Source organism: Vidua chalybeata, chromosome 5 (genome assembly GCF_026979565.1).
Source record: "Vidua chalybeata isolate OUT-0048 chromosome 5, bVidCha1 merged haplotype, whole genome shotgun sequence".
In the NCBI taxonomy this organism is placed as follows: Eukaryota; Metazoa; Chordata; class Aves; order Passeriformes; family Viduidae; genus Vidua; species Vidua chalybeata.
In genome coordinates, this window is record NC_071534.1 from 28,010,335 (window position 1) to 28,579,671 (window position 569,337).

General features: G+C 42.6%; 14 protein-coding genes and 5 long non-coding RNA genes across 45 annotated transcripts; 12 read left to right on the plus strand and 7 right to left on the minus strand.

Annotated features, from left to right (window-relative positions):
• The first annotated feature begins 8,512 nt into the window (after nt 1-8,512).
• On the plus strand, nt 8,513-13,084 carry MRPS33 (mitochondrial ribosomal protein S33). Of its 2 annotated transcripts, none has more exons than XM_053943764.1 (3): nt 8,513-8,590; nt 10,851-11,106; nt 12,745-13,084. In XM_053943764.1, exons 2-3 carry the CDS (start codon nt 10,892-10,894, stop codon nt 12,848-12,850), a joined length of 321 nt encoding a protein of 106 aa, XP_053799739.1. In that variant the 5' UTR covers nt 8,513-8,590; nt 10,851-10,891; the 3' UTR covers nt 12,851-13,084. The 2 variants fall into 2 exon arrangements, with proteins under 2 accessions (XP_053799739.1, XP_053799738.1); XM_053943763.1 differs by lacking the exon at nt 8,513-8,590 and adding an exon at nt 8,890-9,255.
• A 13,081-nt stretch (nt 13,085-26,165) lies between these two features.
• On the plus strand, nt 26,166-108,504 carry BRAF (B-Raf proto-oncogene, serine/threonine kinase). 5 transcript variants are annotated; one of them, XM_053943321.1, is made up of 20 exons: nt 26,166-26,399; nt 42,220-42,321; nt 53,432-53,695; nt 66,661-66,764; nt 67,471-67,573; nt 68,871-69,019; nt 70,077-70,196; nt 73,530-73,583; nt 78,287-78,446; nt 80,022-80,058; nt 84,259-84,395; nt 85,079-85,196; nt 85,894-85,978; nt 87,408-87,584; nt 88,724-88,770; nt 89,358-89,476; nt 90,224-90,355; nt 92,991-93,125; nt 93,973-94,126; nt 102,842-108,504. In XM_053943321.1, the coding sequence occupies exons 1-20, from the start codon at nt 26,268-26,270 to the stop codon at nt 102,895-102,897; spliced, it is 2,385 nt and encodes a 794-aa protein (XP_053799296.1). In that variant the 5' UTR covers nt 26,166-26,267; the 3' UTR covers nt 102,898-108,504. The 5 variants fall into 5 exon arrangements, with proteins under 5 accessions (XP_053799296.1, XP_053799298.1, XP_053799299.1 ...); XM_053943323.1 differs by lacking the exon at nt 102,842-108,504 and adding an exon at nt 99,682-102,524; XM_053943324.1 differs by lacking the exon at nt 73,530-73,583.
• Nucleotides 108,505-109,059: 555 nt separating this feature from the next.
• NDUFB2 (NADH:ubiquinone oxidoreductase subunit B2) lies at nt 109,060-110,183 on the minus strand. 2 transcript variants are annotated; one of them, XM_053943332.1, is made up of 4 exons: nt 110,092-110,183; nt 109,860-110,004; nt 109,699-109,783; nt 109,060-109,137 (listed from the first exon to the last, which is right to left on the minus strand). In XM_053943332.1, the coding sequence occupies exons 1-3, from the start codon at nt 110,163-110,165 to the stop codon at nt 109,709-109,711; spliced, it is 294 nt and encodes a 97-aa protein (XP_053799307.1). In that variant the 5' UTR covers nt 110,166-110,183; the 3' UTR covers nt 109,060-109,137; nt 109,699-109,708. The 2 variants fall into 2 exon arrangements, with proteins under 2 accessions (XP_053799307.1, XP_053799308.1); XM_053943333.1 differs by having other exon boundaries at nt 109,060-109,257.
• Nucleotides 110,184-110,365: 182 nt separating this feature from the next.
• Nucleotides 110,366-122,731, plus strand: LOC128788359 (trichohyalin-like). 4 transcript variants are annotated; one of them, XM_053943327.1, is made up of 11 exons: nt 110,366-110,453; nt 110,887-111,215; nt 112,201-112,292; nt 112,470-112,647; nt 113,779-114,007; nt 114,571-115,127; nt 116,028-116,169; nt 117,310-117,554; nt 119,113-119,267; nt 119,708-119,957; nt 120,757-122,731. In XM_053943327.1, exons 2-11 carry the CDS (start codon nt 111,144-111,146, stop codon nt 120,979-120,981), a joined length of 2,145 nt encoding a protein of 714 aa, XP_053799302.1. In that variant the 5' UTR covers nt 110,366-110,453; nt 110,887-111,143; the 3' UTR covers nt 120,982-122,731. The 4 variants fall into 4 exon arrangements, with proteins under 4 accessions (XP_053799302.1, XP_053799304.1, XP_053799305.1 ...); XM_053943329.1 differs by having other exon boundaries at nt 120,570-120,847; XM_053943330.1 differs by lacking the exon at nt 120,757-122,731 and adding an exon at nt 120,510-120,596.
• A 78-nt stretch (nt 122,732-122,809) lies between these two features.
• ADCK2 (aarF domain containing kinase 2) lies at nt 122,810-131,848 on the minus strand. Of its 3 annotated transcripts, none has more exons than XR_008431047.1 (9): nt 130,919-131,848; nt 130,100-130,246; nt 128,432-128,560; nt 127,664-127,759; nt 125,620-125,871; nt 124,650-124,778; nt 124,483-124,536; nt 123,655-123,872; nt 122,810-122,903 (listed from the first exon to the last, which is right to left on the minus strand). XR_008431047.1 is itself a non-coding variant. In XM_053943331.1 (8 exons), exons 1-8 carry the CDS (start codon nt 131,846-131,848, stop codon nt 123,729-123,731), a joined length of 1,881 nt encoding a protein of 626 aa, XP_053799306.1. In that variant the 3' UTR covers nt 123,073-123,728. The 3 variants fall into 3 exon arrangements, 1 of the variants encoding a protein (XP_053799306.1); XR_008431046.1 differs by having other exon boundaries at nt 122,810-122,906; XM_053943331.1 differs by lacking the exon at nt 122,810-122,903 and having other exon boundaries at nt 123,073-123,872.
• A 932-nt stretch (nt 131,849-132,780) lies between these two features.
• Nucleotides 132,781-190,067, plus strand: DENND2A (DENN domain containing 2A). The gene is made up of 20 exons (XM_053943181.1): nt 132,781-132,889; nt 155,499-155,594; nt 157,213-158,421; nt 159,423-159,550; nt 162,785-162,906; nt 165,235-165,432; nt 167,340-167,433; nt 168,695-168,745; nt 171,647-171,834; nt 172,519-172,628; nt 172,839-172,908; nt 173,532-173,609; nt 174,111-174,251; nt 176,576-176,724; nt 183,781-183,958; nt 184,717-184,758; nt 186,077-186,194; nt 187,397-187,636; nt 188,456-188,542; nt 189,349-190,067. Exons 2-20 carry the CDS (start codon nt 155,527-155,529, stop codon nt 189,378-189,380), a joined length of 3,303 nt encoding a protein of 1,100 aa, XP_053799156.1. The 5' UTR covers nt 132,781-132,889; nt 155,499-155,526; the 3' UTR covers nt 189,381-190,067.
• A 1,286-nt stretch (nt 190,068-191,353) lies between these two features.
• Nucleotides 191,354-194,906, minus strand: LOC128788449 (uncharacterized). The gene is made up of 3 exons (XM_053943493.1): nt 193,864-194,906; nt 192,803-192,929; nt 191,354-192,006 (listed from the first exon to the last, which is right to left on the minus strand). The coding sequence occupies exons 1-3, from the start codon at nt 194,467-194,469 to the stop codon at nt 191,975-191,977; spliced, it is 765 nt and encodes a 254-aa protein (XP_053799468.1). The 5' UTR covers nt 194,470-194,906; the 3' UTR covers nt 191,354-191,974.
• A 59-nt stretch (nt 194,907-194,965) lies between these two features.
• LOC128788448 (uncharacterized) lies at nt 194,966-223,276 on the minus strand. 3 transcript variants are annotated; one of them, XM_053943490.1, is made up of 19 exons: nt 222,116-223,276; nt 217,784-217,887; nt 217,272-217,386; nt 215,816-215,990; nt 215,051-215,162; nt 213,953-214,059; nt 213,039-213,165; nt 212,372-212,492; nt 212,027-212,112; nt 210,785-210,909; nt 209,557-209,616; nt 205,619-205,685; nt 204,390-204,484; nt 202,706-202,834; nt 201,142-201,256; nt 200,226-200,363; nt 199,406-199,572; nt 198,895-198,983; nt 194,966-195,942 (listed from the first exon to the last, which is right to left on the minus strand). In XM_053943490.1, exons 2-19 carry the CDS (start codon nt 217,866-217,868, stop codon nt 195,747-195,749), a joined length of 2,109 nt encoding a protein of 702 aa, XP_053799465.1. In that variant the 5' UTR covers nt 217,869-217,887; nt 222,116-223,276; the 3' UTR covers nt 194,966-195,746. The 3 variants fall into 3 exon arrangements, with proteins under 3 accessions (XP_053799465.1, XP_053799466.1, XP_053799467.1); XM_053943491.1 differs by lacking the exon at nt 222,116-223,276 and adding an exon at nt 219,498-219,593; XM_053943492.1 differs by lacking the exons at nt 202,706-202,834; nt 222,116-223,276 and having other exon boundaries at nt 217,784-217,889.
• Nucleotides 213,076-217,593, plus strand: LOC128788450 (uncharacterized). Its single transcript, XR_008431090.1, has 4 exons — nt 213,076-213,179; nt 213,632-213,821; nt 217,179-217,406; nt 217,500-217,593. It is a non-coding gene; the product is annotated as an uncharacterized LOC128788450 (long non-coding RNA).
• A 262-nt stretch (nt 223,277-223,538) lies between the features above and the next one.
• Nucleotides 223,539-244,522, plus strand: MKRN1 (makorin ring finger protein 1). 6 transcript variants are annotated; one of them, XM_053942430.1, is made up of 9 exons: nt 223,539-223,829; nt 230,831-230,959; nt 235,401-235,627; nt 238,274-238,414; nt 240,169-240,395; nt 240,877-241,091; nt 241,801-241,911; nt 242,357-242,495; nt 242,913-244,522. In XM_053942430.1, exons 1-9 carry the CDS (start codon nt 223,660-223,662, stop codon nt 243,123-243,125), a joined length of 1,572 nt encoding a protein of 523 aa, XP_053798405.1. In that variant the 5' UTR covers nt 223,539-223,659; the 3' UTR covers nt 243,126-244,522. The 6 variants fall into 6 exon arrangements, with proteins under 6 accessions (XP_053798405.1, XP_053798406.1, XP_053798407.1 ...); XM_053942431.1 differs by having other exon boundaries at nt 242,357-242,471; XM_053942435.1 differs by lacking the exon at nt 223,539-223,829 and adding an exon at nt 224,246-224,409.
• A 4,303-nt stretch (nt 244,523-248,825) lies between these two features.
• RAB19 (RAB19, member RAS oncogene family) lies at nt 248,826-254,056 on the minus strand. Its single transcript, XM_053942576.1, has 3 exons — nt 253,707-254,056; nt 252,659-252,842; nt 248,826-250,609 (listed from the first exon to the last, which is right to left on the minus strand). The coding sequence occupies exons 1-3, from the start codon at nt 253,899-253,901 to the stop codon at nt 250,344-250,346; spliced, it is 645 nt and encodes a 214-aa protein (XP_053798551.1). The 5' UTR covers nt 253,902-254,056; the 3' UTR covers nt 248,826-250,343.
• A 64-nt stretch (nt 254,057-254,120) lies between these two features.
• SLC37A3 (solute carrier family 37 member 3) lies at nt 254,121-276,354 on the plus strand. 2 transcript variants are annotated; one of them, XM_053942573.1, is made up of 15 exons: nt 254,121-254,646; nt 257,513-257,687; nt 257,782-257,896; nt 259,932-260,024; nt 260,464-260,547; nt 261,692-261,837; nt 262,461-262,557; nt 263,603-263,687; nt 264,752-264,936; nt 267,347-267,488; nt 268,688-268,789; nt 270,263-270,310; nt 271,138-271,289; nt 273,003-273,068; nt 273,890-276,354. In XM_053942573.1, exons 2-15 carry the CDS (start codon nt 257,587-257,589, stop codon nt 273,980-273,982), a joined length of 1,509 nt encoding a protein of 502 aa, XP_053798548.1. In that variant the 5' UTR covers nt 254,121-254,646; nt 257,513-257,586; the 3' UTR covers nt 273,983-276,354. The 2 variants fall into 2 exon arrangements, with proteins under 2 accessions (XP_053798548.1, XP_053798550.1); XM_053942575.1 differs by having other exon boundaries at nt 257,520-257,687.
• A 15,729-nt stretch (nt 276,355-292,083) lies between these two features.
• LOC128788601 (uncharacterized) lies at nt 292,084-297,040 on the plus strand. Its single transcript, XR_008431139.1, has 3 exons — nt 292,084-292,439; nt 292,974-293,046; nt 296,442-297,040. It is a non-coding gene; the product is annotated as an uncharacterized LOC128788601 (long non-coding RNA).
• A 5,225-nt stretch (nt 297,041-302,265) lies between these two features.
• On the minus strand, nt 302,266-302,697 carry LOC128788229 (uncharacterized). The gene is made up of 2 exons (XR_008430993.1): nt 302,453-302,697; nt 302,266-302,372 (listed from the first exon to the last, which is right to left on the minus strand). It is a non-coding gene; the product is annotated as an uncharacterized LOC128788229 (long non-coding RNA).
• A 540-nt stretch (nt 302,698-303,237) lies between these two features.
• KDM7A (lysine demethylase 7A) lies at nt 303,238-365,031 on the plus strand. Of its 3 annotated transcripts, none has more exons than XM_053943145.1 (20): nt 303,238-303,394; nt 328,836-328,921; nt 334,964-335,081; nt 335,909-336,069; nt 337,721-337,862; nt 338,125-338,311; nt 339,175-339,337; nt 342,029-342,116; nt 342,856-342,962; nt 345,539-345,630; nt 348,749-348,838; nt 349,708-349,917; nt 350,512-350,636; nt 351,152-351,309; nt 354,484-354,581; nt 357,099-357,247; nt 357,386-357,594; nt 357,933-358,018; nt 359,129-359,405; nt 360,013-365,031. In XM_053943145.1, the coding sequence occupies exons 1-20, from the start codon at nt 303,279-303,281 to the stop codon at nt 360,105-360,107; spliced, it is 2,757 nt and encodes a 918-aa protein (XP_053799120.1). In that variant the 5' UTR covers nt 303,238-303,278; the 3' UTR covers nt 360,108-365,031. The 3 variants fall into 3 exon arrangements, with proteins under 3 accessions (XP_053799120.1, XP_053799121.1, XP_053799122.1); XM_053943146.1 differs by having other exon boundaries at nt 357,102-357,247; XM_053943147.1 differs by lacking the exons at nt 334,964-335,081; nt 335,909-336,069.
• Nucleotides 365,032-383,228: 18,197 nt separating this feature from the next.
• Nucleotides 383,229-407,989, plus strand: LOC128788226 (cystine/glutamate transporter-like). 5 transcript variants are annotated; one of them, XM_053943148.1, is made up of 16 exons: nt 383,229-383,258; nt 384,651-384,817; nt 385,518-387,831; nt 390,042-390,168; nt 390,926-391,041; nt 391,702-391,827; nt 394,158-394,257; nt 394,348-394,392; nt 394,590-394,713; nt 395,025-395,128; nt 396,992-397,088; nt 397,864-398,013; nt 400,303-400,477; nt 402,947-403,058; nt 406,406-406,446; nt 407,288-407,376. In XM_053943148.1, exons 3-15 carry the CDS (start codon nt 387,639-387,641, stop codon nt 406,416-406,418), a joined length of 1,482 nt encoding a protein of 493 aa, XP_053799123.1. In that variant the 5' UTR covers nt 383,229-383,258; nt 384,651-384,817; nt 385,518-387,638; the 3' UTR covers nt 406,419-406,446; nt 407,288-407,376. The 5 variants fall into 5 exon arrangements, with proteins under 5 accessions (XP_053799123.1, XP_053799124.1, XP_053799125.1 ...); XM_053943149.1 differs by lacking the exon at nt 383,229-383,258 and having other exon boundaries at nt 384,590-384,817; nt 385,518-386,711; nt 387,567-387,831; XM_053943150.1 differs by lacking the exons at nt 383,229-383,258; nt 402,947-403,058 and adding an exon at nt 407,903-407,989 and having other exon boundaries at nt 384,590-384,817; nt 407,288-407,424.
• Nucleotides 407,990-452,421: 44,432 nt separating this feature from the next.
• AKR1D1 (aldo-keto reductase family 1 member D1) lies at nt 452,422-487,521 on the minus strand. The gene is made up of 9 exons (XM_053943153.1): nt 487,233-487,521; nt 470,881-471,048; nt 466,477-466,593; nt 462,008-462,085; nt 459,638-459,760; nt 457,306-457,415; nt 456,670-456,835; nt 455,819-455,901; nt 452,422-452,583 (listed from the first exon to the last, which is right to left on the minus strand). The coding sequence occupies exons 1-9, from the start codon at nt 487,323-487,325 to the stop codon at nt 452,541-452,543; spliced, it is 981 nt and encodes a 326-aa protein (XP_053799128.1). The 5' UTR covers nt 487,326-487,521; the 3' UTR covers nt 452,422-452,540.
• Nucleotides 487,522-487,659: 138 nt separating this feature from the next.
• LOC128788861 (uncharacterized) lies at nt 487,660-543,145 on the plus strand. Of its 2 annotated transcripts, none has more exons than XR_008431225.1 (5): nt 487,660-487,935; nt 488,961-489,099; nt 497,913-498,123; nt 504,864-505,011; nt 543,075-543,145. It is a non-coding gene; the product is annotated as an uncharacterized LOC128788861 (long non-coding RNA). The 2 variants fall into 2 exon arrangements; XR_008431224.1 differs by lacking the exon at nt 543,075-543,145 and adding an exon at nt 505,367-505,516.
• A 2,146-nt stretch (nt 543,146-545,291) lies between these two features.
• LOC128788862 (uncharacterized) lies at nt 545,292-548,370 on the plus strand. The gene is made up of 3 exons (XR_008431226.1): nt 545,292-546,837; nt 547,769-547,938; nt 548,048-548,370. It is a non-coding gene; the product is annotated as an uncharacterized LOC128788862 (long non-coding RNA).
• The last annotated feature ends 20,967 nt before the right edge of the window (nt 548,371-569,337 follow it).

Here is a 569,337-nt window from a genome sequence, read left to right on the forward strand (position 1 = left end):
TTTTACCTCATGACCACAAGACACAAGTGAATGACAGTCCATGGGCAATATTTATTTTGGTGTATTCTTAGAGTCTTCATTTACTGACCTGAGGTTGTGATGGACAGGGGAAGCACACAGGAGCTGAGGTCAGGAGCTGAATAGAGTGTATCATCAAAAGAATAGATTTGGTTTTGGAGAAAGCAAAATGAATTGCTGGGCCAAAGGCAGGAGGACAGGTAGGTGAGAAGTCCTATATCATATTTTTCAATAAAGCAGAGGGAATGGCTGACACTAAAGGGCCTCACACAGAGACCAGTAAAAGATTGTGCACAGATAAAAAGAACCCCAGTATAATGTTGCTTTTCCAAAGACAAAATAAAACAAAAGGCTGTTGGGTTTTCACTAAAATTGCTTCTCCCATTAAAACTTTTCATTATTTATCTGTCAACTGTCAAAACCACATCACTCTTGACAACCTAAGGCTGCACTGTGGACATGGCTATGTATGATAATCACTGCTCCTTGTGAGAACATCTCCAGGAATGCTTTCAAGCTCAGACAAAACAAGGATGAACTATTTTAAACAAAACTTTTCCCCACACTGCCCAGTGTGGACATCATGCTTGGAAAATGTCAGCCCAAGCAGTTAAAGTTTAGCAGAGCTATAACGTGCTGAAAACAAGGCCAGGTAGGCAAACTCAGCCTACCTGAGATAAAACATTATCCCTGAACCCCTGCACCACCTCCACACAGCCCAAGTGTCCGTGGGCGCTGTCCTAAACTGCAGCAGGACTACGGAGATACTGCTTCACCTCTGAAGGCATTGCCAACAGCTTTAGTGGTTTCAGCCAGGTGGTAGGATCTAAATGTAGATCATGCCATGTTTAACATGTTGAGTTCTAAAGTAAAACACTCAGAAAAGCCATTCAGGTATCTTGAGTCCTGGGTAGACACTCAAGTGCTTCCAATAACAGAGGAGAAACAAGAAGGTTTAAAGAACAAGAAAAGGCCTAAGCTGCACAGGTTTAAGCCTCTATTGAAAGAGAAATTTCTGCTGGGAGACAACTCAGCTAAAGCAAAAGGGCAATATTTAGCCCTCAAGGCTCTTTCAAATTCATCTCCCTACAACAGAAAACAGATCTTAGCCCCAGCTCTGACAAGCAGAGATTCAGCTCCAATTTGCCGCTCTCTGAGATCACAGCAGTCACTCTGTGTCCTGCTTACTGTCTTGCCAGCTTGGAAGTCAACATCTTCATAGTCTACAGCTTCTTCTCCTCTGAGCTGGACAGGCTTCCATATGAACAGACCTGTTTCCCTAAAAGCCTCACTATGAGGACTGCTGCTTCATTCAAGCCCATCTCTGCTTCCCCCTGTTTGCCTTTTGGATACATCAAGCCCAGCCTCCTACCCAAAATCCTGCTACAGGAAAAACCCATTGCCTGCTGCAGAGAGGAAGGTGACATTGCTCTGAATGCAGGAGTTGGACAGCAAAGTCACTTGCTGCCTAAAGCCAGCTACAAAAGGAAGATGACTCTCAACATCATCACCATTGGGCTCAGCTGAAAACAGGAGATATCACTTCATTAAAATTCATAGATCTTGTGACTCTTATAGAAATAGCAAGAAGAATCCAGGATGGCAGAGATGAGATATTAGGGCCAAAGAGTACTGACTGAGAGCAAAAGCTCAGACCTCTGTCTGCCAAAAATAAGGATATTTGGTAAGAAGTGGCTTTTATTCTTAAAGTTACATCTAACACATTGATCTTCAATATATTAAAGCCTGATTAATTATGTTTTTTCTGCACTGCATCAATATGTATTCATATAGGCAGCCTAATGTAAAGGTGCATCTGCAGTACTGTTAGGTTGCTTGACATGGTAAGTCACACTGTACAACCTTCCCTAAACTTCTGTCAGATTTCAGAATGCATTGTTCATTCCCAGAGAGATTTTTGGACATGGTTTCTACCAGCAGTGTTTTCTGACCTAATGCAGTGAAAGCCAGTGCCACAGCCTTTGTAGATGGATAACATGGTATTTCATAGTGAGTGTATCACATCTGTGATTGGCTCTCAACTATTAATTAAATTCATTGCTTCTTTTAGTCACAAAAGAAGAACAATGTTTAATTAAAAATCAGAATCCATAGATCATAAGAAGACATCACAGAAGCAACTGGAGAGAAAACCAGTAAGCAAAACAAAAACCAGCACCTGCTTGGAAAAGTTGTATTCTCTAAAAGCACTCCTTCATTTTGGAACAAGACTCAGAAGCAAGACTTCAGTCTTCATCTATTCTATTTGACTGTGAAGTCCCAGCAGAGTAGATTCATTTAAATAATTTTTTAAAAGGTGTATAAAAATATATTGTGTGCTGCTGTAAAAGCAGCTGACATCTAGGATGATAAACTCTCTATTTAGACACAAGCATACTGCCATCTTCAATAGTTTTGCTTTTACTTCTCTTCATTTATTATCACCTAGTATATTTGCATCAAAATAAAGTAGTCGGTTCTTCAGAGTTCATCTATTTGTGCAGTTTGTTTCCCTACCTCATGCTTCAGAACTGTGATATCACAATTACACCTTGTATTCTGAAGTTGTTCCAGGAAGAACTGCTGGGCCATGAAAGACAGGCATTTATACCCCTTTGCTGCAATGGCCTCCAGTAAGTACCCACCAAACAAGAAACCATGGGGAATACCAAGCTTCAGTCACCATACTCTGATTGTTCATGATAAAGAAACTGGCCTGCAAGAAGTTAGTTGTTTCCAGAGAAATAATGTTTCCAGGACTAAGAAACAAAATTTCCTAATGACAAAAGGAAAAAAAAAAAAAAAGGAAAAAAAAAAAAAAAAAAAAAAAAAAAACAAACACTGAAATTTACAACTCACAGAAATAAAATCCGAAGAAGGAATTTTTCTCAGGAAAAAGGGAACTAATGTCCAGAAAGCATGTGTAGGAGCATGGCTTACTCAGCCTGGGTACTGGCAAGGTCAGAGAGAAAGAACTGAACTAAAAAAGGCCTCTACAGAATGCTTCTTACAGGCTGAAGCAACTGAGGCTGAGAAGTGCATGTAGGATTGATTATGATTCTCTAGACAGGAAAATTCTAAACCAGCTCTGGTTACATAACTAACAGCAGCCTCATGTCACCTACCAGGACTGCAGCAAAGAACTCCAAACTAAAACCAAAACTATTATCTGTTTCCATAATTCTGCCTTCAAAAGGCTCTCTGGGGGAGAAAGGTTGATCAATGATGTTTAGGTCTACAAAGAGCACTACTGAAATGACTGGATACCTGGGAGTCCAGCCAGATCTTGGAAAAATCTGCTGGCTTAGAAATCAAGGCAGCCAGAGTGGCTATCCAGAGTGCTCCCAAAGACCTAACAATGTATCCTGTGATCAGCACTGATCAAGATATCCTAAGACAAGAAGGGACCTAAAGCAGGAAAATATTAAGATAAATCTGTATTGAAATGTACCATAGAGGTCAATAGAGGTCAACAAAATCAAAGTCTGCTGAAACTCAGGGCAACCACCAGCTCACAAACCCAAGAGGTCTAGATCCAAGACAGTATCTCGAAAAGAGTTCAGCTTGAAGAGACAGAAATGTGAACTCAAACAGACCCAACTAATCTCCTTGGATTTTATGTTTAAGAGATTGATTTATTCCTGAAAATTCTATTGCTGGAACATTTTTATTCACTCTGTTTTCACACTTGGTCAAACAGAATAAAAGACTAACAGTTTTGTGACCCCATTTGAAAGCCTTGGTGGATGTCCTTTCAGATGAGTGTTGCAAGGAATGATGGAAGAGAAACTACAAGAGCTTTTATCAGCAGTGATCCAGATGTCTCCATTATTTCTTCTCTTTTGCTGATTCTGTCATTTTAATATTTGTCTTTTTTTTTCCTCCCCTCTGCAATCCTCTGTTCCAGCCAAAAAAGATGTTTCTTCATTACTGCTGCCTTTAAAACTTTTATGTGCATGTTATTAGTAAAGTAACAACAACACTTCTGTAGTATGTTTTCCACAAGGGGAAGCTGAAACATTTTCTAAGAACCAATTAATCTTCACAACCCATTTCTGAAGCAGACATTATTTTTCCCAGTTTACAGAGGGATGAAATGGCAGATAGGTTAATTAACTTGCTCAAGGTCATCCAGTGAGTTAGCAATCAAGCTGCAAAAAAACCCCAAGATTCAACAATTCCCATTCCCAAACCCTTCACCTAACCACTAAGAAATATCCCTTCTCTTCAGGCTTAAGCACTTCATTGAAATCTATCACTGACCATTTATTATGATATATTGTTGAACTCCAAATTAGTCAGTCTAAATGACAAACACGGAAGTGTGTAGAGCTCCACAGCATCCTTTGCGTGTTCAGCCTTGTGCAGCGCCACTATGCTGGAAAGCTCATCTCCCATTAAAAATGGATGTGTTACAGCTCCCCTGCAGAACTGCCAATATCATTCCAGGCATCGCTCCGAGGGCGCTGCACAAGAGACACATGGCATTGGCTCACTTTCCCCAGGAGGAGGGAAGGCTGCCTCGACAGCCTGGTTGTTGGGGAAAGCAATAAACTCAAAATGCCAAGTGGCTTTGAAAAATAATTTCTGTTTTCCTCTTGTGCTGCATCTCCCTCCCAAGTGTTCCCAGTGTTAGATAGCCTGAGTGGCAGTACTTAATAGTGACATCTTTGTGGATTCCACTCCGGCATTAGTTTGATGAGTTACTTTAAAGTCAAAATATCCTTCAAATGCCCACCCAAATTCTGTCAGTCTCTTAACACTATACATTCTCTCCAGAGGGATTTGCAATTTAGATGTCTCTGTGTCTCAGCACGAATTGCTGTGCAACAAAATACAGTTGAAGTTTGCCAATTAATCATGAACACATAATGAATAACAAATGATTTTTAAACATGCATGTAGCCAACGCAGTTCTACCAAATGCTCAGAGGGTCTTTCTACTTATTCAGATGATTTTGTTCCCTTATGTCAGTATTTATAACAAGAAAATGTTAGAGATCATGTTACAGCACAATAGTTTTAAGCATAAGACTTAGGAGTGAAGTTGATCACTTTGTCATACAGGTACTGCTCAAATGCCTCATTTCCAAGATCAAAGGATACAAGTTCAGACTCTGTTTTCCTCTAAATGTCAATAAACAAGCACCAATGAGCAAACTGTCACCATGATCTTTTTTTCTTCTGGATATACCTTTGCCTTCTCAGGACAAACAATGGATCAAGTGTTGCATTTCGTCAAAATTTTGCCTTAAAGCTGTCATTCAGTTATAAATAAAATACATATACAGCCAGTCTCTGCTGCATCCTTCCATTCCCTTAGCATGCAAAGTCTCATTTGGACTCTGAAGACCTCGGGGTGGGGATGTTGAGTTTACACTCCCTGACAGAATATAGGGAGACACAGTGTCCCAGATGAGGTGAGCAGGACTTTTTAGGTCCATGGATTGCAAACCAGATCATTCTCTGTCTGTGCAAATTTGCAGATGTGTTGAGTTGTTTTGTTGACTGATGTGACCCTGATTTTCCATCCTGAGTGTCCGTACACTGCCTTACTGGCACGCTAACCCTGGCTGGGTGCTCTGCAAGCAATTCTCCTCATAACCACAGCAACAACAGTGCTACAGTGACATAAATAGGCCCTTGTAAGTGCACATTTTTACTTTGATTTAATAATAATAATGGTAATGGCTGACAGGAGAAACAGCTGAGGAAAAAGGCAGAAAAATTTAACTAATGCAGACCTTTTCATATTTGTGCTTCCACCACACCAAAAAGGCCATGCTGGAGCCTGCAAGTATAGGTAGCAACAACACTTTGAGGGGAAGAGGAAGATATTTTCCAGTGGTCTATATGCCAGTTTCAGAATGTGGGTAACATGGAAGTAAAATATCTTCATTGATGAGGAGGAATGAGATTGAACTGATGTAACTACTGAATCAGGCAGGATGATTTACCAAAATTGATGAAAATACTTTGTCCCAATCCTTTAACATAAATAAAGAAATTTGAAGATTGAGAAGGTAAGAGTGCATATGAAACCACCATCATTATTTTATAGATGCAGAGACAGTAATTTGTTCCAACTAACCCTTTTGAGGAGGGTTGGAATGAAGTGGGACTGGCTGCAGAGAATCAGGCTGTTTATTCCTCCAATGTACCAGAAATGTGCTCAGTTTGAAGCTGTGTTAGGTAAAAGCCTCATTACATTTTCCAAAAACTTCTTTTCTGTGAGAGATGTTAATCCAGTCTGCATGGAAGAAGTATTTTTGAACTCATAATGTTTAAACAACTTAATCACAGAACAAAAAGGGGGTGTTTGTTTAGGAGCCAGCAATCATAATTTGATTATAGCAAGGACAGTTGTTATAAGAAGGACAAAGGACAGTCCCAGTCAGGGAAATTGTCTCTCTTTCTTCCCCCCACCCCCCACTCCCTCTCTCACACACAGACTTCAGAGAGACCTTCTCCATCAAGATGTGAGAAATGACGAGAAAATTGCGATTCAAAAATAGAGATAGATATGTAAATGAGAATACTTATGATCTTACTCCATAAAGTCATGATTGCTTAATTAACAAAATGGCCAATTTTGGCTGAAGGACAACTTTGTCTCAGCAGCAGAGTGAAGGAAGCATACAGAAGTTAAAAGCATGGTATAGAACAACATAGAAAGGCAAAAACAGGAAAAAATGTTCTGTTAATACCAAAAATGAAGACTATAGGAAAAAGCACAAATGGTGTGACTACAGACAGTAAAATGAGGGGTGCAATAATGCTGATGTGTATGTCTAGAGATGGTAAAATAGCACAGAAGTGGCAGAAATGCTAAAAACATCTATTTCCTCCTTAGAAATATTAAGGAAGAAACACTTTTCTTATCTTGCAGAAAAAAAAAAAAAAAAGAAAAAAGAAGCACTTTTCCATCCATTAGTCAGTAATGAAAATGGTAGGCAAGACCTACTAGAGCAAACATTTTAAAATTAGGGTATCTACAGAACTTTTATATGACAGTGTTTGAATAACTGGCTAAAGAAAGTCCATTAATGTTAATTCTTAATAATCACAGACTCATACAAAGGCTTGGGTCAGAGAGGAACTTAAATATCATCTAGTTCCAACTGCTCCCTGCCATGGACTGGGACACCTTCCACTAGATCAGGAATAGAAAGGGAATTAGAGGATCATGCCAATATTCAAAAGGATAAGAAAGGAGAGTGGGTTGCACAGGCCATGAGGCTGCTCTGCCTGTGACAAGCATGGAAAAGGTGACAGAAAATTAATTAAGGAAGGATGACAGAATAACAATTTGTTCAATGCTTGGCAGAATCTGCTCTTCTAGAAAACAGAGCGAGCCAGACAAACCCAATTTGCTCCTTCGATGGCATTACACATTTGGCATATAAATGCAATCACATAATTGTCATTTACTCAGATGTTTGCACAGAGTCTGATTTAGCACCTCCTGGCACTGATTAAAAATTAGCATAAATCAAGCACTGGGAAAGCTCATCTCTAGTGGGATTGTCAGAGGCCAGAGGGGTGCCAGGGGAAGCGTAGCAGGGTCAGGTGCCCATCCTCACACCTCAGGGGCTCCCCTGGGAAGACACCCCACTCCAGGTTTGGGGCACGAAGGAGAGTGATCAGCTCACCACCTTCACCAGTAGCAAGAGACCAAGAGAACACTTGTGCTGAAAGACTGAGATTGCGCAGGTAAATTTGCCAAGGGAGATATATTTATGCAGCTGAATAACCTTCTTCAAAAACAAGCAGCAGGACGGAAGAAAAAGTTATGAGAGTAGGGACTGGCAAGGAGCACAGGAGATGTACACCCTGAATTTGGAGTAGAGAAACAATATCTCAAAGTGGTTTGGAAGCACAGTGAATGACAAACATTTGTGGTTACCAAACTCTCCCTTTCATCTCTTTTCAGTAAAACTAGATTTTGACATTTGTCCAAGTTTGCAGCCTGGTCAAGGCCATGAGTGACAACCCGGCTTTCAGCTCTTTATGTAAACTCACGCCTTCTCCCAAGAGTAAAACCAGCTTGGTTTTATTAACCTGCACGCACGTTCTTACGAAGCGAGGCTGCTGACTGGACGTGTCAGTGTGGACATCTCACACCACCCTTCCTTTCCTGGCAAAACCAAAGAATAAGGCTCTATGTGGACTTGTCATCAGCTTTTAATAAGATAACCGTTTTTTCTCATTTCATTATTAGATTTAAGCATATAACTTCACACCTGCTTACAGTAGTGAGGGAAACAAATTAAAGAAAGGGAGTCACAACGAAAACGTTTTGTTCTTGACGGAGGGGGGATGTGACCCTCTCGCGGTGTGATCCTTGTGGGTCACTTCCAGCTCAGGATATTCTGTGATTCCGTGGCTCCACGACCGGGGACAGCACCCGGCGATCCGCCACGGAGCGCAGCGAAGGAGTACGAACATCAAAGGGAGAAAGAGGAGGAGGAAGATCCCTCCCTTGCCCGCCCGTCCCGCCCCTCGTGTCACCCATGCGCGCCACCTCCCTTCCGGCAGCGCCGCCGCTCCTCCGGCCGCGGCTCAGCGCGGGGTGAGCGGGGCCGAGCGGGGGTGCTGGGCTCCGGGGTGCCAGGCTCGGGAGTGCCAGGCGGGGCCGTGTCCCCGGGAGCCGCAGCCCTCGGGCGCGTCCCGGCGCTCCCGGCCCGCAGGGAAGCGGGGCCGGCCCGGCCTGAGGCGGAGCCGCTCCCGCCGTGGGTTGGGCTCTGCGGCGGCCTGGTCTTATCCCGTGCTCCTGGGAAATCCAGAAGTAACGCGGGGGAAAGAGCGTTCTCTGCGTGTTCTGACTGAGAAGGGAGCGGTCCGAAACAAGCGGGTGGATCGGGAATAAAAAATAAGCCAGCCCAGGGCGGGAGCGCTTGGAGTTGGGTGGGAGCAGGGAGCCGGGAGCAGGTGAACGCTGAACGCTGGTTCTGGTTTAGGTGTGCTAACTCCTGGTAGGCCATGCTGAAGATGTCATTGCTGGAGGTGACAATACGAAAGTAGTCTTTCGTCTCACAGATGTAACATCTCACAGAATCACCCTAGAACAGGCTTTGGATAGCTCTGGGAGTCTGCAGCCTTTGCTTTGCTTCTCTCTCAAGCGTTCTTAGTCGGGCAGGGATTAATGGAAGTCCCCAGCCTCAGCTTGGGCTGTTAGAATTCCTTCAGCGAGTCAGAAGTGGAAATCAGGTTCCTCAGACCACAGGTTTACTAAAGGTATTTTCATTTTAAGGTTGCAGTAAGTAGAGATTAAGCAAGTTGTGTGTTTAAGTCTGGTGATAAAGAGACACTTTTGGAGTCCTGTGATGAAGAGTTTGGGGGACAGCTTGTTGCTTTGTCTCAAATGTAGGAATTAGAACTGGCTGTTCTGAAAGAGATGATTTAGTGAAACTTAGTGATTATTTCCCCCTGTAATAGATGCTCACATTGAAGTGCTGCCCTGCAATCATTTAAGAGCTTCTGTCTTCTCACACTAGGCCTACTGCCTTAGCTTGAGGTCTCTGATGCTTTGCCTTCCTTATTGTTACTTTCACCATTATTCTCTCTTCTCAAATTACTTATATTATTTCATGCTTGATTTTTTTTTTCTGCTTCCTTTAGAGTGCTTTGCTAACAGGAGTAAGTCAAAGCATGTCCTCCAATGAGCAGATATATGTGCGTGAGGTTTTGAATACTTCAAATTTGTGTTATTAAACAGGCTCTGTGTGATCGTACTGGAGTGGACTTAGCACTGTCCTGATGATTACTCTTATCCATGATCTTTAATTTGTTATGCTCATATTCTGGAATCAGCTGTGCAATATTTTTTAAAACTTATGAATTTAAAACTTTAACCTCAGTGTCATGCTCTTGAAGGAACCTGCTTAATTTGTCTGAAGACTTATCACTCATTCAAAAAGGCAAAGTACAGACAAGATACTGCTTCAAATATAGGATTATGGGATTCCTATTCTTGTTTACTACAACCCATTCTGCAAAGAGAGAGTAAAGAAGACTTAAAATGGGGAGGGCTAGAAAAGCTGAGAGAACACTCTTCTCATGCTACTTCAGCAGGGTGGATGTTGTCTGGTTTTGTCTTTGGGGCTTTTTGTTGCAGAGGTTTTTAGGTGAGAGATGACTAAAAGAGAATGGGAAGCTGCTGATTGATTTTCTTGGGAAAAAGAATCTGGCATAGGAAAACTACTATTTTCCTCTCAAAAAGAATTGGTATCATGAGAGACTGAAAAGACAACGGAGAAAAAGCTGATGGAGATGATCAAGGGGAGGGATTTGAGATGGGAAACATCTGTGTGATTCATATAGAGAAACATGATTTGTTTGTAGCTCATTGTTATAACAATGTTTTAAATAGGATGAGAAACTTTCCTGAGGAAAAACTTCCAGGTCATTTTCTTTGTATGTTCAAGTGGTGCCTTACCTTGTGCTTGTGTAGCAGTCGGTGGTACCACACGGGTGCAATTTTTGGCAGAACTCACACTGTAATTGTTCCTGTGGCTGGAGTTTAAGGGTTGTCTTGAGCAAGCTGAGTGGGTTCTGCTAATAAACCATGCTAGCCATGGTAAGTCATGGTGCAGTGGACTTCTATAGTTGGTATTGCTGTCTGTAGGCTGGGAATTGTCCCTGAATTCATGTAGGTGTTCTTTATATGCAGGATTACATGCTCAAGTATTAGATTGATTTTATGCAAGGAATGTGTGATGTCAAATGAGTGATCAGTGTATGATACATTCCTTTGTTTGCCCTAATTCTAGGATAGCTTGTTCTACTCTGAGTTGGGTGAAGAGATGTGGCTCTTCTGTTTGCTTTTGCAGGAAGGTCCATCTGTCTGTGTGTACCCACTGCTCCTGGGGAGATGTCCAATGTTTCCAGCTACGCCCTCCGCATGGCCCGGCTGAGTGCCCAGATATTCGGCGACGTGGTCAGGCCCACAGACTCCAAATCCATGAAGGTGGTGAAGCTGTTCAGCGAGCAGCCCCTGGCCAAGCGGGAGGAGGTGTACAACTGGTACCCCCCTCACAACACCTACTACGCCCTCATGAAGAAACTCCGCTACTTCGGGCTCTACAGGTGCTTCCTGTGCTTGGAGGGTGGGAGCAGGACTGGAGAGGGAGGGTGGGAGCAGGACTGGAGTCTTGTTGCAGTTATTTTCCTCAAGGGAAATGTTTAGTTCTGAATATGATGCATATGGAAATAGGCACTTGATTGTTGGCACAGAGGGCAAGGAGAGCAAAAAGTGACTGCTGTCTAATTTTTATCATAATTGGAACCTTTTGTAAGAAAGACTTGAGGTTTAGTTGTGAGCAGGCAGTTACCTAAGAAATAGTTCCTGCTTTTGCTTTGTGGGGAAGAGAAGAAAGCTTTCTGATAGACAAGAGATGGGTCTGTAGTTCTAAATATGGCAAATGAATGTGCTACAAAGAGGTGATGTTAACACCAGACTTACCATATATTTCTGTCATTCAACAGCCAATAAGTGAAATTTAGAAGAGACAAAGTCTCTGTTAGGCCAGAGGGCTTTTTTATTCTTCAAAATAAATTAAATTAAATTAAAATGTGATTTAAATAATCTTGTTAATTCCAGCTTCATCTAAACCAGTTGTCTAATTTCTAAATTAACTCCCACAGTCTGTATGAGGGAGAATTGTACTGCTGAAGAAAATCAGCAGGAGTCAAATGCAGTTCTTTCACTTCAATTAAGTAGCACTAAAAAAATCTTTAAAAGTGAGGCTGCAAACCCTGTATAGTCAAAACAGATTACTTGTCACTGGTATGACAATAGTAACCATCAAGGATTGCATCCAGGATGCTCTTGATTTAGGTAGGTGTGCCAACACTTTCTAGACTGGCTGTTTACACAGAAAGCCTCAATGTGATGCTAATGTTCTTTACTCTTCTCCTTCCCTTATTAAGTTCCTTCTCTAGCTGTATACAGAGTTGGTAGAAGAAAAAAAATGTGTAATGAAGAATTATAGACTAATGGGGCCAGTAATAAATCACAAGCTTTTTGTTTCTATTTAGAGAAGTTGTGTTTAAAAAAAACAATGAAGCAATCTTAGGCCATATAGGATGCAGTCATAACTACTGAAACTGACTTTGCACTAAAAAATACAGGGACAGATTAATAGAACTTATTAGAAAGTGATTGAGGATTAATTATCCCTGCCAGCCCCTTCATCCTCCTTCCTATTTTACTCTCTTATTAAGATTCTCCCAGTACTGATGCCGTCTTCATAACTCATTCCTGAAGTCACCTGAGAGCAGTGCCGTGTGCTGTAATTACTGCTCAGTATGGCCCTGTTTCCCTAGGAGCTAATGACCTGAACACAGGAGCACAATGTGCTCTGGCTGCGCTGCTGAGCTGGATAACAAGAGGGAAAATCTTATTCTTGTGTCCTGCTGATTTTTGCATTTTACTGCTCATTTAAACAAAGGGGATCAAAAAATGAAACTGAAATAATACATATATGCACACACCCTTTGTTGCTGAAAAGGACAGCCCTGTTAATTCTGAAAGTATCAGGGGAAATTATTCAGTGATACTACCAGCAATAACATGGAATACATTGCAATCAAGCTTCAGTATGGCTTCATGGATGAAAAATATTTGTTTTTTGTTTTTTTATCATTAGCATATAGTTCAAAGAACCATTGGTATCTCTGCATCGCAAGAAAAAGAATAAACTTTATTCCTTCTTCCCCACCTAGGGATGAGCATCAGGACTTCAAGGAGGAGATGAGGCGACTGAAAAAGCTCCGTGGAAAGGAAAAACCAAAGAAGGGGGAAGGAAAGAGAGCTCTCAAGAAGAAATAGTGCTGCTTGAACAGTGTAACTGACTGCTCTGGAAATGCTGGGGAATGGCTGGAGAAGGCTTGGCATGTGAGCTGTGTGTGGGGCACAAGACACACTCTGTGAAATTGTGGACTCCCCCTTAGGAATGCACTTGGGTCTTTGAAGTTTTACTGGTTTTGAATTTCTATACTTCAAATATACTGTATATTGCAGCACAGTAATAAAAAAAAGAAGTGCTCAGTGTTTTTCTTGAAACCACCTGTAGCTGTTTCAGTTTTTCTTGATCTGGAAATTGTTTGCTTTTCATTGTCTGTTTCACTTTCTTGATATCAACACTTTTGTATGTGGCCACAAAAAACCAAGGATTCCTGCTTCTGCAGCTACTTGTCAATCTTACCTGTTATAATTAGTTTCATTTCAGGTAGCTCTAGTGCTATTTTTTTCGTGTTTTTTTAAGTTTTTAAGTTTTTAAAGTTGCTGTTACACTCTGTTGTTCTGTGCTCTTCACTGGACAATACTTCCCAGACCACTGCCTGCCCACAGCACTCACTGTACCCTAAACTTTTAGATACTACAACAGAAGAGGCTGAAATATTAAGTAACTAAATCCATATAATAATGGAATTTTTATATGCAATAATTAAATTTTAATTTTTTTGCAGTAAACTTATTCTGATTGCCTGGAAGACATGTATGAAACACTGCCTAAGATGATGAACATTTTTATTCATTCAGTAGGGGTTTTATCACTAGACTCCTTTGGTTGTTAATATTAATCATTGGTGGATCTACATAAATTTGTAACAGCTCAACAACTCTACCTCACCAAGATTATTAATTGAAGAAGTGCTGATTGTGTTAAAATGTGTTTCTGGTGAGGTGCATAGTTCTTGTTCAGTGTCCTTACTTCATGTTACCTGCTTTTCTAAGCTCTAAGAGAAGCTGATTTTAGGAAATCTGCAGTGTTGTGGGAGAAGCACCTGAGTTCTTACCATAGTCAAACAAATGCTGTAGAAGTTAATATTTTATATGCACTGCTCTGTGTGGCAGTGGTAATCTTCTCTCTTATTGTAATTTAAAATCCTTTTAATAACTTAGAACATTTGCTCAACTGTAATGCGCTTAATACATTTTTGTGTTCCATGTGTTGTCTGTGGGTTGTGACCTGTCTGGTACTGAAGTACCTGGAGCCTGTGATGGGCCCTGCAAGAAGTTTGTGGTTCCTGGGACATGTGCATACAGCTGAGGGGAAGGGTCTGGTTCCCTTGAATTCACCTTTAGGAAGAAGGGCAGCATGGATTCACATACTGGGCAGGAAAGAGAATTATGCAAGTAGGAAGGTTGCTGCTGCCTGACACACTCTGGCTAGGAGTGTGAGGGGTGAAGTTGTTACATTGCTTGTTTTGGTGAAGAGAAAGACCCATTCTGAATCTCTTCAGCAGAGCTACTGCAGCAGCTCTGCACAGCTCTTGATGCCTTCTAAAATTAAATCTAAGATAAATAAACATATTTTCCCTGCTATTTAAGATGAAAAATCAGGACCATCTCTTCTGGTGCTGCGAAACACTTAAAGCTTTCACAGTAGTTCTGTAAAGGAAGTATGAATGGCCTTACACTTTGTGTTTGGGTGCACACTTGGTAATGAGTAACTTATAGCAATATACAAAATACTTGTACAACATGATGAAACTGATGGAAGTGCCTGTGAAGTAGGAGATGTGAAACAAATGGACTGAATCATTGATTTTCACTTTTTTGTGCAGCATTTACAAAAGCAAATGGATGGAGGGGAAAAAAAACAACCTCTTTCTGAAAAAGTATAAGTACAAGAGAAGTTGCCCTGCCTAGTTTTTCATTATTTTTCTTCTGTAATACTCATTTGCTAGAACTTGGTCTTTTCAAAAATGGTTGTTTCCCTTCCCCTAAGTCTTCACCCTAAAATAATGATGACTCAGCCAGTATTGGAGCATATCCTAGTGTTAGTATAACCCATTGCTTGCTGGGAGCATTAGCATAACTATTTTGTTCCAGAAAATACAGCCTTCTCCTTTCCATAGCTGGGATAGAAATAGGCATTTTCCTACCTCCCTTCTAACCTGTGGTCTGTCATTTAGGAATAGACATGGCCTGAAGAAGACTGCATTTCGTGAATCACAGGGACTAGACAGATTGGGAGTCAATCCTGAAGCATCACATGAAGTATAATGCAGTAGAATTATTTAGGAGAGGAAGGAGAGTTCCAGCCATGTTCTGAAGGGTAGGGATAGGAACATTATGCTTTATACAGCTATTGATATAATGGTGTTTTATTTACATCCATTTTATGTACAAATTACCAAGTTTAACTAGATCTTTATTTTCAGTTTTCCCCTTAAAATAATTTTTTCCACCATTGAAACTGCTGTCTCGTTACAAAATTCATTCTTTTCCTGAGGATATGAACTGACTGCCCTCAGAAGATGTATGTTTTAACTCTTGACCGAAATAAACCTGGTTAGCTGACCTCCAAGGGGCTAACTGAGAGTAAAAACTAACCTCTTCCCAATCCTGAGCAGCTTTATTAAGTGCCACTGTTCCTTTATTTTACAGTGCTCTAGCTATGCCTGTCTTTAATTAGACTCTGGTATGATGTATTCATAGCTGCTGAGCACTGCTGTGATAATCACAAGCTATTTTGTAAACAGGCTGACCCAGTTGCTGTATATATCCTATAGGGAGTGCAGCTAGTGCCAGAACCTCTTACTATTGCAAGCCCTGCAGACAGGCAGAAGCTCACTTGCATGTGACTGAACTTCGTAATGGTGGAAAGGTTTGTAATGGTGGAAAGGAAAAAAAACCCTCAGTCTTGCTTTCTGGCAGAGTTACCAGTGTGTTAAGATATCTGTGCTCTGCTCAGAAAAGTAATAACTTGAATGAAGTTCCTCCTAATGTGGAAATAATCTGTTCTACTTATTAAAACAGCATGCTGAGTTTACACAGTTCAGAGTAAAATGCATCTGAATTTCTCTAAGGTTTTAGATAAATGCTTTGTCTTGCTTGCCTTTGCTTCCCCAAGAGTAAAATTAGAATAATGATCACTTAGTGAACAGCGTCATGAGGTTAAGCTGCTTCCAGGATGGGAGTTTACCCCCAAAGAACCCAGTAATGGGCAGCTTAATCTGGCTTCTGTGATAGGACTTGAAGCTCTGTTGTTTCAGAGAGATGGTTGTATGCAACAGCTGAGGACATTTTTAACACATAAGATAAGCTGTGGTATGTTACTTTGTTTTTTGTTCTGGTTTAGATGTTTAAAATGTCAAATGCTGAAAAAAATCTTGATTTTGTCAGAAAATAAGAATAAAAAAAATCACAGTTATGTCTTAAACTATAAATATTTTTGAAAAATTGAGGCATCTGTGTACATCTTCCTCTACCACTTTGAGTTTGAAGCCTATTTTAGGATAATTTAGAAAAACAATCAACAAAGACTGAAAAGATTCACAAATATAATGTTTTATGATTTCATGTTTTTGAAAAGATTCACAAAATTGAAAGGCTGCTTTGATGAGGGAATGACTGTGTTTTGTGTTCTTTCTTTCTTTTAAAGCAGAAAGGATAATATGCAAGGAAAACAAATGCTATGGGGATCTCGGATCAATTTCCTTAAACTCAGTTCTCCTCTGTAACTGATTGTGGAACTTCTTGTACAGTCCCTTGGCAGTAGATTCTGAAAAGAAAATCCTTCAAGAAAACAATCCTTCTCTGTTCATCATCTTGATACTGAGATGTGTAAGAGCAGAAACTTTTCCTGGTTTAACCTCCTGTAGAGGTAGCATAATTTCTCTCAACTGTCCAAACAACAATGGAAAACTCAAAGGTTCTAATAAAAATTTAAGAGGAAACAAGATTGAATGAGGCAAGTGAATGAAGCAGAAATGAAAACAATACCCTCATCATAAATCCTAGAGGTAAAACTTGAATTATGTATGTAGGCCAGCTATTTAGAATGGATTTTTCTGTGCCTGCACAGCTGGGCTCGCATGAAAAAAGGTGGTTTTGTGTTTTCACTTATTTCTTCTTTCTTTTCCTTGTCCTCTTCCTCAAGTGTAATAATACTAATACTAATACTACTACTAATAATAATGTCTTGACTACAAAGAGGAAGGAACAGACAGGAAAACATCTGAAAGAATTTCTTATGAAGGCTCAGTCACAGCAAAACACAGCAATAATGTGTTCAAATGGTGAGGAGCGTAACTCTAGACAGATATTAGAGGGACATCACCACCACACTGGCTGGAAAGTTATTTAGGGTTGTCTAAGGGGATAAATATGAAGTTAACAGCATGATGATCATGACATCAAAGTGTCTTTATACATACTGTGCTGAATTGTTCTGGGTGGAATACTGGGCGAAATTCCACAAAGTGAAATATTTAGAAAAACTGAGAAGATTCCCAAGAAGTGGGTTTGGTTTATGTTCTCTGAGTCAGGCAGAGCTGGGCCGAGCCAAGTGTTATAAAATATAGTACTGGGACCACTTCTCTTCTGGAACAGGAGGAGGCAGACTGGATGACCTAATACATTTTCTCATATCATAGCTAGGTCTTTGAAAACAAATCTTGCCCACAAGCTAAAAAAGGATTTTTATATCCATTAGGTTTTCTGTCTCTGCTTGAAAGTACTTCACTTCATCCCAGGGCTCCTACAGCTGTTTGTAAATATTTCATAGAGTTCAGAGGGCATCTCTCACTTCAGTTGTTGTTTCTGTGTGTCTGATGTTTGCCTCATGGGCTGCTTCAGTAAATAGGCTTTTAATGGTTTTAAGAGCAAAAAGCACCTGAGGTCCAGAAATTCTAAAAGCCATCCTACTACCACAAACAGTGGTGTGTTGCTGCAAATATGTAACTGTGAATGCATCACATTCCTCTGTTTCCACTTCAGTCTTGCCTGGATAAAAGCGAGTTGGGTTGCTTGCCTCCCACCTTTCAAAAACAGATCTCTAAAACGTGATTCCAAGTTAAAACATCTCCAGACGTGACCTCACTTTAGAAGCTGCATAAATACTGAGTATCTCCAAGTAGTATCAATGGGATTTACCTCTGTGTAACAGGTAAATCCAATGCCAGCCTCTGGCTGATAGTGGTCTCTTCAAGACAGAAACCTCATGTCTCCGGAGACACTGTCATGTCTGTGCATGCCAAAGGCACTTCCCCAGTGATATTCCCCAGCTGGAATAGATGATCCTTGTGGGTTCCTTCCAGCTCAGCATACTGTGATTCAGTGTGGATCAGAGCTGTGTAAGGCTCTCTGGGTGCCATGCATTGGTTTCTGCAGAGAAGAGAGCTTCAGTGGCTCTAGGAGAGCCTCATCTGTGAGAGACTGTGCTGGCATCTGGGCGATGGTGACTTATTTACAACCAGCCACCGCTACGGACAAGGTGAGACATTTCTAATTTCTATACTTGCATGCAAAGGAGCCTGTGTGCAACAGGCAGCATCCAGTGCTGCTCAGAGTGTTTCTGGAGGAGCAACTGTCGCTGTTGAGTAAGAAACAACACAGACTCACAGAAGGCTGGTTTGCACAGTATCTCTCTTTACTTCGAAATTCTCTCTTATACACTGTTCTGATATAAACAGACCAGATTGGTCAATTAATCAATACATTTCACCTGATTGACTAATTAACAAAATGCCTTTCGTATAAACAATCTTTGAGAAAAACAGGAAAACAGAGAGTAGGAAAACACTTGCAGGTTGTTTATAATAATAAGCAAACATTCTTTATCTTCAATTCCCTAAAGTCTCACAAGTCAATTTTGGGAAAACTTACCTAGTTTTCTCGCTCTCTGACTAGGCTGTCACATCCACAAGCAACGAGCAACGAGGGCATTGCATTCAGTATTGAACTGGCTGGTTAAGTTCTTTTTTTTTTTTTTTTTTTTAATTATGTGTAGGTAAGTGTTGTTCTTGAGCTCTACACCTCACAAATGCTTTCTGAGTCAACAGCATAAACTGAAAAGTGAAAATTACGCTACAGAATGTCAGACTTGTTACTGGCAACTAGAAAATAACCTTGTAGCCTCCTTATTTTTCTTCTTGTGCACTTATTTCTGCTTGTATGCTGCGATGTTTGCCAAAATACTGCTCTGTTACCTGACACCAATAAAGCCAATGGTGTGATCTGTCTCTGTATTTTCAAACTCAAGATGTTTGATAGCATTTTGAAGTTAATTAATAAATATTATTGCCCTCTGAGGACAGATAGTAAGGACAGATAGTAGGCATGAAAACCACTTAAAAATCAGATGAAATGAAGATCTAAGCTGGAGTCATTGTCATGGTTTCACCCTAGCTGGCAGCTGAGCCTCACACAGCCACTCACTCATACCCCCACCACAGGATCAGGGAGAGAACTGGAAGGATAAAAGGCAGAAAACTTGTGGGCTGGGATAAAGACAGTTTAATAGAGAAAGCAAAAAGCTGTACACACAAGAAAAGAAAAACAAGGAATTAATTCACTGCTTCCCATGTGCAGGCAGGAGTTCAGCCATCTCCAGGAGAGCAGGTCTCCATCACATGTAACAGGGACTTTGGAAGAGAAATGCCATCACTTCAAACGTGATCTTTTCTCCTTCTCCTTCCTCCTTCCCCCCTCTTCCTTTTTCCCCCCATCTTTATATACTGAGCATGACATCATATGGTCTGGAACATCTCTTTGTTCAGTTGGGATCACCTGTCCTGGCTATGTCTCCTCCCAGCCTTCCAGTCACCCCCAGCTTCCTCACCAGCCTCACAAAAAGCAGAAAAGGCCTTGGCTCTGTGTAAGCCCTGTTCAGCAATAACAAAAACATCCCTATATTATCAACCCTGTGTTCAGCACAAATCCAAAACACAATCCCATACCAGCCACTGTGAAGAAAATTCATCGCCCTGTAGCCAAATCCAGCATAGTCATGTAGAACAGCCCAGAGAGGGTAAGAGAATTTGTGTTCATTTACCAAAACAAATGTGTCTTCCAGAGAAAGAGGTCTCCTTATATCAAAAAGGAATAACCACATCCAAGAGCTTTCAGCATAACTGCAAGCTTCAAGCAATCCACAGCATCAAAAACACTGAGAGGCTATTGGCCACTGCACCAAAAATTTTGCCTTTGGCCAAGGGCATACTCACAGGAATGAGGATAGAGCAACATGGATAGAGATTGTCCTAATTCCCACTTGCTTGGTGAGCAGCTTTCTTTTACAGGAGAGACTAAATGTCTGTCTAAAGGCTTGTGCTGTCTTGGTGGTAGTGAGGATTAAAAGACAAGAACAGATTGTGAACAGTGACACTGACTCTGTCAGCAAAAAACACTGATGTTTTAACATGTAAGACATGCATATGTGTATTATAATAAAAGCGTTCATTTACAGAGGTTATCCAACCTATCTGACCTATCCCTGAAGAACAATAACTCTTAAAACTCCAACAATGTGGAATATTGCCTTGAGGAACACGATATGTCACCATGTTCTCATTTTCCTACATCAAAGCTGCAGTTTCTGTATTTGATTCCTGGTATTGATTTAGATTTTTTAAACTCTTAAAATATCCTTTCTTCAGGCCAATACCAACCCTAATGGACTTTTTCTGCTCAGAGAAGAGGCTAGAAACTGAAAGGTGCAAGTTAGTATCTAAACTTTTATTAGATCAGAGATGTAGATACTCACAAACATGTCTGTGAGGTGCTAGAGAATAAAAAAACAGCAGGTATTCAGGCCAGGGGAAACTCAGCTACCCTGGATATTATGAAGGAAAATCCTAATACTGGAACATAATTGAGCAGTCATTTTCTGAACAGTAAAATGATTTGATTGAGGTGGTATCCTTTCCTGCCCTTTCTTGGAACAGACTCAATCCCATTAGTGGGGGTTTTTGTGCCTAAAAAGGATGGTTTTGAGTTGTAAAATGTGATTATTCACACTGGAATAATAATGTGAGGCATATAACACTGTTTAGTCCTTAAAGCTGATCAGCTTATCACTGTCCAACACAAAGGACTCTGAAATCAGATATCTGAACAAGCTGAACGTGTTAAAGCAGTGACCAGAGATTCTATGGGAACAGGAGGGTCTGGATTAATCTTTGCAAACATGAGATGTGGTCCTGGTTTTAGTTAAGTACATCAGGAGGAAAACCGGTGTTCCTTGCTCCTTTGTCTCTGTTTTAATCTGCTTCTCGTTTCCTAGGAGAGATGCATCTTCTTCTCCAGTGTCTGCTTGGACTGCATTCTCCCTCCATCTGATCTTATACCCCATCCTTCCCCTTCCTTTTCCACTGGCTGCCACTTCTGTTCCCTTAATAGTGGTTTCAGGGCTCGTGCTGTCACTTGAGAGTCCCTCAAATGCCACATAGGTGGGTATTTACACTGCTTTTGAATACAGGTTTTTTTCAGCTTCCCCCACAGGGACATGAGTGAAGGCAGGAAGCAGCAGGGAGAGCAGCAGAGCACTGCAAGGCAGCACTCACATGATGGACCCCAAAGTCAGCACTCACATGTGCAAGGAAACAAGTCAGCACTGGGTTCTGGTGACACCAAAAAGTGTGCAGGGTATGGAAGGGGCCTATAGGCAAAGTCACTCCCATGTCCCAGTCCCATCACCTTTCCTGCCTCCCATAAGTCTCCAAAGGAAAATGTTTTGCTTTTTACTTGCTGAAGGTTTGGGCTGGGGTTTAGGGCGAGAAGAGCAGCAGTTTTATAAATAATGATTGAAATAAATTATGCTTGAATCAAATGAAAGCTATGTAAATATTCCAAAGATTATTACAAGAAAATCTAGATGAGGCTATTATTTTTATATAAAATAAAGCTTAGGTTTTATTTTATATAAAATAAAGTTAGGTCAACATTGCTTTTAATAGTAGAATGAAAACTGAGTTAAGAACTGGCGGATTCACATTTTTTTCCTTTTTTTCCCTACTCCTGTTTTACTGGCAGTCTCCACCCATCCTCATTGCTTCTACTCATGTATTTAGCTCAGAGGCAAAGAGCTATGAAGTCTCCATCTGCTGAGAAATCCACAAATAAGAGTGACCAGCAGCAAAGTTCCAATCACTGTCTGAATATTATCTAATTTCACACTGAAGGTAGGAATGTTTCAGGTTTAGCAGTGTCACAGAATGATAAATACCCTGAACTAGTTCTCAGGAAGTTCCAAAGGAAACAATACATATGCTCTGTACTAGAATAGTTTAAAGTAAAGGACAAGGGGAAAAAAAAAGTAAAAATCAGCCTTGTTTTTTCTATTGCCTCACAGAGGATCAATCAGACAGCAATTCCTAGAAAAATGAAAAAATATATAGTTTATCTTAGAGTGGGAGAGATAATAAACTGCTATAGGTGCTAAAGAGCTGCAAAAGAAAAACATTGTCTGGGTTATATCCATAAAAATATCTCCTACAATCTTTTTCTGGAGAGCAAAGTAATTTTCTTAGGTGTGTATTATTCTGACTAGTAATCAGAAAATGACTGAATTCTGGACAACAGCCTAATTTTTGTTCTGCTTCACCTTTTCTGTCCAAGGTAACAGGGAACACAACTGGTGTCATTAGAACCTGTGTTTTTACAAATCATCCAGACCTGTATTTCTGCTGTTATGACTGAGAATTTAAACAAGCACTTTCAAATGTGCATGGGCCAAGCACAAATGCTACAATTTATAGGACAAATACTGTCTTTTCAGTGCATGAAAAGGCTAAGCAGTTTTTGAAATTTGGATAAATTTTAAGGGCATTTCAGACATCCTGAGTTGAATGTGTATCAAATTTTCACACCACTTAAAAAAAATAATATCAATTATCACACCAATATGCAAATCTTGTAATTGTTTTGATTAAGAAAGTGGAAGGCTGGAGGTTTTTTTGAGATAATGTCTTCTGTTGAAAGTATATAATATAGGAGACCAAGATTAAGTTTCATCTAATATCACTTTTGGATATTCACATTTTGGAGCATCTCAGAAAGATCTCATAAAGTTTTGGTGATCTGTTCTGGTTTTTTGGGTTGGTTGTTTGGGATTTTTGGGTTTTTTGTTGTTTGTTCTTTGGTGGGTTTTTTTGGTTGGTTGGTTGGTTTGGTTTTTGTTTGGTTTTTTTGTTTGGTTTTTTCTGGGTTTTTGTTTTTGGTTTTTTTTGGTGGGTTTTTTTTGGGTTGTTTTTTTTTTTTGTTTGTTTGTTTTTTTTTTTTGAGAAGAGATGGAGTGTCCAAATGCTCACAGTGAGACAGCTACTCTCAGGTAATCATATATATTTTCTTACTGACTGCTTAAAACATTGTTCTCTGAAAGTGCAGGTGTTGATTAGATCAGATAAATGTTCTGGCGGGGGGCAACCTAGGTGGAGAGTCTTGGTCTTTTAGCAGATGGATTTGTTTTCTCATCGAAATTCAAATTAATTCAAAAAATTCTGAGGAGGATCAAGCCCCGGTGCATAACCAGGAGTTTGGTGGGAGGTGGCAAGTTTTACATTTACAAGTTTGCTTTACCTGCTGCAATACCAGATAAACTGGCCGTGCTGCATTGCAGGAGTCAACCAGCCAGTGGCCCACAGATTTGATAGCAGAAATCTGCCTTTCACATCTAGGTTGTAATTTGATTTTGACCTATGTTGATAATGAAAGCTAGTCTCTGTAAAAGGTGTAGATGATATCTATTATCAGTAGATAGGACTTCATATCACCAAGAAATAGTTACAGTTATTAACTATTTATCTTTCATCATGATGGATCAAGCAGAGAGACCAAGTAGCCATCATGTGAAGGAGTAGAAAATACCATTTGTCACTAGGTGTGGATTCCCACAATCAAAAGGAAAGCATAGTATGAGTAGTAGATTTTTGTCTCCTTCCTACACAACAATCTTTTAAAGTAGTTCTTAGGTGTTTGTTGTTTTTTTTTTTAATCTCGTGTTTTCCTGGAGGTAACTCTGCTGTTTCCACCATTGGACATGACTTCTCAGTATTAGAACTGCAGCTCTTTGGTGGAACATCAAATGTGATACGAAAGTCTAGCTGAATTCAAAGTGAATGCCAATCCTCTGGAAATAATCAGAACCTCAGAAGAAAGAGACCCAACACCCCTAAAAAGAATGGGAAAGGTATTACAAGTTACAGATTCATAGTAGTCTACTAATTCCACTGCTAAGGTTATGCCCTGGACATAAATTGCTTGGGGAATAAAAAAAGGCTGTGAGTACATTCTGTGCATTGAGATTAATTATCCCTTGGTATAAATTTCATGGAAATGAATGGACTTACTGTGTTAGTTTGTGGCAAGCACATTTCTCTCTCTCTCAGGATTTTTCATTGAGGTGCACAGAGAGAAATGAAAGAGAAAACAATTTCTATTTGCTCCTTGTTTTTTCTCTTGTGGAATGTGTTTGGAGAATTGTTTACCTGGAGCGAATGCTTGGTTGGATCATGGTGGATTGTTTGGGCCTGATGGCCAATCAGATCCATCTGTGTCTGGACTCCCGCGAGAGGGTCACAATTTGTGAAGTAGTTAGATATGATAGTTAGAGAAAATAGGATGTAGTTTTTAGTATCCTCTTTTATATGGTATATTAATATATTATAGTATAATTATAATAAAGAAATCATTCAGCCTTCTGAACTAAGTTAGACATCATCATTCTTCCCATTGGGTTCGCCAACATCTACAACATTAGTTAACCTCTATTACTCTGTTGGCTTTTCCACAACAGGCTATGTGCTGGGAGAGCCATCCCCTATTACCTCTGCTACCTTTTCCTTCAGGGATCAGAGAGATTTGTCCCAGTGTTCAGTCCTCAGCATGGCTGTTATTTTCCAGAGTTTGTAAGCAATTTTTCACTACCATTACACATTCCCACCTCATAGCAGGAATTGCTGATAATTACCCTCTTCATTAATGTGGCTGTTAGAGAGAAACTTCTAAACTTGGCCAACTGCTTAGTCTGTACATTTGATTCTTACGTACCTGTGTAGCCTTTCTGTTGACTGCACTGCAGGGCTCCAGTCACAGGAAACCCCAGGCTCCTTTCTTAGCAAGCATAGCCTGTAAAAAAATCAATTAAAATCCATTGAAATATTAAACTGAAGTTACATTTATTTACCAGTTGCAACGCTGCCAGTATTGCACTGCATTTGAAATGCTTTTCCACAGCAATGGCCTGCAGTGTGAAAGGTAAAATACAAACCTCACTTCTCCCACCAGCACTAGTACGTTCAGAAGCTGTGCAGTCCCATGTTCACAACTGAAGTGAAACACAGATAAGGATCTTGCACTTGCAGGTTTCAACCTAGTGTATTTTAGCTGACTACCATTAAATAGATCAGGCTGTGTTAGAACAGCCTTTCTCTGAAGTCCTGCTGCTGTTCTGGTCCATCAGCTTTTCTATGCAATGCACTCAAATACCGTTGCCATTTTTTTATTTATAATAAAGACCTTTTCAGCAAGAAAGCAGCTTAAACCACCTGATGTAGCAGGTGGTTTATGCATGTAAGCAGCATTTCAATGGGTGTGCCATACAGGGATTAGACACAGGGCAAGGTTGTACTTCAGATGGGAACACACGGCCAATTTGGGGAAAGATGGCACTGGGCAAAAGGCGGGGAGCAGCTGTGGGGGACAGCAGTGGTGTTTCCGAGGGTTAGAAGGGGTCCCGATGTCTGCTGAGCCAGACCCGACCCTTCCCTAGCTTGGAGCACCCTGTGTGAACACAGCACCAGCTCGGGCAGCCAAGACCTGAAGTGCTGTCAGTGGGAAAACCGCGCAGGTTGTATCGGTGCTAGCGATCGATTATTTCAGTTTTCACCAGTTACAGCCAGCAGGTGAGCACGGCAGTGCTGGAAGCGTGCCTGTCGTGTTTGCGAGCATTCTCCCCAAAGCCGCAGCGCTGCTGCGTGCCGAGGGATGCCCGGCATCCCGTTCCTTCTTCGTCTGGATTCCGCCGCACCCCGGGTTTCCCCGCTGCCGGGAAGGACTCGCAGAGCCCCCGGCAGCGGTGTTCAACCCGATCGCGCAGCCGGCTGTGCGCGGGGCTCCTCCTGCCCCGGCGCTCCCGGCTCCCGCTTCCCGCTCCAGGCCCGGCGGGGCCGGCGCCGCCATTGCGCTCCCGCGCCGCCAGGGGGCGCTGTGGCGGCGGCGGGCGGGACCGCGGGGAGGGGGCGGGGCCCGAGCCCACGTCTGAGTTCCCAGGACGACGGGAGTGTCGCGCCGTGACGTCACGGTGCTTCCCGGTGACGTCAGGCGGGCCCATGCGCCGTCGCGGCGATTCTGTGTGACGTCACGAGGTCGGCCGTGACGCGCCGGCGGCGCTGGGAGCGGGCCGGGACCGCGCTCGCCGCCCGCCCCTCGCACTACGGGTCCCGGCTGGGGCCGCCCCGGTGGCGGGGACGCGGCCGCCCCCGGCCCCGCCCTCGCCCCGGCGCTCCGGCCCAAGATGGCGGCGCTGAGCAGCGGCGGCAGCGCCGAGGGGGCCTCGCTCTTCAACGGGGACATGGAGCCCGAGCCACCCGCGCTCGGTGCCGGCTACGCGGGGGGCGGCAGCGGGGACGCAGTCATCCCGGAGGAGGTGAGGCCATGCGGCGGCCGCTCGCCCCCGGGGCTGGGGCCCGGCCGTGCCGGGGGCGGCCCGTGCCGGCGGGGGCAGGGAGCGGGGGCCGCGGTGCGGAGGGCGCGAGTCTCGGCCGGGTTGCGGAGAAGCCCGGCTCGGAGCCTCCGCGGCCGCGGGTGCCGTGTCCCGCGAAGGGGTTATGTGGGGCTTTGCCATCGGCTGCCCCCGATGGTTTTGAAACACTCGAAATGCGTTTTAAACCCAAGGCTGGACTCGGTTCGCTTTGCGGACGTGCCTTTTGTGGACGTTTTTTTGCACAAAGCGTCTTGGGAAATGTTAACGGACAGGGCACCGTGGAGGCCCTGTCAGCGAGGATGTCAGGCCTCTGGTTGGTGTCTTTCTTACATACTTCCTGTGTTTTTGGGGCTTATTACTTAACTTCCCAATCCCATGGGGAGCGAGCAGTACTACCTGTTTTGCTAGGGCTGAAGTGTGAGTTGCGAACGCTTCTGCAGTGTTTTCGGAAGGGGGAATAAACTGTGTGGTAACAACACAAGGTGCTTCGCAGATTCAAGCACTGTAGGCATCCAAGGCAGACCAACCTGCCAGATGCCATGCCTCGAGTCTGTTCTGGAGGTAAATACAGATGCCAGAAGCTCTGCTGTTTGGTTCTCAGCGTTACCGGCTGGAGAGTGTTTCAGCTCAGCTTTCCCTGTAGTGTCTGTGCAGTTGGTATGAAACCTCTCGTCTCTGAGCAGCCTTGTGGCCCTGCGAGGAGCCCAGCCCACCTGAGAACCTCTCCTTTCCAGCCTCCAGCAGGGAAAATGAGCTGGCTTGGACCAGCTGCTCTCAGAGGGGTCCAGTTTGATTCCTGAATCCCCAAAGACTGGGGAGGATTTATTTATCCATTTTATTTATTGGTAGCATAGTGGATTATAGTGGAATTCGTGGGTTGAGAAGTTTGGGAAGTGCTAGAGCTCATGCTGGGTAAATGGCCAGAAAGGAGAAGTAAGGAAAGAGTCGATCCCTATGGATGTTTGCGATATGTGAGGTTGATTCCCTCATCCTAAGGAGTTCCTGACTGACTTGCTTGTTGAAGGTAGGCAAAATTCAGCAGTGCACATCTATTTTACACCTACCCAGCACAGTGATTAAACAGCTTGAGTAATGCCAGTCCGGTCTGAACTTTCCTGAGTAAGGAGGAACTCTCAGCTGGTTGAGAAACCCAAACACCTGAAGAATGGACTTTGACAAACACATGCTTTTAGCAGCAAAGTGAGGCTAAAAAGTTTCTGAATTTCCCAGTTATTTCTGTCATTAAAAAAAAAAACCAAAAAAAACAAAACTGTGGGATTAATCCAATAACTGGTTTATATTGTGGTTCTTTAAACAATAACATCAATACAGCTGAGCTGCTTAAACTGAAGTGTAGGAGAGAATAGAGGGAAAAGCAGTGGCAGGAGGCAAGATTTTTTTTTTTAAAAGGAATTTTCATACTGAAGGGGGTGTTTGTGAAACTGCTCTAAGTCACTTGAACTTCAAAAATGTTTGAGACTCTGTCAGTCATTAAATTTGACTCCAAATGGTTAATTACATAGTGTGGCTGCTCCTGCTTCCATCCTGGATGAGACAGAGATAAGTGGTCCAGCATGTGGAACACCTGCTGAGCAGAAGGGTTGATGGGTTGTCAGTACAGGTGTAAGTATTTAGGAAGTGTGTGGGGGATAGTCTTGGATTATTTAAAAGCAAACTTCTTCTACATTAGAAATACTGAAGCACATAGGTCTCAAGGCAGAGCTGGTTGTAGAGTTTTTATTTTCTGATGTGGTTTTGTTGTGTAGTTAACTAGTTCTTCCTCGAGCTGTAGGTAATTAGTTTTGTTTACTGTATAAGTACGCCTGTTACTTCACCTAAAGCTCTACCTTAATGAAGTTCAAGCCCAAAAAATTACTGACACGGTTAAAATGGAAACTATCCTTAATACTAAAACAAGCCAACCTGAAGTGTAATGGAAGTTCAAAGTGACATAAGTCAGAGAAATACTGAAGTGCTGGTAACTGACTCATGGCTGTAATGTAAGTACATGTTCTAGTGTTTTGTTTCATTGTTTCAAGACGAGGTGAACCAAGGCTTTAAAAGTACCCTTTCTGTGGAAGCCTGTCAAGGAGCATGACCTTACTTATTTAAGGCATACCTGGAAAGGTTTCAGTTCCTTTAGTCTTTAGGGAAATGCAGTCCTGATTTCCAGAAGGCAGACCTTCAGTCCTGCACTCAATTTCTGCTTTTGAAAGGGGAGCAGACAAGAATTTCTGGCAGATGTTGAAGTCATCTTGCACACCTTACTTGTATGTTAGAACCCTCTGGTAAACAAGATGTTCTGTATTGAGATTGTAGTCAAGTGCCCTGTGTTGGTTACAGCTACATCACTGTCCCTTATGAATTCTCAAGGGCTGGGGCTTTGAAAAACAAATTTAAGCCATATTGTTCAACTCATTACCAGTTCTTAATCAAATAGTGAATTTATGCCTTTAAAAGTTGCTTTGGTAGCCTAAGTGCTGTTATTAAAAATCTTCGAATAACGAGTATAATAACTCTTCTAATAAATAGTATAATAAATGCTTAATTTTTCCCCCTATATTAAAATTCAGAGTTGGTAAGGGTAGTTGTTCATGCAGTCATAGAAAAGATACAGGAAATGACTACTTCATGGAGACAGAAGGATTTGGGAAGAGTAGGGGCAAGTGCATTTAGAAGGAATTTGTTCCTCTTTCACTCACTGTTCGGTTGCTGATGCTGGAAGGCCTCGGATGCAAGCTGGCGACCACAGGCACAGAGATTGGCTTCTTCCCCAGCAAGAATTCTCAGGACAAGAGATTGTTTGGATGGAAGGTTTTCAGAGTATTAGAGGGTTGTTGATATAGTAAGGAGCGTGTGACAGCTGTGAGGAAAGGTTCTGCTCTTGTTGCTAGAGATTATTTACACCAATATTAAATAATTCAAACGGGATTTTCTGTACTCGGAGCTTTGTACCCCTAACTGCTCTTTGTAAGGCAAAAATTACTTTGAAGGCTGTGAAGTGAGGACCTGAGCTGCTGGATGGTTGTTTTCTAGGCAGCAATGCTGGAGTTTATCCTGCATGAATATTAGTTATAAATTTAGGAACCTTAATCCTATGAAACAGATTTAAGAGTAAAATGGAGAATGGATGAAAAGATATATAAAATGAAGATGGAATGAAAAGGCACCTCTAATCTTACAATATGAAGTAAGTGATGGGTTCTCCTAATGTAATGTAGGTACATGAAGTAAAAGTGGGGTTGATTTTGTTGCAGTAACATTTAGGGAACCTATGGTGCTGGGTATTAGAGTATCTATTTCTCTGAAGAGTTTACTGTTAAATATGCTACTTATTTGGAAATTTGAAACCATATGAGTGGTTTTTTACTTCATTGCTTTTGTAGTTTTGGGAATACATTTTATGTTCAATCTCAATTACGTTTCCATGCATTAGTATTCAGTGACTGAACTAACTTCATAGTCTGTGAATGACATCCTGTTTAATTGTGAGGACAAGTTAAAGTGGAGCTGGATGTGTAGCATCTTGTAGCTAATATTCTGCAGTAGTATATCTCAAAAGATAAGTGAAATAGTTGTTTCTGTTACATAGCATGAGAAAGGCCATGGTTAATACTGTCTGACTTTGGGTCACAGCTTTGAGAAATGCATGGTCTGGCTGAGGGGAGTCTAGAGCAGAATACTAGCAGTGGTATAGAGTCTGGAAGGTCAGAGCTTTGAAGAAAGACTCAGTGAAATCTGAAGTTGTTGAAAAAATAAATGGAAATTGTCAAATCTGATGCAAAGAAGAATGCAAATAACTAGTTTGCCAGGCTTGTGAGTTCAGAAGTAGTGAGTTCAAGTGGTAGCAGAGAAGATGGTTCCATGTCACTATGAGATGTTGTTCTTTATGGCTAGGAATAGTGAACCATGAAAATAGACTTTCTGAACTTATTTATAAGCTGTTCATTAATAGACTGTCACCTCAATAGGCAAACATATCTCAGGAGTGATGGGGGAAAGCTGATCCAGGTGTAAAAAAAGACAATTACTTTGGTAACCTCTCATCTTTTTTTTCCTTAGGGTTTTTATGATTTATTTATGGCAAGGTGGATCAAACATTAGAACACAACCTTTAAATACTTAGGTTTAGTGGGGATAGTAGAGATTTCTGCTTAAGGTATTTTTCCCAAAAGGGAATAGGATTAACAGCTCTGTCCTGTGGTAGCTTGTTTGATTACACAAAACTTGCTTAATAGTGTGGTGGCTCCTTCTGGAAAGCTGTGATGTCTTGGGAAGCTTGTTTCTTATCTCTGTGGATATCCACAAACTGGTTGGGAACAAAATGTTTCGTACTGATTTTTTTTTTCCTGACTTACAGTCTTGCTTCTTAATTCCCATTTATATTTTGTTGTAGTTGTTAAACTCAAAGACCTCTTATTTTTAAAGCTGTTCTAATAATACCCTTCTTGACACTTGCTTAGCCAGTAATGGCAGCTCTTTTGTTGCATGAAGTTAAAAATATTGTAGACCAAATGCATTTTGGGTTTTGGCTCTGTTTTTTATTTGGTTGGGTTTTTTTTAATGCAGATATTTTTTGATGGTAGCTATCTTTTAACATAAAGTGATAACCCCAAGTTTCTTTAAGGCTTCAGTGTTCCACTTCGTAACAAATCTGTAGTTCACTTTAATTAACTGTTATATCTGTCCAAAAATTTGAATGCATGAAATACTTTGGAGGCAATTTGATTTAGAAAGAAATGTAATTTTATTTGTACTTACAAGGGAAACAAAAGGAAGGTTTTGATTGATCATGGAATTGCTAGTTCTCTTCCAGTCTAGCCTTCCAATGAAGGTGTTTCAAGTTTAATGAGGGGGTTTTGGCCTAGTGCAAGTTTTATTTTCAGTTTGAACCACTGGCTTCTGAAGGGTGGTGAAATGTACCATGTATGAGAAATGCCCTGTCATAATTGTAGTCCCTGAGGTGTCTGCTGCTCCCTGTCCCTGCAGTTTGAGCTAAATCAGTCAAATGGTGCTCTGATGCCCAGAGCTGCAGGTTTTGCCCTTTGCTGTGCCCACGTCACACCCCTCAGTCAGATTTACTCCCTTGTGCCCACTTGGTGCCATGCAGGTCCTGTCCTGAATTGATTCCACTCACTGGTACTGAAGAAAATCAGCATTGCTTTTGCTGCAGTAGTTTCCTGCAAACTTAGTGAATGGAATCTCCTCAACATGAGGAGCACCCAGTGAGTTCCAAAACACCTGTGAAGTCAGACACTAAAGGAATGGGGTTAGGGGGAGTAGTGGTAGTATGGTGTGTGTGTGTGTCCCCTTTTCTGTTTGGTTATTATAAATAATCTTTGTCCCATAAAACTCCATTGGAGCCTGAATTTTTTATATCTGAATGAGAAGTTGTGCTCAGATGAGACTTCTGTAGCTGGACTTGTCAGGTTTAGGTCCTGACACTTCAGATTTTGCAGTCTTGAGCTTCCCCTGCCAGGTTGTAACAATCTTCCTCGGTCTCTCTGGAGCCCTTCTGAGCATGCCTTTTACAGAAGTAGGATTGCATGCCATAGCTCTGCCAGTGTGCCAGGGATGTGAAGGTGTCTGTGAGCTTCTTGTGTAGCAAGTGTACATTTCCAACAGCCTTGACCACGTGAGAGTTCTGGGTACAGTATTTCGTTCTGTGATGTGTGAGATGGTTTTCATAATTTTCAACCGTTCACACATCTGTGTGTGAACAGAGCTATTTTCTCACAGCTAGTGCAGGATATAGAAGTCAGCATGCAATATATGTGTTCTCTTGCTACAGCTTTTTAATTCCAGTTGCTCTTGAGCTTTTGGGGCATACAGTGGAGTCCTCCTAATCCTCCCTCCTGTGCACAGCTTCTTTCCAAAACGTTGAAATATGTAGTCATTCAACTGTTTCTCCCTTCTGTGGCCAGTTCTAAAGAGGGCTGGTTGATGCAGAATTACATGCCCTTTCTTCTTTTTTTCTCCTGCTTAAGCTCCTTGCTGCAAGTGTTTGGTTTGTTGTGCCTTTCTAGCATTTGGAGGAGCAGCAACAGTGTCTTTCTTTATTCTGTTTCTGATTACATTTTAGGAATGTGGACCCTAGCAAAAAAGAGTTAAACAGGCAGAAGTCTAATTTGTAACTCTTCTCTTTGACTGAAGGTGCTGCTAGTTCAGGCAGGAGTTTTGAGGGAGCAGTGCTGCCAGTTATCATCCCACCATGAAACTCCTCAACCAACATGAGAATTTAAAATCAGAAAACAGAACTTCTCTTCAAAATGGAGCTTGCTGTGCAGTGGCATATATAGTGCTCAGTATCAAATGAATTTTCCACACTATCAGTATTAAATTCAGGAGATCATATGAGTGTGGAGCACTGAAGGGCACTTTTATTTTTCTAAGGTTGTGATCAAGTGAAATATTTTTGTGGGTTCTCCCAACGTACCTGCACAAAGCTTAGCATGAAGGGGCAATTGAATTTCTACATGAAACATACCAACTTTGTGTAAAATCTTTCTTCTGGGAGACAAACAGAAAAAGCCGTTAATGAAGGATTGAACTTAGTTTAAAAATGTGTTACATAACTAAGTGGCTAGGAATATTTTTTTTTTACCCCGGAAAGGGGGATACCAGCTCTAATGTCTTGCTTTGTTGCATAGTGAGGCCTCTTAAACAGTATCATTATTAGTAAAGCTGCTGTTAAATGCACTGGTAAGTAATAAATAATCTCCAAATGGAGTTACATTGTCTTCAGGCAACATTTTCTGACACTTGGAGCACAGACATAGTAATTTATTTTTTTTTCCTTTCCTTTATCTCAGTTAAAGGGTTTGTTTTGAAGGTAGACACTTTTGGAGTCAGAATAGTGTGTCTAGTTTTTCTCTCTCCTAGTACAAGTTATTCACTAATGTTTGAAAAGCACTATAGAAATAAAATACATCATTATGACTAAGAAGTTGGTAGTATCTCGATGTTTGGAACTGGATGGTTGTATATTGGTGCCTCAGTCTTTGATCTGGTTTTGAAAATTTATTCATTAAACTTAATAGGTCAAATATTCTCTGTAATAGATTTCAGTAATGTAGATTTAAATGTGAGCCTTTAGTATCATCTGAGGTAGCTTTCAGAAAATATGTCATTAAGTGTTCTATAATTCTGCTAGAATACAGTTTGTACTGTCTCTTGTGACATTTTTAAGCCTGTATAAATCATTGAAAATTGATATAACTTTTTCCAGATTCTAGGTTAAGTAGTTAGTGTGATTTTTTTTTTTTTTAATAACTTTCCTAATTCTACAATGGGTGGCAAGGAGCCAATTTTGCCTTTTAAATTATTTCATTTTTCAAGGTGGTACTGGGGTTGCTAAGGCAGGGTGGTCTGCTGAGTAGAACATAGAATACTGTTTAGGAGAACGTGCTTTCTGGGGCAGTTCCTATTTGACTATTTCCTTTGACTAGGAGCACATTACTTGTGTTTTAAAAGTAAAAAGAAAAAAACCCGAGTACACTGCTCTGTTTCAGCTTTTGAGATCTGCTTGTGATAAAGATTTATTGGATCACAAATATTTCTAAACAAACAGAGTATATTTGTACTTGTCCAACAATTCCAGTTGTCTTTTACACTTTCTAGTCAGTTGGTAGGAAACTATGCACAGCAGTCACTATGTAGAAAGAGTTTAGTGGTGGAATATTGCAAAGTTTCTAACAAATTATTTTATGGATTGATAATGTGAACTTTTAAATAGGTGCTGATTATCTTTTCTGCCTAGTGTAATTAATTGTGTACTCTGCCAGGGAGAGAGAAGAATTAAGTTCTGTAGTTCAACTGAAACTGAGTTTATTTGTTTTGTCATTTTAATTAATGTGACCAAAGCTGTGTAAGAGCTTTGCTGGACAAGCATTTGCTTCTTATAGGCAATTATTGTAATTAGCTGGCTGGCTGCTTACTTTCCATCACAAATGTGACTTTTCAGCTTTAGGTGTGCAGAGAAATAGTCTAGTGTCTTCATGATAATCTTTCTTAAATGTCACTGATGCATGGATTTAGTGTTATTGAGATTCTGTGGTAGTTACCTGGCTAAAGCAAAATTGCACTTTTAGGTGGGTTAGAAAATTTAGATAGTTTATTTCCTCTTTTATTTTTTTTAAACCTGTTACTGTCTAGGGAGAAGTTGTTGAATTAATGAATGTAAATACAGTGAATTGTTCCCGAACTTGGTCTGTGCGTGATCCTCGTGACTACTGAATTAGTATCAAAGTGAATAAGAGGGACTAGCAGCACAAAAGCCATGAAAAATATGGAATTAAAGATTTAGCTGTGCAACTGGTGGTTAATGATTTAAATGAGGGATACAGGCAGCTCTTATTTTTCTACACACTGCTGTTCTACTGTGGTAGAGAACATTTGTTAACTTTGTTTTTTATAGTGCTTGGAGGCAAATCATACTTAGCAGCAAGCAGTAAAGATGGCAGGTGATGGAAAAAGTGGGAGAATGAAAGAGAATTGAAACCTAAACAGGAAGGCTGCTGCTTCATGGTAGCCTGAATCCATCTAAGTGTGAGTTATAGAGAGGAAAGGTGACTTTTTCACCAGCTGAGATGATCACTGGGTCCTTTGCCAAGCTGTTTTAAGCACAGTAGACTGGCAGAAAGCTAACCTTGACAAAGAGAACAATTTTTCACTTGTTTAGTGTACTGAAAGGGTTCAGCCAAAGGTTTAAGTTATGGAGAAAGAGTAAGGAAGAGAGCAGGAGTAAATAGCCAAGGGCAATGTGATAATTGCACCTACCATGTTGACTGGTGTGAGCTGCAAAGCAGTCAGTGCCTAAGGCTCCTTGTGGCTTCATTCTTACAGAGAAACTGCTTGATTATGTTACGAGGATAGACTTCACTGAGCTTTATCCTTTACAATTTTTGAATTTATTTTAAAAAATATTTTAAACACTTGTAAGGAGCATTTGAAGTCTGAATTCCTTTGTTAAAGAGGAGGCAACTTAAGGGGCAAAGGCCTGTCAGACTGAAAGGCTTTTTATTTGGCTTTAAGAGTAGAGCTGAATGATGAGCAATTGAGTTTGTGTTTAGAATTAATGAAAGCAAAAGACATAGATTATTCTTAGTTGCAGCTGATGCTTTGCAAAGAAATGAGAGATAGTTTCTGCTGTGAACTCTTCAAAGATGGCACTTTGATACTTGAGTGTTAACTTAGTCAGATGTTGCCTAATTTTTTGGAGAAGGGTGGAAGTTGTTGGGTGTTGGGTTTTGGGTTTTGCTGAGATGGTTTTGTTCAACAGGAGCAGTGTCAGATGCAGATAAAACCTACACTGCTAGTTACAAGTTAGTCTTTCCTTCATAAAAATTGCTACCTGTTAAATGGAAGATAAATTTTCATCTTGAAGCCTTTTTAATATTTAATTAACTACTGTGCTTACAGCAGATGCTCACTGATCACATTACTGTATTAATTGACCTAGTTATGATCCTAGTTGTTAGACAGGGTCGTACTGAAAATGTTGTACCTCTTCTTGAGGGTTTTCCTTCCTAAATGTAGTCTTGTACATCTTCCCTAAGGCCATTTGTCATGAGTCTAGAAAGATACATTCATAGGCTTTTGTGGAAAAAGAGATAATGGGTCCTTTTTCTCTTGGCTACAGGTACTTCTGTAGGTATTGTTGTCTTGTAACTTATTTACTAGTCTGTGGTTGTAAATTTTACTGACTCATTTTGAACTGCCTACATACAGACTTTGACAGTGCTCCATTGTTGGCTATCTCAGACATTTTAAAGGACCTATAAATAAAAATTATAAAGATGATTCACTGAGACTAGAAAAAGTTGGGAAATATGAACTAGGAAAGAGGCAAGCTTGATGTTGACCTTTATGTCACTTGCGTAAACTCTTATGTGAAAGCCATTGCAGGCCAGTTTTCAATTCAGTGAAGTTTTTCAGCTGTTGGTATTTGTCACACTTGTTTAATAAAAACTTTAACTGCACTGTTGAAAATGTGGTAGGCATGAAGAGCCAGGAGAGTAGGAAAAGTGAAAAAATTAACACAGTGAATGCACAACTTGGGAGAAGCTTCCACAGAGAAATGGAGAGGGGCTATAGCCTGGAGTATAGGAAGAAGGCAGGGACTCTCCATCCCACTGTCTGTGCTTGTTCCAGCACGTGCCTGCAGGAAATGAGAAGCAAGCTTAGTAAGAGTTAAGAAGAGGACTGGGACTGAGATGAGTGAGGGGAGAAAGTACCTGAAGGAGGTACCAAAGTGCAAGAAAGAGGCAACAGTGATTGTCAGCATAGAAACTCAAACCCACATATTCTGCATCTTGCCATGCAAATGGTTTGGTGGGCTGCCCTAGTATTAATCCCATTCCTGTCTTCTTGCCTATCTTTTACCCAAGCATCTCACTTTCAAAGTAGTTGATATGTTATCCAGCTAAAGACAATCTCATACATTACAGCTTTCTATAGTGTTTTCTGACAAAGTGGACCCTTGCTCAGGGGACCAAATTATTGAATTGATGGTGTAAGAAAGAAGCCTGAAAGGACTGATTGGAATAGTATTGGGTAGGTGTTGATGATTTTTGTCCTCTTTATAAAGCAGTTTCCAAATGAAATGCTTAATTTTTAATTGGCTTATTCTTTAATTACATTGTTAGCTCTATCAGAGTGTTCTCTGTCATCACCAAGTGTGATAATCCAAATGCAGGCTATACTGTTCCTGGACAAATAATGCAGTTTTTTTCTTACAGAATAGATTTGAACTTTCAGTGTCTTTTACCAAGTATGAATCATACAGCTTAGAGTTGGGATGCTCTGCAAGATTTGAGTAGTGATGCCAGGTGCAGAAAGTACGAAGATAAGTTTGCTTTGTGATGTCTCAGGCACTGCACATTTTGACAAGCAGCAAAGGATGCGAAAATAACTTTGTGGCTTAAACTTGTGTGTACCTGAAATTATCGTCCAAAGGCTTCTTGAGCTCTCTCAGGCTTGGTGCTGTAATTACTTAACTGGGGGCCACTGGAACAGGCTCCTGGTGTGACTCCTAGGGATGGTCCTATGCAGGGCTGGGAGTTGGACTTGATGATCCTTGTGGGTACCTTCCAGCTCGACAAATTCTGTGGTCTGTGCAGCCATAGTCTTCCCTGAATAGAATGGATTTAGGCTTCTACTGTATCTGACTTGCCTCTGGCTTGAAATAGGTCATTGTCTTTATCGCATTGTAAGGGAGTGCTTATTTGCAAAATTAATGCACAATTATCCACAATAGGCAGATTCAAGTTGATATATTCCAGTATATCTGGAATATTTCCAGTTGTCTGGCTGCCTGTGTCGATGTTAGCCTGCGTCAGCTTCCATGTGTCAGCAGCACTAAAAGGAGAATCAAATCTAATCTCTTGTGATAGAGAATAACCTTAACCTAATGCTACAAGATAGGCCAGAAACATTTATTTGATGCTTTTTTTGGAAAAATGATATGGTTATCCAAGCTGTAAAGGATTCATTACTTTTTCATGGAACTACAGTTTAAACAGTGTCTCAAATCCCCATTCAGTTTCCTATGAAAAGGGACCAGACTTGCATGTGGACAGTACTGGATGCACTGCAGGTTTACGTCAAAATGCATTTAGATTTCCAGCAACTGTCTCTGAGGCTGGCATCAATTTTTGTGTTTCTGTAAGATACTTGATAATTGTGGTTTTATGTTCTCCTACAGGTGTGGGTTTCATAAATATAGTGGAGTGCTCATAAGAATAGAAAAAAATACGTCTGTTCTTTCTTAATAACTTCGAGGCAGTTTTCTTTTACTTCTAAAAAAGTGTGAATAAAGAGTGGATAAAGGGATTACTTTAAAAGCTGTGGTTTATTTTGTAGTGTAGGAACACGCTCTTCGGTCCAGAACTGATTGATAAAAGGATTCCATATGTCATGTTTTTGGTGTCTTTGTTGTTAGGCAGTTCTTTGCTGTTGTCCTGGAATGTATGTGCTTATGGGCAGTGAGACCCTTGCTAGGCCGTTCTTGCACATTGGGGTTTTATTTGGACAGTTTAAAGAAACCTATGTATCTGTGAGTGCTGCTGAACTCCAGCAATGTAGTCCTTAAGAACTTCCTGTTCCAGGGTGTTTTGCACAGCAAAGATGGGGCTCTATCTTGGCTCAAGGTCTGCAAGGCTGGGTTGTGCTCATGGCACAAACTAAGCTGAGTTGTCTGAACAAGCAAGTGTACAAGGAGGAAAGATGGGCTGAAGTTGCTGGCTCTGCTGGCTGTGAAAATGCAGCAGGGATGGTGGAGTTTTTGTGAGGCAAAAGCTGTGGGTCACATGAGGTCACTTGTTTTGGGTTCCAGTGAGGAAAAGACTTGAGTTCCTCCAATTGAATTGAAGTAGCAATCCTGCATGGGATGCAGTAGGATGCAGTATACCTGCATGAGGGTTCATTCTCAAGCCAGATACTTAAGGATTGCTCTGGACCACAAAAAAACTGTCTTAGGATATTCACAGATGCAGGAAGCCAGAAGGTGAATTTGTTCTAAGTAAATAGCAGTACAAATTGCCACTTAAAAAGAAATTGTGAAGCTTGGAAATTTGTTATGGCATGTGTTCTTGTGCTAGAATATGTGTTCTTGGGCTAGAATATGCTAGTCAATACTAAATTTGTGAAAGTTCTCATCTTGTCAGAAGATGAATATGACACACAAAATGAATATGATGAATATGGCACACAAAATAGCTTTTTCTTTTCTATGAGAAACAAGTAATTTTTTGCTGCTATGGCTGAATTTGATAAATTTCCTTCTGCCTTCAGTGTACTTTTAACTGTATGAGGAGCCTTTCTAAGATTATAGAATCCATATTAAGTTTGCCTGTAGGTTTCACTTGTGGAAAGGCTCTTGGTTTACTGCACAGATATATACTAGGTAATTCAGGGCAGTGTTTTCAGTTCCTCTGAGAAATTTTGTCTTCCATTAGACTGTAATTTTAGCTTCTTCAGGTGAAGATATTTTTATTGTAGGCTGGCAGCAAGTTTAAATTTTTTTTTCATCAATCTTTGAATCACAGAATGATTTGGGTTGGAAGGGACCTTAAAGATGATCTTGCTTCAAGTGCCCTGTCATGGACAGGGAACCTTCCATTAGACCAAGTTGCTCAAAGCCCTGTCCAACCTGGCCCTGAACATTGTCAGGTATGAGACACCCACAATTTTGCTAGGCAGCCTAAATTAGTCAGATTCTACTTGTCATGATACTAACTTTGGAGGAAGATCTCTGCCCTTGTTGGAGGCTATTTGATTCTCTTGGCAACGTTTCCAAAATAACATGCTTCCATTGTGCATATTGTTGGTGGTGTTACATTTGTTATTTGGTATCTTTACTATAAGAGAAAAGAAAGCAAGGTTCTGGTTATGCACACAAAATAGAAAATAATATGAGCAGGGGATTTACTCATCACTGATATTGAAAAAAATGTATTTGGAAACTCATGTAGCAGGGGCTCCTTCTTCTTGGTGCTGGTGAAGTGTCACCTGAAGTGCTGTGTACAATTCAGGGCTCCCCAGTACAAGATAAACGTGGGTGTACTGTAGGGAACAGCTGTGCTGGCTAGACTGTCCAATGAAGGGCCATAAGGATGATGGTCAAGTGGAAAATGGAGCTAGGCTGTCTTCAGCTGTGCCCAGTGACAGGACCAGATGCAGTGGACACTAAATGAAACAAAGGAGGTTCCTTCTAAACATCAGGAAACATTTTTACTGTGAGGGTGACTGAGTGCTGGCACAGCCTTAGGGGGGCTGTGGACTCTCCATCCTTGGAGATACTCAGAAACCATCTGGACATGGTCCTGGGCATCCTGTTTGAGGAGGAGCTTGGAGCAGATGACCTAAAGAGTTCCCTTCCAACCTCAAATCCTCCTGCAATTCTGTCTTGCTTTGTCAGTGAAGAATCTTCCCTCTTCACCTTCCTCATTGCCAGGCAGTTAAGTGTAGTAAATTGTTCATTTTGATGAGGAAAACCTTTGCTGAGTAAAATTGCCAGAATAACCAAATAATTGCCATTTTCTTAAGTACTAATAAACCTATTTCTGGAGGTAATCCTGAGATAATTCCTAAGTTTGCCAGGAGTTCTCAGTACATGCTGCTCAGGTTAACAGCATTTTACCAATTACATGGTAAGCAAACATCCTAAGCCTTATATTGAATAGGTTAATTGATATGTTGCTGATTCATGCTTGTTCTTTTCACCAAGCATACAACTAGTACTTGCCATCTTGGGAAAAACTAACCAAATACAGAAAACCCTCTCTTTGCTGCTGGTTGGCAGTCCTGGGTTCACTGATAAATGATTACAAGTTGAGAAGCAAGCTGACTCCCACCATTGCCTCAAGGGAATTTACATACAGAATACTTGAGTAGCACATTCTTTGGTATCCCCCCACTCTCACTCTTTGTAGTTTGGTGTGCTTGTTTCTGAGGAAACTATTTTTGCTCAACTGCAGCTTCTTGATTAAGTCTTTGTTCTGGTATCTGTTCAAAAAATTGGGCTAGAAGTGAATCAATCATTAGTTTACTTCAGGAAATTGCTGCCAAATAACTGATATCTAGAAATAGAATGGTAAATAAGGTGATGTGCAAAGTGCAAGTTCAGTATTTTAGAGTTTGTTTGTTTGTGAGCTTCTCAATTTACATATTAAAACTTGTTTTGATCCATCTTGGATTGCATCTTATTATTGGTGCCTAGTTTAGAATATGAAATTATTTGTATGGTTTTTTTGCAGAGGTAGGTTGTCATATTTTGTACATTGAGACCTGATCTTGAGACTATATATTACATATTATAATCTATGAAGTGGAAAAGAGATAGTTAAAAGATTCCTGTTACGTTTTCCAGTCTGTCTTTGGAAGAAACACCCTGGGGATGCTTTTTAGAGCATCCTGTCTCTAAAAACTTGATTGAATAATTTTTTTCGGATAGGTAGTCGGAATAACAGTATGTATGAAGGAGCAATTCTCCTCTCTTTCTCACTCATCCTCTCCTCTGAACTTCTGATTTTGCTTGGACTTGCTTCTTACATCAGTGTAGCATTATTGCTTTAAAGGTTTGGTTTTGTGCTTTGCTGCCTTTTTTAGGTATAAATTCAGATTCATGATACTGTTCACCTACAGTAGTGTCCAAGTCCTAAAGTGAACTCTTTCCAGTTGTGAAGATTGAGTAGCAACATGAGTGGTTTCACAGTACAATGCTGTAGGTCATCTCTGTGCACAGGAGGTAAATGTCTTTTTCAGGTCATGCTCAAGGTCTGTAGCTTGCAGGGTAGACTGAGTATGGAAGTTGAGGCATAGAAGTTGCTCTTTAAAATCAAGACATCCTGTTGCCATGTAAATAGAACTCTAGGTATGGGTTTGTGAGTATTGTTAACACACGTTGCTAAGGTTTTAATAGAGAAACTGCTTCACTAATTTTTGTAATACTCTAGAAATGGGTTTGCAAAGTCTTGCAAGGAAAACACTTAATATGATTGATGAACAAGAAAAGCAAACCATTCTTAGAAGTTGTTTATTCAATGGGTTTTGAATTTTAAGACCAAATGTAAGTTCTCTCTGTTTAATTCAGAAGCAAACTATTACTGACACTAGATGAACAGGATAGCCTTTTGCACTCGTTTATTGAAAATTAAAATTTTTATTATGGACTTCTCTTACTAAATATTAAGAGAGTCTTGTTTTGTTCTAGGACAGATTCTGTAGGCTTCCTTTGATTAAAAATTTTAATTTTCTGTTCTAGGTGTGGAACATCAAACAGATGATTAAATTAACACAAGAACATATAGAAGCACTGCTAGACAAATTTGGAGGAGAGCATAACCCACCTTCAATATATTTAGAGGTAAGTTTACATTCAAACAAATGAGATGAGATTAATGTTGTGTTATCTTAATCTTATGTAAAGTATCTAAGGTTAAAACTGAGAATACCTGTATTAAAAGGGTATGTTCTTCTTGTGCATTACAAACTGAGCTCTCTTCTAAGAGATAGAAAGGAACTATATGGGATCCCTGAGATTCAGTAGGGAAGATCAGTGGCATGGTGTAATAATATGTTGGTGCAATAGAAATGTCAAACCTCTTTGTAGGGGCCAGGGGAGAGAAGATTGTGTTTATAATGGAGAAAGTCATGCTGTGTTAAAAGCCAATATATACACATGAAAACATTTTGTAAGACTAACTTTGCATTTAAAGCAGTTGAATTCCCTTTTTTGTCTTTGAAAAATTGTCATGTATAATCAAAAAATTGCGTTAGTAGAAGGGGATTTCTTACAGAAATAGATAAAATTGTGGGGTGGAGTAAAATTTTTAAGCTATTTTGAATTTGTAAGCTAACTACAAATTCATAGTCTGTATTTTTTCATCACTCCAGATTCATAGAGTTGCATTGACATAGGACCATTAAGAGCTTAAAGAGCTGCATGCAAAAGTTACTTCTGTGAGGAATTGAAGGGGCATCATGTGCTTCAAACCTGCCCTTTTTGTGTTTCCCTCAAGTATTGAAATAACTGGAGGTCAACCAGATTTCTTTTCTAGTCCTTTTATTTGCAATTGCTGCCTAAAGGTACTGGGTAATTAAAAATAAAGATATCATTATTTGAGGTACTTCTAGCTTTTATCTTAATATGTCAGAGCAGGGCACTAGATTGATTAGACAAATGTTGACATTACGTCCTGAACAGTTAAGGTCAGATGAGGCCCTTGGTAGTTGCTTTACTTATTGCTAATGTGAAATGGGAGTATTAAATCAGTGCTATCACTGTTTTATCCACTCTGCTACATTTAACTCACCTCTGTTTTCACAAGGACCAGTTCATTCCATATGTTTGGGTTTATTATTGCCACATGCAAGTGGGTTTCGTTAGATTGTGTATCAAACTGCAATAATAATGAACTTAGTCTATGCATATACATCTATAAGTCTGGATTGAAGATAGGGAAGTTGTTAGTTCAGCTGTTTGTCACTTGCTTTTATTGAAACTAAAACCAAGATGCATTACTGGAAGCTCTGTGCTTTTTCTGTAGGTCACTGATAGGGAAAAGAGCATTTGCAGTCATAAATAGGTACTGGGAAATGATTATGACAGCATGAAGAGTAAGTCTGAAATAGTTGGTGACCACACACCATGAATCTGAAAGCAGATTTGCAAGTTCAGTGGATCCATGTGCCACTGAGATGAAGCTCCAGCTCTGGCTCATCAGTGGGGCAGGGCAGCCCCGTGAGGCAGAGCAGGCTGTTCCTCTGCTGCAGTGAGTTCCACTGGATCATGAGCATGTCTTGGGACAGTGCTGGTCCTGGCTGGGGAGCCACAAGCCATTGGGTGGAAGGTGAAAGGGGCTGACATTGTGCTTTTGCAGTTGTTATCCCATAAGACAGTCCTGTGGAAAGAGCCCACCATGGTTGAAATTAAAAACTTATTCTTCCCAGCTCTTTGCTATGCAGTTCCTCTGCTTCCTTTGTTTGGGTACTTGCAGTACTGGCAGTGACTAAGCCATGACCAGTCACTATCCTGCAAGGAAACTACCCTGGTTTTTTTGGATTACTTTACCATCCAGGTAGTAGTTTAAACCTGATCATGATGAAGTTGGTGACCTATAAAGCTGTGGTTAAAATTAGGAAGGGAAAGAGTTTGCAGCTGTGAGCCAAGAACTAGAAGATGGGGTGAGAGAGGAAAGGAACTTTTTATTTGGATGGTCACTAGCATAGATTAGATCATCCTCAGATGCATTTATCAAGGTGAACAGGATTAAATGCTGCAAACCGTAATTTGTTTAGTGTGTAGACTTTCTGTGGTAGAACTAAAGTGTGAAAGGAAAAAAAAAAAAGAAGAAATCTATTGCTGAATGCCAGATACAGTTAGAGGCAAGATTACTCTTTGCCTTTGACTGTTAATTTCAGTCCTGCAGCAGTTGTCTAGTGTGTCCTTTCTCTGCCTTTCCCATATTTTGGCTTGGTCAAGATAGGGCTTGCTTTCTGTTCTCAGCATTTACTTGGCAGCAATTTTTCTGAATCTAACCTGTCACTGCTGGAGCTCATGTTTTGACTTCCTGTATTCCATCACTTGTCAGAGAAAGGACCAGAAAAATTCTGGTTGCAGTACAGAAGAACAAAGCTATATGTAAAAAGTTTTGAATGTAGTGTGATAAAGTGTGAAAGAACATGTTTGCCTCTAAGAAATACAGAATTAAGAAAACATAGTAGTTTTAAAACAAATAAAAAATGTCTGTCTGATGTGTTAGAAATAGCAAACTTGCCATGTACAGAATTAGTGTGTGATATGGGGTCTGGGGCTCAAGTTCTGTACCTGGGTGTCATCACTGACTTCTCTAGAGGGCTGCTCTTTCCCCTTAAGCCTTTATGTGTAGTCTGTGTCTAGGTCTTGATGTGGTCTGTGTAGTCTCACCAAAACGCTTGGGTGGGAAGGTAATGGAACTCAGATTCCATCCATCATCTTCTGATCTTTCTATTTTTATGGCCTTACCAAAGACTCATTTCTGGCTGTAATACAGTCTTGCTTTTATCCAGAATCTGTATGAATAATTTTGCTAGTGTGTTACTTGAACTGCATCACCCTTCCCTTTGTTGCCTTAGATTCATAGAATGGGTTAGGTTGGAAAGGATCTTTAAATGTTGTCCAGTTTAACTCCCCCTGCAATCAGGGGTCATCCAGTTTAACGCCCCCTTCAACCTAACCTTGAATGTTTCCAGGGATGGGGCATCCACCACCTCTCTGGGCAACCTGTGCCGGTGTTTTACCACCCTCATCATAGAAGTTTTCTTTCTTGTGTCTAGTCTGGACCTATGCTCTTTTAGTTTAAAACCATCAGCCCTTGTCCTGTAACAGCAGGCCCTACTATAAAGTCTGTCCCCATCTTTCTGATAGATCACTTTAAATATCCAAAGGCCCTTTAACTATTATAGGCTGAACAACTCTAGCTCTCTCACCCTGTCTTCATAGGAGAGGTGCTCCAGCCCTCTCATCATCTTTGTCACCTTCCTTTGTACCCTCTCCAACAGGTCATTGTCCTCTTATGCTGGGAGCCCAGAGCTGGATGCAGCTCTCCAGTGTTCACCTCCCTTGACCTGCAGGCCACAGTGCTTTTGATGCAGCCCAAGATATGCTTGGCTTTCTGGGCTGTGAGTGCCAGCTCATGTCCAACTTTCCATTTGCTAGTACCTGTTCTGTAGGGTTGCTCTCAATCCCTTCATCCCTCAGCCTGTATTGATTAAAATCCTTCTCCTGCTCTGACCTCTTTGCATCTTCCATAAAATGTGAGTGACTCTTGAGGACTCCTTAAGAGAGTAGATTGTGTCTCTTGATCATCTCTTGATGTTGCTATCAGCAAGCATGTTCTCTTCTTTTAGCAAAAATCTAAATTAGCAAAAGCTAAATGCTAGGTATGCATCTGCAAATGAACACTTTTGCTTACACCCATACTGCCTTTCACTAGATGTAAACATCTAGTTTTGTTGTATTGCTTCCTGCAAAACCATGGCTATTTTTATTCTTCTGACAAGTTTGACAGCTATCCATCCATCTTCCAGTGTGTAGATTTTCAGTATCATAGATTGTTTGGTTCTTTTGTACTCCTGCCTGGCTTTACATTTTTAATTTACTGCACTTCTCACTGTCTGCTCGTGTTCACAGAACTTGAAGCACCCTGTACACTGGCTCCTGGCCTATGTTGGAGCTGCTTCTGAAGACCTGTCAAGTGAAGTTGTGGTTGAACCCGGTGACAATATTGCGTTTCAGTTAAAAGTGGAAGGAAGGGTTGGGGAGAGCAGAAGCTCATGAGAAAAGCACAGAATTCAACAAGAAAATAATTCTGAAAATTGAGCATTCAAAGGTTATAATAATTTTTTTGTGCATCGAATATAAAACATACATCTCATTTAAAAATAAAAAGGAATTTATGCCTTAGTTACCATTGCTCAAGAAATACAAGCTGTGTTTCTGTGTTCATCTGAAAGTGAAGACAAAATTTTTACCCCCCTCAGATTTAATTTTTTCCCAATTTCAGGAGAGGGTGTCAATGCATTTTACATCAAAAGAACTTCAAACTGACAGCTGTTGTTCCAGCCATCATTTCAGGTTTCATCAACTGACTACGAAAGAGGAATGCTTTTATTGAAATATTGAAAGTGATTGACTTGTGCTGTTTTGAATTCAGCATATATTTAATTATTCCTGCAAGAGGGGATACTCAGATTTAGAGGTGTCTCCTGGCCTTGATCCATCACTCATCGGTGATGGTCTTTTGAAGGGGAGCGTGCAGCAGGGGGAGTAGAGCAGAGCATGCAAGCCTGGGTGGAAAATGTAGTAGTGTGAAGCGTGAGGGCAGCAAGTTGCTTCCCCTGGTCCTCCCTGGGCAGGAAAATTAGGGCTCAGGAGGGAGACCAGAGCTGCAGAGAGACTTGTGAGTATGTGTCTAAGGTACATGGGGAGGAAACAAAATGTACAGAAGAAAGAAAAGAACATTTGTCATTAACCGCACCATTTTCTTCTAATCATTATAATTAGTAATAGCTTTGGGAATCTTGTCAATGTTCTCTAATGTGATGGTAAGAAAAGCTTTTCTGTTTGTTCTGTCTGGAAGAAAGAATAAATCTAGTAAGCAATGACTGTATTAAAATCCAAAAATGGCTTGTAGCCAAATTTCCTTCTTATATAATCTTGGCTTTTAACTTTTCCCATTTGCTGTTTGTGAGCTCAGCTCAAACAGACCCGTGGAAATCACTGTCAAACCACAGAATGCTTTGGGTTGGAAGCGACCCTAAAGATCATCACATCCCAACCCCCGTTGCCATGTGCTGGGAACTTTTCAGTAGACCAACCTGCTGAAAGCCCCATCCAGCCTGACCTAGAACAGGGATTGGGTATCAGTTTCTCTGGGCAACCTGTTCCATGCAATGGAACAATTCCTCACAATTTCTTCCTAATAGCTAATCTAAACATGCTCTCTTTCAATTTAAAGCCATTCCCCCTTGTTCTGTTACTACATGCCCATGTAAAAAGCCCCCCTCCAGCTTTCCTGTAGGGCCCCTTTATGTGCTGTAAGGTCTCCCTGGAGCCATTTCCATGCTGAAGAACCCCAACTCTCTCACCCTGTCTTCACAGGAAAGGTGCTTCCAATATTTGAAATAACTGCTTGACTCAGTAGATATAGAAATACTAATTTTATTTTTATTTTCTCCTGGAAAATAGACTGCAGGAGCTTCTCTTCTCTCACCCTTTTTGGAAGCACTCTGTATCTCAGTAGCTGAAAACATCAATGATTTTTGTCTTCCCACATAATTTCTTACTGTGTTATATCAGTCCTTGAAGTGCTGTTTCCCAAAATACATAGTTTGTGACTCACCATGGAAAAACCCTTTTCCTAAGGGTTTGTCTAAGCATTGTAAATATTGGAAATATTTAGTGCAAAGAAGGCTGCTATTATGATACTGGGAAAACCTGGGATTCACTTAGCAAAAATGGCTAAAATATGCAGTTGTGTATTCTTTAGGGCATGCATCAAAATTTATATTTCTTTTGTCTCTACCAACAAAATACTGCTGAAAAGGTTAAGCTGAGTTAGGGAAAGGAGAGAAAAGGTCTGTATATTTGTAACAAATACTGTGTACAAAATGGAATGGGTTGTACAGACCCAGGCTGGCCAAAAGCACTCAGCTCAAACTTAGAAGGGGGAGATCATATTTAAATTACTTAATCAGATTTTGTTAGGCTTTATAGACTCTTTATGACTGTTCAGGGAGGTCTTATCTATTTAAACTTCCCAACTCTTGTGTGTCCTTTTTGCCCCATAGTCATGTGTACAGTATTACCTGCCAGCACTTACATGTAAGAACTGAAACAGTATTGGCCCATTTGTGTGTAAATTGTTGTCTGGGATGGGGTTGAATTCTGGGCCTGTTGGTTACTTCAGTTAACAGTCCAAAATTAAGCTGCCAGGTCTTTTGGGGTTTGTTTGGTTTGGTTTTTTGAATTTGGACTCCACACAAAATGAAACAGTATGCAAATTTATAGAATTATAGTGGTATCAAAATAAGTTTTAGAACTTGGTCAGCTTTCTAATATGGTCTTGAAGGAATCATTCTCTTTCTTACTCCTACTCTTGGAAGCAATTTAAAATGAGAATTGTGGGGGTAGAGGTATGTTTGCCCCTAGCTACTGTGATTTTTATTTTTTTCTTAGCTTTCTCTTTGCCTGAATGTGTTTTATTCAGAGGCATTGCTGTTCCCAGTTTTGAGAGTTTGGCTGTTGAACATCAGGAGAGTATTTAATTTCTTATTCCTGTATATCTGAAGAATCCATGCAGGAGGTCAAATTAGTTAATTAAAAAAGATTACCTTTTTGCTGATCTGAAGTATGCTTATTGAACAGCATGCAGATACAGTCTAAAATAGATCTTGGTGATGAATCTCAGCTTGTTCCAGACTGTGGGATTCCAGGAAAATGCTAACGCTGCATATAGACGCTGGGAAACCTGGTGGCCCTCTGGGGAATTTCAGATTAGTTTTTACCAGCCTCCTAACAGATGCTGCTCAAATATGTTGGACCAAATCTGGAGTATCTAAAGTTAGACTAAGTACAGATTTAGGAGTCATACTAAATGAAGAAATAGTGACGTGTGTTACTGTCTATCTTCAGCTCCCATTTAACTTAGTGGGATTTGCGTTTGATCAACAGCCTAAAAGGTCAGACATCTTTTAAATAGAAACACAGTTTCAAACACCAGGAACCTGTAGTCTAGGCTTTTGAGTCTTGCAATATGTGGATATTACCTAAAGTTGATTGAGGAAGAGAGAGAGCATGGCAAAAACGGTTTTCTGCTTGAGTTTGGACTGGTGTTCTTACCAGATGTAGTAGAGGGTAGAGAGAAGGAGAAATCATATTTTGCTACTTGGATTTCTCACAGATTAATGAAAAAAATTAACTTGTTGCTTTTTATTTCCTTAGATGATTTCACTAGAATGTAGAATGTAGTCATGGCCCAAGAAAAAAAATTTCAAATATAATATAAATTATATGTAAGAAAAGAAATGCATATTTTTGCGAAAATCCTTTGTCCTCATCAACTGAACTGTTTTGGCACATCTGCATAACATCTCTCAAATTCTGTTGACTTCTGAGGTCAGTTTTGATTTTGTCAGTAGATTGCAACATTTAAGAAGTAACTTTAAGGCTGCTGCTCCTGAGTATATACAACAGTTAAAACTGCAGAATATATACAGCAGGATAAGAGAGCAGTTGTATTTTGGCATGTGTGCACATTGAATATAAACATACCATCTTGTAATGCTTTAGTTGGACATTGCAGCTTATCAGGCCTTGATGCGTTTTACTTAGCTGAAGTCTCAGGGCTGTTCTCACATGTATGGGACTATTATATGATGTGCAAATATACTGATATGCAATATAATTAAAATTCACTTTTTGTTCTATTTTTAATAGCCACAGGATTATGTGTAGATAGACAACTTGTGCTGATTTTAATCTAATGGTCAACTTTTCAAATTGAAAACAACTTTGTGAAATGAGACTTGGTAAATTCACACCTAGCTGGGAGCAATCTGAGCTGTAGTGACCCACTCTCACAATACCAGCAGCAAACTGCACACGGGGCTGCAGCAGCAAATGAAGAGGCACCCATGCACTCATTACTTGTGTGGCTGCTTTGGGGTGGTGTTCAGCAAGGGGAAGAGAACCTTCAGGAGGAATCTGCAGGCTCTTTCAACCTAAAGAGAGAGTCAGAGTCACTCTTCCCAGACCTGCAAACGGGGGAGAGACATTATCACAGATAGTGAGCATCCAGTTAATTTCATAAGAGACCATTCCTCATCGTGAGTGTGGGATTTGCACTATAGAACTGGCTGCCCAGAGGTTGTGGGCTCTTCTTTCAAGACTTGCAAAGCTTGCTTTGGCAAGGCCCTGAGCAACCTCATTGAACTTAAAAAGTATTTCTGTGCTAAATGTGTGTTAGGACTAGATGTCTTCTGCAAATATCTTCTGACCCTTTTTTTCCTCTCTTCTCATTCTGTATCAAGGAAGATTTAAGTTTTATGTAGAAAATTACTCACTTCTTAATGGGGACATGTAAACTGATTGGATTGCATCTAGATTTCCTAAACTCTTCCATCTGAAATGCCTTTAGAATCCTTGATTTAATGATTTGTTTGAATATTCATTTTAATATTTTTCATGGTATTGATTCTGTACAGACTTAGTTTTAATCGTTTTAGTTTGTTTTTGAAAAACATAGTCAGAAATCAACCTCATAGTTGACCCGGTGAGCCTTGATGGACTTGAAGGTTTGTGTAGCTCTTGATGCTTGTCTGCTAAGGTGGCTGTGCTACTGCAGGTCAGTTTAGTAGACAGGCCAAATCTGCAACATGATCTTCCTTTTAGCCAGAAATACTTGCCATAGGTCAGCTTTGCTGATGTAACTATCTTTGAATTTAACTCTATAGAATAATTCTGTCTTGACTTGGTGCTGTTGTCTTTGTAAGGTCTATTGGTGCTAATCATCAGACAAAACTGTTTCCCCAAAGTACTTAACCTTTGTGAAATGAAATTTTATTGGAGATAGGCTGTCTCTGCTGCTCCTTTTGTATAAGAAGAATTTATTTTTAAAAGAGAAAAATGTATTTAAAGTCTAGCAATGCATTTCTAGTTCCTTTATGTTTTACTTTGGGAACTTCTGCTATAACACCGAATAACTGTATGGTACTTGAGAGCTTTTGTTCTCAGAAAAAATACAGAGCTTTTTGCAGAAATCAGTGGTATAGAACCCAAAGCCAGCTGCAGCTCCCAGCTTTCCATACTCATTGTTTCTTCTCTTAAGAGAAATCATTTGACTTTGCGTTTGCGTTAGTGACAGATTGAGCTGCCAATGTAAGCATTGTAGGATTGAGTATTTTGAAAGTTGTGTGTAGTTTTGTGAAGGAACTAAACCCACAAGTGTCCGGAAGCAATGTAATGTTGCATGTGTTTGAATAATATTTTGCAATGTTCATGAGAAAGGGAAGTAAGTATTTAGAACAGTATTGGTGAAATGGTAACAGTTTATATTTCCTAATTTTTGTTTACTGAAAATAATTCTTGACACATGGAGCTTTTACTCAAGTTTCCATGCAATGTTCATCCTGGAAGTAGGAGAGACACATGTGTTACCGTACAGCCAAAAAATGCCATTATTTAATAGTTGGGTAATCTTTCAGTTTCCTTTTGACAGAACAGTTGGGTAAGAGTGAAAATGTTTGTTTTAAGTCTCAGAGTTTGGGGTTTATTTGCTAGATATCTTCAGTTTTTAAAAGAAATATTAAATAATTCTCAGTTTCTTGCAACTAATGTATGTTTATCAGAAGTGGAAGCCATAAAATTTAGAATTTGTATCTGTGGTGTTCACCCCCATTCTTTAAAATGCTTTTTCTTTCTTAGTCGTCACTGTCCAATTATCATTTTCTTTGTTAATAGGGTGGGGATGATGACACATGTTGAACATAGGTCCATCCTGGGAGGATGCTAAGCTTTCTTAAAAAGGGGGGGATGAACCACTGTTTACACAGCAAGAGCAGTTTGGATTAGATGAGCCTGCACATTTAACCTGGAGAAATAAATTCCTAATAAAATGTAGTACTTGTGACCGCACTAGTAAAAGTTGGTTGTTTTTTCTTTTTATTCTTTTCCACATGTAGATGCTGCAGACTATTTGGTCAGTTCAGTTCTCCTGTAACTTTAATTAGCAACAGTTATGAACAAAAAAGTAGGAAAGCAAGTAAAATAAGTAATTTTTTAAAAACAGAACCAGAAAGTATTTTTCTTTTGTATAAATATACTTGAAAATATCACTGAAGACTTTATGCATATTGGTATGGATCTTGCTCTTGCTGTAGAGAAAAGCAGAAAATTCCATTCCCTACTGCTTACATGTTAGGTTTGGAAACTGCTTACATGTTTGTTTCTTCTTTTCTGTAAAGGTCTAAACAAGATCTGAACACATCAGTTAACACTGACGTGCTTATGTAGTGTGAAACACACATTGCTTAACTGATTGAGGTTTTTAAAAATATTCTGCTAATTTATATACTGAAGAAATGGTTCTAATATTTGATATAGATCAAAATTTTCTTGTTACAGAGTTGTGCATTACAAACTTTAAAGAAAAATATATACTGATTATGTATTTGTTTTCTAGATCTTGGCAATAATGTTTAACTTGACTACATTTAATAAAGACTAAATGGGCAAATTTAGTATTGATGTTTTTGTTTGTTTAAGAAACTTGGTCTGTTTGATTTAAGAAACTGATCTGTGTAATTGGGTTTTGCATAAACATGCTGAACAGATGTTAAAACTTTCAAAGGATCACTTTTGTATGGTTATGGATGGCTTTGAAATGGGCAAACTGTTGTATTCTATGTGTTGTATTCTAACTGAAAAACATTTTTTGTACTATTGGATATGAAAGGATAGTGCCAGAGGTGAAGGATAGTGAACAGCGAGGAGTCAGATACAAATGATAAAAAGCAGGTTTGAACTTTCTCTTAATTATTGCATTAGAAGTATTTAACTGTCATTCCAACAGAATGATAAATTTATCTGGAGCACAGTAATTCAGCATTGCAGCTGACAATATTGGTTAAAGATTTGTCATTTTTTTAAGTGGTTGTGAATTAGAATCTTCAGTGCAAGTGCTTTGAAACTGTAACTTATGATTTCTTCAATCCTTTTCTTCATTTAATTTATTAAAACATTACTTGTTGGTTCAGAAGGTTTAACATTATGTTCTTCATCGTATCCTGAAAAATTTGACCAGACCTTTTTGTTCATATTCTAGGGAAATTTGTATTAGTTTAGGAAGTGTTTCGTTTCACATTTGTTCCGAATTTAGATTTCTGGTTTTGTCTGAGGCTACTACATGATTAAAACAGCTGCTGTTCCTTCACAGGCCTATGAAGAGTACACCAGCAAGCTTGATGCTCTACAGCAGAGAGAACAGCAGTTACTGGAATCCATGGGGAATGGAACTGATTTCTCTGTCTCCAGTTCAGCTTCAACAGACACAGTTGCTTCATCTTCTTCCTCAAGCCTCTCTGTAGCACCTTCATCCCTTTCAGTTTATCAAAACCCTGCTGATATGTCACGGAATAACCCTAAGTCTCCACAGAAGCCTATTGTTAGAGTCTTCCTGCCCAACAAGCAAAGGACTGTGGTGAGTCAGTTTCTATTCACATTCTTGTAACCTCAATATTTCCTGTATCTCTCTCCTGCTGTATGCAAAAGTTAATTTAAGAGCTGAAATATAGCTGGGTGGAGGTCAGAAGTGTCATGATCACAGTGCTCTGCTGCACTCAGTTGTTTTGATCTTTTGAATGTTTTTGACAGGATTAACTCAAAAAGTCCATTATAGCAATAATATAGAATACAGAACTTTCAGGAGTTTTGTAACTACGAAGATAGCTCAAGAAATATTTTCTCAAATCAGTTTTATTGGATAAACAGTAATTTACCGTTTTACAATAGATAGAAAGGGATTATAAGCTTTATTTTTTTTCTTATACAAAACTCTTGATTAGTTTAACAGGGCAAGATGGAGGAAGTATTTTCTATGTTTTCAGAGTTACTAGAAGCATTGAATGCTTTAGAGCAAGAACCAACCTCTTGCAGCTTTGAAGGGCTATGCAGAATTGCTTGGGGTTTTTTTCTTTTATTTTTTCCTCCCCACTCACCATGGTGAGCATTTGTGTGGAGACCATGATGATGCTTTCAGGTCTTGTGTAGAGAACTGGTTAGGAGAGGGACATAGTTGCAATTAGAGGGGTCAAGAAGTGTTGCCCACAAACAGCTTGAAACCTGGTGTTTATCAGTTTTGACAATGTTACAGTGATTCCTGATATCATGGAAGAGTAGTTCACTTTTTGCTGCTAGAGAAAGGATTTTTTTTTTGTCCATTAAGAGCTGCCAAGTGAAGAGCATTGATATGTCCTTTAGAACAATACACTGCAAACTGTGATACATGAAATTATTGACAAGCCATAGTCTAGGGTCTCTTTTGCAAGGTGGTACATAATCAAAATTTAGCAGGGGAGCAGTGTTTCCAGAGATGGTGGGAAATGAATGGACAAGAATTGTCCACGTCAAACCAGGACATACTGCAGCAGTCAGTCAGGTGTCAGCTATCTCTGGATTGTTACTGTCTGTTGAATTTGAGTTGCTGGTAAAAAGAAGAAAACATCAACTGAGTAGTTCTGGGTGTTGGACCATGTCCTCACCCCTTCCCTACCACTGTCCTTTCATCCTTCCCTCACCTCACTGAGCAAAAGACTTAGAGTGGGAACAACATTGGAGGGCAGTTGTTCTCACCTGCATTTTTTTTTTTTTACTATTGCTTGATTGTTCAAGATATTGATGAAGATGCAAAGTAATATTTGGGTTTTGACTTAAGAGAGTGGGAGTTTAATGTAGCCTGTGACCACTGTGCACAATGTACAGTGTAAAGCCAGGTGATTCTGTTGTCTGCCTGTTGAGGAAAGGCTAAGCATACAGTACTACCCACAGAGTGAAATCTGGAGAGAAGGTCCTGGATTTTGGAGGCTGCTGTTCTGTCCCACCCTGTCTGGCTATTTGCAGTCCCTGTCATGGGGGCTCATAAGTTGGTTTTGTTTCTTTCCTGTAAAGGATCACAGCATATCACTTCCTGCACTTTCTGTGCATTACCTATTTTGTCTCTTCTATGTGTTCTCCTGTCCTCTAACCCACATAGTGTAATTCACTCTTATTCTTTCCCCCTCATCTGCAATACTCTTGTTCTGCTTCTTTGTCTCTCCCTTTTTACCTCCTCCTAAATCCTGTTTTATTTTTCGCAGCACTAGATGCTCTTTCTGGACTATGGAAGGCAAACTGGTTTAACTTGGGTGTAGTCAGGGAGAGGCTCTTGGTTCTGTACCTAGCTTTCACTATTTGGACACTATTTGCCTTACAGGTCCAGATCTGCAGCTAGTTTCCAGCTTGTTTAGGTTCTTTTTATTTCAGTTTTACACACAGCTTGGATCAAGTTGTGTTACTAAGTTGAACTTCTTTTTCTTATTTTCTTTTTGTATACTAATAAAGTATCTCTGGTTTAGTGCTGAGAAATTGTGCTTATAGGAGCTCTTGAGTGTGGAGGTTATTGGCCTTGGAGCTGAAGTTCATGTCTCTGAAACTTGAACCACTGATCATTTTTATTGAGAAAGTCAGGAATTTCTTGTATGGCAACTCTTAATGTAATTACTTTGTTTTCAGTATTTATTGATCCTACATGTAGTCTGTTGGAAATTAAGGAAATGCCAGGAGCAACCACAATTCAGAAGGAACTGCAGCAGCTTACTGAATCCTGGGGTGCATCAATCACAGCATCACTAAATAGCTGGGAGAGGTGATTCTCCTCCTCTACTTAAGTGTGGCCTCACCTTGAGCACTGTGTGTAGTTTTGGGTGCCATGATGTAAGATTGTGTGATCCACAGTGCAGTTTTAATGGCCAGCAGTCAGATGATGGGTTACTAACCTGAAAAAGCATCCAGCATTTTTCAGTGAACACTGAGACTGCTTCCTTCATTCTCTCAGTGGATTGAGAAGTGTTGAAGTCAGCATTTTGATTCAGCTGGCTGCAGGACAGGGTTCAAAAGTAACTTTTTTTTGAAAGCAAAACCAAATAGTTGGCTTGGTTAGCTGGAGGGGAATCAATGAATAAGTAGTGTCAGAAATAAAAGATTGTTTTCCTTGTCCTGGGCCTAGAAAGGGATGAAGAGAAGTTTCTTTCTCTGAACAACCTCCTAGAAGAAACAACAGATTGTTTTCTTCTCTGTGCTGGGGTAATTTTTATCCCCTATAATGCAGAGAGAGAAACATGTATACTTGTTTCCTTAGTGGCTTTGTTCAACTGGCAAGTCACACACCCTTTGGAGAAGCATTCCACACAAATGTCACTCACATAAATCTGTGCAGGTGGGTTTGTTCATTTTGTTCTAGGCCAGAGAGAAGGATGCTGAAATCATAAGGATACAAGATGGTGCAAGTCTACCTGTGATGAAAAATTGTTTTGTAGAACGAGCTGATGAGACTTATTCAAGCAGTGGCAGAATTTAGGAAAATACTAGTTTCAAGCTTGTTTGGGTTAGGAATCTAAACGTCTGTGGTATGCATAGTAACAAATCTGCTAATTAAGGGAGAGCTTTTGGAGGTGGAAGGAAAGTATAAAAACTCTGATCTCCTGGTGGTTGCCAGAAGTCTGAGAGATTATATTACATGCTAAGACTTGGTTTTGGTGGAAGGGAAGTAGTCTTGAATGGAAGTAGATGATATCTACTGGTACGATTTCTGAGAGAATGCATGGAGCCAACAGGGAACACAGTCTTGGGCATTCTTAATCGTGGTGTGGATTAGGATTTTTTTCCAAATTGAATGATTGAATGTCCATGCAGAGAAAGGAGACAGAAGACAGTGCTCATGCAAAGGAACAGGAGTAGACATATTCCTGGTTGTTGAGAAGGGACAGTAATTCAAGGAGAATGGTGATTATCAACTGATGCAGAGGTACAGGACAAATTGGATAACTTCAGATTTATGTAAGAGAAAGAAGACATTGAAAAAGTTTAAAATGAACTGAAGAAGTTTGGACAATGAGCATAAAAAGCTTTCTGTGAGTGTAAAGAATACAGGAATATGGTATTTGCATGTAGGGCAAGATTTAAGCATTTTGTGGGATTGTTTAGAGTTGTGTGATTTTTATTTTTTTCCCCCCTGATTTTTTTCTTTGAGGGTTGGGGGAATGATTTTTGAGGACATGGGTAAACTATCTTTTGCACATCAACTTTTAACTGGTAGGTTTGGGATAAGGAAAAAACCTCTATTTCCAGTTGCAAGAACAGTTCCAATTTTTGCTCTGTGAAAGCCGACAAAATAGTTAAAATGATTTAGAGATTTCTCCAGTTAGATTGCTTGCTCACTGAAGACTTTAAGGCACTAGTAAGAATTTTTAGACAGTTCTCCCATGGCCCATCAGGTGAGGCTGGTTTCCTCTCTTGGAGGAAAGCTTCCTGAAACATGTCATGGAGTAAACATTTTGTGGGCATATCTGGAGTATCTCTCTGTCACAGTGAATGAGCACAAGAATAGATCAGGCATGTATGATATTTTCCATGAGTTGTCTTCCAAATTTGAGTTACTTGTCACTCAGGAATTGTATGAGTTTAAGTGTTTTCTGTTTGGAAGCCCTCTGTTCAGCCTCCATTAAATGCATGCTATGGATACTAGAAATCTTGTGGTTAGAATTCCTTGGGCATGGTTATGTGGAGCATGAGTAATCATGTTCTGTGTTGGTCTTTAAATCTGCCACATGCTACTTTATTCTGAGTGAAATAAGGGCTTCTGAGAAAAGCCATTTAACAAGAGGCCTGGTATAAAAGCAAGTAGTTAAAATTGGTTATGACTCTGAAGAGGATCAATATTAGGATGTTTTTGATGTTGTAGTGAAGTCCTAGTAAAAGGAAAGAATGAGGGAATTCTAGGAAAGAAGAGAATGCAGTAAGAGGGCTTCTAATTCAAGTACTTTATGAACAAGATCATACAACTTGAGGAATAGCAGCCCTGAATGATTTTGATTACCCAGGAAATCCCTTCTGGACAAGTACATAGAGTGGGGGGAAAAAACAGTCTGAAAGCAAATGAGTTCTCCTGAATGATAATATGGAGCATGGAAAGTTACAGAAAACAGGGTTTAAGTGTAAGAAGTGATGGTCATTTGAAAGGCATCAGGTGGTGATAGGTCTTGTGCTCCATCTCTGTGGTCTGTTGCTGCCTTCTGCACATTACCAGCTTCCAGAGAAAATGTTTTCTTCATGTCTTCTGGCCTTCTTGGTGGAGTGAGGGTGTTAAGGAGTCTCCACTGCTCTCCACAGCTACATTTATAAAGGATCCTTACTCACCTCCAGTGCCCTCTTTCTGTCAGCATGAGCAAGGTGTGGATTTAGTCAATTTGAATTCTATTTCTGTCTGTAGTGGTCTGAGTGGGGACAGTGAAGCAGGGGGAACAAAAAAAAATAGATGTTTTACATGTTTTGGGAAAGCTTGGTGGCCTCCAAATATTTCAGTTGTCTGCAGATTCTTGATAGGATCAAATCATTGTGTGTTATCAACCACCACAAGGTCAAAAAATTTCCATGGTAGCTTCTAAACCAAAAGTAATACTTCAGGTAACCAAAATAGTTACCCTTTTTTTATGTTCAGCTACAGAATATTGTGGAGATCTTGATTGTTCTTTATTTTCCTTTATTTTGATGTTTAAGAGCAATTGGAGGTGCTTTGAGTAAAAACTCAGCATGAATCTGGGCCAATAAAGCTTTTCCACTTGGTTTTGTGTTGGTATGCTTCATATGCATCTCATAGTTACAGCTATATTCATGGAAACTTCATGGAAGTTTTCCAAATGTGAATGTGAGACTGAGTTTTTAAAAGTGACAATTTGTATGTGAAAGAGTTAAAGGAACTAAACAGGACTGAGAATGGTGCATGGGGACAGTTCTTAAGTATCTCACTCTTGTCACACCTTGGTTTATTAGTACATCTGCCTTTTAATTAGGCAGGCAATCATGTGATCTTCTCTGCAGTCATGAAGACTAGAAGAATAAGCTATTTTTATTCTATGTAAATTCTTAGCATATTGTAAGCATAAATTAATTCATCATGCATGCACAAGTGGGATCCTTCAAATATTCTGGTTTTAAATCTGGTACTTGATTAATTTCTTTTGAGTTGAGATTTGCATCTTGCTTTCTGTAGTTTGTGCTGTGTGTTTGTGCCTCAAGCTTTCTGAGTAGTAAGCACTGGATTTCTGTAGGCATTTGAGCTGCCCTACCAGTTTCACCTGTCAAGTATAAGGAAAATTCAGAGAAAGGATGTTCAGGCAGCTGAATAAACCAGTTTCTTGCTTTTAATTACACACCTGGTTTGACATTATTAGGTTTTACTAATCAAAAATACAATTAAAAACCTCCCATGGTATATCAAACATGCAGCAGAAATTGAGTTTATTTTTAGCCTATGCCAATGGTTGGTTGCTGAATGTATCTGAATACTTCGGAATTTTATGCATCTCATTTAACAGTCTGGTGATATGAAGTAAATGGTAGTTTACTTTCAAGTAAACTTGATACTTCTGTATCACAAGGAAAATTGATTCTGTCTCTCATTAAATTGTCTTTTCTCTTTCCTCAAGAGTTTTTCTTTTGTCCTTCCAGTTCTCTTCTCCTCTCCCACTGACAGGGGAGTGAGCAACCAGCTGGGTGGTGCTTAGCTGCCTACCAGGGATAGCTCAACACAAACTACCCTCAAATGCTGCATAAATTCAAAGGCCTATGTGTTGAAAAGAGAATAATTTAATCTACTACAGTTTTATTGACACACTGTCTTAGATTGCAAAGTGAAACAATATTGAAAACTTGCCATTAGAAAACTGATTACTTGTCATCTGGAATGCCATGTGCAACATCGGTTGTTGATTTTTACTCAAGTAGGGAGTGTTTAATGATTCCTTATGAGATGGAAAGTCTGGCTGTAGAAAGTAAGGAATGCTAGAAAAAAAATACAGTTTGGAGCATGCTTCCTTTACCTTGTAGTGTGCTAGGCAGGCACTCAGTGAAATGGAATGCAAGTCACAAATCTGAAAATGATCATAATAAATGTTTTAATTCCATGTCTAGTAACTCATACTTAAATTCATTCTTCTTGTGTTGTTTAAGCAAACTAGCCAATGGGAGTTTTAATATTTGTAGAGAATGTGTATACTACCTGAAGATGTAAATATCCATTTGGTTTTAGGATCAGTTACGACAGCTTAAAGAAGGATGTGAATTTTAGCCCTTCTGCTGTAGTTTCTTGCCCCTATGCTGCTTTTATAGCACTTGGAAGTGTGATCAGCTGAGACAAGACTACAAAAGTGAACTCTATTACAAAGATTTATTTAAACTGTTTTGTACCTTAAATTTCTAATGCATGTGGGTTTTGGTTTGGAGAGCAGCCAGCTGACTTTTTTGTCTCTTGAACAGAAACCACAAGGTCCTGGGGTTTCATGCCCATATAGTTGCTACAGATATTTTTCTAGATGGGCATTTCTCGCAAGTCTGAAGTCTAAAGCAATATTTTCCAAACTTTATTTTACTAGTAGGTCATTGTTAGCCTTCACAGTTTCTGCCACTGATCTTCACCCTAACAAAAATTTAAAGATGATCTGCTCTCTACTGTCCCCTTTAAAATGACCAGTGCTCTTCTGAACACAGTTTGGAACTGTATCTCAAAAGCATGAAAAATTATATGTGGAGGCTGTTCATTAGGCACAACAGGTTTCATCCAGTGTGGTTGAGGGATGTTGTATTGTTGAGAAAATATTTCTGCACTGACATAAATCAATCTGTTGTGTTTTACATTTAATTGCATCGGAGATGCCAATGGGTGCTGGTAATCCATGTCTTTGCAAGTTAAATGGAATGCATTTGATTGAAAGGTAACAGCTTTGTAAAATGGGTAGATTCTGTTCAATTTCCCTTGGAAACAAGATTTAATGCAATGAAACTGCCTCTCATTTGTCTCACTAATATGCTTCATTAAGAACGTATTTTCTCGCTGCTTTCTCCTGGAAGCTGGACAGTGCTTCATGTCCTGATATCCAGAACAGCTGTTTCTGAAAGCTGTGTTCTTTTCTAGAGGATGTGATGTTCAGAGCCATCTTATGTCCTTTTTGTCACAAATGAGGGTAATTTTGCCTGTTAGTGCTGTAAGAAATAGCTGCCTGATTTGGTGAAATATTTGTCCTCCATAAGTAAGATAAGAAATTAAATGTGGATCTCATGTTTGGATTTTACCAGAAAACCTTCCATGCTAGAAGGCCAAACTAATTATTTGGCAAAAGTATAGTTTGGCCTAATTTTCTCCCAACACGTTAAATTCTGTGAACATGAAATTTTTTAGTCCTGGGTATCAGGTATGGGGAGGAAAAAAGTGTGATCTTTCAGGGTGTATGTGTTATGGTAAGCAAATAAATACTTTGAAGTGATATTTCAAATCCCTTCTACTTGGCATATTTCCACTATTGTACCCAGTACTCTGCTTGATTGTTTGGAATTGCTCTGAAGCTCTAAGCTATGTTACGCATACCTTACATACTGTACATATGTTACACTTGGCCAAAGTGAGCTGAATTACAGTGTTAGGCTGAGGGAAAAATAAAGCCAGCTAACTAGTTTTGAGAAGTATAATACTGGATATTCAGGGCTGACCAGCCTTTCCATTTCCAGAGAATACCTTTGCATTGCTCTTTTGGAATGCTTCTCAGTCTCTTTGTTGCTCTAAAACATTGGAAACTACAGTGGTTTAAGGAAGCATTTTTAGCTTACTGAGACTATGCCAGTTTCTAGTCTGATGTTAGAAAAGTGATGTAAGAGTTATTTAGGGACGTAGCCCTGCATTTCTTACTGAATCAGGAATGACCTGGTTTACAGAAATAAATGATTTATTATGCATTGCTTAAATACTTGTAGCTGCAGTGCTAAATATATATCAATAATATTGTTACAAATACTTACTGTCCCTAGAAATAGTTCAGGTGAGTAGAAGAAATGACGACATTAAGGGCTGTAGTTCTGTTTAATCTGTTAAGGTAGTAAGACTGCTTTGAGAATTTCTGCAATCTGGAATAATTTTCATTTTTTTTTCCGTGAGGCTTAACATTTGCAAACTTAAGCATGTGTTTTGGTGTCACCCTGAATTGCTACTTACCCAATTTAGGATGCTCAAGTAAATTATCTTCTCTGGTATATTATTAATCTACACACTGAACACACCTTGCAGTCTGTGTTGGCAGCTTCTGTACTGTTTCTTAGTGTTATATAGCCCACATTTTCATACTCTTAACTTTTGAAAGTGGCTTGCTGAATCAACTTTCTAATTGCTATAAAGACCTAAGCCTTTTCTGATCTACAGATGTTATGTATATAAGTGACCTAAAAAGAAAGCCCTTAACAACGACAATTTAGAAGTACATCCCCTAGCTCAGTAACACGAGTTTCTAGGTGGAAACCATTGTGAAACATTTGAATTCTCTCAGTTATAAAACAGAGGGATTAAGAGATAATGGATCAGTGCAAACAAAACAGATTTTAAATAATATCAAACATTCTATGTTTCAATAAAATGCCAACTTTGTTCAGTTTATTGGGTTGCAGGCATAAGAGTGCTGTGTATTTTGGAGTAGATGAGAGATTTTCTCCTGGGGAACTGATTTTGTTAAAAAATGCTGATGTGATTCAGTTAAAATGCTCTGTGGGAATCCTGGCAAAACTCTTGATGGAATTGATAAACCCTCCTTGGTGCCTTCATGCCGTGCTGGAGCTGCCGGCTGCTGGCAGGCACTCGGGGGCTGCACCATGTGGGGCTCCTGCCCCCTGCTCCGCTCCCAGCCTGGGGACCACACACCCTCCCTCTGCCTGGGGGTGAGAGAGAAGCTGTTCCAAAACTCCTGCTTTGGAGTCAGCAGGAGTCTGTTAGTCAGGAAAAAAGAACTGGTGTTGGGTTTTGTTTTTCTAAAGACTGAGTTGGTCTCCAAATCACTTTGTTGTAACCAGCTTTCTCTTTAACTTTGCCATAATTCAGGGGTGAAAAGAAGATGGGGGCAAAAAAAGGTTTCAGAGGGAATGCTTTGCAGGGTGAGATTTCTGCTTTACAGCAGGCACTAGTTGGGACTGAAGGAGGGTGCTGAAGGGCTACATGCACAGATGGTGATAGACCATGCTGTACCAGTCTGGGAAAATGATTAATTAATACTACAGGGACTTATTCTAGCACTAAGTTCTTTTAATTTGGCCTTATGTTTCTCTGCTTGAGAGTTCAGTAAGAGAATGTTCTAAGTGTGATGCTGATTCAGGATCATGATGGTTTTTGAAAGTAATAAAAACAGTTCTTTGGGTTTTAGCTGGATCTTGATGCAAATGGCAGTGAAGAGAACAAATGTTCTACCCATGTTTCTAATTGTAAGTTGCATAAATATGACTTGGATTTTAATACAGGGGACTTGGGATAATAATACTGAGGAATAGCAAATGATTAATGAGAAGGATGTTTAATACCCATTTTTCATAGTCCCATTGCACTTTTGTTGCTGTAGGTAACCCTCATTCTGATACTTTCCAAATTTTGAGAGTTTGTATTTCCAGCTTTATTGATCTCTTAAAAGAAACCCTGTAACTTCATAAGTCTTGTTTTTGACAAAATTTAAGGAAAAAAAATTACACCAGTGTAATTAATTAATAGCATTGGAACTTTGAGGTTCCTGATGCATTTCTTTGCTTCATGAGTTACTGGAGGATGTTGTCATCATTTATAGAGGATCGGTGCTGGAGGAAGAAAATGTTTTCCAGTGACCACAAGACTGCATATCTCTTCTTTAATGTTAGTCATCTTCCTACTGCTTGACTTTTCTTTCTTGTCCTGATCTATTCCCTCAACACAGGTCAAGATTTTACTAACGTGGTTTCTTTTAATACTTAACTCTGTTGGAGTTTTCTGCCTAAGCTAGAACCTCCTACTCTGTGCTGGGTTCTATTGCTGCTCTTAGGCACTTTCTTCTCCCAATGGTCCTTGTCCAAAACAAGCCACCTTTTCTCCCAATCACAATTTGAAAGCTTCCTGTTCAGGAACTACTTTCAGTACTTTCCCAGGTGTTGGCAAACAGTTCTCTCTGCAAGGTGGTTCATCATGTCTTTTTTTCCTGCCCTTAGCCTCAGCTTTTCAGTCTGTCCTCCCTCTGTCTTGCTTGTTTTACTCCCACCAACCTGCTGATCACAATTCCTTCTCCCAGTATACACATGCTTTCCCTGAATGTTCAGTTCTTGAAGTTTGTCCTGACCCTCTCATCCCATTTCTCCTTCATGCCTAACCTCTTTCCTGGCTCTTTTCTTTCCCCTTTTTGTCCCCATTATCTCTCTGCCACATTTGCAGTATTTCAGTTTCTTCTGCCACTGTGGATATCAGTGGTGAAGTGACTGAGGTTGCTGGAAAGGCAGACTGGAATTGTCTGTGGGGACACAACCTCAATCCAGCAGGAGCTATACTTAGAGGAGAAATAGCCTTGAGCTGAAGAACACTTGCTTCCTCCATCGGAATGGCTCGTGATTGGATCTAATGTGTGTGGGAGGTTGGAGCACACCTGAAATCCTCAGAGACTTTAGTCAGAGTCTTAAAAATATTTACTCTCTATTTGTAAATATATGTGTTGGAGGCAAAGAGAAGGACACTGAGGAGGCAGACAGGTTCTCTTAGGGATCTTTGGCAGAATGATGATGGCACTAAATTATAAGGACAATTAAAGAGTTATTTTCTTGACAAGATACTATGATTAGCATAGCACAGAATTTATTGTTAGAATGGCACATGAGCTCTACAAGCAGAATCAATGTTGTGCAATATATAAGTAACATAATACAAAATTTATAATACAACTCCACTTAAAATTTCTAATCACTTTTGCCGGTCAAGACAAATCTTTAATACATGTTTTGCTGTATCAATGCAACAATCATAATTTAGACTCAACATTTGTATGAAAGAATGAGTCACACCCTCTATCCTTAGAGAAAGGAGTCCCTTTCTAAGGAGTTACTTAGAGTAATAAAAAGACGCATTAAAAAAGAATACAATGTGTAAACCAAAGTCACCTAAGGCTGAATATCAAGACTGTAAAGTAGTGTTCTGTAAGATTTTTTTTCAAGGAATTCAGAAAAATAATCTTTTTTAAAATGTTTTGTTGACCAGATGAAATGCACAAATATCCTGTAAAGAGGCCCTCTCATGTGGGAGGAAGATGGTGAAGCAAAATATTCCTTTAATTTGTGTCTTCTGAAAGTGCATGTGTTTGAGTTCTAGAAATGCAGTATGTAGTGTAACTTCAAGTGGTGTTCACAAAGCTACTTGAAACAGGCTGCTGCTTTGCACTGTCATGCTTAAGTAGGACATATAGCCCCTAAATACCCATGGAAATTTAAACACAGAACAAAAACTAGGCTGTCATCCAAAGCCAGTTGAAGCTGATTAAAAGACTGCTTTTGGCTACTGAGTGCTCTGGCTTAAGCCACTTGCAAGCTTTATTTGAGTTTCAGGTGTTCAGACAGACTTGTCAGGTTTGTTAAGTTTGTAGGTTTTTCTTCTGATTTGTGTTCGAGGTACTGTCCATGATTATAGGAGATAGCCCAGTGTGTACAGTGCCTGAAGCCCTACATACTTTCACTACTGAGTTCTAAAAACAGTTAGTACATAATATTCAATACTTTAACTACACTTAATCACCAGATCATGTATTCTTCTTTCTTATGGCTTGACATATATACTGTTATATCACAGGTATACCTAGAGATGATCTACTTACTTGTATAAAATATGCCTACAATTAGAATAGAAGTGAGGAAAATACATAGTATGCAGTTCCTGATTTGGCTAGTTTTAATCTGGACCTCCATTCTTCCCATCCTGTTAGTTATCTAAACTTTTCAAGCCAGGAAACAGAAGACAGCAGTATATATGCATATAAGACTATCTGTAGAGTTACAAATGTAGGTTAAAGTGAGAGGTGATGGTCTGCCCAACTCAGATGACTGTTTTGTTTCACTTGTTTGCATGCTTATCTTCTGTTTTAGAAATAGAAAATAAAATATTTACATTTTGTAGTAATGTTTTTTTGAGTGCAGTCCAAGTTAGTTCCTTCACTTAATTTCACTTGGCGTGTTTCCCCACTTATGTTCAGGCCAGCCTGTAAAATTAAAGCTGTATGTAGTTATTAGCTATCTGTGTGCTGTGTTTCCAATTTCTTCCAGTTGAGAAAGAACTTTTTCACTTTTGGAGATGAGTGAAGGTTCTGTTCCAAATGTTAATAGATGTGTAGAGCTTGTTGACTTTTCTAGCTGAGCCTTTTACCTCATAGACTATTCAGCAATAAAATTTTTCTTGGTACAAAAGGGGTTTTGGAAAACTCTGACCTGCAATTCTGTAAAGCGTCCTGAAGAGTGGGTTTTAGCACTTGAGGGTTAAAATGTTTGCATCAGTTTTAGGGGATAAATTGGAAATTGTTTTAACTAATTTCTTTTGTATTTGACTTCTAGGTTCCAGCAAGATGTGGAGTGACAGTCCGAGACAGCCTAAAAAAAGCACTGATGATGAGAGGTCTTGTTCCGGAATGCTGTGCTGTTTACAGAATACAAGATAGGTGTGGTTTGTGTGGGATGCTTTTTTGCTCTTAGAATCAATTATTGGAGCTACCCAGGATGGTCAGTTCTATCCAGAAGTTGTTTATGAAGTTCAGAATTTTATGATACTTTGCACTAAACAATTTGCACATGGCAGACAGGTTGAAAAGAATGTCTAACTCCTAGGAAAAGGCTCAGGCATAATATTGACTAATATGAGATTACGGCAAAACACTCATTAATCAAACTCATGCTAACAAAACAAGTAATAAATAGGTTCTGTTAACTTCTTGGTTGTATTTCATTTGGCTATAATGCATTCTTAACTAAAGACAGAGTTCCCTTGGGAGGAAAAAAAGAGTTTTCAGCCCTAAAAATTTGTATATTATCTTCATGTACACAATTCGCCATTTCTGTGGAACTCTTACACTACAGTTACCTTCACAAGCACTTTATTTGATCAAAAAGCCATCTGCCATGTAGGGAACAAGGAACTGGCCACTACTGGAGCTGGTTGAAAAAGTGCATTTCCTTCCTGCAGTTTGGCCAGGGAAGGTGTGCTTTGTTTGCAATGTACTGAGCCTAAGGTCTTGTTGTAAAGTTTCCTGCAATTAGGCTAGGTAGCAACCCCCCACAGTGTAACTTTTTAGCTGATCTTACAACTTTGGCAAGAGACATACAAGGGCTTGTGTGCTGATGCTAATGAGAGGCTTATTTGTGCTTTAGAGAGAAGAAGCCAATTGGCTGGGACACAGACATTTCCTGGCTCACGGGAGAGGAGTTACATGTGGAAGTTTTGGAGAATGTGCCACTCACGACACACAATTTCGTATGTACTGGGTTTTGAGAGATGCTGAGTGGGTTTACATCAATATATTCATACTTTCAAATTCAAATTACCAACTTGGAATATTTTGCATCTGTGGGATGTGGTGGGAGTTGCAAAAGAAGTTTTTAATCACAGTAGCTTAAGTGAATTAGAATTGTATTTGAAATAAGTGATGCTAGAGTACTTGATCACCCTTAAAACTTTCATGTTTTGTTGGAATACACCCTCTAAAATCTATAAATGTAAGGGGTTTATATCAGTACTGCATTGCAGAGCTGTAATAATCTACTATTTTTGTATTGCTGTATCTATAAAATGTATTCTGGGCCTCCCTGCTGGCTCTGCAGCAGCAATTAACTAATGAACTAACTATTCCCAGAGCAGTGCTGACATCATCAGTGATGCAGTGCACAAATATGTTTTGACCTGATAAGGCACCAAGTAAGTGGAAACTGCTAAACAGCTGCTAAGAATCTGTCTAAATGTTTCCAGCCACATACAAAATCCTGGAAATAATGTTTGTCACATTGGGAAGAAAGACCTTCTATTTCAGCTTAAAATGTAGCAAATTCTATCTGCAAGCTGTTTCAACCTATTTAACTCAAGCAGGGTGATTGGGTTATGGCTAGTTAGGTGAACTCTAGTAGGCTTAAAATTTTTTTTATGTCACTGAAATTCTGATTATTACATGTAATAATAGAACTAAGAATGTGTTTTTATGATAGGTATTGCTAAATTTGAAAATTAATTAACTCATTTCCCCTTTATAATCTGGGGAAAATGCATGATCACCCTTCTGTGATTCTGAATGTTTCTGAGTTTCAGTTGTCAAAATTGCAACTATATGTGGAAACATACATTGAAGCCATATATATATATGCCTGTGTATTTCCAGTCCTGTGAGTATTAGATAGAAATGTTCTTTGGCTTCTGGAAAAGTTAGAATATGAAATAATATTTCAGCAGCTTTTGGTTTTATAGGCTGTATCCAAATAAATTCTCAATGTTTGTGTCTAGCATGATAATAGTGAAGTTTTGCTTCAGGTTCTTTGCTCTTATTCTTACTGCTAGTGAAGTGAAGCATTAATTCCAAGAAACAGTTGAAAAAATGTTATAATGTGTGAAAAATCTTTCAAAAAGGAGATGATCTTTTGTGTAAATCTGTTTGATACATAAAATTGTAGCTCCAACATCACAAAAGAGACTTTTAAGTACACTTGAGGAAGGTAAAAGCAAATAGCCTATCTTTGGCTTACAGAAGGACTGTAGGTAATTGTGACTATTTTTGACAATGTAGGTACGAAAAACGTTCTTCACGTTAGCGTTCTGTGATTTCTGTCGGAAGCTGCTTTTCCAGGGATTCCGCTGCCAGACCTGTGGCTACAAATTTCACCAGCGCTGTAGTACAGAAGTGCCACTGATGTGTGTTAATTATGACCAACTTGAGTAAGTAATCAAAATTAATTTTTGAAGTTGAGCCTTTTAACAAGTGTACAGCTGTCAGTGATTTCTTGTATTAAATCTGTAATTCAGGAAGTCAGAGGAGGTGCCTGAAAAAAAAAAATAGGGGTTCAGCTGTTCTTGTGAGACTGCTTAATTCATACTCTTTCTGTGCTAGCTCAGACAACCAGTTCATATTTCTTTGCTGGTCTATGAAGTGCTTTTTTTGAACCATGAATAGGGTTGCTGAACATTTGACTGTATCAGACAGATTACTCATTGTTCACAGTTGTTATTATTAATCAAAACTGGTTCTTTATTGTGTGGTGGCTAGGGCCATGTTTAAAATTTAGCTGTGGGTTTATTCCCTTCAACCTGAAAAAATGTTAAGAGACACTAGTTGATTATAGTGAAATTGCAGTTGGTTTTACAATAATTGAAAATAAATCCCGTAGCAAGATTAATGCTTAGGTAAGAAAAATAAAGGAGAATGACCCAAACAGTCCAGGGTTCTTGGACTGAGTTACTGAACTATTTGTGTCAGTCTTTGATGTAGATTTAGGATCTGATGTAAACTGGGTCTGTTCTATTTGATTAGTTTCAGCAGAGGCCATTAAGTCTTTTAAATAGATTCTTGTATAAGGAATAATTTAAAATGCTATTTTTCTCACCAAGAATTAATTTAATTTCAGTTTATTTTAGTATTTGTAACTGTTTCCATTGGCATCTCTGGAGTTTGTGCTCAGGGTGTAAGTTTATGTGCTGATAGATATAAGCTGTGCATTCTGGAAGAACCAGATGTTTACAATTCCATCTAAAAGATTAAAAAATGAATTTCCACAAAGTTTATATTTAAGCCATGAACTTTTGATCCTCTGTGAAGTAAATAATACTTTTAACATATCATGCAATTTTAATGTGTGTGATCTTTATTTTTAAATTTAGAATTTAATCAATGAGGTTTTGGGGTTTGGGATCTTTTTTGTAGTTTTTGAGTATTATATTGTGAAACTTCTGGGTTTTGCACAAGTTAGGTTGTTTTTGTTTTGTTCTTGCCTCACAGTTTGCTGTTTGTCTCCAAGTTCTTTGAACATCACCCCATACCACCAGAGGAGGCCTCCTTAGGAGAAACCACCCCAGCATCTGGATCATACCCCTCAATGCCCCCCTCAGATTCTGTTGGGTATGAACTTATTCCTGCTGTTTAATAACATAACTTTTCAGTACTGTGCTAAGAAACACTCAAAGTACTGCTTTGCAGCTCTGCATTGTTGTAATCTGGCTTCTCAGACAAATATATCCACCTATGCTTAACTTAAAAGAAGTGAATGTTTTCATTCACACAAATTCTATAAATTAGTAATTAGCCTAGGTTAAATGTGTGTGTAACTGTCTGTAGAATTGGGGTATTACCTGTTAAACTGATTTCTTCTATATAATAGCTTAGAACTGGTCTAAACTGGAAAGATGTTATACTTAAAATTAATATAAACCAAAATTATATCCTCACAAATTCTTTTAGTTGGTCATTAAATTATAATTTATATGCTTTGAAGTGACATATGTCAGAGAATAAACCAAGTTACTACAAGGCTGATGAGAACAGGTGCCAGTTCCAGGTTCATAATACTGTTTTAGTAGTTTTTCCACATACACTGCTTTAGTATCCTCCAGACCAACTGTCTTCTTCCTGTTCGCGTTGGGGTATACCAACAGCATCTGTTGCTGCAGCTCCAGGTTTTGTAAAAGTAGACCTCTAAAACTCAAGCATTTCCAACAAAGATTCTGGACCCTTTCTGCATGAAGAGATAAGAGACCATATTTAAATTATGTTCCCAGTAGCAAAGAGATTAATGACACCATCCACCATTAGGTAGTTGAACAAATGTCCAGGGAGGAGTAATTCAGGGATGTATATCACACTCAAGAAATCTGGTACATATTTATTAAGAACACCAAATACAGAAGCCTTCAGAAAACCATTCCCAGGACATGTGTGCTGTGTGGAGTTGAGCCGAATGTGGCAGAGAGGCTCTCTTGTATTAGTGAAAATTGTGCCTAAACTAAAGCAGAAACACAGTGGAAGCTACGCAGGCACCTCTGGACTCTTAACTAGAAGTTAAATTCTCTGGACAGCCAAGACTTTGATGGAAAACCAAAGAAAATGCCTCCCAGGAAAACAGATTGACAGTCCTGCAGAGGGAACCTCACTTGGTAAGTACAGAAATTTTGTTCTTTCTTGTACTATTTTGTGCAGATTCAAGTGAATTCAAAAGTACTTATTCAAGGTAGTGAATGTTGCCTTTAGGTCCCGTAGATATTAGTAGAGCAGATTGTGGGCAAGGCTGCTTGTCACAAGTATTTGTCATGCTATAGCCAAAATTGTAACTGGGCTAGAACATTAATTCATGAAGAAACTTGTTCGTACCAATTGTGTTAAACACTAGTGTACGTCAAAGACACTATATAGCCCTAATCTTAATATTCTAAATTGTCCTGCTTTTCAATTGCCTTTGCCTCACTTTGGTCCATTCTTACCAGCTACTTCAAGCAGTCTTCATTTTGTGAAGTGAAAACAGAAAGAAAAAACTTGAGACCAAAGCTGGCTAATGCCTTGAGATCTTAAACGTTACATACATAAAAACGTTAACATTTAAATACACCTGCTAGTTGTTGTTTAGGAGCTTTTCTCAAGGGTTGCATCTATAAATGTTTGCAATTGCAGAGGATGCAAAAGGTTTCTAGCTTTCTCCATTCTGTTTTTTTACTTGGTTGTACACTTTATTGATAAACAAAAAAAAAAAGGCATACATCATGCCTGCAAAATTCTGTTCATTTTGAAAATGGTTTATGGTTGTCAGCTGGTGTTCATATGTAATATGCATATTAGTCATACAGTGTTCCCCTAACATCTGTGTATGTAGTATTTCCTTTCCAGAAGTAGCTCAGATTTTACTGGATGAGCATTATAGCACTGTCCATACCTTTTTCCAACTATCTTTCATGCTTTTCTTTAATCATACTTCTCTGCTTTTTAAGAACATAATTGTGGAAATAGTAATCTAGCTGAATTTTAAAAGCTAGCCTTTTCTATAAAAACATGTAGTCACCTGTGGTTTTATTAAAGAGGACTGTTACAATATGGGACAGCAGCTCAACTGGAATTTAAAAAAAGGCTGACATTTGAGCTTATCTTGCCTGGGAGGAGAATATGAGATTGAAATTTGAGAGGTGAAAAGTGGGATGGAAAGTATGAGGAACTAGCGCTTTAATAACGCTTCCTAGATTAATAATTGTTCCTTTGATTTCTCTGTTCTAGCATCTTGCATGGAGCAGCTCACAGAGGAAGGGATATATTACTGATTGTTTGGTAAACCTGAGGAAAGAGAAGGCGAACATCCTTCTTCATGTCTAGTCTTGTGAAGGGATCCCAGTGGCAGACAAAGTGGCCCAAAAGAAGGAAGTTTGTGTTGCAAGACAAGTTCGAGAGCGAAAGTGTGCAATGGGAGCAAACGGAAAAGTTTGGAAGAGAAAGGGACATAAAGGAAAAGACCATTGGACATGATGCAAAAGCTGCTAATCATGCTGGAGAACTGTTTCACTTTGCTTGTGTGCAACATCCTAAAGCAATCCAGGCCTGTAGCCTTTCATTCTTCCAACTATGAGCCATAGGCAGTCCCTCCAGGTTTTCCACCCCAAGATGTGGGAGCCCATATGATTCCATTTCACATTTCTGAACCCTTTATAAAATGTGTCCAGCCTCCACATTAGGTTTTGTGTCCCATTTTAGTTCTTCCCATTTGCACTATCTTGTTGTGCCAAAACAACCATTTTAGTTACAATTTGCAGTTAACTGGAAAGAAAGGCGTAGGTCTCCCTGCTAAGAGCCATTTGTAATAAAATTGAAGTAAGGAAACTGTATATCAGACATTGTATTTGTTTCATTCATTGCATTGTCATGGAGTTTGTTCTCCATCTTGGCTGGTAAAATACAAGCACAGAATTTCTGTGAACCCAGTTCCCTGAGTTCAGATACATGAAAAAGAGAAATAAGTTGGCAACATCTTGGCTCTTTGAAAAACAACATTTCCCAATATGCTTCGTCTTCTAAGTTGGAGGAAGAAAAGGGGAATGTCTGGTGCACTGTTCTTGGAAGCTTGCCAGTCCTTGCCTTTGAGCAGGCTCCAGCTTGTGATTAAACACCTCTGCTTTCCTTTCTATCTTCCAAATGTTCACTGATCATTCTGCTTCAGCCCAAGATACTTGAATGTCTAGAAAAGCTTCTGAAAAGCCAAGGAAGCAAAGATATGGTCTTAAAATATTACATTTTATGCTGCAATGCTATTTAGATCCTGCGGTGTGTAAGTGAGCAAAAGCTTTGTGCTTTAATGCAAAAAAACAGTGAACTTTTCCCCTAAAAGTTCTGGCACTAGGCCTTTTCCAGGTTTCTCCATGAAAATGTTCCTAATGTTCCTACAATATACAAGTTGAATTGATATGCATTCTTGCTTTGCAGAAAAGGTTTGGTATCTTTAAATCAGAATTGGAAAACTCTCAGTCCGTACAACAGGTGAGAGAAACCTCTTGCTCTCCAAAACTTTATTTGCAAAAACCTGCTAGTGAACTGGACCTGGTTTGGAGGACTAACAGTGACAGTGTGGTTCTCTTGATAACCTCTGGTATATGAAGCTGTCAGGAATTTTAGGCTCATCAGCTTTGATCTGGGCCCAAAGGCCATTATAAATGAGTGCACACCATTGTGGTACTCCTGGCAGTTGTTTTTCACCTGCAAGCCAACTTGGATGAAAACAAGTTGTCGTGGTATAAAAAACTGCACTAGTTCATGTAGGGTAATGACTTATAGATCTGTCCCATGATGCTTCTAGACTGACTTCAGAGGGTGCTGCAAGAAAGATATTTAGCTTGTAGTAACAAACTGGTATTGCTGTCCTTTTCTACAAATTGGCATTTGATTTGGGATTATTGAGTATTTCCAGGCTGCAGGGATGAGGAAAGAAATAAAAAAGTTAGGTTTTCTGGCAATGTCTATGGAGTACCACAGTAATTAAATCAGAACCTGTTTGGCCTCCACAATTTAAATTTACCTGCTTGCTACTATAGCTGAAATACCATTGTGTCCCAGATCCTTAGCAGTCCTTAGAAACTGCTTGGAACTGGAAGTGTAATGTGTTCTTTATTAAGAGCAGTAACAAAAACCAAATCCTGGTGTTAACACTCTGGTGTAAACAAAAACAATCCAAAAAAAGCCTTGATATGCAGTTTAGCTTGCAGTAGGTTTGGTTTGGATATGAGTGTGCAGCCCTACAGGTAAATAGTGTGTGCAGCACTGAGCCCAGTGGCTAAACTGAGATGGACTTGTTCAGGGTGTGAGGAGGAGAAAGAAAATCTCAGTCCAGGAGAGATGCTGTCATTTTAAAAAGGAACAGGTGCACACCTTATAATTGAAGCTAGGTGAATGTGAATTTTCAGTTCAAGCATTTGCTCAAGTACAGCAAGACAAAAATACAGTCAACAAAAACTTGAAGTTCAAATGTGCCTATCATAAGAAAAATTTCAAGAAAAATCTTTCCTGCATAGACCAGCTCTTAAACACTTATGAAACATCACATTGGTGAGTGCAGGACATTAAGGAAAATCTGTATTAAAATTTTGGTTTGCATTTGTAAAGTGAACTTATTTATATAATTGCAAGTTCTAAAAGCCAGTAGATGTACTGTATATGATTTTATAAAACTGTTTGTTTATATATAGCATAACATGTGCAGACACGTTTCTGAGTTACTTTACTCTTTCTTGTGGACCCAGTTTTGTGGGATAGTAAATCTGTGGACACATGGGCACTTGCTGTGCTTGGTAAAGGGTATAAGTTATTCTTATCAGTTATTCTTGTTTCCTTATAAAACATCTTTCTATTTTACCTGATAAAAAGGGAGGGAACAATGTACTAATCCCAAACGTATGGTCCAAGGTGAAAGCATGTTCTGACAACATCAGCTTGTTGCCTCAGAAGCCGAGAATAATTTGTTAAAAGAGTGCCCACATCTCAGAGGCTGGGAGAAGGTTATTTATCTGCTTCCTTGTAGAAGGTCTCCTTTAGCAAGGTGGCTGTAAACTGTTCACAAAGGCCACAGGATCAACAGAAACTCAGATCCTGATATTCAAACTGCATGTTCCATTAAGCCTCAGCCTGTTATTTTTTTGGGGGTGGGGATTGGTTTTTTATTTACGTTTTTTTAGGTGTTTTTGGGGTTTTGGAGGACTTTTTGTTTGTTTTTTGTTTGTTTGTTTTGCAGTGTGTTTTGTCAGCACTATGCTTCCATAGCCTAAGAACTAGTTTTGGAACTGGCCTGGAATAGACCATGTCACCTTTTTCCAAATGATGATATCTGGCCCTTTTAGCTCAGTGTCACTTCTACTCCTCTTGAATAATTTCAGTATAGGAATATTTTAGGAACAGCCTTTTGGTAGCTCAGAGGATCACTGTGTTCTTTTGTTGACATGATTTTGAAAGAACAAGATCTTGACGCAGACCAAGATCCAGCTTTTGCCACACACAGACAGAAGGTGGTGGTAATGTTTTTCTGAGCTTGTGATCTCAGTAGGCTGTCTTAGCTAGCAAACCCTTTGTCTCTTTTACTTCACTAGTTATCTTTTTCAAGAAAAAATTCCATTTAGCAGAAATAACCTACATTTTTCCAAGTGTCTCAAGGACACACATTAATAAAATCAAGATGGAGCATGTGGCTAACTGCATATGAGGTTCCCATATCTAGATTCTTCGTTGTATAAAGCCCGGAGATCCTCCATGTAATAGCTTAAAGATGGAAAAAAAAAAAGAAAAAAAATATAATTATCAGCCTGCAATTATTTTCTAAAGGTCTGGACTTCCCCCAGTAAGAATTTAATGAGAAGAAAAAGCTGTTCAAGTTGTTTTCAAACATGGTATGGTGTAGCATGCTATCTTTGTTAGCAACATGATGGACATGATGACCTGTGACAAGAAATACAGAAGTAGCAGATGACCATTTATGACTCAAAGGAGGATGTAATTGAAACCATATTGCCTCAATCTGGTTTTCTCTCCCTTGGCTTACTCATGATCACAGAATATCTGATTGCTTCTGTTTTTGTCATGTGGCAGAGCTCAGATGGTGTGTCACAGTCAGACCTGGTGCAATGTTCTGATGTGATATATTTCCCTTAATTTCCTTATTACCTGAGAACGCTCAGGAAGTTTAAGCAGGAGTTAGCTATCCCAGCAATGACTGCGATAGCTGGCCTGGTTTAGACACTTGTTAGACTTTCCTTCTGATACTTTTTTTTTGTGCAGCATTTGACACGCTTGCCTTGACATGAGAATGGAATGCCTTTAAATGTCAGTCAAATCCTGCATTGGGATCTATGCAGTGTCCCATCTCCTGCTGTGTGTTCTAGTCACATGATTTACTTACAAACACATTCAGGAGTTCAAAACTTCCTCATCTACAATATTTTACCTGAAGGTACTTGTATAGCAGTGAATGAAAACTTCAGCTTATGTGTATGTACAACAACTGCTTTTAAAAAAATAATTCTGAAATTATAAACAACTTCTGAAATGCTGGTCTTTTCAAGGCCCTTTCTCAGAGATTTGACTATTGGTAGTTTTAGTTCATTGCTTGCCAGTATCTTCCCAATATCTTCCCAATATCTATACTGGCATGTGACAGTAGGTAACTGCTGTTTTTTTCAAGTTAAGCAGGGTTAAACCACCTCTTCTCTCCTGACCCACTTCCCAAACATAGTCAGGTATTTCATTGGAAGACTTACTGGACTTGAATTAATTCACAAGCACTGTTTTGCCATTTTCAATTGTGAGACTGTTGGCCAGGAAGGAAAAGATGACAGGTACTTAGGATACAGATAGCACTGATTTCTGGGATCAATGCCAAAGTGGATAAACTTTTCAATGAAAGGTAGGATAATAGGCTATAAAACAGACCTGTTTCTGAAAAAATGCCAAGATGTCCTGTTGAAAATGTTAGTTCCCCAAAGGTTTTTGAAGAGGCCAAGGAGTATTGTTTACAGGAGGTGGCATCAGGACATATTGCTGCTATATGCTGCTGTCTATTTTGTTTCTGAAGCTTCTCCCTGTGGACATTGCCTTTGTGGGCTTGATAATTAATCCATGAGTCATGGAATGGCTGGAGGACTCTACTTCTCTTTTAGAACTTAGAAAAAGAAAACAACTCTTAAAAACCTTGTTGTCAGATGTATATTTTACCATAAAGTTTTCTTTGACAAAGGTGGCAGGTGTTTCCATTAGCCTTTTGCCTTACATCCATTAGATTGAATCATTAGGCTTAACAGTGACTGACCTTGACTAGGGTAAGAGATAATTGCCAGTTCATAGCACTTCAGCAAAATTAATGGATAACCGAAGAAGTGACTTTCTGCCTTTTTACAAACAAAAAACCCAAGTGTTTTGTCTTTTGAATATTCAGTTCATTATACCATAATTAAAGGCTTTATCTACACTTATGACTGGCAGTGTTTGCATTTCTTCAGGAAGCTTGTTTGTGTATTCTGAACACTTACCTTTTCAGTCAAACCTATTGCATTGTAGCACTGTAAATAACATTTGAAATGCTGTGCTATTCAAAGTTGTTTCTTAAAGGGCGATATGTTTCTTTTTAGTATCAATGATACATTGGCCATGTTATTTTTAGTATCAATAATACATAATTATTAATCAATTGGCTTGAATGACCAGATGTAATTTTCACTCTTTCTTTGCTGAAAAATAATCCCATCCATACATTTTGTTTTATGACATTTTCTGACTGTAACATTAATATGAGATGTTAAGCATTTTTAGTTCTCAATTGGTTACCATTAAAATGAGTGTATTGCATTTACTCAGAGGCGAGGAAACTGCAGAGTATCTTGCTATCTGCAATGCATGTTGGTCAGCATGAATTTTTCAGATCAGGATTTATTATTAGTAGTTTGGCATAGTATGGTAGAGTTTTCTTTGTTTTAACTCAGAACACTTCACAGTCATGTGATCAGGTAGTTGATGCAACAGAGAGTTGTTGCAATTGATCATAGGGGAGTAGAGACCATTCATTATGAATTGTTTTTATTCAGGGCTTTAGATCAGTCTTTTTGTTATGTATTATTATAGTTGAAAAGGACATACCACACCCACTATGCAGTGTTTGAAGCCATTTGTAGACCTAAATCCTCTTTTTCCTTGACTTTGTTTCTCAGACCACCAATTCTCCCTAGTCCTTCTCCTTCAAAATCCATTCCAATCCCACAGCCCCTCCGACCAGCAGATGAAGACCATCGGAATCAATTTGGGCAACGCGACCGATCCTCTTCAGCTCCCAACGTCCACATCAATACAATCGAGCCAGTTAATATTGATGTAAGTATTGCTAACCATTAGATCAGGAATAGATGTGATGTGTTCCTTGGGAATATCAGTGTGTTGAATTCATTGTGTACACAATGTACACTGTGTTTCTAAGATAATCCTCAGTGGTCTGCCAGAATCTTCAAAGATTATTCATTTTTCATTTTTAATAGATTCTTTATTGCTGTTAAGGGCTGTAAGAACACAAATAATCCATTCTCTGAAAGCAGAACTGCCAAGCAGTTCTGTCCTTTTCATTTTCAAAGAAACACTCTGCCCCAAACAACTGCTTTTTTTTTTCTGCCATTAGTCTCAAGGCTAATGCTGTTAGCTGTAGCCAGTAACCACTCTTGCAAACCATTCTGTGTTAAACACATTGTTATGCAAGATAGACTTTTTAGTATTTGTATTCCATGTAATAATTTTGGCATTGAAGAAAACTAAAAAATTAAGCTAAGTTCACATATTCTGATAGTTCTTTAAGAGTTTAAGAGCCCAGTTTATGTTGTTCTGAGCATTCCTTTGGAGTGTTCAGAAACTGCAACATTCAGGTTTTTTCCACAATTTTGAAATCTCTGGATGGTGAAATGTAACTAATAATAACGGTTGTGAAATGTAACTAATAATAACGGACAGTTAGGACCTTTCAAGATGTTGCCTTTTGCTAACTTTGCTAACATACACAGTTCGTATTTTATCCTTAAATCTGCTCTCTAGGAATTAGTCATTTGTTGGGTGAGCAGTCTTGAAATCCACCTGGACACTGAGGCACAAAATCAGTTTTGCATGTGAGCTGACGGAAAGGTGAAATGTTAATTTTAAGAGTGTGGCTATGTAGGCATTTGCATGTGGTATATGGCAGTCGTGCAGCTAAGGCATAGCCAGAGCTTTTGCCAAAGCACAGGTGTGTAAGGGAACAAATATAATTATGGAACAAGGGAATAAATAGTGTAATCCAAAAAAGGCTTTATTATAAAAATGGACATATAGAAGCAAACTGCTAGAATTTTCTCCTTCTGTTTACAGAATCCTTAGCGTAGTTTGCTTTTAGTCTGGGCATGTTGCAAAAGATAGTTTCAGCTCACAGAGGATTGCAGGTGAAGAAAGCCTTTTGCAGTTAGTCATTTCTGAGAAGAACAGTGTGCCTGGCTATGCAAAACGTGTGTTTTTACAAGAAAAATCAAAGCAGGATTCATTTGACTGATGTACCTCAGTACAGAAAATTGATGTCTGAGGTTCTGATATGACAATTCAAACCATTTCTGCTACTGTTACAGGAACATTTTACTGAATATTTCTTCCTATGTTTTGACCAGCTATGTTTTTAAGTCAATATTTTCTTGTCAGCATCTCTTTTGGGGGGTGTACATTTCACTTTACTGCAGAGACATGCTGTTTTAAAGCAACTTAATTTTGAGAAGTATAGTAGTTCTTTGAGTCATTGCTATTAGTAAGTCAGGGTAGAAAACCACTTTTATTTCATGGGCAACATATGACACTATGAATTCACAAACTTATCGGTCTCAATTGATGCTAGAATGTAAATGTTAATACCTAAATTAAACACAGCTTTTTAATTTTTTATAGGACTTGATTAGAGATCAGAGTTTACGAGGAGAGGGAGGTAAGTAGCATGTAAACTAACTACTGTGTTACTTTTAATTACATAACTGTTTTGTCCCTTCCAATTACCCTACTTTCTCCTACAAAACACAGCCACAATGCAAAATATGACTAGAACAAAAAAGTGAATTTACATTTGCTTGTCCATGAACTTAGTATTTGTTTCACAAAGATTTGAGTCATTTGCTGGTCATTCTGGGAGTGGGGGAGACAGAAGGAGAAAAAGTTTTGAAGTAGTATCTAGTTTTAGTTTTAAAATTACTTTTTTACTCTTTCTCTCACCCCCCCCACACACACACTTATTCACTCACATGGTTGCACACAGACACACTTCAACTTCCAAAGGTCTTTATGCCTGTTGTTACCTTTTCACACATGGAAACAACAGGGGTTTTCAATGAAAACCATTGTGGTAGATGGGCCTTCCATAGGAACTGCTGCATCCTAAAGCAGCTTGAAATACTCCGGTTCTTCTCCCCCTCTACCCCTGCTGAAGTTGCTGCTTTGCTGTACTGCATGCCTGTGCTACTCTTGGAAGCAGATTATTAGGATCTTACACCAAAGCCAGGTCTTTTTATGTTTCCTTCAGTAACTCACTGCCCTAATTCACAATTAAGTCAGAACTAGTATCAGAAGGTTTATTTTTCTTCACGTGTTGTGCACGGGCCTCTTAAGTAATTTCTCCCACTGGTTGTCAAGGTCCTGAAGAGGGCTTCTGATGTGCTGTGTTTATTCCTATGAATATAAGAATAAAACAGAAATATTGAAAATAGAGAAATACTAAGTAGGGCAGGCATATGACAGTTTTTCCAACTCCAAATCAGTAACACAGTTATCTCCTACTGATTATAACTTGCTTCAGCCATAAGTATGGGTCTTAATTACCATAGTGCACCCTTTCCTGATCTCAAAGGTTTTGTACTCTGGACTTCTACTCACTTTGTTTCTCCCATGCAAATCTGGTATTTGGTAGGATGTGTTGTGTTTGATGGAGCTGTCTTTAATAATGCCAGCAATAGGCACTTCAAAGAAAAAAATTTCCTTTAACCCTGCAAGCTACTAATTGGAAATTGCCATTTAAGCTATTTTTGTATGTGTTGATAGGTGTGGCTCTCCAGAGTTTTGCCCATTTTGTCCAACATTTAAATGTTGTGCGATCTTGTTGGTTTTAACTTTTGATCATAAACTGTCTGCTTGGCATCTGAAAACAATTGGCTATTTCCAGTCCTGAAACGGTGTTCTTGGGAATTGACTTTTTTTCCTTCAAAGTACAGAAGAAATCTATGATTAGGAGTCAAAGCATCCTAGTTATTTCCCATGACTTCTTTCATTTCTTCTATGTGTCTGTCTTTCTGTCTCTGCCTGCCCGTCTCTTTCTCTCTAACAGCCCCTTTGAACCAGCTGATGCGCTGTCTTCGGAAATACCAATCCCGGACTCCCAGTCCCCTCCTTCATTCTGTCCCCAGTGAAATAGTGTTTGATTTTGAGCCTGGCCCAGTGTTCAGAGGTAGTTGGGCTCTTCTTTCTTGTTTTCACCCAAACAAAATAAGTAAAACTACAGATGCTGTTTGTGCCTCACCCTCACACCGTGTGTATGTAAGTGTGTGAGTTTATCAAAACACCTCTGTTTTTTGCTTGGCCTGGCTGGAATGCTTTGAATGTGCTTTTCACACATACTCACTTTCACCTTTACACACTTGAAAATTATTATAAATGAAGTCTGACTTAAATCTTCAAAAGCAAGGAATTTCATAGTTGAGGTTTTTCCTTAACATGGACCTTAACATAATCTTTCTAAACAAAGGGCTTTGAATTGCATTGCAGTGATTTTAAATATAAAATTATGTCCTTAACTTAGAATTTCCTTGACTGTTCAGTTTAAGTCAGTTCAGTGCTATAACAGTCTTCTATATTTAATATTTGATGTTTTGAAAAGTGATGTAGGAAATCAAATGCGAATTACAGACATTTCCATTGATACCTTGTTAGGTCTTAAGCTTGTCAAGTAATGTGCCATGTCAGCTTTCAACAAATACTTCATTCTGACAGTGTGCTAGTGACACCACATCGGGGCTCTAGATGGTTTTAGTAGTTTTTATTTAGTTAGTAAATTTGACTGAAACAGTATTTCTGTCTTGTACTATGTAAAATAAGACACTTAGATTTTCATGTCATTGGCCATGGGGGTAATTCAGGCCTTGAGCTGTCAATGGATCTGTTGTATTGCACAAAATCCCAAAAAAAACTCTGTGGGATTTCTTATGTCGGAGAAACCAACTATTGAGTAATAGCATGAAATGTTCGTACTTGTGTCTCTACATAATACGTGTAGAAATGGTTAGTTCAGTGCATGTAGTGTGGTTTTCAAATGCTACCATCTTGGCTGTTTCAAAGACTCTTGTTTCAGAATATATCAAGAGCAGTTCACCTTTTGAACTTGTCAAGGTCTTCTAGAAGTTTTTGTAAGAAGACAGGTGTTCCCAACAAGCAAACTGGCTGCAGAATGAAATATGTTATGTACTGCTTCAGAGTCCAAGCTATTGACTTAAATCCAGCATTATCTGAAGTATTCTACTCTAATAACTTGAAAACAGGCCATCTGGTATTATTATGAACAGATTAACTACAGTATTCTGCCATGTGCTAGAACATGAAACTACAATGAAATGCCATGTGCATTTTTGGTGAAGGGTGAACATTGTGCTAGTGTTCCCATATTGCAGTATTAAAATTTAAATAGGACATTTTAGTTATCTCAAAGAAAATGCATCCCAGATCTTTGCTATTGCAGAGGAAATCTGTAGCCCAGTGAACCTTTGGAAAATTGCTCATGTTCTGGGAACATCATACATTTAATTCCATGTATGTTTGACTTCAGATGAATCATATAGTAAATAAATGACAGTGTAGTGGCCCTAACATGAACACAAGTCCATCCTTCAGGTCACTGGCTTCCAGCTGCTTATAAATGTAGTTAGGATGCCCAATATACGTCATTATTGTTGTTTTATTATGTGGGACAGTTTACAGATGCTGTGTCCCATTTTGTTTCTGTTGGTATGTAATTTTGTGCATCCACTTCCAAGTGTATAGATTTTAGCATAGTGAGTCCAGTGATGGATATATATAGTCTGATAAATTATCATGCACTGAGTGACTGAACTTAAGCAGCAGTTTAAAAAGTCACTAAGTCCATTTTTGAAGTCTAGTTGCCATTAGGAGATACTTTTTGCTAAAGAGAGGAGCTTCTAAGAGAATATGAGGAGTATTGTCTTCTACCACTTCCCAGAGTACTGATGTGAGAGAAGGCAGTGGAATGTTAGAGGTCTTGTTCAATGACATACATTGTTTAGCAAAGCAGCATGAATTTAATTAACAGTTGACCCTATTTTATGTCCTTTGCATTGGAAGGATCAGCATAACCTTGTTAGGAATAACTGTGATGTATTTTGAAAAGCAGTGTCTAGGTGAAGTGCTCTATTTGAAAAGGGCCACTGGGTCTCTGAAACAGCTCTCTTAGTAACATTTTCCTGCATAGATTTGTTTAGATAACCTACAGCCTACAGTCATACTGTTCTTTTTGTGTTTCCTAGAATATGCTTCAAATAGCCAACTTAAGTACTTGTTCTTTTTTAATACTTTCTGAAGTCTAATATTTGTTTTTAAATAATAGTTCTCTGCTAACAGATAGCTTTAAAACAGCCAAATGATTTTCAGGTGGCACTTGGAGACTCAACCAGAAAACATTTCAATTATTTGCATTTAGTCTATTTTGATTCCAAAGTACAATAGTTCAGCTATTTGTTTGATTCCTAAAATCTTAGCTACAAGAAATATCACAGGTAGATGCTGTGAACTAAAATGCTATTGTTCTTCTCAAAGAAATTGATGGAATTTTAAAAATACATTTTAAAGTATTTTTTTCTTACTTAAAAAGACATTGTCCCTTTGTTAATTCATGAACAAGAGACTGGAGACTATCTATACAGGGATGTTTGCTATAGATTTGTCTCTTCCTGAAATCTGAGATATGAGCACTAATCTAATATTAGGACAATATTCCTGTATATGTTGTTCTCTCTTAACACTCACATTGATGTTTAGAGATACTGCATCTTAAACACAATTCTTGCACCTAATATCAATACATTCTTGTAAGGTGGATTCTTACAGATAAAACTATGCTATTTCTGAAATTCAGGCTCAGCTGCAGGCTTGTCTGCAACACCTCCTGCTTCTTTGCCTGGGTCACTAACCAATGTGAAAGCATTACAGAAATCACCAGGACCCCAACGGGAAAGGAAATCGTCCTCATCCTCAGAAGACAGAAATCGAATGGTAAGGGAAAGATCAGCTGTTTTCTTTTGTAGAAATATTACACAACCATATTCCTCTTTCATCCAAGTTTTATAAATTATTTTGAAGATGAATATGGCAGTGATCAAGGAAACCGGTAAATAATAGAGTGGGATAACCCACTTTAAACCCATAAATAATTGTGGGACTGATACATAAAGAATTTAAATAATTGACTAAACTTACTTTTACTGGTGTGCCTCATTTGTAATGCCACTTTCCCTTCATGTAAGAGCTTAACTTTTCCCACCATGATTCATAAACTTTGAAAGTAACAAATGTATGTAACAAATTTTTATGTAACAATACATGAAAACATAAACACATCCACTTTTAAAAAAATTCACTATTTAGTATTACGATTAACAATTTTAAATCAAATACTACTTTCTTTTTGGTAAGCATTTCTTAATACTTTCTGGTTTTAACACTGCCAGAAAGCTGTTGCAAATATTTCATGCCACGTAATAATTTGGCATACCTGTGTCCTGAGGTTTTGTGTAGGGCTAACTTGAGAAGTCACAAGACAACATCTGAAAAATAACATATTTTTAGGACATTAATAATGGGAAATGCTGGTGAGTAATTTTTAACAAAGGAGCTGTTTTCAGAGACATTAATGCACTTGTTTTCTTCCTTTTTATTGTTTTTGCACATATATAAAGAAAACTCTTGGTCGACGGGATTCAAGTGATGATTGGGAGATACCAGATGGACAGATCACAGTTGGACAAAGGATAGGATCTGGATCATTTGGAACAGTCTACAAAGGAAAGTGGCATGGTATGTGGCCATGACAGCAAACAGCTGTTCTTGAGGAGGTCACAGTGCCTGCCAGGGCACATCCAGCTGGACAGCAGCTTCCCAGAAACATGCCTGGGATTCTGGTGGGCACCAGGCTGAATAGCAGCCAGCAGTGTGCCCATGCCACAAAGAGGGAGGATGGGCTCCAGGGCTGCACTAGGCATTGCCAGCAGGTTAAGGGAGGCAATCCTTCTCCTTAGCACGCCACACCTGGAATGCTGGGCCCAGTTCTGGGCTCCTCAGAACAGAGATGTGACATAATGGGGAGAGCGCTGTGAAGGGCAGTAAATATGATTTTTAAATTAATAAGTAGTGTGCTAAATAGCTAGTGTAAGAACTTCATATTGCTTAGAAACTCAAATCTTACATGTTCTTCTGAACTGAGAAATTATTAGGGTAAAGGTGAAACATTAGAAAGGCAGAAGTATGCATCTTGATGAATGAGGATTTCAAATGTGTATTTTTAATAGCTTTGGCCTGGCTATGATTTCTCAGAGTAAAGTAAGAATAGTATTTCTACATTTTACTGAATATTGACTTACTTTAAAATTGTAGTGATTTATTTAATTTAAGCTAAAAAAACAATGTATCCCAAAATTTCTGATGCTCTGAATAGCATTTTCTCAAGAGAGGAATATGTATCAATGGCACTTACTAAAACTTGCTGTTTTAAAAGGTGATGTGGCAGTGAAAATGTTGAATGTTACAGCACCCACACCTCAACAGTTACAGGCTTTCAAAAATGAAGTAGGAGTGCTCAGGTAAGATGATTTTTTTGGCATGAAAAAAATGTGTGTAGATTTGTGCTTCATTAATCACTGAATTTTTAGATATCCATTGGAACACATTGATCTCACTCCTACGTGATGTTACTTCAGGCAGAAAAAATAGCCTTTTAAAAATATTTCTTTGTACCCATTGTATGTGTTTGTCTGCACACCTATGTTGTTAATACATATATGTCCAAACACTCAGAACTAGTTTTTGCTAATGTACTACCCCCAGGGCACCGTCAATCCTAAGAGTGAGCTGTAGGCCTTTCTTTCCTCTCATTCACATTTTGAAATTGAAGGAGAACATGACTAGTGGTTGGTTTTTCAGCTACAGTCCTGCCCATATTATCTGTTGTTTAATAGCTTCTGTTCAGTAACATCGATTTCTCTGAGGTTTTTTTTTTTAAATGTAGTTCTTATAAAGTCACTTCATTATTTCCTTTTCTCATGTCTAGTGCTTCTACAATCTCCAAGGAGGTATTTGGTTTGGGTTCAGCTCTTAAAAGAAGATCCATCAGTCTGATATTATAGAATATATATTGTGAAGAAACATTACATCAAAGTACAGTCTGGAGCAGTGTTGAGGATAATTGTGTTTTAAAAAACAAAATAGCAAGAAGGTTTTTGTCCCTGGAAACCTGATGGCTTGAGCTGGGCACCTATGCTGCAGTAATATCCCAAATAATCTACATGGTGAAAGGGAATGGTCAGCCTTTTACCCTAGGAAAATGTTACTTCCAAAAACTCTAAGCTCATAGTTGTGGAAGTAGAGGCTTTCTGGGGTGTGCTACTTTGGGTGTCTCTTCATTTTCTTTACAGAATTGTGAGAGAACTGAATGAAATCAAATATCTTACTCCAGCTTTCTGCTGGTTGTCCCTTAGATGGAGCCCAGCCTGTTTGTTTGTTTCAGAACATACACAGTCACTTGTTCTATCCTTTGACCCAGCCAAGGCATATTTAGCTATAGTTGTACTTTCTTCATTATGATTCATCATTACTTAGCTTTGTGGTAGGATTTGCAAGAAACTGCTTACTTTTTGTTTCTTCAGCAGTTACTCTCAGCATCACTTGACAAATTCTTGAACCTGAAAAAGGCACAGTCACATAGCATAGAACTGTCCTAGTCCACACTGCTGCAAGGACAAAGGCTCACATGCTGGGATCCCATGTTAATTTTTTAATTTAAGAAAACATAAGAACGCTGACATTTTTCAGTTACCCCAGAGTAGTTATGCCATGTTAGTATGATAAGAAAGGCTAACTTCAGGAATAGTTCATTAAATTAGTCTAGCAAGAGGTTGAAATTGACCCAACACGTTCTGTTTGGAAATATATATGTAGACTGTGATAGATCTGCCTGGGTTTTCCTGATTTCCTGATCCAATTTCCTCCTGATTCTTATTCTTTTGTAAACAGGAAAACACGACATGTGAATATCCTGCTTTTCATGGGTTATTCAACAAAACCCCAGTTAGCTATTGTTACACAGTGGTGTGAAGGGTCCAGTTTGTATCACCATCTACACATCATTGAGACCAAATTTGAAATGATCAAGCTAATTGATATTGCACGACAGACTGCACAAGGCATGGAGTAAGTATTGAATTACTTGTCTGCAAATGAGCACTGGGGCAATGTTTACTTATCCCCTTCACACTCTGGCTGACATTGGAAAATAAGGCCAGCTCTCTGCTCACTTTGCTGAGCCCAAGGTCCTGTCTCAATCATCAAAGCATTTGGTGAAAGTATCAGAGCTCTCTGAATAACAGGTTTTAACATCTGAAGAGAACGTCCCTATTTTGTTCTAAGGATTGTAGATAATCCTTATTCCCATTGAGGGCCATTGAGTTAGAATTTACCAAACTAGCCAAATACTGTGTGTCAAAATCAGAACACTGCTGTAAGACCAGAGAAATCACACTTCAGGTGAAAAACCACTGTGATGATTGCAGTTCATTGTGCCATTTTTCTACTCAGTATTTCATTACATTTTCAGTCAAGAGGATGGAGGTGTTTGCAGCAACCAGCCTTAGCCTTCTGTTAGCCTGTGCATCTCCCCAGGCTCCATCTGTAGGTAGGGGAGATGCAGAAGCTGTTTTGTGAACACGATTCAAAGCAGAGACACAAACTGGGGCTTTTCCAGCAGTTTTGTGCCAATCTCATTGACTAAACAAAGAGCCATGGGAGACTAATTCAGGCTGTATCTGCTGTGGGGCAAGTGCTTTCCTCTGTGTTCCCTGCCATCTGTTTATCCAGGCTGCAATCAGGGGATGTTTTTTCCACTCAAAAAACAGTCAGTGTACCCGAGTACACATTGAGACTGGGAAGCACATTTAGCTCTTGCAATTTAGAAACACCTTATGTAAAGCTGTGACTAGCTCACAGAGTCTTGACAATCCCCATTAAGGCTGGGAAGCAGAAGTTTCAGCACAGAATTGCATGAAAAGAATCAGTGAAGTTCTTTTTACTGTGAATATTGGGTTAGAATTGAAAAGCAGAAGTTGGAGCATAATTATTATTGTAGCATCAGATTTGAGCTGGAAGTCTAAGCTTTATTTTATTTTTTCCTGTGAATGTTGCAGAAACTGTCATGGGTAACTGAAGTTTTACTGCCTGCATAAATGTGCAGTTTGAATGTCAACACAATTTATGTTTCAGTAGTACAGTGAATTTTGAATCATTGATTGGTGAAGTATTATCTAACCCACCTAATCTGTGATATTCCTTTTCAGTTATTTGCATGCCAAGTCAATCATCCACAGAGACCTCAAGAGTAATAGTATCCTTTCCCAGAGATATAATTTTGGAAAGTGAAAGCATTCCTGGTTTTTGTTTTTTGTTTTTTTTTTCTGCCAGAAATTAGCTTACTGGTGTGAAAAGCTGTTCATGTGTGAATATTTGCCAAATAGAGGTTTCACTAAGAAGGTGATTTAAAAGTGAAAAAAGTGAATTATTTTTCACTAATAACAAAAATAGGAGATGCTTACCGTGTCTTTTGATTTGATTGCAATAACATAGGGAGTTTTAGTTGGTATCACAAATATTTTTTTGCATCCTTTGGTTTCTTCATGTAATAAAAGATTATGTGAGTTGGCTCATGGAACATTTTCAGCTTTTCTCATACTTGGCACTTTGAAAGCCACCTGGCCATGGTCTGTTCAGCACTGGCCCGGTCGTTACTTACATAACCCTTACATACCATAATTCACCATGCTGGCTGCTTAAAACCTGCATGATGTGGAAACCTTCAGTGATGCCAAATGGTTAAAACTGTCACGTTCATGTTGCAAATTTGTAGCTGTTCATTGTTCTTTTAGGACAGGGCCAGCACTGCTTGTCTGTTTTCCCTTAACATTCCTCCCTTAGATATTTTTCTTCATGAAGACCTTACAGTAAAAATAGGTGATTTTGGTCTAGCTACAGTGAAATCACGATGGAGTGGATCCCAACAGTTTGAACAGTTGTCTGGTTCCATTCTATGGATGGTAAGCAAGGGGGAAGTGGTGAGCTTGTTTCAACAAATTTATTTACCTCTGGCCAAACTTCCTGCTCCTATCCCTCTGGCACACTGACATATAAAAGCTGGCTAAAGCTGGAAAAGACAAACAGTAATACGAAGTAGTAAATAAGTGTTTTTCAATTCTTCTTTAAGCATGTGTTTTCCAGTAGTCAGCAGAAAAACTTTAGTATCTCCATCTTTTATTCTGAGGTTTATACTGAAATGAAAATAGTGGCTAAGGAAAATGAGTATCATTAATCTAGAGTTGAGGAGAAGGTGAGAAAAGCCTTGCAAAACATCCTGCAAAAGAGTAGAGGAACTAGCTCAGCAAAAAGTAAGATGCTCTTAAATTTTAAGGATTCAAGAAGAGTTGCTTCATACTGCAATCTCCTATGCAGCTCCACTTCCTCTTTTTCTCCCTGGAAAAACTTAAAGCTCTGTTAGCTGGCATTATTTTCAGTGTCCTTAGAATTCTAGTTTCCAAATACATTCTCAGCCTGGCCAAGGTAATTTTGCTCTGTCATAGAGGAATAAAAGGGATAACCAAGCTTAAAAGAAGCAATGAATTTTGAGATTTACGTCAGCATCCACTTTATATTAGGACCCAGTAACACCTGAAGGCAAGAGTGGGCCTTGCACCTGTACCCTGGACAAGTCCATGTTTTGTTCCTGGTAGGTGAGGTGCAGCACAATGGAGAGAAATAAAAACTAACTATTGCCTTTTCTGATACAGGCACCAGAAGTTATTAGGATGCAGGATAAAAACCCATATAGTTTTCAGTCGGATGTGTATGCATTTGGGATTGTTCTCTATGAATTGATGACTGGACAGTTGCCATACTCCAACATCAACAACAGGGACCAGGTAAGGGGAGGCACTGACTTCAGTCGAGTGTGGTCTGAAACAGAGATTGATTTAGCTTTGGGTGGTAAACTTTCTGATGTTTTGTGTGTTTGATGTTTCTGATTCTCATGCTGTGAGATGATATTTTTGCATTTTCTAGATCTGCCTCAGCCACATAGCAACAATTTACTTAACTCTCTTGAGGTATTTTTTGTGTTCTTTTTATTTTAAGTATAGATTTTCAGCTTCTGGACTGGTTGCCAGGATACTTATTAGGGAGAGAGCAGATTACTTAATAGTAATCTAGTTTAGAATAGTTCTGCAGAGGCAAAATGATCCGCCATATGTGTGTTCAGTTATTCTTCTCATTCCCCCCACCTCTCCACTTGCATTGAATAATAAATAGTGCAGCTACAGGACTGCTACAGAAGAGCAGTCGTCTCACCAAGTGTTTTATATTCATTTGAACTTTGAGAGAGCATGCACCATCTAACTGAATTGCAGGATATCAGCATTTCTCAAATCCTGCTTGTTGGACAATATAACTTCCCAGAGTCTGAGGATCCTGTAAGAAGATTACTTAATTGTGAACAAATATTCCTTAAGTCCTAATGATCCCATGCGCCATAATACATCTCCACGGGATAGGCACGTTTGGGAAGGCGTACCTGATTCATTATTTCTGTCTAACCTGAAAATAGCATCTGTGCATCAAGATCTTTGGTGTAAACTATTCTGTGTCTGAGCAGTGATATATTTGCTTCTTCTGTGTCCTCATCCCTTGTTTTTTCACTGTCAGTACTTGAGAATTGAAACCATAGCAACGTTCAGCTGTGAATGCCATTTTATAAAGCTGCTTCCCTATCTGCCAGAACACTTCATCCCAATTCATCAAATTTGCAGTGACTCCTTTTTAGATTGTTTTTTCTTTTTTATAATTTTGGTTTTGCCTTTTGGAAGAAGTCTGGATTTCTGGCCAGATGGATCCAGCCTTCTAAAAACAGTATTTGGCCTTGTTTAGCTTTTACCTTTTGAGATCTGAAAGATAAACGCAGTGATGTGGGTCCTTACAATGAAGTGCTGAAACAAATTTTAAAATGCAAGTGAACCCAACATATGGGATCTAATGTCTTGAGTTCTGTCACTCCTTGTCTATTACATGAAAAGTTGTAAATATTCCTCACTCTCTGGTGCATCTACATCAGCTACTATGACACAACCAAGATTTTTAGTGAGCAAAGTGTCATTCTTGTTATACCTCAGAGTGTTTCTCTCACTTCAACAGATTTTTCTAGACTGTTCTTGTAGTGATACTCTCTTTTCTCTAGTCTAAAATAAAAGATTAGCCCCTATATTATTTGTAAAGGAACTATTTGAAACATAAAGAGTAATGAATTTTGAATAATTTGAACTTGTGCCATTATTTAGAAAATGCCAACTGCTAGATAATGGTAAGTCTGATTGCAGCAGAGGTAAGGGATGCGGTACACAAATCTCTACTATAAAATCCTGCTCAGCACATGGGGATTTCTGAAGGAACCATATGGGAGTTTTCTGTTCCTCCTTGATGCCAACACAGACGTGACTGAAGCAGAGTTAAAAAAGGACTACGATTGTGTTAGTATAAATAACATATATAGAATGCTTGAGATGTGAGGGTTTTCTGTTGCGGTTTTTTTTTCCCAATGTCAAGATATTAAATAGTTAGACTTCATTGGAGAGAAGGCGTGATAAACCTGCTGGGTTGTCCGAGTTCTCAGAAAAGGCAGTGATTACTGCTGCAGCACGAATGGATCTTTGATTAGCTGGTTTGGAAGTGCTTTTTAGTGTTAGTGATACTGCAATACTCAAACCACATTGTAAATGACCTTGGCTTGACATGATGATGTTTGATGGTTTTTTGTATATACAAGAGATGATTAACCATGTTTATATTTTGTTTTCCTGCTTCCTATCAGTTTACTTGGTTTTATGCTAAAGTTTTATCCTTAGGGGAAATGTAGGCCTCCCATGTTGAAAGAGTTACTGTAAAAATACCGAGCCTGTCTGTCTCCTCTTCTACAGAGAAGAAGGAGTTTCTCTTTTTCTTTTGAGATTTTTTTCTTTTTTTTGTGAGAGCGGAGATGGTGGTCAGATGTCAAGAATAAGCTTATGTGTTGGAAAAGTATGTGACGGAATCAATTCTCAGATGGTAAAGGGTTTTAATATCCAAAGTCCATGTGTTTCTTAAAATACCTTTCAATGTGAAGTTGTTGATGATTTGTAATATAAAACAGAATATTTCTTTTTACAGAATATTTATTTTTAGACATTCTGTTCCTGCCACAGAGTTGCTTGTTCTTGTTTTTGTCAGTTTTTGACACTGAAGAACCGTTCCTTAGATGGTTATTACTATAAATGGTAACCATTTACTAGTGTTCAAGTTCCACAGAAATCTCTCTGAGGAGGAGGAAATATCTAATTTTTTCTCTGTACTGAATAGGTTAGCAAGCAGTACTCTAAGAAATCTGTCAATTTCAATACCAGATAATGTTTCCTGGGAGCAGAAAGCTTGTTGCTGCAACCAAAATAGTCTAGCAAAATGTTCACCTTATGTTACTGTTTATTTTATCAATTCAGCTTCTTCCTCTTTCATCTTTTTTCCCCTTAAATAAAGATAATTTTCATGGTGGGACGAGGATACCTATCTCCAGACCTCAGCAAAGCACGGAGCAACTGTCCCAAAGCTATGAAGAGACTAATGGCAGAATGCTTAAAAAAGAAAAGAGATGAGAGACCCCTTTTTCCACAGGTGAAAAATGCTCTTCTTTAGATCTCAACAGACTTTACAATTCAAGTTGTGAACTCATTGGCCACTTCCAAATTGTTTTGATTAGTACTGTGGCAGGGTTTCATAAGAGACCTGGTTCAGTACCTGGTTAGTTCTGTTTAATTAGAAATGGCTCATTTTAATTTCAAAATGCAGGTATTAAAATGACCTATGTATTTGGAAAAGTATTTACATGTTGGAGAAAGTTTCAGCTGGGAGATAATGTAAGTAATAGTCACAGTCAGACACACAAATTAGTATATGTGCTCAGAAATGTTTACACTGCCCTCCTTGCTCTTTCCCAAGCTTCATGAAGGGAAACAGATAGTTTTGCCACAGAGTTTGATTTTTATCGTGCCTGCTGAGGAAGGTTTGGGTTCAAAAAGCTTGAGGGGGAGAAGGGCAGAAATCTGATTTTTTTCCTGTTTTGAATGTAACCAAATCGTTTTCAATAGATAAGGAGCTCCCCCTGCTGACTTTTTGGTAAATGTTATTAAGCAAAATGCTGGCAGAGCTGGGTTTGTTTGCAGCAATGGCAGGTACAGGTATTAGGGCATAGACAAGGAGTCCAATAAAAAAGCAAGTGTTTTCACTGTGCTCAGAGGGAATCAGTGTGCCTTTGAAAAGGGGGAAATTCCCCAGCTATCCTTTTCAGCTTCATTAGGATATAAACATTAAGAGTGCAGTGCAGTAAGCTGTATTTTAAAAATCCTTTTTTTAATAGATGTTTAAATATTCTTCTGTAGTTAATCAATATTGTGCCTTTGGTTTTAAGAGAGAGTCACAGCTTTGGAACAACAGGCTTGATCACGTATTTTCTATGTTTCAGATTCTTGCCTCCATTGAGCTTCTGGCCCGGTCATTGCCAAAAATTCACCGCAGTGCATCTGAGCCCTCGTTGAACCGGGCTGGCTTCCAGACAGAGGATTTTAGTCTATATGCTTGTGCTTCTCCAAAAACACCCATCCAAGCAGGGGGATATGGTGGGTTTCCAGTGCACTGAGCCAAAATGTGAAAGAATGTACCTTTGTGTCTGTGTGCTGGTGTGTCCTGTGAGTGCAAGATGTTTGTTCTCAGTTCCTACCAGTTCCGATCGTAAGGTTTACTGAGGGAACAAAGACTCGCTTCCTAACACTGGGCATTGAGTGTTCCCAGCACAGAGTCTGTGTTGGTAACTAGTGCCCTGGGAAACAGCTAGCACAAGAAGAGCTCTAATGTCATGTAAGAGACATGGGAAAAGTCACTTCAAAACAAGCAAAAATTTTCTTAAGGTCATTGGGTGTCATTTTTGATTGGAATTAGTTACTCAGGAGTGTATTTGATTTGAATCTACTCAAGTTGTGGTGGTCTGTTGTTTTGGGGGTTTTGGGTTTTTTTACTTCATTTGAGGTCATTATATTGGAGCAAAAAGCTTTAGATTCTTTATTTAGTTAGGCTATTCATGTGGGAAACACTTGGAAAGATAAACTTAGCTTCAAGGCTGAGCACAGTCAAAAGTCTTTTGTGGTCAGCAGAAGTGAGCAGATACAACACAGAATCCAAAGAGAGCCCTGAATGACATGTGACTCTTATCTTGAAAGTGGAAGTTTAAATTAGTACTGTTTAGGGAACATTTCTCCTACAGAAGAGTGATGAATATGTTTTTTTATGTTACATTTTTCTCTAAATATTCTGACCTTATATAGATTACACCATCTGCAAATGTTCTGTTACAATGCAACACAGAAGAAATTCTGAATCCACTTTTGCCAAATTGCAAGGCTATTGCTGGTAACAGTGCCTGTATCCTTCAATCAGTAGGGATTTCAAAATTTATAAAAACATTTTAAATCTCAAGCATGACCAAGTGCTTTAAGAGGAAAAGTGCTGCTAACACCCATAATAGAAAAAGAAGATTTGAAAAAGCTGTTTTGTTCATGGAAATCAGTGTTATACTAAAAATTTGTTAAGATGAAAGGTGTTGATTATTTTAATATTGTTAAGAGTACAGTGAACATGCTTCTCTTCAGTGACAAATTGATTTTTTCACTTCCATGGAAAATCTGCTAGTTTGACTAGGCAGAAGTGAATCAGTTGGACTAAGTGTTTAACTGAGAAAGTCAGACACCTTACCAAAATCCTGCCAGCTCACTTTGAGAGCGTTGCTCTGAAACAAGTGCATCAGAGTAGTGGTTCAGGTTATATAAATCTTTAATATCAGATATGAAAATAAGATATATAAACAGTGTTCTTGCATGTTTTGAGATGAGTTATGTGGTTTTACTTGGTTTAAACTGCTGAACTGTTAATTTTCACAGATTACTCTGCATTGGAAACAAGCTATTTCTGCTCTTGTTAGGACTTCAAGGGCCAGGAGTGTTCCTAATGGCTTCTGATTTACATACTCAAGGAGAAGGTCACCTGTTGCTAACAATACATTTTTGAAATAGATCAGGAATTCTGAAATGTTTTGGTTTACTGCTGTCTGGCAACTGAGTCTTTTAAAATGGGAAGCAGATTTAGAGAGCTTGAAGAGATACAGACAATTTTTACATTTTCTGGATGGATTATAATGGTCTTTTTGGCTTCTGCTGTTGGAATAGTTTGGGAACTAACTTTTCTCCTTTTCTTAGTCAAGAAAATTTAGCTGTTGAAATCTCTCTCTATGGAAATACTTACAGAGGACAGAAGTTATTATTGTTTTAGAAAAACTGTTTCCCATCTTCTTGGTAGCTTCACCTCATTTTGGCAGGCTTATCTTAAAATGAAAACAGGATTGAAGTATTGTTTTCCTCTCTCATTCTTTATTTTATGTATCTGTTCTAGCAGTGATGAGGAAAGTTTCCAGAGCTGTGGGGTGTTCAGTACAGAGCAAGAGGATGCTACTGGGTCTCCCGCAGAATCTAGAAATGGGGCCTCCCATACAGAAAAATCTTACCCTTAGAAAAGAGAGTTGCAGAGAGTGCAGAAAGCTCACCATTGCCCTGCCCAGGCTTATTGTTGTTCGGGTCTGCCAGATCAGTTCGAACCAGTTACTCCTTGGAGTCGTGTTATCCTTCTTGTTGTTAAGATTGTTCATCTGTGCTATCAGACATACAATAATGGGAGGGAAACTGCTGCCATCCTTAGACACATTTGGCCCCATTTCTTGCTGTATGGTCAGTGCATTCTTCCTGTGTCACCTGTTCTTACTGAGCATTTTGGGTTCCATGGCCATAATGTGATATTAGCTTCTCACTAAATATTTTATGAAGCCTAAAAGGAGGCTGTTTTGTGGATCATTAACTTTATCTGACAGAGAGGTATTTAGAGGTCTCACTTTTGTAAGTTCTAATTGCTGCTTCAATGAGATTTGGGAGTATCTGTGGGATGCAGGTGCCTAACTACACCTGTAGATTTGGGTCAGAGTTCTCAAAGGTTTAACTCAGCTATATTGTTTAGAAACAGATACCTGTTGGTTCAGAAAACATGCCTGTGTGATCCTAGGTTTTTCTGGAGGAGTAATTTATACTAGGTGAGATTCCTTTTTATTTTACTTCCCTACATACAGTACAGAAACAAAATCTGTCTTGGTAGCTTCAACATGTTCCAAAATTTTACTTACCCAGTGGATAGTATCCATACAAAAGATCAGCACAAGATCCAGCAGAAAACTGCCTCCTTTTTTTTCTGTATCTGGGAATATAAACCAGGCAAGGTGTTGGAATCTGGTGTTTCCCCACGATAAATCCGTCACTCTCTAGTTCAGTAGGTAAGGCTGGCACAGCCTGGAAGGGAAACATTATTGTCCTTATGATTCTTCTGAGAAACATGGCATCTACCCCCGGATAAGGAGTACAGTTAAGATCATGTGTGTATACCTTAGTAACCCCATGAATTCAGGTAGCTTACAAATTTATGAGAGTACAGAATGGTAGCTGCATCTTAAATCCTTCCAGGAATTGGGGGTAGCAGGTTCACTCAGAACGTGCCCTTGTAATACATTGTTTGGAGGCAACTTGAAAGATCTTGATCATCTTTTTAGTACAGATTTTTTGAAAGTGTGCATTTAAAATAGTTTCCACTTGGTCTGTATGAGACAAGCATGAAAAGACTGTAGTAGCTGACTTGAAAGGGGTTTGTAAGAAGTGGATATTTTCAAATGCTCTCCATCCTTTGGAAAGAAATTGCTTTGCTACCACTCAAAGCAAATACCTGCAGTTCTGCTTGATAAAAAGCACCTCAGATGTCTGGCTCACAATGAATATAAATATCTGGGGTTTTCTCTTGTAGCAAGTTACTAAGCATGTGGCTTCCTAGCTTAGTGTGGATAGGTATAGACATGTACTTACCTCACCTAGGGAAAGCTGTTACTGGCAACTTGATTTCACACCTGTTCAGCCAACATAATCCCCTTATTAGATGACCATATTATCTATTTTGGTCTCCTATTGATTTGAGATCAGATTAACACTGGAATTTTGAAAGGGGAGATTTAGCATTAGCTTTTCAAAGAAAATATGGTTGCTAAGGTTTTGTTTAAATGGCAGGAAAGTGAAAATTACCTTTTTAAAGCTACCATTCTATCTCAAATGATTCTTTACTTCTGGTCCTGTTTTACCATTGCTTTTTCCCAATTAATGTTTTTTTTTTTTTCCTGAAATCCCTATATGATCATTAAAATCTGAATTATTACCAGAAATAGGCAGAAGGACAAGATGAGTAATGAGGGAGCTATCTCTTTTTTATAAATTTATCTTTAATCACCAGTTTAGAAAGGCAGACTGAAAAATAAATAGAGCATGTTTTGAAAGTGCAGCAAGCATAAATGTCACTTAAAAATTGACCTCACAGGCAATACTTGGTCACTTTATTGTCCTTCTCTTAAAAGAAAACATGTACAAAAGTTGAGGTGTTTATAGAAGATACTGTGAAGAGAGTTGAGAAGTCAGTGAAACGTAGCAGAAAAAAGCAAGAAAATATTATCCAGTATTAGAGTATTTAGAGCAAGAATTTGATCTGGTGCTAGAACTGGTGAAATAGGCAATTAGATCCATCATGAAACTTTTATTCTATTGTTGTTATAACTTAAGTCTGCCACCACAGTCTGTAAAGACACATAGAGCTTGAGGCCTGTCACAGCTCCCTGTGCCACCCTTACTTTGGACTTCAGGTGCACCTCCTTCTCATTTCCTACGAGGCACAGAGCCCTTTCCCTGCTTTCTTCAAATTCCTTAGAACTGGGTCAGCTGTTCCTCACAGGCTTTTTAGATGCCTTTTCTTCCCCCTCCTAGTGCAGACAGCTGACTACTCTTCTTGATTCTATTCTTTACAGAGCAAGGCATTCCACAGAATTAACACTCTAAACCTAGAATTTTGTTTGCAGGTATGTTTCTGTTTTGTTTCCAATATTTAGAATAAGATTCTTGAGAAAAAACAAAGCCAACAATACAGTCACTCTTGAAAAGATGGAAGGACAGCAGATAGGGAGCAGTTGTTTGAATGTAATGGTATTCAAAACCCTTCTGTTGAACAGAACAAAGGCTCTCTTGTGCCTGCTTATCACTCCTTCAGTATTAGGGAAGCTCTGAGAAGGGCTGTCAAGAAAGTGGCATAAACAACCCAAAATTCATATGAAACCCGACATGGGGAAGTTATGTTTCTTTTCTCTTTTTCCTGGGTCCTTTTGATTATGACCCCTCACTAAAAATCCTATAGAATACAATTTCTTTGTGGGTGGCAGGGATTTTTTTTTTTTTTGCTAAAGTATAGGATTAAGAGGATTAATATCTTAGACTCAGCTTCTATTCAGTCTTCTGTCAAACTCCTGAAAGACTTCAGGCAGCAGTTTTACTCTGTGCCATAGTTGCATCCCATCAGAAGTGGGACTACGAGTCTGTCTCACGGCACGGTGACACTAAATAAATTATGTAGGATTTCAGGACATCATCACATGTAAAAGCACTGCATATAATCATTCTTTATTCAGTAATTCTGAAGGAAGTGTGGAGTTGCTTTATTTGTTATGCTCCCTGTAAATGAGACCTAATTTCTAGTCTGGGATTGAATAGACAATCTCTCTATTATATTTCTGTCAGTGGGTTGCTATGCTGGTCTCTAAACCAAATCCTAGCACTCTGTAACACTGGTTTTCTATTCAGGCACTTTACTGTATATAGTCTTTAAAGGGTAATGGATGTCTCATATAGTTATTTGTTATTAAATTAGTTTTACAGCAGAACAGAACTGGTATGCAGTTGGATGCATTTATTGAAACTGGTGCTTCTCAGGAGAACATATGTGCAATAAGGAATTTAAAGTAAAATTAAACACACATTTAATTTTCAAATGCATGATGAATTAAACTTTGTTTGAACTTTCACCTTCTTGGGAAGAATGGGTACAGCTTGCTTTCAAGAAATCCTTTGTTGGTTAAATATGCTGGATCTATATTCAATGTTCTCTCACTGTGTATTCTCTTGTGCTTTAATTTTAACATCTTTTATATTCAGCCTGATGTTCAACTAGTCTCATAACTGAAATCACCTTTTTAAACCAAGCTCTTGTCCTCCCTCTACAGGAGAATTTGCAGCGTTCAAGTAGCCACAGCACCATGGCAGCACCCACTCTGTTATTTAAGTCTTGTGTTCCTACAGTTTCTTAACATCAAAACTCCATTCTGCTCCGCAAAACCTAAAGTAATTTAGAAAAGATATCCATAAGCTTAAAAGTGGAGCAGAATGGAACCACCAGTCCAACACAATGGGAAAAAGTACCTTTTTGGGAACCAGAGTCCTCTGCTGCCAGTGTTTCTCCTTCAACACAAACCACCACGTGCATTCGGAGACCTGCAGTGGCTGCCTGTGCCATTGGCATCATTCCTAGGAGAGAGGAGAGAGCACTCGTGGTCTGACTGTGGTGCTCGGGCGAGAGGGGACGGAGCTGCTGCTGCTGCAACTTAGGAGACTTGCTTTGGAGGGTCTGCCGGCCGCCTTTCTCCCTCTAACAGCACAACCATCAGAGGCTGAACGTCTCATGAGTGCTAATTTCAAAGAATCATTTTCCATTCTGATCCTTTTTTTTTTTTCCTGGTGTACTTACTGATTTATGGACAACGCAGTATCCCCTTTTCGCTGTATTACAGTGTCAAACACCTCAATCTGTCTATATTACTGGGGTTTATTCCTTTAAAATTAAAAGTGTGGGGTAGTGGGTGCTGGCGATGTTATTCTGAAGGCAGAGATGTTCATCTGAAGGAAAAGGGGATGCTGCCACACCTTTTTTTCAGATTTACTTTACCACTTCTTAAAAAGAACAAACAACAACCACCATCCTTAACCTTTTTCCTTTTCTAGTATTTTCTTGGTGTGTGCATATACAACATCTTTTGAAGGATTTGGTCAGTCCTTCTTTTGTTGGTCCAGCAACAAACTGAAGTTTAAAAAAAATGTAGCAAGATTGTCCTCTCTTTTATTTTTTTTATCATATGATACAATGTATTTATTAAAGATGCTACTGCAGCATCTAAAGTCTGTAGAAATCCTGATACAGACTGTGAATGGTGTATGTACCTACTTTAAAAGTTTTATTTTAAACGAGGGTGCAGGTTAATGCCAGGTACCTTACCAATATGTAATGTTTTCATAAATGAGGAAAAAAGTTCTCAGGTTAAATTGAATACAAATACAATCCCCCCCTAGAATTAGACATTCCAAAAATTATGTTTTGGTACTTTCAAGAGCTTTTTTTAAAGGATTTTTATCCTGTTAACTGAACGTCCTCTGATAAGTGTGTGTGTAAATGTGGAGCATCTTGTCCTAATGGCAAGTTGTCAGATCAAAACAAAACGGTACTTGCTGGATCCACGCTGACTACTCCTCCTCTCATTGCTTTTCTCCCTGTCATCTCTTCCCTTCTGCTTGTCTTTCCCCTCTGTACTCTTTGCCAACTAGGACAAAGGTGGCTGTATCTCCATTAGAGTGCTTTGATTTCCTGTCCTCCAGTTCTGCTTTTCAAATGGTTAGTAGCTTTTTGCAAGTTACCCAGTCAGGGAAAGCAACAGCACGTAAAGTTCTGCACATCATTTACCTCTAGTAGAATATCTCGTGATATGATCTGCTTGCAGAGCTCTCTGGTATGTGGTATTACCTGTAAATCATTTGTACAGAGGCAAGGCAGACCACATTGGAAAGAAACTCAAGCTCAGACAGAAGTTTCCAGAATTTGATTCATATCAGCCCTGTACCACTCCAGGTGAGGCAGGAGAACTGACCCCCCTCTAGCAGGAAGGTTCTTGCTGAGAGGAGGTGAGGAGTGTTTAACAAAATCACCACAAATAAATGAAGGAGTTAAATGTGTGTGAATGTGGTGTCCATGCTAAACGTGGATGTACCGAGTGAGGGTGCTGTCCTTCCCTCCCTAGGGAAAGCGGGACTGTTCTGTCTGCAGAAGGTTGCTCCCAGATGAAGGGAGAAAAGCACATCAGAAGTAGGTGTTTTTAATACCCTGGAATTTTGCGGTGTTACTAGTAGTCTGTTACATTTGTCAGTAAATGTTTACTGGGGCTGTAGGGAGCGGACTGATCTGAAGTGGGAATTAAAACTGAAATACTGTGTATTCATATTAGTTCCACAAACATTAGCAAGATAGCAATAGTGAATGACTTAATAGTCACTACAAGAATGAAGTGTTGATTCATGTTGGTACATGAATAGAATTGATTTTGTGTACATGATGCATTTTAAAAACTAAGGGGAAAAAAAAGCACAATTTTTTTTCTTGTCTGCTGTGGGTCTTCAGATGCTGTAAGGTTTTTACCTTAATGAGGTTGACAGGAATTTATAAAGTAGCAATAGCCACTTACCAGTGTGGAGAAGCTGATGCAGAGCAATGGTAGCAGATGGTGCAGTCAAGAGTGCTCCCTGGTGATCATCTGAGGCCAGTACCTGAGAGGTGGAGGGAGCCTGGGGCCATGGTGGCAGCAGGCAGGTGAGAGCATTTACCACATACAGGCTCCCAGGGGGAAAGGAGTCCCTGCTTCTCCTTTACCCCATGCTTGGCTCCCACCCCTTTGTGGGCTGTGGCCCGATTTTGACATGTCAGGGATACTGAGGTCAAGGTTCTTTCAAAAGAAGCTGTTAATGGAGCAAGTGTGGACAGGTGGTTCAACACTCATTTGTTTCACAGAGCTTGTTAAAAGCTCTCGTTTCCTTCCACAAAGTCATGCTGGCAGAAAATTCTCTGTTAGGAACTTCATTCTGTCTTTGCTTAAAATGAACTTAATTTGGTAAAGATTCATTACTCATTAGTCTATGCTTCTTGAGCCCATAGGAAAAGCACAAGGAAAATTGCTATCCTTGTCCATGCAAAGCACTTTATAAGTAATACATGATCTCTGGGTTTTTGTTTTGTTTTTTTTTTTAATTTGGGTTTGTTTGTTTGTAGTTTTTTTTTTTTTGTTGTTTTTTTTTTTTTTTTTTTTTTTGTTTTGTTTTGTTTTGTTTCTGGTTTTGTTTTATTTTTTTTTTCCCTGAGGAATGTGCAAGTTGTTTGGCTGCTGTTTAGAGAAGTCCTTTCAGGATGCATTTCTACTGGTTTTATCGTTTGTTTGTTTCCCTCCAGATAGCTGTAGTAATGTGTGTTTGTCTGTAAGAGTTCCCAGGTAATGCTCATGCAAAGCTTTGAAAGAAATGTAGTTTGTAAATAATTGGGATTATTTTTTGTTTTATTTTGTCCTCCAGGAGTTTTTCTGGATGTCTTGCATGCCATCAGAACCAGTCTTAAATATGCTGTGTAGATATTTAGTGAATGGGGAAACAAGAATAGAAGATGAGTGCTCTCTGTAGCAGTGGGATGAAGGAAGTAAACTGAAATGACCAATACATTCATGCCTGCTACCCTAAATTTTTTAAACTCCTTTGTGGTGTCCCAACCACAGGCACATGCCATAGTATGCAAATGTGAGTACATCCTTCGTGTGCACATGTTGGGACAAACACCTAGAGAGTCATACTGCTTCTTTTAGCTCTGTAGTATCTAGTATTTTGTAATCATTTGCAAAAGTACCAGTATCCAATACCAGCTGTTTATGTCTTTATCAACCAGGCACAGACCTTCCCCTCTGCCTTTCCTTCTCCATACAGGTGACAGAGGCCTGTTACCTGCTACACCTTCCTGCTCAGTATATGATTGTTTCCCCTGGCATATTTGCCAGAACTGCAGCATTGTGGTGGAGCTCAAACCAAATGGCAGGAATATAGAGGCCAGGTTACTTTGAAAGTAATTTCTGTGTCAGTTAAGCCCTACATAGCCCCGGATACAGTTAGCCCAGTCATTTCTTTTTTCCTTTGTGAACTCATGCAGGTCATTAAATGAATCCACTTCTGCTTTTTATGCTTACCCAAAATCATCTTTTCTTGTACTTGAATGCTCCAGCAGCTGATGATGATGCAGAATGTTTGAGAACAAACACTATCATTTTACCATGATGTCTTAGCATCATTTGGATTAGTATGTGCTCACTAGAGGCAGAGCTTGGCCTTTGTGACACAAAATGTGTGAAATTCTGATTGTTGATAAATACCATGTCTTTCCATAAATGCCCAAACTGGGGGAAAGGTACCCTGAAGATCATACATAAATAGTTTTTCTTCTGTGTTTGCCTGGTGGTGTAAATGCATCCAGCATTTTACAGAAGGCTGAGAGAAGCCCGATCCACAGACACCTCACAAACAAGAATGAATTGAAGCTTTGATGTCTGGAGGGGCTAAATTTAGGGAAGAAGCATGTAGACATTTCACACTTTTGCAGTCTCTAGATTTCATTCCCTTCTTGACTGTGAGTGCAGCGTGTGTAGCACAAACTCTTCATAGTACTGTAGACAATGTGTCTTCTCTTGATAAAATGTATCACCAGTAGCACAATGGGACAGGCAAAGCTTCTAGGTACAGTCAAGTTAAAAAAGTTAAAAAGCAGCTGCATGAGTGGACCCTTAGGGCACCACTCTGGAGGTGCTGGGTGTTCTGGTTTTCTGTGATGCATTTTATGTAGAAGTTTATGAAACAAACTTTGTTTACTGCAGCCTTGTTACTGTGCATTTGCACTTGGTGTTTGTTTTGGCATGCATTTGAAAGACCTGTCTTCACTGCTTTATTACTTCGTTCCAGTTTCATACCCACCATATGAAGTTTGGCCAGGGCAAGTACTGGATTCTGTACCTGGGGTGGATAACCCTGGTTGTGTGTATAGACTGGGGGATGAGAGGCTGAAGAGCACAAAGGGACCTGGGGGTCCTCGTCAATGGCAAGTTGAACATGAGCCAGCAGTGCCCTGGCAGCCAGGAGGGACATTCCTGTCCTGGAGGCATCTGGGCTGGGGCGGCCTCACCTCGAGTGCTGGGGGCAGTTTTGGGTGCCACAGTGTAAGATTATTGCTATTAGACTATTACTAATAAACTATTAGAGAGTGTCCAGAGGAGGGCCACGAGGATGATGGAGGGGAAGCTGTATGAGGAGCAACTGAGATCTCTTGGTGAGCTCCTCAGCCTGGAGGAGACTGAGGGGAAACCTCACTGCAGTTACAACTTCCTCTTGAGGAGAAGAGATGGGGCAGGCACTGATCTCTTTTCTGTGGTGACCAATGACAGAACCCAAGGGAATAGCCTGAAGTTGTATCAGGGCATGTTTAGGTTGGATATCAGGAAAAGGTTTTTCATCCAGGGGGTGGTCAGACACTGGAACAGGCTAACCAGGGCAGTGGTCACAGCACCAAGCCTGACAGAGTTCAAGAAGCATTTGGAAAATGCTCTCAGGCACATGGGGTGATTCTTGGGGTGTCCTGTGCAGGGCCAGGAGTTGGGTTTTGATGACTCTTGTGGGTCCCTTCCAACTCGGCATATTCTATGATGCTGTGATTCTTACCTAATAAACTATCAGAAGAGCAGAGCCAGATCGTTAAAATGAAAAAGTTTGCATTTAAGTTTCAAGGATGCTAACACAAGAAGCTGCTAAGTCAGCACCATGATGGCAGTAACTATGAACCTGTGGAAGGAGGAAGCTTTAAAAGCTGCAGTATACAGACTACACCAAGAATGAATTCAGATGCAAACTAACTTCTCTCTTTTGTTTAGAAAAGAGAGCTACCAAGACCCTCTGTTCAATGGTTTACATAGGGATCCCCCAGAACAGTTTTTGTAGTTTGCCAAATGATCATGTGCCTTTGCAACCTTAAAAAGTACAACAGAATGTAAACCAGGTGCTTTGTAACTAGAGCAGTGTCTTTGGTTTACATCTGCTGCAGTAGTTTTGTATATAGCTATCCCTGTAGGTAGGTAGTTTGGAGTTGGTCAGCTCCTGTAAAGGATCAAGGAGAGCAGAGAGCATTCCCCAAAATACCCGTTAGCATTTCAAAGCTAAGGATTTAAGGATACCGAATTTAGTTACAGTAAACCTGCTGCTTGAAATCTGCTCTATCAAGAGGTAATGAGGTTCATTTAACTTAAAAACAAGTAAGGCCTCCTTCCCTTCCAAAGACACAGAGATCTTGTTAAAGAAAGCTCCAAAGAGGCCTGAGGTTACACTCTTATGGAATCTTGGAAGGAGATGGTAGATACAGAATGAGAGCTAGATGAGGAGAAACTGGTGGTTAGCATTCATATAATCAAGGTTCACATAGATCATACAATTAGTTCCTTGTCCCAGACAATGCACTAAGTTTTGTTTCTGGAATGTGAGCAGGTTTCCTCACTGATTCCCCGGGCCTCTTGCAGTTGCTGTTCAGTGATCACATCCCGTTATTGCACATGAAATTGGGTTTTATTTATTGCACTGTGGGAGATGGTAGGTGTCTTGTCAGCTGAGGGACAACCAGGAGGTGTGAATTTGATTTGTTCAAATTTCCAATTGGTTATGTAGACTTCTGGCAGTACCTACATATCAGTGTCATATTTAACCTACTTGTCCATGAAGGACAAAATAATGGGTTTAGATATTAATGCGTTTTCAGATCTTTTCCTTTTGTTCCTTGGGGCAGGACTTTTGGCATAATTGTACCTTACGAAGTTATGTCTAAATGCATGCTTCATATGAGATATCAGACCAATTTTAATTTGGATTTGTTCCTTTCAGAAAACAAAGTGTAAAAATGTTCTACTTATATTCCAGGAACTATCTGGAATCCTTCTACCTTCCCCAAATTCTGCACTAAAAGTACATGTGATGGTTATTTTGTCTCTATTTTTTTTTTTTTTGGAGGGGGGAGGTGTTTTTTAGGTTTTGAGGGTTTTTTGTGGGTTTGGGGTTTTTATTTTGTTTTGGTTTTTTGTTTAGGAGCTTCTAAACTACCTAGAATTTGCTTCATAGCATCCAGCAGCAGTGTGTTCAGCTCACCCAGCCTCCTCAAGGGCCAACAGTGGCCTGTTCGGCCGTTTTGTCTAGTTTGTCATGTTTGCAGCAGCTGTACTTTAGAATAAGCCTTGTGTGACATTTACTTTTGAGCAAGTAAACCACAAAAATAACTTTTTTTGTTGTTTATTTGGGTTTGGAAGATGATCAGGTTTTGTTTTGATAAGTGTCATTCTGTGTTGCATATGTGTATTCACCCTTGTTGAAGAGAAAATCCATCTGTGCGTTTTGGGAGTTCAGTGGAATATTAGGAGAAGAAATGAAGCCCATCATCTGAGCATGGATGTTGGATCTAGGGGGGAAAATGGACCAAACTTGGGTGTTGGGTTATTTGGGGATGATGGGGGGTTGTGAGGGCATAATTTAAATTAACTCTGTCTAAAATAAAGTGTAAGTGCAATAAATGTGCTTTTTTTATTCAAAGCTGTGAACCTTTAGGAAAAAAAGAAAAAAAAAAAAAACACAAAAAAAAAGTAAACCAAAAAAAAAAAAGCACATTGTTCTTTCATGAGCCTTGTGTCCTACCTGCCTCCCCTTCCTCCCCTTCTCCACACTTCTCAACTGACAGAAACCTGACAGTGGCCAACTTGCATGTGTTGGCAACCCAAGTTAACATTGCTGTTCTGATCTCAGTGTTGGGATTGAGGAAAGTCCTGCCCCCTACTTCTTTTCTGCTCTTGAAATTTTCTTGGGCTCCAGTACTGCCCTGTGCCTCTAGAGCAGGGTCTGCCACTCCCTGAGATGCACGAGCCAGCCCATCTGCTCTGTGACCATCCTGACTCTAAGTGCAGAGCTCCTCCTGGCCCTCCATTCTCCAGGTGGAACCCTCCTCCCCCCCCCCCCCCCCCCCCTTGTGGGTATAGTGAAGGCCCTCCTGGGCTGGGCAGTGACATTATTCTTGAGCAATTGCAAAATGAATCAGCCTTCAGCTGCCTGATGAGATCCCTTTTCCCTGCCCTAACACACACATGCAGGCTGGCCACTGTTGCCTTCTGTGACTCTGCTTGTTTTGCAGGAGCAGGTGTCGGTGTGTGTAACCTGTTGTGCATTACTTGCACTGTCTCTCTTTCTTACTTGAGCACAGGCTGCTTTTCCTAGATTAGGAAAGGGGCACAGGTCTCCTGGGCTTCCCAGGAGAGCACCATGCATGGAGCAGTGACGGAAGGGGTAGCACTCACTAGTTGGACCCTCTGGGGGAGTAAGAGAGGACTGGCTTGTTTAAAGTTTATAGATACCCAGATCTATATCCTTTAAACTTTATTATTTTTATATATAGTCAAGACAATGGCATTACCTCATAATACAGAGGCTTGTTTATGAGAGGCAAAGTACATAGTAAGGAGAGGAAAGGGAAATTTATATACAGATTTGATTTGTTTGTTTGTTCCTTAGTGCAATGAAATTTATGTCCCACCACTCTGTGCTAACACATTCCTTTCAGCTGTATTTTTTTTTCTGACCACCAGAGGTTTGCAAGGGGCTTATGACTGCAAAGTAAAAGGTCCAGTCTGGTTACTTAAAAAAAAACCAACCCATTGTGTTAGTAGATTTCCATAGCTGCTTTTTAAAATCTACAATGGAGTAATTGTTTTGAAACTTGTATTTATTTTTTAATTCATAACAAAATGTTTATTTTTGCTTTCCTGTTAGGTAGGTCATGGCAACTCCCCTTTGTTCCTTCTCGAGTTTCCTCTGTAATTGCCAATACAACTTACTTTTCTTGTTTGTTCCTTCTCCCTTTACTTTTGTTGTCCCTTCATTTGTACTTCGGAGTTTTTCTCATGTAAATTTGTACAATGGGAAATATTGTCCAGTTTGGTTAGAGAGCATGGAGACTTAAAACATATTAAAATTTGATAGCTGAATTCAGATTGAAGAAAACTATTTCAGTGTAAAGTTATTTAAAGAACTCTGTATTATATGAAAGGTAAAAAGTTCTATGTACTTGATGTGAATATGAGAATACTGCTATAATAAAGATTGACTGCATGGAAAAGTCTGAAGGAGATTGTTTATTGTGTCATGCATGACTCCTCTCCACAAAGTTGGAGGGGTGCAACTCAGGTGGTTAAGGGGAGTGAAAAAGTTACTTTAGGATATAACTCTGGAAGGGGAAGAGAAGGAAAAAAATAAAATCAAGGGACTCCTGCAGTGTAACCCTCCTCCCTTCATCTTCCTTAAGCTGGATCACTGCCTCCTTGACTGCTGTGCTGAGCCCTAAGGCATTTTTACCTTTACTAGTCTGAACTTTTATATACCCAAGGGGAGTTTTCCTTCATCCTGGGAAAAGCCTGAGTCTGGGTCCTCTTCTAGGTAAATTCTCCTGCTTCTATGGCAATTTCCCCTCACCTCTACATTGGTTATTTGGCAGAGCCTTTATTGCTAAGACTGTTACCTGCCATGCACTCATGGACCTTACTTCTTGGGGCAAGCACATTCTCTATCAAGCAGGCATTACAGAAGCTCATGTGTACTCAAGTACTACAACTCTACAGCTGTCATGGTGATTTTCCAAGAATTCTACTTAAAATAGAAAAAAAAAAACAGTTCAGCTTAGACTTTGTTTACAGTTTTATTCACATAAGGACCCAGGAGCCAAAGATTTGGTTCCAGGGGCCTCAATTAGTTCCAGGAACCTGAAAATAACAGAAGAAAAATCTGAGAACCTTTTCGCTCATCATTTTCCTACTACCCAGAGCAGAAGGACGACCTCCTCAATGCTGCCTTCAGCAGTAGTTGAAGCTTTTGGTTTGGAGCTGTAATGTGTGACACAACAGCTTAAAAAAGGCTGGGTAATTAAAGAACTGGGAACAAGCAAAAGCCTAAAATGTCTAAGGGGATATATAGACAGATCTCTCTAGAAACAGAGTATGTCTTCGAAGATAGATAATGCTGGCTCTACAGAACAGCATGAAGAAAATAATTTAGAACCGGTACCCGGTAAGCTACAGCTCCTAACAAAAGTGGGTTGTTACAGTGCAGCCTTATATTGCCAAAAGAGGGCTGCCTGGTCTCAGGCAGCCGAGACACCGTGTGAAGGCAATGAGCAGTGCGGACACTGCCTCCTGTGCCGCAGGGGTTGGGCACGTTTCCCCGGGGCAGTGCTGGGAGCAGGGTCCCAGCAGCGGTACCAGCCGGGCACGGTGCCCGGGGCTGCACCGCAGCCGCGCTCAGCGAGGAGAGGAGGGGAGCCGTACCGGTGTGCTGCTATTCCTCATTGTCCGGAGGGATGCCGAGCTCCTCGTCCGTCCAAGCCGAAGCGTCGGGATAGGGGAAGTGTCCCTGGGAGAGAGGCCCGTCAGAGCGCGGCCGGGGCCCAGCCCGCGCTCTCCGCCCCCGGCCGCCGCGCCGGCCTCACCAGCACCATGTCCGAGTTGTGCCAGAAGTGCCAGAGGATCCAGAACCACATGAAGCCGCTGAGCATCTCGCTTCGGATCACCTGCGCCCGCGTCAGCTCCGGGAACTGCCGGTACCGCGGCGGGATGTGCACCCCGCCGCCCGCACTGCAACACAGCACGGCCCCGCCTCACTCCGGGCCCCGCCGGCCCCGGCCCGCCCGCCAGCCCCGCTGCCCGGCCCGCCCCGCTCACCGCCGCCGCCCGGGCACGGCGGCCCCGGCCCGCAGCAGCCGCCCCGCCGCTCGGCCCAGCGCCGCCACCACCATGGCCGTGCCCAATGTCACCCGCACCGCCCAGCAACAGCCCCGGCGATTGGCGCGACCGCCGCCTTCCGGGGCGGAGACAGCCCGCGGCACCGGGGTATCCCGGGAAACGGAGAGAGCCCGGGGCTCGGAGAGATCCTGGGAAGGGTGGTGGTGACCCGGGGCACGGGGACAGCTCGGGGCACCGAAGTGTCCCGGGGCGCGAGGACAACACGCACTGCCCCCGCACATCTGCCCCTCACTCCCCACAGCACTTGGGAGCGCCGGGGCGGCACCAAGGGCGTCTTCTCCGTGAGTTCTCCCAAAAGTTGGCGTCTCCCACGGGGGCCGCGGAGCGGGGCGAGCTCCCCAGCCAAGCCGCTCCTTTTCGGAGAGGCGGGGGAGAAGACGGTTCCAGCTGCTGGTGTTTAAGGAAGGGGCGAAAGGAGCAGCGCGTCCCTCTGTCCAAGCCCGGGCAGCCCGGCCCAAGCCGTCCGGTTGCGGAGCAGCGGGGCACGGGCGGTGTCCTGGCGGCGCCTCCCGCCATGGCTGGGCCGGGATGCGGGACTCGCCCTGGGGTGTCGCGGAGGAAGCAGCTGGTGCGGAGCCTCTTCCCGCTCTCTGGGCCGGCAGCCGGAGCGGGAACGCAGGGGCGATGCCTCGGCAAAGGAATACCCAATATAGAATTCCCACCTGAGCATCTGAGAGAGTTGTGTTCTTCTCTCCCGTTTTCCCTGTCCCACAGGTGTTACAGCGGCGCGGCTGACTGCTTATTGCTCGCTCAGCAGTGTTCCTGGAGCTGCAGCCTGGTTTCAGTCCCGATGCTTTGAGGAGGATGGAAAGTCCGTGCTGCCGGTGGGGTGGATCTGTTCACCGGTATATGCCAGAGGAGGGTCAGAGGAATTCTGCCAGCTTCTTGTGGAGAACCAGTTGCATCCAGTAATGCATATGGTGTGCCTTCTGGGACATTGAGTTAATCACGAAAGAAGCAAGCAAAAAATAATGGAGAAAGTACCTAGACTTTCAGGGAGGTCCTTTCAAGGAATCCAACACTCCTCTACTCCTCCTGACAAGGTATGATGCGAATGTAATATTAATTCACGCTTGTAGTTCCTCCTGAATCTATATTGGATAACACTCAACAAAGAACTGGAGAAGATTTCTGTGACCCTCCTGAAGGTATTTTAAATAAGTAATATTTTCTCAATTTGTTAACACCCCAGACACCTGACATCCTCAGCTGAAGCAGCAATGGATAGCCTCGTCATTAAGGAATTTTAATTTCCCTGCTCATCTGAGCCATTTTCAGCAGCAGTTTACAGGGAATAGCAGCAAACTTTTCGAGCAGTTTTTACTTACCATGTGCAATGTGTTGCAACCTTGCAGTGTGCTCCATGCCGAATTTATGTTTTTCCATAAAAGCTGAATGCTTTGGTACAAAGTCCATAGTTTTGTTGTGAGTTCTGTATTCCAACTGCCTTGTATTTTGTCTTTCTGCCTTCTTGCAGTCCCTGGCATTCTGTTCCCTGTGTCCTTGCTCTCAAGCATCCCACGTTTCCCATCTTGCTCAAGCTGGATGTTTCCACTGCTGGCTTTGACCTGCAGAGGCAACTTTGTCCCCCTAGACTGAACCCCCACTTTCTTCACTCTTCCTTGACTTCAGGTCCTTTCATTGACCTTTCAGTTTTGCATGCCAGGGGAGCTTGGAAGCTGTGTAAGCAGCAGTAGTGCACATATGGACACTGGCTGCTGACCCCTGCTATGCTCCTAGCAGCTGAATAGAAACCAGGTGCAACAGGGTGGGGGGGTTAGCATATAGTTCTTAGGGGTTTTTTTTTAATATTCTTTCCTTCCAAACTTTATTTCTCAAAATCAAAACCATTTGTGATGAATTTACAGATAAGCAGCATAGTGCTACAAGATATGCTGGAAGAATTATGAAGAGAAGTAATAAACTGAAAGTAAATTTCAACTTTGTAGACAATATTCCTGTTTAAGGATTTAAGTGTTGAAAAATCATGCTCATTTTCTGCTTCCATCTCCTCCTTCCCCCCTCCAGGTAAGCTCCACGTCCATCTCACATGTCCAGTGCTGCTACACAGCTAATAAAGATTCCTGTAGCTCTCTGCTGCCAAGATGTCCAATAACACAGTAAGCTCATAATCTGTAGGTGGGTCACTGGAAAAGCAGAGAAGAAAAAGCTGGGAAACAAAGACAGTTATTGCAGGGTGGGGTTATTTTTCCATGTTGATTTAGTTTGTTTTTAGTAAGTTGCAGAGTATCTGGTGCTGAGCTTTTCAGTACTTCTTGTATTTTTGTTTTCCACAGCTGTCGTGTTTGTGCCTGGAACCCAGGTCCCTTTTGCATGCCCCTGATGCCCTCAAGCAAAAGGAATTTCATTGGTTCATCCCTGGAGGTTTCCCGTGTCTTGAGGGGGGCTCGTGTGTTGGCAAGGAGAGAAACTGATGGCTATTACTACCTGGGCCACATTGTCCAGGAGGTGAAGGTAACTATTTATTGGCAACTTGGCTGTAAGAGCATGTATGGTTTTTTCTCTGTTCTTCCCATACTCACCAGTCCCAAGCCCTCACTGTGGGATGGCCCTCCAGTATTACAGTGCACTTCCTAGCCACTGTTGCCTCCCCACACCCTGTTTTCATCTGTTACCTGGTGCTGTCTGGCTGTTTGCTGTGAGGGGCCCTGCAAGTAAGAACAGCCTGGACACCAATCTGTTTGTGTAGTTATAATGAGTTTTTATTCAGAGACAGACAAAACAGGTCCCTTATCCCTGTTATCTACTTTTGCCCAGCCTAGCAGCAGAGTTAGTTAGCTAAACAGAGCCAGTAATCCAAAATGTTTGTCTCCAGTGTCCACTTCCTCTTTACCAAACTGGGAGCTTTCCTCATTGTTTTCAATCTGTGTTTTGGGGAATTGCGAGATGATTTGGGATGCCAGACAGAAAATCCCCCCTGCAGGTTTTCTTTTAAAATCTAGTTAATTTTGCAGGTTAATTTAATAAATGTTGGTGCTAGTATAGGTGAGGATATCTGTTAGCTTCAGTGTGGGGTAGAACAGATGGGGACACAAGTGACATCAGCTGGAGTAGAAGCTGACAGTATTATTTCTGTAAGTGCACTCAAGGACCTGCAGAGAAGGCTGAGATTCTGGCAATAGATCTTGCCCTCACTCACTGCTGAAGGTTTCAATTAAAGTATTTAAATTTATGCCAATTGTGACTTTATACTGCTTTGTTACCCTTGTGATTGCTGAAGGACTGTTTGTTATCCTTCTGATTGTGGTGAACTGCATCATACACGGTTTCTTTTGGCTGCTCTTTTTCTGGTGGGAGATTTTCCTGGTAGAGTTCTGCTTTAGCCTGCTAATTGTGTTATTACTAAAAACTACCTCCAAAGTGAAAGGACAAAAAAAATCTGTCAACCCCTTAAGCCCCAGCTTTTTATTCACTTTTGAAGTTGTATGGACACAGTACAGTGAAACCCTGGTAGAAGAGGAAAGCTGCATTCCCAGATCACATTCCACTTCCTGGGATTTCTGCCACTTCTCTCTTAGCACTTAAGCTTTGATGTTAACTGGACCTTGCAAATTGCCTTGCAAACCACATGTTTTACTCTTGCAGGGCTCCAGGGAAAGCTTTTTAGTTGAGTTTGACCAAAGTTGTGCTCTGAAGGGCAGGGTCCAGTGTGACTGGCAGGAAACGCCTCTCTATGACATTCTGCACTACAAAGACGCCCGGCGACAGCCTCTTGCTCCAGGGGACAGAGTCTTGGCACCATGGGAGGCTCCAGCCAAACGTTTTGGCCCTGGCACTGTGCTAAGGGTTGTGGAGAACACAGAAGCACCTTTAGGTACTGAGTGTTTTAGTTTTCTTATCAGCACTGGGCTTGCCATAGGTGCTGGTCACTGCAGGGAAGAGAATAGGCTCCAGCACAGAGAATTCACCTCCTGCTCCTTGGGTTCTCCTCATTGTGTTTTTATTGTTGGCACTAAGCCACTTTTTCAGGGTCAGAATTAATGCAGCCCACAGAATTTGCCTTTGCTTTGTTCTGTGGGTGAAAACTTCCTAAAAAGTTAGGGGTTGGGGATAGCATCCTCCCAACACAAGTCAAAAAACATTCCTGATCCTCCTGAAGGTCACCTCATTATCTGTTAGTCTGCTTTCCAGCTATTTCAGGGTAAAAATCCCACCTGCTGTGGCAAGTGAGATTTTTTATATCTCCTGTTTCCTCACAGGAAATTCAGGAGAAAGTCAAATTTTAAACCTGTGAAGAATAAAATCATGGAAGTTGTTACAGAATTGTCTGAAACACAAGTCATTCCTTTTACCTCCTGCTCTCTATGGGATAATTCACACAGATTGACATGCTGCTAATACATTACTTGCCCTTTTTTTTTTTCCCATTATGCACAGCACACAATGAAAGGGGAGTGCTTGTGAATTTCTGGAATGGGCAGACTAAGGAGGTGTCTTCTGCCCAAGCTCTGTGGATTCCCCTGCCCCTAAGCGAACGCATCATCCTGGAGCTGCATATGCCTTTAGCAGCCAGGCAGATGGTGGTAGATTCAAGCTTGGATTACCCATACCTTGTGGCACCAGGTTATAGAGCCTCAGGGCACTACAGAGAGGGTCACCTGGGCCTGGATTGCTGCCCAGAGGCTCTGTATTCCACTCATCCCTATGCAGAGTGCTGCTGGGGGTGTACTTCACTTCTCCAGTGCTGCCTTGGAGCCTGGGAACCCACATGGCCTGCAGAGTGCAAAGTGCAGCAGGAAAACGCCTTCATCCTGGGAGCAAGCCTGACTGAAGAAAAGCTCAGCAAGAAAATAGAACAGCAACTGTCTGAATTGAGGATTGCATCTTCAGAAAGCTTTTCCAGAGAGGAAGAGAAGAGATTGGAGACAGACAGCATTCCAGAAGATGTTAGGTCTTGTTTGGAAGAGGACCGTGAGGTTATAGAAACTGAGAAGGTAAAAAGTGCTTCACCCTGGCTCAGCTGTTAATTTATGGTCTGCTATTTGCACAAATATCTGCTTTGTTACTGCAAGTTAACTACCCTTGGTACCAAGCTAGAGGTTTAAGGCCTGCTCCTTATGCCTTCTTTCTAAAGAATGGGGAGACTTTGCACTGCCTTCCTTTGACTGGGATAAGACCTATAATCTGTCATTATCCCTGGCTGGAGCAGGCTTCTAGAACCTCTTCCATGGATGCAGAACATGGGAAGTGTTGCATAGCCCAGTCCCTCTGCATTCTGCTTCTGTGTGAAGGAGGTAAAGGCAAAAAAAGGAAAAAGTGTCAGAAGACTTGACATTGGCTAAGAATTACAGTAGGGATTGTTCCATACCAAGGCAGTCTCTTACATGATTCTTTTAACATCTCCACCCTGTTAGAGGTGTCCCCTCTTCCAGTCAAAGACCACAAGAGATTTATGTAGTCCTCAGCAGTTGATTTGGTGCTTGTGAGCAGGACAATGGGTGAGGATCAGTAAGGAGGAGGTTAATGTGCACCAGCTACTGCCACACTTATCTCCATTGCTCTGCAAGGGTTGGAATCCAAATTCTGGCACATGCCAGAAGCAGGGCTGTCTTTCAGCCAGAGCTCCTCTGGCCTGATCTCTTTTGTACCAGTTTGGACCCTTTCAGGCAAAAGTACTTCAGGTCATTTGGAGACATAGGGAAACTCAGGAAGTGATCAGAAATTACCTATGAGTTGTTTCTTTAGTAAAGAAGTCCCCCAGAATTTGGGTTTTTTTTTTTCATTCTCTCTTAAACTTCAGTTACACCTTAAGATCTTATGCTGTAAACTCATTAAATAAACCTATTCTTTTCTTATCAGGTCTGGATTATGATTGCATTTCTTGTTATTTCTAGAGCCCTCAGAGGGAGATGGCTCATGCTGTGGTTGATACTGCTGTCAACACAGACAGCTGGTTAATGGAGACAAATCAAAAGGAAGAAGCAGAGAGCAGACAGCAGGATGCTGAAACTGAAGCTAATTTTGAACATGAGCATGGTATTGGAACTGTAACTCTTTTACCCAAACATAAGACTTAGCACATAGTATCAGTGCAGGATGGCATCATGTATAAGATCTGTCACCATAATTCTTGGTGCTTCACAAGAAAATACCATAATGCCATTTTTATATATAGGTATTAATGGTGCTATGGCTTGAGAAGTTATTCATCTTCTCTCAAAGTGAAAGAATTTTCAGATGGAACTTAAGATTTTTTGACTTTTACAGCTCAGCCACTGCAGTAGCAGCTTTTGGGGGTTTTTAACCTATATTGTAGAGCTCAGTATAAATAAAAATTTCCTTACTTTAAAAATTAATATTTAACATTAACTGTGACTGTGTATAGCAACAAGATTTCACCAGGACTTTTCTGCAAAACAATCCTCTTATCTGTGCTGAAAATTATTGCTTTGTAATGTCACTGAGTAGAATTTTGTTCCCTGAACAGCCAAAAGAGGCTGGTTCATGATTTTGATCAATTTGTTGCTGTTCTCAGCTTTGTGACAATTGCAGACATCTAAGAGAGGATTCTGAAAGCCTAAAGCTTTCTCTGTTATTGCTTTGTGACACTGCTGGAAGAGGGAGAATGAAAAGTCAAACAGAAGTGCACATTCCTTCTAGCTGGTGTTCCAGCATCATTCCATGCAACAGCTGCCACTCAGGTCTGCCCTGTCCTTAGCAGAAAGGTGTGAGCAAACTCTGCTCCTGTTCTCAGTTACCCAAAAACTGTGTTAGCAGCGTTGTGCCCATGCTAATGTCTCCTGTCTCTCAGCAGGATGTGGAGCTCAGGCATTGCCTTATCAAAAGATTTATCATTTTTACTCATCTCAGAGCAGTTCATGCAAATCTATGAGATACTATGTAAACAATCCTTTAGCCTGAGTAGTTGTAAGAAGTGCCAGGCAAAATGCAGTTTCCCAGGCAAAACTCTTGCCTAAATGCAATGGCAACCTTGTTTCTGAAAAGCTGGAACATCTTTTGAGGAGACTAAAAACTGTCCCACTTCCTCATAGGAAAATGTTATAAAATCCTCTCTTGAATATATTTCATATGAGCAGACCTTTTGTTCTTTTAATTTGCTTTCTTTTTATAAGCTTCCTATATTCTCATATGTCCTTGCCCTAATTTATTTGAAAGGCCTTTTTGAGTCCAGAGTGGCAGAAGCTTCAGTCCAGCATTCCCAGAGGAGCCCTTCCCTGGGAAGCAGTGCTTTGGTTCCTTTCAGGTGCCAGAGCTTCTTTGCCCAAGTGAATCAATCACTGGAGAAAGACAGCCTGACCATCAGATCAGCCTTTCGTGTGCAGAGACCACACAGTACCACCCACCTGCTGGCTGGGAGAGCCACACATCTCCCAAACCTTCTAAAAGACAAAAGCATCACAGTGAGTATTTAGGTTTAGTTCTTAGGATGATGAGATTTGTTTGTCATGTGAGAATGTTCTCTTCTGGGATCTTTCACAAAGGTTTTTGCTGCAACAGGAATAATGCCTGTGTAGAATAATGGTTATGCATAAATAGAGACTTAAGGGCTCCACTTGGGAGCCCACATTGTGCAGGACAGGGCACTTGTGGTATTTTTGCTCAGCACTTTTGACAGAATGTTTTTGTATGTTAGATCTAATCTCTTCTAAATAAGCTTCTCAGCCAGCTCTACTAGATAGCAAAAAAAAAAAAAAAAATTCCTCTTTTACAGACAGTGAAAGCAAAAAAGAGAAAGTTTAGGCAGTCATCTGAGGGCCACAGCAAAGAGTGCATGTTAGGGCAGGGTTGGAACTAGAAGTCTCCTGATCCTTAGGCTGGTACTTTACCTGCTGGAAAACATCATTTGTTCACCTCCCACCTATAAAACACCTTTGATTCTTCCTTTGGTCTCTCCTTGTGTGTGTGTCATTAAACACACCCACAAGGTACATTTTTTTGCTAAGAATAGCAATACGCTGGAGAACAAAGCTGTTTACAGCCCCTGGGAAGCCATACAGATCAATGTGTTAAGAGAAACCAGTCCAAATGCTGTGTAAGACTGGCAGGAACATTATTTGAAAGTCCTGTAGTGTTTTCCAGCTTGTGGTATTCAAGTTGTCCCCAGGAAAGCACTGGAAGGAGACATTCTGTTTGCAGAGGAGCAGCTGATAGCAGGAACATGCTAACTGCATTTTGGAATAGGAGGAAGGAGGATGCATTTGACAGAGGAAAATATTTTGGGGGAACTCTGTTCCAGCCCCAAACAGCTCTAGCAATGTAAACTGGAATACATGTCTAAAGGTTTGGTGGTGTTTCCTTGCGCTTCCCTCATAAAGGGCACTGTAAGGAGTACAAAAACAAATAAATATTTCACTATGGCTGTGAAAAGACGCCTTGTAGGTGCTCCTTCATCTCTGTACATGGCACAGTGCATTTAGAAACACAAATCGGCAGCACTATAGCATTGAAATGAAGCTCCTGCTGAAGAAAACACAAAGACTGCTTGAGCATGGGTAGAAATCCCAAACAACAAAAGGTGAAGAGTTGCAACACCTGCAGAGAACTTGGGAATGTTCTGGGTTTGGCCAGATGGGGGCAGGTATTTATCTTGCTAATAGAATCTAGTAAGGAATATATGTTTTATGGTCAGAACCTGGATTTTCCATCCAATCCAGAAGTTGACCCAAAAACTGGGGAGTTTTAAGGATTGGCTTCAGAACTGAACAGCCTACTGATCTATGGAGAACTCTTAAGACTGGATTTTCAGGCACCTTTTTGTTGATTAAGCCTAATGTTTTCTACAGGTTTTAGCATCATCCTGAGTGTTTTCATGGATGGGAATCAACACTACAGTATTTGTGAGCCTTCGTAGCTTCTAAGCCCCAGGAGTGACATTAAAGCTGGGCTGTTCTGGTTTTGTGTGTTTACAGTATGCATAAAGAATGGACTAAAGGTGCAGTTTGCTTTTTTTTCTTGTAGAAATCAATCCTTAGTGGTGCATCTCAGAAGTGGAAAGAGCTGGACTTCAGCAGAGCCAAGGTTGAGCACAAAAGGTGGCAAGAGGAACAGCTGAAGAGGGAGCAACAGCAAGAGGCAGAGGGCACCCAGCGCCAGCTACGCAGGGACAGCCAGAGGTGATGCTGGGAACTGACTGCTTTTTGTGCTAAATGTTGGAAGGTTGGTAACATCTGCTCCCTGCTGCTCTCCTTCAGTCCCTGCACATCCCACGTTGTGCTTTTTGCTGGGCTCTGCAGAGGGGTCACAGTGGTTCCCTACTAGGAATAAAATCAGTGCTTAAGGTGTGAGGGAGTGGGTACACAGCATTATCTCCAAGGGCAGATTGCCTTCAGTCCTGTCCTCAGACCAAAACTGCTGACATCAGGCACCAGCCCATTTGGGGCTTTTGCTACCTCTGTTCTGGACACAGGTTTAATCCTCATAACCTAACAAAGAGGTTGTCCTGGAATATTAACTGAACACAGATTGCCAAAATAATCTGCTTTGTGTCTTATGCACTGTATTTTTTATTGCTCTTTCTTTATGAGAAATTTGAGAAATTTTGTTTTGGAAACAGGCAGCGATTGCGTCAGAGAACATTGCAAGGGCTGGAGAAACAGCTGGAGCACAAAGAGAGAGCTTTACAACACATGGCACTGCTCCAGGCTGCTGGGGCTGAGAGGAGTAGGAAGAAATCGTTCTTTCAAGAAGAGGAGGAGAGGAAGGCAAGGCAGAGGCTTCAATTCTTACAGACACAGGGTTTGCAGAGAGAGGAGCTGCAGGCAGAAAGCAACAAAAGGAGCTGTGAACAAGAGAAAGAAAGGCTGGTAAGGGCAATTCCAGAAGTTATTTTCCTCTTCTGCCATGTTTGCAGCAGTGTCAGTATCTGGAGTATTTGTATATTTCACCTGTTTTACATCCAATATGACATCCAATATTTAGAGATAAAAAGGGTAACATTTTTTTGGCATGTGTATAAAGATGAAAGGTGGAAGGTAAAATTCCCTATCTCTGCCACAAAAGAAGTCTTTCTGCATGCAAGGAATTAATTTCCATAGATTATATCAATTTCTTACTTCTACTAGTGAGAATCATAGTACTGTAGGATGATTTGGATTGTGTTCATCTAGTCTCGAGCCCCCTGCCATGAGCAGGGATACCTTCCACTAGACCAAACTGCTCAGAACCCCCTGTCCAACCTGCCAGGGATGGGGCATCCACAGCTTCTCTGGGCAACCTGTGCCAGTACCTCTCCACGCCCACAGGAAAGAATTTATTCCTAGTATCTAATCTAAACCTACTCTTTATCAGTTTAAAGCCATTCGCCCTTGTCCCATCACTTCACACCCCTGTAAAAAGTCCCTCTCCATCTCTTGTAGCCCTTCAGGCATTGGAAGGTGCTCTAAGGTCTCCCCAGAACCTTCTCTTCTCTTCTCCAGACTGAACAACCCCAGCTGTCAGCCTGGCTCCATTGCAGAGGTCCTCCAGCCCTCTGAGCATCTTTGTGATCCTCCTCTTCAAGATCCATGTCCTTTTGCTGGGAGCCCCAGAGCTGGACAGAGATGAAAAGCGAGGATGAAATTTGGCATGAAGGCTGACTGTATAGTTTTAAATATCTCTATGTAGGAGTTGCTGAGGAGCAGAATGCAGTCACGGCAGGAAGTGCTGGAACAAGAATCCCGGGAGCAGGACAAACAGCAAAACCAGCACCAGGCTGCCAAAGTGAGAGTGTTCCAGAGGAGAGAGAGTTCTTATCTGAAGATGGAAAAAGAAGGCCAGAAACTCTGTGCCCTCCAGCAGTACCTCAGGGAACAGAACCTCCTGCTGCTCCGGGCATCCCTGCTCACATAAGGAAGCTGTACGGTGGGTGAGCAGGGCCTGGAGCAGTTCACAGACCTGCTCTGTCCAGTCAGCTGTGAGTCAGTGTGCCAGAGCAGAGTCGTGACAGGTGGCATCAGGATTCCTGGAGAGGTCTCTAATCTCCCTTTCACTGCAGCCAGGGTGCACTTCCACTGCTCTGTCCTTCACCTGCCTCTCTTCCTGGGGTCATGGCTTCCCCCTCCCCTGAGAGGGAGCAGCAGGGCACATCTAGAGGCACTTTTCTGCATCAGAAAGGAGGGGTTTTCTAATGCATTGCTCTATGGTGAGTGGAGGTGCCAAAGGAGAGGAGGAGGAGGTTAAGCTTGTCACATCCTGAAGTGCTCTTCCTCACATCACCTAAGGTACAAAATTCCCTGTGGCTGTGCCACAGGAAATGCACTTACCAGCTCTGGGTAACCAGAAATTTCAGACAAAGGGATTTAGGGAAGGAGAATGGACATGGCATAATTTATTTGCTGAAACAGCCAGAGCTATATGGAAATATCTTTATTTTACACACAGTTATGCTAAAATGAATACAATATATGTGATACCTTGTTTCAAGTAATGCCTAGAACCAAACTAGATACAAAATTTAAATTTGGCCTGACATTCTGTGTGCACTTGGAAACGTGATACACATTTTCTGGCACATTCTAAAAATGTATGCCTCTTACTAGAATACAGCACCAGTAATAATGGCAGTTTCTTTAAAAAAAAAAAAAAAGAAAAAAATAAAAATAAAGAAAACTTGTAAAAGGGAGCTCCTTTGAAATCCTGCCAAATCCGAATGGCCAGATTTCCTAGCAGTAAGTGTCAGACTGCATTCCTCCAGAGATAATGGAGAGACTATGCCTTCAGCTTTTCACTAAAAAGACAAAGTTAAGTCTCTCATCCAGATGTTTACAAACTGCTCTGAGACCTTAATACCTAAAATGGGTATTTTTAAACTTTAGGATCCATACTAAATGTGCATGAGCCATCCTGAGATTTTTGCTTAAAGAAAAAAAAGGGAAAAGGAAAGATGAACTTAAATAGAAGGTGAAGACTTTAACAAACAAAATGTCAGAGTTAAGGTCTGAAAAAAATGTAACTTGCTTCAGATTATGGAAGCTACATGTGAGGCACAGTTTTGCATTTTAGACATGAAATCCCATCATTTCGAACAGTTTCCACTCTGCTGAGTGTCTGGAAAAGTTGGCTGGAATTTGCTCAGCAAGAACATGGATGGTTGTGCCCCAGACCTGGCACACACCTACTGAGGGAACATGGGTGCTGGTGGCACATGGAGATTTTCTTTAGGGTAATGTTTGGGGGGGTTGCTTGCTTCTCTTCTTGTTTGAGTTCTCTTTTACATAAAATCTTGTGCTGGTTAGGACGATACCCTGCCTGCTTATGACTCTAACTAGACTTAAAGAAACAAGCCTAAAACTTACAAGGTGTTAAACTCTACTCCTGCTTTTATCCTTACGCACTTGGAAATGGAATATGCAGTGATTAAAGGAAAGTACATGAAATATATTGAGCTGAACCTAAACTTATTTTTTCAGACTTCATTTATATGCTATTAATCATTACTTTATAATCACCATAAAACAGTAGATTGTCTGCTTATGCACTTTCTCTTCATTGCTTAACCACCTGAGAACAGACCACTGCAGAGACCCTGCTCTACTGATGTTTCACACAGGGTAGGTCTGGGAATATATTCAGTACCACACTATTTCCAATCATTCATGGACTGTATTTCTCACTATTAAAATGAAGCCATAAAATAATTTAAATACTGCTATTAAAACAATTGACTGTAAATGCCATCTGTAATCCAGTTCTTCTGCTGGCTTTATTTGATTTTAAACATTCGCAGTGTGGTTTTGATCCATCAAGAAAATGCTTGGACTCTGGTTTGAAGCCTGCTGGAAAAAAAAAAAAAAAAACCTAAGTATCTGCTTATCAGTTAAGGTTTTGTGTAGAGTGAAACCAGGGGAGCACCAGGGAGGGTAGTAGAAAAAATCACACAGACCACAAAAAAAAAAAACCTCTTAAGTTTCAGAAATAGAAAAATTAAGACCAGGACAAATATTCCCAGAAGTTGTTTTTTATTATGGAAGTAGGTTTTTCTGCCTAGGTAAATATTTCATTATTCTGTTTATAATCCAAACTCCTATCATAATGATCAAGAGTACAGAAGTTTGAAAAAAAAATTTAATGGTTTGTTTTTGTCATTCAAAATAACTAAGAGCAGACCGCTACATGCAGGATGTTAGGACACTTCTACAATAAAAGTAGAAGTTAAAAGTACAAAAGACAAACAGGTTTATTGGCTTTTTTCAGCTTGAATATGTTGCTTAGGTAATGCTAGAACATAATTTCTCATACCACAGTGCAGGTAAGTCAGTAAATTAAATATTTAACCTGATATATTTTAAAACAGACTTGATCAATTAACAATCATTTTGAAGATGTTTTTAAAAACTACCAGAACACATTAGCTCTTAGAACTGTGCAATGAGTGGGAGATGTCCAATTGTGCAAATTCTTCCTGCTTTCTGGAATAGACCTTCTGATTATCCCATGCCTGGTGCTTGGCAGAAGTACTGAAGGCAGCATTAGTGGAGAGCAACCACTGCGTACCACATCCGTGGGGTACCCGTGAGTTCTCACCTTCAGCTTCCTCTGTGTCAGCTGACAGGCAGCACAGGTAACCCCCACAGGGAGAGAGCAGCAGCCACAGGAGTCTATTTGAGGGCAGAAGCTGCAGTTTTGATGAGCAGTGGCTTGGCTGCCTCCAGGATGTCCAGTTCTGGGTCCAGTGAACGTCCCAGTCCTTCCAGAACCATGATGGCAAAGATGATGGAAGCAAAATTGCTCTCGAGCTTCACCTAGAACCACAACAGACTGAATGGACTCGGTGGACATTATTTTCTTCTGTACCTCTTCAACCAAGGTACCAGCTCTGCCTAAGCTGGGAGGGAAGGGAAGAGGCTGGGGAAAGCATTTGCAACTATAATGCAACTATATTTTGAAACTATAATGCAACTCCACCAGTTGGACTGTGCAGCCCTGTGGCTGACAACCCCAGTTCAAGCCACCACAGGTCTTTTGATTTCCAAGGTTGTTTGCAGCTGTGAAAATTTGTCCCCCAAATAATCAGTTATAAGGAGGTATCTATAGTCTAAGGGACTATAAAAAAGGTAGGAAAAACTAGGTGTTACAAAAATACTCCTTTTAGTAGACAATATCAACCATTAAATGAAGTATTGAGACAAAAAAAGAAAAAAAAAAAAAAAAACAGAAATTGGGCTTGGCAAAGTGTGTACAAGACCTGAGAAACAGCATGCCTGCAACACTTGGATGCATTCCTGCAGTTCCTCACCTAGCAGTTTGTTTCAGAAGTCAGTCCCCCTCCTTGTTAGCCCCTCATGTTCCCAGTAGCTCTCCCTCCCCAGATGAACTTCCAGCTATTAAAGGCAGCCAGGGATGGGACCTCACCTTATGGGTCATTAATAGTTTGAAGACACTTGAGAGGAGATTTCCCACCTGAAGCTGGAATACACAAGGAGAATTTAACAGCTGATCAAAAAACCTTTTTGTTTCAGTTTTCAGTGCCAAGTTGCACTGAATTGCAGGTAAGTGGGACTGTGACAGGGTGCACTTGCCTTGCCCAAGGCAATGGTGTTCCCCCGGGCCTTGGTGACAAGCTCTGCCATATCAGCCTTGAAGCGCTCGATGTCCTGGCACTGGTTGGCACGGGCGTGGTGCAGGATCAGCTCTGCCACCCTCTCCCCCTGAGAAACAAGTTGAACAGCACAACCAGAACCTGATCACTGGTGATTTGCAATCAGATGCTTGCAGTTCTTGCTTTTAGAAGCTGAGAAGTGTCCCTGGCAGCACAGGATGGGCCTGGATACAGGGTTTAGCATGGATTATTTGGCATGCTTCAGCAGACCAGGACAAAATGTGTCCCTCTTGAGCTGTGTTAGTGAACCCATCACCCTGCAGCTGAGAGATAGCAACAGGCAAGTAGGAGCACAATGTTTGTTCTGAGAATGAAGAGGAGACACCAGCACTGGGTTCTCTAGTCCGTCTGGCAGTGAGTTTCAAGGGGAGAAGAGGATAATGTAGTTCCCCTGACATAGAGGAGCCTAGCAGAGGTCAGACTGCTCCACACACACACACCTGTTTTCCTTCCTCTCCTCTATAGATACTGATACAACGGCAAAATGGAGGAAGGCATATGGGCCTTCCAACAGCAAGACTGCAGAGAGGAGCATGTGTGGCGGATCAAGATGTTAACCCATTCCCTCCTCTTTGTAGCAAAATCCAACAGATTCTGCAACAGTGGCTCCCAGGCAGTCCTAACTTGCAGCAGAAGTACTCCTAACCAGGAATGGGTAGCCAGTACTTCCCACTTAGCACCTTCTAGTTCCTGGGGCCCTGAAATTGCTCCACTGTGGCAGCCTCCTTGCTGCAGCTGAACAACTTGTCCCTGTGTTTGGGGATAAGATGCTAGCAAGGATCCTTGCCTCTCCTATCATTTTAAGGGGAAATAGAAAACTCTCACTTTGGCCGTCAGATTCTGCACCATCTCCCTTCCCCAGCCAGCCCCATGCCAGAGAGGGGCCTCACCTGTCCCAGGACCACAGCTGTGAACACAGCGCGGAAGTTCTGCATGTCGGCGCTCTGCAGCTCCGCCACGATCCCAGCGTCCAGCAGCACCAGGCGCAACTGCCGCAGGGGTGGCTGCACCCCCAGCACCAGGCTGTCACACAGCTCCGGCACGGCCCCTTGCTCCAGGCGGGCGCTGCCTGGCCGCGCTGTGCCTTGAACCAGGATGTTCCCGGGGTGCAGGTCGGCGTGGACAAAGTTGTCAATGAAGATCTGGAGGACAGGTAAGTGTGAGAGCAACTTGTTCCAAGCAAAGTTGGTGATGCCAAAGCCCCCAGGCAAATGGCAGAGGGTTGTTTGTGGTCTGTTCCCTGTCATTACCAGTGATGGGACATCACCCTTGGCAGCACCACAGCAGGTGGTTTCTGCTGGAGACCAGCTCGGGTACTCAGGAGCTCAGCAGAGCTGTGTGAAGCAATCCAGTGTTTGCTAGAGGTCAGGTAGGGCAGCCAGGAGTCCCAACAGGGAATAGCAGTGCCCTTTGGCAATTAGCCCTAAACTGGGGCATACTGGTGGGCCTTAGCAAAGAGTAACATAGTAAGAATAGGCCATTTGCCATTCAGTGAAGGGTTAAGTTTGTCTAGTGCAGGACACCAACCCACATTACAACTCTATTGAAAAGTAAGGAAAACAAGAGAAGAGGAAATAAATCTGTGTAGCTCTTCTCTGACTCTGCTAGCAGTTAGCACCAGAAAGGACTGGCAAGAGGACAAGAACCAAACAGTATTTCCCCCTCTTCCCGACCCTCCTGGCAGCCTGGGACTGCAGGACTTCCTTCCCCAAGGAGATTATCTTTGTATTTCATGGATTTCTCCTATCAATTTGTTCAACTGCCATGTAAATAATTAGAGCTGAGTGAAAAAATATGGTTTTGGTGTTGCCTGAAAAAAATTACTTCTGCTAATTTTATGTCCTCCTTATTGAGAAACCCTACATAATAGATCCATATTAATTCTCATGCACTCATGACAGCATAATCTCTGTCATAAACTACTCATCTTTCTGCTTTCCAGAGTTAAGAGTCCAAATTATTTCACCATTCTGGTATGGAAGCCATTCCACATGAGTAATCATCCTATCTGCTTTCCTCTGCACCTCTTCTAGTTCTACTACAGCCCTTGAAACAGAGGGTCCTGGATGGCGAGGGACTAGAACTGCAGAGGACTCAAGAAAGAGGTATTTGTTTTACTTACAGACATAAAGTTGTTTCTTTGCCCTTTAATTCTTTCCTACTCCTAAAATTTGAAACCAGTCTTAGCATACAACTATTCTGGTTCCAGCATTGCTTTTCTGAGTGGTAAAAGCTATTTCAGAGCCTGTCATACTACCTGGAGCCAGAACTGGAGGTTCACTATTGTCCTAGCAGAATGCTGCAGTTAGCAGCAGCGTTTCATCTGACACGCACTGCCCACACACCCAGTACTATCAGGAGCTTTTGCAGCTCTTCCCTGCTGGTTCTCACAGCCCCTCAAAAGACACTTGTACCACCCCCCTCAACACTCCTTTCCAGACCATTTGGGATTATTTCAGCCACAGAAGAACTAGATAGTCAGAAACTGAATCTGGCCAGGTTTGTTGTCTTTACCTGAGATTTAGTTCTCCCTAACAAAAAAGCAGTTTTAGAGGAGTTGATAAATGAAGAAGCCAGCTCATTGTTTTCCCTCTGAGTCACATCCACAATCTCTGCAGAGCACATGGCATTTGCTAATAATGTTGCACTTTAAGGTACTTAGCCAATAGGTCAATATTCATTGAATGGATTAGTGGGTATCCTAAGCAAAGGCTGACCAAGGTGCACAGACCAGTCCTCCTGTGTGCAGGCAAATGTCCCCTCTGCAGTGGCAGAGCTCTGTGTCAGGGGTAAGTCCAGCCCACAGGCTTTACCCAGACCAGGTACAGGTAGGAAGCAAATGGGTTCTCTCTTTAGCCACATTGCCTTATAATCCAAACTGAATAGCTTCTGCAGGAAAACAACCTTCTCCTGCAGCCCCAGCCAAGTGCCTACCATCTTTAGCAGCATGTCCATGCCCATCCTGGCCAGTCTCTGCCGGAGCTCCGTGCCAATCGCCACATGCAGGTAGCGCGAAATGGGCTCACTCTCCTGAACAGACACAGAGCTGGAGTCAAACACCCCCTGCATCCCACCTTCAAACACAACTCCACCTGGGTGCCACGAGTGGGGGAAGCTGATAATAATACCCTAGAAAGAATTTGGCAGAAAGAGCATGTACCTAGTGCGATGGAGAACACGAGAGAACCAAGGGTTTGTTTCTTGGAAAGACAGACAGGATTCCAGGGACAGAAACACCCTTGCCAGGGTCACATGCAGGAAAATTAAGCCTGAGAGTATCTTTGGTCTGTGAGTCCAACATCCACAAGGGAAGTGAGGCAAGGATGAGAAAGTGTCAGATTTCTGAGCTCCTTGCTTTGACCCACCACAGAGGAGAGGTGAAGCGCGGTGCTGGTTGCAAAGCACAGGCAAGCACAGGGTGGCTGCACCCACTGCTGGTCTGCTTGCTTTCAGGCCAACTGTTCATTTCTATATGGAGTTGTCTGCTACCTGTCTTCAGGGATGCACTGCTTGCAAACAAAAAGAGCGGAAGAGACACTAAGGAAGGACATCAATCTCCTTAAGCAAATAAGAAAAAAGCATCCTTCTGCCTCTGATCCCTCCCTCTCAAAAAGAAACGAGGAGGTCAAAACCATCTCCTTGCCATGGTCTCCTTGGGGCTTTCTCACTGCTACCATCACACCCACACCCTGCAATTCTTACCTCAAATGTTTCCACTAGAACATCTGCTGTTACCAAGGGCCAAAGGGGAGTGGGAAACTTCACAAAATCGACATCTAGGAAATTCTGTCGGAAGCGCTCCAGATTTCTGGCTTCGTAGCGTAAGTCAATCTCAAGGGAGAAATAGAAAAGCAGGTTGGAAATTAGATTTAACTAGGATTAGATCTTCAGGATCCTGTGTGAGTTGCAATACTCAATACCAACAAAACTAGTCAGAAAGCCAGAATGAAAACAAAGAATGGTGCTTTTTACACACTCATAGCCTCCCTGATGGAAGAGGAACAGACTGGGTGATGGATGGTGCACAGCCAGGTCCCAGCCTTTGAAATATGGGTGCCTTACTAGAGGCATGGTGTCTCAAAATAGACCAGGACCATGTTATATTTAAAAATACAACAAGATTCTAAACTGAATCCTATCCTGAAGGGAAGCTTGCTGTCCAAACAGCAAGGCAGACAGACAGGATAGAAGAACTGCAGCCTCAGCCTCACTTGACAGAGAGGACATAGCAGGAAGAAATTGAATGTAATGTATACAAAATAACCCACTATGCCAAGTCCAGGCCTGGTTCTTTGGTGATCCAGTGTCTTGACACAAGAGCATCTCTCCTACTGTCTGCTACTGCTCAAGGAGGCAGGATAACCTTGCCTCACCTCCCTTGTCTGGCAGTGGGGAATATCCCAGGAATACTTCCTGTTCATTCAAAGGGAAAAAGCTACAATGACCCTATCAGATGTTCTCCTGATCCTCTGTCTTCTGCACATCCACCCAAACTCTGCCAAACTGGTATGAATGACCTCGAGTCACATCTGACCACAGTCAACAGTTCCCAGCACGGATTTACTGTACAGAGGTTTTGCAATTGTAGAAAATAATTAAGGTTTTCAAAAGCTTGTTACAGACTTCAGATTCTTCAATCTAGACACAAAAATGAAATTAGCAGATAATGGCTCATTTTATAGAAACATAAGCCTAATTAAGCCTGCAGTGAGATCTTTGTAAGTTTGACAGTAGCAATGTTTCAGGACTGTGTCTTTAGAAGACATTAGTAAATCAGGGTGTTTTCAGATCTGTTTGCAAAATTTCACTGACACTTTGGGTCTGATGATAATACAAAGTAGAATGTGTTATTAACTTCTATGAAAACATTATTTATTTATGCCTATATATATATATATCTATCTCAGTGCTAACAAACATGACTAGTGAGTACAGACTGCAAACATATACGTAGAATTATAGAAAAAACCCACATGCCTGAGTACTTGCTTGGAGAGATTCTTTCCTAAGAAGAGATGTCTCACCATTGTTCACCTTTCACAATGCTGCAAAAAGGACTGTGACTATGGCTAGCTAGCTGTTCAGGCTGTCCACTAGAAAACACATTCAAAGTCTAAACATTATTTTCAAAGTCCAAAAAATAATTTTAGATCTAATAAAGACTGTTTTTTCATTGCTTTGCTACTTTGTGAGCTTATAAGCTTTCCTGCAGTAATGTTATATGATTTGATTAGACTAAAGAACAGAAGCAAAGAACAAGCCAGCCTTCATCTAACCGTTTAAAATGTAGTGGTGTGAACAGAGTTAGAGCCAGCCAGAGCAAGACAAAGGGCAGCTTTGTATAGCTGGGGATCATGGCCTGGCACATACCTGCTGCATCATAAGCTTCTCAAACTCCTCCACAATCTCTGTCAAACTGAGCCACTTGAACCCAGGGAGAAGTCCAATGATGCGGCTGCCCATCTTCATAAGAAACAGATCCATTTGGACTTGGTGGACCAGCCCAGGGTGCAGGACCTGTACAAGAACGAGCAGTGGCAACATCAACCCCCCAGACACTCCCTTTCAATGAGCTCAAGTGATACATTTCAAATATACAGAACCCAGCTTATTAGGATGGGAGGCAACCAGCCTCCTTGGCTAGTCCTCAGAAGAATTCATTTTGCCATTGATTAGGTCGTAGAGAAACATTTTATCATTGTCAGATTCAGTGTATCTGTGATGGAGACTACAGTCTCACCCAAAGACATTTTGCACCACTTTCAGTCTCGCCCTGTCCCTTATCCGTATTTGAAGCAGCTCAAACGTAAGGATTCTTAAAATAAAATTTGCTGGAACACACTTTTATATTCCAGATTTCTTCATGTGAGCAGAGAAGGAGGTTTGCTGTCTGGAAGGTGCAACCAACCTTAATACTAATTCTTTTAATGTAAATTGGGCCCTTGGAGGCATTCCTAGTACCCACATGCCCACATCAAATCTTGAGCTCTCCTTTTGGCAAGAGCTGGGGATGGTGGCTGGCTGGAACAAAAGCGCTGAGAAAGGACACCAAGAGAGACAGCATCCCTTCTTTTGTTCCACCTGGCCCTGTCCAGCTACTCCTCTCCACGGGAGTTAAAATCTGATGGACCTCGTCCAGCACGCTCCATTTTCATTTTCATACATCTACCATTTTGGCACATGACTTACTTTAATGGCTACAGGCACGAGATGTCTGGCTGATGACGGATTTGTGTTCGGGAGTAGCTTGGCCCTCTGCTCCATAAGGGACATCCTACTGCCGGGACTTCCCTGGGAGCAGTCTGCAGAACTCAGTTCCTCCCTGCTCCTCTCATCCCGTATGTCCTTGCTCTTCCTCCTTCTCAGCCACCCGAGGAGGCCTCTAAAGCCTGACACTTCCCACGCTTCAAAGGCGGACCTGAGCTCCGAGTGTTGCTCCAGCTCCTTGGCCCGGGAGCCGCCGATGGCAGCGAGGTCAGCGTAGGCTTTATACACCTGGGCAACGCAGCCCGAGCCGACCGGTTCCCGGCTCGGGAACTTGAGGATGCCCATCCAGTCCTCACCGAAGGCCTTCCTCAAGAGCTCGTCGGTGTGGCCCCACGGGTGGGGGCTCACCTCGACGTGCAGCTTGGAAAACTCATCACAGAAGGCCTCCGAGAACAGGTCCCTGCGGGTGCTGGCCCACTGGCCCAGCTTGACACAGGTGGGGCCGGCGGCCTCGGCCGCCCTGCGCAGCAGCCGCAGCCAGCGGGCGCCCATGCCGGGCCACAGGCGGCCCAGCGGGTAGAGCAGCAGCAGCGGCCCGAAGCGCAGCAGGAGCCCGCAGGCGCGGACACCCAGGCGCAGGACCAGCCCCAAGCGCCGCAGCAGCCCCCGGGGCGGCCGCTCCGCGCCGCGCTCCGCCACCCACGCCGGGCCGCTCTGCCCCGGCCTCCCCTTCCAGCCGGTCCCGGCGGGCACGGCCGCGGGCACGGCCAAGGCCACGGCGCCCCAGCGGCCGGCGCGCAGCCCGGAGCGCCCCGCGCCCGCCCGCCCGGGCAGCGCCGGCCTGATCCTGGCCGCGGCGGCGCGCGCGAGCGGCGGGAGCGGGAGCAGCCGCGCGGCGCCGCCTGCCACCATCGCGCGCGCTGCCGCTACCACCGCGCGCGCTCCCGCCGCCCGCGCCGGCCCCGCCGGGGGCAGGGGGCAGGAGGGAGGAGCGCCCAGCCAATCAGCGCCCCGGAGCGCGGCGACGCCCCGCCCCTTAAAGGGCCAGCAGCGGGAGCCTGGCGGGAGCCAGAGTGCTGCGAGGGAGGCGCGTGCCCGAGCTGTCCCCGCCGTACCGGGAGCGTCCCCTCGGGATCGGGCTGTACTGGACGGGGACGGGAGGGATGGGGCCGCGTTTGGGACGGCGGCCTTCACCCCTCTTTCAGTTTTGAATCATAGCAACGCTGAATATCCTGAGGTGGAAGGGACCCATCGGGACCGTGGAGTCCAGCTCCCGGCCCTGCACAGCACACTCCAAAGAGTCACTCCATGAGAGCCTTGTCCAAACGCTTCTTGAGCTCTGTGGGGCTTGGTCCTGTGCCCACTGCCCTGGGCAGCCTGCTCCAGTGTCTGACCACCCCCTGCGTGAAGCACCTTTCCCTAACACCCAGTCTCAGACCGGGGGATACAAATCGTGTTGCAGGTTTGAGGCATTCCTGGCCAGGTGCTCTCCCGCCATGAGTCTGTGACCCCATCAGCCTCGGGAAACCGTGCCAGTGACAGGTACTGGGTTGATAGCAAGTCAGGACTTTCTACGTTTCCCCGGAAATCTTTCCGTCTGCAAACCAGAACGGCGGCTTTTCACTCAGTTCCGGTTTGCCCTCCTGGCCTCGGCACCGGCAGCCCCCGTCGCCTCCCTCGGGCATCCCCCTTCCCCCGGGCGGGCAGCACAGGACGCTCCATGCCCGGAGCGAGGGGCGGGCGCGGCTGCGGCGGGGCGGGACGGGACGGGACGGGACGGGGCGGCGCTCCCGCCGGAGGGCGGCCGGGGCCGGGGCCGGGGCCGGGGCCGGTGGCGGCGGGGGGCGGGCGGGAGCCCCCAGCCGCGGGTCCGCAGCCGCCAGCCCGGCGCCGGGCGCCGCCGCCGTCATGCCGGGACACGGCCCCCCCGCTCCGCTGCCGCCGCCGAGGAAGGTAGGGAGGCGCCGAGGGGACGCTAGCGCGGCAGAGCGGGCAGAAGTGTCGCTCCAAAAAATTCCCTCATCCCCTCTTCCCTTCCGCGCCCCAGCTGGCTTTTCTCCATCCCGGCTGCAGCGGGGGAAAGCGGGGGCCGCGAGCCGAATCCCCCCGCGCTCCCGGGCACCGCCGCTTTCCCGCCGGGACGGGGACGCTGCTGCTCCCGCCGGGCGCGGGGGGCCGGGCCCGCTGCCGGAGCGGGGCTCGGCCGAGGGGAGAGGGGCCGAGGGGACCTGGGCAGCTGCTGAAAAGCCGACCCGAGCGGGTCGGGAGCGGAGGAGCAGCGGCAGCCCCGCCACCCAGCACGGGGCCCCTGAGTGAACTCAACTCTGCCTCGGTCTCCAGCACAAAACAGAGGAGGAAACGCTAAGCACATTCTTTGGGGGAAGCCCGGGCCCTGCTGGAGCAGACGGCCAGAGTTCTCATTTCGGCAAAACCCTGAATCCCTGTGTGATATTCGCCCTGCACTTCTCTCTCTCTGCTCTGGTTAGCCTGCTTTCCTCGTACTTTGCCTTCGACTGAAAGGAGCGCGCCTGCAGTTGTGGCTTATCACGGTGGCATTTCTGACTCCCGGTGGGGATCGGTGGGAGTATTCACCTGTCCTGGGGAGAAAAACGCTTTCTTGCCTTCTCGCTCTTGTATCCAGGAGTGATGGGCACTAATGGGTTAGAGATGGAATTGGTAGAGGGGAATGTTTTTTTGGGAAAGGAACAAGGAAGAAGTTAGAGCTGGCTGCTGCTGTGGTCCCAAGATGTCAAATGCAAACTGGGAGGTAAAACCATGCCAGGTGTATTTGGGACACTTTCAGAGGTTTTGGCTTTCTGAGTGTCCAGTAAGCATGTCCCTTGATGCTTGGTGCTGGAAAAGTGATGGTCATGGGGGATTGAGGCTCTGTGACTGCTTGGATCTGCACTGGAGCCTCCTCACAGGTGCAGGGACTAAGTGCTAAACATGGGCTCTTAATTCTGCTCTTTGCAAGAGCACAGCTTGTTTCCAAGACAGGTCAGCAAGTTGTTCCTGAGCCTGAGTTATTCCCAGCCACCTTTGCCCTTGCCATTTAAGTAGTTGTTTAAGTTTGTTAACTTTTGGAGAAGAGCATCTCCAGCCTGGAACTCAGCTGGGAAGATAAAGAGATGACCAGAGGGATTTCCATGGGCTCTTATTTGCTACTGTGGGGGGAGCTGCTGGTGTTGGTGGTGGATTAAAAAGCTGTTTTCTGTGTTGGCTGCCACCTTACTGACTGCTGGTTCTTGGTGTGCGGTAGTGAGGTCCAATAATATGTATTGGACCTGTTTTCTGAACCACCAAAAAGGCAGCTGTTATTGCATCTTGGCGGGGGAAAGGAATGCATTTCCTCCACCCTTCTGTTGTGTTCTGAATTGTTGTCATTGGGGTAGTGTTTGTGGGATTTGAGGGGTTTTGTTTGGTTATTGTTTGGGTTTTTTAAATAATCCAGGCAGTGTTTCAGCTTGTGAAAATGGGTAACTACTATGTTGGGTCAGGCTTGGAAGCAACTGAAAACGCTAAGTATGGAAATGAGAAGAAAGCCACAGGATTTCCCAGGGTAGTAAGGCGTCTTTTTGAGAAACGGAAGAGAAAGCACTGAAAACAAAGGGCGCTGGAGTGGCCGGGGATGCAAAAAGCAGAGTAAAGATTTATGGCTCTGCTGGGACCACTCTGCCTGCGTGGGTGAGAAGGTTGTGTGCTGAAGCCTGGGTTGGCTTTTGGCATGTCCATGTCTTAGCAGTCCACGCAGAAGATACTCCCTGTTCCTCAGCTCAGATCCAAAGCGCAGTATTTTTGTAGAGCACAAGTGTGTGTGGAGTGTCCCAAAGTGCTGCTTTCGGTACTGCCTGCAGCTCGCTGCCTTGGGAAAGCTTTTAGGACGTTTTGTCTGCAAAGACAACTTCCGTGTATTCTTTCTGTTCTCCAGAAACAAGAAGAGCATTTAGATCCTTTGTCAGACACTTACAGTAGGCTTGTCTTTCTCCCATGCCTGGTGTATTTGCATGTTAGAAATGTTAATTTTGACAAGGAGATAATAAATGAAGACCCCATAAGCTGTGTTTTTAAGAGATGATCTTAATCCAGGAGTAGCTTTTCCAACGAGTTATTCTTAATATCAGCCATGACAACTAATGAATACAGACAGGACTTAAAATCTCTTATTTTGCTGGGCACTCTGGGACCACAGAAGCAAGCTCGATCCTTCCCCAAGTTTAAGAAATTTACTGATGAAATCATCACACAACAGAGCCAGTCTCTTAAAGATGGAGAGATGCTGGGCATTTCAGAAGTGTCTGATAAGTGCTGTGTTCTTTTGGATCCCCTGAATGCATCATTCAAAGCAGCTGGTTCTCCCTTCCTTTTGTAACACCTGACATTTATTTCCTGACTGGAACTGTGTGGAAGCTGCTCCTTCCTAAGTGGAGGCCAGACCAAGGGGAGAAAAGGCTGTGTAGTTCACCCTTAAAACCATGAGAGTGGAGAAGAACATGTCTTAAATTCTTGTTGAAGCTGGTTAATTGTGATGATTCAGAGCCGGGGTGCAAGCTCTTTAGGGAAGCATTTTTCAGCGGAAGGATTTAAGTACTAGTGGCTGATATGTCTGTTGGCAGGATCCCAAGAGCTGGCTGGAAGAGGCCTCTACTATGAAAGAAATGCTGAAATAGGACTTTTCACGCACTTGCATAGTAGTTCCTTACAGGCTGAGAAGACTCTCCCAAGGGAAGGAGGGAGTGGGATGGAGCTGGAAAGAAATTTCTTGTTTCATTCAAGTCCTGACAGTAAATGAGTGATCCTGGCTTTGCTTAGATACAGCTCAAATAACATTGTATCTGAGGTATCTGTGAGCACTGTTTTACAGCACAAAGCAGGAAAAGAGACACTGTTTTCTTGACTGTAGCTGTGAAGTGCAGTGGAAAGGCCAATAGTACATTGAACTTGCTTATGGGATTTTTTTTTTCTGGTCTTCACCTTGGAGATGCTTTATCAGCTCCTGGAAATTGAAGCAAAGGCTGAAATGTGAGGATATGCATGGTGTGTGGGGGTGGCTTCAGCCCAGGTGTTAGTGAAGATGACCATATGACTGAGCTCCCAACTTCATGAAGGCTGTGCTTTAGAAATGTTGTTGAAATGGCTGTGCTACATTGAAATGTGGCTTCTGCAGGGCCCTTGGCTGACCTTGAAGTGGGTGCCTAAGACAGTCTAGAGTCCCTGGAGTCTCTGACCTCTGCATCCTGGGATTTCAACCAAGGCCTGTGTCCTTTGGTGGAAGCTTAGCACAGAGCAGGTTGAGGATCAGTTCAAGGTTGATATAAAGCACTAAAAGGCATCAGCACTGTCTTACATAAATAAATACTTAAGGTCCTATAGGCTGGCCCCGTTCAAGACCTCTCCCAGCCTTTATATGGTTCACCACACAATTGGGTCAAGGTGCTCTGTGGACATGGGACTGATGAGGTGAAAGTCATAATTCCCCAGGCCTTTCCTGGTGAAAGCAGTGGATTCTTACCTGCCACTCATGTGAGTCTTCACCAGTTTGTCTTCAGCAAGCTGGGAGCTCAGTGGGATCTCATGGCAGCAAGACACCTTTGGAGCTCTGCCATCATGATGGTCCAGTCCCTGCTGTGCTGAGACAGCTCTGAGCAGCTCTGAACCCTATGATGTGGTTCCAGCCTGTCATCCTTGGAACTGCTCACAGGGACTGTGTTCTTGGGATAATCATAGCATGATGGCTGGGGTGTTCCTGTGCTGAAACCCCCTGAGTTCATACTGCTCTGAGGCAAATACATTGCCTAAGCATTTGCTGGGCAAATGTGGAGTGCTGTGTGTGTGCAAGAAAAACCCCAAAAGGAAGCTCATGGGAAATCTTCCTTGCAAGAAATTTGAAACACTGTGACTTCTTTCTTTAATGCAGATAACGTCTATTGAGGACATGATTTCTGTCTTTTTGAAAATAGTACTGTCCCATGGTAAAGCTGAAGGAAGTCAAGCATAGTTGGAGGAGCAGAGGCTTGAAAGAGTCATGTCCTGATGGAATGAATGCTGTGAGTGTTGGTATCATCTTCATTCTTTGCTTCAGTGCTTTTTCCCCTCCCCAGGTTAGGGAAACCAGCTGCAGCTGGCATACTGTTACTTTTAAGGATTTAGCAAAGCAGATGCAAGAGTTAGTGGTGATTTAAGGTCAGTTTTTACTGACTAAACTTGTTAGGAGCTAGCATACCTCTGAGGCCTTCTTAGGGCAAGATTGTCATCCCAGTGCTGACTGCCAGTCAGGTTTGCTTGGGGTCTTCTGGTTTCCTTGTTTTTAATGGCTGGCACAAACAAGAATTTGCTTGACTGTTACCTGCATGTGCTGTTACACATGACCTTTGCTGAATGTGAGATGTATCTGTGTCTGCCTTCTAACAAGCAATTCCTTGGCTGGGGTAAAGGCTTGGGCTGCTCAGTGGGAGCAGGAGGGCTGGGACGGGAGATGTTTGCACTGCAGCCAAGCTGCCGTGTCCAGCCTGGGCAGGACTTGCTGGTCCTCAGTCCCCCTGCACTGCAGGCAGAGCTCTGGCTCAGCCCTGTGCTCCTGGGCTGGGAACTGGCAGTGTTTACGTGATGAAAAGGAGCAGAAGATGGCTTTTCCTGAGGTCTGCCTTTGCCCATACATGTGCTGGCCCAGGGCCAGGATGGAAACTCTGTCCTCATGAGCAGAGAGAGGGAGATGGGAGGAGCGAGAGATGAAGAGGGGCCCAGAAATAGAGGGAGTTAAAATAAAAACACCAACTCACAGAGAGAAAAGCCTGTAACAGATGGCCCTGGCCATCCCCTGGGCTCTCCATGCAGTTGGCTCCATGTGCAGTGCTGACAAGATCTCCTCTAGAAGCGTGAGTAAGGGGCCTGGACCATTTGGGGATGTGTGGTGGAAGATCAGTGTAAAAGGGAAAAGGAAGGAAGCTAGACAGGTAAGCCAGCTGTGGTTCAGCCCTCTCTGTGGTGCCTGAAGTGGACTCTGGCACTTGCTGCTACTGATGTAGCAGTGCCATTAATGCTGTGCCACTAATAAGGCATGTGCTGCTGTGTGAGCCATTGTAAGAACACTGCTTTGTTTTCAAGTGTGGCATCCTTTAACTGTGGCCAGTCCTGCCTCCTCTGTTAAACAGCATTGCAAAAGCTGGTGGAGGTTTGTTCCACTGCTCTCATTCTCTGTAGAATATGTACAGCAGAGAGCTGTTGATCTGAATGGAGCCTAGTGTAAAGATAGGTTCTGCCAGGAGGTGCTGGCAGCTGTAGTTTCCAATGCCCATCTCCTCATCAGGCATCGTGGTAAGTAATCAGATTGGCTGAAAAGTTCAGTATGTGGGGTGCAGTTCAGTATGTGGGGTGCTGACCTTGCTTGGAAAGGCTTTGCCTTGATAGGATATCTGTGCTTGGCAGAAAAGTTGGTCTTGGAGAAGCACTCACAAAAGCTTTGCTCTGAGCTCATTTGAAAATCTGGCCCAGACACTTAAAATGTCAAGAGCTGATAATGGTTAAGGGGCAGCTTGAGTGGGGAAAGGTGCCACCTCACTTGGAAGTGGTTGAAAGAGTTCTGGATGAGATCCTGCCAGACCTTGAGACTCCTGATCCTAAAGATCCCAGAGAGCAGATGGCTTCTGGCTAAGTTCAAGCACATTAAGTTGTGTTTCCAGAAACTTATTGGGGACTCTGGCAACCCACTGGAGAGACTGTTTCAGGGAGCAAGACTTGCTGTTTCTTTGTAAGCAGAATAACTTTAAATAGCTAGATGTTCTGTGTTTTAATTATATTTCCCTTTGGGAATAAAAGTGGTGAAGTGTTTCTGTGATCCTGCTACATTTAAATACTCTGTGCCCCCAGTCTGGCAAATCGTTTTAGGCAGACATGTAGGTCATGTGCATGCTTCAATCCACCCATCCAAGTGCTCTGGCTCCCAGTGCAGTACATCATTCCTGCTCTGGCAAGTTTGCAACTGGACTTCACACAGTCAGATTGAAGAGAGTGATATGCTTTGAGCATAGACTTAAAATCAAGCATGTGCTTTGGTGTTCTCCTCATCACAAGTGGTCTCTCACTCGCCCATTGTATTCTGTAGAATCATTTTATATTAGCAGCACCCTTGAACATGGATTTTCTCTTCTTAGCCTGCAAGGCCTCTTGCCAAGTGCTTGCTGATAAGCCCTGTCACTGTGAGCAGTTCAGGTGAGATGCTGTCACAGGCTTGGTATTTTCGAAGCATTGTGGATAGGCATGCATGTGTGAATGATTAAATCAACCCATCGGGGTGTCATCTGGAGAGGAACAAATGCTGAGCTTGCTCTGCAGGCAGGGGGAGGATGAGATCCTCCTCTAGTTTTTGCTGAAAGCTTTTCCCCTCTGCAGATGTGCAGCTGCTCTAGTTCTCTGCCAAAAGGCGGCCGTGACTTTCTGAGCTGGGGAACGTGCACACATCTGTTTGCAGAGGAGAGCAGCACAGGGGCTCGGGTCTCCTGTCCCAGGGGATTATGTTCTTGTGATAGATAGTGCTGAGTGTCATGGAGGGAAATGGCAAATTTCACGGGACACTGAGGGGGCACTTCATAAATATGAGTTTGCTTGCCAGTGTCAGCCAAATGCCACCTTTCTAAATTAAAAAGGTAAGAGCTTCCAGAGACTTTTCAGACTATTGGAGATTTCTCTTTAAAAACATTAGGCCTCTGCAGAAGATGTGTGTTTCCTATGTACAAAAATACAATGTGTTTCAGCTGCAAAGGATGCTGTGATCCCAAAGGCTTCACAGAGCTTTTGGGTAAAAGTTGAGTCTTGGGTTATCCAGAGCTCAAGAGTGGCTTACTAGCAAAGGGAAATAAATGCTTCTTACTGAAACTGAGAAGGAAGTCTCTGCACCAGCACATGTAGCACTTCAAAAAATCAACATCTGGCCAAAACTAGACCCTGGAGCATCCTCCATAATATACTGGTCCATGAGAATTTTTTCCTTGAATTCAGAGAGTTTGGGATTAAGTAACTGAGAATCTGGTTTTCCCTGCCTTGACATGCTAGGCTGTATGTACAGCAATCCCTAGTCAAATTCTACATGACAATTTGTTACTTTAAAGAAATGTGTAAGCTATTGAGCTTTTTCCAGATGATGTCAGAACCCCTGATCTATCTGGCTTTTGTTTCTCAGCTTTGTCAAACTCTGAGAGAAGCCTGAGAGGTTTCCTACTGGGAAACCAACACATGGTAACTGTTTTTGCATCAGATTTCTGTCTCTGTCCCTTGAGATTACTGTGAGTGACTCCACATTGAGGTTTTGCCATAGTGTCACCTCTCACTTAACAATCCTCTGCTTGTGGTGATGAAGGATACTGACAGCTATTGCTGCTTAGTCTGTGCTAACCTTTCCCCATCAGTATCCTCTTGTTTGCACAGTAGGAAACTTTCCTTATAGAATGATTTAGCTTACTCAAATTCAGTGGGAAACCAAGTTTTTTCCCCTGTTAAATTCATAGATTCCTCCACTAGTCAAAGACAATTTTGGGTATGTTTCAAGGAAAATTAGGATCACCTCTAAAAGGCACAAATTTCATAAAATGTCAGAATTTGATGAGGTGGTTTTCTGGTTGCTTGGGGTTTTTTAATAACCTATTCTGACATGTAATATATTGCTTCAGTTCCACTTGCTTAATGTTTGTTTGCATGGGGTAAAATAATTTTTCTCATCCAAAGCAATCTGGAAACATTGTCAGAAGCAGAATCTTGGTGTTTTAGAGCAGTGAAGGAATTCAGCTGACCAGCAACCACTGCAGGAATACAAATTCTATCTTTTTCTGTCCTTCAAACAAGTGTTCCCAGATGTCTAACCCAGTCCCTCTTGCCATTCCTATTCAAGGCAGCCTTTCATTAGAATTTTATCATTATTAGTAATTTTATTATTATTACTATTATTTTATTATTAATAGAATAAACTATTAATAACAAAATAATAGTAGACTAGACTGAGTTTGGAAGGGGCCCACAGGCATTATCTTGCCAAGGTGCCTGACCACTTCAGGGCAAAAGTTAAAGTATATTATTAATGGCATTGACCAAATGCCTTTTACACACTCACAGACGTGGAACACTGTCCACCTCTAGGAAATCTGTTCCAATGTTTGGCTGCCCTCTTGGTAAAGAAATGCCTCCAAATGTCCAGTCTGAACCTCCCCTGCTGCAGCTTTGAACCATTCCCATGTGTACTATCACTGGGTAGCAGGGAGAAGGGCTGAGCATCTCCCTCTGCACTTCCCCTGCTCAGGAAGCTGTAGAGAGCCATGAAAGGTGTTTTATTTTTACTTCAGGCTCCTGATCAAGATCTGCTTTTTGAAAAATTAAACCTGACCTTGAGTTTGTTTTCTCTCTGTCTCTTTCTCTCTCTCTGTCTCTCTCCCTTTCTTTCTCTCTCTCTCTATCTCTCTATCTTTCTTTCCCTGGAAACATATAATCACCAACCCGTTCTTTTTTTCCTGACACACTTCAGCACATCAGCTGTTTCACTGTCTCTGTTGCGCGTGTAACTTTTTTTTTAACATGTAAACAACGGGGTATTTTTAATGTAGGAGATTTTGGTATGATTTGCTGTGAAATCCTTGTATGCAGAATTAAGCAGAAGAATGTATAATGCACCTTTTCTTAAACAGCAGTTTCACAGAGTCAGCATGAAACACAGTGAGAGGTGTGTGCATGAGGTTACCCAGAAGAACAAGGTGATGTCACTGTCATTGCTCCATTAACGTCAGCTGAGCAATGACTTCAAAGTGAGGTTAGGAGTTTTTTGATGCTTTGGAAGAAATTTTGTGGTATTGGTTTTTCAGTTTCATGATTGAATAAAAAAAATTATAACTAGCTACTTAGAGAAAGGTGGCAGGGTAGCCCCATCTATTTTCTTCTCTCCTTTTTTCCCTTCAATAAAATAAATAGGAAGGAGAGAAAGCCTAAATAGTATTTCAGCTCCTTGTAAAGGGAGAGTTTAACACACACCCCCTCAATTTAGCTAAATTTTGGTAAGTAATGTCATTTCACAGTAAAGAACCTGACTCTTGTAAGCTTCCTTCAGATTACCTCAGATGTTTTCTTGCAAGTTTCTCTCTGTTGGGTTTGGGGTTTTTTGGGGGCATACTGAATTTAGATCAAACTTGGCAAAAATTATTTAAGTTATTCAGAAACCATAAGTAATTTACTCATCCAGCAACACTTAAATCTGTTTGTGATTCATGCAAATTGAGTTGCTGAGACCATGCAGCTGCATTTCAAGTATGTGAGTGCATCTTGACCAGATAAGTTATTTTCTGGAGCATTTCTGATCAGGTAAGAGAAACAGGCACTTTTACACTGTGATTCAGAGTTTGTGAGATGCTACTTCAGGAGGAGAGAGTACTTTTAGAGCACAAATCACCTCTTGGGAGTATTCTTAGTTTTATATGATAATTATATTTGCAAACACTGTGCATCTCGGATATTCTTTTTTGCTTGGGAAGGCATATAAGCAAAGATAACTTCTTGCTAACCTATTTTCAGGACTGAAATGATTACTCATCATTTTAATATGAATGCAGTGAACCCATTTAGGGAAGATTTTTATTAAGTAGATGCTATGCAGTCTGAACATTTGAGTTATTACATGCTGAAGAGATGGGAAGAAGAATGCCTACTTGAATGCCAAACATTTTTCTTACCAACCAAGAAGTAAATCAAGTATAGCATTACTTAAGCTCTTCTTGTTCCTCTTCTAATAGAAGAAAATGTTTGGGGAATTTCCCCCTAAAAGATCAAGTTTAGGTTTAGTTTTCCAGTTATGTCTGTAGGCATTCTCTTTTCAGTAAAGAAAATACAGTTGTTATCAAATATCCATTGTGTTCAACTGCAGATAACTGAGGCAGCATTGGGGAGCTTCTACCTTTGTATAAAGAACGTGGTTCTCGTGAGGAATATCTAAAAAAATATAATCCAGAAGAGGGAAGATTTTGATTAAATGTTAGGAGGAAATTCCTTATTGTGAGGCTGGTGAGGCACTGCAAGAGGATGCTCCATCCCTGGAAATGTTCAGGGCCAGGCTGGATGGGGCTTTAAGCAGCCTGATCTAGTGAAAGTTGTCCCTGTCCATGGCTGGGGGATTGGAACCAGACGATCCTTAAGGTTCCTTCCAACCCAAAGCCTTCTGTGATCTAACTTGCCTGTTCATAGAATATTTAATCTGTGGAAAATGTGCATTTGCTGCAATCACCATCTTCTACAGAGGGAAAAAAACACTTACAGACAGACCTGTTTCCTGAGCCAGATCTTGAAAGCTGAGTGTGTAATGCTGATGCTTTTGGGACACTGGGAATGGGAATTTCACAAAGGAACTTGCAAATCACCAGGGTGTTATACTAGGTGGGTCACTCTAGTGCTGGCCCTCTACTGTGGGACACCTCTTTTCTTGCCCTGCAGGAAACCTTTCTATTCTTTTAACATCACATGAGAACAAGTAAGAGTTGTCCCACCCAAAGAGGTTTTATGGACTTGAGCAGTGGGGGCTGTGCTTGTGTTTCTGTAGGTACCTCTGTGTTGGGGCTGAGCAGAAACAAGGTGAATGTGGAGGGTGAAATGGAAGCCACACCATAATCACTGCAGTCACCTTCAGTGCAGCTGGGATTTCCCCTTGCAGTGGACTGGAAATGGCATCTTTATGAGCATTTAAGATGAAAAGAGATGATGTTTATTGAATAGTTCAGGGGACAGGGCTTCTGCAAAGGGTTTAACTCCAGAAGATTCCTACTTTGATATTTTGTTCTGGGTTCTGTAAAACTTGCCCTTGTGAAAGGCAGTCAGTGCTTTGCAGTAATGAGTTTTTCCTGTGCACAATAAACAGTATCAGAACCCAGTCCAGCACAACATCCAAGCATCTTGGATGGAGTATGCCCTAGTGGTTACCTGGGAATACAAAACTTGGATGCACATTCTCTGTGTTGGAAGCTTATGTACAAATAGCTCTGCTTCAGTTGTGAGATAAGGGCTGATGGAGACAATTGTACATGGGGGCTCTGCTTTTGCTCCATTATCCAGCAGTATGATGTATGTGAAAGAAAGTAAACAATGGAAATTAAAGTCCTTTATGTATGTATTGGCTTTAGCACATCCCTTGGAAGAGAGTAGTGAACAATATGTGCTTGTTTGATAACTCTCCAGTTTCTAGGTTTTCTGCTGCAAGAAGCCCAAAGGAACAGTTCAGCAAAGGAAAAAAAAACAAATCTCCCAAATAAATACTTTCAGTATTTCTCACTTTTCTTTAGTTGGTTGGTTGGTTAGTTTTTCGTTTAGTGATGAAATAACTTTAAGCTTTTCAAAAAAATTGCACCCTTATCTCTCTGAAAATGGAATGAACATGGGAAGAAAATATTTTCCTTTTCTAATAATGAAAATTTACAGCACTCATCAGTATCTGCCAAGGCAGCATTATTGGTGGATTCATGGCCTCCCTAATAGCTTCCATGGAGCTGTTGAAGTTCGTTAGGCACTGTAGAATGACTAGGGACAAAAGACTGTGGAAATGTGTTAGAGATAGCATAATTATATGTCTTGTTTTGGCAGCTATTTTTTACTGCTTCCTTGCTGATCAGTTGGAGGAAGGCAAAAGAATATTACTTGGGGAGTAAAATGTCTAGTAATAATGTTTTGAAAGATACTTTTTTTTGTTATTTTCCACAGAGAAAATAAGAATGATTACTCACTTTTACAGTAATTCATGATCTGTTATCATAGGATAATTCAGATTTGGAGGGATTACAGGAAGCCTGTACTCCAGCCTCCTCCTCAAATAGGTTTCAGGTCTGAGCTCAGATTGCTCAGGGCTTTGGTTGGGTCTTGAAAACCTCCAGTACTGGAGACAGCAGGGCTATTCCAGAGCTCTGCTTTCCTCATAGTGAAAAAAGCTCTTTTATCCCCATAGCGAAAAAAAAGACTTTTCCTTATATCAAGTCTCTGTGTTCCCTCTCATCTTGTCTCTCATCCCACCAAGAGAAAAACAGCCAAGGAATTTGCTTCAGCTCACACACTGTGCTATACCAGTGGTTTTGTTTTTATGAGAAAAAAAAAAAAGAAGATTAAAAAGTCACAACTTTTGTGAATGTGGAAACCAGTGTCATGTCTCTGAAAGGGACGGAGCACACAGGTGTCAGTTCAGGTCTGGCCTGGACGTGCTTAGGTTTACAGCATTGCTATGTCAGTCTGTCCTCCAAGCTGCCAGATGTGAGGAAGCTCTTTAGACATATGTAGAGTAATTATTTCTTCTGGAAGTTCCCTTTTCAGGGCTGTGATCTGTTATCTGAGACATCTCCCACATTAGCAAGCTCTGCCAGCCCTGTGGAGCTGGATCTGGCGCCTGGTGAGCAGCAGAGTTTGCGTAGGTGCACGAAGGTGCAGGGAAATGTGCTCTTGATTTTCCCAGCCATACCCAGACCTGTCTCCTGATGCAGTCAGCAAAAGAGGAATGTGTGCTTACAATGCTTTGAAAATGTTAGCTGCTTCTACAGTCACAGAATCATTTAGATTGGCAGAGACCTCCAAGATCATGGAGTCCCACCACTAACCTAAAGCTGCCAAGTCAGCCACCACACCATGACCCTAAGCGCCACGTGAATACAATGTGGAGCTAATTCAGTAAAAGCTGGGACTTATTTGAGAGTTAAAATAAGGAGATGGAATTGCAAGTGCAAGTGCAAGCCTAGTAGGAATGTTTGTTTAAAAAAAAAAATGTGATCCTCGATTGTGAAAATGGGTCTTAAACTTCAAAGTCATGCAGTCACTTTTGAAATTTTTCCCCTTCTCTATTTTATTTCTTTCTGTCCCTGGGGCTTTTCTAGCACAAAAAGTGGCAGAAGAATGTGCCACCAAGCCATCATGATATTTTACCAGCATTTTTGCCTGATAGTACCAGGAGATCAGATCTTTTCTCACCTCTCTTACAAAGTTTTATGATCAGAAGCTCTACTGGAGCCCTGGGGCAGAGTGTATGAATGGTTACCTGCAACACCCTCCTCCTTATGCTCTGCCCTTTGCTGGGGTTCTGCTGGAGCTGGGAAGCCTTGGAAGAACAAAGGGTCGTTCCTCGCATTGTTTTGTGCTCAGGTTGCCAAATTCCTGGTTATGGAGAGGGTGTGGGCGGACAGGCAACACAGTGATGTGAGTTGATTTTTCTCTCTGTGTCGCTTTCTTGTCCGGGCTGCCAGTGCTGGGAAACCCTTGTGCTGGTTTCCGTCGCCCTCCGAACCCTCTCCTGTGCCCGGGATCACCCTGCAAGGGAGAAAGTATCAAACTGCACGTGAAAGGGTGGAGGAGGAAGAGTGATTTTTCCCTAGGATTTGGAGGTTTTGGTAGGGCTTTTTTCCTCGCTTTTATTGGCCGTGAGTGCAATGACCGCTTAACCACAGGGACCGGGCCGGTTCCCTCCCCCACGCTTCCTCTCCCTGGCAAAGCAAAGTCGCTCAGATTTCCTCCCAGCATGGGCGGATGGCGGCTCTCAGCTACATTCCTCTCCATACAAAAAGAAAGGAAAAACTGCTCTCTGCATGGGCAGATGGCCGACTGTTTCCTGGCAGCTTTGCTCCACTGTCCCTTTTCCCATTGTCCCGACACAAACACATGCACACATGCACGCACACACCCACCGAGAGTGGCTTTCCTCCTGGAAAAATAAATAAATGCAAGCCTTCCTTGCAGAGGTTTCTTCCTCCTTGGAGCTGTGTGAGCTTCCTCCTCATGATGGCCAAATCCTGGGCAGCTCACGTGCTGCCTGGCCCTGCTCTCCACTCAGGAAGGCTGAGCGAGGGGATGATGTGGTAGGCTGTGGTTGGAAGGTTTCCATAAAGAATAAGGTTTGCCATAAACAGGTTCTGCCTTTGTGATGGCCTAGATATGTGGGAGTGCGAGGGTAGGAGCAAGGAGGAGGTTGAAGGAGACAGGGAACCGAAAAGCAATCTGTGGGTGACTCTTTGCTTGAGCTCAAAAGGTGATGCTTGATGGAGACAGACTGTAGTGGAAGGTCAAGGACTTGGGGTGGGTACAGGAATGGCTCATGGAGCATGCAGATGGTGCCCCAAGGTTGTGGTGATGGACGCTTCAGGAAGCTGTGTGCTAAATCCTCATCAGGAGGGACAAGAGTCAGCATCCTGCAGGGTGAAGGCCACCAAAGGAGAGATTTGCTGAGGCTCCATTTGTCTCCCTGATGATAACTTATTTTGGAAGAAGTTGGGGATCTTCATTTTAATGCTCTCATTTCCTTTCTGAACGTGAGACAATTTGTCTTCCTGCCAGGAAACTCTTTGCAGAGTTGCTCCTCGAAGGGACCTCTTTGGGTCCCATTTATGTTAGAATAGCAGAGATTATCTCACCACATCAAAAATGAATTCCAGTGTGGTTCATGAGCTGAACACTATTTTTTAGTGACAGGTTGTTTCCTATGCTGTCAAATGTTTGTGTTTCTTATAAGCATAATAACCCTGAATTCTTTCCAATTCTTTTACACTGGAAGTGATTTACTGGTGTAGTAGGACTGGTATGTTTGTAACACAGCACTCCAGTTGAAGGAGGGAAAAGCACCTCCATGAGCTAGCTGCACTGGTAGAAATGAGTATTTGCCAATTTCTTTTTGACTTTGTTGGGACCTGAAGCCAGTTCCACTGCATCTGGTGGAATCCTGTCTCTCTGAGTGGCTGATAGACGATTCTGCTGGCAGATGTGTGCTTGTGTGAATCTGGTCCATATTTATTTTGTTTTATTCTGTATTGACCACAGTCGTCTTCTCTGTGCGTAGTTTCAAAGCCAAACAAACCAGGTATGGATCACCATCTCCACTGATGTAGTTTGCAGGCAAGGACACACCACCAGTGTCTTCTTCAGCCTTGACTTCAAGTAACTGAATTTTCATTTATTAGGTTGCAAAGCAAAAGCAAATATTATCACCCCATCAGAGGGGATGAGCAACACCACTGTGTGCACACAAACGCTCACACAGGACCTTAAACACAGGGAGATGATCTAGTAATGCCAGGAGCTGCCCCAGAAGGGGTGTTCTCTACTCTTGCCCTCACTTCCCAGGGTCTTGGTTTCCTCATCTGTAATTACAGGTTTTTTTCAATATTTTTTTCATTTCTTCCTTGTAGAAAACATAGCCTGAAACACATAATTCCATTAAGTATTGCAATCATTTTAGCAGCCAGATTGGAAAATACTGAATCATTCTCTTCCTTTCCATGTGAATTTTTTCTTACTGTTTGTTAAGCTACCTGCAGAAGTTAAGACTCATCATGTCTCTAAGCAGTCATACAAACCATACTTGCCACCAGATAAAAAACAGTATTTACCTTCTATGCATGCAGGACTAAATCTGTGACTGGGGGCAGTGCGTTAGAAAAAGAGTGTTTGTGGGTTTTTCGACAGGGTCGTGAAACATCCCACCACGAACCCTGAAAATGCTGTGTTTTTCAGCTGAGGGTGTGTCTGCCTGAAGGAAACTGAAGAAATGTTGAATACCCTTTGAGTTGTTTTTTTTTTTTTTTTCTGTTTGTTATGTGTTTAGAGGGAGGAACAAAGAGAAAATAAAACAATGGGAAATGTGGAGTAAGCTTAATAATAGTGGGTGCAACGAGTCCCACCTTTAACAGAAGACAATTCATATTGTGAGATACTGTTTTTGATTACTGTCTTCAGGTCAAGATTTTATTTTTGTTTCAGTCTGCACTTTTCCATGCTGAGCATTGCCTCTGGCTCAATTACTTTTGAAAGCCTTCAGCCAAAATGGTTCAGCTGTTTTATCGTGGAGCCTGGGGAGAAAATTGTTGCTGCTTCCCCTGTGTTTGAAAAGAAAATCAGGCTTTTCTTTTGCAAAAACTTACCTTCTGCTTTGAAACAGGAGTGCTGTTTGGATCAGGAATTTGTCCTTTCCCATTCCTGAGTCATCTCTACCCTAACTTTTCCAGGGCTCTGTGGGAAGAAAGTTTCAGCTGGCACATTGTCAGCAGAGGTTTTTAGAGCTACCTTGATACCAGATGTGTTGTCCTTCCAGCTCCTGGTGTCAGGCAGGTGATGCTGATGATATCCCTGTGGAGCTTGACCTACAACCTTCAGCAAATGGTTGGAGGAGGGAAATAATGGACAAGAGGTGAGAGTAGTTTCTCAAGGGTCCATCTGCTTTACTACAGAATACGGATAGGCTTAGGTTGAAGTTGAGACTTGGAGCAACCCCTGATATTGCCCACAGCAGGTCCTGCTGGCTCCTTCTTCTCATTGCTGAGGGTTAACTTTACAAGCAGAGTCTTGTTGCCAGCCCTGGCAAGAGGGCTTGGAATTCAATGATCTTCAAGGCCCCTTCCAGCCCAAATCATTCTATGATTCCTTCCATGTGTTTCAGTGCTCATTAGGTTTTCCCAGACAGGTGACTGATGTTGCTATCTGAGCAGAAAACTTTGTGTTTACCCCGCCTTTTGTTTCTTTGCAGGTTTAGGGAGTTGAACCAGGCAGCTTGTGAGCCCGTCCTAGCTTGAAAGGGCTTTACAAGCATTGGAGCTGATATAAAGCAAGAGCAGGAGGAAAAAAGGGACAAAAAAAGTCAGCACACCCTTAGTCAATGGCAACCATCAGGTGTAATCAGGCATGTCTTTTACCAAGGGCAGGGATGGGACTACCTTGCTGGCAGCCAAGGGAGGAGCAGGGCAGGCCCTTGAACCATGTAATCCTTTCAGTCAGGTTAAAGACATACAAGCAGGCAGAGTTTGTTCTGTGTGCTTAGAGAGGGAGAAGGTCAGGAGACTAAATTATATCATAAAATTAAAGACATATCCTAACACCTAGCCCAGCTTTGCTGGACACAGCCAGTTCCTGCATTCCTCACATTGCAGCCTTGTTCCCCTGACGTGGGGTGTTGCACAAAGGCAGAGGTTGTGGTACATCAATTCTACTCAGGGTTTTTGAAAATACAGTTTATTTTGACACATGGGATTCTCCTGACCCCCCTTGTAAGCCCTGTGGTGTAAGATATGATAGATAAAAGGGAAAAGTTGGGACAGAGTGGGATGAGGGGAGTAGGAGGCTGTGTGGGATCTGGCTCTAAACGATGCTGTAGGAGCATGTCACTTTCCAGTTGTTGGTCCTTTATCAATATGTTTTGCATAAGTTTATCCTGCTTTTTTTCTCTTTAACAAATGACTGGGCCCTGATTATCTAGAATTATCTACAATTAGGATCCCATTACGAGGGTGATGAACTGAGCAATCCTGCTGTTGGTGTCTTCAGTCTTCATGAGATTCACGTAGCCAGGACAGTCAGTGTCTGCAAAGAGGTCACCTTGCCCTAAACTGACTGTGCCCAGCACAGGACGGCAGAGTAGCTGAGCTGGGAAGGCCCCTCTGGAGGTGGCAAGTACAGCCCCCTGCTCAGAGTGTGGTCATGTAGAGCAGCCTGTTCGGGATGTTGTCCAGTTGGGTACTGGGTATCTCCAAGGGCAGAGCCTCCACCATCTCTCTGGTCTTGGTCACCCTCTTGTAAAAAGGCTTTTCCTCATGAGTGAGCTGATTGGTCCTATCTGAGAAGCCCTGCTGTTGTGGTGGCCCATCTGCAGGACTGACCAGGAGAGGAAATAAGTGGACTTTGTGTAAGTTGTCTGAGGATAAGCTGTTTGGGCTGTCAGCTAGGGAAGGCTCATGGCATGTCTTGTGGAGCTCAACTTAGAGAAAACCCATGCCTTGCTGCTGGGTTGGTGTTGGGCACCTCAAGTCATGGACTCCTCTACGGTAAGCATCTTGTTTCACCAAGGGAGCCTCTCTTGGGTCCCGGTATCCTCCTCAGCTCTGGCTGCATCCCTGCTTGGCTCGTGTCCTCCCTGCTGAGCAGGGGCTCGCTCCCTGAGGTTACACTCTGCCAGTGTCCTCAGGAAGGCAGCGTGTTGGTGCCGGGAATGTGGACACTGCCTGGTGCTGGGGCTGTGCATGGGGGCCCGCGCTGTGGCTGTGTGTGTGAGCACAGGCACGCATCCTCATGCCTGCTCCTTCCCCCAAAGGAAAACAGGCTCCAAACAGAGCAAGGGCTGGGGGAGGGAGCCTTGAAGGCTTTAACTGTTCGTTTCCCCTTACTCATGTTTTTCCTGTTAGTGTTTTGTCTTCTTGGCATCCTTCCTGTTCTTTATATGTGTATATATGTTATATATTGTTGCCTTCTTGTTGCTGTCTTTATGCTGCACCCTTTGTTGTGTAAAGCACTGCAGCAGGGATACGTGACTTGTAGGCTTTGGCTGCTCAGAGTTATTCAGGTTTTGAGCACCAAGGAGATACACAGCAAGGCCTTTTTTCTTCTTGGAGGAGAGTTGGACCATCTGCAGGTTGCTTCTGTTGCTGTGAAGCCTTGCTGTTCATACGCACCAGCAGTGTCGCTAGCCTCCACTTGTGGACGTGGATGAAACTTTTGGGAGGTTCAGAGTAAACAGAGCAAAGGAAACCTTGAGATATGGCCTCCGGCGGGCAGCAAGGGTAATACCCATCCCCAAACCACCTTCGAGGTTTGCTTGGTTTGTTCCCCACAAACAAAACTGCAAAGAAGGGAGGCCTGGGAGGTTTGCTGCCATTGCTGCCTGACCTTCTCAGAGACAAGACCCACCCTGTGTGACCTCTGTACTGTCCGTGTGTTTTTTTGATAATATGGACTGCAGGGCCTTTGCGCTCCCCTGGCTTTTGTCATCATCTGGTGGCTGCATCAAGTGCAGTGGGCAAAGCTGGTGTCTTGTTCTCCCTGGAGGTGTTCTCCTGGAAGCCTTCTCTGCCCTTTGAGGGTGGGAGTGTGCCTCTTTTTTATTCACTGGTTGCTCTGGAAACATCTCATAGTATCCCATGCCCTGAACCAGACGTGCATACTCCAAAGCGTTTGGATTGGAAGTGGGGAAGAGGGCACTGGGGAAGGGGGGTGGGAGGAAAACTTAAATTAGAAGAAAGCCAAACAGCTATTGCTGGAGACAGATGATTACAGCTCATGTCAAGGCTGCTTCCTGCATGCCAATGATAGATCAGTAAACAAACGCCTCTCTGCGAACACAAAGCAGGCAGGAACTCTGTTTGGAAGAGAGAGGTCGGGCTAGGTCTCCCTTCACTTGGTAGCAGGAAGCCCCTATCACATGGCCCTGGGAATTGTGAGGCCGGGTGCATGTGGGAGATACAACAAGAGGATTCTGCTGGGAGACTTCACATCCTTCCCAGGGTCCAGCCAACAGGTTTGAGAGCTCCCTCCCCTCCCTCTTTCCTCCTGCCTCCTCCCCTGTCCTTCCTTTCCCAGTTTAATTTTGAAACACTATCAGATGACTGCTTTGTTCTCCCAAACAATGGCAGGGAATAAATTGCAGTGACAAGGTTCTCCAAATGGGGCTCAGTATCTTCTCTCCCCTTTCATGGCCTTGATGTCCTGCTCCAGGATGTACGGGCCAGGTGCAGCAGCCTCAGGCTTGGGTTCTGTGGGGCTGTGCCTCCCATTGCTGGTAGAAAGTTCTTGTGTGGTTTTTAGACAAAGCAGCAATCTGTCAAGAGGTACCAGCTTGATGGGTGTGTGTATGTCCTTCTTGGGTCTCCTGCTAATGGAACTCAGCCCTGCTTGTTTCCTCTAGGCAGTTTGTAGGGCCCTGGTCACATTGCGCATGAGGCAGGAAAGCAAAGCATTTCAAATAACACTTCTCAGCCTCTGGAAGGTCTCCCTTCCCCAGCCTTACACACATTCTTTTGTGCTTTCTCCCCACTGCCCTCCATCTTCCCCTCCTGTGCACAGAACCTCATTACTTCCCTTGTAGCAGACTGGGTTTGGGCCCAGACTGGGTTTGCTGAGCCCCTTCCATGTGCTGCTTTGTCAGAAACTCTCAGTGAGCTGTAGCAGGTCACAGAGATGCTCCAAAGGGCTTAAGCCAGCACATAGGGTAGTGTGTAGTTGATTGTAGGAGAGATGTGGGCAGTCAGGAAGGACAATAGTTCCCTTTGCCCTTCACAATGAACTGTCATGTTAGCTCTGGGTGCCTTGTGGAGCCAAAACTTGGAAAACAAAAGTAGATATTCTCTGTCTGCTGGAGGCAATTTTCTATCATTGGCATCACAGTTCCTCTGGTCAAGTGTTGGCAATGCCTGTGGGTCAGACCTGCAAGTTATTTCTAGTGATCTATTATTGGAAGAGATCATAGGACCTCTGAAGCTCATCTGGGCTTGTGCTTGGCCCCTAGAAATTATTTGATTGTTGGACTTATTGAGAGGTACCTTATTATTTTCTGCTGTTTTATTCCAGAGGTGACTCTTTTCCCCCTCATGTGTCTTCTGACATGTTTGGATAAATATTTACTCTTTTGGGCAGAACCAGCTAACATGCTGCAGTGATCCTCTAGGTGATGCTGAGGGCACCATGTGTGCCCTGCTGCTCAGAGGGAAGGCACAGCTGCCCATGTATCTCCTAGGGATGACTTCACTTCCTAAGCAGTGTGTGTTCTTAGTGGGGGTGTCAGTAGGTACCTGGCTGTTGTCACAGCTTTGGAAGCTCCAGGACCACTCCTTAATCTGCCTAGCATGAGTGTGTTGCTTTGGTTACTCCAGCCACACTTGTGCCTGGAAGGGACAGATGTCTCTCTGCCCTTGGTTCCAAGTCATGCTCATCTGCTGCGCGCAGTGGTGCTCCTTTCCCATGAGACTCTTGCAGCACTCAGCAGCTGCTTTGTGCCTCACTTCTGCAAATCAGGGCTGATGGAGTCTGTCCCATCCACCACAGATGAAGAAACAAGTGCACCTCTTACTCTGTATCATCTCCTTTTGGCTTGCCAGGGAGCTGACTGTGCCGAGCATCAGCACACATCTGCTGGTACCCAAATGTTCATTTTCAAGGCAGGGTTTGCTTGCGGGCTGTTGGAAAAGGCTGAGAGATGGAGGTTCCTGATGGGGTAACTGGGTGATCTCATGAAGACAGAGGAGTGCATCCCCAGTGAGCATTCGATGTTTCAGCAGAGTCATGAGGATTGTGTGTGTGGACAGAAGAAATGTTGTATTTCTCACCACTAAAGGCAGAGACAGGAGCTGCAAGGCACCGAATGAGTGCTGAGTGAAGAGACTGTCCCTGCTCAAGGGACGTTGTAAGCCAAGTGCAAAGCAGACTCTGTTGCAGCTTTGCAAGAATCTGCTTTGGCTGCCTGGGTGAGTCATTCTTTGGCCACAAGTATGGTTAGTTTTTCGTTATTTTCAATCCATAACAGTTAAGGACGGATGAATAGATTTTGGTCCTTGGGCTGGTAAATTTTCTTGACAGTGTTGCAAGGCTGCTCTGTGTCTAGAAGTGAAGTGGGTGCTTGTTCCAGTTACTAATGAGGGAGAGAAGCCAAGGGGGTTTATTGTCTGGGAAAAGAGAGTCTGCTAAATGGTTAGCAGTGAGCTGCCCCGAGTGTGTACACATTGAGTTGACCCAGAGTTCACTCCTCGCCTCAGGAACATTGCCAATATGGAATAAAAGGAGGGAGAGAAAACTGAACAAACAAAACTGATTTCCCCCCCTGCCCCCCTTTTCCTTTCTCTGCCCTAAAGCTTGAACAGTGGAAATGAGAGATCCTTTTGTTCTTTTCTGTTTCTGGTGTGGTGGGCTATATGTTTCTTTAATGACAAGAGACACTTGGTCTTGTCAAATGCTAGGTATGGCAGGGCAGCCTCTGCAGACCAGCTGGTGGGAGATATCTGAGAGACTTTTCCAAGTATTGCCTACAAGATGGTGAGCCTGTCGTCATTGCAATGCTTTAGAGCAGGCAGACCACCCTGATAAGTGAGCAGAGATGGTGCTGCAGAATAACAGAGTAATTCTTCTTGTTTCTATTTAACAAAAAAGAACATTGCAGCATGATAAAATGGAGGTGGAGTCTGTTGCATTGACTGGGTAGCAGTGGCACTCAAAGAGAGGGACAGTCATTCCAAGAGTGCTAGAAATCATGAGGCAAACAGAATGACTCATTTTTGTGAATGATTTATCTTATCCCCACAAGGAGTTGTCCTCTGAAATGAGATCAGTAGCAGGCTAACATGGCCCACCAGAGAGAAGACCAGTGGCTGCAGTGCAGTGTCTCTTCAGGCTAAAATGTTTTCTTATCCCAAGCTTTGAATGTTGTGACAGTGTTGTATGCCCAGCAGCCACTTCAGACTTGTGGCCTTAACACAGATTTTTATAAAATTGTTTTTGGTTTAGTCTTCTGCAAGGGGAAGAAAACTCTTAAATCTGATGAGATTTTGACAGCAATAAAAGCCTTCTTGAAGTGTTCTCCATATTTAATTCAAGGTGCAGCAATTGATGCTGAGTCAAAGACAATTTTTGCCCTCAAAAACTATCAACTCCTCACTGGGCTTCTGAGAGGTGTTGCTGTCACCCCTCTTCCCGGGGAGGAAGCCTGGGCTGTCCTCAGACAGCTGTCATGTCTTGCTTCAGCTCCTCTCCTGGATTTCAAGGAGAAACATGTGTGTGTGTAGAAGGAAAAGAGGATGCTGAGCAGAGAGCAATGCTTCTTCCTTGTGTCTGTCTGCAGGTGACCTGCTGCCCTGCTGTGTGCTGACATGATGACAGGAAGCAAGGCGGCTGATGTGAGCAAGTCTGGGGGTGCTATCTGCAAGTCTGGTGAGAGGTGAGAGCTTTCCATGTTCCAGTGCCAGTGTGCTTTGCTTGTGTTTATTATCCCCAACACAACAAAAACCAAAGGAATGAAACCTCTCTGCTGGGAACTGTCCCTCTCTCCTCCACATTAAAACACACCCCATAGGTCCCATCTTGGAATTCTGTATATTAAATCATCCAGTCAGACTTCTAATATTCCAGACTCACAATGCTGGAAAAGGTCTGTCCCAAGGCAAGACCACTTGTGCTGGTGATATCTCTGTCAATGTTTGCCCTGCCTGCACTTGAAGTATTTAACCCTGAAGACTCCTCAGAGGAGCCCCACTGTCCCTACCTATTGCAGGGTGGCTTCTGCTTTGAGGCCACCATGGCACTGTGATATCCAGCTTGGGAAAGACCGTGGTGTTCATGGTACCAGCTCTTAACCAAAGCACAGTGTCACTTCCACAGCCAGGAGTTAAATATCTGTGAGGCTGAGGAAGAACAGGTGTGGCTCAGGTCCCATTTCCTCTCAGAAATCTGTCCCAGACTTACTTTGCACTACAACTGAGTCTGCAATGGCTGCCAGCACTGCTGAGGTCCAGGACAAAGCTCCAGGCCTGACAGCACACAGGGTATCCCCACAGATGCTCTTGCAAGACTGCAAAGTTCTGGAAGAGGCACAATTGACACGTTTAAATTAATGGTGCAATTTCCCAAGTAGAATCTAAATGTTGGGATTGTGGTTAAATGGGACTGATTATATGGGTTTGCATCCCAGTAATTACCTTTTGTTGTTTGATGCACTTTCCCAAGCCCAGGCAAACCTCAAAGACATGGCCAAGTGCTTCAGTTCAGAAATGTTTTGTGTTGGAATAACTGCCTGTTCAGCAGGATATTGACAAAATATCACAGTATTGATACTGTGTTATCATACACTTGGAAATCTCTAGACTAAGTATATTTGGAATTTTTGTTGCACTTTGGACCCAAACAGTGAAGATGCTTCATTTGAGAATGTTGAATCTGGTTTCTGGGTGCTGTGGGAGCGTGCCTGAGTGCATGGTGGGGCTAAGTGCACATGTAGACTGGGATGGTAGAGCCCATAGAAATGAAATAATAAAAGTGCAGTCTTTGGGCATCAATATGCATTTGGGGACTATTAGGATGGACTGAAAGAGATTCTCTGAGCGGGCACTACAGGACTGCCAGCTGCTTTCTCCTCTGTGTAGCAGCAGTAATTTTGCTGTTGTTTGCAGGTGGTCCATTTTGCATTTGTTTGCTTAATGCCTGATGGTGTCCAAAGCTCTGCTGCACTTCTGCACACACACACACATGCACATTGGTGGAGCTCTTATTGGCATCAGCATGTCTGATGTACAAAAAATAGCTCTCTAACCTGCAGCCTACTTCTTCCACAGAGAAAGGCTTCGTTTCCAACCTCATCTTGGTTTTAATGAGAGAAGGGCAGTATGTTCTGGCTAGAAGGACCTTTCCCTGAGCATCCTCCCCTCTAAGCCCATGTCATGTGCTTGCTTTGAGCATCCTCTGCCATCAGCTTTATGAGTAAAGCTTGAGGAGCTGATGAACTAAACCAGGGATGGGCAATGGCAGTGAATGTTTCTTTCCTTTTTGCCTTTGATATGCAGGATCAAGCTTGCAGATAAAAACAATACAGCAGCTGTGAAGGAATTAAAAAAACCTTTGTGTGGATTTTTGAGTGAGAAATGTTCTGAAGGTTCCTCTGTTGCCCTGGGTTTAACACCTGAAGCTGAACCAGTTTCTTCTGTGGTGAAGAACCCACTTGGAGCCTTGGAGAACTTGATGCTGGATCCAAGGCTCGACTGCTTTCAGCAGAACATGCTTAGTCCTAAAATGATCATCAGTGACCCATCTGTGGATCTGAATGTCAAAGAAAACAATAAAATCATCAGGAGACAGATAGGAGGCACTCAGAATATACGGTCACCTGGAAAAATTGGCTTGAGGAATAAGTCCTTCAGCATCAAGGACAAAATTTCAGAATGGGAAGGGAAAAAGGAAACTCAGTCTGCTCCTCGCAGAGAGGAGGAGCCAGGAGTTAAAGAGGAACACAGGATGCCTTGTGTAACTGAGAAGATGAGTGGGGAAGCACTGGTGACTCGGAAAGCAGAGACCAAGAAACTTCAGAGCTGGGAACTGGAGTGCAAAGGGGCAGGCAAAGAGAATGAGCGGAAAGCAGGAACTCAGAAAGGCACAGGGCAAGCAGCAGAGCGAAAAGGGGAAGCGCAGAAGGATGAGGAAATGGAGTTCAGCCCTGGAAAATGCAAGGAGGTGAAAGGTGGGAAGTGGGAGGTCCAGAAGGAGAACCTTTCAGTGCTTAGTCAGGTCAAGAAGCTAGAGCAGGCTTTGAAAGATGGTTCAGCAGAGCTGCAGCCACAGTTGCCTGGTACTTACTATTCCCCACAGTGCTTGCAGGAGAAGGCAGCACAAGGACACACCATTCCCGAGGGCCATGAGAATGTATGTGGGGCTGAGCTCAACAAAAGGCTTCTTGGCATGGACTCTGACATCAGTGAGCCAATTTTTGGGACTCTAGAAGAGATTAGAACTTCTCATGTGAAATCCAAGCACTGCACGGTGGAGAATGTGTACACAGAGCCGGGAGTGCCAAAGAAGCCTTTCATCAACCCACTGCCCAAGCCTCGGCGGACTTTCAAACATGAGGGGGAAGAGGACTGGGTGCCAGCAGTTAGGAATAAAAGAAACTTACCCCCTCTGCCATCCATTCCTCCCCCTCCTCTGCCCTCCTCTCCTCCTCCATCAGCTGTCAGCAGGAGGCTCTGGAGCGGGAAGCACAAGAGCAACGCTGACCACAGGTACTGGGGCTGTGTTTCATGAAGCTGTTGGTCTTCATGGTGGAGTCCCACCTTCCCATCTTTCTCGAGAGAGAGCCAAATCTTCCCTTTTTGCTCAGAATCTCCAGCATGATCAGCACTCAGTCATGTCTCAGAGAATGTAGGAGTGGGCAGCACACTCCACAGGGTGACTGTGGAGGGATAAGTCATGGCAGATTTAAGGTCACTGTATTACATGGCTTAACCTTCAAGCCCAAAATTGAGGCATTTGAGGTTTTGTTTTGGTTTTCTTAGGAGAAACTCTACTTAATTACAAAATGACCACAGCTGGTCTGGAACAGTGTTTGGAATGATAATCTCTAGTCTCTACTGGAGCATTTTCACTGTCCATGGTAAACCTCAGTGAATCTGATGTGTATGTATTCTTCTGGAGTGTTTGCTTGCCTTTTATCCCCTCCCACATGATTGTCACACATTTTTGGGGTGTGGAACATAAAATACACAGCTTTTCTAATGCCCTTTGGATAAATTGTCACTTAAAAGTTTCTGTCTCTGTTGTAGAAAGGAAATCAAAACTTGCTAGATTTGCTCAGTTTTAGCCTTCCATTCTGCAAGCAAGATTTTTTTTTCTCTGCTGGTCAGAGAGCTGATTTTGGGGCCCTCTTACACTTTCCGTGGGTGAGATCTGTGCTGTAAATGGGAGCTCTCATGTCCTAAGGTTCTGTGCAGTGTTCCAGGATGTGCCATTTCACACTTGCATCTTCACAGTGTGCTATTGCCATAACAACCCAGATTATCTATGGCACCCCCAAATGCCTTTATTTGCATGGCTGATAAAACCAGCCAATCTTAGTATTGCATTTTCGTGCTTTATATGGGATGAGGCAGTGAAACGTTCTCAGTAATTTATTTTGCCAGCTGTGTCACATGTTGGAGAAGTGAATTAGCTGTAATTTGGTTATAAATGCTGGTTAACTGCATCACTCTCCTCTCTGCTCCTCCTCCCCCTCTCCGTGGTGCAGGAAATCGTATGAGTTTGAAGACTTGCTGCAGTCGTCATCCGAGCACGGCCGGGTGGATTGGTACGCGCAGACCAAGCTGGCCCTCACACGCACTTTATCTGAGGAGAACGTCTATGAAGACATCCTGGGTAGGAACCCTGCACAGGGGAGGGAGCTGGCTGCTAGTCCTGAGTAGCAAGGGCTTGTGGTCAACAGGCATTCAGCAGAGGTGCTGAATAAAGTGTGTTTATTATCCAAATGTAAACCAGGACACATTTTGCGCATATTATTGGCAAGTAATAAGAAAAATGGAGGGGGTACTTCAAAGCTCATCAGATTCAAAGATAAACCTGAAGCATACAGGAAGCAGCTTTTATTTTTTGCTGGCATATCTTCTCTGCCTTCCTTTTGTCCTGTGGATTAGTTCTCACAACTCTGATCTGCCCATTGTGGTGATTTTGTCACTGCTGAGATAATGTGAACAGTCTGAAAACAGAGCCTTGAAGTCAGTTCCACAGCTCAGGAACAGGATTGTGTATGGCTTCAGGTACCATTGCAATTAAGAAACTGGGTCCCACACTCTTTGAAATTGAGTTTTATTTAGTTCTCTAACTTCAGTGTCAGATCAATGCCATTTTGAAGACTATTTCCTGTAACCCTCTCCATTTATATAGTGTTTTTTAATATTTTGAGTTAGGTGGCCTTCGATGGAACATAGAAGTGTTCTCCCTTGAAAAAGCCTTAATTAGTTTTAGTAGCTGTAGGCTGGTTCTGCATAAATCTCTTGACAGAGGTCAGCACATTAGGAAGGGAATAGGTGCATCAGTTCTTGCCATGCTGCTGTAATCCTACAGAGGTGCTCTGTGTTGTTCAGCATAGGAGGAGCTGAACTTTCTCAGGAGCAGGCTGAGCATTATTCTTTTGATATTAATAAAATCTGATCATACTTAATGAGAAAGGACTCTTAAAGGAATCATGCTCCTTTGGGGCTGATGGCAGACAAAGCAATTCTAATCCATCCTTTCTGACCTTTTTGAAGCTGTCGGCCTCATTTGTGGAGCTAAGGGCCTTGTGTTTGCTTTTTTTCTTCTCTTCACTTGGGGGGCCAAAGGAACAGGGAGTGTCTAAGCAGCTGCTGTGGGGTTTTTGTGTTGGGGCATGATGGGGGGTCTCAGAAACCACTGAGTAAGGGTCACCTTGTCAGCTGGAATAATATGGATAGCATTACAGAGTGTCTGTGAAGGCAAATCCATCTATTCAAACACAAGCACACCCCCATGTCCCAAGTGTGCAGGGAACTCAAATATCAGCCTGAAGTTCCTCTCCCCTCCAGCTTTTACATGCAAAGATTAGAAGAAAACAAAGTTATAGGTAATTGTCAGCTAATAGAGCATGTTTGTTTTTTGTTTTCTTGCTGCATGTTAAGGCTTTGCCTGGAGTCAGTGATCTTTAATTGGTTCCTGCAGTCCTGGTGGTGTTACCATGGAAGCTTGGGAAAAGGGGTGGACAGGGATAACTCAAAATAAAGACCTACAGTTTTGTTTTTCACAAGACCACAGACAAGTTTAATCCACAAGACAAACGTCATGTGAAAAACCTCACCAGTGGAGGGGGAAGCAAGACTTCAGCCACAGGACACTGCTGCTGGCCCACAGACAATCACATGTGCCCATCAGGACATGCAAGCACACACATACACACACTCTATGTGTGATTTATGGGGTGTTCAGCTGCTGGTGGGATAATGGTTCCAATTCCCAGCAAGTCACACAGATTTCCTTCATGCACCCTCTTTTCCCCTGTTCACCATTGCTTACCTGGCATATTGGAAGCTGGCCAATGGATGACAAGGTTTATTTGTAAAAAGGAGGGAAATGCTGTTCTTTCTTCTAGACTGAAGCTAATTTGATTTGTTTAGCAGTTTGAGGATGGGACAGGTGACAGAATCCAAGCTTGTTGTTTTTTTTTTTCCAGTCTTCCCAGTTGCATGACAGCTGAAGTATCTTTTCAATACTGAAAGAAGCCATTGAAATTAGAAGTGGAGCCAGTTTCGGGGACAGGACAATGTTTGCTGACCAAGTGTTAGTGCAGCCTTGCTTTGCTGGTGTCACACCCACTGGCCCTCTCCATGGTAAATTTGGATTCCCTGCTGGAGCACTGGGTGTCACCAGCTACTGGAGAGTACAGTGGTGGGAAAGGCTTGGGTTTCTGTCGTTGTCTGAAGAGCTCAGCTGCACTCCTGCCCCAGCTGGGCAGGCAGGTGGGAGTGCACCAGTCAGATCCCACAGCCGTTACTGGTCCTGCTGCAGGGGCTTGCAGCACTCCTGGCTCCCAGTCTTTACTCTCAGCCAGCATTATGTGACAGTAAGAGAAAGGCAGTTGCTTTGAATCCCAGCTGTCCAGTGGGATATGGCTTGAAATGAGGGCAGTGAAGAGACAAGGCTCATAAAATATCATTTGCCTGTGCAGATGCTTGGGCTAAGCCTTTGTCAGTGGTTTCTTAGCTGCTTGGGTGGAGATGTCACAACCTGCTTTGTCAGAGCTGTGCTCTTTGTGAACACACTTAGGCTTATATTCCCTAGTACTGCTGAAGAGTGGGATACAAGAAGTTCATTACATATGATTTTGGGTGTTTAAAACTCAAATTAGTTGTGTGCCTCATCTCCAGAATTACTGGGAAGAAAGGAATCTACATCTACTTCAGAGGTGTGCGTTGTGTGCCACATGCCCTTCCCCCATCCTTCTCCAGGGGAGGGGCATCCCAACTTTGAGTGGCTTAATCCTTCCCTCTTTCTAAAGTACAGAGTGTGAGATTGAAGTCTCCATGATTGGTAGACGTGTTTGAAATCCTGGATTGTGTGATAGATATCCATGTCCAGAGTGTGGATTAAACCTTCCTGCAGTCAGCCTGAGAGCTGGGCATCACTTCAGCCCCAAGTAAGTGATGACCAGATGTCATCCCCCTAAATGTGGGGCTTAAAGAGAGAGAGGACCTTCATGCCAGGCTTCAGCTCACAGTTTCATTGAGCAACTCCAAGCAGAGGACTGGAAAGAATGAAATGTAGTTATGAACCAATGTGCATGAGAACATCACAGCTCTTCTGGATGCAGGAAAATTAACTTGAGGGCTCACAGGGCTGTAGTATCTGTGATATGTTTCTATGGCTGCATTTGTCTGTGTCAGACTTTGGACACTGTCCAGCAAGCAGCTGGACTTCCAGGGCTATGGAGAGAGTGAAGCAATTGCAGGAATGCTTGAGAACAGGTCTTTATGTATGATGTGGGAGGTGGGAGAAGACCGGCGGATCCCTAAACGGATTTTTATGGCAAACCTCAGAGATTTTCTGCACTTAGAATGTTTTGCTTTTGGCTTTCTGCTGCAGATCCACCATCAAAGGAAAACCCTTATGAAGACATTGAGACCAACAGCCGCTGTTTGGGGAAGAAATGTGTCCTGACCTTCCCAGCATCCCCCACCTCTTCTGTACCTGGGACTCCCACAAAGGTACTGTGATTCAAGTGGCCACCTCTTCTGCTCCAGAAAGTTTTTGGGTGGAATCCAGGTCCTGTGTGGAAAAAGTGGACACCTTCATCATGTTAGGGATTTTTCCTTTATACAGCCCTTCAGTGAGGTAAAAAAACAAACCAGCATTCCCTTACATAAATGGTTTGCTTTCACTTCTTTTTCACTTCAGGATTGCCTTCCCTGGTGGTATGGGAAGACCTTCCTCCCCTCAAAGAGGGCATGGAAGTATTTGGGTAATCAAGGCCTGCAGTAGCCTTGTCTCAGTGTCTTGGGCAGTGCAGTCTGCCCGTGCTGGTGCCCAGGTGCCTCTGCAGCACATCCCCCACCCCCCAGGAGCCTTTTTTGCTCTCTCCATGAGACAATTTGCTGGTAAGTAAGGCAGTGCCAGTCCCCTGGGTGGAGAGCCAATGCTAGAAGGGTGTCCCCACCACAGCCCAGCTCACAGCTTGGTGTCTTTTTCCTCCTTGTCCATGGAACCAAAAGAAGAGGTAAAACTTTGATTAGAGAGAGCTCAGGGTTTACCAAGGCCCTGCTCTCTCAGCCTCCCAAGCTGCTTCGGTTGATTCATGGTGCCTGTTTAGATAATCCAAGCCTAGGACAGCAGGGACAGCATGACAGCCAAAGTCATCTTGGCAATAGATGGGTCCAGAGTGGATAGCAGGGATCTAAACACAGCTTTAGGGTTTTTTTAAGCCAAAGGGTTTTCTCATGCTTTCCAAGTGACAACTATTATTAGAGCTGTTATCCAACATTTTCAGAAGTTTTATGTGCAGCGTTCCTTGACATACTGCTCTTTTCCAACCAGCTTAATCAGCAACTGAGGTGATTTTGGATAATTCAGCTCTTTAAAGTGAAAATTGTTCTGTGGTTCTCAATCCATTCTCCTTGTTACTAGTTAAGTCTAGAGCAGCAAAGGGCCATGTGTATGAGTGTTGGGATGAGGTTGATCTCCCTCAGAGAGATTTGCAGTCACCCATGCACCCAGAATTCCCACATGAGCTATGGAAAGGGGCTGCAGTGCTGCACAGGGATGCCTTTCACCAGAGATACTGTTCCCAGCAGGAGAGCTGAACAGGAGTCATTATGTTACTCTACTCTGCTTTGGTATCTAAAAGCCCTGATCTGCATCAGTCAGAAAAGAAATGCTGCAGCTCTCTTGGCAGCTAATGGGTTTGCAGCTGCAGCATTCATCCTGTTGGAGAGCCTAGCCAGGCTGCAGTGATGGGGAATGGGTCTGGACAGACTTTCAGGACTACTATAGATGTAGCAGCTCATATCCCTGGTGCAGAATGAGATTCTTCAGTGCAAAGATTCCTTACAGCCTCATCTTTACATGACTTCTCTGTAGGTGGCAAATGTTTTTGTGACCTGGGCATCTTCTGCCGAATCCAGAGACACCTGAGCTTAACTGAGTGGATTAATTGGTGTGACTAATAACTGCTGAGTATGTCTGCAGATGGAGGCAGATGGTGGTGCTGCCTCAGCTACAGTCACGGTGCTGCTGTGAATTGCTCAGAACTAGGCTGGATAACCCTCCCCCACACTTCTTAGTGCCAGATACATCCTCAGGCAGTGCAGATACTGTTCCCACAAAAGGTGCAATTTACCTTGTCATAACTACTGGGAAATTCTGTAGGAGAAGATAAAAACTGTTCTTATTTTTCTGGTGAGAAGTAGTTTGCCGCTCTTTATCTGGAGCTTAGCTTTCTACTTCTCTGATGTTATTTTTGGTCAGAGACTTTAGGAACTTCACTCTGCTACTTAAACATCTTCTGTTGTACTCCCACCAAACTTGCTAGTGAGTTTAGGAGGAAAGCAGTCTCAGTAATTGTCTAACAGCATCTCTTGTACCCTTTGAAATATCTGATTCTGGCTCCTGTCAAAGGCAGCCATACTGACAGTGCTTTTCGCCTGCTCTCACTGCTTCTCTGTCCCTCCTGGCTAGCTCCTCCTTATCCCAAATGTCTGTGGTTCTTTGGTTAGTCTTGTCCTGTTTACAATCCCAGCCTCTGCATTATCCAAATCCTGGGAGATTTTTTTTTTCACACTGGAGCAAGGCCTTCTTGGCCAACCCCTGAGCTTGTGTTCTGTTCTGGAATGAAAATGGGATGGTTAAATTGCTGCCAAGATGTAGCCTGGCAGCTGCATGGGTTTCTTGCATGTGCAGAAATCTGTGGGCACTCTCAGGCTGTTCTGACAACTGAGTGCTGTGGCTGCCCCCCTGGATTTACTGATATGACAGCGTAAGCAATGGAGTAAAGATACACGAGGGTCTGTGGTCATTCATTCCTTCTTCTTCATTTCCAGTTGCTTTCCAAGCCCATTTTTTTCCGGCAAAACTCAGAGCGGCGGAGTTTCAAACTGCCAGACATACGGAAACTGAGCCGGGACGGGACTGGGTCACCATCCAAAATCAGCCCTCCCTCAACCCCCAGCAGTCCAGACGACACCGTCTTCTCCTTGGGAGACTCTCAGAATGGCAAGAGGAGAAGGAAGATTCCCAAGGTAAATCTAGGGCTTTGTCTTTTTTGTTTGGCTTCTTCCAGGCAGGAATGTGAGTATGAGACCAGGTTTTCTTTAGTTTCCAGTGTCTGGCGTCCCTGCAAGGTAGCTGTTGTCCTGGCTGTTGACTTGACTTGTGTTTAACCCCCTTCCTGCCTGAAGGAGAAGGCACACAAACATGTCTGCACCTTTCAAAGAAGTTATTTTTCCATCTGAGATTTCATAATAAGAAAAAAAAAAAAAAAAAAAAGCATTGTAATTTTGGGATAGAAATTGAAGTATGTCAGAGGCAAAAAAAGCTGTGAATATTTTGCAGAAGATGTACCCCATCATACTTTCTTCTGTACTTCCTGGATGGGACAGTCAGAAATTGTCTGTGTGTTGTGTGTTTGTTTTCTCCTGGAAATCTGTTGTTCTTTGCTTGTTCTGATTGATGCACTGGCTGTTTATAATTTAAGGTGTGGCTGTAGGTGAGCAATGAACATAATGACAATTGGGTGACAAAAGGACTTTTTTTTTCTGCAGCCACATTTCCTATTTCTTACTTGGATACAGCATTACCCCATATAAATTTTATTTTCTTTCAGATCTGGCAGGATGTGTGTTTGGTCCAAATGAGTTTTGGCAGCAGTATATCTAATGAATGTTTCAAAAACACAGTTATAAAAACACAGTTGCTTATCCCGGTTTTTGCAGGACAAGCAGAGTCTACCAGGGACAGTCTGTGGTGATTTTTTTCCAAACCCACCATTCGCATTTGGGGAAAAAGGGATGTGTTTGTGTATCTTCTTTGTTTCCTGGTTGCCAGATTTGTGTTCATGTCTGCATATCTGATTTTTGAATGCCCTCTCTGTGTGCCTCAACCTTTCAGGAATGAGCCAAAGACTGCAAATGTTTAGGGTTTCTTTCCCAGTATGTCTTCACATCTGTGCATGGGCTTGAGCTCTGTCAGTGTGTTCACACATACTTTTATATCAATTGAAGAGAGGATTCCAAGTATTTATTTACCCCACAGTGCCACTGAGCAGCCTTGCTGGGCCAGCCCAGAACTGAGGTTTGCTGTGTCAAGGGCAGCATCACCTGAGGCTTGAGTTGGGCATCTGGGTGAAGACTGCACTTCCACATCAGAGCATCCTGCCTCCCACTTAAATATTTGTGTTCAGAGTTGCCTGACCAAGTAGTGGTGGGCCTGTCTTACCTTGAGCTCGCAAGACATGTGGAAATAAATGTGGAATCTGAATTTATTCCAGTTATTTATGGAATAAATCTGAATGCTGTGGCCATATCCTCCCTGGGACCTTGAGAAGGAGGCAGGTCTGCTCCGGCAGGAAGCCTGGCATGGCTCTGCTGCAATTCCCATGCTCTGCAGGAATGGACAGGGAGACCAGAGGCACTGAATGAGCACTAAGCCCAGCACTGCCCAACACTGAAATGTCCTCTCTCTTGGTCAGCTGGGAGCACAGGGGTTACAGGATTTGCAAAGGAAACCACTGGTGTAAAATATTTCAGTATTACTGGCCTCCACCCTTCTCAATTTCTTCAGTCATCCTCCAGCCAGTTTTCTGCTTCCAAACCTGCGGACCAGGACAGGTTGCCAAGGGAGCCTCTGGTGCTCCCTGGAACATAGATCATGGTATGGAGAGATGGACTCTGTGTAGCCAATACAGCTGTGGAAGTGCATTAAGGCGTGGCCTTTGATCAGGGTTTGTTACCCTGGGCTCTGCTGTACCAGAGTGAGCATGGCCATGGGCAGTACAGCATAGATCCTGGGAAATGTGCCTCCTGCACCATCAAGGGAAGAGTTTCAGTATGGCCAAGGTTGGGATAAAGAGCATTTTGCTCTGAATTCTAACTCAGTTTCTTGCCTGGGGAGGAAATTAACCTTGTTTGTTTGTGTGTTTGCTGAGCAGCTCGTGTTGAAAATCAATGCCGTTTATGAGGCACGGAGGGGAAAGAAACGTGTCAAGAGATTGTCACAGTCTACAGAGAGCAATTCAGGGAAAGGTAAGGGAGCTTCAAATCATCATATATCTAAGACTTTCTGAGGACTTGCCCTGGACTTTAGACTGCCTTAGTGGTTTATATGACACTTTCTAGCACTTCTTCCAGTCCAGACTAAGGTTGAGTTGGGGTTTCCACTCTTTTTTATTTTTTTTCGTAAGATAAGGGCTGTTCCTCTGCCCAAATGACTTTGGTTAAAATGGAAGTTTTCTGTTTTTCTTGCTTCATTTTCAGTCCATGGCTTTGCATGATAACCTTATAGGTCACCCCAAACATGTCCCCTCTTTTTGATGTTTATTTCTGGAACTTGCTGGAAGCTATGGAGAGGAATGTTCTGTCCAAAAACTCTGACTTGTTGAGATCAAAATATTTTGTGGGAATGTGTCACTTCAGTGAACTGTCCAATGGAAGACAGGAAATTTTGGAACAGCCCTGGTTCTTTCACCATCCCAATAAACAAATAGCCTCAGTTGGGAATCAGGGTTTCTGCAACTGACTGCAGGACCATCTCCATCATAGCAGGATTGAGACTTTCAGCCTCCCACTGTCAATTAACAACTTGCCCAAAGCATTCAGACACTTAAGAGCAATTACTTTTAAGCATCTCATCTCTGTAAAAATTAAGATTGTGTCTTTCCAACCCAGGATTTTTGTTCCAAAAACACTTTAATTTCCAGCAAAAGGTCACCACCTCTATTTGTTTCCCAAATTATTTGTTACTGTTTATCCTATTTCATAAAGCATAGACAGCCACAGGGTGAATGAGTGGGTTTATATGAACTTTCAGGGGAAGCATCCCAGACTTTTTATGCCCCTCCCTATAGCATCATTCAGAGAAATAGATCATTGGACCATAGAGACCTTGAATCTGATTCAGTCTGACAATTTTGTTTCTTTCTTTCTTTCTTTTCTTGGTTTTATCCCATGTCCCAGAATTAATGAGTATTTTGCCTTGATGTTGTGCTTGTTGTGTAAAATACTGTTCTGGCATTTTATTCTTTAAGCAACTCTTCTGTCTGTGCAAAATTGATTTTGCTGTTGTTGGTTTGTGTGTTTTTTCCCTGAATTAATGGGAAGATACCAGGGTTGGTAAGCTGAATATCTGTGGATATGTGCACCCTTGAAAAGAACAAGGCCTTTGGGACCTAAACTGCTTTCCCCTGAAGTTGCCAGGCACAGCTTTCTCATGCCAGTGATAAGAAATGCACAGCTATAAATAGACTTTCCTTAATTCATCTTCCCCCTTTTTTTTTTTTTTCCCTAGTTACAGATGAAAACAGTGAATCAGACAGTGACACTGAAGAGAAGCTGAAAGGTAAGCCAAATGTGTGGAGAGTAAATGGCTCCTGATAAACTCTGCTCTGAGCTCTTAGGACAAGATCTCTGTGTTCTACCTTTGGAGAAGGACCTTGTTTCTGCATGGAACATAGCAAGAAGATGAAGATCTCAATGCTGCAGGAGAAAATCCATGGGCAGAGGGCTGCAGGAGCCCAAAACAAACATCTCTTCCAGCTCCTATCAAAGCTCCTTGTTGACTGACTTTCCCAGGAGGAGTATTGAACACTGAGGAAATACAGTGAGATTTCTCTAAGTGCAGAGTCAGAAATGTGTGACCAGACTGGCAGAAGCAGTGTTGATGGCACTGGATGTCCAGGCACCTCACCACATGCTTACTATGGGAGAAAAGCCACCAGCCAGACTGGCTAGCTAGGAAAACAGAGTTGCAATATGTGATTTATTGTTGGTTAAACTCTCCTGCACTGGCTGGGTTGGGATAAAACATTGCATTTCTTCCTTCACTCTTGTAGGATTATTCAGTGTACTGGTCTCCAAAATACTCCTCTGAAACCTTGTACTGGTAATTAGCCCCTGCACATTCTGGGGATGTTGCTGTCTCTTGGGAATTTGTGTGGCATATTTAAAATCCTGGCAGAGTTAGAATGGAAGATGGAAACTCCCTCATATTCCAAAGTTTCCTGACTCACATGCACATCAGATCTGGATAGCAGGTCAGTTCAGTTCCAAGCTGAAAAGACAGGCATGAGCAGCAGTTGGGCTATGTGTCAGCCACCGTGCATTGTAAGTGGGAGTGCTCATTCTCACCCTCTTCCAGGTTTTTAGAAGTGAAAGCTCAGGCTGAGTTCCCTCTTGTGTGCACAGCATCCCACTCAAGAACTACTGTATGCTCTTGCTTTCATCTGCATTGAAGCTTTTATCTGTATTGTTATGTTAAGCAAGAGCAAGCTGAAAATTGCTGCCAGTGCCTACCTTTGACAGGTTCTAAGGCTAGCCTGGAGACAGGAGAGAGGGTTTGCACCAGGATGGTGCAGAAATTATATTCACAACCCTACTGAAATGTTGTGAAAATACAGACCATGTTCAGATTTAGCTGAGAAAGGCAGTGTAGATGTGGCCAGGAAGACTTGAACTCTTGTCTGCTGCTGGTTGCCATAGTGAATCACATGCATCATCTTGTGTTTCTCTGTAACTGCAGATCAGAACTCCCTAGAGAAAGGATGATGGAGATCATATGAAGTCATCTCAAATCCAACAGCACTGGGCTCTGGACAATATCCAAATCCAAACCTGGGTCTCAGTGACTATGCAAGTCTGCATAAGTGTGAACAGGAGCTCTGGCACTTGCTTTTTGCTCTAACTGCAACTCTGTTCTGCTTTATGCCTTGTTGAACTGTTGACTTCCCTATTTTTAAATAGGAAAGTGAGATGATTTAGCAGGTCTCTTGTATTTGGGACTTTGTGCATTTTGTGTAACACATCAACCACACCAGCCAGGTACCTCTGCATGCAAGTCACTGTACATCATCTGAGACCTAGTGAATCATAAGGCTGCATGTCAGAGCTGGAAGTGCTGACCCTTGGAAAGGAAAAACCTTGGAAGACAAACTCTGCCATGATGACAGCAGTAAAATTCTGGTATCTTTAGAATATAAACAGTGCAGATCTTGAGCAAGCTTTTCAGAAGCACTCAGCATTGCTGTGACACTGCTCCTTTTGAAGTCCCTGGTGAAACAGAAACCACTTCTGAAAGCCTTACAGCCCTAGAGCAAATAACATAGTAGGTGACAAGAAAAAGGACTCTAAGCCATCTTTCCAAGGCCTTAACTGCCCAGGGTTTGTTACACTTTCTGATTTGAGAGGCACCTCAAGATTGCTTTAAATTACATTGTCTGGAATAGTCCATGAGTGGCACAACTTTACCAGACAAAAGATCAACAAGTATATACCATTTCTCAGGAAGTCCTGTCTCCCAAGCAGATATATTATGTATGGAAATTCCTATATTGTCTCTGGGATGGTTGTTTCCATCAAAAAGTTGCGTTGCCACCCACCTTCCCAAAAGGCAAAGCTGTGAGAATGTGCTGTAGTCTCTACTTGTAGTTAATTCTTTCTTTCTTTTGTAGCAGGGATAAGGGAGACACCATGGAGATTTAATTTGGGATGCAACTGTAAAACAAAGCAGGGGGGTGGTCTCAAGGAATCTCATCTAGTCTCTCCTCAGCAGGCAATTTTTCATTACTTTCCATGCTGGAATGTTTATTGTCCCATGGCTCATGTGTGTGTTGCAGTTACAGCTTGCTTGGCAATATTTCTTGTTTTCCCATTGTCTTGGGTGAACTTATAGAAGCATGGCACTGAGACATTAGTTTTAGGCACAGGAAGAACTGGCATGAGCCAGCATTTTTCACTGGCACCTCTTTTCACGTTTTCTGTTGTTGGCCTACAGCCCAGCCTGTGTGCTGGAGCTGGGAGTCCCCAGCATTATTCAGACAGCAGAACCCTGGCCTGAGCCAGGTGCTGGTCTTGTAAAACTGTGGGGATTGCTGCCCACAGCCTCCTCTGAACAAAGGTAGTCAATCACCTCACTGTGCTGGCTTTGAAAAGTGCATAAATGAGTGCTAGGATGAATGGCTGGACATTATCTGTTACATCATGTCCTACATGGATCTCAGCTTGGGCTGTAAAAGCTATCCATGAAATCCTTCTGCTGCCAAAGTTCTTCAGGGTGATGGCACAAGATTATGGCCCATCTCTGTCAGTATTTATAGCACAGCTTCCAAATGGTTCCCACCTCTTAGTCAGCCACTGAGAAAGCCACTGCAGTGAGGTGATTTCAGGTTTATCCCTGGGTCTCTGCAAGGCACTGTTGATGCTCTGTGCAGAGCCAGACTAAGCCAGGCTCTCTCCGTGTTTCCAGCTCACAGCCAGCGTCTGGTGCACGTGAAGTCGCGGCTGAAGCAAACCCCGCGGTACCAGACCTTGGAGCGGGACCTGATCGAGTACCAGGAGAGGCAGCTCTTCGAGTATTTTGTCGTGGTGTCGCTGCACAAGAAGCAGGCTGGGGCTGCCTACATCCCTGAGGTCACCCAGCAGTTCCCACTGAAGGTCTGCCTGACTGTCTTGGGTTGTGTGGGGCACTTGGATCACTGGAGGAGCTGCAGCTTCTCTGTTGACCGTGAATTGTGTCAGTGACCCTCTGCTGTGTCAGCATTAAGGGAGACTGAAGATAGTGAGAGGGCTTCAGTCACTGCCTGAGAATTGTCATGGTATTGCTCACTCCCGAAAGAGCAGCTGATTTAGATCTTTTGCTGCCCTTGGCTATGACTTTTATGTAGCTATTCCCTTTCTCCCCCTTTCTTCTTTAAAGAGAACTGATGGCTGGGAGAAGATACATATTCTGAAAGGGAAGGAACAGTGATAGCCTAGCTCAAAATGGGGAAGGAGGAATGGGAGAAACACAGAGCCAGTGTGACAGAGTGTAAATGGGATATGACCAGAGCTCCCCTCAGACTTCAGTTCTCTTGCCCCTTGCTGGAAGGTGTGTCAAAGATTAGAGGCACAATATAGCAGAGGCAGGTGCTGCAGAGACAGAGCTTGGTGGAATTGGAGGCACAGAGTTACCTTGAGATATCTAAAGATTAGGTGAGCCAGAATCACAGAAATTTTAATATCTTCCAGGCAGAAGCTTAGCCTCTGTCATCACCTCTTCATTTGTCACAGGAAAAATATTTGAAGTCATTCCATCCCCACATGACTAATTGGAAACATTCCTTCTCTCTATTCTGCTAGCTTGAGCGCTCCTTCAAATTCATGCGTGAGGCAGAAGATCAGTTGAAAGCTATTCCCCAGTTTTGTTTCCCTGATGCAAAGGACTGGGCCCCCATCCATCAATTTGCCAGGTAAGTACTGTACTTTGTATCCTTACTCATGAGAAAAGATTTCTTTATCAAGCTAATTAAATACAAGAGCTGTTACGGTAGAAGATTGGGCAGAACTCTGAGAGGGGTGTATGGGAAATGCAGAAATACTGGGAGTTTATTGTATTTGTATGTCTGGGACTGGTAATGTGGCTGATGGGTATCTTGTCATTCTGGTTTCTCTTTCTGCAGTGAGACATTCTCATTTGTCCTGACGGGGGAAGATGGAAGCAGACGATTTGGGTATTGTAGGAGGCTGCTGGTAATTATCCCTGAGTTTTTTTCTTTTCCTAGTGGTGCAGCCTTCTGTGGGGTTGGTGTTACTGGCACCCATTCTGGAAAGTGGAAAGCTGCTGCTCTTCTCTTTCAGTGTGGAATGAAAAGAGCAGCAACAAAGCAACTTTGCTCTCTTCTGTTTAGTGCCAAAGTCCCTCTCCGTGTCCCATCCTCCACTCCAGACATAACTCTCTTACATTCTCCTTGCACCAGCACTTTACCATGGCCATAGACTGTTGTTTCACTCCTGAAGCTGAAGACAGGGTTTATCCTCTTTAGGTCTGGATACCTATTAAACAGTTGTCTAAACCTGTGCTGGTCCTGTAGGTTCAGAGTTGTCTCTGTAGATCAGTCTGCTCTGCCTTTGTCATTTGATTTAGGAAAGCTGGGACCACACTGTGGATGTGCCCATTTCTCCTCCCTGTTTCTGGTGTACCAGGGTTTGAGCCAGGTTGTCATCATCACCATATTGTCAAATGCCTGCCAGTTTCTGAGCCAGCCAGTGAGATGCACAAACTAAGAGACCAGTCACTCTATCTTTGCAGTAATCATAACTCTGACATTTCCTTGGTTTTTTGTGTGTGTGTGTGTTTGTGTTTGTCTTGAAAGCCTAGTGGAAAAGGGAAGCGTCTCCCAGAAGTTTACTGCATTGTGAGTCGCCTTGGATGCTTCAATCTCTTCTCTAAGGTGAGGGGGGAGAAAGAGGGAATTTGTGCTGTAGGTGAAGAGGGACCTGAGAGTGAAGCCAGGACCTGAATGAATGGGGATCAGGGAAGCCAATAGTTGAAGAAGGGATCTGAAATGGTGCTGATGAGGCAACCACATGCCAATTCCAGAACCTAGGAAAAGCACAGTTAATAGGAAAATTAGAGTGTCAGCTCTTGTCTTCTTCCTTCAGCAGAACTCCCAGAATAAAAGAGAGGTTAAAAGGTGGAGTCCTGACTCTGAGTGTAATGGGGAGTTTGCAAATTTTCAGCTTTACAGTGACCTCTCTGGAGCTGTGTTTCTCCTGATAAAAGAAATCAAGGGTCTTTAGTTGCACCTTTTGCCTTCTTTCTTTTGTTACAAATCTCCATGTCAATACTGGACTAAGAAGAGGACACAGATAGATACTGGTAAACTTCATTCCTGGTGTTATCTCCCTCTTCCTGATTTGCATGGTTTTGTGTCTTCATGCCTTTATTTCAGATCTTGGATGAGGTTGAGAAGAGACGGGGCATTTCCCCAGCCCTGGTGCAGCCTCTCATGAGGAGTGTCATGGAGGCACCTTTCCCAGCTCTGGGCAGGACGATTACAGTCAAGAACTTCTTGCCAGGCTCAGGAACAGAGGTAAAGACACTTCCTAGAGAGAGGGAAGCAGGCCAGCAAATGGTGCAGGACTAGCAACTGAAAGTTAGGACCATGGCATAGCACTGGGGATCTTCAAGAAGAGATGATCTGTCAACTGTGGGGGAAAGCTGGGAAGTAAAACAGGGGACCAGAGGGGATGGTATAGAGACTTCAGTGACTCAGAATCAAAATGGAAATCCTATGGTAAAAATGAATGTAAGCACACAGCCTAATATAGCAAAAGGATACAGGACATTGGCCTTGAGGCCAGGAGGCACAGACACCAGGTCCTGTGCTGCCCAGCATATGACCTTGGATCTGCTCAAGGACAACCACACTTAACTTCCTAATGACAGGTTTGAACAATGTGCTCCAGCACCCTTAATACAGAACCTCTGTTTGTGTGGATCAGGTCAAGAAATCCTTGAAACCACACCAAGCTAATGTTGCAGCCTTTGAGAATGGCATTTTCACAGTGTGGAGGTGAGGATCTGTGTTGCATCTCACATGATGTGGTGCGAGGACAGCAGGAGGGTTTTAAGAGTGCAGAGCTTTGGGGTGTGGCATTGAAGGACTGTGCGGGGATGGAGGGACACAAATTGACCATCATTTTGGCCATACTTGCTGCAGGGCATGGTATGCCTTGAATGTGAGAGAGAGGAAAGCAAGCAAGTTGATAAAGTTGTGTCTGTGGGCTTTCAGCAGAGATGAAAGCATGATGATCATGATGACATTCACATTTTCAACATGATGACATTCTCCTCAACCCACCTGGAAACAGTCCCAACTAATGACATTACTGCAGAGAACATGCAAAGCTGGTTAAAAATGTGTGCTGGAGGAGCAAAGTCCCAGTGGTGTGCTGTGAGAATGTTGTGGCTGGTTTGTGTCTGGGATTCTGTTCATTAAATATCTGATTGATGGTATAAACTCCACATTTACCCAGTACAGCATTGGGATGGGGGCAGGCACTTTGGAGAGTAAGGGATTAAAAGTGCCCCACTCCCCTAAATTCAAGAAACACATTGAAGTGTTGAAGAAATGACTGGATGTGGCACTGTGGTCTAGTTGTCATGGTAGTGATCAGTTGGACTCAATGATCTTAGAGATCTTTTCCAGTCTAAATGATTCTGTGATTCTGTAAATGGAAGATCTGGTGTGAAAATCAATATGGACAAGAGCAAAATGCTGGGAGGAAGAAAGGAGTAGTCTACTTCAACATGAAAGTAATTGAGTGGGCAACGGTACTTCAGAGAAGGATCTGGTGGTACTGTGGGCCAAAAGTGAGCAAAAGTAACAGTGTGATATCATTTAGGCAAAATCCTTCATTGTGAAAGCAAATGAAGGGATAAATAATAAAGGAAAGCAAATTTTCTGCTTTCCAGTGTTGATGGAATTTTATTTAGAGTATAATTTTCCAAAACTTGCACCCACTAGGAGAAGGCCCCAGAAGGGCAGTTCTGCTTACTACGTGGTCTAGAAAATACAGGCAAAGCTTGAGAAAATTGTTTACTTAATATAGAAAACAAAAGACAAAGGAAGACACGTGATAACCTTTCAATACACAAGAAGGTTCCTACAGAGAGGAATGTGACCAGTTGTTCTCAGTGTATACTGAGAGTAAGACAACAAGTAATTGAAGTAATTTGCCACTGACATGTTTCAGCTGCAGGCTTGGTGTTGGTGAGGGTAGTTCAGAACTAGAGTAATTTTCTTGTGGGATTTATGAAATGTGTGGTGTTGGAGTCTTTCAAAAACAATTTAGATAAGCATATGTCTAAGATAAAGAGTATGAAGTGCTAAGGTGCTGTGACAGGCATTATTTAAGCAGATATGAACAAAGAAAAATACCCACAGGCTGCTCTTGTCTGTAACTGATATAAAAAATTTATAGTCAGGAGGTTAGGCATCCAGATTCTTGCAGTAAAAAAGAAATAAATCGTAACTGTAGAAGTCAGAGTGTAGATTTGAAAGGCTCCATGACATTCTGCTGCTTGAATACCAGAAAGCCTGAAAACCACTCCTAGCTGGACACAAACTAGTTTTCCTCCTTATGAAGAGCTCCCTGTCCTCAGTCCAGTGGGACAGTCTTGTGGTTGATCTCATGCTGTGCCTATTGGAGTGGACTCTGGATCGTCTTCATCTGGAAGAAGGATTTATGGGAGGCCTTTGGAAGAACTGTGTTTGAGGACTTACTGCTGTGCGGTGGGTGCTCACCAGCAGTCAGCGAGGGCTGCTAGCTGTGAAAATACATGCTGGGTCCTTGCTTGGCACACTCTGGGTGGGCAGCAAGAGCTCAGCTGTGCTCTTTTTGTCCCCAACAGGTCATCGAGCTGCGGCGGCCCCTCGACTCCAGGCTGGAGCATGTTGATTTCGAGTCCTTGTTCACCTCCCTCAGCGTGCGGCACCTGAGCAGAGTCTTTGCCTCCTTGCTGCTGGAAAGGAGGGTGATCTTTATCGCAGACAAGCTCAGGTACCCTCTTGCAATTCCCTGAAGAAAATGCTGGCAAGGAAGGGAGGCTGGGAAGGCTGCAGTGACATATCTCTCTGCTTTGTTCTTTTCCTTCTTCTCTGCCCTTTTCAGCCTTGCAACAACGTGAATAGGGCTGTTCTTCCCAGGAATTGGGAACTTAGGCCATGAACCATAATTTCATTTTGCAGCTTGCAAAAAGTGCTGCTTCTCGTCCCCAAGGAGAACCAAATTCCACTTCCTCCAGATAATTTCAGAGCAGATCTCTGGTGCTAAGGAAGCAAACCCCCTCCTTTTGCTCCATCATGCTGCACTGTTCCCTGCTGAACTGTGCTTGGGTTTGCAGGGATCAAGCCTTGTGCAGAGATCACTGTCCCTTCTGAGTTTTTCCCTGATGTCACAAAATCTTCTTGATTCTTCTGCTTGTATTTTCATATTGGTTTCTAAAGACTTCTTTTTTTCTTATGGGGATGAAAGTAAAGGACGCGGCGAAATGGGGAAATGAGGAAGGGGAAATGAGGAGGGGAAATGAGACAGAGGACTTCCCCCTTCTATTTTGAATCTGCTCAATTTGCTCTTTTAAAAATGTATTTGTTTGCTCTCCTAAATTATGAAAATGGGTCTGCATTTCTTTAAGATCTTGTGCAGCTGGTGGCTGGCAGCTCTCCAGCCCTTGAAGCACTTGAGGATTCAGGGAGGAAAGTTCGCCAAGGCTGGGGAAAGAAAAGCTGCCTGGATGAGTAATGACGCTGAGGAGCACGCTCAGGTTTCAGGAGTGTACAATGCCCCTAAGCTGTCTGTTTTCACAACTTCCAGGCAGCAGCCTGCAGCTCTGGGACTGAGCACTGGGGCAGCGAATGGAGGCCCCTTCTAGAGGAAAATGAAGGGGGAAAATTCATTCTACATGGATCCTGGGCTCTCTGTGGGCAGAGCTCAGGCAGTCTCATCCCAGGAATAGAAAGGCTGGGGAGAGGAAAGCTGTAGCACTGTCTGCTTGCAGGTTTTGGCATCTGTCTTGGTTCAGAAAGGGAAAATTTGCCTCTTTATCATCACTGATACATTACATGTGTAGAGACTTGGTATTCTGGATACTTAAACCACACATTTCATGCAGAGCATTTAGATTTGTATTGAAAGTGAGAGAATTCATCCAAACACTAGATCTCTATGTAACATGTATTATTTATGACATAATCTATGATCACAGGCTCTCAAATATTTGGCTCTTCTTTTGTAGGATAAATTTTACATTCTGAGAAAATTTTTTAAGGACAGAGTTTGACATTGTAATCTCTACATGAGAGCTGGGTGGTATCAGGAAATGGCAGGGAACTTTTTGGTGGGGCGTTGAGAAATCACTTTAGAATGAACATTTGTTTAACAAATCTTTTCCTATCACATCTTTACATGACAGCACAACACTGTGTATTCTGAGCATGGGGTGTGATATCTCTAATTTGAAAGCACCTTGATGGGTTTTGGTGTTCTTTTCCCACCCCTGCATCTTTTGTCAGGATATCTAGGGTCCTTAGGAATGAATCCAGCTGTACAGGCCTGTAAAGAGAGTGGGAGAGAGCTATAGAATCATAGTTTCTAGAATCTCTAAATATCTCAAACAGCTTTTTTTTTTTTCTGTGAAAAAAGAATTGTCATGTTTAAAAGATCCAGAGTCTGTTAGACCACAGCTCTCAGATTCAAATATTTACCATAGATTTGCCAGCTCTCTATGAGACTTTTAATATTTGATATTTCTGAGAAGACCTTGCTCTTAGCAATTTCAGGAGAGTCTTTTTCTTTTCCTCTTAAAAAATATGAAGTTTCTCTGGCTTATTTTTGTGGAGCAAAAGCTTGGAAATTATCCCAAAGGACTGTAAAGATGTGAAATGCAGAAAACAAAGAAAATGTCCCTCAAAATTAAGTAACTGCTATATTTTAATCCAGTTCAGTGACTTGAACGGACTGGCTTAGTGAGCCTTTCCTAAGGTGAACAGTCTCTTCTACTCATAGGTGTACCTTCCATGTTTTGAAAGGTGATGTTTGTCAATACAGGATCTTCTGTCCAAATTATATTTTTCCTGGGACAGGAACACATTGAATGAGCATAAAGTAGTATTCACTCTAGGAGTGAAAATGCCAATTTGAGAGGAAAGATAAGAAACACTTTTTGGAAATAGCTGAAGAGAAGGAAAAAAAACTATAAAAGCAGCTGTTGGAAACTGCTCAGAGGTTAGGAATGCTAGAAATAATCCAGCTGAGATGGATTAATGGGAAGAGTGCAGGTGACACAGTGAAAGTTGCACAATAAATTACATTTATCATTAATCTTTGCAGTTCTTCATGTGGGTATTATTAATGACTATCTGTCCATGTTTGAAAAGGTGTGTCTGGGAGTGAGTGGCAGAGAAATGGTGTGTACAATTTATTTACATCCTTTAATTGCTATAAAATCAGTCTGTGGGAAAAGAAAGCTGAAAGGTCTCCAGCCAAATACTGCATGAACTGTGAAATGTTTTCAAGCTGAGCCAAAAAAATGCATCTAACAAGTGTACAGCAAGTGAAATACTTTGTCTTTTCCATCTTTGGAATGAGCATTGAGTGTTTAAATACCTGTCAATCCACAACTTGGCAGCGGAAAAGGAAAGAATTTGGTTTATTAGTTTTTGGGTGGGTTTTTTTCTCTCTCACTATGGATACTGGAGTATACATTGCCTTGCAACCCAGGAAAATTACTGTTAAAACTATGTTGGTCTGTGTAGTCTTCCCCCAGCTTTTGTTCATTCCTGCAATGTTAACTTTAGTCCTGGGGCAGTGGAGACAGTGACTGCGACATGAGAGCTGCTTTTGTTTCAAAGGGATGTTGCCTGGCATGCAGCTCCAGGCACTGCCAAACAACCTTTTAGAAGGCATCTTTCAGCTAAAATCACCTGATGTCACAAGGTACCTCAAGCTGGGCAGTTTTTAATGGCCTGAGCAGGAGATCTTGTGATTCAGAAGGCTTTTTAAAAAGAAAAGCTTGCACGGGCTTAAAATCAAAGCGTCCTTTTTCCAGATCTCAAAAGCTTATTGTGGATCTGACCAACTCAAGCAATTGCCTCTGTCTCTGCCAGAAACCACAGCTGTATCAACATCACAAAGTGGTCATTGTTATCAAAGACAGATCTGAAAGAGTTAGAGTAGACACTTTAAATGTGGTCATCCCCAGCAAAAGGTAATTAATCATCAGGAAGAAGCCTTTACCATGTGCTACAAAAACAAATCTGGGGCTGCGAATATCAGCCTCACAGGTTTCTCCCTTTTTGCCCTGTGATTAGGGAGAAGAAGATAACCAAGGATGAAGTTTGGATGTCAGATACTAGTGTTGACTCTTCAGATCATCTTAATAGTCATTTCTTCACCTGCACGAACCTGCCAGGTTGGTGGGAGTCAGTGAGGGTCCCCAGAAAGCTGGTGGAACTTGGCATCCTCCTGGTAGAATTTCCAGCAATGCTGTGTGAAGTCATGGGACAATGCTTGGAAGCTCCTGTGCCTGCTAAATGTTGTAAACCAGACTTGTAATCCATCATAAGTAACTCCAGATATGACACAGTGTCAGAAATCTGAAGGTGTTTGTAAAACAAATCCTACTGTGGCAGAGCTTATAAATAAAACCTAAAATATACATGTTCAAACAGTCTTAAATTGCCAAATGCCAGCATATTTTGAGCAGTTTGGTTAGTGCAGGGACCACAGGACTTCCTGGCATTAAACTACAGCAGGATGTTTGATTCAATGGTGTTTTTCAGAAATCATGCAGTATCCTAAACCCAAAGAGGGAGTCAGCTTTAGAGGCTTTTTATCACATATCACATTGCCTTTGGAGTGGAAAGCAACCAGGCTGAACAGCCAGTGTCCCTCTGTAGAGGCGGTTGCAACTTGTCAAGGTGTCTTTTAGAGCAAGTCAAGCTCATCTTGGGGTAAGTTTTCCCAGGAGAGGAAGAAGGGTTTCTATGTAGTTGCAGCTGTTGTTTTCAGTGTCTGTACTGGCCACCTGTGTTCAAGGTGTTCACCAAGAAGCAGCAGCTTCACAGGGCGCTGTGTGGTGGGTTTGTGCTGTGTGGTGGGAAGGCCTGTTGTTCAAGCAAGTGTCACAGGCTGTTGCAGTATCATTGTTCTGACCAAGGGAATGCTTACCCAGAGAGATCTGTGTGTCAGTCCCTATCCAAATCAGTCCTTTAGGGAGGGGTCTGAGGGTTCTTGTGTACTCAGTACTTTTTAGCCTCTGTACTATTGATATCTCAGCCTCAACTGTGAGCAACACACAGTTCAACTGTGTTCCCTGCAGAAGGCTGAATTAACCCATGAAAATGTGCTCAGCATCTTGAAAGTGTTCTTCAACGACCTGCAGCATTTTAAAGGTTAGTCATGAAACCAAAAGCCTTAGAAGGTGGTGTCTGTGTCCTGTTTGAATGGCTGGACTGAACCTGTGTGGCCTGAGGGTGGCTCCTGACACTTCCCAGAGCACACTGCAGTCACGTGGCTGCTGGCTGAAGAGTCACACAGATGGCATAAAAGAGATTTATCAAGCTGGATTCTTTTGCAAGGCTCACCATCCTGGTGTGAATCAGCAGTCCCTTAGTGCTTGTTGCAGTGCCAAATGCAAGAGAAAGAGAGATCTTAGGCTTGAGTCACTCCAGATGGCCACAGTTCTCCTGGGCTCCTGGCAACCTGCAGCTCCCTGAGCCTACCTGCAGAGCAAGTCTGACATGTGAAAAAGGTACCTCCTCTGTGTCCATCCCTGAACTGCTCTGCCTACAAAGCAGGCTCACAGACTCAACCCTACCAGTAGTGTTCCCTGGAAAAGTCTTCCACAGTGAGAAATGTTTGGGAGCAGAGATCACTGGGTTTCACCCTGGAGGCATTGAGTCATGCACAGATGGAAGGGTGGAAGGGGAAGTTATCTTTACTTCCCACTGCCTGGTGTGTACAATTTCAGACTTAACACAGCTCTGTCTTTGACTTCCACTCGCTGGAGCTCGGCCATCTCTCCTCCCACTCGATCTCTCACGTACCATGTGTACTCTCTGGGACTCAAGAGCTGGGCTGAGGGAAGAACAAGCCACCATAAATATAGTAGGAGACAGCTTGCCATAATATCTCACCATGCCATAAATAACCACGGACTTCAGCTGCTCACTGTTCCTCTGTGGAGCTACCTGGACTCAGAGATGTTTTCCATAGGTTTTCACATGCTGTCTATAAATTCAGGTCCCATGTTTAGATAGAAAATTTTGATACACCTTCAAAATAGAAGATTGGTGACAAATGTAAAGCTTCTAATACTTCCACATTCACCCTCTGCTCAAAGAAGAGGAACAGTGGGTGGTGATAATGCCCCACTGCTGTGCACAAGTGATGAAAGGTGCAGTTCTTTCAGCTTTCACTATGCTGCTGCTGCTATTGCCAGGTCTATCATCAGTCAGAAATTGAGGAGTGGAAAATATGCTCTTCAGTAATGGAGAGGAAGAGAATCCCCTGCTTTTGTATCTGCTAACATGACCTCGAATGTATGAGTAGCACAGCTTTGAAGGAGATGGCTTTTAAAGGATTTCATTAGTTTGGAGTGCACTTCTAAGATTACACATTCACTTTTGTTGCAGTTCCTTTCAAGATTAGCTTGTAAGAAAGATACAACAAAAATCATCTACTTTGATATCATTCACACATTTTTTTGGGTGGGTTTTTTTTTAATGTTTCTGTTTCTTGCTAGCTCCGTGTTTCTCATTATTTTAATTTTGCTTCTCTCAGATTCATTATCTACCTTGCATTTGTGATAGACATGGCAAGGTGTGGGCTAGCCGATGATGGCAGGCACAGCTGGAGAGCAGCACAGAGAGGCAGCCTGGAGGAGTCAATGCAGGGAGGGGGATACACTCACACCTTCCCAAACAATGTGGAACTGAAGGTGTTTTCCTATTTAAAGCTACCAGTCTGTAACAGAGCCTTTGAAGGGTCTTCCCCTGTTTTTACAGAGTATCCCTCTTAAAAAAGACAGTCTTCTGGGAGTGAAGGGAAAGGAAACTGTCCCCATTTTGTGAAGAGACTTTCTCAGAACACACATCTTTCCCAAGTGCCAGTTTCCTACCTGTTGCAGTCTCAAATAACATTTTCAGGTTAAGCAGATTCCACCCTCTCCCCTGGGATCTCCTCGTCTCCAAAAAGTGTGCCTGATTATTTGGTACTGTCACACTGATGTCCCAGCAACTACAATTTTGTTCTGCTAACCTGAGCTTACGTGATGGAAGCCAGCCAGCTGTCCCCCAGCCACACTGCTCTGCTCAGCGTGCCCTAGTGGCACAGCACAGGGATGCACATCCACCAAACTTAACTGGAGTGGGGAGGGGAGGAAAAGCAGGTTTCACTTTTCAGAGCAAGCTCAAGTCCACACCCATCAAACCCTTCCCTCTCAAGTCAGTAATAAACCCAGCTTGCCGAATGTAAATTTTCCCTTGGAGTCTAATGGGAGCCAGCTGGGCATCCTTCTTTATCCATGTGACTCCTCCATGCTGCACCAGCCTCCTTTCTCTCCGTCCTCTCCTTTCCTGGATGCTGGTAAAACCAAATGATGTTATATATACAGGATTTATAGCAGCTAGCCTTCCCCCTCTCTTGACATGTAAAAATGCTTCCAGACCCAGAAGAGATGAATAACTGGTGCCCTGTGGCAAGCTCTGCCGTGGCTAACTGGCTATCCTGCCTGACTCCTGCCAGAGAGTTGTGGGAGAATGAACTCATTTCTCTAAGGAGAGGTAGTGGCATAGAAGATGCAGTGTTTGTCTGATATTTTCATTCAGGACACTGGAGCAGCAGATCTCTGATTCATTGCAACTCATTTCTCATCATAGGAGTGTGGGCTGGGATCATCTTTCAGAAGTCATTGCTTCTGAAGCTGAAAAATGGGGTCAGAAATATGGGAAAGCCCCCAGTAATTAGCGAGATCAATTGGGAACAGTTGATTTCTAGGAAGCACCCCTCATTCCCTGACTGACCAGCCATTGCCCTTGGTTGTGTTTTGTCTTCCAGCACTCTCTCCAAGTGTTGCCACGCCACGGTGGCCCTCCTGTACCCCTTCACCTGGCAGCACACCTACATCCCCGTGCTGCCACCATCCATGATCGACATTGTGTGCTCGCCCACCCCCTTCCTCATCGGCCTGCTCTCTAGCTCCCTGCCCCGCCTGAAGGAGCTGCCTGTGGAGGAGGTGAGTCCTGCACCCACACCGTGCTGTACTCGAGGTTGTTCCCTGTGGGCTGAGCTGTTTTCTGGCAGCTGGCAGCGCCAGCGAGCAGAGCTCTCATCCTCTGGCTACCGTGAGTGTGGGGTAAGGGCAGAGGTGGAAGTTCCCCCAGGCAGACAAAGGTCTGTGCTCTGCCTTGGCCACAGCTTGGGAAGGCAGGGGGCTGGAATCTCCCACTGTGGTGCTGCTGCGGGCAGGAGATGATTTTATTACAGTTTGTACTGGTTTCTGCACGGTGCTGTCTAGGGGCTGCATGCAAATCCTGTCAGTCCTAAGTGTGATTGCTACAGCCTGGCCAGAACAGCTGCCCCTTGGGTTAACACAGGTGCCTCATGATAGCAATAAATAATTAAGAATTGGATTCCTGAGGCACAGGGGTGAGCACAGCAAGGCTGAACGGGATGAGGGAGGGATTTCCCTCCCTGCCTCCCAGGAGAGAGCAGTGCAGCACACAGGGAGAAAGAATGAAGCTCTGACCCTGCTGGGTGATAAGGAGCAATGGGCCAGGCCTGGAGCACAGCCTCCTGCTGTCCAAGCTGAGCTGTGGTTTGCAGTGGCATCCCCTGGGTTGTGCTCTTGGGTCATGCTAGGTGCCTCCTCCAGCTGCAGTGGAGGGTAGGAGGAGCAGAGAAGTGTTTTCTCCAGAGCAGTTACAGATTGAGATAAACTCTGGTGATGGAAATAATTACTTTCCCTTTTGATTCTTGCTCTTTCATTCTTAGGTCCTTGTCGTTGACCTTGTAAATAATCGGTTTCTGAGACAGGTGAGCAGAGCTAATTCACGTCCTTTTCTCCCCTTTCTCCTCCATAACTTAGCTCTATCTGTGTTTGCTGACCTGCCTGGCTGGATGGATCACTTTATCCCCACTCAAAAACCAAGGCAGGGCTTGCAGTCAGCAATGTTACAGGGATTGCTGTGTATATATGTAACATCAGCATCCCAAACCACAGCTGTTGAGGACTGAATCATTGGGAATTACCTATTTCTCTTTTTTTTTAGAGGGAAAAATGGTGGCACTTGGACACTATGGGTCCTTAAATGTCATCCTATAAGGCAGAGGGCAGAGCTGGAAAGCTTTGACTCAGCACTGTCTGCTGGGGAGCAGTGTGGGGTCTTCCAGCCTGTGTCTGTCAGTCCATCTCCCATCACATACTCTGCCCTGAGTGGGAAGGGAGGCTTGATGGTTTTTTTAAATCCTTACTGCCTCAGGAGCTTGTGGTTCCTCACTCCAGTCCTTGCACTGGATGAGTCAGAGGCAGGAAGGTGGTACATGGGAGCCTGTGTGTCACTCTGCAGGCAAGATTGCCTGCTGATTTTCACTTCCCTTTGTTGTGGGAAGGGGAGAAGGAAGGGAAAAGGATAAATGAGCAAGCATACTCCTGGCCCAGGAGGCTCTTTTTTCCTAGAGCTCTTTGGCAGACGCTGAGCAGCGCTGGCAGCATGGGTCTCTGCTGGGGCTCAGCCCCGTGACTAAGATGGGATGAGTGCTCCTCCTGCTGCAGGGAGCAGCTGTGGGCGAAGGCCCAGCCCTCCCACAGTCCTTGCTTGCCAGCTGCCTTAGCTCTGGGGTAATGCTTTACCTTGCACCTCTCTTCTGAAGACTTCAGCTGAATCAGCCAGGGCTGGTAGCAGCTCTGCACAGTCACTAGCAGTTCCTTGGCTCCAATGCTCCCTGGGAATTCCTTATGCCTGTGTAAGAGGTTTGGTGCCTGAGCAGAGGCTCTGCTCACCTGGCCACATGCCAGCATTGTTCACACACCTCCTCTTTGTGGCAGGGCCAGTGCTCGTGGGCAGATGCTGAGGCCACGGGTGAGCCCTGCCCAGTAGCCTCTTGGGTCAGACATGTAAAATTCTTCCGGGATAGGGGAATATTTAGGAAAAGACACGCCCTTTCTCCTTCCTCTTGTGCTTCTTGATAGTACTGCACTGGGTGGTGCTGGGAATGTGCCAAACATATTACAATTACGCCTTCTCCCTCTTCTCACGGTTCATTTCTAGTGCTCCCTCTGCTGTGCTGGGGACAGGGTAGGAGAGGTTTTTGTCACAGCCCCAGTCCCTGAGGAGGTGGCTCTTTCTTACAGATGGAAGATGAGGACTCCATCCTGCCCCGCAAGCTGCAGGCTGCCCTAGAGCACATTTTGGAGCAGAGGAATGAGCTGGCAAGCGACAAGGAGGAGGGCCCTGTCAATGGCAAGCAGGGTAAAGCACAGTGCCTTTCAGCTTAAAACCATGTCCTTTCCTGCCCCTTTCTTGTCTGTCACTTCTTAGAGGAGAACTAGGCTTGTACTGAATTTAACACCACAGGTATTGGAGGTAGATCAGGATTTTGGTTAAGCTACATGAAGTATTCCAGAGCACAGGGGACAGTTCTCTGTGTGAAGAGCAACAGTACTTATCTCTCCCAGCTCTGGCCATGCTTCCCTTGCAATTGCAGCGAGCCCCTGTACTCCTTTTCAGAGGGGTTTCATTCATTCCACTCTGTTGTTGGCCATGAGTGATGCAGGCTCCTCCAGGGGACAGGCACCTGCAGAGCTGCAGACTTGGTGATTGCCACGTGGCTTATGGTGACTGGGCTGGGACAGCTGTCACAGCTTATGGTGACTCTTGGGGGACAGTATGGGCATCTCCTTGGTGCAGAGGAGCCTGGAAAATGTGCTGGTTTTGGCTGGGACAGAGTTAACTCTGGCTGGGACAGAGTTAATTTTCTCCATAGCTGGTATGGGGCTGTGTTTTGGACTTGTGCTGGAAGTGGTGTTGATAATACAGGGATGTTTTAGCTGTTGCTGAGCAGAGCTCATACTAAGCCAACACCTTTCTGCCTCTCATCCCACCCCACCAGTGAGTGGGCTGAGGGTGCACAAGGAGTGGGGAGGGGACAGAGCCAGCTGACCCCAAATAACTAAAGGGATGTTCCTCATGGACTCATGCTCAGCATATAAAGCTGCAGGAAGGAGGAAGAAGTGGGGAGACATTTGGAAATAGGGCATTTTGTCTTCCCAAGGCATGCATGCTGGAGCCCTGCTTTCCTGGGAAGGGCTGAACACCTGCCTGCCCATGGGAGCTGCTGAATAAATAAATTATTTTGCTTTGCTTGCATGCACAGTTTTAGATTAATCCATTAAACTCTCTTTATCTTAGCCCATAAGTTTTCTCACTTTTACTCTTCTGATTCTCTTCCCCAAAAAGTGAGCACCAAAATAAAGCTTGGTGTCTTTCAAAGTAGTAGCAATTTGGTCTACTTCCATGACAAGCACTTCCTAGGATGCTCTCTCTCTTGAACAGCTTTTTCTTCTCAGGCTGGATCTGAAAAAAGCCAGGGACTTTTTACCCAGAGATTTTCCTAGCACATTCTTACAGCAGTCCTGTAAGTCCTGAGCACTGCCTCTTTATTTTTTCCTTAGAAACCAGCCCTTTGAACGAGGTGGTGTCCGAGGCCTTTGTCCGTTTCTTTGTGGAGATTGTGGGCCACTATTCCCTCTTCCTGACCCCCACGGAGCGAGAGGAGCGGACCCTGCAGCGTGAGGCTTTCCGCAAATCCGTCTCTTCCAAGAGCCTCCGCCGCTTCCTGGAGGTCTTCATGGAGACACAAATGTTTGGGGGCTTCATTCAGGAGCGTGAGCTGCGGAAGCAGGGGGTCAGAGGTGAGGGGCTCCAGCTGGGCTCTGCTGTGCTGGAAGCTGCTGTTGCTCCTACGAGAGCAGGGAGATGCTCTCCAGCCACCACCTCCATCCCCAGTTCTGTGGCTGGAGGCTGCAGTGTCTGCACAGGAACACCAGAAGGGAATCTGCTGGTTTCTTGATGGGGTTGGGATTGCAGGCATCTTTCACCCTTGCAGTATCCTCCATGTGTGCCTCTTGAATTCCACTGCTGGAATGATGTTTATTCTCACAGTCCCTCATGTCCTCTTCTTGTGTCTAGAGGAAAAATGGGCTGGATTGGTCATGGTTCTTCTGTCTAGTAGAAAGCTTGGATGCTCATCTCCTTCCCAGAGCTGCTACTGCAGTTTCACTCCTATTATCCTGCAGTCCCAAAGGCTCTACTGGCAGCTGAAATTTTTTATCCCTGCTGCTACTGGTGCTGGCTTAGCAGCTTCCTGATGAGCATTAATAAGCAGGGGATGCTTGAATAGGTGGCTGAGTAAAAGAAGTAAATTCTGCATGATGATTCCTCAGATGATGTCACTCCCTGGGCTTAGCTGCCTTCGTAGCAGAATGAAGGGAGGTACATTCTGTACCCTGAGTGAGGTACAGCAGCTCAGTCACCCTTGCAGGAGGGAGGGAGGGGGCAGAACAAAGCTTCTGTGCCAAATCTGGCCTCAGCTGATGGAGGAGATGGGGTGAGTTGTTCTCTCTCCTGTGCAATAATATGTGGGTAAGCTGAGACAGTACACTTTCAGATGGGCATTCTTACTTGGATTTATAGAGACACAACATAAAAGCTGTTGATTTGTCTTTCTGCAGGTCTGTTTGAGGTACGGGCTCAGGAGTACCTAGAAACACTTCCCAGTGGGGAGCAGAGTGGAGTCAATAGGTTCCTGAAAGGCCTAGGTAAGGAACCAGCAAAACCCTTGGCTTCCCGAGGGCTGGGATTCTTGTTGCCTTCAGGTTGGGTAGCACAGAAGCTGCCCAAGGGTGACAGGGCCAGTGACTATGTGTGGCATCCAGTGCCTGGCCATGTATCCCTGTGCTGGCACGCTGTTGGCTCTGGCTCTGGTCCGTCACTGTCTGGAGGCTGGTGAAGAACCAAAGATTGGGCCATGAGCTGTATCTGTGTCTTCTAAAGGAGACAGGTGGGTCTGAGGAGGCAGTGGAGCAGCCAGTGACTTGGGGATGGTGGATGCCGGTCTGATGGGACGCTTGACGGAGTTATCATTGCCTTCAGGTTTGCCCTTAGGGATCAGCAGTGGGAACTGCCATGGGGTATTCTAAGATTGAATCTATTTTCCACTGTAAGGGGAACTAGCCAAGAGCTCCAGACTGAGATTAGAAGTCCTTGATAAGTCATTGGACACTGTGGCTGAGTTTGATTAGATGTTAAGATCATATCCCTGGTCCTCTTGTGTGTTCTTGGCCATTTAAGAGCAGTAGTGCCTGAGGGGCTGGTGTGCCCTGGACAAATGGGCTCTGGAGGATTTGCCTGGGAGCTTTCGAGGTCCCAGCCTGCAGCACTGCTCCCAGAGAAAGGGCAGAGTTCTGCAGGCCCCTGCTTCCAGCTTTGCAGAGCAGCTGGCTGTGGACAAGGAGCCAGGGGTGACAGCAGGGCCAGTACACTGCACAGGACAGAGGTGGTGGGAAATGACACTTGTTCTGCCTGTTACTGTGGGGAGTCCATTTTCTTTTCTCTGTCTCTTCAGGCAGCAAAATGAAATTCCTCCACAAAAAGTAAGAGCGAAGCACATCCTCATTCCACAGAAGAGAATGGCTTTACCACTTAGCAGCAATAAATCAGACTCATCAACCATTCCCATTGAGCCTGCTCCCAGGAGCCAGCAGCCTGGGGCACGCTGGCCACGGCCGGGATGCGCTGCACACAGCCGTGGTGCTACAGGAAGATGGGATGGCTGCGGGGCTGCCGGGACAGGCTTCTGATTGTCTACAGTAGCAAGCACTGGACCAAACACTCTCTCTGAACTCTGCACTAGCACGTTGCAGGCATCCCAGTGGATTGGATCTCTTAGCTAGTCAATTCTTTATTTGGTTGTATTTTTCTATTTATATTGAGGTTAGAACAGTTATTAACCGATGACTCTTGCCCTGCCTTCTCTCTGCCTGGTGCTGCAGGAGGCCAAAGCGGGACTCCCATGGGACTGAGCAGGCAAACAGGGCGTGGAGGGGAAGAACAGAGATGTATGAAAGTAGGTCTCTGCAAAGCAAGGACGCTGAGGGCTGCAGGGATGATGTGGACTGACCAGGAGGAGCTTCCAAGCAAGGGAAAAGGGTGAGGGGGAACCACTAAACCTACTGAGGACTTGATGGGCCAGCCAGCTCCCTGGGTGGCTGTACCAGGGAGTCTTGGCACGAGGAGAGGCCTTTCCTCATGCAGTGTAATTAAAAGCGAGTTGTGTAAAAGGCACATGGATCAATGGTGTTTTCATGGAAAGGGATGAGCTTTGTCTTCCCACCGTCCCACCTAGCGCCAAGCATGAGCCAGAGAGGACATCAAGCAGCTGGACCCTTGACCTGGCCAGGCCCTCAGCTTCCCTGTGAGTCTCAGAGGCCAGGTGGTCTCCACCCCTCACCTGTCAGCTCCAAGGTGGAGCTCACCTGCAGGATCTTGTCTGGGAGACCTGCTTCCCAAAAGTCAGATGGGCTCTCCTCTGCTGTCGTGAGTGTTGCTGCTGGGAAGCAGAGTAGGGAACAGGCAAGGGCAGAGTGTCTGCTCCTGCCTTCTGTGCTCCTGCCTCGGCAGGAGGTGGGACCTCCTGCTCCCCTCTCCTCTGTCTGTGGTGACCTCCTTCAGTGAGGAGGTGTCAGGGGAGTTGAGTGGAGGTTGAGGCAGGGTGAGGGCTTTTTTCCAGCTGGTGTGAAGGCTGTTACACTTGCACTGCTTGTGAGGGTAAGAGCACCTGGAGCATCCTTGAGTCTGCTCTTTAGAGGACAGTCTCTTTCCCAGCTGCTGTGGGGTTGCAGAGTGAAAGCTACATATGGGTACCTTTGCTGCAGCTGTGCTATGCTGGACGGCACAGGACTCCCAGAGCCTTTGAAAATGATCCCTGTGCTCTTGTGGTCCATGGGCCTTGCCAGGTGAGGGGACCTTTCTGACCAGCAGTGGGGTTCAGAGACCTCACCTGCATTCCACACCAGAGCAAGAGCGGTGGGTCCAGTGCTGCTCTGTGAAGCTTTTGAAGCCATGCAACCAGGTAAGTTGGGCAAATGGCTCTGGGTGGCCCTGCTTGAGCAGGGACATGGCCCAGGTGACCCCCATAGGTCCCTTCCCACCTCAAACTCTCTGAGGTTCTGTGGTGAGCACAGTAAATGCTGGACAGCCATGGTGTCACAGCAGGCAGGAGGCAGGCAGGCAGCACCTGCAGCTCTGTGCCCCCCAACTTCTGTGCAGAGACAGAGGAAGCAGCAATAGAGGAGCTCAGAGAAGCCAGCAGCATTTACTCCCCATCCCCACCCAGGGTCAGGCTGCCTCAGAGGTGACCAGGTGGAGGGTAGGGGGCCTGCCCCTTGGGTATGCTGAACAAAATCGGTGCCACTTCAGAGTCACAGGAGGTGGTGGTGGCTCATTGAAGGGAACTGCGGTGGGGTTCGAGGTGAATCAAATGCTGTGCTTTGATTCTCGTTTTAGAAGGAGTTTTTAATGGAAACATTATGAGGTTTTGCAAAGCTGGGGTCACCCCTACACGTGTAAAGGTAGCCAGGATGCCTGCAAAGCTCTGTGGGATGCTAAATAAAGCTGATCTGTGGCTCGGCTCCAGCCTTCAGAAGCAGGTCTCCTACATGGTCCCACACTGCCAAGCCTGCTTCTGGGGACTCCACGTTCCTCTCCTTAAGTAATGTGGGACTTGGCTTTTCTTGGCAGGAGCTGTGGTAAGGAGCAGGGAGGGATCCCAGGTTGCCCAATGCTTAGCTCAGCTTGAGTTGGTATGTGAGCATACTGAGATACTGGCAGCTTTTACTGCAATAACCTAATGGCTCCAAATAAAAAGGCTTGTGAAATAGCCCTGTTTGCCTCACTGGGGAGCTCCAAAGGGGCTCTGCCAGCACAGGGCTCCATGACCACTCAGTAAATTTATTGGCTGCTCTCAGGAAAGTGGGAATCAAGCCTATATAATGTATAAAATCCAAAGGGGGTGTTAAAAAGCAGCAGCAAGAGAAGTACAATGAAAGAAACATTTACAACTGAGTCATTAAGGATTTAAAAAGAAACTTGGACAGGAAGTGTTGATCTCCAGCTGCAGGACAACCTCTTCAGCTTTGTTTGAGCTGTGCTGTTCCGAGATGAGGGCATCATCTAAGCCCTTGACTCTCCATCTAACGGCTCTGTATGCTTTGGAGGAAGCCACCTGTAAGGAAAAGCCATAAGACTATCTGTGCTGGGTGTGACCATGGGTCTGTGTGTCCTCCTATGGAGGCTGCCAGCAGAAGGTGACCAGAGGAAACTATGAACAGAGCACAAACACTGGGGATGCCCTATATGCTATACACACACACACACACTGTACTGTACACAAACATTAAACTTTCCTATTCTATGTGCCAGGGGTTTCCTGCACCAGCGCTGGGTCTCTGTTTAGTAGCCTTGGATAAGTTTCTGCTTCATGACCATGCGTACGTGGGTGTGGGCAAATGTACTGGGGCAAGAAGCCAATCTGGGGACAGTACAGATTTACCAAAGGGTGCTGGAGCATCAGGACACTGGTTAAACATTAAAAGCTGTGATCTCTGCTCCCTGACAGTTCCTGCCTAATTAAACAGCTCTCACACACTAGTGTGAGCAGGTCTGCAGGGCCCATGATGTACAGGACTGCACTTGCTGACTCCCAAGCTACTGGCTAAATCCCAAGCTCTGTACCCCCTCCTTGGTTTTCCAGCACAGGCTGTTGGTGTCCTGTGACAGCTCAGGACACCTGTGAAATCCCAACCCTCACAGAAAGTTTTGGGAATGTCCCATCCACCATGCAGTTGCTGATTCTGTAGCTACTGCTGGCAGGACAGACAGCCCTGGGCAGTCAAGAGACTACACCCAGCCCTGCATGGGGCAGTCAGATTTGGGCTTGGAGTGTTGCAACCAAGGGGGTGTGTTTGCACTTTGCTGCATGTGGAGATCCCTGCTGCCAGTTGTCAGGAGACAGAACTCACCTCTCTGCCTGGAGACAGATTTCAGGTTGCAGGTGCCAGCAGGCAGCTTGCAGGTGTAGAGCCCCAGGCAGCCACCACAGTCAGAGGGCTTCTGGCAGGGCCGGGACTGGATGCTGTGGCAGGAGTGCTGCAGAGAGAAGGGAAGTGGTGGCTGCGATGCCTGTGGCAGCTGGGACCAGCCCAGTCCCAGCTACATCGTCACTGCAGTAGCAGCACAAGCAGCTCACTGGGGTCTAGAGCAGCAGCTTCGTTGCAAGGAGCTGGAGAAGCTGGGGCCCAAGGAAGTGCTGCCAGGGACAGTTCATTACTGGTTTTGGCTGGAAGCACTCTTAAGCTGGCTCCCACAGCCACAACACACCCCTGCAGTGCTTCTGCTCTTTTGCTGTGGTGGCACCCGCCCCAGCTAAGTGGCATCTGGCACGGCGTCACCCAGCACTTTGTGGTTAAGGCAAGGTCTACTAGCGTGCCACCAAAGTGTGTTTTGGGTTTGATAAAGGAGAAGTTGGTTATTTGTGGGATGCAGTGTTGAGCCCGTGGAGCAGATTTCCCATGGGCAGAGAAAGGTTGTGCCTCCCTCAGGGCAGTGCTGAGAGGAGCTGTGCCCATCAGGGCATGGCATCCCAATGGCAGAGCTTGGAGAGCTTTGTTAGCACTGCACAGAGTGAACACTGCAGGGGCTGGGGCTGAGGCAGGAGTGTCCCGGCAGCTCTGAGGGCAGCACATGGGGACAACTGCAGCCAGACCTGCACTCTCCTCCTGAGCTGCTCACAGCCATCGGCTCTGCTCTAAGCCTTGCCAGGTGCCAGCTGGAGATCTGGGGGTGTCACTGCCCCACTCCCTTCTCAGCACCCAGACCTGTGCTGTGTTGAGAAGCCATGTTGTGACTGGCACCTTTACATGCATCTTAAGAGGAATGGCCTCGAAAACACCTTTTCTACCTGGTGTTTGCAGGATCATGGCATGCTCAGCATATCCTGCTCCTGCTTTCCTGTTTGATCCTGACTGGTACCCCACTCCCCCTGCAACCCCCCAGCACAAACCCTCTCCCTTGCTGTGCTTACCGTGTCGCTGTTGAACTTCCCGTAGTCCTTCAGGTGGTGGCTCAGCCTTGCCATCCTGCTGCGGGAGGGCTGCAGTGGGAGCCTCCAGGGCTTGCCAGGGGCAACCTGCTCCCCACTGCCCAGGAGAGCTTTGGCCATGGCCTTGCTGAGGGACCTGGAGCTCGGGTGTGCCTCTCTCATCACTTTCCATGCGCTGGCCAGAGGGTGGCTCCTCTCTGAGCCCTGCCCAGGCAGCTTGTCCCCTCCATCTCCAGGTGGCCAAGGGGCTTCTTCAGGGAACCCAGCCCCTGCCTGCCTCTCCAGGTTGCTGGCCTGGCTCCCCAGTGTCCCAGATAGTGCTGGGGCTGAGCAGAGCAGCACCAGGAGGAGTGTGGTGACTGCCAGTGCCTGAACATTCATCCTCAGGTCCTGCCTTTGCTCAGGGTCCTTCTGCCTGGACAAGGCTGTTGCAGTCAGTAGCAGAGGTGGAAGCTGCTTTTTTCCCCTGACTCTGGATCCAGCCAAAGTAATTTTTATAGTGCAGGGACATACCTTGGGGGCACAGCCCTCTTCCCCCGCCCCTGCTGTGTCCCACCTCCCAGCTTGCAAGCAAACCCAGCTGCTCATGTGGGCCCCAATCCCTCTCCCTTGTGTTCCCAACCATCCGAGCACCCTTCCGCCACAGCCACCCTATCCCTGGATAGGGATGAGTGCATGGCATCTGAGCACAGAATCTTTCAGCTGAACCACAGCTGCAAACAAGATTTTAGTAAAGGAAAGCTGATGGTAAATGTTGTGTGTCTGATGAAAAGGTGTGGGCTCAGAGGGAAGGAGTTGCTATGAGCCTGGTGGAAGTAGCCTCAGCTGGGAGAAAGGCACCCAGTTAATGCCTCTATCCATTGCAGTGGGAGCTCAGTGGTTAAACAGCAGAGCCCACTCAGGAGAGTGGTGTTAGAGCTGCCCTGATCAAGCTTTGGTTGATCTCAGTGCTGTGCCAGACACCAGGGAGCTGCTCCTCAGCCAAGGGGGTCTGACCACAGTCTCTGGATGAAACGGAGGGCAAGTCTGTACGCCAGGTTTACTATCAGTCAGGTTTAGGAAACAGCCAGCACCAAGACCCAACTCTACTAGAAATCAGTTTTAATGAGTTTCAGTGTTCACTGATCTGTTGGCACCTGCAGTTGCATCCTGTGCTTAGAGAGAGAAGGTGACTTTTCCTCATGGCTTCCATGGGAAATGCCTTGGCTCCCTCTGATCTCTTTCGCTTCAGACTTGACGCTCAGGACTTAAGAAGGAGGAAGGAAGCCCCATGTTCAGAGGAAGGCATGTGGAACAAGGGGCTATCATCTTTTAAAGGCCACCAGCTGGTCCCTGGTCACTCTTCTTTACTTTGTCTTGCCTACTTCTCCAGGGGCATTGGACTTCAGAGCAAGAAGGTGCAGTGTGTGCTGGCCAGCTTGGGAAGATGGATGAGGTTATCCTACAGTGTCATGTTCCTGCCAGGTGCACTCTGTCACAGGCTGTGATCCATGGGACCTCTCAGATAGGAAAGAGTAAGCAGCAAGAGCAGATGTTGCTGCTGGGCCCAGCTGAAGAGACATGGTCCTGAAGTCAATGACAGAGGAGCTACTGTGATAATGGACAACAGTGACACAAGGTGGAGGAAGAGAAAATTCCCTCAATAGAAAATCTAGAAGGCCTGGAGGTCAGAAAACCAGGAGGTCTGAAATACTAGAAATCAGCTTTTCACTCCACAGAAGTTCCCTGGGTAGGGACTTCCTTTCTTGAGGGTTTACTCAGGACCAAAGCAGATAAATGTTCTGAAAACTCAAAACACAGTCCAGTTCTTGAAAATAGGATTGCTGTAAGTGCAATGAGGTGATAGATGAGAAAGCCACAGTGTTCTAGTCCATCTTCCATACCTTTGCCTCTGGCCAGCTCCTGCTCTTGACTTGCTCCTGGCTGACACTGGAAGTGCTGATTTCTGAGGAAATGGGCTCATAGGAGCGGAGAGACAAGCTGGCAGCCAGCAGACCCATCCGGACACACGTGCCTGTGTCATGTTTAGCAAGCATCCCTGCAAGGATTCCTGCCATTAAGCTGTGGAGGGAAAGAAAAGTGGGTTTGAACAAGGGGACAAGAGCTTTGAACACCGGAATGTGGCTGTTCATTTGTAAGAGCTTTCATTTGGACCCAACCAAAACTTACAGCAGCAGAATATGTCACACAGGAAGGCTGAGGTTACAGTGAATGGGTTTTGCTTTTTCTGTATCCATTTTAGAGTACAAAATAGTGTCATTTATTTGCATTTTTTATTCTTCTCATCTGAGAAGTTGAGGTACTTCCCCTTGTACCATGTTTTCTATTCTCCCCAGTTTTCCAGGTGAGGCAGGAGAAAAGAGCCTAAGAAGGGAAGAATCTAATTTTCCCTGGCTCTCTAGTTATTTTGTCACTTATCTGCTCTTTGTTGGTGCCTCATTATGTCCTCATTAGAGTGGTGCCTCCTCTCCCCAAAGGGTTGGATGGGGTGAGAGATAAAGTTTCTGTATCTATGTGAGAGGGACAACAGGCACAGCTGGAAAAAGAAATCCAAAGCTGAAATTACATTGGAAAGTCAGATTTTTAGGAAATATTTGCTATGGTTTTTCATTTGAGATTTCCCAGTAAAAGTGATGTAATTGCAGTGTTTGGGATAGATTGGGAGCAACTACTCCATTCACAGCAACTACTGAAGAAATGTTCAGAAGCTAGGAGAGACAAAGGAGAAGAGAAAAAGAATGGAGAAGACAATCACATTTTAGAGGAAGAAGCAAGGACAGGAAAATGTGGTGGCAGGGAGGATTAATAAGCACATCTATGGGGACGGTAAAAGGAGCCCTTATTTTGCACTCCACCTAATTACATCAACATCTTTTTATCCATAACAAAGGCACAGAAGATTATGACTTCCACGAAGTGTTCAATCTCTCAACAGCTCCAGTAGTTGAGAGTAAATATTTGGGGGAGCATCCCCTAGCAATGCCATGTGTGGGCATGTGGTGTTAGGTTGTCATGGCAGCCGGGGGCAAGGAGCAGACAGACACTGCACACATGCTCAGCTCATGGGTAGATCTCTGGAGCTGCAGAATAGCCATAGGGTGGAGGGGAGGCATGAAGTGCCCTGGGTCACTGTTGCTGGATTGCATTGTCCCCTGACCAGTGCTTCTAAAGTGTGAAGGTTCACGGGGGCTAAGCTGGGAAAGCATTACATTTTAGATATTAGGAAAAAATGCTTTACAATGAGAATGGTGAAATATGAACAGAGAGGTATTGGATGCCCCATCCCTGGTTAGATGGGGCTCTGAGCAACCTGATCAACCTGCAGATGTCCCTGCTTATTGCAGAAGGTTTCAAACTAGATGACCACTAAAGGTGCCTTCCAACCCAAACCATTTTGTGTTTCTACAATAGTCCTTTGAAAGTGCCACCAGGCTGGGCTTGGGACACGTAACCAGTTTATATGCTGTGGAGATGGCTTGTATGTCATTGCAGTGTCCTGGCATTTCCAGTCTGTTTTGGTACTCTTACTCTCTAGAACAGGGATTTCCAGAGTTCAGGGGGCTGTTAGGAAGAAAAACCCTGGATGAAAAAGGGGGCTATGAAAATTCCCCCATGTGGCTTTGGGGACTCTGGGGAGAGGAATTTCCAGACCAATGTTACTTCAGGAATGGAAGTAGTAATGGGCCCCAAGCTTTCAGATAGGTTTGGAAGGAAAAACAAGCTTCCAGGTTCCCTACTGTAACTCAGTGGAGGTGGTTGGCAGTGGTGCATTTTATCTCATCTTCGGTCTTCCCTTGACTTTTAAAATGGGAAAGGAACCCCTAAAAAAAGACATTTCATTTACATTATCCTCTAGGAAAAAAAACCAAACTTCTCCTGCAGTGAGCAATACTTGTGTTTTGAGCAGATGGTGCAGAGGGGAGGCTGCGTCCCTGGAGGGGCTGGCTGGGGACACCTGCCTGAGGTAATGAGCCAATCTGAGGTTTCCTTAGGTCAGGCTGACCCCACAACACTCCTCCAGCTCCCATTCCTCTGCTGTTATTACACCTATTGCTCCAAACAACCATTTTTTCTTCTTTGGAGAAGACCAGTTTGCAGTTGAGTCAGCTCACCTCAGAGGTGATCTGGGATACAAACAGCACGTCCTGTTGTTAAGCGGGCTCACCAGCTTGGCAAGAAGTTATTGATTGATTTTAAGTAAAATATTGAGGACTCTCTATATTTAAAAAAAATCCAAACCACAAAAACCTTTTCATTCTGGACACTGATCAGAGAAAAAATTGTTACTATGTTGAGTTATTGCCAGGTAAGAGTAGAAAGGGAAAAGGAAATATCTGTCACATACAGACTTTTGGTCTAGCCCAAAGCAATGAAAGGACAGAATCAATTATTGCAACATATGAAGCAAGAAGAAAAAAAAACAGCCTGACTGCTACATATAGTTTGTCAAGTTAACAAGGAGCATAATAAAATATTACTCTGACAGACTGAGAATTGATCACTGGGGCTAGGAATAATAGCTGTCATTTCCCACTTCTATGTATGGCGTGTGAACAGCCAGGCCAATTATACAGCAGACTCTTTTGAAGCAAGAGCTTCAAAATTGCCAGAGGCAAATGCAGAACCTGACGAAATGCTTTTACAAGGCCATTTTAGCTTTTGAGTGGCAGTTCCACTTCCATTGGAGAAGTGTGGAAGTAAGGCAGTTAGTTAGTAAGACAGCTTTGATGTAAGGTGGTTTACTTTGCTTTTAGCAGCTCAGCCCAGAGTAATTCAGAATTCCTAGATTGCCAGGAAAGGCTTGGATCTTGAAGAAAAGCAAAACTAATAATGGCAAGCCTGGCTTCGGGGGACATTTTTAGCAAGCTTTGCAAGGAATCACTGCAACCAGCCCTGGTCTCATCCTTAGTGTCTCTCCCTCAAGCAGCAGTTGCTTTTCCAGTGGAATTTCAAACGAATCCGATTATGACCCTTTCACATGCAGCTGGAGAGGACAAAGCAGCGAGGATATACCTGTCACCAGCTCCTGACACGTTGACTATCTCCTCCCTGCTGATGGGGATGGCGGGGTAGTGGGCAGCACAGAGCCTGGCAGCAGCAGCCTGTGGGGGAGGGAAGGGAAGTTAGTGGGAATTGCCCAAGCTGGTAAGGCCTGATGTGCCTGATGCCAGATCTGCAGGGATGGCAAAAAAAGAAAAGGCTGAAAAAAAGGCAATAATCTTTTTTCACGCTTTGATAATTTAAATGAAGCTTCCTGCAAATGAAGCTCGCACTCATGAATATTCACATAAGCACATTTAATTCTAGCTGACTCTAAACACTGCTGCTAGGAGCCAGCAGTACAGGGACAGACAACTTGATTTTCTTTCAGAGCTGTGTATTCCACCGCCCCAAACACATACATTTTCCAGCAGTGATGCCATGTTTCCCAGGACTGCTGCCATGATACCAGAAATAGCAACAGTGCCATATGGTCCAAGAAAGAAGCAATTGACAGCTCATAGTTAGTTTTCCATGCCCTTACCTGATCATGAGCCCCTGGATAAAGGGAGATGCTCCCTCCCAGACTCTTGCCGCACAGGAGGATGCCATGAGCGCCGAGGGTCACCACCACGCAGTGCAGGTGGGCCAGCAAAGGGCAGGCCAGGGCCACTGCAGCCTGGACAACATCCTCCAACCTGGACGGCAGCTCTTCAGAGAGAGGGGAGGGAAGAATGTGCTCTGACTGTAAAGGTCCTCAACCAGCCTGTCTGTGGGCTGACAGCCGATTTATGAACACTTCTACTGCTTCTGAAATGTGGTTGGTAATTTTTTTTTTCTTTATATTATGGGAAACATGGAATTCTCCAGAGTTAGACTTCCACACTGTACTTCTATGCTGAGGAACCCAATTCTCAAGGGACTAAGCGTGTGTCTGTAGAGATCAAAAAGCTGTCTTGAAGCATGTCTTCCTTGTTTCAGTGCTGTTGGATTTCCACCTGCATTTGGTGGGGTGTGTCGTTTCTGCAAAGGGTGGCACTGCTGGAACAGGTGCCCTCTGAGCACCATGCTTCAGGGACACATTGACAAACCAGATATTACTCCTGTTTAGGTGATGAAGTGAGGCAAATGGGACCTCTGGTTTTGGGCAAGGAGCCATCCCAGGCCTACTGTAGTCTCTGATGGGTCATCAGTCCATACAGCCCAGAGAGAGATGGCAGTAAGGTACAAGATACCATGAGCATTTATGAATCCCCACTATGTTATAACCCAATTTGCCTGTATTAGTGGCTGAAGCAAAAAATGCTCTTCTCCAGGATCTAGGTTATCTAAAACTCTGACTGACCCTTCTGAGTATTCAATACCTGCTGGCAGAGGGTTCCCAAGGGTCCGATTTATTGCTCTCAGCTCTTGCAGGTTGGGGGAAATGTATGTGAGTGCTTTCCAGCTGTCTGAGAGGAATGGCTTAGAGGCCTTGTTCTCATCTGTTGGCTCATAGCACACTTCAAAACAACAATGCAATTGGTTAGTTAATTAATTAATTAGTGGTTTATCCCTGTGTCAGAGCAGGATGCAATGTCGAACACTTAGCATAATCTGCACAACTAGAGTTACACCTTTAAATTATGAGGAACTTAAATATTATTTCCCCCAAACTGGGACAAGGTGTCCCAGGGTTTCCTTCTCAGTGTCCAGCAATGAGACAGCTGCTTCTGGCTCTGGATGATATAAGCAGACCCCAATTTTGTTCCTCCAATTAGCTGGTTTTTGAGCCTCTGTCAGGTTTTTAGATCACTGTGTCTTTCTTTGGGATTTGCTTTTAAAAAGGAAGGTGTAACTCTAAAGGTTTAGGAAGCCTTGTGAAAAGTCTCCAGCATACCAGTGGAAGGGGGCATTTATTTTATAGGAATAGAAGAGAATTCCTCTCAAAGGATGCTTTAGTGCTTTTTCTGAGAAGCAAACTATATTGCTGCTCAAATTGGCAGAAGTGCTCAAATTGCCACTCACATTGAGATTAAAAGGCTCAGAGAGCAGCATTCCCTGGCCTTCTGGCAGTGCTCAAGGGCTTTACCAACTATGCCTCAGAAAATGTGGTTCAGCTGCAGAAAGAGGAAAACTGCAGAGAAATCCAAAATGTTTTTCACATCTGAAACAGAGTGGCAGAGTACAGAAAGATGTGCTGAATAACCTGGCATGTCAGTAAGTGGATACCTCCAGCAAGCAGCAGGGATGTGCCTGGACTGTCTTGGCACACGTGCTGTGAGGGCAAGTTCTCCTTACCTGCTAGCTGGTGCTCTCTAGCTAGTTGGCAGACGTACTGAATAGTGGAGAGAGGCACATTTCCATCAATGCAAACAAGTGGGGCCTGACACAGGTTCTCCTTGAACTGGGACACCTAGTTAAAATCCAGGACACACAGGAAAGACAGCCTGAGTCATTGCAGAAGGACAAAATCATTGCTAGTCAGACTTCGTGTAGGATTCTGACTTGTATTCCAGCCTCTAGGTGCAGGGATGAACCTAAAAGAGTGATTCTCTAAGGAAAATGGATTTTTCCACTTGCCTCATCTCCTCCCCTTCTCCTTCCCCTGCTCCTGGCCATTAAGAGCTGGACTCAACAGGGGCAGGGCCCCTCCAGCAGAGGAAGATAATTGCTGGTCCTCACTGGACCACTACAGGGAAATGGAATGCTGCTGTTGAATGCTGCTCTAGGATTCCCTGGGCCATGCCTGGCTTGACTCCACCTTTGCTCGCTGTGCATGCCATTTGGACGTCCTCTCTGCACAGTTTCTCCTAAGACAGGTTGTTCAGCAGTGTTTGACTCCTGAGTCCCACAGGGATGGGCTACAGTGGAGCAGTGGAGTAGAGAGCTGCTGTTGTCTCCTTTGGCTCACTGAGGTTGCACAACTTGCTGGGATGCCAGAACAGTGCTGTGGGCACTTGAGCAGCATCTCCCCGTGTCTCTGCCAGCCCTGGTGGGAAGAGTAGCTGCCAAAATTCACTTTGCAGCAGAAGACTGGTTCAGAATTTCCACTGATCACAGCTGCTTGTTAAAGCTCGGGAGAATTAATCCCTCATGTAATGGTTTTCTGTGCCAAGGCTTTGGGGAGGCAGGGTGGGGATGGAACTGGGAGTAAGACCAGATTTTTCCCTAGGAAGGCTCCACCTCATGGAGATGCCACAGGTGAGTAAATTGCACTTAACTTCCATGTTGCTGTCAGTCATGAAAGCACAAGCTTGTGTTCTGTCAATAAAAGGCTGAGTAGGAAAGGAGGGTGCAGTGATAGGGCTTTCACTGAATCACTCTTTAATCACTGCTGCCATTATGCTTCCCTGATGTTTTTGAATGTTTGGATGTGCTGAGCAACAGTTTCTGTTGATACAACTCAGCGTGTAGAAACAATGGGGATGGAAGGGAGGGGATGGAACAGGAAAATTTGCTTTAACCAGTGTTCTGTCCACTGGTTTTTTTTCTGCTTTTCCTTAAAGGAAGAAATATGGGTTAGGCTTATAATCAGGTTGATTTCTTGCTGGCTTTAAGATGCAAAATTATAAGTTAGCTTGGACAAGTTAAGAGGATTCTGGCCTACATATCATAGATGATGGTAGTAGTGATATTTATAAACCAGAAACAGATAGAAACTCCATCTGGGTCAGCAGTAATAGAGGGCTCTGGTGGCTTGTTATGCTGCTGTGCCAGTGGCCAGTGTCCAGGGTTAACCTCAGCATCTCCCATGCCCTCTGCACACCCATTCCCTCCTGGTACAAACATCACCAGTGGCCTTTTGTCACAGGCCCACACTCTTTCTCACAAGAAAAGCTCATAAATCTGAGTGAGTGCATACATATTGCTCTGTTATCTGGTGGTGGATGTCCATGTCTCCCAAGCCAACGCTGAGCTCCCCAGCACTGGTGACCACAGCACAGTAAGTGGCTGTGCTCTTCCCCTCCAGCTGAAGGACACCACTCATGTCCTGAAACAGAGAGGACAGTTACACACTGAGCACATTCCTCTTCCCTGCCATGCTCAGCTCTTTCTGTGCCCACCTGGTCTCCCTTGGGAGCTCACTGCTCTCCCTTGGGATAAGCAGCCTGTCAGGGGTATCTCAGTCTAGACAATGCTGGCACGAGGCTATTTGTTAATATTTGCAATGCAACAGATGCTGCAGGTTAAAGCAATCCTTTAGTAAATGAGTGTCAGGTCTCTGCCATGCAGTTCCACAGGTTGTGTCTCCTGTAACAGAAGAGTGGTCTGCAGCCCTGCCTGCTCCAGTCACCCGTTCTCACAGCTTGTGTGGGATGGCATCTCCTGGTGGTACTCTGCAGACAACAGTGTCTTGTGCTGGCTGCCTCACTGACTGCCCAGCCTGATTCTGAGCACACCCTGGAGCCATTTCTACAGCAGTGGGGCAGAGAGCTGTGGGGTGTCCTTCCTTTGTGGCTCCTGGGAATGATCTGCTTAGGGAACGCAGGGCATATCTTGGAAAGAACATGTGGATGGAGAAATGTATCTATCTCAGGAGCTGACAGGGAAGCTGGAGTTTTTAGGGAGAGGTTCCTCTCCAGCACTGGTGGGAATGTATTTTGTTACAGGCAAGGATTGCTTGGTGGCTGGCCAGCAAGCCCACTTTCCCCTGGGAGACTGCTCACTTGGATGGCACAAACTGCTGTGTAGAGAAGAGATTATAGACCAGCTATGGTGAAGCCTTTACAACCCAAAATAGAGTTCATATTCTCATTTCTTCATTTGCCAAGTCACTCTGGTAGCCAAAACCAAGGCCCCATGGGCTCTGTTTGGATCCCAGGGTCATGAGGGCACTAATAATAGTCAGTGACCCTGACCAGCCTCACCTGGGGGCTGCACTCACACCCTGCCTTGCCTTCAGTCCTGCCTTTTCTCCATGGAGTTGCCTGATGGCCTAGGTTAGAGCTGCCCTCCTGGCTTTTTTTTTGCTGTCTGCTGGGGTGGTGATATTCTGCCTTGCTGTCCTGGGGAGCTCCTGCTGCTCCAGCTCCCTGACCTGTGGACAAGCTGCTGCTGAAGTCAAGTATTCCCCTATGCACAGGTAAGTAGTGTATGCAGCTCTGGAGAGGATCCTGTCCTCTGAGCTGGGGAGGTGTCCAACCTGCAATTTCAGTTTCACGTTTTCTGTCTTGGGCTTTAACTAAACCAGGTTGGTTTTGGCAATGCTTTGTGTGTCCTCGAGTTCAAGGTTTGCATATTTCTCGTTATGCTTAGCCTTCACTAAAATTGTACACAGCTCCTCCTGATTTACCTCAACCTTATCCAAGCACCACTTTCTGGAGCTGAATTCAGAGCCCATGGTTCAGACTCCAAAACACACCTAGCCTGTGTTTTGGAGGTGATTCCTTGCCTTCTAATTGTCTGTAGCTAAAGAAGCATTGAATTATTCCTACTCTTAGCCTGATGGAAGGTGGCCCTGATGTCTGCAAGGGTTGGGAAGAATTTTCCCTCTGTGTGGTGTCATCTCTTCCAAGTTTCTGAGGTGCTACTTCTGTGACACATACCATGTGGTGGCAGTAGTGCAGGACAGATTCTAAATGCTCATCCTTCCCCACAGCTGATAAAAGGAGAGGAGCTTGTCCAAGACGGCTTAAGCAGTCTAAAAAGCAAATGGAAACAAAAGCTGTTAACAAATCCACCAGAGTACTGTGAACACAGTGACAGCCCGTGCAGCATGGGTGTCTCTAGGAAAGCCCTCTCCTGAAAAACTTAATGCTCATCAGTCCTCGCTTAGAAGGATGTTCAAGATGAAATTGAGCTGTAGCTGCTGCAAATGACTGCTTAGGGCTGAGTGAGGTGTCCTACAGAGAGCTGAACCAGCACCCTGAAATTTAGGATTATCTGGAACATCTGGGAGTGGAGGAAAAGAGGGAGAAGCAAATTTTGCTCTTTTCTGGCATTATCTCCTTTACCATCACAGGCATGTGGGTTTTCCCACGCTGCTTCTGAGCACAGCATTTTCTGGTGTTGGCCCTCCCACACTGCTGCTCCCACCATGATATCTTTCTAGAACCACTGGATCTGAATGTATTAATGGGAAATCCTTCCTCCTCTCCTTTCAAGTTACCACACATTGTACCTCCGTGGGTGGCATGGGTATTTTGGGGGATTCTTTCCACTTAAGCTTCTTCATTAGTGATCTGAAGTGACAGTAGATATGTGTTAGGAGACTGGGAAATGTCTAAAAGGTGGAATAATCCTAAAATAATTTTGTAACTGTTAACTTCAGTACAAGAATATTGGTCTGCTCCTGCTTGTGGTGGAGCCACAGATGTGCTCCTTTCCCATGGACAGGACTGTAGCCTTTCTTCTTCGCCAGCAACTCCTGTACCCCAGTTCCTTTTGTCCATGGTATATGGTTTATCAGTTTGGAACTGTGATTATTCCTTTCAACTTCTTGCTCTAAGCGTACTTCTATTGTGTCTATATCCTGGAATGAATTATATATGAGGCTGCTCAATAGTCATTGGAGATACTGACACTTATTTACTTTGATTCAGGGTTACTGCACCATCTGCTAGTTCATATTTGTGGACCTTGTTTTCCTGATCTCAACTTCCTCCACTCTGATTTCTTGGAAAGGGCTCTGCCTTTTCCAGGCAGTCTGCCCACTAGTATATTGCCTAATGTGTCCCAAATCTTGTCAACATTCACCCTCTCCTGCTGTTGAAGGAATACCAAAGGACAGACCACAGCTGGCATGCACCCACAGGCAAACCCAAGCACCAGGCACCTGCCAAGTTCCTTCCAACACCACCAAAGGTTCGTCTCACTCTTCCAGCATTTGTTTGCCCAACACCCTGGAAGAAAGAACAGATAATTGGCAAAACTGGGAGGGCTGCTTGGCATAGTTGCTACGTCTCCATTGTCATCTGGAGTTGATACTGCTGAAACATAGGTCAGCAATCAGAGGGAGCAGAGAGCATCCAGCTCATGGGCTGAGGGCAATACAAACTTCTAGAGCCATCTACTGACTTCTGTTTGATGACAAAGGCCTGCTTTCAAGGAGGGTTTGGTCTCCCTCAAGGAGGGAGATCCACTTGATCTCCCCATGAATTGCTAGTTTGGTCTTACTTGCTAAGACCTCCTAGAATGGCTAATGAGTGTTTCAGTCAGTGTGAGCAGCCCTCTGAATTCACCTGCCCACAACAACCTGGGACTCCAAAGTTGCTGGAGCTCTGCTTTCCAGGCCACTTAGCTCCCATCCTAAGCAGTTTGTGGGAGTTATTTATTTATTTATTTCCCTCTTTAAATGTAAAATTATATTTGTTATCTTTGCCTGTACTGCGTCTGTACTTTATTGACAGAAGGATCTGTTTCAGAGACTGAAGAGTTTTTCACTGACCCATTGCTTCCCAAACATCTCCCTCATTAAAAATACCCTTCTTTTCCACATGTGTGGCTACCAAATTCTTTTCTCTTGCCTCTGCCTTCCACTCCTCTGTCCATCTGCCTTTCTGTCACGGACAATTTGTCAGAACACAGGCAGTTGCTCACCCATCTCATTCTAATTCTTCTGCCAGAAAAATAGCATCAGTTAGTGCTCAGATCAATTTGGGCTTCATCTGACTATCAAATGGTTTTAGAGCTCTTGTTTCACAAAATCCTGAAAACTATTTTCCATCTCTGAAGACAGCTTGCCACTGGCAGTCCCAATGCCTGTATGCAGAAGCTCCTGGCCCAGTCCCTCTGCCCAGGTACACAAGAACAGCCTTGAACATAAAATTTTCCTTGCTTGTAAACACCTCTATCTACTCTAACCAAGAACATGTCTTGCCATCTCACAGTAAGGAATATTCTCCTCCCAACAATCCCTGTGCTTGGGCATTCTCAACATTCATTCTGAAGGTCCCCAAGGATTCTTCTTCCCGTGCATGAAGCTCACATCTGTTCTTTGCACACAGGGCTTTCTCCTGCATCCAGCCCTGTGAGAGGCTGCTCTCCCATCTAAATATGATCTTTTATTTCTCTCATCTGACCCTCAGGCTCTTTTTCTTAGCTCTGACTCTCCCCAGTTCTGTAGTCTGTAAGATCTGGTGCTAATGTTTGATACCTTTGCTTTTCTGTCTGGCAGCTCCCCAAGCCCTAAACTGTTCAGGCCACCTGAGCAGAACTGCCACTACATAAGCAACCAACCGATGACCTTTTTTCATCTTTGCACTGCTTGTCACTCCTCATCAAATGCAAATGTCACTCCTTGTCAAATGCTCCTCCCTTGCCTTGCTTGTGCTTCCTGGGAATTGCCACTGGTACTGTTGGGAATGAGGATATTTCCATCTGCAACTGTATCTTTTTGAGAGTTGCAGATTTCAAAAGCAAAGTGAGTTTGGCTATTTTAATTCTGAAGCTCACTCTCTGTAATATAGGCAGCCAAGGGGAAAAAAAACCAAACCTCACCACCCCAAAATATAAAGTAAGGGTGCTTTCTTAAGCAAGTCAAACAACATGGCTTTGCACACTGGCCCCTATTTCAGTCTTTAAAGAGGGTTCAAGCTGCCAACAGCAATAAGCACAAACTGTGGTTTATGTAATTCCATTATCTGTGTCTTAAAACTGATGCCTGCAGGAATGGTGAAAATACACATTAGCTCCTTTTGCTGCCTGGCATGCTGAGCCTCTCTTTTAGTTCCCCATATATCCCAGAGGCAGAGCTTCTGGGTGTCTTTTTTATGCCAAGCCTTGCCCTAAGAGCAGATGTAGCAGCCTCCTGCTCAGGGATCCAGCTGTGGATGACCTCTCCTGTCATAGAACCCTACAGGGCCTAAAAAAATGAAGATGCTAAATCTCTCTTTAAAGTAGCAGGTGGGTACAGTGAGAGAGAAACCAGCAGCTGGCTTTTAAAGAAAAATAAATGAGTGGCTCTCTTCACACCTTGCCAACTCGGTTGTAACTCCGAGTGGTATTCAAATATCTCTTCTTGGGTTTGTGTGGGGCTGTCCCAGATTAAACAATTTAGGTGAAAATGGGCTTGCTAAAAGTGATCTGAAATGAGGCTGGGTTGATGCTTTCTGGCAAAGTATCAGATAATTGAGGAAGTCTCTGGAACCTTCTTCCCTGTCTTAAAAGATTTGAATTCTTAATGTGAAAATGAGACTCTGCTCAACTTCTGGGTATCCTGAGAGAATGATAACCATAATAGTTTTTCCAGCAACTTTCTCTGAGCAAAATTGTTCATCCTTCTCAGCAGGTCAGATAGTTACATATTAAGCATTTAGCTTCTGGGCAGCCTTGAAAGCCATGTGGGAATTACAACCAGGTCAGAATACAGCTGCTTTCCTGCTGAGACAGCACAAGGAGGGAGTGGTACCTGGTGCTCTGCAACAAATCCAGCAGGCATAAATGTGGGATTTGCTGGGTGTGAAGCCCTGTGAAAAAAAATCTGTCTTTAAAAAGCCAAAACAGTGATATTGAGAGGGGCTTTTCCTCTGTGCCTAACCACAGTAGCTGTCAGCAGGAGCCTTCTGGCTGGCAGTTCCCAAATCCAAGGCTGGGCACTTAGGTGCCAGCCTCGATGCACCATGAGTTCTAGGGCTCGCTGAAGGCAGAAAGGCAGCTAAAACCTCACTTTTTAATGCAACATTAAAAACCCCCTTTTCCCCTTGTCAGCTGTTCCCAGCAGGATCTACACTGGCCCTTGGCCCCCTCACCATGCTATAGGTAGTCCAGAAATCTGCACTCATGTCTGACATGCCAAGGAGTGCCTATCCTTCCTTGGATACAGCTCAGCTCCTTGTCCTGATGGCTGAGTGTAGGCTGTGTATGGTATTGGTTACATCACAGCTGAAGCAGCTGAACTTTTGCTTTTGCACGCTTTCAAAGCTGATGCCACAGCATTTTTCACCTTTGACCATTATAACATTGTTTGGCCCCTGCATCATTAAATAGCCAAATTCCTTACAGACAGCTTCCCCAGCACATTTTCCCTATCTGACTGAGAGGTCTTCACAGGCTGTCCCACCTGATGGCAGAAGCTTCCTGCTTTGGCTATCATCACAGAGTAATTTGAGACACCAAACAATTTTTGAGCAAGCTTCACCACCTCAATCTGCAGGACTTTGTACAGCTCAAAAAAAATTGTACAGGCCATGCAAATAGCTGTCATTTGCATGGGGGAGTCCCAGCTTTGGTCCACTTTAGCTTCTTGTTTGCTCCTTGTTCAACCCAAATTGAGACAAAGGGAGTCTGGTAACATTTAAAATGTTCTATTTTTAAAGCCATCTTTGGGTGTTTTTTTTTCCTTTTTTCGCTGTTTTGTGTGTGTGTGTGTGTGTGTGTGTGTATGAGACTCAAATCCTTCATGAGTACTCTGCACAAAGACTCTTGCTCCTATTTGTGCTGCTTCCCATAGTTAAGACAGTCTCAGACAGCCAGAGATGGGTTACCTGGTGGTTTCCCCCCTATGGAGAGGTTGTATGAATGATACATTGCTTTGTCCCTCTCTTGAGTGTCAGGGATGGTGATTTTCACCATGGGGACAAAGTAGGTTGGTATATATCACTCCATAATCCATCTAAACAACAGACCAAGTATGCAGCACTCCCAAGTGTGTGCATGCACACATGTGGGTATCATACATGGATAACACCTTCCCCCCAACCACTCTGGCTTGGCACTCCGGTGAAAGCAGCTGGAAATACATTGGTGCTGAGAAAACTGCTAGAGATACAGTACCAGGATCTCAGCGTTCTGTGCCTTGGCTATAAAGTCAACGTTGATACCGCCAATCACCACCTTTAAGAGGGAAGAAAGAGGTAAAAAGTGGTTGTAAGTACTTCAGGAAAAAAGTTTCCAAATCTTCTTTGCTTTACCTAGTCACTTTTCCCACCCTCTTGAAAGCTCTCTCATTTACAGTGTAAGGGCCAGTGCTTATTTTGAATAGTTAGATGCAGGTTTGTACAATCCCAATCAGAAAGAACCAAAATCTCTTCCCTTTGTTGCTTTCTGAATTATGCTTGCTGACAGCCAGCCCCAGTGTGGCAGGTGGGATGTTGCAGTGGACACACAGGGATGCTGATGATTTCTCTGTGTGATAAAACAGGCCTCAGAAACATTCAAGCATTAGTGTGTAAAAAAGCAAAGAAAATGGGAAAAAGTGGGCAGGAAAATGCAGTCATTTCTTGCAAGCTCCCAGGAGAAATTGCCATACCCAGTGACACAGGTCACTTCTTTTATTGTCCTACAAAACCAGAATAAGCAGTTTAGCTGCACAAACAGGAAGTTTCCAGATTATTTGGGGACATACATATGTTTTTTCTCATCAAATGCTGGGTTATTGCCTCTGGAGTACTGCCCCCTTTTATGTTGACAAATCTTATTGCAAATGGGTTTTAGAAAACTTTTCATGTCTCTAAAGACCACCTAAAATAGATTTCCTGCAAATTACACAGCACAGACAAAATCCAAGAGAGTGAGGAGTATTAGGGTTATAGTAGATCTTGTTTGGGATGTGCTGTAACTCTTGTGATTTTGTCAATCATGAGCAGGAGGCCAACAAAAAGAGATATTTATGGCTCAGCAGCTCAAAATATCTTTCCCCATGCTCTTCCAGGTCTATTCCTGTAGTCACAAGTTCCCTGGTACTAAGAGCTATATAGAGAGGAAGCTGTACATAAGGGCTTAATAAAAGGTGAAAAGGTGATTAAAGTTTTAATGGCCTTTATGGTCTAAGACTTAATGAGATTAGGCCATTGTCAGTGTCTATTCCTTGTAAATGTGGATAAGGGGAGGAGGAGAAGGCACTTATCTTTCAAGAATAGCAAGGGAAACTAAAGGGAGAATGTCTGAGAGCAGGAGAATCATTGGTCCCTGGCTGAGTCATCTTTTAGTTTTGGGAACAGATATAAATTTGTCTTGTGCTGTCAGCAGAGAGGCATCACATGGAGGCCAGCAGAGGACTCACTGGTTGAGGTGTGGTCATGTCCCTTCGCCCAGGCTGGCTCCCCTTCCTTCTGGCTTTCTGTAGCTTGCTGAGGGCCACTGCAATGCAGCTGCCCACTCTGGCATTGTTCTGGATCAGTGCAAGGTCTGTTGAGCATTTCTTTGAGGAAAATTAAAAATACCAGCGAGTCTGACCTGTTATGAAGATTATGTAGGAACTGTTTAGAGGAAGAAAGCAGAGAATACATGCTGGGACTTGATAGGTTTGATTCCCCCATACTACCATACCATAATCCTTTGGGAACAAGTATAGTGGGTTACAATGCTGCATGAAAACTCAGATTTTTCTTTTCTTTTTTTTTTTTTTTTTTTTTTTTTTTTAATTCACCTTCCTCCCCCAGCATCTACAGAGAGGAAGCCTGACTTTGATAGGTGGGGAATAGAAGCAAGGATTTCACAGAGAAAAGAGAAGGTGAAGTACTGAAATTACAGCAGAGAGCCAAAAAACAATAGAGGATCTTGGTCAGCTTTTCCAGAAAGAGATACCTACTGAGATTTTGCCAAGTCACTATAAGCAATTATAAGCAATTCTTTTAGCAAATTGCACTGGGAGCAGCGTATCAGAGTCTTTGAGAGCCCTACTTTGTGGCTGCATATAGCTCTTATACCCAAAAATGCCTTTACCATTCTGCCCTGATTGGTCAGGTCTCCTAGAGGGCTGGCTGCAGAGCCTGGATGTGCATCTGGCTCTCCCAGATCCTATACTGGCATCCCAGCCAGTATCTCTGCTTTCTCTTGGCTGTGCAGTTGGATTCCTGCTTACCCAGGGGCATTTGTCCCCCAGGTCTCTCTTTCTCTGTATCCACAGGGAAGGTTGGATAAGGCAGTGTGATGTACAGCATGGTGCTCTGGGAAGCCCAGGGACCTTCCAGTGTGCAACCCCAGCACAGACAACTGCATCCAGAGATTCCATCACAGAGCAGACAAGCTCCAGGGTCAGATGTGAGGGATTTCTTTGGGCTCTGGACCAGCTGCCATCTGTGCTGCCCTCCAGTTTTTAATGTAAAAGGGGATGAAGGCAGTAAGGATGTTCCTGAAAAATCAGGATGCAGGTGCTAAACTCTCATCTGTTTGCAGACACTGAAGTGTTTGCTCCTTGCTAGACCGTCAGTAAAGTCTCGGTGTTTCCTACCACTTGTTATCAGAAGAGATAGGAAATACACTGGAATACTTTCTTTTTCCCCCCCATTTAGTAAGAGGATACTAGAGTCCAACGATTTCCCATCAGTTAATTCTGTGAGCTTCTGTAACAAAAAGGGGGTCACTTCTTTGCCTGTGATTCCTTTGGATCTGCAAATATAAAGAAAATGCCCACAGATGAGCTGAAATGGCAGCAGAGGAGAAGCACTGTTGCCAGCAGATACTTTATCTCCATAACCACATACCATAACAAGTCCTGTAAACAAGCTTTGGGTTAGATAAAGGTACTGTTGAAAATAAGTTATGGGTTCACCCATGCCCAAGGTTAAGCTGTGCTACGGCTCCTGAATTTGTTTACTGCCCCAAGACCATGGGCTAAGCAAAGGCAAAGACTTAGGTTGCTTCTCACCTGGCTTGGCTGAGAGCTTGCTGGATGGCCTCTTCGATGGCCTGGCCCTCGGCAGCTCGCACCCGGGGACAGGGCACTGCTATCAGCACCCCGCTGCTCAGGCCCAGCCCCAGAGCACTGTCTGGGAGAGGATGGGAATATTGTTAGTGGCACTCCTTGGAGAAGTCAGGTGCTGAAGGAAAAGGACAGAGGAGAGTGGGCATGAGGTGTAGGAAGCCTCAGAGCTCAAGTTCCAGGTTTTAGCTGACTCAAGATCAGGATCTTTTCCAGCTACCCAACCAATTCACATCTGCCTATTTCTTTTGAGTCTATCTGCACACTAAAAGGCTTTTTTTTTTGTTTTTAAACTGATTCCCCTTCTAAAGGCCCAGAAGCTGTTTTTGTCCACATATTATTACATGCTGCCTCCACTTCACCAGGTGGAATAAAACATGAGTGAGCATGCCAAGCTGGCTGTAGCTGGCTTGCAGTTTTACTTGCTGTAAAGACTGGACTTCTCTGCTGCTGTATTTTCAAAGCACTTTTGATGCAGGAATGGGGGAGGTGGGATGGCACAGTTTTTCAGGGCAAATCCTTCTGCAGACATAAAGAAAGTGCCTCATCCAGGGTAATTCTTGTGTCCCTCCTTTCCAGGACCTTACATGGGCCTTTGCCATCTGAAACACACCAATGAGTTTAGCTGCCTCCTCTTCATCTCGGACATGGTATGGTGCTTGGAAGCCACTCTGGCGTGAGAAGAAGGCTGGGAACTCTCTTGATTCTCCAAAGGCAGCCACACACACACCCTGAGTCTCCTGCAGCAGTGGAAGTGAGACAAGCAGGTGATCAGTGGAGGGCAACTAAAGAATGTGACCTTTTTCCTCCTATCCAGAAAGAAGCTGCCTTTCTTTGGCACAGATCGTAGTTATTTTTGTACAACCTATTCTATTCTATCCTCTCACCAAGAGCCAGACATGTTAAGTGGCTAGATCAGATCTGGCTCACTGAGGCAGAGGAGGCATGTGCATCCTTTGTATGTGCTTGGGGCTGATCCAAAGCCATGCAGCTATCATTGGCACCATCCTGAGTCCAAGATAACACCCGGGAGCTGAAGACATGTCATGAACTGACAGGATATAAACGAGTTCTGCTTGTGATTGAGAAATATCAATGTTGGCTGTCATCTAAAGTGCTGGCCCTTGTGGTTTCCAACATGCCAAACCTTAAAAGGTGACTGCTGCAAATCGTCTGATTCCCTTTTAAATTCTGATTTTATTTTAGTGTTTGACGGCTCTAGCTTTCCTGATCTATCATTTTCTGGGAGCATCATCCTGGAAAAGCAAATCTAATGCCAAAGAGAAAGGACATGGATAGCACTACCTTTGACCTCAGTTGGAGCAGCTGCTGGAACAGCCCCTTGGACATGTTAGGGAGCAGCCAAGTTGTTGTACAGCCCCAGGACTACAGAACTGTAAGTATGGCTTCACATCCTCTCAGTATCAATTTCTGAAAATCTTTGGCTTAGGACCCACCCCAGTGCCACTGGGCACCCTGTGCACAAAGAACCTTATCTGCTTTGACACCACAGCCCATGCTACCTACCAGATATTCCAGTGTCCTGCCAATATCAAGGATAGACTTGGCTCCTGCAGATACAACAGCCACCGGCGTTCGTCCCAGCTCTGTCAAGTCAGCACTCACATCCAGAGCTGCCAAGGGACAAGCAGCACTGAGTTGGTGACTCTGTTGTAATCCAAGATGATGAGCTCTGACCTCCTAAAAAGCCACATATGCCCAGGGTGCCACTGCCTGACTTTAAAACTGTTTAGATCCACAAGCAAATATTAAAGGTTTAGATCATGCCTTTAGGTGTTGAGATTGAAAGAGGTATTGACAAAAAGAAGTCACATGGCTAAGAGCAGAGGTGCAGCCTTGTACTCTATCTCTTGGCTCTTTGATCACACTGACAAAGAACATGCAAAAATTTGGTAGAAAAGAAAGAAAAAGGTGTTGTACAGCAAGGATGAGGTTCAAGGAGATGCAATATCATTGAAGTAGATTTGGGTTTGCAACTGATAATGCTTGCAAAAAAAAGAAAGTACCACAGGAGCTGACCTCAGGAAACTCCCTGGTCTCTGGAATTTACACCACATCTGAAAGAAATGGCATACAACAGGGCACTGCACTTGGGCTGTGCTGGAAATATATATGGCTGAGAAGAGAGAATGCACTTAAAACCCACAAACCGTACAGCCAAGACTGGGCCATCTTTCAGAGAGGAGTACACACCTCTAACACAGAGCGCACTCTTTTGTGGCAAGGCTCTTCTTCTCCTCAGCTGAGAGAGCTGATAACAACACTGTGCTTGGCAGCCAGTATCAGGTTATGCAGCTGTTACAAAGAGGCAGAGGTGCAGTCAGCTCCTGTTGCACCAAACAATATCAATATAACCCCGTGTAGGCAAAGGTTAAAGAGAAACTTCCACCCCCTTAACAACTGTCCAGGGCTCAAGAGGAATATTTGGAAGCTTCTGGAAAGGGGACGTCAGGGAGAAAGCAACCCTAGTTTGATCAAGAAGAATGTTAATTTTATTATTCTGAACAGACAGTTACTGTAGGACAGGCTGGGAAAAAGGAAAAAGCAGGAATTGAATGAAACTGTAGCAACAGAGTGAAAAGTAGAATGCATTGATGTTCTTACTGTTCTCCCCATCCCGATGGACACCTCCTATGCCACCTGTCACAAACACAGGAATTCCTGCTTTGTGTGCCGCGATCATTGTTCCAGACACAGTAGTGCCACCGGACAAGCCCTGTTGGGGAACCACCAGTCACAGTCAGCACCCAGGGTGACATGGAGAAGCAGCTACAGCTGTGGTCTGCCACACAGCAGTGTGAGCAGCTGAGCAGGGAAATTCTAACACAAATACTCTTTTAGCCAAAAAGGCAGAGGAATTCACTTAAGAGCTAGACTCTATAATCCCTGTGGGTCCCTTCCAACTCAGAATATTCTGTGATTCTGTGAATCATCTGTCATCCCTGTTATATAAACTGTTGTTGCCCTGATAGCAGAGGTCTTTGTTGTCCAGGTGTTCCACAGGCAGCTAGTGGCACCTTCAGCTGTCACTTTAAGCCTGGGATGGCCTAAGTGTCACATAGTTTACATGCAATGAGAGAATGTCCTATCATGCCAATAAGAATATTCTTAGCCAAGCGCCCATGGCTTGCCAGCACAACCAGAATGACTTTTCAGGAGCCCTATTTCATGTATGTCATTCCCTTACTCTGCTGTATTTTGAGTCTAGTTAGGGCCACTTTTGCACTTACCAATAAGATACCACTTCCCATTATATTTTTGAGACGTTTAAAAGCCACCTGGCCTGAAGCTGGAGAGCACTATTCTGTTGCTAGAAAGGCAGCTATACTTTAGTAGGAAAGACCACACTAAAAAGTTTGCACACCATACCTGGCTGAGGACGAAAGGAAAATCTCTGCGAGACACTTTAACTGCATTTCTACTGCTTGCCAAGAACTCGAGTTCCTCATCTGTGAGTCCCACGTGGATTTGGCCCCTTAAAATACCTACAGTGGCTGGCACTGCTCCATTTGTTCTCACAATTTCTTCCACCTCTCTGGCCATGCTGAAGTAAGACAAGCACAACAATAATCACAAAATTATGGATGGAAACAATCAGGAAAGAAATCTGTCATGTTTGATGGGCATAATTCACAGTTCTACAGTTCTTGTGATTTCAGCTACATCCTGTTCTTCTTGTATCTGCCTCATGGCAGAAATCTTTGCCTTTGAACTTGCAGAAGTGAAGAGATCCCATTTTCAAGGATGGCAATGTCCAAGCTCTGTGCTTCATTTTTGAGAAAAATAATTTGGTTTACAAGCAAATCTGGTTATGCAATATACAACTGAAAATAGGGATTTTCTCAAAATAGGACTTTTCTGTATCTTTTACCGGTTATTTCTCTGACATAATAGACCTTCACAGAAACCCCAGGTAGTCCAAGTCCTGCTCAAATCAACAGGATATATATTTCAAAATACAGTCAGTGAGATATAGAGTAACAACTGCTGCCTTAGGGTACTCCAGGGTTGCAGACTAAGCCTAAGTTTAGCAGATTTTGTACTTGATCATTCATACACTATCTTTTTTAGGAGCAGCTTCTTCTCCCTTTCTGAGCTATCTGGACATATGCTTGGCAATCTTTAACTACTGAAACTACCTCTTCCCAAAAATCAAGTTTTTAGAGCTCCATTTCAAGAGACAATGTCAGGTAGAATAATGGCCAGGTAAAAAGCAAGATGGAAAATCAATACCAAAACCTTTCTGTGCTTTCTGGTAGCTAAGATGGAGGGGAGAGTGCAACGATTTCTGGCACTGCAACTCAATGAAACACAAGTCTACTGAAAATTGATAAATAAAGAGTAGAGGTCAGGGGTTCCATGCAGGGTACAGAAGACAGTGAGAAGGGACCAGGAGCTCTCACACTAGCTGCTATGAGTGGGCTAAGGAACAGATTTCATTATTGTATTTCAATCCTTTTTGCATTACAAAAGATACAGGAAAAGAAACTGCAGAGAGTGTTCAATGTCTATACAAACTATGCAGCTGAAAAGGCTGTTAGCTCTCTTTTAGAGCAAGTGGTGACATTATCTGCTGCTCTACTTTAAAGGAAGCCAGAAATGTAAGTTGTTGAACAAGGAGATAACTAAGCTCTCCGCATTTGTCCTTAAAAGTCCAAATACAATTGTTTTACACTTGAACTCACAGTCTGCATGCCTAACAACCTGACATTTCCATTTGCTCTTGGAACAGCTTTGACTTGACCAAGAATACGAATACCAATCCAGTAAGTTATATGCTTCATTCTTACAACTTCACTGAATGAGGAACATCAAAATCCACCACCTCAAATTCAGAGGATGCGCCATGCCATGTGTAATGATGGTGCTTTCCAAGGCTACAACGGGTCTCCCTTCCACCAGAGCTTCCTGTACAGAGGGATGAATCCTGACATAACCACCTGGGGATAAACACAGAAGAGTGAGTTATTTGTGTGGGTGTTTGCAGTAACTACTGAGCTGTTTTATAAAATGCAAATTGTCGTCATCACAACAAATTTATCCCCCTCTTCAGCTGTTCTTTGGAGGGAATTTACAAATAACTTTAAGAAGACTAGAGCTGTGTTTTATGTAAGTGAAATGTGTGCAAAATATCTCTACTGTTAATATGAATTATAATCCTCATCACCATCACTGAAGGATCCTCTGCCACCATTTTTGGAGTTGTATGGTTACTCTTATTCCACTTGAACGTTATTGTGAACAAACTGAGCCCTGCAACCATGCCTAAAGATGGAAATATGTTTTAGAAGAGTGGAAGCACCAAAGGACACCAAAGGAACTCACTGCACTACTCACCATGCAGAAGTCTTCTCATCTGGGTGGCCCCACGTGCCATGGAGGACACATGTCTTCCCAGGCTGAAGGTTATCTCCCTAATCATCTTGTGTGTATGGATGGTCCTGAGATAACAGAGGTCAGGTGAAAAGGAAAGATATAATTTAACAATGATGTGACCCTAAGAAGCTAAACCTTGGAAGGTAGACAGCCCTTGCCTAAGAGATTGCCTGGAATCTCCTGGTGTTTGGAGCATGAGCCAGGGTGGCAAAACAAAATGTTAAGCTGCAAAAATGGAGTTGGAAGGGGTCACTTGACCCATTGTCAATGCTGGTGGAGCAGAGGAAAGGATGAGGAGTTACAAACTAGGGAGAATTCTGAAGCAGAAAACCTTTTAAATTCCAAAGTGACCTGCTCATGATAGATGTCAGGCCCAGCCACTGCCACCTCCAACACGAAAGGTCACAAGGAGGAATCTACAAAGCAGAATAATGCTACAGGGATAGGAACCTGTTTTTTGCCGGTGTCTAGGAGAAAATAAGAAGCTCAAAAAGGAGCTGAGAACTGACAAACTAGACTGGAACTGCAAGGAGGAGAGAGCAGCTTTCCCTAGAGCTGGGAGTGCTTTATGCAGGCTCATGTTACATCATCCTTTTTAGCACTGTGCCTTGGAAGCAGACTGGCAATTCAGCCCCAGCAACAAACTCCAGAACTCCTCTTGTCTCTTAGCAACTCCTTTTCACTCTAATTAAATTCATTCCCAAACAGAGAAAGAGGGGGAGAGAGTTGTAAATGTTAAGAGAGTGGTCTGGTCTGGGCCTCAGGGCAGTTTCACTCAATGCCTGGCTGCTTCACATACTTTCCCTGGGCTTTTGGCCATATCCCTCCAGTCTCCCTGCTCCTCACCCCTTCACTAGGAGGAAAGGATCCCCTTCTTCAGTTCTTTGTGCCTATTGTTAACTCAGATGGCAAATTAATTAAAAAACAGTACTGTGTTCATGTTACAGTTGGCAGAACATGGCTCTGCTCTCAGTACAGTGTGTGGCACTTCAGCTATACAGAAAATTCTTACACCCAGGGAGAGTGTATTTGCCCAAATCTGAAGACTTCAATTATACAGGACAGCTTGGGTTGTGCTATTTAAGAAATGTGGGACTGGATCAATTAGACACAATACACACCTGACTGAAACACTAAGATTTTCCACCTTCCAAATCCTTTTCCTGCTAAGCTCGGCAGCTTGAGCTGTTCATGGGTTCATGCAAATGTTCTGGTATGGCTGTGTGTGTGCCTACAGACCCCTCACTCTCTGGGGCAAAGTCAGCTTTGGAATAAATTCATTAAGCCAACAGGGTTACGCCAGGCATCGGTTGAGCTGCTCGAGTTGTGCTCTGAATTTTAACAACTCCGCAAACTCAGAAGCACTACACCAAGGAGTGCCCAAGCTGTACTGGCCAGTGGATAAAAACCAGCTGGTCACCACCTGAAACCCAACAGGGCTGAGCCTTCCTTCACAGGAAGCTTGGCCAACATCCAGCTTGAACTGGCTCAAAGATTTTTGAAGCTTGGTAAGTTTTGCTGCAAGACCCATACGACCTTTTGCTTTGTAACCAAACTTTGCACATTCCTAGTGTACGTTTCAGGCAGCTGGAGCACGGACCTGCTCTCCTCCCGCCTCCCCTGTGACCCACACTGCGTATCCGACCTCATGGAGCAATGGCCTGGTGTCTCTTACCTTAGGTGTCTGTCTCATGGAGGGAGGTTGGGTGCTACTGGAGCGGTGCCTGGGCAGCCCTGGGAGGAGGCAGAGGAGGGGGTGTGCTGGCCAGAACTCCTAGCCAAGAGAATCTATTTATTATTAACCACAGGCACAGCTGAGCTCCACAACTGCTCCCTGTCCAGGGTGCAGGGGGCCACTGTACAGCAGGGCCAGGAAAGCTTCTGTGATTATTTTTGTTCACACAGAGCCAGATTTTCCCCTTGCTCTTTAAAAGACTTTTCTCATTTTTCAGATTCCTTTCCTATTACATTTTTTTTTAAATCGGTGAATTCCTTGCTTGCTAAAACAATGCCTTTGCAGACTGAGCCCCTTTGTGCTTATTCCTAAAAAGCAGAGGAATCACATTCGTGCCTCCCCCCGCAACTTTGCTAAATGCAGCTGTTAAATCTCTTTCTTCCCAGGGTGAGAGCTCTACCCAGCTCTTGGCCTCTCCAGCAAGGAAAGCTGTAGGTCTAAAGACAGTTGTGGCCTCATTTTTTACAATGCAGATATCTGGCTACACCCGGAACACAAGTCGAGCTCACAGCAAAAACTATTGTAGTCTCCTCCTATAAAGACAATCCATTCTAGCAGTTCAAGGGCAGCTTTGAGCAATGACTGTGAAACTAATATTTGTCCCCTCCTAAAAAAAACCACGATACTTTGATATCTAATGCATAGCTATTGTACATGCTTCAGAAAATACCAGAGCTGAGATTTAGACAGCCATGAAAGAACTGATTTACAGGTTAAAAGACAGACATGCTTCTGTGCAGCTTCCATGCACAACATAAAACTAGCTGAAGTAATTACTAATGCATCGCTAAAGTAATCAGTGTCAGGGAACTGACTTTACTGCAATCCATTAATCAGGAAATTGTAAAACATAGGCTGTTAAAGCAGTATTCGCACTTTACACTTGTCCCTTTCAAAAGAAATTTCTTTCAACTTCCGTTTAACCCAGCAGTAACAAATCGTGTCTTACTTTCTACATCCTTCTAGTCTCTTCAACTAAACACATCCAAGGAAACTTCAAACAAAGCTTGCTGAGCTACAAAGACAATCTGCCTCTGACTTCTACTACCCAGTCTGGAGGGAATTTAATTGCAAGAATGGTAGATTGCATCCTCAGATACCACAAATGGATGATGAAGATTTTATGAACAGTATCTTTTTCCTGGGAGGATGGGTAGCCAGATGTATTAGAAAGAAAATGTGTAGGTAAAATAACATTTTTTAAGAATACACACAAATTATAATGACATAATTTTATTTTCTATTACATCTATTTTCTATTACATCTATTTGGAAAGACTGCAGTATTGTAGGATTCTATCTGGACCATCATGTTTTTGACATACTCTCAGGCAAGATGGCTTAGTAACCAAGGTCACTCGGTTTCCAGTTCTCAACATCATCTCAAGGTGAGCTTATGCAGTGGGCACCCAAGTCCAGCCTGTCATATTAGGTAAGTCAGGGGTAAGGATATTTTGCTTCATTTGTAATTTTTTTCCTTAAATCCAGGAGAAAATCAGCCTGTTGGATTTTTAACTCAGCTTTCGAACATGAACCTGTAGGTCTCTGAGACAAAATGGGGCAGATCAAACAGGTCTCTGAGGGTACTACTGCAGTCTTGTGCATATCCCAGCAGGCTTCTGCAGTGTGATATATGGCTGACAATAGCGATGATGGAGTTTGGAAGCAGCCATAGGGGACTGGCAGGAGAGAAGGCCCTGGAGAAGAGCTGGAGACAGATCTGTGTGTAAGTGCAGGGCACTGTATAACTCACTCCCCTGCCTGCTGCAGCGTTAGCTGCCTTTGCAGTCCCGTCTGCCTGTCCCTGACCCAGAGCTTGCTGCTGCTACTTCCCCCTCTGGGCCTCAGAAGTAGAAGTTAATATTAAACAGGTTCCTGAGTAAAATGGGAGCGGCTGGGAACAAAGAAATTGCCATGGCAAATTCCTACTGCTCCCTGGGAGCTGGGCCCTACAGCCACCCTGGCATTTTTCTTTCTGAGTGATTCCTAGAGTTTATCTCCCCTGAAACCTTTCCTCTCTCAGGGGTGTCACTGCCAGAGGCATTAAGGAAATGGGAAACTCCACATTACTTTTGTCACTTTCTCATGTCCACCATGGGACACTATTTTCCTTTCCCTGTGCACCTGATTTCTAAGAGTCTATTTACAATTGTTAGGCTGGGATTTGCTCATTGGTGTTTCTCTGTTTTTGAAGCTTGTTTTTAAGCTGCTAATACCCAGGAGACCTCCTAGGGACATGCAGAATCATACAGAAGACATTTAACCATTCACTTATTTTACCTTAGTGAGAACTGTGGTGCCTGGAACTGTCTGTCTTGTCAGGGCAACAATCTAACCAATACGAAGGTATGACAAAATCACTCTTTAGTGACTTAACCTCTTTAACTGTCTTGACATCCTTCCACTTTCATCAGCAGATTTTCATGATCATTCTAATGGATCCAAAATAACTTCCCAGATTATCTTAATGGCTTAAAAGTATTTGATTTTTTTTTCCTAATGTGAAGTATTTTTTCCTCCAGCTGTTTCTAACAGAATGCAAGACTGAACATACACACCTGGTGCAGTTTTTGAACTTAGTATTTCAGTGCTGAACATTGCATGAAAAATGCTCTATGATGGAATCAGGTGCAGAAAATAAGTTTCTTCTTTTAGATACTAAAAAGGTATTCCCAATTCTCATGGGACAGTTTTCCATTGAACATCCAGGCTTTCTCTTAACAGGGGTTTGTTGAACTGAATTTGGCATTGATTGATTGGCATTGATCACTGTGCTGATAATATCAGGAGGGAGTCTGCTACATAGAGAGCCTGGATCAAGGTCTTTATTTGGGTGCTCCTTGTCCTGGATGAAGGTTGGCCTTATACAATCATTCAAAGAAGTTGTCCATTCCAAGATTGTTGGAGTTCAAAATTCACTCCAAAAACTAGCCTTTTTTTGTGTTTTATGCATACCTGTACCTTGTTTTGAAGCCTGTTAAAATCGATATGTTTATTTCACCTCCTTTTAATTCAGAGCTCTGTTCGCCCAGGTCTGAATTCTGCATATTCCAGAAAATGCCAACGAGCATTCCCATTGTCTCATTCCTGAGGTAGTTGGAGGGCAGTAAAGTCATGGTTTCAAGGAAACCTGAGAACGGATTTACCTCTTCTCTCCTGTCTAGTGCTCTTCCTAAAGTCCAGCATCTTAGGGCACTGTCCTAGTGCCTATGTTTAGAGCAAAGGCTTAATTTCAGTATTTTCTGGACTGATTGATGGCCTGGATACGTTTGATTTATTAATATATTTTCAAGGAGAGAGGCAAAATATCAGTAACACTGCACTGACAGCCTTCTCCCTTCACCTTGCCCCTGTGCCCCAGCTTGTCACTATCTTTTTGGAATGTGTTTAGTACTTGGCTTAAGGTTCTTGGCAGTAAGAAGCCAAGGGCACCATGTGGATCAGGCAAACACTAGTTTCACAACCAGGATCCATTACAGAATCACAGAATAGGTCGGCTCGGTGGGATCATCATCTGGCCCAACCTCCCTCCGCGAGCAGGGTCGTCCTAGGGCACACGACACAGTGTGCCTGACAATCCTCTGACGCGGATTGCGTCCAGAGGGTTCTGGAGTATCTGCAGTGAGCGACATCCTACAGCAAAAGGACGCGATGTTTTTCATCCCATTTGCGCAGTACCGGGTGACTCAGCGCCAACTTTCGGGCTGGGCCTTTGCGGCGCCACTGTCCCGTTCTGCCCTCCGCCCCCCGCCGGCGCCACGTTGCCGTTCCGTGTCGTTCCCTCCTGGAAAAGGCCCTTTCCCGCCGCCGGCTGATCCCGGCGGGGCGAGCCGAGCCCCGTGCCCGGGCGCGGGGCCGCGCCGGGCGCGCTCCCGGCGGCGCCACGGGGGCGCGCACGGGCCGCGCGCGGCTTGCGGCCGCGCGAGGGCAGCACTGCCGCGGCCCCGCCCCCGGCGCGGTCGCGCGCGCCCGTCCCGCTCGGCCAACGGGAGCCGCCGCTCGGCCGGAGGGGCGGCGCCACGGCCGCGCCCCGCCCCGCGCGGCCGGAAGGATCCGCTCCCGGAAATTCCGGCGCTGCCGCCGCTTTGCGGGATAAACAGTAATGGCGGAGGCGGTGGCGGCGCTGGAGACAACGGCGGGCGCGGCGGCCGCGGCCCTGGGGTCACCCGCGGCGGCCGCGGGAGCAGCGGCCGTAGCCTTCGACTTTGCGGCCGTGCCGCCGCCATCCGCGGGGCCCGGGGGAGGCGGTTGGACCAAGCAGGTCACTTGCAGGTACGCGCCGTCCGCGGCGGGTGGGGAGGGGGAGGGAAGCGGGCGGGCGCGGCCGCCCTTCTCTGTCCTTCTTTTCCTTTCCCGTCCCTTCTTCCCGCACTGCCCCCCCCCCCCACCTCGGCCCCGGGGCCTTTTCCCTCACCGCCGCCGCCCCCCCCGCCCCTCCCCCCATGGTCACGTACGCGCCGCGCGCGCCCGCCCGCGGCGCGCCCCGGCCCCGCCCCGCGCGCGTCCCCGGGGGCGGCGAACGGCCCCGGCCCCGGGCGGGACCGGCCCCGGGCGGGGCTACCGGCGGAGGTGGCGCGGCCGCGGCGCCGCTAGCCAGTCCAGCCGGTGGGGGCGGTGCGGCCCGCGGCCTTTCTCCAGCCGCGGCCTCGTGAGAGGGTGTTCCCTGCGGCCTAGCGCCTGCGGCTGCCGCGCAGGGCCGGGGCGCCGGGAGCGTTCCCGCCGCCTCACCGGGAGCCGAGGGCCGCTCGGTATTGTGCAGGAACAGGCCCGCAGTGCTCGGCGCGAAGGACGCCGTGTTAAAGGAAGTCCTGCAGCCTCGTTCCGCAGAGCGCGACAAAGCAGGAAACGCGACGTAATTTAAATTGTTGTGTGTTTCAATCGAAATTTAAAACTGGGAATTAACTCGTGATTGATACAGCGAAAACTATTTATTAAACCGGAAAATAGGAATAGGTCGTGACATGTTGCAGAATGTGCGAAGTGGCCTTGCCTGTGTCACATAGAGGTTCTGTGTGCTGCGTCATTTCCTATCCGTGTTTTCCTTTAAACTGTATTTCTGATAAATCTTCTTTCTGGGGTTATGCAAGCCGTACTGCGTGTTTTAAAGCTTGCCAGATGGACTATTTTTAAACCTACAATGCTGGTCGGTTGGCAGGGAGAAAGGAATTTAAAACAGTTTTGTGGACGTACACATATATTAGTTATATAAAAACAAGTGATAATCCAAGATTAACATCGACGAGCGTCTCCTGATTTTTTTAGATTTATTTGTTTAATAAATTAAATTACATTTAACGTGTTTGTGGGTAAATAAATTCCAAGTCACTGGGAAGCAAAAAGGAACATCCCTTGGTTAGGAAGGAAGAGGCTCTAGATCTCCTCTGCTTGCTTTTTTCCCTATATGTTTCACTGGCAGATTGCAGGAGCAGCATGAGGAGCCGTTGCTTGGCTTTCGCAGGGAGCTCGCTGGCTGTGTCTGTTTCGCGTGCCCCGCGGTTGTTTAAAGCATCCCTGCTCGCTGTTGCTGCACGTCAATTCTGGCTAATGCCCAGCTGAGTGCTTCCCTTCGGGCAGCCCTGTTCAGCAGCGCTCTTGGGGTGCTGCTGTGGGCCGAGCGTTTTGCCTGCGAATCCCCGGGTTAATGTTTGATGCCGGTGACTGGGAACCGTGCTTAGCTCAGCTTTAAGTGAGACGCAAGGTCAGTGCTCCCTCTATTTAAGTTTACCTCCTAATTTCTGAAGATCGATAGGCTCAATTAGGCTAATTGGATTTGTGAGACAGCAGTGGAATAGGTATAGATGCAGGATCGATTTATTGGAGACAGCGAGTGCCATAGTACAGAAGCAGTCAAGTACATCAGTGTCCTGCAGTGCAGAGTGTTGAGGGAATATATTTGTTTGCAAACGCTCAGGCCGAGTGAGAAGCTAAAGCTACTCTTTTGTAATGGTTAATGTGCTTTAATTTGAGATTAAACAATGGGATCTTGGCCTTGTATCTAATGAACATCTCCATTCTTTGTTCTCTTTGCCTAATCCTGCTAGTTATCCCATTGCTTGCTTTATTAATTTTTATGGGACCATTCAAGTTGGAGGGAGAACAGCTTTACTCAGGCTTTAAAGTGAAATTAGCAATTTTGACTTGCCCTTCTAAGAACTTGTGATAAAAATTTTGGATTTCTATGTTTGGTTTCGATAGGATATATTAACATTTAGGAAGATATGTTTCTTACTATTAAATTTTGGTGTACCTTTATAAATGAACTGGAGGATTTAACAGTGAGATGAAGAAGTTAAATTTCAAAATGCAGGTTTTTAGTGTAGGAGGTAGAGCAGTTTCTGTTTGAGTAACACTGCACAATTTTTTTTGTTCACAGGCTTTTTTTAGTTGAATCATCATAGGGGTGACAGTAAATGCTGCCTGAAAAACTTCTGGGAGACAGTCCCTTCAGTATAAGGAGCTAGCATGTGATGGCTGGTGCAGAAATACTGCTGGTTTATGGAAACTGGAAGCCTTAAAATTGGTACCATAAGTTCTTGCTGCTCCGTTGAATATCTGATGTGATAAATAGGTTGGTTAATGAGTTTTAATATACCAGTGTGATATCCTCAGGATGGATGATTAATATCTCAGAGTGAGAGACACAATGACTAAGAAGGACTTTGTTTTCTCCTACACATACAATTTTGCTGACGTTACCCTTCTGTTTTTCTTGCAGCTAAAGTTTAGAAGTCTCAGGGTGAAATACGGGAAATTATGTTCCCTAAGAGAAGATGAAAAAGGTTGTGGTTTTTTTTTTTACTTCTATGGTTTAGCAGTTTTCAAGGCTTGTCTTTTGTAAAAATTTATAGTATTTTAATCTCTAATAAATAGCAGGGAAACAAAGCTAATTCAGAACTTGTTTATTATTATGATCTTCTTGTTATTGATATGTTTGAATTAAAAAAAAAAAGAATGGTTGTCCTTACCTGGTTCCTCAGTCCTTCCAGTTCAGATGGCTACGTGGTTTTATTGAGCAGTGCTATAGCCAATCTTTTTTTTCCAAAGGCTTGACACTGTTTGTTCCGTGCTTGTGTTTTCCAGATGTCATGTGATATTAAAAGTCATCAAGTTGATGTAAACAAATTGCATTTCACTTGTTTGTTTTAGAACTGAATGTAAATAAAACCCATAGCAACTAAGTGGTGTACTTTGAGAGCTGTCTACGTGTTTGTACCATAGCTGTTCTTCCTGAAAACCTGGGTCTGGTATTATTTTCTTTTCACGTGAAGAGTGTGCATCTGTGATGTAAAGTCAGGCCTCTTTAATTCCATGCAGCACCAGGGATGAGGTGCAGGGCACAAACCTAGTGACAGCCTGCCTGAATTCCCCTTTCATGGCTGCTCTTGTCTGCATCCCCTGGTAACTTCTGAAGGAGGTTATGGAGAAGGGATAATGAGCTAAATGCTGTAAAGATCAACTCTTTTTTTTTTTCCCTTTTACTAACTCCAGCCGAATTTCATTGGCAAGTAATGTGGCTGAGCACCCAAGAGCTGTGCTAGAGCAGCGTGCTTAGCCTATTTCCTGCTGCCTTCTTCCCAGGAATTCTCAGTCTCTGTATGCACCTGAAGAAGCTAATGGCTGCAGGTGGATGTTATCCTGAGCTTCCCCATCTGCCAGTCATGGCAATGTCTTGGGTTTTGAAGGAGGTTTGCTGTTGGCTGTAACATTCTAATTTAGCTGAACCAGTAGTTTGATGAAACAAATTAGCATTACCTGAAAGCAGAAACCTGAAGTAAAGAACAGAATACATCTGAATAAGGAAATACATTGCAAGGTTCCAAAGCTATAGAAGGAAGCTTTGCCTGTTGAGGAATACCCATGAAAATCAGGATATGCTCTTTTGATCAAGGCATTCATAACTAGACATGTGTTGAACCATTTTCAGTGATAAAATGCCAGTGTAGGCAATTATTAATTTTGTATGGTTGTTCCATGTGTTGGTGTCACTCATGTTTTTTACAATCAAGCAGTGAACTGAACTGGGGAAATTATCTGGTCTTGGACCCTGATGACTTCTCTAGGTTGGCTCCCCAAGCAGCTTAACCAAATTACACTTGTATATTATAATTGGAAGGACAGAGAGCACTGCCCCCAATAAGTGCTTTTTTAGATGACAGCATCACAGAGGCTCAGAGAAAATCCAATTATATACTTGTCTTGATCTAGTTTTATCTTTTCAGATGAAATTACATGTCTTCTCTGACTACTTGACCAAATGCAAATTTCAGATATCCTTCTACATGTCAGTATGTAAGATGGATAACTCATATATTTCTCAGTTTTAAGGATGCTTTTTTCCTATAACCAGAATGAAGAGGCTGGTATCTCTGTTGAGTAGGGTTAAATTGAATACTCTCTGTGAGTAAAGATGCTCTCCAAAATAAATTTCATTATCTTACCCAAAAATAATGCACTCTGTTTATTTTTTTGACTTGGCCAAAGTGTTTTAGCCAAACACTGTAATTTGATATATAAAGTGTTACATTCTTTGTGACCTTAAAGTAAAAAATCTTACCTCTTGGTGAGGGGGAGGGTTGTGGAAGAAGTTGGGGTGTAATCCTAAGAGAAATACATGTTTTCCCTTCCCACTCCAGCCTTCTTGTTCAAATAATGCTGAGTTTGCTTCATAGGATTGAAGGCCTTAAAGAGTGATGTGTGAATTAGAGCCTGGAGTGTTTTATGTTTATTTTTTGCCCTTTATAGCCTACCATTTCAATATAATAAATTTGTGACAACTTTCACAATTACACAGAATCTGCATTTGCAGAGGATTTTCTGATGTAAACTGGGAAGGAAGGAAAGGTGTTTGGAGCTTCATTTACCCTATCACACAGTGGGACCAATCTAATTTTGGGGCTTAGGTACTTATCATACATCATGTTGGCCAAATAGTTTCTATCAGATGTTCTCACTTCAGGCAGGAGCCTTTCTGCCAGTCAGTTATTTCAGCTGTAGTGGTGTGGCCGTGCAGAGTGGTTGGGCAGTATATATATAATCCAGATTAAAAATAACCATGGGGACAGCAGAAGGAATGTCAGGTTCCATTGCAGCCATTTCCTGGTCTGTGCCAACCGGTGGCTGTGAAGTTGCTGCCCCAGCACTTGGGGGAAGCGATGCTGTGTGGAAATAAGCAAAGGGGTGGAGATAACACTGGTTAAAGAACAAACGTTAAGCAATCTGAAATCTTTTTTTTACCCTATCGGTGGGACTCCCATTTCTTAAGAGCAATCAAGCTAGAAATTCCAGTTATATTCTAGTTCCATGACTTCATGGCTGGTTAGACTTGGTTTTGATTTTGTTTGGGGGGCTTTTTTGGTTTGTTTGGGGAAGAAGGAGGTTAAGTATGGGTGATTTTTTTTGGTTGGGTGTTGGTTTGGGTTTTTTTCCTTATCACATGGGTCATCGTAGGTGGTTTATGCTGTTGGGTGGGTGGGTGTGACTTCTAGAGGGTTTTGTGTGTTTTTTGTTCATGGTGGAGAGTGCCTGTTGTTTATCAGAGACGAGTCTTGTTCTGTTTTTGCAACACACTGTTCCTGCTGGCATAGCTGTTTGTGCCTCCATCTGACCCTGCAGAGACTCATCTGGGTCTTGTACTGCTTGTTTTCTATGTAGGATCACATTTCTTACCTGGTTAATTTGTCTACGGAGTACAGATAGGAGATTTGGAGTGTGAATTGCAGCCTGATGGCAAGTGTCAGCTTGTGTTCAGTAACGCTAGTTGAGATTTTTTTTATTCTTGGTATGTTGAATACACCAGTGCAATACGTGGTATTGCACGTAGTGGGTTATCAGCTCTCTAAACACTGAACCTCAGATTTTAATATTTCCCTGAAACTGGATTGCAGATGTATCTCTACTTATGTCATTTAGTGCATTGTTCACTGGCTTTATCTGATTTCTTAAAAATAGAGTAGAATAAATAGCTGTGTAGAAGTGCATGCAGTTCAACATCTTATCACATTTCCTGGCCAGGAATATCAACTTGAAGGTACTGTTTTTGTTTCCTGATCTTAGTTGTGGCTGCTGAAAGGTGCTCCCTGTCTCTTGTGCTGACTGTGAGGCTTCACTCAGCTGCTCAGAGGGCCTGGTTCTGCTGGCTCTGCAAAGTGCTGGAAGCGTGGAACAGGAGGAGGGCGGGACTGCCCCATTCAGCAGCAATGTGGGCTTAGATGGGTATAATCTGCTTCTCAGCCTTCTCTCCAGTAGTGTTTTGTATGAGACCTGAATCCTCACAAATTTTCTTGTTTACTACCTCTTCCTATTCCCAATGAGTTCAGAGTTTGCAGCTTGTTATCTGGAGGCAGTGCGGCTTCTTTCTAAAGTGAAGTGTTGGTAAACATTTATGGATTCAGTTTTTACACAGGTTTTTTTCATTTTTCCTTGTTTTTCTTGGCTAATACTTTTATGTGGATTGGGAAAGGTGTACTTGAACTTTTCAGTTGTAGCTTTGAACATACTGAATCTGAACAGTTACAGTGCATTTCTTGAAGCTTGTTCTTCTAGGTTAAAATTTAAAAAAATCTTGAAAACCACTCTTCAGTTCTCTTTGAATAACTGAATTGTAGATGCTAAATTAAACTTGTGCTACTTGACATGCTAAAATTGATCAAACTGTCCTCAAAAGCTTTGAAACTGTCCAGGTTTTCCAAGACAAGCAGCACAGTATTGGAGCAGGGTGCTTTGATTTATTTGGTTCCTATCGCAGGAACTAATATGTGTGTTTTGTCAGATGTAATTATCCACCACAAACGTGTTTTTCATTCTTGGGAAAGAAATCACATTTGACTTATTTATGAATCCAGAATAGATTTAAAACCTTGGGTGATTTAGGATGTGTCTGGATTTGATTCTTGTATCCATTGTTGGGTTTTTGTAAGGTTTTTGCTTGTGTCAGGACACAGGGGCTACAAGTAAAACTTAGTGCCAATCTGCTTGATCCAAGACTCTTTCCTCTTAGTGTCACAGCCCAGGATAACTTTGCTTTTACAGGTTTGTGTTTTTTTCCCCAGGCTTATGTAAGAGCAAGTCCCTAAATGTGCAGCACAGTTCATTGGAGTAGCTGAAGCTTCATCTTTCCTCAAATGTTCTTATTTTTATGGTTATAGTGGGGCAGGGCCCCATGAGTCTTTAGTGCTGTTCTTAATGCAGCATACCTTGATTTATAGAATAACCGGATCATCCAAATACTTTTGCAGCTTCAGTGCTTCTTAACTCACCATTATCTTCTCTTATAGATACTTCATGCATGGAGTCTGCAAGGAAGGAGACAACTGCCGCTACTCCCATGACCTCTCCACCAGTCAGTCTGCCATGGTGTGCAGGTATTACCAGCGAGGATGCTGTGCTTATGGAGATCATTGCAGGTAAAGAAATGCCCCTGGCCATCCTGCAAGAAGCTTGGCACTCTGAATCCCTGAGTAGAGAGCTCAGGGAAAGACAGTAAATCTTAGTGCTTTCCTTTTCCACTGTAACTTCAGATATTTATAAAAATAGCTCTTCACCGACTCTCCTGTCTTGCTAAATACCAGTGTTTGCTATGCAAAAATTGAGCAAAGACAAGATGATAACTGGTCTTCATAAAAGAGATAGTTGTCAGCATGGGGGGTTTTCTTATTTTTTATTAATAACATGAGTAGATTAATTGAAATCTGAGATTACATTCAGACTAGCTGAATGGATGAAACTGAGTTACACTATTTTAAGTGATCATAAAAGCCTGAACAGGTAAGAATTTATTTTCTTTGTGTTGTTTCTTGAGGAATTGGACTCTGACACTGGAACTACCATTTTGGGAAAATAACTGCATTTTGTCATAAAAGTTTTAAGATGTTGCCTGTACAAAATAGCTTAGCTTTATGAAAACATACTATAAATTGATCTGTACCGCTGAAATTACAATAAAAAAGAAATTGTGAAGAAGAAAAACAGATACTTTCCTAGTGGAGCAAAGCTTTACAAGGGCTTAGGGATGTTTCATCATTAATTTTATTAAAACTTACTGGAAATTTTAACATTCTGTCTTATTGCAGCTGTAATTAGTGATTAAACATTTGCATCATTATTTTATATGGTAGCTCACAGTTAACTTTGCTTTCGTGTTTCATAAAGGGTTACTATATGTAAGAAACAAAACCCCTCTGTAGTCTTCTATCTGCCAGTGTTGTTTTTTGATCATGTAGATTAGTGGTCTTCCAACTTTGGATCATGCACCCACCAGTACAATATTTTTGAACTCCCAGCAACATACACATTTATTTATAGTTTATATGTGTATATCTACATCTACTGCTGTACTAATGTTATGTGCATTATAAAAGATAACCCAAAACCAGAATTTTAAAAAGGGTGTATTAAAGGTGAAAGGAAAAATATTCAATAAGTATTTTATAAACAGTCCAAAGCAATTTTTACTGTCACAAAAAGCCTTACTAGTAATAATATGTTTTTTACTGACAGTAATGTTGATTCAATGGGCTTTTTTATTATTTAAAATCTCAGTGTAACATTTTTTGATGCAGTTATTTAAAGGTCTCATTTGAAGTTGAGTTTATTTCAGTCCTTGGTTTTAACGGTGGTCGTAGCTGAAAAAGATCTTTCACAAAAACATGCAGATTCAAAAGGAAGTGAGTGTATTGTTGGCTGCATGTACTAATGTGTGATAAATTTATCTGTTAAGTTTCCACCTTCCCTGATGTCAATCAGCTGTTAGTGCAGATTAACTGGAAGGTGTTGCATTTTTATATTTTTAGCAAATGGGTCCAATATACACTGGAATTCTGATTTTGAAAGATTTTTAAACATGTTAGAGAAAGCACTTTCCAAATTTAAGTGTGCAAGATAATGAAAGTTTTTTTGTGGTTGACAAACTTGGTTAGGTTTTGGCTATAAAATCACATAATGGTGGAAATACTTCATTTTCAAAATGTTGTCTCCATACCACAAATTTCCTTCAAAAAGCAGTTATCTGTTCGTAGAATGACTTTATCTTGGAGAAGCAGTTTGAATGTGGTTGGGTTTGGTTGGTTTGGGTGTGTTGTTTTTTTTTTATAATACATGCTCAGCAGCATACTGCTGACACTGATTTGCCATCGCAGAAAAGGGCAGCAAATTTGCAGCACTGGTCTTTGTGAAATAAACACACATAACTCATACGTGACAATTTTTAAGTGCTTTGCCATGAGATAATCGGCAAACATCTGTGTGGTACAGAAGATTTTCACAGTAGCCCTCCACCTCATAACTGCAGTGAACATTTGACTGTTTAAAGGTCTATGTTGATGACATTTTCTAGTGTCACTTGGCTGCTTCTGGATCCATCTTTGCTACAATATGTTGCCTGTGAATGATGCAGTGATGAATTTCTGGTGGGGTGCTACCCCTGTACCCTCACCCTGCAATCTCTTACTGTAGTCAGAGCAGCTGCTGCTTCAGTGGTTTTACTTGCACAGTTTTTCCATAAAGCATTGTTTTTATTAAAGTAATTGTATACTTTTGAGAAGATATCTCCTCCAGTGAATCTTTTTGTCTTTGTTAAAGAAGTAACTTGTTGAGAATGTTTCTCTACTGGTACATCTTTTCTTTGGTGCCTCACAAAAAGTAGTTCACATTGAAACAGAATCTAGCAAGTATCATAAGCTGAGATGTGAAAAACATCTGTACTTTTCCTTCTGCCATACAGCAAACTTCCCACTTTGCACGATTTGTTCTACTGCTTGTTTCTTCAAACTCTAGAAGTGTTTTCTATGCGTTTCCCAACAGTATTTGCTGACAAAGGAATGTGTTTTACTTTGTCACCATATTGTTTTCCATGAGTTATTTCAGTCATTTTTACCACAGCAGGAAGAAAAAGTGGTCTGGTGGCATGTGGCTTTTTGTCTTTCATTGTTGTGTAACAAGCCTCAAAAGAGGTTTCTAAACCCTTACTGTGAAGTTCTGCAAAGTACTGGATTGAGTAGCACATGGCTTGAAACATCTTGGAAAAAAATGTGGAGGTTTGTCTTTGTGTTCCAGATGTTTTGATTTTCAATGCCTTGCTAATTGAGATGGCTTCATCCTTTCAGTAGCTCGTATCTCAAGGTACAGCATACACCGACGGCACGGCTCTTCATTAATAATAGTGAATGTAAATCCATATTTCAGATTGCCTTCTTGGTAATCTTGATCTCTTCTGTAGTTCCTTTCCCCCCGAGTTCAAGAGCTGATTAGGTTGGCATTGTTTTGCTTCATAGTGTGGCTGATGAGGAGCTCGTAGTAGGAGCAGAGCTGTTAGCTCTGACATTTTCTTGTTGGCTTTTGCTTGCATTATCAGTGCTGTCCTCAGCCCACAGTTGCAGGCATCTTTTCAAGCCACTTGTTCACTTTGTCAGGGTTAGTTTAGGTAAAACAAGATCAGATAATCTGTTGATCCATTAAGTGGGCACTAGCAAAGTGCAGTGTGTCACAATGTGCTGAAAGTGAGCAGACAGGGGGGTGCCACAGTCAACCCACTGGGTGGTGGAACACCTCCTCCTTCAGGGTACCTCACACGTACCACACATGGGCTCTCTGACATATGGACTGTGAGAGCACTGCCATCAACATGTATCTTAATAGTAATATTAGTAATTTATTGTATTTTTAAGGGGAAAAAACCACTAAGTTCTAGTATTTTCTTCCTGCATAAGAACTTTTTGCCCCATTGGGTTGCCTTGGGCACCTCGTATGGTACACATGCTTTGGAGGCCACAGATGTAGATATCTGAAGGCTAGAATTTTAAATTTGTGCTTTGTAGGAGTAGGATTTCCAAGCTGACATTTGGTTAGGAGCACCTCTTTAATATGCGAGAATTGTGACACTTCTTTGTTCTTAATCTGACACAAGCGAAATGAATCACAGTCACTTCAAATTTCGGTATGATCTCAAAGAATTCCCTCCTGTTGTCCTTGAAATTAGTCAGCAAATATCTAAGACTACAGTAGTATATTTGTCATTTATTTTCCCCATGTAGTCTCCTAGTTGCTGGAAGACAGATTTGAGGGAAATGGTGCCTTCCTGTTTATTGTGGATGATAGGGCTAAAAGTGTTCTGATTTTCATTTTCCACAATAAGCTGAAAGGGGCATTAGGAATAAGTACTTGAATTCAGAATAAAATCTACATGAGGCAAGATGCTGGGACAGAGGAAGAGAATCATTTATATTGGTGGGGATCTCTGAATCTGTGCCAGCTGAGGCCAGGTTGCCCAAGGCATTGTGCAGCTTTGAATATCTACAAGCATGAAGATTGTGCACCCATTCTAGTGTTTAACTACTCTTAGAGCAAATTTCTTTCCTAATATTCATAACTAATTTCCCATTTTGGACTGGTGTCTACTCACTGTCATCCTATCACTGCACCTCTTAGAAGACTCTGGCTGATCTTTCCTGTGGCTTCCCGTGAGGTAGTTGGAGACAGCAGTGTCTGTCCTGAGTCTTCTCTTTAAAAAGACTGGACGAACTCATTTTTCTCATTCAGCAGTACTGCACATGTATAATAGATAACTGACTGGTTTGGGACATATTTGGAGATTGTTCTATGTGTAAGAATTGTGCTCTTTTTTCTCCAAAATCTCGGGGTATCTTGTGTTTCTTTAACAGTGCTGACAAACTGCACAAGTGGAAGCATTTCTCTATAAAGGGTCATCAGTGACTTTCTCATCCTAGCCATTTCTGGGTCCTCCTTCCAAACAGCATGTTCACATCTTCATTAGTTTATTTTCCATACATGGGGCTGCTGTCTGGAGGTATTTTTTACGGAAAGTTGACATGATGTGTTTTAACTTTTTAGATATGAACATACCAAGCCACTAATACAGGAAGAAGTGACTGATGTTAACCCAGAGGCAGAAATCTATCCATCAGTGTCCTCAGAGTTCGCATCGCTCCCTGAAACAGTTGAAGAATTTATTGCTGAGATAGAAGATGAAAATACAGATCTGGCAGCGACAGGAGTAGGGGCTGAAGACTGGGTGAATGCAGTGGAGTTTGTCCCTGGGCAGCCATACTGTGGACGTGGTAAGCTGATCCTGGGATAACAGTGAATTTCCATCATGGCTCAACAGTTTCTATGTAGTACATTTATTTTAATGCATTTGAGTACAGCTATTCATATTTATTGATCAGTTCAAGTGAGCTTGGGTTTTCCAACAAGAGTAGTCAGACTGACTGTTTCATTCAGAAACCAGGTATATTTCAGGTCAGTCTCTGCATGACTGGCTTTCTCTTGCTATGTTCCTGAATTACTTGAGAATCTCCTTTGAAGTTTAGTTTGCATATGGGATGGGAGAGGAAATCACCTGTGATACTATTGCTACTCTGGAGAGAGAATCTGCTGCCTTTGTGTTTTGGGTTGGTTGATTTGGTTTGGGTTGGTTTTGCAGTCTTTGAAAGGTTTTTCAGTGGACATGCAGATTCCTGTAGAAGGAATTGAAGCCTAATGGTTACTTTAGTGAATCCCATGGCCAGAGGCTGAAAATTATTTATTCAAGTTAGCTTTCTGGAACTCAACTTTCTAATACTGTGGCAGCTCACAATGAGAATGAGACTGAAGAAGCTCATCCAATAGGACCACACTGTTTGAGTAGCATACTCCTCATCTGTTTTTCCTGCCAAAATATAACAGTCTTTAAATTAAAGTGAAAAGTTGGCTGAGGGTGTTCACTTTAACATAATTTCTAATATTTGTCTCTCTAAAGCATGAGGAGGAGTACTTAAATAAATGTTTGAATTCAAAATGGATGCCTTGCATCCAGGAGAATTTGAAGATCTTGTAGAGTACTCAGATTATACTGCTTCATCTCCACTGCACTGGTCAGATTTGGAAAGAGAATGACCTTCTCAGTGTTACAGGGTGCTGGTTGGAGCCTCCTCCCATCCAATTATAGGAGGATGAAGAGGAATGGTCAAGTGACACAAACAGTTTGATAATGTTGAGAAGTTTGGTTATGGAATTGCATAATAGATCTGTGAACTTGAGTATATCCCAAAGGAGTGAAAACTTGACCTCTACCTGTGAATGTGCCACCTTATGCGGCTTTTGGATGCAACAACCTTACTGTCGTGAAAGATAGAGCTTCTGTGCTTGTTGAGACAAAAGATTTTTTAAAATATTTTCATCAGAATATAATACTGAGATTGGAAGGAACCTCTGGATTTCATCTAGTTCATTTCCTGCTTAAAGGTTGCCAGGGGCTTTGTTTAGTTGAATCTCTATCCTCAGAGATGTTCAAAGGGCCATAACCTCTGGGTATCCTTTGTGGTGTTTGACTTCTTTCACAAAGAAAGCCTCTTTCCTAGTATGTAATTGGATTTTTTCCTCAGCTTGCCTTCTGTCTCTTGTCATTTGCACATCTGAGAGGAGTCAGTCTCTTTCCTTGGGAGTCAGCCCTATTAACGACTGACTGGCCCTTCACTGGAATCGATTCATTGCTAGTTTGAACAGCCAGAGATCTTTTAAATACACACAGTCCTTACAGCAGAGCTGGTGCTTCCTCCTGAAGTCTAAGTCACTACACTGTTAACTTAGTTTTACTAAAGCAATTTTTTTTCTAGGGGTTAGGTGTAATTTTCATGCAAACTTGTGCGAGATTAAGTTAAATAGCATTCTCTTCTGTGAATCTTGTTGCATGTCTGTTTTATAGTTTTTGAAACTTGATGTAAACGTACTCATCTGTTTCTGTTCTGAACAGTGCTACATGATGCTAATTCCCATGGTGATTTTTAAAAAATTTCACTTTTCTGAAGCAACTGTATTTATTAAGCTACAGAAATAAAAATGTGTGCAGTATGTTCTGTAGTGTATGCCTTAAAGCAGATTATTCTTCTCAGATTGCTGGAGAAATGTACAGATACTTGGAAACTTCAAAATCAAACCTATTTCTCAAGGTTCCCTAGAAGCCTGTGTGTTTAAAATTTTCTTTAAAATGCTAAAGATTCAAGGCTGGCAGTTTAACCATGCATAGCTGGGACTATAATGCTCACCTTTTACCACATTTCTGATTTGGGACTAAACCTGGTATCTTGAAGATGACTTCAGGAACTAGCACAGAAAATAGTGATGATTCTTCAGGTATTCACTTGTTAGTTGTAGAGATGTGCCACATTTCCGTACTTCTTCTGCAGTTGAGGAAGAGTAGAAAGGCAGAAATACAAGAAATAATAAATTGGGTGTCTGTTTCCTGTTACTGAAAGATTAATGTGTTTAATGCTAGGAAGTGTGTCCTAAAGTGCAAGCAGGTGGTGTGTGGATCAAAGTTAACAAACCAGTTTTTCCACTGGTATGAATTTAACCCTGTTTAATGGGAAATGGGCAATGAGAAGTTGGGGATTGAGTCCACCTACTGGTGAGCAGAGATTTGGAAAACAGGAAACAATCATAGTGAACAAATGCTACTCTGAGGGATGTTAGATTTGTAACTGCTGAGGCAGTGAAGTCTTATGAATTTTTCTAATTGTGGTTTCAAAGAGGAAGTAAAACTGTAGCTGCTACATTGCAGTAGATACAGAAAATATAGGTACTGTTCCAACCTCACAGTGAAGAGTTTCTTCTTAATATCTAGTCTAAACCCACCCTTTTTCAGGTTGAATTTTAGTTTGAAACGGTTACCCCTTGTCTTATTACTACATGCCTTTGTAAAAAGTCCCTCTTCATCTTTCTTGTAGGCCCCCTTCAGGTCCTGGAAGGTTGCAGTAAGGTCACCCCGGAGCCTTCTCTTCTCCAGGCCGAACAACCCCAGCTCTCTGAGCCTTTCCTCATAGGGGAGGTGTTCCATCCCTCTAACCATCTTCATGGTCCTCAACTAGGTAAAAAAATCTTTGACAACATTAACTTGAGCAAACACTGGCAAATGCAACAGTTGAGGGACTAAAAACTGAGTGGCAGTTGTGATTTTTGTTATTTCTTATGGAAGTGGAGACCATGGATTTCAAATGGGAGGGCAAGTGGGATTTCAATAAGTACATATTTTCATGTTCTGCTGAGCTACTCAGGAGAGAATGTAGAGCCTAGTACATGGTTTCTTGTCACTTTTCTTGGTGCCGGTTCACCAAAACTCATGGGGAAGAAGAGCTAATGAACATTTGTTTGGGAATCTCAGACTGAAAATGCACAGGTTGCCAGGTGACTTGTTACTCAGTTACTCGCTTGCCTTGAAAAATATGTTTCTAACAAACAGACTTCTCCAGGATCACTGAGTGACCACTACAGTCTGAGATGGTTCAAGAAGCAGACTTGATCTTATCTTGAGAGCTAATATTTTTCTACATTCATCTTCAATATTTGCTTATTCCTCAAAATTTTAAGTCACAGGGACCTGCATTTTATTTTTATTTGTCCTAAAACTAACAGACTGATACATGCCTGTTGTTATGTCTTTGTTCCATGGGGATGAAAATTGCGAGTGTGCAGCCTCTGATTAATTTTGAGGAGTCTGTCCTTCACTCTAACTGATCCAAGTATGCCTTTGGTAGTTTTTGCTTGCTTCTCCAAATCTAGTGCTTGAACAACTTCTAAAAGTTTCACTTTCTTACAGCATAGATGCCTTGCTACTCTTGTAACAGCTTATGTTTATGCAAATGAACTCCAACTGCTGTTCTTCCTGGTGTTTATTCTGAATATAGAAATGCTTTATGTTTATTACACCTTTAGTTTCTCACTGACTGCTTTTGTCATGATCCTACTTATGTAACAATCTCAGAATGCTGACTTGTGGTGAGGCAGACAAGCATGTGTTTGAGGTACAGAGAGGAGGGTTCAGCAGTAACTGTCTCAAGGGGGAAGAGAAAAGATACAGATTTCAGTTCAGTTTAAGTTTAGGGAGGGAAATTACTTAGGATTATTCAAAACTGATAGCCAACTTAGAATGCAGTGATAAAGCCTGAATTTCAGTTTCATGTGTCTGGCTAATTGACCAGATATCTGTTTAGGACAGGTTTTTTGGCAAATATGTAGAATGGAGTTAGTTTGAGAGACATGGACACCACTTTTCTATCAATCCTAGAGATTCATAAGAGTCCAGAAATGAAAGTTTGTTCAGGCTAAAGAACAGTGTGCTAATTAGCCTGCACATAAGGAATTGCTGATGTGGTATTGCCCTACTAGCATTATGTTATGCTGGATACACTTCTATTATTTCAGCTGTGTAATTTCTGGGAAAACACCTGTTAACTTCAGCTGATGTGAAAATTTTAGGTAAAGTGAAATTGATTCTAAAAGCAGTGAGAGATTTGTAGCCTTATTTAATGGTTGCTGAACCAGAGTCTGTATTAAGCTGCTGATGACTAGTGCAATTTTTATAGGTGGACTTAACCTGTAAATGGATCTTTCCTGACTACTGAAACTTTGATAGCTTTAATCTTGTCTGGGTTGAAGGATGAAAAAATTGGTCTTTAAATTAATTGAGTGGGGAAAATAATTTCGTTCAGATTGAGGGTGTGTGAACTTGGACTGAAATGAACCTAGGTTGTTTCTATTATTCTGTTTGGGTAACTCTGAGTATTCTTAATCCTGGTGCTCAAAATCTGAATGTGCTGCTTACTGTTCTTAATTCTGTTCCCAGCTGCTCCTTTCTGTGCTGAAGCACCCTTGCAGGAAATGGTGATTGAAGAAGAATACGAGAAGCAGCAGGCAGATGTGGAGATGAAGAAGGAGCTGTGCCCCTACGCTGCATTAGGAGAATGTCGTTATGGAGAAAACTGCGTGTATATCCATGGGGACGTGTGTGATATGTGTGGCCTGCAGGTCTTGCATCCCATTGATGCTGCACAGAGATCTCAGCACATAAAGGTAAGCAAACAACTGTCTGCTGTTTAACAGCTGTGAGTTATTGCTTCCTTGCTCCCCTCAATCACTTGTTACTAATTCCCTTTTATTTGAAGGTGTGTGCAGGTCAGGCAGTGAATGAAATTCCGGTTGTAAACTAGACTGTTTCCTGCCAGGGCCATACTCAAATGCAGCTGGATTTCCTTATCTCTGTTGGGAGAGCAGTCTACTTAAAGATACTGGAGCTTTGTTCTTTGCCTAGTCAAAGTGGATGGTTTTTTAGATTGCCTTTTCATGTTTAAAAGCAGTGTCTGAAGGAAGGAATTTGAACTCTGAATTGATTGTTCCCCAGTACTTGAACAATTATTTTTTTGAGGATGAAGACTTTTTCAGCTTAATCACACTTCAGGCATTATGCAAAACAGCAAACTGAGTTTAAAAACCTGCTTAGACCTCACCAGGTGACCAGTCGTCTCTGTAGTTGTTTTCTTTGTGTCCTTTTCAGTCTTGCATTGAAGCTCATGAGAAGGACATGGAGCTTTCCTTTGCCGTCCAGCGTAGTAAAGACATGGTGTGCGGGATCTGCATGGAGGTGGTGTATGAGAAAGCTAATCCTAGCGAGCGCCGCTTTGGGATCCTGTCCAACTGCAGCCACACTTACTGTCTCAAGTGCATCCGCAAGTGGAGGAGTGCTAAACAATTTGAGAGCAAGATTATAAAGTGAGGCACTTTCCCATTTCGATTGTGCTTTGTTACTGTGGAAGAACTTAGTAACTTGTGACAACTTGCAACAGACTTCCAGATGCAGACTGCACAGAGACTGCATTTAATGCATACTAACTTTTAGTTTAGGAGTGAAATAATTGTTAGGCATAACATTTACACTCTGATTTGGTTAATACCGGGTTAAGTTTGCAAAACTCAGTGGTAGTAAATAACTGTTGTTTATTTAGTAGCATGTTGTCCAGTGGTTACTGTTTATGTCTTGGACACTCAGGCAGGAATCTGGGTTAAACAGATTAACCAGTTCAGAATGTATGCTGCTTAATTCATTACTGCCTTAGAGCATTACTCAGTTGGAAAAACATTTCTCCATTTAAGGCTGTTCTAGAAAATGCAAAATTCCAATCAAATAAATATAGGAAAAATACCAAAATAAATTTATTTAATTCTAAAGAAAAAGGAGTCTGTGTGAAGTGTTTTTTCAAGCTTTTCTGAGACAAGCTGACCAGCTGCCATTGCCATTGAGTTCTTGAAGAAGAGAGTTTAGGTTATCTTCACTTATAAGAGAGTCTAGATTGAAAAGGTTGTACAGCAGGTATATGAGTACAGTACCTCTTTAAAGATGGATATATGCCATGCCTTGTTATTTAGGAGAGAGAGCTCCCTGTAACGTGGAATTTTGCAGCACAGTCTGTTCATTTCTCAGGTCCTGCCCAGAATGTCGGATCACATCTAACTTTGTCATTCCAAGTGAGTACTGGGTGGAGGAGAAGGAAGAGAAGCAGAAACTCATTCAGAAATACAAGGAGGCAATGAGGTATGAGCAATGCAGCCTTTTATCAAATTGAGACTGCAGAGATAAAAACACACATGGAGAAGAAGGGTGTTAATGTAAAGCCCCTTTTCATACCTCCTTTCCACCATCATGTGTGAAGCACATCTCTGCCTATCTGCCCACAGATGCATGCACACAGTCCCGAAGCTATTCCTGTGTTCTTTCACCCCAGTCTTTCCCTTCTCTACACAAAACACTGGTGGTGTAGTCATAAGGCAGTCCAAACTTGTGCACTGCACACCATTGGTGTCCCTCTGCATGCATCAGTCCACACATAGTGTAATAAATCATTTCTACATGTAGGCCTTTTACTCACAAAATGCCTTCTGCTCCTGGTACCTGAGATCCCTGTGGACTGATGTAAATGCAGTTCTGAAGTCCGATTGGGGTGTGCTGTCAGTAAAGGTTGCGATATTTTCCTTTCCAGCAACAAGCCATGCAGGTATTTTGATGAAGGCCGTGGGAGCTGTCCATTTGGAGGGAACTGTTTTTACAAGCATGAATATCCTGATGGCCGCCAAGAGGAGCCACAAAGACCCAAAGTAGGAACCTCAAGTAGATACCGGGTTAGTGCTGGTGATTAATTGTCCTTTCAATAGACAGAGAGCACATGAGGGGTGTGCATTATGTCTTCTGCCTTGGAAAGCGGATAGGGAAATACTGACTTTTCTTTTTTCCACTTCTGATAGACCTCTGTAATGGTGAATTTGAAGGAAGCAGTGCTCTAAAGGTGTGAATGCTGGAGGCCAAGATGCAAAGACTAAATTTAAAAAACTTTCTTACAACATACTGACGTAAAAATGTTGGGTAGCAGTAATAGGGGTGTGTGTAAGGGTTAATTTAGCTGGAGGTCAGTATCTCCCTGAAAGAGAAATGTGATTTCTTGCATGTCAGAAAGTACACCAGGGGCATGTCAGCCTCTGGAAAGGCTCCTGCTTTGTACCACTGGGTCACCTGGGGAAATCCTTGTGTTCCATTTGCAGGCCCAGCGGAGGAATCGGTTCTGGGATTTCATCGAGGAGCGAGAGAATGGTGATCCCTTTGAAACCGACGAGGATGAGGTGGTGACCTTCGAGCTTGGTGAGATGTTGCTTATGCTGTTGGCAGCCGGAGGTGATGATGAGCTAACGGATTCTGAGGATGAGTGGGACTTATTTCATGATGAGCTGGAAGATTATTATGATTTGGATCTATAGCACCTGTCAGTGGAGTGTGGACTGTTGTCTTGGCTTCAGGCAGTAGCTATTACCTGTGGTGTTGTGGCAGTGCCTGTGTTTCTCCTAGGCAGGCCGATCAATTCCAGGTGCTGTTGTAATAACTTTTACCCAGGGTCTGTCTCTTCCCTTCCCCTCCTTTCCCACCCCAGGAGTGTTGTTTTTCCTCTGTTTCAACAAATAACAATAAATAAATCTTTAAAATGTTAGTTTTTGTAAAAATAAATTTAACTGTCAAACAGTTAGCTTAGGTTTGTTGCTTCATCTGTGTACCCAACAGAGTTCACCCAGTTCCAGGGTTAAAGTGTTTACAGGACTTCCACACTCATTTTGAAGAGCCCAGATACAAAAATGAGCAGTGGCCATGCAGTGGGGATGTAAATTGGCTGATGGCCTTTATTCTGTCTTTGTACCAATATTTCTGATTTCAGGCCAGATACAAATATTCTTTCTGGAATCAGCTCCGTTCCAGCCCCCTCATGTACACGTCTTCATTTGTGACTTTTGGTCTCTGTTTACTTGCACATTACTATTACTACTGTGTAACCAGAACCAGGTGTGAACGTTCTGGATTTTTACTGTGTTTAGCATGAAAGGAAAATGTCTTTGTGAAAGGAGAACTCTCTATGTGTATATACAGATAAATGTAGAGTTGGACCTCAAGGATGGGGAGACTCTGTAAGTTAAAAATAACAAAACCATCTTTCACCCCCTCTTGGTGCATGAAGTCTTGTCTCCAATTGGATGTGAAACTGGTCTAGTGGTCTTAGCCCAGACTGGGAAACGATCCTGACTATGGTTAACTTGATAGATGGCACTCCCTAATACACCAGCTCTCTTTCATGTGTATGATTAGGGTTGTCTAGGAGCAGAAATCTGGTTAGCCAAGGTGGGGTCAGAGGAACACCAGAGAGGACCCTTTAGCTTTATCGCTCTGTAAGTTTTAGAACTTCATGTAAACACTTAAGCCGTGAGCTTTGCTAGAAACTCGCTGTGCCTCCCAGCTGCTTTGAGGTACTTGTGCCTCTCTGCAGCCGAGTTGGGCAGGTTGCCTGGTAAAGCTGTTCAGTTTATGTGAGTTACTGCTTACAAAGGCAGTTGTGCAGTTTCTGGCTGTAATTTGCATTGAGAAATTACTTTGCCACCAAAGCCCCAGCACAGGAATTTTAACCTTGCATTACATTATTGCTGTTTTTTATTGACTTGTGGATTCCCCGTGATCTGTTCTCCTGCTGCTCTTGTCCCCTAGACTGCCTCTCCTTTCACTTTTAAATGGAATGAGAAATTGTTCTGAGGTCTATAACGTATTGTTTTGCAGCTGCCTTTTGTAAGAAGCACTTTTCCCAAATAAAAAAAGTAAAAAAAAAATTAATCAAGAAGTCAGTCTGTTCTTTTAAGTTCGAACGTTCTGGTTTTTGACTTATTTTTCTGTGTGTTTCTGTAAATACAAAGGCATTTATGTCACTTAATCTTAACTCCTGCAGAACTGTTATGCTTACTACAGCATTCCAGCATTGTTAGAGCTTTTCCAGCAAAGAGCCTGTAATGCAAGAGATACATTCCAAACAGACAATTGGGACATCTGATGCGTTGAAGGAATATCTGGGGTCATTAGTAAGAAGTGATGTGTCTTGCTTTCTCAGAAGTCAGTCCTCCACTGTTGTGTTAATTTTATTTGCCTTGGACAAAGCCAGCTGCAGGCCATAGTCTTATCTATACTTTTCCTCTCGTAATGCTGCTTGGGCAGCAAGTCCAAGCACTGCTACAGGCAACTTCCTGAGACTCCACATGCTTGCATCCTGTGTGGGTTCAGATAGAAACATTTTTCTGCAGAAATACACAAAGTTGGAAGTAAAGTGCTAGAAGCATATTAAGATGCTGGGGACATGATTTAAAAAAAAGTTTAAGTGAAGAGAGTAAAGCCATTTTTAGTTTGTTCAGTTTGTTTTTGTTTTTTTCCCCCAGGGTCCAAGTAGAAGAGGGAGGAAAGGAATGTAATTTGAGCAAATGACACTTTAAACTGATAAAAGGGAGAAAAGAGAAAAAAGTTAAAGCCTCCTTGCCCTACATGGTGAACATAAGTTGTTACATCCTATTGGAAAGCTTAATTCAAATGTGAGTTTGTAACAAAGCTGTGTTCTGATAAGATGGAAAAAGGCAACGAACTTACCAGCCAGAACACATGTGTGAGCTTGTTTTCAAAAGGGGTCAGGAGTGGTATGCTTTACTCCCTGCCTGGGTGTACATGTGGCACAGTGGTGGCTGCTGGTGCTTCTGAAGTGTCCTCCTGTATGCATTACAGAGGAGGCTGAAAATAGCCAGATGAGTGATGTGCTTTGGTGGAGGCTAGTGGGTGGAGCTGCATGGCCACTGATGTGTTCATGGGCAGCATGACAAATAGCTCCTGTTGCTTTGAGCTGTGCTGTGGTTCCTGTTGTGCAGGTTCAAGAACTGCCTGTATTTGTCCCCAAGCCAGCGCTGCTGGGTGCCACTTCCTGTCCAAACCGTGCTGTCTGAGCCTTGTTTCTAAGCTGGCTGGAGCATTGGGATTCCCACCCCCACCAACCCCAGACTGGGACAGCTGAAAATAGTAGGGTCTTTAAAATAAGCATGTTAGTAGGCTGCTATGTTCTTCCTCTGTGAGAATAGGAAAAAATTCAGTAGAATTAAGCTTATAATGTAAGGAGATGGAGGGTGGCAACTTTGGCTGTGCTACATTCTCTTCAAGGATATACTTAAACAGAAGAGGCCAATGAGAGTAGTGTCAAAGTGGAAAGGGTATGAAGTCTCCATAAACTTCCACCAACAGAATATTAATTTCAAATCAAAAATCTTTAGAAAAAGATGGATGCTGTCCCTTGAGGTGCCTTGACTTTACTCCCTAGGCCAGAATATATACATTTTGTTTGATACAGACCTTTGCCTCTTGTGGAAAGTGCAGAGTAAGTGTGCTACCTGTTCTCCCTGCGCTGAATGTGATCATACAAGGTAAGAGCCCTTGTTACAACTTCTGCTGCTTTAGTCCAAATGGTGGTAGCACAGCCAGCCTTTGTGGCTCAAGGTGGATTGTAATCTTTGAGGAAATACCTGGTTCTTTTAATGAAATACAAAGTAACTCTTGCTACTGCAGGTACAGAGATTTGTATTTGGAGGGTACCATGAGCTATGGGTGTCTCGGGAACAAAACTTGTGTAGGTGAAATTATTAATGCTGCAGCAATTTAAAATGAGGGAATCCACATGTAATCCTTTAGGACTGAACTACAATACAGGACTGTGCTGCACGGATCAAGTAGCTACAAAATCAGTTTAATTGCTAGCAATAGAAAGGCATTAAACTGTAGTTGTGGTGAACCTCATTTCAGGTTAGCAAAACTAGATTTAGGAGTGAAAACTGTAAGAAGTAATGTTCCTGGACACAGCTATAGCAAGGAAATGCAGAATTGCAGATATGCTGAACTCTGGTTATCCATGGGTGTGCTTTTTGTCACACGCTGTCAAGCCAGTCAGCCCCTGCTTGACAACAGCTTGATGTGACTGCATTGACAAAGTTGTGTAGGCAGCTGTTAAAGGTTGATATATAACAGCAGCATTAGAAAAAGTGCTTTAAAAGATTTTTGAAAGCCCTGCCCATCTGAAGCAGAATTCCTATTTCAAAGTGGAGTACTCTTAGGACAGGCTCTTGGCCTGTCTAGAACTATTTTCAAAAGAATGTGATATCCCAGCATTGCCTGTTGGTGTAGTTCCAGATCTTAACACAGTTGCATAAGAGTGGTGCTTGAAAATTATTTCAGGAACCAGTTTGCTGAGCAATGACTGTTTGGGCCCCTCACACACAAATGCGTGTTGGGGAAAGGGCACCTGTAACAGCGCTGCCGTTGGAGCACTCACCTGGCTGGGGGAAGCTTCACTTCCAGTTCCTTGTTCAAAACCACAGGCATGCATCTTCTTCCTGAAAGAAGGCTCCAGGATAGAGTGCTCCACCTCTGTCCAGCATCTGAAAATTGTCTCCCTTCCAACTATTTTTAAATATTAATGGAATGATTAGATAAGAACCTCAGCTTTTGTAACTGAGAGCCTGTCTCCTGCATATAAAGCAAAGCTGGACCACATATGCAGTGCTGTGTGCCTTCCACATCACTGGGCTGCTGGGTTGTGTTGGCTTTTAACTAGTCAGTTTCTGGGAGGTGTCAGTTTGGTACATTCTAAAATATTTCTAATTATTTTATTACCCTGTTCCACCAATAGGTAATGCTTCTTCTCATCTGGCCTGGCTGTGACACCAGGGCAAGTAATGTGCCACAGCAAAGATTCAAATACTTCTTCCCAGTAGATAAGAACATAACAAATGAGCTCATCTTCAAGCTGAATGTGCAGCTCTTGAAACTGAAACCTGTGGGCAGCAGTAGTTTTTGAAATAGTGTTATAAACAACCTTATAACCCTTTGTATGAATGTATTAATGATGCTGTCAAGAAGCACTTGGAATTTGCATATGGTTCTGGGGAACAAACCATTAACAGAAGGCTCCATAGGAGTTAGTGCTACTTTGCCTTGTCACAGCTGGGTGTTTCCATCTGCTCTCTGATGGGGAAAGGCAGAACTACAGAGATTGTGCTGAGCTTGTATTTTAATCTAGTGGTTCTCACAGTCTAGAATAATGGGGATTTTTAAAAAGTTCATAGCTTCCTGTATTACCTCACAAGTAACAGCATTACCAATGTACTCCAAAGAACCTTGTTAGCAAGTGCTGCTCTTCACTCAAGTGAGGACAGCTGGAAAAGCAGCTCTGTGGAAACCACTCAGTGTAACTGCACAAAGGCCTCATGGAAAACACCAAACAGAACCAACCAAAAGAGGTCACACTCGTGGTTTAGCTGTACAGTGGGTAGGTGTCTAAGACTAAGTTTCTTGGAGGAGTAGGAAGCCTGTTAGACCTGTTAAAGGAAAGGGAACAGTCACAAGCCTGTTCTCCCTGATCCTGTGTTGCACAGCTTTCTGCCAAGGTCTTGCTTTGCCAGTAGCTCCATGTGTGTGGGAAGAGAACAGCAAGAGTCCTGAAACCTGGCAGTGCTGGGCACTCAGGATCACATCAGCCTGCAGAAGTCTCCATACTGAGGGTAAGCAAAATAACTTCATACAGCAGTGGCTAATTAAGATGGCAAACCCAATGAACCATGCAAAGTTAACACTCTCCTGGTACCATCCTTCCTCTAATTCTTGACCAATAAAAGATTGTAACTGGAGCTGAAAGGAATACTTTTTCTATTGCAGTCTTCTGGAACTACAAAAAAAAAAAAAAAAGTAAAAATGATGGATTACAATCTACTACCAGGAATAGAAATATTAAGCTTACATTTGACTGCTCTGTAGAAACTCAGTGTTTGGAAGCTGGCTTGCCACTTTGAAAGGCTGTGGTATTTAATGTTGCTTAAATGTGCAAACCAAAATGCAACTACTAGGCTAGTAAAAATGAAGGAGTAAAGATTGTAAAAGTAAACATGAGAAGGAGGATGCCTGAAGGTGAAGCTTTCTCCACAGCAGGCTATAGCAAGAGGGTAGCATGGAAGAGTCCTCCCTCAGCTTATACAGAGCTGAATTAACCCCTGCTCTTTGCATGTAATAGCAAAGAACCTGGCCGGAGAAAGCATTAAGAATATTAGATGTATTACCAAGACTATTACTTAATGATTCATTCTCCTTTATTTTTTTTTGTGCTTCTAGCCAAGATTTTCCAGCCATACTTGCTACATGTTTTTCCCTATTTTTCAAGGACTTGGGAAACAGGGGCAGCCAGCCATTGGGTAAGCTGGCAACACCCTAGCCTTCCCAAGGCTGCTTTGCATGTAACACAAACTGTGTTTTATCATTACAGAGTTGGAGTTGCAGTTCATAGCTTAACAGTAACTAAGTGACACACTTTGGTATATGTGGACTGCAGTCAAAAAAACTTCCTCTGATATTTCTTTCCTCCTCCTCCTTCCCTGTTTTCATCTACTGGGAAAGAAACTTGCAAACAACAGGAAAAAAAAAAAAAAACCAAAACCCTCACCAAAAAAAAAAACCCAGCCTAAACCCTCCATTCAGTTCAGGTATACAGAAAAGTGAGCCCCAAGTAGCAGAGATTGCATCTGGGAGGAGCAGTCTAAGACCTTCCATTGTTCAGTGCTACCACCACATTCAGTCTCCACAGCAGTAGCATATATACTCACCTAGGGCAGCTCTCTAGTGCACCCCATACCATCGCCTTACCACTCTAACACAATTAATTTTTTTTTTTTTTTACCTAATTTAAACCATCTCACCCCTTGCTGAGTTTTACAGGAGCTTGCATCCATCCTTAATACTCCCTTGAAAATCTACAGGGATACTCTCAAGCTGCCATTGGCCCATCACACAAGCTACAGAAGGCTTTTGGTTAAAATCAGCACATCAAAAGCTAGATGAGGTTAGCAGGGAGGAATGAAAAAAAGGTTCTTTCACTGGAAGCTTTTCTGCTCCCAGCAAGTCCATGTAGCAGGATGGAGATCAGTACTGGAAACAATCCTGACTATTACAAAGCAAAGTGAAAGGCAACTTTTCTCACCCCAGGAAGAAGTGTATCATATTCTGCCTGTTCCACCACCCCAAAGATGTCTCCAGGTTTGTCTGGTGAGGAACTCAGGGCAGATGTGAAATCCTCTACTCTTTCACAAATGTTATTAAGCTCCTTGGGATGGGTGGCTACCTGCCTGACTTCAGGAAAGCTCCTAAATGAAAGTTTAGGCAGGAGCGGGTTAGTGCTGTTCAAGCACACGTCTGACTTTTTACAGCTACTGGCAGAGAGGAAAGTGCTTAAAACCAGCAACACAGCTTAGAAGGGTCAGTGCAGAACTCTGGTGCAAATTTATCTTCTGACACAGCCAGAAAGACATGTAAGGAAATAATTAAAGGCAATAACTTTTATAGTTATCTTTGGTTAGGGCAAGGGCTGTCAGCTTCCTGAGTCCTCTCATGTCAGAAGTTCACATTGCTATGTTCAAAGCAACCTGTGCTACCAACAGCAACAATGATCTCTGAAAATACTCACAAGCCAAACTGCAAGGTAGAAATATCAAGAGAGATGGCTTGAGGCCACATAAAACACTTTCATCAACTGAACAAAATTGAATCAAACAGCCTCATAAGAATGGCAGTTTCCAAGTTCTCCCTGAAGTCTCTCTTCAACAGGAACACTGGGTCTTCTCCACACTTGGACTGGCAATCACTGGCCTGGAGTCAAGACTGAAGCTGTTTGGAGGGTTCTCCCCATGAAGCTGTAAGGTATTTCGGGCTATCAGCTCCTTAGCCATTAATGTGAACACCTCTTCTATGTTTTGAGCTTCTTTTGCTGATGTTTCCAGCACAGCTAAGAGCCCATGCTTCTCTGCCAGGGTGCAGGCATCTTCAAACAGCACTTGACGCTTGTCCAGCGAATCCGATTTGTTCCCTAAAAGAAGGCAAAGAGATACTTCAGCCACTTAGTCTTTAAAAAATTTATTTTTAAATGTGATGCAGGAATTCAATTTTGTTCAACAATAGATTTCTGTTAGCAGTAAGAGTTACTGGATAGAACAAGATGTGAGTACATCAGAGCCACAAATATAGACTGGCTTAAAACTGCAGCAAATAATATGATAGCAAAAGAGATGAAATCCAAGAGAAAACTAAAAACCCATGTTCATCTAATTACTTAGTGTAGGTGAAAGATTATTTGGAAGCACCTGTTGGTCCTGTTCCCTAGTGATTTTAAATGTTAAGTAGCCTTTAAGTTGAATAGTTTTTAAAAAACAATCTTTTAGGGTGATGTAAAAAGAAAGACAAGAATTCAGATCAGCTACCTTAATGCCTAAAATATATGCTTGTTTCTGCATGTATAGATTAAACTTTTTACTTGCAGCACTTTAGTCAAAATCTATCATGAAACACCTCAGATAAAATACCTTTGTATATTTAGGCAGTTTTGCAGCACATGTGGATTTATCAGTTCTAGTAGCTGGCTGAAGTCTACGTTTGTAGTTTCAAGACAACCCTTCATCAAATTCATATCTTGAATATATATAAACTAACTACCCTCCCATAAAGTCCCTTTTAGTATTTCTAAAAAAAAAAAAAAAAAACAAACTTGAACAAACCACAAAAAAGCCACAAAAAAACCCAAAAAAACCAAAAAACAAAAAAAAAAAAAACAGCAAAAAAAACACCCCAGCTTTAAGGTTATTTGCCTCCTTAAAAGGAACCCATCCACCTTTTCCTCCTTCAGTTCCAGATAGGAAAGTTAGGTTTCCTAACCTTAACCTCCTGCTGGAAAGGTGTATAACATGACTAAGCGTAATTAAATGTACAACGGCTTCTGCCAGTGTAAGTAAAGCAAACAGCACCAGCTTTGGAAGAAAGCACCTAGCTGGATCCTTAACAAAAGCTTCACTTTTTACTGATTTCCGAACTTCTCTCTCTAAAAAAAACCCAACAACCACCACCATCCCCCACCACACACAGATAAGTCTCTTACTTTAGACTCATGACAGAAATTAGAAAAAAAACAGCCAAAGTGCAGTGATTTACACCTCCCCTGCCCCCAGTTCCAAGCACTGCATTAGAAGCAGGTCAGAATTTATCGTTTGCTTCTTCCAGAGGAAATCTCCATAGCACAAGCACGGAGGGTGCTGGGAGCAGAGGCAGCAGCTCAGGGGCCCTGCCAGGGGCTCAGTGCTGCCCCAGCCATGGCTGCTGAGCTGCTCTCAGCACACTGCAACAGGCTTAGCCACGCCAATGGAAATAAAGGCAAGAAAGAAAAACACTGGTGTGTTTCACCACACCAGTGCTCTCGTTTGCAGCTTCTTCCTTGGGGGAAGGAAGAGCAATAATAACCATGAAACCCAAGGGAAAGGAACCACGGCTTCCTACCAGCTCCATTCCCGGCAATTCCCAGCCACTGCTTTCCTCAAAGAGGCACTTTCCTGAGCGTTAGTGGAATGCAAGCAGGCTACTCCAGGCTCTGCAAAAGCCATCTCCCCATCTATTGTCTTACCTGCTCGGAATCCCATTACAGAGCAATGCGCATGCATATCAAGAGAGCAGAGAGGAAAGATGAGAACCACAGGAGTCTGTGCATCCCCCTTCACCTTGAATTATTGAGCTGCTACATTCCTGTGCAGCAGCTTACAGGGTCAGGCTTACTGCAGTTCTAACTCAACAAGGTGGTCCCTGCCTTCAGCCTGGCAGCAAAGCTTGTTGTGTTATTCCAGCAGGAAAGGAACAACTGAAAAAGGGTTTTGCTGTCTGCAATGGGTTCGGTCCTGTCAGGACCAGGCTATGACTTTCCTCATTTTTTTAAACCTAGGTTGAATTGACACATTTGGTGATCTATTTTAATTAGAACTGAATTCTTCCTTAATGCATAGTGTATAGATGCTTCAAGTGGTGGTAGGAAAACGAGGGAGGCTTTATGTCCGTATTAAAAATCTACATAACACAATATTTAAAACTAAAATCCTACCAATTAACATCATGACCAAGTTTGCAGCACCATACTTTTCAATTTCATGAATCCAGTGAGGAATGGATTCAAATGTGGACCTCCTAGTAAGGTCATAGGCAAGGATGGCCCCGTGGGCACTCCTGTAATAAGACTGGGTTATTGTCCGGAAGCGCTCTTGACCGGCTGTGTCCCACACTTGGATCTGTAAGAGAAAGGACAGAAATTGTAAAGACCAGTGAACACCACTTTCCTAGGTGCTTGCCCTCAGCATTTGAAGCCCCATGTCCAGAAGGCAGCCAGACCTGTCCCAGCTCACTCTACCAGACCAGCGTGGCTTTGCGCTCCCTAGATCGGAAAAGCCATTTACAAGCCTGAAGAGTCAATCTACACAGTCCAAATAGAAAGCTCCAAGGGTGAACCCAGCTTTGCAAAGAGGCCAAGAAACCCATTTTCAACAACTGTAGTAAGAGATACAGAACATTACAGCCTTTTAATAGCAAAAGAAGAAGAGTAAAGAGCCCTAATACAGGTCTGGGCAGAGCAAATCTATATGTAAAAGCCAGGCATCCTAACTTCCATCTGCACACAGAAGGAAGTTCTAGCTGACAATTTCTTCTGGTGTTTGTCTTGGAAGTCTTCTTCCCTCAAATTAAGCACACATCAAAGTGGAGCCTTTGCAAACTTTGGGGGTTTTCCCTTCTTGGTGTCCCAGCTCAAACCCCCACATCTCTGGAGGGAAGAGACATCCCATCCAAACTATAGCCGGCTTCCAAAGAACTCCCTGCAGGCAAAGCACAAGCCCTCTCCTCAGGTAGATGCAGAGAAGTCACGAGAGCAAGTATGTACCCAAATTAGGGTGACTGCTTCCCCCAGGATATCTTCCTGAGAGAAAGCTCCACTGGGAAGCACCCCTGGTTAGAAAGGCAGCCAGCTTTTGCCAAGCTGCCTTCGGCAGGGCCGAGCAGGAGTTGCTGTGCGTCCCGCCGCTTCCTGGCACCTGCACGGGAACGATGGCACGGCCAAGGTGCTGCTCGCCAGGAGGTTCGGGCTCGCTCCCGCCACCGACCTTTACTTTCTTGCCGTCGATGTCCATCGAGCGCACGGTGAAGTCGACGCCGATGGTGTTCTGCTGCTTCTCGTTGTACTGCCCTGTCTTGAAGCGGTGCACCACGCACGTCTTCCCCACGTTGGAGTCGCCGATCAGGATGATCTTGAAGAGGTAGTCGAAGGCATCGTCCGCGACGGTGATGGGGAACGGCATCGCGGCTGCAGAGCGGGCCTGCGGCCAGCGGGGGAGGAGGAGCCGCAGGCCCGAGGAAGGAGCCCCGTCCCAGGCGCTCACCTGCCGGCGCTGCCCTGCCGGGGCAGGTAGCGCCGCTCTGTGCCGCCCTGCCGCGGGGTTGGCGGGAGCTGTAGTCCCCTCTCTCCCCTCCCTTCCCTTCTCCGTCGCCCCGCCCCAGGCTCAGCCGGGCCGCACAGGGGCCGGGCCGCTCGCTCCCGCCCCGCGCAGGGGGCGGGCAGGGCCACGGCGGCGGCCGCGGCCGGACTACAGTTCCCGCCGCTCCGCGGGACCGCCTGGAAGAGCCGCCTCCTGCCGCCGACTTCCTCCGGCAGCGCTGGGCGCCGCGCAGGGTACGCGGGGCCGGGCGGCTCCCCGGGGCGTGGAGCGGCAGTGACGGTGGCGGAGCCGGGCCGTGCCCTGCCCTGCCCTGCCCTGCGCTGCGCTGCCCGCTCGGCTCCCCGCCCCGCCCCGCCCCGCCGGGGACGTGGCCCCAGCGCCCGGAGGGAGCCGCGTCCGCCTCCTCGCCCCCTCCTCGGGCTGGGCTGCGCTGGGCTGGGCGGCCGTGGCCGGGGCGGGAGCGCGGCCCGGGCCTTCCCGGCAGCCCGGATCGTTCCCGGAGCATTAGGGTGCTCGGGGCCGCCCCTTGTCCTTCTTCCCGACCAGCATCCGGCGGGGTATCCGCGGTGACAGACGGTGTGCTTGTGCTGGCTGCCGAGGGCCCTGGGTGGGTTTGCGGTTGTGCCGCTGTTCTGTCAGTTTGGAAAAATGGCATAGGAGTCTGGGGGGTTGTTGGTTTGGGGTTTGATGGGGGTTTATTTGGTTTTTTAAAATTATTATTATTTTGAAGAAATAATCCTTTCGTTTGTTTTGCACTTTGGAATGTTAAGGCTGCGCTTTCCTGCCGGCTTTGGAGGGCAGTAGGATAGCATTAAGGGTGTTTATTTTGAACTTAAGGTGTCTTATTTTGCCTTTAAGTGAAAGGATAAGGTAGAACACCGAGGAGAGCTTAACAAATAAGGGTGAAAGCCTATCAAAAGCTTACTCAGAGTACTGGCTGGCTGTAGGTAAATAGTGCTAAATAGTTAGATGAGGCAGTCTAACACTCTAAAAGTACTCCTCTTCCTTTTGTAAAGGCACGTGCTTCATGTCTTTAGTTCTGTGGGCCATCCTGCTGTCCAGCTTTTGCTCCTCCTCCACCACAAAATTACTGTGGTGTTCTCACAATAATTAGAAGACTAACTTTAAAGAAGAAACTGGTTGCAGACTTTTCTAGCCTAGGAAGAATTCCAGTTTCGAATATAGAAAGGACAGGATGAAGATAGAGGGGAAACAAAATCTTTTGTAGTTATCTCTACACTGTGAAAGTGTCCTGTGTCAGAAAGTGTTCTAGAAAGAAGACCTGAGATTGGGAAGCTCTGGGGAACAGATTATTTCAATAGTAAATGCTGTTAAAAAAAAAAAAAAAAGAAAGAAACAGGTGACTTTAAGGTCAAACCAGGTCTTAGCTTTAAAAGGACTCAGTGTCTTGGACAAATAAGATCTGTATTTGCATACATTGACATGAAGCAAGTAGTAAATCTTGTGCTTTGGGCTGCAAACTGATTACCCAAGGAAGGAACTTTTCCCCACAGTGTTGCACAACTGGCAGTGTTTTGCTTTCCATGGGACAGCTCTGTTATCTGCCTGGTGAGAGGGGAGGGAGAGCCAAGGAATCTCTTGTGTTTGACCAGCAGACCGTGTGGCTCACAGGCCTGTAAGGGCCGTGGAGCTGGGAAAGTGGAGTGCCTTGGCTTCCTTTGTCAGTGCAGCTGGCATGGGGGACAGCCCTGAGCTGTAGGGTTACTGCTGCACTGTATGCTACTTGTGTGGGTGCTGAGTCTTCATTCACTGGTGCTGAGAAGTGGTCGGGGACCTCAGGTGAAGGTAGGATCAAGACTACTTGCAAAGTTGCCTCTTCGGGGCTAGTCTTGCCCTCTCACAGCTCCAGTTGTGGGCACTTTTTTTTCCTCTGTGTGAACCCAAGCAGTCTAGACATGTGTCCCTACAAGGAGGTGCTGTGTGCCAGCTGGAGCAGTGGCAGTGTGGCTCAAGAGTTCCTGGACTGAATAAAGACAGATGGTGTCAGGTCTTGTACAGCCTCACTGCATTTGCCCTGGATGAGAATGGAGGTGTTCAGGCGTGGTGTAGGATAAATGTGACTCCAGTGTCTCAAAGCTGTCATAGCTGGGTACTTGTTACTCAGAGGATTTCCATGCCACACTGTTTTTGGAGGTCAGATGTGATGTCAGTTTCCACAATGGTTCTTGTATCCAGCAGTAGCTGGATATTGCTGTTGGTCAGGCATGTGTCATCACTGAGAGAACAGGGAAGGGAGACTGCCTGCAGTGAAAAGTGTCTTGATGAAAGCTTTAAAAGGAGGAATAGAAAGTCTGTGTGAAATAAAGAGTTTTCAGCAGCAGAAATTTGGGTGAGAGACTGTCTGTCCAATGACTTTTACTTTCTCCAGGTGAGGTTATGATGAAAAGACTTCTGTCAGATGTGCAAATAATTACAAACAGCACCTGTGGATGCAAAAGGACACAAAGGCTTTATATTCTGTCTTATTTCGGTGCTGATCCTTTGGGGGAACAGGGGTGGTGCTTTATTTTACCTCTGCTCAGCACTCAGAATGTTTGCAGTGTTGGCATGTCATCTGAAAAGTGTGGAGAGAGATTCATCCCCTCACTGCCCAGTGGGGCTGTTTCCCAAAATCTGTTAGCAAACATTATCCCTTGGCCATGCTAGCTCAGCTGGGGCATTGGAATGGTGTGGCATGGAGCAGCATGAGGAAACTGTGTGTCTGTGATGGCCTTCCCTCAGTGCTGATAGTTTCTGGTTGTCTCGAGGTTGAGGCAGGTGTCACCCATGCCCTACAGGTAGGGACAGGAAGGTGTGACTTGTTGTGTGCTGTACTAATGAGTTGGGGACTGATGGAGCTGTAATGTCAGGCTTGAGAATAAACAGGAAAGGATTCCAGCTGTTGGATTTCAGCACTGTCCTCACAGCTACTTCCCTTTTTCCATCTAAGCAAGTCCACTCTTGGGTATATTCCTTCAACAACATCTTAACGAGGCAGTCAGATCTCAAACCCTTCTCCAGCCATAGCCAAATTCTTCTCTTGTGGCTTCATCACCTGTCTGTGTTCAGCCAGGTAGCAGCAGAAAGCTCTTATTTGTGGTCACTCCCTAGTGTACCATGTGTGTAAATGGTGCACAATGGTCTTTAATGGGAGATTGCTGGAAATTGGTAGATCCAGGGGGTACTCCTTTGGTCCTGGGCACTGAAGAGGCACCTTCTAGGAGAGAACCAAAAAAGAAGTGCCATGAGGGTACTGGGATAATGGGAATAACAAGATACCTTAAGCCATAGAAGTTACTGAGGAATGTACAAGTGATGAATGGGTGGTGGTGTGAAACAAGTTGGAAAGGCATGGCATGGTGTTCTTCCATCTGGATTTGAGCTGTTTGGGGAACAGAGCTGTACTTCATATACATGTTTTAATTCAAATTGGTTTTCTCTTCTCCTCCTTTCCCCATCTTCTTCTGTTTAAGGGAGCAGAAGAATGACTTAATCACCATCCAGCCCTTGTGGCCAAGGCAGGAGCAGGGGTAGGGCTGCCAGGAACATGGCTGTGCCTGGAAGCTTACGGAGGCAGCCTGCCAACAGAGGCCTTGTGTCCCACTGCACCCACCATCATATTGTTGTGTTCCTGCTGACCTTCTTCAGGTAGGTTGAGTGTATGTCTGCTCAGAGATTTGTATTTCCGCCCTTGACCTCCAGAGGAGATTGGGCCAACCTGTGTCTGTGTGTTTCCTGGCAGTTATTCCCTGCTCCATGCCTCCAGAAAGACATTCAGTAATGTCAAAGTCAGCATTTCCAGCCAATGGACTCCCTCCTGCCTAAATAGCACGGCCCCCAACCTCCGGCCATATGAGGTAAGGACACAAGGGAGAAGTAGGTGATAGGAAAGGTGGGCAGCTGCCAGTGGGCTGAGCTTGTGGGGCTGAAGAGGCCCCTTTAGGTGTTTCTCACTTCTCAGAATGTGAGTGGAAACTTCAGGTGTTGGCATTGTAGTTTCATGGATCACCTGGCGATGCTGAAAACTTCCCTAGTAGTGCCCAGATAGAAACTTCTCAAGAAGCTACAATGTTCCAGTGGAAAGGGGGGCCCCAGAAGAGTCTGCAATAGGCAGTAGCATGGAGGAGGGGGAAGAGGGACTCTTCCTCTGAAGTGTTGGAAGCAATAAACCAAAGCAGTTAATGGGCTTACAGAGGGTTCTGTGAAAATCCTGGCTGTGCTTTCTCTGTGGCAGTGGTGCTGCTGCCACCCTCTCAAAAGGATATCCAAATTAGGAGAGTAAACAGCTGTCTGACTGTGCTAGCTGTTTATCCTAAATTGATGGTGAAAAATGACATTTTATCTTGCATCTGAAAGGCCTGATTTCCATGCTGAACATCCAGTACCCCTTGACTGTAAAAATCCTGGTTTCAGTTAAAGCAGTGGGAGTTTTGGCAGTGCTTGCTGGCAGGAAAGGAAGTTTTAAACTGCTTGGTTCTCACAAATGGGAAGGCAAGAACTATCTCGTGGCTCCCACCATGGGGGTTTTAGGGCTTGTTTTTTGTAATGCTTTGTCCTGATGCTTTTGAGAAGTGGAAGAAATCTCACATCAAAAGCTTGGTCACAGGCCATGAGATCTATTAGGGCTGGGAGTTCCAAGTCAGCTGCTGAGGCATTGCCTACATTAGAAATCATTGGTTATTTGAGTGTTTGACAGAAGGAATAGAAGGATGATAAATGCTGACTTGTTGTGATAAGTGAAAACAGTACATTTGGCTTGTAATGTGTTCAGGATTTTATAGTATGGCCGAAAGGAGTTAAGCATCTCAGGGATGCTAAAATGAAATGCAAGGTGTTTATATTTAGTTCTTTAACTAACATTCAAACAACTAGTACATTCTGGAAGCTGTTTTGATCTTTTTAATATATAGATGATTTGGTATTTGCTGGATGTTGAGATGCATGTGTCTGATCAATAAAAGTGGTCAAACTGGTCCTTTAGGTATCAATTCAGGTTACATCTGTTAAACAGGTGTATGATAAGTGTTGTCTGTACAGGGTGTTCTCCTGGAGAGGTAGAATCAAGCTGCAACTGATGATATTTGAGTTAGGCACATCTGCAGGTCAGGCTTGGGTTGGGTTTGTTTGTTTTCTAATGGAGGCATGGTGGGAAGGGAAGAAAATTTTTTTCTGATTAACTTCATTAATTCTTCAAATTATCCTCAAAGATTGCTTTTTTTTTTTTTTTTTTACCTGATGTCACTAATCTTTCTTTGGGGACAGGTGAGACTTTTTCCCTTTTTTTTGAGCATATTGAAACTAAAGTGAAACTCAGGGTAAGCACAAAACCCAACAACATTAGTGATGACTGGAGTATATTGTAAATAGTTTCCAACCAGTCTATTTCTTCCCCTTGTTCCTTTTGTGCTCTTTCTTTTCTGTTTATTTTCTGTCATTTCTTATTTTGGCTGCTGCCACAAATACTTTAAGGGAGTTATTTATTTAGTGAAGACAGCAAGAGAAGTACAGAAGAGATGCTACACATAAAACAGATTATGCCTTTATTGTATTATTCATTAAAATGCTCATCAGTGTTTCAGAGTAAGAAGCTGTCTAATAGTTACATGCTTGTTAGAAGTAGGGTTTGTTTTGCCACTCATTTGTCTTGATCCAGGTGCATTTCTTGCTTCTGGCTTGTTAGCTTGCATTTTAGAAGGGAAGCAAAGGGTCAGTGGACATTTTTTGTCAGAAGATTATGCCAGAATTGTTCTTGATTTGATATCTAATGTGTTAGAGAAATGGGAGCTTGCTTGGGCCAGGTGCTGTTCTGCTTTGGAGCTGGGGTTTCCATTGAAAAAGAGTAGAATGAGCTATGCCTCTCCCTGTTTACCTGTCAAAAATTTCCCTCTGTAGCTCTGGAACAGCAGCCATTTATTTGCAAATGCAGAAGAAGCAACTCTCTTCCTGGGGACTTTGGACACCATCTTTTTGTTTTCCTATGCTGTGGTGAGTAAAACTAACCCCAAGCTGCTCAGCTTTGGTTGACTTTTACTGGGAAGATCACACCCATAATAAATAGCTTAGTTCACAGGCAAACCTTCTCTTACAGTTTCTGTTAGATCTGCCCATGCCTGTCACCCATGTGAAGATGCTTGTTAACAAACACAAGGGAAATACTATCACTTCAGAATTTCTTACACCCCTGTCACCGGGGAGGACTAGTTCTGTCTCTCCAAGAGTTCTCAGCTGAATTCTTTGAAACAAAAAATGTAATGAGCAGCTACAAGCAAGTTTTCTTTAGTGGCAGGAGAAGTGGTTAGAATCAAACTGTAAGTTGGTGTAACAGCAGTGTTTGGATTAGTATGGCCTTTCTATGTAGCTTTAATTCTTACAGCTGTAAGGTGAGACTCCTCTGGCTTGGTTTAATGCTGTGTTTTGTTCTCAGGGTCTCTTTGTCAGCGGCATAGTTGGGGACCGCCTGAATTTACGCTGGGTTTTGTCTTTTGGCATGTGTTCCTCTGCTCTGGTGGTAAGTTGGAACATAGTAGTGGGTTTTAAAAATTTGCCTTAGTTTCTGGGTAGGGTTTTGCTGTAGGGGAGAAGAAGCTCTGTTTCTGTGTGAATCTGCTCATGAGCTGTAGCTGTACCTCAGTGGTCTCAAAGCCTGCAGGTATAACTTGGTTCTAGATTCATGAAGCATGGAGCATAGAAGACTCTTCCCTTCCTGAAATGTTGAGCTCTGGACACTGTGTCAGAAGGAAATTATTACGTTTGAGACACTGTCTAGAGACTTGATGAAGAGCTTTTGTTCAAGATTAGTGTATTTGGGCTTTTGGGGACTGTTTCGTAGTATAATTAAATCTCTTCGACCATGCATGCTGTTATCGAGGCTTTTGCTTCCAAATACAATCTTTGCTCTGTTCTTTAAAGGACATCCTGATAATACCAGGCACTCATTTACTTGTTTTATATAACTGCCAAGAGGGTATGTGTGAAAAAAGAATGTCTGCTTAAAACAAAAGGTGTTTTGTGTTCAAGTTCAAGCCACTTCAGATAAGTGTAAATCAGTTTTATCTTGTGGTTTTCTGGTTATTAAAGTAGTGGTAAAATCTGTGGAGTGTGTTTATTTTGCTGGTGGCTACAAACCCCACTGTGGCCTGTTGGGCTCTGCAGACACATGACTACAAGTGTGCACCAAGCACCCTATGCCACAATGTGTGTTTATTTTGGGTTAGAGCACTTAGTAATTTGAGACCTGGCTGTAGTATTTGTGTTAAATTTGGTGAAGATACATGACCTGTGAGGGTTCTGTGTTTGCAGAGAGCCTCACAGATTAGCATGTCAGTACAACAACAGATCAAGAGGCTACTGTATTTTTAGTGTTCTCATTGAAACTATTTGTATCTTCCTTCTCTTCTGTTGTAACTGTGCTGTTTGGGGAGACAGAAGTCTTGGAGAGGAAGTGCCATGACAACACGTTTGTGTTTGGAGTCAGAGCAGTGCTGGCTCAGCAGAGGGTGCTGTGAGCCCTGTGCTGTGTCTCAAACAACACCAGCCTGGCCTCTGCCCTGGCCCCTGCACAGCTCTCTGAAAGCTCATTCCTTTTTATGGGTCCTCACTCCTGCCTGTCTTTCAGCAGTAGCCTTCTCTGTTTTCCCCCTGCTCTCCTCCAGGTGTTCTCCTTTGGCACTCTCACAGAATGGTTGCATTTCTACAACAAGTGGTTCTACTGCTGTCTCTGGGTTGTGAATGGCTTGCTTCAGTCCACTGGCTGGCCCTGTGTGGTTGCTGTCATGGGAAATTGGTTTGGAAAAGCTGGGTAAGTTGAGTTTTCTTCCGTGACTCACTTATCTGAAGTGATGAGTAACAGATTGAGCTGAAATTTTCAAACCAAAAAGGCCAACTGTTAAATCATAATTAAAATTAGGTAGGATGAAATATGCCTTACTAATTACATTCTCTCTTTCACTTTTTTCTGGAGCCACAGAACAGCCTGGTGTGAACACAACTGTGTGTGATAAAAGCATAGGTTCAAACTTCAAAAATCCCATAGTGTAGAGTGACTGAATTTTAATTTTCATATCACTGAAAAACCTGTTTCTGTCTACTTAGCAATAAAGAGAGCTAATGATAACTGAGTCATCCTAGGCTCTGCTCTCACTTTGGGATATTGCATATGAGCTCCAGTCATAGTTTGTAACCTTGTTGCCAGCTCACTCTCCTTTAACACAGATGTTTCAGGGTTCCTGCCTTATCTATTTGGCATCTCCAAGTTATTATGTGTTTTGTTTTAAATGAAATTTGAGCCTCTTTGAAGTGGTCAGGGAAAATGGTGTAACTTTATTCATCAGTTAAAGTTCACTTGAATGTTTTGTTCTTGTCTTGTTCTTAATGTCATCTGTCCTCACATTGTCTGCTTCAAATCTTTTTCCCCTTCTGCAGGAGAGGTTTTGTGTTTGGACTCTGGAGTGCCTGTGCATCTGTGGGAAATATCCTTGGGGCATTCCTTGCCTCCTGCGTTCTCAAGTATGGCTATGAGGTCAGTATTGCTGCCTGGCTTCTAGCTACACCTGCATGTCTGAATGGGTTATGAGACACTGTTTTTTTATCCTTTCTTTGAGAGATAACAGCCTCATGTGTCCAATTTCATCTTCCTGAATTCTATGGAGGCAGAATAGAAAGGCTGTTCCTTTCCTGCCTCTTCCAAGCTGGGAGAAATGAGCCTGAGACTCCTCTGTAAATGGGACTGATGATATTAAGGAGCTCTAGTGTCACATTATACCTTCTGCTTATTTGGGTGGCTTCAAGTGCTCTTCAGAGTCATCCATCACAGGTTCTGAGTTGACTGGAGTCCCTGGAGCTGGAAGGGCACAGAGGCATAGCTGCTGTGACTGGGAAGAGGCCAGGCTGTTGTGTGGCGGTGGACAACTGAGGACAGGGAATGGGAGTGACCCAGCACATCCATAGCATGGGGCCTCTGAAGACAGGCTGGCAGAGCTGAGCTGGTCACTCTGGACATGCGAGGGCTTAGAGCACCAAGAGCAGCCTTCCAAAGCTTGGGAGAAGATTGCTGAGAAATCAGAGCCAGACTCTTTCCAGGACCGCACTTTGAGAGAGCAAAAAAGCAGTGGATGTAAAGTGAAGCAGGGATGGTTCCATTTGGATGTTTGGAAAACCATTTTCCTATTATGTATGTTAAGCAATGGAACAAGGGGACAGGACCTGGAGGATCTGTCTTTGGAGGATTTCAATAATCTAATTGACCAAAGCTCTGAGCAGCCTTGTCTAAATTTGGTGCTTGACTCTTCTGTGAGCAGTCCCTTCCAATAGAGCTGGATCTCTGGTTGTGTTGGCTCAGCTCCTTCCTCACTGCTGTCACCTCAGCACAGATAAGCCTAGATAGGACCAAGTCTGTTCAGGAGATGCAGATGCACTTGTTTCCAGGTGTCATGGATGCAGTCTGGGTTGTTGTAGCAATGTTTGCTCTCTCATGAGGTTGGAGTGTAAATAAACCCTCATTAGAGAGAGAGGTGTATGTGACTGAAGGTGCTTTAAAAAAGAATGTTTTCTTTATTTCTCCTCAGTATGCTTTCTTGGTGACGGCCTCAGTACAGTTTGCTGGAGGAGTCATTGTGTTCTTCGGGCTCCTGACATCGCCAAAGGAAGTGGGTGAGTGGAAGAACTGTGCTATTTCAGTCCCTTCATGGAGAGCAGATCTGCAGCTTTCCATGTAGTACTACTCATTCTGACAGCATTTATCCTCAGGGCTCTTATCAAATGGTGCTGCACTTTAGTGCATTTAATGGAGCAAATGCTTTACTTGCCAAGATCATGCTAAATGCTACCATGTGTCATGTGAATAGGGTCTGGATGTTTTTTTAAAGCAAAATAAAGCAGCGTGGCTCTGACATCTCCACTAGGATATGCCTAATTATCAGGTTTTCTTCACCTGAAACATCAGTTTGTTTCATTCGTTAAAGAAACACAGGCAAACTGATAACTGGCTATTGTAGGAGAAAACTGTGGCAAGCCTTAAGTGTGCAATGGGAAGGGAAAGTAGTTTTGGTCTGCAGGTCTCCCACAGCTGGATAAATAACTCTTGGTTGGACATGTTTCTTCTCTGAGAAGGTGGTAGGCAAGTCAGAGTGCAACAGGGAAACAAAAGAACTTTGGGGCTTTGACAGGGTCATGGAGGAGGTTTCCCAGGTGCCTGCAAAGGCTGTAAAGTTGGGAACTCTAAAGCTGCCATAAAGTGTGCTCATAAGAGTGCTCTGCATCCCAGGAAGCACAATGCAGTTCCCAGGTCTTCCATTGCAGCAGAGGCGTTAACAGGCAGCAGGTGTCTGAGTCCCTGCTGCTACTCTCAACCTCCATGCTCAAGGGAGGTGGCACCCAGGGCCAGGGCTAAGGATCCCAACCCCTCAATAAGGGGGGAAATGCACTAATTTGTTGTGTCTTCCAACTAATGGCCAGACACTCAGAACAGACAAAGCCGACGCCAGGATCACACAATACTTTCAAGAGCCCTAGAAGACAAAGGGTAGAAAGTGGCGGCACTGCAGAACACCACCTAGAAGAGTTTCTAAGCCAAAGGAGGATGTGGAGGTATGGGAGAGCAAGGGAACTGCTAGAAGATAGAATTGCTTAAAAGGAGCGAGTATAGCTTTAGAGTGGGGAGAGGGTGAACAGGCTGTGGTCTGTTTTTCCTGTTGCTTATTCCTTGTAAAACTTAGGCCTCCCTGAGCTTGGAGCAGATGAAGATGAAGCCATTGTGGAAGAAGATGCCAACAGACCCCTAATGGGCAATGATGATGTAGATGATGATGACCAGAATTACTCCATTCAAGCAAGTGACAATGACAACCAGCCCAAGGCCATTGGCTTTTTCCAGGCTTGTTGCCTTCCTGGTGTAGTACTGGTGAGGACACAGATTCTTAAGTAAGAGCTGACTTATCTGTTGAACATAAAGCTGGCTTTTTGTATTGTCAGGATTTGTACACATCATTGTTAATATGTTGACCATATGTTGTAGTGGTTGGCATCTGACATCCCATGCTGTGAAAATGTTGGGGTTGGGCCTGCTGTCCTTGTGTGCACGGATGATGCTGTCTGGGTGTGTGTTGCTCTTCCCTCCTGGGAAGATTACATGCATGGAGTGCATGTAGTGAGCTGGTGAAGGGCAGAGATCCTGCCCTTCCTGCTGTGAATTTGCAAGGGAGGCTGTGGCCAAAGGTGGCTGTAGGATGCTTCCTTGGTAAGGTAGATGCCTGCCCTGAGGAGTCGGGTTCTCAGTCCTAACTGAGCATCATACAGAGCTCTATGTTACTGATACTGAGATTTGGAGATTTTTAGTTATCTTAAAGCAGAAAGCTGGCCTGAAAAGCCTGAATCAGCATGATGTAACATCTGGCAAAGTGTGCAGGGTGTTTTATGAGCAACAGGAAACAAGGCCTGGTGATGCAGTTTCTACATATCCTTGTCCTGTCCCTTGAAAACTTGTGCTTCTGTATCAGCAGTATTGCCCAATTCATGTTCTTCTGAAAAAGTAACATGTCATTAAAAAACAATGTTAACCTTCTGCATCAGGACACACATTCTGTGTGCCCCCTGAATACTAGAACCACTGCAAGAAAGGGGGAGAGTGGCTGCTCAGCAGAGCAGTGGGAACTGCCTGGATTTGCCGCGGAGCAGAACTACTGAATGGGCAGTGTTCAGGTACCCTTAATGAGCAAAGCAGTTGGCTGTTGTGATTGAGGCAACAGAAAATCTAGGAGGAATGGGTGCGTTGTCAGTGTGTCAAGTGCAGGACAACCACAGTCCTGTTGTTAAGGCCATAGCTGAGGGATGGCAAAAGAAAGCAAACCCATCTTGAGTTCTTTCCTACTCTGGCTAAATGCCTCACACAAAATGTTAGTGATGGTGTCTGCCTCAGCTGATGTGTGACTTTTTTCACTGGCCTGAGCAAAAGGAGATGAGAGCAACTGAGGTTGCTTGCTTTAAACTTTGGGTTTTGGGGACACATTCCACGCCCTAATCCAGCAACCTGAGCACCTCTGAGTCAGAGTTTTATCTGATGTCGACTTAGTGCCCAGCCAAACAGGGGTACCATGTCAGATTGGTGAGAGACCAAATACTGAGAGAATCTCCAAAGCCTTGTCAAGATTCTACAAAGAATTTATTTGACATATTTTTTCTGTAGCTCCTCTCATCTCCTGCTGAGTGATACAGTGGAAGAGTTTTAGTACAGACAGCTTTCCCCTGAGCCTCTAGGAATTCAATGTTTAATCACTCAGACAATCTGGTAGACAGTTTCTTAGTGTGTTGTAATAAATATCACTTTGTACAGTGCACTTTTCACACCCAGAGGCAGGAGAACCCTACCAAACATCCCCATGTCTTCTGTGTATGGTGGGAATTAGTTGGTGTCCTGTAAGAGTGAAAAAGCATTAATAATAGAGCTAACAAGTCTGTATCTATTAAAATAATATAAATTCAGAAGAGATGATTTTGTGGTATTTAATATATAAAAAGATCTGCTTTCTGAAATTCAAAGTCAAGTGTCTGTATGCACAGAGCCTCAAAGGCCGTGCTTTAACATCTTCATCCTTGTTTGCCTTTTCCAATGGGTTCCTCGGACTGCTGTCTTTACTGAATTAGGGTGATCTGTCCCTTTGCATGCTGGGCCAGCAGTCCCTGAGAACTAATCTTTGCCACACATATGAAAGCTCTGAAGGAGGAGATCTGCCAGTTAAGGACAAATTGAGCCCAGCAGCCAAAAGAAGGTTGTCTCAGCTGTTGGGTTTGGAAGCCTGTGCTCAGCTTTGGCCAACCTTTCATCCCATGTCCTAGAATACCTGCCTGGGGATTAGGAGGGAAACTTTCTCTTTTGATGCTGTAAGCAGATGAGCCTTCTGAGCAGCACAAGATAGCACAGAGGAACCACTTCACATAACTTTTCTCAGCATGATGCACAGATGACTAAATCTCAAGCTTTTTTGTGTCACGTGGCTGGCTCCCTTCTCTTCAGAAGGGGAATTAAATTTTCTTCATTTTTTGAAGCCTGGCATTTCCTCTCAAAATTACACTGAAAGTGTTTTAACCCATTGCATTCAGTGATAAAAAAATAACCTTCTTGCCAGTGATTTTTGTATTCCTGGGTTCCCTTTGATGTTCAGCATTAAACTTTTATGATGCTGCCTTCTTACATGAAATTTGGAAGTGCTTTCCCCTGAAAGCTTTAGCTGGATCCAGAGCTTTATGGAAATAAGCAGAAATGCTGTTTGCATTTCCCAAGTGCTAACTGCTTGCTGGCCCTCTCTTTGTTCCAGTACTCCTTGGCCTATGCCTGCTTGAAGCTGGTGAATTACTCATTCTTCTTCTGGCTGCCCTTCTACCTCAGCAGCAACTTTGGATGGAAAGAAGCAGAAGCTGACCAGCTCTCAATCTGGTATGATGTGGGAGGAATCATAGGTGAGTGAGCAGGGGAGTGACACCTTCTTGCAGCTGCCTCCCTAGTGTTTGAGAATGAAAGACAGTGAATGCAGCCAGAGAAGTTGTGTTCAGTGGGATCTAGCTGTTCCCCTAATGTGGGAAAAGTCTAGGTTTGTATGCGGCTGCTTGGCTTATCTTTTTTTCCTTAAACACAAAGTATATGACCCCCTAAGGAGTTAACATATAACTGAAGAGCACTGTCCTACTCTTGGAAATTACCACCAGCTGGCATTTTTCTTCACTGACTAGGACTTGTTGATAAGTTTTGTGTACAAAATGGGGCCCCTGCTTGCTACTTCCTTTCTGATAGCTACCCTTGGGGAAGATTTAGATCTGGACTTGGTGTGTTCTGTACTGTCCTGTCTGTCCTGTGTTTCTAAGGACAAACTTATTGCAGATCTCGGGAGAGCAGGTACCAACTGTGTTATATTCAGAAATTAAATGTAATTGCTTTTATTTCTGCTGGCTGCAAAACCTGACCCAATTCTTTCAGAATCAAGAGTATTTTCTGTATATGTGTTTAGACTTACACTCTCCTGTGCTCAGGTTCTAGCTTTATTCCCTTGTCCAGTTAGCTTTCCTATAGTAGACATCCTTGTTTGGGACCATTCAGGGTCTGCATTAGGTTTTCTCAACATTCTGGCTTTTACCAGCAGAGCAGTTCCTGCAGAGGTATCAATAGTACATAAGGTGATTTTTATTGGCCTTTGGCATTTGTTCCATTCAGTTGCACCTGCCCTAAGTAGGTGAGACAGCAGGGAATGTGAGGCCCCTGTGTGTTAATGTTTTCCCTGTGAGAAAGAGCTGCCTTTTCTTGCACTTTCAGTTAAAGGAGCCAGCCACAGCGTTCAGCTTGCTTAATCCAGGGTTGTGCTGGTCATAGAGCTGTGGTGGTCCTGTAGGGGAAGAGAAAGGAAAGTAGGAGCATTGGTTAGTGGCATGCCAGAAAAAAAAGAAGCATTAAATTCCCAGTAAAGCAGTATAAGTAGTTTTCTCTGCTTTATCTGAGACTTAAATTTACTGTTGTCTCTGTGCCTGGGGCAGTAAGGGCAGGAGGCTTTGCTCTCGGGATTTTAGAGGGAATGTGTATTGATGAGGAGGCCACTGCACTTAGGGAAAAAAGCTTTGTTCAAAGTATCAGCATCCTGAGCCTGACAGTGAGGTTTCTTTTTTAACAGGTGGGACTATCCAGGGCTTGATTTCTGATGTGCTGCAGAAGAGAGCCCCTGTGCTAGCAGTGAGCCTGCTCTTTGCTGTGGGCTCTCTCTTTGGATACAGCCGTGAGTACTCTTATGCTCTGCAGGGATAAGAGGCTCATTCAGTACCTTTTAGAGAAGAGAACCAGAGCACAGCCTGTTCTCATTATGTTTTCTGGTCTTCAAACTGCTTCTGGGTCAGAATGGTGCCTTTTGGTCTATTTTGCTGAGGTGTGGCACTGCACAGAAAGAAATCTGTTCTCTGGTTAATTGGGTGGAAATGAATTCTCTGATTTCCCTGTAGTGATGAGTTATGGTACTGATCCTTCTGGTACTGATCCTTCTCCAGTGTCAGTGAGATTTTTGGCATTGTCATTGTGTCAACACCATAATTGGCACAGCAAGAAATCTCGGGTGTTTCCCGAGGAAAAAGAATCTATGGACAGATCTGTGCTGGAGTATATATACACTACTCAGGGGCAGGAGAAGCTCTTAGACTTTATTACTTAGACTTCTGAAAATGGTGAAATTGGAGAGTATCTACCTCTTCTATGATAGATACAGTTCTTGGTGTCCAGCTTTTGAAAGGAGTCTCAGGAAAACACAGTGTAAGGAGACAGGAAGATGTAATTTCTGTGAAACATCTATGAAGCACTTCTAGGGGTGACAGGTTCGTTTTCAGACAATGTCCTGTGCTACAGACTGATTTAACTCACTGGGATGCCATTTCACTTCTCTGCGTGTTCCTCCACACTTTGAGATCTGTGGGCAGAAATTTCTGCCGGATCTGGAAATGAACAGTGTGGCTTTTGGAAGCATGCAGGCTTACTCAGATGGTCTCCAAGTAAGGTCAATAAGTTACTATCACTGAATAGGAAGGATTGGGTTTGGTGGAGTTTTTGTAGGCTCTTGTGCTAACTCATTGCTTTAAAAAGTGAATTGGCAGTAAACATGAAATTATTGCTGGTGAGGTTTGAAGTTTGTGACTAGGTAACAGCCAGAGCCCCAGGTGCTTTGTGCTTAGCTCAAAATGTGCTATTGTCCAGGCAGATACAGAAGACTCCGGTGATCCAAAGTTCCTGCAGTATGATAATTCAGCTTCCATCAGCCAAAACAGGAAACCTTATTACACCCATAGTGTGTTGCACATAAGAGTGATAATGGCCTGAGAATATGGGAAAAGGGTGCACCTTGCCTTGTGCAGTAACTCGCTGTGTGTGGGCCCTTAGTGAAAGGGATTGAGGAATTCAGGTGATGCCTGAAAGTGAGATACCAGGGAAAACTGTCTGAAAGGCACTGAGGGGCTGTAATGGAAAACTAGCTGCGTGTACACATGCTGCTGGAGAGGCAAGGGGAACCTGTAGGTGTTCAGACATGGCTTTGTAAGGAGGAATTAGTGTTTTGGAAAATGTAGGAAGAGTGAAAGGGCTGATTCAAGTGCTGAATACTTTGTGATGAGAGAGTTTGAGCTGAGTCTGACTTCCCCAGAGAGATTCTCCAGCAGGATTCTTTTACTATTCTAGTTTTATTTACACTCACCTGGTCTTTCTTTTGCAGGTTCCCCAAACAGCAAACCTATCAATGCTGTGATCATGGCAATTACAGGTAACTTCTCAAAATCCACTGTTATGCCGGTAGACATCTAAATTCATTGCAGAACAATCAGTAGCACCATCCAGGTGGTGGTAAGGTGTTTGTGTGTGCTGCCATCTCTGCTGGTTTTGCAGAAAGAGTGAAAACTGGGCCCCAGTTTCTCTTACCTTTGGAAAACAGCTATAGGAAAACTGCCTTACAGAGAGAGGTATAGAATGTAGAGGTATACACTGTATAGAATAATGGCCTGGAGCTGAGGGGATCTGTCTTGGCTCAGTATGATGGAGGTGGATTTATGCCAAAATACCTGGCAGTGATCTGGTATCTGAGGAAGTGGGTATATGGCAAAGTCATGAGCTGCAGCTCAAACTTGAGGGTGTTTGTCAGAATCCAAAATACTCTGTGTGCTGTGAGAGGTCACAAGCTTTTTGTGCTACCACACATACTGTCCTGTGTTATGGAATTAGGCCTGCATGAATAGAGCCTTTCTTTCCAAACACTCTTATTTCAGAACTCTCTGTCCTGTTGTTGTGGGTCTTTTTTTTTTCTTTTTTTTTTTTTCCTTCCATCTCTTCCATGAACCCCTGGAGACTGAGGCTGTAGCATGAGTGTCGATGCTAATTAAAATGTTCTTGTTAGCTGTTTCTACTACAGATATTCAGGGTGTTTCATGACTGTGTGTTTCAGGTACCCCTCTACCTGCAGTTAGTCTCTGAGCACTGTCCCTAGACTTAATTCTTGTCCTGAGCTTTCATGGTAGAAAATCCATGTTTTGAAGATGTTTTGTTGAGAATCTGAGTATTTGTTTTGCACCAAGGCTGTTTTCTTGTCACTTTCAGGCTTTTTTGTCGGAGGCCCTTCTAACATGATCAGTTCTGCAATTTCTGCTGACCTGGGCCGTCAGGATCTGGTGAAAGGCAGCAGCGAGGCTCTGGCGACAGTCACAGGAATTGTGGATGGAACAGGCAGTATTGGTGCTGCTGTGGGCCAGGTGAGGCTGCCAGAGGGAAAGAGAGGTCGGGGAAGGAGGAAAAGTGTCTCTTGTGGTTACAGATGTTAGTGCATTCCTCAATCCAAAGTTGTGGGGGGGGAGAAAGAGAGGGTTGGGTTTTTTTTTTAAATAATTACTTAAGAATCAACCAAAGAAACCTGTCTCTTTTAACAAAGTTTCCAGTAGAAACAAGCAATTAAGAACTAGACTAAGTATTCACAGTGCTAATGTTAAGGCACTTTGGTAATTCAAGTGAATTTTACAGACTTTCATATCCTGAACTTCAAAAAGCTTTGCAAAGAGTGCAAAAAAATATTTTGACATTTGAGACTTTTTTGTTTTCAGGTGATAGGCAAGCCTTCTTTTACAGAAAAGTGTATCTCTGTAACTGAATAAAATTGGAATACCTATTATGAATGTTACAGTGTTTATGAAGTGATTTAAAATTTGCTCTTATTTGTGCTTTCTCTTTTTATCTGTGGATGTCTTTTACACCTTGTAAATCCAGCCCCACTTGCTTCAGTAGTCCTTACAGTATGCTGCCAGAGGTCTGAGGAGTAGAGTGTTGCAGAGGAGGAAGCTGACAGTGTGCCCACTGGGGATGTTTTCTTCTCAAATACAAGTTAGCTACGTGAAAGAACACAGTGGTGCTTTGGGGAGGATTTAGTAGAGAGATTGGAGCCAGTTCTACTCCAGGCATCCTCCAGTGGTGGTAAAATACCAAGGATGCAGGAAAGGCATGCGAGTTTCTTTTCTAGAAAGAGCTTTGGGTTTGTGCTTGCCATTGATTGCCTGATAAATACAATCATTCAGTCACTGTTTTGTAGGATAGATGCTGCTTATCTCCTCTGAACGTGGAAAGTTACAAGTGCTTTGAGGACAAATATCAGTGCACTGTTACACTCAGTGTTCTTCTGGCATGGTCTCAGTGTTTTTGTCTTCCCACACACATACCATCCAAACTCACATCATCATAAAAAGTGGGTCTTTGGTTCTGAGAGATTCCACCTACCTCCCCTTCCAGCACTGCATTTATTCCAGCAGAGGCAACCACGACGTCATTCCGGGGGTGTGTGAATGACAGCAAATGCACAATGAGCATGTTGGAAATTCATATCCTGTTCTGATATACCCAGCGGTGAAGAAGGGAGGCCCTTGTGCAGCATCTGAGTATAAATCTGCTAATAAGAGATATGTTTTATTGTGTGGCCTGGGCTGCCCAATTGAGCCAGGGTGCAGCTCAGAACAAAGTGTAGTCTCAAGTGTCTTGTCTAGCTGAAGGGTTAAGTAGTTACTCGAAGCAGAGCTCTTGAAAATGTGTCCTGCGTAATTTATAAGCCATTCTAGAGCTTTTAGTTCTTCTGAGAGTACTTACATCCACTTATGTCCCAGTGTTCCGTGCAAAAGCCTCGTATTCAGCAGAGTCAATTTGTCACCCTTTGAAACTGTAGTTCAGTTCTGTCTTTGTGCTGTTCTGAGTTACTGTAAAGCTTCAGGGTGGTGTCTCTGCTTTGCTGAAACTGTGGGTTTCGTACAGAAAAAGGCTGCTGTCCTGAGTCATCCCTTCTGACAGGAAAAGATCAGTTGGAGGATTTTGTGATCAGCTCTGTGTGGAATGCTAACAGCCCACAAAGTCTAGTAAATGAAAATGTCATGCCTGAAAGTTATGCTTATCTTCCCAGTTTGAACAATATTTTTTTCCTTTCTGTTTAGTATCTAGTGTCTTTGATCCAGGAGAACCTGGGATGGATGTGGGTTTTCTATTTCTTCATTCTAATGGTAAGAAATCACCTTTTTTAAAAATTCTTTGTCAAAGCTTAATTTGCCATAGGATGTTTTTGTGGGAACCTGAGAACTGTGACTTCTGATACCAGTCTCAAAGTGGCCTGTGGTGTGGCTTTGCCTCAGGTTGTCCAAGTCATGAAATGAGTTCATTTTGGATCCTTTAAAGTCACATTGCCCAAAGGAACTGAGATTGTAGCAGAGACACAAAAGTACTTGCCCAAAAATACCTGTATGCATTTCCTAAAGCTCATAGCATCTGACTTCCAAGGCAGGGCTTCTCCCTCCTTCATCTCTGTGATATGTAGTTTCTAATATTTTCAGAGTGCCTTAGTTAAGCTGCTTGTTTGTTAGGTCTTGAAGATTAGTGGAAAGAGTGGTGAGGGTATTGAAACTAAACTGAAAATGCCTTGGCCCTGTTTTGCTGCTGGGGCAGAGAGCTGTTGAAGCCTTGATGTCCTCAGCATCACCACAGTGGTGAACGCTGCACAATTTACTTGGTCTTCCCTGCTGGAAGTGCCAGGAGATGTCTTTGCATCTGTGCTGACAAGGGAGAAGGCCACTTTGGTAACCAGCAGAGGTGGCAAGGAGGAAGGTCACTGAGGAGCTGGAGAGCTCATCTTTATGAAAAGGTGATCATGACAGCTGAAATTGTATGAGCTTTCCTGCAAGCTCAGCCCTTCCTCTGTTGTGCCACTCTGTCATTGCTTCTCTAAGCCTGTGTCTTCCTGGGATGGTCTTGGATGCACATTGGAGCAGGTCTGGCTGCAGCTCTGGTTGCTCTGTGCTCATTGTCCTGGATTTGCTTCTTTCCACAGACGAGTTCAACAATCCTGTTCATTTCACCGTTGATAGTGAGGGAGATCAGGCTGCTGCTGCATGAGCAGCGCCTGCGAATGCTGGCAGAGTGACTTCTGCTCCCCTCTGCCAGGACTGCTGTGTGGAACTGACAGCTGGGACACTCATCAGAACTCTGGGAGACTTGTTTGTTACATCCTCCGGGTTTGGACTGATTCAAAACGACTCCACAAGACTTGATTGACTCGCCTTTGGTGAGCTTGGTCATGAAGCACCAAATACCTGTCCTGAAACCACCTGTGTCACGAAGCTGCTGACCTAAGGCAGACAATCCATGGGATTGATGGATTCCCCCAGCCTCCCAGAACCTTCCAGCAGTCACACCAGGGTCTTCTGTTGGGTGTCTCATTCCTATACATTTTTCTTATTTATTTCTGGATGTGCTGACCAAAGCCAGCTCTTTGAAACTGATGGTTTTTGGGAGGCTGTCTTGCAATGAATCTTGATGCTCTTTTGTGCTGGTGAAATCATACAGTGCAGTTCATCGATAGTCCTAAATTTCAGATCACCTTAGCTTTTAGTAAGGGCAATAATAATTATTTGGGATTTACGCTGTCCAGTTGTTTAAAAACTGCTGTTGCTAAATCTCTGCACAGATGGACCTCTGCTATCCCCTATTAGCTGTTACATATTCCAGTAGAGTCACATGAAGAAGTTACCTCTGTATTTGTTTTTAACATTTTTAATAATGTTACTAATCTCTGAGAAGTGAGATTTCATTTTTTTTAACTATTGAAGCAGACAAATAGTGTGCAATACTTTATGTAATCTCTGAAATAAGCCTTAATAGGTCCTTTGTGTCTAAAGGATCCTTGAATGGCTTCAGGGATCAGTAATGGGACACAAATACTTTGACTACTTTGTTTATTGAACCTGACCAATACTGACCAAAATGGATGTGAGGTGACCTTCTGAAGGAAACTGGTGTCACTGACTTCATACTCCTTGGGCAATTGCTCATCTCAGCAAGCAGGATCAGAATGGAATTAAAGGAATTTAAGGGACCTGGCTGCTCTCAGACATGGGCTGAAGTGTTCTCGTGAAGTAGCATTAATGAGCAGCTGCTGCTTTCCCCCTCATGCTCCTCATGCAGCTATGGCTGTGTAGGGGACCTCAAGCTCCAGGGTTTGGAAGCTTGAGTTGTACCTTGAAGGGAAAAGTAGATGCAAGTCTGCCTGCAAGCACTAAAAACACAAGTGGCTGTGCTTGGTGTGGTGGTGTTTGAGTGCTTTGCAGTACTGCGGTAAGTGAGGTGATCAACTGACACTTGTAACATTTGTTGGTGATCTTAATGGGATCACTGAGTAATTTCTCAAAAAAAAAGTTGTGTTTATGCCTTGAGATGTTTCATTGTAATAGGTCCGTGTTAACCTGCAGAACTTGTGAGCAAATACTCTGTCTAACTAGTCAGTGCCTGGATGGAGATGGGGAGCAGCAAAAGTTGCAGCTGAGAATTTGAAACTTTTAAAATGGGAACAGTTGCCTTTTCAAAATGTACATTGATTTTATTTTATTTTTTAATTGATGAATGTCAATTTTTAGTCATGTGTTGATTGTAATGAGTAGAACATATTAGTGCCTTACGGTTTTACAGTTTTGAACAGTTGCTTGGTGATCACTGCTTCTGTAGTTACGTCTCCGTGCACAGCTTTGCTTAATGTGGAACTCAGTTGCCCCATTTTATACCTTTTTTGAGTCTTTTTCTCTGGGTGGAGGTGATTGTTGCATCTTTTTGTTAACCCTCAAAGTATTTCAGTGCTTGGGAAAATGATGCCTCATTAAGCCGATATGGGGCCTGTGTCCTGTTCTTGACTTCTCATTCCCATTCCAATTTTTGCCTGTATAATTAGAGCAGGAGACTGAGAATCTATCATCCTGTTCTCAGAATTATGCCCTGGGGTTAGTGTTCACATCCCAAGCTACTCATTAGCCCCTGTACAAACAGAATGAAAACTCCCTGAAATTTAGTTCTAAAATCGGTGGTGGCAGCATTTGCCCCAGCCACAGCGCCTGAAAATCTCTGGTTTCAAATTCCAACTTGGATGAACTTTTTGGCTGCCTCTCTGGGCAGCAGATAAGCTTCTGATGAAAGGTGGGATGAGAAAGGGACGTTGCTGGGGTCGGGGGGGAGGAGAGGCCAGCCCCTGTAACAAATGGCTTCCTGTAAACAGTTCTGTCCCCTCTTGAGAAGTGTCAGAAGTGATGGAGCGCCAAGCCCAGGCCGCCCAGCCGCTGCATCCGAGCGCGCAGTGCTTTGGGGCCACCCCCAATTAGTGAGGTGTGCCTAAGGCCCTGGGATTGCTGCCATCCTTGTTGTCCTGGGTTTTCAGTTCTGTGCATTTCTCCAGGGTGCTCTGAGGGAGAAAGGTTTTCAATCTGGTCCTGTCTGAACTGACCTCACATGAATAAACAGACTTTGACTTGATCTGGGCTTGTTCTGCCGTGTGCTTTATTCCACTCTCCCTGGTGCGGTTCTGCTGAGAATCCTCCTCTTCCTCCCTTCCTCCTCCTCACAGGTCTGGCTCTAGCAGCCGCTTTTCACTCAGCTGCTGTGAAGACGTGAGCCTTGACTACTGCTGAAACCAAACCCTCATCCTAGCCTAAAAGGAGACCTAAAAGTGTTCCCAGGGCTGCAGTTTGGCACTCTTCCTGATCAGGCTCACAGGAAGTTTTGTGAGAGTCTCCTAACAGAGATGGTGTAATTAATGGTCCTAAAGGTACCAGACCATATACTTGGTTTTATTAATTTATTTCTTTGTTTATCTGCGTGTAGAAGTCAGGTGTTCTTCCCTTGGAATTTAATGTACCATGTGGCTGCAGGCCCTGCTGTGCCTTCTCTCCTGTGGCTCATTCCATTAAACATGAATCCACGTCTTTGCTTAGCTGTGTTTAAATGGACACAGTGGGGAACTTGGTAATTGTGTTTTATAATAAATTCCGAATCAAGCACAATACCAGGCCACTGGAGAAACTCCTGTGCCTGCATGTTCTGGTCTCTCAACCCCAAGTAGTTTGGTGGTGCTATCATGCTATTCCTCAAGGAAATTTGCAGTTCATGTTTTTACCCCTTTTCTGTCACTTTTTTCCCCATCTGCTCATCAGGAACTTCCCAGCCTACTCTGGAAGTACTCTGAGGAAGGAGTAGAGCTTTGCTTGAGTATCCGAAAATGCTGACAGTAGCAAACCCCATCACCACCGCCGTGACTGTGATCTCCAGAGCATAATGTGTGGGCAAGCAAAAGAGTAGGAATTGCTTAACTTCAGAAGTGCAAAGGAAATGCATAAGGAACTGATCTCTGTTCCAGACTGAATGCCAGGATATGGCAGACTGACCAAACTGATGCTGAAAGAAAAAGTGTGCTTCAGCCCCATGACACTTGTCTGTGTCAAGGAAGGGCCTTGCAACAGATGTCCTACAAGCAATGCTGCTGTGTCCTGGTTTCCTTGAAAGTCTGGAACCCAAAAGGTATGGATGTCTGCCTAGTAGGTACCACTGAAGCAGGGAGAATTGAGCTTCTGCTCCAAGTGCTGGGCAGCCTTACAGAGCATGTGAGCTGCTTGTCCTCACCAAACCCAGGAGAGCAGCTTTCCCTTCTGCAGGAGAGTGGGAGGAGAAGTAGCATGCTTTAGGGGTTGTTGTCTCTCAGAGACAGAGGGAGAAAGTATTTTGAGATAGTCCCACAGACCTCTCCAGGACAAGCAATGGCTGCTTGGGGATGGCTTGGACACACTGCTCTTTGGTTACTCTCCTGTCATTTAACTCTCTATCCAGTTATGGCCAAAGTGCTCTGCCAAACCTGTTTGAAATTTCTCCCCCTTTCTTCTTTACTAGGTTCTTTTCTAACTGGAATTGCCTACAGGGATGTTTTGGGTTCTGTATTGCAGAAGTTTTCTAAGGCACAGCATGCCCGCCTTCCTGCATCTTTGTCAAGCCTTATCTAATCCTGTTAGTAAACAGCCTCCCGCTCGCAGGAGCCTGTAAATACAAGCTCTTAGGAGTCTGTGTGAGGCTGGACTAGGGCTCCCTGTGCTATGTACACACCCATGAAAGCATCCCCCATCCCTGGAAGTGTTAAAACCCAGCTTGGATGGGCTCTGAGCAACCTGGTCTAGTCAAAGTGTCCCTGCTTATAGAAGGGGGAGTTGAAACTAAATGAGCATTAAGGTCCTTTCTAACTCAAACCATTCTGTGATTCCAATAAAGTCTCTCTGAGAGTTGCTTAGAGTATTTAGTACAAAGATGAATTTAGGCAAATACTGGGAACATTTCTTTTGGTTCTCCTGCACTGGTGATGATATTTCTGTACATTTGGATCCCAGGAGGTTTTCTTGGAAGTTCTCCTTTGACCAGGGATGTGACAGCATGCAGGTACAATAGGCAAGCTGGAATCTACTCCTGGAGCAGAGGGCAAGTGTTGTTACTCTCTTGTAAACTTTAAGAGTGCTGCCAGGAGAAGAAAGACTGCTGCTGAGAATAGAGGATTACAGGTAAGCTATTTGGGGACAATCTGTTTTGTTTGGGAATACATTTTGAAGTGGCTGATGGCAGCTGGAGGACTTCTAGATGAGTTGGTGAAGTCCCTGTAGTTTTGGTCTTCTTCCCCTGTTGTGAAGCAAAGGAAATCCATACAACACCACCTCTTGTCCTTGAGGGCCACGTAAGTAGCAATAGAATTCAGAGTGTACCAGTGGAATGACACTGCTAAGGAGGAGATTGCTTATATGTGCTAATTAAATCTTCTTTATAATGCAGTTAGCAAAGTATTGGGGATTTAGGATGGGTTGATTTCTCTCGGCTCTTGCACTAAGACACCTATGTCCTCACTCTTTTTCAGGTTTTTTTTTGTCAGGTGGGACCCGTTTCTAGAAATTCACTCATCTGCTCTGGGGTGCATGGCAGAGAAAAGGATGTTGGGCTGACAAAAGCTGGTGCTTGCCTGCAGCAAGTGCCAAAGATGACAAAGCAATTGGATTTCAGCCCACTGCACCATCCAGCCGGCAGGATGGGAGTGTTGGAGAGGCAGCAGTTTCATTGGGACTGGCTCAACTGTCCATTTACCTCCTCACCTCTCTGCTGTAACTCCTGTATCCTTCTGGGAATAGTAAAGTTTCAGTTCTTCCAGTCAGTAGCAGATTCATCCCAGGACTGATAATCAAGTCATGGCAATAAGTAGGGCAGATGGCAACAAGCATCTGTGCTTGTTCCTGTTGAATGCAAAGGAGCTGTTCCGAGGGGATGGGAGCAAAGGTGGGAGCCCTGCCTGGGAGAGCAGCCCTATGGCAGCATCAGGGACTTGGGAATCAGCCCACACCCCCAAAACGTCCGGGCACTGCCTGTGCAGGGCTGGGACAGCCTCTGCTGGAGAGAGCTTTGTCTCTGTGTGTATCTCTTAAGCTCCTAGGCCCATTTTAGAGCCCTGTTTTGGTCCTATGTGCTCAGGTGGCATCAAGGCCCTGAGGGAAGGAGAAAGGGGAACACAGAGTCATGGGTCCAGCAAGCTGGGTGCCAGCCTGGTTATGAGGGAATCTGTCCTTTCCTCCCAGACAGTAAATTCCCAACTGCCTTATGCACCTGGTTCCACAGTACTTTGTCACTTGCTTTGGTTGCTGCTTTACTCTCAGCTGAATGAGGATCTCTGCCTGTCTTCTCCTTTATTGAGCACAGTTTTCTTAACTGCCTTCACTTCTTATGCAGAAAGGGAGCAGGAGTTGTTTTGGAGGGTTTATCATAGGTTTGTTGAGTCTTTTCTTTGCTCTTCTCTTCCTAATTCCACTGTTCCACCTCAGTTTACCTGTTTGACCTCAGATGTACAGGGCCATTTTCTTTGTCCCCAGTCTTTTCTTTGCTCCAGCCTTTGTGGTAGCTTGTCTCCAGGACCAGAGAAGGAGACAGTATTTTCTGTGCTAACAAAGTTAGCGTTGTTGTAATGCTGTTGCAGAGTGGGTGGATGTGATTGCCGACAGATGTATTCCTTCTGCTAGAGTGTGGATTAAGGCTCAAGGTGACTTTGTTCCTTCTTAAATTCACTGGCTTTCCCCAGGGAACTGAAAGGGCAGGACTGGGAGGGAAGAACTATGATAAATGAAAGTGTGGGAAGGAAATGCACTTAGATAGGCTGCTTAAGAACAAATGTGTGCTCTGTGAGGAGCTCTTGCCATTGCCTAAGATACCACTCAGTGGGTTAAAAAACCCAGGAGGATGTTTAGCTGAGAAGTTGAGCACAGCTCCCCGCAGGCTGCTCTCCCAGTGTAATTGCCTGGGTAAGTGGATTAGTGAGCAGCAGTGTGGCCTGTTGGGGGTTAGACAGGCTGTGGGGGAGCCAGCAGAGCCCTGTCCCTCACAAGAGGACAAGATGCAGGCAGCGCTTGCTGCAGGAAGCAGCGTTGCTCCCTTCCAGTCAGACCTGTCTGATGCCCAAAGCTGTGGCTGATGGTTGGTTGTCATTGCGGGGGCTCGCTGGGAAGGGTCCCATGGAAACAGTTCCTTTCAGAGCTATCACTTGTCCTTATCTGCCGCGAGGTGGGTACAGTGACAGCAAATCACATCTTGGGACACTTCTTTGCCTTTGTTGCCATGGGAATCAGTGTCTTCCGCAGCTTTGTCTTCTGTGAAAAAAAGCGGATTATTGTTACCTCCGCTGGCTTGCCCACTGAAATGTGCTGAGGATGAGAGGGGGGTTGTGGTCAGCCACAGAGTGCCAGGAGAAAACCTCAGTGCTGGGGACAGGCTGTGAGGTCACTTTGTTTAAACTCTCACCCAGCCGTGCAGGTCCCTCCCTCTGTGGCAGCTGCTGAGCTGTGCTGTGGGGTGGTGATGCAGAGCACAAAGAGAGGCACACCGGCCCAGGTGGCTCTGCTCCACCAGCCCTGGGTGTCAGATGCTATCAGACCTTGCCAGAGTAACAGGCTTAGGACCTGCCCTTGCATCTGCTCCATGGTTAGGTAGGAGAATCTGGGTCATGTCTGACATGCCAAAACATGACATTGGTTCAAAAGCCTGGCATGGCCCAGAGGTTCAAACATGGGAACTCAGGTGGGGCCACCTGCCTTTGAGGGAGTTGTAGGGTATGGACAGAGGTGTATCAGATTTGTAGGAAAGCTACTGTGTTTTGTTTCCCTTCCTGGGTGACTGAGTAGCCCCAGCAGGGACGTGGGAGCCGTGCAGCTGATGCTTCTTTCACAACCAGGAGGTGAAGGCACTGCTGAGCCACTGAGGGGACCCAAAGATTTGCCACAAAGCAGGACCTCAGCTGGGTTCCTAAACCAGGATCTGCATCTCTTCTGTGCTTCAGTTCGTGATCAAGCCCTTTTGAGTGGGGTAGGGAGCTCCCTGTGTTTGTACCATACATCTCATCCCTTCCTCCTAGCCCACGCTTGTGTTGTTTCTTTAGAATTGCAACTGATCTCTATTTTAGTTACAGTTCTAGTGTGGATTCCAGTACTCATTCAAAAGGTGTCTATCTGCCCAAAACTCCTACGTAATACAGTGGTGGTGTTATTTCCCCAGTACTGAGGAACTGAGTCAGGCTAAATGACACATCTGAGGTTACCCAAAGGGGCTGAGCACTGCTGGGAACTACATCTGGAAGTTCCTCCCACTGTTACCAGAGCCCTCACCCTCTTGTTATGTGGCAGTGGATGTGGGGCATCACCCTGCTCTGCCCCCAGCCTTTCATCTCAGCCTGGGCCCTTGGACTCTGAAATGAGCCATAAATACAATCAGCCCCTTTCAAGGGGAAGGAGTGATTTATCTCAAGCTCTAAGCTTTTGGCAGTGGAATTAAAAGTAGAATTTGAACTAGTCTGTGCAAAAAAACCCACAATCACAATCTGGTGCTTTTGCTTGGACTTTGATGTTTGTGCTGCTTCGTGCTATGCAAAGATACTTTTTAATGTTCAGCCATTCAAACTAGAAGTGGCTAAACGTATATAGATAAGAACTGTGGAAGTACTAGAGCAGCAGGAAAATACCATAGGAGTTTAACCTGGGATGGAAAGGAAACTTACCGTTTTCCCTGAAGTGTGTGCAAGTGCTAAATTTTTAAATATATATATAAAAAATACCTGTGTAATAAGCTGGCTTAAGGGGGTAGTTAAAAAATGCAGGAAGTTTCACTTTCTAGTCTAAGACATTTGTGTTTCTGTATTTATTCTTTTGCATATGTATGAGTATATACACATGTATAAATGCATGAAATGCTCACACTGTTGTAACTCAGTTTTTCTGTATTTTTGTCTCTTCATATGGTGTTGCTTACTCTCTGAGGATATTCATCCTAAAATTCACTTTAACAGAAATGGGCTTCACTTACAACTTGAAGCTGTTTTTGTTGCCTTTGACCTCTGCTTGTGAAAGGGCTTTCTTGGAAGTAGTCAAGAATATTGAAATAGGATAAAAACAATGCATAATAGAGGGTGGGCAACTCCTGAGTCACCATGAAATATTGCCAATGGAGCTTGCTGAGCTCCAGCTTGGCTTGGTCTGGCTACCTGTGTCTCATTGCTGAGTTCTTCAAAATGTGGCACTACAGACAGCTGATGCAGCCAGATAACCAAGGAGAAATGGTACAGCTTCAAAGCTCTGGGAATAATAAAAGTCATGTCTGCCACTGTCTGCTTACTCACCCTTGAAACGAGCTGGTATGAAAACAGCAGAGAGCAGTTTAGGCTCAGAAACAGAATGACTCGTAGGCTGTGATGTGTTAGAAATTAGTCATGTTTCAGTCTGTGCTTTTGATTTTGCTCAGCAGTTGTCTGCAGTGCCTTGGTCTCTGCCTCCTGTCCTTGACATTGGGTAAGACAGGAGAGGTAGGGAGTGATGGGGACAAAGGCAGGCCTCTGGAAAGGAAAACTAAGCCCTCTGATCTGCCCCACCACTCGTGAGGAGTGCACAGACCAGCACTGGCAAATGGCCCTCCATGCCAGCATGGCCATGCCATTGCCTCTGGTCAGGGGTTTGCACAGCAAGGGGTAAGAATTCCTGGTGCTGCCAGCAGACAGCAATGATGGAGGTTGGAAAGTGCATGGATGTGGTGTTTGAAGGCACAAGAGGATGCTTTATTGGCATGGGGCTTCCTGTTCAGTGCCTTCCCCAGTGTGGATACCTCCACAAGATCTTTTACCTTTGCCAGAAGAAAGGAAGGGAAGGTTGCTCCATTGTTCTCAGGTTTCAAAACAGTCTCAGTGAAACTATGGAGCCAGTGAGGGGCTGCTTTGGTAGTGTTGTTCTTTCATGAGTCTAAAGTGGGTTAGCTTGGTTTTCAAACACCTTCCTCTAGCAATTCCTTATTGTACAACCATATACTTCTGCTGGCAGGCAGTAAACCAGCAGTTAAACCCAGATCCCTTTCCGGAGGGTGCCCTGAGACCCCTGTCCCCCCTCTCCACTGCCTGGGGCTCAGCCCTGCTGTGCTGCTTTTGAAGACAGGCCTACAGAGGTGCATCCACACAGCCTCAGGGCTTGCTGGAGGTGGGTTCTTGCTGGCTGCTGTGCCCAGAGCCCTGTTTACCCCAGAGCACTGCAGACACCAAGGGACAAAGCCAGCCTTTTTCCTCCCCTTGCTCCATCTCAGGAGCACATGAAGGCTGCTGGCATTTCCACTTGCTGTCCATGTGAGTGGAGACCCCATGTGGACCCATCACATATGGGATACCAGCACTGAGGAGAAGTGCTGGGAGAAACAAATGAGGAAAATGAACCCAGAGTGGCAGCTCATTGTCCTCAGCCTGAAAAATTGTGGTGTCCAGTGCTCAGGGAGGGAACAACAATGTTGTGGTACTGCTGGTGCCACATGGGGAATGTAAAGAGCCTGAGCAATGGGTGGTCTGATTTGAGGGATGTGCAGTGCTGTATTTTCCCATGCACTATGAGTGTCCTGGGTTGTAAAGCCAGCTGAGGCAGCTGGGTGCTGCTGGAGCCCAGTTCTTATCTCATGCTTTCTCTTTCTGCCCAGTACCAGGTGGCAGGGGACACAACCAGAGCAGTGGCACAGCAGCAGAGGGGATGCCCACCCACCTGGCGTGTTCCCTGGCACACCCACCAACAGGTGTGGTGCTGCACGATCCCACCTGCAGCTTGCAGCTGTCACGGCAAGCAAACCTGGCTTCCAAAAAAGAGCTGAGCAACACTGACAAATCTGAGCAGAAGGGCAGTGCCGGTGCAGTGGCTGTGTGTAATCCATGAGGCCACCTTGCAGGTGAGGGCAGCTCCCTGCTGTGGGAGCCTGCAAAGGGATCCCCACTTGGGGGGGGGGGCCGGTGCTGCTGGCACAGCCCAGGCCCTGTGATGGGTTGTGAGTGCTTTAATGTTTAACAGGCACAGGTGGACCTGTGCAGAACAGGCAGTGCAGCAGGAGGCTGGTGGCAGTCAAAAGAGAAGGGGGTTTTACAGCCTGGGCTGCAGGTGCTCTCTGAGATGTTAATGTCACATCATCTTGCTTCTACTTTTCTGAAATGGTAATGGCCAACTTGAGTAAAAATCTTCCATTGGAGCTAATGAGAGTCGCACATGTCAGTTCTTTTCATCAGCCAGGAATTAATACAGAATATTTTATCCTTTAAAATGCTGGGCAAACATTAAACTAATCCCCTCAACACCCTTCTGGGATAGGTAAATATTACTCTCTCCCAGGTGCAGAAACGAAAGAGGAAAAGTTATGCGATTTGCTTAAAGCCACAGAGGGAATCAGGTGGGGGTAGAGATTGGGGGAGGTTTTAATAGCTTGTGCCTGTGCTTGGGCTCATTACAGGTGCTACCTCTCAGACAGTGTTCTTGTATAAGCTCAGCTGTAGTCAGGGGGAAATATGCTGGCATCCCCTTAGCACCACAAGAAGTGAACCAGCTGATGCACGAGCTATCCAGGGTCTGTGAGCAGCATGGGCAAAAAGAGGGGATTTGGGGGACAGGGATTCTAGGGAGCACATGGCTCTGCAAAAGCCCTCTCACTGTGAAGCCAGTTAAGTTTCGGCCCACCACCTTCAAGGCAGGATTTGAAATTTGTTTCTTCCAGGCTGAGTTTGCCATGGATGGGAGTGCCCCTCAAGGGCTTAGTCCCAAGCCGCCTGTCTTTAAAGTGGGTGATAAATGTTGTCTGGAGAGTTGCCTTGTTATCTTTGGCATTTACATCCTAGATACGGTGGCGGGACAGCCCAGTGTTTGCAGAGCTGGAGGGAAAGCTGAGCGCTCATCCCGAGGAGGGGGCTGCTGCCTGGGCTCAGCCTTCTCCCAGTGCCTGCTGCTGCCCTCGGGCCGGGCGAGGGTGTCTGTGGGGCAGCAGTGCCTGGTGCTCCACAGAACCACAGAACACGTCCCTCTTTTTCTTCATGGCTGGGATTATAAATAGCCTTGTAGGGAGAGGCTGCTCTCCTTGTGCTTAATTGCACCACACTAACCTCTCCCTATTCCCATTCCCAGAGTGGGTTGGCTCATCTCCTCCTTGCTTGTTTTCTCATCTCTGACTTGGCCAGGGCTTTAGTTTACAGGTGAAAGACAAAATTTAATGGAAATGTTGGAGTGCAAAGCTGCTCTCGTCTGCAAAGACAAAGGTCACTTCTGTGCCTCCAAACAGTGCTGGGGTTTACCAAGTGTTTGCCCATCAGACTGCAACCACGGCCACTTCAGGGCAGTCACCATACATGGGAAAGCCCTTATTTGTTATCCCTGATCCCGCTTCAGATGCAGTCTGAGGTAAGGCCATGTAGTTGGGGGGGGTCTGTCTCTGTGTGATGGGTTGCCAGAGAAGGCTCCTGTCTCTGCTGCCTTGTGCCTGGGCTCTTTTAATTAGAGACACATGGTTCATTATTTAAAAGAATATTCTTTGCTAGTTGTTTGATAGGATCTAGTATCTGAGAGTGCTGCAGCTTGTCAGCCTTAAATTAAGCTGTAGGAAGGACACTGAGCACCTGGGGAAGGGGCTGCTGCAGAACCAGAGCCTATTGTTCTCTCCTTGAATTGTGGGGAAGCTCTTTCCCCATGCTGGCTTTTTTACTTGGGAGCCAACTAATACACACGGCGGTTTGTTTCTCTCTCCATCTGTTCCAACTTCAGTTTATTCACGGCTCTGTAGGTATTGTACACTCAGCTGCTTTTTTTTTCTTCTTTTTTTTTTCTCTTTTTTTTTTTTTTGTTTTTTGGATGTGAGAGCCTCCCCTTTTCATGGTTCACTTACTCATTTTGTAGGTCTCTGGCTTCCTTGTCAAGATTTCTCTTTTGTTGTATTAATTGGTCATAAATCTATAGTCAGGTGCTGCACGTGTGCTTCCCGTGTACACCTTAACCATCTGCCAGGTTTCATCTCCATGGCACCCAGGCCACATTCCAGCTCTGGTAATGACAACCTGCCTCCCTGTATTTTTCCTGTGCTTTTAATTAGCTTTAGTTCACTTCTTCTTTGTTTTTTTTTCCCCCTGTCCTAATGTGCCCCTCTACTCCGTGGCAAGGGGAGGTGGTCTGGGGTGGTGAGGGGCTCCAGGCTGCCAGCACCCACCTGGAGCCAAGATGTCCAGCACCATGGAGGAGCAGCCATGACACAACATGACGACTGGAGAGTGAAATGGAGAAAGCATTGCATTGGAAACAAGATGCACATTTTCACCACTGAAAGCATTTGCTTGACTTTCAGAGGCACACAGTGATTTTTACATTTCCCCAACGTTCTTTCAGGGACAGAATAGGTAGCTTTCTGAAATTGGTGCTGTTTTTATTCCTGCCAGCCCTTCTGTCCAAACAGATCAGCTGTAGTCACTGTGGGAGGGCAGAACAGCAACTGATAATGTTTACCCTGGTTTTAACACTCCTAGATTCCGATACTTTCAGGATAAAAGCTGGTGTGTCCGAGTGATCCCAGAATGTAGTGAAGCTCCAGGAGTCTGGCTGGTGCTGTTGCCTGGCTTATGTGGCACTTTAATAGCCCAGCAGTTGTTAGCTTTACAACCGGGTTTTGGGAGGACCAGACTGGTGTCTGTGTTTGGGAATTGCTCTGTGCAGCAATATGGTTTTCTAGGAGAGAGCAGGTTCTTGCTACTCTTTTTGCCCCCTTTTTAAAAAATACTCGAGTCTCATTATTATTGAAAAGACTCTTTAATGCTCAAAACTTGCTTAAAAGCATGGCCTGAACTCCTTATTCACTTTGTCTATTTCTTCCTAGCCTGGAAGCTTTCTCTTCTCTCTGGTAATGGGGGTGAGCCACTGGCAGGGCCCTGACTTGCCTGTGCCCTCTGACTGGGAGTTCTTATTGTCACATCCTGGCTCCAGTTGTCACACTGAGTGCTGTATGGATGACTGAGGGCATCCAGACAGCGGGACGGACGGATGGACGGATGGATGGATGGATGGATGGATGGATGGATGCATAGCCCAGAGCTGCCAGCACTCATTGAGAGGGTGGCTCCCTGCTGAGGATGGCAGAAATACCTGCCTCTTATCCAGCCTTTTATAGCAGGTAAAATCTTACTGGTCCAGGGCACAATGGTGGTAGAGACTGGATTGCAGGCAGGGCAATGATGAGCACCATTTTTTGCTTCAGTAGGCAAAACATCCTTGGAACTTCAAATTCCTGGTGAAGGTTTCTACTGCTTTGGAAATACCCAAGTAAGGATTGGCATTTTGGGAGTGTTCAAGGGAGTATTGCCACATGAAGTTACATCACCTTCTGGTCTTATGTGAGCCAGAGGAATGGCTTGTCCTTGCAGAAGTCCTCTTGCCTGCCTCAGACCTTCACTTGAAAGAGCATTAAGCTGCCTGTGCTTCCTTCCTCTAGTATCACAGAATTGTTTGGGTTGGAAAAGACCTTTAAGATCATCAAGTGCAACCATAAACCTAGCATGCCAAGAGGCTAAAGTACCTGTACCAAAGTCTGTGCTAGCAAAGCAGCATTGAGTATGGAGGAAGAAAGACCCGTTCTTATCAGTGAAAAAAGCAGTACAGTTAGCAATAAACCCAGGCTCACTGAAGAACCCTGCAAGCCCAAATCCAACCAAGTCCTTGCAATATTATATATTATTTGTCTTGTGAGGTCTTTGTAAAGATGATGGCCTGCTCAGCGGTGTTAGGCATGCATGTATGTGCATGTAGGAAAGTGTCAGTCCTGAAGTAGAGTCCAAGTCATTGGGGCAGGAGAAGGGAAGGGCTGTGGGAATGTGTGTCATTTCCCTGAGAGGGCATAGGCTGACTATAGTTCATATTTTAACAATATTTGGAAGCATGGGTATGTGGGGAGGAGGATTGATTCCCTGAATGCTGCTTGCTGGAATGCTTCATAGCATGACCTTTGGTGCATCTCTGAGTGAATAAATGTGCTTAGGTATTTGGTCTTTTACTTGTGAGACCTGGGACTTCAGCACCAACATTCCAACTCTGAAACTGACTTTTAACCATAGCAGCATCCTTAGTTTGCTACAAGGTAAGGCTTCTAGATCAGCAATACACTGGCTCAGATTTGTTTGTTTCAGATGTGTGGGTTGATGTATCAGTGTATTGGGTCAGCACTTTGCTTGTGTGTGTTCCAACACCCTGTAGCTCTAATGTTTGTAGTGATTGAACAGTTTGTGAATCGTAGTGGATCTATCACTGCTCCTGTGTGAGAGAGAACTGGGTTTTCAATTTTTACAAGGAGGTGGTGTGGCATAGAAGAAAGAAGGATTTTAAACTCTGTGTCAGAGAAGAAGGAGTTGGCATGGTTGTGAGCATTGCCCCAGGTGGGCAGCATCCTGCCTTCCCCATGGGGATGCTTACAGCAGGGTGCAGAGGTCCCCCCTGGTTAACAGCTCTGTCAGTGCTCCCTCCCCCTGCCTTCTTCCCTGTTCCCACAGATCAGATCAGCCCTCTGTGCCACAGCCTGCCATCTGATTTATGGGAGCCATAAACTGCAGAGCAGAAAGAAATAAAAATACTAAACACTTAGTTTTTTAAAAGGCCAGCAGCGCATTGAAGTCTTGGTGATAATTTGCTCATAAAGAAATATTATGCTTCAGATCATAATCTCAGGCTGCAGATGGAGGCTGAGGTCTGGCCTGAGTCTCTCACACTTAGGCTGTAAAAGGAAGGCAATGGGATGAAAAAAAACACATAACATATGGGGATTAGGCTCTGCTGTCTTGCTGTCCATCACCTCTGGTGCCTGGGAGGTCTTGTGGAGAAGTGCTGATGTTCTCCAAAAAAAATCTGTCCTGTGTTGGAAGGACAGTGGGCTCATGGAGGGATGAGAGGCAAGAAGGGAAGGGAGAATAATAATCTATGAGCAGCAGTCCAACAGCTGAGATTTATAGGCTGTGTGCAAGTGCCCAAGTGGTGAGTTGAGGGCTGTTCCCCTTGGACTGAGCAGAGGGGCTCATCTGCATTATCTGTACTATTGTCAGCATGGCCAGCCAAATGCTTGTTGGTGCTGCTTGGGCAGCAGTTGCCTTTAATAATTGTTGTTGAACACTGATTTTTGGTCAATGCAGATAGATGTCTTGGTTTCCAGAGGTGAAAACCAGCCCTCTGCCAGTAAGAGCAGAGAAGCAGTAGGTATGTGAGCAGGTGAGACCTTCACTGGTGTCAATGTTTGACTGCTAGAGAGGTCTCCCAGCTGCCCCAGGCAGGGGCCTGTTCTGGGTGGATACAATTCCTTTCTGATTTGGCTTCTGGTACAAACACTGTCTGTGTCTGTTTACCTACTGGGCTTGCACTGGGGACAGGCACCTGGTGGTTAAAAGCAATGCATGTCTTCAAAGGAGATCAAGGAGAGCACGGCCATTTCTGTGCAGACTGTCTTCTCATATCTGATCTTCTCCACCTTACCCTGTCAAAACCACCTATTAGTACACTGCTGTCTCACAAGAATCTTGCTATGATGCTGGCAGGGTTGCAGGAGGGCAGGGAGGTTGTCAACTATGGTTTTTCTTTTTTTCCTTCTGTCCTTGCCTTTTGTTCTGCTGGCAGGAAGGCTGCTGGCAGCACTGTCTTGTGTCCTGGACAACACAGAGCTTAGTAGCCTTTCTCAACTCTTCTTCCTATCAGAAACTCTCGTTTGAGAGGAAACCTTTCTTTCTCAGATACGCATCCTAAACTTGGTGATGTAGGGCCACTTATAAAGACATGGGAACTGTGAGGAAATAGTAACTTAGGGGTTTTTCCTTAGGTTTTTTTTTTCTCTAATAATAAAAATTATAATCTATTCTAGGAGTTCTATGAATTCTTTTCTGGGAAAAAGAATTCATAGCATTTTCATATGACAATTCATGAATGTCATAACATTCATGAAGCCTGCTATTCCAGCTCTGTTCCAGATGCAGCCTTAGCAGTGCTGAATTATGCTCTCCCCAAGGCCTGCTGGCCAGGCTGCCCCTGACGCTGCCTGCTGTGCAGTTTGGGTTTGCAGTGAGAGCACACTGCTATGTCATACACTGCTTGGCAAGTTTGTGACTCCCAGCGCCTTTTTCACTGGGCAATTACTTGGCCAGTCTGTTCCCAGCCCCTGTGGATGCCTGTTGTTACTCCTCCCAAGGGCAGAGCTTTGCACTCCTGTTCCTGTGCATCGTGAGGCTGCTGTTGACCCAAAAGCTGAATTTCTCAGGATGGTTTTGTATCCTCAGTTTACTGAGAGTATGGTCATTGTCCCAGGCTACATTTAAAAGGTTTTTATAACTCCTTGAGAACTACTGAGTTCAGCCTTGCTGCATCTCAAAGGCTTGCTGGCGGTCTCAGCAGACACATGTTAATGGTAACCAAAGGGGCAGGGTACTGCTTTTCAACAAGTACTTTCTTAATTAAAATAAGAAGGCTTTAACAAAAACAGATCCAAAGCATAAGTAGCCTGCTTGAAAAGGGAATCTGAAGTATTTAACTTCCCCCATGAAGATGCCACTCAGGCAGTTCTGGGGTGGTCCTGGGCTAAGCAATGCCTGTGCTCCAGTGGCAAAAGCTCCTGTGCTCCTCGTGCAAGCAGGAGGGTTTCAAACACTCTTCATCAAGGGCATGAGTCTAGTTTAACTCTCCTTGGGGAAAAAAAGAGTCACTTTTACCTTGTAAATTAATCCTGAAAAGAGTGTTCCCTCCTCTGCAGCCCTTTACAGTATTGAGTACCATAGGAGAAACTTCTCCAGGAGAGAGGGCTCACAAATAATTTCTCCTCTAGTTAGAATAGGCAGTTTATTTTCTTGGGGAAATCAAAACTTCTGGCTGCCGCCATCTTTTCCCTAGTGTTTCCTGAAATGTTTAACAGCATTCTCTTTGCCTGTTTCCCAGAGACTGAGTTCCTCTTCCCTCCTCCTTAGTCACTGAGAAGCAAGGACCTTGTTAATAGGTCTTTGCAGGGAAAACAGATGATCCTGATGATCAAAATGCATCATTTCCTCTGGTAAGTGGCTGCAGAAGTGGAACTTTGTTCCTTTCTCCAATTGTATTTGCTTCTGCAAACATGAGGGAGAAGGGATGATTTCTCCCACCAGACAAAAACTCCATTTGTAAGTGTGGGGAGTGTTTACTGATGCCTTGTAATAGCACACAGAAAGGAATCACCTCTGAACTTCCTTCCCATCAGACCCTGCCTTTGATTAGAGATGACAGGTGATGTGTCTGCGCAGGTTTGGCACTAGGCACTGGTACCATGCAAACAGCAATGAACATCTCGCTTCTAATAGGGCTGGAATAGTGGCCCCTTATAGATCACAGCAAGCAGTAGCAGAGTGTTCTCAATTGGTGCCAGAAGTGGTTGATAAATCACTGATTGCTTCAACAAAATGCTTAAAAATGAAGAATGCTTCCAGGAACTTTATTTGGGTGTTTTTAACTCTGACCTTCACAGGGCATAATAATGTAATATAATAATAATATAATCCAATGGTACTATTCATTATAAAGTATGGACATAAACCCCCTTTAAACAACAGAACTATATGCTCTCTGGACATCTGCAGGTTTGGATGAGCAAGCAAGCACACCTGTGCATTATCTTGCAATTCCATGTAGCCTTGTCTGTTAGCAATCAAGCCCCATGCTGTTACCCACGCTGGTTGGGCAGCAGCTGCACAGCAAATGAAACCTGTCTGGCTCTCTTACTTGTAAGCCTGCAGGGAAACTGAGAGTAGCAGAGGATCTTTGGCTGCTCTGCTGGTGGGGAGGGACTTGTAATTGCTGAGTAACCTCTTCTCGCTGGGTAACTTGATGACTGCAACAGACATACGCCAGGGTAAGTAGTAGTGGTGATCCCAGGCCAGGCAGGGTTCAAAGCATGCCATCTGCTCAGAAACTCGATTTGATTTTGGTTTTGGTGCCATCCTGCCCAGTGACACCTTTGAAAGACTGTGCTCAGCTCCATCCATCAGCGCTTCTCTCCCAGGTTTGATCAGCAATGAGCTCTCACCTTCCTTTCCATTGTGTCCTTCTTGCAGGTCCTCTGTGTGTACCCTCACTGCATCCAGTGGGGTGACCATCCTCCACATCTGCCAGGGTCACTCTTCCCTCCAAAGGAAAGGCCTCTCAGGAGCAGCAGACAGAAAACCAACCCTGAGAACTCTGCATTTTTTTTTGGAGGTGAGCTGGCTTGTGTGGGCTTAATGACCTGACAAGAGGCTGGTTGTGGGAACCATAGCAGTCCCCCTGCACACAATTCCCAGTGCTGAGAGATACAGCCCCGTTGCTCTCATCTGACTCTGCACTACCACGCTGACTCCACTACCCATCTCTGCTTGTCCACTGGCAAATTATTAATTTTTCAAGTGACATCATACATTGAACACTTTAAGTTGGAGCACTGGAGGTGTAATTAGATTAAGGTACAATTCCAGCTGCAGGGGAGACACTTAAAATGTGCAGTGTAATCTTCCTTCTTGATGGAGAATTTCCTCCTAAACCTGGGGACCCTTTTGGGCGTCACTTGGGTGCAAAGCTGTTTTGTCACAAGAGGAGGAAGGACCTTGATGGAGAGGGGTGCAGTAGTTGAGCAGAGCTAACTCCTCAGACACGAGGAGGTGGTGAAGGAATCCTGTCTCATGACCCCAAGTGCAGTGGCTGTCTCTGAGCAGATGGGCAGTGGATGCTTTCTCTGCATGTCTCTTTTATTCCTAGGAAACCTGTGCAATATGCTTTTCAAGTCTGCTGTTCCAGAAGAGCAACTAAACACGTGCTGAACTTTGACCCTGTGAGTGTTGGTGTTAATAAGTTACAAACTGACCTGAATGCTTTGCAGGAGCCAAAGGTAGCCTGGGGGAAGTTCTCTGCTTTTCAGTAAGAGGCACCTTGTTATACCTTATCCCAATCCCAATCAGCTTCTTTAACTCAGGCAGCCCCTCCAAGCTTGGATTTCAAAATGGCTCTTGTATTTGTTCAGCTCCGGGCTGATGCAGCCAGTTCTCCAGCTGCTGAAATGCCACTCTGCAGCTTGGTGCTGGATTGGAGGAAGAGAGCTGCTGTGTCCCTTTTTGCCTGGGGAGGCAGGGAAGGATCATGGAGAGAGGCCGGGAGCTCTGCCACCAACCTGCTGCCCAGCAGGTCTTTCTCCTTTCTTTCCCAGCTATTTCCCCTTTCCCCCAGTCTTTCCCCTTTTGCTGACTTTTTGAAGATGAAGGCCTTTTGCTTCTACCTGGCTTTTTGCTTTATCTGCTCTCACAGTCTTCTCTTATTTGATGGCTTTAGGAACAACTGTCTTGCTTCTGCAACTTAGATGTTGCTGAGAATCTCTTGTGCATCAAACCCAGGATGATTCTTGCTTATAAAGTGCAAATATACAAGATCTGCTGAGGCTTCACTATGAAGCAGGAAAACTCAAAGGAAGTGATGCTGTTTAGATTCAAGGTTTCTACCTTTATTTTGCAGTAGGAATTTTAGAGTTTTCTTTAGGAAAAATGTATTCCTGAACAAAGCTTGTCTGGAGACCTCCCTGTTGGTGGCCATAGAAGTTTTTGGAAGAATTTATTTAAAATATACCAAATATAATGAAAAAGTAGGAAGAGAAACTGCACTTTGGGTAGAGCCTTCCTATTTAATGGCACTCCTTAGAACCAGAAAATGTCAGAAACTCTTTCCCCAGAACAAGACTGAGAAATGGGCTTTTTAATTTTATGTTGCCTCCTCAGCATCCCTGATGCTTGTGGACACCCTCAGGCTCCACTAGCAGCACCCCTGCAGTAAATGTCTTGGTTTTTGTTCCTGGACCCTGTTGTCCTATGTGCCAGAGCTCTCAGCACTGCTGTCCCAACAGTGGAGCAGGAGTGTGCTGGGGCTCCTTTGTGGTCCTAGGCACCATCCTTCAGGTTTGGATCTTTCCTCTCTTTCTTTCCTTATACTCCATTGGCCATATTGTTCTAGTGACACACAGATCATTGCAGGTTTTTCTGTGCGTGGCTAAAATTGGTTGTGTGAGCAGTGCCAGTGGAGAGGAGCGAGACAGCTGAGGGTGGCCAGGGCAGGGACCGCTCAAGCCAGAGTGCTGAATCCATACCTCTTTGGGGCTCTCTCGCTGGAGCTGATCCCCATGCTACAGCTGATGTGGGACCAGGGAGTGCTTTGTCCTTTGGGCAGTGGCATGGGCACCACGGGGACACTGCTCCCTGTGCTGGCCATTCCAATGCCAGTGTGCAGTGGCAGTGGGAGGAGAGCTAACAGTGTGCTGCAGCTGGGGACTGACCCCTCGGGAGCGCTTGGCAATTACAGCTCTGCCTTGACACAAGGCAGTCTGGATCCTGCCACCAGCCCTGCAAGACTTGAGGGGTTGCAATGCTGCAGCCACAGAAGTGGCTTGCACAGGGGGAGCCACAGCTACTGCTTGACAAAGCAGTGGTTTGGCAGAGGAGTCTGTGCTGCTCCTAAGGCTGGGAGGGATACGGGTGGCGTGATGGGTGGTCCGTGCTCCCAGATCTGCTCCCTCACTGCCCCCTCTACCCAGCAGCACCAGTCCTTGCAGTGATGGAGAGTTGGGCAGCCCTCACCGTCACTTCTGCAGGACCTGGTGACCATTCCCCACCTCCCAAAGGCATCACAGGGTCACTCTCTGGAGGGAGAAAAAGGTGCTCAAGAAGGGGCTGCCGAGTGCCCCGTCCATCTGCACTGCTCCCTACCTGCCCGGTGGGGCAGGAGCAGTGTGGGCCCGTATGCCAGACGGGCACGTACGGCAGGGCCAGCCCAGGGAGCTTTCCGCATTCGAGGGCTCCCTCCAACAAAGCCGTGTCTGTCCTGCTCCCACTATTCCTGCCTGTGCGGTTGGGGACCGGGGGGCCGGGGGAGCACAAAGGAGCCCAGACAATAGGGCGAGCGGGAGCATTCCTCACACCCATGGCGGCAGGCAAACGGGCTTTGTCTGCAGCCGCTGCCTCCCTTCGTGGTGGGGGCAGGCGCTGCCGTCCGCCCTGCGCCGCTCCTTTGTTCCCTCGCTGCCTGCCAGGGGTGAGACAGGCAGGTGAGCGCCGCGCCAGGCAGGGGGCTGGCGGCGTGCGGCGGCGGCCGCATATTAATGGATTTCTCCAGCCTGTCGCGGGATGTTCGGCTTGATTCATGAGGCTCCGCCGTCGGATGCGGCCGGCAGGGAGAGCGAGCAGGGAGACAGCTATTGTCTGCCAGGCCCGCGGCCCTGCCGGTGCTGCTCCGGCGCTGCCACAGTCCCAGAAGCACTTCGCACCTTCACCCCGCCGTCCTTCCCGGCCGGCGTGTCGGTCTGTCCAGGCCGGTGCGCGGTGGGACTGTCCGGTACCCCCACGCGTGTCCCTGCGGCGTGGAGCTGAGCTGCGGAGAAGGCAGGTGGGCAGCAGGCAGCTCCCCAAACACCTCGGAGTGCAAGGTGGGCTGTGTCCAGGCAGGGCTGCGTCCAAGAAGGGCTTCTGCAACTAAAACCACTTCCAACCAGTGCCTTAGTGACACCGGGAAAATGCTTTTGGAGGCTGGCGCTTTTTTTTTTTTTTTTTTTTTTTTAAATGGCTGCTGTAGATGTCACATTGCATTTCATGACTGGCTATAATTTTTAAACAAAGCAAATAGGCAGCTTGTGGACAGGTATTAACCAGGCAGCAGTCAGGCTGTCTTGAAAAGGCTGATTCAGGTACAGCATTTGATTATGCTCATGTGGGAAGGGTGTGGATGATAATCCCAGAGAGGAAAACAAACTGGACAGAGTGCACTCCATCATGCTGACAAAGACCTGAATTGTATATGCTGGGGTGCAAATAGGATTGTTTGCATATTCAGCTGACTCGCTCTTCTCTTTTCGCCATCCCTGAACATAGGTGGTGCCTGACCTCCTCGGGGAGCTGTTTGAGTTGGGGGGACAAATGGGTATGGGGGAGGGGGGTAAAGGAACATGTGGAGAGAGGATGCTGATTTCAGGGGCTGCAATAGAAAGGGCCTAGCTGGTGGGGAAAATGCTCCAGGCATAGGGTTTATCGGACTGAATATAGCAGCTACAGATATGCTTGTCTGACAGGCTTCCTTTTATATCCCTGACATGCAGTTTATCCCACTCTGAACCAGGCATTGCCTCTCCAGAGCAAAATAAAGGTCCAAGGTCTGATCTCTTTTTCCCCCCTTTCTTTCTTTTTTTTTTCTCAGCTGTCAAGGAATAAAGCTGAACTGAGGGGGAAAGGAGCATTTATTCCCAGTGGGCAAAGAGAGAAAGGCTGAAATGAAGGATTTTCTCCAATGATAGCACTCCCTGAGCAGCAAACCCCACCTCTGAGTTTCCAGTAAATCTATTGGGAGTACAAAGCAAACCAATCCGGAAACGTCAAGGCGTATTTACTGTCCTATTAACCTGCTGCCCCATTCCTTCTCTGGCACACGCTGGCGGCACACAAAGGTGCGTCCCAGTGCTACGTGCTGGGGAGGGAGCATGGCTGTGAGCCCAGCTGGGGCATGGTGACCAAATGGCTCCCAGCTCCTGCTCTCCAGCCATCACAGCATGGAAAAGGGGTGCTGGAGGTGAGCCTGTTCTGGGAACAGTAGTGCTTGGGGGCTGTGCCAGTCTTTGTGCTGTCTGCTCTAAACGAGGCAGAAATTTAATTGTAACAAGGAACTCGCACACACTTACCTGCAGCTGAAGCCAAAGCAGCTTCTGTTAGAAATCACCTAGATTTGACTGCTGTAAAATACTGGTTGCAAGTAAGATGGGTTTCCTGAATGCCATATTTTACTTGGTGACACATCTAGAACTTTTGGAAAGAGGTTTTTAAAATAAACTTGCCTTTAAGGTTTTTGTAGGTGCCGTTTTTACTTTTTTTTTTTCTTGTAAAGAGAATTGGGCAATCACAGAATTTTGATGAAAATTGCCTCTTATTCTCTTGCTTCATAGCCCATGGCCATGAAATGCTGATAAACTGTGTATATTCTCCATCTAATGTTCCTCTATGCTGTCCTCAGAGCATGTCCTGCCCCTAGTTGCTCTGTTAACTTGTCTCTGCTTATAACACTTGGTACATAAAACACAACTGGGCGCTTTTCGCTCTGATTAAAATCATGCTGTGCAATAGGAAATACAAATTAGCTCTGGCCTTTGGGCTCCTGACAAGTTTCCAGCATGGCTTTCAACACCACAGAGATTGTGTAACTCCATCTGTGTGTGCTCGGTGTGGTGACGTCTCCCCCTCCATCATGAGCTGGGCTGGCTGCCACTCGTCCAGGTTCAGCTGCTAATACTTCAAGCAGCTTTTAGAACTGAAGGAGGAAGAGATGTTGCCAGCAGCTGGGCAAAATGCAGAAACCAGCTTTTCCTTGCCAGAGGACTCTGTGGGAAGGGTTAAAAGGAGGAGGACTTCCTAGGTAATTCCCTCAGTCTCAATGTTTGTGCAAATACCTCCCTTTTGAATGAATGACTGGGGAGCTCAACACAGGAGAGCCAATGTTTCAGTACAAGATTAACCCCTGAAGGAAGAGCACAGTAGCCTCTTATTCAAACTACAGCTTAAGTTTGTGTTGCAGTGAAGTGCACAGCCCTTTCCTGCCTCCTCCAGGGATTCAAGCCAGGCATGCTGTGTTACATCATTTCAGCATTGCTCACAGGAGGGCTGAGGCTCCAGCTATTGTGTCACATTTTCAGCAGAAACCTTTTAAGTCTCAGCGACTTCCTCTGAGGATGCTGAAGCAAACAGTGCCCAGACCTGTGAGTGAACAAGTTGCAAATGACATAGTGGGTTTGAAACGGTGCGTGGGCAAGACGTGGGCGAATGTTCCCTGCACTGGGTGTTTTCTAAAGGTCTCTGAAGCATGAGGCATGACCGAATGACTTCTGTTTTCTTTAAATGATGAGTGGGAGAATTTTGAATCGTTGGTCTGCTTTTATTTTTGTTAAATGTGTGTGGGCTGACAACATGACTCAGTATTTTCTCTGCCGATGCAAAGATCATACTGCCAATTCTGGGTATATTTCAGACAGTTTCCTGTGGAGCACTGGAACAGTTTTTCAGTCCAGAGCTTTGTTTTTCATCAGCCTGAAGCCTATTGATGTGGAAATAAGTGATTTTAAAAATGAGTGTTTTGCCAAAATGTACATAAATACACTGAAGAAATGACCAAACATGGGGAAAGTCCCTCTACACCCATGTTTTTCCAACAGTTTATCTAATTTTTTTCATGGCTATCAATGTCTGATTTTTCTTTCTGATTCTCCCTGGCCTGAGTTGCTGCTGGGCCATCTCGCTGTCTGCTGGATACCATCTCTGGTGTTTATTTGGCCGTCCATGTCCTGCTGGGTGACAGCCACCATCATGTGACTGATGGTTGTGAGTTCTCCCCTCCTGCCAAGAGACAAATAGGCATATTTGTGGGTATCTGTATGTGGTTCAGCCAGAAGTACCAGAAAACTCCCCCTTCTCCCTTCTGGTAACCTCCCTGCCCTGGTCTCCTACTTTATCCTCCCTTTATGCCATGTACAATGTATGGCATGTGCTCTGGGAGATACACAAAGCCAGGCATGGGCTTTGGATGCTTTTATTGTGCAACAATCAGTGCCCTCTTCTTCCATACCCTCTTCTCTACTAGTGTGCTGGGGGTTATGTCTTTGATAAGAACAGGTTTCTCGCTAAGACCCTCACCTGTAGTCAGAAGTCAGCATTCTAGAGCTACCAATAAACCACCTTTCCCTGCTGATAGCTGCCCTCAGCCCTGTGCACCTTACTGAAGGTCTGTGAATGGCTAGAGAATAACACACTAGTGGATGAAGTATGTTGCACAGCAAAGGTTCTCTGTGAAGATGATGTGCCTGTAGATTCATTCTGTAGAGTGTGCAGAGTGAATGAATTCCATACACTCTGCTTATTTGATTGCTAGTTTCAACTACAGAAGAATTCCCACACTCAATCCCTAGCACCATGTACTTAGCACCATGACCCAAACCCCACTATGATCCTGACTCCACACTAGCCCATACAACAGTGAGCTGTACCTGACCCATTTATTCACAGGCATGCATTACAGTAGTAGGCAACTGTATCATCTTCCTATCATTCTAGTTCCTCAGTCATAAGATTTTCCTCCTAGTCCTGGCATTTTCTTTACCTTCCACTGTCCACCCATGGCAATATTTCTCCCCAGACTTAAGCCTGAGCACATCCATCATCCCTACAGACCTAATTGGAAGCCACTTGACGTGGTTAACTCAAGTGCCTTTGCAGGTTTATTTTATAATAATAAGAAACAGGTAGCAGGCCTTATAATTTCTGCACAATCCTCACATTATTCAGGAAAAATCCTACACTTAAAGCCCTTTTTACCCCACAGCCTGATTCCAGCCTTAAGGATAAACTATCAGCCAGCATTCCTTGAATCACAAGCAGAAGCATTGTGCCTTACTGAGCACCAGCACTCAGGCTTGCCCTGAAGAGCAGGCAAAAGTGGTGCTCTTTAGTCCTTGGTGCCCCAGTCTCTAACCCTGACTCTCGTGTCTAAAGATCCAGTGCTTGTTACCTACAGTCCTGTACCTCTGAGTGCCAGAGCCACTCACCCCTGCCAGCCCCAGTCCACATGACTGTGTTTCTAACACAGTTAGTTTCTGGATTTGCTGGAATCCAGGCACGGAGATGGAGGCAGCCGCTGGGACTTGCTTGGTGTACGAGCTGTAAATTGTGTTTTTCAGAGCTGGGGCTTGATGGGGCAGAGCATGTTTTAATGGATTTTAGCGTGGAAAGATTACATGTTTTAATGGATTTTAGGGTAGAAAGATTAAGTTTGGACACAGCTTGAAGGACTAACTGGCTTGCTCAGCTGCTGAGAGGATGGTAGGCTGGATACAAGATGGGGCATGGGGCAGTGTGACAGTATCTGTACATCAGTGAGCGAGCAGGCAGTCGTGGTCTGTGGCACTGATCACTCTCCTTTCCAAAAACAAGCTTCACTGTTCCCATCTTCTTAATTCTCATTGCCTTTCCACTGGTTCTTCATCAATATCTCCAGCCTTTTTCCTCCAGCCTTTGGATTTCCAGAGCTACCAGCTGCTCTAGAGCTGGTTCTTCAGCCCTCCCCAGCTTTCTGTCATTGCTGCCTTGCCTGTTTTTGGCAGTCAGAGCTCAGCCAGAGGCCAAGCATATGAACTCTGTGTTGCCTACTAGAAGGTGATCTGCACACTATATTTCACATTGGTGTATCTTGCTGGTTGGGAGACAAGAATGGAGAGTGCTATGGCCTCAGGTGTCTTCAGATATCGTCGTGTAGCTGTGACTATTGAGCTTGCTTCTGAAGTTTTTTTGGGATTGGCCTTTAAACTTGCTTCATTTAATTATTTACATTGCAGGTAGGTATTGCATTTTTTTGTTTCTGAACTGTGTTTAGTAAGATTGTCATGGAAAAGCTCTCCAACTTTCTGGAAAGAATACTTATTAAAACGGGTTTTGTAATTGTTATGCTGTGTGGCCCTCAGCTTTCCTGAACTTTTGCTGTGTTAGATTCAAGAATAGCCTAGTGTTGTTTGAAAGAAAGCTTAGAAAGAGAAAAGCTGACAGCAGGTCAGACTGAGGGAGGTGGAGCCACTTTTTTTGCAACAGATGAAGTTGGTATTCCCCACCTGATTAAGGTGCAGCAGAATGAATCACTAACACACTTTGTTCTGAAATACACCAGTGGCAAAACGACATTGCTTGTGGCAGTAGGCAAAGTGCTTATTAAACAGCAAGCGTTACTTTGCAAGCTTAAGATCACAAGTACTCTCTTTAAACAAACAAACAAACTAACTAACTAACTAACTAACTAACTAACTAACTAACTTTTTTTTTCCATAATCAAGGCCAGTGAAGGGCAGGACCCCAGAGGGCGCTGAGTCCAGCCCGCTTCCTCATTCTTTGCACTCTCACTAATGGGTTGCCTTTTTCAGTGAAAATTTCCTCACCCAACCCGGCAGCACTGGACTTGCCCTGAGCACAGCTGGGTCTCCTCCCCACGTCAGGCAGCCTCAGCCCATGGCTCCCAGGAATACCCACCCTATTCCTGTATGCCTTCCCAAGGGAGGGTTCAGCGGGTTTGTCCTTTGCAGACACTTCCTGATACACAGCACGTCTGCATTTTTATGGCCGATTTGGAGAAAGACATCACTCCAGCTGGTAACTGCAGCTTCCAGATAAGACTGACCCCGTGACAATGTAAGAAACACCCAACTAAGGAGCAAGGAATTGTCCATTTTCAGGCTCCAGAGTGGCTACATAGGCCAACACTTTGTTGCACAAACACAGAACAACAACTCTAACTAGAACAGTTCTCTTGGTAGTCATTATGTTATCTGTAATTGATTCTGCAAGAGTTTGTAGGCCCTACCATTAGAAAGCAACTTCTTGTGTGCGTCTTCGAATCAGATTAATAAAGGGAAAAATATTTTTAATGAGAGAGCCTCTTGGTTTGCATTATTTCCTGAAATTCTGAAATTGTCATTTGTTGCCTTACTGGTGTTTCTTGCTCCTAATAAATTTTACATCAGCTTTTTAGAAGACTGAGTGTCTACGGCCCCATTTTGAGTTGCTGAAATACTGAGGTGTGTTGGAAAACTAAAGAGTATTGAAACATCCATAAAAAATCTCCTGCAGGTCAGAATTTTGTGCACTTTCTAAATAGGTCAGGGCTTGGTTCAAGAATCTGGTATTTCTTGAAGATACCCCTTTATTTCTCTGTCTCATTCTCCATTCAGTCACAGAGTCTGTGTGCTGGATTTATTTGTTTTACATTTCTTTGCTGTCCATTTTGCTGCCAAATCATCATCTCGTGCTGCTTGTCTTATATAAATGTTAACATTAGCAAGCTTCACAATAACAGTCTGGAAAGGAAACATTTACTTCTGAGCTTCCCTCTGCCAAACAAACCTACAGCGTTTGCTTTTTTGTGGCTACTAGTGGTTAAGGCCACGGGTTGTAAAATTGTAATGCTGTAGGCAGTGTCTATTGCAGTTATGATCACTGTAACATGCACTTTGACATATTTATTGTTTTGCTTTTAAATTGGTGCATTCAGTGTGGAGGACATGGCTCTCCATTCCCTCATACAAGACAATCGCCATAGGTCCTTGAAAGGCTGCAAGAAAAAAAAAACAACTCTGTTTTAAAATCTACTTTTTTGTTCTCGATGACACATAATGAAAGCATCAGTGTTACTTTTGTGTCCTGAAAGAAAGGGTGACGGCACGGAACGGAACATGATGCAGAGCGCTTGACGAGAGATAAACCATTGCAAGCCCCAGCTGGGCAGCATGGAGGCACTGGCTGCTCAGAGGGGTGTCCGGACGGGCCGGCCCCGCACACAGCACGGCAGGGCAGGGCAGCCCAGGCCGCTCCGGGCGCCGCCGCCGCGCTCGTTACATAACGGGGGCATGGCGGGGGGGGGCCGGCGCGCGCCGCCTCCCGCGCCCGCCTCCTCCCGTGTCCTCGCGGCACCCCCGCCCCGCCCCTCCCCGCGTGACACCGCGAGGGCGGGTCCCAGCGCGTGCCTCCCCGAGGCCCGCCTCCCGCGAGGGGCGGCACGTGCGCGCCCCGCCCCGCCCCGCGCGCTCAACGGGGAAAATCGCCCTTTCCCCTCCCGGCCCGCCCGCGCACGCTCAGTCCCCGCCGCTTCGGACCGTTCCGCGGGGCGCAGGCGCGGCGGGGACGGTCGCCGGGCGGGGCGGGCGGGGCGGTGCTTTCCCCCGCCCCCCTCCCATCGCCATCCCGATCCTCCTCCTCCTCCCGCCTCCACGGGGGCCGGGTGACGCACGTGCGCGCGCCCCTGCGCGCTGTTGTCCGCTCGCTCCCGTGCCGTCCTCCCCGTGCGCGTGCCAGCCGGCGGCGGGGGGCGCGCGCGGCCGGCACGCGCGCTGTTGTTATTGGCGGCGCCGCCGCGGCCGCGGCGGAGGGAGCGAGCCGGGGGGGGGGGGGGGGGGGGGAAAGGGACGGGACGGGGAGGAGCGGAGCGGGGCGGGCGGCTCAGTCAGGGAGTTCTTTAAAGATGGCCGGAGCGACGGCCGCCGCCGCGACCCCCGTGTACTGCGTGTGCCGCGAACCCTACGACGTGAGCCGCTTCATGATCGAGTGCGACATCTGCAAGGACTGGTTCCACGGCAGGTAAGGCGCCGGGAGCGGCGCCGGGGCCGGGCGGCGCGGCGGGGCAGCTGCCGGGCGGCACCGGGCACAGGCAGTGGCAGTCGCCTTCCCCCCTCCCGCTGGGGGGGGACAATGGCTGCGCGGCGGCAGCACGGGGGGAGCGGCGGGCGCTCGCTCGGTCCGGCTTCCTCCACTCCCCCCCACCGCGGCGGGGACGGTGCCGGCGGCCGTCCCCGGGCACATGGGTCCGCGGCTCTGAGGGGGCGGACGGGCCGGGCCAGGCCGGGGGGGCTGGTTACGAAAGAGCAACAGATGCGGGGCTGGCAGGGCCGGGGCCACCCCGAAGTTGTGCCGACTCTGCAGAGGCGTCGCGTGTCCCCCCGCGCCCCCGGGGGGTCTCTCCCGGGACAGGGCGGTCTCCCGGCGGAGAAGTGCGGACACCGGGGCTGTCCCCGGCCGGGTGCGAGCTCCGGGCTGCCCGTCCGTTTTGTTCGGGGGGCGGCCGAGGAGGAGAAAGAGGGTCACCCCCGCGCCTCTCGCCGCTTTGACGTTTCCAGCCCGGTCCCGAGCGGCCGCCGCCGCGCGTGTGTTTTGCGAGCCGAGCATGTGAATAATAAAAGGCCCGTCGGCAGCCGCTGCGAGCGGGAGGAAGCGGCGGCGGAGGGGATTCACGGGCAGTTAAACAAAGGAGCAAGTTCGGGGCCCGCGGCGTTGGCGGCGGCGGCTCGGCCGGGCCGGGGCTGCGGGGCCGTTCGGTGCCGCCCCCGCCGTGCGGGGAGCGCCGGGGAGCGCGCGGCGCCCGTGATTGACAGCCCGGCGTTTAAATACCCCGAGCGGCAACAACAACAGCGCCGGCCGCCCGCGCCGCGCCCCCTGCCGGCCAGGGCCCGCACCGCCGGCCCCCGACCCTGCCCGCCGGGCCCGGCGCTCGCAACGCAGCAGCGGGGGCCGTGTGCGGGGTCGTAGTTGTTTGGGTTTGTTTTCCCTTTATTTATTTTCCCGTTTCTTCCCCTCAAACGGCAAAAGACAAACGCCGACTAAAAGTAGGTTGCGTGTTAAGGTGTTACTTAACAGTAACTGTTATACACGGGTGTTTTGTTGCCGCGTTTTAGGACGAAAGGAAGACTCGCAGCATTTCAGATGTTTACTTGTTTGATTTGTTCTTTATACATGAGCTTCTCCCGGCTCGAACTGCAGTATAATAGAAAGAGTGAAAGGGGCTTTGTAAACCATAAAAACTGGCAGAGCAGGCTTGTTGTACCTTAAAAACAACCTCTCATTGATATTTTTAACTAGACTGCTACTACTCTTGCCAGTACTGTTGTTTAGAGTGAGACGCACAACAGCTCTTCTGGGTTACAGCAGCTTAATAGAAGTTTGTCAGAGCTCGGTTGCTGCCTGCAATAAAGGTGTAGGCATTGCCTGAAGTGTTTGTGTGGTTACAGGTTCTTTCTCTTCCAAGTCTTCTGCATTTGTCTAGTTGCTCTTTCAGAATGTCCTGGCAATTGCTCAGGTTCCATGCAGGCTCAACTTAAATGCCATCCCTGTGCGTCAGTATTGCTGGGGTATGGGTGAACTAAATTTCTGAAATTGTTATGAGGAGGAAAGCATTGCCTGATCCAAAGGTGGGACAGACCACTTGGTAGCTTTCTTGGATCTTGAGGTGTAAAAAGCTCCACACAGGTTCCTGTGATTGAGCTCTGTCGTGCTAGCACTAAACTGCCTTGATAGTCTTAAACCCTAAGAGTGGAAAATAAGCAAACAGGCCAGCAAGAGCTGGCAGCAGCCAGGCTGCTTTGGGATTTAGCTGCATGCTCACCCGGTCTCATGACTAAAGGGTAGGTTTTTGGGAGATGTGTTGCTCCCTACCAGCTGTGGGAGTGCCTTTCCCCTTGCTTTAAGAGTGTCTGAAGACTGTTATATAGCTTGTAAAAGAAAACACACACTCTCAAATCTTTAAGTTTCTGGTGAACTTCATAGTTTCATGCTTTCTTGATTTTTTTTTTCTTTTTTTCCCCCTGGCCTGTGGAATGAGACTAATGTGTGTTCTGTCTTAAGAAACATACAAACCCAGGCTGTGGTGTGCTAGCATGATACCTAGTGCATATTACTGGATTAGGGACTCTTTGCTGCCTTCCTGTGTATAGTTAAGAGAGTGCCTGAACAGTACAGTGAAGGCTGTACAAAGTCTACTCTGGCAGATTGTTACTTAGTCCCTTTAAATTTTTATGTGATTTTTTTTTCTGTGTCCTTCTTGCACTCACTGTCTTCAAATGATTTGTACTTTGGTTTCCTGTTATCAATGTATTACTGTTATGAATAAGAGTTTTATTGCTTTTGTCAAATATTTGTGTTAAAGCAAATGTTTTGTTATGCCTGGCAAGGCTGTGAACCTGCTTTGTGGGTTTCAGTTACTCTCTGAGTGGGCCTAACATCGAGCCATAGTCTGGAGTAATTACCCCTTGTGAACAAAAGAGTGTAACGCGGGTGCCTGAGCGCTGTTTGAGGATTCGTCGCCTTCCTGAATGGCTTGCCAAGTGTGCAGAGACTACAGAGCTTTAGATGTGACAGACTGTCAAAGCTTTCAGATGGGCAAATCCATGTATATTTTAGACAATTTTTGTGTTTTCCCCATCATTTTATCTGCTTTAAATGAAAATGTCACATTAAGCTGATTCCAGCTTTCTAACTTGTCTAGAATATACTCTAGCTAGAATGAAGCATACAAAGTCCTTTATGCTGCTCTGTAGGTTCAACTTTCTCTTGGATCTGTTCCGTAGCTCTTGAAACCTCTTTAATTTCTTGGTTTTATCTTCAAATTATATGTATCATTCTGTGATACTTCTTGTGCTGTCTCTGCCTTCCTTCATTTTTTGATGCTTTGCCTCAGTTATTAGGTTAATGACATGCTGTCATCTTGTTTGTGTTTTTTTTTTTTGCTGTGATATGTGTGCCTAAGTTATATATCTTTTTTAAAACTGATCTTGCAGTCAGCTCTGCTCTTGAAGTATGTTTGTGAAGTTTGCAGAAATACTATTGAACTTTTTGTCCGTTTTTCTGTCCATGTTACATGTACTCAACTAGATTTATATGTGTTGCATAGATGTGACTTATTCCTGTAGACTGGACCCCAGATCAGAACAAACTGAAGTTTAAGCATATAATTCAGTTTTTGTCTGCACAGTGTAATTTTGTCTGTGATATTTCGGAAGTAAAGTACTGTCGAATTGGCCTTTTAAGGAGGTTGGCTTTGTAAAGCTGCACTGGTACTGTACTAGTTTGAAGTAGTGTGGAGAAGTAAGTCAGGTAAACTGAGAATTAAAAATGCAGGTGCCCCTATGAAGTCTTGTGTGTTGCACTTTTCCAGGGATGTTTTGTTTCTCAACAAATATACAGTGAACTTCTAACATGTCTCAATGATGAATAGGTTAAGAAATTATTATTATGTGCGTGTCAGTTACAGATCTCTGCCTTTTGAAATGCCTGCAACCTTTCTAATGTATTTTTAAATTACAAAAAGGTGTTTGGTTTTTTAAATTAAACAAAGTAAATGTTTTACTCTTCAAAGTTAGAGCAATGGGGTATAAGAAAGGGAAAGTATCCTTTTTTTGTTGTTGTTCAAAATTAGCAGTTTACCTGAAAGTTTCATAATGGTGTCAACTTTGGTGTCTTCCCCTCAAAGAGAAATTTTTTTTTATGTTTACAGAAATAAATATTTAATTTGAGCAGCTTAGAGGGCAATCAGGGAAGTACAGCACTGATCTGTATGTAGTGTACATATGTACATGCTTCTATTACAAAGCAAATTGAATTGATTAAATTTATATGGAATTGTTTTTAAGTTGATAGCTCTTGCTCTCAGGATTAATTTTTTATTTTGTATATTCTTGAAAGAATTAACTTTGCTCTTTCCTACAGCAGTTCATTGGTGGTATTTTGCCATTAGGTATTTGATATTTTTTACAGCTTTGTCGTTATTAGAAAACATTTAATAACATAATTTGAAAAGAAAGGTGATTTGTGTACTGTTTGAAGATTATAATTTAAACTGCAGATGCCTTGAGGCCTTTTTTCCTCACATGGAGGAAAAATTTGGTGCTAAAGTCACATCTGAGCGAGGTTCAGGTAGAACATATTTTTTCTGATATCGTATGGATTTGAACGTGTCTTTGTTTGGTCTCTGAAGACACACAAAACTTCTCATCCACACCTTAATATGATCTTGATGTAAAATTGAGGTTTCCCTTTTACAGCTCTTAGGTTCCATGGTACAGGTCTGTCTGAACGCACTGATTTATACTCTGAAAGCAGGCTTTCTCCTTAAGAAAAAAAGGAAATGCATGTGCTATAGTGACTACTTTTCCTGAATTGGTTCTTTGTTTTGGAGCTTTTTACATGAGGTTCTGCATGATGGGCTTTGCCAGCTCTTGCTACTGAAAGAGGCTGTCCCGCTCCTGGTTGCGTGCTACTATAATTTCTCTTTTGCTGGTTCAGTGCTTGCCTGATTGGTAAATCAACTCTGCTCAGAAAACTGACAGAACCCATTCTCTTGCTGGGTTAGCTTTTTGTTGGGTTACTGAGTTGATTTGGCTTGTCAAAGGCGAGGATGAGTCCCAGAGTGTTGCAAAACACTTGAAGGAATGTGTTATTGGAGATGATACTGGTGGGAAAAGACAGAAGAATTGCTAATTTTTTTACTTCACTGCCCACTTTGGGATTGATAGCTCACCCAGTTTTGTAGAGCCTTGTTTTTGTGTCTCAGTCACCATGTGTGATTCTGCGCGGGCCCAGTTGCTCATCCAGTGGGGTCCAAGGGAATCAAGACATTTCCAGTGGAGCTGCAGGAGCGCAACCCCAGAACATCATCTGTTTGCAGGGGTAGGCAAAGCTCTTGTGTCTGTCGTGGATTTGGAGGACAAAACATGGTGATGCTCATGTCAGGGAATGTGGAAGTTGCAAAGAGACTGCTTACATCCAGCCATGGTCTGGTGTAATTACCCCTTGTGAACAAAAGAGCATAACGTGGGTGCCTGAGCACCTGGTTCAGACCTTCTCTCTGCAGAAAATTAAGGCCTTGTAGTTAGAAACATTCAGGGACCTGAACAGAATCAACAAATCCTTGTCCAGTCAACAGAACTTTGGTCAGGCACCAGAGGACTTTCAAGCTGACTTTCTGGCTCTTGTGATGTATAAGCCTTAAATCTCTCATGTGGCAATTTGGGGGATCTTAGGGAAGTGTTTTAGACCACAAGGGAAAGCTAATGTGTTTAATCTTACTTTGTCTTGGCTTGACCATATTTCCTCAGAGCTAAAATGGAGGTCTCAACTTCAGTCCAATGAGCTGTGTACCCTCTGCCAAAGAATTAAGTAACTTGAAGTGACTTCAAGCTCTTCTAACAATACAAAAGCTGAAACAGTTTTGGTTAAACTGAAAAGAAACTTGTTATAATGAGGATGCTAGACAAGCACTTGTGTAACTGGATGTCTGTTTCCAATCATTTATATTCTTCGTTTGAACAAACCATTTTTTTCCTCTTGGTTCCCATCTGTGAAGTGGGAAGACTTATTAATACATATTAAAGTTAGATGTGTTCTACCATAATAAGCACTGAAGAGTTGCAAGTATTCAAATTGCTTCAGTTTTTGAAACTGTGTAATAACATGTAGAACTGTGTGCAAGTTTTTCTCTTTATGGTTTTCTTGAAGAACTGGCTTTATTGAAAGTAGGCGTACTTTGAAAGTTAACACTCCTTTCCTTGAGATCTGTAATTTTGTAATTTTTTTCATTTGTTCTGGAATAAAACATAGTAGATGGTTTAGCTTATGCCTTCTGATAAAGTAACTAGGATAAGAAGAAAACATATTGTCCAATAAAAATCTGTAAGAGAACTGAACGGTACACAATTCAGCTTTTCAAACTAGAGTCCAACAAGAGTCTAGTGAGTTTCTAAGCAGTTACTTAATGGTAATAGTTCTAATTTCTAAACTACAAATTAATTATTACCTTTTCAGTGTTAGTTAAAAGATAGAGCTTCAGATTTAGTTATTTAAACACTACCTCTAATTTTCTGTAATATTATAGTTTACCTGTGTTTTTAGTATAATTGTTTTGTTTTGGTCTTGACTGTGCAAATGAAGGCACTGTAAGTATATGTGTAATTTAACAGTGAATTTTTTATTAGCTAGTTAATTTATGATGATTTGATATTCCAAAATGTTATTTGTTGATGCTCATGAAGCACTTCAGTATCTTCCTTTCCCTTTATGTTTAATACATAAATGATTTGAGGAATTCAGATGTTTTCAGAAGGCTCAGTTTTGTGACTTCCATATCTAAAAACTAGAGAGGTGAGAGGAGTCTGGTTGGCGAACTGCTACTTGGTACACCTAATTTCTCTATATACCTATTAGGTGCTACAGTGCAGAATGTGAAATATATTCTTTTTATTTTAAACTTATCTTAATCTGTTGATAATGATGAGTTCTCTTAGAGCAGCACATTTGCAGTAAACTGACTTAAGCCTTACAGTGGAGTATCACTCTGTTAACTGCCAGTGGGCAAAATCACATTAATTTTGTTTTCATTCTTCATTTGTGGTTTGGGGATAGTTTTCGTATTCATTAGCAGATTTTTTTAAATGATCAGTGCAGTTTCTGTGCACTTTTTGCGTCTTGTGAAAGGTCATGTAAGAAGAGTGTCTCCATTCCATTCACGTGACAGCTTGCACAAGTTGAAGATGAACTAATACTATTCATGTAACTATTTGTACTTTCCCTACATCACTGTAAAATAAAATACCATTGTCTCAAAACAACTCTGAGTAATCAGTAAAGATTTCCATAGGTGCAATGCACATACTTAAAACCATAAACATGCTCAAATTTTACCTTTGTCTCATTGCTCAAGTATGAAAATTCAATTAACAGCATTGCTATTGCTTTATTATCAACATATGAGAGGTATTTTAGTGAAATATATAGCTTTTAAAAAGCTAAGCTATTTTTCATTTTGTCAGTCCTTTCTAATGTATTACAACATTAGCTCATGAATACACAGAACTAACAATCTATGGAGTATGAATCGTCTTGAGATGTCTGCTGTGTGGTGGTAATATGGATTTATGTGGCTGGTAACCCTCCTCAGGTCAATTCTGCTTTTGAATGGAATTAATATTTAATACTTTTTCTCCATTACTTCAGCATTAACTAAAGTAGACTTCAAAACTGGTGTTTCTTTTTGAAAATACTGAGTTCATTGTTGCAGGCAGGCATAAATGCTGATGTTCGCCACAAAAGCAAGAAAGCTTTTTTTTTAAGTCCTCCCACATTATTCTGTTTTAAAAGCCAATTGGAGTAAGTGTGATTGTTCTAGATTTTTAATATATTGTGGTCTGAAGTCTATTTATTTGCATCTGAAACTGTCAGTTGACATTGTAGCTAGGCTGGAAAATTAATTTCGTAAATTTGTGTTTGTTCCATTTACATTAATACTTTATTCGCTTAAAGGCTCTTGAAGCACTCTTCACGAAAATGAGTGCAAAGAGAGGTGACTCTCTGAGAAATGGAATCTTTGATATTGAAGATAATGTGATTGCTCTGTTCTGTCATTCTTGCCACTTATCAGGCAGTATTTTCTAAAGAGAGTGACATTTTTCTTTTGGAATATTGATGTTTGCCAATAAATGAAGTTCAGATCAGATAAATGAAGAACAGCCAAAGAAATTGCTGTGTCTTACTACCCAGCAGTACTTGTAAAATGTCTGGTTGTTTTGTTCGACATACAGATTTTTCTTTTTGTTTCAATAACAGGAATATTTGGATCTTTTCACTAAAGGATTACATCATGCTGTTGACTTGCAAAACTTGGTGTTAAGAACAAGCAGAACAAGAGAAATGAGGTGTTGCAAGTCAAGGCAGGGCTTTTGGAGTACTGCTGGGCACATCTCTGAGGTGCAGAGTGCTGCACGGAGCAGCCTAGGAACAGTACCAAAAGCAAGGTAGCTGTGCTAATGGGGCACTGTGCTCAGGAAAGTATTAACAGTCTGCCCTGTCAGTGTAGAGTTATCCCTTATTTCAGGCAAGTGTGCTGTGTTGGCATATCACAGCCTCAAGCCTGCTCTGTTCTAGGTATTGCTCTGTGCTTCTATTCCTTATCTAACAGAGGACCAAAATCATGTCAAGAAAACTGATGTGCACATGTAGTCTCTTAAATCTCAAGCTACATTCTGACTACAGTATTTGCCCAGAGGACACATCAGTGTGAGGCAAAGGTGAGCAGCAACTTGCTGCCTCTGATGCTGTGCTCTCCTGTGTGAACAGCTAGATCATCTCGGGGCATCCCTTTGCTTCTCCTAACACTGCAGTAAAATGTGCCTCCCTGATGGAATGAGTATCACAGAGGTAGTTCAGAATGCTGTTCTTATTCTCGCTGAGAACGAGTGGGACAGCTGTAGTATTGAGTGATTGGCCTGATGTCCTTGCTGAGAAGTGCTTATTTAGCACTTTAGAACTGAGTGAAAGCAGATGCCTTGGCTGTACCTTACACTTCCAGCATGGTCAGCTGCCTTGTGCTTGAAGCATCATGAAACTGAAGGATTTAAGTATGAACTAGGGTTACGAGTAGATCAGAAATTGCTGAAGCAAAGGTGCAGCTCTGAAGACCTTCCGCAAATGTTACCTCCTGACTTTTATATTTTACCAGTAAGGGCAGATTCTAATTTCTCTTCAGTTTTTGGAATTGATAGCTCAACTAGCATCACCACTGAGAATATACTGAGCATTCTATTTCCTGGTCCTTATTTGACTGTGGAAATAAAGTTATTGTCTAATGAAAAAAAACACACATGTTCACTTTAGAAAAGAATAAACCTTTTTACTCCTGGTTGGTTTTGATACTAATAGATCTATCAGTGTAAGAGGAAACAAAATCTTGTGTATATTAGTGAAAGGAAAATATCACTGGTACCAGTGTTCAGCCTCTCAATGTCAGGTGCTATTACTTGCTTCCTATGAAGATGCCTTGGATACAAGTGGTCTTTTCCTGCAGGTAGTTCCTTACATTAGAGAAAAGACCTGACATTTCTCTACAACCCTGTTTGCTTATTGCACATCAGTGTTGTTGTGGCTTTTTTAGTCCCCCCAGCATATAAATGTCAGTGCTTGTGTCTAGTTTGGCTGGATCTTTGTTTTTCATAGGGTTGCTCTGTGTCCAATTCTCCTTTTTTTCTTTGATGTCTGAAACAGTGATGTGACGTGGGGACTGGGACAAGGAAATGAGCTAATATCATGAACAAGTGGTAAAACATAAAAAAAAAAAGCTTTAGCTTTTCATTGTGATCAGTGAAATGATGTTGAGCAGACATTTTGTTTGTCTGGACTAAGCTCACATGAAACAGGCAGGGGTACATTTACACCATGTGATTAAGAGTGAGCTGCAGTGCATTCCTTACTGCTTTTGATACATCTGTGCTGAGATGTATCAGAAGGGAGAATGGGGAGTGAATGCATCCCTGCAGTATGTGATGGCAGTTCTCAATGCAAGCTACATGGAACACTAGCAACCCAGGGTGTTGCTAGCGGACCACAGAGCAGTAAAGCCTCTGTTTGCAGTTTTCCAGTCCATTCCAGGGCAACAATAGTAAACTCTGATATGATTTTCATGATGCATTATTAAATACTTTGAATATTCTATTATTTTGGGGGTGGTGGTTTTCTTTCCTTTTTCTTTTTTTTTTTGTATCTCTGATAGGGAATTTGGAGATAGAAGTAGCAGATAAATGTTTTATATAAATGTGTTGCTTAACCTAGTAAAATAAAATTATGTTTGTTATGCCAACCTGAGGAAGCTGGACAAGCATCTTTCTAGTGTGAACATATGCATTGCTCTGAGCCCATGAGAAATCCAACAGCTTTCTATGAAGCTTGTGCACCACAATATTTTGGAACAAGTTTTTGTTAGGAAATGTGTTCTATCCCTTAATATGCTTGCCATGTGTTTAGAAGAAAAACTGTAAATCTCTGAATTATCATTGTTAGAAACATAACTGACTATGTGCCAAGAGGATGGGAGTAAAGTAGATACTTCCGTTTCAAAACTGTACCAGACACAAAATAATTGAATGTAACTTATGGTTTTCAGGTGTCTGAAAAATTGGAACTGAGATCAGAAGATTTTTTGGTTCACATGGGGTATCTACAAAGGGAGTAAGCAGCCTTGTATAGAGGAGTCTTGTAGGTGAAAAGTTGGATAGAGAGAGATCAGGAGAGTAAAGACAATGTGAAGGAAGCTTTTCAAAACAAAGAATACATGGAGAATATTGACTTGTACTGCAAGAGTGTGAAGTTTTAAATTTGAACATTAATTTGTGACTGAAAAAAGCTTCTGTGCTAAAATGTCTGCTGCAGTGATCAGTCACTCTGAAGTGATGTGAGGAAGATCCAAGTTCTAAAGCAGCCAGTGGGTTTGGTGAAACTTGCTGATACAAATGCATGGTTGAGTTTTTGATTGGATGGAAGCTACTTTATGGTGTGCAGAACATGAGGAGTGATGATCAACATTAATTCAAATTTAAAATGTAACTTTCAGTATCTGTCTCTCAATGGAATCTGGCCTGAATCAGCTGCACCAAGTCCAGTTTTAATTACTGCATTTTCTGAAGATAAATACATAGTTGGAGGTTGTCTTATGTAACTGTATGTCTTCGATTGCTAAAGGAGAAAAGACGTCTTTTTAAAGAAAGCAGACTCTGGGTGTATTTAAATTGATGTACTACAAATTACATTGTAAGGTTGGGGAATTTTTTTTTTTTTTATATTTTTAGTTTGAATTAGTTTCATAGCCAGTGCTATGTAATATAAACAAACTGATGATAAACTTTTCTTCTGTAATTGAATTGTAAGAAAATAGCTTAATAGTTCACTCAGCGATATGTCAAACTCGTTAAAGGCTCTTTAGAGATCATTGACCTCTAAATCTTTTTCTAGGAAACACTTCTGGTAAAAGATTATTCTTCTGTCAAGTATTTACTACTTATTGCGAATTATCAAAGAAGAACCTCTTTGGCACTTTCAGACTATGTTATTGGAGGTTGTAAAGAAAAGTAAAACAGCATTATCACTTTGAAGCCAGAAAAGCAACACCTGTTGACATAAGTATTATTTATACTCCAAAAAGCTTGGCATGTATGTGGCATGTCTTTGGCAAATTTCAAGTCCTTGCCAGTTTCTGAAATATTTGGAGAAATTGACAGTTCTGCCTTTTTTAAAAGGAAAACAGGTGCATTCGTAGTCCAAGGGATAGACTACTATATTTCTATAGGAAGCACTATCAAATCTGAAGACTAAAAGAAAGTATTACTAGGTCTTAAGACTTGGAAAAGGTTGTGCTGCAATTCATGCTCACTTTATCTATTTATTCACTAATGTCAGGAGCAGGGACCAGAACTTAAGATACTCTTGTCAGTGTCTGAGGGTTTTAACCAGACCCTTGTGCTTGGGTCATGTTACATTCTGTTAATGGCCCATAATTCTTGGATACTTTTCAGAAGAGTAAGAGGTCCTAAGTGGAGGAGATAAAGAGTATCTTTACATAAAATGTGAGCTGGAGGTGAACATTCCCCTGAGCTGTGTGGGCTTGAACTCTTAATAACCTGAATAAACACATCTCTGTTGGAAAACCAAAGTAACTTCTCCCTTCATAACAACTTTTTAGTGCCCAGCACTTCGGTAGTTTGGCTTAGACACCAGGGAGCGTGGCACATGCTGGGTGGGAGCACAGGGTGAGCACAACAGGGGCAGCTTTTGGAATTTTTGGGTGAAGTGGTGAGGTGCTAGCTGAGTGTAGGTACTTCTGAGGTTAGCTTTCTTCTGAATTTAAGTAGGCTTTAGGGACCAGCATCTTGAACTGGATATTGCCCTAATGGCCATATATAGATGAATGATTTCTTCCGTGTTCTTGCAATTTCTTTTTTTTTTTCCCTGCTGTTTAGATGGATTTCATATGCTTTCATCTGTGGCCATTGGCATTTGCCCTGTCTGTTACCTTTCCCCTTCCATCAGGGCAATTTTCACACATTGATATTTACACATATTGGTAAGGTCAGACATTTTCTCCCAAAGAATTAATTGTGTGTTTTTCACAATAAGTGAGCCATAATGTCTCCTGTAATTTTTACAGGAATGGTAAATCAGTATTCATCTCCAGGGAACCTTTTGCAATAGGCCCTCTGCTTCATGCTTCATATTTTTCCTGTGCATTTCTTTGAACATTCTTGTTGAAGTCATGGGAATTTTGCCTACTATGAAGAAAAGGTATTTTAAGAGATACATATATGCACACTACACATACACTGATATATGGATAAAATAATCTTCTTTTTTTCCCATAAAAAAGCACTGAAGCTGAGTAGCACAGACTGTGAAGTCAAGGTTACCTCTAAAAGTGTGCGTGTCAAATTTAGATTAAAACATGTGGATTTGTGCTTTTATAAATACTTCAGATTACTCTAAATAGCATATGATAGAGCAAAAATGGTTTTGGTAACCTGGATCTGAACTCATAAGAATTTTAGATTAAAATCAGTATGTCCAATTATATCCAGAATAAAAATAATGGATGCAGATAAAATTCAGTGCTGATGTAACTCAACCCCCAAACTCTTTTTAGCTTTGTTCTTCACTATTTGAAGTTTCCACATGGTCTGGAAATTACTGTGCTTCATTAATTCCATCTGAAGAGGATTGAACAGTTATATTTCTGTAGCTAGAATAATGTGTAAAAGTAACTTCTTGATATGTTATGGACTGCATGGGTGCAGTTTTGACCAGCATGCCCCTCTGGACCTCTGTAAGCATCTGAGAATCCAATAAAGATCTCTAAATTACAGGCATTATCTAGTTGATTGAAGGAGCTTTTTCTGCTTACTGCTCTGCCAGCCAGCCAGTGTAACATCTGATATTTAGACTCATTATCTGGGTATCTGAAACAGTTTGCTTGTATCATAGCTTAAATAGAAGTTAATGTAATCAGATACTCCATCTGCTTTTGAAACGAGCATGGTGAGCTAGAGATGAGCCAGTTTGCTCTCAGATTTCTTCAGAAATGAAGCATCTGTCTCTACTTGCTATTGACTGCAAATCTATTTGCCTTATATAAGTAAGGTATTTCAAAGCCATAGGAGCCGTCCTGCAATTTTTTGTTGTGATTAGAAGATGCAGAAATCATTCAGCTTAATAAAAAGTGTGTTAAAACGTTTCTAGCAATATCTGAAAACATATTGCAGGCTGGAGGAAGAATTATTCAGTTGAGAAGATGAGTTGAAAAATGTCCTTGATTTTTATTTTTCATTTTTATTTTTATTAAAGGAGAAGTATTTAAGGAGTTGAATTTTGAAGGCAAAAGAAACTTTATTTCAGATACAGCTGTAGAGTCTCTCAATGCTGCTATGAATGTTCAGTTACTTAATAGAGGGCTCTAGGAGGTCTTTAAAACCAATCTGGGTAAGAAATTTTTTAACCCATTTAGGTGGTAAAGAGTTTTTGGTGTAAGGAGCCAATTTAAAGGTGTGTAAAGCAGGCTGAAGTCAAGTTTGCTGTTGCTGCAGTCTGTAAAGGAAGCAAACAGACCCAAAGTAACTCAAGAATAAGGGATTTGCACCAATGGAGTTTTAAGGCTGTGCTAATACTGGTTACTGGTGCTAGAATGTGGGAGACAGAAGTATGTACCTCCAAATGTTAGCAAAAAGTCCTATTTTCAAATCATTCCTGACATAATTTTTCAGTTGAAGTGGCACAATTTAAAAACAATCATTAGTGTCCTAATCAATCCCCTCAGGCCAGGAAGTCATTGTGGGTTTGTTGTTCACTTCCAAATCTTTTTTTATCACTTGAGATACTTGAGAACAAGACTGATCTGATGTTGTCTACTGCCAGTCTTACTCAGGATGTCGTAAGCTTTGCAGACTGTGTATGGCATAAAATACCAGTGCTGATAGTACTTGTCAGGCTTCACAATCTTTTTAAACAGCTCATCTTTATTAGGCAACCAGCTTGTACTCTCTCTGTAGGAGTCTGCAGTCCGTGCACTTTGTAGATGAGGCACAGTCAACACTTACAGCTGTTGAGAAGGAGATGGAGCTGCTCAAGACATCCCAAAAATTCCCAAATGGATTAAAAAATGCTTAGAGTGCAGATTGTCTGAAAGAGGTGGTTGAACTAATATTAGAGACACTTGTTACATAAAAATGATATAATAAATGAGTTTTTTTGTGAGACTTTGATGTAGGTAATTATGGAATTTAGAAACTGCTGAGAGTATGCAAGTCAGTGAGTATGCAAGAACCATTAGAGAGATTTTGTTTTGATCAGTCTCTAAAAAACACAAGTATCTTCCCACTTCAGAGTGGTCCTCATGTCTCTCAAACTAGAAGGTGGGAATTTAGCTGAAGGTTTGTGCTTTTGATCCTCTGCTACTTTGCAGAAAACCGTGTTTGATGTGGTTTAGAAATGTAGCTTCCAAACTGTTTGGATTACTTGTTCCATAGTTCCTGTTGTACTTCAGTGCATTGCTGGAAAGAGTGTTTTGTAGGCAAATAATTTATTGATCGTGGTATAATATCATACACCTGCTGGGTACTTGCCTTAGCTACTCCTGTAGCTGGAGCTACAGATAACTGGTCTCAAGGAACAGATCAGACACTTCATCAGAGGAGTGGGATGCCTGAAAGAAGCCAGACTAAGACCATCTTAATGCTGTGCTAAGAAAACCTTGGTTCACATATGGCATCTAGTGCCAGTGCATGTGTCTCTTGGATTCGATAATGCCTCTCTTGATGTTGTGCAGGGTGTATGGTTAAAGTTGAGGAGGTTTTTCAGGTGTAGGCAGGGATGTTCCCTGCAAGCTTATTGGTAAGCTATTGGCAATGTATCTGTTAGACCACAGTAGTTCTGAGTCTTAGTGAATAATGAAGTCCCAACAGTAGGCCTGGCCAGGTCTAGAGACTTCCACTGCTGGGAGGAGCAGTCCTACTTCCTATATCCTTCTCTCCGGGTTATATAGTCTTCTTCCCTCTCTCATGGATTGCCTCTGACAGTTACCAACTGTGACTTGATAAACGGGCAAAATACTGGCTAGGTTAGTTTCTGTCAGATTAGTGAATAAAACCAGGTTGCCTTGTAACCAGGCAAGTGTCAGAGTCATTGCAGGGAAGGGGAGTGGAAGTGCTTGCTTGGAAGGGAGTGGGTAACCTGCCTGTTCCAGCAGCTGCAAGCCATTGAATCAGTGCAAGCTATGTCATGTAATTGCTTCCAAAGATTTGTTTGCCATTTTGGATTGAACCTCAGTTTCTCTTCATAGGGTGTGTTTTTATAATTCTGTTAATTTCTGCCTACTTTCTTTCCCTTCCCATGCCCTCTTTCTTTGAGACAAGTACAAAAAGGCCCTTGCTCTACCTGATAGGAAACTGCACTGGAAGTGGAACTGAAATTCCTGTTTATTAAGTCAAAAGACTTGGTTGGGTGCTAGTAGATGTTAAAACCTTATAGTATGCAGTATTCAATTGAGATGGCTAGTGAGAATTGACAGGAGTCTGCACAAGTTGGAGCTGAGGAAGATTAGGATAATAAACTAATAATCTAAAAGTTGAGGCAGGCAAACAAGTGTAGACTGTGTATCATGGAATTGTTAAGGTCAGAAAAGACCACGTAAGATCATTTGAGTCTAACCATTAAATGTCATGTTCCCCACTAATCCATGTCCCCAAGTGCCACATCCACATGTTTTTTGAAGTGGATTGTAAGAGACAGTGATTCCGTTATATATATACACACATATATAATTAGGGACATATAATAAGCACTTTAATTTGCTGTGTTAAAGTTGCCATAGTTGGTTCATTCCTGAATAAGTGAACATTTAATTAACTTGTATACTGATTTCCCTCTATAGAGCTTAGGATATTTCTTCCTTGTTTTTACTGGGGAAATAACAGTAGCAATTTTGGGTAGTAATTTGTTCTTTGGTAGAATACAATCACACAGAGGTGCTCAGTTAAGATGTCTCTTTCAAGATGGATATGGAGGCTGCTTTAAGTGGTTGAAGATTTGTACTGTGGTTGGTTTTTTGTTTTCTTGATTTCAGACAAGAGTGTTAGTTCTGCCTTTAAACCCTCTGATTTGAAGGTATTATTTTCAAGTACCTAATTTTTGCTTATTGCGAGTTCAGGATATTTTTTAAAATAAGTACAGTTAGAATAACCCTGTCTGGGAATTGAAATAAGACAAATAACCTAAATAAGATGTAGTTATGTGTCAGGGTGGTTTACTAGGTTGTTTTATCTTAGTGGGGAGGAGGTTAACTGTTGACTTGGAGTCTTGAGGAGGAGGTAAAAATACATCATTGAAGAACTTCCTTAATCACCTGGAAAACCTTTCATTAGTGTATACAGAAGCAGTTATTCTCTCTTTTTGTTTCTCCCTGTCAATGCCCTCTCTCTCTAACCCAAATAACTAATATGTGTTTTCTTCTCTGTGTTTAGGGCCCATAGTATCTAATACTGCTGTTACAGACTGTGCATTATAACCAGAACTGAAATTCATGCTGGCTGTGGTCAGATAAATTTGGACTCCAGTGTTCCTAGAATTAATTAAAATCCAATGTTAATTCTTTTTCCTGCATCAGTTGTGGGAAGGACAGGATAGTTCTCTTTTATTTCAAGCAGCTGCAACTTCACTAAAACATTGTGCCTGAAGTCAGATTGGACTATTGTTCTTCTTCTCTTTGGTGTGTCAGTCTGGCCACGCTGGGAAAATGAATGGAGAAAGAGGAGTCTGAACTGCTGTAGAGAATCTTTCTGAATTCCTGAGCAGTGTGCATTGCTTCATATGTGTAGGGTTACACAGATTACTGGTTTTAAAGTGCTAAAAAGAATTTCTTCATGTCAGGTCAATGTATATTTTTTCTTACTTTCAGACGAATCTTGTGTCATGATTCACTTGCTGGTATCATCTTTCTCTCAATAGTTTTACACTGAAATAAGGCCTTCAGCTATCACAGCTGCTTTTAAAAGATCTCTTTTTTTCCTCTGCTCTCTGACAAGTTGTTTAGTTTTGAAGCCTGCTGTAGTTTTCTTAAATGTTATTTCTTTGATTGTCTTGAGGCAGCTTATTTTGCCATAATCTCCACTAGAAGATTCAGGTTCCTTCAGACCTTCATTTCTGTAAAACAATGCTTTTAAAAGGACCTGAACAGAATTAATTGTAAATGCTGTTTTAAAGCAGCTTGATGCAATCAGTCTGATTGGGAAGAATAAGTAGAAATCTCATTTGGTATAGGAAGGATGAAGAATTTGCTATATGCTTAATAGACAATACTAAACAGAAGGAGTACATAAAAAGTACTTCAGTAATATTAACTTGGCTCAATCAGGAAATTGTCATTAGGAAAAGTAACTTCTCATAAAGCTGCTACACTTAATACATGATGGTGACTGCCATTATGGATTAACCTGAACTCTGTGTCTCTTCCTAGGGGTTGTACATTGTAGTGAAAAGTTGTTTGACGTCAATGTATATTTTTGCACATAAAACTGTTTGGATTGTCTGAGAATGCAATTATTTGACTTCAGTTTGAACAGTCATTTGACTTCATTTTGCTTAAATTCCTAATCGTTACATGAAATGCTTGTGTGGAAAATCAGTTTTCCACACAATCTTTTCACCAATTATTAGAAATGAGAACATGTTGATTATGCCAAATATTTAGTTGTCAAAGTATTTTCTAAAAGTAATGACTCTCTCTTGCCTTCATTCTAGCAATTTCAATAAATTGAACTTACTGTACTTAAAAAAACAGATCTTGGGGAAAAAAAAGTCTTGAGTTTCAAAACCATACCAGTTTGTTTTCAGACTGGACTGGAATTGTGGAATGGAAGAGTCAGTTTACAAATAATGTATGTCCCTGTTTTTTCCCTGAGATTTGAGGTAACATGATGATTATATAGACTATGTGGCTACTTTCTCAATGCAGATAGAAGGTTTGTTGTATTTGTAACTGAATCTATTTCATTATGTAACTTGATAGCTTTGTTCCATTGACCATAATTTTCCTATTAGGTTTCTACCTTTCAGAATCTATTCTTTAGAATTAAGCTTTCGTTGACAAGATGTCATGTACTGATTTTATTTATTTTAACCTCTGTGCTTTGAGGGAGTGATAAGCACAGTTACTTGAGAGAGAAATTATGTACACTGATTTTCTTTCTCAATGGAAAAATGTGCAAGAGTATTGCCATTAAAAGTGTTTTCTGAAAGGACAACACTAGCATCACTATCAAACTTTTAAGTTTTATTTCAGAAGGTACAGGAAGTCTGAACCTTTGGAAGGTCCTTTGGAATTCAAAGTACATCATATACTTGTCTGCATGTTTGTGTTACTGCAATACCTCATTTCAGAGAAATATTATGTAGCAGTGGGGTTGAATTACATTATGGAAGTCTAAACCTATGTAATGAACATTAACATTTTTAATGTGCAATTTGATGGTTAATCATAAGTAGACCAAGGCCTCTTAGGGCTTTGGAAGTATCAGAACAGATGTGTCTGAGCAATCAAAGGTCATTTTTTTGTATATTATGGCATGCAGCATTATTGTTCTTGGGATTCTTATCTGTGTTGAAGGATGATGTAATATTTAATAAGTTAGTATATTTTCAGGTATTTTGAGAGTTCGCCTTACTGTCATTGTTCTATCCTTCAGAACTTGGTGGAATGTGTGTGAGTGAATAAAACTAGGTAAGCTGTTGGGCCAACATGCATACATTCTATACATATCTTGAAAACATTGTGGTTTTTTTGGTTGCTTGGTTGGGGTTTTTATTTTCTTTTATTTGGTTTTTGGTTTTGTTTTCTTTTTTTGAGAATATTGGTAACTGAGAGAGGGGAAAGTTTGCTACAGATAGAAAAACAGAATAACTGCTATTTTAAAATAATTTTAAAGTGCAATTATGCATGTTCTTTGGGTTGTGTTTATATCAGTTGCTTCCTTTTAAAAAGTATTTTGTTTTGCAAAATGATTATGGCAAAAGCAAAACTTGAAATATTTTTATGCTCAGTATTTTTTTTAATTTAAGACAGTAATTCAGTATCTAGTGTAAAGAAGTTTGTTACTTTTCAAAAATTATTTCATTTCTGAAGTAAATCCTTGTAAGTTTATTGTGATTCCAAAACTGTAATCATGCTTATCATGGTGAGATATAGTGGAAGGAAACACCACATTTCTCATGGTGCTTTGTGGTTTCTTTTGGTCTGTTTTGTTTTCTTTGGCGTAAATGCATGCACTTTGAAGAGTGGGGCTGGAGGGGAAATTTATCTAGCTTAAAGTCCAGGTTTTAAAAGCTCACAACATTTATTTTAAGTTTTAAACTCTTCTTCAAATAAACTTCACTTGTTCATCTGTTCTGGTGCTATGGGACGGTATGGAGTCTGTCCATAGTATTGTCACACTGACTTTGTCTTTCTATTCCTAATTAAGTATCTTGATATTGTCCCGTAACAAGTGGCAGATGTGCCTGGTTGTGGCAGTGACATCTTTAGTACTTCCGTTGTTTTAACCTGCAAATATTGCCTTGGCATCCTTTTCCTGCTTGGAAAGCATGGGCTTAAATTAAATGACTAACCAGAATTCCTTAAAATCTGCCAGACAGACTTCCTACCCTATACTTTTATTTGCATTCTTGGAATGGAGTAGGAGAAGCTAATGTTTGCATAACTTGCAAGCTCACTAATGAATTTTGGCAATAATTACAATAGGTTTTTTTTTTGTTTGTTTGTTATGCTCAAACAGATTAGGACTGAAAGTAGCAACTGCAGACCTTGTTACAGGTAAAATGAAAAGTTTGCTAAATGCTTTGTGTGGAATATTAATAGAAATAGCTCTTATCTTGGTGATTTGAAATTCAATATTCAGGCTTGATAGTAAAACGTATATTATCAGCATAAGACTGCTAAACAGTCATCTCCATATTGTTTAGCAATCATTTTTAGGAAGACAAAGATGAAGTAACAGAATAGTTTCTTTCATATGTCTTCTTGAAAATAATGTTGTTACATATTTGTTAAGTAACTGCATATAAGTGAAATGAGTATAATTTTATTTTTTATTTATGGAATCTTACTTTTTTATTTATGGAATTTATTTAAAAAAATATGGAATTTTTTATTTATGGAATCAAGGTTTCTAAAAATTAGCTGAAAAGGTGATTGAGTGGCAGTTTTTTTATTTTGGATCAGCTTATTGATCTGACTTGTCATGTGGCTGCCTGATGGTTTAGATCTCGTGAGAGAAACAATGGAAGTTTGGAGGGAGGAGGGTGGGATCTCTTTTTCAGCAGCAATAGCTATGTTCAGTTTAATGCTATGAGAAACTCTACTCTGCGGTAGTGACTTCAGTTTTAGGACAATTAAGGATGTCCTGTTACTAATGAATCTTTGCTACCTCCAGCATTGCCTTGTTGCTGTCCTCATCACTGTTAAGACCCATCAGAGACTCACTTCTATGTATCTTGGCTGCTCTGTGGATGATTGGAAACTGAAAAAGGATTTTGGTGATCTACTCTGTCAGATAATAGGAAACATGCCTGTACCTCTAGTAATTGTCTATAGCCCTGTGTTCTTGGTAACAGGGAACATGCTTTAATACCCCTAGTATTTTTCTTTCCACTCTTCTTTTTTGTTAATTTCTTTTTTTCCTACTGGATGTTAAGACACGTGCTTTTCCCCTCCTTTTACGGACAAAGCCTGGAGTGCCCACTGAGGCACGTCAAGGAAAGGTTGTAGGTGCTGATGTAAGGGTGGACAAGAGGATGTGCTGAGTTCTTGCTCAGAATGAGAAAGGATGGTACAGAGAGAAGAACGTTGTCCACACTGTTTTTTCAGGGAAAATATAAGAGGATCTTGCAAAATGTAATTTTTAGTAATTTTATAGCTTGGAAAAGATGCAAGGGTTTATGCTTAACTAATGATACTAGCAAGAGCCCCATACCTGCATTTTTTGCTGCACAGTGACCACAAAAAAAGTCAGATTGTTCAGGTCAGACACTGAAAACAAAGAGATCTTGGGGCCTGATCTTAATTTGTTCCAATAATAAATAAGAAACTTTAAAAAACTGGCTTAGTTTTGAGCTGTAAATCAACATCTAATTGTAAAATAATATCTATCCAACAATATCTATTGAAGAAATAGTAGACATGCCTGTGATGGCCTGCCCTGTTTCTTCATCTGCTAGGTGAAGCTCAATAGGTGCCAAGTATGGTGCTGGTGTGGAGAGGAGTGGAAGCTGTTGTGGGAGACTTCCTAAAAAGTCCAAGTGCATCTAGAAGGATGAGCCTGTTTTGCACATGCTGCTGAAAGAGGTGGAAAAGGACCTTATGGAAATGAAGCAGTAGGGGGAAGGAGCAGAAGAGGGAATCCAAGAGGATTATATCTCATGTACAACCCAGCTTCTTGACAAATTAGCTCTTTTTCTGTTGAAGGTGATTAATCTGTTTTCTGCTGTCCTTTTGTTGAGAATTGCTTATGTCTCTCAATTTTCAAGATTTTATTCTTAGTATGCCTCATATACAGGAAATCTTGGAATGTTCCTAGTAGGAATATCTTCCTGGATTAGTCTAGGAATTAAACTGGGAAAATGGGCATCTACACTTTGCTAATTTCTTGACTTTGTAGTGCTTTTTTATGTAAGCATTCCCTTTTACATTGGGAATTTTTTATAATGGTAGAGTATGTATACTACTTGTTTTAATAAATAAATTAGTTTTTAAAGTAGTCATATATCCTTAAGAACACTGAAATTAAAGCTTTTGATCAAGAGTGCTTTGGATTTTTTTCTTAAATCATGATTCTTTCAGTCATACCAGCGAAAGCAGTTAAGCAATCTCTAAAAATATTTTGGTTGTGTTTGATATCAGAAGCAGGGAAGAGAAAAGCCAGGCTGGGTTGAGAGCAAGCAGGGAAGGTGCAGCAGCCTGTGTGTTGACTGACACGGATCCAATATTTATTCACACTGTGCTGCTGTAGGAGAGACGTGCCAGGTGCCTTGGGTGGTTTACAATGTACAGCCATGCAGTCTCCAGGGATAAAACTTACTGTAAGTGTCCTGGACTTCTGCAAACTCCTTACACCTGCATACTCCTTATACATTCCAGTGTAATTGTGAAATAGTTGTTTTATCTGTCATTCTGAGTTATCGGTATCCATCTCTTAAAATTTAAATTAATAACGATACTGAAGAAGAGAACAGTCTCTGCTGGGCTTCGCCCTGCACCGTGAAAGAAGCCTTATTTGCCCTTTACTGAAAAGCAGGGGTCTACTGGTACTTGTCAGATGTTGGAGTCCTCTTTCTGATTGTTTTTGATTTACACTTTCTGCTGTTACATAGCTACAAATGTAATGATCAAATGGGAAGCTGAGACTGAATCAAAAGCATGCACATGCAACTTCTGGTGAGAGTTGGGAGAATGGGTTCCTCAGACTTACAGTAGCAGAGGGTTTCTTCAGATGCCAGGGATGGGCATGTTCTTGTGTGTGAAAAACTTTAGACTTCCCAAATCTTCTGCTACCTCTTGTTGACCTTTCCTTGATGCTAGATACTGTGGGAAGTTTGGAGTGTCTGACCACTCCAAGACTGATGTAATGGAATCTATTTTTAGCTAACTTTTTTCTAAGTTGCTATTCCTTCTAGAGCATTGCAAGTGAAATTGGGCCTGGTTAGCCTTTTCACTTTCATGAACAGAATTAAAGGTGTATTTTTGCATAGTCTTGTATGTTGCGCTTTTTTTTTAAATTACTATTATTATGCTTTATTGTTTAATACTGTAAGCTTTCTGCTGTTCCTGAGGATTAGTCTGTGACCTCCCTGTAGGAGATGAGCAATTCAGAAACTAGGTAATATATACTCAAGACATTTCAACCCAAATGGGTTGGGTTGATTGCAAGGTGAAGGGTAATAATATTTCATACAGGAAAACATCAGTAGATTGGGAGTGTTGCAGTGTTTGAGTATGTTAATGTTTTCCAGGCTCTCTGCTACCTCTTGGTGACCTTGTTTTGATGCGTGAGGTCTGAAGTTGCATTTACCACAGTAATTGATTGCTTGCTAGTAGCCATAGTGATTAATGTCAGATACATCTGTGTATGTTGGAGAAAGGGATGCAGGGAAGTGACTTGTAATGGTGCTGTGTGTGATTGATGTGCTCTGGCATCCTTGGCAATGCTTGTTCTTGCAGGTGCTGGCACCTTGTTTACCCTTTGCTTCAGTCAGCATCTGCTGCTGGATTTGCTTCCATGATCTCCAGTTAGTGTTTTGTGTTTCCAGTGCTGAGTTTACAGGATATATAGTAGGCTGAAAAATGTTTGCTTCCCTTATTGAATGGCTATTCCAGCCATTATAATACCATTCCAGTCCCTGTACTCAAAATCCCATGTGCCTTCATGAAAGGTTATGGAGTTAATTGTTACTACTAAACCTGAAAATAAAGCAGAAATTCTGTTATCTGTAGCATTCGATAAGAGACAGTAGAATTAAGATTCTTAAACAGAACAGGACAAATAGTTGTCAAAGCTATTTTTACTATATTTTTATGCAAATTTCTTACTGTTAGCAAGATAATCTGATTGGAATGATGATGAATGTATCTGATAAACACCAAGAAAAAAGGAAAGGAATAAATGAAGTGCAAACTTGATCAAGATACAGTTCAACATAAATATATTTAGCTATTCAGTAATTAGAAATTTAACTAAAATAATGAGATTCCTAAAGATGTATAAAACCAGCCTTCTGATTTGGGGCTTTTAGAATGTACATTTTAAAACAATTTTCTTATAATGCATAGGATTATGAGTCATTCATCTATTCTATAAAAAGAGAGAGAACACAAGCAGAAGGAAATGGGACATGCATTTTTAAAGACTGCTTCTGCCTTCCTTTTTGTTTATGCATCAGCTGGATTTTCATGTAACAATGATTCTTATAGCTGTGGTCTTAAAGCAGTTGCTAAATGTTGCAAGAATTGCAATGAACTATGGCAGCTGAGTTTTGTATTTAGATTTTAAAATAGTATGCATATAAAAAAAGCTCAGTAATTTCTGGATTTCATGTGGTATGTAGGGAATGGGGAAGTAGAACTAGCTGAAAGTTTAGAGGGAACTCAGAATGCACTTCCCGTTGATAGTTACATGGGAGATGCTCTTCAGTTTCAGATTGGGATTTGCTCATTGTGCTTTCAGTGCTAGACTGTTTCTTGTATTGTTTTGGCAGCATGTACTGACACTTGCTGGAGCGTGTCAGCAGTCTTGGCACAAGGCTGCTGAGGAAAAGACTTTGTGTAGCTGGATCATTTCAAAGCTTCAGTGTATAAGCACTCATTACACTTGATATGAAATGGGTTACGTGACTGGGGTACTGTTCCAGTTCTTGTGTTACTAGAGTGCATTGAGTGTACATACCTAATTTTGGTGTAAATGTTCAAGATTGTACTCTGTTTTTCCCTATTAACTGTAAAGTCAGCAGTTTTGTGTCAGTGAACTTTTCAGAGAATGAAGAACTGCCAGGATTCAGACCAGCAAGCAGGGATTACTTGTTTTTTTTTTCCTTAAGAACTTCCTGCAAAAGCACAGGTTCTCCAATTAACCTCAAGTGTTTCAGCTTCTAAGAAAATGTAGTCAATTGACATAAAAATTTTATTGTTTAGGTGTCAGCAGAGTAGATGCCTTGTATGACTGTTGTAAAGATGTAGCTTTTTATCACATTTTGACTGTTTTATCTGGAAAAAAAATATGCACTGAGAAAACATTACATCTCTCAAGCACTCTTCAAAATACTTGCTGCTATTTTAAACCAAAATGAGTTCTGCTAAGTTACTTGTATGGCCACTTGTGCAGTTTACAAAGCCAGTTCTATTGTAAAGATTTCAAGAATAACATGAAAGTATTCTTAATTAATTTGTCTTGGGGGGTAGGAGTCAGTTACGTGATTTTTGCAGAAAGAAAAAGAAATACAAGGAGAATATCCAATATATCTTCTATAAATTACAGCACATAAACCTCAGATTTTTTTTAAACTCATAGCTTCTGTGAGGAAAATTGCTCGAATGATTTTGTATAAACTGTTTCCTGTAATTAGGATCAAGATTTTTGAGGGTAATGGTGTATATATTGTGGATTTGCTCATTTTTAAAGGAATTTGATTCTTGTTTCCTGTTTATGATTTTTTTAATGGCATTCTGTGTTCAGTGATAAATGATTAATCAAAATTTATGTGGCAGCCCAGTAGTGGAGATAATCTGCTATCTCATTATAATTTTGTAGAGTAAGCATGTTTTAATAAAACCCTAAGATTTAATTATTTTTTAGCTTGAAAAGTAAACCCTATGTGCATTCTCATTAACATGTAAAAAATATTATTCCAGCTGCGTTGGGGTAGAGGAGCACCATGCTGTTGACATTGATCTATACCATTGTCCCAACTGTGCAATTCTCCATGGACCTTCTCTAAGTAAGTATGGGTTATTCAAATTTCATCTTACACGTTCAGACTTTTTTTCCTCATGTACAACTGCAAAGAACTGTTCAGAAGAATATTCAAGATGAGTTGGATTATTTAGAAGGTACTGGTTCTACATGACTAACTCTGAGCTGATTAAAAACCTCGAAAACAAACAAAGCATCTTGAAATGTTCCCTGATGTGGAGATACAGATAGAATAAAATATAAGGCACAACTATAGATTGGAGAAATTAAAGTGCAGAGTTAGTAGAAAACAATCTGGACTTGGCAGAAAGTGAGAGAATGAAAATCAGGGAATCATCATTAAAAAAAAAAAAAAGAAAATAAAAGATGGTTTCAATTTTAATTATCAAAGTTCTGATAAATCCCTAGGAAAAATCTACAAGTTAGATCTTTCCTTTCTTGATGGTTGTAGGTTGTATGCAACAGTAGTCAAACACAACTTTTCAACAGTGATAGCAGAATAGGAACATCCCGTGAGTGGTGTTTGTTTGTGCTTTTTTTTAGTTTGTTTTTGATTTGGTTGTTTTCCCCCATTTATGTCCTTGAAAGTTACACAGTTCCAAATCTCAGGTTTCTAATTGATAAACAAGGTTCCACCAGGGTCAAAATGAGTTGCCAGAAGAGTCTGAAACAGAGCAACAAGAGATATCTCTTGGGTTCTACTTTCAGTAGATAAATTTTCTATAGAGATCTGCAGGGGAAAAATTGGACAGATTTTCTTTTGGTAACCACTGAAAGGATACTGCTTTATCCATCTCCCTAGATTTTCCTCCATGTCTCCATGTCTTCCTCAAATGGAAACAGGGTTGTAAAAAATCTAAAAATAAATTTCACTTTTCCAACCGTGAATTAAATTTCTACATTCAGACCTGAAAAGTATTTCTAAGCAATGTGGCTTCACCCTCCAAGCACTGAGCCATGGTATTTTGTTTTCTAATGCAGGTTTGTTTGCGGGTTTTGTTGTTTGTTGTGGTTTTTTTTTTTTTTTTTTTTTTTTTTTTTTTTTTTTTTTTTGTTTTTGTTTTGTTGTTTTTTTTTTTTGTTTTGTTTTGTTTTTTTTTTTTTTTTTTTTTTGGTTTGTTTGTTTTTTTTCCCATGTGGTGTTTTGCTTCTTTGGGGATTTTTTTGGTTATTTTTTGGTTTTATTTGTTTTTTCCCCTTGAAGACACCACATAATGTTTTATAGCATATATAGTTATATAGTTTTATAAATAATATTTTCAAATCTGAATTTCCTTTACATTTAGAAATAAGTTTAAAACCATCCTCAGTGATAGTCTTGTGGAGTATGAACAAAGTGATTAAGCATCAGTTGCTGATTTAAGTGATACATGTTGCATGATATGTAGCTTCTGTAATATATGAGTTCATGGTCTGTCAGCTAAAAGGTAAGATAAATGCTGGTTTATGTGCTTGTAGTTTTTAGTACTCCAGTGGTCATTTTAGGTTCAAAATCCGCATGTTTGTCTTATAAATCAGAATACAAATAACAGCCATTTCTTTCTTTAACTTCTGTCTCTTTTTTTTTCTGTGGAATAGAGGGACTAGGAAGAGGAGTAGACAAGAGATCGATCATATGAGACTTTTCAAAATAATAAACTAGTAAATTTGAAACTTTTATTAGTGAGAACTAGTTTGCTTCACCCTGATGCCTGTAAATTACCTTTCCTGTAATGTAACTGCTGTCTCACCTGCAGCAATTAGACAGTGAGATAAGAGGGATTTTTGTTTTGGAAGTCTTTTCAAGAAGACAAGAATCTGTGGTAAAAATTATCCTTGTTATTTCATATTGCCTCAAGTGTGTAGATCATCTAGATTTAGTAGAAGCTTCAGACATGTCAGTTACCAACCCAGACAGAGGTGATATAATTGAATATGTCTTCACATTGAATTTCATTAATTGTTCTCAGCTGTCAGTATCAAATCTATGGTAGTTTGTGGTTTGGGTCCTACTTCCTTCAGTTTTTAAAGAGACTGATAATGTCTCCTGACTTCAGGTCATGCAGAAATGTTCTGGAGTACTTCAGTCATATGAAAATATGTATGTAAGTAAAAAAAAAGCATTTTAATTTACAGCTTCATGTTCTAAAATCACTTTGCCAAAGAGTTTTAAGAGACAAAAATTCAGCTGTTGAAGAGGCAAGTATATCTGTGGTTTCAACAGAATATGTAATCAAATGAGGTAGTGCAAAAAATTTACTTAAAATATACAAGAAACACATACTTTACAGTACAAATAGGTGGTTGCTTTCAGTATCCTACAAAATTATTTGCGTAAAAGTTCCAGTAATGCAAAGAAAGCTACTGCATAGTTAGATGGAAAGATGAAATTAACAAATCAATTTCTCCATGTATTTAAGAAAAAAAATCCTCTTCATGATTTGAAAGAACAATTTTACAAGACCTTTAGCAAGCAGCTGTGTGTATAAAATGCTAAATAGTGAATCCTAAAATCATAAATAACTTAAAAAGAGAAAAATTTTTTAAAAATAGTAATACACGGTGGAGAGTGGTTTTTTTTTTTAGATTATTTGATTTAGAGTATTCATTTTCATTTTGTTAGTTTCAAAGTTTTCTCAATGATCCTTAAGTCTAAAAATGCTCTATTTGCATGAATGCTGTGAGTCAGAATGTGTCACCAGCTTGTGTTATCCAGAGCTTTGAGAAAGCACAGCGTTCAGTAAATGCTAATAAGACTGTAGTTGTCAGGACATCACTTTCTGCATCTGGTTTTGCCTTCTCAATCCTGTAACTACCCTCCAACCAGTATCTTTTTGTTTGTAGTTTTAATGCCCATGCTTAGTCTGAGCTGAGAATTAGATGTTGGAGCAGGCCTTGGCAGGGTATTCTGTGATTTACTGTCTACTCCTTAAAATCTTGCAGTCTTCCTGTGCCAACATTTCTCTTGCCTTTTTGGCCACTGGGAATCTCCAGTAGCTCTTCCAGGACTTGGGGCCTCATTGTATATTTGTATGCCTCTTGGTGGTCTCCATTTGAAGTCTAGCAGATGGTGGTGATCTCTGTGGGAAACAGTCCAATAGTGGGAGAAGGCAGGGAAGAGTGTTTGCCTGAGTTATTGGCCCGTTGTTTTGAGTGTAGGAGGGATGTAATTTAAAAAAGAAAAAGTAATCTTTCCACTTAATTTTCATGAAAATTTCCAGCACACTCTTTCTTTTTCTCACCTTCCCTGCAACTATCTTGTTAGTTCTTAGTGTTGTCACAGCAGGTTTAACCTCAATTTTTATAAGCACCAAGGATGAACACTGGCATCTTCCTTAATTTGAGCATTAGGATCTATTCAGTTAAAATTAGGTTTTTTTTGCAATTGTTTTGTAATGTCTTAAGGGGTTAAAAAACTCTAAAATGAAGGTATATGTAAGCAGAGAAAGTTTTCATTACTGTTTCCTCTTCTTCAGTGTTCTTTTATGAAAGGTTGATGCATATTGCCAAGGACAAGCAAAAGAATGATTTTATTTTCTAATTTGTAAGTGTTGGAAAGACAGACTTTAAAAGGTGTGTCTGTGCTATAAAATCTTTTAAGCAGCTGTATCGTCTTACAATTTTAATGAGCAGTGAATTTATGGGAAACTACTCTGTTGAAAATTAGTATTAGCCACTAATTTCTTGCATGATTATTTATGACTGAGAAAATAGCTTTGAAAACTTAATAAACCTGTCTTCATTATTTATGAAGTTTTACAGTATTTGGATAGCTGGTTCATTAAGCAGCACTGGTTTTCAGGTTAGCAAAGATCTATAAATGTCAGTTTATTCTCTTAAAAGTCATCTAAAGCGTCCATGTTGTCATGTCTGTGGGAAACAGCACACCAATAGGAATTATCCCCTCTTATGTGTAATGACTATAAATGGCCATTATTCCTGTATAACCGTTTCATCCAGAGAAGCAGCAATTTTTTTTTTTTCTTTTTTAGAAACTATGTTCCCCTTCTTCATACATCCTCAGTTTCCTATTACAGTGAGCTGTGTTTTCAGTATTGCTAGTGCTTTTTTACATTTTGGGTACATCATGACTTAGGTGAATTTAAGAATGAACTCTTCCATGAAATTAAAATTTGTATTAATGCAGTGGTTTTGCTGGATGTTGTATTTCAGGCTGTTTGGCAGACAACTGTAAAACACTATTTGTGTTGACAAATAACATTAGCTTTTTCCTCTTCTGAGTTTCCCCAGCATATGCAACTAAATTTCTGTTTAATATTAGTGGTTCAATTATAGATCTGGTGTCAGTAAATCTTTCTGGGGCAGTTTTCCAGTAGCAGCTGTCTAGCTGTGGAGCAGTTTGGCTTTTTAAAGGAAAAATTGAAACGCAGCCTTAAAATTAAAGGACCCTTAGTGTGTTTCTTAGTACAGTAAGTGGTAAAGGTAGGATGTTCAGCACTCTTGGAGTTTATTTCCTAAATGGTGAGATGTGGTCCCTTTTGCAGAGGCACCTCTTGATGATTAAATAGGGCTTCTCAGCCTGTTGAGAGTTTGAGGATGAAAAATAGAGGTTTATTTGTATAGGGGAGAAGTGCTCCAAAGAGCAGTTTACTAACAAACAGATGATACAACCAAGGGCTTCCGTTCAAGGCTGTAAGCTTGTGTTCTTTGTAAATGGAGATGAAAAATGAGTGGTTGAGGAAGCCAAATCAATGAAATATCCATTATGATATGATTTGTTGTGAAATTATGAAAATTGGAAGACAGGCAGTTCAGTTTAACCACAATATCATAAGTCACTTTGTCCTCCACTCAAGGTCAAAAAATTCAAGTGGGGAGACTACATACAGCTTACTATGTTTTATAGAACAATTTCCCAATATGTAAAGGGGGCTTGTAAGAAATAACATGATTTTTTACTGAGGTCTTTAGTGATAGGACAATGGGTGATGGCTTTAAGCTGAAAGAGAGTAGATTTAGATTAAAGGAGATATTCTTTACTGTGAGATTGGTGCAACACTGGCACAGGTTGCCCAGAGAAGTGGCGGATGTTGCGTCTTGGAAATGTTCAAGGCCAGGTTGGATGGAGCCTTGAGCAATCTGGGATAGTGGAAGGTGTCCCTGTTCATGCCAGAATGCTGCAACTAGATAATCTTTAATGTCCCTTCCACCCCCAAACTATTCTATGGTTCTGTGAAAATACATACACTTTCTATACACATACTTTTTTTTTTCATTTGGGTGTCTGCCATTTGTCATAGGGAGATCATCACAACAAGTTTTTATGAAAATGTCTAGTGTTTCATTTTCCTTGGCCCTTTAAGTATAATGACCAGTTAGAAATGTAATTTTGCTACTGTTGAACTATCAGTTTCAGATTTGCAAAATTGTAATAGAACTTTAATTTGTCCTTTGTTTTTTATTAATGTGCTGTAGCAATGCATTAAAGCTTCAAACTGTTAAGAAGTTGTATGTTTTGGAGTGCAGTGCTTTTATTACGTGTATTGTAAAGGTCACACCTGCCCAAAACAGTTTGCACACAAAACTATAATTATAACATAAGCAGTAGAAATGGTAGTGAATAGCAGTAAAATTACTAGATTTGAGTATAGGTGTGTTTATGGAGTGAAATAGCACAGTGGGATTAAGTCTTGTAACCTTGTGTGAATATGTAAAATGAAGTCTCTGGCTATTCAAGAGGTGTCATTCTTTTGTTTATTAAAAAAAAAAAGATAAGTCTGAGCTTTAAGAAATTCAAGTTCAATTGTTAGTTTTGTAGCTGACTTTTTGGGTTTGTACAGCTTTCAGGCCGCACCTGTTTATTTGCATTGGACTAGATATGGAGTCTTAACTTGTGTGTAGTGTGCACTGAGATTCTCATGTAGAAGGAGCTATGAAAGTACAGAGAGTAACTGTGTCTTGAAGATTTCATTTGTTTGAAATAGGTAGAGTGTCACCAGATTAAAAAAATAGGGTTTGTTAATCACAGTAATGTGATTGAGGCATGTCTGTCTCACTGATGGGATGACTGCTAATCTGAGCCATCTGATTTAACTAATTCCATGTTTAATCCTTCTGAAACTTGTAGTGAAGAAGAGGAGAAACTGGCACAGACATGACTACACAGAGCCAGATGATGGCTCCAAACCAGTGCAGGCTGGAACACGGACCTTTGTTAAACAGCTGCGGGCTCGCTCTTTCCCAAGGTACAGAAACTTCCTTACATATTCTGCTGGGAAAACACAGTGAAATGTCATCTGAGTGTGTCTTAGAGGAAGTGACTAACATTTCTCTGCTTCACATTGTGAAGGTTGAGGATGGCTTCCTCCCTCTTCAGAATTCTTCCCATGCATCCCTGTTTCAGATGGATACATTTGTCTTTTCATGCGGTAGCTTCCCCTCTTCAGTTTTGCACAGGGATGGGTTGTCTGTTGTGACTGCTGCAGGGTGCTCTGAGAGGTTTTGGGGTGGGTGGTTTTATTTGGTTTTGCTTTTGTTTGTTTGGCGTTCGTGCTCTCACTGTAAGAATATTGTCTGTCTATTCCTTTAGTTCAGGAGTAGTTCTCGGTTTCATTCCAAGTAATATAGAACATTCACATGAACTGGTAGTCTACCTATTCTTGCATGCTTTAGAAGAAAGTGGAGAAACATGATTATACTTTGATCCTGAGCTTGGTTGGCTATCTCACTGAAGCATAATGACTTACAATTCTTTAGAGCAGCTGGTAGTGGTTGTTAGCAAAATGTACTTTAATGCCTTCTCTGAGAATTCCTTTTCCCCATCCTTTAAAGTTACTCTCTTTGGTCATACAGAAGGACTGAGTTTCCAGAAAATGCATTCCAGTAAAAATTTCTTTGCTGGTTGAGGTTTTCTTGGTCTTTTAGTTAAATGCTTAATAAAACAATACTGTGTGTTTCTTTTTGATTCAGATGTAGCCGTTGCATTTGTCCTCCCCCAGACTGAGACTTTTTTTATTTCAGTAATGCTTGGAGGATGCTTTTCTGCTAATACTCCATCCTTTCTTTCCACCAGTGCGGATGAAGTCATTTTGAAAATGCATGGAAGCCAGTTAACACAAAGATATCTGGAGAAACATGGGTTTGATGTTCCCATTATGGTTCCTAAATTAGATGGTCTGGGACTCAGACTTCCCCCACCAACTTTCTCTGTTTTAGATGTGGAACGCTATGTGGGTAAGAGTCACTCTGGAATACTTATTTTAATGATCCTGTCTGTAAATTAAAATAAATATTTGCATGATTATAAGAGCTTCCAGAATGCTAAAGATTTATTCTTAATTCAAGACTAGGAGAAAGTAAAATCAGTGCTATGGTTTGGAGTGGTTTTTTCTTCCTCTTATTTTTTTTAATTTGTGTGTCTGTTTGGTAGATGTGTGATAGGACTACAGCCTTATGTCTCATCTTTCAAACCTGTTAATTTCAGTGCAAGCTATGTGTGGAATACTGAAGTTTTTTTCTGCTACATGTAAACCTAGGATAATGGGAATTGAATTAATCAGGATAAATAAGTTTAATCCTTGGTTAGGCTATGACAAAACATGATGTTTTGGACTCAGTAAATTGGACTTTCTGAATTAAATCTTCTGAAAAAATTCCTACCTGGGTGTCCTTTGCCAGGAGAGGCTTCTCAAGAACCACTTATTTCTTATCAGATCTCTTAGTAGTCTGTAATTGTGCCAGCCTCATGTGAGTGTGCAGTACAGACAGAGGCTGAGCCAAGTGCAGCAGGACATTTCCTGAAACACATGGTACAGCTGAGATTCTGAGTGTGTTCTCATGATCACCTGATGTAATGATGTGTACTGAAAGTAGGTTTTCTGTCCATCAATATTTTACAGAGGCACCAGAATATGCAGTGTTGTCACCATTGTGCTGATAAATAGTATCATAGTATATGTGTTCTGCCTTAAAGATTATTTATCATGGTGATATTTCTGAATCTTTTTTTCTGGATTACTGCCTCTTTGGATTCAGATAGAAACTTAACTGTCTCATCCTGACCTGCCAAGTTTTCCAGTTCAGGGAAAAAATTGGAATGCCACAGATTTGCCTTCCTATTATTGAAATTAAAAATAAGAAAACTGCATAAGTACTGTTTCAGCTGGAATTTATCAGGATGATACAAACCTACAGTTTTAAAGTGAATATGTTTATAATGTACATCTAGGCATGTTTCCAGCATTCCAAAATTAAGTGTCAAATTTGGCCATTGTGTAACTAAAAGGACATAAACCAATTGCTGTTATAGTGGTGGTGTTAGTCCTTTCTCTCGGCTTGTCTACTTCTCTAAATGTATCACTTCAGAACACATGGTGTGTAACCCCCTTTAATGTCATCAGAAATGAAACACACCCATGATAATTATTCAGTGGAATTACTGCGTGCTTGCAAGGTGTGCATGTATGTAAGAAGGGGGGGGGGGGTTGGTGATGCTTGATAGGCAAAGTGGGGAAGAGATCTGCCTTGATAACTTTCTCCATGCTGCTTTTTGCAATTGCAGCCATACACCCATTTTTTTTTTTAAACACATGCAACCATTCTATACTACTCTTTTTTTTTTTTTTTTTTTGGTTAACCACAGGAAAGAGGATTTATTTTTAGAGTGTTTTCAGTTCTGTCCTTAGCTGATTATAGTAATTAAAGTTAAACCTAATAAAAAGTTGGTTTATACTGATCTGTCTCTCTTCCAAGAGAATAATGATAGTAGTAGAGTTTTTCTGCAGAAATGCTTTGATAAAGACTGGAAAAAAGCTAATTTTCTCTTAAATTCCTGAAATGTCTTTTATCTGTGATAGCCTTAAGAAAGTCATCCTGTTTTTCACAGGTGGTGACAAAGTGATAGATGTCATAGATGTAGCAAGACAAGCAGACAGTAAAATGAAGCTCCATAATTATATTAAGTACTTCACAAATCCTGACCGACCCAAAGTATTGAATGTGATCAGCCTGGAATTCTCGGACACAAAGTGAGTATTGACTTCTATTCCTTGAATGTAGAAAGTGGTTTTCACTAAGCTAAACAATATGTGTAGGAATATAATGCCTGTAGTGGGAAAGACAGGAGGAGGTGTATTTTATGTAGACAGCCACTGTCATGTAATGTGGGTATAAAACATATTTACTAGTTCATAAGTAATGTCTTTGTAGGAAGCTGTCATTTTTTAAAAAGAGGTGTGCTTACTCCTGCTTATATTAACAGTTCTTTCTTGTTTGTTTGTTTTTTAAAAGGATGTCTGAATTAGTGGAAGTACCAGACATTGCCAGAAAGCTTTCTTGGGTGGAAAATTATTGGCCAGATGATTCTGTCTTCCCTAAGCCTTTTGTTCAGAAGTATTGCTTAATGGGTGTCCAGGACAGCTATACAGATTTTCATATTGATTTTGGAGGAACATCAGTTTGGTACCACGTTCTTTGGGTATGAATGCTTCTTGATTTACAGAATCACAGAATATGCTCTGTTGGAAGGAACCCATGAGGATCATTGAGTCCAATACCTGGTCCTGCTCAGGACATCCCAAGAGTCGCCCCATGTGCCTGAGAGCATTGTCCAAACACTACTTGAGCTTTGTCAGGCTTGATGCTCTGTTCACTTTGCTGGGGAGCCTGTTCCAATGCCCAGCCACCCCTTGGATGTCAATGACTATGTGAAACAAAAGTTATTTAGTGTGTAGCCTTCTGTTATGGCATTGTCACCTTCATGAAATCTTGTGCTTGCAATGCTAAGGGAGGAGCTTGAAAGTGAATTACTGATTTCTGGTGTTGCCTTTTTTATGCTTTTATTTTAGCATGCTGTTGGTGACTTGTAGACTGTAATTGGTTGACTGATCACTTCAGTAGATTTGTGGGTGATATAGTGGATTTTAGCAGGAAAAAAATAATTGAATGAAAATCACTGGCTTACTCAATTTTTTATTCTCACAAATTTGACCACGTGTATGTCATAGAACAGGAAAAGTTGTTTCATCCATTTGTTTTCTCCTTTGATAGGTGGGTGCATATCCATGAATTGTTTATAAAAACAGGATTTTTTTGTATTCCAGTGAAAAGTTCTGGTTGGTTTGTTTGCTTCCTTTAAATCACAAGACACCACCTGTTTAATATGCTATATCTAAGCTCTTGGTGGATTGCATTTGTGAGACACTGCCTGAACATGCCATAGTGGGAAGATGGAATACTTAACATTTAGGTCCATATGTTACTTCATTAGGAGTGACTCAGAGGTTGTAGTGTACCTCTAGGAAAACATTAATTTATTTGTTTGGTATATTTGTTTAATAGGGTGAGAAGATATTCTATTTGATCAAGCCCACTGATGAAAATTTGGCTCTCTACGAGTCCTGGAGTTCATCTGTCACCCAGAGTGAAGTATATTTTGGGGACAAGGTTGACAAGTGCTACAAGTGTGTTGTGAAGCAAGGACACACTTTATTTGTTCCAACAGGTAAGATTTTACTCTTGGTATTAGGACTTAGCAAGTTTAATCAGCAGGGGTTATGAATATCTTAAAATAATTGCATTATCAACATTTGGTATCCTCTAAAATTATGGATAAGAGAGAGTAATAAAAAAATTAGAAATTTAGATTTTTCAAAACAAGTAATTAGCTTTTAAGATTGTCCAACAGTCATAACAATTATCAGGGAATGAAAGGGTATTTGTTACCCAATGAGAAGGCAACAAATGAAAGTTGATTTTGATTATCAGGGAAGTAGTTCCAATTAATAAAGGACAGATTGTTCACTATTTGTTAAGTATTCAGACTGAATTCTTACCCTAATTTTACAATACAGTTTTATTTTTACAGATTTCAGTATTGCAAGGCCTACTAAGCCTAATTATTACAAAAACATCACATAAACTTCTTATGCTATAGGCTAAAGTATTAAGAATACAGGTTGGGTGGGTTTTTTGGTTTGCTTTTGTTATGAGAAATGCCAAAACAGTTCAACTTCTTTAATAAAAGAATAAAAAACAGAAAAATGCTTCAAACAGAACACCTCACCCTACACAAACTCCCAGATACCATAAGCGTACAAGTCTTTAATAAATCAAACAATATTTTGCCAAGAAAGTGACTGCCAAGTTTTTGTTTTTTTTTGCTTATCCAACCTATCCCTATAAATGCTTTTTAGTATTTTACTATTGAAAATTTGTACTGGGTGCTGTCTTCTTTTGGGTGGAAAGAAAGCTTTCAATACATGGAACAGGAAAATGGTGTACAATTCTAGTTCTGGAAGAAGCCTGGAAGATTATGATCAATATGTTATTCCATCCTGCACTTTCTAGACTACTTCATTTTTCTCATAGCTCAGCTCTGTACCTGTGAGGTTCAGTGTTTACTGTTGTAGTTCACAGCTTGTGCAGAATAAATACTACCTGATGAGGCCCTCTATGTGCTCTTGACATTCCTGAACAGCCAGAGCTTTTAAAACCATGTATTTCCAGCAAGAAATAGCATTAATTATCCATGGATATAAGTTCATACATCTGTGAACAGAGAAAGCAGAATTACAGAATTAAGAACTCGATTGTGACTCACAGAAAATAGTTACTGCTTTCTAAGTAATCAGCTGAATCTGAGCTATCACTGTAATATGGCCACGAAGAAAAGTATCATCCGATTATAATTTCTCATGTGTACATGTATTTCAATGTGTGTACACATATAAAGGTACTTTCAAATACACGTGTGCATTACACACATACTTATTCATATACATATGATGGAGTGCAGCAGAAGAACCCGTAAATTAAACTAGGTTTCAAGATAGGTGTTTGAAAAAGTGTGAAATTCTGTAAGACTGAGTAAAGACTTTGAAAAATAATCCCCTGATCTGATGGTGAACATCATTTGCTGTTTCTGCTTGCACTGATGCTAGTGGATGTCATAATGATTTTATAATCATGGAAATATGTTCAGAGTAGTTTTCTGATCCAAAATTAATCTTGCATGTAGGTGAATAACATCTACTGGGAGGCTCTTTAGAGTTACTTAAACATTATTCAGGATATTCTGTGTGGTCTACACGAAGTTTTCATTCCTTGTTGTGTAGATCTGGATCAAAAGTGCAGCATAAAAATAACAATAAGGAATGTAAAAAAATTAAAATCTTAAGTTGATGCAGGTATGCCATAAAGGTATGCATTATTAGCTGAATTAGAACATAGATTTAATGCTAGTTTGTAATATGTAGTTGTTTGTGATTTGGTCTGATCTTTCCTCAAATTGGGAAGCTTCCTGTGTTTGTCCATCTTGTCTACACTCAGTAAAACCATGAAGTAGTCTGCAAATGTCTGGCCAACTCATCTTGTGTCAAAGAGCATCTGTAGTCATGCAAAATCAAGAAGAAAATCTCAACGGAGAAAGTCTCCTTGTAGTTTCCTTACATTAAAGTTCCACAGTATAAATTTCACAGATAACTATTTTTAATCAGGCAGCCTATGTAATGTGTTCTTTTGTGTGCTTAGTTGAAATTATCCTGTAGTAATTAGCTAGATCAATAGCATAACGTTGGCCATGCTTTACCATGTTGAATAGTGGATTTCATAAGGACAATATTTCAATTATGTGACAAACTTTATAGCATGTCTAGACTGGGTTTTAAACTGATCACAATTTCACTTGACGTAGAATGACTGTATTTAGATTAATGTATGGGACCACTTCTGAATTCCTATTTGAGAAACTTCAGTATTGCTAAATGATTTTATGTTGTGCAAACAACCCAGTTACTGTAAGCAACATGTAAATATTGAAAGATGTAATTTTGTTTTATGTTTATGACTTGATCTTCTGTTCAGTATAGTTTTCCATTCCTGAATTGTTTATATTTGTGGTTTGGAGTGAAAACTTTTGGAATTTTTACTTGACAAGTGGCTTTGCACCCTTACCATCCCCTCCCAGTGATAAATGTTTTAAACTGAATTATTTTGGAAAACTACAGTTCCATTAGATTTCTGAAAAACTGTAGTTTACATGTTGGGAAAATTTAGATAACTTGTTTCTAGCAAATAATACAAATCTGTTTGCTTTTTTTCTTTCAGGAGCAGCATTTTTACTTATATGCATATTTAAGAACAGTCTTAGAATAATTCATATATATGTATTAAGTTTCACAATCTGTCATTTCAGGCTGGATTCATGCTGTGCTCACATCTCAGGATTGTATGGCTTTTGGAGGAAACTTTTTGCACAACCTCAACATTGGCATGCAGCTCAGGTTAGTCTCTCCTCTTCCTGTACTTGTTCCCCAGTAAGTAGGATATTCTTTTCATGGAGATTTTTCTTCATGCGCTTAACCAGGATCAAATTGGTACAGGCTCTCTAACAGACAATACTGGCATTTTCAGTTAGAATGTATCAAGCATGTTCTCTTGTTTTACTTCTGCAAAGTTTGTTTCAAAAGCAAAATGAAGGCTGTGCAAGAATTTAAGTGACTAAAAGGAGGAAAAAAAATAAAAGAAAAATTTCTACCTTGGAGATTAGTGTAAGTGAGTAGAACAAAACTAAGCAAGCCCAGGTGTGCGACACTGAGTTGAAATGAGCATCCTCAAGTCAGCATTGCTCTAAGGGCAGCTGTATTTAGTTTTTGTCCAAGATGTAGAGCTGTCTTCTAAACATATTGTTTTTATTTATTACAGTGGAATCCTGATAAAATTCCATCTGTTAAAAGATCACACATTGGGTTTGTATCCTAGTTTTATGAAGTCCAACTTTATTCTTAGAAGTGCCGCAGTCAAACTTGATAAGGTCAGAGCCTGAATGAGACCAGAGTTCAATCTTGTCTGTGGTCTTGTTGGGGTTTAACTATGTGGTACTTGACTTATTTTATTTATCATGGCCATGGTTATTTTATTTCATTTTATTTTGGACATTGTGTCAATTTGAATGATTACGTAGTTGAATAATGAATTTGATAATTAAAACATTCATGTTTTGTAATATTTGCATTCATTCAGGTGTTATGAAATGGAGAAGAGGCTAAAAACCCCAGATCTCTTTAAATTTCCTTTCTTTGAAGCCATCTGTTGGTTTGTGGCCAAAAACTTACTGGAAACATTGAAAGGTAATGCCTGTTTTATTTTAAGAGATACACATGTATTTGCTTTTATAATTCTTTGTCTCTTGAGTGATAATGGAAATGGCATCAGTTTTTTCTCCCAGGCTTCTTTCATATCATTTAAGATCTCTGAATATCCTTTGATAGCCTTTACTTTAAGCAAATAGTTCTATGAAATGATCCCACTAACTTATATCTATGGGTTTCTTCTTGGTGGCTTCACAGCCAAACACAGAAGTGTTTTTGAACTTCTGCAATTTTCTTTGACCTTTCCAGTCGCAGTTCCTGCTGCCTTCTGCTCCTGGTTGTGGAAGGAAAGATGTCTGTGAGGGCTTTTGTAGGAAAGATGCATCAGTTCCTATGAGCTGTATCACTTATATCAGTGTTTATCCAAGAGGTGTCTCAACAGCCTTCTGTTCTTAACAGTTGCTGTTCTCCTCTAAACTTACTCACCTATTCCTTAATTGTTATAATCATACCCATCTATATTTTGTGTTTGAGAGAGTGCCTATCTGACTTCACCTGTTTTCCTCAAGTATCTTGCCCTCTGCCTGTATTTCAAGGGACAGAAGTCAATCTTCAGAAGAGGCTGCTGAATTCAATTTCTGTTTTGGAATAGATCAGAATCCCACGTAACTTTTTCTAATGTGGAAACAGCGCAAGTTATTGAAGATTCTCTCTTCTCCTTTCAGCAAATTAAAGCATTGAACAGCCCTTGATTCCTAAATGAGCATTTAAAGTCTCACGGTGACCCCAGAGCAACTCAGAAATTTTACCAAACAGAACAAACTTGCAGAAAACTTTTCCTTCCAAAAGGAGTATATTTATCTTGAAAGCTTGCTTTGGTTTGTCTCATTCACGCATATTTAATGTTTACAAATTCATCAGAAGCCATAGGAACTGTGTTCCTGCTGGAAAAGCACACATGTTTCTGTAAGATCTAGCTAACTATAAACTATGTCTGTTCACCCCACTCTTCCCTTGCCCCTTTTTATCCCATGACTGCTTGAATGCAGAGGCTAGGAGTCTCTTGTGGCTTGTGTCTTAGGGAAGGGCTTTGAAGCTTATTCTCATGTTATGTTTAATCTTTGGTTTAGCAGATGTTTTGTCACTGACCAACATTATGGCCTATAAACATCATAAAAAAATAAAAACTGATGTTTCCATGGCTAGGGTGAAGTTTATATTGCATTTTGGCATCAAGACTCATGAATTAGGTATTTGCTAGTCAGTAACTATTGTTTTATGAATAAAGGATGATGCCAGTTCAGTTTTGTGGGGTAATGGTGATGTCCAGCTGTTAGCAGTACTTTTTATGAAATTCAGGTCAGTAAGCAAAATCAACACAGCATGTCTTTCTGCTTCATTCTGTAAAATGGTAACAGGGTCACAAACATTTTCAGTTTGACTTTTTATTGGCAGAAAATGTTTCATGATATGTATTACTGCATTCACCTAAATATTTTTCTTAATTCTTGGGGTTCCAAAATATGTATGCTGTTGTTCATGTATGCTGTACTCATTAATTTGAATTACTTGTAGTTCATGTAATTGTTTCTATTGCATCTGGAAAATTCAGCCTGTGGTACTCCATTGTATTCTTAAAATTTTATCAACTGAGTCAGCTAATGGGCAGGAAGATTTCTGCTGCCAGTACCTCTCATACCCTTTAACAAGTAGGAGGCCTTTAAGAGAAGAGCAGCTGTTTACTCACAGAACCTTCCTTTTTCTGCCAGCTTCCTAATACATAGTCATAAGAATCGTGTTTTATTAGTATATTCTTTTAAGGGAATAAAATGAGCCAAACGGTTCTAGTGTTGATCCATTTGCTATTGACAAGTGGAAATATTTGTCAAGAACATGAGGAGAGGTTTTAATCTACTTTTGGCTGTTTGTGGAGGATTTATCTTTTCCCTTCTTTTTTTTTACCCCTATGAAGCAAAAGAGAAAATGAAAAAGAATTGCAATCAGTTGGGAACACCAACTTCCCTAAGAAGAGAAGCTTCTGAAGCAGAGTGGTTTTCCACCCTGTCCTTTTGATTTTGGGAGTAAAAATTATGTAAACCATGTGAGGGAGAACTGTGATAATTGGAAGGGTGACAAAAATTTTTGGGAAGTGGAAGTATGCTAGTGTGAGCCATTTGCATATGTATGTGGATGAGCAATGCGAATTCTAATTTAGAGATACATCCCACATCCTGCTGGTCCCCTTTGACTGAAATATTTCTCAATGAAATAAAACTGATTTTTTTTCTTCAAATATGTTATTTCTTGTTCTGTATTTTAGATCTGGGCTCTTTTTCCCTAAATGACCTTTAGTATGTTGTAAACTAACCCTAATTCATACAAGAATAAGTTAAAAAGAAGGTTTTATGTAGAATCACTCTAGGGTTGGATTTATTTTTTTCATAGTCATTCTTGTTACAATATGCACATAAATGCAGGATGCCATGTTTCATTTGCTTGCTCAATTTTTCCTTTACTGTGCTGTTGTACAATGGCAACTTTATTGGCTGAAGAGTAGGTATCATTTTATTTTCTCTCTTGATGTGTTTCTAAATTGGTTTCTGTATCCTTTTTAGAACTGAGGGAAGATGGTTTCCAGCCTCCAAGCTATTTAGTGCAAGGAGTGAAGGCTTTACTTACTGCTTTAAAATTATGGATGAAAAAAGAAGTACGTATAAGTGATTTTTGCTATTTTGGTGAGCTCTGATTTGATTTAGAACTAAGTGAAGGCCTGTGCCCTTTAAAAGTTTAAGATTATTTTTATCTGTTAATGAGTACTGAAAAAGTCTATTGAAAGTATGTACTGCTGATTTGGGGAAGAATCATAATGACAATTTTATATTCCATGATTAGTCACTGAACAATGCTATGACCTATAAACTTCATAAAAAAATAAAAACTGATGTTTCCATAGCTAGGGTGAAGTTTATATTGGATTTTCCCATCAAGACTTGCATTCCAATAATCATGATTCCATGATTATTCCAAGTCTATTACGCCATTTAATAAGCTCAAGTATTATAGCTGATTGAAGTAGAATCTTGCTTTACTTCAGGATGGGATAAGAATACCAGAGGATAAGGTGATAAGGTGAGGCATTTTCTAAGAAATGTGTTTATACAGTCAATTAATCCTAGTCTGAGGCAGTGGAGGGATGGAATGCCATGGTATATTTCATTTTTCATTCATGTCAGTGGTGTGGAAAGCACATTTCAACTACACCTGCTGAAGAGTCGGTTTAGATTCAGGTTGAGCAATATTAACTTCAGTTGAATACTCTCCTTGCTCAACACTGATTGACCCTTGTAAAATCATATGTATGCCATCAGTGCTGGCTTTGCTGGTGCTCTTTTCTCCAGGAAAGCTTATTTGTTTTGCCACAGAGTTGGGTCTGGTCTAACAACATGTGTTTTTTCATGTGCCTGTGCTAATAAGCCCTCTTGGAACCAGTGCTCCTGGGAAGTGCTCTTCACTGACAGGCAGTTTGGTTCTGACTGAGGGTATTAATTCTAGTTTGTTGCTGCCTGTGATATTACCTTGTTGCAAGCCAGACTTGAGCTGGTGCTTTGAGATCTCTCTGATCTTTCTGCCCACAAATTCTACTTGTAGGAGAACTTACTATGCAACATGTATGTTTGATATTATGTATGATAATTGCACAATGCTGCATCCAACAGTATGAGCAACATGGAAGTGAACATGAGGTGCAAGTGTTTTTTATGTGTGGAATGTGCTGGGGTTCAGCCTATGTAACATTACTGATCCCAGATGAAACTCTGCTGGCCCTCTGAGTTGGTTCTCCAGTGTCTCTTGGTCTCTGCTGTTCTGGATGAAGGCTTGTTAGCAAGCAGTTTCGCAGTGTTTACAGGATGTTGGGCTTAAACTGTTGAACCACATGTGAATCCAAGCCATCTCTGCATCTGTGGCATGGATAATAAGCAAGCCTAGTGATCAGGCTACTGAACTGAGATCAAACATAGCCTATATAAATCCTTATTTTCATTTGAAATTGGATTAGAATTCCTTTTTTTCTAGATTGCTGTAGTGTAGTATTGTAGCATTTGTGTGCTGTCTAGTAGGTCATTAAGTATTTTGATTCATGTGGAATGTGATGCATTCTCTACTTCTCTGTGAAAGGAAAATCAATTGCACTTGCTGTATTCTGAATGCTTATTAATGAGGCCTTTGAGTATTCCTAAACCACTGGATGAGCAGATAGACCCATTGTGCGGGAAGTGCAGAGCATCAGAGATTTAGCCAGTGTTGTCTGCTGTCCACCAGCTGTCATGTTTCATACCTTTTCTGGCTATTGCCTCATCCTTGAGCCAGTTCTGCTATGCAGCAGACCACATGTATGATAGGTTTGGAGTTGAAGGCAGGTGAGGACAGGAGGAGCTTTGTGCATTGCAGTTTGATCTGCTCATGTTGAAGATTTCAGACAGTTCCTGAAAAATGGCAAATACATGCTTCTCAAATGAGAACCCCTCTCATGAGCTTTTGCATTTGTGTCATGGAGTATGTCTTTTCAACAGAAGTGAATTCATAATTCATAGGTGAATTATCCTAGAGGATTCTTTTGTGCCATTTTCTAGAGAATTTCAAACTCATCTTATTTTGAGACGGCAAAGTAGGAAGGATTGAATGGTCCTAAAATGACCAATAACTTGATGGAAAAATTGTACAGTTTAGTGACAGAGCTGCTGTTTTCTCCAGGGTGAATATATAGAGATGTGATACATTCAAAGAATGAACAATGGTAAATAATAGCAGCTGATTTAATCTTCCCTGTAGAATTAGGGGCACTGAAATGAATAATCATATCATGATTTTATGTTGGGGTTGGGTTTTTTTGGGAAGGGGAGAAGCATTTGTTTTAATGATTTAGAGGAAGCCAGGTTCAATGAAATGCACATATAGTATTGAATTGCTTCTAGCAATCACTTTGTTGCTGAATCTCATTTTTGAAATGTGGGCAGATGAAAGTGTTTGGGATGTTTTTCTGTTTAAGTAGTTGATTACAGGAATTAATGTCTGTCATTCTAGCCTGTGTGTTAAGTGATGTTTTATCTGTTTAATTTTAACTTAGAAGTGTTCTAAATGGACATTTAAACTACATACAAAATTTTTTTTGCTGGATCTAACTATAGAGTGTTTGGACTTTTGTTGTGTGTGTATATATATGAAATCTGTCTCTGATATGGTTTCAGAGGATTAAAGAGAACATAAACTCTTATGACTTCCTACATTTTTTATAAGGAATAGGGTTTTTTTTCTGAGTTGCATTTTCCAACCTGCTAGATTTTAAATAAGCTAAAAACGTAATTTTTAAGAATTGGATGTCAGGAAGATGTCTAAAAATTTGTATCTTGGTTACTCATGATTATTCTTGAGATTAAATTTTTGTCAGGGTAAAATTCCCTTAGTCTTAAGGTGACTCTAATGAATGTCGGAAGTATTGCTCTGTACTGACCATGGTAAAGGGGAAAAAAGGTGATTACCGTACTGAGGGTAAAAAAAAAAAAAAAGCGGTTGTCAGTATGGCTTTGTGTTACCTCTTCTTTGGAATCTTGGAGACACTGAGGGACATCTGCTGACTACTAAAGCTTGGACTGGAAGCTACTGCCTGTGTATATCAGTCCTGTCAGTTTGTGGTCATTATTACAGAAATTAATCTAGTTTTTCTTTTTTTTTTTCCCTTGTAGTTTTGTTTATTTCATATTATTTCTGCTTTTATCTGGAAAAAAAACCCCAAACCTAAGTATCTTTTCTTCCCCCTTTGCATATAGCTTGTAACAGAACATGCCTTTGAAATTCCAGACAACATTAGGCCTGGGCATCTCATCAAAGAGCTCTCTAAAGTGATTCGTTCTGTAGAGGTAAGAATAGAGGCAACCCTATGTAGGTCTTCAGAAAATAAATCTTTGAATCAGGGAACTCCATCATAGTTATGCTTCTGATTGACCATATTCACCTTTTAATTTATTTACCATTCATTTAATAATAGAACATCAGTAGGAGAACTGTTTGGAATACTAACTATGGGTATTTCAGAAAATGGATAGTGGGTGTTTTATGTATTTTTTGTGGATTTTTATATTTTAATGGTGAAATTATTTGTAGTTTAGTATTTCTAAATTGTAGTTACTTATATGTACTTAAAATAATTATTATTAATGTGTTGTTAAAGACTTGAATTTGATATTCTGTGCGTATTCCATTCTCCTATCTATTTGTTAGTTAGTTCTGGTCCAGTTGTCATCTCTTGCTCACTCTTCAGTTTTGTGGCTGTGTGTTACATAGTCAGTGGGAGAGAGTTTCCCACCTTTTTTTTTTTTTTTTTTTTTTTTTTTTGGTTGCTTTCCCATACCAGTGTTTTGCTCCTTTATTCTTCAGTGGTTATTGATTCTTGAAAAATTCTCACATTTCCATGTGAAGAGATGGATGGATCTGAGGGGATGTGATCTGTTGTGTACAATACATGTCTACCCTCTGCTGCCTTCCTGAATAAAACCATATGTTCTGGTGGTACTACTCTTGTGGAATAGCATAAAAGCCTTAAATGAGAAAGAGGTGTAGTAGAACTAAACTTTGTACTTCACATCCAAATGAAATGTGTAGTTATTTCTCCAAAAGGTCTAACAATTTTCCTTACCTAATTTACATTTAATTAGATGAATAAGAAGCAGTACTTAAATATGTGGATTTATTCCTCTGAGACTATTCTGAAAAGTGCTTTTAATTACAGGAGGAAAACAGCAAATTAGTTAAAACTCAGGGAATTCTTGGTGTGTCTCCAACTTCACGATCTTCACATGAAACAGCTTCCCCTCACCACTCCAGACGAAGGGTGAGAAAGCTGCGAGACCATGCTACCAAAACTCCTTCTAATCTGGACATCCTGGAACTCCACACTAGGGAGGTACTGAAAAGGCTGGAGATGTCACCGTGGGAAGAGGCAAGTATTGAGTTATGTGCAAGGAAAAACAAAACCAGAGTAGTTTTCTAATCTCTGTTGAAAAGAAAATGGTTTTAAGATGTGTAAGAATACAGACTAGAGCTCTTTGTCATATGAGATATGGATAGATTGGTTCAGAGTATATGTCAAATGTAAATTGTTTTGAGCTAAGAAAGTTCTGCTTAAGGCAAGTTACGTTCTGTTATTGATATTTTGCTGTCCTTTAAATCAGTTCTGAGATACTACTATCAGGGAGCACATACCCAATCCAGGAGTTGCTGTAGCAGTTCCAAGCCCAGCTTCTGGCTTGCCTAAGTCTATTGATATTTCTCCAAAGGAAATTTAAAAGGAGTATTATAGGAAAATTGTATTTGTTTCAAGTGCTTCAGGAGAGTATAGATGATTCAAGAAAGGAGAAGATGCAGTCATCTCCTGAAGTTCTTTGCATCCAAACTTGTTTTGTCTGAGCTTTTTTCAGTTGGTTATCCAGGTGGTAACCATCCTAGTAGTGAATTTAATCTTTTATGGAGTGCAGAAAAAAACAATTGAGTTCATAGGAAGAAAAAATAAGCAAAATTGCTTTTACTTCTTTAGGATATCACAAGCTCAAAACTGAACGGGAGGTTTAACAAGCCCTTTCAGCCCTCTTCTACAGTACCTGAATGGAGAACAAAAGACAATGATCTTCGCCTTCTGCTGTCAAATGGAAGAATAATTAGGTATAAAGGATTGCTTGTGGATACTTTTTCCTGGTCATTATGGTCTGGAGTATGCTAATTGTTAATATTTCTATTTGTAGAGCTCTTAAGTTCTTACCAGTAAGAGTCTGGTTAGGAATACAGAAGGAGTGTCTGTGTCTGCTGTCCCCTAGTGGAGCCACAGTTAGGGAGTGAAGAGGAAGGGATTCTTTGCATGGTCCTTTGTTACAGCATTTCGTTCACTTGCTCAATGGGGTCTGCACTGAAGGGAATGCTTCAAAGTAGAAAAAGTTGTTTTATATCTATCTATAAGAGTGCTACTCATTAAAAGTACTCTGGTGTTAAACTTCATATCTTTATGGAAATGACAGTTGTATAGGAAGTAAATGGGAATACCTGCAATTCAGAATGAAGAGATGAGCATAAGAGAATATTACTGTTATATCTTGAGAGTGTGTTGTAAATAATGAAAGGAAAACAGTTGCTTCAGGTTTTTAAGAGTAAAAACTGACTTCTGTTTTTTTTCTTGTGAGAAGAGATGAGAGACGTCCATTTACAGATCGAAGTCTTTACACAGCAGACAGTGAAGATGAAGATGACAGGACAAGGTCAAAAAAGACAGCTGTGAAGGTAGAAGACCAGCCCTCAGGATGTGAAGGAGAAGGGAATGCAGATGCCCAGAAACCACTGAACAGTAAGATTGTCTCCAAGTCCTATCAGTTGAACATTTTGATGGTCTCAGCGAGGGTCTAACTACCGTTTGTAATATTTCAGTCTAAGTATTAAGAGGATAAAGAAATAAATCAGAGCAGTAGTTTTAGGAGTTACACAAAACATTTCGTAAATATTATCTGTCTACTGAAGAAGCTAACAGGATAGAGATGAAAAGTAAAACCCACCTTTTTATATTAGTGCTGTCTTGAATGCTATGGAGAGCACTTTTCACAGTGGAGATTTAATTGCTGTTCTGGATGAGTAGTTGTTACTCTAGGTCTGCTTCATAATGTAAGAATGCTGATTGGATTTTGGTTTTAAAACCAAAACATACCTCATTGTGAAAAGCTCATCACATCATTTCACTGTAGAGAATGAAAGATCATAATACGTAGCTAATTTTAAACCTGCCTTATATTTTACTTTTCCTGTTCAATTTCGCAATTTCATAGTTGATCATACAATTTTGTCTGTTTTAATATTGAATTGCTTTATTCCATACAAGTGAAAATACATAATTTGACATTAGTAAAATCTTACACATTCAACCTTCGTAATCTGCAAAGTTAGGAAAGAACTTAGGTTATCTGTAAAATACTTTACCTCTACTTTCCAGTGCTTTAAACCATCCTTCACTGGGAACTAATCTTTAGGGGTCTTTTGGTAGCCTCAAGCCTTCCTGCCAAGTGTTCAGCAGTGATGATCACACAGTGTATTAGTAAAGTATCAATATTGAATGCCTATTGCCAATGCTTATTTTTAATAGCTCTTTACCTGTGTGCAGATAGAATTAATCCTTGACAGCTTCCCACTTAATTATAAGTGATGTTCAGTCACAGTACAGCTTAAAAGGGCTCAGAAGGTGTCTATTACAAAACTGAAGTCAACACTTAAAAGATGACAAGGCTCCTCTGGAGACTTCCAGGTCTCTGAGTTTCCTGAATAACAGACCATAATATTTGACTCTGCTGTCAGCCTGAATAAAATATTTAATTATTTTCATTAACAAGGCAAACTATAATCCCTTTTGACTTCTATATGCTTCTATATGTCACAGAGGACAGTATTAAAAAACCTGCACGTGAGAAGTCTCTATTGGGTATTCTTGGAAACAGGGCAAACGGCTTGTTGAGTAAAGGCTTACTGTAGTGGTTTTCCACTTTCAAAATTAAACTAGGTAAATCAAACTAAATTTTGCACTTGAATCAAAGATTAAATCATACTGGGAAATGGTAACTTTTTTTTCAAAATTATTGCTCTTATTTGATACAGAATGAATATGGCAGTGAGTATCCAAATGTATTAAATGTACTTAGAACTAGAAGTGAATGTTGAGATTCTTCTTCCAAAAAATTGAGTGGTCAGGACTAATCCTGATATTTTTAATTGAATATTGAGCGTCTTCAGACTTCCCTGAGTGTGTGTTACATGTGATTATTTTACCTACACTGAGACTCTCTATTTTACCTACACTGAGAGAGAGGGGAAAGGCATCGTCTGCAGAGAATTCCAGAAGAGGAACTACCTGTTCCTGGAACAGCTGCCAACTTTGGTTGTTCTTACTGGGATTGAGGCCAAGAGGAATGTCCACAGACAGATGCCTTTAAACAGATCAAGCTCCTTTAGCTTTGTGTGTCATGCCAAGATCCTGGTTTTAAATGGTGACCCAATGTTAGCAGAGGGACAAAGATCAAGTGCTGCCCTTAATTGAGCAAGATACTTTGTGTGCATGAAGAGAAGGTGGTTTGAGATTTTTCTTAATTCACAGTGTCTTAGATAATGACTACTCTCATTCACCCAATTTTGGGAATATTCCTCCTTGTCTCTGGAGGCATACAGAACAATATATTTTCTTGGAAAAGATACTAGTGTAAAGGAAAGTTCTTTTAATCTCTAAAATTTTCTGTATTGTTCATACTGTTGCTTATCTTAGAATCTTATTTGCCTTTTTGAAATGAGCCAAAAGCATGAGTTATCATCAGAAATGCCTTGGGTTGTTTTGAGGTGTAGTAATTAAAAACATTAATTTATCGTCATATGTTGAGCATTACTTTATATAGCTTAATTTCCTGTACAGCAGTGTTGCTCATTTAATGTGCTTGGATATTCCTCATGGTTCTTTCTAATACTGTCTTAAGTTTAGTTAGTCTTCTCTAGCTTTTGGTCCCTGCTGTTCAATTTACTCACTTTCTGATGACAAGTCTCAGCTTTCTTCTGACTCTGAAAGTAATTATCACTGTGCAGTGTTTAGCAATCAGTAATATCCCTTCAAATATATTTGATGCCTAGTTATGATCTTTGCCACAGTCTTCAGTAGGAGCAAACATCAACTAGAATTGCAGTGTATACATAGTTACAGGTACATCCTTTATTCTTGCATAATTATAGTTAGGAAGAATTGTGTTCTTTTATATGGTTTCATGTAAAACTATGCTGAAAACAAACCAACATTTCAATTTTACTTGTCTTCATTCTAGAGTTAATTTCTGATTCGTGCAGCTTAGCTTTCAGCATTGTTTTGTATGAAACCATAAATACTTTTAAAGTGATGTTTCTTTCTTTAGACCCCATTTTCTTGATTCACAGTCATAATTTTTTTACCCTATTTTGCTTTTCTCCAAAAGACTTATGCTACCTGAACTGTACATTGCCATCTTTAATGAATTTGTACTTAATCAACATTTTTGCCAGCAGCCTTGACACAGGTATACATACAGCTCACTGGCCTTGAGCCTTGGAATCCAAACACTTAGCAATGTGGTTCCTGCTTGTGGTTCTTTGGGACAAATGCAGTCTTTTCAGAGTACATGCTGGTGAGAACTGCTCTGACTCCAGCCTGTACAAAAATCAGAAACTGCCCAAGTGCCATCTCTGAAGTGGGTGCCCTTTGGGAAGGAAAAAATATAAACTCCTGCTGCCCCTGATTTCTCCTCCTGTCTTCATCTGCTCAATTGCTTGAGAAGTCTTTTGGTCAACAGTAGAAAACTCATTGTTGTCCTAAGCAAACTTGTGAACCAGATCAGTGTGTGCATTTGCCTTTGTTTACAGAGTGTTAAAAACAAAATATGTGTTTCTTGGGTTTTGCTTCAAAAATAATTGTTAAATATTAACATGGTTAATGTCGTGTCTTATATTTTAATTCTTCTCTCTGCAGTGTTCTTTGAAAGTGTGAAATCAGAACTCAGGAATGGATCCTCAGAGTACTCTGATATTTCTGATTCAGAAGAATCTGAGCCTGATTGCACTACACAGGTACATATTTAAATAAGTCTCAGAAATTAATGAAGCAATTAAATATAATTTTGCTCACGTACTTGAGATTTATCTGGTCAAAATCTGTGTTAAAACAGCAATAACAAAGTATATAATTCTTGTTCAGATTAATATCTCAAACAATGTGCTGCTTCATTCTTCATTTATTCTAGTGATGAGAAAAAAGATAAGATATGCGATCTTGCAAAATTTTATCTTCTTTGTCATCGAGGTGGGGTTGGCAGAGGACGAGCCCTGCTCTGGAACAAACAAAGTCAGATCCTAATTGCTCTATTTATTTCTTTCATAACAAGTCTAAATTTCATCATTCAAATTATGAGTATCTACCACACAGTTTCCTTTTAGAGCAAGGTTAATGGGAAACAATCTTACAGGTATTCAGTTTTATAAACAACCTGAGTGGCTAAATCCTATTCAGGGATTTTTAGACTATTGGAAATAGATGGGAATCCTCCATTTGAGGGTCTAGATTGTGGTGGTTTCTTCAGAGTTAAATGAAGTATGAATACACACATATGTGTAGATATTTACAAACATATTTTTTAATACAACTTCTAGAATTTAGAGATATGTGTGTATGTCTGTAAATACTTTAATTATTTTTTCATTGGCAAATTGGGCTTGTACTTAGTAATTTAAATTTTTATTGGTTAGCAGTAAGGTGAAGTTATTACCTGACATTTTTGTTTCATGCTTCTGGAAAGCTAATGCCTTGGTCTTTCTTTCAGTTGTCAACCTATTATATGACTTTACAAGAAGTCTTTAAATTCCTACTTTTTCTATGGTGGTCAAGATTTTTTTTTTTTTTTTTGATACTTGTTGTCTTTCATCATTACCTAATCTAAATGTTGGAGTAAGTGATAGGAACCTTCATGGTGTGGTTTTTTCTGGTTTCCTCAACTGCATTGCCAGCACCTTTGGCTCAGGTTTCCTTTTCTAAGACACAGAGTCAGTCTGAGGTTACTTAGAAGTGATATATTTCATCTTCGCAGGAGAATATAGCCAGTTTTTTATGACTTTGTAAATGAGTGAATGTTTTATATTTATGCTGTACTTACTCTCTTAGTTTTTTTCCATATTCTCCTGCTTTTTAATTTTAGGAAGCTACTCATGTGAATGAAACTGTTGTATAAAAATACCTCTTGGTGATAAAATGCACTTCATTCATTTCAGTTCTGTTTTTGATGATGGGGATAATGATGTCAGCCTTTAAGGATTATGACTCCTCCATGTTCTGATCTTCTGTTTTCAAAATCTCTATTGAGTGTCACATATACTCCTTGTCTTGGTAAAAAAAGAAAATTGTGGTGTTCTCTGTACTTGTTGAAAATAGATTAGTCTGAATTACCAAGATGGAGCATATGTACTGTAGCCCTTGCTTCCTGTAAAGGCATATTGAGTCACAAATGGTCGCTCCACCTTTGAGAAGCTCCTGCCCATACAAACTGTAATCTCAGCAGGAGCTGAAAAGCTCTTTCACTCATGAAATGAGGCTGTGCCTCTGTAAGAGAGGTAACAGTTGTTGTGTCTCTGTTCCTGCTGTCTTCTGGATTTACCTGAGAGCATCTGTCATTCATCAGAGATGGTGCTGTTGAAAGCTATATTTTGTGAGAGCAGGAACCAGAAGCAGTTTTCTGGGGCAGAATGTGTCCTGCCATATATAATAGGCATCAGTTCTGTCTGCTGCTTGGAACCATACTTCTGTATTTTTTCCCTGTACTTTGAATAGTGAATATAAGAATAATTAATACTCTTATTAAAGAGAATGCAGTGATTTGTGTATGGTGTAATATGTGTGGTGCTTTGTAAAGAATGGATTTTGGAGATGCTTTTTGTATTGTGGAATGTGTACTTACCAGTATTACAAAATCTGAATGTATAGCATCTCAGCTGCTATATTCAGATTAACTGCATTCTGGATACTATAAGTATAAAAAAAGCTTTTGAATTCCTGACTTAGCATAAATTAAGGTAGTGATGCCTTGTGAAGGCTGACCTAGAACAGAGTCTAGAGAGAGCTAAAGGAATAAAGTAGGTATTTATTAAAAGCCTCAATGGATACCCCTTGGGCAGTACAAGAGCCCAGCCAGGGCTACACCCAAGATAAACCCAAAAATGCTCACAAAAAATGGTCAATGGTCACAAGGTCTTACATTTTTATAAGTTCTGGTCCATTAGCATATTGGAGTTAATTGTCCAATTACAGCTTTAGGTTATGAAGTCCCGTCCTCCTCCTTTTTCTCTCTTCAGTCCATACTGTTCAATGCTCTTGGACCTAAGATTTGGATCATTTGTCCTTGGTCCCCAGCTAGGAAAGGACTGTTTTGTCTACTTATTCTTTGAAGAGAGCTTACTATCCCTTAATACAAAGCTCGGAACTGCACACTAAAGCAGCACAGAATCTGAAAAATATAAAAGCTAAAACCTAAGGCATCAGTAGAGTCTCCACTTAGGAGGTCTGGTGACCATTCTGCATACTGTTTCCTCTTGTTTCAGCAGAAGGATTCCTCCACAGAGGAGTCAGAAAGCTCAGGTGATGAAGAGAAGCAGGAAGTAACATCAAATTTCAAAGAGGAATCTAAGGTCACAAGAGACCTTTGTCAAAATACCCAGAAGCCATCCAGAAATGAAACTCCCAGTAAAAAGTAAGCACATTGTGAGCATTTTTTATGGACTGTTAGATCTTTTGGCATGTATTTATGGTTCAACTTTATTGCAATGTAAAAATCAGTCCTTTGAAGGGTTCTGTTTTGAACTGCTTACTACTCCCTTCATTTTCCTAGGGAATGTCCTACCTCGACAAGTACAGAAGAAGAAGCTATTCAGGGCATGCTTTCTATGGCAGGATTGCACTATACTACATGTTTACCAGGTCATACTCAAAGCACAGACTGCACAAATAAAAGAACCTCTCTTCAGGAACACAGAAGCTACCCCAGGAGTCGACACAAAGACAGACAGCCATCTCAGAGCCACAAAACCATAGAATGTGGTAGGTATCTGAACTAAGGAACTGCTGCTCCCTGCTTTTGGCACAGTGCTCAAAATAGTCACTTAAAGTTACATTTTTAGATTTGTAGTTATTAGATTAGTAGCTTTTAAATAAATCAGACTGGCATTTAAAAAGGTGTATTCTGTGGTTTTGCTTTGTTGTTGTTTTTTTCTATAAAAAGTAAATATTACTTCTGAAAAATGGAGCAAACTTAGCTTGTCATCAGAATACCCTTTCTAAATATTTCCATCTAAAATTGTGTGGCATACTTACAAGAATGGGAAGGTTGTGGCTAGATTGAAAGTATTAAAATTTGAACTTGTTGAACTTCTCTTTAGGTAGGTCTGTGAAGGAGGAGGAAGGAGACTTGGGAACTTCCGCATGGACTAGACACCTGAATGAAGCTTCGAGGATTGCCCCTCAGGTAAAGTAATATTTAGAACATATTCAACACATTTTTATAGCAGAAGATATCATGAAATTTTAAGTACAGAAGGCATGGTGGACTGGTCTTTAAACTCTGTGTATCTGACAGATACTTCTAGTTCTGCTAACTGGGTTATTTTTGTCATGCATTTTTTCACTGTTGTTGTTTTGGGTTTTTTCCTTTCAAATTCTTTTCTGTCATAGTGCCCAATATTAAGGTGCTCAGGGCAATGTCTTAAAAAATAGAAAACATTGCATTGCAAATGTGTGAATTTATATTCATTCTAACTGGGGAAGTACTTTGTTGTTTATTCATTGTTATTCCCAGCTAGAACATCAGAACAAGTGGAACATGTTGATAGTATGTATAGTAAAGATACTTGCTTAGGAAATTGGTACTGCTAAACTGATAGCTTTCAACAGCTAGCAGGTAGGAATATTTTTGTTTTCTGGTTTCCAAATGGAATCCAGCAAAGAATGAAAGGCTGTGTGCCTTACGCTCTGAGCTTTTCTACACCGTGGATTTTTTTAGTATTTCTGAACTTGTCTGTATTAGAAGTATTAGAATAATTAATTAATTAGAACAACTAAAGTTGCAAAATTACACCCATTAAATAGCACTGTTTTTAACTGCATACTTTGTGGTGTTTGCTTTTTAAGAATATTTGACTAAGTGGTACTCCTTTACAGTTTGTAATACCCAATTTAGCATTTATTCTTTCATCAGCTGAATATTGAAAACAAATTACCTATTAAAGTAGTCAGTGATTATGGTATGGCTTGTTATAGTGGCTGGTTTAATCAAGAACAATTGCATTTGTTTTAGTCACTGCAAACTGAAAGCAAAAAGAAGAGGCATTGAGTACATTAGTATGTGTACTTAAACTGTAGCATTGCCCTTAGGTGCATATGGAAAAGGTTGACAAAAACGATGTTATCTTTAAGAGGTATCTATTCTAAAAGAAATGATGGACTCATAAAATGACCAGATACTGGTGGAACTGAAATACCCGTTTCAAAGACACAGTAGTATAAGCGGGAAAACTGGAGTGAACCTGTAGCCAGAAGCTACTAACTTGTACATATTTTCTTCTCATTTCCATACTAGGATGCAAATAAAACTCAAAAATATATCAAGAAGGAGTGTGCATCAGAAGCCAGTCTTAAGGTTCAGGATAACAGAAGCATAGTCCACAGCAACAGCTTGAGTTTTCAGCATGGCAAATACACACGAGACTCCAGCGTGATGCAAGCAGAATGTCAGCTGAGTGATGGCAGCCTTAGCCCTGACAGGCCATATGGTGAAACGTCCTTGTCTGTACCACTGCACCCAACGAAGAGGCCAGCATCAAATCCACCCCCTATCAGCAACCAGGCAACAAAAGGTAATGCTTCTCTCCATCCCCTTGCCAAAGCGGGCCGGGGGAGGGAAGCAAAAGACTAAATGCAGACACTGAGTAAAGGACAGGATTAAACCGTGAGGAAAAATACAAAGTGAGCATGCTGTGGACACTCAAGTTTTGGCACAGAATATGGGGAGGTGGAATTAAGAGAGATCAAACTGGCTTGAATCAGATTTGCTTATTGAAATGAAGTTTTAGAAACTCTTAACACTTCAGAAATAGTCTGATGAGCATACTATGTAGGTTTAGTTTCTGGTTTATGTTCTGTAATTTTTTCAAGGGAATAACTTGAGTGAAATTCAGGAAGCTCAATTTAAATTCTCCCCTACTACACCCACTGCGCTTCATAGACTGGAAATATTTGTAAATAATATACTCAACTCATTTATGATAATTCTAGCCAAAGTTTAGGGAAAACAGTTCCTGGGGGTGTTCTTTTTAACTATTCTGGTTCCCTGTTTGTATTTTGAACTGATTCTGGTGGAAAATTTTGCTTGCTTCAGCTTGAAAGCTGGGTTCCACCATTGTTCTACAATGATTAAAATTCATCCTGAAATTCCTGACTGAAGTCCCTGCTTGGGTTTTTCAGGCAAACGTCCAAAGAAAGGAATGGCAACTGCTAAACAGCGCCTTGGGAAGATCCTGAAGCTGAACCGGAATGGCCATGCACGCTTCTTTGTTTAATGTAGCTGCTACTTCTACTACTGCTATCTTTCCTACACAGACCAGTATTGAGGGCAACAGAGCCTGGAGCTGCTGTTATTCCTCTGCTTGAAGCAGACTTGCATGTACCATAGAAAACACTGCCTGATGAACAAAAGAAAGAAAGAAAAAGAAAAAAAAAAAAAAAGGAAAAAAAAAAAACATACAAAAAAACCCAACCCAATGCTGCATTTTCACTGTGCCACACCTGCTCAGCAATAACCATACGGGAACGGGGAAATCTTCAGAGAGACATGGACTGTGAGAAATAGTCTCTCATCAGGGCTTGAATATCATTTGTTGCTGGTAGTTTCTGACCTAAATTAATGAGGGGAGGATGATGAAGGTGGTTTATCAATAATTTATTTCTGATAGATTTTTCACAACTTTAAAATTCATTTAAGAAACTATTTATTGGGAAGACTTTTTCTGTGGGGGGTTATTAATTTAGATTTAATAATGTGAAAGTTCTAAATTGTTTTGATGACGTGTGTTTGGTGCAGTGGAGAGCCACATTAATTGTGATTAGTCTGGACTCCTAAATTTGATATTCAGGTTATAGTCTTAAATAGGGGTGAGATGCATTATTAATTATTTTTTAAATTAAGGCATAAGGAATCTTATTATTTTTTTCCTGCTTTTTGTAAGCTATTGGCTCGGCTTCTGTTGACTTGCAAGTTGCATATTTTCTGCCAGCTTGATTATTTTTTGACCTGTCCTTTTTAATATCAGATTTATTTATTTAATGGACTAGAAGAGACTCCTAAAGACAGAAGAATTTTCTTATGTTCGTCCAGTAGCTGACTTGTTTTAAACTGCACCTCTTTCCTCCAAATCTGAGTACATATTTTCCTCCTGATGATCTGTGTGTGATGATTTTCTTCTGTAAAAAAACCTCCCTGAAATTGTATTTGTACTAGTTATTTAAGAGTTGGTACAAAGGAGGAAGACCCAATATATCTTTTGGAGGAATGGGGACATCAGTTAAGATAAATGTTTCTTCAGAACAGTTGCTCTCAAATAACTAGTAAGATACACATTGCAGTTAAAAGATTTGGCATTTCACTTAATGTAGCATGGAAGAAGCATTTAAGTGTTGTTATTGTATGTTAAACATGTTTTACTGAGGAGTCGTGAAAGCAGGAGAACGTGTCTTGCTTTCAAAGCTGGGTGAGACAGCAAATTCAAAGTCTTAACTGGTCCATATATATAAGCATTTAAGTAGCTTACTGGTATCAGAATGACCATTTGTGTCAGGTTTCAAACAGAGCTGATAGCAAATGCCAATTCTGAATTATTGTAAATAATTTTGATTTAAAATTTGTATTTTTCTGTAATATAAAAATAAATATTTAACTTTTGAGGGATGGGGATGAAGGCAGAAAGGGGAATTCTTTTACTTGATTATGGAAAAAGGGCATTTTGCAGGGTCCAGCCAAAATGTAAATGTCAGTATGCTAATGACAACAGTATTGTTGGTTGGGTTTTTTTTTTTTTTCTTTTTTTGATTGGTAAGAGTAAAAATACTCCTGCATAGCTCTCCAAGTCATCAAATTGATTTTAATTTCCACACCAGTTTTTCCTTCCTCCATATCCTATACTGGAATAATTTCCTCTTGTGTTTAAAAACAAAGTCAGTTTTATTTTCCAGAGTATTTGTGCAGAGTTATTTTTATTTAGGCTAGATTATAAATGCCTTTAGAAATTTGTGGAAATAGTTCTGATGTCAGGTGTTCTTTGTTGCTGCAGGGTCAGAACCAGTTAGCACTATGTTGTCCTATTTCTAAATGGAGAAACATCAAAATATAGTGCCACTGCAAAAAAGTCAGGTAGCTTTCATAGCTTTACTTTGTCTGGAGCTTGAAAATTATAGTTTAGGAATGTTTTTTGCAGCCCTGCTTTTACATTATGATGACTTAACTTTTTCTGTGACTTGTATGGGTGAGTTTTTAAATTTTTTTTTGTTTGTTTGCTAATTAGTGATTCACAAAACCAAGCTTTTAGTATTTTAATTTTTTTTTTAATTAGCACAAGTTATCAACCTTTAGAATATTGGGAATGGGGGTAGTCAAGGATTTCTAAAAAGCAGAAGATAAGCTAAGAAGTATTCTACAGGTGCTGAAAATGACTATAAGGACTTGCTGTTCTCAGGTGCTATGTTTTCTAGATGGAAATAGTTAAAAGAGAATATTTTAACTATCTTCTAATATGTTCTCACCAAAGTAAGTCAAAGAAATAAACTATGTTGTCAATATTAGTTAAAATTATATACCCATATAAATTTTCTCTTTGTTTAAACTTGAGCAAATGGTTTAATGCCTGCCAGGCTTTGGAAACTGTTTTAGCTTTAGCATATTGAACCAAACTGTTTCCTTCCTGCTGGCTGTGCAATTTCTAATGATAGAAAATTCCAGTTTAGGGCAGCAATCAGATTCTGAGCAGAATAAAGAATGAGTTCTCTCCCCTTAAAGACAGATTTTTGTTTGAAGTAAAAGTATGCCAGAATAGAATCTGGAGTAAGGAATTTTAAAATACATAGTATGCTTTCTTGTACATGTGATTGGTTTATACAAAGTCTCTTTTCTGGCCATCCATGCTATTTATCTGTATCTTTCAGCTGAAATATAGATATGGCTGGACCCATATATATTATTTCTTCTTTGTTGTATGCTTTTTATTGCTCTAATTTTCTAACTTTTTTTTTTCTGAGTGGCTCTCCACTGTCATGAATTTATATAATAGACTCTTCACAAGCTGTCAACAGGCAGAGGTTCATTCCCATTTTCTTCAAATATCCATGCTTCCAGCAGAAGTTAAATCTGATGTTCCAACTCAGATCAAGTAATTCAAAAGAAATTGCCATGTTGAGCAGTATTAAAAAAAAAAAAAAAAAAGAAAACAACAAAGGAGAAAAAGAAACCTGGTAGCTCATGAAGAGGATGTGGTGACCTCACTTGTTTTGTGTACTTGTATGTAGAGATATATTTATTGTATTCTAGCTAAAATCACTTCTGCACCAATCTTTCTGTAGATGGACTGAACCTTGTGTTGTTGTAGTGGAGAGAAAAAGCCCAATTTTTTTCCTTGCTGTCTCACTCGGGGTGGAAGAGGGAGGAAGTAGGGAACACTGGCTGGACAACAGCAAATGATGCCTGCTATGGTAACTTGTTTTCAAGGATAATCTTTTTTGAAAAGTCAGAGAACTTGCATTTGGCATAAAACTCAATTTCATTTTTTAAATTTTTTTGTGTAGGCAGAACAATAGGAAATGTAATATTGTAGGGGTTTTCCCACTCTCTTAAGTTCTCATGTTCCTACAATTGCAAAACAAGAAACAAATATGAAAATGGAAAGACCCACCTAGAAACTATATCAAAGATTCTTCCAGCAACTTTCCCTTTTCTTCTCCTATTATACTTGCTAATAAACCCTGGCTACAGGGTAGCCTTTGTTGACCTCTGAGGTAGATTACCTATGCAACCTATAATACTCTACATGAATTCATTCTTAAAGAGAATTTTATAAGGGTTAGGTGTTGAGAGATAAAATTGTTGTTTTCTGATCACATGGGGGGGTTTGGGGTTTTATTTTTTTTTTTTTTTTTTTTTTTGGTGTTTGAAGTGCTTGTGTTACCTTTGGTAGAGATGTAAGAGAGCACAGTGTCACAACCACATTTTAGACACTTTGGCTTTGCTCTGAGGCATAAGCTACCTTCATTCACAAGACCATAAAGTTACAAGTGTTGAAAACTTTTGCAGGCTTTCAAAGCCAGAGCTGGTGGGAATCTTGCCTACCCCTTTTTGGTAGCTGTGGAGACTAAGCAGAACTAGAATGACCCAGTGACTAGTGCCCTCTTTAAGCTCCACATGCCCACCTGTCCCTTCACACTCCCACCACGACCCCCAAGCCTTTTGTCTTTCCAGAGTGTCATTCACATAATACTTCCAGACCATTAAAAGCTGTTTGTAGTCCTGGGGCTGAGTGAGCCCAGCACTACTCTTTGACAGAAGAAATATGAATGGAACCAAGGGCCTTACTGTTCATTGTTAAACAAGATGAAAAGCTGCAACATCCATTTTTCCAAAAAATAAACTCAACAAAAAACTACCCTGGTAACCCTCTTTGTGGGAGAGTATGAATGATAAGTCATGCAGTGGATGGGAAATGAAAGTAGCACTGATAAGGAGATGCATGTTCTTCATAGGCTGCATTTCTGTTTGGAAAAAAAAGGACTTTTTCTACTTCTAATATAAATTAAGCCATAAGAGTTTCATGCTGTGGGAAGGGAATGAAAGGGATCACTTTAAGAGATTATATTGATATGTATTGTCACTTCTGCTGGGAAATGTCTATTGCTGCCAATGCTTTGGTGAATCTTTTTTTAAAAAAAAAACAAACATGGAATTTGGAAAAAAAAAAAAAAAACGGGGCTAGTTGTTGGCTATATTTAACTAGTTTTGTAGTAATGTTTTGCTGGCCCATTTGTCTTTTCCTCCTTTTTCTACTCTCATAGTCTAATTTCTATCTTTCCTTCTTAATATTTCTGAAAATGTTAGCTTGTCTGCTCAGTAGGTGTCGGTGTATGTGTGTCTTCCTTTTTACAGAAACGCACTACTGTGTTAAGTATTTGGCTGGGAAATGGGATGCTGCAGCTTTAAGAGCTTTTTTTTCAATTCATAACAGTATTTCCCATCCTCTTTTGCCTGCAGGCAGGGAAAGTGTATGTACAGTATTTATTTTGTTTTGATTTTGCTTTAAATTTGTAAGTTTCTATCAGTAGTTCACATTGATTATTCTAGGGGAGGACAAGTGGCTTTGTTTAAATTTGTATTTGATATTCATAGTTTCCACTTTCTGTACTTTAAAATACGAAATTAAAAAATTGTATGCTTATGTTTTGATTTTAGCACTGGAAAGCGTTTAATTTCTTCAGACTTCTGCTCATTTACTTCATTGTAAATACAGTAAAATGTACAGAGTATCATCAGGAGAAAAAATGCATTTCTAGGTCCAATCTCTGTGCCCTTTGCTTGTTACATTTTAAAGAAGAAATTTTGTGGAGAAGTGTGAGGGAATATTCTCATGCCTTTTTTTTTTTATTATTTTTTCAAAGTGCAAATTTCATTTCAATCCAAGTATATTATATGGCAACTAAATGTATTTTGTGAAGATGTGTATATTCTTTTGGAATCCTAATATAAAAAGGAGGTGGAAGTGTTTGTGATTCATCATATTTTCAGACCTAGATTTGTAAGAAGGGTGTCAAATGGTATTTTTGTATTCTTGCTCTTGGTTTTTGTTCAGGTTTGTCTCATGCTACTGATGGCTGACTCAACTCTTGATTTATTGGTTGGTTTGGTTTTTTCTTTTTCCTTGATGCCTGTGCAGTTCCTGGAAGAAGAGCTTTCTCTTTCACACTTACATATGCTTAGCCATACTTGCTTTTGTCCTGGAGGACTTCCCTGCTGCTTTTTCTTTCCAGATATCATCATCTGTTTTGCAGCTGCCAGTGCTCTCTGTTTTGACTCCTGTGGCAGTGCAGTGTTTGCATGTGAGTGCTTTCCTAGGGTGGTGAAAGCATGGCTGCCCCACCCTGCAGCTCGCTGTGCAGCCTTTTCCTCTGCCCCACTGACCTACTGCAGTGCTGTTGCTGTGCTGAGGGTCATTCAGGGAGCCTGAGATCAGTGATGCACCAACGGCACTGGAAGAATCAGATGGCTAAAGGGTTTGATACCAGCATCCTGTTCAGCTGCTCAGGTTTGCTTCTTAGCCTGGCTTCTAGTTTACAGAGAATTTATGGGTGACTGTAATGACTGGGAGATCTGTTCATTGACTTAATTGTGCCAGGTGCTTTACAGAACGAGAACGCTGACCTCATCAAACCACATACTGCTTAATGGGACAGTTGAAAACCCATGACAAACTGGGAAGGTTTGTGGCCTAAAGTTTAAACATGATAGTGTTGCAGATTTGAGGAGCAGAAACTTCTATGCTGTTTCAAAAACAAATTTCATTTGAGTGGAGGGAAAAATAGAGTCAAGTACAGGGATTGATGATGAAATATTTATGCATCCAGATATCTGTTCCCGTTATATTTTGACATGCCTTTACATCTTTTCAATTCATGTGTTAAAACTGATTTTAAATTTGGTTAGCCCAAGATTTGCCAAAGATCTGAAAGAGCTGTTTGTCTGTCAGAGCAACTGCATATTTTGAAAAGGTCTTAATCACTGTGATTGAATAGCAATGCAACAACCTATGCATTTCCATCAAATACTCATCTGGATTTGTCACACTCAACTCACTGCTCAGAGTAATGTTTTGGTCTTAAAAGTGATAGACTTAAGAGAGCTCCTCAGTGGGCCACAAATACAAGTTCCATACCCATATAAAAACCTACACAAGCAACTTTACTATTTGCCCTTTTGTTTTTTGTCAGGTACGTTTCAGATTTTTTTTTCTGTCTCAGCTATTTAGTGGATGACAGGATAATACACTGGAAAACATGAAATGTCTCAATTGGCTGCTTTAAATGCTGCTGGATAGCCTTCAGCAGCTGGAGCCATACTTTCATTATAAGTCAAGAGTTTCTGGTTTTCTGTTTGCTGAGAATGGAGAAATAATTACCTGGATTGTTCTTTCCTGAGGGACATGGGTTTTAAAGATTTCAAGGCTACCAAACCCAGCAAAAGAATTGAATTTCTAAAGTCAGGGAATGAACAAAATACCCTTCCTGGTATCTGAAGAATAAAGTACTGATTTTGTTTTTTAATCAATAGTATTCTGCTGTGTTTGAGGTAAAGTACCCACTGGTAAAGTGCCTACAGACTGGCTTTCCATTTCTGTACATTTAGTGAAGTTCAGCTCTCTCCAGAGGGTTTGTCCTGACCTGCTTAAGCTGTGAAGCTTTTGTGGTGGCGGCTCATGAGTTAACACGTTCAACCAAACCTTTTCTGGTTCATTTTGTTTAGGTGGAACTTTGGATTCATGATGGAAACATGACTAATAACATGAATATGGTGACGTCAATCATGCTGAGTGTTAGTTTCTGTAGAAACTTGGTTTTTTCTTTGTATAGAAGTATTTGTCCTGGGATCCCTTGAAATTACACTTTTAGTGCTGGTAAGTAATGTCAGCTGTCTCGAGCCAAAAGTTAATGAGGAGTGAAACTGTAAAACCAGAATGTTATTGTTACTCCTTCTGATACAACCAGGATTGTTGAACACCTGGGTTTTTACAGTGCTAGTGACTGAAATTTTTACCTGCAGAAGAAGCAGCTGGTGATCAAGACAGTGAATAAAATCTGTCATTGCCAGAGCTCTTAGTATTCCACCTAACAGCTGGGTAATAGCACAGTTTGCTTTGTCTAGACTAAGGTCTGATTTCTCAAAAGCCAGTTATATTCAGTCTTTAGAATAACTACTGCAATTTTTCGAAGAACTGTGTTTGGCTTAATAGATCTATTTATCTGTACTGCTTTTGCTGTATTTGCTTTGGTCTTGGAAAAAATACTCTACTTTGGAACTTTTAAGTCAACTAAAAAAAAAAAAAAAACAGTATACAAAGAGTCTGCTTGTTTGTGATGCTTTGCCCCAAAGTTTATTCCTTGTAAGAAATTTTTGCTGCAATGAGTGTGAGTAAAGTTCCCATCCATACTTGGAGGATGTGATATCTGTCTGGAAGAAACATTTGCCCATGAATTGTACACCTTGGTGGTAAGTCATAAAGATACAAGTTGGCTTTTTGTTCTGGTTAAGCTAAAAGGCAGCGAAACTCTAGAAACTGCTACTCTGGTCTCCTCAAATAGGATGTGGGCTGTGGAAATTTTGGTTTAACTTGGCAGCAGTTTCAGCCGAGTACTAATTTGAGGAAGATACTAAATCTTGTGCTTCATTCTTAAGTTGATTTCTAGTTACAAAGGATTTTTTAATTTTTTACAAAAGCCCATTGAATTGCTTTGTCACAGTTCTAGCACAGTAGAAATTTTCCTGTGCTCAACCAGCTCTTGTAGAAAGAGTTTTAAATTCCATCGTGATCTGGTTACTGAACAGAGCGGTTCCCCGTGTTTAAAGCATTGCACCTCTTGAAGGAGAGCATTCAAAGTGTATTTCCCACGCCAGCTGTCCTAAAAGTAATGTCAGAACTGGTTGTTCAGATGAGGTTCCTCCTTGAGTGGAACTATTTTGCTTCCAAGTCTGTTCATATTCAGTCCAGGTCTGCTGGGAGCAGGGAGAAGAAAAATCTGAGAGCTGTGCAGTGCACTACTGCGAATTGAGTTGATCGTGTTGCACAGCTGGACAGCTGTGCCTGTCATTAAGCACAAGTGATGCTGAACTGTAGTCTTGAGAGGGAGACCAAGCATTAAATGAGACATGGCATGTGAAGGATGCCTTTTTCCCCAGATTTTTGCAGCAGGTCAGAAAAGAGGAATTGGTGAGATGCTTTGGGAAAACTCAAAAACGCTGTATAACATACCTCTTCTGGTGTTACAGGAAGTTACTTTAGACACTGGTTCTGTTAATGCATTCTCTTCACTGTTAAGAAGATTTTATTTTAAGAAGTTCAGTTTATACAGAACATGAAAGATACTTTGTGTTATACTTCCCAGTTCCCAGAATGAGGTTTGTAAGCAGAAGTGATTTGTGTTGGAACAACTGAAGTATTTGGAGAGTAGTGCTCTCCTGTGCAGCGCTCATGGTTCCAGTGTAAGACATTTCCTTCATACAAACCTTATGTACTCACAATACAGGGCCACTGCTATGCCCTGATGGCTTACAGGCTGTTTTCAGTAATGCTGCCATTAATTTTCTGTTGCCACTAATCTCAAAGAACTTTGAACGGTATAAAATATCAGCTACCAAACTGCAGTAATATTAGCTATGATTAAAGGAATATCTTCACTAATCCTTTTATTACACATTTCAGTAGACATGAAAATAGTGTTGTCAATACTCTTAAAATACTTAAATTCTTTTCCCCTTGATTGGGACATTCAGCCATTTCTGTATTCTTTTTTTCTGCACTGATGCGAACTCTCACTATATTTTGAAGAAAAAACAGAGTTACTATTCTGTGCTGCAATATTGTGGTTCACTGAAAAGGATTTAAAGATTGGGAATAACACAAAAAAAAAATCACTGATCTGTTAAACATTCTGTGGAGCCCATACCTCCAGTCATTAGCTGAAGCACTAGAGCACAGGTTGTGATATAACTTGGTATCTTAAAGATGTCATGTTAACTAATCAGATCAAAATGTACATAGTGGTAGAGAATAGAAAGGAAACCATATATATAAAATAAAGTAATTTTTTATTAATTAGGTACAGGAATACTAGATTTTTCACTCTCACTTGCATGAAGGAATTGAATAGGCTTAATACCTGAAAGACTAGGTTGATAGAAACCACTGCAAGTAACAGGGTCATAATAGGGTTGGTTTCTAGCTAGAAGCACCACTGGGGTTTTTTTTGGTTTTTTTTTTTTTTTTTTTTTTTTTTTGTTTTTTTTTTTTTAGGGAAGAATCTGCTTAGATTCTCACGCTTTGTCTACCCTTTACTTCTAACCAGTTCATATACTGAACATGCATATGATAATTCTGATGAGATTAGTATTAATGCCTCAGTTGATACAGTGACATATCTTTAAATATGTAGCTGTTCTTCTGAGGGTTTTCAGGTGATGCTGTGGTTTGCTCTTTTGGGATCCTTGGTCAAGACTTAGGATGATTCAAAACTCCCAGTGCTCTTCTGGAAAAAAGTGATCTTGCTGCATCCTAGCCTGTTGTGGGAAGGAGGCAAGATGACCTTCTCTGCTGCCTCGGAGTTGTTTTCTCCTGTGCAGGAATTCTTTGAAGGGGAAGGCTTTGGATTGTGCTGCTGAATGTAGACTTTTGTTTTGCTAATGTGATGGGGGCCGCAGGGGTGTGCTGGTGAGCGAAGGGGCCAGAGAAATCTCGAGTCAGCAGGGTATTCTGACCCTGGCAGCCCTGTGTGCAGAGCATGGAGAGGGTGAGACCCTGAAAGACATTCCTGCCTTCCCCTGTGCGGGCATAGGCCACAGCCTCACCTGGGTCAGCTGAGCGTTTGGCTCCCATCCCCAGCCAGGTGGGGACGGTGTTTGGGTGTTCCTTCCCTTCGGTGGCCTCCTCTTGTCCTTTGCATGGATGTCACATCTGCAGAGGTTAAACACATTCCTGTGATAAAGGTGACAAAAAAATAACCTGGAGTTATCCAAGCTGGAATGGTGAGAGCTTTCTTATAAATGAAACCCCTGAGGTCAGCTTGGGTTTTGAGCATTTTGAAGCGTTATTGAAGTCTTTTCCAAACCAGTTTTTCACTTATGCTACTGGCATCATATAAAGTGAACCTCTGCATATTGCAATTTTGGAAAAGCTCTTTCTAAATCATTGTCGTTTTGGTTTGTTTCATCCTTCCTTTGTTACTTTGAAACTGAGTGGAATGTAGTTTTGTCCAGTGTTCCAGTCGCATCATAATGGAGCAGATTTGCTTGCAAAGTTGTGTTAGTGGCCCTGAATCATCAGCATTTCTGTCACTGCAGTAATAGGATGGAAGGAGGTTGAACAGACACATTTTGTATAAAAACATGTAAACTAAGCATCTCTTGGAGACTTGCTTAAAAACTCTGCATCCCTCTGCTTGAATTTCTTTATTAGCTGCCAAGAAGATTGCGCTATAATGGGCCCAGATTCTGGTTGGTTTTGCAAAGGATCTGAACTGGAGGGTATTTATTGACTCTTTTTTTTTTTTTCCTATTTACTTTCTCGTGGTTTGACTTATATACTTTTGCAACCAAGTTTGATACAAGTTAAACATTAAAAATCTGTTAAATTTTATATTGATTATTTCTATATATTTTTAGTTTTTGTAGCTGGATGCTACAGAATCTCAACAAGCATTTTAGAGATCTATATTGATTTTTACTTCTCCACTTACTTTTTTTGGCTATGCTGTGCAGTGTTTCTGCAGTGAAGTACTGATTCCTTCTCACTGATGTGATTCTCATATGTAAACCAAGACATCTCTGGCCTTCTCTTCTACGTTTTTTGAGTTCCCCAAATCTTTGGGGAGGTTTCTGAGTGCAACTCTTGCTAGCTGATTTTCCCATCTCCTCAAATGCTATTTATATTTTAAGGTGCTGATTAATGACACAGTGTGAGCCCAAAGGTTGGCATACCTGTGAACAGCTAATAAAACTCAACAGCCCAAAGAACTTTCAAATCAACACCATCAAATCATCATCAATAACATCAATACCTGGGAGATTTAAAAAGTGTAACAGTAAAATTTAGAAAAAGAGGTTTTTTTCTCTCTTGGAGATGTTACGGCAAGGGACTTTTAGACCACTGTCAAACTTAGAACCTGCATAATTTTTATTTTGCACGGTATCTTAGAGGTGTGCAGAAGAAGCATATTTGTGTCCATGTGAATGCAGCACATTTAGTCCATGCTTTTCCCACAAGTAGGGGTTGACTTCTGAGGTAAATACTGTCTTTATAGGAATGCAGTTGGACAATTCTCTGCCAAGTTATCAGAAGGATGTCCTGGACAAAACATTTCTAAAAGGAGCCTTGGCTAGTGCAAGATGCTGGCTTTAATAGCTCTGATGTGAGGCATCTTGGATGTGTACAGAGAATAGGCAGGATTATCAACAGTTTCTATTAGCACACCCTGAAGAAATTGCCTGATGCCTCTTCCTGAAATTTCCCAGTAGGTCAAGTTGGTTTTTGATGGCAAAGCTCTGAGCAAAGGCAGATGTAGTGCCAAGGATATGTTTCTATTACCTGCCTGGTAGAGTGTGTATAATAAATTAATATAAATTTATTTATACATGTATTTACATTTTTATATACTTAAATATCTTTATAGCTTATATCTTTATAGCAGTGCTATAACATCATATTCTCATGGCCAGCCAGAAAGGGAGTGGAGACCCTAAGTGACAGTCTTTGCAAAAACTCTAATATTGTTTTCTTTCCTCCCTCTTGTTTCACTTGGGTGTTACTGCTTGTCCTTTGTGATGTATCCTTTCTGGGATGGCAGCTGTTGGATGCTGAATACTTGTGAAGTGCCTAACAAAGAGACTTACCTTGGGCCAGGATTAGTTATAATTCAACTGTCTGTAATATTTTTACCCATGCTATTTGAGTAGAATAGAATTTCCCATTCTATCCATTCCATTCCAGTCTCAGAAGATGGTAGGGATAACTCCTTCCTCTTTCCTTCTTGCTGTCCTGCAGACTCAGCACAGAGAATGCTTCAACAGACATAAATGTTTAAGAAGGATGTATTTCCTTGGCTGTGGGTCATACAAGACTGGAAAGCACAGCAAATAAATCCATTCTTCTGCTTGGAACAAAACGCGAAACTTGTGATTTTTATGAAAATTCCCCAAATATGAGGGGTAAGGATGTGTTCGTTCCCTTTAGCCACATGTGCAAGCAGTGAGGAATGAAAGACTTTACATCACTCCCAGAATATGTGGCTCATTTTACTTTTCCACTTTATGCGTTTCTCGAGCATAGAAGAGAAGAATAGTAGAAAGCTGTGGTTTTATTCGAAAGCTGTGTTACTATCCTTGTTGACCTCTTAACACAGGGAAGTTAATCCAGTATTCCTGACCGCCAGGAGGAGCTCATGATACAGCCTGCAGCGTTAGCCTCCTGCCTCCGAGCCTGTCAGGATTTCTCCAAAGAGGGAACTTCAAGTCCAAGCAGTGCAGGAGCAGCCATCCCCTTTATGCTGTCAGTGCTGGCATTTGACGTAGGAATGCACAAAATAAAACTACGCCTGGAAAAGGTAAAACAAGCCAAACCCGAGGGCAGGTGGGATGATGTGCCATGGGCAGATGCTGGGAAGTAAGAGAATGTGATTATCCGTCATACTGTGATGGCTTTGTTGATATAGAGAATCCTGGCCTCAGACTTAACTTCCAAAATCTGTCCTTTTCCCCTTGGTTTAAAAAAAAAAAAAAAAAAAAAAAAAAAAGCGGGGTGGCATAAAGACCAGCTGGCAGCCAGAAAAGGGGATTGTTTCCATGGTACAGTGCTTTTTAAGGTTTCAGTAAAGCTCTTTATAGGCCAGTCAGTAATGCCACTCTGTTCACTAATGTGAATGTTCCCAGTTATCCAGGGGCAGCAGAACAAATTTGTAAGTTAAAGCCTGGAAGTTTTTATTGTTGAAATGATGCTTGATTTCACAAAGCACAGAGCTTCACCTTGCAGCTGCCGATTTTCCTCTATCTGTGACAAAGCAGGACAGAGCCACCAGCATTGAAGTTGATGAAGAAATTATTTTAACAACTTTCTGCAAAACTGCAGGATGAATGGGAAGAACCCACTGTCTGTCACATGTGTTCTGCTCTCTGTCTATTTTTGTGCTTGTTTTAAAATCTAGTATTCAACATTGCCTCAAGACTAACCCGTTCCCTTTTCACTGAGACAAGAGACTAATGTCTGTAACCCAGTGACTGTGGGTACCTTTCTTCTTGCTGAAAGAAATTAGTACTGAACAGAGTCTTTATCATAGCCATCCTCTTATCAGACCATCTCCCTTTATATTGCTTCCTTCCCCAGCCATTGTGGAAACAGACATCCTGCCTGAGGCATCGAAATCTGCAATCTGCTGCTTCTCTATGGAGCCTCTGGATTTTTGCCAGCAACCCCTTGAGGTGATCCCAGATGTAATTGCTTTTTCTGTGCTACTTTGAAAATATCCGGTAAAAACAAAGGACAGTTACAGCTTCGGAGGCCAGCGCTTCCTCTGCTTTCAGGGATGTACAGTGGGAGATGTTAGGCATGACGTACCCCAGAGGAATCATGACTAAAATGGCAGGGTCACAGTCAAAGGGATATTCCTGCAATAGAATAAAGCAAATCTTTTTATTGCATCTGTCAGCTGGTCCTCAAGTTTACCTCCAGTTCTCATGAACTCAGGAGATGTGTACGGGATGTCTTTCCCACAGCATTCTTCGGCAGGGAAAATGCAAATTCCTTGCACCTATGTTGTGTGTGAAAGGCGATTAGGTTTTAATACTGCTTTCCTTCGGGGGTGGGGGGGTGGGGTGTGGGGCAAGGCAAACAATTCTATTTTTATTTCAAAGTAACTTGGGCTTAAAATAGCCACTGCCTTAAAGTAAAACCAAAATGTTTTTTTGATTCAATAGCTCTGTTGGGGAGAAGGCTGTGGAGAGAGGAGGGAAGTGAAAATACCAACTAGTTTTTGTGGCTAGGATCTGTGGTGGGGGGGGTTGTGCTATTGTGGTAGGCTTGGAGTTTTCAGTAGTCCTGTCTATCAGAAAACCAACATCGTAGTCCTGGCTGTTGCTGTCAGTGTTTGAAGATACCCCTGTGAAGGTAGAGCAAATGCATCTTCCTGCTAGATTTCCTTGTGTAATGTGTTACAACCTTTTATTTTTTACTTTGTTCTTTGATCTTCCCTGCAGCTTCTCTGCTCCAGGTTGTCTGACAGAGTTCCTCTAGCCTACTTTGCTCCATAGGTGTTTGTGCATGTTGTAAAGCATTCAGAAGGATTTTTAGGCATTCAGGTTTTAGGCATTCATTCCTTGAGGAAGCAGGAGTGAGAATCCAATGTGATCTTTGCTGCAGGTTTGTGGTTGTTGGTTAAAGTGAGTGCTGAGTGTTACAGCAAAGAAAGAAAAAGTTAAGTCTCTCTTTATTTGGATCCATCTTGCAATCTATCTGTCACTAAAATGAAAAGATTGGAGGGAATTCAAAAGAAGAGAAGGAAAAAAAATGGTTCCCGGTGAGAGCTACATATGTCACGCCTCAACAGTTCTAGAAAGCCATGTGTTGTTCAGCTGGGCTGAGGGATTGTTACCACTGAAGGCACTTTATTGCTGCTTTAAACTATGGAAAACCCCTGCTCTGCAACTTGTTTTCCTAACTGAAAGTGCTTGGAGAAAGTTGATGTTGCACTTGTCCCTTGGGTTTTGCAGTGTCTTTTGGAAGAATGTTTATGTAGACCCTGAAATTACTACAGTTTTTCAAGACTGCAATTTACTGTGTTATTCTCCCTCATGTCTCCTCACCAGTCTGCAGATAAACCCAGCCAGCTTTCTGAGATCCAGCTATGGCTGTCCTTGGGGCCATGTGGTAAGTTTGTCATGTTGGGGATGTGAGGGCATGTCCAACATGGCCTTCAGGTTTATTTCCAGAAACAGAACTGTATCTCTGTGGCATTTGTTCTGTTAAATATTGACTTTCTATCAGCAGTGTTAGAGGTAAGGAACCCCCCTGGAAACAGGTCATGGGGATTTGCGTGGTGTTTCTATGACTGGAGCACAATTTTTTAGTTTTTTTTTTTTTTTAAGTTGGTACAGAGAGGTGTTTTGAAGCATCTTTTCATACAAGACAGGAATATCAAAAGGCACAAAGCACAGGGGCTGGTACTCAGTCCTTTGCAAGCAAGACTGATAAAGCAGAACACCTTAGTGACTGAAGATCTGAGATGCATTACAAACAATGCCTCCTTATTTGTTATTACTTTTCAGAAAGTGCCCTGACCTTGCAGACTTGCAGATAGGTTTTTGTTAACACTGTGTGCAATGCCAGCTCCAGCCAGAAACACAGTAGCCTCTGTAAGCAAACAGCCTGAAATAAAGGGCCAGAGGTGGGTTGTGAAGAGTCAGAGAGCTTGAGCCCAAAGCATGATGAAAACTTCTACATGAGAAGAAAATGCAAAAGCCAAATCTTTTCATGGTCCATGAAAAACTGGTGATAACACATAATGGATGTGCAGCCAAGGCGGAGGTAAGTTCATTTGTGCATTTGCAAACACACAATGCCAGTCTACAGAGTCTCGACTCTTTGCATCGGGAGGAACACTGTAACATGCTGTTAGGGGAGATCTGTGCCTGTCCCTCTGCCTATGGTGTGAGCTGACTGCTAGTTAAGGAGAGCCCGTGGCAGCTGATGGGAAGGCTGCATTTCAAAGGGCTGATGCACCACTTGATACCCATTTATTCCAGAGCACTTCTGCCAAGGCTTCCATGAGGAAACCGAATGTGTGGGTGGGAGCTCTTGCCCCATCTTTCACACACATGTGTTACCCAAAGCATAGCAGAGGAGAGACATGGAAGCAATGCTGTGCTAAAGATACCAAAAGAAGTTGACTGCAGAGCAGGGACCTCTGTTGCACCCCCGGGTCCCCAGCCTGGCAACCTGAGAGTTGGCTGTAGCTATTTCATTTCCAGGAAAGAGGCTGATGCTATTGACCCTGAGTATTATTTGCCTAATGTAATACAGGGAACGGAGGGGTGGGGGCTAGATGTGAGCATCTGCAGCTTGCTATTTTTCCTCCCTCTCCTTCCCTGGAAGTGTTTTGCAAGAATGCCTCAGTACTGCCAGAACATGAGTGCTGATGGCTGGTAGAAACATCCCTGCTCCAAGAGTGTCATATCCTGGAATGCTCTGCATTGCTGCCTGCAGCCCTTACAGATGCAGACCACATGGCTGTCGGAGGAGCCGCTGTCTTAGTACTCCAAGGGCCTTGCAGCTGGACATTGTTTTGTGAGATGCCCTCAGCCGTTAATGATTCCAGAGAGCCCCTCATGTCTGGGGCCCTGCCTGTGACACTGAGCCTGGCTGTCACTTGGTCTTTGTGGCTCAAACAGAGCAGAGGTGCTGCAGGGACTCGGCTGTGAGAGCAGACTGGCCTCTCAGCCTGTGCTGCTGGACCAGGTGGGCTCTACCAGGGCTGCTCGTTCCAGCAGCTATTACCACGGAAAGCAGAGGGGGAGGCAGGTCATGTATCAAGCTGGTTTCTGGGTAGTGTGGCATCTTTGTTTGCTAGAAAGCCCAAATGGATTTGCAGATCCCAAAGAAAATGCCATCTGCTTCATTACTGAGCTGCATTCTGTTCTTGCTCTACCCTCCAGTTATATTCTCCAACAGGGATTTATTGTTCCTTTTCAATTTGATGTTTTAATCTCCAATTCCCCTGTCTTCCTGTGGTTGCCCCTGTTGATTCCCTTTCCAGAGCTGCTGCTCTCACTAGTGTCTCCTCTGCTTTTGCCAGTTGGAGTGAGAGACTTGAGAGGTGAGACACTTGCTTCCCTCAGAAGCAGCTTTACCTGCCCACCCCTGCTATCTGCCAAAGGAGAGGAGATGTTCTGGAAACACAGCAAATGAAAATACTGCCACAAAGTTGCACAGATCCTGCCCTTCCCACAGTGTTCCTGTGAACCAGATATGAAACACCCAAGCTGGCATGCATGGGCTCTGGGCTTTACAGCAGACACCAAGACCTGGGTAGGAAGGGGGTGGCATTCTATCTGTGCTTGCCCCGTGTCCTTTGTAAGACAACTCACTCCAAAGCAAGATAAGGAAGGAGAAGGTACACATATGCATTGCAGCATGCACAGAGCTTGGCCGAGGTCCGTGCTGCCTTCGTGCTCAACAGCTTCTTGCTCTGAAGAACCTACAGCAAAGCAGGAAGCAAATGGCCCTGGCTGCTTGCTTTGCAGAGACAAACAGTTGGTGGCAGCTGAAAATGAGGCTTTTAGTGACAAGGCTGTCTTTTGCTGCAGGTGGAAGCTGTCTGAGCAGAAGGACCAAGGCATTCTGCATTTGAAGAGCTTCCAGAAAAGCCTGACAATTACGTATTTCAGAACATGTACTCTTAGATGAATAACCAAAATATTTAAGGCTAAGGCAGCCAGCGATGTGGCACAGCAGGGACATAGTGTTTGCACTCAAGTGCCAAATCTACACCCCTCTCTGTGTCCCAATGTTTATGGCGTGTGCTGTACAAGTCCTTTCTGTCCCAGAAAGGGCCATGTTTCCTGTGGTTTGTCCTGTGGTGCCTATTTTTTAGCTTTTCCTGCTGAGAGGATGCAAGCCTCCAGTGATACCACCAGCTGGAAGCGAGTGAGTGGCAGCGGCCGGCCCGCGGTGCCCCAGGATTGTCTCTGTTGGCTCATGCCAGGCCTTGTGCAGCTGCAGGGCTCAGTGCCAGCAGCGGGGTCTGCCTGTGCTGCAGAAAGCCTGATTCAGCAGCAAAACCCTCAAGCTGTCTCCAAGGCCTCCTGGAAAAACCATCTGCAGGCTTCCCAATTGGGTGGGAGCAGTCACTGTCGGATGTACTTGCTGGCTTGTTCAGTCTTTGCACGGCATGGGGACAGGGCACCCCAAAAGGCTTCACCTCGAGGATCCCAGGCTCCTCACTGCTTGAGGGTGTGATCAAAGTGCAAGGGTTTGTGTTTTCTTTCCTTCTTTACCCTGGAGGTCTTTACCTGAAGCTTGCTGAAACCTGTGGCATTCTGCTGGGGCCTTTTAAAGTTACATTTCTCAGGATAAAACAAAAAGAGTGTCGGGGGGGAAGGGAAAAAAACCCAATAAACATTTTCCTTCATCTTTCCTTCACCTAAAAGAGCACTAGGTGGCTGGGGAGGGATGAGAGAACCTAGCGATTTGGTATCCTCTGTACCTGCTGCTGAGTAGCCACCTGTTAAATAGAAACAGTTGGATGCATGTGGGATAATCTCTTAATTCTGCTCCTACTGTCTTGTCTCCACTCATATGCAAGATATGTTGCATCTTCTTTCTGGATATGCCTTATGAAAGTACAGCAAGAGGCTAGATGTGTTTTGCATGTGAGTACAGTTGCATAATGCATGACCCATTGACCTGGGGCTTGGATCTGAGCTGTTTAAACTGGAATGATAACTTTTCCCACCAAACTGGTAACAGGATGCCTGTTGGGGACAGCCGAAGAGACACTGGGAAAGGAGAGGGTGATTGTTTGACAACCTTGGCCATATGGGTGAGTCCAGGGAGCAGCACTGAACATGACCTCCCTCTTTGTTTGTCCCTGAATCTCTCCACAGCTCAGCACCAAAGGGCCAGGTCAGCTGTTACCAGAGGCTGCAGTGGGATGGAAAGTGGCTGGCAGGGACTGGCAGCTCCTGGTAGTGGTGGTGAAGTCTGGGGACGCTCAGCATCTGCTGATTGAAAGCAAACATTCTTGGTGGCCCAGAGGTCAAATTCTGAACAGAACTGAGGAGTATTCCTGACATCTAGTTAACTCATCCCAGCTGATTATGTTTCAGTCCCAAGCTTTGACAAGTGCAGAAGCCCAAACTGTGGCCAGAGGCCTTGTGCCCTCAAAAACCCATCTTTGTGTGGCAACAGAGGCCCACATGGTTCACCAGCACTGTGACAGGGAACAAGGTCTTGGACCCAGCTGTGTGGTTATTCCCCTTGGAAGTTTTTCCATCTCTGGAAGGAGTGCCTCAGCTGGTGCAGCCTGTGCTGGTCCCAGTGACATGTGGAGGCTGTTACATCAATCACAGCATGCTAGTTTATCTTCTTTCTCCTTAGATGTTTTGTAATGCCTCCTCAATTCAATGGCTAATATTTTTCATAATTGCATTTCAGCAGCTACATCAATCTGGAATTTGTACAGATGTCCTATATTTTGCAATGTTCTCACTTGCATGAGGCACCTCTCACAAAGCACTGATGCCAAAGAGAGGGTGTCCCATGAGGCAGCCAGCACTGCTGACAGTGCTGCAGCCCCTGCCAGAGCAGTGATCTTCCTCAGGAAATGATCTCCTTGTCCTGCCTCTACCTACTGAGCAGTAGCTGCCCTGAGCAATCCCCTTGTTCTCCTTGTCTCACATGGCAAGTCAGCTGGGGATAGAAACAAGCAGAGGTTTTAACTGCTGGTGCCTTCACAGCAAGGACTCCCAAGGTGGAGCCATGTGGAGATGCCAGGAGCTAGGGATACATTTTCTGTTATTGTTTTAAGGCATCCAGAAGGGGAGCTGAATTCAGATCTTCCATATTTGGAATAGTCATTCCTTGGTACTGGCCACAGTCACCCCAGATCCAAGTGCCTCACAGGGCTACAGCTGAATCCTGAGAGGGAAAGTCCTTTCTCCATGCACATTCTGCATCCATGCTGAGCTACAGTGACAAGGGAAAGAAAACGTGGTATTTCTTCCTTTGTGCAGCTCACAACAGAGCCTTGCTGGGCTGCCCTGGCTCAGTGCTATGTGCACAGGAAATCTCCTGAGACACCCCGCAGGGCTCAGATCTGCCTCTGAAGCAGGAGATGCAGTGACCTCTGTTTCAACATGAAAAATCACGGCTGTAGTTCCTGCCCCTCCGCTGATGCAGGTGTTTATTAGACCTGAGTGGGTCTGTAACCTCTGCTGGCCACAGGTTCTCCCAGCTGCTGGCGTGCTGTGTGAAGTGCTGTTTGTACTTCCTTCTATTCGTGCTGACCTTACCTGCCACGAATGATGCAATCACGCGGACAAGATCATAGGGAGCCTCAAAGTCCAGGATGGAAAAAGGAGAGGGAGGGGAAAAAAAAGGTGCCAAAAATAGAGTTTCCAAGGTTGGAGGTCATTTCAGTGTGGGGCTCAGGGGACATCAGAGACATGCTGGAGCCTCCAGATTGGGGGGGAACATCCAGTTGGTGCCTTTCATTTTCTGTAGCTCTCTGAACCTGAACTTAAGCAATCACAACTTGCAGCAGCGTTGAGTCCACAGACTTCAGGGAAACCCTAAGAGAAGTGAATACCTGGGGGCTGGTGGAGCCCTGGCTGCTGGAGAGGGAGGGGTGGCAAGGACCATCACCAAAAGGCCACTATGAGCTGATCTGTGAGGTGAGCTCCTGAAGGCCTCTGGAGGGACAGATGGTATGGCTGTGGGTAATAGCCACAAGCAGTGGTTGGGATGTCCTGAGTGGCCTCTGGGAGAAGCTTCTCCACAGGGTGATGGTGCAGCACTAGAACAGGTTACCGAGAGGTGAGGGACTCTGGAGGGCATTTAAGGCTTGACTAGACAAAGCAAGGGATGAGCTGAGCTAGTGTTGGCAACAATCCTGCTTCTTATGGGAGACAGGGCCAGAGGCACCCAGAGATCCTTCCCAGCAGATACTTCCATGACTGTACTTACATTAAAATTGAATAAACATGCCCTTGTGTTGACTTAACCTTTCCAGTGAGCATGTTGATCTGGTTTTGTTGACATGCTTGTTCCTAGAATCCGATTCTCACTAAATACAAGTGAAAATGGGGGGTGGCCTGTATGTTATCTGATAAAACATGAGTTAAGTGTTTGGTTAATTTCTGGTGCCATCCTTCTGGCTCTGGGGAGCTGGCAGGAGCTGCACTGCCTGAGATGATATGGTGCCATATTATATAAAAAGACACATGCTGTCTTTACAAGTCACTGCTCCCTGTTGCCCAGGACAGACCAGGACGTGTGTTCCTGTGCTGTCTCATGGGGGGTGAGGTAGAGGTCAGAGAAAACCCTTCTTGTTCCCCTTCCTTCTATCAGAGGTCTGGAAAATGGTAATGAATTAATCCAAAATTTTGTGTAGTAAAATATAAATCCCCATTGCCTGCAAATTGCTGGATAAGAGCCAAAAAGGCCTAACAAGGAAACATGTTCCTTCCAGCATAATTGTATACTTGGCTTATATTTTCTTAAATGAGTAACAGCTGAGCAGAAAGGCCAAAAGGAGAGACTCCCCCCCACTCTGAGGTATGTTCAAGGCAGAGGTTAGGCTGTGTGTGAGTCAGGTGCCAGAGTGGGTGATTTTGCATAAAACACTGAGGTTTAACTGTGGATTAGACCATGAGTAGCAATCAAAGTGAGTGACTAATGCAGGTGTAAAGGGTTGTTGTTTTTTAACGTTTAAATTTTCTTTTTAATTCCTTGAAGGTGAGAAAAGAAGGAGCAAACCCAGGCACTGAGGTCGAGTCTGAGGGGAACTGGAGGCCTGAGGTGATAAATCATCAGCACTGCAGGGAGATTGAGGGGGAAACTAATGTAATATATGAAGCAATATGGAAAAGAGGAATTTTATTACTTCAGTCAGCTCTCAAAGGATTCCATTCCAGATGGTTAGAGCAGGGTAGATCAGGAACCCCCATCGATGGGGCCCACCATCTAACAACAGCAAAAGCAGCAGAGGGTTTCTTCTGACTCCAGCAGGAGTTTTACCAGGAGAGACCTGTCTCTGTAGCAGGATAAGATAGCTGGTATTAGTGAGAAATTACTTCTTTGTGAGGAAAGCTGGTGATGAGCGTGGCCATTTTGGCATTTTCCCCCATTCAGGAAATGTGTCTTGTTCTTGCAGAATATTTATGGAGAGGCTTAGGGATTAGTCTGCAGCTCTAAATCACTGCCTGGTTCTGGATGATGGTGCCATTGGCCTATTGCTGATGGGAATACTGGCCTTGATGAAGACCCCACCATAGCAGCCCTGCAGAGCAACAGCCCCAGGGATGAGTAACAGCTCCCATGGAGCAGCCTGAGCCTCTCAAACTTGTTTTTTTCTAAGTCACCAAGCAGTGGCTGGAAAGCAGTGTCCTTATAGCCCTCAGCCAAGGCCTGAGGTGAAACAAAGGCCTGGTTCATGGAGGAATTTCCCCTGCAGGAATGAGAGCTGTTGAGCATTGGCAGTGCCCAGCTTCAGATCAAAGGCAGACAACACCCTGAGACCTCAGCACTGATGCAGTGCCACAGACCATTGGAATGAGGAAGGCTGTTTCTCTCTATGGATTTTTTTCTAAATTTGAAGTGCTTGAGAACAATTCTCATTTGGGGAAAGTTTGGCTGTACTTTGCTACAACATTAGACTTCTCTGTTGGGTGTCTTCTGCTAGAAACGTTTAGATTTATTTTTGTTTGTGTTCTGTCTTATGCAGCTAAGAAAACAGTTTTGAATAGGACAAATTGTCTTGTTCCAGGGAGGAGGTCTGATCTGGAGAGTGAAAACAGTTTGCTACTTGGAGGACTGTCCACAAAAGAACAAAGCTCTGAGGGCACTTCCCTGCACTGTGCCCCACTAGAGATAATGTAGAGCCAAGATATTTGCCTCAGGAAACACAACTATGTGAGACAGACTCTTGTTAAGTGTTTTGTTTCTTTGTTTTCCTAGGATTCATGTGCTCCAGTGTCTGGTGCTCTGGCTCCTTTGGATCTGATGGGCAAATGCCTTGGGTATTCTCTGCTCTTGCTTGTGAGAAAGAGGAGTCGAATCATGTTAGTTCATCTTACAGGGATGCTGGTGCACTTCCCTGACAGTCTTTAATAGCTGGTGCTATGGAAGAAGACTGGAGTCTTTTTTAATCAGGTGTGCATCTCTCCAGATTTGTGTTTTGCATGTCACTGGCAAGATGTGAGGAAGAAATACTCATGAAAGGGCCAATGTTCCTGCACAACAACATTAATGGGAAATCAGTTCTGGATACACAGAAGTGCAAGTTCCTTGTGGCAGCTGAGTGGAGAGTTACAATCGGATGCCTAGAAAAGTGAGATGATGCAGTATGATCCATGCATCCTGGAAATCAATCAGCACTACGGTTATAAAACATCTCCAATTGTAATGTCTGCTTTGGCAGACTGGTCATAATGAAGAATTTTAAACTTGGTGTATGGTAGGAAGGAACTCTCAAGCCAACAGGAATTTAGCTGATTGAAAGCCTTGGTCTTGGTTTAGCCCAATTTTTAGCCAAAGTTTGGATTCGACACTTCTAAGTTCTCAATTAAAAGGTCATCCTCATATCATCAAGAGGTCCAGACTCACCATACCATCAGTCTATTTTCCAGAAAAATTACCCCTGTTGGAAGGACAACTGGAAATGTCTAAATGAGATGACAGAAGTGCTATGACCTGAGCCAAGAGGAATTTTGCTGTCAAGGCAAAAAAATTTTTCATTTAGACAGAAATGTTAGGAAATAGTAGTCTTTTGATAGACAGTTCACAAGATTATATTTGTCAAACTCTGTAGAAAGAGAAGTCAATGGAAATTATTTTTACATTTACACCTAAGGCAATTGCATGGATTTATTACTATATCTGGGGCTGCAAGCCTGAGCCTGATTTATTAACTACTGTCCCTTTTGGTTTCTTATCCAGGGTGGCAAACCATCTGTAGAACACTGAAAAGAAGTTGAGCTGTGTGTCTTGTCCCTTCAGCCTGTTTCTTGTGTTCATTTTGGTCTATAAACAAACATCTCTCAGGTCTCCTAAATGGATTTTCTGATTGAGTTCCTAGAACAGACCACCAGCAGCCTCATTAAAGCTTATTTATGTTACTTTCATGCATGAATAAAAAAGCTCCCATTCACTGCTGATTTTATTTAGTTAGATTCTGTGCCTTGTGGTAGACATTGAATTGGAGCGACATTTTTGGCACCAAAAAAGAAAAAATAGTGAGACTGTAAGGAATAGTTTGACACCTGCATATTTTGCAGTACAAAAAGGAAGGGGTTAACCTGTTTTGGCTATGTGATATTGATTGCGGACGCAAAGAAAATACAGCTGTAAATATTTAGGAATATTCCCTAGTAGCTGGGGTGTTTTTTTAGGGGGTAAGTCATTGAACTGGGACTCTGGAGGTATAGTCTGTTTTCCCAGGGATGCCACCTGCTCTCTGCGTGATAGGAAGAGAAAGGTCACTTGTTGTTCTAGGTCCCAGCTCCCAGCTGAGAATGATGCTGTTTCCCTCCTCTCCTTTTCCAGCTTGCTTGTTTATCTCACTAGCTTTTCATCAGAGTAATATCCACTCTGCCTCTGTGCTGAGCACAGTGGGTCCTGCTCTTGGCTGGGGCTTCTAGTCACCACTACAGACACGATTCTCTCTTGACGCCTGTCTCCTCCCTCTCCATCCACGCTCTGGTGCTTGAGAGGTAAGATTAACATCTAAAAAACCTCAAACCAACAATAAAATCAGTGTAAATTAAGAACAAGGAAGGAAAGATCCAGTGTATGTGATAAGTTGTGCAATAGCTTTGAGTAGTGTTTTTCTCCAGCCCTGCTGACTGATGAGCTCTCTCTTGTAAAGGTACTGCATTTTGGGACAAGAAGGATCTGAGCCTGTCGTTCAAGTCAGAGGGGTGAACAAAAAGCAGCTTTGCCTCTTTCCTTTGCACTAAGCACATTGTGAATATTCTTAAGCATTGCCACAAGGATTAACATCCCTGAATTTTAATGTGCCTGGTGCTGGAATGTAGCTGGAAAGCAGAGCAGGCAGGAATGGTCTCTCTGGGCTGTGGGCTCTGCTAGGTGACTCTTTGAAATTCTGTTCAATAGCTTTCTGTTACTCTTTATATTTTTTTCCCTTTTCCACTTTTTTCCTCCTCCTTCAGCCAATTCTGGAACAAGTACTGATACATTTCATGTTTCTCAAATTTACTGGACTGGATTGTTTTATCTCCACATACTTTTGCATGGCAGTAGTATTAAAATAAAAAATAATAATAAAAAAAGGCATGGGGACAGAAGTACAGAGTTTGGTGTTTACTTTGGATCATTAACCTGGTCTGTAAATTTGATTTGATCTCTCCTTTTTTTTTTTGTTCCTCTCCTGCTCTTTCTGTGTCATTTCAGAGCCTGCAAAGAGACGCTGTCTTCTGTGGCTTCAGGATCCCAGAAAGAAATGGGAGTCTGATGGATTGTAAATGCACCTGCTTTGTTTAAAATCCAGCCAAACAGATAAGTGCACGTTTAATTCTCTCAGAACAGTGTTTTAGACATAGCTCTGCACAGCATCTCTCTTCAGTTCAGTTTGTGAGGCTCTGTGTTTCACCCCTGCAAATGAATGCTGTGTGGGTCTCGCTTCAGCTGAGAAACACCAGACCATATTGGTATTTCACGTTAAGGTAATTAATTGGTGTTTGAGGGAACTGCAGCTGAGGGGTTGGGAGGCTCCCAGGGATCTATCAGTGCTCTTCCAGAGCCACTGTCTCCAGCAGCCCTATGAGGCTTTGGGACTCTGAGGAGCAGCTCTGTGGGACCAGACGAGGCTGATGTGACCCATCTGAGTCTTAAAGAGTCCTATGGGACTCATTAGAGGTTTAATAACTAAAATTGGCTGGTTTGATTGAGAAGATGCTTGTGCAGGCTTGGCGCAATCTCAGAGAAACCAACTCATGCTGCTGGCAGGAGAAAGGGCTTTCTGCATGTGCTTTTCATATGTGTGCAGAGAAAGTGATAACCCTGCTTCCTCCAACCAGCTTCCAGGTGGGAAAAGAGCTAGGGGTGGGGGAGAAAAGACCTTGGTTACACTGAATTTACCCAGGGCATGCAAGGAGTATCGTGAGTGAGTGGTAACAAGAAATGTCCCCTCAAAGTTAGGGGAACGTTTTTATCTCTCTACCAAGAGAGCAATTTCTGGCTGCTTAGGTCTGCTTCTAGAGGTGGCCACTGTCTCCTGGTGGACACACCATTGCAATTACTAAATTATTCAAGAAACCCATAAAATAGGGTCTCATGTAAAGTGTAACTTTGCAATAATACACAGCCATGGGGCTGGGGTGAATATTTAGCATAATGCAATTTACTCTGTTAGAATAATGAAAAGAAAAGCACTGAAGCTGTGCGTGTGAGCATTGTTGGGGATGTCCAGCAAGAGGCTGGACAAGAGCCAAATTATCTACTCCAGACTTGCCTTGCCTGCTCTTCCAGGGATAATTACTAGTGTAAAACATCTACCTTGCTATTAAGGAAACTACAAATAGGTTTGCTACAGCAAATTAGGCTGTAGTAACTGACCTGAATTCATCTTACCTACCTATGCAGAAGGTAAGTTTCTTGGTGAAGTTGCCAATTTAGGGGTGATAGAGAGAGACAGGGGAGACAAGGAAGGGAAGTGGGAGGTTGCTGCAGTTTGTGAGAACTAAATCTGGATCAACTTATGATCCCTGAAGTGTCTGAAGTTCCTTCTTTTCTGGAAAAACTTCACTGCTGCTGTTATTACCAAAGAATTTTTTGTATTAATAGAAGAAATGGCACGTCTGTTAGTCATGACTAAGCTCTGTCTTACAACTGTAAACAATACTTATTCCTGACGCTTCAGTACTTTGAAAGCAAAAAAGCTTGACTCTATATTAAGAAACACTGATTAAATGGAGCTCTAGTGAGAAAATCAGGGCTAGTTCATTCGGCAAGGGTGGATAGGAAGCTTAAAAAGCTTAAATCCTCTCTGTGTACCAACTAATACAGATTAATGTTTTTCTCATCTCAGAGATTCTCAAGGTATTAATTGTTAGGCTTACAACTTTAAATCCCTTTTTTGCCAGTGAGCTGCAATCCATGTATCCCCCTATTAGAACCCATTAAATTAACCCCAAGCTGGACAGTTCCAGTCTGGGCAATCTGACATTACTCAAAGTCAAATATGGGAATCGTCCTGAGGTGTGGCTGGCATGCAACATGTAACACCCTGTGCTGCCTGGAAGAAGAAGCAGAAAACACTTGAAGTGTCTCTTGGGAGCTGTACTGATGAGAGAGATGATACCAAGGGTGTTCTACTCACCTGTGGTTTGGCTGGTACTTCCTGCAGCTGGGGAGAACAGATTCAACAGCTCTTGTCCAGTTCCTAAAAAAAATTATGTCCCGAAAAGAAGATCCTTGAATCCCTAACTCCTTGTCTTACAGGTGAGCCTTGAGGACACTTGGGAGACTGTAGCTCCTGAATGTGGGACCTTCCCCTGTGATTAGAAGAAAGCCATGGGGAAAGACAAGAAAGAAGAGGCCATCTTCCTGAGGAAAAAGATAACTTTGCTGCGGGCTTTCTCGCTGCTCATCGGCAGCATGGTTGGCAGTGGCATCTTCATTTCCCCCAAAGGAGTACTGAAAAACTCCGGCAGCGTGGGATTCTCCCTGCTCGTCTGGTTTTCCTGTGGGCTCCTCTCCGTGTTTGGTGAGTGCTGAGCTTTGGCAGCCTTTGCTTAAGCAGCCAGGAGGTGAGGGGAGCCCCTGCACATTTTAATGTTTAGAAAGTTGAGAGATGAATAATAAACCCAAAAATTCTGCTGCAACAAAGGTTTAAGAAGTCAGGGCATGGTTACTAGGAGTTTTTAGTTCAAATTATTTCCCTGGGGTAATGGACAAACTTCCAGAACTTATGGTCTGTGAATATCAATTCATGTACAAGTCCAGGGCAGGGGAGTGACAGTGACTGCAAATGGAGACAGCATGGTCTCTGCCAGGAAAGCTGGGAGAGAATGAGGGGACTCCTGTAAAGTAGAAGGGAGATGTAGGCACCTAAAAGGGAATCTGAGGGCTGTCTTGTGCTTTTCACAGACACTGTGAAGAGAGTAAGAGGGAGAGTCCCAGTATGCCCCATGGGACCCCCTTTCTGTCAGAGAGAAATGGCTGGAGCAGAATAGCAGAGTGTCTGGGGAGCTGCAGGGACTGCACCAGCCCAGGGTGGGTGTTGGGTGTAAGAAACAGTGTGGGGATGTCTGATGTCTGATCTTGCCCCACTTTCTGTGTGTTGCTATTGGCTTGATTTCTGTCATTTAGTACCAGTCTTTCCTCACAAAGGTTGTCTTTTTGATAGCAGTTTCATTCTAGCTCTTTTAAATAACATAGCTCTTGTAAGTTACAGTGGATAAAACACATGGCTTTTAGTTTCTTTCATTAACTGTAAAAAAATCACCATCTCAGAAACTCTCTAAAGGTGCTATTAGGACAACTGCAAGTTCTCCCAGCCCAGGAGAGAAATCTGACGCTTATTATAGTGGGTGACTTTAACATTCTTCTTCTGTTGTAACTTACTAAAAAAAAATCCCACAAAAATACAAACAAAACAAAAAACCAAAACAAACAAAAAAACCCCAACAAAACAAACAAAAAACCCCAAACAAACAAACAAAAAAGGATAAATACTCCATGTGGAAAAAGAAATCACTTTGACACTCTGTCATGTATATGCAAGTTTAGAAATTGAGACATTCAGTTGTTAATAGGGCAACAAGTTGTTCTTGCTCTTAGCATATGTGTACCAATATTTCACACTGCAACCTCTGTGTGGCTGTTTGATGAATTATACACTTCTGCTTAAAGAAAAGCTGGCAATATAATGTGGGCATGGTGTTTCTTATAACCAAGCAGAACAGTAAATGATAATGTGTGTGTAATGCATGTGTAATCACATAGCCAAGCTCTGCACTTGCAAAGTTTTCTCCCTGTACAGCATCCTTTGATACAGTCTCCTGGAAGGGCCTTGGGAGCCTCTTTATCAAGTGATTGCATTTTGTAGCTGGATTTGTTGGTTTGTTCTTCCCTTTTATCAGCTTGATGACCTCCCCTGATCATTTCTCTGACACTTTTTTGCAGTATATTTCAAAGGCCTGCTTTCTTTTATGTTTTTTTTTCCTTTCAAGTGGGGCATATATACAAGTTCCATTCCAGGAGCTCAGGAACATACTTATATGCATGCTTGAAGCACTTAAAGGGACCCACTGGACTCTCGCGAGCTCTCTGCCTATATTTGATGCTTTGAACAGGAATTCTGCACAAATTTTCCAACAGGGAGGCAGGAAACATTGAGGTGGTCACCATCCTGCATGACCTGAATATGGCATGATTGCAATGGGACTTGGAGGCATGGCCATGTCACCACTGGATTCAAAGGAGGGCAGGGATTTATGTGAAGATGCAAGAAAAGGACACAAGAATGTGGCCTGAGATCAAAAACATGATTGAAATGACCAGTTCAGCCATGGCTTGTGGCTGAGCTGCTGTAGTTGCTTTGTAAGCACCATTTCACCAGTCTAACAGTGAGGAGAAGCAAGAATCCAGGGTATCTTTCAAAGGAAACCACTTGTAGCTCTGTACAGCATTTCTATCACACACCCTTCTTCAGAGCTTCCATGGAAATGTTGTAACATTAACCACAAAATAGAGAATTTCTTTCCACATGACAGGTAAGCCAATTACTTGAAAACTTACTTCAAACCATGGTAGTGCACAGAAATAGGGAAGAATGGTTCTGTTAAACCTCTTTTTCTTCCTCTCATTCACTACTTATTTTAAACAGATTTGTTCAATCCCTGAAAAAACACACAGAAAAGGGAAAATCCCTGGGATTATTTACTCAGTACATTTCTACCTGAACTTTTCCAGGTGCCTTGTGTTATGCAGAGCTTGGAACAAGAATCACCAAGTCTGGTGGACATTATATCTACATTTTGGAGACACTAGGGCCTCTGCCAAGCTTCTTATTCCTGTGGGCAGAGTTTTTTGCGATCAGGTAAGAGATTTGGTTTGCTTGCCTCTTCCTGGATGCAGTGATAATTTAAACTACAAAAAGTTATGGCACCAGGTTACAGTCCAGGCAGTTTGTAAAGGAAAGAGTAGAAACAAGCTGAATGATTTTAAAAGATTTTTCAGTGATAAAAGGAAGAAGACACAATGTCAAAATAGTTACAAATGTTTAATGTGTTCTGTACTTGAAGAATATCTCTCTTCTCCCCTGGCAGCTCGTATCCCCCAAGGGCTGTGGTGTGTTTCAGAGACTGACAATAGATACCAGATTTATTTCAGATCTTCTGTTTTCAGTGTGAAACGTCTTTGGTTCCTTCAGATTCAGAAAGTGGAGACAACTTCCTGGCGTAGCACCAAGTTCGATAATTTATAAAATTGTGAACTACTTCTTTTTTTAACATTAAAAAAAAAAGTCCTCACCTCTCAATAACCTGTGTCCTTCATGTAAGCTTAGATGAAGCAGAACATATGAACTACACTTGCATTACTTAGTATGATTAATCTCAACTTTTGCTTTCAAGTTGGAAATTAATCATTCTGCAGCATGTGGTTTTTAACCCATTTACTGAGAAAAAACTATGAGAAAAACTTGATGGGAATTCACCATCTGCATGGGTGAGAGGATTAAGCCAGGTGGGGAAACTTGCTCCCCTTCCCAAGTTTTGTGCAGTTTTACCTCATGCGATTTTTCAGCCATCCTCAGACCAGTTTGTGCTTGGTTCCCCCCACACTCCCCACTCCAGGCCTGCCAACAGTGCTGTGATTTCCCTGGCATTTGGACGCTACATGCTGGAGCCGTTTTTCTCCCCCTGTGCTGCCCCTGTCCCTGCGGTGAAGCTCGTGTCTCTCCTGGGCTACTGTAAGTACTAACATTTATGGGATTGTCCATCCTGGCCTCTCTGCCCTAGACTAGGAGCACTTATGGGGTGTTATTTCCTGGGACAACTGTGGGATAAGGGTCCTGTCTTACCTCCTCAGCCAAGCAAAATGTTCTGATTCGAGGTGATGGTTTTGGGCCGTTATACTCTCTAGGAAGCGGAATGGGCCTCCCTGTTGACCAGTTGGAGCCCTAGATAGGGGGATTTTGCCAGGTGTGGGAGAAGAAACTCTCCATGTGTAATTGTGCAAAAGCCACAGGAGTTGTGGGTATAAGGCCTGAGGTTTTGGATTCCTCTCCTGGTGTATCCAGCCCATGAAACTGTCCTGCCTGCTCCAGACTGATGTGGACTGGCACAGGGAAATGCTGTCAAGTGGGCTGCTGAGATGTCCCACACCTTTCCCCCAGGCAGGTCTGGATCACCCAGCAGGAACCAGGTTCCTGCTCCCTTTTAGTAGTGTAAGTCAGCTCCCTCTTTAAACACTGACTAATATTTCCTGACATCTCTCATCCCAAGCATCCTCTCTAAGGCATAAAGATGCCACCTTCCCTGAGAATCCCTAGGGCAGGGAGAGCTGCTGTATTTTTTCCTGTGTGTGTTGAGCACAGGCTGCAGCTGTAGCAGTGTGGTTTCCTCTCCAGACATGGTCCTCACCCTCAATTCCTGGAGCGTCACCTGGAGCGCACGGCTGCAGACGGCTCTCTCCGTTGTCAAACTCCTGGCTCTTGCACTCATCATCGTGCCAGGGATGATGCTGCTGGCCCAGGGTAGGTGCTGCTGCATGGCTGAGGAGGGTGCTCGATGTGACCCCTGTCATGGCTTTTATCAGTGCCAAGTGACAAGTGTGGTGCTCACTCAGCTGGCAGGAGCTTTCTCTGTCCATGTGCCAGATGTGAATTAGCTGGGAGCTGAGACCAGCGTAGCTGGCACAAGCTGCATCATTGCACTGGGCTGATGCACTGGCTGGGTGGGGCTTTTTCCAAAGTTTAGTGGGTTTTAGTACCAGAGGAAGTGTGATCCTACCCAGGCTCACCCTAACCTTCCTCTGTAGATGGTCTTTCTTTGGAGTCAGACTTATCTATGTCCAGTGTAGCTCGAAATCTTTCCAAAGCAGCACATATTCAATGGACATTTAGGATATGTGACAGCATCCCCTGTACCAATCACAGCTGTGTAATGAATTACCAGCCCTCAGTTGAGCCCTGGTAATGGCATCTCTAACCCTTCTGTGGCACAAGTTAATGTGTTTTACCTCCAGATCGAGATGGGTGGTAATTTAGTGAATTTACAATGAACTTGGTACAGGATTTCATGCCCATATGCAGAGTGGGGGAGAAAAACCCTACCAGTAGGATCTTCTGTGAACGATACAAGATGACTGGCTTTAATCCAAGCCTCAGTGTACAGAAAAGCCCAAGGCATTCCCACTCAAGGGATGAAGCCTGCTCCCTCTTCATGCTATTACCTTTTTCTACAGAGAAAACACCACAGGCAATGGGCTCCATGTTCATGTTTCTTTCTGATGTCTGGAGCTGCAAGCTCCCCTTGGGCTGGCAGCACTTCTGAACTAAAGGGCTGCCCTGCAGCTAGGAATCCCAAGCCATTATTGTTAGGAATGCCTTCAAATGACAATCTGGAGCCCTGGCACCCAGTCCTCTGGTGGGAAGGATAAGTGCAGGTGACATCTGGAGGGAGAATTCACCAAGAGACTCCAGTGTGATGGGTTGTATTTAATGTGACTCACGGGGGACTGTAAATTGCTCATTAATGCATTGCAGGCAATAAATCCTTTTAATGCACCATCACTTACCAGCCATCATTTTGGAACATAAATAAAATACCCCAATAGACCCACTCCATTTTGGGTTAGTTTTCTTCAAACCTATTTTCAAATTGACTTTTTTTTTTTTTTCTTGTGCTTAAAAATCAGTTTTGTACTTTTAAATAATTTTGGATGACTCCTCTGCTTTGTGCTGCTTTTTTTTTTTTTTTTTTGATTGCACTTCTGCCATTACCTTCTCTTTGGCTCAGGCTTATATTAGAGACTTGCTGGGCCAGTGTTTCAAACCCAAGTGCCCAGATCATCTCATCACTGAGCTTCTTGCAGAAGCACCTCCATTGAAGTGGCCTGACTTTCTCCATGTGCTCTGTGCCATATCACCCCTTGCCTGGTAAAGCCCAACTAGGAAAGCTTCTCACCTCTTAAAGAGAGTTTATTATGGAAAGTTGAACATAGATGTGGAACCAAACCTTGGGTTACCTGGATTTGAAAACTTTGGGAATGCAATTCTTTTTGACTGTGTTTGAATGAGAGGCCATTCAGAGTTGTTCTCTTCTCTAAATCTTTTTGTTTTGATTTAGAGAGAATCCTGACTTTGATTTTTTTTGTTAAGTTTTGTGTTGTTGTTTCAAGCAGAGAACTTGAAGGAAAATTAGGGGAGTTGGTAAATATCTGAGACACCTCTATTTTGAACAGGTTATTTGCTTCGCACTCTGTGTCCTTTCCTGTGGGTGAGTGGTGGTGGGTCAGACTGGCAGGTGCCTGCTCCCATCCCCTCCTTCAGCCTGGTTCCCATGCTCTGGCCAGCACAGGGCTGGGGTCAGTGCTCCAGCAGCAGGAACAGGAGAGAGCACAGTGAGAGCTGAGTTAGCCACCTCGCTGGCTGCACCACATCAAAGAGGAGTGTGTGTCCAGCTGCTGAGGGGGCTGGGGGCGAACATAGGGGTCAATCCAACAACTTAATTTTGGGCCTAAAGGAAGGAGAGGACAACTGGGATCAGCTCGTCTCCATGATCTCCTATTCCGACATCAGGGTCTGTTGGAAACAACTAGTTATTGTTGTTGCCCTTCTTGAAATGCCTACCATAACTGGACAAGGGATAGATTTTTTTTTTGTTGTTGTTGTTTTTTAATGTCACTATAGGAAAGTAAACATATCAGCAACAGCAATGAAATTAATTTGAATACCGTTCTCCAAGGAAATCACAAACACACTTCCAAGTCTGGGCAAGAGGTACAAGGGATGTTATCCTCCAGGGAAGGAAGCCTGTCTCTGACGTTTCTCTGCTCTGTGTCCGTTGTTTATCTCCTCTGCAGGCCATACAGAGAACTTCCAAGATGCTTTTGACAGACAGTCGCTGGTTCTGGATAAACTCCCCCTGGCTTTCTATGCAGGCATGTTCGCATACTCCGGCTGGTAGGTGCAATGGGAGGGCACTTCCCGGGCAGCAGACAGGTGCCCCCCAGCATGACTCAGACTCTCACCCCGTCTCTTCCCATCGTGCAGGTTTCAGACCAGCTTTGTGCGTGAAGAGTTGGTCAAACCTGAACGGTAAGGCTGGGAGGAAGCTGCCCTGGGTTACCAGCCTCGGGGGTCCCACAGCTTTCCCTGCAGTACAGGAGGAATAAGTTTGTGGGTTCACCTGACTGCAATCAATTGTACTACCAGATAAAATCTGCAGTAGTACTGTGCATAACAAGGGATAGCAGCTTGTTCTTTGTGTGTGTGTGTGTTCCCCTTCCTTGCAGAAATATCCCCCTCGCTGTCATCGTGTCTGTGATCACGGTAATTGTGGGATATATGCTCACCAACGTCTCCTATTACACAGTCCTGGGAAAAGAAGATGTTCTGGCTTCTCCTGCTGTGGCTGTGGTGAGTTGTCATTGCTATTGTTATCTCCTCAATGTGGCCAGCTTATGCTGTGGTCATGGCAAGTCTTTCAGAGATGGTTTTCCTATAAAATGCTTTATCACTTTGTAATTTCTCTGGATTACTGGGCAACAGTAAATTCTTCTTGTTGTGCCTAAAAGATAATGAAAAGTAACCTGCAGATGACAGTAGAAAAGGTGAGATTTATGACTTCTATATTACTCCTTCAATGGAAGAAGTTTTATTTTTTTTGACCCTGATGTCACCTAGAGATCACCACATATTCCCTAAAGTCATGTTTGCTCTTCCTCCAGAGCTTTGTGCAGCGAGCCTTCAAAAGCCTGATCTCCGTGGTCCCTGTCCTTGTTGCACTGTCCTGCTTTGGAACCATGAATGGAGGAATCTTCACATTTTCAAGGTCACATCCCTAAGGGTCTATTATGCTTTTGGCTCACTGAATCAGAGGGAAGCATCACCAACCTGTGTAACTACCCATCCACACAGTGGCATTTTAGCCACTCTTCTGGGAAAAATACGGCTTTTGACTCCCAGGTTGTCAGTTACAGATGGTCCCTTTTGGCTAAGAGTCTGCTTTTTCTATTTCTGACCAGGTCCTGACCTTGGTATCCAGGACTGGTCACAAACAAAGATTTTTATCTTCTCCCCTACCCTTCAGTTAAATCCCCAGTTTAAAGTGAAATGTCAATGTTTCTGGTGAACAAAAGGCTTTGTTGATGTTGGCAGCTGCTCAGTGAGACTGAATCTTCTTCCACTGGGTTTACCCAGCTGTGCTGCTGGAGGGCATGGAGTCCCTCTGTTGTGAGGCTCTCTAGGCAAACTCTCCCTTGAGAACTTTTCTTTGAAGTCAGTGAAATGTCATTGGGATGGGCTATTCCTAAAGCAATAGTCAAGGTTCAAGAAGTCTTGTTATAGCAACAAGAAAAGCTTTGTTCGATGGAAAAACAAACTTGCCAGCTTCACTGTCTGCCACACTCTGTGTCCTTATGGGAGCCTTGAAATTGGAGAGGAGGGCAGGCCTTATGAAAAAGTATGTTGTGCTGGTCCTGTGGAGCTGAGCAAACTATCTGCAGTGAGTTTTGCTTCACAGCTTTGATTCAGATCAGTTGATCTGAAAGGAATGTTTCATAGCCTGAAAGCTAATGAATTATCTGATCCACTACCCTGAAGTCCTGTATTAAATACAGGTGTGGATAATCCTTCCCATTAGCTGCTCCAGATAATGGTTTTCTTTGAGGATGAGAAGTCTCTGGACAGCACAGAGGTTCTTCATGTCCCCTACTGACCTTCTCTTCCCCATCCTGGCATCATTAACATAATCACTGCCGAAAATCCATCTAAACACTGATGGGGCCTCTCTGGCTGCCTGCCAGCCACACCCCTGCAAAGCCACAGAGACAGCAATAAAACCAGTTGTATACTTGTGCCCCAGCTGCTTGGGGCCCTGCTTCAGCCCAGCTGATGCTCTGGCATGGTTTGTTTGATATTAAGTTTCTAAAATTGGATGTGATTGTCTTCTCCCTAATTGCTCTTTCACGAGTCAAAGGAGGGATGCAAGCAAGGAACTCTGCTCTCATTTTGTAGCTGTTCTTGTGGGTAGCTGGTCTCTTGGCAGTATGACAAACTGTATTTTCCAACAGCTGACCAGAGGATTGGAAATCATCTGTCATTTGAGGAGATTGCACTTTATTTTTTCTATATATGTACATATGAGAATATAGGCTTCAAAGCTGACAATCCTGTTTCATAAACTCACCAGTTTCTCTTATAAAGGATTGAAGTTTGTGATCCCTCCACTTCCTTTTCATTGGAAAGATTAATTCCTTTTTTGATGGCAAGAGACTTTCTTACTCCTGTTTCCAGTCTGAGTTCATTCATGGTCACTTTGGACTTGCCCAAAGGTCTTTGCTAATGAGGCACCCACGGAGACACTGCCAGTGGTTCTGATGGTGGGCTCTGAATTGCACTGAACTGGTCTTGGGAGAGCTGTGGGAGCTCAGCCTTGGTTTTCTTTCAAATACCCCCAATGTGGAGCTCTGGGCAACTTGGTCTAGTGGAAACTGTCCCTGTCCATGGCAGGGACAACCCAAACCAAACTTTCTATGGAAGTGCAGCTAAAGACAAAACTGTGGCCTTGAATAGCAGCAGACTTGTGCTGGGGAAGGGAGCGGGTGCCTTGATGCCTCGGGTCAGTCTAGTGACTCATCTCATTTCTAATGTGGATGTAGAATGTTAATGTACAGAGCTCCCTGTCTTTTCCTAGGACTCTGTTTGTGGCTTCCAGGGAAGGGCAGTGGCCTCCTCTCTTCTCCATGATCCACATTCGAAGGCATACCCCCCTTCCTGCTGTCATGTTAATGGTAAGGTGATCTGGCTGTGTGTGACATGCTCTGTTCTTTTGCTGTCTTGGCTTTCTTGCAAGGACTGGATAAACTGAGGAGTTTTAGAGGGTGTTGGGACATTAAATTACCCCCTGGAAAATAAAGAAGGCAGGATACAGGAAATGGCTGCAAAATATTAAGTCCCCTTGAGTTAGCAGTGGTATCCAAATGTACAACCTTGAAGTCCCTGCCTTATAACATTAGACACCTTTTTTAAAAATACAGTCCCTACCATCTGCCACAGGTGCTGCTTGATATTGCTTTATGAAAATAGCTCTGCCAGGCTTTGGCTATCTGGAAATTTAAAATTCCCAGGTGTGGTGGAAATGCAGGGAATGAGCATTTGTAGAGATGATCTGGTCTCGTCTTTTGGTTTGTTCAGGGTTTTTTTTTATGGCAATGGTCCAGCTCCATCCCAACTGTGCTGCAGTACTTGTTGCAGCTTGGCTGAGCTGCTAAAAACTTAGCAGATGTCATTGTAGATAGCCTGTGTACCAGCAGTGCAGGCTTTTGGGTCATGTTTTAATTGCCCTGGCTTGGACATGAAGCATCGAAGATGCTGCTGATCTTGAAATGATCGCTCTTTTCTGTAGCACTACAGATCAGTGCCTTTAGGTCTTTTGCCTTCAGTCTGTGACACTGTTTTGTAAAGCTCTCTGACCTCCAAAATGCTGGGGGTGTGAAGTAGTTGTGGGGGAGTTGGAGGAGGTGATCCATAGCTGTAATGACTGCATTTCATGTTCACAATGTTCAGTTCCCTTTGGTCACTGCCATGGTGTGCATCGGGGACATCTACCATCTGCTGAACTTCTTCAGCTTTTCCCGATGGCTCTTCATAGGATTAGCCACCCTTGGGCTCATCGTCCATCGCCACCGTCACCCAGAGCTGCACAGCCCCTTCAAGGTAAAAGCACAGCACGTACCTGCCAGCCAGGAACCTGCAGGCCTGGCATCCCTCCCTTTGATTTGCTCATAATTACAGCATTACATGGCCATGGTTGCCTTTAGGCTCTAAGAGGTTTCAGTCCCTGATGCTTAGTAATGCCTATGGGGAGCTCCTGAAACTGGTTGATGTGCCCAAACAGCCAGATGTGATAAATCCTATAAAGCCAGTTCTACATGGGGTCACCAGATGCATCTGTTAGAAGACTGCTTGCTACAAGGGACAAAGTTTCAGGCTTGGAACTGGGAGATGTAGTGAGAGCAGTTTTCTGGCTCATCTCTTGTAGCCTACAAGAAGTGACTCTTGCCTGGATGTTATTTCAATGGTGGGTAAGTCTCAACTCTAGCTGAGAAACAGGAAGGTGTCAGGCTTGAGAGAAAAGGAACATGGGTGGAGAGGTCCTGGGAGCAAACCTGACTTGGGAGGAATCATCTGCTGGTATAGAAATATTGTCTCATGTAAAGCTGTGGGCCCCTCTTGTGGCCTCTCTCACTCTGCTGGGTGCTGGGATCCCCCTCATGTCAGCAGGGGATGCTGGAGCAGCTTTTCTGTGCTTGGGCACCTTTCCCACTGCCGGGTAATGCACAGAGGGCATTAGGCTGGGGCGGTGCTTGAGGCAGACAGTTTGTTCCTGACTCTGGTCACCCCTGCATGGTACCTCCAGGCAGCAGCTCCCGGGAAGAGAGAGGACCTCCGGGGCCGCTGGCACTGGACAGCGAGGAGCTCGGGGGACAGAAACACTTCCTGCAGCTCGCAGGGCTCCTCTATGAGCTGGGTGCATCCTCCTGCAAAGTTCGGGATAATTTTTCTTCTCGGTCTTTGCATTCAGCAGAGACCTTGAAGCTTCCCAGTTTGTTGGTTGGCTGCACTCGGGTACTCCCCCAGAACCAAACTGAACAGTTTTTAGTTTTCCTTTCAAACCAATCTTCTCAGGGGAGATTTATTAGTGGGTGGCACTGTTGTTGGTTTCAGATGCCGAGATTTTTGCCTTGGCTTTCTTCAGCAAAGATTCAGACCTCTAGCAGCTCCTAAATGGCGATTAAACGGGAGAGGGAGGGAAATACTGGCTTTTGGGTCAGTTCGGCTGGTTTGCCCCCGCCTTTTCCCTGTTTTTTCTCACTTCTGTTCAAGAGGCAGGAACTGCGGGTGGCGCGGGCACGTGCTGCGCTCTAGTGGCCGCACGCAGGCCGTCGCCTGCCGCTGCCCGGTGGCGAACAAAGCGTGGCGTACGTGTGAAAGGGCTGGTACTCACTCCCATACAACATTTTGAGTTAAAAACGGTGAGAAAACACCGAAAAGAGGAGGGAGCAGTCCGCTCGCACACCTCTCGAGCAGATGTGCAGCGTGAGTGTGTGCGTGTAGGAGCGGCTGGCAGGGGATGCTCTGGCTGGAAAGACAAGAGTACCTAAGTTTGATGGCTGGATGGCTGCCATACCTAGAGCAACTGATCTCTTCCAACTTGGCATGTTGTGTATCCAAAATACAATCTTTATTACTGGTAAAGATTGTCACCCTATGTGAGAGCAGCTCCTTCATTCCATCAGCCATGGCGAGGAGTTTCTTGGCTGAGTTTGGATCCAGAGACAGAGGGAGTGTTTCACAGTTTTATTATTTATGGCAGTCTTCCTATTTGCTCTCCAAATAACCCAGATGAATTGGCTTATCCAATAGGATAAGGCTGAGTGCTGCTTTGATTTTCTTCATGGTGTTGCTGAAGCTGGAGTTCTTGGTGCAGGTACTACAGAGATAGGATAGGGAGTCTGGTTTGTCTTGGTTTAGTCACTATAAGTCTCAGGTGACCTGGAGGCAGGCCAACATGAGTCATGAATTTTATAAGCAAAGAACAGTTTGATTCAAAGGGTCACTTCTTTCTTGGCTTCAGATTTTCCCTCAGCAGTTGCCTTAGGTGGCAAGTAGGTATGTGTGCTTGTGCATGCACAGGAGCAGGACATTCACAGAGCCCTGGGGTGTAGGTGGCTTCTCCCCCTGCTCGGCTTCCAGTTGCAAGTGAGGTTTAGATTTTGGTGCACATGAATATAGGGGGCATGCACCTCACAAGGCACACTGGACTCTGAAGCTGATGCAGTTGTTTGCAGTCTGATTGTACAGAAGCATTCTGCAGGACAGGATATGATTCTTCTCATTTTCTTTAGATGGATAAACAATTACAGTATGTGCTGGCACATACAGAGCCTGATCGGCTTACAGCCACCACTTTCCCCTGATATTTTTCTGTGCTTTTTTCCCCAGGTTCCCCTGTTTGTTCCTGTCTCTTTTACCATCATCTGCCTCTTCACAGTGGCAATGTCTTTCTACTCAGACCCTGTGAACATCAGCATTGGATGCACCATAGTTTTGAGTGGTTTTCCAGTCTACTACCTCATAATTCACAGGCAGATGTCAGACCGCTGCCGTAACCTGTTTTGTAAGTATGCATTTCACTTTCAGTATTGTGGACCTAAACATGCTCAAGGGTCAGGATGCTGGTTTGTTCCCAGGGCTCATCTCTGATGCAAATTGCTCCTTGACCAACAGACCTCATGAAACCTAAATCATGACCCCTGGCACCACGCTGGTGTCTTTCCCAAGGCACAGCCTCCACAGCCAAATTTGTTTCAACAAAGACAAGGCTGAGGGGGACCAAAGAGGGTCGCTTTCCCACCCCAGCCCTAGTACTTACTAAACTTTATCATGTCTTTGGGATTACCAACTCTGGGTGAAATTTGTCTCACGTGGAGCAGAAAGGCAAAAAGTTAGGATGGAGAGACTACAGGCAGATGCTGTAACCCCATGCACAAACTTGCTTGCTGAAAGTCTGGGGAGAGGACTGGTAGGAGATGAGTACTGCGGAAGTCTGTATGCTTGGTGAAGAGGCCAGGATGGTCTGGGCACAAATGTAGCCGTGGAAATGAAGTACATCTCCACTCCAGGCAGTGTCTAGTACAGATTTCCTTTGGATGTAGGCATGGTGTCACAAGGGTTTTTTCAGAAATGAGGGCCTGGGTTTGAGTTTAATCTGTCGTTTCTGTTCCAAGTCTTGTTTTCTTTTGATTTGCTGTTGGATGGAGGTGCATCAGTAACCACTAAATAGAAGAAAACATATAGCAAGAAAGGAAACAGATACAGTGATCTGCCAATATAAAGTGCTCCAGCCATCAGTGCTAATGCTCTGATTTTCAGCCATATCTCAGGATTTCCTCTGGACTAAGCTTCCTTCCTTTTTTTTCCCACCCTTTCAGATTATCTTACACACAAACTACAGTTACTGCTGGAAGTTGTCCAACAAGAAATCAAGACTTACTGAGAAAACCATCAAAACTCACAGAAGACAATAAAAATCTACTTACACCATTTTTGACACCTTTGATCCTACCAAAAGCAGGCCATGCTTTTATTCTTTTTAGTCAATGCAGCTGAGGATGACTGAGCCAAAACCTTGTTGCAAGTGTTCCTAAGCATGCCAAGTGGGATCTGTTCCTGCCCTTTTATTTTTTTCACAAGAGCAAACTAGTTCTCTGAAATGAGCTTGCGTTGCCTGCAGAGTGTCTTTGAAACCAAGATCCTAATTTTGCAGCCTAGCCCAGTCCTGAGAAAAAATGTGTGTTTGTACAGAGACAGTATTTTGTTTTGCTGGCTTGGCAAATAGAGGAAGTGGGCATGTTGCAAAACTATCCAATACATGGAAGCCAAATGGAAGTTTCAAACAGAAACGCTTTAGCAGCCTTGTTGGACAAGGGGAAGGGTTGGGGAGAGCTAATTAGGGATAAGGCAGATGAATTGGAAAGGGGAATGAAGGACGATAAAATTTTATCCACCAGAAAGTGCAGATTGAGCTAATGAGAAGATATTTGAAATTCAAGTATTAACAAAGTCAAGTCAGAATGTTTTGCTTTGATTTTTGTATAAGCAGAATGAGTTTTTTAGCTTTGAAATAATCTTTCAACTTTTAATTTTACTTTTCTGAAATTACATTTTTAAATGTACAAATGCATTTTTAAAACAATCAGTTAAATGTCAACTAGAATATGACAGGAGAGATCCTGGTCCCTCCCCCAGCTTCCCAGACCCACTCCTCACCAGTGAAATTGCAAACTCAGAATTTGGCCTAGCTCCAGTGAAATACAATTCCTCCTTTAATTAGACAGGACCACTGATGAGACTTGGGCAGATTCCTGAATAAATGCATCTTCTGGTGTTGTAAGAAGACATGAGCGACTTCACATCCAAGCTTTAACTTGCCAATTGCACATGACTTGCTGATTTAATCCATAAACACTCATTGGAAGGATGGCACAAGAAAGGTTTCCATTATTGGATTACTTTGGTTTACATTATTAATGTAGCAATGTTATGTCCAGATAATACAGCAATTAGCGATTTACAATCACGTAATTGTTAATAGGTTCCTAAAAGATGGGGAGTAGCATGCTGAGACTCCTCTAATGACTGCTGGAAAGAGGAACAGCAGAATGTGGAGCATTTTTTAATCCTTTGTATCCAACATTTATGTACTTAAAATAAAAACAAAGTACCATTTACAAATCCAATGTAATATACTGAAACATGTAAAATTTTGGAACTAAAGTTGGGTTATTTTCAAAGCAATTGAGAATTATTATTCTTGTAATGCCTGCTTCCTGTTCCTGTGCTGAATTAAGCTGGGACAGCAGCAGTGTGGTTGCAGGGCTTGTTTCCCCACTACCCTCCCACAATTTAATTTACAAGCTGCTGGACATTGTCCAACAGGAAATACAGTCTCACTGGGAAAATCCTCACAGCGGAAACCATCGCAACCTACAGGGAAGTTACTGGCTTTAAATGGTAGAATGGATTCAAGTGAGATCTGGAAATGCTTCCAGGATCCCAGACAAGAGCCAATCTCTCCTTATGCCAGGCTTTGCTGAAGCTGAACTGCCTGGCACACCTTCCCACAGCACCCCAGTGGTGGACGAGGACCCAGTATGGGTGGCTGGGGGGCTAATCTGCAGAAGACCTTGCAGAACCAGGTGAGCTCAATCACCCCAACATTTCCTGGGTCCACCCACTTTGGTCTGGGGGATTTTACACATCTTAAGGTAAAAGCATGATGTACTGCCAGCCTGGTCCCAGGCTGCAATACCCATGTGAGCACAGTATGCACGTGTTATAGCATCAGGACTCCTACACCAAACTGTGGAGCAGTCTGAAATTGCAACAGAGCTGCTGCGTGTCACAGAGCCACAGACAAAGGGTGAAAAATCCCTTCTTTGTCCATTTCCTCTAAAGAGAAAAAGCGAACAAGAATTGAAATTCCTGGGAGGAACTAAGTAAAGCTACCTGCTGGACCATGGTTACTTTATGAAGGATAAGTCATTTGGCATATGCTGGGAAACCACACTTGGGTGCCTCTGCTGACTGTGCAGGAATATGATCTTGCAGGGATCCAAGACCTGTTCCATTCCCAGATACTGGAAATGCAGACAGATATAGTACCATGGTTGAGAAATCAGAGGTTCAACAGCTCCACGGATGACATTGCAATTAAAAGGGATAAAAATAAAAAATACAACGTTCAGAAGGTATCTGTTTACAGTGAGCTCAAGTTTCTAGTTTGTGGAGAGTTGTTTGTTTTTAAAGAGGATGGTGTGCTGCTCCCAGCAAAGATATGTAAACATTTTCTACCAAGCCAGAATGCTCTTCCTAAAGCTCCTGTCTCATGTCTACTGAAGCACTTAGGCCTCAGTGACTCTAAGAACTTCAAGAATGGTCAGAAGTGAAAGAAAGTGAGTTCATAATCACATTTGTGGTGTTGTTTCTTTTTGGTTTGGTTTGGTTTTTGTGTGTGTGCTCTAGGGGTTTTGTTGTTGTTGGGTTGGTTTGTTTATTTTAATGCTATGTCTGTAGAATGCACTCAGAGTTGTACCCTTTCTGGAAATTCAGAGATTTATGTGTTTCAGCCACTACAGATCTGGTGTGACTGGATCACCAGGAAAGAAAAATGTTCTGGGCAGTTCAACTGAACACAATCTGAGATTTAAAAAAAGTCAAAGAAATGCTTTTGGCTTAACAAGTTTGTATCATTAAGACTTCTTGACATGTTGTTAAGCTTTATGCTTCAGAGCTCTGCTGGGAAACACTGTCAGCTTCTGAAAGGCTGGAGGTCAGACTGGAAAGCTCTAAGCCTTATATGATATGTGTGGGGAAGGGCAGAGAGGGGGATCAGACTTCGAGGTGCAGGAACACGAACACCTGGGACGGTACAGACCCCGAGGGCTGAGCGAGCCTGTCTCACAGGGCTCTGTGCTTGGCACACACAGGTTTGTGTGGCTCAGTGTGGCTCTGCTTGCTGCAACCCCTCACCTGTGCCATCACTAACCCTGGGGAGAGCGGGGTGAACAATGCACCCACTTCCTGCACTGAGATTTGGGGGGCGCACTTTGCAAGGCAGTGCGAGCTGTTGGCTTTCCAAGAATGATGTTCGACAGAAGCTGCTCCTTATAGAAAGGAGAAAATCCTGAAGATCCCCAGCCATTGGAAGGCTGAGGGGAATTGGCTCTAGGTAAGAACAGTGACAGGAGCCCAGAAGCAGGGATAAATTCTGCTGGGTCGTAGTGATGCTGATTTTGAAGCTGTATCTGCCAAAGCCCTGGGCTGTGCTTGGCAGATGCACATGTGTCTGTCGCAACAACCAGAAGGAAATGTTACTCAGCCCCACTTCCTTAAGGGTCTGTGGCAGAGAGACACCCATGGTCCCACGGAGAGGCTGCGAGGGAGACAGCAAGGTACAGATGTGCTGTGGGCAGTTCACAGGGAGCTCTCACAGGCCAGCTGTGGCTCACTTTCAAAGGTGTTGCTGCACCTGGGGCACCTTTGCCTTGCAGAGCAAGGGTTGAGCAGGCTCACCCAGCCTGGCAAGCACAAGGCTGATGTCCCCAGCTCCCGAGGGTGGTGACTGGGCAGCCCAAGGACAGAACTGTGCCAAGGAAGTGGCACATGCTGGGCTCTGACAGCCTTCCCAGGGTGCAGCTGAGAGGGGAGGGTTGGACACACAGGAAGTTCAGGTTTTCATAGCTTGTGGGCTTGGCTTTAAGGTCTGCTGGAGGGTTATCTGCTTGCACTTTGTCATACTGTAAGTTGTGTTTGTATCTTTATTCATTCAGCTCTTTTCTTGTGTAAGGGAAAAGATACCATGAGGTTGCTTTTTAAGTATACAATTTTCTCTGTATAAAGTTATTCCTGTTAAGATATAAAATGCAAATGTAGAATTGCACAAGATCATGTAGTGAGATCTTCAGCAAAATGTGAAGGACACTACCTGTCTTGCTGGCAAAACATTTCTGTCTGCTTTTGAAGTGTTTCATCTCTGTTTATTTCTAGTTCAGGTTAGTTGATGAGTGGAGAACCCCAGCATGGAGCAGAAATGCTGGAAAATGAAAAGGAAAGTAGGTCATAAGTGGGTAGATTTGCAAGCTCATGTGATTTGGACAGACTGGGAGCCCCAGGTCTCAGCAGGAGCTGGCAGGGGTTAGCAGGGGTTATCTGGAGTGGGGATAGAGGAGAGAGAGTGTTGGGTGGCAGTGGAAAAAAGCTGCCTGGAATTAACATCCTATCCCATTTCCTTGCTTTCCTTTCCATTTCCCCTCTCCCTACCTCCCTTCTCAAATTCCACCCTTCAAATCTGCAAACTTCAAGTTCTTCAACCGTACCAATAGCAGCAGCATCATGGTGCTGTGCAGAGGGGAAAAAAAGGGACAGCCACGTTCAGAAAATCTCCTGGTAGTGCTGGATCTCTTGAATGCCCTGCAATGGGAGAGAAGAATAGTTTGGAGCATTTTTCTAGGAACAGGCCTGGCTGGTGTTGCTGCATACACAGGCAGCGCCGGAACGAGGTCTGTCTGCGAAGGAGACCCGGGTTCTTCCTCACTCTTTGCTCTGGCACTCTGGGGCTGCCACGCCTTTGTTTTGTGGACTTTTGCACTGTAAACAGCTCTATGAGGGAGCTGCTCCTGTAATGATTTCCTCTCATTGGCCTGCTCTGAGTACCCTTGATCCCTGCCAAAGTACAAAGGGCATCAGAGCTGGATACATAATTTCCAGTTTCTGTTTCAATATAGTGCTCAGATTCTTCAGGCAGCTCAGAGTAGCTCTGTCACAGACCCTTGGAAGCTCAACAGCTGGTAGCTTTTGGCTATGGATATGTGATCCATGATAGGCAATGTTGGAGGGCAGTAAATTGGTGAGATACCTTAAAAAAGTGTTGTCTGGGTCCAAAACTGGGAGATTAAATGGAGGGTGAAGCACGGCAGGAAGCAAAGTAAAATCCCGTGAGTTGGAATTATTGGTGGCTACCTGTTTAATTTTCTTCTCTTTGTAGGTGCTGTGTCTAGGATAGAGTGCAGAGCAGAGACTTTGCTGGTAAGTAATGATATCCCCAAGTGAAAGCTGCTTTCTTACTCCCTATCCTCAACAGGACAGCAGGGACAAAATAAGATGGGAAAGTTCATGAGCTGAGATAAAGCCAAGGTGAACATTGGGCAAGACAGACTTGAATTGGGGGAAGTTAATTTATTGCTAATTAAAATAGATTTCAATTGTGAGAAAAGAAAATTATTGCCCCCCTCCATGGATTCCCAGGTTCAACTTCACTCCTTCACTCCTGACTTTTCTACCCTCTCCTACCAAAGCAACGCAGAGGGGAAGGGAAATGGATGTTCTCCTCACTCTGTAAGACTTGCCATCTACTCCTCCATTGTTCTGAAAAATTTCCCCTGCTTCAGCATGTTCATTTCCCATGGGCTTCAGTCCTTCAGGATAAACGTGCTCTAGCACGGCTTCTTCTCCGTGGACTGCAGCTTCCCTCGGGGCCTGCCCGCATGCTGCAGCATGGCCTTCTCAATGGCTTGCCGCGTGGATCTCTGCTCCATGGACCTCCACAGGGACACAGCTGTCTCTCTATGGACTGCAGGGGAATCTCAGTGTCAAGTGTCTTTTTTTAAAATGTGTTTTTTAGGAAGATACATTTTAGGGAAAATCAGTGGCACAGGTCAAAGCCAGAGAGGTCAGGGTCATTTCTGTGGTGCTTACCATGCACCATAAACACAAATTCCTCAGTTCTGAGGCAAACCTGCACTTCCCAGCTGGAGGGGGTCTCTTTTTTTGAGAAGTGAATAGATTTCTGACCAGACCAGGGATACTGCACAATTTGACAGCTTTGGAAAAGACCTCTACTTTAATCTGGATTTCTTTTCCAATGCAGGGCAGAGCAAGCAGCCAGGTGCCCATCAGCTCTTCTGCACTTGTGTTGTCTCCTGACTCATCTGTCTGCTCCTGAAAATGGAGTATGTCTGGTGTTGGCTCAATGATTCCAAGCAGTGGATTGAGTATGGGAAAGAGGTGAAATTCATCTGCTGTTCATGCCAAAAGTTTTTGTTAAGCCATCTTTGGAGAGTTCTTTAGAGTGTGTTGTTCTGCAGCTGGTGTGTTCTACACGCACCACTGGGTGCCCTTGCAGTGCTGCTCCAATGCCTGGGTGGAATTGTGTTCTTAATTGTCCCTCAAAGCAGGACTGGAACTCTGTGAAAGCTTTCAGGGGTCTGGCTTGGGAAGCGGGTGCATTTTCCAGAGATGACAAACATCATTTGGCTGGAGCTGACCACACAGGCTGAAGGCTGCTTTGTTGCTGCTGTTAGAAGCAGCTGTGCTCAGTGGGGTACCCCTCCATCTCTGTAGAACAAAGTGCTTGAAGCCATAGAGACTTACTTCAAAACATCCTCCTGTCATAGGGGCCTGGGGAAACATTGATATTTCCCCACAGTGGCACCTAAACCAAAGGTGGTTTCTAACATGTATAATTTCCTTGTTCTTTCTGCAGCACCCAGGTCATGTCACTGCCACTGTAACATCTGCATTTCTGGAGAATGAATATCAAGCTGACAAGAGTGGTGTTATTTTTTTCAGGGCTGGTTCTCAGCAGTATAAGTTAGACTTTGCAGGTGAAGTATCTCCTTGTTTTAAGTTCATTACACAGTGCAGCTGGCTTGAAGGTTTTCACACCATTCTGCATCTCTCTCTCTCTCTCTCTCATTCACACCATCTGCATCTCTTTGAACAGCTCTTCTTCCTCCTGCAAATTTTCTCCAAGCAGAAATTGAGCAGTAGGTAAATTTCTCTAAAGTTTTGAGATGCCCCACTTGAACTTCTACACTTGGGCATCTATAGTCAAAAAAACATACCTGACAATATTGTACATTCAGAAGAAGAGTTGAGAGTAAATGCTTCATGGCACCTTGGCTTATACATTTGTGTTTATACACCTGAAAAGGAAAAATGAGAAATCAGGGAGGGGAAAAAAAAAAGGCACTGAAAAGTCAAAAGGTGAAGAAGTGAGCCTATTGTGAACATCTTGCAAAATACCTACAGGGAGAGAAAGCACAGGGTAGCAAACAAAAATTTAGGGCTGGTTGCATAGAGAGAGAAATGGGAAAATGAAAAATGCTTTTCTGTTTCTAATTTATTTACCCGTCTTAAAACTCCTGTTAGCTTTCCAAACTTTAAATGTTTCCTGGCATGAGTAAAGAGTGGTGTTTAAAGGAGGAAACAATGGATAATTAGCCATGTCACCCAGCATGTGCTCTGTGATATTGTTACAGGACCAAGAAGGGAGGGCAGGCTTTACTTTTAGCACCATGGAGCAGCCCTGTGCTGCCAGAAAAGCCAGGTTTGAGTCCCCCATTGCACTGAAAACTCTTTCCTGCTGTAGGCCTGCCATCTGATGTGGTTTTCTCTGGCCAACAGCCTGGATATGAATACCAGTGCAGGTGCAGTTGGTGCTTGGTTGCATTCAAGTTTCACAGCCTGTGCTAGCAGGTGGTTGACCTTGTGGATCTCCAAGTAGGAGCAGTGCAAATGGGAATGAAGTTTGCACTGGGTTGGGTGGTATAGAGAGAGAACCACAATGCAATATTCAGAGCTACCTCCTTTTTTATTTTTACTTAACATGGAAGAGCCTGTCCCTGGACAATGAATTATCTCCTTATCGAGTTACTGTGTTTTTCTTTCAAGACATGGTCCAAACAAATGTGCTCTTTAAAACTCAAAGAAGTGTTATTCGACTGCCTAAGCAGTCTGAAGATGGACAAGATGGAAGGTAATACACATTCATTGTTTAACAGTGTCTCTAGAGGACAGCACCTTTCTGCTAAGAAGTTCCTCCTATCTGCCTAGAATGCAATTTTATATTTCTTAAATTAATTTTTAGGTACCTTTTCCTGACTGGTTTAACAGTACATTTTGCAGTGACGGTATTTGTAAATTATGCAACACTTCTGTAAAACTCTCTGGAGGGATGTTAGCTGGCAGTCTATGGCAGCTGCGAAAGACCACTAGAGCAGATCTGTCACACAGAGCTGACACAACTGTGCTGGGAATTTTTATTCCTTGATTTATGCCCCAGCACTAACAAATAACTGTGCAGTGATTAGGAGTGAGGGGCTGCCAATCCCAAGAGCTGTGGTGCATGTGGATGTCATCCCTTGGAAAGCTGAGGATAAACTAAAAATCAGAACAGGCAAATCCACTGAAATGAAGTGAATTAGAGGCACTTACTTGAGATACCCTATCTTATGGCTTTTTCTAAAAGAAGTTCAGCTTAACAGAATTTGAACACATCTGCTATAAATGCTATTTGTGCTACTGATTTATTTTAGTAAGAGCTGTTTCTGCTTTAGAAACTCACCAGCAGACAGTGCATGGGAAACTGAGGGTTCAATTAAAGTGTTGGTTCAACCTAAGGTGTGTTCATTCAAAAAGAAAACAAACTATATCTCATTAATGGATGCCTGAGGACTGCTTTAGTGCCTGTGGTTAGATTCCCCAGAAGGGGGATTTGGTTAGGAGTATCACCAGTGACTGTCTCCTTTTTCTATTCTGTAGCCAAAACTTGACTCTGTCACATCCTGTCTATCCTCCACAGTGGGACCAAACTGCACTACCTGATATTGGGTACAAGGTAGGACTTTCCAAGTCTCCAGTGGGTGGGGACAGCTCTCTCCTGTACTGATTTTTCCAAGAGCACAATTCAAGGCAATTGAGATGTCACCAGCTTTTAAATTTGTATTGTAAAATAAGCAGCTATGATGTGAGACAAGACTGACAGTTTCATATTCAGAATGGACATGTGTTTCCTGGGAGTGTCTGAGAATGATGTGTTATCATCTCCCCTATGATACCACACAGGGTAAGAAAGGCCATTGCTTTTCATACCTGTCCTTTGCACTCTCCCAAGGCATTTCATCCCCTGATAAACCAGATTAATTGTATCTTAAGGTGGTATTTCCTCTGTCAGTTTGGGGCAGGATATTATTTGCTGTGGTAAAACTGCAGCATAGCCCTGTCGGGAAGGAGATAGAGTATCAGATTAAGGTGAAACTTTCACTCTGCTTCAGCCTGAATGCTGCTGTGTATTTCAACTTTAGGTTACTCTGAGCTAAAAATAGTCCAGATGTGGAGGTGCATCCTCAAAAGGAAGCTCACGTGGGGCTGCACTGGTTTCCCTCAGCCAGTGCTTGTGCTTCCACATGGGGAGTGATGGTAAAGGAGGGTTAATAGGAAAAACTGAAGAAGCTTGTGATTTTTGTGGTAGGCCTTTTCAGCAGATGTGAGAAGGTTGAGGAGTCCTTTGGAAGGACTGGGAGCTGTTACTCTCAGTAATACCTTATTTTTAGTGCTTTAAAAATTTTCAGTTGATACAGCTCAGCAATGATTCCCAAGAGTATACAAAAATCAAGAGGCTGTTTGAGAAGACAATGAAAAATTGTTGCATCAACCAACTGCAGAGGATTCAGAATCCAACACTTTGGGACATTTTTCAGTGGTTTGTATCTATTTTATTTCATTATCCTTACTGTATGAGAAGACTGGTATTTCCTGATCTGTTGTCCTCCATAGTCTACATTTGGAGCTGCCAAATTCAGCAGTCCAGCAGATGTGAGGCTGCCACATATCTCTCTGCCCAGGTCTGGATGGTGGCTCAGACTTATGACTGCCCCAAAACCTGGCTCCCTAAGGCTGAGGCATTCCTGGGGCAGTCCTGGAAGAGGACTGGGGCTCCTCTCTCTGTGACTGAGTTGTAGGCATCTGTCCTTTGCATCTGTGTTCTTTTGTGTGTGTAGAAATGAACCTTTTATCCCTAGCAAGATATGTGTGTGATTCTTGCTAGTGTTATTCAAAAAGTAAATTCCTTTCCTTCATCATAACCGAGCTTTGGTGTTTCAGGTTTATTCTTTTAGTTTTAGCCTCTTCCACATAGGAGTCAGGAAAAAAAAATCTTCACTGTGGCTTCATACAGCTCAGTTTTATAATCATATTTATGTATTCAGGATTTATATAACATGGGAACTGACCGATTCCTAGTCAAGAGATGTTTGTCTCTTTACTCTCTCATGTGGTATGAAGTTGTGGGTGACACAGTCCGTAGTGCTGCTGAGAACTTTTTGTTTTGCTGGCAGGAGCCAGCTGTGCAGCAGGGTAACAGCAGAAGTGCAAAGCAAGGCAGTAACCCCACTGAGAGTGGTTTGTGTCACTGTTCCTCTGTGACCCAGAAGTAGGAGGAGTTGAGTTGGGAAATTTTCCTTGTTTGAACCAGGAAAACAAGTAGTTCTCTTTTTTTTGGTTGTTGCTGTTGTCTCTAGGCAAAAAGAAAAGATGAAGAAGCTCCATCAATTGAAAGGGGTGAATGAGAGGCTCCTGTTCCATGGCACAAGTCCATCACATGTGTCTGCCATCTGTGAGCAGAACTTTGACTGGAGACTCTGTGGGACTCATGGGACAATGTATGGAAAAGGTACAAGTGCAGAAGGTTCTAGGGACTGTAGCAGCAGGGACTGCAGACCCCAGCCAGGCTGGGGGATGTGGGTGCAAAGTGACCGATGGTTCCTGACCCATGTACTCCTGCCTTTAGGGCACTCTCACCTGTGTACATCTGCATTGCTTTAGGTAGCACCCACAGCAGCAATCCCATTCCAAGAAGGGCTAAAAACACCTATCTTTGCCACAGGCTCTTGGACAGGTGGGACTGGCAGGCTGATGGTGAAATGTGGACTGGAGTTTGTCAGTACTTTACAATAAGCCAGTCTGGGAACACCTGGCAAGAATCTTCCCACACACTGTAGGGCTAGCTGGGGTTGTTGGATTGCTGGCTGCCAAGGTGCTGTTAGCACGTGTTTGTCCCTTGGCTGGTGTATTGTCTGACCTGTGGCTTTTTCTCCTCCCCAGGAAGCTACTTTGCCAGAGATGCCAGCTATTCCCATGAGTACTGTTCCTCTCTCGGTGGGCGCTACAGCATGTTCGTAGCTCAGGTTCTCGTTGGGGACTTTGTGCAGGGGAACCCGGAGTACTGCCGCCCTCCACCCAGAGACAAAAATTCAAACAGACTTTATGACAGCTGCGTGGATGACCTGACAGACCCTTCCATCTTTGTCATCTTTGAGAAGCAACAAATTTACCCTGCCTATATCTTGGAGTACAGCCTTGAGACCAGCTGTGTGGTCCTGTAATGAATGGTGGAATGTCTTTTGAATTTGCACTGAATAAATTACTCTTCGGTACATTTCTTTTAAAATGTTTGTTCAATTTTAGTTGTAGCTTTAGAACACTTTGTAATGCAGTGAACCAGCATCAATCCCCTGATTGTTTTGGGGGCATAGTATTTTGCTAGGAGCTATTCTTCCCCCAGAAGCGGTGCCAAGCTTTAACATTCACCATATCTCTAGCCTGGAATGGGTCTGTACCTGCCTTGCATACCATAATGCAGTGACACCTGCTGAGTTAAAATTACATTGATCCACTGATATGGTCACCTCGGCTTGATTCCTGCCTGTGAGGGTGCTGATATGCCAAAGGGAGACTGGGCAGGGAATGGGGAAGAAGGAAAAGTGAAAGCACCTACATCATGGCGTGTCTTTGAACTAAATGGCAGGAAGCTCCTGCATCCTGAAGTCTTTGTAATTAATGTGGGCAAAGAACTTTGCTTTGTTTCCTGGTCACGATGCTGAAATTTCTTCTTACCTTGTTCTGCTGTGTCAAGCCTGCATGTCTCTGTGACACCCTGTCCTTCCTCTGTCCCCGCTGGATTTAGGTCAAGAAAAGCAGGGATATGGCAGCTGCTGAAGTGAGATCCCCACCATGCCATGATACCACCAGTAAGAAAGTCCATGGTGAGCTGAATGGTGGCACACAGCAGTGTCCCACCAGGGCTGTGGAGCCAGCTCCTGGAACAGTGAGACACAGGGGCTTTGTGAGAGCTGGCTGCTGGCACGGCCACCTCCTTCCCACCCTGCAGGCTGGTGGCTGTTTTGGATTACCCTACTGCTGCCTGGAACTTCTGATGATGGAGAAGTGCCCCACTGGTGTGTGCTCCAGCTAGGATGGATGGTGGGGAAAGCTTGAATTGTGGTCATAGTACTTGAAACTTGGTGCATAATGGGATACCATTTGGGGTGAGTGATAGCATTCAAACAAAAATGAATGGTTTATTTTAAAACAGTTGTGATGTGTAAGTTGTAATTCTGCAGAGGAGTCACAAGTGGTTTACTTGTGTGTCCCATAGCTAGGAGGAACCAAGAGCAGGGCTGTGTGTAGAATCCCATCAGCTTTCCTACAGCTGCTATCTTCAGGCACAATCAGTGCCTTTAGAGAATTTTGAAAGACTGCAGGTGACTGCACCTAAAGATTTTAGGTGACTGCAGTAAGTGCCAAAGCTGCACTAATTCATGCACTTCCATGTCTCACTGCATTTGCAGAAGCCTAAATATTGTTCTTGTGCAAATTAGTGATCTAGTCTTGTCAGTCACAGGTGAGCAGAGAACTTTCCACACAGTCAGGAAGTGAAAATGAAAGTCACTTAAAGTGGATGGGAAGGGACTGAACAGTGACCATTTTCAGCTGTCACCCTGCATTGGTCCTTGCAGCATTCCATAGATCTCCTCCATGGCTTCATCAGCTTAAGGAGGCTTGGATGTGCAGGCTTTGGGCAGAACAGGGGCTGGGAGATGGAGGGTTTGGGAAGAGTTTTGTTATTATACAAAATACTCTGTGGAATGATGCCCGTGTATAAATCATCTTCCCCCATTCTTCTCCTCCATGACAGAAGAAACCACCCATCATGTGGGAGAAAGTTATTTCCAGCAAGGTGGGCTTCAGAGTATGATTGCCAAATTCATCAGAGGCAGAAGGTAAGGAAGATCCTGCTGAGAAGCAGGCTAGCCACAGGAAAAGGGGGGGCTGTTGATCTGAAAAAGAGGAAACCAGGCAGAGAACAGAGGACAGGTGCAAACATGCACAGTTTGGAAGAAAAATAAGATCTTCCAGTAAGTAAAAACTATTTCTGACTACAGGGAGAGTTTCTCACAGCCTCCAGCTGCCTCCAGAATTAGGTGCTGTGTGTTATATTGAGAAGATCAGGCAGGATCTGGTGTGAGCAGCTGTAACAGTGTGCAGTGGTGTGGCAGTGCTGTGGGCTCTGCAGGTGCTGGAGTACCAGATCTGACATGGAAGTTCTCCTTGAGGAGCCCACACTCTTTCAGGGTCACCCTCTGCAACTCTCCCTTTGTGCTACTGCCCAAAGGAGCACTCCTGCCTCCAGGTGGGTGCTACTGCTGTTTCCCCCATGCCTCTGTTGGATGGGGGGGAGCACATGCAGGGAATTCACCTGCTTGAAAACTGACCTAGCCAAAACCCCCACAAAACCCAAACCTGAAATACAGGGTTCAGCATAAGCAATTTCCAGGTCTGCTTGTGTTGACACCAACAGAGCTGAGCAGGTTGCAGCATGATTTTTAACTGGCATAAGATGATCCTGAACCTCTAGCCCAAGCAGATCTGGGAATCTAGAGCTAAAGACTCGGGAATATTTCAGCCAGCGAGGCACTGGGAGCAGAAGCTGCTAGTAAAAGTGAAAAGCAACTTAATCTATGAATACTTCTTCATGGGACTTTTGCTCCGGATCATAGATTTGCTAAATCTTCTTCCCAACCTGAACCTCTGGCTGCCTCTCGAGTACCTGGGTGCCTTCAAAGTACTAAGCAGAAAGCATTCCTCAGCACCCTTTTAGATGAGAAATGCTTGCAAACCATCAGCAACATGTCCACTAATTGGCAGGCACTTTTCATTCACTTTTTTTTCCCCTGAAAAAAAAATAAGATCTGTTGAGAAAGGGTTACATTGTTTCTGGCTCATGCATGTGATTGACAGTTTCACAGTCACCAAGATGGTGATGGGACAGGTCTGGCCTGAGGAGCACTGATTTGTGAGGGGTTTGCTTCTTCCTACGTCAGCCAGACTGACACAGGATGGGCAGTGCTGCAGTGGGCTTGTTCTGCAGCAGCAGCCTCTCTTTGTCATCTCCTGGACAGGCTGCTGTGGGCATCAGCAGCTTTTCCAGTAATTTCTTTAGCAATTACTTTTCAGGAACCCACAACTATTCATAAGGATCAATGGATGCATTTTATACTCATAAAAGTAATGTACTTCTTCTATGTGCTCAAATGTACTGTCTTTGCCTGCAAGGACGTTAGTTCAAGTGATCTCTTCATCATAATGTATTTCTAATTGATTTTATTGTGGTTCTTTTAGGACTTCACAGCATGCCTAGCTTTAACACAGTTGGTTACATATTCATGCAACTGGTGTAGGCTTTCTATTAAATGACACCTCAGCAAGTTTTCAGGCTTTCTTTTCATTTACTGGTGCCAAGTTTGACTTCTCAGTATTTTTAAGAACCTTTCAACAATTTTGACAGAATTCATTAAGGGATGATTAAACTGCAGAAACCTAATGCTTGATTGAATGTGCTGAATGATGTATTATTTTCCAAAACATTCAAACTGTTAAAAATCAATCTGAGCCCCATAACCTGGCATGACCACTGTGTGGGTGCCAGGTGAAGAAAACACAGATATTGTTCTTGGCATGACATGCTCAACAATTGCATTATTTAACAAGGCTGTTTCTAGATTGAGGGAATAATGGACCCAGATCAGTGTGGTAATGATGGGGGCTGAGGGTTTGTGGAAGGGCAGGAGTCTTTAGTTAGGGGCCTGTTGGAAACAGATCTCAGGCAACAGCTTTTTCTGGTTGTTCCTGTTCCTTTTCAGTGCCTGTTGTCTGGCATGTTGAGTCCTAGGCATGATTTCCCAGAGCAACTCAAACTGTCTTTACAAGGTTGCTTTTACATCTAGCTTACAAATAGGAGCAATAGGGAAGGCTGACCTGGTTCTTATCCATCTGTTCTTAATAAGCTTAGATTTCCTTTCCAGATGGTTTCCAGCGATGTCAGAGGGCCCATTAATTGGTGTGCTAGTGTTCAACTTAGAAATGCTTGGGAAATGTCTACACATGATATCCCCACCACTGGAGGAAGCTTTGTCTTTACTCACTCCTGAGAAGAAGTTTTATTTCAGTGTGTGCTCTGTAAATAATTTTTCTTGTATCTTCAGCTTTGGTCTCCTTAACTGTATTTTCAATATTGTTTTCCATTTACTAATTCCAAAGGAGGTGTTGGAAGTCACATTGGTCTCTGCTTAAACAATTTGTGCACCCTTTCATTCTTGATTTTTGCAGCCTCTTTCTGACTGCATTTTGCAGATAGACCCTTGCAACTTCCAGTTTGCTTTTCTGTTAAAAATTCCTGCAGGTTTATGGGGCTTTTTTACTATGCTCTGTAGCATCCATCTCAAGCTGTGATCCATTCTGCTGTCCTGAAAGGCAGCTGACCTTTGTTTTGTCTCTCAGCTCAAGCAAGTTCTTCTAAGAGTCTTTTCATATCCTTTTTCCTCTTTGATACTCATAGAATATGACCTCATTTTAGCAGTGACACAACCTCTGCCTTCACATAACTTATTTGACTGAAGGTCCTCACATCAATCCTAATGTCTTAAAAATCCCTTTTTTTTTTTTCTTTGTTTTGTGGGTTTTTTTGGTTAGTTGGTTGGTTTGATTGGTTTTTTTTTCACTGAGCAAGTCAAATTCCTTACTAACAGAGTGTCCTCTGTACATTTCCTTAGTCAGAAATGTGATTAGTTTCACTGTAGGCTACTAACTAAACTTACACTTTGAGACAGTGCTATCAAAATAGTTTTCCTATCAGGATCTTCTCCACCTGCTGCTATGCCTGAACAGTCTGAGTAAGTTAATGACATGTCCTGATCACTGGCTTTTCTTTTCCTTCTCAGATTGACCTTTGGATTGTTTCTATCTTCTTCCCTTCAACTTTCAGTTCTACTTGTTCCTGTTAACATGTGGCATCTAGGCAGTTTCCTGAGCTGAAATATGATTAATGACACTCATAAGTAAAAAAGCTGCATTACATAACTGGGAAGACAACTTCCAGGACTCTTCTCTATCTAAATGCCATCAACCAACATAAAATTTAACATAATTCTCTAATGACTGTTAATTCAAGATGATTGTGAAAGTTGTTGTTCATCAAGAGAAGCAGCTCTGTGCAGTGGCATGAGCTACATGGACTGGATAGCCAAGTGATCTATTCCCACACTTGTGGAGGTTTTATTAGGGAACTTATAAATAAAAACTTGCCTTTTATTAGGCAAATTCGAAGTATTGACTTCTACAGGTAAAACATGGATAACAACCAAATAATTCTACTGTTAACTAACCAAGCTCAGGTGTCTGCTCAATGCCTGTTCTGTGGGCTGGCACACTTCGAGGGCAGAAAATGGCATGCCTGGGTTTGAGCACAGGCAAAAAGAAAATCCAAACCTTTTAGGATTTGTTTTTTTCCCTGAGGATTTGGAGGTTGGACAGAGTTTGGGTTTCCCTTTCAAGACTACTGTTAAGCAAACTGCTAGAAGCTGATAATCTTTTTTCTTCTCCCTCCCTGTCTGTGTGCTCTCTGCATGTCTTGTGCCTTGCCTCAGAGTCTCCCCACATGCATTTTGATCTATTCTGCAGCATCTCATAATTTCACTTATATCACTCATGAGAGGACCACCAGAGGCTGAGACCTGAATGTTGTTTATTTTCTTAACCAAACCAGAGCCTTCCAACATTTCTTTAATTATTTTTTTTTCAATATGTTGTGTGTGCATCTATGAGGAGAGTGCTCTTTCCTTTTGCAAATCCTAACTTACAGCAGAAACAGTGCCAGAATGCTCTCCTATGTGCTGACAATTGGATCATTTGGAGACCATTTTGAGAGCTGTGGTGATGTTCTCTAATCCTGTCTGGAAGGGCTGAGGAGAAGGCAGCAAGCAGCACAGACTGCAGAGATGGATGGGACTCTGGGGCTGCACCATCCCACCAGTCCCCAACCATGTGTGCTGTGATGAGGAGGGAGCAGTGTCCAGGAAACAGCTTCTGATGGGAGGTGGGGTTCAGCTGGAATGTACTGGGAAACTCCAAGTTGTAGGCAATTACACCTGGTTAGCAAATAAAATGCTGTTCTGCAGGTCTTTTAAGCCATTTTTTTTTCTGATTGATAATTCCTTTTTTTTTTTTTTTCTTTTTTTTCTGAAGTCTCCAAACTACTGTGTTCCTGCTTTAATCTCTGCACAGTCAGAGAAGGTAATTCAGGCTGACCAGACTGGCACTCTCCAGTTTCAAGCAGATTATTGGAAGTGTGAGATCAACTTCAAAGGTGGATTATCTGTTTGCTTGATCTCTAATGCAGGTGGGATGTGACTGGTGCTGCAATGCAGCATGTCCTGCACGGGCAAGGCTTGCAGGCCAGGACACAAGAGGAGTGAAAAGCTCTTCACTGATTTTAAGCAGTCAGTACTACAGTAGCATGGAGGGGAGTGTGGAAAGAAGGGGATTCTCTGCTAAGCAGGCACAAGGATAAGTGCAGATGTTGGTGCAAGGAAGGACACAGCCCAAGCAGAAGGAGATGTACAGGATGGGACCTGAGGGTGGTTTTGGGAAGCCCCTGAACATGGCTGCAGGACTGACTGTGCCGGGTCCCTTGATCTTTTGGTCTGGATATCTCCAAGAAGCAAAGTGCTCCTTGAAAAGGAGCAAAACAATGTGACGATCTGTTCTTCGGCTGTCAGACAGGTCTTGATGTGCGTGTTCAGAGTCATCGCGATTGACACTGAGAGTGGAGATGGCACATGATAAAATGAGAAGATAAACCAAGCGTGCCCCAAAAAGGTGAGCTGAACTTCCTTGGGTGGAGAAGGAGTCCCTGGAGCGCTGTCGGGATGTTTCCCGGAGCCGCCAGCCCCTGCCAGAGCCTTGTCCCTGTCCCTAGGTGGCGGTGCCCGCCCAGCCCGGAGCTGCGGCCGGGCGGGCAGCACGGAGGGGCCGGCCCAGCCCCGGTGCCCTGCGGCGGGGGCGGCTGAGGACGAGCGGCGCGGCACCGCGCTCGCCCGTGGCGAGCTGACAGCAGCGCAGGATTTTCGGGGTCCCGTCCCTCATGGGCATCTGCACCGCAGTCAGGTCGGTGCCCCGTCCCCAGAAAGTCCCGACTGAATCGCTGCTGCTGAGCACGATGTGCGGATTAGTGCGGAGTGGGGCTCACAGCAGGCAGGGCTGCGGGAGGATCTGTGAGGCAGGGCGTGCTGCAGAGCACACCGGAGGGCTGCAGGGTTACTGCCAATGCTTTTGGCACTGCTAGAACATCATCTGCCTCTTTCATTGCCCGTGTCCATCCTTCTGCACTATCTGCCCATCGCCGGTGCCTGCTCCGTGGGCAGGATGGAAAGCTGCCTGATGGTGCTGGATGAGCACAATCCCTGGGTTGAATACAGCGAGCAAGTGAACATCTGCCTCTCACGCCCAGCTCCCAGTGCCAATCACTCCCTTCCTGCTCTTCTAACCCGACAATGTAGGAAAGACTGTATCATATCAGCACAAGAGGTGTACCAGAGCCTGTCCCTGTCACTGGATGACAGAGGTGTCCAAACAAAACTAGGAGCTCAAGGCAGACTTGTAGCGATACTTTTCCAAACTGCTCTGCCTGCCTGCAGCAAATTTTTGCTTGGAGATCTCCTGCCCCAGAGTTGGTATCTATATATGTAATAACCCTGGATGTGTTTTTATTTCAGTAATTATTCCATCACTTTTTAAATCTGTATAAAATTTTACCTTCTGCAACATCTTGTAGCAAATATTCCCACAGCTGAAAGGGATATTGCTTGAGGGAGGATCTCCTTTGCCTTGCTTTGAACTTAGCACCTGCTAGCTTTGTTTAATAAAAGGGGTGCAGATATTCTCCCAGTGCTTTCTTTGTCACATCACACATTTTTGCCTTTTTTTTTATGATTTTCCTCAATGCTTCCAGGAAACACAGCTCTGAAAACAGGCTGCCTTTACAGATGGCTTGGGAATTTGTTGAAAACTCATTTTAATTTGAAAGTTCTGGTGTGTGAGAAGAGCTCACTTTCCGTATACTTCTGCTGAAAAACAAGTCTCAAACCAGGAGCCATCGCCATCTATAAACTCACTTGGAAATAGCTCCAGAGCCAGGATTTGCACTTTGTCCTTCTGGGGAGCCTCTATGACACCTGAGAGCAGTCAGAGGAGGGTGAAGGGCAACAGGGAGCAAAGAGGGTGGCACTGCAGGGGTGAAGGGAGGTGACATGCACAAGTAATCAGATGTCACTACAGCCACCAGTGGTCCTTGGCTGGGGGACACAGAAAGAAGAGATGGACATGAGAGAGACCATCCAACATGCTTTAAACTGAAATAGGGTAAGCTTAAATTAGATGTTATAAAGAGATTCTTTACTGTGAGGGTGGGGAGGCACTGGCACAGGTTGCCCAGAGAAACTGTGGATGCCCCATTCCTGAAAAGGTTCAAGGTCAGATTGAACAGAGCTTTGAGCAGTCTGTGGGAAGGTATTTCTGCTCATGGCAGGAGAACTGGAACTAGATCCAACCCAGACTATTCTAAAATAGTTTCTAAAATTCTATTATATTCTAAATATTTCGAAAATTCCACGAAACACATCAGGGGAACCCTGATACAGCTCAGAGACAAGCCCATGATCTGACTGGTTTAAATCACTGGCTTCTCCCTGTAACTTGTATAGATGCTAAATCCAACCTGTCTGTGACACCTCTGTGGCCCAAAGACATTTGCTTACAAATATATCTCTCCTTTGTCCAGAACAAGGTGCTGCCCCTATAACATCTGCAGATGTGGCACCATGGCTTCAGATTCATCTGCACACTTTTGAATTTCAAGTGGATTCAAAGGTAAAAAAATCTGTATACTTACCTGTTGACATACTTATGGGAGAACTAACTGTCATGCAGCTTTTCTTCCAAAATGCCATTGTAAATCGTTTTTGCTTGAATGTGAAAGCAATGAGGGAACGTTTCATGGAGTACAGGCAGCATCTATATAACACTGGAAGAAGGGAAGGGGAAGGATGTGAAACATAAAGAAAATGGAAGAAGTTTTTGTGAACTAATCAAAACCGGTGGCTCTAGTCTAAATAGAGACTTTTTAAAGTAACATTTCTGTCTCCTTGATATTATGACATGCTGAGCTAAGATTGTAATATGGGAGCCTTCCTTATATGTTTGTAATTAGGAATTAAAGGGCTGAAATAAGGATATAAGTATGTTGAAGGGAATGAAACTGGATAATTCAAGATGGATATGGTGTCCCTCTTGTGAACACACATTGTGGGTGGTTGTTGTGTGCATTGTAATTTGCCTTTCTATATTAATTCTTTTTATCCTGGTGCACAGTGAGCATGACATGCTGGTGACTTTGCTTTTCCTTGGGTGTTACTGTACTATGCAATTAGGCATTTTTCATGCAGAAACCTTCTCTCCTTCACCCCACACCCCAAACTGCTGTGACCATTGCCTCCAGGGAGAGGAACAGGGAAGGAAAAAGGCCAGGGGCATAGTAGCTTAAACCAATTATGAACTGTATTTGAGTTTCTCTGGTACATACACATCCTATGCAGAGCTTAAAAAGAAGTGTGCAGTGATGATTGCTCATGATATGTTATATTTGAAGGAAGCTGCAAGCTGTGGAAGGCAGCCTTGATTAAAACATTAAAAAGTGTATGTCATTGTCTAAAGGAGCTGGTGTGCATTGCCCTATAGTATCTTCCAAAACAAGTCCAAGGGAGCAAGAGGTAGGTAGGATGTCTCCTCCTCAGGTCTGAGGCTGGAAGAAGCACATGGCTTCTCTGGTGGCCTTGTTCAGCAGCTGGAAACAAAGATAAGTTCATTCAGGGCAAGTGAGCTCTAAGCAGACCAGGGAAACAGTGCTCAGACAGTGACTTCAGCACTACCTCAGCAGCTCCTTCTGGCTTTTATCTTCTCATAGCTCTGCTGCATCACTGTGCTCTTGTGAGTGAGTGTGTGGAGTTCTTATCCTTACATCTTCCCCAGTGATAAAGCTGAGCCTGAGTCATAAGCATAATCTGGGCACCTCACTGCATGGGAGCTGGTGAATCTGGCATTCGCTGGAGAGACTGCCAGGCTCCTGAGGCCTCTGCAGACTCTGGGCTTCCCCAGCCTCTGAAGCATCATCTGGTGCTGCTATTTGGTGGGCAGCACCAGCTGCCAGGTTGTGAGGAGAGGCAGGAATTTTCCTGAGCATCTTTGGCAAGCAGCAAAACAGTGAGAGCACCTGGGATGGGGATTGAAATACGAGGTGCTATGTCACGTCAGTGGAAAACAGTAAAGATGTAGTGTGAGTAAGGCAGAATCTAGAGGCCTGGAGAAGGATTCTGCAGCTCAAAGAGGTCTGGTTTTGTCAGGCATTTACACCACTATAAAGGGATCCAAATGTTTGCTCTGCATCACCACTTGGAGCGAGGCACAGTTAAAAAGATGCCCACAATCCTCCCCACAACTTTCACAGGCAGCACTTCAGGCAGCCAGTGAGTGTTTTTCCAGAGAGGGTCTCTTCTTTCAACACAAGAAGAAGACCTTGTGCTGGTTGGAAGTCAGGTCAGCAACCCTCTAAGGCTTGGTGGCTTTGGAGACAGATTCTACATGAAGGGAAGAAAACATGAAGTTGGGATAATCAGCTCCTCAGGCAATCACCACAGCAGGAGAAGGCTGCACCAGATAGCTCCTTTCTGACTGAAGCAGAAGTAGCAGGGAACAGAGGAGGGGCTGGATGTAGGAGCAGCACAGGAGGCTAATGCCCCTGTGTTTTACAATGACACCTCCTCTCCTGGGAAGCATTCCCAGGGAACAAAAACCTCCTTTCTCATTTGTAGTGCATTTATCTTCTCTTTCAAAAAAAATGGTCCAGAGACACCAGAATCTTCATTCCGTGATAAAAATCTGCAGAAGTCCTAGCACTGCAGTAAGTGGCAGTAGGAAACAGAACAAGAAAAGGTATGGGGTGTTATGTTCATTATTTTCCTGACTGTGGAAAATAATGTCTGTTTATTGAGTCCTCTCCTGCTTTAGAGTGACTCATTGATCTGCTGATGTAGACTGGGTGCAGGTAGGCTGGGTGGTGGGTTTGATAGCGTTGGCAGGCTGTCACTGTGGCAGGCATGCTGCAAGGGGAGTGCACTGAGGAGACATTCCACCGGCCTTGGGACTGCCAGGGCAGCTTCCCACTTTCTGCTGATGACAAGTTACATGGCTGGGGTTGTTCAAAAAAGTCTGCTGGAGATGGAAAAACACCATAATGACATTTCTAGAGTTGTGTTTTATATTCTTCTATTAAGGCTGGTACTGGTGACACGGTGGACGGAGAGCAAGTCCAGCTGAGGCATGCATAGCCATAGAGCCTGGAGAAGACAATTTTGGTTTGCCATGCAGCCTGCTGGTGAGCTGGGAAGATCAGGGAATAAAGCTGACATCCTGTTTTTTGAATGCTGTAGCCTAGAGCAGGCAGAAGACTGGGACTGGAAAAGCAGAGATATCAGTAAGGGGGAATTTGTGCAGTGTGGTAAGAACAGTCAAGAAAAGTAAAAGAGAAGAAAATGAGTGTTCTGGTGGGAGCAAAAGCAGATGTTGATAATCTCTTGCGGTTTAGGTGATCTTTTGCTTCTCTGATTCCTCCCCCAGTTCAGTAAAGGGATAGTTTTAATAATTTCTTAGGGTCTCAGCAGACATTATGTGAGCAATTTGTGCCATGACATTTTCCTTATAATTTTTTGTCCTGAAGAAGCCAGTATGGCCTGCCTGTGGTAAGGGGAGGTAATGCAGGGATCATGCTTGAAGAGCTGTTGGTAATTTCTTTAGATAGGTCTAGGTTATCATATTGTTAGGCATGTTTATAGGCACATAGCCAAGCAAGGAAGGAAAAGATGACACTTAGCTGAAAGCCCAATGTGATGCCTCTCGTTGCAGAGCTGCACTATAACAATGGACATTTACTTGTTGCTTGTAGGAGAGAAGAGTTTGTACAGAATATAAAGACACAAGTTTTCTGAGGCAGTCCCTGAAACATGACCAGGAGGCTCTCTTGTAGAAATCTCTTGAGTTAGTCTTGGTCAAACTTGTTTCAAACAGTCAATCAGATGCTCCTTCACACACATCATGTTTCCTTCAATAGGATATGAGGTACATAAATATCTCTTCACATCTGTACACTAGGTTGGGAAAAGTTGTAGTCTGTAACAGCTTGCATCAAGTTAATCTAAAATACATGCCTGAGTCCAGGAATTGGTTTTGTTAGTTTGCAAACCTGTTACTCCAAAATCTGCAGCTACAAGAGGGACAAGGATGGTTGAGCCAGAAGAGCTTTGTAGAGGACACAGTTTTGTCCATTCACACCACGATACTGTGTATCTAAATGGCCAATGCACAGAAATGTTTGTTTATCCATTGTACCTTTAGTCTGACCTAAATAACAGCTGATTATCTGATCCAGAGGTTGAGCTTCAGTGCTCACTATTCACAGGACTGTTTCTCCTTTAAAACTCTGTCATGCTCTTGAATTTCAAATCAAAGCATGAACTCTGGGAGACCATCAACTCATTTGGTATTGCTATAATAAGGTTTAGGTCTTGTGTGTTTTTGAAACATCAGGGAGAGTGATTATAAATAAAGTTACTTTGATGACTCACTACAGCAACACCAGGGCTTGTCTATGAGGATGAGTCAGTGCACAAGAAAGATAAATGTGCACTTGATATAGAGCAACAATTTCACCTTCTCTTTTCCAGTTGGACACCCGCTCTTAAATCCCAGTGTCATTGCAGAGCTTGCTTAGGATTGTAGATGTTCTCTGGGCAGAAGAAATGTGCTCCTCAGAGTCCAATAGCTCCTTGTCCTTAATGGACAAGCTCTCAGAGGAGGAGTTCAGAGCATGCTGGGACAGGAGGGAAGGAACATGAAAAAGTGAGAGAGGGCTCTGAAAAATCCCAGGCCACGATTGCACCCCCAGTGGGTGTTGGCCAGGTCCTTTGGGAGTGACCAGGGAGGTATAACCAAAAGTGTTGTAACACCTTGGTCTGTGTTGCATCAAGTTTTTTTTTCCAGCCAGTAGCAAATAGAGGCAAATTGAAATCCTACTTCAGCAAACAAGGATTACAGAATCCACAGTCTCTGGAGAACTCGAAGCCTGACGCTTTGGCGACATTTCCAGCTGTTTGTGTCCACTTTACTTCATTCCCCTGGGTGGCAGTGGAGCCATTCAGATCCTGGCTGGGCCCCCATGCCGTTCTTGCAGCGTGTGGGTGGCTCCCCCTTGGCAGAAGGCAAACCCTCTCCGGCGCAGCCCCGGATCCCAGGCGCATTCCTCGGGAGCCGGCCGCTCCGATTCTCTGATTTACGATGGAAAGAAAAAGAACCAAATCCAAAAGTGGGAGGGGACATGAAGAAAAGGGGTTGGGGCCCTGTGGAATTACATCTCGGTTTATAGAAAATTTATGTTTTAATTAAGAAAACCCAGCAACTGGGAAGATTTTTATTATAATGATGGCTATTATAAACCTGGCATTTATACTTGGGGTGCATTCAAATTTTGTTTTGTAAGTCTGGTCTTATATAAGCCGTTTTTAAAACTATCAGATTCTGTGACCTTTTTTAGGAAAAAAACAGCAAACCATTTTAAGTTCCAGTTGTACATACGCTCCTTGTTGGTAGAACAACATGAGTTGGGGGAATGTTTTCTTTACTGTTTGGCTTCTTGCAACTGTAATGTTCTCATTCACAATGGTGAAGGCCAATTTTTTTTTTTTTTTTTTTTTTCCCACGAAATCTGAGAGGTTGATTAACCACAGCCAGAGGGAGTGAGTGGATTGTTTCCCTAGGGCATGGAAGACCTATATTTAATCCTATCGTTTAACTGAACCTAAAGCTGCCTGTTTTGGGTACCTACCCCTATCATTTCACAAGAGAGAGAACAGGACAGGATCACTTGGGCTCAAGGTAAGTAACCAGAGATGCCTGTCCAGATCTGAAGTTTTCTGAGGAAGAAAACAGCACCAAAACAGAATGGTTTTGGAAAAAAAAGAAGTGGTTCCAGTTGGCATGAACATTTTCTACAAATTCATAAAAAGCATTTAGTCAAAACCCTGGTGGGTTGGCTCTTTGTTTTTCAGGTGTAATGTGTAGTTTTACACTTCTTGTGTCGAACTTGGTCACAATTGAACAGAGCATGAGAAATTAGTAGATAGGTTTGATTTAAAGGCTAGTGATGGAATAAGTATAATGGGTTAAATTAATTTTACTCCTCTAGATAGAGAGAGGAACTGAAATGTTTCAATACATCTAAACAAGTGACCCCTTCAGTTCTTCTCTGAAAACAGATATATTGCATTTGTAGAAAATTTGGTCTGCTTGCTGGCCAATGTTTTGTCAGAAAAACTGTGGTCTGAGACCAAAACTTAGTGTTATTGCTATTGAAACTTAGAGTTCAGGGCTGCAGAAGAGCATGAGAGAGCAATATTTGACCTGTGATCTATTTTCTTTATCCCTGGATGAGATGTGACTAGCATCTAGCATATTCTTTTAATTCTCTTCCTCCACATCAAGACAATCTTGTATTTCTGCATTAGGTCCTGTTGTACTAGCAAAGTTTCTTTTAAATATATTTGAAGCACAGTGTTTTCATGTAGGTAGAAAGAGCACAAGGAAAAGAGAAGCCTGGGCAGGAGGTGAATGAGTGGCTCCTGTTCCACAGTATGAATCCATCTGATATGCTTGCTGTCTGTAAGCAGAATTTTGACTGAAGGATCTCTGTGAGACTCATGGGAGACTAATGGAAGAGCTACAAGGGTGTAGGATGTGTCTGCATCAAAATTCTCGGGGAGTTTCCAGAGTGCAGGGAAAATGCTGTGCTTCCCACTGTGTAGGTCTGATCCTAGATCTTTTGTAAGCAATAAAGCAACACAAATCAATGATGAAAGCTGCTAGATCAGCCCCATGTGTTGATGCCTTAAAACAAACTCAAGCAGAAACACCTGGGAAGGAAAGAAAAGAAGGTGCTTGTGGAGGAGTTGGCTGCCAAAATGTTACTTTGGTTAGGCACTTTCTTACCCGTGTTTTTTAATGATTCTTAGGAAGCTGCTTTGCTAGAGATGCCACTTGTTCATATCAATGCTGTCCATCCAGCACAGACCACCACAGCATGTAAGTGAAGTTCTTGTTAGAGATTTTGTTCAGGGAAACCATAACTAATATTGCCTTCCAACCAGACTTTTGAACAGCTGAGTAGGTAATGAATGAAATCCTTCCATCTTTGTCATCTTTGAGAAGCACCAGATTTACCTGGCATATGTATTGGAGGATACACATTCATCCTGATAAAGATGATGTCAGATGTAACAATGTCTTGCCTGAAAATAACATTTCAAGGTTCACCTTTTTTGAACTCTATGTTGCATATAAGAACTTGGTATCTGACATTCAGCTATACTGCAGCTGTTTCACTTACAGGAAGGAAACTTAAGTATAACTTATGGAATGGCTGGGTCCAGTAAGAGTGTTGTTTTCCTTCTAAACAGGCTGGTAGCAGTTAAATCATAATAAATAATATATTTATTATGATGATGATTTATTATTATATATATATATGATATATATTAATAATATATTTATTATGGTGATGATTTAGATACAAGTGCAATGTAGATTTAAATGTGCCTTGTGGTTAATTTCTAAAACTAATTGCTTCCATGTAAGGTATGGTACATAAGTAGATGTTTTTTAGGACATACATGGGGAAATGAATATAGAAATGGGGGAAATGGAGTACAAAAAGCATGTTTGAGGGGTGACTCTCTGGACTTGTTTTTCCATGGAGAGAAGATCATCAGCATCTTGTCAGTGTAGGAAAAGTAGACAATAGGCTCTGAGCTGTTTTTGTCCTGTGGTTTGGCTGCCTTGAATTTTGTGGCAAGAAAAGGCTTTTAGATCATATCCTAAAGGACTGTTACATCATGTTCCCTAATTTCTCTGCTGGTCCCATTTGGTTATCTTGCAATAAGAATAATAAGGGCTTCAATTCAGATGGAAAAAAAAAATTCCTGGATAACAAAGAAGCAAATGACTCACTGATCTTCCTCAGTTTGCCTTGGGTATTGATCATGTCCTGAAGCCAGAATGATGAGACCCATCTTCACATAACATGTCTGAGAGAATGGGGAGATGCCACAGCCTCTACTGCAGTGCAGTCATACCACAAATCAAAACAACAGTAATCTCTCTTCTAGAAAAGAGTGAAATTGTTATTTTGATCTGTGAGTGTCCTCCTGAACTGCAGGCTGGGCTGGGATTTTACCTTAAGGTGCTTAGACAACCTTCCTCTCAAAATTTGAAGGATGAGGGCAAAACCTTCCTTGGATTCACAGCAGGATATCATAGTGGAGTTCTATCTGGTGTTGCCACACAGGTGTGCAGCAGCCTGCTGTGTGCCTGGCCCTCCCATGTAGTGGGCAGCGTTGGGATGTTAAACTGGATCTGCTGTGGAGCAGTGCAGGTGCCACTGCAGGCAACTGTTGCTCAGCTTTTGCTCACAGCGAGGGAGGAGGAAGTTAGGACTGAGGTAACAGTGACTTCTCCTGTACTTGCCTGAGGGTTGGTCATGGGCCAGCTGGAAGCAGCTCCCTAAAGTTCTGCCCTGGTGCCAGTCTGTACACTCAGTCATCCCTTATGGGCAGCTCTGGCCCCTGTCGGTGTAGGAGCACTTCAGCAGGGCACCACAATTGCTTTGAGTCATTTTCACTCTGCTGGGAATGAGGTCTCCCAGTCTTGCCCAGAGCCGAGTTTGGGGTTATAATATTTGAAACACCTGAGTGTTGCTGGCCCCATCGTGGCTGGGAAACACTGTGAGGAGTTCTGCAGCCTCTGCCAGTGGGAAACCCTGGGAATGTAGGAAATTGATACTAGAAAACATCGTGGGAAGCCCATAACTAATGCTGGGGATGGAGTTTGCTGTTTCCTGATTGCTCTTAGGACTTCTCACCCTGTTTTTTGGTGTGAAGTCTGCCTCTTCCACTGGTGACAGTGCCAGACCAGAGCTTCCCTGGGCTTAGGTCAAGAAAAGCAGGCATATGGCAGCTGCTGAAGTTAGATCCCCACCATGTCAAGCTACCAGCAGTGAGGAAGTCCATGGTGAGCTGAATAATGGCACACAGTAGTGTTCCACCAGGGCTGTGGAGCCAGCTCCTGCAGCAGGGAGCAGTGAGACAGGGGCTTTGTGAGAGCTGGCTGCTGGCACGGCCACCTCCTTCCCACCCTGCAGACTGGCATTGGTGGTGGCTGTTTTGGATTATCCTGCTGCTGCCTAGCACTTCTCTGGGGGACTGAGAAGAGCCCCACTGATGTGTGCTGCAACTGGGATGGATGAGAGATTTTTCTGCCATCTAACCTTTCAGCTATTTTAATGTTTTCTGTAGGAAATCCCCAAAGTTAATTGGTCCCCAGACTGCACTGTTGCATTTGATTTAATTCCACTGTCCTATATTTTTGAGGGGAGTTGGGGCATTTGAGCAGAAACTGAAGGTTTTTCTTATGCAAACTAGTGAGCTCATCAGGAGCCTCATGGACATAATGGATGTGGATCTTGTTTACCTTGTCTAAGGACAGGGCTTCTTTGAAATCCGTAGGTAAAGATGCATTGGAAGGGTGATGTTCACTAGACAACTCTTCCATTTGTTGATAAGTTTGTTCTTTTAACTTTCTAATAATCAGCATAACAAATCCAAATCTGTTCTTGCTCCTCTAGCCCACCTGTCCTGCTAGGTGATGTTGGGGTTTGCTGGGGTGTAGGTGCTTTGTGTTGCACTGTTATCAAATCTCCTGTTCCTCCCCATGAAGTGTTCCTGTTTCCTGTCTGTCTGGCTAGCCAAGATTTTAGTTCTGTGCAGACCCCATTTCACTGATTGAGTAGTTTCTGACCAAGGGCTGGAGGTGCATGTGTGGGTGTCTGAGATGGACTCATGCCCTTACTGGGTACAGATATTTTCTCTGCAGCACAGAGCACCCCTAAGGGTTTTTAGTTAACTGCTTCCTGTCACTGACTGTGCACACACACACACGGGAGTCTGCTGTTAAGTTTTTTATGGAAGTCACTTTTCAGATTCTCAGTTTAACAAAAACACCTTGCTTTGACAGGCTCGTAACAGAGCAAATACTGTTAGTGAAAGGACATGTATGCAAACAACTCCCTTCATCCTACTCTGTTGTTAAACCTGGTAACTCAAAATCCAGCCACCTCACTTCATATTTTTCTGAAGGTGAGGAGGGAGGTGACTGTACTTTGATTTCCCAAAATGCTATTGCGTAGGGCATTTTGCATCTTTGATTGTTCAAACACTTCTTTGCTAATGAAGTGCTGGAGGACTGAATATCTTGCTGTTTGCATCTTCCTTGCTGTCTGATAAGCTTTCACATGAGGGGTATCACACCATTAGAGCACACTGTCCCTTCACAAGGTCAAGTCCCAAAGGCACTATTAAAAATTTAGTGTTACATATTGATTCAATTATTGTGTGACAAAGGTAAGAAGTGACTTCTGTTCTTTGTGGTGGAGATGGAAGTGAAGGAGGTAGACTTTGACCATTACAGGGGAATGAATACCTGCTGGGCATGCATAAATGGCACAGCTGGCTGCAGTGTATTTACTGAGAAAGGATTTGGTATCTGACAAGTAGGTAAGATGTTTAACTACCAGGAAAGCTCCATGTATCCTAAAATGATTACTTATTTACCCACTCCACAAATAACTCACTCTGTCCCTACACACGAAGAAATTACTGTGATAAATGTAACTGTTTTCAATGCATGGGATTTACAAATCTCATGGGAAAAAATAGCTTTTGGTTTCTGTAGGTCTAGGTAAGCTTTCTGCAGGTTTAGGTAAGGTTCATAGAAAATGCTCCAATTTAATATTGGGGTCTCATATAATGGTGCCCCTTTTCTGGCACCAAGTATGGGTTGGAAGTTCAAAAAACACCTTTGAAAAATTTAAATTTCCCTTGAAATATTTCTGGAAAAAAAAAAAAAAGAAAAAAAAAAGAAAAAAAAAAAAAAGAAAGATACTTAAGGAGCCAGAAAGCAAAGCAGAAAGAGAAAGAAAACCAGTGGCCTTTATGTGGATTTCAGAATTCCCTTTTCACTCTTCGAATTGTCTTCATTTTTTTTGTAAAACATACCTCGATCTCAAAGCCACACAATCAACAGTCCTCCAGTCATCTTTTATAGTGAAGTGTCAGTCATAGCAAGATTAAGGTAGTTTATATTATCCCTTTTTAATTTATTTACTATTTATTATCAAATGTTCTGTTTAAAACAGAATTGCAGCTCTGATCCATATTTTTCTCTTGGATGGGGTTAACTGTTCAGGGTGAAATTAAGCTCCACCAGTTGAGTTTTGTACTTTACAACAGGAAAAAGCAACACTAAATCCCCTCAAACTTTTGCCCTCTCAAAATTGCTAGCAGGTTAGAAAGCTGACTCAAATGTTGGGTTTGATCCAGAAGGCTGACTCAGGTGGAATTGCTGAAGGTCAAAGCCTTTGCCAGGATGCCACCTGCATGAACAGCACCAATTAGGTATTCTGTCTTGTGTGAATTACTCAACTCATTTGCTGGTATTAAAATGTAGATGTTGAGATAGCTATCACTGATACCACCAGCATGGGAAGTTCATCGAATATAAAGGCTGGATCTGCAAAATTGAAAATTTACAGCAGCAAATTTTAGATATCCAACAACCCTCCCTAGTTTTCAGGAAATAAGAAATCAAGTTTTTTAAAGCTGAAATTGAATAGGAAAAAAGTTCTCATGAAGCAGCCAGAAGCATTTATTTGTGTGGCTCCTTGACACTTATTATTTACAGCTGGTCCCCTCCAAAGCACCTTGGAGACAGCAGATACCTAAATGTGAGCTGGACTCTGAGGTACATCAAGCACATTCATAATTATGTCATTGTGGCTGTTTTATATGAGTTTGTTTTGCCATCAGATACTGTAATATGAGCACAAAACACCACCTATTTTCAGAAGGTACAGGGTGTGTAAAGACAAGCATCTAAGATAAGCAAGACAATCTAAATGTCAATATTTAGAAAATGCTTCACCATCAAATACACCAACATAATATTGTTCTTTAAAGTGCACCCCTCAGTCTCTACTGTTGTTCATGTTGGTTCATTGTTCAGAAATCCTTGAATATCCCATAGACAAGAGGCTGAGATTCAACTAACCATTGCACAGAAAGGAGTGCAGGGTCTAAATAAATCTCAAATGCTTTTAATATAACAAGGATCTAATCATGCTTTGTTTCCTTTGGTGCATACTGGAATTTTTCTTTTTCATCCCACTGATTCCAGTAAGCCTCTCTGTTCTTGGTGTGAATGTTCTCTGTACCCTGTTTATTTCTTGTGCAGGTTACAAATGTATTGTCTTTACACAACTTTTACTGTACCAGAGTTATTATAAGAAGGAAAGAGAAGGATATTTCAATACACATTAAAATAAGTGTTGGATTTTTTCAAATCAGAACATATTGCAAAGACACTGCTATTTACTAAATTACTATGAGTTAATTCTAAAAAAAATGTTTATTTGAATAAATTCTGGAACTACTTTACTTTTATAGTAGCTTTCTATGAACACAAAGTACATAAGCATGTGAAATTCTTCAGCCCTGACAACCCTTTTAGCTGAAGAAATTGATCATTCAATTTTTCATTTTTTCCCCATTCTTCTTACCAAGCATTTAACAACATGCAGACCTTAATAAATGACAGAGACAAACATCTGTCCTTAAATAGCAGCAATTTCTTCTGCCAATAAAATTGGTTTTCTTCCCCTGCATTGAGCCATGAGTTGGCAATACAAGGGCTGGGCAAGCAGAAGACAGCACATGGAGAGACCCCCATTTATTGAGGCTGGGGATTACCATCTGGTTTTCTGCTCCTGCTACAAAATGAGTCCTAAAAATAGTAGGGGGTGTAGTGTGTGCTCCAAACATAGAAAGAACACAATGTCCTTTCTCTAGCTGATCAGGTCTTGTAATTTTTTTTAATAGTATTTTAGAATACTCAATCCCTTTTTAGGAGGATGTATGTTCTTTGCCTCTTTAATTGCTCTTACTTTGCAAAGTTGAGTGAGAACAAGTCCTATGGCTTAGGTTACACTCATCTGGATATTATTTCCTAATGCTTCTTAAAAAAAAAATAGTTAGTGCCCCACTAGTAAAAGAATTAATAGGATTCCCAGTTCACTATGCATTTATTGAATTAATGGCTATGTTTGATTTGGGTTTCTTAGTTTGGACAAGGTCTTCTAAAGTGATACTACTGATCTGAATTCTGTATGCCATTGAAATAATGGCTCTGGCCATTTAACTTACCAGTTGTTTCAGCTGCTTAGCAAGTGTGACAATGGTCCATCAGATCCTTGGTGTCTCTGAAGGGTTTTGAAAACTTAGTGGTTCATGCCTGTCAGCCATACCAGACACGCTTTAGTACCTGCTGGTCTTTCTAGCTGCAATATCCTTTGAAAGAAAACAAGAGGTTATCTTTGCATTTCAAAAAGCCTAGCCTGTAGTGCACCTAGTCTATCTTCCATAGGCATGTTTTGGATTTTAGCATCTTAGCACAGAGCTCTTCCTTTTATTTTAGCTTCTCTTTAATTTCTAGAATTGGGCACTTTCTTACCTCTTGTCTTCCTTCCCTTCTACTCACCACAGGTTTATTTTCTATATTTTCTGACCATTAAAAATGTTAATTTTATTAGATTAATTCTAAGACTTTATATGCAATGATAGGTACTTTTCTTTCTGTACAGTTTTGTGTAAACTTATATTAGGTAAGTACACATATGATGTGAATGTTAGTATATATTAGCACAAACTTTTCTCCAAATTAAGCCTGATCAGTTTTGATTTGCAGTTTTATTAGTGAAAAATACATTTACTGATAGACTGTTAGGATTTTACATTTCTGTGTGAATGAACCTGAGAGCACATTAGAACTTAGGATAAATCTTGAGATACAGACATAAGTCAGAGCATATTTCCTTTAAAGCCTAGAAGGGGTGGATGACTATCCTAACATGAGTAACGGGACTATGACATACTTGGCCTGGTTTGGGAAACAGGTTTTTGCTTATAGCTCAGGATCATCCAAAATATATTTTCCACTCAGGCCTTCCTTGCGCTTTGTCATCTTTCCCAGAGAATGGTGAGGGAAGAAATTTGCATTTGTGGACCAGCTCCCACAGTACAGCCACATAATCTAATTTTCTTGATCAGAGCCAGAGCCAAACCCATTGCTCTCTTCCTCAGTGGGGTTGGAGCTCTGTTTGCTGCCATCCCTGTCCATAGCAGTCTGGTAGTAGCAACATTTTTCTGGGGAAAACTCTGTGGTGCAAGCAGGGCTGTCCAAGTGGAAGCTCAGCCATGAGGTGTGGAGCTGGGTGCAGGGAACCAACCCTTCAGGCCTGGGGGCTGTATTAATGAAAGAGCCAAGGAGGGCATACAGAAAACACCTTCCTCAGTGCTTCTTTCTGTACCCGCACTACCTCCCAGGGTTGGCATCCTGGAAGCAGCAGAAAAGAGTACACCAAGGGATTGTCCTGCTATAATGTGTTTTGTAGGAAAAGAAGGATAAGACAAAACAGACTACAATAATTGCAAAATATCCCTGCTCTGAAATGAGGCAAACTGCCAGAGAACTCTTATGCAAAAAAACAAAAACAAAAAAAAATTCTGGAGATTCAGCTCTCCCACACATAAACAACTCCTTTTCAAAGTCAGAGTCCAGGGCAAACAGGCACACAATTCATATACATTCTGCTCCCTGCTGCTCTTGCCCAGCAAGCTTTAGAAATCAAGTATGTGCCACCCAATCAGTGTCAACATCATTTCTGTCGTAGCCACTGCCAAACAGTGCAAGCTTGAAATTTAGCAGAATTTAGCACAATCTGTTTGGTTTGAGTAATTAGTTACTCTTCCTCAGTTCTGTCTTCCCATGCAGGAGGGAAGGAATTGTTATCAGAAGGTGATGCTTGCCAGAGCACAGGGTGCCCTCTGACAAGCAGGACTTCAGCTCCATTAAACATCCCCACGCCCTCTGAACAGAAAACTCAGTGTTCTGTATTCTTATGGCTTGGAACAAGCAAATATTTCCTCACAAGCAAATATTTCCTCCTGTACATTTCTAAAGTGATCTCTCTTGCACAACAGCAGTATGCATTCAGGCAGTTCACACTAATTATTGCTTTGTAATATTTTGCATCTCCTTCTGTTAAGTCACCGAAGTTGCTAGTATGTTTTCTTGAGTTGTTTTATTTTTAAACAACTTGTTTCTGTGTCTGTCAACAGCTCTACTCTTCATTTTACACACTTTGAATGCATTTATCTTCTACAGCGTGTCTTGATACTGCAGCTCAGCTCCAAACTGGAACCCACAGCAATCCTTTGACAGGCTGTCTGTTAAGCTTTCAGGTCATCCCTAATTTCAGGTTTTCTTCAAGACTCATAGAATTTATTCTTGAGTAACAAATAATACGATTTAAGCTCTCACAGAAATATAAGAACTGCAGTGGAACTTTTACAGGGTTTTCTCAGTGTGCCAAAGAGCTCTCCATCCACAGCCAGAAGCAGGCTGGAACACATGGCTGAGATGTTTGAATCTTTTTTGTTTGAGTTAGCTGGTGTCACCCTTGTCACCCACTCCATCAAGGTGGGTGACAGTCAGTCTCTTCTCCCAGGTAATAAGCAATAGCACAAGAGGAAAGGACCACAAATTGTACCAAGGGAGGTTTAAATTGGATATTAGGAAAAATTTCTTCACTGAAAGGGTGAAACTGCAACAGGCTGCCTGGGGAGGTGGTGGCGTTTAAGAGTTGTGTAGATGCGGCACTTAGGGACATGGTTTATTAGTGGACTTAGCACTGCTGCTTTAACAGTTGGACTCAGTGGTCTCAGAGGTTTTTTCCAACCTTAATGATTCTATTGTGAGGTCCATCCCATTAGTAGTAAAATCACGGAATCCCAAAAAACCCGTAGAATAAAAGTATAGTACTTTAAAAAGTGTAGTTTAAGTTTTATAGTTCCAAATTAAATGCATTTTCTATGAAATGTTTCAGTCACTTTAAAAAATAACAGATTTGTATCCAATAGAAAAACTGTTGTCTAATATATCTGAGGCAATCTCTCTTGAAAACAGTCTACTGCAAAATTTCAGATGTTCATAGATCTTGTCCCTATTTCTTTCTTTCTGTGGTTCATCAGTGCATTTTCTTAAGTGTGAATTTGTTAGATTTAGTGGGTTCTTTCCTAAGTTGTACCAGTAATAATCTCAGATAGTGCTACACTGCCCCAGACCCAGGCAGACTGGGTAGTAACAGTGACATGCTGAGACTGGTGGAGGTGCTCAAGTGGATGAGGACACCTGTGCATTCCATTATTCTTCTGTTGGTGTTTGAGAACATTCAAGTCACCAATTAAGCAATTAGATGCATATCAGTGTTTGCTTGGTCTTATCTTCCTGATAAAATACCTGGGCAGTACCAGTTTGGACAGAACTCAGGGATTAAGTAGCTCAGGTGAAAAAGCTGAAGTTGATATAACTGAGGCAGTGACATTCTTTCAGGTTGCCCTGTATGATTGTGTTACTGCTGATGGCAGCAGCCAGTACTGTTACTGTGCTCTAAGCAATAAGGCACACTAAGCAAAACTCCAGTGATGTTACTGTGCTTCATAATTTTCAGTGATAAGTAGGACACAGGCACCTCAATTTTAAGATTGAGCTTTGGTAAAGTATGACTTTGAGACTGCTAAACAGCAAAGGTGTGATTTGCCTTGTGTCAGTGGGATTTCATACTGTTCATGACCAGGGGGTGACAAAGCCTGCCTTGTCCCTGACAGGTGGTATGTCCAGGCTGTGTCTCTGGGGCAGAGAGGGTTAAACCACTTTGAACAAAGCCTTGATTCATGTCTTTTCTTCCTCGAAAGGAATGAGAGAAAGAAACAAAAATAAGATACAGAAAAAGCTGTTGTTAAACAAGCCCATTGCTGTTCTCTGAAAAACAAGTATGTGAGCATTCATTTTTAGAGGCATGCTGAAGTAGCGGGGCACTGGAGGGTGGCCACAGCCACTCTTCCTCCAGGGGCTGTCATTGCCCTGCCAGTGCCAAGGACTAAAATTGCCTGGCTTCTTAGAAGAGGACGTGGTCCTGACTGTGTGCCACAAAAAAATGTCTGCTGTACAAAACCACAAGCTATTTCCCACTCCAAAGCAAAATTTTTAATCGTAGCTGTTGCTGCTGTAATTGGGGGATGGCTGCTGTGTGAAGAGGATTCTTTCTATCAGCATATTGAGGGGCTGGGAGGTGTCTGCCATCTCAGACAAGTGTTTGTCTGTGTAAATGAACATTCTTTTCATGGCCAACTGAAAGGTCAGTTTTCAGCTGACAATTGAGTAGTTGAAATAAGCAAATGCATCTAGGGAAAACAGCTAATTCTATGGTTCATAGCAGTGTTGGCAAATTTTACCACAGAAGATGAGTTTATTGATTCTGCACTCCTTGACCATCAAGAAAGTAGTTATTACAGAATTTTTTTGGCATTGATTTATTAAGGGATGGTTATTTAGTATTTGGACATCCAGAAAAGCAAGGGACTGCACTTCCTGAAGCTGGAGGAATGGTATGAAATTGCAGTGTATTGCTCTCACATGGTTGCCAGTGTGTGCATCTTAGCATACTGCTCCAGCAGTTTCTTGCAAGTGCACTAGAATGTGCTGCTAAATGGAAGTCTAGAAATAGTAATTACAGATTTCAAATAGTCCTAGGTAAGACCACAAAAAAGAATAGGGAGCTGTGGACTTTTATGTTTCCTTGTATATACATATATATATATGTATTTTGAAAACTATTAAATGAAATCACACTCCATTAGACAAATGCTATGAGAATACAGAAGAATATATATGTCTTTGAAAAAATGTGTTTGTGAGCTTGCTACATCACAGCTTTTTAAATTACTTTTATTCTGAAAGTGCTAAACCCCATAAACTTTAAATGAGACTTTTCAAAACAGAATTCAACCTTTTCAATCCAATTGCAACATGCTTTATTTGAATACACAAACTGAAACATAAAATGATGACAACAGTTATTCCTGGAAGGTATTAAAAAGTTGATCTGTATGCATAAATTGAATTATGGCTCTGGCAAATGTGCATTATAAGCAAACAGACACAGTATAAACACTTTATACTCCTCTAACATCTACTGCCAAGGTCCTCTAATAATTTTAAATCGGTTCAGACAGTTGCTGTGAGATAGCCTGCCTGTACTCAATTACATATGCACAAAAATAGGAAGATTAAAGAAACTCTCAAGGGGACAAAAGAGATTTCTTGAAAAACTTAGGGAGGGAAGCCAGAAGTGAAGGTAGTGAAGATGTCACCAGCTGCAGTCTTGAGGACTGGCTGTTCAAATTCCTGAGTGACACAGAGAAACCATAGGGGAGCCCAGCTGCCAAGAACTCTAAAGGCATTTCAACAGCACATTTGTGAAGTGCTATTTTGCAAAAGACTTATAAACTGACCACACTGGGCAGGATTTCCTGGGATTAGGAAGACATGGTCTTGCCATGAAAATTGCTGCTCTGCCAGACCTGATGTTCTGCTACAAAGTGTAGTTTTCCTCATGGAATTGATGTTATAGTGTTCCTTAGATATTAGAGTTGTTAAATAACCACAATAACCACAAGGAAGCAGCTCTCCAACATGGAAAATTTCAATATTTGCACAGAGCAAGGCTTGCTGCAGTGAAAATCAATGTTAGAATACCAGGGATGAAGCAACACAGCAATAGTGTGTGTTGTGCCCTCCAGCCACCCCAGGGACAGAGGAGTACGTGTTTTGTTGCTATGCCAGCTACAAGTCAGCACTGAAAACTCGTTGCCTATCCACAGCTGTGTGCTTCTAGTAAGTAACAACAATTTTAAAAACTAATGGGAAAGTGTATGATAAAGTGGGGTTGCTGTTTTGACCCAGATGAATGCTCTGGGGGTAAATGCATTCAAGACTTGGAGATGCATCCATCTTGCAGTAATGAGGAACCACTCAACTTAGTGGCCTGGACTGTCAAAGACTCTTTGCTTCTGTAAAAGTTACTGTGTCATGTAACTCAGTGTTGATCTTGTTGCTGGACACCAGGACTTGATCAGAAAATAGGGAATATTGCCCAGACATTGAATTTTAATAACATTTTGGTCAGTTTGTTAAGAATAAGTCAAACCTAACACAACTTTTCATCTTCAGTCTGTATGAGGTTTACCCAGGGTCCATGTGCTGTTTGCAGCAAAGGTAGGATGCACTGTGAACGTCCTGAGCTGGGGAAGAGGTTTTAATTCCATTTTTTTCTATGTCTTTGGAGGCTTTCTCTCTAGGACATCTTCCACAAACCATGTCCAGAGTGCCTGCTATATGAAAAAGAAGGGAGATCTTGGAAACCATATGCAGATGGCCTGATCCAAGCTAAAAGTGGAGAAAAATCACAGCCTAGGTAGGTGATGAAGCATATGTTCTACAAATCCAGACTGCCTTAAGCCAGAGCAAACAAAGCAAGCTGGGGAAAGTTACAATGGTTTAGATTTCCTAAGTACAACAATTTTTATTTTATTTTGAAATAATTTTCCCTTAAGGAATGTCCTTTCATTTTAAGTTGGAGAAGGCTGACAACTCATCCTATGACAAATTTTTCCTTTTGCTGGAAAGAATTAATTTTTTTGGCTGATTCAAAACATTATTTTCCCCTCTCATGTTCATCACTCACCTTTCAGTATGACTCCCTCACCATTTCAGCCCAGTACTTGCTGGTTATTTAGAAAAAGCTAGATTTTCCATAATTGTTCTCTTATTATTTTTGCTAAATAACCTGATCTGATGTGGCAGTTTGTATGCTTTAGAATTATAGCTTTCTCAAGTGCTCAAATGACATGAAATGGAAATGATGCCTAACTCAAGCTGCTCAGTGCTAAAACACGGTTCTGGAAGGAGAATGGGCATCTCCTTGAGACCTATCCCCTGCTGTGCTAGTAAGCTGTAAATGTCCAGTTCAGAAATCTGCACTCCAACAGCTCAGAAAGCTTCCCAATGGCCCCAAGAAAACCTGGAGGTCTATGGTAAAAGACCTGGCACCTTTGTATGTTATTTGATGGAAAGAGGAGAGAGCGAGTGCATCCTGACTGGGAGGATCGTGTCCCTATTGGTCAGAGCAAGAGGCAGAGACTGTAATAGGCACATTGTAATGGGCTTTACACTTAGGTAAAATATTTTGTACCAGTAAGGACAATTCAGCTCTGCTACAGATTGCTGGGGAGTGAGGATCCCATTCAGGAAAGTCTTTATGAATACCTGTCAAAATGGTGTGGCTGTTTCATCCTGGGGTTGGATGTCTTTCTCTGGTCCTGTCCAGATTCTTCTCTGTATTTTTTCTAATTCATAAAATATTTGTTAGCTGTTTTGTCCTCTTCTGCCATAACTTATCTACAGTGGTAAAATTCAGACTCACTTCTGAAGCAATTTTCCACCATTTCCTCTGAAACAGCATTCCCTGCCTGTTAGCACTCTAAGCCTCCAATCAGAGGAAAAAAATAACAGCTGGAAGATCACTGATCTAAGATCATATCCACAGGCAGAGGAAATCCTCAGAAGTTAAAAGCACCCTGGGGATCTCCTGAAACTCTGGCTTTCAAAGAGTTTAGCAGGACCATGCCTTCACACCTCATCTTTGTAACCATCCCAAATTAGCCTATGTGCCACCTTTTCCATTTCTGGGAGCACATAAGTTCCAGCAATGCTCAAACCTCTCCCACTATCCACACACAGAGTCTCCAAAACCTTGCTTTGATTAGCAGTTCTCATGAAGGTGGAAACTCCCTGTCGTGCCTGATCCAGGAGTTTGCTGGTAGGCATAATGTCCTTGCACAGGGACTCATGAGTGCCAATGACACAAGTGACTCCAAGAGGATTTAGACATCCACATGGTGGTGGAGGTCAGTGCAGGCAGGGCAATGACATTGACTGCAGCCCTGAGAAGGAACCATTAGAGTATTTATCTTCTGACACCAGCAAAATGAATCACTCTGGTAAAGTTTGAGATCCATTTGTGCCTATTGCTGGGAACAGGAAAAGGAGCAAGTAAATAAGACTGGATGTGTTATGGCTAGCTGTCTTTTGTTCTGTTTGATCATTTGAAAAGACAGATGACTGCTTACTTTAGGCTATTAGGCATGTTTGTTATACATAAGGATTCATGGACTTTCAGTTATGTTTAAAAAAAAAAAACACTTGCTAGAATTACAGTGAGTATTAATTAAAATTCTGTGACTGTTCTGAATGAAGATAGCAGTAAGTATCAAGGCACTGGGTAAATGCATTGTGCTAGTATAATGTTTCCTTATGTTAAAGGAAACACAAACTCACAGAAGAGAAATGTGGGTAAATAATGTGTTAATCAGTGACAAATTTAAGTATAGACACATACATAAATAAAATTTCATAACTTTATGATGATTTATTACCAAAGCCAAAATATTTCCAGAAGAGTAGTTTTCCACTAGAGGAGAAAATTCTGTGAAGCTGTAGCAACATAGTGACAACTTTTACATATTGTTTGGAAGAGAAAATTTTATTAAAACATGAAAAACCAAGTAATTTTATTCTGTGAATTACTAGAAATCCAGAAAACAATTAACTGTGGGCAAATCCTAAGGAATTAGTTGTCTCAGAACTTGTTTAGAGAAATTTATTCACAGACAGTTCACACTGAACATCTCACTGAGTAACCAGCAAAATACACTTTTTAATGGTGATCACTTATGACATAGAAAAAGAAACCAGTAAAAAAAAAAAAAAAAAAAAAAGATATTGCTTTACAAAATCTGTTTTGTGTAGCTCCTTCTGTCAAAACCTTTGTGGGGAGACTGATCTCAGCAGGAAAGCAATCTTCTGGAAATTACAGCAAAGTGGAGTGTTTCCCAGATGGGTGGAAAGTTCCATCATAATGCGTACTAGTAGCTCCAGATAGGTGAGAGCCATGCTTGTAGGATCCTGGGAGTGCTCTTTGGGTTTTCTGCTATAAACAGTAGGCATTAAAGACAAGCAAAGTTTAACTTTCCTGATTAACTGAAGCACTGAACTCAGTTGCTCAGAAGGTTGCAAGAGTTCTCTGGCAGAGGCTGTTGTTATTTATCTAAACTGTATGAACTGAAAAAGATGTGAAAGCACAGGTTTAACAGAGCTCCTTGAAACCTTGTGCTAGAACACCTCCTGCAAAAATGTCAAGGAGGGCAGATATTTTAAGGTTAAAAAAGGGTGGAAACCGAGATGTTCTACAGTCTTGAATAATGCTCTGCTCTGCTTATTGGCTGGAGAAGTGATTTGGTTAAAAGGTGGTGGAATTTCTTTTTGTTCTTCTCACTGAGCTTCTGAAAGGCCAAATACTTAGGCTGTGGATTTTTAGAGGGAAAACCTTGACGTTTTTCTCAAGGTAAAGCAAGGTAAATTGGAAACAGGAGCCTTCCTACAACCAAAGCATGAATGTCTAATTCACTCTGAAAGTAGACTGTGCCTTACAACTCTGTGAACTTTCTTCTGACAGCTGTGCCCCTTGGGGGCTCTCTGAGATCCTGCTGCCCACCACAGCCCCAGATACAGTCTTAGCGTCACAAAACCTGTGGGATCAAATGTCAGCCCTGTAGTGATTGCTCCTATAACATCCAAGGCCCTCACCCTGCAAACAGAGATTGTAAGAGATCTCCTTCCACTTACTGCTTCCCTACATTGGGGAGGATAACTCACAAAATTGTATGTGAATGGCCCAGTGCAGAGCATGAATTTTAGCCCCCTTGGACCGACATGTAGGAGGAATTTGGAGTGTTAAATGTCATTTATCTCAAGCTTCTCTTTTTGATTTTTCTTGCCTGCCTGCTTTAATTTTCAAGGTCTGAGGAAACTGCAAATATAGACACCCCAGCCCCAGAGGCAGGGGATGTGTGTGAGGCGCTCCTGTACTCTGCAGCCCTTACAGGATGAATTCTCCCACTGTCTCCTGGTTCTGTGTGGGCATATCCAGGCCCTTGCCCAGGTGTTGGGGATGCCACTGCCCATGAGCACAAGCTGTTCCTAAAGGCAGGGGCAGCAGAGCTGTGTACAAGTTGCTTTCCTGCAAAGCTGCCTGGTGAGCCAATCGCTGACCCAGGCATGTTCACTGCTATGAGCTGCAGATTCCTCGACTTGGGAAATATGGGAAAGGCAAGGGGGAAGGGAGTTACTTCACAGAAATTCCTGCAAAGACTGTGATTCAGTTATTTGTTCTTCTACGAACGCCCTAGCCAGATGACTAAGGCAGATCTGCAGGCTGATGACCCAGAAACAGTAGAGCTAAATATCACATGCAGTGGAAAGGAGAAGTAAGTTAAAAGCCATATACAGACTGTTATCTTCCTACTTTCAGTGGTTTACCTCCCAGTACAAGCCCTGGCCTACACCAAAGATATAGCACAGAAATTTGCTCGGGGGCTTTTCTTTTTTTTTTTACGTCTTCCTCATCTCAGGAATCTGGGCTATCTGAGGTTACCTACACCTGTGACTTTTGAAATCAGCAGCACATAAGCTCGCCACAGCTGCTGGGTCTCTCAGATGGGGGGGGGGGGGGGTTGGAGTGGCCTATTTCCTTTTCTTGTTGAAGTTCAAGCTGCTGAGATGGAGGCTGCTGGGTTTACTGCACTTTTTCTTTCCCTCGGGTAAGACATTTTTCCTTGCAGGGTAGGTGGAAAGGAAAAGGAGGAGTGTTAAGTGTAATAAATCTGTTTTGGTAGCTTGGGCTACTGAGCTTCTGCTGGGGAGGCAGGAACCTCTCTACCTTTATCAGAGGATGGGTCTGTGAGATGGCTGCAGCAGCTTCTGAGGAATTGAAGACAGACTCGGTAAATGTAGGGGGAAAGGTGCTTCTTGTTGCTTCAGGTCAGTTGTGAAAGACCTTTCTGCGAACAGAAAGCATCAAGTTACACTGCAAAGTGGGTGTGAAACCATCTACTGCAGACTAACTGGTTAAACCATGCCTAATATTAACCTGGTGCTTAGATAATGCAAAGGGCTTCAGTATTTTGTTTGAATATTTGCATTTATTTTGACTGCAGTAATATTCCCTGGGAGGTTGTCTGTGGTGCCACTGCTGGATTTGGGCTGCTGGGTTGCTCTCAACCTGTGATTCCTTAGTGCCAGTGAAGCATTGTACTTCTTGGGGTGCTCTGGGTGCCTATGGAACCTGATGTTCCTCATCCAGCACCTGCTTGTGGGAACATGCGGCAGGACTCTGTAGAGGGCACGATTCAGAGCCTGTGTGTGTGTGTGCATACCTGTAGGACCCTGCAATCATAAATACACTCAAACTCTTGACTGAAAATCTCCAAATATCTGTGTTTTCTGGTCCTCCTTTTGTAATGCTAGCATTTTTTTTAAAAAAAAGGTGCTTTAATGAAATACAACTTGAAAGTATTAAGCCCCAAGCAGCACGTGACCCTAGCACTACAAAAATCCCTTTAGAGTCCTGAGTCATATAATCCTGTGTGCAGCATGAAGGGCAAGATGGGAAAGCTCTTCTCTTCTCATCACGTTCTTCTGTCTGGAGCCACTACCTTCAAACCCCAATACCCTTGTTTGACCCTTTAATAAGTGTAGCCATGATTTCCAGAAAGTGACCCTGCACAGTTAAAAATTCATTCAAAAAAAGAATTTTTATGAAAATATGAAAATACTATGCTCTTTGATTTCTTCAATTTTTAAAAAATATTTCCTCAAATACATGCATATTTTCTCATTCCTGTACCATGATATAGGCTGTAAATGTAGAGGCTAGTGCAGCTCCCTTATTATATGGTTTGCAATAGGAGAATATTTGTTTCTCTCCATACCACACTAAACAGGTCAGTGTCCATAATCCATCATCTGGATTGCTCATTGCTATTCCAATCCTCACCACCATTTTTACCCTTTTCTAGTCTTGATTCTGCCAGAGAATGAATTCTGTGGGGCATGTCAGACCTTTATTCCACACAAAATTCATAAACCTTCACAGGGTCAAAATTACTAAAAAAAGCAGTATTTTTGCATGTGTTTCCTAGTTAGTTTTGGTTTGTAATTTCCTATGGTTAGCACAGTGTATCCACACTTCCATCGTAAATGCTACTGGAAATATGTACTTCACACTCAATACTGTTCTTAAATGCTGAGTTTTCCCAGAGCTGGGAAATATCTTAGGTGAGTAACCTTTCCCTGGAGGTGGGCCATGTCAAGGCCTCTTTCTTCAATGAACAGGAAGAATCCAGAAAAATGAAGGCAAGCATCCAAGTAATCTTTGCAGGGAGTGAGAGTGTGTGAAGGGAACTCTCACTCAGCAGTCAAGTTTGATTTAGTTGTTCATACATGTGGCAAAAAGAAACTTGTGAGAGGGGAGAGAACAAGAATGGATGTGTTTAGCTGTAAAGAGGGTCAAGGAATAAGATTTGGAGGAGGCAAAAAAAGTCACAAGATCAATCACAGATGTCTCTGGAGTGCTGGAACTATTGGGTGAGAAAGAGGTGCAAATCAATTCAGTTATTTCTGTAGTATCTCTGCAGCCTGCTAGGGCATGTGTTTGCTTGAGGGATGCTGCAGGGCTTGCTGTCACTGTAGCAATAAATGCCAGAAATGCAGAGAAATTTACATTTACTCATATTGTGATGGAATTGATACTCATATCATCCTTTCCAAATCAGAGGATCCTCTCTGATGAAATAACTGGTGTTTGTGTCCAAAAGAAACAGCAAAGAGAGCAACTCGCATAGCTCTGGGTTGAGCCATAGTACAAAGGGGGAAAGGTTTGATCCCTGTTTTGTGTTTTCCCATCACCAGTGACGAGGGTGAGGTCTGGACTGCAAGTGCTCTCCTTCCCAAGAAAGTACATTATGTTTCTCAGCTATTTCCCCCTTTTACCCTGATAAGTGGCTCATGCAAAGTTGAAAAGTTTGGTGTGGATGGAGCCAGATGCCTTCCATGAGACTGTAGGGCTTGGTAAGTGGATAAGGTGAGGTATGTAGGTTAAAACCCGCATAAATATTTGAACCTGACTTCCTGTGTCACTTCACAGTGTTCTGAGTGCTGAGGAAAGGGAAATACAGTGCCCCTCTTCCTCCTACCATGCACTCTGCAATTGCTTTTATGGCCTCAAACTCTTGTACACTCAAAGACCAATTCTAGAAACACAAGGCTGTGAGCCAAGTAACTTGGTGGTCTTGGGCCTGGAGAGGTGTAGATTGCCAAGAAAATTCATGACTACTGGTGTGCTCTAAATGCCACAACTAGAAAAAAAATTAGTAGAAATCCTAAATCAGTGCTTAACTTTTCTGCTTTTTTCTCCCACTTTGTTCTGGAAGGACTGTACTTCACAGGGGACCAGAGTGATAGCATGTTGAATGTAGGTGTGGATTTCTGATCCACCGAGAAGAACCTTTCTGAATGTTGGAGATTCCTCTTTTAAGTGCCTCAAGTACAGATCAATATAGCTAATAACATGTAAAGGCAATCTCCTCATAATCCTTTAGGGAAAAAAAAACCAAACAAACAAACAAACAAAAAAACAAAACAAAAAAAAAAACAAAAAAAAAAAAAAAAAAAAAAAAACAAACAAAAAAAAAAAAAAAAAAAAAAAAAAAAACAAACAGGACTGCACTCCCACCACAGTGGAAAAGCAGGGACTGACTGCAAGGTATGCTGCCAAACAGCTGGTTTGGGCTGTTCTGGACTGTATGGATCCATCACTGCTGAACAAGTGGGATGGTGGGATCACTCTTCTGGGAAACCTCCCTGTTTCACACTCAGGACAGGGTGTCAACCTGTAGGTGGAAGCTGAGGCAGTGGCAAGAGGAACAAAGTAGTTTTCTGAACAGGTAACAAAGGCAAAATACTCTTGGCTAGCTTTCCCAAGGCTCTGTCCTGGCTTGAGAGAGCAATACTGGTCTGGTTAATTGGGGGAAAACTTGGGATGAGTTTCCTTGCAGTGAGGGCGTGGGGCCTCCAGTTTGTGAATCTGTACTTTATGTCAGCAGAGTCACTCCTGATTTTTATGTGCTGCAATGTCAGCAGGATCATACCCAATGTCCTCAGCACCCTGCTCTAGCATGGACTTTTGTTATGTGTGAGGTTTCTCTGAGACATATTCTGGGTCATCATGAGCTCTCATTTATCTTTTAATTGACTGTACATTTGTCCTGGTGCAGAATTTTGCCTTTGCTGTGTTCAGTGATCTTGGACAGATCTGAGACCTCCACCCAGGTAGCTCTGCAGTCTACAGAGCAGAAACTGAGCAGCTTCCTCCAGTGGAGCCCCTGGTGTCCATGTGTAAGTGTTTATACACATGTGTTGTCTTCCTCTGCTGCTCCTTCTTTCTGTCCTCTTTTTCCATTTGGTTCTGCTTTGCATTTTATTTGCAATGTGTTGTCCTGTTGTGAGTATTGCTCATGCATGTTGAGTTAGGGCTCCCCAGGGAGTCTGTCTGGCATTGGAAAATTAAGTTTTTTTGGCTTTTGCACTCTCAAAGCCCTTTATTATAAGCTGGGGTTTTTGCTCCGGGGTAGTAGGATATTGAGAAGAGCTTGAAATATGGCACTGCTGAGAATCAATTTGTGTAAAAACTGCACTAGTACCCAACTACGTGCTGATTACTCTGCCCCCAAAGGCAAATGTGTTTGCAGTTTAGGTCACAAGTAAAATAAGCCTGCTGAATCTCATTGTAACATGTCACTCTCTTATGGACTTTCTTCTCCACCCCAGTGCTTACCTCTAGACCTGTGAATTTTCTTGTTGAGAGCTGGGAAAAATGTTTTGGAACAGCAGATCCCTCCCTTCCTCTCCCCTCAAAAAATAAGGAAATCATCTTGCAAATATGAAACTGATTTATTTAAAAGTGTTTTGGTCTGGCAGATAGCAACAAGGAGACACTGGTTTTACTCACAGTAGAAAGGTTGTCATCTCATCTTAAATCTTCAAATTTGACTTACTCTACACAAAGGATCTGAGTTTGTCCTCACTGCTTGCTGTGGAGATTTGAGAAATGTCTTGCACATCCCAGGCATGTGATTTCTTTTCCTTTAAGAATCCCTGTAACACTGGCTTTGCTTCCACACTTAATTCACACACCAAATTGACGAATCAACTCTGATTCTAGTTATAAGGTGATCTTAATTAGTTAAGGAATGTACCAGCCTCTCTGCTGTTGAATACTTTGCACTTCCCAAGAAAGTGGTAATGGTTAAATATTCTGCCAGTCTGGAGGTGAGCAGCTTTTGGCTTTGTTGGATTCCAGAAAAGAATGAAATGAAGAAGCATCATTAAATGAGGACCCTGCTGCATGCAGCCAAAAGCATTGCCTTTTGTGGTCACCTATCCTCTCTGACTGTTTGCAAAACTCACTATGCCCTCAGTTATCATTACACTTTGACCAGCAGAAGAGATCTCATTTTTGCACCCAGGCCTTACTGTTGGGCAACAGGTGAAAAATACAGGAGGTACTTTCTTCCCTTCCCCATGTCCATTTCTGTCTACCCAAAATTGTATCCTAATTCTGGCTGATGGCTTGATATGGCCACTTGCACTTTCCTCCACGCTCTTGTAAAGTCTCTTGGCAGTTTTGTGGAACAAAAATGTGATATAAATCCAAGGGGTATTCTTTAATGTAAGACTGTAAAAATGTACACAGTGTCCATCCCACTTTGCTTCTTACTATTTTCCCTATTTCTCTTGCACAGCTTTAGGGAAAATTGCATGCATGTCCTTTCTGGAACAGATTCCTATTCCAGATGCTTAATTTTAGGGGAGAGGAAGCTCTGCCTCCCTGTGGGGGAACAAATTCCCCTCCCCATGCAGTGCAGGGTGGGGTGGTGTTGGCACGCTGCACGATACCTGTGCCAGTGCTTTACTGTTGCTTCACCAGCTGAACGTGAGCGTGCACGTGCCCATGACTGCTGCATCCAAAGCCCTGTGCTCTGCCCTGAGCTTGTGTAACAGCAGGGATTGCCAGGTAAGCCCGGGCTCTAATCAACTGCTGTGGCAGCTGCTATGCTGCTGGGGATGTAAGCACATCACCTGGGTTTCTGCTGACCACACCAGCTCTTAGTTTGCTAAAAGAATCTAAGGTGCTGCATCATTTGTTCTCTTTGCTGTAAAGTAACTTGTGCGTAGCTGAAGCAAACATCTTTGGTCTGGATTTCACTTCACTTTGCAGCTATACAAAGAGTCACAAACAATTCAGGTTAATTACCATAAAAGTGAGTAAACTTTCCAGTACATGATTGGGTCTATTCTTGTCATATGTGAGTCCTGTCAGAACAGGAGGTACTGGAGCCCCCTCTGTCCATGCCAGACTCTTCCAGTTGGAGCAGGGCTGTACGTGACCATTCCAAGTGATGTGTTTCACACCAGGCAGCAAGGCCAGTAAGACTCTGAAATGTGCTAGATGGAAGCAAATCATACTTGGGGCTGCAGTTTGGGCTTTTCTCTCTCCTTGTGCAGCTGCTGGTAGAATGGGTTTCCCAAGCTCCCACCTGCAGGCCCGTTTATATCCCCCATCTAAACCTTTTTTTTTGTAGGGCAAGTTGGAGAGCAATGGGGAGCAATGATCTGAAACTGAGTAGAGGCGGCAGGCGGGGGGGGAAGTTGACTATATGTCAGTAGCAGTTTCATAACTGATGGAAACTAGTATGGGAGCATTTTCCCCTGGGAAGAGGCTGAATCTTTTTTCATTAGATACAAATGAGGCAATGCAAAGGAGGAGGAGGAGGATTTTATTAAAATTAGAGGGGGGAGGAATTTGATGGCATAACTTGGGCAGGAGGATCTCTCACAATCTGTCTTGTGTTATTTAATCAGTATAGGTTGAAGATTTGATTATATGGTATTTCCTGTTAGAGAGGTTTCAGCATATTGTTTTCCTTACTCACATGTACAAGGTCACCTGCTTTATTAGAATCTCCAGTGCTGCCTGACCTCAGGGAGGAGGATGCCTGGAAAGAGCAGTGAGTTGCAAAAGGGGCTGGTGTGAGCACTGAAGCTAAGCAGTAGTTGACATTTGCAGTTGTAGACAACAAGAGCTTTGCCAAACCTGGCCTGGATGTTGGCTGTGACTGGAGAATGGCACCTGGTCAAGTTACAGTGCAAAAATTTGTACAGTGCTACTGTTAAGCAGTTGAGCCTTGTGAGCTCTATTTAGGGCTTGTGCTTATGAAGCAACTGGAATAACATGTTGGGTATGGTGGTAACTCCTCCTCTCTGGCACTTGAATTTAGACTTGGATTTTATTCAGTTTTTTGACCAGGACCTCAGCTGTTTGCAAAGGGGCAAAGCAGGACTTGTGACAGTGGTTCTGAACACCCCTGGCCGTAGAGTTCCACCTGACCTTGGGATTGTCCTTAGATCTACACCAGGAGGTTTCTAATATATCTGAGGAGAAAGAAGACACATCTGCCCCACTTTTATTTTTTATATTCCCCTCTGGTCTAAGTGGGTAATAGAATAAAATGGGAATTGCCCTTGGGTAACTGTCGTGGTTTGACAGTAACCGCCAGGAAGCAGAATTCTCCTTTGTTGGCATAGATTTATGAATAGATTTGTAAATGCTACATTAAGGCCACCCCTGCTGAAAGGGCCTGACTTCTCCAGTGGTGCCCACTGAGTTCATCCAGGGATGCATTTGCACTTGACCCTGTTGGGAGCCTTCCCTGCTGCTCATCTCAGTCCCTCTTTGTCTCAGCTTTGAGGAGCACACCATGACTATACAGAAGAGTTTCTGTGAACTGTACGCTCTGGCATTTTCCTGTTCCAGTCACTCCAGGGATAATAAATAGCAATGGTAATAAATAAAAGCAGATGCTATAGATTGGAGCTTATGTATGACACATTTTCCAATGTATGTACATTCTAGTACATGAAGTACTCTCTCTCTCTGAGTGTATGGTTTAGTTTCTTCTCTGATACCTCTCCAGTGTACTCCTTCAGTGGCAGGAAGCTGGGGTTCTTGGGCTCAGGAGGGAGGCAAAGTAGCCTTCTGCAGATGTGGGTATGGGCAGATGCACCTATAGGCTGCAAACAAGCGGTCTGAAAAAGAAGTTCATGCTGAAGGAGTCGGTCTTCCTTACCCAGGTGCACGTGCTCCATGTTTATAAGAATTTTTAAGTGAACACAAATTTTCTTGGGTTAATATCAATTACTGGAGCACGAAAGAAGTTTAAGGGATTTTTAATCTCATGAGATGAGGACCTCCCTAGTTGTAGCTGCAGGTTGTGTATGTATTGCCAGTTAATGCCACCCTTGAATAACAAGGTGTCATACACTGTCTTGTGTTTTACTGAGGTCCTCAGCTGAGGGGAGGGGTGTGTGTGTGAATATGAACATGCTTGTAATGCTTTAGGGCTTGAACTAGTTCCATGTGGAGCCCGCTGGGATGTACCTATGTAATAAAGCTCACGTGTGCAGCTGCAGAACACTCTGGTCAGAGTTAAACGGGCTTCATTGCATGAAGCAGTGGACATACCTAGTCCATATCAGCAAAAATATGTGCATGTGTATCAAATTCAGTTAGATCACCACTCTTGACTTTCTCTTGCTTGAGCTGCAAAAGGAAATGGTACTGGTTTGGACCACGTGACCCCTCTGTGGCGTCCTCAAACTTTGCCCATTCTGTGATTCTGATTCTGCCTCACACCTACAGAAGTGGAAGGTTTTGTTTCAGATTAAGTGAAGAATATTCCATTAAGTGAAACCAATTTTGATTGAACTAGTGAGCTTGTTTTGAGGAGAGGTCTCCAGTTTTATCAGTGGTCAGTCTTGAACCTTCAGTGTTCAGCATTAAAGCCTGCTAAGCCAAAACCAGAAAATCAATGAATTAAATAGATTTGGTCATCAATAACAAGAAGAGACTGACAAGACAAAAAGAAATAAATGTAATGTTTTTAATGCTGATTTGAGCAGCCTTACATGAAGACAAAGCACCAAACATTAAGTGTCTCTCAGCAAAGCCTAACAGCATTGTCTGGCTGTCCAGACCCACCTCTTTTTCAGTATTCATCATTGAAGGGGTACTCTGGATGGTCACGCCACCTGTGGAAAGGTCAGATTGGACAAGTGAGCTCCTTGGGTGAAGCAAGATATCAAATCACTGCAGTATGCCTGTGCCCAGCAAACCTCTTTCTTGCAATATATATGTGGCCTTCATGGAAGGCTATTCTACTTACTCAGAAGCTGTTCTGCCCTGAATAACTGCCCCTGCAGAGTTGGAAGCAAGCCTGTGTATTTAAGGAGAGGATGATGAAGGACCATTTTTCAGGCCTACAGACTGCATATCTTATGGAGAGATGGGGAAAATCAACAGGACTCTGGATGTCAACTATTCTCACTAATTAACTCAGGTGAGTAGAAGTGTTTTAGGAAAGGGGGATGACTTCACCATGTGTGCACTGTATAAAGAGAAGACTTTGTTCAGATGTCTAGAAAGATGCCTAGAAATAAGGGCTATGTGTGAAGAAGAGGTAGAGACACCAGACTGTTCTACTTGGTCTTATGCCCTTAGAGCTGGCATGAACAGGTCTGGGTCTAGGGTGGTGCTTTCCCCAGGCAGCTGCCATACCTAAACTAGCTCAGCCTACATGTAGATACTCTGCTGCATCTACAGTGGCAGAGAATTTACAAAAAAGCTTTGGGATGACCCAGTTCAGGGGAGGAAGGGGTGGTCATGGGTGCATCCTAACAAAGACAGAGACATTTCAGGCATTTTTTTAGAAACTGCATCTCAGGGAAGATGCACGATCCAGGACTATTGTAAAAAGCAAGAAGAATATTCCCAGGGTCAACTTCAGGTGAAAAAATAACACTGTGTTTGCCCATTATTGGCAGACTTGAGAGAGAGGTAGCTGTTTTCTGTTGTGGGTTTTCTTGTTTGTTTGAGAAGCTGATGCTAAATCACAAGCCCTGGCTTGACAAACACTTTCCATTAGTGAAATGAAAAATTTCTGAAGAGCATTCTCAGGTGCACCATGGCAGCTGGCTGCCTTGCCTTACAGCACAGCGCAACAAATACTGGCATTTATCCAGCTGTGGATTGTTCCAGTCTGGGAAGGACACGTTTCACAATATTGAAGGTAACTAACTGGAAGGCATCAAACATTTTGAATTGGTTGTGTCAAAACATTTCATTCCAATATTCAGCCAAGATCAAGTGTTTACACATTAACAGATTGAGTTGGTTAAAAGAAATCCCAAAAACCAAAACAAGCTGCAACACTTTGGCTTATTTGACTTCAGTATAATTTGATGATGTCTGAGTTGCCAGTGTCATTATCTCTACTTTTCATCTATTGAGCATGCTTGCTAATCAGATCTCACATATTCAAAAGTCTGAGTCCTTTGAGTGAAAATTATTCACTTGGAGGAAGGAGTCAGTGCAGCTTGGCATAACTGGTAAGGAAAAACATCCATAGCAGAGAATGTGAGCATAAGATAAATCAAGCAGATACATTAATGTAAAACAGAAATCTGCTTCCAGATTTCTCCAAGAGGAGAAGAAACAAGAAACAGATTAAGATTTCCTGAAGTACTCATGTTTTTATGAAACCTCCATTTTCTTCTCAGATGCTTAACTTGCTAATTCATTCCACTGATTGCATTATCCTGTTTGCATGGGCTTACTCATACCATCAGAACAACAGGTTTGCACACAGTACCCTTATAGTAGCTGATAAGGGGAAGAACCAGAGAAAAGCTGGATTTTTCTATTCCTGCTGGCATGTGCATCACAGTAGTCAAAGGTTTTCCACGAAGTTGACTAACCAAAAGTCTCTCTGTATCGTGGTTTGGCTTTTTCAGATACAGATTGCTGGACGAAATAAGAAATGTGTTTAGGCTGGTAATTTGTCTGATGCAGTGTCAATGCCAGACACTTCAGTGCGGTAACGCAGAGTAGGCATATATATCTATATATATAAATCTATATATCTGCTCCTTACGTGGCAACATCACTTTTCCAATAAGGCTTTTTTTTCATAGCTGAGATCAGATTGTACTTAAACATTTTTCCCCAAACATGGAGCTCTTGTGAAAACTAGAGCTGCCAATGCCCCTCCTATGCATCCTGTTTTCCTTATCCTTGGTGGCCTCCTGTGACCAAATTCAGTCTAATAAAGCAAAGCATTTAACTTACTAGTATTTTAGATTGGTGGCTTAGAAAGTTCTTCCCCTGTGGGCATTTGCAGTCTTTAACTTTGCTTCTTGGAAAGGGTCTTGAATTTGCACCAAGGTTACATTTTGTGTATATAGTCTTCAAAATTTAAATGATGCTATAACTCAATTTTGCTATATAAAACCAGACTGTGGCAGATGCCAAAACACACTTAAGAATCTCCTAGGCCATTTGTGAGAAGCCTTCTGCAACTAAGTACTGCTAATTGATGGAAGACTATTTTAAGTTTTAAGAAACTAAAGCTTCAAAGCACCTGGCTGAGCTTAAATGTGAAAAATGAACTCCATTATGATGCTTTTAACTTATTGCATATTTTTGATCATATTTATGCAGCACAGTAAGTGGTTTGTTTGTTTCTTTGCAACATTTCCCTGTATCTTTTGAGCAATGGTCAACATTTTAGAGTGCTATTGATGCTGTTATCAATGCTTTTCATTTCACGCTACAACTTAGCAGGACACAGATCATCTAAGGTAAAAAGAGAAATGTGTGGAAATCAATCTCTAGCATTTGGCTACTTATTGAGTGCCCTGGAAAGGGGAAAGCAAAGTTTGGCCATAAGCTGTAGATGCTTTTGAGCTGAAGGATAAACAGCCTCATCCTCTGGAAGAGAGGGGTTGTTGGCTAGGTCTGAGCTTTCAGGTGAAGCAAAACTATATTGGGTGGTAAGCTTTAGGTGACAAGCAGCATGAGATCAAGCCTTGATTGATCTCAGAAGAGATAATTAGGAAGTGGTCTAGCAGTCAAACAAGCTTTCTGTTCTTCTGTTTTTCTTAGAAGAAGGTACAAATCAATTTTATTTGAACTTCAGCTCCAATATCCACACTTCTAGATAGGGATGATGCTATGCCTTATCAGTGTCTGAGACCACCATTCCCACATAGCAGAAGGAGTTTAAGGAGATGGAGGAGAAACAGAATAGGAAGATACACTCACAGCATATTCAGGCTGCATTAAAAGTCTCTCATGTTTAAACCTTACCTTAGAATAGGGTTGTTTATGCAAAAGTTAATATTAAAAGGAAGTTTTGTTTGGTTTTTTTTTAATTCTCTGAAAGAACAGGAATGCTCTGTGAGGATCTAGGATTTCTCCTGTACTTACATTAACAGTTCCACATAACGAACATTTTTGTTCAGGGCTTCAATTTCTTTCATCTCTTTCTCAGTGAGGGAGAAGTCAAAGATCTAATGGAAGAGATGTTAGGAATGCATTAGCATTTCTTGTCATAATCAACCTTCATATGTTCCAGTTTTCAGAAGTACAATCCCTCCTTCTCCCTGTATCTCTCCCAGAAACCCATGCTTACTTGCATTTGCAGGAGTCTCAAGGACATGAATAAGCCCAGTCACATTTGCCTACATCTCTTTTGCAAGAAGTGGAAGGTAGTCTGGCAATATTGAGCCACCAGCTTTGAAAGCAGTGTATTTCCAGGGAAAGTAGGGAGCAGTGTGAGTACTGAGTGCTGCAAGGGATGCAGGAACAAAATCATCTTATTTTTGGGTGGTAGTCAAACCAAATGTTTTCTGGTGCCATGGTTGCGAACCTTTCTGTCACAGTTGTGTGCAGCAAGCCTTCCCTAGCAGAGCTGTCCCATATCTGAAGATGGGGCAGAACAATCAGTCCTTCCTGAGCTCCTGCAGCCTTGATCTACTGAGTCGCCTCATCTTGCTTGTGCTGCTCACTGCAGCAACTGGTGCTCTGGGACACACCACCAGCTGGAGCTTTAGCTGCTCCAGAGGGTTAAAAGACACCAACATTTCCTCTATGCACTGCTCTATTATTGTCATACCTTGTTACCATTTAGTGGTGGGGACAAGAAGCATCAAATGTGGCAAAGTTTGCCATTGGTCAAGTCTTACATATGTCTGCAGAAAAAACGGGGAAATTACCTTCTATAGGGGCTAAGCCAATGTAAGTGGATTTGTCCATGTTCTACTGGGGTATGAATTTACCTGGAAATTCTCTCTGATGCGTTGTGGATTGAAACTTTTTGGGATCACCACCACACCTCGCTGGACATTGAAACGCAAAGCAATCTGTGCCGCAGTCTTGTTGTACTTCTTGCCAATGGCATTCAGCACAGGATCCTTCAGTAAAGGAGGAGAGGACACATTTACCCTGGAAAAAAAGTGGGAAGAAAACAAAAGCCTCTTAATCTTTAATGTCAAAACATAGGGGCATCTATTTGTGGACAGAACACTGCACCTTTTGACAAATAGGGTGAAAGACGAGAGAAAAGCTTTGCCTCTTAGGTTGGCGCGTTGTCAAAGGCAACATCCTGTGTGATGTCCTAACATTGACTTCGTTTCTCCTTCCTCACCTAAGCCTCACACGTTCCCTCTTCCAAACGCTTGCCTTCTCTTAGAAAAGACTTAAGGCAACCTCCTATGCAGACACCTGGCATTCTTTGATGACAGCATTTAGCAGGAGTGTTGAAAGTTTACACTCACAACAGTAATATTTAGACACTGAGGTTCAAAACCACTTTAAAAAATGGGGGCAGAGGTATTTTACATGGAGATACAGCAGTGGAGAACTATGTTTCCCTGGATATTGTCCCTCTATTTGAAAGTAACATGGGGACTTACCATGATTCATCCCTTGAGGTTCCCAATGGGCTGTACCCAACAATAACAATGTCATGCTGTCTGCAAAATTCTAGGAGTTTGGGTTGGGTGAAGTAGGGATGGCATTCTACCTGCAAGAGTAGCATGGAAAGAATGACTAATCAACAGGACCAGACACAGAAGCAGAAGATATCCCAATATTTGTGAGAGCTTACAGACCAGGTTATGCTTTCAGGAAAGGATAGATGTAAATTAGGGAGCAGGGAAACACCATCTGTGGTTACTATTTGTCCAAGACTGAGCACCAAGATGTTTCCTATTACCATCCGAGTAGCAGTTGCATCTAGACAGTTTTCCTTATCTCCTGTTAATAGGCCCATCAATGTCTCACCTCATGACTCAGAGATAACACTCTCCAAGAACCAGTTCTGTTTAACAGGTGATTAAGAACACACCTTGTGACTCAAAATAACATCAGCCCATTGTGAGATGCTCCGCTCAGGGGGAGAAGCTAGGCATTCCCACCTGGATAAATCCAGGAATTTCTAGACAGAAAGGCAGCCTTTCCACAGGTTTCCAAGAAGACACAGCAACCACATCTGCCACTCCAAGAGGACTGCAGCCACTCCAATTTGGACTGCTACCAGCATGCTGGCCAAAGCGGGTGTCAGGTTGTATTCTGACTTTGCCAGTGGTCTTCCTTTTGTATCATTGTGTGTATTTTTGTCTTTTGTTTTCCCTTTTCCCAATAAATTGTATTTCTGACTTGGAGTCTCTCACTGGTTTTGCTTTCAAAGCAGAACACTATTCTAATTGTACATTGCTGGGTTATTGATTTTTTTATTAATTTTTTTTGGTGGGCAGCAGATTAATATCTGCAACCATAATTTGGCTGCAGGGAACTTTTATTGGCCTGCAGTGGAAAGGTGGCAATAAGTGGGGATTATGGAGGTGAGGCAAGCTCACTAGACGAGTAGATTGAGAAGGCAACCCATCTCATGTGGGTCAGCTCTCCATTTCTCTGCCTCTTGCATTCAGGATGACTAATCTGATGTTGTTTTAAGGGAAGTGTTGGCACAAACTGTCCGAGTTAGAAAGGTGGTGGAGGGCGGTGTTCAAAAGGTGAGATTATGACCTTGTTGCAAGCTCTGCCCTCCCATGTTGCAAACGCAGTTCCCTCACCAGTATGGATTTTCTGGCTGTGGTCTCAGACTCTGGGAAATGGATGTCTAAAAGGTGACAGAGCAACCACTGTTTGCAGTGGTTGCTATCTGGCAAGTCTGAAGCTATCTGGCACTTCTATGCTTGCTGGCCAGCTGCCCTAAGCTGAGTTTAATCTTTTGCCTGGTTTTCCTCGACCCCAGGAAGCATCAGCAATGCTCAGTGTAGTCTTAGGGGCATGCCAGAAACAGCAATTGCATTTTGCACCCGCTGGGCATGTTAATACCAGGGAAGGGTGCTGGAATTTCCTATTCTCACAGGCAGCCTTTCCCTTCAGGCCAAATACAGAAATGAAAGCTGTGGCCAGCCTCCTTGCCATGCCTCATGGCCATTCCAGCCCTCCAGGCCATGTGCTGGGAGTGGGAAGTTGGTCCTGGTCAGTCCCTGGCCTCATCTCTATTACTGCTAATGTGGATATTTGTGCCAGGCGAGTCAGAAGGGCTTCCCAGAGATTTCTAGGAAATGCAGAGACCTGCCAAATGCTAGAGCCAAAGGTACTAGGCACTCAGATGGGTCGCTGCCACTTGTCACCTTCTCAGAGCCCCGCTGCTGTAATTTAACTCAGATGTGCCTGTCATCCTCACGGGGTTGTTCAGCTCGGGCCAGTCACGTAACAGGGTCTCCTTTAATTGGACATTTTCTCTATCTCTTACAAATGTCTTATAGGAAAAGTACAAGAGAGCAAGTACAGAAAATTCAGGATGGCTTTTACACTTGAGAAGCCTGGAGTGACTCAGGATCTGTCGGGTTGTGCTGGTGTCAACTAAGGTAGACATGGCTTCACTGAGCACTGGCTAGATCTGAAATGACTTTCTTGGGAATTTTTGGACTTGAAGTAAGGTACATGGCAGAAATCTAAGACCTGCTTTGACTCAGCATTCAATCTTGTTATGGAGCTTTGGCGCAGAGGCACCAGTTTTATAGTCCTGGAGCAGAAACTGAGGAAAGTGATTGCTCCAGAGCCTTCCAATATTGATCTTTAGCCTAGATAGGAAGAGTAATATTTTCAAGCTAGAAATGGAAGTATGGAGGGCAGCATCTGTGGCAAAGTACACATCGCCTTTCTGTGTGTTTGCATTCCCCAAATGGCAGTGGCTCCATGGTAGGCACTGCCCTTGGCTTGCAGTCATACCTGGTTGCTGACAGGTTTGTACTTAAGTCCTGGCTTGCTCATGATCATCTCCAGTTGCCTGCGGTTGAAATTGGATACTCCAATAGACTTTGCCAAGCCTGCATCTTTGCATGCCTCCAGAGCCTGCAAAGAAAGCAAAGACAAGAGAAGTCCCACGTGTTGGCTTGATTTCTTGGAGCACGCATTTTAGAGAGAGGTGGAAGATAGACCATTGAGACCCTTTGCTGCAGCAGAACTAACAGCTCTATTAGCATGAAGGCTGGTGCTGTCCAGACAAACCAAACTCTATTCCTGTGTTGACCTGCTTTCCAGACCAAGCCCTAATGTTTTTTACCTTATGTGAGGGTAGAATTTGTCTGGAGAGCAGAAAGATTTAACCTTGAGGTATAGATACTTAAGTGCCAGGCAACTGCTTTTAGGGAGTTTTGCTTACTTTATGCTGCTTTAGCAGTGCCTCAAAGCTGGAGAAGGCAAAGTGAACAAAACAGATTGCTTTCCTGATAAGTTAATTCACTCCTTTTGATTGTAAGACAGTTTTTTTATATGAAGTCTTTATCCAGTGAAATCCCCTAAATATCTGGCAAGGCACATCACAAAACCTGCACAGAAAACTTCAGTACGGTATCAAGCAGAAAAAAAAAAGGTGGATGGGAGAGAGGCATTCTAGATATTTTGCGCTTCAGACAAATCCTAGTAGCTGAGAAACTCTTACGAATACTGGATATGAATATGTTCCGTGGTCTTTGTTATCTTAATCTGCTGGGTTGTTAAGGGGAAAGGGGGTCCTTTCCTATGGTCTTGCCCTTTGCTGCCTGAAACTCCGCACACAAATAATTCAGTGACTCTTTGAGGCAGAGCAGACCCCACCATGGAGCTGGATGCCCTTCCAGGTTTTGTTATTGTTTCTGTCTTACAGGAGCTGAAAGCAGGGAAGTAAGAGGCACTGTGTGTTTGATGACCTCTAGTTGGCCTCATATGCCTTCTATCACTCAGTGACAAGTCAGCAAATACAGTCATCTGGATTAATTTTTGCCAGCTAGCACCACACAGAGTGAAATTATCTGGATTGAATTGAACCATTTTAATTCAGATTAATGCTGCTATTTGCAGACACTCACCACCACCTATTTTTCTCTTGGCTTATTAGCTGAAGAGAGTGGCCTGCTATAGAATAACCTTTATGTTAAACACCAGCTCAAAGATAAAAATGTAGCAGTGTTGGGAGAGCTCAGATGCTTGTAACATCTGAGTAACCATTCTGTGACATGAGGTGAATGAACTGCATCAGCCAAATTCAAATGTAATATAAACAGCTAACGTGGAAGTCCCCCTTCCCTCTGAGACCCAGCCTGGATGGCTCAGCTGCCAAGGGAAAGTTCAGGCCCCCTCTGGGCTCTCTCCCCCTTCAAAATTTCACCTTTCTTCATCTTCATCTGCTGTACCTCGAGTAGAGCTAAACTGGAACATGACTATCCAGATCTGGACAGTGCAAGTTGAAGTGGAGTACATAGTAGTACCTCTTATCTCTCTTGGTGTGAACTGGATGTAATTAGTGATGCTATTTCATCAGGTCTGGTGCAGAGGGAGAGCTGAGCAGCTCTGGCCATAGGTGTCCATGGCTTTGAGATGCAGAAATGTGAGGAGATTGCTAGTATCATTTTCTTCCTCCCCCAAGATCTTGAAGCCAAGTGACACTAGGCTTAGTGAGACATCTGCCTAAAGGACTAGAGCACATCACAAACAAATCTAGGGTGCAATCTTTCAGGCAAATGCTACTTCCCTCCAAGTTTTCTTGGCAGAAAAATCTTGTGTTCCCATCTGATAAGTAAATTTAGAAGTGAGCGAACTTGTTATAATGGCAAGTTGGGGAGGAGTTTTGAGTGGGGAGGTGTTGGTTCTTCTATTTTTTTAATAGGGGTTTTTTGGTTGATTGTTTGGGGTTTCTTTATGGTGAGCTTTAGGGCAAAATCTGTTTTTTCCTGCAAGTGAAAAGATTTTATTTTTTTCAAGATGACCTAGTATCTTCTGAGGGCTCTAACTTTCTCTTTCTGTGAAGATCTGATAAAGGGGAAGGATTGATAAAAACCTAATGATAGGTAGGTTGTGAATGTAGAGTGCACTCTCTTAAAGAGGGAATGTAGATGTCTGATGTTTCAGTGTTTTGTTATAAAAATAATTAAATGACAGCAAAAAGAAACATGCTTAAAGAATGCTTAAGGATAGAAGTAAAATTTATCCATGGAGCTAGTAGAATTCGATCCATTTGCCCTGGCAATTTGCTTCAGTTATGTTTATGAAAACCACAAGTAAAAATGAGAATGAATATCTGTGGGTTTAGGGCATATATGGATTGATGTTGTGTTTGCTTACCTCCCAAGTGGCACATAAGTCTGTCTCATGATAGATAAATTTTCCATTTTCATCTTTTGGGTAGAGTGCATCTCCAGGCTGAAAAGTAAAACCATACTGCTGTGCTTTAAAGAAAAATTTTTCATTCCTTAGACCAAAAACTTTTTCACGGGCTCTGTTTCTACTAGTAAACAGGAAAAAAAAATGAGTAGTTTTCTGAAACACCCTAAGTTCAGCAGGTCATTCATGCTGGGCTTACCACATCCTCATCTGCTGGATCGTCCTTGGACACACTCCTGAACTGTCACATGAGAGTACACTCAGGAGTTCCTGGATGGTCTTGTTTTTCAGTAAACTTTTGACCTTTATGTTATGGCATCCAAAAGACTCATCTCCTTACAAAGGGCTGGGTTAGAGTACCAGCCTGTATTGTCTTCTACTTCTTTGCTCTTCGTTTTGGCCCTTCCCTCGCTTCCTGCTTGTGTCCTAGGCACTTGGGAACTGGACTGAGCTGGTACTCTCCCCAACAGCTGGAGAGTCCAGGAGGTACTGGCAGTAAGGGCTATTGGCATAGCTAGCCTCTTAAGTGCATTATCCACCTTTCTTTGGGAACTAGAAACTCTTTTTCTACTCTGTAGTCTTCAGAGATGATTTATGAGCTGATAGCTCACAAGTACAGCTTTCTCTTACTTGCTGGTTATTTCATTGCTGTTGCAGGCAATGCATTAACACCTCCCTCCCTTGTGTCTGATCACAATTTCACTTTTGTGTTTTGCTGGGGTTTGGTTTTTCTTTTTTTTTTGAACAAAAACCCTTCGGTGATGTTTGACATTTGATCTGACTTCAAACCACTACATTTCAAAGGCCTGGGTACAAGATGTTGACGTGGTAACTCCTTGGGAACATGCAGCTGTGACTAATATGATCAGTAACTATCACCTCCCAATTCAGTTGAGTTCAAATCTGAGGCATTTAATGGGAAAACTGAGCCTAAGGAAAACACAGCCTCAGATTTCAGAGGGCCAAGGTCTCAGTTACAGGCATAAGCCTCTCTCCTCCAAATGTGCTGATTTTCCTCAGAGAATTCCACAAAGACAACTTGTTGCTTTTGTTGCTCTGTCTTGCTGGCAAAAGAGAATATCTTGACTAGAAGGAGGTAGGTAGCTGTTGGGTACATTTTTTTCTATTAGAAGGCAAAGTGTTTGCCATCATAACACGAGGTGGAAAAGCATTATTTGCAAAACCACCCCATGGTATTTTGGAAAAAAACATTCATCCCATGATACCCCAGCATATTTTCCAAGGACTGCAAGTTCAACATATTAAACAGTTGGACCTGTTTAATTTTAGTAAATGAGTCTGAATTCAGGACATTTTTACTCTGCCCCACTTCTAATTCACTCACTTTTATTCAACTTTTTTATAGAAATCAATAGGCAGCAATTATATCAGCTGATTTATCATCCTCCTATTTTCTTCTATCATTTGTGTTTTAAAAATGAACCAAGTCAGGATGAATGGTGCTTGAAGATTAACTTCTCTTGTTTAGAGATGTGGTGTGAACTACTGTGGATTTCTATAGTGATCATTTCCTCCTCCTCCTACCTGTAGATAATTCTGCAAGTTGTTGAAGTGCAGTTGTCTCTGCTCAATAGTTCCCAGGCAAAACTTGCTCTACCAGGTGATCTTTTTATGAAAGGGAATTTCTGAATGGAAGAACTGCCTGCAGATGGATGAAGTGCTGAGAGAAAGGCAGTGTTTTGATGGTGACAGTGTGGTGGTTACGGGATCTTTGAAAAGGTCTTTCAGAAGCTGGTCACATATTTTAGCTCTGGGTTCTCATAAACTACACCGTACCAGTCATCCTAGAAATGCTAATGTCTTCTCTTGCAGTTCTTTTGGAGATAGTCTTGTGTTTTACACTGGATGAAAGGTATGCTTCATGCTGCTGCAATGAGCACTCAAATTAGTGTGGCAACACAGCCACTGCCATTATGTGGGATCACATCTTATCGTGTCATGTCCAAAGTCTGGAGGCACTCCAAAAGATACCAGACAGCTTACTTGCTAGTTTAAAACCCAGCAGCTGTTCGCCACTGAGAGGAAAAGTCCTGTTCCCATTATAATTTTCTCACCAACACACATGCAGGAAGACAACTCTGCATATCCCCTTGCTTTCATAAAATGGTCTTTGACAAGCAGGCTTTCTCAGGAAAGCAATTTTGACAACCTGTGAATGCCTGTCCTACAAACCAAAGGGCAACAGGAAATCAAATAGTAATGCCAATGGTCTGTTTTGAGTTATTCTTTTAAAATGACAAGATCCTTAGATCTGACTTTTTCAGTGTAACACTAAAATATCTGCTTTCCTATCAGATGACAGAATCATTAGTTTGGGACAGATTTGCAGATTATTTAGTGCACAACTTGATGCTTACTAATGAATCAGTCATTTGAGAAGAGTCCCTGAAAAACCTGTTGTTTTTTTACCCCTAAAATACCTGTGGAGTATGAGCTCCCCAGGCAGAGGGAGGGCACATGGTAGCCTGGAGAAGACCTGTTTCTGCTGGTTACTGCCTTGCTAGTGTGGAGGAGCGGAACAACACTGCTGGGGGCTAAAGGCAGGAAGGACAAAAGTCCTGAATGGGGACTCTGTGTGGGGGAAAAAATACAGGTAGGCTAATGTTGGGAGGTCAGTGAATAATTTCACCCCACGTGGTGGCCATTCTTGAGCTACTGAAAAGCAGAGTGGTTCTCTCTGAAGCTATAGTCCTCTTGCTCTGCCTGAAAGCCCTGTGACAAAGCTGGCTGGGCTCTGCAGGGGCATGTTTCTTACTGTTTTCAGGGTGGTACTGTTAAGTACTGTCTTAAGTACATCACTGCTTCCAACCAGAGACTGCTTTTGCTAGACTTTTGGGGAGGAAAGCACCAATGCTTGCAGACTAGGGGGGAGTAGGAGTTTCTTAGAGTTACAACTGCATGCTCCTCATCAAAGGCAAACATCACAGGCAGGATGGGTGTATTTGTGAGAGAGAGAACAAAGAAAGGAAACCTGTCACCACTGCAAAAGGATGGGTTTTTTTTTGCATTTTGTATTTGACATAGAAAAGTGTATATTATTCAGGAAGAAAGTGACTTATTTTTTTTTCTCCTCTCATGAGAAACATGAATGAATCTCTAGGTCTGCTACTCCTTTAACTACTCAAGATTGTTGATACAAGCCTCAGGGAGTCAGATGTACATTACTTTAAAGCCAGCTGTCTATATCTTTATATTGTGAGACAATGACCTTCACTATGTGGGAGAATGAACTACTAAAGAATACAAACACAAGAAAAGGGAAACAGGAAATTGCTAGTGGTGGGAAATGTTCAGAAATGTACCCAAAAGGATTCCATACATGTGACTGTATAAATAAAATTTTAATATCAGAGTCTGGTTACTCCTATACAGGTCTTAATAGAATATGGCCTCCTCAGGGGGAAAAAAAGGGCTGTAAGTGTAATGTGATAGCCTCATTGGTAAATAGCTTCCCATGTGATAGTTCTGGTAATTTGGAGTCTGCAGCAAAATATGATTTTAATAATCAGAGATCTACCTTTCCTGCAAAAAGAGGCCAGCTTAGAGCTCAAACCTTGTTCCGAAACAATTAACCAACTAATTGCCTGACCCTATTCTCTCTTAGAAGAAAGATTTAATTAGTTCAAAACCACTTAAATGTTTTGAATCTAAATATCTTCATTTCATTTGCCTTTATATCATGTACTTGTAGAGGAAAATCGTAAAGGAAGGTACAAACAGCTGTAAAAGCAGAAAGTTTGTGGACTTGCAAGAGGGAGGCATGAAACTATGATGTGAGCTCCCTGCATTCAAAAGTTTTGCCTACAAGTTGCCCAGAGCCAGCACTATGGGGGAATATCAGACTTGATCATTTAAGAATGAGAGATGGACAACCCCTGCTTGGCACCAGTTGGGATCTAGTGAAGCTGAGCACTGCAGTTACAGAGATTAAGATCATAATCACATTTTGCCCAGCAGCTTTAATTTGGAACAGAGTAAGGAAACCAAAATTGGTGATGTTTTACCTTTCCCTCTCCCCCTCTGAACTTTGCCCCTGGCCTGTTGCTGCTCTGTATGAGCTCTTTCATCCAGTGACTCTCTCCTCATGGCTCAGAACGGATTCAGACACATGTACTGCTCAGTTATGGTAATTTTTCAGAGCTGCTCAAGCACTGTTGGGAGACCTGTTCTTCCAGCAGAAATACTCCAAGCAACATCTCTCCTGGCCTGCTCTCACACCACCTTATATATGCCTCTCTTTGGGTGTGCAGTGCACAGAAATACATGTATGCAGTATATATCAATATATGTATGTTATCTGCTCAAAATGCTATTGACAACCTAGGCTGGAAGCTGCAAGGAATATGCTAGATGGAGACTTTGGTTCAAGCTAAATTCATGCACTTTTTCCAAGCAATTTTCCTTTTTACCTTGAAAGCCATTGGCAGCTCAATAATGTAGAGGTCAACATAGTCCAGCTGCAGGATCTTCAGGGTTTTCTCCAGCGTGGGACGCACCAGCTCTGGGGGGTGGCAGGTATTCCACAGCTGAGGAGGCAAGCACAGGCTTTCTTTGGGTGCCAGGAGAAACAGAGAGCCAGCTGAAGACCTCCAACACACACTCCCTCCCTCTTGTCCTTCTGACAGAGCCCATTATGCAGAGTGCAAAGATATCATGGTCTCCATCCCTGCAAGACAGAGCTGAGGGCCTTACTTTGCCTTCTGTCAGACCCAGGTGCAGAGGTTAAGACAGGAATTCTTGCCCAGGACTGATGAAGTATTGACCCAGTAAAGCCATTACATATTTTTTTATTACAAAACAGGTTCTTCTGAGCCGAGTATATTGCAAACTCTTGCTCAATTAACTTAGATTCCTTTTGTTTTCCAAGCATATGCTTTCACTGAAAAACTTTGTTCCCACAAGGAATCTGTGGTCAGTTTTATGCTTGAAGGCAGAAGCTCAGATCATGTGAGTTAGCTATTGAACAGCCAAGCACCAAGCACTAAGAGAATCTTCTAGTTTTCTCCTGTGGTTGGGGAGCCTGGGAGGCTGCCTGACCTAGGCAAGTTTTCTCTTATTCCCTAGTCCTCATGGGAAGATGTCTTTGTGTTTAGTCACTGTAATGCAGGTGTGAGTAGTTAAAGCACAGTCTCCTGTACCTCTTTAATGCAAACTGCTTCCTTTCAGGGTTATGCCCCGAGGTTGCTATGGAGTGTGCTCAGCTGGTGAGTGTTCAGCACTATCTCTAACTGAATTCTGCTGATGCAAGTCTCTTGTAAGAACAACACCATAACATGGTAATTAGTAACCAAGAGCTCTTTGTAAACTGATTGAGTTTTGTCAGTTTTAACTGCAGCAGAATTAACACACAATAGAAGGTTTTTTTTGTGCCATTTGAATGTGCACAATAAATTGGGTTGTTTTATTTTCATTTTTTTTTCAATTTACAAAACTAACGTGTGGAGTCACATTGCGGTTTTTGTCACTTTTGCTGGTTGGAAAAACCTGCTGTTTGCTGGTATGGTCATTGTCTAGTCAGTTCTGCCACCAAAGCTGTATGCTGAGGTATAGAATAAATTCATTCTAAAGACACCAAACTGGAGAGAAGAGGGAGAAGAGGTTGATTATAGGTGTTAAAGGGCATAGCCTGTGTAAGTTTTAATTAATTTAGATGCTTATGGGTTTTTTTAAACTATGTTATAGTTATTCCCTGGGAAAACAATCTACTCAGGTCTGTCCACAGAAGCAAGGACATGTTGAGCTGTACTGAGAGCAGGACATCTGACCCTGCCCTAAGCTGACAAACCAAAACACCAATTCATACTAGACCTTTCTCAGCTGTATGCTGAAAGATGTGAAGAGTTTATGATCAGCAGACAGTGGTAAGAGGCTAAGGTGTACTACAGTAAGGGACCAAGGTCCTGTTCCCAAGAGTTTAAGTTGTTCCACTAGATTTACTGAAAACCTTTGGGCTATATGTTTTTAAGCATTTTACAGGCAAAATGAGCTTAACTTGCATTTAAGCAAGGAAATGACTTTGTATATCCTTCATGTCCAGGTTGTTACTTGTTTTAGAAATTTGGTAACCTGAGATGTATTGCCTAGAAGTAGTTTTTCTGAGTGCCCTTTCTAGCTCAGTTCTATTGAGCTTAACATTTGCCTGTGAATATACTTCCCTCTAAAAACTGCAGATGTTCTGAAGAACCAGCCTTTAAAATCAGCAGACCTTTGTACTATGTCAATACATTGATGCCATGGAAACTTGAGAGCTTTGTAACTATTTTCATGATTTGTACAAGTTATTGTATTATCTACCTAAGTAGAAGCCATGTTTGAGCAGTCAAAGCTGCCAGCTGGCTTTGGCATTTTAGGACACCACATTTCCTGGAAATGTTACTTCTAGTTTAATGAAAGAAATATCCTGGGATGAAAGAGGAGACCAAAAAGGTCTTGCTGTATAAGCCAAGTGAGGTGCTGGCAGTTGATATAAAACCTCTAAAATTTCTGGATGCTGAGCTGCTCTGCCTGATCAGGCAGCCAGCAGCGAGAGCCAAGCGCAAGTGCTGATGATTTTAACTGGCAGATGCAGTGCGATCATACCAGGTCACTGTTCCAGTAATGCTGCCACTCAGCAGGGCTGCTCTCGTCAGTCCCTGCTGATGGATCAGCCTTCCATCCCCAGCATCTTTGCTTCAGGAAATAGCTGCATGTGGGACTTGAGTCTGAAGACTCTTGGGAATTTCCAGTACTTCTGATGTTAGTAAGGCAGAAAACATAATTAAATTCTGTAGTGCCTGGTGCTTCCAAGAATGTTCTGTGTATCTACCATGTTTCCTAGAAGATGCAACAGTTCATATCTATCAGTTACTGATCAGTGTCCAAAGTATCTACTGGGTTGAGAGTTGCCTGTAGTTCGTAAGCTACCTAAGTTTGTGAGGTGCATTAAACTAAAGATACATTAGCCAAGGGAGATCCATTCCCACTCCTTCTGGGAAGTTCAGAGCTGCTGTGAGAGTTTTGAGTGAAACCTGTGAAAATCCTAGATTGTGATGGGTTGAATTAGTTGCAGAGTATTTTCCGTTTCTGCCTTTGAACTCTTTTAAAGATTGTAGAAATGTTATAATGGACTATCACCCTGAGCAGCTGACACTTTGTCAAACACAAACAGGACACAACTGTAAGAGAAATCCATGTGTGTGTCACCGCACAGACACACAGCAGGCTGAGAGCACAGGCATTGGTTACTGTGGTACTGTGTGTTGCAGCCCTGTGGCTTGCAGGACCTGCAGTTTTCCAAATGACTTAATGTTTAAGTAGTGATTATCAACTAGGAAAATAATTTGGTGATCAGATCAGACAACTGAATACAGAAAGGCTTAATAAATAAAGGAAGTTTGGAAATTTTACCAGGAGATGTGCTTTCATAGAGCCTAAAGGTTAATATGTGCAAATAAACTGCAGGGGAAGCAGTAGAGAAAGTTACAATACTCAAAATTGTTAGGACATCTGGTTCTAACATTTTGGCACAACTTGGCAGTTTTGATTTGTAATATTACTGATAATTTGCAATAATGAAACTATAAAACTGTTGAAACCAAATATTTTCACTGATCCATATCAACATATTTGGCATATGAGAGACTGAGAAATTCCCCTGATAAAGGCAGAGAATTTGAGAACATGAGGCTTTTCTCAGAATGGCAAGGTTGTTATCAGCAGAACCAAGCAGGAAACTTGGAAAAGAGGTGCATATTTTACAGATTGGAAATTGCTGTACTTGGAAGTTAGTCTGTAGCTGCTGAAAATCCACTTGGTCTGCAAACTATCCAATATGAAGCTTAGTTTTCCCAGATCATAGAACTTCACTAAATTGCTCACAGTAAGCCAGGCCTCTCGTCCCATGGGATCTTTCACTCTAGGAACAGTGGTGTTTATTTGCAAGTCTGTTGAGTAATTGTGGATTACGTCTTATTTGGGAAAGGAGAAAGGAAAAATATTAGACTGATATGTTCAAAGAGGCACTGCAGGAAGGACTATTTGAGGCCATAAGCTCCCTTAGAAACTGGACAGTCAGTCTTTATTCTGCAATGTGCAATGAGCTCTCTTATACCTGGGTAATTCATTGGACAAGGGATTTGATTCTTGTAGGAGAGAGTCAAATCATAGAGTTAAGACTTGAATATATAAAATAGCTCATGCATTACTCCAGCCTCATTGCTCTAGAACAGAAGTGTAATGACATCTTCTCTCCAAGTAAGTTGATTCATCATCCTAGAACTTTTTAATTACAAGTGATACAGTAACTAAGGGTGTAGCTTGTTGAGTAATTTTCTGGCAGTAGTACCAATGTAGGCACTTGCTGTTCTCCCATACACAGACATTGGCATGCACGTGCTTGCTCCCACCCCTTTCATTGTGCAACCTCATGGCAAACATGTGCAGGGAATTGCTCTAACAGAAAATAGCTCAGTCGCAGGATCATTGTCCAGCTGGGGCTCTGTATGTGACAATACAACGTGTGGCACAGTAACAGGTTAGGGAGCACTTGAGGCTGAACGTAGCTGTGGTCTTAACTTGCAGGTGCCTACAATACTAAACAGAAGGGATGTTGCATCGTTTCCACTGCTATCAGAGATTTAAACAGAGAACAGTGATTCCTGTGCCTCACAGCAAACCTAGTGTTCATAAAGATCTGCAGCATTCTGATAATGCTAGGAAAGAAAAATAAAGGATGTTGCATCTGGAAGGAAACATGCTGACCACTGGCACTCTTAAGAAAGACCATTCACAGAAATCCTGGATTTAGTGTAAATAATCTGAGTGCAGGTTCTCACCTTGCCACAGTAAAATATGTCTTCTCGCTTGATCTTCCCTTCAGCAATCTTCTCCTGGATGGCTTGTCCCACTTCATGCTCATTGAAGTAGACAAAGGCACCGTCGACGTGGCGGTAACCAGCATCAATGGCAATCTTCACCGCCTCCAGACAGGAACCTTTGGGAGTCTGGTGGGAGAAGGAAAAGAATGAACATGGTGTCAGGCTACTGCTTACCTCTCCTTCAGTGCTAGAGGGTCCCTGAGATATGTGCAAGATTCGTGGTGTAATTCATCCTGAGTGACCATCCTTTACCTCCCAAGGCAACCACATTCCAACTTCTAAATAAGAGAGGGCTGTGCACTTTTTCTCAAAACTGTTGAGCATGTGGGATTAGACTGGGAAAAGGCAGCAAAGCAAAAATTTGTCTCACTGTCTCCATGAAAGAGAAAATATTTGTGTCTTCAGGAAATAGAATCTAATGCATTTGATATGAAAATAATTTCATAATTTCTTATCTAGAGAGCAAGGGCTTACCTACAACGCCCATTTGATAAAATCGCTTACTCAAGGGGAAGATGACTTTTTAGTTGAGCAGAACTGGTCAACCACCTGCTGATCAGAGGCTCTTTGAATAGCTTGGATGTTTCAGCAGTGCAGGAATTTGGATTTGACTTATTTCTTCTCAAAGCAACTTACAATTGCTGATATCACAATCGGAAGGTCAGGACTATCTACTGGTATTCCCAGTTCAGAACAGCTACTTTACTCTGTGGTTAAGAAACAATACTTGTTTTAGTGTATATTTAAATATATTTTACTGCTTCAGTTTAAGATGAGCCCAAGAAACCTCCTAATAAGTGACATTTTTGTACTGTGTGCTACATTTATGTTTGCTCATCATTGCCAAAATTCAGAGTAAGTTTGTTTTTTCAGAGCAGTCATATTTTCTATATTTTCCAATAGCCAATGTGGCAAGCAAAATTACATGCAGTCCAAACTAAGCAAAAAAGCACAAAACTGGTTACTGAAATTATTTGTCTGGTCACTAAAATTGTACTGAAAGCAACTTATGGTTCCTACACTTTTTATAATGAGAGAGCAGCTCTTAAGTGGTGGTGGCCAAGGGCGTGCAGCAATGCTATTCTCCATCCTTTTCATGGACATTGTTCTTCTGCGACAGGGACATCTGTTTCACTTTAAGAAAAACTGAAGTAGAGCAAGTCAAACTGCTCTGGTGTGCTGCTGTCTGTCAACAGCAAATGGCAAGAGTTGGATTCTGCTATCTGCAAGTGGAGGGCCAAGACCACACTGCTTCTTCTATGAAGAAAACAGATGCCAGAGGCATCTGGAAATGAAGTCGTATGAAGAGAGGATGTCAAATTTGTTGGTTTTGACAATGCCAAGGGAAGAAGAGAAGCAGGACTGGCAGTAAGTGTTGTTGTGAAGGACATTTTTCACCATAGCAATAGCTCTCCTTCCTCTCTCTCTTAGCTGTCCTTTTACAGCTGCCACTGGCCTGGCTGTCCATGAGTTTGTCATTGAAAGAAACAGCTTCTCTTCCACCACCTGCTGAACTAGAAGGTGTGAAATTCATAGCCGCTATAGAATGCTTCAATGATTAAGGACATTGGTCTTCCCTTCCATGCATATGAAAGAAAAGTCTTTGAAGGACTGCTGAAGACACCTGGGGGTGTTTTCATCCCTGTCTTTCAGTCCCAGAACTGTGGGCTGGTGGCAGATTATTCTGGGATAATGGGATATTCCAGCCTGCTTGTTCAGTGCCCATCTTGGCTGACTCTGAGGGACACAAAAGGGACCAACTTCTGTTTGGGCTTGGGAGGAACTTTCTGCTCCAGCACGCAGTGCCTAAAGGTTACTTAAAATACAAAACTGCTCACGTGTGCCCTGATTTATTAAAGACCTGAATGAGGGCCTAGAAGCAAAACGGCACAATTTGGCACTCTAGAGTATTTACAGCAGTGATGATGCAATACTGTGTGCTTAATAGAGGGAGACAATGTAACACTTGTTTCAGTGCTTTGCTGCTTTCATTGTGGAAGCCTCCCAAAAGCACGCTAGATCTGTGGCAGGGCCCTTTCCTGGTTGTTAGTGGGATGTAATGAAGACCATGGCAGCTATCAGCTTTTCAGGCACACTCAATGGCTACTTTTCACTCGGGGCATGCCAGGCAGCATTACAAAAGTGCGAGGCATGGAGCAATGACAACCTCCAACATGTTCTCTGCTTTGTCCCTGCCTGAACCTGCAGGAGAGGATTTGAGAGAGGCATCAGGATGAAAGCCCTGACACAAGTATTACAAGCCTGAGGTGACTGATGACAGTAACCTCAGACCTCTGCCTCAGCAATGAGCTGCACGAGGTTGGAGCTGCAGTTGCAAAGCTCGGGCTGACTGGCACAAAGCAACAGGGCTCAACTGAAAGGACTGGGAAGCTCAAGCCTAAGTGATTATTAGTTATCTGAAAGACAAGTGTATTTCCAAAAGTGTTATCAGTGTTTTTTCTCTCTGAAATGTGATTTTGCAAACAATGTGTCTTCTAGATTTCTTCAGCCTGTTTGACTTTTACCATTCAAGTGTATGAAAGCAGAGCATTTAGAGGACAATGATGCATTACCATGAAATAGATTTTTTAATTCCATTTGTTGAAGAGACTGAAAATGGGTTGTGAACACAGTACTAGAATTTCCCCTCTTCACAGTCTTGAGAGATTGCACAAACACAGCTCCCTATTGTTTCCTAATGCTGTAAACTGAACTCTACTAGGCAAGGGAATGTTGATTATTGGGTTGCATCTTTTCTCAGTCACCAGGGCTAGTTTGGTCAGTAAGAAATGCAGAAGGAATAGGTGAGGAATGATAGTCTCACAGGTAAGGGAACAGCAGTTTCAGACATGGAAGGAGGGTAGAATAGAGGAAAATGCTTTCAGTTACTGTATCTGCTTTTGGCTGAATCAGTTGACTTGTGTTAGAGCTGAACTTCTCTGTATTTCTTAATTTTTTGTATGGGATTTACATCTGTACAAATAATCTTTTGAAAGACTCCTCCATCTCAAGGAATAACCTTATTCTTTAGGGGCTCAGGGTGACTTTTTTTGGATCAGGTCTTGATTACCAATGGCCGGAGATGGGTTTATATTATATATGTATGTTTTTATTGCACTAGTCCATTTCATCTGGTGTGGTACATTAGTTCTGACAGATTCTGGTCTAAGGTGCTTCATATAAAAATGCAAAGCAATCTAGGGAATAGTTTTTGGAAAATATTGCCTCTATTGAGCCATCCCAGCTGAAGGTCTGAGACATCTGTGAGTCTGGAAACTTTATACCATATGTTTATTTTCATTCTAATGGAGAAACTATAATTTCTGGCATTTCACATATTTAATCCTTCCAAATCCTGTAGTAATGAGCTGTGGTAAACTGTGCTGATGAGTTGCACAGGCTAGTCATGTTGTGGTATTGCCACTTTATAGAAGTGTTGCTTTAAGGTGTTGTATCTTACTCCATTGTTTCCTGACAGACTGTACCAAAGTTGGGTGACTCAAACCACCACTGCTTATCCATCTTTCCATCAGAGAAGGCACAAACCTGGATCTTTCCCCTCTACTTCGCTGCTCAGCCTGAGGTGTTTCAATCTCTTTTGTCTTTCATTGGTCCTCAGTAGTGACCAGATCAAACGTTTACCAACTGAAAACCAGTTTTTATTTAAGTGCAGATAGAAGTTTGTGATAAGTCTATGTTGTATAAGGGTTGGCATCACTTATCACAGCAGCTGATGGAACACAGCACCTCCCAGGCTGTTTGGCCATGGGCAACCACCTTATTCTACTCAGAACCCCAGACTTCTTCCCCCTCCTTCCTGCAGGTTATACTTAGTACGTTACCTAAAATGCAGTTGCCTGTGCTGCCTGCTCACTCCAGACAGGGCTTTATTCTTGCACCATTCCTGAATGAGAAGGGCTCACTTTTAGAGTAGTACAAATACTAGATGAGGAACATGAAATGTCTCAGTCATAAACCTTTGTGCTTTGTTAGTAGTAATTCAGGACTCTCTAGCTTTGGCCTTAAGACAAATCTCTGCTTCTTTATTACTTTTTATTTGAGCGTAGATAAGAGGTGTTCTTGACCCTTTGCCATAATTAATGTTTCAGCTTCTAATCAGCATGCCTTGCAACTATGCTACTTTGATCAAGGACTTGTTTTAGAATGGGAGTTTTATAACCACTTGTGCACTGTAAGTCAGATATTTAATTTCAGTGCTTTTGCAGACATTCCCTAATTTGTGCCAAAGAACCATATTAAATTTATCACACATTTTATGATAAAAGAATAACTGTTTGGTTGACTAGGGGGACTTCCTCAGTCACTAATAAATTTCTTCAATAGCATCTGTGTTAGTTTTAAGATCATAAACTTTAAGGAAACAAGAGACACAATTATTCCCTCTATCAATCAATAGCTTGTAAACTTGCTGATTTACCATCACACATGACAGATTTAACTGGTACCTGTTTCCTTCAGGCTCCGTGATAAATAAATCCAACAGAAGGGCTCGGGGAGCAGACTCAGATATGCACCTTCACTGAAAGAAAGGAAGCAGTAATTTGGCCCCTTCTCCACAGATGAAGTAGCCAACTGGCCAGTTACCACTTTCTGTGAGTCTGAAAAAGCAATGTGCTTCATCAATTCTGTCTGAAAGGGTCTGCTCTCTTTTTCCTCAGAGGCCATAAACTTCCCTAATTTCTAATGTTTATTCCAGACACCTTCTGTCACATCCCACTTTGTCAAAAACTATTCTCCCTACCATAGCAAATGGTTCAGTTTCAATTTCTTTAGTGAGTGCACATGACCAAGCCACGGGAGAATATTTTTGTGCAGGCATACTCCATGAGTTTTTCTCTTCCCACTCAAGTAGAACAGTATTTGCTCAGCAGTGTTAGTGGTTGTCTGAGTTACTACTATTATTTAGTGTCACAGTTCAGCTGCCCTCCAATTCTTTTGCTTTTTCTATAGAATCTTTTTCTGGTCAGCAATTTCCATTGGCTTTCCAACTGATTAAGAGAGTTATCTCCAAAGACAAAACTAACAGGACACATTGGCAGTAGATTATAATCTTGCAAAACCATGTGAACTGCTACTCTAGTCAGTGCTTTTATGTCTTAACATCAGTATCATCATTTATTCTTTATTAGTGCGTACGGTAAAGGAAAACAGTCTGACTCAGGCTCCCAGATTCTGCTCTGCCCTGTTTTACAGGAGCAGCTTTACAGAGTTGCACCAGTATCAGCAGCACATGAGAGCAGAGGAAGCAGCACTTCAGGGAAGAAGTGCTTTACCTTAGTCCTGAGCATCTCACCTGTTTAGGGCAATGCTTTGCAGTTTCTTAGCTAGGAATAATGATCCTGGGGGGAAAAGCCTGAAGTGTTAGGAGACACAGGGCCATCTTCTGGAAAAATCTGAGTTTAGCTGCAGCAGAATTACACAAGATATCCAAGTCATGGGCCAAGTGCTCCAGTCCAAACCTGTAATTTAGGATGTGGAGCCGCTGTTTAGGAATCTTATTCAGCTAAATACAGGAAGGAGAAAGTAGGTACATTCCTGGGCTCAGAGCCTCCTTCATCAGAGCTTAGCACTCACACACAGATTCTTATGCAAGTTTCTAGAAGCCCAATTGCTTATTTCCATTTGCCTGTTTTCTGGACAAACTGGCAAAAAGGATTGGCTTAAGATGTTAGGAACCGAGCATAGAAAGCATGTGTACTGAAGGCCCTGCAGGAAAGCCTAGGTTGAGTTTACAAAGCCAGAGGATATGAGCCACACAAGGGTACATTCTTAGAATTGTTTAATCTTGTAAAAGAGAAGCTGTACTGTACACCTCTTTCTTGGAAAATGCAACCGCCAGCACATCCCTCTCTCTCGTACACAGGAAAATCTGGCTTTTATCCCCCGGAAGCATTGGCAGCCACCGTCCAGGAAGCAAAACCCAGCAAAGAGTTCTCTGCAAAAGCAGGTAGAGCTGGGAATGGAGGAAGAGCTGGGAAAACAGCTAAGAGCCACAGGCTGTTGTGCCAGCCCAGAACTTTGCTTTATGTCATGCACTTTGTTGCCCTGGAAGGTGGAGGACAGCAAATAAGAGCAGAGAAGATAGGGAGAATGGTGTCACTTGTGGCCTTTTGTCACACCATGAATGAAGGTGGAAAACAGGTGCCTTTCTCCTCTAACTTGATGCTCTATCAGTAGCCTGAAGTGTGGGGTTTGTCCATACAACAGAAATTAGATTGCATAATGTCAGATTTAGCATTTCTAAAATTCCGGTGACATTGTTATTCTAGGATTTAGCCAAAGCTGTCTTCGGGAAAGCCTTATTATTGTAGCTGGCAGAGGGTGCTGGAGTTATTTTTAACACTTGATTGCAGAATCCTCAGTTTTAGGAAGGCTGCAACTTTTCACTTGACACAAAGTCAGTTAATGCAAGGTGAAGCTAAAGAACTGCCATACCTTCCTGCTGGCAGCTAGAGGTTTAAAGCAAACCAAGAACATGATGTGCATACCTGGGTTCCTGTGCTTACAGTGCTAGGGGGGTAGACTGGGAAAGTTTCCTGAAGAGCTAGAGGACACAACAGCCAGCTGGCTGGCCCTGGAAAGCATGGATCTATCTGGGAGGGTGGGTGCTATCAAAATACCCTTCAGATGAGCAATGCAATCAAAGGGATGCATGAGTTAGAAGTGGAAAATAAATCACCAGGTTGTGCAATAAAGGAGAAGAAAAGGTTGCCAGTAGTTCTTCTGCTTCATTCCCTAGAGTTAAAGAGGAGAGGTTTCTGGCGCCAGTTCGAAGAAGTATTTGCAAAGGCAAATGTAAAACTTGGGGAATTCCACCACCTAGTTAGCTGAACCAACAAGAGTTGGCTTCGAAGCCTAGAGAGGCATTTTCTGCACAGTGCTTTCAAGTTTTGACAAATCTGGCCTCCTAGGTCAACCAAAGAGACAATCCAGATGTTAGCTTCCCACATGAGCTGCAAGAACATGCTTACACTGTCTTTTGGAGAACTGTGGGGAATCAGGGACACATAGGAGTGCACAGCCATATTTAACGTATGGAGTCGGTCAGGGACATTTTAAAAGTGGAGCTTTGCCTGGAAAACTGGGCTCTAAATGTTCTTGCCAAAAAGCGTATCTTTCAGTTGTGGTAATCCTGATTACTCACTCATAGGGGTTCAGTTTTTCCCCTCTTCAACAATGCCAGTGATTCCCTGTCTCATCTTCTGTAAAACCATCTTCTTAACTTTTATTTACATAGATAGTCTTTCCCAGTGGCTTTTGAGCAGGCTTTAAAAAAACCCAGCATATTTAGAAAGCCATAGGAAAAGAGAAGAATAAAAGTACTATTTTTGGGGTATCAATATTTGGCTTAATATTATTGCACTGGTAACAGCTAACTTTGTAGTTTTTGGAAGAGGGGTATATTGAAACAGCTAGTGCTTGTCACTGCTGCACATAGCTATGGAATGGAAAAGGTCTGTTTTCTTTTGGTTACTTGTCAAAGAAGAATCCCTGGTGACTGGTTTTGAGTAGTGCTACTGTCCTAAAAGCTTATCTGGATTAACCCTCTATTAGTTTTGGATCTGGACCGATTAAACGTGATTCTACCCTGTGTCATAGACAGACACGTAGTTTAGTGGGTCATGCTGGGACCTGATATCCACCATCCAAAAGTAGTCCTGACTCCCAGACAAAGTTGTCACCTTCTAAAGGCCCCCTTGTTCAGGGAGCATTTTCCAGTGGAGCACTCTTGCCATGTCCAAGTCTGCACGTGTTGGTACCGTGTTTGGGAGCCAAATGACACGGTGCCAGGGTGGCTGCAAGAGCCAGCCCCTCTGCTTGGATGAGGGAGGCATCACTGCACAAGACCAGGCAATTATCTGGCTGTCAATGGATTCATTAGTGCAAGTCCTCGGCTCTACATGGGGATACCTCTCTTGGTCCCGGCGCAGTCAGAAAGTGTTTTCATTTTCATAGCAGCTGAGATGTCATCATAGGTTAGAGGTACTATCATTCTAAGGAGAAGGGTTTTTGTTTTAGGCATGCTGGGGTGGCCAGGGGGTGGGGAAGAAGTTGTTCTGAGCACAATCTGCTCCTTACAGCAAACTAAAAAATTCATCATTTTCCAGGACCAGCAATTTTGAGTCCATTTTACTCAGAAGTCCTCCCTTGGTTAATGAACTTTGTAGCTAGACAGTTAGTCTTTCATTTACACTAATCTATCAAGGCTGGACTCTTCCTCATTAGGAATTTTACATGTTGACCACTTCAGTAAACACAGCTTTTGATCTGCTACACTTGATTAGATACTAATTGTGTCCACAACTGGAAACAGAAGCCATTAGCACAAAGTAGAGATTAGTAATACTATCAATGTTTCTATTAAGATTCAGGATTCATGAAAATGAAGAACCAGAGAGATTTCATCACAGAAGATACATGGAGGTAAAAGAGCATTTTGCAAATTCAGCAATGTCTTAGAACCATGGGTTTGGTGCAAATCAAAGTATTAGGAACAAAGCTTGTGCCTCCAAAAAAGTTGCATGCAAGAATCTTTCCTCCAGGTTGACAAAATTGTGGTAAGTCATTTTATCAAATCCAAATATAAAATCTGGTTTAAGTATCATTCTTATACAAAAGCTAGGAGTTTCTGAGTCTGCCACATTTCAGGAGAAAAAGCATCTACCTCTTCTAAGTACCTGATTTTTCTAATTATATGACTTAGGTTTCCTTTCTTAATGAGATAAAGATGCAATCCTGCATTTATGTAAGCCAGAAATGTTCCATTGTATAATACAAGATTACAGGGAGCTAGCAGGAACTGAGGCATCAAAAGGCAGTCGCAGGCAGAGGAGGAGAGATCAAGGCTAAACATGAAGAAGGAAGTGTTAAAGACAAAGAAATGGAGGAAGACTACTCCAGTGGCAGAACAGAAAAGTTGTACGGTTGAGGAGAAAAGGAGAACACAAGACAAATCAGAGGTAGCAAACTTGCCACTTGAACTTATAAGAAAGGGGATTTTAAAATTTGTCATGCGACAGTTAGCTTTTAGCAAAAGTCATTGATGAAATCAGAACTTGTTCTGAGACTCTTTTGATTTAGTTTAACCTTTTGGTGTGTAACTTCACCTCTTGGTTATAAGGAGCTTGATCTGTGAAAGCACTCTTTCATGTGTGAAACCACTTATTCTCTGGAATATTTGCCACCTCTGTAGCAAACAGCAGGGATGAATTAAGGCAATACTAGAGCCCAATCACTGCGGCTTCCTGACTCCTTGCGCAAGCTCTTGCCCAAGAGACAAGTTGGTCTGTTGCCTGCTAAAAGTTGATGCCCGCTGCTGCACCTCCTCAAGGCATCTGGGCACCAAGTGTCAAGAATCCTGCCTTTATCTGCTCTTGGCAACTGGGTCTTGCCAGTAACTGACTTAGTTAAGGAATAAAATCTGAACAATTAATCAATGAGGGTATCACTCAACACCAGGATACCAGCCACTGAAGGAAAGGCATGCCATCTGCAGTCTGTGCAAGCAGAATTGCCTCAGTATGGCTTAGTCCTTCAAGCACAAAACTAACTGAGTTACGACTCTGTGAGTGATCAGGCTGCAGATATTGGGTTTCAGGATAAATATTGTTCAGTGTGAAGGCTAGGCTAAGAGTTTACTAACAGGCAGGCAAGGAGCCTTCCAGGACATGTAGCAGATCAGGCATAGTCGCCTTTCTGAGCTGCCGTAATGTGTCTCCTTCCCTTCAGCCCTGACTCAAGTGTACAAATCTCCACTTGAACATATCATTTTAGAATATCCTCGGAGATCGATGGAGCATGAGGCTACCCTCTGAAACAGCTCATAAAGCCCAACCCTGAGAGATCTCATGTTGCTACGTGTCGACCAGCCATGGCTGTGCCGCTCCAAAGTGCTCCCAGGAGACAAGAAGAATTAGTACTGCATGAAGTAATACTGCTGCTTAAAAAGCAAAGAGTTTGTGAAAGCCAGTGATGGAACCAAAAGGGACTGTGAAGGGACACAATGCCTTTTGGAAATGCTGGTTAGGAGATATAACCCAATAACTTTAAAAAAAATTATTTTGTTTCAGGAATTTTATTTACTTCTTAAGTTCAAGGCATAAATAAGAGATTTTGTAACCAAATATCCCAGCTGATTCCCCCAGCTCTGTTCAAATTGGGTTCCCAATATTTTACCTCTGAAAAAAATAATTCCCTGGCCTACATCTCTGGTAATTTCATGTAGGTTTATAAAGATCACTTCATTAGAGAGCTAACTTCATTAGAGAGCTAACTTCATACTTAATACTTTCTGAGTTCAAACACATATTCATGTGTAATCATTTACATTAAAAGGACTGAAGTATTTTCTTTACATATTTATTTTAATAGCATGTCATGGGAAATAAGATAAGGCTGCAAGAACACTTGGATGTTAGAACAGCTCCTGCTCTTATCACTGCCTCTCGTCTCTTTCAAGAAAAAATCCAGAAGCCAAGTTTACCTCAGGAGGAAGTCAGAGTAGGAGAAATTTACAGGTAAGAAATCAAGAAACTGAAGCCTTTAAGCTCAACAGTGTCTGCAGAGATCTCAGGTGTCACTTCTCCCAGGAACATTCAATACATGATTAATTTTGTAGCTTTGGGTCAGGGCAGGTGACTTCCTTTTCAAGTCACCTGAAGTCATTGCTGTTTCCAGACGATCCTGTTTCAGAAGCCAGTGGTGGCTTTCTAGGAGGAAAACTGGGAGGATTAAGTTGTGTGTAATTCCTCCCTTACTGCAGCTCAGAGATCCAGATCCCATCATGGGGACAAATCACTTATTACCTATTTTGACTTAACAGCAGCCTATGACAGCTCCAAAGGCAGGCAGCCTGCAGCAGGGGTGCAGCCAGCACTGTTCAGAGTGATTGAAAAAGTTTATGCATACACATCCTTGTGCGAGGAACTTCTTGGCATAAATGATCCTATGAGAGCATTAGAGGCTGTTAGACCTGTACAATGAAAAATCACTCTGTTCAACTTCTAGCTTGGGTGTAAAAAGTAATTCAGAGTGCCAAAACAGGGTTTTTACTTATCCAAACCAGATTTTTTTTTACTTGGTCACTCAGACTGGATCTGGGAGCCCTGGATGAACTTTTCCTCTCCCTGATTCAAACCAGCAATTTCTTCTTAAACAAAACCCAGACTGTCTGGGCACTCACAAGGGTTACTTTGTGGTAGTTAAAGATTTGGGGAAATGGGTCTCTCTTCCTCCTGGCTGGATGCCATACCAAGTTCTTTAGCATCCAGCACTGTGGAGCTGGTGGGCAGTGCGCTTTCCCATGGGCAGGGTGCTCCTCCTGCTCCAGCCTGTGCGTGTTTCTTCTTGCCTCTCTCTAGCTATCACCTACCCCACAGTCACGTTATTTCCCTGAGCTGTCTGATATGAATTTAATCCCCAGAGGCTGAGAGGAGGACTGAATCTGGTTTCCCACCGCCCATGTGGATTCCCTTACCAGCAGGCTATTCAGGGAAAGTCAACTGCTACCTCCAAGTGCTTTAATAATTCTTTGATTCCTCAGCTTGTACTGCCAGTGCCCAAAATGAAATGCTTTGCCATTTGTTTTGCCTGAAACTATTCCACAAAACTGCTTCCAATTTATGAATGGATTTGGCTACCTCAGAACCTCATTTTTAGCTAAGTCGCAACTTGCCAACAGCCCTCACCCAGTGCTATTCTTGAGCGCTTTGCCCAATCTTATGTTTCAGAAGCAGCGCCTGTGTACAGTGTGGTTGCTACAACCTTCTCTCCAAGCCCTGTCCTCCCTCAGTCAAAACAGGAAGGCAAGGAGAGGATCTGTGGCCAAGGCCCCTTGACCTTCCAGGGAAACAGCGAGTATTTATGTGGAGACATTGGACGGATGATCTTAGCTGTGTTGACAGGGGTGAGTTATAAAGTGAAGCAGGCATAAGTGCAGTTTTAACGAGGCATAGGATTTCCAGGATTTAGGAGTGTTTTTAGCACCTTTCCCCTCTAAGACTCTCGTCCCCACACTTCAACTGCTTCCAGATGGGTACCAGTACTACTCAATGGGCTGTGCTGGGAGCTAAGAATCAGTGCTGGGAGGTGGTGGGAGCCTGCCATGGACTGGTCTGGTTCTGCTGTAGCACAGGGCAATGCCAGGGGCTCATCCAGGGGCCTGTCCTCCTCTACCACCCTCCCCTGTGGGACTGCCCTCTCCCTCCTCCCACCATCTATTTAATACCCTGGAGAATTGGGTCAACGGCTTGGGGGCCCTCAGGGAGGGGGAGCTGGACATGGTGCATCGGCTGGAGCCTTGGCAGAGCCACTCCTGCACTCGCAGGGCTTTGCCAGAATGATCCACAGAGCCAAACAGAGGTACAATTGGCCTCAAATTTTAAAGCTGTCTGGAGTGCATTGGTAGTCCTGATTCACAGTTCCCACTGTGGTTCCCGCCCAAACCCATGAGAAGAAGGAATATTTGGGGAAGGGAAGAAAGAACAGGAGGAGTCAGTGACTGAGATTTCCACTTTTTTACTTGTCTCCATCCTTGGTAGGATAAACAGCCTAAATTTTTTATGTAGGTAAGAATCTAATACAAATCATACATTTCCTTCCTTGCATGAAGGAGGATGCAAAACCAACTTCAACACTCTGAAATCTGCCTGCAAAAGAAAATTAACCTTAATAGTTATGCAATTATTGCATTCCTTTATTTTTTTTTTTAAATAAGGACAGGAGACATGAATTAAACCTGTAAGAAATTTTTATGTGCTTCTTTTGATAAATAACCCAAGTTTATGACTAATTCTATTCTGTGGCCCAGTGAAGACTCCTTCCTGTTAGCAGATGAACTGATAGCCAATTGTACTTTCTTGCTGTGGTAGGAGAGTAAAGCAAAAAGAAACCCCCAACATTGCAGTTTTCAGCCTCAAAGAATTAGCTGAATTGTCATCCCAACTTCTACCCAGTCAGAAGAAAGGCTCTCTTACATCTAGGGGGAAAGAGCATTCAATTAAAATGAGTCTGATTATCAAACAGACCTTTTCCACAGTGGTCCAGCTCTGCTCCTGTTGAGTGATGTACTACTTTGAGTCAGTAAACTCTTACAGGGGACTTTCTGTCAATAGATTTTTTGTTGAGTATTTCACAACCAGAGAAGCATGACTTATCTCCCGAAGTTGTCTTTGGGAGAACAATTAAGTTATTTAAGAGGAGCAAGGCAAGCTGCTGACACATTTCAGTTTTGAAGGCACTGCTGTTCAGTTTATGCAGACAAAGCCTGAAACGTGAAAGCTGGCCTCCTGCCTTTGTTTTCTTCCAACCGACTGCTGGAGAAGCAGATTTCCCTGTTCCATGGCTAACTAGATCTGCCTGGTTGGCTTAACCAGTGAGCACATTCCTGCACTTCAGGAAGAACACTCTGGGCTCACTATGAGCTACTGGGCTACAGCCTGACACTAAGAAAACAGATTTGTTTTGGACAAACTGCTCTGACATGGAGGTGCCAGGGTGAATAACCTTTGGGGAAAAATATCAAAACAAACTAGCATAAAATCAAAAACCTGCCTCCAAGAGCAAGATGAATAATCTGACAAGTGAATGGCTCTGTATTTTATATCAAAGCACAAAATAGCTAGAAGTTGCAGGGATCTGACTCATGAGCAGAAATAGAGTGCTGGGGCTGGCTTGAGTTGTCGCTACCACCGGCTGCCTGCCCCCACGGCTGGAGAATGGGTGGCCCAGATGCTGCTTCTTAAGCAACTCAGCCACAAAAGGCTACAGCTAAGCATTTTAAGGGAAACGTGTCAGCGCTAGTTTATAGCCTCACTCCTCAAGATAAACCTTGAAATGGTCCTGGGTTGCCACAAAGCCTTTCAGCTGCTGAGGCAGGAGGAACGGGACAGACACCTCACCAGGCATCCTGTTGGAAGTTGCAACAGGCACAAGTCAGCACTCAGCAAAGCAGCTTGTCCCAGCCAAGCAGCACTCCGCTGCCACAGCAAGGAGTTGACAGAAGCCCCCACTCCCCACCTTCCTTATCAGCAAAGCAGCCTTTTTGAAACGGGCAAATTTTAAGCCGTGACCTATTTAAACATCCTGCCCCATCACCGACCAGCAGCACAATTCTGCAACAAATCCCACAGCACACTGCTGCCACTGCATTTCCCCAGCTGCTCTCTGTGACAAGTTCTTCAACTCAAATAGCAGTCCCAATCCTAGCGTAAAGCCCCAGCCCAGCTCCACCAGATAAACACACATTGTTTCACCTGGTCTTCTGCAAAAATGAGACTGTGGCAAGTGCCTTATCACTGCTATTTTCTCTACCTCTTCTCAGGTCCTCCTCCCACCCATAACTTTCTAACGTGTTTATCGTGTAGAAGGAGAAAGCTCAGAAAATCAAACTCCTACAAACGCAGGGGGAAAGAGAAAGGGTGGTTGGATATGTGCACCCATCCCCACTGAGGGTACAGTTACGCAGCAGCTTCATTTGCTCTAAATTGGAGTTGCCGTAGCAATGCCTGCCCTGCCTGCATTATCCTGTCCTCCCTACCTTCTGTTAGCAGAAATCAAAGGACATATATGTGAAAAGCAAAATGCCACTGCCTGGGACTGATTTGGCTGAAAACCAGCCCTACCTAAAATTTATTCATTTTGGCTCATTGAGCTCCATGCAAAGGCTTGCTGTACACCTTGAACTAAGGGAGGGCAAAGGAAAGAAGCATCAGGATTTTGCAGGATGGGGGAGGAGAAGAAGCAGATCTGTTGATTTTGGGACAGCTGAATTCCTGCAAAATTAATTCTTAGCAGGGTAACAGCAGTGCCAAGAAGCTGCCTCTGTAAAGGGAATTCCATCCAGCTCCTCTCTCAGCTCCGTCAGTTTACTTGCCACTCTGGGCTCCCTGCCTGATGCCACCGTGTTGGGCCATGTCTTGTCCAGGCTGCAGGCGGGAAGTGCAGCAAGGTAGGAGCTCTTGTGCTGGCAGGTGCATTTTTCTTAACTTAAAACTAGGGCAAAAATTGCAACTTGAGGGTTGGGGGCATGATGTACACGTCTGGAAAAAGATGCTTCAAGTTCACTCAGAGCTATTTTGACACTGAATTATGCAACATTCTGCTTTGCTATATCAAAACTCCTGTTAGAGACCTTAATTTTGTTTCACTAACCATTATTCAAAGAATGCACTAGCTGAAAATATCTCCTGAAAGTTTAGAGATGTGGGGGATGATGCCCAAGCTATGAAGTCGTGAATTCCTATTGATTCTCCCCATGTAAACCAGCATCGTTAACCAGTGAGATCTGCAGTCCTGGGGATATCTTACACCCTTTCTGCATCACTCATGCATTGCCTGCAGTAGTGTTTGCTGAAAATTCGACACCGTTATTGATGCACCATGGTACATTTAGTGGTTGGTAAATGGCTTTAATCAAGAGTTTTCTTCACAAAGGTACTTTTAAACACCTTGTGATATGTGGAGCCATACACACACATTGCATTGCAGCTATTACACAAGAAGGGTTCTGGCCACGATGTCTCTTTTCCAACTCTTCAAACAAACAAAAAAGATTAAAGATCAGGCAGTTTAGGAGAGCTTTAAAAGGCAGTGGCTACTGAATTGCCTTTGCGCTCCCAGATCCGCAGAGGGAAGAAGCATCAGGTGTGCTTCCCCATCCTCCACGGGTGCAGCCGACCGGCACGGTCAGACGGGATGCCTGCCCGGCGCAAAACCGAAGGATACAGAATATTTGAGAGTGGTTTGGCCGCTGGCAGTCGGCTGTGGGAGCCGCAGGAATCAGGATGCAGGAATTTGGGTCTTTGTTTCAGGAACATTACTTGGAAAGTATCGGGGGCAGCCGCAAGGCGGTCCGAAATCCCTCATCTTGAAGGGAGCAAGGCAGGGGAGCCGATGGCACCGTCCCTCCTGGCTCCGGGGGGCTGAGGGCTCCCGGCCGCCTTGCCGGTGGTACCATCCCTTCCCGACCCGGGCATTGCACGGCACCGTCCCGACTCCAGGTCCCCCGCGCCCCTGCCCGTGCGCCCAGCGGCGCGGGGCGGTGGGCGACAGTGGCAGCCGGAGCACACCGCAAAGATTTTTTTCTTATTTCTTCCCACCTTTTCTTCATCTGCGGGCCGCGCACTGCCCGCACTGTTCATGGTAGAGCTGAAGCTTTAACTTCGCACGGGGAAAGGAGCAAAGAGAGAAGTAGCCGGGAGGGGAGGAAAGGAGGAGGGTAGCCGCGGCTCGGGGGGCTGTAGCGAGGGCAGCCGGCACCTGCCCCGGCGTCCCGGCGCCCCCGGACTTACTTTCTGCGGGTCGGCGTAGGTGCCCAGCCCCAAGAGCGGGATGCTGTTGCCGTCGCTCAGCGGAATGCGGTGGCTCTCGGCGGTGAGGTTCATCGTGCCGGCAGGTAGGGCCGCCCCGGACCTGGGGCAGTTTCCGCAGGGGGCGGGAGCCGCCGCTTCGCAGCCAACCGCGGCCCCTGGCACCGGCGCCTACCGACGGCTGGACGGAGCGGACCGGCAGTGGCTCTGGGGGGACCGAGGACTGCCCTCTCCCGCCGCCGGGGAGCGCCTTTTTGGGGGTCTGAGCCACGTGTGCCCGCGGCTGCCCTGTACCGCGCCCCGCCGCGCACCGCCCCGGCCCCGCCCCGGCCCCGCAGCCACCGGCTCCCCGCGCACCGCCCCGCGCGGTGACGGCCCCGCCGCGACCCCCGCGGGGGCTCCGGCGGGGGCTGCGCGCACGGGAAGGGCTGCTCCGTGCTAGCCTCAAGGCGGGCCCGTGGACCACGAGCACCTTGAGCGGCTTGGGGCGTTGCTGCCCAGTGGCCAGGGAGCCCGCGTGGGCTGCCCTACCTGGAGGTGCCGGCAGCAGGGCACCGGCTTCCCGTGGTTTGGGGTGGCAGGACGTGGAAATTTCCCGACAGAGGTGTAGAACAGTTTCCACCTCTCCATTCCACTGGCTGAAACCCACTACTGTAGAGGCAAGGAGGAAGGAAATCCCACACTGGTGAGTACTTTCTCTGCCTCAATGTGAGTCCCAAATTACAGTGAATGGACTCAAGTTCCTCACGGTCTGGTTCTGCTCCACAGTGTAAAAATGTATGTATTTCCTAATGCTGATAGCCCAGAAGGAGATAATATAGTTTATAAAATTAATCACACAGCTCTAAATGTCTTTTCTGGTCCTCATAAAACACCCGGGACCATGCTTGTACACCACTCTGAGCCACCTGCTTTGTGACATCTATGCTGAGTTCTCCCCATTTGATCTGAAAGTGCATGGTCTTTTATGCCTACCTAGATCAACCTGTAATTAAGCCCTCAGGGAACATTATTCCTGAGCCATAACAATGGTCTTTGCCTGGCAAGTTTTTTTTATCTCCTCTAATACCCTACTTGGCTTTCTGTGCATGGTGATAGTTCATCAGGTTATGCAATTCCAAGAGGGGTTAATGGATCCATCATGACAAATTATCTCTGCAGTTCTTGAAATCAACAGGTGTGCACTAGTTTGCATTCCGGGAAAGGGTTAGTTGCTGCTAGGGCTGGGAACCTACCTGGAGAATACCCTACCACAAGACCCTTTTAGTGTTACTGGCTAGATACCTGCAAGGGTCTTCTGAGAAGATGGGAAAAGTGCTACTTCCACATTTAGAAATGTTCCAAGAAGTTCAGGACTAAGTGCAAGCCAACAAGATCCCAACCCAAAAATTTCTAGTTAGGATGTCCTGCAGGACAAAGGTGGTGCGTGTAAAATGCTCCTTGGAAAGCAGACTGAGTGTGACTGAGGTTTTCTGAGAGCCTTTACGTGGACAGCACAGTGCAAAGAGCTACCTCTAAGGTGGCTGTTTTCCATCTCAAGGGGGAGAAACTGAGGCAGACTGAAGCCTGACTGTAGTTAATGCTCATCCTCCTAGACCTGTCTGCATGTTGCTGAGAGCTGTGGGTACCTGCAGGAGGAAGGATAACCAGTGACCACCTCCATGCTCCCCTCTTGTTCCCATGAAGCTGATTATCACTTTCTTGCTACAGGAGCTGCTCTGATCTCCTCTCTCTGTGCCAAGCACACTCTGTAGGAGGACAAGTCGATGCCAGCTGCATGTCTAAGCTATAGCCATCATTCTATTGTATTTCCAACAGAGCAGCAAACACATGGAGAGATGGAAATGGGGTGAGTAGAGGAGTCTGATGTGGCAGAGGACATTCAGAGACCTATTTATTTCCAGTCCCATACTAGCATTCCATTAAGAGGCTCTGCTGTCCAGTGGCTGATTCGTATCTCTTAACTTCTATGCTGCAAGTCCACTCCACAACCTGCTTTTCCATAATTCCTCTCAATCCAGCATCTTTTGGGGAGTTTTAAGGTACAGTTTTGACTCATTTTCTTTGGGCTCAGAGCACATCCAGTTTACTCATATGGTCTGGCAAGAGAGCAACATGCGCCCGGAGCTGCGCATGATCCCGAGCTAAGCAAAGCACGGCTGTGTCTGCGATGGCTGTCCTGGGGAGAAGAGCAAGTGCAAGGAGCCTCTCTGGCAGGAGTACACGAGCCTGATATGTGATAGTAGTCAACAACAACTGTGAAAGAAGGATTGATGGACTTGCCATAATTCACAGAATGGGGAGCTTGGGCAGGAGAAGGACTTGTGCTTCTAGGAACAGGCAGGCAAAGTGGTCCATCACCAGTGAGGCAAGCCAGCCACACGAGTCACTTCTGTCCTGCCACAGGCACAAAAGCCCTCAGCACCCATCAGGGTGACAGGCAAAAGTGGCCTCACTTCCAGCTTCACTGCTAGACTGGTCCTTACAAAACTAGCCAATGTGCTTGCCCAAGAAATTGGAAAGAGGCAGAGGGTTTTACAAGTCCTTCCCTCCACTCCTGCACATTAACTGACAGAAAATACTATGAACACCTCTTACACATGAAACTTTTAAAGTCCCATAGATAGCTGCTCTAGTTCCCTACCCTACTGTTCCAATGCCTTTGCAGATTTTACATGAAACCCCAGAAAACAGGGAAATGCATTTTTCCCCCTTTACATCCAAGTTACTAACTAAAAAAAAGGCTTATTTCATAGAAGCTAGAAATACCAACAGGTTTTCAGTTGATAATGAATATCCTTTAAAGAACAAAGGAAGCCAAATAATGGAGCCTGGAGCCTGTCACTTGTAATTCTTGTTAGTAATAATATCTGTTAGCTGTTCAGGGAAGCACAGCTTTCAATTTCAGAGCATAAATGACTTAACCAGACTTTTTATGAGGACATGGTATCTAGCAACTCTGACTGTAAAACAATGTAAGTTTCTAGAGGCAAAGCGTTGGCTGCTGGTCATTGTCAATCAGTAACAATTCAGGAGCTTTTATAAAATGCAGACGTGATCTCAGTTCTTTCTCTAGGAAACAAAAACAACGAAGTTTCAGCTTGGTCTGACTAGCAAGTAATGAGTGCTGCCATCCTATCAATGCTAGTGAAGCTCTTAAATCACACAAAAACACCTTCAAAAGCAACTAAGGTAGGTTTGTGATTCCTGTCCTGATGGTGCAGGATTTTAGAATTGCATTAGTAATCTCAGACCTATGTAAAGAGCAGGGATTTCAAAAGCAACATCTTATATGTCTTCTGTTCCTCACCCCTTGAATCTCCACACAAATAAGGTAGATTAAAAAATAAAAAGAAAAATTAGATAAAGTTTTTTGCAGGAAAAGTGGGCCAGATATTTGAGGATTCCTGCTGTTAAAAGCTTGCTGAAATCTCAGGTAAAGAAAGTACTTAACGGCCTCCTTACCTGGGCAAAACTGGTAAGGGATCTTTTAAAGTAAAGAGGTCACCTTTTTACTCATTTTATCTCAAATTGCTAAGTATCCTGGGAACAGGAGAAAATGTGTGAAGCCTTTAAATATAGAATCCCCAGTTCTTGGAAGGAAGGAGAAAGAGTCATTGATTGAGAAGGACTGGCCTTGTCATCATTCAGATTTCATGTTTCCTTGGACATTCATGGGTTGCCCCCCTCCCTTTAAAAAAAAAAACAACAAACCAAACTTGTTTTGGACAAGAGAACACGTTAAAAATAGAATTCTCCTGAATCTTCTTGATCTAGGTGTGTTACACATTGTAGATTAGATCAGTGAGGTTCTAGAGGTGGGTGACCTGTAGTGCCTAAAAATGAACTTTTTTTATAAAGGAAAATTGAAAATACTTTTATAATACTTGTATTGGTTAGATAAAACCTGCATATTGCTAGAGTTTCCATTTTCTCTATGAGTCATGCTCCACTCTGTGTAATTATCTGCTAGAATGCATACTCTGCATGTGTTTTTAGTTAAAATTTCTTAAAACAAGGTCTTAAAGTCTGCATATTTTCAGCCTAGTCCTTTAATAACTCACATAAAATAGCATGTGTCCATCCTGCATGTGGAATATCTACTGATGTATTTTCAACTATTTAGCTTAGAGATTTTGGTAGCATGTGTCAAGACTAATATTTATTTTCTATTTTGCCATTACCTGTAATAAACTAACACATATAAAGGAAAACTTCTACCTTCATTTTTAAACTCTAAGAAATAAGGTCTGTGTATGCTTAGTAGAGGGCCTATACATGAAGTGAGATTGCTTTTTTAGTTATTGCTACTTCTGCCACAAATTATATAAGCTGACCTGGAGAACACTTCTCTGGTTTAAAAAAAACCTTGTATTTTCACAAATTATCACAATAATCATCACATATATCCCAATATACTTCTTGAGGGCACCTGATGAGTAGTACTTTACACTGCCTGCATGATTCCTTCATTTAGTGTCCTAGGGATTCCTCATATGGAAGCATTTGTGATCTTTTCCCTTTGGTGATGTTTGTTACACAATGAGGCTGTTACTGCCAGGGTGACAGCCTGGGCTTTGTTGGGAAATGTGATGTAATGGGCATTCCTAGCAGTTTTTATGCAAACACCTTTTTTTCCCTAGCTCCCACTGGTGCATATAAACTACTTGGCAAACAATGAAATGCTTAAGTGACGTGTTCTTTTTTTATTCCAATAACTTCTATGTCTGCTAAGGACTAGTCCTTGGTAAATTCTTCTTTGAAAGACCAAAGATTGCTTTCAAACTTCCAAGACCTACAGCTTGGCAGTGATATATGTACACTTTTAGTGAAACTCTTCACTGCAAGTCCTGCAAAGCAGTATCTGTCCTCCAAAGACCTCACCTGGTTTGACTTTTCCAGCACTGGTACAGCACTTCTGCTGGATCCCTGAGGAGAGCATGAGGACAGGGAGAAAATGTGCCTACCATTTGTGCCTGTGGAGAGATTTAGGAAAATACTTGATAGCTGGGTCACTTATCCCTTCTGCTTCCTATAAATGCTCTGTGGCTACAGCTGCGATAAAAGGGAAATTCCGATATGTCCTTGATGCTGTTCCATTGCTTCTAGTAACACTGGAAAAGTGAAGCCCCTGCAAGCCTTTGATCATTCTTGGGGTACACGAAGAATGCCAGCAGCTGCTCCAGATTATGCTCCCACCACTCCTGTAGCTGTGGGGATGTGCTCACACTGCACCAAGGCACAGGGGCTTCCCCAGGGACCAGCCTCCCATGGCCATCCTGGTCCATCACTGTCCCTGTGCTACCTTGGGACAGGTGCAGGGCCTCGGGCTGTGGCATCCCCTGGAATGCCAATGCCACAGCCCTTGTGCTGGGTGCTGTCAGGTGCTCCTCTGGGGGAGTGGCTGTACAAATCGACAGAGCCTGCTCAGCATTTTAACTCCCCATTGGTTTGTGTTGTAGTCACTGGGTGAAGCTGTGGTGGATGTTGTACTAGAAGCAGCATCCACACAGACAGCAGAGGAAGCAAAATCTCACAACACAGGAGCTAAATTAGCCAGGCTGTTTATACACCACCACTGTGTTTCCCATGGCACAGCAGGAAAGGGGCCGACACTAGCAGTACAACCCCTAAAATGCGCCCTTTTCCCTTTTGGTGTCCACTTCAGGAGCTTGAGTTGCTCCATTACCATCCAGGGAGTGTTACTTATGGGGTGAAAATCCCTGTGGAGGGTGAGGAGCTCCTTTGGAGGATCAGAAACTGCAGGGAAAGGGAAAGAGATGCTCAGTTTGAAAAAGTAATCCTCCTAATCCTTTGGAAAGGTAATGGTCTAGTCCTTTACCAGTGCCATTTATACAGGCACTGTCTCATGAGCTTGCTCCCTTTTGGGCACTGTCTTCATGCTCCGGTTTGGTGTTAGCAGCAAACTGAACCAGAAGCCAGCTTTATTTCCTCCCCCTGACACTCTGTTTACTGATTTATCACTTCTAGCAACAGTGTCTTAGTTTTTGCTCCTGACTGACTGCTCTGGCATGTGACTGACCTGGGAGCTGGTGAGCACTGCCTCTTAGATCCTCAGCCAAAGGTCAGTAGCTGCATGGTGGCTTCTGGATTCTTCAGATACCAACCCTTGTCATGTGGGGAGGTATTAACCTTTGGCCCTGTGTAAGTGTCCTCATAGCCCATCTCAGTTAGTCTGGCCTGCTATTTGATCCTGTCCAGTATAAACCCCTTTCATTTGCCATCCTACAAATCTAAGCCCTGCCTTGATGACTTCCAGCATGCCATCCACCTGCGGCTGGTGGGAGATACCCTGTGTGAGTAAGCAGTGGCAGAAGGGGCAGCTCGGGAAGAGCTGATTGTGCGTTCACAGCCCCTCCTGCATCCCTAGGGAGCAGTGGTGGTTACTCCCTCTGTGTAAACCTCTCTTCCTCACCCAAAATAGGGATAGCTACTGTGGAAGTATACTGCCTGTATCATGCAACTAAGGTGTTTTGAGAGTCCCTTACTTCGAATCAGGCTCTTGGGACTCATCACCAGATCTTAGCATATTCCAAAAATGTGAGATATCTCTTGCCTCTTTCTAATGCAGAGCTTGGTCCAGGTTCACCTCAGTGCACCACCACAATTCCTGCCAACTCCCATGATTACTTGACATGTAACCTCGCACAGCTCCCTTGGGTCCATCTCAGGGCTGTACAGGCATTCTTAGTTCAGCTCTGATGAATGATCATTTTACTTCTTTGCACTGGGTAAACAGCTGTCTTCCATGTTACCTGCTTTAGGAGCCTCACTGGCATGTTGTTTCTTTCCTTGCCTCCAGCAACAAGCAGATACAAGTGACTAATTGCAGCAGGGCTGCACCAGCACCTTCTTACAGTTGGAACAGCATGAAAAACACACATCATTTTCATACAGCACACCACATGTCAATTGGCTGCAAGATAAAATAACAAGGAGCAGGCACTTGCAGTCTATTTTCTGTATCTTTTACTATTCAAAAGAATGAAAGCAGCACAGGCTTGGAGATGAGGGTCCCAAAGCGTCCAAGTCCCCTTTGGTCACAGCACTTCCAGCTTCAAGTCCCTACTGGGGAATCTCCCCCTTTGAAGTACATCTCACTTGGGCAGGAGCCAATGTCAGGAGGAGGAAACTATTAGCTGGTAAAGAGAACTCCACAGGTAAAGTGTGACCTCCTGCTGGTTTCTTTGCTTGCAGGTATTTCCTGTGGATGCTTTAAAAGCAGATGGTATTGTGGGTTTTGCTGGTGCCACCTGCTAGTGGGCAATGCTCTGTGTCAAAAGGAACAGGGTATTTAGAAGAGTAGGCTTTAAAACATCACATTGATGTGTTTTAGTCTGCCTGCATGCTTTTTAAATTGTGCCAGAGTGCTTTAAAAGGCCAGATAAGCTCATCTTTGTGTGGGTTAGTCCTTGTCCTAGACAAGGCAGCCCAGGAGGAGGGCAGTGATGGTGGGAGCAGAGCATGTCGATGTGAAGCCCCACTTGAGCACCCATGCTTTATGAGCAGAGGTTCTAGCAGGGCTGGTGGGATTTACAGCTGTGTGCAGCTCTTCATTCCACATTTTGTACCAAGGTGCTACGTGCAGACCAAAGGGCACGTTTTACCTCTCTGCTTTGCAGACAGAATTTTTTTTTCCCATCTCCTGCCTTTCTTTTCCCAAATTGTCACTGAATTTTTGATGTTCGTATGTACTTTGGCAGATTGAGAAATCTCCTGATGTGTTGTGAGATGTGCTTATCATATTCTGCCAAGCTCTACCAGCCTATCACTTCCATATCACCTTCCCTGCCACCTTGCTTTTGAAACTTCATTGTAAAGTCTACTCAAGCCTGTGCCCAAATATCTACATTTTATAAAAGCCTCATTCTTCTGCCCTACCACTTTTCCATGCCTTTTGTCATCTTGTGCAATAAGGCAACATGATGTTAACGTCCTCTCTCCAAGGCATTGTGTAGCATCTCTGCAAATCAAATGGTGGTGATCCAGTTTGGGATTAGGAAATAGAAAGAAGTGAACAATTCCTTGTTTGCACAAGACTGGAAGAACTGTTGGGGCAGAGCTGGGGCTAGAACCCAGAATAAATCATGGGACTGCCTGTCATAACAAGAAAGGGAGCTTGCAGCAGCTTCTTTTTGTGAGATGATTTGTTAAATCTCCTGTAACTGGTTTAGTAAACACCAATAGATGGGAAACAAAACAGAATGTTCTCTTCTAGCTTTCGTAGGCTGCATTGTATCTCTCACAGCCATATGGGATTAATGGTGGCTGTAGGGTAGGATTGTATCATAAAACTTTTATTAAATGTTTTAAAGCCAGTTAAAGAGACACTGCCAATTTGAGCTTTCTAAGATTTTACAAAGTAATTTTTTTTCCATTGTAGTCAAAGTGCCTTTGAAGTGCTAGATCCTGAAATTTTTAACCATTTAAGAAGTAAATTGCTATATATTCTCTGCTGATGCTGAGCCAATACTGTGACAGAAGTTCAACTATTTATGCACAGTACTGCTGTGGGCAAGCAAGGAATAAAAGCAGAAATTAATTTTTCCTATTTTCCTTCATTTACAGGAGTATTTTAAATCTTAATTGAAGCCTCATTAAGTGACATTTTGGACAGGAAAGTTTGAGTTGTCCTACCAATTTGATGATGTGTCTTTCAGATAAGCCTTTCTTAAAACCTTCAAGTTTCCAAACAGAGAAGTGAGACCTTTTCTGAGTGTTATACTGATTATTAGAAAATCCATATGTCTGAATTCTTGAATTTCATTAAAAACCAAGCTTCCATTTCAGGTATATAGTTCCTCTTATCGTAAGATGTAAAATGTCCTTTTTTTCCCATGGAAAGCCTTCATCCTACATTTCAAGGAACAAGCAGCCCATGACAGGAAAAGGATCTGCAGGGCTCAGTGACTGGTGCAGAAAGGAGATGGGTGGATTAGATGCAGTCACAGTTTGCTTTCGTAGGTAGCTTGTACTTGCATTCACGTGAGAAATATCAATCTTTTGATGGAACTCAGGGTGCACCTGGGTTTCTGGGCTGCAAGCTCACACTGCTGGGTCATGTCCAGCCTTTCACCCTCCAGTACCCTGAAGTCCTCCTCAGAGCTGCTCCCTATCCCTTCATCCACCAGCCTTTGTACATACCAGGGGTAATCCCTTTTCAGTTGTTACTATGATTAAAACTCCAGGATCCTTGATCTTTAGATGAGCCTGTCAGGGCACATCTTGGCCTGTTGTAGCATCCTCTGAGAGAAAAAAGCATCTCTTTGTTACCTTTGTGCCTTGGATGTGCTCTACCTCTGTCTGTGAGAGGGTAGCAGAGGCTCGGGCAGCAATATCTTCCCCCCTGCCCAGTCCATTTGCAGGGTGCTCTTGGTGCACACCCTCAGCTCTGCGTGTTGCAGAAAGCTGACGCGTCCCTGCAGCGTGCCTGGTGATTTCCTGTACACTTGCAGGGCTTTGGGGAGCCCGTCAAGGCTGGAGGTGAGCGGGGCTTGGCACAATGTCACCTCCCTGGTCTCACAGCTCATTGCTCACCCGCAGCTGGGACCTGACAGGCTTTTTTTGTCTCTGTTTTGTATAAAGCTTCATCACTGTAGCACTTCATCTGATGTGACTAACACGCATGGTTTTTCTCTGCTCTCTCCCCTGAGGAAGGTGGGGGGAGAATTCGTGTGGGCAATGCAGTATTTCTGCTTCGGTCTGGTTATTTTAGAAACAAACTTAAAAACATATGTTCATTTCAGTTCGTTTATGTGACAGAGACAAGGTCGAAGAGATATGCCTGGAAAGTGTAGCTGAAACCTCTCTAAGAGCTGGGCTGTGTTCAGGGATCATGTTACACAGAGTTTATTGCAGGCTGGTATTTAAATTCACTATAGCCTGCCCCATCATTGTGTTTTAAAGGTCCCTTTCTTTTACAAATGTCTTCATTTTGTCTCCTTCTCTTATTTGTATTTTTTCCATTTATTGTTCTTTTCAGGACAATTTCATTTTTTGAAATATTCTCTGGTCTGCAGAAATCATAATCTGTACTATAAAAACGCATTTGTATAAATCTTGATAGCCCAAATTTTCTCCTCACCTAGATCCTCATTGTGTTGCATGTTTTGTCCTTGCTTCACAATTTCTACCTAAATTTCCAGTACTGGTAAGACAGACTGTACCCTTGAAATACTTGCTTGTTAATAAGGCAACAATTAGGATTGGCAGGACACGGTGATGGAAGATTTTCTCATGAAAATGTGAGGATTGGCAAGTCTGTTTTTCATTTTTCATCAAAGCAAAAGCAGAGTTTTGTAAATGATGGTGGGAAGAAACCCGAGGAGGGGAGATTTCAGGAGATGAAAGCCTGTCTGCTGGGGAGGGAGGTGAGGGGGCAACTGACTTCAAGCCTCAGCTCAGCTGGACCTGGATGTAGACCTGAAGCCCCTGCCTCTGTGAGATTGTTGGCTGGGGCTGCTCCCCTCCTGGCCAATGTTTAAAGATGTAGAAAGTGAGAAGAAAAATGAAAAAACAAATGGTGATTAACTTAATCATGGGAGGAGAGCACCAGAGTGTGATGTAGGAGACAGAAGTTCAAGCCTTTGCTGAAACTGTCACAAAAAGTAATTAAACTTTCTCTGTCATGTTCTCCTCCAGTGCTGTAATCCCTGTGACTGCCAGAGCTCATCCTGCTTCTCACCAACCAGACTTTTCTTGGGGCTGGGAACTTGCAGCCACTCAAGTCCTTCTTCTGGGAAAAAGATCCCATAAAGTGCTTCCCAACACTAGAAGAATGCAAACGGGATTTGAAGAAGATGGTTCTCATTTGATTATACTTCTAAGCAACATCTTCTGGTCTTTTGCACAAGTATAGTTCAAAGTTTGTATTAAAAGCGGGGGGGGGGGGGGGCGGGGAGGCAAATTGGGATTTTTGGAGGGGTTTTGGTAAAGTCTTGCATTTTGTTACTGTAGTGATACCATGGAAACCTGATTTGTGAGTCCAGGGAGAATCTAAGTTGTGAAGGAAAAAGCTGAGATTTTTGGTACGAGCACATAGTTTTGAGCACTCCTTTTGACTTTTCCTCCAAGTGATATTGGTGGGGATGTGGTTAATTTGAGTGGGAACAGGATCAATGTATAAACCATGATAAGCTTTCACTAAATGAAAACTGGAACGTGTCTACTGAACTGCTTTTGAAATGTCTGGATGCAAGTAAAAGGGATCAGAGGCCTGTTTGTAGCTCAGAGAATGTATTTGTCTCTGGACTAATAAATTTTCCCAAATTTTCTTTAAAAAGTTAGTTAAACGAAAGGTCAGTCCCATTTGTAAACAAAGCTGTCTGAATTTATTGTTAAGCAAAAGCATCAGGGGCTTTTACAGTATTTTCCTCCGTGGCTGAGTGCCAGCACAGTTGCTTTTTAGAGAGCTTAGTGCATCTGATTCCTTTTTATTAGAAAATAAACAGAAAATACATGCCAATCAGTAGCTTCAAAAGGTCTTTGCTGCAATATCAGTGTAAGAGCTGTGCAAGAGCCTCCTGGTGAAATGGGAAAGCAGACAAATTGTTTTCAGGCACTGTGGTAGAAAATTGAAGCTCTGGCCAGCTTAGTGAAAAGTTTATGGACCTTCTGGGGAGCCTCCGCTACATTTGCCCAGCCTACACTGATTTTTTTTTTCATAATTTCTTTGGAACCAGGTGAAAATCAGTAGTTTGAGCATTCAGACCAAACAGAAAAGAGGTGAGAAGGACACCGAGGATGTGAAATCTTGTACAGACACCTGTAAAAACCAAAGCAGCTGTTTGCTGTCTTGCACTGGCCAGAGTGCTGTGCAGAGCAGGAGGAATGATTGCCTCACAAACTTTTGGGTATGGACATCCTACTCGCTCTCTCCCTACCCTGTGGCTGATGTTGACAGTGCTGCCTAGTTCTGTTCACATTATCTGCCCAAACTAGAGGTCTGTGAGGAGTGTGGGCAGCTGCATGAGCTCAGCAGCTGCAGAAGTGGGATTGCCTCTCCAGCTATCCCTAATTGTTTTGCCATGGCAGTGCCAAGTTCAGCATGGGCTAAGATTCTGCTTTTTGGGCAGAGCCTATAGCAGTGGTCGCATCATTTAAGTGTAGTGTCTGAAGTGCTTCATATCCCATGCCTGTGCCTCCTTCACTTTTTATATAATGTGGCTTGTGCATGGTGTCGTTTTACTAGAACAACGCTTCTTGGGCACTGCTGTAACCAGAGATACCCTGACCTTACTGTCACATGCTGGCTATTTCTTGTGCCAAAACAAAAAGGTGAGAAAATAGAAACTAAAGGGATAGAGCAATTGCCATGCATGTATTTGCATTTCTCTCTCCTGAGTCTGTAAATAATCTAGTTGGTGGCAGTGTTTCTATTTGGGGTTTCTACCTCATTTCTATTTGGCAAATGGCTTCGGAGAGGCTTGGGAGGTTTTATTTGCTTTTTCAAGGGAGAGAGAAAAAAGATAAGGGGGGTTTGACTGAGGCTGTTGTGAGGTCAGTGAAGCTGCAGCACACCAGCTGGGAGCATGGCTCACTCTCCACGTGTGCTTAGAGAGGCAGCCAGGCTCCCAGGCAGGACAGACAGCTAGCTGGGAAGAAAAGGACAGCAGAAAAGGTTATGTGGTCACATGGCTAGGTTTTCCTTGGGCTGGCCTTCAACCACTGTCCCCATCACCATTACTAGGCAAGGCAGTCTCTCGAAGCTTGTGTAAAAAAAGAGCTACACCCTTTTAATTGAAGCTGTGTGTTTAAGCAGGTTTCTAGTAAACTAGTGCATGTGCCTGGACTCTTATTTCAGCATGAAGTGGGGTTTTTTTGTTTGTTTGGTTTGGTTTGGTTTTGCTTTGTTTTGTTTAACTTTTGTGTTATTTTAGCTTAAGAAAAGCAATTAAGAGCAGACTGCAATTAATATACCATTTTCATACTTCCTCCAAAAAAATCCATGATATAGTGTTTAAACTTGTAGAAAATTATGGTAGACAAAGCTTGATAAACTTTGGTTCCTTTCCAGAAAGGTGAAGAGGAAAAGATTTTTCCTGGACCTAGTTTTCAAAGTGAATTCCAGGCAGTCTCTGCTGTGCTTCACTGAACCCAGGCTCCTTCCTATTATATCAGTGTGTGGTGTCTTATAGCAGCTCCCAAGACTTTAGCCTGTAACCTCTTAAAGAACAAATGCATGCTTCTCTGTAAAGAACTCAAGGATGGGAGCATGAAAATTTCTGTCATTTGAAATTTCATTTCAGTGTTCAAATTTTAGAAATGTATTTCTATTAAGTAACTGTTTGTTGACACTGAATGAAAATCACAGGAACGTGAGATTGTTGTATGAGAGAGTGACTTCTTGCATGTCCTACCAGAAGAGGAGACCTCATAATAGCCCAAAAGCTCTTCTGGAATCCCCGACTGAAGGGACACAGCTTTTGTGATGGCCACCTCTTGGCTCTAAGGGAGCTAATTTCTCTGAAAGGCAGAGCCCTTTTCTTGCCCACTCTGCCTCTGAACTAAGAAGCATGAAACCTAAGGGATGCTGCATGACTTCCTGAGTTTTGTGTTATGCATGGATGGTTGAGCATTGTTCACTCCCAGCGTTCAGGTAAGAGGGAAGACTTTGCATGTGACGTGTCCCCTCTGAATTGTCCCACAGCTGCCTGTCCCACCGGACCACCTCGACGGCTGAATGAACAGCAGCTGTTATTAACAGGGAACAGAGATCCGGTGCTGGCCATAGGAAGTAAAAGCCCTAGAGCACACTGCAGTAGCCTTGTTCTCCCTTTACAAAGCTGCTCTCTGTTAAACTGCAGTATCAACCCTCACTGGCGTACAAATGCCCTTCGTTAGGGTTTACACGCTGTGTTATATGAGTCTGCAGTTAAAAAGCAAACGAACAAAACCTGCTTGTGGCAACTTACTCTAATGGTACTGGAAGTCAGTTTAATCAGTGAAAAAAAAAAAATTACTGAGGTGATTATGCTGAACTGTAGTGTTGGAAGGAGCAGGACAGCCGGGCGCTGAGGTGGTGACTTCACTGGGGACTGTGGAGGAGATGGATTATTTGCAAAATCACAGCATGACATGGCTCTCCCAGAATGCAGCCTGCTCCTAAGACACACGTCCGAATATGTTTAATAAGGTGTTAGAACAGAACCTGAAATGTTCGTTCACATTCCCCTGTTGTGGATCATTTCAGTGACCATCTGGTGCCCCTCTTATTTTTTTTTAAAGACTCTCTTGCATCCTGCACATTACTTTCTGTTTACCCTTTGGGGCCCTGCTTGGCAGAGTGCCATGGAATGTGCTTGGTGTCCTGTCCTTTCCTAATGCAGCAAAACAGCAAAGACGGTGCGTAACGATAAGCTGTCGTGTTCCGCTCCCACCTCACCAGGAGAGCCTCATCTTACCAGCTGCAAGAGCAGCCTTTGCTTGGAAGGTGGGAGAAGGATATGAGAGTTTGTATAAACAGTGCTTTTATTCCCAGGGAGATTTTTAACACTTGTTTTGGTGGCTTGCTCAGATTTGCATACTTGAGTAGAGACAGCAGCCTGGTATCCAAGTGGTAGGAGAGAGATCTGTTCAAAGAAAAAAATAATTCCTTTCATGGGTCCAAGAGTTAGTCTCTAACACCACAATCTGAAAGACTTCCGAGCTGACCCAGCGTTTTCTGTGTGTTAGTGCTACAATTGCAAACCTACCTGGGGTTTGTAATGTGCAAATTCAGTTAATTTTCTTAGCTGGAAGACAAGCAGTAACTCTATCCTTTCTAAACTGACCAGCGTGGGAGTCTGTATTTTAACCTTAAGAAGAGCTAGCAGCCTTGAGGAACACCACTAGGAAGTGGAACTCAAGCAATTACACTGAACAAACAATGAATTGCATAAATTTCTAGTGTGTCTGTTTGCGTGGACACCATTGAGAAAGGGAAAGGAAGAGGAAGGATGGACCTGACACCAACCATACACAGTTTAAAAGGGAATGCAGAGGAGACTGTGGTTACAGACTGATTTAGGAGTTCATTGAGTACATTGAAGGAACCTGGTGTAAGTGGCTGTGGATTGATATTTCTCACATGGCAGCAGCCCAGCTGTGCTGTGCTGTGGACACATTAAGCCAGCAAAGATGCATCACCTCCAGAGATTCAGGCTGAGACAGCTGAGCCCATTTACACCAGCACCACTGCATCTCTGACCCAGCTTCTGCCAGGAGAGGTATTTTGTTGAGGGGATGGGGCTGGGATGATTCCCAGGCCCTGGGCAGGCCTTGCTGTGCTGGCACAACACCTCTCTCTGAATCCTCTGACAAGCTAAAACAGCTGAATTGTTTTACATTTAGTTTGTTTAAGCGACCTTTTGCAGTGGTGTGAATGCACTGAACATTTTAGTTGTCCTTCTCTGGATATCTTTTGCTTTGTCATGTTGATGATGTTCTTACTCAATTTATTTAGCCAACACAATTTGGCTAACACTATGTTGAACTCTGTTCCAGGAGGCCTCTTTGGTTCAGGTGCCTCCACAGCTTCTCTAGGAAGCTAGTTAGGATTTTTCTGGTCAACAAGAGTGCATTTGCATTTGTTCACTATTGCTCCTCTTCCCTTATCTCTGTTTGTATTACATTACAACTCAGGGTGTTCCTGCACTCATCCCATGTTGGTAGGGTGCCCAAAAGCTGACAATTCTGTAAGCTTGTAGTCTGCGTGTGGTACAAAAAGTACCAGAGAGAGTTGCTAAGGATTTTTATAAAGATCTCAATGTTGTATTTCATTCTCTTAAATGAAATTCCTGCTGTAGATCCTCCTACACGCTGAAGTAAGGAATCTGTGTGAAAGTGTCTTCACTCCATGTGTGTTTATTGTCAAAGTCCTTCAGGCTTTGTTTGACTATTTTGATGTGTCCAGTTTCTTATCTGATGTTTTCTGGTTACCTTTCCAATTCAGTAGCAAAGTCCAAAGCAAGATTGGCATAGGCTCATGGAGGGTGGAGTTGGTAGAGAAACAGTTTAGCTCTGCCCCCTTTTTGATTGGAAAGTTGTCCTTGTAAAATAACCCCAGCTGGGGTCTGAAAGAGAGAGAGTTTATGCATCTTCCTTAAGTGCTATTGGCACAGTACCCAGAGGAATATATCTCATTTTAAATTCGAGGAGCATGACTGTTCCCTCTGTGACACTTAGGTATCACAGACTGGTGATGGGGCTGGGGCACATGTTCAGAAGGAGAATCAACTGCAGGCAAATGTCTCTCATGACTGTTTTCATGACCTGTCCTCAAGGATGTCGAGGGTTCAAGGTCCCACACCACACCCAGGTGCTCTGCTCCATCATCCCTACTGCTGGAAAACAGGCCTTCTTCTAAACCTCTCTTCCCATGGTTTAAATATATTACTTTTTGCTCTAACCCCCAAACACTCCATTGTGTATACTTTATATAGTCTCGAATGTAGAATGTTTGAATTCCTGAGAGAACACGGAAGAAAACCAACTTATGCCTCAGAAGGTGACTCAGAGGCCTTTCTGGCCAAAGACAAAAAACTCTGCTCTTACCATCCCAGGACAGATTAGAAGCACCTAAGAGTGTCCTGACTGATACTATTTAATAGGTGGCAAGGCTTGGGCACTATGTGAGAATGGAAGGAATTTGAGAAGGTTTATTACAAACAAATTGTGCTTTCTTAGTAGGTGCTTATGATCTGCCATAAATCCAGGGCAGGAGCAGCAGTGATTGTGCAGCCTCTCTCAGGTCAGGGTGAACAATTATGGGTATCTGACCAGAGTCAACCATGGAATACCTGAGCACAGCAAGACAGCAGGAGATCGTGTGATGATTATTAATGGAACACTTGTAACTGTGTCCAGGCAATTTACATGATGAGTAATGTAAACATGGAGATTATTGAATGGGGAGTGAAAACTATCAGGCAGCAGGTTAGTGGTTGTTGCTTTAACTGGGGACCAGAAAGAAAATCCTCTCTGAGGTCATTAACTGTAATCACCTGACACTCTGCTAGAGCTGAACTTACCTCAGCTCTCAACTGTCCTTCTAGCTCAGCTTGAAATGCCTGAAGTGATGGTGGTGATTTTGTTCTGTGAGCTATGGCATGAGCTGCAAGTGAGTGTCAGTCTCAGAAGATGACTCCATTTCTCAGAGAAGTTTCCTTGAGAACCTTTTCTGGTAGCTAATCAATGCACTTCAAGCTGACTTTTCCATGTTTCACCAAAGCTGCGGAAAAATCTGTGGTTTTGAACAGTGTTCCACAGCTATTGCTTTGATTTTTGAAAATTCATTAAGAACAACAATGACAACAACAAAAAAATCATTCTAGTGAGCTGAATAAAGCTGAACTGGCAAATCCCAGATACCCAGAAGAAACAGTGTCCTGTTTGTAAGGAAAGAGTGTGGTTAATGTGGTCAGACAGCTGGGCTACAGGCCAGGCCATGCCTCCTAAACATATTTTATCTAACCTCATGTCACAGGCAGGATGTGGGGAATGTAATATTTTCTCTTCTGAAAGGTAAGGGCCATTCACAGAGAGCATACACAGACATTGCTCCCTTGACAGGTGCTTTGCCTTATACCCATTGAACCTCTACTTCTTCATTAGGGTATCAGAAGAAATTTCTAGACCTGCTGGGATCAGGATTGAGGCAGATCCACCTTGGTGGCTTTCCTCAGGCAGTCAAAAAGGCAAAGACAGGCTGCAACCAGGCCTGAATGGACCCATTCTCCTCAGCCAGCTGTGAACACTTAAGGTATGTCTCACCTAAGCATGGGGTGTGATTGTAGCACATAAATAATGGGTACAGCTAATGTGGTCCAGAAACTATAAGACTGTAGAGTTTCTGGAGAGTCCTTGCTCCTTCTCTGGCTGCTGATGTTGCATAGGGTGGCTGCAAGAAGCCATCAGGGCTACAGGAGCACCTCTGCTTGGTTGGCTGAAGCTAAGGGGATGTCTAGTGGTGGTATTTTAGGACCCAGATTTCCCTTTAACTAGAGGCATCTAATTTTTCCTCTAAGGAAGCTGATGCAGCTTCCTTGAAAGTGATGGGCAGAGTCAGAAATGAGATTAATGATGTCTTGTGTCATTTTTCCCTTCTGAAAAAACAGCTAAATTTAATTACTGGATACAGGCAAAGCTCATCTCAGCCTCTGTACAGCAAACCCTGTGATGGTAGTGGGGCTTCAATGGACAAAACTGGCGTGAAACTGATGCAGTCTTCCTGACAGGCCTGATGGGTTTCATTCTGCCTCTCTCTCTGCAAGTGGAGACCCAAGAAAATAACCACAAGGAATTTAAGCCTTGTTGTTTGACTGTTTTTTTATGTGAATACCAAGAATATGTGAAGCATTCATGGCTTAGACAATGCAGTGAGACCCTGCTGTGTGACACAGACATGCAGAAGTCAGCTGCTGGTTTCTCAATGCAGTGCATTGATTTTTGCAGTAACATATCACCACCCCTCGGACAATAATTGGGGCCTTGGTGTCAGGTAAAGCTAAAAGAGACAAAACTGTATTGCCTTTATCTAGAGTCTCATGTGCTGCTGTGACTAAGGAGAATGTATATAACTATAGGTAGCAGTGTGAGACAACCCAGTAAATAAATACTGAAGGGAGATTAAAGAAGGATCATCAATATCATCCTATTTTCTTTTAGAATTTACAAAGATTTGCCTTGGTAAAAATTATACAGTTGGTGGTAAGCTTGTTCTGAGGGAATGTACTCACACAAAGACAACACTCTGGCAAAATTATCTTTGAGGCTGTGCCAATAGCAGGTAGAGAAACTCAGGTGCAGTTCCCAAAGGGCTGCTTCTCCCTGATGAAGATCATTGCAACAGGCAGACATGGTAATGCATTGCTAAACTGCCTCCTTTTATTTTCCTTGGTCTAGGAAATGCATAATTTTCTCAATAAAAAGGAACTAATTACTTGTTTTTCAGGCTATTTAACCAAATGCATTGTATACATGCCCCCCTGGAATGTGCTCTGGAATTGCTGCTGCTGCAATCACAGCAGGGAAGGATTTTGCTGCTCATGTTATCAAGTTTTTCTTGTTGCACATTATTAGACAGAGCTGTTTCTTGTTCTTGGATGTTTTTTTTTAATGCACTGGGAAACTTCTACTCTAGCATCTTTGCCAGTTTTCTTTTTGGAAACCTAGATTAATTTATTTGAATGTTTCTTTGCTATTTCTCAAGAATTCTTCACCTTTTTTGTTTCTTTCTCTCCTGTCATAAAGTCTTTTTCACCTCCTCAAACCAGTTACCAGCAGACTAAGAAGCTCTTGCCCTTAACCATGTAATTTGGACCAGACTTTTCTCTGCCTGTCTTGTGTGTTCAAGTCATAATCTTGGTTTCAGAGCAGCTGTCAATGATGAAATAGTTCTGGTGCTGAGCAGGGAGCTCAGGCATAGCTCAGACACCTACCCTTTCTTCAGACAAGCTTTCATGCTCCTGCACTTGAAGATGGATAAAATTCCCCATGTGCAGTACTGAAGTGGTTTCCTTTTCCACAGATTCACAATGAAATGTGGTTGGGTTTGTTTTAGTTTGTTTTTTAAAGTTCCTTTCTTCTCACCTCCCAGATGTTTCCAATTGATTATCTTTTCATGTCTTTAAATTTAACTAGTTCCTCTTTAATTCTTTACATATTCTTCCTTATTTAACATTTTTGTGAAGATGTGTACTACATGTACTGAAATCCAAGAGGGGCAGTTCTGTGGATGGAGGTAGTATTTTTCCCCAGTGAGATTCTCCCTGTCCTGCTATACAGGTGTAAGTAGTTTAATTGCCTTTTTTGTTTGGTTGCTTGGTTGGAGTTTTTTTGTTTTGTTTCGTTTTTGGAAGGAGGCAGGGGGATCAGGTAAGGTAGTTGTAAATTCACAAGATTTAATTTTACTTTTTGCTGTTCTGTGACTTTTCCAAGGCTTGTGATGTACTGAAGGGCTGTGTGATGGGGAAAAGTACCACAAGCCTTTTTATTCACATCAGCATGTTCTACAAGGGCTATCTTTCCATTGTGACATCCCCTCTTCTGGCCTTGCCTCACTCATCTACACCACCTGTCACTACCCTGGGCAGTGCTGCAAACTGCAAATCCCTGGAGGAGAGGGAATCCCTCTTACTTGGAAGAAGGCTTCTATTTTCTGGTCTTGGAGTGAGTTTGGAAGTCTCTTGTTGTTTTTGTGAAGGACTTTGTAATTTGCTGGTTTGTGACACATCAGTCTGGATTTTCCAGCTCTTTCACAGTGCATCACTGCTTTCCCTGACGGACAGATTAGATTTAAATTTGCACTTGCAGTGTCTGAGCGAGCGAGGGTGGTACTTGTATGCACGGTGGAAATCTTTTCTCCTTTCTTGTGACACGTCTGCACAGAAGGTGTGCTTCACGTGGGCGTGCTCATGTGCAGGCAGCGTGTGTCATGACTGTGTCTGCAGGTGATGCTCCTCGGGACATCTGTCCCTGGGCTGCGCTCCCTGTGCTGCTGCATTCCTGGCTGCCGCTGCTGCCCATCCCTTCTCCAGTGGAGCAACAGTGCCAACTGCTGGCTGCTGTGCCTGGCCTGCCATCCCCTAAGCTTCATTCTGAGGCAGTGCCGCCTAAAACACATCAGCGTCCCCTCTGCTGACCGTCTGGCTACTTAGCAATAATATCTCAGTTTGTTAGTCCTTTTTTCCATACCAAAATAATATTCTGTTGAGCTCAGGTAAGCCTCAGGTTACCTTTGCTGGAGACATATCTAATTGTTTAATGTTGGTTTAAAGCTGCATGTCTCTCCTGATCTCCCAGGGCTGGCTGCTCAAAGAGGGGAGGAGGTTTCTGCTCAAGGTGCCATGAAGTGCTGCCTGAAAGTTCTTTAATCATTCAGTTGTGGCAGCAATTTGTCAGCTATGTATTTGGGACACTCTTATTGTTATAGCCACAGTGAACTCTAGGGAAAACAAGATGGTGATTTTTGTATTTCTGCACAGAGTACACACAGCATTTTCACTCAGTAAAGGAAAAAAAATAAAAGAAAACAAAGAAAATGGGAGGGTAAGAAAAAGGAGATAATCTACAGCTGTACATATAAGCATGGTTTTATTCGAATTTCAGTGAAATGTTTTAATAGAAAAAATAGTTTGTGTTTGTGGTTTTGTTTTTGTTTTCCCAAGATGAATAGCAAATGGAAAAGACAAGTTTGTTTCTTTAAATGTTTCCTGTGAGAAGGAGGTTACAATGTTTGCAGGAGGTGACGGTAGAGAGGACACATATATGGGGAGCAGGAAACTGGGGAAGAAAAAAGTATAAAAGGAAACAATTAAAAGAGCTTTTAAGAAGGAGAAAGACAGTGAACGGGTAAAGCAATAAACCTGGCAGAGATGATCAGGGGAATTTTGCAGAAGAAAAAAAAAAAAAAAAAAGGGGGAGGGATAGGAGGCAGCCAAACAAACTAAAAGTGAGTTTGATGAGTCAGGGTTTCTGTGGGTTTCTTGCATCTCCCAGAAGGCCATTTTTTTACTTCCTCTCGGCCACAAATGTTCTTCATTTTTTTTTGGAACTGAACACGAAAGGAAAACTAATAAATCAGCTATTCTTAAACATAAATGACAAGTCCAGGCTGAGGCACAGGTGGACCACAACCACAGGAGGTCTCTTAAATCAAAGTTGCAGAACTTTGGATAGCCAGCAGGTTTAGTACTGCTTCCAGCCCTCTGTTACTCTTTCAGTCATGTAGTGTTAGGGTTTGGATAGGGAAGTCTAAAACAGGCAAAAAGAATAAATAAATAAATAAATAAACGCATTTTGATGCTGCCTTGATAGACAGGATCATCAAAACTCCTCCTGCACAACTGAAATCTCAGTGAAGAATTTCTTCTTAGCTAATCTAAACCCACATCTTTCAGTATGTACTGGTCTGTTCCAATGACAATGTTTTGACTTTTTATTACTGATGTAAATACTTAAGCTGCATGCAATGACATCATTTACTATTTTATTTAATTAAACAAAATAATTTTTTTTCCAGGAAATGTGGTTGCAAATTTCAAGAGTCTTGTTCTAACCATGCACTGATTTGTTTTACTTTCACACAGGCAGGTGTGAAACTGTAAACTCTGAAGCAGTTTATTTCTCTGAATAAAGGGAGCAGGCTCCATGCTTTCTTATCAACAGCAGGCCTTTGCCACTGAGCTAACCAGCCTCTTACTGAAAATATATTGTTATATGTATAATATATTATCATGTTATTAGGGAAAAGTAATGGGACCAGGGCTGAAAAAGCTGATGGAGATAGGAGGATGCAAAGGAGCGTAGTTCTGCACTCAGAGGTGGGATATGAGGCTGGGGAAGGCAGAGGGCTGTCACTCCCTGTACCAGCCATGGGTTTTCCCTACGGTGGGATACCGTGGGGACACGTGAGGTGGCTGTCTGCTGTCCCTGCAGGCCCAGCAGGGGCAGTGGTGCTGGGAGCTACGATGCCGCTAGATGTCCCTTGTCACCCGAGTGAGGTAGGCAGCTCGTCCCCATCTCTTCACTTCGGGCATGTGCGATGTAGTGTTATAAAGAAGCCTGCTCTTTAAGTATTAAATATGGAGAAAAGTTGAGTTTGTATTTTAAAAGTAACTCCTGTATCAGCCTGTCATGGATAGCAAGGAGAAAGTTACGTCCTCAGCCACTTTTATTTTTATTGGAAGATAGGGAGGATTTTGTTTTGAAGAGGTATTTATGGGGCAGTTCAATATTTCCTGGGGGAGAAGTCATGGTTTGGTGACCTAACACTGCGGTTTCCCACTGTGGTGGAAAAGCTAACTTTCCCTGCTGACACAGGCCTGTCTGGTGCAAGGTGGGGGCCTGGCAGCCTGCATCAGCTGGATTGGTGGGGGGGAAAAGACCTGTGGGATTTCCTTGTGTCTTCTTAGTGACTGCCATTTTAGGCATGCTGATGTGGCAGAAGGCAGGTAAAAGAGGTCACTTCTGTGAAGAACTCAGCCCCTCCACCTCAGTGGTGCAGCCATACACCCAAAGGCTCTGTGTGCCCCTGCAGAGGGGGAAAAGGCTGGTGGAAAAGGAAGCAGCTGCTGAGGGAGGTGGACTGGTGTAATCATGTAGAGTGAAGGGCAGGAGTGTCTAAAGGGGTCACAGGGAAAGCTCCCAAAGCTCCTTACACCTGGCCCCTCAAAAACCATCTCACACTTCCCAGCCCCTGTGTCACTCAGCACATGCAGAGCCATGTGGAACTCACGCTGCCCAGACACGTGGCTTATGTTTGTCCCTCCAACCAGCTGTGCTGGTTCTGCCTTGCCAGTGGTGCTCGTGCCTCTCTACACCAGTTTGACAGCTGGGTTTGAAGAGTGGCCTCCAACAACAGGAGAGTGCTGATCTCTTAGCAGTCCTTCAAGAGTTAATTCCTCCCTGTGCCCTAGGCATGTGGCCATGTTTTCACCACGGTGGAAGCTGTGTTTCCATATGTCCCTGCCTCCTGTGGCTGGCACCTCGGCATGGGCATCTGTGCCGCCCTGCGTGCCTGTGCCCTTGCGAAGGCTATTCTGAACCTGCGACGGGCAGCTCCTGCAGCGCCCCGTGTGCCCTCTGCACACACCATGGCTGCGTGAGCAGTGGGGAGGGATGCCCCTAAACTGCCTGAAAGCAGCTACAGGGCTTTACCTGCCCAGACAGTGTTATGGACTTTGCTCCAATGTAAGGAATAACTGACTGAATGTCACCTGTTTCTCAGGGCGTGCTGCTGCTGTGCGTGGCTGCACGAACCAAGCTGTTGAGTATTCTGAGTCATATCTGCCTGCCTGAATGACAGAAATGAAACATTTGCTGCTTTCTACTTCATTTAAACCCCTGGGAGCCTGTGGGGCTCATCCTCCTCATGCACCAATGTATCCATGTGTGCCACTTACCAATCAGGGGCTTCTTCACCGGTAATGTTTGAGCAAATGTCTTCATAACAGAGGGACTACACACAGATTATTGTGATCATAATTTGGCCAACATAGCCTTTATTACTAATGGTGATGCTGGAGATGGAAAACCCAGCTTGATTCTCAGATCCCTGCTGAAAAGTAATAAAATAAAGAGGAACAAAATTGGTGTGTGAATTTGCTACCAAACCTTTGAAAAACACAAAAGCGGAACCCTGCCAATGCTATTGCTGGCAATTTTTCATAGTGGAGCCTCATTTTGAGGTAGGATTAGAAGTGGAAGTGCATTTTTTGTCTCTGACATTAGTATCATGTTATTGTGTAGAAATGGAGGGCTTATAATTATTTGACATTTGTTGTACTGTAATTATTGGGTGCCCCTCTTGCACATACAGAGTGAGTATTTTTTAATATCATCTGATAATAGAGTAATTAGAGAATAACTTCAGCTATCATAAGAAACAGGTGTATTAACACAAAGAACAGACAAAAGAACCACTTCAATGGAAGTGCTCTGTTAAAAATGGAGCCATGTTTCTTTTTGCTTTGTTGAGAAGATAGATGAAGGCAGGCTGGCTTTGTGTAGTTTTTTTTTCATCCCTGGGCAATGGCAGAACTTGCAGGTAAATTCTGTTGTCAGAAAATTCTATGATGGTAGCTGAGAATGATATAATATCCTGCATACTCATTTCGACAACAAGGAAAAAAAATCCTAACTCATAGCTTGGATTTTGAATATCAGAAAGAGCCTTCACTACCAAGAAATGAGCCTTCAGTACTAAGAATACAGAAAAAGCAACTAAATTTTTTTAAACATAAGAAGAGCCACTTGATATAACCAGTAGCAAATAAAAAAGAATGTAAATGTAATTTTAAATTATTTATTTCACTCTCTTTTTTTCATGTTAATATATCCTTGGCTCCAGTTCAGACTGACATGCTAATTATGGATGTAAGAAAACCTAACTTTTTATTATGCTAATTAAACTGTGTGTCACATAGACATTTGGGGAGAATTTCCCATGCTTTCCTGTATGAATGGAAGGAAAGAGCAGCAGTGCTCACTTAAAACTGGATTTTTTTTCCTAGCACCTTGCAAAAAAGGCATCATTGTATTTTGATTAATCCATGCTTGGTCCACCTCGGATGTTTCTATGGAAACAGAATTTTTTTCCTTGATGGAAATTGTTAGGCTCAGGAAAGCTCCTCACTGCACAAAACCATTTGAGCTCCTGAAGAACTACTTGTTGGAAATTTAATGTGCATAAACAGAACGCCCAAATTCCTCCTTGGTGTTATTGTTGTCAATGCTAATACAGAACTGTTTCCTTAATGATACACAGTGGTGCCTTTTCACTCCACAAGAAAATAGGGTAAGAGTGGTATTATTTCCATGCAAAAGAGCACTTTTCCTGGTCCAGAAAGAATTAGCCTGCAAACCATCCAAAATTAAATTTTATTAATTCTGATGTGTGTTTATTATTTAGTTCTGGATCCAAATATTTTGGCTTGATGGCTGTTAAAATTTAATTAATTTTGTTTTGCAGATTGGCAATAACTTACACATATTTTTCTTGTGTATTCACCTCAATTTTGGATATGGAATTTTGCTGGGTTTTGGTTTGCTTTGGTTTTTTGTTTTTTGTTTGGTTTTTTGGTTTGCTTTTGGTTTTTTTCCTCCCAAAGAAAACACACGTTCTTACTGGATGCTACTGTGATATTTGGAATACCTTTTGAAAATCAACCAACAGAGGGAGCATTTGTGTGTTATTATTAATTTAACCAAATGGTTGGAAACATGACTCTCATTTTCCACATAATTTCTGGACAGCATATTTATTGTGTAAAATTACAGGATTTCTTGACCATTAAAATATCTTGGTCTGGAGTGTTTCAGTTTTTAAAAAGTCCAATCTTGAGTTTAAGCTAACAGTGCAAATAGCTATTTTAAATTGATTGTCAGGTTTATATTTTTTTTTTGTTTCATCTCTGTTCATCATGGCAAGGAATCTACCAAATGGAAAAAGGAAAATCACTTTGAAAGCAACCACACTTTTCAAACGTCTTCCAGAGACATACTGAAAGCAGAAATTAAATGTCAACCATAGAAAGCAGAAGCCTCAGTATTTCTCGGTACCTCTTTTACATGCTCACTCTTAGAATGTGAATAATAAGGATGATGGTGATGTGTACAGCATTAGAATATGGATGATGATGATGATAATAATAACAATGATGATAAAAATGTTGTGCACCTTTATTCTCCCAAAATCTTTCCTCTTCAGCTTTTAGGGCACTGTTACTTTTAGCCACTCTCACTGCACTTCTCTGTTGTCCTCACGAGGAGTGAAGCAATTGCTGCTCTTTGCAGTATCTCAGCAGATCAGAGCCAGGAACCCAGCTGAATGATGTGGGAGGCTGTGCAACAATTAGAACTATGAAATAACTGGGAGGCACCAGGACTTGGCTGCAGAAAATGGAGAGAGACTTGATGCAGCACCAGAGCTGAGCATCCCTCTTGGCTGGGAAATGTGACACTGCCCAAAACGGTTCTGTAGTCAGGGCCTGGTGGTTGACTTCGAAGAACTGTGCTGCCCAAACCCAGGGTTCCTTTGAAGACAATACCTCTCCTTTATAGATGAGGTTTTTTTAACGAGTGCTCATTTTGAATCTCAAGGGAATGATGTGTTAGATACTCTGAATTAGCAAGGTCTTTCAGTTAGGAAGACTTTTTTTTCCCCCTTCATACTGCTTTCCCTGATGATTAAATTAGGATGCAACTCTTTGTCTAAGCCCTGGGAATGAGCAAATCCAGGAACCTGTAGTGTCTCTGCCTCTTAGGGACAGGAATACAGAGAACTATTTTAATGGCATTAACAGCACCTTATAATTAAGTGGAGAGCAGTACAGTTGCAGCACTGCCATGTGCAGCAGAGGGAGAACCCTATTTATACGCCAGCAGGCTATTCTGGGAGTGCTAACACTGGGAGTGAGCAGCTGTGAGAAAAACAGAGAATAAGTGCTAGTACACTCTGAAATGGAAATCACAGCACAGCGCCATATGTGTTGACAAAGTAGTCCCGCCAGCGCCCTCATTTCAGGGCTCTGAAGTGATAACTTCCAACTTGCTTGATGAATTTTCACAAAATTGCTATTCCAAGAAGCAGTCCCCAGAAATGTAGCCATTCCTTTTATATAGCACATGGGATAACACGAGTCTGCAAACTTCAGTCTAACACTGCTGGAAGACTAGGCAAGAACTGAAATATTTGCCTTCCTCACTGCAGAGCTCATTAACCCACGTACATATCATCCCCTGGGAATGCAGTTTCCTGATCCTGAGGTTCTCCTGTGAGCCCCACACAGATGGATTCCTGTGTGCAGGACTCATGCATTCCAATGTTTACCTTCACCTCTTAAAGCTTTAAAGCAAATATGAGAACAGAATATGAATTCCCTTGGCAAGGCTGCTTTTCTACATGGTTTGGTTATTTATTTGCCTACCGTGACACTGGTTGCTCTCAATAGTTTCCTTTCAATTTTGTTCTCAGGCTCCTTAAAGATTTGAGAAGATCTTGTGGGACCATTTTTGTGCAATGGGAGTAACTTGTGCCAAGCTGTGGCACCTGTATGCAGCAAAGGTCAAGCCCAAACTTGTGATAGTGGAGACCTGGGGTGGATTTCCTAAAATTTGTGAAAAGCCAGTCTATTAAAAGCAGTCAGGTCTCTATTATAGCCTCATCTCTCAATTCCCTCTGCACTTAACATTGTAAAGCACTGAAAATCTGGTGGTTCTTGAACACTTTGGCTCCATCATAGGTGTTAAGTCCTTCACAGGTGTTAAGCCCTTCTCAGCATGGCAGCTCCAGGCACCACTTGGAGTCACTTACTGCAGCCATGTATCCATCCCAGCATGGCCTTCCAGACCCAGAGGTCTGTGCCACAGCTGTGGCCCCGCTTCTGTTCCCTCCTTCCTCCCAGCTACAAATCCTGGTGGAATTCCTCCTCAGATCAGGCATTGCTCCCAGAACATGTAAGTTCTCTGCCCTTGCTGTATGTGTGTTGCTCTGCTGGCACACCTGGTGGTGTCTCAAAAATGCAATTGTGCTTTCTGGTATTTCCCATGAGGGAAATACATTGCTCCCTGCCCAAAAAGCCTGGGGCTGCATGGACATTCTGACTTCCTGCATGCTCAAGAACTGGAGTGACCTAGGCCAGGTGGTGTGTGATAGCTTCAGTGCTCCCCACCTAAAATCTTCTTTAATGTTCATTTTCTATCTCAGATTTGTGTACTTGTGCATAACAGCAACCTGTGACTCGAATATCAGAGGTTTTCCAATTAACTTTTTTAATTAACCATGGAAGTTTTGCAGTTTATTAGCTTCTCAGAAAATTTATGCATTTGTCTTATGGGAAACACCAGGTAGATGCCAGAGGAACTCACTCTGCCAATTTATTATTATGGATTGTTTGATAGAAAGAAAAAAACAGTTTGTGGTTTGGTTGCAGAATAAGGTGTGAGCCAAATACAGAGAGTCTCAGCAAATCTGAGATTTATATAGAGAAATCCACCTCTGCGTGCCTAGCTGAAAATCTTGAGGATGCAAGTACACAGTAAAATATGTAACAAATCTGAGGATCTAACAGTGCTGTGAGCAACCCAAGAGCTTTCCAATTCTGTAATCACTGTAGGCATCCAACTCCCACTGGCTGTCAAGGTTGTGTCTCACTATGACTTTTTAAAGGTCATGCTTAAAGATTAAACACAAGAGGTTGCTTGCTGGTGTTGATGAACAGGAATAATTTGCTGTTGTGATGCAACAGCAACTGTGCATGAGAAGATTGTCAGTTGGAAGGTGCCCTGGATTAAGTTAAACACAGGTTTCAGGACCACAATTTTGTAGGACTCTTTAGCTTCTGCTTTCATCTTAATTGACTCCTTATTTGGGATTGTCCTCTTACAGCTGTAAGCTCAGGGATCATGGAAGTCCAGGGTGAAAAGGAGGGCACTGAAACCAGCTCCTGATCAAAATTCCTCTCGTGGCTCAGATTCCTCTCACCTTGCCGTGGGCAAAGGGTGCTGATGTGAGAGCAGTGGTTCCCATGAAGGAGCACAGTTCAGAGGGCAGAATTTTAGGCACATGCACACAGTTGTGTGTGTGTGGTTAGTCATGAATGAGTGGAACGTGTTTTGGAAATGTTGCATAATGTAATTACTCACTTCTGAGCTGCAAACTCCTTGGGGAAATTACTGTTGTATGAATGTACATGTTAAACCATACAGCCACTGTATATAATATTGTGTTCAGGCAAAAAATAGGTCAGTCAATAATTTGATCTAAGTTCTTCTTATGGGTCATCAAATTAGTCAGAAACATATTTGCTGAACTTTAAAGTGTAGTTATTTTAGGACCCTTGGGATTTGAATGTTCTGAGTCAAGGGAACAAGCTCTGTAACTTTTTTTATTGAGAACAGTTAAATATCCTTTCCTAGCACCTTTAAATGCAGTAATGCTTTTGCATGCCTGAAATACAAGAAATCTAATCATTAATTTTTCTAAACACTCATAATTTGAAAATTGGCTACTTAAAAGAGCTGTGAGCTAAGTACAAAAATAGCTTCAAATAGAAGAACTGAGGCCAGGAGTGATGTTTGGAACCATCAGTCTTCAAAAATTTTTGCCATGCCAGGAGAAGGGAAATAGCCAAGAGAACTTTTGGTAATAGTGCTTGAAAATACAGTGTCTGTGAAGAAAAGAGACATTGTAACCAGAAGCCCCTCAAAATTTAAATGTAATATACATATGTATGAAGTGATCTTTGATCTGCTTTATTCTGAGCTTTCTTGAGAGTTATCCTGTTCCATATTCAGACTTTTTGACCTTGTTTTGCCACGTGGGTTTAAGTGTAAGTACTGACACCTGGGAAGGTTCCAGAAGTTCACAGGTCCAGAGCCTTATGTCCCTTAACCATCTCACACATGGTTATTTCTGTAGTTTCTCATGCATTGTAAACTGTACTGTGCTTGGGGCCTTTCACAGCCTCAAGGACCACCTGTGAAGATACCTAATGGGCCTAATGATGCCATTGACCAGCCCCACCTGGGCCTTCCAACCACACCATGGCCTGGGGTCAGTTCAATTCAGCCTGGAGCTGCTGTTCCTTTCCTGAGTTTCTGTGGGGTTGTGCTCTCCTATTGCTCCTCCTAGGTGGCTCCTGGCTCATCCTTGGTTGTGCTGTAGACCACCAATGGATCCATTACCAGTCCTCCATGTTCAGCACTGTGGGTTTCTGCCTCTCAGTGAGGCCCTGGATGGTGGAATGTGACCTTCTCCTGCTTAATCCCTGCTGTGAGGAAGCCGGGCCCATGTCCTTCTGGTGGTGAGTCTGATTCCCAGTCTGGTTTCCTCCAGGAAGATGATGAGGTTGTTGTTGCCTGGATGCAGGTCAGCAGCTATTTTTATGCCTTGCATCTGAAAAAATTTTAAGGCAATGTTGTCTATTCTAACTTCCAACCCATATTGTTTTAAGTTCATTCTTGTTTATCATAACTTGTGTGTTTTACTATGTTTTGCTATTATTTACTGCCTCATTTGATGATGTGAAAATTTTCATCCAGTTGTGATGGACATTAAATAGGTTAGCTCTGTACCATCTGAAAGACCATAAATTGAGGGGTTTAATTCATTTTAAGTAAACCTTATTTTATCTTTTGCAGCCCTAAAATTGCAGACTTCAAAACTATGTTCTATGTCTATCTTTAGTTTCAAAAAATATTGTAATTTAACTTGAATTCCAGGTTTTATTTTGCTTCTCATTAAGCTGGAGAATGTTATTGTGTGCCTGTAATTGGGCATCTTTGATCTCAAGACAAGCCACATGAGGGTAAATACTCTTTCATGCAAAGCATTCCTGTTTGCACTTGACAAAAAAAAAACCCAAAAAAAAAAAAAAAAAAAAAAGCCCCAAAACAATCACCTTTCTTTTAGAAGGCCACAAAATAAAGGAGGTGTTGCCAGAGGCTCTTGGCAGGATGAAGCAAACCTTTGCAGTCTACACAACTTCCTTGAATGAAGGTACAATGCTTCGGTAGATGGTTTTGCAGGCTTGAGATGTGTCCACACAATCTTCTGCAAACCTGGGCTTGTTCAGGACTCCAGGACGGAGCCAGCTCTGGAGTGAAATTGCTGTATCCTGCTGGATGTGGTACTTGCTGGAGATGCAAACCTCTGCCCCAAGGCCCCCGTGGTGAATTGAAATGCACCTTTTGCGTGGTTTTCTTTTGGTGGATTTGTGAGCTAGAGGAAAGCTTTGTGGGGGAGGAAATCAGTCAGCTCTATGGAGATCTGGAGAAAAAAGCCTCCTGACCAAAGGTCTAAGTCTGCTTCACAGTGTGCTCCCTGTCTTGTGGGGCTGTTGTGTCTGAGCACTTTCAACCCACATAGGGTGTGTGTTCCTCAGCTGTCCTGTGACCTGGAGATGAATTTTTTGTGTATGTCAGCCTTGCATGTACTTCGTGACCCTTGAAATGATGTGTGTGGTAGGTCTTGTTGGTATTGTGAGGGAATGGGGCATCCCAAGGGCTGATGGAGCACTCTCATGGTGGGGGAGAGAGGAGCACACCCAAAAACTGGTGTAGGATGAGCTTACTGCAGAAACTCAAGGCCTGTGCAGAAAATGTAGCTCCTAACAGTGACAAAGTGTGATTGCATATGAACTCTGATGTTTCAAGGGCATATACTTCCCCCACTCCTTTGTGGTTCATCATGGGCTTGGCAAGAGGCAGACCTCCCAGCTGAAGGCTATTTTCCAGTCTAACTTCTGGTATCTCCTCCAAGGCTTAACTGCCCTAGGGCAGTTCATATTAAAGGACACTAAGTTTTTGTTGAATAGAAATTTATGTGACTGCTGAAGTAGGGAAAAAGCAGTGCAAAATCTCTCTGATTCTCTGATTCTTACATCCAGTGTTTATCAACTTTGCTCATGTGTGACAAGTGGTTTGGTTTCTTGAATCAAAGGACCCCTTTGTTTCCATAAGATCTAAAGATCCTTTTGTATTTTTGTTAGTGATTTTTTTTTTTTTCAAGTAAGGAAAAGTTGATTGAATTTCTCACATTATCTATATACTCTTTCTGGCACTGATAGAATATTACTGAGCTATTAAAATGTGTGACCAGAGCCCAGGCATGGCCTGGTTGGCACTGACTTCAGTGACAGCAGCAGCACAAGCAGCTCTGCTGCTCTGCTTGTGCTCTGTCCCTTGTCTGTTTGGGAATTTTGGCCAGTGCAGGGCATGAGGTGAAAGAAAAGCACTGGTGTGCTGAAGAACAGTGTGTGTGCAGGGGCAACGAGTGTGCTGGGAATTGCTGAATCTGATATTGCCCCAAAAAGAAATAATAGTCAAGCTACAGCCTTAACTCCTGTATGCAAAGAGGGTTTAGCTTTGGTGGTGGAGTGGTCAGAACCATTTATCCTGCAGCAGGTAAACAGTATTTGTGCTCTTGCCTCTGTTAACACAAAGAAATGCAGAAATGCTCCCACTGCTGAAGGCTGGGTAAATTATTATGCTGACTGATGAGGAGGTTTCCACGCCAGTTCCAGTGGTAAGTCCCTGGGAAAATCAGTTTAGCTTCATCATAGACCTATTTACTTCTACCACACTTGGACTGACTATCTTTCAGGGACATTTAAGAATATTTGTGTTCTATAAAATGGCACAAGTAGTGGATTTTTTGAAGGTATAATACATTAGTCTGAGGCTTTCAGTGGCTCACATGCCTTATGACAGTCTTCTACCTAAAGCATTCATAAAATAAAATCTGGTGTAATTCATTTCCCACATGTTACCAATAGCGTGAAACCACAGTCATCCAAAATGCAAAATATTTATTATGGCATGCACAATTCCCACTTTGTCCTGTGATTTAGGACTCCCTTCTTTCTAACTATAATAACTATCCATCACTCTGAATTATTTCTCATTAATGATGTGTTTGTTTCTTTGATTAAAGGGTTTAATGTCAATATAAGTTTGTTACAGTTTATCTCAGACTTCCTAATCACCATAACAGCCACCACAATGTCTGGTCAAGTAAATCCCATTTTGACCTTTTTTTCCCCTGAGGGAATGCATTTTCAATTAATTTGTTCTTTTAAAATGTTGGACTACATTAATGTGGCTTATCATTCTCCCTAGCATAAAATAGTTTCTAGCAGTCCTCAGATTACCAGTTTGGCATGTCTTCTTCCTTCAGCCTAAAGCAGGGTTTTCAATACCAGTTTGTTCTTGATAATGTCACTGGACATGTGGCTAAAGACAGGAAAGTTGGGTGTTTGTCATTGTAGTGTGCAAGTCTCTCAAAACAAAGATTCTGCAACTTGAAAGCAGCTCTCCTGTTCATTTTATGGTCTCTCTGCACCTCCCAGATTCAGATCTGTTCTGGCACTGCAGGGCTGACCCTCTGAAAAATGTCACAGTTATCTGCTTTTCCACTCAAGCTTGTCTACAGGGAAAAATAGCGCTGCTTAAAATCTCCGGCTATCCAGCAATTTGTGTACGTGATCTGCATCCTCTGTTCTGGCAACATAACTATGGAGGGCATCAAGGGGAATTCTCTTTCATGTTAAGCAGAGGGCAAGGAGGTTGGTGGCATTTCTGGGTTCCTTAGTGAGCACTTGTAGCAATGTCTTCATATTCAGCATGGGAGTCAGCAGCTTTATAAGTGGGACCGGGACAGAGAGAATGGGTGGATTTTTAGGCATGTCTAAAGCTAATTTAACCTGAAACTTGCTTGGGTATTTGTAGTAGCCCATTCATCACAATCTGTAATGCTTACCAAGGGTGACAGATCAACATCTGGCATACTGGTGGTGATACCCCCAGTTTTTGTAGTTAAATTGCTTTTAGTGCTTGTCTTGCTAGTGTAAAAATAACTTGGATGGGTCAAAGTGAAATGCAGTTGAGATCTACTTTCTCATATAACATGGAAAAAAATATCTTCCACAATTCACTTATGAAATTTGCTGTAAATGTACTTATTCCTGGGTTAGCTGCATACTCCAGCGTACTGATAACAGATGGAAAAAGCCAGGTATGTTAAACTGTTACTATTTTGCCTATAGGTCTGCTCAATCAGGATATAAGCATAAAGAGAAATGTAAATGGGGCCCATGCTCCTTACAGCAGAGTGTCTGGACCTCAAGTTCCTGCCAGAACTGGCCAGCATTCACTGGATAATCCATAATTCAGAAATCAAATGATTTGTGCATTTAATAGATAGGAAAGTACTTGGTAATTTGCTTCTTGCTACTTATTTGCTCTATATAGGAATTATCTTTACAAGAGTGGGCTTGCAATGCTAGTTTCCCACTCTCATATTATCAGGGGATGGTGTGGCAGGTATTAAAGGGTATAACTGTGCAGCCCCCTGCTTAGGGAAGCCAGAGACTTCTCTTTGGCAGAGAGGTAAGAGCATCTCTAGTTGTCATTTCCAGGCAGCAAGTTCTTCTCCCTGTGTAGTTTTCCGCATCAAAAGCACATGGGTCAGTTATTCAGTGAGCATTTATCTCTATTTACTAATATGAGAGGAGTCTTTACTCTCTCTCTCTCTCTCTACTATTTTCCCTCATCTGCTTTTTAATTTTTTACTTTTTCCTGAAAGTATTGTGCAAAACCCTCTGCACATTTCTGTCCTGTCTCCTCAGCACTCACCACCTCTGGAGTCCTGCCCTCTACAGATCCCATCCTGACTCTGCCAAGTTATCTGCACTACAGCCCCTCACTGTTTCCCTGCCATGGTAAATTTTTATTCTTATTATCACCTTCACTTAATTTCAGCTGGCCTGGGTTAGATACCATTGGTGGAAAGTTGAACTTTTAAAAAAATTACAAAATCGTTGCTCTTTCTTTGGCAAAGGCTCAGTAAATCATGTCAGTTTTCCTCTGACCCTGGTTTGAGTTATTCAGCCTTCATTTACTATCCTCACCCAATAAAATACTCCAGGGGCTTGAGTTTTCCTGGGTATCTTCTCCCTAAAAGCCACACAGAGGATTGTGAGCCTGTGGATCACCCAGTCAGTTTGGAACGCCATTCGTAAATGGCATCTCCAGGGAGATGCTAGGAGCAACCTGCTTCCCTGGGGTCATTCAGAGGTGTTCTCCCAGCTTTTTCCCAAAATTTTGCAGTGTACCTTCTTTGGACTAGACTTTGGGGTCCCAGTGATCATGTTCTATGTCTGCGCAGCTCCAGGAGAAGCAATACTGCTGTGCTTTCCATCTGTGCCCCTTTGTGTCCCCTCTTCCTTCACCCCTCTGGGAAGGGACCCATGCGGTGAAGAGCTGTTCTGCTTCCTTGCTCCCAGACATACTGGGATGAGTCCTAGCTGCTGCTGGCATCTATGAGATACTACTATTCCCTGCAACAGTTACTGCTCTTCCCATGTGGCTGCTTGAAAAAACAACAACAACAAAAAAGATATTGTAGGTAATACAAAAGGGTTAAATCCTTTTGGCCTCTATCCAGCCAGTGCTCATTTACAGCTCAGCCTATTTGCCAGGGTCAGTGTGTCTAAATTCTGATTAAGCTTTCCAGAGACATCTCCATCTGGACTCAGTTTAGGTATGAGAACCGTTGCTAAGTATTGTCTTCTGTAAGGTAATCACAGTCTCCATGATAACATTTGTCAATTGATACAAGTGGGATCTTGATTTTTGTTTTGTGGTGGGTTTCTTTGGTGTGGTCATGTGTTTTGGCTGGTTGGTTATTAGGTGTGGTTGTTTTCATTTGAGGTTTTTTGTGATTTTGTTTGGTTGGTTTTTGTTTGCGTTTGGGGCATTGGGTTTGTTTGGTTTTTTATTTTTGGGGTTTTTTTGTTTGGGATTTTTTGGGGGTTGGTTGGGTTTTTGGTTTGTTTGGATTTTGTTGGGTTTTTTTTTTTAGTTTGGTTTAGAGTTTTTTATTGCACCTTAAATATTGATATTTATTGATTATAAGTAGATGAGTTCTTTGAAATTAGAACAGACCTAGCAACAACTTTATGTTTATTGTCAGAGTTGCCATGGGGCAGCTCTTACTGTATGGATGCTGTGGTTCATGCTCACCAGAGCTCTACAAGTCTGGGTAAATTCTGCCTGAATCTGTTCTTCTTACACTAAGCATGAATGTTTCATGCACAGTCAGCAAGGCTGGTATTGCATCAGAAATTTAAGTTCTTTGTGATTATACTATATACACAAACTGTATATACACTAACCAAAAAACTTGAAACCCACTGCTGTAATTTTATTACAATCAGTAACAATTCTTTCTTCCTTTTATAGCATATTGTTCTATAAGGTACATGCAGGACATTAAGATGGAAACACTATTACAGTTTTCATTTTTCTTCTCTCTCCAAGTCTTTGTTACCCACCATCAAATTTTTTAATAACTGATCTATAGAAGAAGTTTCTGCTTTTTTTACAGTTCTGTAATAGAAGTCAGTTATTAATTTGTTGATTTGGCAGGAATTGACATGTTCATATTTCACAATTATCAGGACTTCTGTGGTGATGGTCAGGTCATTGCTTTCCAGCTATGAATTCCAAGGGTATTGGATTCACATTTAAGGTTCAGTTCTAAATTCTTGCCTGGTATTTTGCAGAAGTTCAAGACTGGATTAAAAAGTTTCTATGGTTGCTATTAACTCAGCTCTCTGAAGATAATGGCATTCATTGCCCACAATTTCACTTTCACAGGAATCCAAGATGGAATCTGAATTCCTGAGATTTCTGAAAGATCTCATAAAAGCTCCCTTGTTTGCCTAGCTTGGGAAAGATTTGCTGATAATTTAATTCCCTTTGCTGAAACTTCACAGCTTAAAGCTTCTCTTTCCCTGCAGAAGTTTTAGTAGCATTGGAGAGCAAAACCTTGCACAAACCAATGGCTGTTCAGCACAAATCAATTCCAAGGCAACCAGTTACTTTGTCAACATCAGTAAATCTTCTCTGGGTTTACCTTCCAGCTTTATATATGCAGGATATACTGCAAGATATATTATTGTTGAACCCATTGCTAGGAGTTCCTAAATCCTAAATTATCTGATAGGAAATAGGCTGCCAAAACTCCACCCCTAAAGGTCCAACTAGTTGTGGAGCTGACCACAAATAGATGTGTACATGACACACTCATGTACACACAGGGTCTCAGGGCTGAACGCAGACAGAAACACTCATTGCTCATGCACGAGGGGATATCTCCTCCAAAGTGTAGTGCATGCTGAATACAGAAAAGCTCCTGTTTATATACTACATTTTACATACATATTCATTGATTTTCCCAGAATAAACACATGCATGATAATAATTTCCCTGAAATTATTGATATATTTTCCTCTCCCTTTACCCATGTGTTTTTCTGTCCTTTACCCATGTGTTTTTCTGTCCTTTACCCATGTGTTTTTCTGTCCTGGGGATCTCTTTGGTGGTCCCTGGTGGTTGATGCCAAAGCGATACCTGACTGCCCAGTGAACTGGTGAAAGTTGGCACAACTGGGCTGGTTACTTTCCAGTCCTCCTTCCTACAGAATGGGCATTGTGCAGTTTAGGCCAGTGGTTTTTGAAGAAAAAGCATTGTGTTACCTCACCAGGTGCAGGCAATTTTTCATCTGGCAACAGTGTCTCCAGTATAGGTCTGGATTTCCTGAACCTGCTGTTTGTGTCTCAGGAGCACAGCTGTGTGCATCCTGGCTCCCAGCCCACTTACCTTCCTCTCTGGCTGTCTGGCCTGATGCTCACCAGAGATCACACACTGACAAGTGCACCCTTGCTTGCTGCAGTTGCAGATGCTTCTGTGGTGAAGCTGTGATGAAATGATGCCAACCTTGCTTACACATGACTGGCCTCCTTTCCCCCTCTTATCCGTCTATTGTAGCAAGCATATTTTTCTACAAAACAACCTCCCTTCTTTCACGTTCAGTTCCTCTGTTAAAAATCCTTTTATAAATCCCTGGAATGCTTTTCCCTTCTGTTCCATAATGGGTCTCATGCTTCCGTAGGTCATGCTTCCATAGGTGGTTCCATATCCCCTGCCTGGTGCAGGTTGTCCTCCCGGCCACTGGAGTTGAGGCTCCCTTGAAGCAGCCCCGAGAGGGACCAGGGCTGGGGCTTCTCTTTGTGTTATCAGGTTACTGAGGTTTCCTCTGTGCTGGTTTTGTGTTCATGGAAATGAGCCTTTCATTGCACAGCCTAACGCCTAGCACAGCTTAAAGGCTTCATTAATTGTTGTGACTGGTTGAGATGCTTCCTTGGAGGCATTGAATTGTGCAGTAACTTCATAGCAATTAGCATGTTCCTCATGACAACAGTATCTGAATTCACCCTAACTATTCTTTTTCTGTTGTAAACCAATTTTAGACTATTTGAGAAAGTATTTCCTCAACTGGGTGCTTGCTAGCTCAAAGCAGAGGGATTTACCTGTAGTACTGCAAACTGTGGCATAGTCTTAGTCTTGCTTTACTGTTATAAGAGACTTTCTGTGGATAACAAAGGTGAAATATGTAAATGTTGGTTTTGTCTGTTAAAATTTTGGATAGAATCTTCCCTTCCTGGCTGAAGTGCTGCACCTTATGCTTACTCATATAATTAACAAGCATAACAGAAAAGTTCAGAAGTAATTAGGTAAGTAATGAAGCAGTTGTTCAGTAAGGGTTGCAATTAAAGCCAAACTAGATACTTGATTTCACAGCCTGCTTCCCAAGAAGCCTGAAGGCAAAAGTTTCCCATCAACTGAGAATGGCATCAGACATCTGGTAGAACCATAGTCCCTTTATTGGCAAAACTAGGGATTTTTCTGTCCATCTTCATTACTGGAACACTTTGTACTACCCCTCTGCATGTGGCATCTTTTACTTATCCAGCATTTCATGAGTCTTTGGATATTTTTTAAGGTACTGTTTTTCTTTCAGCAAAAGATCTATTCTGCCTCACAGTATAACACTGTTATCCCATATAGAGCCAGATGACTTCTTGGAAATTTCTCTCTTGTTCTTCATCAGGATCGTTGCTGTCCTGTTATTCCAAAACAGTGGCATCAAAAAATGTGGGCTTTTTGCATATGCTGCAGAGTTTTTGATGGTATTGATCCTCTTTGTCCTCTTCAGATTTTGGCAATGACCTGTAGTCAACTGAGATCAGACCTGAGCTTGTAGGTGGAGAATACTCCTTCAAATTATGTCCTTAGGTGACACCAGACTGGCACCAGGACTTTCTGAAGAGATGTGACTCGTGGCTCTCCCAGCATTGTTAGGAAAGGCATTGACTTGCTTATTCTTTTCTCCAGAGCTTCACAGCTATTGCTTACACTTCAAGTTTGCAATGAGTTTGTACATTATTCTGAAATAATTTGCTTTGCTGGGATCAGAGAAGTGCTAGCAGATATGCAAGCGAAACCCATATTGTGACATTAGTTTTTTATTTCAGTGGCCATGTGAGAAAAGCAGTTCTACCTAATTATATCAGTAAATCTCTCTGCCTTAATTTTTTTTTTTTTTTTTTAACTTTAGAGGATGCTACCAGGGACTAAGTGCAAGAAATTGTCCTAGTTGCTGTGTGAAAGAGGACAAATTTTTTTGTGTCTTCTGGTTTATACCTTTTTAAACTTTTAGCAGTAGGTATGTGAATTACGATTGAGGCTTTTTCCTTCTTGGCAAATAAATAAAGTTTAAAATCAAAATGCAGAATGACTGGAGTGGATAGCATCTCAGGAAGGATTTTTACAGAATCTGACTTCCCACAATAAATTTCTTCAGTCTAATAGTGATTCTTCCCACAATAAATTTCTTCAGTCTAATAGTGATTAGGCATGTCCTGCAGTCTTTCTTTAAAGTCTGAGGAACACTCTTGTTTGTGCTGTATTTTTGAATAATTTCAATTGTCTAGGGTCAGGTTTGAAAAACTTACAAAAATGCTTTCTTGATGGGCTAAGTAAGATTTCAGTTGGCCTTAGTCAGCTCAATACACTTGAAAAATCACTTTTTATTTAAGCTGTTTCTTATAACGCTGCTCAGTTTCTGATAATCCAAGACCAATGCTACAGAATAGACAGGAAATAAATAATGAGAAATCCTGCAAAAGCACTTGAATTTGATACAGAAAAGATATTTTGGTGGTACAGGATGGGTTGCCAAACTGCAGGCTGCAAATACCTTTAACATTTCCAAGTTTAAAAGATGATTATCTACAAATCTGTATCCATCCTGCAGTAGAAATGCAGACTTCCCTTTGGTAATAAAGCTGAAACAATTATTATATAGATTGCTATGATCCTGGACTTAACATCTAGCTACCAAAACCCAGTAGCTTCTGCAATGACTTCTACTGATGAAGGTCTAATTGCCTTTCCATAATGAATAGTACAGCATTATCTTCATGCAGGAGGTTGCAAAGTGGGTAAGACAGCCCTCCTGCCCATGCTGACAGACTGACATTCTTCCTCTGATTCTGGTGGGGCAGATGTCTTTGGTACTGCCCAGAAAAACAGCTCTGGTACTGTGAAGGTGGAGGTACTAGTGTGGGTGGTGGTTGACCTGTTCTTCCCCTTCATTGAGAAGAGACACAAGCACACTCAGGATGGAACTAATCAGAGAATGCATTTTCTCATATTATCTCTGTGCAAAGTGGAGCTACAGCCCAGTGCATGAAGGAGCCTGACAAGAGGGTGAGGTGCCCATCAGATGCCAGGGCCATGTTTATCTATATTTGGTCTCTTTAGACAAATCTTTTACTTTGCTATTGTCCATATGTGGTGTTCTCAGCCGGTGAGAGCCTGCTTAGGCTGGGCCTTAAGGTTGTGTTGCCCCTGAGGCTGGAAGTTCCTAGTCCCAGGTAGTGTTTGCTGTCCTAAGCAAGTCATGCAGCTGTCAGTGCCTTGCATTTCCTGTGTGCCTCTGAAGACTAATGCAATTCTTGCTCTTTACTCCCTAAATGTCCATTTCTAAGGTTTGTTGTGCTGCATTAATTGCTAATATCTTTCTGTCCTGTGGAGTAACTGTACTGCTGCTCTTATTTTCCACTGTGAATCATGCTCAAACTATCTCCTTTGGAAGGAGTCAGTAGAAGGCCTCCTGCAAAGACTTGTCTTGGCAGTGTCAAGAATCTGACGTCTTAATTTCTGCTCAAAACAAAAAAAAAATTATGAAGAGAATCTGCCAATGAAGAAAGAAAACAAAAACTAAAAGAAGTAATTTATTTCCACATCTCTGTGAGCATGCAGAGGTTAGCCATGACTGCTGGCAACTTGACCCCAACCTTCCAGAGGGTCATCACTGTGGTTTGTAGTAGGTCATGTGAGAAATTTCTCACTTAGTCCAGACTTGCAGGGCACTTTCCACATCTGTGGTCTCAAGCTGGTGAAAATGTGCTGGTAAAATTGTGGAGAGAGGTAAATCTTCTCAGTGGGTAGCCCTCTATGCACAGAGACATCAAATAAGTCAGTAAAGTGCTAAAAATAACCAATGGTGGTGTCTGAAGATCTTGGAAAGTAGGTCAGTGATGCTCACATGTAAGAATTATGGATGCTGCTGACAAGGATCAAGGGAAAGCTTCACATATACTGAAGTGCAGGGGAGAGTGTGTAGCAGATCATAGTGTTTTATCCAATCATTCTTGTGTGTAGCGAAGGTGAGTCATGTGTGGATTTAAACTTAAGCATGTTCTGAAGTATTTTATTAAAAGAAATCTGGCTTCTTTTCAACAATGTGGGTTTTTCCTCTCTCCTCTTTTCCTGGAGCAGAAATAGGAAGAAGTACAAACAATCTCTTGGTAGTTCTTAATTATTTAGCAGCGAGGAATGCGGAGCAATGAAGAGAAGTGAAATTTTTGTTGAGGTGAACCATTCAGGTCACAGTCTCTACTACTTCCCATGTGCTTAATTTTATTTTGTAGTGTGTTGTCTAGATTTGTGTCTTGTGGAATTGGCATGGCCTTTTTGGGGGAAATGTATTAGCAGAGATAAGATAAAACCAGAAAATCTCTTTAAAGATATCTCACTTGATTAATCTGCTTTCTGTCTAAAAGATGTTCAATTGAAAAGCAAATCCGTTTGGTGTTGTGATGTACAGATAATAATTTCTTATGTCTGCTCTTGGTCTTCTTCATTGCCTGTGACAAGAGGAGCCCAAATAGGATAAAAGTGATTTTTGGATGTTTTACTTGCCACTCATTTAACATGGGTTGATGGCTGTTTGCGTTATTAATCTGTTTGTATAAATAGATGAGAAATTGCATCTCATTGTAGGGAAGCTTAAAACCCCACATAAGTGTAGTTTTCATTGGTAAAAGACAATCTAAGGAAAAAAAGAAAGAAAATTAAGAAAATATTAATTAAACATCATGTAAAAAATCAGAACCAGGTGAAGATAGTTGAATTACATGCAATATAAAGGACATTTTGCATATAACGTAACAATGTGAATAAATCTGTCAGAAAGCCACAACAGAAGATAAACACATATACTCCAATTTTTCTAAAAGAAACATGTTTTAATAAATAATTGAAAACTGGTTCTTTAGGATTTGTCCACAAAGGGAGACAACACTTCAGAAACATTCAGTTGTTTATTTAATAACTGAAATAATTCAGGTTCAGAATCAGGAACATTGTTCATGTGTAATGAAATATTTAAATAACTTAGGCGCAAAGGGCTCAGTTCTGTATTTGCTTAGCTTTAATATAGATATAATGCCATTGAGATCATCACCTTAAAACCACTGCGGAGAACCTAAAATGAAAATAAAAGCAGCATAAGCTCATAAAAATAGAGTAAATGAATAGAAGAAAAAAGCACACAAGCTTGTCAAATTGAGAGGGAAGAAAATCAACTTATAATCAATGTGAATGAGACAATGGATAAAGCAGAATTATTGCTTAGAAAAAAAGATTTGCTAAAGAGCTTACTGCAATAATATGACTTATCTGAACCCTCTGGATCATTGGTGGACACAGAATAAATATTTAATATAAATTATTGCAGTTCAAGAGAAATTAACTCCAGGTAAAACTGCTTCCAGAAACATGTGAGGTAGGAAGGAAAAAGTAATGTACAAATCCTGTTTAGACACCATTGGTATATATGTGCATATTTAAAATGAAAGTACCTGTGTACTCATAACCATATGCTCTTTTTGGGAGCATATAAAGTACCTGTAAAAATTTGTCATTATTTTGCTTTTTTTTTTTTTGATTGTTCTAAGCCAGCCATTGAGATGATTGACTTTCACATGAGATGTGAATATATGTTTGAATTTAGAACCAAGCTGGATGAATAAGCATTTATACATACTTGTGTATGTCAATTTTAATCAAACATACCTGAGTTTCTTCAAGTTTTCTTTCTTTCCTCAGTATTCAGCGGTGTACCTGTCAATGATTTAAAATCCATGTAATCACTTTTTTAATAGAAACTGTGACAGTGAAATCAAACTTACAGGATGGAGCTTAGGTTTGTGCACCTAATATGTAGTGTGAGGTGGTTAATTGTGGCTGCAGAATACACAATTTTATTTGATTTTATTTAGAGATGACATCTCTATCTGAGGAGAATAGCAAGTTTGATATGAGAATTACATTCAAGGTCCATGTTATATTCTACAACTATCACTATAGGTCTAAATTAGCATGTTGTCTCTTTCCTAGTATTTAGCTCAGTTTTTTTTACCACCTTGGAGTCCTTAGCCATTATTTTAAGAAAAGAGTAAATTATGGAAAAAGAGAAGAGGAAATTAGCTCTGTCTGATCACTCAACTCTGAAGAAGTTTGTGGCTGGTGAAGAATAGTATGTCTGTCACCCTTTTGTGGTTTATTTTTTTGCAGGGTGGAGATGGTGTTTGCGTGTTTTTGTCAAATTTTATGGATCAAAATCTAGAGATTTCAAAGGGGCTGTGCATTCCACGTGGTCTTAAACTGTGATGATAAATCAGTGCAAGGAGAAGTATGTCAACCACCAGGTTAATAGTTGCCAGAGATTTGAATGTATTTTATGTTGGAAGTGACAGGAATGCCACAGCTTAAAAGGCTTTCCTATGGCAAACAGTCATTTCCTGTGTGAAGTGATAATCAAATTTTAGTCCCAGATCACGGAGAAACTATCTTCAAAACAGGATTAAAATAAAACTTTTTTTTTTTTTTTTGTCAAAGAGACTAAATCCATGGCATTAAATTCAACATACAAAGTTTATCCTTGTAAAATGAACAGTAACAACAATGAAAAAAAATCTGTAGTAAGAAATTAATCACTGAAGGGTTTTTCTCAAGCTTTTTGGTAAAGACTAACTGCTTAAAACTTCCAAAATTTTATGGAACCCTAATGATTGAAAAGTGGGTATAGGGGATTTAGTGAGGTTCAGAATGACACCAGGTTTTTTTTGAGGTTTAAAATGTTCCGTGAAAAGCAACATGTAAAACTTTATTCAGTGTTAAAATGTGCATTCAGTTGGAGTTGTCTACTTTGAGCAGCCTTCCTACACCCCCTTAAGCCATATTGGCGAGATAATGCTGAAGTTCTTACAGAAGTGGGAACATGTTTTAATAATAAAAATGTTGGTTTATTGCTGAAAATATTTTAAAATGTAATCCATTACATTAATGAAAATCATTTAGTAAGTTGGTGTAGAAAAAGGTTGGAATATATTTTCCAGTGCTTGAGGCTAGACTAGATTAAATTTATTTGAAACAAAAATAATTTATTTGTGTATATGAAAAATGAATTTTAAAAAATTCAGTCAAACTAACTTTGAGTTTTGAATGTGGAAAGCAAAGTCAGACAAGAAATAACACTAATTGCTAGTGTTAAAAGTAGCAGAGTTGAGAACAAAAAGTGGTGCCAGAACAGCTGCATTCATTTTGCTAGCAGGATATTTTTAATGTATTTTTAATTAACATGACCAGAGTATGGGGACCTGTAGCAAATATTAATGACCTTGGAAGGGTGAGGGCCAACACCTCATGGCCATGGTGACAAGGCTTAGCAGGGTGTCTGGGCAGGTGGCCATGCCGAGGCATCCCATGGGTGAGGTGAGAGATACCTGGGCAGGCAGAGCTTGGGGCTAGGCAGGGGAGTTTCCACAGCACAGACACAGCCTTAGGCAAGGACCAAGGCATAGGGATGAAAGCCCATAGTGAGGTTTCTCACGACTTCTCACAATTTAGTTGTTTCCACTCAGTCTGATCCAAGATTACAGATGCCTTGTGCCAGGGATCACCTAAGGGAAGAGGTGACAAAGGCCACCATAGCCTACATGGGGATGTCTAGGTGTGGGATCATCCAGAAAAAAAAAAAAAAAAAAAAAAAAAGTGAGGGATTCATAAGAGGTGTGCTGAGAGTGCCTCGATTAGCAGGTCAAGATCCCAACCCAGACATAAGATTTTGTCAGGGACACCCCAATTAAGAAAACAAAGGTCAGCTAAAAAAACAAGACCTGTCTGCAGCCATGAAGAGATATAATGGGAAGATAAAAAAACTGGAGATAAGACACCCCTATGAAGGGAAGGAGCAGTGAGGAAATAATATTGATTGGTAGAGGTGAGACACAGAGAAGAGAGGGAGAATGACAATTGCTATTCCTGAAGGGGACATATATCCAAAAATAACTTGCAAAGAGCCCTGAAGAGGTGGTGAAGATTTGATAACTGTACACCTTGTCCTCCTACACAGCAAGTAATCATGGCCAGACACCTTGAAGACATGTGAGCCTGGTGCTCAAATGCCAAACTTGGGCCTGTGCATCTTAGTCCTTGTAGGTACAGGTGTCAGTGGGTGAAATCTGTTCTGTTTTGAAATAGATTTGCCCTCTGCCTCCTCCAATACAGTCTGGAACTGAGATTTACTACATTGATACTCTTGTATTGCAGCATTAATCATGTTCCTTCAGCTGTGTGAATGGAAAAGATGATGCTTGCAGGGCTTTCAGACAGGATGGGTACCCTGTGTTTGTGCTGGGATTTAACTCCAGCCAGTAGATGAGCCCCACACATCCACTTGTTCACTTCCCCCAGTGTGGGATGAGAATCAGAAGAGTGAGCAAAACAATGGGCCAAAATAAAGAGTTTAATAGATAAAGCAAAAGCCATGCACACAAGCAAAGCAAAACAAGGAATTCATTCACCACTTCCCATGGACAAGTGAATGTTCAGCCACCTCCAGGAAAGCAGGGCTACTCTATCCCAGGCAAAACTAGGACAGTTTGAAAGCATAACCACTGCAGATTTAGAAAAATCTGTGAGTAGTTTTCAGTCTGGCATGGCTAGGCCATAAAAGCCAAGAGAGGACAGCAGAAATTTCAGCCTGGTTTAGCCGCCCAAGATACACTAACTGTCTTCAATGGTAGTGGAAGTGATAACTGAGAGGTTCATCTTCAAAATGTTTTGGACCGTGATAAAAAGGTTAATATTAGAAGCTAGTGCTAAGGGAAGTTTTGGGCGTTTTTTATTCCCAAGGAAATACATCAAAAACATCAATCCATCTGAGCTGGAAAATTATGTATGAAAGTAAGAAAACAAGCTGATACATTCTAGCCAACTGGAAGTTAACCAACCCTACCTAAGTCTTGGTCCTGATTTGGAAACTGTGTGCATTCTCCCATTCATGTAGTTCTAGGAAGCAAGCATCTTATCCATGGGGGTACAATGGAGTGTCTTTAACTGAGCTCTTCATGGAATCTTATGTGAAACAGCCAGTTTTTAATCAAACTTGCTTAGGAAGGAATATTTCTGACAAAACTCAGAGAGCTTTGAGCCTCATCTAAGCTCTGCAAATTTCAGGAACTGACTGCACTGTCCTAAGTCGATGGAATTTAAACAAGCCCTGAATGTTGCTTAGGTGCCATAGGACAGCCCCATGCTCTGAACTGAGAAATATTTATCCCACTAGAGAGTAGCATGTGCTGTTTTTCTGCAAAACAAGGAAAATGGGGACAAAAACCTTTGTAACATAAAGCTTCACCCTTTGTGCTGGTGGGATTCAGATTTCATGTGGAGCATATTCCATAACCTCAGCAACTACCACACAGATTATATAAATATATAATCTCAGCAACTGCCACGCAGATTGTATAAATATTCTTCTTCAATTAATGAAGGGAGTACTGCAATAAAGGACACAAAGAGAGCCATGTATTTAAAAATGCTAAACCCAAGAACATATACTTGTGTAGAAGTAAAATTTTGCCACACCTTTAGAGGGAAACTGCTGAGAACCTCCAATTCTACTTTGGTGAAGAATTTCCTTATCTTCTTGGCATACTTTACAGCCAGATGCAATGGCAAAATCTGATGATGAAGTAAGTTAATAATCTTTAAATTGTGGTGTGCAGTGTCATGATGTTATGGTAGGATTGTGATGCAGGGTTTTGTTTTATTGCTGTTTGTCATCACATTAAATTGGCTGAGTTGGGAATTGCAGTAAGGGCATTAGCATTCACAACCATTACTGCCTTGAACACTGTCCAGCCTTTTCACTTCCCTCTCTCTCTCCCCACTAGTTCAGTAATTCTGCTTTATGCCTTCTTTGAATGCAAAATATATTCTATCGGATTTCCTCCCCTCTCCTGACTGCCTTTGCTGGGAACTGCTGTAGAGAGGAAAGCTGCATTTAAGTTCTCTACCTTCCTTCAGACTTGTCATTATGAGTGACCAGTAGTTTTTTGCACCTTTGAGTTTTGTTCATTTTCTGTATTAGTGAGCTGTAAAAGCCCTTACAAACAACGAAAGTTTGAGCACTTCAGTTTTCACTTATTATTTGCATGTGTTGGAGAATCTGGGCACTCAGTCTTAAAAATTAATAATTTTACTTCCACAAATGCATATACTAATGGGGATGAGAAAAGTCAGGGGTTTCAACACATCTAGAATTGGACTAACATAAAAAAAGTTTGGGTTGGGAAATTTTTAAGTAACATGTTTCATCCTTTCTGAATATTTTTATAATATATGTATCAAACTAGTTTTCCATTTCAAGCATAGATTTTATCCTCATTTTCCAGTGGTAGTGAAATAGAATGGATAGAAAGTCCACACTGAGGCTGGTAGAGGTCTGAATTGGACTTAGTGGAAGCTGAGTGAACCCTAAGTTGCACAGAGACTTGTGGAAGGAACCTTCTGGTTGCATCCAGCTCTACCTCCTGCTAATGGCATGAAGAGCTGGGTCAGCTTGCTGTGGCCTTGTCCTGTTGAGCCCTAAGCTCAAAAACATTTACTGTGCAGCTTCTCTGAGTAACTTTGCCAACAGGTGACCACATCTGATGGGGAAAAGTGTTTGTTAACATCCTGCTGAAATTTCTCTTGTTACAACTTGTGTCTGTTGCCTGTAGCACTGTTTTGCCTCTTGTGCTTTTGCCGTGTACGTACAAGCAGGTTTCTCTGCCTGCTCTGCAAACTACCATCAGTTTGTTGAAGATAGCCATAAGATCTCCCCTGGGATCCCTGTTTTCCTCTTCTTATGGCTCAAGGAGCCCAGCATCTCCTTGACTTGTTACACTTGTGTGAGCCAGCACTCCAGTGGTCCGATGTTACTGGCCTTCTCCTGGTCTCATTCCAGTTTGACAATGTCTTTCTTCTACTGGAAATTCCAAAACTGGACATGGTACTCCACTTGTGGTCTAATGAGTGCCAAATAGAAGAGAAGGAGGATAAAATTATTTAAGTTGCTGGGTCAAGTCTTGCTAATGCAGCTTGGTACCTGGTTATTGATCACAAACTTGAGGGCTCACAGCACAATGGCCATATGTGCCAGAGAAGACAAAAAGGTGGTCAGGATGACTGAAACCTGTCAGTGCCACTGGGGACTGACAGTTGTGTGTACTGTGCTACATAAACTTCAAATATTGCCCTGACTAAACCTGATGAAGATTCTCCATCAGTCCAGACTCAACTCTAGTTATCAAAAACTAAGGTATCATTTCTAGGTGTTCCAAATAGATGGATTGAATCACTCCCCAAAAATGTTTCTCTCTGTGTGCAGACACCAGGGGAGAGACTTAGACACTAAGTTAAGTTTTGCTTTTAGGCAGCTAAATTCAAATGAGATGACAATTCAGTTGGGATCACACCATCAGATGGTACTCTTGCACACTTGGAGTAGAAAATAAATGTTCACACTGTTTCACTTCAGTGTAGAAATTTCTTCCTCAGCTTCAAGTCTCAAGGTCGAATCTTTAGACTGGCTGGTTGCAAACCATGGCTGTGTCTTGCCCATGTTAGGGCATGGTAGAGTTTTTCTTATTCATTGATGTGGTTTCCTGTGCTTCAGATAGGCTTCTAGAAGTCTCAGCAGTTATTCTTCAGGGGTTTTCCAGCTGAATCCATGTAAAACATGGCTTGCTACTGTACCGAAGAATGCTCCATTTTGAATGAGATTTTGCAACCATTAAATACTGGTAATGGGATTGTGCTTAGGATGCTGAAGGCTCTAAACAGAGGCTGTCCAACATCCACCTAACCTGCTCTTGGATGTATGGTTTGAAAACCACTGGTGAAAAAAAAGCTTAGTGAAAAGCACAACTTGCTAAGCAAGGCTAGGTGACAGGATTGAAGGAGAAGGAATTTCATCTTTTGGAGTATTTTAGCATTGCTTTTGTCCTAAAAGCAAATCTAGGAGACTCTGAGTTTAGCTGAAATTGAAAAATCAGGGCTATGACAATCTTATATCATGCACATGAACTGTAAAGTCAAACCAGTCTTAAGTTTGAAGTGGCGCATCAGACTATGGAGAAAGAATAGGACTCATTCCGCAGGTATCTTTTCAATGCTTTGCCTGTAAAGGTCTTCACTATTACCCTAGGCTTCAAAATCTCAGATTTTCTTAGCAGTTTCTCACCTGTTGACTTTACTACTGTAAAGCTACTTCTCTGTTTTCATGAAGTGCTGAGAAGACAATTTAATAAGCAAGTCAGGAATTGCTCTAGAAGCACCAGCAAATGAGACTCTAACCATAGCCACCTGTGACAGAAATAGATTGTACTTTATTCCATTTACAGCTATTATGCAATTTGGGAAAGAAGGGAAGGGAATGAGAGATGGTCAACAACTTTGTAGAGGGTATTGATGTGGATGAGTTTTTTCCTAAATTTTGTGGGGAAGGGGGACCACTGTCACAAACTCAATCTGAGGCTCAGGGTGCGGCAGTCCTCACCAGTGTCCTGCTGCTGGGAAAGGACATTTCTGTTGTGCAAACACCATGAGTGCCTGGCACCAGCCCTGACCCTTCTGATTTCCAGAAGAGCACAGCTTTTCTTTCTGGAGAACCTGGGAATGGCATCACAGCAGCCAGCACAGAGAGTGTTAAGGCTTACTACACCCAAGCCTGGTTGCTTTCTAGCTCTCTTGAAATCACATTAAACAGAAGTAAAGATGAAAACAGATGTAAATGAGAATTTGTTTACCCAGCACAAATGTTGGTGATGCAATTACAATGAATATAGAGTCAGAACTAAGAAAACTCTTCTTTTATCCACCCATACTTTAATGAACTTAAAGAAGAATTTCTCTGTGTAGGGAAAAAATGTTTAACCAAATTTTTTGTCTGGGATCCTTTCTGGATATAATGTTTACACCTAATTTATTCTTTGTGGCTTCGTTTAAATGTAGTTTAATCAAAATGCTGATTTCAATCTTTTCCCAAGGGTTTGCCTCCCATCTGCCACATCACTTTCAGAAATACTTAGTTTCACGTAGTCATGCCCAAAACCCTTATCTTCTTCCTAGATGATGAACAGTTTATGCTAGCAGACTTTGTTCACCATAAAGGAACCCCAAATTTACTCTAAGGAAAATACTCTTGTTGGCTTGGTACGGTTGTATTCACGGCTCAAGGTAAAAAGCTTTTTTCACATGCTGAAAATCACATTTGCATCAATGCTATAAAGTTTGCCTCCAACTGTGCAAGCCTATTTCAAATAAACTGGTACACAAAGTTGTGTGTACATGCAGCACATTTAGTGCTTGTTTCTGACTGGTGTGGCTGTCAGCCATGTGGTGTGGCAATGCATTATTGCCCTGCCCTTGGGAGACCTATCATGTGATTTAATAAACATTCAGATTTAGGTACAACATTCTAGCAAACCCAGTGTCTCCCAGAGACTATTGGAAAGCGCCAAATATAGAGAGTGATTTAGCTGTTTCGGGGTTGCGTTTTTTTGTGTGTGTGTTTTGGTTTTTTAATTATTTTTCTTTTTTTTTTTCCTGATTACACAATTTTCATGGAAATAAACTCATTGTTAGTTTAGCATTAATCTGTTCCTGGTACTTACTGTTTATTTGCTTTAGAAGCTCAGTCACAATATTTTATTTGCCGACTTAATTATCTCCATAGCAACTAATTGTGATTTATTAATAATAATACTAGTAGTAATTGAAACAGAGAGATAGGAGAAGCATACTATGTACCACACATGCTGATAAAATAACTTCAAAATAAAACATCTTTTGAATTTTTTAAAGAAACAATGGGTGAACTTAAGGCAGCAATTGTATAGGGAGATGGGAGCTTTTCTAGACTCTTCCTGTACAACAAAATGTGTGTAGATATTTGTACAAAATTTGTGTTATCCAGCGACTGATCCAAAACTCGTTGAAAATTTTAATTTTGGTGGTCTTGGGATCAAGCCCTTGTTTAAGTAATTTCTGAACTCATTGTCAAACAATCTTTCAGATTTTGCATCTTGCATGTGAAAACAAATTGAAAATAAACTATTTAGAATTTAATCTGCTGTTGTACTGAGGATCAGGAAATTAAGGATTAAGATTAAGGATTATGTTTGACTGTGGAATTTATTCAATAGTCCTGAACTCACCGAGGAACAGATTTCTTTCCCACATCGAATAATCAGGCTTTACTAATTTAAAGAACTTACTCCTAGAGCCCACAAATCCAGGCTCATACATTTTCTTTAGAGAGGAAGAAGGCAGAGCTGACCAGGACTGGATTTTTACATATAAATCCCAGGGATTACAGGAGCCTTTCCTGCCTCTGTGCTTTACATCACTCTCCCAAGTAAGCCTACAGAGTGGGGCAGAAAGCCTAGAGAACATTCCAACAGTCACCTTGAAATGTGTTTTCCTGCTTGTGTCTTGGTTGTGTGTTAGAACAAAAGTCTTCTGGGGCCCTTGGAGAGGAAAGCATGACGTTCCTGAGAACACAGACATGTCAGAAAGGCTATGATAAATCTGCCCCTGAGTTTGCAGGTCTTGTCTGCTCAAGAATGCTGCTGCTCTGATGCAGCCCCTTCTCCCATGGGGTACTCAGCAGGTTTTCTTAGCAGCAATAGGGCAAAACATGTGGGACTGCTGCTATGCAGTGCTCCCAATGTGAAAGGCTTGCTCTGCCTCACCTTGAGGAGTCACCACTGTGGCTTCTGGCAGGGCCATGCTAGCGCTGAGATCCCTAACACTTGTATGGGGAAAAAGATTCCAAACAAACAAAACCACCAAAACCAAACCAAACACCCCAAGGTGAATTAGTGATATTTGTTGTAACAGTGAATACCCATGCAAGCAACTCTGAGCAATAAGATCCTACAATAAATATTTACTCCATATAGAAATATATATCTATAACCTATCCTCATAGCTTGCCCCAAGAAGTCCCATGGATCTTTTGTGTTATGACAAGGTCAAAGACTCAACCAAGGGGCACAATGTGGCTTCTTTTTCAGGCTGTTATTTTAACACACAGGAGAGGGAACCTGACCAGAGATAGGTTGCCAGCCTTGAACTTGGAAAATTGAATTCAGTTTTCTCTTCTGCAGCTGATTACTTATAAGACCTGAGGGAAATAATTTTGTGTCAGATTCTTCAAGGTATGATGCCCATTTGTTTTCCATGGAAATTGGTTAAGGTTAGATGCTAAGTACCTTGACGCTTTTGTGGGGCCTTTGAATTTGTACCTGAAAAATGGAGATGGGATGATTCATATACTTGATAAATGTACTAACAATTGTGAAGTTCTTATACCTAATAGCTACAGAAGTCATAAATTTACTGCAGGTAGAGCTACATAGTTCCAGATGCTAATTTGACCTTTCTATCTTGTTTGAAATGATATTTTTGGCTGTAAAGATGAACTTCTTGTAATGTTCAGATCAGTGGTAAATTTTATTATTGACTTCTGTGAATCCACCAACTCTTTAAGGGATTTTATTCTTATTTATATTTCTTGGCCCATGATAATTGAAATAATACCTTCATCACTAGGTCTGTAAACGAGCCATACAATAGAAACATTCAGCATCAGTCACAGCAATTAAGAATTTGTCTAGATGCAAAAACACTGTACCTTGCAGATGGCACACAAGAAGCCAAGGCTACATTTTCACTAGAGCTTGAGAAATTTATATTCAGTCATCCTCTCAAGACTAGACACAGACTAACCAGGATAAAGTGATGTTCTTAATACACTTCTCAGAAGAGCTTTAGTTACTTTAGTTCTTTGAGCAAGTTCATTCAGGGTCTCTGTGTGGCCTGATATTGTGCCATGAAGAGGTATCCTGAGACACTGGACAGAGTTCAGAGGTGAAAATAAGGATTGCACGTGGCCACAAGCTAATCTTGGAGCTTAACTGATAGAGAGCTTCTGCCTCTGAAACACCTCAGAATGTGTTGGCAGCTTTATTCATTTGACCTCTGCTTTTTGCCACCTTTTCCTTCCATGGTTGTCATCTCCTACCTGTCAGATGTTAATTTTTTGGCACAAACCGGCATTGTTTCTTTTCATTTCATGGTGTGCAAGTACTTCAGGGAACATCATTAATATGAAAATTTACAACAGTGTGCAGAACACTTCTTATTCTTTACTTGCTGCTGAAGAATCAGTAAAGGAAAAGTGGTATAAGATTTTTTTCCCCTCTATATTTTTGGATTTTTTTTAAAGATTGATTCATGCCTCTTCCTCCCAAGATGCATTGACTGAAATTAATGCACTTGTCAGAATAGAATTAAATTCCTGATCACAATGAACCAAGAGGATCTTCAACTTCATCTTCCATGAATTTTAAGAAAGGAATATTTATTTTTCTTGTGTACCTTCAGTCTAGGAAAGAACTGAAATTGTTCCTTTGCATTGTGCTGAATCAATCACAGGAAATAAATAGTGGTGTCAAACTGCCTCTTAAAGGACCTTTGGTACTTTATCTCGCCTTACAGACGTGAGCAGTTTTTGGGCAAGTGACAGATTGATACAGACTGGTCAGCATATGATCCAGGCACCCAAAAGGATAGCAAATAAAACAAGGTGATTCTCAAAGCTCATTTTTGTAAGAATTTTCAGCATCAAGCAAATAGAATCTGCTAATATCAGGCAGTTGTTCTGATGAAGAAATCCTGATTTAACCACTTTGCTCCTATTAACCTTAATGCTCTTTGTGTTCAGAGTCAGTCAGACTCTGACCTACAAGGGGTGGTGTGGGACTGAGACACTCAGTTACACCTTTTGTCTGCAAGACTGTGAGGAGAGAGAGAAATGAGCAGACCACAGGACTGATCTTATCATGACATGATAAAAATCTGTACAAAAAAGAAAAATGCATCTGTGCAGACTTTACCAAACCGCCTTAACATTCTACACGTTCAATATTCAGAATTATTCCGTGAATAATTTATGCAAACATATTCCAGTGGTACAACCATTTCAGTGGGTATTTGCTATTTTGGGACTTGTGGTTGGTCAGCTATTTCCATGTGACAATTACCAGTTTCTGCATGCATGATTCTTACATGTGGCTCTTTAGGGTGAATATATTTAACTATTTGCTGAGCTCTCCCTATGTGCAAATAAATTTCACTTTCAGCAGTGTACAGGAGAAAAAAAAAAAAGAGAAATAAACCAAGCAGAGATAAGGGGTTGCAAATATTTGAGGGGGAACATAAGTACCAATGAAATGAAGCTCTACAGCAATTTTTGGTGTTATGATGCTCCAGTTGTAAAAACTGCATTTCCAAGGCTTTAGGAGTCTACCCCTAAAAGCTACACCCCAGGTCAATTTGCAAAGTGCCTGGAGGGGTGCCTGGAGCCCTTCTGGCAGCTCTGAATCATAAACTCATAGGACAGTTGGGGTGGAATGGACATTTAAGGATCATTTCATCCAACCCTCTGCAATGAGCATCTAGACCAGGTTGCTCAGAGCCCCCTCCAGTCTGACCTTGCATGTTTCCAGGGAGTAGCCCAGCAAGACTGTCTCTCTCGCCCTTGCCAGCCCAGGAAGCAGAAAGCCATGGTGTGAAGTCCAACCTCTGGATCTCTGCACTGCAGGCTAGAGCCCACCTGGCTGCAGGGATAAAAATAATGATGGTGGTTTACTGTGATTTATGGAAACTTGTGAAAAATATGTTGATTTTTCCTGCTTCCTTCCTCTCCATATATTATTCTATCCTTGCTCTTGTTCAGATGTATCCATCTTGGGGAGAAAAAAAACCTTGAAAAAAAAACCCCGAAATACCAACACATCATATGGGCATAGCTTCTCATTTCTGTGCTCTATCATGTCCAGTTGCCATCCCCCCAGCTTGAAGATTTCTGTGGTGCAATTCTTTACCATGCAGCACGCAGACAACAAAGCTCTCAGCGCTCAGGGAGCGGTGTGCAGGGCTGCACAGGAAAGGGACATTAATACAGCCAGGGAATTTTCAGTTTTCTCTGGAACTGGAATTTAGCTGTTCCCTCCTGCTGAGTGAATGATAATGAGACAATCGATGGTAAACAGGTGCAGCAAGGAGCTGCTCTGGGTACAGCAAAGCTTCGTGCTCCGCTGTGCTCAGCGTCTGAATCTTGGTATCATTCAGAAGGAGTGACAGAATAATAATTCTCTTCTCATGTTAAGGTAGAAACTTGTTAAATTCAGAACCTTCTGGAATTAATGCCTCTTTTTTTTTTTTCCATAGGTTCTTTGCATTTGCTGAGCTTCATTTCAGAAATTCCTCGAGCAACGAAATTCACCTTTAAGAATTATTTGTAACAAATTATTTATTCATTATCTGAAGCTTTATAGCATTTATAAACCTTTAAATACTTAGAGGTTTTGTAGATTTTTAATTATTTTAAAATATTCTATATTTTTAATTAATTTTTAAAAATTGATTGGATCCACATTTAATCTGACCCAGTGCTGTGGTTTTTACCACCTTGCTTTGGAAAGCTAGAGCAGAAAACGCACATGTGCACAGCTCTTCATAATCCTAGTTTATTTAACCCATGAACAAAAAGATAACACTTGATGGATAGTTTCAGTAGAGCAGCATTCCCTCTCCACAGAAGGGGAGAGAGGACCTGCTGTGGATAAGTATTGACTAGGCACAATGCTGTTAGTACTGGGGTGAGGGGATGGTACAGTGCAGGGCACCCCCTCTCACCCTCCTCTTCCTGCAATCATTGTCCTGCAGAGGGTTTTTCTTTTTTTTCCTATTCCTTCTTTTTTTTTATTGTTCATTTTTTCTCTATATATGAGATGTATTATATCTGTTCAATATAAGTTCTTTGTTCCCTTTTTTTACAACTTCTTTGTCGCACCCTGAAGCAAACCCTGCCCAGCTCTCAGGTTGCAATCCTTCACTGACCACCCTCAATAATTCATATTTGTGCTTTTCCCTCTGAAGTCATCCTCTGCCTGTACTTTTAAGGCCTTTGCTGTCACTCTATGAGCATATTCTCAGGGACCCCCTGTGACATCCTGCTTAAGAACACCTAAAAAGAAAAGACACAATATTCGTTTGTGTCTCAATCCAGGAAAATTCTACTCACATTTAAATATATGCTGGAACAACTTTTCCAGTATTTGATTAATATATTTTAAGTTGTCACTAGAATGACATCTTTTCCTCTTCCTCTTTGAAAGGATTTTATCTGATCTTTTCATTGTTCTTTGTGCCCAGAAACTTCCATAGGAAGCTCTGCTGAGAAACATATGTACACATAACTCAAAAACCATCTGCTTCTCTGTCACCTGAAAGACTTTGCATAGAAAGCTAATGCATAATTTATTTTAGACATTTTTTTTGTCACATTTGGAAGTGCTTTTTTACCTTGGCTCTACAAAGGGTAAGATGCTTTTCCTGGACCAAAAAGCTTAAAATTCAATCTTAGTACCACAGATAGCAATTTACATTCTTGGCTTGGGCAGCATCTGTTCTGTACCTGGCACAGCCATGTCCCTCTATAGCTCCAACAGTGCAACCCCAAGCCTGCAGGTTTCATCTACTTTTATGGGATGCAGTCTTCAGAAGTCTGGTCTGATACAAATAACCAGTGACATGAATGGGAATATAAAACACCTTAATAACTATTTTCAAGGCTTCTGTAAGGCCGTTTAAATGCAGGCCATTGCTGTAGCACTGGGGCTTCACAAAGCATGCAGCCAGGTGAGGAGGCAAGTCCCTGGGGTCAAGGATGCTGTCCTGCATAGATAGCATCATTGCCCTTGCAGTGACATCCCGTAAGCTATGTGGAGCAAATACTGTGGGCAAATTGTACCTGGCAGACAAAAAACTACTTGCAGACAGAAGGATGCAGAAGTAATTTAGGCTTGACAAGCCTGCTGTCTAAAGAGAGAGTCTCCAGACTTGGTTCTCATTCTGTTTCACTCATGATAACATTGGGAATTGATGCTAGTTCTGGTGATAAGGTTTTTAAGACTTTAATCTATGTTAATTACCACAGAATACAAGTGTATTTGAAAAAGGGATATTCAGGTATTACGTTCTCTGAACAAGTGCAGTTGTCTTTCTCTTTCAGTACCATATCAAGGATATTGACTGTGACTCCACAGATTCAAAAGAGAAAAGTTCAGTAGATATAAAAATAGTTTTATATTCCGTATTTAGGATTTGTTGAAAAACAGCTGCTGAGGGTACAAGACCACAGTGGGTGAATCTGAAATATAGATGTGACTGTAGAGTTTTGACTTATGCTTTAACTATAAACCTGAAATACACAAAGTGAAACCCTCACCTGTTGTTTGTGCCACGTGCTGAATAGTAACTTGACACAATATCATGTTTCTGAATCTGAACTTTTTCTTTTGGGAACTGCTCACAGTAGTGTGGGAATAGGTGTGAGGATGCCAGTACCTACACATTACCTAGCTTTGTGTAAAATTTTGTTTTAGGAACTTGTTTGGGCCAATGACTGCAGTGCCTTTGCCTTTTGACAGTGGTATTTCTGCTTTATTACTACCTTACTATATATCACATGGAGAATTTCTATAAAATATGACTAAACATAAATTGTACCATTATATATTTGAAAGTTATTCTGCCACCATACTAAATATGAAAAAGCAAATTTTTCCCTCTTAAGTTCTCTTTCTCCTTGTTATATCTTTGGACCTTTCTAGTAAACTGTAGCATAGTAATTTGAGGTTCACCGGACTATTAAATGTTGCTCTAAATCACTCTATCTCCTCCTACATGGTCTTAAGCAAGTTTTTATATCATTGTCAAGGTTCTTGGCTCTCATGTGTGCTGTCAAATGTGCTAATAACCAGTGAAAATATCACTCCTTATTACAGTATTCTACTTACAGTTTTCATGACAGTACAAAAATGATATTTTTAAGCTCTTGCACGCATATCAGAGTGCTCTGCTCCCTGTCTTTACTTTTTCATTTCTGTTATTCCTCCATTACAAACAAAGTCTCTTGTTTACTGTTCTGTCAGGAAGACTATTTCTGTTTTGGATGTAGAACACATTGTGTCTTACTTGTTTTTTCATGAAACAGTTAACCAGTAGGTTTGAGGGGGTACTAGCCAAAAGGGGTCTCTTTTATTGATGTTTACATTGTTTATTAATTCCACATAAGATAGAGGCATTCTGTGGTGGAGCCATAGCAAAAAGTGTAAAAGGGGCATGAAAACCCTTTACCTGGCAGCAAGTGCTGCCTCAATCCCTCAAGCCCCAGACACGGACCATCATTAAGATATAGGGACACGTCCCTGCTGCTGATAGCTGAGTGCTGTGAGGACTCCTCCTGCATTTACTGTTCTGTTAGCTCCCATTTGTTATTCCTTATCTCTGCTCTGTCTCCATACGTTTCCTGGTGAAGGCAATATGTTGTTTTGGGGGTTTTTTCCACTGAGAAATGAGCTCGAAAAATTTAGTTTTGCCAAATACACATGACAGGAATTGAAACATGCTGCTTTTCCTGATGCTGGCAGCAGTTCAGTGATCCCAGTGGTGGCCTCAGCAGTGGCACGTGGATATTCTCAGCTCAGTCAGAGAGAAAGAGAAAGGTTTTCTAACCAGGCAAGAGCCTGGGAAACAGTTGGGAAAGAATGTAAATAATTCTGTAATCTATCTTGTTATTCACATTGTTTATAGATATGTTCTGCTACTGTGCGTCATTCACTGCACATCAATGCTGTGACATGTTTTTACTCTAAGACCAGTGAAATTAGCCTTCTCGATGTTCTCTATATATAGAGCGGTACATTTGAAATAAAGAGAGAGCTCATTTTCTTTGCCTTCTGATCTGGAGTTCTCTGTTCCCGTCCTGCTCGACAGCGACAGTGGCAGGAATGGCCACAGGAGCTGCTGGAATGGGAGCACAGAGCAGCAGGAGGCTGTGCCTGTCTCATGAACCATTGTATCTTGCCTACTGGAGGACATTCTGCATTACAAGTGAGAGAACACAAAAATTTAAAGGACTTTACAGGTAAATTGGCTTATGTCTTTTGAAATGAAGAATGTTACAGCACAGCACCAATAAATAACCTGTGAAGGCCAAGACCATACCTGTGCTAGTAAAAGGCAGCCACTGTTTGTCAGTGAAGTCCATTTTTAAAAAAGTTTTAGGCAGCACCTGTCTGCCTCAGCAGCAATATATCATTGGTGTGTTTGGCCAGAAGCCTAGGGAGAAAAAGCAAGGGACAGAGGGAGACATCTTCCACCAGCTTTGGGCTCCAAACATATACTCCTATTCCAGAATCCATCATGTGTAGCATTGCATCGTTCCTTTTGTATTTCTTTCAGAAGTCAGCAAGCACAAGACAGCATACAGCTGCTTTGGATTAATCTGATGCTTCAGCATCTTAATTTTGGCCTCTTTCAAATGATGCTACCTTGGCATGGTTTCATTCAATGACTCTAATAGATCCAGACAAATACTGGTTTGAGATTTTTTTTTTTAATTCAGAAGCCAAACCAAAAAAACAAGAAAAAATGTCTTAAGTCAGAATTTTCTGAAGTTTTCTTTGGCAGAATGAAAACAAAAATGTATTATGCCAAAACCTTGAATGAACCAAAATATTTCATTCCCCCAAAATTGAATGTTTGTGTTCTGATTATTCTTGCCTTTTTTTTTTCTTTAATTGAATGATACTTTGAACAAATAAGTCACAAAATTTTACTTGCAAATGATTGGAATGGAAATATTTGCCATCTTCAGAAGTCTATAACTTAATCTTTCTTTCATCCAAGGATTTAGCTGAATTCTGCCTAAATTTACTCTTTTTTTCAAGATTTTATTTTTCCTTTGTGTTGAATGTTTACAGAAAAATATCCCCCAGAACTTTTCTTCCTGCTATTGAATTGATTCTGGAATTTTCTTCCTGCCTTGTCAGTGAGATATTCTCCTATTTTTACAGGGTTTATTTTGACTTTGCCTTTTCCTGATGAAGAACATTTCGGGTTTGATTCTTAATGATCTGAAAATTCCTATCATTTGGTGTGTGAAACGGTTAAGACTCTTCATCAGCTGTGCCTTGGCCTTCCCCTGTTTACTCTGTAATAGAGTTATAGGCTAAGGAGGAGTAAGGTAAATTCTGCCTGTGCCTAAAACTCTGTTTTAGAGTACATGTTGCTGTCAATGCACTTTCTTCCTAGACTTGCTTTGATTTTTCTTTTTTTTTTTTTTTCCCAAACAGAGACATTCAGTTAAAACACAAGTGTGAAACTGTGCAAGAAGAGAGGAATAAAAGGTTCATATTTAGCTTGGCATGGTGCTCTTTAATCATCTCTTGCCTTGAGGATGCTTGGCTCTGCCAGGGAAGCCCAAAGTCCTTCAGGCCAGAGTCCATCTCTGCCCAGAAATGTTCATGTTCCTGTTTGTTTGTTCTTTGGCCCAGAAGCCCGGTAATCTGGGCTTTTCCCAATGATTATGTACTTGTGGCACAGGCCACTGTAGTACATCCAGTGTGTTTGGAAGATGTCTGTTTTATGGTTTTATTATGGAAATAAAAATTCTCAGCAAGAATTTCCAGTGAACTTCTCTACAAAGCTGGGTTTATTTCAAAGCTCTGCACTATTGATATCCTTCCATCCATTTACCTTTAATCTTCTGCATGTGATAAAAGTGATATTATTTTTGGAGAATGAATGTTGTTTCAAAGGCGCATAATCAGCCCCTTCCAACTTGGAAAACATCACCCTTTTGAAAGAGATTTTCTAAGTCTGCTTTGTCTGCAAAAGTGAGTTTTAAATATTCCCATAAAAACTCTTCATTTCCTGTGCCATGTGGCTGAAAACATACTGTTAAGTTTGTTGGGAATTTGAGGTTTGAAAATAATGCTGCATTTATATATAGAGTTAAATAGGCTTGGAAATAATCCTTTTAAGGACTTTATTTACATGACCAAAAATAATCAAGATCTGATTGTTTGAGAACTGTAGGATAGAATGTCAGTACTACTTCAACAAGCAAACTAATCAACTGGTCCTCCTACTGCCTAGAACTGATGAAATAAAAAGATGCTTATTAATTCTGCTTGTAAATGCTTGGGAGCCATGCAGATTCTCACTGGTGAGAGCCAGATGGGTCCCTCGACAGTGAGATTCTTTATAGGTTCATTGCTCATTTCTATGGCTAATGCTTTCCTCCTGATGAGGAGATTGTCCCCACTGATCCTATTTCTGGTTGCACTGTTGTTCTCAGAGGCAATAGGAATACAAATCACAGCTGGCACATCCTTCTGGTGGCTGCACTGGGCACTGAGAGTTGAGCTCACCTCTGAACTGTTGCTGTTGCTGGGCATGGAACCTCACACTGCACTGATGATCTCCACTTGTGTCTGCTGTCTGGGCCCTTCCTGGCAGCTCAGCAGAAGAGAAAGGGGGCCAGGATGGGTTGTTCCATTGTCACCAAAACTGCAGGAGAAACAAAAGCTCTCCAACAACATTTTTAGCGTTAGAGTATCCACGCATTACTTTATTCTGGCCAGGATGTTCAATAAAAATAATTTCATCCACACATTATCCAGGTTGTGCAGAGAAAATCACTCCATCACACATGACTCTTTACTAGATTTTTCACATACTTATGCAGTCAGAACTCAGAAAGACTCATTGGTTCAGTGTTCATTGGTCCCAAGTTATGCAGTTCTTAGTATATTTTTTTATTGGATGAAGTCTTCCTCTGTAGCTTAACAAACCTAAAGTTTGCCTCATCTCTAACACATTTTAGATGCAGTTACATCCTTTATGACTTTTCATGTTTGAGGGTTTTGGGGCAATTTCCTTCCATCTGTGTTTATGTCCAGCATAAATGTGTCAGCATGCCTCGTGCAGAGCTCAGTCTGGTGAGATTGGCAGATTCACCTCTTGTAGATCCTTTACTGAACGACCTGTTGCAGGTGTCTCAGGTATCTTTAAAACCCAATTTCCGAAGGATTCTTTGGATTTTTGATTCAAAGTCATTATTTTGCACTTCCAACAGCACCACACACATCCTGGGCTGAGCATGAGCCTGTGTCTGTGTGTACTGACCTGCTGCAAGGCCCAGGGAAGATGCAGACCTCTCTGCTTGCTTTCTGCAGCCAAAACTCCTTCAGTGGTTGAAGGAGCAAAATCTCCTAGAAAATGCACTATTATTAAGCTGCAAGGAGGAGCCTTTCAGAAAGGAGAGACGGCAGATTTTGGGTTACTGCCATCCCTTCAAAGGGAGGGATTTCAAGCCTGTGTCTCCCCAGTGGGTTAGAGCACTCCAAAATGTGCACTGGAGCTGCAGTGTGAGCTCTCCCAGCCTGGACAATTGCCCTTAGGAAGAAATCCCACCGAGAAGCAGAGACTGTGGGAATCAGGTCAACCTGATGAGCAACAAAAGCCTGTCCAGGGATACAAACAGCCATATGGGATGTGCTAGCTGAGCCCTCTGGCTATGCAGACCTCATTGCTTATCAGCAGTGGTGAGTTCTGCCCTGGACTTCAACCAGTACTGGATGTCAACCAGAACAAATCCATAGCTGGAAAGTGACAGATCCTGAGCTGGGGAGCTCAGGAGCAGCAATGTAAGGAGGGAGGCAGGAGTGTAATTACAAACCTGCAGGAGGCAGGGAAAGTGCCAGCTGGATGCTGGGGGCTTTCATGGGAACGACAGTGAATTCTCATCCCTACAACCAGGGATGCTGAGATGAATTATGCATCTCTTTTGGTTAGAAGGATCAAAACAGTGCCTTGACCGATGTTTGACATGAATTACTGAGGATTACGTGGAATTTGAAAATGCTTTGGGCAGCGGGCAATTTTGGAAACAAGATTTTGACAAGGAGTGCATGCAGATTAAAGCTGAAATCAGGTGGAACCATGGCATGGGCTTTCACTGGTCAGTAAATTCTGGCCCCTGAGGTGGTAGAGACCCACTATGGAGTAAGGGGTCCCAGCTGAGTTTATGGCAGGGGTTTTGTGTTGCCTGGGCTATGTGGCTCTCCTACTACACATTTCAGAATCCTCTCCCTTTGAGGGTAAGATTGCCAGTAATACATGTTTGATGTAGTAGACAGTTTTTAGACAAATTGCTCTAGGATTTTATGGTGACATGAGACTTTTCTCAATTAATATAAATTGGGACTAATTTTCTCTGGTGAGGAATGGGGTCAGTCTCAACAAATGCTCAAGACTTGACACCTATTTGGGAAATGCATCCTTTGATTTTTGGCTGCTAGGGGTATGTAAGCTACATAGAGTGGAGAGTATAATGTTAAAAGCTGCAACAGGGAAAGAATGTTCCAGCCCAAATGAAAGCGTAGTAGTAACTGAGAGCTAGAGATGCCTACTGAGTGACATTTTTTTACCAAGAAGGTAAGATTTGCTGTTGAGTTGCTGTTTTGTTAGACAAAAATAGCCATACTTGGCCAGATAGGATATTTAATAGCAGAACCTCAATAAAGATGCTGCTAAATTAGGGAAGAACTTGTATTATTCTGTGGAGCAGGAAATACTACATGAGAAGCATAAAATGACAAGTGTTGGCCAACCTCTCCTGTGGTGGTGCTGGGAAACCTGTAGGTCCCATCTCTGTACTGTTCCAGGAGTGTGGCATGGCACATCCTATCTAACCAGGAGTGCGCATTTTTGGTCAGCAGGTTGCATTTGGGTTGTCCCTTCTGCTTGTTTTAAACAAAAGTGCACAACAATAAATTGCTTCCAGAGGTGGGGCATCTTAAGAGCTATAGGGTAATGGTAATATGCACATTTGTGTGTGTGGGTGTGAATTTGCACAATTTGCTTCTTGTCCATCCAGGGTAAAAGTTATTAACAGCTCTAGACAGGGAGATGTTTCTGCTCCCTCTGCAGTGTGTCTGTTCATGTCTTACCCTGTCAGTGACTATTTGCTTCTGTTGCCCACCAGAAGCAGACTTAGGATGGGATTATAGAACTAGATATTCATTATTGCAAGTCATGTGGCAGACCTTCTGCTTAGTTTTCTCTTACCACATTTCTTCAGCTCCATTCACATGCGTGCAGGCAGCATATCTGCAAACAGTGTGGTTGCCATCCCCAGTGCCTTCTGTGAACCACTGCCTCTGTGCCACAGCTCCCGGTACCACATTGGCTGCCACTTCCTTGGCTGTCTCTCTTCACCAGCCATGACAACACTCCTCTTCCACCCCAAGGCAGACTGGGAGCACAGCAGACCACCAGTGTCCCAGCCATGGATGCATGGCTGTGGCTGTTGGCACTGGTGTGCCTGGCCAGGGTTTCCCTCTCACCCTGCCTGAATTGCTTAGGGATACAGGAAGCTTTCAGGGCCAGGATCATCTTCTCCTCTGGCAACACAGCACCTAATGAGTTGGTCCACTGCTGAGAACTGTCACAAGAATGTCACAAACAACCAGGGATACAGACACAGCATTAAAAGGAAAAGCATCCTATCCTGGCATCTGAACCTTCTCTGGCAGCTTTCAGGGACTGCTTGGTGTAAAAGAAGTGTATTCCATGACGGAGTACCAGTGGGACAGATCCCAGTCCTGTTTCCTCCCCTTTTTTTACTGTCAGAAGAATTCACTGAATTAGCTCAAACTCAGGGTATTTTTCTTAAGCATTTTACAGGGAATTAGTAATACTGATAGGCTATATTCCTAGATAACGACTGTACAATTGTCTCCAAATTCTTGGCCTGAGAACATGCTTGTAAATAAATCAAAAAGAACTGGGTGTCCTTAAAAAAGTGCTCCCAGGGTGTTGCAATGATAATTATTGTGGTCATAAGGGAAGCAGTTACAGACAAACAAAGCTGTCTGGAAAGGCTGGAGAAGAGTTTAATCGAGATGGCTCACCCTGTTCTGATTGCATAAAGCACAAAGTGATATAATTAAATATAGAGTCCCCACAATCACCAGTGCTGTGCTGTATAAGTTTTGATGTCTGTAGAAATATGTGATAGAAGTTTGCTAATGTCACATAGGAAACCATATAGTGAAACTTAGACCAGAAATCATTAGATTACAGGCTTTGATGGCAGATGTGTAGTAGAAAACAAAATATCTAGTCCAGTCTGGTTTTAAAATAGGTTTATCTGGGGTCTGTAATTCTTTGGTTTTGGTATAAAAATTTTGATAGCCAAACTGAAATTTATTTCTAAATCTTTTATTTTAAAGAAAGCAAGCAAACAGTGCCGGGTGGCTGGGGAGTCACCGCTCCACTAACGGCACACGCCACTACAAGTTCACCAGAGTGTATATATACTGTTTTTAAGCCTACAAAGCATTTTACAGTGTGCTTGTGTTAGTCCAAATCAGCAAATATCAATAAGCTGGGATCAGCAATTTCATAATCTTTCCAGGTGGTCATTGGCTTCCTGTCCTTCTTGTGGTTGTCTGGAGGGAGGCCTTTCACTGGTGTCTGCTACATAATTTTAGTCTGGTACAAGAGTATTATAGATGCATATTATAATAGTTGCTTCTCACAAATATTAAAATGAATACTATATGTGTTATGTTAGAAAGTTATGCTGTATTAATCTCTTTTAAGTAGTGCTGTATTAATCTCTTTTAAGTAGTGTGGTAAATATAGTTTTTAGGCTCTAGCATAATATTAAAATAGAAACTATGTGATGTAAGTACTTTTTGTAAGTAGCTCAAGGAATGGAAAAGATAATCAAGAAATTCTTCGCATTATCCTATTTAGATAGAGATAACAGCAACAAGACACTAAGATTCTAAGAAAATAATTATTGCCCCCTTATCTGAACACTCAAACTTTGAGGAGCCAAGAAGGTTGATCTACAAAATGAGGAGCGGAAGCTAAAATTAAGCAGAAACACCCTAGTTTGAAAAGAAGGTTTGAGTCATGTATGACATATATGAATATGCAACAGGCTATTGCTTTTAAGGGGTAATCCTTTGTTAGCAAGGTATGCTTTGGGGCAGAGCAAAGCACCCTGATGTCCTAATTCCTTGTTTCTTATTGTCTTTTATTGTCCTAACTTTGATTGTCCCAATTTTTATTACTATTTTATTACTATTAAACTTCTAAAATTTTAACACAAGTGAATGGCGTTTTGCACAAGTGCATCAAGCTTTTATTATGCATGAACATTTAGTCGCTTTGTTGCAATATCCCTTAGCTTTACCACAACTTCCTCTATTTTATTCTAAGCATCAGTCATCTTGCTGCCTCATCTCTTTAGTATACTTCTATTTTCTTGTTCAATGCTTTATTTGGCTATTCGGTCAGAAAGTTTCGAAGCTGTTCTTTGTAGTTATCCCAGGGAACGCACCCACTTTTGACACAGCAGATACACGCATTTGCTGATTCCATTGCCAATTGACATGAATCACAAAAACATTTTTCACAGTTTCAAGGGTCTCTAATGTAATGAAAATAATGAATATGTGCATCTTTCTGGTTGCAGGGGCATCTTAGGTGGCCAAAATAGTGAATATGGCTTCCCAGGCTCATCTGTCTGTCTAGCTGTGGGCAAACTTTCATGTGTATCAGGCTTCAGCTGCTGGGGTTTCTGTAATAATCTACTTTTTCTCAATAAGTTCAAGTTAATTAATTCAAATTTTCATTAACTCTTCTATGCTGTAATAGACCAAGTCATATTGAAATAAAACGAACTTTTGAGGACAGCTGTCCATTACAGGGCAATGTACTCTGTAAATTAAGCTTTATTTTATAAGCTCATTGAGGAAGAAACACAACAAACAAGGGCTCAATTGTCTTTGTACAGAGTAGTCAGCCATGTGAATTCACTGATTTATCACATAAGTTCTGAAGTTTCTAATTCATAATTTGTAATTGATGACTTGTAACTTGTTATAAATGAAAAATGATCCAGCCAAATTAAAAATAAAAACAAAAAAAATATTTTAGCAATAGAGATCTAACTAGCCAGCCACAAGAAAAAGGACAGTGCCAAGCCCGGGATCAGCGCTGGGTGCAAGACACAGAAGTCAGCCTCAGCGGAGGTTTTCCTCTATGCTCCCACACCACCATCCTGGTACAAGCAATTTTTAAAGGGAAAATTTTGCCTGAAGCCAGGATTTCGGCATTCAGTCCTTTGTTTCATTCAGAGTCCCATAAGTTGATGAGATTTCCTTCTCCGCGACAAGGTAGAACAATTCAAAGTCCAGAGTCCTTGAAACCTTTGATGAAATTTATGGGAACACGGTATCCACATGTATCAGCCTGGGGGATTTTCCTGATATCCATCTCGGGTCATTCATGCGATGATCAGCACCTGGGTGTCTCAGTATTGCTTCAGATAAGGCCCATCTCCTGGAGAGCCACATCCTTTTGCTTGTGAATCAGGTTTCAACACACACCTGGTTTTGCCTGAGAGCTTGGGGGGTGGGCTTCTAATACAAACAGGTACATTCTAACAAATATTTAATATCATATATATCATGCTAAAAATGGCGCAAATTATACCCGTTATACATAACATAACTCAACTCATGCACCAATGTACAGAACAGGTGGGGTGATGCTCATCCTTCCTACTCTGTCACAGCACAGGTATCCCCAGTATGACACCGGGAACCACAGCAGCCCCAGTTCAACTGCTCTTGGATCAGCTTCCAAACCTTTTTGCTTAAACAGACATTTTTATACCTTCCAGCATGGAAGTTTTGTCTGTGCCATTTCCATGACTTAGCAGATTCTGACGAAGTTCTAGACAATCACCATGCAAAGACAGTGGCTGCAGGAGACAGCAATCTGCAGGTGATAATGGCTGGGTAATGGCTCTTTATCTCTTCCTGTCCCTCTTACCCGGCCTCTTAGATAGTCTTCCTTTGAACTAAGGACAAAGCTCCCAATATACATCAGGCATGAGCTGTGTTAGCCAAGAAACCTGACCTTATTGCTTTCTGCAAACACCTGAAAGGAATTTGTAGTGATTTGTGTGTTGGCGTTTTCTCCCAGGTAGCAAGTAAAAAGAGGAAAAGGTCTTAAGTTGCACCAGGAGAGGTTTAGATTGAGTATTAGGAAAAAAGTTCTTCACCAGAAGGGTTGACAAGCACTGGAAGGGCTGCCCAGGAAAGTGGAGAATAACCATCCTTGGAGGTATTTAATAGAAGTGTAGACCTGGTACTTAGGGATATGATTTAGTGATAGACTTGGCAGTGTTAGGTTAAGGATTGGATTTGATGATCTTAGAGGCCTTTTCATCCTAAATTATTCTAAGAGTCAATTAAACTTTGCCAGGAGCTGTCAGGTTGATGAGTCTCCAAACTCTCAAAAAAACATCAATTGGGTTTCATATGGTTTTGGAATCAAAGAGGATAATTCCCTCTCTTGCAGCCAGACCACTGTTCTGTCAAGGACAATGATAGCCACCATTTTGCAATACCTGGTCAGAGAAAAGTCCATTTTGAAGTCATTGTTACTACAACCACATTCAGGATTGGAAAAAACCACTTTTTTGACTTTTTCACTTCAAGTCTGAATATCAGGAGCAGTCTGGGGGATTTGTATGCATTTATTATACACAGCAGCTAGTTGATGGCTATGTTGTGTTGATTTACTGCTCTAAAGCTGTTCCTGTATTATTTTATCACATTACAGAGAAATTGCTGCTAAATATGTGTAGACTTACTATTTGATCAGCTGTCACCTAGTGTTTACATTTTATTGATAATTTCATAAGATTGGACTTTCTCCTGAATGTTCTGCCACAGGCATCTCAGTGCTTACATCTAAAATATCATGTCCTAATGACCTTGAGGAAGGACACCACAAAGATCACAAAATCATTGAATTGTTTATGTTGGAAAAGACCTTGAAGGTTATCAAGTCCAACCAAAAACCTGGCACTGCCAAATCCATCACTAAGCTAGGCTACCATGCTCTTAAAGGATGTGACGATGAACTCCATGAGAGTGTTTGCATTGTGTACCTTCAGCCTTCTTCGACTGCCAGTGGTGAGGGCACAAGAAGCAGTTTACCGTTTGGTATTTTGCCACACAATTTTCTGCTGCTCTTTTCTACCCTCTGTGTCAGCATTGTTATTTGTGCAGTGAACCAGATGAGGGACTTGATTGGGCTGAGAAATTGTCACAGTAGAGACGGACTCAACACGACATACGAAGTTCATGCAGCAGCAGCCAATTTTTATTCAGTTCAAGTCAATTTAAATAGTTACTGAAAGTCTCCATGGTTAGTCCTGATTGGCTGAATAGTTGCCACCCAGCTAACTGGCCAATAGCTGCCTGCGTCCCCAGTGGCCTAGATTGGTTGAGTTATATAACTACTAGTTATGTAATTAGTTATATGTTAGTTATATAATAATAATTAGGATTATTTATAACCGTGAGGCTTCCAGGCCAACTGTTAGCCACCACAGAAAATATTTAAGGAGTGTTGAGCCTGATGGATAAATCTTGCCTTTGACTGTTAGACAAATGCTACAGCTGTACTGTGCAATGTCTTTGGCCATGATTATCATTCTCACTGGTGTCCCCTTGCACTGCTCAAGTGAAGCAGAGGAAACAAACCAGTCCTTTGTTATTTATTTTACTGTTATTTTCTATTTGCTTACGATGGCATGGACCTGTTTTACAATAAAGGATTAGCCTTTAGGTATAGAAAATAACTTAATTCTCTGGGAAAGTTGATTGTGACCGAGTACTATATTTGTAGCTAGCCATGCAGTGAAGCAGTTTATTTTGCCTGGCAATAATCAGGTTGCTGTGTCTGATTGTAGCCTGTTCTGCAGTAATTTAATGGAGCCCAAACTAGAAGTTTGCCTCTAAGGAGGGCAGAGGATGGTATGCAGAAAAATACAACTACAGTATGTACTACTTATTTATATGTAAGCAGGGTTTTCAGCCCTGATGGCATAAGGCTGTAAGCCAGGCTTTTATTTGCAGTGCTGTGTGGAATCGAAATAGTTTGAATCTCTTTTCAATGCCTACCTCTGTCACAATGATCCTATATGGATTGATTCTTGTTAAAAGTGCTTTGAAAATTAAAATGCTACTTATGCTGATGTCACAACTTTCTTATAACACATAAGAAATTCTCACTATGCGAATGATAGTTGTTAACACTTTCTAGTGTTACAGTTACTGCAAAATATTTTAGTGCTCGACCATAAATGATGAATGGGTGACTACTACAACCTTGTAAAACACTTAAAGGCATGTCTATAGTTACATGCCACAGGAGTTTGTAAAGTCATTAACAGGCAAGGGAGGAGCGACTGTTTCTAAAGACTCTGGATGCTTTGGTATTTAGAATCCCCTTCCCAACCTATGAAGTTTAGCTGGTGCCTCAGTGGATTGATGACCTAAAACTTTGCAGGCATCTGGGAGTGGAGATGAATGTCATCTTTCTGCAGATATAGACGCAACCAACACAGCTTATCAGTGATTACAGAGGACGAAATGAAGGGCCAGGGAGTGATGCTGCATGGGTGAGATCATCTTCTGAAATCTGTGTAGCATTCATTGTGCAATGCTTAGATGCTGGCTTGCAGCTGTGTCCCTGCACATGAGCCAGAGACATATGCCCATGCCTACCCAAAACCCTTCACCATGTGCTGATTCTTCTCCATGATCCAACCTGGGGCTCAAATCAAACCCAATTTCTGCAAGGAAATCACACTTGTGAGCATGTGCTGCTGCTTAGCCAGTGCAGCTGATTTGCACGTTGAGGCTTCACTTGGTGGGAGGGTAGCTGTGGAGAGGCATCCACCAACTAGAACTGTTCTGCAAATCTTAACTAATGGAGCAACCCTTGACAAGAGGCAGCATAAGAAGTGAAATGAACAGGGCTAATGCCTTTATTAATGTTCAGCTCTTTATTCAAAAGATCAGCTGGGCAGGGGGCTCGACGCAGAGCTCGCCCCCGCGGTCGTAGCTTTCCCAGGCAGCCAGAAGGAAGGAGGTGTGCAGAGTCTGTCACTGGAGTCCAGAGCAGCAGCTGTCCTTTCTCCTTTCCTTGTGGCACACCGGTGGCCAGAGGATGAGGAGGCGTGGCGTGCAGAGTCTGTTGCTGAAGTCCAGAACAACAGCTGTCCCCGCTCCTTCCGTGGTGGCAGCACCAGGGCTCTCTGTCCCTATCTCCCTGCTTCTCAGAGCCTAATATAGTCTGTTCTTTCTTAGGTGATGGCGACGGTTAAAAGTCAATCAGGGGATGTGTTTCCCTCTTCCTCAGCTAGGGCATTTGTCTAGACTCCTCTATTGTGTTCAGTTTTTGATTTATATTCCTTTTTATCTCCTAAAAATACTCCCATGATCCTAAGGGGTGCATGTTAGTCCCAGAATGGCAGCGTGGAGGGGTGGGAGGCCAGTTATCTCCAGGTAGTTTAGAGAAAACAAACAGAGCAATTAGCTAATTAGCATTTCAATATCGGTACTTAGCTAGAGTTAGTAGTTTTTTTTAGTGTTGCCATGGGAACTAGGAAGGCCCTGCCCACGTCTCTGGGGAACACGTGGAAACTGTTCATAACAAGAATGAAAAGTAATTTTATTTTGTACAAACCAGTTATCACTCAGGCACAAGCATTCTTCTCGTAGTTTTACTCATTCTTTCCTATTGGGAGGCTTGAAGGTGTGTCTGCACGTGGTCTGTACAGAAATATTTGTGGTCACAAAAATTAGGGAAGCTAGCTATTTAGTTCTCATGGTGTCTTCTGGGTGGTTGTTCTTAATGGCAGCCATGTGGTTGGCTTCTGAATGTGTCTTTAACACCTTTGAAAAGTTGTCAGTGACTATGAATCATTTGTCCCTCCTTTTGTCCCACCTCTGTGAGTCCTTAGGTAAAACTGCTGATTAACTCATTGTTCTTTTGTCTCTTTCTGGGTGTAGGCTGTTGTATTTAAGTTGTCCTTTGTTTTTCTCAATCTGGATATTTCTATAAATAGGAACTGCAGATAGCTGTGCTGAGACTTTATGATCTACTAATTTAGGTGCCATTAACACATGCTTTTCTTTCATTCCTTTTTCTTCCACTTCTTCCTGTTCTCCCACATCCACATGTTTCTACTTTTGCTCTATCCATACCAAGGCTGATATTTCTACTAAAGCTCATCACAGAGTTGTATGCAGCTCTTCTGCTAAACTTAGGATCTAATGGGTCTGGGAAGGCAGAGGATTGAGAAATGTGCTTGATGTTATTTTCTACTGGAAAAATTTCCTGCTGGTTACGGCAGCAACTCAGGCTTGTTTCAGCTTCACAGGGAGCAATGAAATATCAACTTCTAAAATTAAAGCTAGTTCATGTGAATGTGCAGGATCATGATAAAAGAACTTCAGTATACCTGTGCTCTGACTCTGGTTGCACAGTTGTCTTCTCTCCTTCAAACAGTAGGTTTAGAAAGGTGGTTGCTCACTTTCTCACCCCACTGCCCAAGGAAATGCCTGGTCAGAGCTCAGGCTGCAGATGGCCCAGTGGGATAGACTTGTCCCCAAACAATCAAAGGTAGAGATTCACTGTCATGCCAAATGACGTGTTATTCTTGAAGAGGAAGGGGTTCCAGCTTCACAAAGGGATGGAAAAAGGAAATGGTGAAGGTTCATTTCTTCTGGGTGAGACCCACATAGGAATCCACCACAGACAAATGTGGGCTCTCCCAAAAAAAAAAAAAAACCAAAAAAACAAAACAGTCTTTCATCATCTCACACTATTCTAAAATATAAAAATAAGAAAATGACCTAATCTTACAAGGAGGTTAGAGATATTACTTAATGTTTGTGAAGCACTAAGTAGTATAGCAATAAATTACATGGGTGATCTTTTGAGAATGTTACTAATTGTGTATTCAGGCCAGAGTTTGAATAGGATATAGAAAATGAGGCATGAGGCCATGCACTTAGCAATGAGGATGAAACAGGCTAATGAATCACTGCTCGTTAATGGTATGCCATCCATGTGCACAGAAAGGCTAAAGGTGCTATGTAAAAAGGTACATGTTATCCTATAATTAAAGATTTTACAGTGCATGTAAGAGTTACAAATTTAATTTGTCTGGGGGACGTTAAATCAGGCATTTCCTATCCTTGGGAACACAACTTTGCAACCCTTACACTTTTTGAATAGAGGCTTTTTACAGGATTCGGTAAAAATTGTTTAAATATTGTGTTTCCCCTGCTTGTTTTGCCACTGTTGGCACTGAGCTCCTTCTCCCATACTGCCTTCGCCATCTGGAACAGACTAAATGGCTTTCTGAGTTGCCTTAAATCCCATCACCAAATCCTATCTTCTGGGCCTATAATTCCTGTCCTTCTTTCTCATAAGAGAGCTCAGTCCCATTTCTTGACCAAGCTTGGCTCCATTAAACTTAGAGCTCTGTCAGATCTTGCCTTTATTTTCTCTGTGTTTTTATACCACAGAGGCATGAATCTATAAGATGCCAATGCGTCTGCCTACATTTATTAATATTAAATGAGACCATCAGTGATTTAGTATTCTGAAGTTTTCCATGTCAGATTAATCAGTTCAGAGAAGTGTTTAGTTCAGTCTAAATTTGGTTTTAATGAAAAAACAGCAAACTGACTATGTGTGGAAACTCAGACTGACTGTTCTTTTTCTAAAGAAAGCTGAATTCCAGTACCCTGTTGAAGATAAAGAAAAATGAAAAGCAGATAATCAGATCGCATCCAGAATTGGATATCATCCAATATGTTTCAGTTTGGTATCATAGTTACATTATAAATACAGTCAACAGGAAAAAAATATTGAACAGTAAAATGGATATTAATGAAGTCCACTACTGATACCTAACTTTCCCCCACACTCAGCTTATACCATTTCTTTGTTTAGGTGGAGCTTGAGTGACTCCATCCATACATACCTTTGTTACTGATTGGAGTAAAATTCTCTCGCTTTGCTCTTAAAGACACAGTTAAAAACAACATAGAGCATGTGCCCAGTGTGGAGTGGTTGTACATTTGGGATGGAGGTGTGTGTTAATATTACAATAATATCATGAACAAGTTAATCCAAGGAGACTGATTTCACCATAGAGTTCCCCTCCCTGCAAAGATTTCAACAGCACCTGGCTGCAGTTTCTCCACACTGCTCCACCCTCCATTCCTTCTCCCTTAGCAGGTGCTCACAGTTGCAGATCATGTGTTTGGGGAATCACTGTGGAGTAGGTCTCTGAGCATGCCAGCCCCATTCCATCCAGGGAACAGCCACTGTATTGTACTCTTTAATTTCTGTACTGTTATCACCTCTGTTAGGATGTGAATATCAGTTGTACCCCCAGTCATCTTTCCACACCTATGGCACAATGATCTTTCTGACTAGCACATAAATAATGGCTTTCTGATACAGAGTAGAAATAACAAGTAGTGCAGGGGATGTTTTGACATGGGCATGCTCAGGAAGTGGAGATGGCACTTGGTGTCCTTTGATCTTTTGTTTTGAATATGTTTTTACTCTAATTGTTCTAGTGTTCTGCTCCTTTACATCATTTACCCACCATTACTTTATAAGATGTACTAGGTTATTTTGTTTTCCACTAAATTTAAAATATCAGGCATGTTGGTTCTTCTCATCACTCTGAATTTGTCAAATTGCCACCAATGTGATGTCTCTCCATGCTTTGGATAAGGTTGGTACAATGATGCTATTATTTCCACCCTTCTCAGCCTCCATGGCTTGGCAGAGATGACAAATCAAATGGTCATATCCTGTGATTTTTCCTAGGACCACAGAACCAGTGATTGTCCAGACACTAAAAACTCTCCTAAATGTGAGATTCTCAGCCTGAAAAAATACATTCATTTGTGTACCATGTGACTTCAAAATTCATTTGTATGGTATTCACTGTGTTGTGTTCTTTTAAAAACACAGAAGTAACATTAAAACAGCATACAGATGAAATTGAAAGAAAAGAAACCAACCCTTCCCTGCTGACAAGCTAATTTTCAGTGCTTTAAGAATTACAGAGTGAAGTAAAATTATGTTATTGCCTTCTTTCATCATTATGCCACAGTACTAATTATGCTCCTGGTGTTCTGAAGTTTATAATGCTATTTCCTTCCACTGAGTTTCTATTTCTTTATTAAATTAATTCTTTAAACACATGCTTTATGCTGCTAGTGGGGCCCTGGTAGCAGACTATCATCTTAGAATGACACCAGTGGGTAAACATTCATCCACTGCAAAGATAGAAACCATGGAACAATGGCTGTATAGAATAGAAACTGTAGAAAAAATGATTAATATTTTTAAGAATGATCAGCATTTGCTGCCACAGACTGAATATGAAATCATCACATTTTAATATGGAAAACTGATGAAGTCTAGAGCATAAATAATAAAAGTTATGCAAACATATTTTTGCATGCACATGAGAGACTGGAATATGGAAGGCACTATACATCCTAAAGGATACTTGCTTTGTTGCAATCACTGCTTTGCATAGACGTCAGTAAGAGTGACCTTTCTTTTCAGACACATTCCCAGCTGACTTCAGAAAGATCTAAGGAATTTCAGTCAAGAAATGAGCACATCTCTGATAAAGATGGACCCACTGCCACAGCTCTGTTAGGCTTAACATGGAACAAAGGGTCCTTGCTGTCTGGTCATGGAAATGTTAGCAAACTGCTTGCCAGCATAGGCAAGCTTAATAATGACAACCAGCTTCAAGGTGCTTCCCAATCACTGCTAGAAAGAGATATATGAAATATGACTCTGTTCTCGTTAAGAATTTAGTAAAGGTATTGCCAGAGAGAAGACACAACTGAAAGACTAACCAGCAAGGAGAAACTGTCTCTCATGGGAACCATGCTTATGCTACTAAAGGGAGTGACTTATGGCAATTTAGTCCAATGGCCAACTGTAATAAGACCTCAAAAACATTTTAACCTAGTCCTTAAAGCAATGTTGTGCCTTTTCCTGTTGCTTCTAGAGGCCTTTTGGCAGCTGGGGATTTCTGCACAGGTGGCACCCCTAGGACTGGAGCTGCCAAAGGTGATGGCAAAGGGTATGGCACTGTTGGCTAGAAAGGATGTGGGGATGTGCTGGGGAGAAGTCCTTGGTCAGGCAGGACTGATGAGTTACTGCAGCTCCTTTGCTCTATTTGAGCAAAGAGAGGCAAACTAGGGACCAGAGCTGGAGGGTAACAAATGCTGAGGAAAATGAGGAAATAGGAAAATTCAGCATTAAGACTAATGCGGCGTGGGTTTTCGCTCTCCCCAGCTGCACGCGGCTCTTGGGAGCCCGGCTGTGGCGTAGCTTCCACGTGCTGCCGGGGTTTGCTGCCGCGGGTTCCCGGACACGGCTCCGTGTCTCGGGCGCGTGGGCCGGCCAGCCTCTGTTACCGTGCGCTAGGGATCCGGTAAAGAGGTAAGGAATTTGTCCATTTACTCCGTGCTTGGCAGGAACGGTTTATTGGTCACGTGGCACGGTTTGATGGAAAGACGCAACCGCTCCCGTCACTCGCATGGGAGAAAATGGTGCCAGCAGGATAGGGTTTTATGGAGGGGCGAGAGGATCCACAGCCTGCTGTCCAATAGGGGCGGCTGCCGTGGCGGTGACGCCGGCATCAGCGACCAACCAGAGAACCCCGCAGGGGCGGGCACTGAGCCTCGGGCTGAGCGGGATCGTGTGGCTTGGGGTGGCCAGCACGGGGTTTCCCGGGGCCGGATGGCAGGGTGGTTACAGGAGCGGCAGAGGGGTAAGATCCGGCAGCAGGCAGCATGGGGCCAGAAACCGCGGGGGGGGGCAACACGGGGGAAACACGGGATTACAGAACTTGACTTATTTTAACATAAACTAAAAACCCTAATCTAAACCCAAACTCCAGGATGCAACATCTCCCCGCTTAATAAAATATAAAAAGAAAGCAGTGGTGTTGATTCAGTCTCTCAAGCGGTAGCCTTTTCTCCCAGCTTCTTCTGCTGCTGCAACTGTAGTGGCTGCTACGCAGGTGGAGAGGGCCTGTAGATGGTACTGGGGCTGGTTCTTCTCAGGGTGTTTAGGGATAGGGAAACTGGGACAACTTTATTACAAACATGGGGATTTGGGACACACACAGACTGGGGTGGCTGGAAAGTTTTCCTGGGGCTTTGGGGAAAAATATTTTTTAAGGAGATCATAGGGTCCTTTTTCTTTTGCATCGCCTGCGGTTTGATGCAACCCCCCGATTGGTGGGATCATCTGCCGCACTCAAAGGCACCCTGATGTTTTGAACTACCACCTGCACAATTACTTGATCAATCACAGCTCCCCTTAAGGTGCTGTGGCCTACCTTACTTTTATCTTCACGCGAGGCAGGTGCGCGTTGTTTTTTCAGTTTTTTGGGGGAATGGGGTCTCCCTCCCCCCTCTCCCCCCTCCCACTGTCCCTGGGGGTGCCCTGCCCAGAAATGGACATTGAACAACAAAATGTCCTCTCTGATTACAGTGGAAGCACTGGCGTCTTGCTGGAGGCTGCTTCGGACCAGCGTTCTTTGGAGGCACGGCATCCAAGGCAGCAGTGTTCATGGATGCCACTTCCAGGACAAACTTGTCCTGAACCTCTTATCCCTCTACATGCCTCTCATCTGTCGGCTCAACCCGTTCCACGGAATCTGGAAAATGCTCAGAGACCCACATCCCCCTGCTTCCCTCCCTCCCGGGTCTCCGGGAACCATGGGACTGCAGAGTCAGGGGCTCCTGTTCCCCCCTCCCTCCTCTTCCCTCCCTCCCGGGTCTCCGGGATCCATGGGAATGTGGAGGCAGGGGCTCCGATTCCCCCCCTCTCCTTTTCCCTCCCGCCCAGACGTCTGGGGCCCATGGGAACTTGGAGGTAGGGGTTCCCATCCCCCCCCTTTTCCTCTTCCCTCCCGCCCGGCTCTCCGGGGCCCATGGGAAGATGGGGATAGGGGTTCCCGTCCCTCCCTCCCCGCTCTTCCCTCCCGCCCGGATCTCCGGGACCCATGGGAAGATGGGGACAGGGTGCGGGCAACAGGACGGGGGCTGCCTCCCTCAGGCAGCGGGGTGGAGATGGCAGAGCTCTCCCCGGTGGAGGAGGGCGGAGTCGATGACTCAGCAGGTACGACATGCAAAGGACTGGAGGGAACGCCCATTCGAGGGAGAACAATGGGTGAGGGAGTAACCTGAACTCCCGAGGGGGCGGCGCCCACGCCCACAGGGAGGAAGGTTGGGGTTGGGTCAAAGGCAGGGATACAAGTAACAAAGGACAGAAAGGGGTTGTGGGAAGAAGAGACCCTGCCATGTGGCCGCCCTCCATCTTGGGAAGACAAAGGGGTCAACCACGTGGCCTCGGCCTCCTCAGAGGAACAAAGAAAGGGGTTTAAAGAAACAGAACTGCGCGGGGTAGCGCCGAAACTGGGATTTTCAACTGGGAAAAGGGGATTGGAAAAGGGGTTTAGGGTCGTGGCCTCAGCGAATCGACCGATCTCGCTAAGGCGGGGACACTGGGGTGGCTTGGAGGAGCCAGGAGCACGGTCCACGTTTGTGGAGCTGCCCTGCGTCTCAGATCGATAGGGCGCCCCCCCTCGCTTACCCGGGTTAGGGGAAGAAGGGGTAGGAAAAGGGGATGGGGAAACAGATTCAGGGGGAGTAACAGATTTTCTGGATGGTTCTTTCCTTTCCCCAACCGAGTTTCGCGTGGGGTCTGATTTTACTACATCTGAGATCAACAAGTGGAATTTAGGGAAGCAGTCTTCTATGGAGGGATCCCTACCGATCCCCTCTGCTAGCCTCTTTCCCACTTGCTCCCAAAATTCTGTTTTGCGCGCGTCCTCGGTAGACAGATGGGGGAAAGCAAGGAACAGCCACCGGACAAATTTCTTCACTAAATTTTTTGGGTAGGGGCCCTTCACCGCAAGGATTTCCTTAACTTGGGAATAAAATTCCTTTTGTTGGGCAGATAACACGGTCCCCATGCTTCTTCCACCTAAACCACCTCACCCCTGGGGCAGTAAAAAAGAAAAAAAAGCAAAAAAATGCAGGCGACTCCAGCGGCTGCCATTCATGCTGCGTGCCGCACGTCCCAACCTCGGGAACACGGCCAGCCCTCCCCATATTAGCTTGACACGTTTCCACGACTAATACTTACCAGACTGAAGTCTCTGCAAAGGAAAGCTGCCACCAGGGTCCGGGAGTCCCGAGAAGTGTCCTTTCTGCTGCCCTCTTGGCTGCGAAAGTTTGCACTTCCTGTCCCACGCAGGATACACTGTCTGGTCCCCCGTGGGCGACGGAGACTTCACTGACGTACTTTGGAGAGCCCCTGCTCTCGGTTTCCGTCCGGCACGGAGCGGTGATCCGGCGCGGACCACTGCCCGCTCTGGCTTGGCGGCAGCGCTCCCCCCCTTGGCGGCAGCGCGCGGCCCCAGGCTGGCGGCGGCGGCTACCGGCGCTGTTCCTGGAGCTCTGCAGTGAACCTCCGTCCACTTGATCAGCTGAGCGCTGGCCTCGGCCCCGCGTTCGGGCGCCAATTGCGGTGTGGGTTTTCGCTCTCCCCAGCTGCACGTGGCTCTTGGGAGCCCGGCTGTGGCGTAGCTTCCACGTGCTGCCGGGGTTTGCTGCCGCGGGTTCCCAGACACGGCTCCGTGTCTCATGTGCGTGGGCCGGCCAGCCTCTGTTACCGTGCGCTAGGGATCCGGTAAAGAGGTAAGGAATTTGTCCATTTACTCCGTGCTTGGCAGGAACGGTTTATTGGTCACGTGGCGCGGTTCGATGGAAAGACACGACCGCTCCCGTCACTCGCATGGGAGAAAATGGCACCAGGGTGCCGGCGGGATAGGGTTTTATGGAGGGGTGGGGTGAGAGGATCCACAGCCTGCTGTCCAATAGGGGCGGCTGCCGTGGCGGTGACGCCGGCATCAGCGACCAACCAGAGAACCCCGCAGGGGCGGGCACCGAGCCTCGGGCTGAGCAGGATCGTGTGGCTTGGGGTGGCCAGCACAGGGTTTCCCGGGGCCGGATGGCAGGGTGGTTACAGGAGCGGCAGAGGGGTAAGATCCGGCAGCAGGCAGCATGGGGCCAGAAACCGCGGGGGGCGGGGCAACACAGGGGAAACACGGGATTACAGAACTTGACTTATTTTAACATAAACTAAAAACCCTAATCTAAACCCAAACTCCAGGATGCAACAGACTAAGGCTCTGTCATTTAGGAACACATTTATGCCTGAATGAGGTCTCCAAACACAGGACACCTGTCATCAGTGCACTTGCCTGGCAAAATGTAGTGGTGTGGGTTCCAACCATACTTGCAGCAATTGTCACAGACTTGTTTGCAGACACTGTCAGACATCGCTTTGAAGTCTCTATTTCCATGTCCATATTTTTCTCTCCATTCACAGATTACAGGTGCAACCCCCAATAAAGCCATTGGAAACCACACCCAAATATTTGGGAACAGAAACTTAACCTGATCACTTGGAGCCAATGCAGCCTTTTCCTATGATCTTTCAGCTATAATCAGGAAGTTGTTTGTTTTTAATAAGTTGATGGTAGATGGTTTTATTTTTAAGGAAAAAATCCTTTTTTTTTTCCCCTCTCAGTAATTGCAAAATTTCTGGTATTGACTGAAACAGTGCATAAGTGAGGCAGATCATGGCATGATCTTGTTTCAAGGGCTTTGTCTTTCCTGTCTTATCACTCTACTTAAGTGTTCAGCCTTTTCTGTGTGAAGACCATTAAATTAGACAAATCATTGTAGTGATTTTGTCATACAAGCAAGTGCTTAAGGTAAATTTAGATAATCAGAATAATTTCCCATTTTTCCTACATTTAAAGATATTTTGTATCTTATTTTCTGTCCTGTTGCTAATTGTCTTAAAAGGGGCTTTGTAATAGAAAAGGATTTTTGTCACTGAACCAGTCATTTTTCTGGCACACTGCACTGTTAGTAATGTGATTGCTTAAATAGAAATTGCTGCAGCTTTAACATCATAATATATTCACTCATTTCTTTGTCTTTCATTCTAATAATGTAAGACATAATGAACTCTTGGTAGATATAGTAATATCCCATAAGTATTTCTACAGGATTTATGTTGTCATTTAATATTATTTCAAAGGACAAAATATAATTCTTGCCATTTTACTCAGCTACTCATTTTGTGATTTTTTTGTTCTTCTACTATCGCTGAAAAGAAATGATCAAATTAACCATTTTAACAAGCATTTGCTAGTTGTGCCTACATACCATTCATTTAAATGACTTGTGAAATCAATCACATAATGGGGCCTAGTCTTCTTTCCCTGAATAATGACTTCAAGGAAGATCCACCTCCCTCTCTGGGAAAGAATGGATAGCTGGGAATGCTCAGGGGAATAAAAGGATTTAAAGCACTGCACATAAAAGGCTGAGTAGAGGAGTCTTTGAAAATAAATGCAGGCTTCAACAAAGGATGAGAAAGAAAAGGGTACAGAGCGAGCAGCTTGGTGTAGATATGGACAGTGCATACAGAAGAGGCTGCTGAGGAGATGCATAATACCCCAAGAGAATGAGCTGTACGTGCTGGGCTGCAGGCTGAGGAAAACACATTTTGATGAGGGGTACAGGATGTGCAGAGGCTGGCTGTG

What these genes read in the sequence shown, in the direction of transcription:
- LOC128788226 (XM_053943148.1), top strand. Translation starts at nt 387,639, where the DNA reads ATGGGGAAAGACAAGAAAGAAGAGGCCATCTTCCTGAGGAAAAAGATA. An exon ending in TTCCTGCTGTCATGTTAATG is followed by an intron (nt 397,089 to 397,863) that starts GTAAGGTGATCT and finishes CACAATGTTCAG; the next exon opens with TTCCCTTTGGTCACTGCCAT. An exon ending in AGCTGCACAGCCCCTTCAAG is followed by an intron (nt 398,014 to 400,302) that starts GTAAAAGCACAG and finishes TTTTTTCCCCAG; the next exon opens with GTTCCCCTGTTTGTTCCTGT.
- LOC128788449 (XM_053943493.1), bottom strand. Translation starts at nt 194,469, where the DNA reads ATGAGCAGCTGGGTTTGCTTGCAAGCTGGGAGGTGGGACACAGCAGGG. An exon ending in GGAAGTTCAACAGCGACACG is followed by an intron (nt 192,930 to 193,863) that starts GTAAGCACAGCA and finishes TTCTCTCTGCAG; the next exon opens with CACTCCTGCCACAGCATCCA. An exon ending in ATCTGTCTCCAGGCAGAGAG is followed by an intron (nt 192,007 to 192,802) that starts GTGAGTTCTGTC and finishes TTTTCCTTACAG; the next exon opens with GTGGCTTCCTCCAAAGCATA.
- LOC128788359 (XM_053943327.1), top strand. Translation starts at nt 111,144, where the DNA reads ATGGAGAAAGTACCTAGACTTTCAGGGAGGTCCTTTCAAGGAATCCAA. An exon ending in ACATTGTCCAGGAGGTGAAG is followed by an intron (nt 112,648 to 113,778) that starts GTAACTATTTAT and finishes TTACTCTTGCAG; the next exon opens with GGCTCCAGGGAAAGCTTTTT. An exon ending in AACAAGAGAAAGAAAGGCTG is followed by an intron (nt 119,958 to 120,756) that starts GTAAGGGCAATT and finishes ATCTCTATGTAG; the next exon opens with GAGTTGCTGAGGAGCAGAAT.
- NDUFB2 (XM_053943332.1), bottom strand. Translation starts at nt 110,165, where the DNA reads ATGGTGGTGGCGGCGCTGGGCCGAGCGGCGGGGCGGCTGCTGCGGGCC. An exon ending in GCCGTGCCCGGGCGGCGGCG is followed by an intron (nt 110,005 to 110,091) that starts GTGAGCGGGGCG and finishes GCTGTGTTGCAG; the next exon opens with TGCGGGCGGCGGGGTGCACA. An exon ending in ACAACTCGGACATGGTGCTG is followed by an intron (nt 109,784 to 109,859) that starts GTGAGGCCGGCG and finishes CCTCTCTCCCAG; the next exon opens with GGACACTTCCCCTATCCCGA.
- SLC37A3 (XM_053942573.1), top strand. Translation starts at nt 257,587, where the DNA reads ATGGCTGTGCCTGGAAGCTTACGGAGGCAGCCTGCCAACAGAGGCCTT. An exon ending in TGTGTTCCTCTGCTCTGGTG is followed by an intron (nt 260,548 to 261,691) that starts GTAAGTTGGAAC and finishes GCTCTCCTCCAG; the next exon opens with GTGTTCTCCTTTGGCACTCT. An exon ending in TGATGTGGGAGGAATCATAG is followed by an intron (nt 267,489 to 268,687) that starts GTGAGTGAGCAG and finishes CTTTTTTAACAG; the next exon opens with GTGGGACTATCCAGGGCTTG.
- LOC128788448 (XM_053943490.1), bottom strand. Translation starts at nt 217,868, where the DNA reads ATGATTAGGGAGATAACCTTCAGCCTGGGAAGACATGTGTCCTCCATG. An exon ending in CCATCGGGATGGGGAGAACA is followed by an intron (nt 214,060 to 215,050) that starts GTAAGAACATCA and finishes GTCCCTTGGCAG; the next exon opens with CTCTGGATGTGAGTGCTGAC. An exon ending in CACAGAACGCTGAGATCCTG is followed by an intron (nt 205,686 to 209,556) that starts GTACTGTATCTC and finishes TCTTTCTTCCAG; the next exon opens with GGTGTTGGGCAAACAAATGC.
- MRPS33 (XM_053943764.1), top strand. Translation starts at nt 10,892, where the DNA reads ATGTCCAATGTTTCCAGCTACGCCCTCCGCATGGCCCGGCTGAGTGCC. An exon ending in CGCTACTTCGGGCTCTACAG is followed by an intron (nt 11,107 to 12,744) that starts GTGCTTCCTGTG and finishes TTCCCCACCTAG; the next exon opens with GGATGAGCATCAGGACTTCA.
- BRAF (XM_053943321.1), top strand. Translation starts at nt 26,268, where the DNA reads ATGGCGGCGCTGAGCAGCGGCGGCAGCGCCGAGGGGGCCTCGCTCTTC. An exon ending in GAGTTTACGAGGAGAGGGAG is followed by an intron (nt 80,059 to 84,258) that starts GTAAGTAGCATG and finishes TCTGAAATTCAG; the next exon opens with GCTCAGCTGCAGGCTTGTCT. An exon ending in CAGACTGCACAAGGCATGGA is followed by an intron (nt 87,585 to 88,723) that starts GTAAGTATTGAA and finishes ATTCCTTTTCAG; the next exon opens with TTATTTGCATGCCAAGTCAA.
- DENND2A (XM_053943181.1), top strand. Translation starts at nt 155,527, where the DNA reads ATGATGACAGGAAGCAAGGCGGCTGATGTGAGCAAGTCTGGGGGTGCT. An exon ending in CACTGAAGAGAAGCTGAAAG is followed by an intron (nt 168,746 to 171,646) that starts GTAAGCCAAATG and finishes CCGTGTTTCCAG; the next exon opens with CTCACAGCCAGCGTCTGGTG. An exon ending in GGTATTGTAGGAGGCTGCTG is followed by an intron (nt 172,909 to 173,531) that starts GTAATTATCCCT and finishes TTGTCTTGAAAG; the next exon opens with CCTAGTGGAAAAGGGAAGCG.
- RAB19 (XM_053942576.1), bottom strand. Translation starts at nt 253,901, where the DNA reads ATGCCGTTCCCCATCACCGTCGCGGACGATGCCTTCGACTACCTCTTC. An exon ending in TCGACGGCAAGAAAGTAAAG is followed by an intron (nt 252,843 to 253,706) that starts GTCGGTGGCGGG and finishes TTTCTCTTACAG; the next exon opens with ATCCAAGTGTGGGACACAGC. An exon ending in CTTGGTCATGATGTTAATTG is followed by an intron (nt 250,610 to 252,658) that starts GTAGGATTTTAG and finishes GCCTTCTTTTAG; the next exon opens with GGAACAAATCGGATTCGCTG.
- MKRN1 (XM_053942430.1), top strand. Translation starts at nt 223,660, where the DNA reads ATGGCGGAGGCGGTGGCGGCGCTGGAGACAACGGCGGGCGCGGCGGCC. An exon ending in ACCAAGCAGGTCACTTGCAG is followed by an intron (nt 223,830 to 230,830) that starts GTACGCGCCGTC and finishes CTTCTCTTATAG; the next exon opens with ATACTTCATGCATGGAGTCT. An exon ending in TCTTCATGGTCCTCAACTAG is followed by an intron (nt 238,415 to 240,168) that starts GTAAAAAAATCT and finishes TTCTGTTCCCAG; the next exon opens with CTGCTCCTTTCTGTGCTGAA.
- ADCK2 (XM_053943331.1), bottom strand. Translation starts at nt 131,848, where the DNA reads ATGGTGGCAGGCGGCGCCGCGCGGCTGCTCCCGCTCCCGCCGCTCGCG. An exon ending in AGAAGCTTATGATGCAGCAG is followed by an intron (nt 128,561 to 130,099) that starts GTATGTGCCAGG and finishes TTCTCCCTTGAG; the next exon opens with ATTGACTTACGCTACGAAGC. An exon ending in TGGACATGCTGCTAAAGATG is followed by an intron (nt 125,872 to 127,663) that starts GTAGGCACTTGG and finishes CCTGTCCTCCAG; the next exon opens with ATCTTCATTGACAACTTTGT.
- KDM7A (XM_053943145.1), top strand. Translation starts at nt 303,279, where the DNA reads ATGGCCGGAGCGACGGCCGCCGCCGCGACCCCCGTGTACTGCGTGTGC. An exon ending in TGCCCAGAAACCACTGAACA is followed by an intron (nt 351,310 to 354,483) that starts GTAAGATTGTCT and finishes TTCTCTCTGCAG; the next exon opens with TGTTCTTTGAAAGTGTGAAA. An exon ending in CAGCAACCAGGCAACAAAAG is followed by an intron (nt 359,406 to 360,012) that starts GTAATGCTTCTC and finishes TGGGTTTTTCAG; the next exon opens with GCAAACGTCCAAAGAAAGGA.
- AKR1D1 (XM_053943153.1), bottom strand. Translation starts at nt 487,325, where the DNA reads ATGAACCTCACCGCCGAGAGCCACCGCATTCCGCTGAGCGACGGCAAC. An exon ending in AGCTGCCAATGGCTTTCAAG is followed by an intron (nt 462,086 to 466,476) that starts GTAAAAAGGAAA and finishes TTTACTTTTCAG; the next exon opens with CCTGGAGATGCACTCTACCC. An exon ending in GCATCAGAGAGAATTTCCAG is followed by an intron (nt 455,902 to 456,669) that starts GTAAATTCATAC and finishes CTCTTCCATTAG; the next exon opens with ATCTTTGACTTCTCCCTCAC.